Source organism: Prorops nasuta, unplaced genomic scaffold (genome assembly GCF_024137725.1).
Source record: "Prorops nasuta isolate Cenicafe-Biocafe unplaced genomic scaffold, Cenicafe_Pnas_1.2 PNAS00027, whole genome shotgun sequence".
NCBI classification, from domain to species: domain Eukaryota; kingdom Metazoa; phylum Arthropoda; class Insecta; order Hymenoptera; family Bethylidae; genus Prorops; species Prorops nasuta.
In genome coordinates, this window is record NW_027116824.1 from 2,480 (window position 1) to 565,603 (window position 563,124).

At 39.9% G+C, this 563,124-nt stretch overlaps 42 protein-coding genes and 3 long non-coding RNA genes across 92 annotated transcripts; 22 read left to right on the forward strand and 23 right to left on the reverse strand.

Annotated features, from left to right (window-relative positions):
* Positions 1-39,458: 39,458 nt before the first annotated feature.
* dac (dachshund) lies at positions 39,459-235,251 on the reverse strand. 3 transcript variants are annotated; one of them, XM_066742283.1, is made up of 13 exons: positions 233,474-235,251; positions 200,151-200,225; positions 158,363-158,505; positions 143,257-143,485; positions 139,765-139,827; positions 112,225-112,301; positions 110,135-110,305; positions 106,282-106,506; positions 86,318-86,401; positions 53,660-53,806; positions 52,085-52,342; positions 44,674-44,760; positions 39,459-42,426 (listed from the first exon to the last, which is right to left on the reverse strand). In XM_066742283.1, exons 1-13 carry the CDS (start codon positions 234,289-234,291, stop codon positions 42,374-42,376), a joined length of 2,430 nt encoding a protein of 809 aa, XP_066598380.1. In that variant the 5' UTR covers positions 234,292-235,251; the 3' UTR covers positions 39,459-42,373. The 3 variants fall into 3 exon arrangements, with proteins under 3 accessions (XP_066598380.1, XP_066598383.1, XP_066598381.1); XM_066742286.1 differs by lacking the exon at positions 200,151-200,225; XM_066742284.1 differs by lacking the exon at positions 200,151-200,225 and having other exon boundaries at positions 158,363-158,511.
* Positions 235,252-241,310: 6,059 nt separating this feature from the next.
* Positions 241,311-243,130, forward strand: alc (5'-AMP-activated protein kinase subunit beta-1). Its single transcript, XM_066742290.1, has 5 exons — positions 241,311-241,538; positions 241,846-242,057; positions 242,136-242,399; positions 242,469-242,699; positions 242,771-243,130. Exons 2-5 carry the CDS (start codon positions 241,863-241,865, stop codon positions 242,915-242,917), a joined length of 837 nt encoding a protein of 278 aa, XP_066598387.1. The 5' UTR covers positions 241,311-241,538; positions 241,846-241,862; the 3' UTR covers positions 242,918-243,130.
* A 92-nt stretch (positions 243,131-243,222) lies between these two features.
* On the reverse strand, positions 243,223-244,908 carry LOC136782674 (pancreatic triacylglycerol lipase-like). Its single transcript, XM_066742289.1, has 5 exons — positions 244,423-244,908; positions 244,185-244,333; positions 243,916-244,092; positions 243,574-243,849; positions 243,223-243,489 (listed from the first exon to the last, which is right to left on the reverse strand). The coding sequence occupies exons 1-5, from the start codon at positions 244,641-244,643 to the stop codon at positions 243,251-243,253; spliced, it is 1,062 nt and encodes a 353-aa protein (XP_066598386.1). The 5' UTR covers positions 244,644-244,908; the 3' UTR covers positions 243,223-243,250.
* A 1,060-nt stretch (positions 244,909-245,968) lies between these two features.
* On the reverse strand, positions 245,969-247,759 carry LOC136782673 (F-box only protein 22-like). Of its 2 annotated transcripts, none has more exons than XM_066742288.1 (5): positions 247,512-247,759; positions 247,268-247,422; positions 246,888-247,188; positions 246,433-246,803; positions 245,969-246,352 (listed from the first exon to the last, which is right to left on the reverse strand). In XM_066742288.1, exons 1-5 carry the CDS (start codon positions 247,694-247,696, stop codon positions 246,264-246,266), a joined length of 1,101 nt encoding a protein of 366 aa, XP_066598385.1. In that variant the 5' UTR covers positions 247,697-247,759; the 3' UTR covers positions 245,969-246,263. The 2 variants fall into 2 exon arrangements, with proteins under 2 accessions (XP_066598385.1, XP_066598384.1); XM_066742287.1 differs by having other exon boundaries at positions 246,888-247,209; positions 247,512-247,751.
* A 5,280-nt stretch (positions 247,760-253,039) lies between these two features.
* Positions 253,040-254,036, reverse strand: LOC136782656 (uncharacterized). Its single transcript, XM_066742251.1, has 5 exons — positions 254,027-254,036; positions 253,806-253,946; positions 253,533-253,756; positions 253,326-253,449; positions 253,040-253,275 (listed from the first exon to the last, which is right to left on the reverse strand). Exons 1-5 carry the CDS (start codon positions 254,034-254,036, stop codon positions 253,040-253,042), a joined length of 735 nt encoding a protein of 244 aa, XP_066598348.1.
* A 1,144-nt stretch (positions 254,037-255,180) lies between these two features.
* On the forward strand, positions 255,181-258,965 carry LOC136782445 (zinc finger protein 135-like). Of its 2 annotated transcripts, XM_066741880.1 has the most exons (4): positions 255,181-255,566; positions 255,641-255,906; positions 255,969-256,136; positions 256,206-258,965. In XM_066741880.1, the coding sequence occupies exons 2-4, from the start codon at positions 255,763-255,765 to the stop codon at positions 258,417-258,419; spliced, it is 2,526 nt and encodes an 841-aa protein (XP_066597977.1). In that variant the 5' UTR covers positions 255,181-255,566; positions 255,641-255,762; the 3' UTR covers positions 258,420-258,965. The 2 variants fall into 2 exon arrangements, with proteins under 2 accessions (XP_066597977.1, XP_066597978.1); XM_066741881.1 differs by having other exon boundaries at positions 255,181-255,906.
* A 456-nt stretch (positions 258,966-259,421) lies between these two features.
* On the forward strand, positions 259,422-262,620 carry Patsas (palmitoyltransferase Patsas). The gene is made up of 10 exons (XM_066741888.1): positions 259,422-259,667; positions 259,798-260,045; positions 260,131-260,245; positions 260,304-260,429; positions 260,596-261,041; positions 261,161-261,410; positions 261,475-261,647; positions 261,807-261,972; positions 262,050-262,249; positions 262,357-262,620. Exons 2-10 carry the CDS (start codon positions 259,870-259,872, stop codon positions 262,397-262,399), a joined length of 1,695 nt encoding a protein of 564 aa, XP_066597985.1. The 5' UTR covers positions 259,422-259,667; positions 259,798-259,869; the 3' UTR covers positions 262,400-262,620.
* A 146-nt stretch (positions 262,621-262,766) lies between these two features.
* On the reverse strand, positions 262,767-265,897 carry Ced-12 (engulfment and cell motility Ced-12). The gene is made up of 5 exons (XM_066741887.1): positions 265,491-265,897; positions 264,283-265,422; positions 263,771-264,208; positions 263,383-263,689; positions 262,767-263,291 (listed from the first exon to the last, which is right to left on the reverse strand). The coding sequence occupies exons 1-5, from the start codon at positions 265,632-265,634 to the stop codon at positions 263,128-263,130; spliced, it is 2,193 nt and encodes a 730-aa protein (XP_066597984.1). The 5' UTR covers positions 265,635-265,897; the 3' UTR covers positions 262,767-263,127.
* A 293-nt stretch (positions 265,898-266,190) lies between these two features.
* Positions 266,191-268,270, forward strand: LOC136782453 (uncharacterized). 2 transcript variants are annotated; one of them, XM_066741890.1, is made up of 3 exons: positions 266,191-266,363; positions 266,429-266,634; positions 266,835-268,270. In XM_066741890.1, exons 2-3 carry the CDS (start codon positions 266,469-266,471, stop codon positions 266,903-266,905), a joined length of 237 nt encoding a protein of 78 aa, XP_066597987.1. In that variant the 5' UTR covers positions 266,191-266,363; positions 266,429-266,468; the 3' UTR covers positions 266,906-268,270. The 2 variants fall into 2 exon arrangements, with proteins under 2 accessions (XP_066597987.1, XP_066597988.1); XM_066741891.1 differs by having other exon boundaries at positions 266,207-266,359.
* A 375-nt stretch (positions 268,271-268,645) lies between these two features.
* On the reverse strand, positions 268,646-284,728 carry LOC136782450 (microtubule-associated protein futsch-like). Its single transcript, XM_066741886.1, has 10 exons — positions 284,428-284,728; positions 274,469-274,512; positions 273,678-274,085; positions 272,339-272,578; positions 271,870-272,082; positions 271,706-271,799; positions 271,176-271,538; positions 270,832-271,089; positions 269,078-270,729; positions 268,646-269,007 (listed from the first exon to the last, which is right to left on the reverse strand). Exons 1-10 carry the CDS (start codon positions 284,480-284,482, stop codon positions 268,849-268,851), a joined length of 3,486 nt encoding a protein of 1,161 aa, XP_066597983.1. The 5' UTR covers positions 284,483-284,728; the 3' UTR covers positions 268,646-268,848.
* A 703-nt stretch (positions 284,729-285,431) lies between these two features.
* On the reverse strand, positions 285,432-306,866 carry Bruce (BIR repeat containing ubiquitin-conjugating enzyme). 2 transcript variants are annotated; one of them, XM_066741865.1, is made up of 41 exons: positions 306,621-306,866; positions 305,635-305,954; positions 305,310-305,554; positions 304,906-305,245; positions 303,315-304,821; positions 303,044-303,227; positions 302,739-302,957; positions 302,231-302,648; positions 302,007-302,151; positions 301,775-301,925; positions 301,444-301,668; positions 301,100-301,354; positions 300,729-301,026; positions 300,483-300,644; positions 299,341-299,655; positions 297,720-298,016; positions 297,444-297,655; positions 297,194-297,350; positions 296,928-297,119; positions 296,632-296,846; positions 296,306-296,556; positions 296,035-296,216; positions 295,763-295,959; positions 295,552-295,690; positions 295,281-295,440; positions 294,833-295,208; positions 294,604-294,730; positions 294,368-294,529; positions 294,116-294,279; positions 293,850-294,051; positions 292,331-293,765; positions 291,985-292,255; positions 291,650-291,909; positions 290,203-291,570; positions 289,288-290,077; positions 288,209-289,212; positions 287,890-288,110; positions 287,574-287,813; positions 287,301-287,489; positions 287,091-287,225; positions 285,432-287,018 (listed from the first exon to the last, which is right to left on the reverse strand). In XM_066741865.1, exons 1-41 carry the CDS (start codon positions 306,805-306,807, stop codon positions 286,755-286,757), a joined length of 14,181 nt encoding a protein of 4,726 aa, XP_066597962.1. In that variant the 5' UTR covers positions 306,808-306,866; the 3' UTR covers positions 285,432-286,754. The 2 variants fall into 2 exon arrangements, with proteins under 2 accessions (XP_066597962.1, XP_066597963.1); XM_066741866.1 differs by lacking the exon at positions 299,341-299,655.
* Positions 306,867-307,441: 575 nt separating this feature from the next.
* On the reverse strand, positions 307,442-309,346 carry LOC136782486 (small ribosomal subunit protein uS5m). Its single transcript, XM_066741940.1, has 6 exons — positions 309,249-309,346; positions 309,005-309,094; positions 308,584-308,940; positions 308,261-308,488; positions 307,996-308,195; positions 307,442-307,920 (listed from the first exon to the last, which is right to left on the reverse strand). Exons 1-6 carry the CDS (start codon positions 309,319-309,321, stop codon positions 307,540-307,542), a joined length of 1,329 nt encoding a protein of 442 aa, XP_066598037.1. The 5' UTR covers positions 309,322-309,346; the 3' UTR covers positions 307,442-307,539.
* Positions 309,347-310,473: 1,127 nt separating this feature from the next.
* Positions 310,474-326,748, forward strand: LOC136782614 (homeobox protein Nkx-2.4). The gene is made up of 4 exons (XM_066742158.1): positions 310,474-312,205; positions 314,078-314,358; positions 322,398-322,484; positions 325,018-326,748. The coding sequence occupies exons 1-4, from the start codon at positions 311,464-311,466 to the stop codon at positions 325,363-325,365; spliced, it is 1,458 nt and encodes a 485-aa protein (XP_066598255.1). The 5' UTR covers positions 310,474-311,463; the 3' UTR covers positions 325,366-326,748.
* A 6,993-nt stretch (positions 326,749-333,741) lies between these two features.
* Rat1 (5'-3' exoribonuclease 2 Rat1) lies at positions 333,742-355,051 on the reverse strand. Its single transcript, XM_066741874.1, has 18 exons — positions 355,010-355,051; positions 354,817-354,923; positions 354,437-354,564; positions 354,264-354,375; positions 354,018-354,191; positions 353,791-353,953; positions 353,261-353,718; positions 352,985-353,191; positions 352,758-352,913; positions 352,503-352,669; positions 352,265-352,433; positions 352,114-352,203; positions 351,872-352,028; positions 351,562-351,790; positions 351,284-351,490; positions 351,131-351,210; positions 334,972-335,267; positions 333,742-334,896 (listed from the first exon to the last, which is right to left on the reverse strand). Exons 2-18 carry the CDS (start codon positions 354,889-354,891, stop codon positions 334,831-334,833), a joined length of 2,934 nt encoding a protein of 977 aa, XP_066597971.1. The 5' UTR covers positions 354,892-354,923; positions 355,010-355,051; the 3' UTR covers positions 333,742-334,830.
* Positions 355,052-355,241: 190 nt separating this feature from the next.
* Positions 355,242-357,762, forward strand: LOC136782601 (luciferin 4-monooxygenase). Its single transcript, XM_066742131.1, has 6 exons — positions 355,242-355,258; positions 355,335-355,662; positions 355,735-356,537; positions 356,611-356,783; positions 356,886-357,293; positions 357,368-357,762. Exons 2-6 carry the CDS (start codon positions 355,528-355,530, stop codon positions 357,487-357,489), a joined length of 1,641 nt encoding a protein of 546 aa, XP_066598228.1. The 5' UTR covers positions 355,242-355,258; positions 355,335-355,527; the 3' UTR covers positions 357,490-357,762.
* A 24-nt stretch (positions 357,763-357,786) lies between these two features.
* Positions 357,787-359,281, reverse strand: LOC136782606 (3'(2'),5'-bisphosphate nucleotidase 1). Of its 2 annotated transcripts, XM_066742142.1 has the most exons (5): positions 359,100-359,272; positions 358,565-358,975; positions 358,279-358,495; positions 358,118-358,202; positions 357,787-358,044 (listed from the first exon to the last, which is right to left on the reverse strand). In XM_066742142.1, the coding sequence occupies exons 2-5, from the start codon at positions 358,920-358,922 to the stop codon at positions 357,787-357,789; spliced, it is 918 nt and encodes a 305-aa protein (XP_066598239.1). In that variant the 5' UTR covers positions 358,923-358,975; positions 359,100-359,272. The 2 variants fall into 2 exon arrangements, with proteins under 2 accessions (XP_066598239.1, XP_066598238.1); XM_066742141.1 differs by having other exon boundaries at positions 358,279-358,975; positions 359,100-359,281.
* Positions 359,282-359,434: 153 nt separating this feature from the next.
* Positions 359,435-361,393, forward strand: mtTFB2 (mitochondrial transcription factor B2). The gene is made up of 3 exons (XM_066742140.1): positions 359,435-360,499; positions 360,609-360,922; positions 361,004-361,393. The coding sequence occupies exons 1-3, from the start codon at positions 359,780-359,782 to the stop codon at positions 361,188-361,190; spliced, it is 1,221 nt and encodes a 406-aa protein (XP_066598237.1). The 5' UTR covers positions 359,435-359,779; the 3' UTR covers positions 361,191-361,393.
* A 260-nt stretch (positions 361,394-361,653) lies between these two features.
* LOC136782609 (uncharacterized) lies at positions 361,654-362,678 on the forward strand. Its single transcript, XM_066742146.1, has 2 exons — positions 361,654-361,927; positions 362,054-362,678. The coding sequence occupies exons 1-2, from the start codon at positions 361,811-361,813 to the stop codon at positions 362,504-362,506; spliced, it is 570 nt and encodes a 189-aa protein (XP_066598243.1). The 5' UTR covers positions 361,654-361,810; the 3' UTR covers positions 362,507-362,678.
* A 233-nt stretch (positions 362,679-362,911) lies between these two features.
* LOC136782608 (transmembrane protein 179) lies at positions 362,912-364,706 on the reverse strand. The gene is made up of 2 exons (XM_066742145.1): positions 364,192-364,706; positions 362,912-364,107 (listed from the first exon to the last, which is right to left on the reverse strand). Exons 1-2 carry the CDS (start codon positions 364,299-364,301, stop codon positions 363,549-363,551), a joined length of 669 nt encoding a protein of 222 aa, XP_066598242.1. The 5' UTR covers positions 364,302-364,706; the 3' UTR covers positions 362,912-363,548.
* Positions 364,707-364,975: 269 nt separating this feature from the next.
* Positions 364,976-365,828, forward strand: robl (roadblock). The gene is made up of 3 exons (XM_066742147.1): positions 364,976-365,131; positions 365,200-365,278; positions 365,353-365,828. The coding sequence occupies exons 1-3, from the start codon at positions 365,129-365,131 to the stop codon at positions 365,562-365,564; spliced, it is 294 nt and encodes a 97-aa protein (XP_066598244.1). The 5' UTR covers positions 364,976-365,128; the 3' UTR covers positions 365,565-365,828.
* A 270-nt stretch (positions 365,829-366,098) lies between these two features.
* Positions 366,099-368,208, reverse strand: LOC136782604 (XK-related protein 4-like). Of its 5 annotated transcripts, none has more exons than XM_066742139.1 (5): positions 368,075-368,208; positions 367,350-367,417; positions 366,964-367,282; positions 366,729-366,884; positions 366,099-366,662 (listed from the first exon to the last, which is right to left on the reverse strand). In XM_066742139.1, exons 2-5 carry the CDS (start codon positions 367,413-367,415, stop codon positions 366,166-366,168), a joined length of 1,038 nt encoding a protein of 345 aa, XP_066598236.1. In that variant the 5' UTR covers positions 367,416-367,417; positions 368,075-368,208; the 3' UTR covers positions 366,099-366,165. The 5 variants fall into 5 exon arrangements, with proteins under 5 accessions (XP_066598236.1, XP_066598235.1, XP_066598234.1 ...); XM_066742138.1 differs by having other exon boundaries at positions 366,964-367,285; XM_066742137.1 differs by having other exon boundaries at positions 366,964-367,285; positions 367,350-367,486; positions 368,075-368,146.
* Positions 368,209-368,351: 143 nt separating this feature from the next.
* Mtpbeta (mitochondrial trifunctional protein beta subunit) lies at positions 368,352-370,909 on the forward strand. The gene is made up of 7 exons (XM_066742133.1): positions 368,352-368,601; positions 368,904-369,072; positions 369,140-369,515; positions 369,591-369,765; positions 369,848-370,128; positions 370,302-370,607; positions 370,683-370,909. The coding sequence occupies exons 1-7, from the start codon at positions 368,547-368,549 to the stop codon at positions 370,725-370,727; spliced, it is 1,407 nt and encodes a 468-aa protein (XP_066598230.1). The 5' UTR covers positions 368,352-368,546; the 3' UTR covers positions 370,728-370,909.
* A 16-nt stretch (positions 370,910-370,925) lies between these two features.
* Positions 370,926-372,002, reverse strand: Ski6 (exosome complex component Ski6). The gene is made up of 3 exons (XM_066742144.1): positions 371,738-372,002; positions 371,345-371,650; positions 370,926-371,276 (listed from the first exon to the last, which is right to left on the reverse strand). The coding sequence occupies exons 1-3, from the start codon at positions 371,891-371,893 to the stop codon at positions 370,935-370,937; spliced, it is 804 nt and encodes a 267-aa protein (XP_066598241.1). The 5' UTR covers positions 371,894-372,002; the 3' UTR covers positions 370,926-370,934.
* Positions 372,003-372,117: 115 nt separating this feature from the next.
* On the forward strand, positions 372,118-374,250 carry Caf1-105 (chromatin assembly factor 1, p105 subunit). Its single transcript, XM_066742132.1, has 6 exons — positions 372,118-372,412; positions 372,493-372,625; positions 372,697-372,997; positions 373,069-373,332; positions 373,413-373,640; positions 373,707-374,250. The coding sequence occupies exons 1-6, from the start codon at positions 372,272-372,274 to the stop codon at positions 374,164-374,166; spliced, it is 1,527 nt and encodes a 508-aa protein (XP_066598229.1). The 5' UTR covers positions 372,118-372,271; the 3' UTR covers positions 374,167-374,250.
* A 141-nt stretch (positions 374,251-374,391) lies between these two features.
* LOC136782657 (protein 60A-like) lies at positions 374,392-375,924 on the reverse strand. Its single transcript, XM_066742252.1, has 2 exons — positions 375,138-375,924; positions 374,392-375,034 (listed from the first exon to the last, which is right to left on the reverse strand). Exons 1-2 carry the CDS (start codon positions 375,737-375,739, stop codon positions 374,392-374,394), a joined length of 1,245 nt encoding a protein of 414 aa, XP_066598349.1. The 5' UTR covers positions 375,740-375,924.
* A 1,654-nt stretch (positions 375,925-377,578) lies between these two features.
* On the forward strand, positions 377,579-380,421 carry Bx42 (Puff-specific protein Bx42). The gene is made up of 8 exons (XM_066742157.1): positions 377,579-377,706; positions 377,915-378,068; positions 378,144-378,311; positions 378,387-378,694; positions 378,802-378,937; positions 379,006-379,264; positions 379,355-379,736; positions 379,824-380,421. The coding sequence occupies exons 1-8, from the start codon at positions 377,693-377,695 to the stop codon at positions 380,044-380,046; spliced, it is 1,644 nt and encodes a 547-aa protein (XP_066598254.1). The 5' UTR covers positions 377,579-377,692; the 3' UTR covers positions 380,047-380,421.
* A 185-nt stretch (positions 380,422-380,606) lies between these two features.
* siz (Brefeldin-resistant Arf-GEF family protein schizo) lies at positions 380,607-445,686 on the reverse strand. 6 transcript variants are annotated; one of them, XM_066742149.1, is made up of 9 exons: positions 412,833-413,474; positions 400,766-401,221; positions 387,610-387,939; positions 386,842-387,400; positions 386,062-386,424; positions 385,266-385,639; positions 384,534-385,189; positions 384,104-384,445; positions 380,607-383,982 (listed from the first exon to the last, which is right to left on the reverse strand). In XM_066742149.1, exons 2-9 carry the CDS (start codon positions 400,960-400,962, stop codon positions 383,714-383,716), a joined length of 3,090 nt encoding a protein of 1,029 aa, XP_066598246.1. In that variant the 5' UTR covers positions 400,963-401,221; positions 412,833-413,474; the 3' UTR covers positions 380,607-383,713. The 6 variants fall into 6 exon arrangements, with proteins under 6 accessions (XP_066598246.1, XP_066598247.1, XP_066598245.1 ...); XM_066742150.1 differs by lacking the exon at positions 412,833-413,474 and adding an exon at positions 403,984-404,014; XM_066742148.1 differs by lacking the exons at positions 400,766-401,221; positions 412,833-413,474 and adding an exon at positions 445,155-445,686.
* An 888-nt stretch (positions 445,687-446,574) lies between these two features.
* On the forward strand, positions 446,575-447,434 carry LOC136782615 (uncharacterized). Its single transcript, XR_010824136.1, has 3 exons — positions 446,575-446,664; positions 446,754-446,839; positions 446,949-447,434. It is a non-coding gene; the product is annotated as an uncharacterized lncRNA (long non-coding RNA).
* Positions 447,435-448,999: 1,565 nt separating this feature from the next.
* Positions 449,000-450,192, forward strand: LOC136782497 (uncharacterized). Its single transcript, XR_010824128.1, has 3 exons — positions 449,000-449,129; positions 449,221-449,416; positions 449,524-450,192. It is a non-coding gene; the product is annotated as an uncharacterized lncRNA (long non-coding RNA).
* Positions 450,193-450,282: 90 nt separating this feature from the next.
* Positions 450,283-458,562, forward strand: LOC136782495 (alkaline phosphatase-like). The gene is made up of 8 exons (XM_066741951.1): positions 450,283-450,828; positions 452,245-452,343; positions 452,688-452,908; positions 453,159-453,351; positions 454,378-454,544; positions 455,482-455,793; positions 456,122-456,551; positions 456,921-458,562. Exons 2-8 carry the CDS (start codon positions 452,259-452,261, stop codon positions 457,133-457,135), a joined length of 1,623 nt encoding a protein of 540 aa, XP_066598048.1. The 5' UTR covers positions 450,283-450,828; positions 452,245-452,258; the 3' UTR covers positions 457,136-458,562.
* Positions 458,563-458,588: 26 nt separating this feature from the next.
* On the reverse strand, positions 458,589-460,419 carry LOC136782496 (putative protein MSS51 homolog, mitochondrial). Its single transcript, XM_066741953.1, has 2 exons — positions 460,218-460,419; positions 458,589-460,123 (listed from the first exon to the last, which is right to left on the reverse strand). Exon 2 carries the CDS (start codon positions 460,077-460,079, stop codon positions 458,589-458,591), a length of 1,491 nt encoding a protein of 496 aa, XP_066598050.1. The 5' UTR covers positions 460,080-460,123; positions 460,218-460,419.
* Positions 460,420-461,197: 778 nt separating this feature from the next.
* Positions 461,198-469,118, forward strand: LOC136782636 (solute carrier family 41 member 1-like). 4 transcript variants are annotated; one of them, XR_010824148.1, is made up of 8 exons: positions 461,198-461,466; positions 462,768-463,176; positions 463,266-463,737; positions 463,825-463,972; positions 464,053-464,255; positions 464,335-464,483; positions 464,552-467,478; positions 468,993-469,118. XR_010824148.1 is itself a non-coding variant. In XM_066742205.1 (7 exons), the coding sequence occupies exons 2-7, from the start codon at positions 462,805-462,807 to the stop codon at positions 464,735-464,737; spliced, it is 1,530 nt and encodes a 509-aa protein (XP_066598302.1). In that variant the 5' UTR covers positions 461,198-461,466; positions 462,768-462,804; the 3' UTR covers positions 464,738-468,238. The 4 variants fall into 4 exon arrangements, 2 of the variants coding, with proteins under 2 accessions (XP_066598302.1, XP_066598304.1); XR_010824149.1 differs by having other exon boundaries at positions 464,552-467,170; positions 468,993-469,112; XM_066742205.1 differs by lacking the exon at positions 468,993-469,118 and having other exon boundaries at positions 464,552-468,238.
* LOC136782634 (solute carrier family 41 member 1-like) lies at positions 469,002-487,288 on the forward strand. 5 transcript variants are annotated; one of them, XR_010824147.1, is made up of 8 exons: positions 477,047-478,480; positions 479,566-479,908; positions 480,099-480,278; positions 482,425-482,864; positions 483,176-483,396; positions 483,470-483,833; positions 484,104-484,308; positions 484,379-487,288. XR_010824147.1 is itself a non-coding variant. In XM_066742204.1 (7 exons), exons 2-6 carry the CDS (start codon positions 479,615-479,617, stop codon positions 483,805-483,807), a joined length of 1,473 nt encoding a protein of 490 aa, XP_066598301.1. In that variant the 5' UTR covers positions 469,002-469,141; positions 479,566-479,614; the 3' UTR covers positions 483,808-483,833; positions 484,104-487,285. The 5 variants fall into 5 exon arrangements, 4 of the variants coding, with proteins under 4 accessions (XP_066598301.1, XP_066598300.1, XP_066598299.1 ...); XM_066742204.1 differs by lacking the exon at positions 477,047-478,480 and adding an exon at positions 469,002-469,141 and having other exon boundaries at positions 484,104-487,285; XM_066742203.1 differs by lacking the exon at positions 477,047-478,480 and adding an exon at positions 472,962-473,031 and having other exon boundaries at positions 484,104-487,288.
* A 64-nt stretch (positions 487,289-487,352) lies between these two features.
* LOC136782633 (RNA exonuclease 1 homolog) lies at positions 487,353-492,489 on the reverse strand. 3 transcript variants are annotated; one of them, XM_066742199.1, is made up of 9 exons: positions 492,005-492,489; positions 490,112-491,838; positions 489,655-490,042; positions 489,422-489,579; positions 488,873-489,337; positions 488,507-488,804; positions 488,232-488,394; positions 487,912-488,171; positions 487,353-487,844 (listed from the first exon to the last, which is right to left on the reverse strand). In XM_066742199.1, the coding sequence occupies exons 1-9, from the start codon at positions 492,102-492,104 to the stop codon at positions 487,759-487,761; spliced, it is 3,645 nt and encodes a 1,214-aa protein (XP_066598296.1). In that variant the 5' UTR covers positions 492,105-492,489; the 3' UTR covers positions 487,353-487,758. The 3 variants fall into 3 exon arrangements, with proteins under 3 accessions (XP_066598296.1, XP_066598295.1, XP_066598297.1); XM_066742198.1 differs by having other exon boundaries at positions 490,112-491,841; positions 492,005-492,488; XM_066742200.1 differs by having other exon boundaries at positions 490,112-491,901; positions 492,005-492,116.
* Positions 492,490-493,557: 1,068 nt separating this feature from the next.
* LOC136782637 (uncharacterized) lies at positions 493,558-523,573 on the reverse strand. Of its 6 annotated transcripts, XM_066742208.1 has the most exons (18): positions 521,539-523,573; positions 520,976-521,088; positions 520,842-520,899; positions 516,895-516,955; positions 516,632-516,713; positions 516,224-516,309; positions 515,981-516,137; positions 515,689-515,876; positions 503,167-505,087; positions 500,753-500,923; positions 499,819-500,047; positions 499,330-499,565; positions 498,687-499,017; positions 498,354-498,568; positions 497,971-498,173; positions 497,725-497,897; positions 497,482-497,646; positions 493,558-497,389 (listed from the first exon to the last, which is right to left on the reverse strand). In XM_066742208.1, exons 1-18 carry the CDS (start codon positions 521,600-521,602, stop codon positions 496,899-496,901), a joined length of 4,944 nt encoding a protein of 1,647 aa, XP_066598305.1. In that variant the 5' UTR covers positions 521,603-523,573; the 3' UTR covers positions 493,558-496,898. The 6 variants fall into 6 exon arrangements, with proteins under 6 accessions (XP_066598305.1, XP_066598309.1, XP_066598308.1 ...); XM_066742212.1 differs by lacking the exons at positions 515,689-515,876; positions 515,981-516,137; positions 516,224-516,309; ... (3 more) ...; positions 520,976-521,088; positions 521,539-523,573 and adding exons at positions 510,645-510,751; positions 510,827-511,538; positions 511,617-511,805; positions 511,976-512,147; positions 512,209-512,349; XM_066742211.1 differs by lacking the exons at positions 515,689-515,876; positions 515,981-516,137; positions 516,224-516,309; ... (3 more) ...; positions 520,976-521,088; positions 521,539-523,573 and adding exons at positions 510,645-510,751; positions 510,827-511,538; positions 511,617-512,147; positions 512,209-512,349.
* LOC136782648 (uncharacterized) lies at positions 512,658-515,696 on the forward strand. Its single transcript, XR_010824151.1, has 5 exons — positions 512,658-513,586; positions 513,679-513,714; positions 513,792-513,969; positions 514,153-514,236; positions 515,560-515,696. It is a non-coding gene; the product is annotated as an uncharacterized lncRNA (long non-coding RNA).
* A 182-nt stretch (positions 523,574-523,755) lies between the features above and the next one.
* On the reverse strand, positions 523,756-525,810 carry Uba5 (Ubiquitin-like activating enzyme 5). The gene is made up of 6 exons (XM_066742226.1): positions 525,550-525,810; positions 525,002-525,137; positions 524,733-524,929; positions 524,464-524,650; positions 524,057-524,390; positions 523,756-523,975 (listed from the first exon to the last, which is right to left on the reverse strand). The coding sequence occupies exons 1-6, from the start codon at positions 525,687-525,689 to the stop codon at positions 523,827-523,829; spliced, it is 1,143 nt and encodes a 380-aa protein (XP_066598323.1). The 5' UTR covers positions 525,690-525,810; the 3' UTR covers positions 523,756-523,826.
* Positions 525,811-526,571: 761 nt separating this feature from the next.
* Positions 526,572-533,939, reverse strand: nito (RNA-binding protein spenito). Of its 2 annotated transcripts, none has more exons than XM_066742220.1 (3): positions 533,805-533,939; positions 532,843-533,241; positions 526,572-531,593 (listed from the first exon to the last, which is right to left on the reverse strand). In XM_066742220.1, exons 2-3 carry the CDS (start codon positions 532,965-532,967, stop codon positions 529,433-529,435), a joined length of 2,286 nt encoding a protein of 761 aa, XP_066598317.1. In that variant the 5' UTR covers positions 532,968-533,241; positions 533,805-533,939; the 3' UTR covers positions 526,572-529,432. The 2 variants fall into 2 exon arrangements, with proteins under 2 accessions (XP_066598317.1, XP_066598318.1); XM_066742221.1 differs by lacking the exon at positions 533,805-533,939 and adding an exon at positions 533,410-533,448.
* A 131-nt stretch (positions 533,940-534,070) lies between these two features.
* On the forward strand, positions 534,071-536,751 carry LOC136782643 (acid phosphatase type 7). Its single transcript, XM_066742224.1, has 6 exons — positions 534,071-534,338; positions 534,451-534,645; positions 534,711-535,038; positions 535,118-535,520; positions 535,577-535,771; positions 535,848-536,751. Exons 1-6 carry the CDS (start codon positions 534,239-534,241, stop codon positions 535,929-535,931), a joined length of 1,305 nt encoding a protein of 434 aa, XP_066598321.1. The 5' UTR covers positions 534,071-534,238; the 3' UTR covers positions 535,932-536,751.
* Positions 536,752-536,877: 126 nt separating this feature from the next.
* On the forward strand, positions 536,878-538,681 carry LOC136782646 (inhibitor of growth protein 1). The gene is made up of 3 exons (XM_066742228.1): positions 536,878-537,367; positions 537,489-537,692; positions 537,768-538,681. Exons 1-3 carry the CDS (start codon positions 537,232-537,234, stop codon positions 538,343-538,345), a joined length of 918 nt encoding a protein of 305 aa, XP_066598325.1. The 5' UTR covers positions 536,878-537,231; the 3' UTR covers positions 538,346-538,681.
* Positions 538,682-538,856: 175 nt separating this feature from the next.
* On the reverse strand, positions 538,857-544,210 carry Ubc6 (ubiquitin conjugating enzyme 6). 12 transcript variants are annotated; one of them, XM_066742240.1, is made up of 6 exons: positions 544,152-544,210; positions 542,576-542,769; positions 541,820-541,900; positions 541,543-541,747; positions 540,165-540,326; positions 538,857-539,852 (listed from the first exon to the last, which is right to left on the reverse strand). In XM_066742240.1, the coding sequence occupies exons 2-5, from the start codon at positions 542,617-542,619 to the stop codon at positions 540,171-540,173; spliced, it is 486 nt and encodes a 161-aa protein (XP_066598337.1). In that variant the 5' UTR covers positions 542,620-542,769; positions 544,152-544,210; the 3' UTR covers positions 538,857-539,852; positions 540,165-540,170. The 12 variants fall into 12 exon arrangements, with proteins under 12 accessions (XP_066598337.1, XP_066598331.1, XP_066598330.1 ...); XM_066742234.1 differs by having other exon boundaries at positions 542,576-542,854; positions 544,152-544,182; XM_066742233.1 differs by lacking the exon at positions 544,152-544,210 and adding an exon at positions 543,724-544,111.
* Positions 544,211-544,579: 369 nt separating this feature from the next.
* trus (programmed cell death 2 like trus) lies at positions 544,580-546,252 on the forward strand. The gene is made up of 4 exons (XM_066742225.1): positions 544,580-544,864; positions 544,959-545,383; positions 545,455-545,910; positions 545,971-546,252. The coding sequence occupies exons 1-4, from the start codon at positions 544,754-544,756 to the stop codon at positions 546,233-546,235; spliced, it is 1,257 nt and encodes a 418-aa protein (XP_066598322.1). The 5' UTR covers positions 544,580-544,753; the 3' UTR covers positions 546,236-546,252.
* Positions 546,253-546,867: 615 nt separating this feature from the next.
* On the reverse strand, positions 546,868-548,998 carry LOC136782640 (complex I assembly factor ACAD9, mitochondrial-like). The gene is made up of 2 exons (XM_066742222.1): positions 547,359-548,998; positions 546,868-547,289 (listed from the first exon to the last, which is right to left on the reverse strand). The coding sequence occupies exons 1-2, from the start codon at positions 548,740-548,742 to the stop codon at positions 546,883-546,885; spliced, it is 1,791 nt and encodes a 596-aa protein (XP_066598319.1). The 5' UTR covers positions 548,743-548,998; the 3' UTR covers positions 546,868-546,882.
* Positions 548,999-549,018: 20 nt separating this feature from the next.
* LOC136782641 (uncharacterized) lies at positions 549,019-551,055 on the forward strand. Its single transcript, XM_066742223.1, has 4 exons — positions 549,019-549,273; positions 549,376-550,060; positions 550,132-550,262; positions 550,343-551,055. The coding sequence occupies exons 1-4, from the start codon at positions 549,239-549,241 to the stop codon at positions 550,830-550,832; spliced, it is 1,341 nt and encodes a 446-aa protein (XP_066598320.1). The 5' UTR covers positions 549,019-549,238; the 3' UTR covers positions 550,833-551,055.
* Positions 551,056-551,114: 59 nt separating this feature from the next.
* On the reverse strand, positions 551,115-561,159 carry tho2 (THO complex subunit 2-like protein). Of its 6 annotated transcripts, none has more exons than XM_066742214.1 (29): positions 561,071-561,155; positions 560,915-560,996; positions 560,723-560,766; positions 560,380-560,471; positions 560,194-560,307; positions 558,603-558,718; positions 558,352-558,482; positions 557,845-558,224; positions 557,581-557,759; positions 556,922-557,511; positions 556,608-556,842; positions 556,395-556,512; positions 556,158-556,320; positions 555,875-556,056; positions 555,511-555,795; positions 555,320-555,432; positions 555,051-555,246; positions 554,844-554,972; positions 554,641-554,769; positions 554,279-554,536; positions 554,055-554,206; positions 553,852-553,984; positions 553,664-553,769; positions 553,560-553,594; positions 552,779-552,889; positions 552,343-552,403; positions 552,205-552,266; positions 551,476-551,540; positions 551,117-551,328 (listed from the first exon to the last, which is right to left on the reverse strand). In XM_066742214.1, exons 2-29 carry the CDS (start codon positions 560,977-560,979, stop codon positions 551,298-551,300), a joined length of 4,275 nt encoding a protein of 1,424 aa, XP_066598311.1. In that variant the 5' UTR covers positions 560,980-560,996; positions 561,071-561,155; the 3' UTR covers positions 551,117-551,297. The 6 variants fall into 6 exon arrangements, 5 of the variants coding, with proteins under 5 accessions (XP_066598313.1, XP_066598314.1, XP_066598311.1 ...); XR_010824150.1 differs by adding an exon at positions 551,601-551,693 and having other exon boundaries at positions 551,262-551,328; positions 560,915-561,159; XM_066742216.1 differs by having other exon boundaries at positions 551,115-551,328; positions 553,852-553,981; positions 560,915-561,159.
* Between the last annotated feature and the right edge of the window lie 1,965 nt (positions 561,160-563,124).

The window sequence follows — 563,124 nt, forward strand, 5'->3', positions numbered from 1 at the left end:
GCCTGTGACTTCGTGCGGATCAAAGCGAAAGAGAGCGTGGTCGAATGGCCGATATCGCGCAGGTAACAGAACAAGCTCATTCGTGACGGGGACCGATATTCGTGCGTAGAGAGAGAGAAAATGGCGACTAGAAACAACGACCCCCTTAAAAATGGCGAGACCTGCACGCGCTCAGATCGATTGTCGGATATCAAACCCGTGGCAGCTGTGGTGCACCACGATATATACTTCCGACTGAGCCAACGATCCAACCTGAAACTTTAAAAATGGCGTAGCTTAAATTATATAATTGGATAAAAAAAACCTTAGAGCTACCTCTAATAACTCCAGCGATATAGCAGCGATCTATCGTAAATCAGACTAATTTTACTCGTACCATCGAGGAAGAATGATCGTTGAGTATAGTAATAATAAAAGATATTTATATTGGTTGGGGGATAAAATTAAAAAAAAAAATTTGTAAAAATAGAGTTGATTTCAGGGTTTTCATTCATTTGTCCAGTGCATCGAATAAAATAATAACAGTGTTATCGTAAAAATGATATAAGATAACACGGCAAAAGTGAAGAGACCACGCGGGGGCAGTCGCGATTCTCCATCCTCCTGGTAGTAGCGTGCAATGAACTTGTAAGCCGGTGACTGAACACACAATGGCCGCTGAGGACGACAGGGCTCTTGGCCGGTTGGTGACGTCATCACTTTGTGTTCCATGTCCGAATTGCATCGCATCGTACAGCTCTTCCCCGTTTGTTTGTCCTCTCTTTGATGTCCACCTCGGCCCGTCAGACTTCACAGGGAGAATGACCTCGTAACTCCTCCCCTTCACCCTGGTCTCACCCACCGGAAGTACAAAGCTGCCGAGGTGCCAAAAATATGAGTCTTTTTGGATCCGAAGCTTTTTCACCGCGAGCCACTGACCTCGCATCCCATGCGCGGCTCGTTTCTCTTCTCTTTAAACTAAACTTTTACCACCACCCCCCCCCCCTCTCTTATCTTTCAACACTTGACACATGCACGTTTCTTTGTTATACACAAGTTTGTTCAATCCTTACGATTCGATGATGGCTGCATTCACATTGCATCAATAACGTTAGGTATTTATATGTATATTTTCCCAAGTTTGGACAGTAGAAATAAGAGGCAGATTTTCCTTTCGTTTCCTCGAGAAAACGTTATTTTCCTGACTGCAGAGGCACACGGTCGTTTCCAGGGAGAAACTCGAGTCAATCTGCGGAAGCAACAGCGGCAAGATGTTAAAGGGCAAGCGGAATGAGTTATCGAATGCGAAAACAAAGAAGTTGGCAATGTAAGATCTGAGAGGAGAGGCCGCTGGCACAACCCTTTGCCGCATTGGGCTCCGTACGCAACAATTACATTTTAATTAATATTTCTTAAGAGCCCGAAAAGCTCCCTCGTCGAATTTATGATCGTTTTATCCATTATTAGGGGCGGAGGCGAGTGAATCTCGCGAAAACCCATAACTCCGTCTTTACGACTTTCTCATCTTTCTGCTCCTTCCTTTTCTTTAAACTATCTCTGTCTCCTGAGGGATCTTCTCTTCTCTCGCTATATACATATAGCTAATACTCTTGGAAAATGCTAGCTACTGTCCTTCGCACTCTTCGGTATAAATAACGATCGTTTTAATCTCTTCGCTTCTCTTCGTCTCTCTCTCTCTCTCTCTCTCTCTCTTCAGCTCTCGTATTATAAAGAGAGGGATAATTGTAAGTCTCGAAAGTCTTGGTAATGCATGGGATGTTAAGTCGTGCAAAGGTGCCCTGCGGATATCATGTGGTCAGAGATTCCTTCGTGGCAGCGTTGTCGTCATGAAGGGTCGTTGGAACTTCGGGTCCGGAAGACGAGAATGTCTTTGAGTCCCGGAAGGCATTCTGCAGCCCGAGGGGTCTTCCACGGGGGTGTACAGTTCCAGTTTAAGCCGGTTCTGCAACCGTGTTCCGGCATCCTCTATCCCTCTCTTCCACCATCACCACCTTCTTCCCCACCTCCTCTTTCTCCTCCTCCTCCTCCTCCTCCTCCTCCTCCTCTACTAGTTGCCATAGTCTAAGAAAAATGCGACTAGACCAAACTATGCCAACTTGCGTGTACCCAAGCATCCAAATCCCTTCTGTGGCCTCCCTATTCGCCGAGGATCATTCCTCGCGTTGAAAATGCTTAAATTGATAGAATAAAGAATCTCTTCTCTTCTAAACGCTGCAAAGATCGAATGGCAAAAGGGATTGAGAGATAAGACGTTAATACTGTTTTGATTCTCGCAATTCACGTTCTTCCCACTTGTTTACCTTTTGACGCTTGGCGAGTGAACTCGAACCTCTCCCTTTTTCTCGCCGGCTCTTCTTATCTCCTCCTGTTTTGGCGCTCGAGCTTTTCCACAGGGAAGAAGAAGGGAGTTCTCGAAATACGATCTGCTACTGGTATCGACTAGCTCGGTGCTCGTTGCAAGGCTTTAAGGGTCGGTTGGTGTCGAACAGAGATGGCTTGGAAGCGCCAGCAGATTGACTAAGTTTCCACGACGGAGTTTCGACGGGCTGAAATTTGCTAGTCGATATCCAGAGGTGAAGTGTGTGTGTGTGTGTGTGCTCGAGGGGAAGAGAACTATAGGAAGAATGGAGGGGGAAAAGGAGTCTTCCTGGAGCAGCTCTGCTGTTTGTCGTTAAATGGAGAATATACTTCTTTCGTACCACGTTGACTAAGCAAAAATTTCAAATTGTGTAAAATATTTGCAAAGAGAGAGAGAGAGAGAGAGAGAAAGATTCGAATGGAAAATCTTGTCGAGACTCTTGTATATTTTATATATACATATATACTGTACAAAATTGAGCAACTCTAAAAATGTGAATGATCGAGTTCTAATTAGAGGAGGATTTATACTTGTTTGTTTGGTTTAATTAAATTTTGAAGAAGAAAGAGGATTTGCTTTAAAAGTAGGGTATGAAAATGTCGAAAGGGTGAACCAGCGTTCCAGTGCAGAACGATCTTGTATCCTTTTTGGTGGTTGTGCGGAAGGGAACGATATTGTTGACAGGCGTCTCACGAAGTCATCCGGGTTTTGGTACGGGCGATGACGTGCACTTTTTCCCCTGTGGTGATAAATGGCACGTACCTACCCCCGACTGTATCCGATTCAGATAGAGGGGGTAGTTGACAAGGAGCGTGAGAGTCCTACTGGAGGGTCCTGAGGGGGTTGCGTGGGCAAGACACTGCTCTGATTGATACCCACTGCTATCCATCTCTCTCCTATTCTCTCTCTCTCTCTCTCTCTCTCTACACGTAATACTTCTCTCATCATACACATTCATTAATTCCCTTAAAATTGGACATTGGGACGATCAAAAATCTGGAGTTTTTCACAATTTGATTTATTAACGAAATTTAGTAATTTAAGCAAAGTCAAGGTCAGGTTATATTCTCTTCAATATTCGATAAATAAAAGCTTTCTTCATATCCGAAATAAAACATAATTGCGTTACTCCGGAGAATAAGGAGCAGATATCTCGATCGAGAGAAATCTCGAGAGACATTTATTCAATAAGCGGGATATAACCTTAGGTATACCTTTATAATAGATATCTTTGAAGACAGACAGAAACGAAGAAAGGGTTGTGGACAGAAAAGCACGTTGAAAGGTAATCGAAAACGAAATCGAGATGAATTTATTCATGGCTTCGACCGTGGTGTAAATGCAAAATTGGCAATACATACGAAATCTCCGGGGTTCAAGTAAAAAGGGGTGAATACATTAGCCTCGGAATTAACATCTTTGAACTTGGCTTGCATTGGAATAATTGACGTTGCAATGATTCTTGGAGACTCTCTGTTGCATATGCGATTATAATATACCGGAGTCATGGGAATTTTTATGGACGAAAAAATATGCGGGATGAAAGAAGTCGAGGAACCACTATTACAACCTCTCGAAGGGAGTCGTCATAATAATGGAAGAAACAAAGAAAGAGTGTGGCCACGAGTTGGCCACACAGAGAAATAAGGGATTGTAATTCACTAGAAATTTTATGCAGTGACATGCAGCAGACATCTCGAAAGAAGAGATTTATTCTGGTCCATGCTGCTGCAAGAAAGCAAGATACTTTGTTTTAATTCCACATGTACGACGACATGTGTTCGCACATAAACAAAATAACTTCAGTGATACGAGTTTACGTGACTGTTAATGTTATATGTGAAATGGTTCTCTTCTTCGAATTTCAGACGACACCTTGTGGATGATTACTGATCGTCGTTGTTTGGGAATGATCACTTTAAAATTTTATAGTCGTATTGTGTATGGATGGAGAAGCAGAGATTTTCGAGAGAAATGAAGGATTGTCCAGTTAGCGAGGAATTCCTTCAGAGAGTATACAGGGTTTATAGTCAGTATCGGAAAGTGATAAGATCTAGAAGCGATCAACGTTGGTCGAAGAGAGACCTTAGGGTCACTCGGAAATTAGTGGTACCGAGGGTCCTCCATCTTTGCCGAGTGCACTCCGAAAGGGTTCGCCAATCTGATATACCCATACGCTCCTATTCCGAGTACTTCGACGATGATTAATGGCTCGTTCCTCGATTTTTTGTTAATTAGTTGATTGGGAACGCCTAGTATGATATGCAGATTTTCGTCGAGATACGCCGAGCCGCGTGTTTAATTTCAAGCGTTACTTTCCGATCGTGTTACACCGATTTGAGTGGTTTCCGCCTGATCGGTTTTTCCCATTTGCCAAAATCCACCTGTTCTATTCTCTGCTTGCGTAATCCTATTAAATTTCACCTTTCTTTCGAATCTTACTCTTTCTCCCAACCACGCGTTCTCCGAAAAGCACATCGAGCGTATCGATTCTTCTCGAATCATTTTTCTTGTTTTAGTCCCGAGTGTGCACACACGCGATCCAGTATATATATATATATATATATATAGCACATTTTGATTGTTTCGTTTCAATAAAGTGTGGCAGTTTTACTATAGTTTATCAACAGGGCGAGGCATTTTGCGTTCCTGGAGATCGACCGGCTGTCGTCTAATGTGATTGATTTTTATGTTGGCTCTCTACCCCAGGGACTGCGAACTACGTACACATGTTGCTGGCTATAGAAAAAGGGGCCAGTATCTTATTCGTCTTCCTCCACTGCCTTTGTTTTTTTTAATATCTGTCCAATATCTCCAGGATCCTATTGTCCGATCGCTTACGCAGCTCTTTCCTCGGCTGGTCCAGTCGACTGTACGGAATTTTTGCAGAAAAGTTTCAATGAAATCCTTAATTCCGAAAGGTCGAATGGATAATTTTTCGTGCAGGTCTGTACACACACGGTGGCTCATGAACTGGAGAGTACGAAATCACGCGAGGTGTAATCAAGAGTGATTCGATGGACAGGTTATATTATAGCTATCAGTGAACTATGGAGCTTGTTACGCACGGATTCGATTGTGTTTTAATATCTTAAAATAGGCTTTGGTTTATATTCCAATTTCGCTTCATTCAGATTGTTTTGTTTTTCTTTTCTGGGCCATCAAGCGAGGAGCGTCTAAAATCGGGTAGCCTCGGGCTCTTCTGAATCCGGACGAGCAGAAAGTCTCGGGAACCTCTTACGATCCTGTTCGCGAGTCTCGGTTGACCGGCCAATTTTTGGCAATTACCCAAAATTATCTAATACACCTCGCGGTTAATGATTTCTCATTACAAGGTATAAATCTTCGAACCGTTGGCACGACTATGCCTACGGACTGATTGGCTCATTCGGTATATTCGCAAAGCAAAATGAGCATGAATAAATCATTGCGATATTAACGGTGCTTCATCTCGTTTTATTAAACGATGCCTGCCATTAATACTTAATTCTATTTAGTTTAATTACAATTCTATTCTAGTCGAATAGCTCCGGGCTCTTTAGCTATTCAGACATTGTTGCTCTTGCGGAAAATTCTCGGTATAGACGTAGTATACCTATTATAATAGTTTCACGCGTCACCAAGAGGGTGGATATAAAAGCCTACGATCGTTCATATCGCATGAAGTTCAAATTTTCCAGCCAGCTCGCTCGAGATTGGCCGGAATTAAACATCGTTTTCTCCATTCACGGTCTCGTGACTCTTTTTCCTCGCTACGAGCAGAGTGCAACGAGAAATCTTTACGTTGTATACGTGCAGGAATAAGTTGTTAGTATATATCCATCTATGTTGTTAAATTACGAAATGTGTAGCATTTGAGGAGGACGATATATAAGAGCTAGTGTACACACATACACATATATATAGAAAATGTATAATAATTTCTGCCTCGCGACCTTATATATACGAATCGCACTATATACAGCGAAAGCATATTATATATTTTCGTAAAGTGGGCGAGAGCTTCCCGATTGAAAATTTATTAATTTATATAGCAGTAATACGATCGTACATAGACTACTGCATGCCTCGTCGAGGCTCGCGGGCACCTACGCACGAGTCCCGTCTGCTTTTTAATTTAATTCGAAAATTTTTATGGTCAGCCGGGGCACAAAGGCCGAACGAAGCCCGGCCCGGGCTGTGCAGCAACAAACTACCCATAATTACAAAGTTCCATAGAAAATTGCGTCCATTCGAATCCCTTAAATGGACGCGCGGCATTGTCTACACGGGGTCCGTCCGCGCGAGGATAGCAGCGAGCGCGCTTTTTTTCAAGAGCTCGCCGAAACCACGTGAAGGGCGCGCCGAGCGAGAGCTTTGATTTATGAGTTTTCGCTTTCGTAGTAAAAAATACGAATTAGTTTTCGGGATGATGATCGCGCGGAGATAATGGGTCCGATTAAGAATCCGTGGAAGAAGGGAGCGACAGGAGGTATAAGGATGCGCGTTTTCGGAGAGAGAGAGAGAGAGATAGAGGAGGAGGGGGGGGGGGGGGTGCGGGGAGGACCGTGGATGAGGCAGAGATGGGAGGAAGCTGGAAGAGTTCGTCGGACGCGAAGGAACTCTCCGGCGAGAGTCCAGGGTTTGTGGTGGTGGTGTGCGCGCAACTCCTCTACTGCGGGAGGAAGAAGAAACGGGCGCGGTGTGTGTGTGGGGGAGAGAGAGAGAGAGCAAAAAAGCGCAAGAAGGGAGTGGGCGGCTAGCCCGGGGGCGAGAAGGGTTGTTGTCCATTCTTTTCTTTTTAGAAACTCTATTCGAGACACCCTTTTGCACGAAAACCATTCCTCCGCAGACGTTCCTCTTCTTGTATACATTTATATATACCTTCGCACGAAGCCTTTCACGAATTTCCGAATCGAGAGATGGACTCCCCTGATCGATAGATAATTATTTAATTTATTGCCTCCCCTCGATAACCATTAGCATTTATTATAACTTAGATTTAACTGTTTAGCTCTCTATCGTTAAATTCGATCTTGTTCTCTGGAAAGAATAGCCCGGCCCGTATACAAGAGCGAAGATTTTAATGGGTGTCTGGTATCCGAAAACGATTAAAATAGAGTTTTATTAAATCCCATTTTCTGGAGGAGTATTTCTTTTTTACTCCCGGCTGAGGTAATTGGTAATAAAAACAAGAAAGAGAAGGATATCGGAGGCTCTCTCCAGAGCAAAACTGCAGCGTTTCGACCTTAACCAATAATCGATAAATGCGCGACTATTCAATCGCGGTATACTATATGCGAGATTTAAGATTAGCCGTATTTTAAATAGAAACGTCACATTTCCATGTTGCGTAGCCTGTTATTAACGTAGTAACGCCATTTTACCAGAGATCATGGTCAGCCATTTTGAATTTATTTCCACCAATCAAGACCGCCACCTTTTTCTCTTATTTCCTCTTCTCCCTTCTCCTCCTTTTTTCCTTCTCTTTTTCCCTTTTTCTTCTTCCCTTTTTCGTGCCCGGTTGCGGCTACCGTCCATGTACGCCGTGTGCAAGCGTATACGAGTGTGCGTGAAGATACGTGCCAATAGACCCTCTCAAATTAAACCAGCGAGTACTGCAGCCATGAAAAAGAATTTTATTACGTGCCTTTAGCTATAATAATAATAATACTCGCTATCCCATCGATGCAATATTAAATTTACCATTTATTTTAATTATACACTATAGTACACCTATATGTATATACATAAAAAAAATATATATATATATATAAATCCATAGTTTTGTCACTGGACCACTGCTCCACATGTGCATTCGTATCAAGACCGTTCTAAGCTGCCACCAAGCACACGACTCGTCTCTGCATAAAACCTACACACACACGCATATATATATATATATATATATATCTCGATACAGGAAATAGATTGCGTTGGGTAGTTCAGCCCCATACCCACGTACTCTGCTTACACACATATATACACATGTTGCAAGTGTTGTTGGATGTAGCAAGCAGCGCAGTTGCACAGTTGGCTAGTTACCGCGTTGAGAGGTAGGATAAAACAGCAGGTCTCAGGGCGAGAGATGAAAAAGAGTAAGCTAGCTCCCGCGTGTATCCAGGTCAAAAGCACGAGCTATCCATCGTAATGCCGTAACATTTATTTTGCCCTTTCCCGCGCCCATCAGATGCTGGAATATATTAAACGTGGTCCAGAACGAAAGCGTATAATTTGGCCGCGTTTAAAACTGTAACCTAACACGACTGATATGTATATAGTATATTATCGATCGAACATGGTAGCTAGGTATACATATATATATATATATGTATAAATTGAACGACCAGCACGGACGGCTGGAATCCAACGCGAGATGCTATGCTCCTTCCCCCCTCCCGTTCTCCTCCGATACCACCAGCATCTCCACTGATCCGACGAGAACGAGCATTGGCCACAAAGAAGAGAGGACAAGCGCCGGGCGATATCGCTCGATATATTGCACATGCTTCATCCTACGGGATAAGGTTTTATCGAGACTCTCTACCCTGCCAACTTCTTCGGGATTTTACGAGTCAACGAAAAGAAGGATTTATATGTTGAGAAAAGGCTGCAATTAGGAAGAGAGATATATACAGGTCGTGAGAGAATTCGGGGAGGGTTGTGCATGTTGCAAACTGACTGTACGGAATGGGGTGCAGAGAACGTTGCAGAGCAAGTGCATGGAGGAGGTAATAATCTGGTTATAACTTGAGAGATTAGATCCGGATTCGATTACCGGCGAGGTATCAAACCGTTAAACAGTCTCCGTGCTAATCAAAACCGAACCTCGTTTCAACGAGCCCAAACTCAGGACTTGCTTAGACTTACATCTATCTATTTTATGTATGTGTGTTGTGGTGGGAAAAATGGGGAAGTGTATTTAAAGTGTGGAGACGTTGAAAGTATTTTTCTGGTGGATGGTTTGGATCATGTGGGATGAGGTGGATCGACTCTCGTGCGAATTTAAATACATGTCGGGTGTGGGATGACAATGTTGCAATTGACAATGTGTTCTTTTGTCTCGTCTTTTAGCGTAGATGGATGAGGAGTCTTTTTTGATTTCTTCGGGCTAACGAGTGGCCTGTGAATCACGATCGGAAGCCGGAAGCCCCGCAAGGCGATCGAACTTTACTTAAACCTTCGAAAGTGGCGGTTTTCCGAGACCACAAGTGGAGTTGGTCTTGCGGTGCGAACCACTTAACTCTAAGTGGGATCAAATACTTTCAATACTGAACATTTCTTTGCTGCCTTTTCAATTTCGTAGTTTGGTTTCTGTAGCATATATATATACTAAATTTTAATTTCATTCCGACGCGTTATTACAACGCGACGACGTTAATTTGAAATTTCAAGCAACCGAAGAAGACAGTTTGGAGCAATCGGTATGGTAAAAATCTTTAATTGGATGCAAACTTCATCAAAATGCAGTGAGGCGGAGAGTCATCAAAATGCATCAGTTGATTAGCTACTCGTTCATAGGAAACGTAGGTTTCGGGCAACATGGCAGAGAGTAGGCTGGCGCACGACAAGGGACAGCTTCGGTCATTCGGTGATGGGACGATTTGTTAATTATTGCCCGTCCTGCGTGCCCCAAGGCACGTTACTGCAAAATCTCGTATGCGTCGACACATAACGTTACGCTATGGTCACATCTACTATGATAACAGCTTGTGCCTCCACCAGCTTTACGCCTCTTCGTATACGAGCTTTCCATTAAAATGCCAAATGCCCGGACAACAGTTTTCTACTTTTCACTCAAATTCCATCACGACTGTAAAAGTCCAATGGATTTATTTTATTTATAAAACTTCTTCCGTACCATAAGGAACAAAGCTGGAAATGTACTAAAAAACGAATTATAATTCGCGATGAAAGTTTTCAAATAATTATAATCAAATATAGAACCTACGTTACGCGTTAACCGTGCAATGCTGGCCTAAATGAAGTTCATGAAGTTCATGAATTAATTTAGCACAGTATACCATCATCCGACACTGCAGGCTGGTTGATAAAGATGACTTGTACAAACAGCCCAATTCTAAATTTGCAAACGGCAGCAATTATAGTTAATTTGATTAATTTTTGCCCTATAAACAGTAATTTTATCCACTTAAATTCATTAGATGCATGTGTATAGCGTTTACGCGAGCGTGCAAGAAAATGATCTTTCCAACGAAGATATGGACTGACCTTTGAATCAATAATTGGCTAGATATCAATCGAAAATTGCGCGAAAGGGTAAAAGTTTACTGCCACGGCTTGCAATATCCACGTCATTTTCGTGTTTTCTTCGTGCCAGCCTACCCCCTCGGCTCCGAGGCCACCGAGTTATCTCACCTTGTGATAAGTACATTAGCTACTCGTATCTTCCCTAATAGTTTTCAGCCATGCCGGGAAAGTCTTGACGCGGTCGAGTTTCTCTCGCGCACGGTATTAACCGTGGTGCTCGATGCTATCTAGCCTGCTCGCAGCGCTGATACCACTTCTAGATACTTGCAGTATACGTAAACGCAAATATGCGTTACCGATGGGAGTCTAAAACGTGAAACCAACATTGATCACGCTGCGAACAAACAAAATACATTATGCAATTATTCATGCTAGTAGCTGTGCACGATATTTCAGTCGCGTGACAAATTTCAGAGAAATTAATTTCTTTGAACGAATTTTAGGAAGAAGTTAAAAGCTTTGGTGGGATTTCAAGATACATCAACCGAAACAGTCAAATTTTTCCAATTCAGATCAAAACGTTTGAAAAATCGTCACTGAGCCTAAAAGACCTGAATTTGGCGATCTTTCGTGTGTCCTCGTCATCACGAAAGTTCGAAGTTATTCACGAGCAATTTTTTGAAGCTCTTGGTGGTTTGATAGTCCAGCTCCGTGTAGCCATAGCGGTACTGCTTTTTTAATTACCCTACATAGTAATATAGTCGATAATGCGTTGGTGGCGATCGTAATCTATGTAAATGAAGGTAGCGGAGAGTGCTTTTGCCAGGAGACGACGGCGTCGACGACTACGACGACGCGACGGTGAAATTGGCTCGCGCGAAGGCGGTGGAGAGGGTGGAGCGATGGAGGCGGTAGTTTGGTACGGAAATTAAGTGCGAGAACTCGCACGGCAAGACGATCCGGTGGCATGTCAGGGGCTAATGCGATTACACCTGAAATCAGATCCCGTAGTTAACCAATTAGGAGGTATAGCGCGAGTACTTGGCAGAATTAAATCCAGCCATTTCGTTCCTCGTCAATTTTTCCTTCGTTATTATTTCGGACTTCGCCGATATAGGTGTATATATATATATATACAGTCTGTGCGAATTCTGGCCGAAGGATGTATATGTACGCGAGTGGAAGGTGTTCGAGCAGCTATATAGATCCTATGGGAAAACGATTTAACGAAAGCCATAAATTTGAAGGAAGTCGCCCGGGGTCGATGCAGGATTTTACGTATAAAGATCGACACCGCAAAAATTAGAACGGACATATGGCAAACGTAGAGGTGCTGAAACCCCATTACACACGGCCCTTGCATCCACCTCACGATCAAAGCTGAAATAATGGAAAACCTTTGGCACCTGCCATAACCGCCTGTCCCTTATTGCTGCTCTCCCTTTTTCCCCTTAAGCCCGTTTCGAAATTATGGCTATTTTACCGGAATCTATCCTAGGTGTCAAAATCAGAATAAACTAACTCGTTCTATATATATATATATATTAGCATATTATTTCCAAGAGTCCAAATAACCCTGAGCCTGTAACACCTCGAATCGAGAGTTTTTTACTCACCGTATATATATAATATATTTAACCGAGGATCCATGCACACCACTACATATATACACTTGTTTATTATCATTATTCTTGCATATGGCGCTGATAACTACAATTTATCACTGCGCATCTGCTATCTATACATTGTTGCAATCTATTTCCTTTGTATCGGACTGTATTGCGAAACTCGATTTACCGAAAGCTTTTTGCAGCTGATGCATAAATCATTCGACTAATTTTGTGGAATTTACACGTGGCAGTGCAGTGGCGGCTCGCAGGAGGGTTAGTCAACTCGTTTGCATTCCACAACGGAGACTTTTTACAAGTTTTACACTCTGGCTAATTTTATAGTCGTCGAATGGCCGCACAGACTATGGTAGTGGCGGCGGCCATTGCTAGTGGTTTCTCTCCGACCTCTTCTTGATTATCACCGAGGCGTAATTGCCGCATGGCCGTAGCCTATCTAGCAGAGGCCCATTGGCTGACTGCTGCCAGTGCTGCGGCCTGCCAGTGCTGCCTACCTGCTTGCTCGACTGGCGACGTATACTGCACCTATATATATATATATATATGTGTGCGACGAGTACAAGGTATGAGTGTAATACACGTCGAGACCTCACTTTCAAAACGGAAACGATACGGCGCCGGAAGGTGTCCAGCTACAACGAAAGGCTTTCCTTCACGCTGATCGTTCGAGCCATGGTACCACTACACATATATATACGTAGTAGTACGAGGTGCTTAACGCCAGACCACCACCAGGCTATATATATATGCTTCTCTACATTCGCGAGGCGACCCCCTATCTACCACCGTCTTTAACCTCACACCTATACCCACACTCTCTCTAATTACAAGCACCTTTCTAATTATCGTACATCAATATTTCTAAACAACTCGTCTCTTTTCCGAAATATTGCAATTCTTTGTATATACTATATATTATAAAAAATAAGCAATTTTCTAGGGAATATAAATCTAGCGTTACAGTATGCTATAGATTGATTGACATCGTGTGGGAGTATTATCGGTAAATCGGTGATTTTAGGCTGCGTATGTAAAGTTGGAGAACGGCAATGGAGTGTACGTGGCATGTAGTATAAGATCGTAACACGCACCTCGCTTATGTGAAGTGGACACGCGAAACCGATCCCTTCTCTCGACTAATTTTCGCCGCGTCGCGTTGCTTACTTAACTGGTCGTCTGTTGTATATATATATATGTGTGTGTGTGTGTGTGTGTGTGTGTGTATACTGTACTATAGGTATATATACTATAAACTCTGTGAAAAATGCGATCGTCATTGTCGTCAGTGTTGACAGCAGCTTTTACCACAAATACCTACTTCCACTCTCATGACTAATTAATGATAATGCCTCGTATAATTGATAATTATCGCTGCAGCATTCAAACTAGACACTTTTAGATGAATCTATAAGATTTATTGCGAAGGTGCTCTCTATAAATGGAACTAATAATTCGTAACGATGGGAATAATGGATGAAGCGTGTGTGGTACAGGGACCAATTGTTGTCTTCTTCGTCGATACATATGTCTATTAGTGCTCCAAGGCGGATGATAATTATCGTGTGGCGATCGTAGTAATTTTTTAATAATGCTGCAAAGTAGATTTGTTTCGTGTACGCCTGGCAAGTAATCAATTAATGCCCAATAATTAGCGATTATCGCGTTTGTAGTTAGCGTTATCGTGACGTCGCTCCAGTGTCGTGTGCTCGTAATCATAGCCTTTGACGGTAACAGCATAATAACATCCGCATATTTGTGTAACGAATATGTGCTTACCCATACCTGTTCGATGAACGGCGTGTTCGCAGATTTTTCAGGTATTCTGATGCGTCATTTGCTCTCACAGCCCTCTCTCGTCTCTACTGCACCCTCTCCTACAGCCTTTCTTTTCTCGCAAGTCGAGTGTACTGGGGAAACTCGAGAATGAATTTTAAAAGGATCGAGTTGGCAATTGAACGTAATTGGAATTGATAGATTTGTTTTGTAAATTCTATCGAATAATAGACAAAGTTATAGTGTTTTGGTGACCACAGATTTTTCAGGTGATTTCTGATGCGTCATTTGGTCCCTCAATTCTCTCTCCCTTCTACTGCACCCACCTGTATTTTTCTTTTCTTATACAAGTGCAGGATACTGAAGAGCTTAAAAGTAAGAATAAATCCAAAAGGATAAAAAAATTATATGGCAAGTTTATCTAATTGGAATTGATAGATTTATCTCTACAATCTATCAAAAAATAGACAAGGTTTTTCTCAGATAATTCCTGATGCGTCATCAGGTCTCTCGGTTCTCCTCATCTCTATACTTCAACCTCCCAAAGTCTTTCTTTTCTCCCAAGTGTAATATCACACCAAAGAAGTTAAACCCGAGAATGAATCCAAAAGGATTAAGCTGGCAAGTTTAGCATGAATGGAATTGATAGGTTTGGCTGTGTAGGCTTTCGAATAATAGGCAAAGTTAGTGTTTTGGTGTTCGTGGATGGATGGATCGAACGAGACATGGAATAGCAGCATCAGCAGCAGGCTGTATGACTAAATGGTTGGTTGGACGGCTAGGGTAGTCGTTGGGTCAGAGTGAGGGATGTAGGCAAGCGAGCTCTTGTTGTCGTTGTCAGTGTCGTCGTTGTTGTCGTTTCTGCGGCATTCTGCTTCTCTCGCTCGCCAGCACCGTTCGCCAGTAGCAAGAAAGGAAGAGGATGAGAAGGAGATGATAGTGTGTTGGGGGAGGAGCGCAGGGTGTTTGGGTCAGGCAAAACGATCGGTAGGACGGTCGTAGGGATGGGGAGTGTGTTCCATGTGTGTGTGTGTGTGTGAGAGAGAGGGAGCGATGTGTGAAAGAGGCAACGGGTTTCACGTGCACAACGCATAACGTCAACAACAATAGATTACGCTCTAACACACGCACACACTTGCACATAGAGCTGCTAGAGGGAAGGAAGGAAGGAAGGACAGGTAGAGGAGAGTAACAGGAAACAAAGCAAGAGTGAGAGTGATGGTAAGAGTAACGGTAAGGGAGGGAAAGAGGATGGTATATTATATATATATATATATATATATGTATAGGCACGTTTATACACTCGCGAAGAGGATGATGAAGAGAGAGAGGTAGGCGCGCGCGTTACACTCGAGGTTTAGTATAGGGCCAACATAACCTCATACCCCTAGGCGAGGCGCTCGAACGATCGAGTCCAATGAGATTCCATTGTCTCGAGTAATTAATATTGATTACAATAGGTTATACCTGCTCGGCCGCGTCCAGCTTCACCCACCTCCGCCCGCCAAATCTGGCTGCGCTTATGGTTTACCTAGGTTCGTATTGCTATCCCCCCCCCCCTATTCCCCCTCCCGTATATCCTTCATCCACCTCAAAGCTTCATTCCGTTGCCCCAGCTTCGCGTATCGCATCGCAATATTAGGATTTCCGCGATCCTCCTCGCTTTCTCCTCGTTAATCCGTTCGCAGTCCTCTCCCCGCTCCTCACCCCTTCCCCGCGTCCCACCAATTTCTATGCGACCCGAAATAATAATCGTTACCTTATCACCGTCAGCTATCCTTGATTGCATTAGGATTTCACGCTGCTAACGCCGGTAAAGTGATTTATTTTAAATTGATCCTGACAACCATTTAATTATATCGTAACAGCCTTTGCGCAATCCGTATCTCACATTGGATTGTATATAAAATTTCAGCGAGTTCTCTCGACTGCTAAAACTATACGTATCGAGTTGTTCTTTTTCTCGGTGATTGAATTTCACGTGGGAGCAGATTGACTCGCATTGCGTGGAGCTTATTGCCCCACAATATTTGAGGTAAACCGAACCAAAGCCAGGTTAACTCGATAGGTGCAACTGTCACACTATAGAGTTACCCGTAGCCCGTACGTGACTATGGCAGTTCCGATTCTCGGCTTACTTGGCGGAGAAGAGGATCAGAAAAGAAGCTGACGGTTATCGCATTACCCTCTTTACTCTTAGCACGCGTTTGCATTTCCGCTTTATCCTCTGTAATTCCTGGCGCGAGCTATGGAAAATGAAAAAGAGTCACGAGCACACACGTATTACTACCATGCGCGTATATATAAAGCGGAGAAAAAACTCGAGCTCGATATTCGAGACAGGTGCAGTCAGCCGGAGGAACCATTCCATGTCGATCAAATTACTTAATAGCAATCATGAACAACGCTTGCATCCTTTTTACCTCTTATCTTTCTCCGCAAAAACAATCAATTTAGTTCATTTTTTTCGATGATACTGCAACATCGAGGCTCGTTTATTAACATTTACTGTATATATATATATGTATATATATATATAACCTACTGTATTTTATAATAAGTCACTCTTATCGATCGTTATTACTCTAATTGGCGAGATTAACCGCTAGTGATAATTAGACATTTCAGAAGCGAGACTGCAAATGGCCTGTATAAATTTTTCTCAATTTAATTTAGCGATATCGTCGATAATGGGATATAACGTGGAAATAACACGGGCATTGATAGAATGCGTTTTCGGAGCGATAATGTATCGGCAGGGTTTCTATGGAGAACAAGAGAAGGTCGTGCGATTGGATATGTGCAGCAGCGAGTGAGATATGAGGGAGAAGAGGAGGAGATGGAGAGAGAGAGAGAGAGGGGGGGGGGGGGGGCGAGGAATGGTTGCGCCGTGCGCGTATACGTGGTGAGGAAAGTGAGTGAAACGAAGCAGAGTGAATGTGCGCGTGAGTGTAAGAGGGATAGAAGTTCGCGTCTGATCCTGATGATTTATCGATCGAACAATGGGACACACGATACTACCCTTATGGAGCACACCGATCGTACAGCACTGTCGTCGAATATTACATGCTGGGGACCTCTTTGTCAGTGGTCCCTCTCTACCTGCGATAGGCTCGTTCGCTCATTCGCTCGTTGCTCCGCTGCTTCGTTCGTTGCCAGCATCGCACCTGTACCGCCCGCATTCTCAAACAAAAGACTATATCGCTCTATCGAAGGTCTATTTTGACAGAATATTGAGTGACGCCCAATGGAATTCGGTTTCCATCGCTGTTATACAGCGGGAAGTTTAGGTAGATGCAACCTGCTGCGGAGACAAATCCTCGGGAACTCTTGGAGAGATCGTTAGACACGATCCTCTAAAAGATGTCTAAATTCGGTCTAAAAGATATCTTTAAGATATCTTTCTGGGTGATAATCCGTATTATTTTATTATATCAGCTTCCAAATGCAATCGAGCGGTTTCCACAGTTATAAATGATTTCCTCGAAAGCGCGTGGGACGAATTAATTGGTCGAACGCGGTGAAAGCCCCGGCCAAGAACGGATAAGAGATTCGATGGTTCGCATGACGGAGGCGGCCACCCCGCCATAATTCGAGCGAGTTTTCCGCGCGATATCGCACGCGCGCCCCAGCTATGTTTAGCATATAGAGTGCAATAATTATTAAGTCCGGTTCTCCTATAGAGCGATAGCAGCCGTTGCATTTCATTGGATTTTACTCTTATTGTCGTGGTCGCAATCATAATCAGTGTCGTCGCTGGATTAATACGCTCGTAACGGTAATTGCAAAGCTCGCTTAGCTAGTCTTACGTGACTCCTGGCTACCTTCTTCCATTCTCTGGCTGATTATTTTAAATAATTCGTAGGACGAGTGAAAAAATAAAGCGTCACTCTGTATAGGCAGCAGTTGCTTATTGTGACACTCGTGTAAAATTGATGCTGCAATACGTGTAATGGTTCATTCAATAATAATTCTGCACTCTGGAGTGGCTTGTGAAAAATTCTGGCTTGTAGCTGCACGAGGGTAAAAATGATGTAAAATTACATTTATTGAGACATTTCCCTGTTGGTGTTGTAAATAAATATATTATAGCTATTTAGTACCATTGCGAAGGTGACGCTATTTAGAGAGGTGAAGCTTCGTATAATTTTTGCGCCTGCTACGCGTATCGTAAATGGTAGCTTCAGTAACCATAACTTTGAGTTTATGATTTACCGTAATCCGTTAGATAGGGTTATCGGAAGCATCGCTGTTTAGCCTCTCGCAAACTGAACCCGCGTTATCGCGAATCCTGCGTATTTACTCACGCGTTCTAATCGCTCTTGTCGTATATGCCACTTACTGACCAACGTTAGAAATTTGTGGACACTCTTTCCTTCCTCCTCCCTTCGGTTTGCCCACTGATTTTATAGCGGTAATTATCCCGGTGGCAATAGCTTATACCTTTATCTGACTCGTGCTCTGAAAAATTACAATACTTAAAAAAAAAATATGACGTGTCAGAAATTATTTTCAATTTTAGCCACTCGGGGATCAGGGATCCGATAAGACGAATACGTATAGTAGCAAAATTTATTGACTCGGTTGTTGTTTTAATTTTCGAATATACACAATGTATACCACAGATTCGAGAGGCCGAGGGTTGGGTTAGGCGCGTTAGCTGACTCGGAGAGCAGGTAGTACGTATTCTGAAATGACTCGACAAATAGGATCAGCTTTGGAGGAGTAGCGGCGAAAATGATGTTTGGTCCGTATCGGCGGAACACAAAGGTATCGATAATGGAAGTGAAGGAAACAATGGTCCGGACCGTCGAGAAAATATCAATTAAAATTTTGAGGATACAGAGGGTATTGATTTCTTTAGTATGAGAGGGCGGTTCTGCAAAACAAGAAGAAGAAGAAGAAGAAGAAGAAAGTTATACGAAGGTGCAGAGATGAGAGATATTCGACTGAAAGGAGATGAGATAGAAGTGACTACCGTATTACGTGTTGTAGCGCATGGCGCCACTAAAATCGCTTCTTCGACAACTCCTTCTATTTGCGTCTACCGACCAACACGACGATAGCTCGAACAAACGTCCAAAAAATTGCAAATCAATTACCCACCTCCCTATTCCCAATTGTCCATTTTAATCACCGTGTTCTATCATAGTCGCAGTGAAATTGTCAGCTGCTTCAGGATGATAAATGGATAGTAGGCTGGGAATAGCAGCTCTGGCGGAGCTTTGAGTTGCCGGAGGTAAGATGGATTTTGAGATACGAATTCTGTAGGTTGATGAGCGAGTGTGCAGGAGCGAGAAGCTTGGTAAATGTTGGAGTCTAAGTAAGTAAGTAAGTGCGGTAAAAGCCAAGCCCTTCGCATGGCGAAAAGCACGCTCGAAGACGAGTAACGTAACGACATTAGCGCAACTAACTGGATAAAGCGCAAAGTAGAGTCCGTAAGTCGAGTATTGTGGAAGGGAATTCCGTTAAAACGCAGCGAGCCGTGTTCGTGCCGCATTGCGTTCTATACGCACAGGTGTGTGTGTGTGTGTTAGTGGCGGTGTCGGTGGCTGCCAAGTGAAAAAAGATATGTACAAGGGCTACCCTTTCCTCCCACGAGCCTCTAATGGCTCGTCGGGTCTTAAGGGCGATTTAAAAGGCTCTTAATGACATCTACTGGGCCGACGCGACGCTCGACCCAAGCCGCTCTGTGTACCACCGGGCCTCTACCGTGGCTCTAATTTCATCCCACTGGAAACTGAAGAAACAAGTGAATTAAGCAGCCTGCTAATGACAGATCGAGTTCTCGCCGTTCTCCGCAGCTTCGACTCGACTCACCCCGTGCGTGTATAGGTACGCGCAGTCCCTGGCTAACCTTGCACATTCCATTAATTTCTTCGCGCGCGAGCCTCGCTGCTTTCACAATCAACGATAATTCCTGCCCACCCTCGATACTCTCTTTTTGCTCATCGTTCGATCTCGTTGAGTCGAGGTATTAGCTCCGTATTCTGCTACACTCGTCTTCTCTCTCTCTATATATATATATATATACTCATCTTGTATATCCTGCAAATGCAAGGACCTTATTAAGGATACTCTTCTAGATGTTTTTAAGAGAGGGGGGAGGGGGAGGATTCACGGTCCTTGGAAGTGTATAAGTTGGAGAGGGGAGAGGGTGAGGAGAGGTCGAAGAAAGGGATCGACAGGCTTGGCAGTCTCGCAGGCCTAGCACCACACAATTGGACCAGGAGAGGGGAGGAAAGGAGAGCTTCGTAGGAGGTTGCAGAGTTGGGTGGGTGGGGAGGGGGGGGGGAGGCGAAGAGCAACGCGGCGGGGAGGATAATCTACATAGGCCGAGTCACCGGTCGAACTTGCGAGCCCGACAAAGGCCAGCTCCCCTCATTTTTGTCTCATTTGAATATCTTCATTAATATCCCAACGGCTCCACCCGCCACCCAACAGACCGCATGCATTATCCGACTTCTTGCCACCATTTAATCGATCTCGCCCGCAAATTACGAAGGCATGGACGATTTGTCGCCTCGGCGAGTATCGTTCTCTCGCGGATTCGAGTGGGCGCATCATCGAATCAACTTGCTGCCGCTTGCGCTAAATCTCTTTGAATATTAAACTCCGTTTTACAGTTAAACTCCAATCATGTGATATCGCTTTTGTCGACGACGTACGCCAGGACGAGCAGAGCTCGCCTTTTTCTTCTTTTTTCCCCCCTTCCTCCCCCTCCTCCTCCTCCTCCTCCTACTGCTTCTTCTTCTTCTTCTTCTTCGTCATCTTCTTCTACTTTTCTCCTTTTTCTCCGCTTCCCATTTCATTCGCTCTGTTAACCTTCTCGTTTTTGCTTCGTACTCTTTAATTAGGTTTCATTAAATTACCTTCGATAGAACAAGTCCTATATGATATTACGTACTGGCCAAGTTCTCTCTCTCTCTCTCTCTCTCCCTCTCTCTCTGTTTCTACAAAACGTTTTCTAGTCAGATAAAGTCTTACTGGTATAAGCCAGAATATGCACTCTCCGCCCCTTATATCTATCTCCCTCTATATCTTATTCTCGATTATTCGTCAATGCACAAGGACGAACGTGGAAAGTAATGACGCAACGCGATGCTTCCACTTTTTCTCAGTATTTCGTATCGTTTAATTCGCTTCGTTAAACTTTTACTTTTTACAGTAGAGACTCTTTAATTAGTTTTAGTGTCTCCTTAATTAAAATTCTAATTTCAGGATCTAGTGAATGACGATGCTTTTACAACGCGGACTTTTCATCCTTGAAATATGCATAGAGTTCGCACTCGATTTTTTCCCTTCGTTCTCGCTTAACGGTATGAAATAGCCCTGTGCATAGCGAGAAATTGAATTATTCGTACCGACAGGACGTAAGGAATATTTGAGAGCGTTGCTTTTCGAGACCGAGGTCACGGTGCTTCGTACGAGCTGTCGCGGGTCAAGCCGGCCACGATCGAACGATCTATCAAGTCTCGAACTGTGCGGAGTAATTATTCGACTCTTAATGACTCTCACAGAGGCCGCGTTGAACTTAACCGCGTAAAGTATTAGTTAAGAGTGCGCTGTACAGGAGTTTTAACGAACGGCATATACAGACGTTAATGAAGCAATAACCCAGTGCGAAACCGCCCAAAGGCAATTATTGGCCGACTGAAATTTCTCACGAATCCCTCAAAGATCGGTCGGAGACTTGCTACTAGATATTTGTCCTTGCCTCTTGAAACTCAGTCTTCCCCTCGATCCTTCCTCTTATTTATTTTCTCTCTGACCGAAGCGAGTAATTTGCCGCACATCGTCGATCAGCCACAGAAATTTCCTCGCGTATCCCCCCTTCGCACGAGAGAGCAAGTCGCGGTAATTTGGACCACCCATCCATCGAACTAATCATAATAGCGTTTTGTGTTTTGTTTTCGAGCTTTTTACACGCATCGCGCCGCTCCGATCAGGGTGGCTGCTATCTCCCTCCCGGCTCGTCAGAGTCCAAATACTTTCCACTATGAGAAAGTGTGGATGGAAATAGGAAGGATATAGGAGAAATATTGTTCGATTGAGGGGGGGGGGGGGATTGGCAAGGTAAAGAAGAGTACACGTACTCTTATCCGAAGAAGACGAGGTTCTCAACCGCGTAATAATCGTCCAGCACCATTAAACTAAATCAGAAATAATATTGCATTAAGCTGTGTAGTGGAACGGCAAGGATTATATATATATATATATATATATAAAAGAGAGTTGGGGGATGGAGAAAGATGAATGGTGAGAAAAATAGTAAGAGAGCGCGAGATAGAGGGAGAAGGGTTAAAGAAAAGAGAGAAGAGAAAAGGATAAAGGAAGAGGAGGCTCGAAACTGGAAGATGGCCGAGGTGTACCGAAGCTTCTCAGAACTAAGTAGATTCGAATTTCGATACGGATGATCGGGCTGAATACAAATTACTCATATATGCCTCTCGTCCTGGGTAATCACACGGTGGCTGCTCCACGGTCCAAAGAAAAATGCTTCACTGACGCTCCTTTATTCCTCTTTGCTCCCTCCACTCCCCTTATCCCTACAACACCCCCTCCCCTTGTATTCTTCCCCTACTTGTACGCACTCTTAACTTTTTAACTTTACCTATATATATATATATATATATATATATGTATGCATATAAGACGATCCACAGAGTCATCGCTCCACCGGAAATATTTCTTATATATATAGCAGTTTAATGATTCCTGTGGCTAACACGTTTATTCATTATTACCCTATACTATTGCGCTTCTTGCTTTTATTTATCGATATGAAACGATGCAATTAATAAGAGCTACATGACAAAGATAATTATGACGTCGTAATTTGCGCTCACCCGGCAGCTTTTAAGTACTGCTGATTTTTCACGAGCCAATATTAATTGCAGTTTCTTTTTTTAACGAGGATATTCATACGAGTTTAATGGAGAACTCAAATATGGCCAGGAATATGTGCAGGATCCGAATCCTGGCGCGAGTGCATGGAGGAAGGAAAGTCCTGCCCCCAAAACGCCGGTGAATCCAATCATAATTATTATTCGAGGCGAATCGATTGCGGCTCTCGATAGGATTGGCCCCGGCCGGGCTGCGTTTACGGGGTTCCACTTGGTACCGGACCGGACGCGCGCGGGCCCTCCGTTGCAATATGTGCCTGCACTACGTTAACTTATTCTCTCTCTCTCTCTCTCTCTCTCTCTCTCTCTCTCTCTCCCATTGCCGTTCCCTCGCGATTCCACTCTCTATTTCTGCCGGTTACCATCTCTTTTCTACCTTCCTCCTTTCTCATCGTTCGTCTCTCCTTCGCATTCGACCAGGGTGGTGTGTAGCGGTGCTACACTCGCAGCATAAATAATTAATAGTAGCCGAGAGCCGCGAAGTGAGTCGACGGGTGTTTTGTGGTTCGGAGGCTCCGCCCAACTGGACTTGGAGCCCCTCCCTGCAGATCGACTCGGAGAGACCGTGAAACGCAACCGCGACGACGATTGAATGCCACGCTGCGTGCCGCGCGCGAGAACCGAGTTCTCAGCCGCACATGCTCGTGGGTATTAATCCAGGTTGCTTTCAAAACGCCTGCACTCTGCTTCCACTCGGACTCTCAATTTTTACGAAACTTCCATTTTTGCAGAGCCTCGACCGTCACCCAAATTGCCATTGTGTCCTGTAACTATTGGAAACACCTGCAATTTTCCTTAATCGGTCCAAACAATTATCGCAAAGAGTTTCAAAAGTGCACGGCTATAAGATTCGAGTGATTGAAAAACACTGCGAGTTTTTGCATTGTAAGAAAGAAACGTCGCTGTGATGCAATCGCTCTTAATGGATTATTAACGACTTGTTTGTCTCAGATGTCGAGCGCAATTAATTACTGTCGAAAGTCAAAACTATGCAGAAGATACATATGACAAAGTATGGTTCCTTGCAGAATCATTATGAATGATGCACAATTAGCGCGTGTTTATAATTTTCTAGGTTACGTGCGGGACGTAGTGAAAGGCTGGCATTGGAACTTGACGTATTTATTTATAACAATTAATCATCCGTTAATTTATTGAGGGAAACTGCAAACTTTCATGCCACGGTATAATTTTCAATGTATAGAAGCTGTTTTATCAATTGTGCTGTCAATCATACTAGAGAAATGAAAGTATACCAGCGTACCGTTCATAATGCCATGTGTACTACGTCTCTCTATTTTTAATTTGCAAGAAATTATCAATGGTTCTTGAAATAATTCCAGTGTACTATACATTCTCTTATACCTCGGAGTTTGCAATATGCAGGAAGATTCCCCCGAATTTTCAACGCTTCTTTTCTTATTGCTCGAGTGGCAGGTCCTTTCGGTATTCCACCCCGAAGATCATAAGTCCTGCGCGATTTTCAGCTTATCTCCAGGACATCTTTAGGAGCCGTAGTGATTCGTGGAGACGTTTATGTAAAGTGGAGCGAGCGCCGGTCGATGTGCCTCGATCTCGACCGGTACGATAATCGGAGGACGAATAAACCGGGAGCAAAGTCGAGGAAAGCCTGCAGGGTCTGGAAGCTGGCGGGACCACGAGGGGGAGTCGCTTCCCGATAAGGAGTCGTAAAAAATAATGACCGGAAAATTAATCGAACTCGACGTCGAACCGTCAACTCGAGTTCTCGTGGCTCGTCAAACGTATCCATCTGCGCACGGATACACCTCGGTGGTACCGCTCTCTGCCTTATGTCAAATTTATACTCCCCATAGCACTGCCGCCCACTCAAATATCTCAGAGATTGATCAAAATTTATTCAAATAGACCCTGGATCAATTGAAACAGTCGAATAACTCGAAAGCCTTATCTCCGGACACCATATTGCTTCGAAATTTCTTCATTGTCATTTATGGCCAAACTTTTTTGCTTATTCCTTATTATATATATATATATATAGTCATGATTACGCAAGAGTGACGGTGTTAACATTATCGGACGATGGGACGTTTCCGAAAGAAAGGGCTGAGTTTATACAGGAGTTAGCGACAATTCGACGCGAGCCAAGTGCTTACCGAATCACTTAAATGATTAAGGAAAAGGGTTGTTTGGACAGCACGTCCAATCCCTAGCTATTTCGTTCTTCAGGCTTGTCCTCCTTCGGCTGAAGTTGCAAACTCCCCCCTCCTGCTCTGCCCCCTGGTCCCTGTCGACATCTTAGGCTAATCCGTTTTGTCAACGGCCCCGACCCTCCATGCCTCATTACCTTTTTTCTTTTTATCATTCTCCTTTCGCGCCTTTCCTCTTAAGCATTCCCACTGACTCTGTGGTTTGTTTCCCTGAAATATAACGCAAGCTGCCGATTCGTTTTCCTCGTACTTTAATTATTCCCTGCTCGAGATGATAGGGAAAATAATTTGACGTTCGGACAGAGGGTGAAGAAAAATTAAATTTCGTGTTAAATTTTAATACGCTGAATTTCCATTCAATTGCAGCAAGAATATTTAAATTTTGTTCTATAATTTATTTCCCGGTAGAAAACACTCCAAATCAACGAAGCGAAATTTTATAGTCATGTTTTTCATTGTGAATAAATTCAGCCGATTCTTTTGTCGCGATAGATTATCTATGGATTTCGTGACCAACTCATCTCGAGCGATGTATATAACAATATTGGACAGATGCTGCTTTCCGCCTTCGTGATTGGTCGATTTCAGTTATGGGGTCTTATGTGGAGCGCACGAGTTCCTTTTTTCCATCTTTTCGCAATATCCTGGTGTTTTCTACGTGCGGAGGTTGCAGTCGGCACGCGATTCTTTGCAAAGTGGCTGCGACGTGAGAAAAGAAGCCCCACGTAGAGAGAGAGAGAGAGAAGGAACGAGAAATAATAGTTGAATAGTGGGATGGGAAAGGGAGTAGGGAGAAGCAACAATAACAACAACAACAACAACGGCAGCAGCGGAAGAGAAGAAAACGTTGGAAGATGAAGATGAAGATCCATCCGTCTCCTCGACTCGGCTAGCTCTCAACCCCTCCTTCTTTATAGCTTTACCAATACGTGCTCGAACAATATCTGCGCTAAGTGCACCTTCCACTCAGTGTGTAAACATAAGTGCAAGATAAGGCGCGCATCGCGCGCTACACTCCCACTTATCGTTAACGAATGCCTCGATGCTCTTGCAGCTGGAGAATGAAACCTGGCCAATCTTATTCCCTCGCATTTAAATTGGTCCTCTTTAATTGAGAATATTAATCGAATTTCTTCTCTCTGTATCAAATTAATTGATATAATTAGTTTGTTTCTGCATTGATTATAAAAGAGGAAATACGCAAAGAATTTTTGGACAATTATCCTCGGTAATATAAGCTCGATATGCATATACATACGTGTCAGTGGTTAGTTATAGCGATCAGGAGCGAGGCCATGACTCGAAACGACTGGCATTAAACCTATTAAGACGGCAGAGCCGCAGCGTCAAGAGATGACAGTGATAAACTCGGCCCCCTGACACAGGGGTTCCTTCGAGAATACCTTCAGCAAGAATTAGCCCGTCCATCTCCTTCTTTCTTTCTATCTTTCATTCTTTCTCATTCCTTCCTGTCCTCCTCTTCATCATCCCTTCCTCCCTGTAGCTCCATCCTCCTTCGCTTCGATAACTCGACGCATTCTATTCTCTCGCAGCAACAAACTTGCAAAGCTTTCTCCAAGGGCTACTCGAACCGGAAGACTGCTATATATATAAGGAAAAGAGGTTGAGGAACTAGGGAGATTTGCTGGTAACCCGCGAGCAGAGGTCGCCAGACGGGACGTTTCTCACTCCACTAATAATACCATAAAACGGTACTGCCTAGGCTGCAGCAGTTCAAAATTCTTATAGTTCAGTCAACTGTGCTATAAGAAGTTGAGTGCAGCAATTCTCGCGCGTATACTCGTCTCTTAAAACTTTAAATATATATATATATAGTGGTTAAAAAAATTTGTCGAGTATTTGCTCGAGGCTCGACTACTCCATTATGTGGGAAATTAATATTTATCATTTTGGTTAGGGTATTTTTCAATTTTCCAATAGGCAATTCTGCTTAGCGATTTGCCGTTATTTCCTCCAACCGAAGGGCAAAGAGGATACTTTTGCTAAGAGGCACTTTCGTATCGTTACAGTTTATTATAATATAATTATGTATCCTGGGAAGGAATACCGATTGCCGAGTGGATAGAGCCAGTCTGGAAATGGCTGAGCAAATACGAAGTCACGAAGTCGTTCGGGATCATCTGATCGAGTGAGTATGGGTTCACCAATTCCTCCTTCAAAGTCACGTTCCTTATACGGGGTCGAACCTCTATGGTCGCTTGGTCGAGTTGCTTAGCTAGCTCGCACTATACGGTCTGCACTTTTCTCATAGACCGTGTGGTGACGCTCGTGACAAAAGCTCTTTTCCATTTTTCCTCTGCAACTTAACGATCTACCAGTCTCTGCGGTCTCACCCTAATTAACTCGAATTTTTCTTCGTTATACCTCTTTCCCATACACTCCCCTCTAAATGTTCATCGTTTTATCAATAGCTATATATATGTATATACGTGAAACCTTGCACAAAGAGAATTTTTCACTGCAAAACAATATAGAACCTATAGTAATATAATTAAATCGTTGTGTATAATGAAAGGGAAAAATTAAAATTTCAAGTATCTCCTGTCTATGGGGGCTCAATTTTTATTGTAGAAAAATTGATGAAGCTCATGGGTCCAGTCTGTATTACCCAGTAATTAACGCATGATGTTCATTGCTCCCTTATATTTATATAACTATTAATACCAAACCTAAATTTACACAATCTCTATATCGAATAAAAATATGCACAGGAGCGTCGCTACGTTAAGACATTTACGTTTTCAAAGTTCTCCAATTTGATAATTTATTAAGGCATCTAACGAAGCTGTGATTTAAGCACAATCTACATATATTTGATGAAAAAGATATAGGAAAAAGGAAATGATTGAGCGAGAGGCGAGAGCTTTAGTTATTGGCTATAGAAATTTGGACGAGCCCGTGACGAGAATTGCCCGCGGAGAGCCTCTAATATCGTTGTGGATGATCGCGTCCATTGGTCCACCTAACTATTGGCTTCGAACCCGAAATTTATGCAGCCGTCAGAATATGGCTTCACCACTACGAAATATATGGTATAATAATTCTCGATATCAGGTGCCTTTAATCACCTTAAATCCACAGCTCGGGCACACCCCGCGTTCACTTAACTTCAGGGTTATCTTAATCTTTCGACAGCTGCCCAGCGCCTCTTCAATCGTTTCTGCTGTTCCTCTTCACCCCAACTTCAACGTCGTCCTATACACGAGGTATACTCTTTCTTTGATTTCTCCACATGGTTATTTCTCTCTCTCTCTCTCTCTCTCTCTCTCTCTCTTCCTTTTATCCCTCTCTTCTATATATACTGTATCGTGTTGTCCTCTTTTTGCCTCCCTCGAACAGCTTCGATTTCGTCTACCCTATGGATCTTTTTCTCTCTTTCCCCTCTTATAAATCGCAAAGGCTCGGCGTCCATATCGAAGTCAGTGAGTTCCATGCACTATTTTTTCCTACTGTCTTTTCAAACGCTCACTTTGTGTGCATTTATTATGTTTATTAAGCGGTTATAACGAGAGATACAATAAATTTTTATGCAGCAAAAATTTAGCGCGCATAATTGAATTTGGTCCGCTCTATTGAGACCGGTATTTACTCCCTTTATTAACAAAATCTTAATGACCTTATTTGTTGTTATAAAGTATCGGATAAAATGGATGAAAAGACAGTGGGATAACGCTTTGTGGTACAAGGGGTTTATTTTGACAAGTAGGTCAAATCGTAGATGGGGAGTGTGAAGTTTCGTACGCTCTGCCCCATTGTCTCTGGATAATACATGCGTCTAGATTCACCTTGCTCGCAGAGCCAATATCAGAGGACGAGCTGTTGGTCGTTATTCCGAAAGAATCAAATTATTATCGACGGATAAATCAAAATACCTTATTACTTCCCCCACCAGTATCTCGACTCGTCCATCCAACAATTAACACACCAATGAAAGAATTTCAAAACACACATAAAGAAACCACCCACGCTGATTCTAACCCAGTGAAATAACAAGGTTCGAAGAAGCTTGTAGAATACACTGAGTGGGAGGGAGGGGGGGGGGGACTTCCGAAGGAGGAATTAAACCGACCTTGAGAAAGCGTGCAGTATCAAAGTCAAGATTTAATTGTCGATGATGAAGGTGTAGTACACGGTCGAATGATAGTGTGCGCCTTGTTATCTAGGTGCACACATTGAAAAAGGTGGGGCCAATGCAGGGTGTATTGCGTATCTTATTACATTGTGGCTCCTTTCAGCGGGTAGATGCAAAGGAAACGATAGCGATTCCAGCTTGTTAGCTCCTCCTTTAATTGCTTTCGAGTTTTCATCGTCGGTGCGTACAAGCCTCTATATATAGTCTCACACGCCGCGTAAGAGCTCGCCGTACCATACGGGCATAAATCCTTAGAAACATTTGCTGAAATACCTCATCCGTTAGACTCTTCCGTTCCTCCACGATCTGACGTGCACTTTCAACGCGGTATATATATATGTATATAAGGCCTCAATTAATATTTCCTCTGAATTTTTCGGATCCAGGTAAACCAGCCGCGAGATTATCCAAAGTCTCGCGCAATTGCTCTGCGGATATAATTACTATACATATAAATCTAGTTTTGAAACGTGTGCATTGATGCCGGACCCAATTATTACAGCCATTCCGACATTTTTCCAGCTACCGTTGAATAAAATGACTGCTTCGATACAGCGGTTAATAAATTATTATGAAACCGCTTTACGTTGAAAAGCGTTCCGCTCGAGCTATAATTTGTATAATTAATTAATGACTTCTGGAAGTGTAATAATGATACCATATATGTATATATATATATATATAAAACGTTAAAATTTCTTGGCGCTTATCGGAATAGCAAGCTGTAGCATACTTGAACGTAGGCTGAGTTCGTAGGCTGAATAAGACGCCAGTGCATTATTTTCCAATATTAGGCGAGCGCTGCGCGGAGAAGGATGGAGACTTCATCGGATCACGCACGGATGAATTTCCGAGTTGGGGGAAACAAGGCTACCCCTCCCCCTCCCCTCTCCGCAGCCGCTTCCAGTGCCGAGCCGAGCCCGTGTTTTGCCGTTGGGTTGGATTGGGCTCGGTTCGATCGGGTTAGGTTTGGTTGGGGTGACTCTCGAAGAAGAAGACCGAAGCGGGCACGTCGAATGAGGGAGTGAAGGGGGGGGGGGGGTAAGCGGACCCAAGGGATACATCGTCTCGGGCCTCGAAATTCCCTAATCGATCCTCGTTCGATTCGAGATTGAAAGGCTCGCGTGCATTTCCGTAAAAACGACGAGTCGATTCTTTCTATCGACCGACCTCCCACTCATCCATCAAATTCTAATAGTAAATAGAAGAGATTCCATCGACGCTTTTAAGTTGGCTCGTGCACGAAACAACACTCGAGTTTGTGTATTTATTAATCAATTCCGTTTCAATTATTTCTCATCAAACTAAATTTCCACCGTCGAGTTGCGTCTATCGGTAATGTTGCCTGATTAAGATTTTTCTAGATATATATATATATACAGGGTGTTTCACGTAAGGCGCCCCAGCTAGAAAAGAGGACTCACAGAGCGCATGGTGGGGGCAGATGCATCTAATTGGCCGCGGTTAGAGAGAGAGAGAGAGAGAGAGAGAAAGAGGACAAGAGTTGACCAAAGATGACTGGTGTGAGCGGGGAAGAGAGGGGACAGCGATACGCTAGGCGTATCGTCTAGTAAAGGATAGCTCTATCCTTCTCCACGTTATTCCCTCTCTCTCCCTCCGCGGCCAATTAGATGCATCTGCCCCCACCATGCGTTCTGAGTCCTCATTTCGAGCTGGGGCGCCTTACGTGAAACACCCTGTATATATACTACAAAACGAAAGCTGGTCGATATATAAAATATTTCCCAGTAATTCGCGTAGCATTTCCGCAAAAATTACGACTCGATTGGTCCGATCGATAGACCTCCCACTCGTCCATCAAATTCTAATCGTAAATAAGAGAGATTCCATCGACGCTTTTAAGTTGACTCGTACACACGAAGAACACTCGAGCGTGCACACGCACACTGCTCTATATTTATTAATCAATTCCGTTTCAATCGTTTCTCATCTAGCATTCACAGTTTTCATTGTCGAGATTGCTGCGTAGTGCCTCGGTAATTTTGGCTCAGGCTGCAATTTTTTTAGATATACACACACACACATACATTTATGTATATATAGCATACTACAAAGCGAACGCTGGTTGACATATCAAATATTTTTTTGACATTCATGTAGCATTGTTGGTTCGGTTATTGTTGAAGAAATAAAAAGTGAGCTGGCTGAGCGCAAGGTTACCGATGGGAAATAACAGTTCGGCCTACATAACAATCGAGCTGGAAGTTTGGCTGCTGGAAAAACGCGTTTATATTTCACAGCTGCGAGAGTGAATTCCCTTTGTGACTGCAGAATGACAATTTCACGGCATTTAGCCGCGACAGGGCTGTGCACGCGCGGAACAATGCTCTGCCGCGAATCAACGCGCACTCACCTCCTACCCCCCCCCCCCCCTCGTCTTTTGTTTTTCCTCTCCTCTCTTTTTATTATGCCTTTTTATTTTTATTTCGCTTTTCCTCCTTGTTTTTCGCTCGCGCTGCTTTTTTTCGCCCACGCGCGAATCCCACCCCCCTAACCAACCCCCGAACAGAGCAAATGCTCTCTCACTCTCGCTCGTCACCCCGCACCATTTTCCGTTTTTAATCGGAAACAAAAGCGTTATTGCGGAAATTAAATGACACATCCTGCAGCAACGTGTCGGAGTGGCTCGCGGTCCTATGGTAGGAGGGGGGAATTGTCAGCTTAAAAATGCTCTGTCGCAAAGCCGAGGGCGCCAACATGCGTGAATGGAATTTCATTGCGTTTTGCTCCAAGTCACTCTTCGTTTTCCCGCTTTTCGCTCTTCGAACTCGCCTCTCCCGCGCTTTTACACGTCACTCCGATGCCACGATTACGCTGATTTGCCGAAACTTTCGTCTCGCGCGTTTCACGCACTGTTAATCAAGCCAAAGCTCGTCGGAACGCCGTTAAACTCGTTCTCTCTCTCTCTCTCTCTCTCTCTCTCACACCTTCCCCTTATTATTATTTTACACTCGGATAAAGCGCGATCGTACATCCAAGTGATAACGCTTTCTAACGAGCTCAATGACAGTGCGGTGGAACGAGCGTTTGGTGGAAAGAATAAGGACTCTCGATAAGATAAGCTTATGCACAGACGCGTATCTCGAAAGATACGAGTAGATAAAGGATCCCAATTGCGCTTTCCTACACCTTCGCATCGTGCACTCGACTTACGTGCACCGTGTGTACGAAATAAGCTGAATGGTAATTAGTGCGTAGCGTATATATATATATATATATATATATACATAGCTAAGGTATAAGGAATATGCAGATCCCACCTGCTGCTTTAACATTCCTGATGAAAGAAAACATGACCATGGTTATTAATCTTTGTTTCGCGCAAAAAGAAGGGTGGTCGTACGCTTGAAAAATACTGATTAAAGTTTTTCAGCGTATTCTCTCTCGGAGCGGAACCCTCGCGAGTAATGCAGACCTATATATGTGTTTTATATATAGAAGTATCGATATATATATCGCATCTCGATTCGAGGTTGTGTACACGTACCCAATTGGACGTCCTTCGTTCGACGTGGACCAATATTATTTTCTTATATATGTGCATTATAACACACCTGTTCATTAGGCTTCTTCCATGCATCTTCACGCTGCTTTCGCTATCAAGTTTGTTTGGCTGAAAACAGGTGCGTCTAATTGCGAGAGTAGAGCCGATCCAAAGTCTGGATAATGAATTTAATTATTGCACATGCAAATCTCTGGTGGGTCGGAGTTGACGTACGGACGCAGCGCCGGTAGAAAATCCATTGGGGGCAATTCTATTGTCTGATCTAGGATCCACTTAGTCGAGTAATTGATAGATCCCTTGAAGACGAAGGAGGGATAGAGGAATGACAGGTTACGAGCTTGGGATACGGGGTTCGCACGACCCTACTTCGCTTGCCGTGTTATTAGTTAATTCTTACAATTACTCGTCGTCCCTATGGTTATTCTATTAACGTATGACTCTCGTAGATCATTCCAACTTTTTCGTCCCTTTAACCTTATTCCGATGGTACCATCGCGACAAATGTGCATTTCAAGGGTTGAAAATGTTGCAATGGTTGTATATCTATATATATGTATATACAATAGATATGTAGACTGCACTTTTCCACTCGTCACTGCAGTGCACCTATACCACTTACTTTGCCGTTCCATCGTCCGCACATGCCATTGGAATTGGTCCCTATTTACCATATTGACGAGTTTCAATTTTTCCCATTTGTATCTTCGAGCCCTCCCCCCTCTGAATCCTGTCAGGTTTCAACATTATAATAAACGAAAACTTGTTGAAATTTCCTCGTTTTATCGTTCTTTTACTATTTGGCCATTATTTTGGTGACGTAAAATTATTCCATAGAATTTCATTGTTCTTAATCCTTGCTCAGCTTCGAGTAGTAAAACCACGCTGCGATCGGTTTGGTGTTCGGAAACGAAAAACCTTTCCGAGGCTAATTAAGCAAGAGTCTTGAGTCAACGACGTCCAGTTGTAAATCATGTAACGTTTAAAGCGATAAGTACCGGGTAGTGAGCAATAAACTGTTTTACTTTATACAAAAGAGCAGTGTTTTAAATTCCCTTTACTCCCGCATAAGTACGGTTGCATAGGTAATTTTGCACGTGGAGAGAGAATAAGATGAGAGAAAAATTGTATAGAAGTAACGAAAAATTTCGTAATGACAAATTTCGTTGCATAAATTTGCTTCTTGTTAATAAGTTTGGAGGGATTTACATGGAGGTAATTAATAATAATGATCCAAATGTTTACTGTAAATTCAGCGAAAAAAGAGGATTTTAGCGTATAGCCTACAAAGTCAGTGGAGGATCGTGAGACTGGTCTGACGTCTTAATTGTAGTGTAATGCCCGGTGCGTTAATGGTGTGAATGAACCGAGTTTTCAATTATGAGGAGATCAAAGGAAGTAACGATCTAGACTCTCTCATCCGAGCGTCTCGTGACCTACGTCAATCAGGGCGATGATTAAGCTTCTGTGTTACAAGTAGAAATTTTCTACCGAGTGTACTATATATATATACTTCGTTTCGACCCGTTATGCCAACCATTCCTTGGAAATCAACCTCACCTTACATCAAGTGTATATACATTTGCATTTCTCAGTCCAGTAGAGCTTTTCCCCTTAAAATCTCGGTAAAATGTTACTCGATTATATAGCATTTAATACATTAAATTTTAATGATTGTATCTTCGCGAGTATTAAGCGGAAAATCACTTCTTTTTAATAAGCAGCTACATCGCGATTACATCGCGATCTGATTATAAAGATGAGAGCGATGTTGTTCTTTCTGTAGGTTGGAGTTTCGTATAACGATCGTCTTAAAGCCTAATATATATATACGTGTATATAAAGATGTATGTTCAAAATAGGATGAACCACGCTAATTTAAGTCAATGGACATATATATATATACATTAAATATAAAAATATATGGAATGAATTTATTATTGATGCACGTATATAGGAGGGGGGTGTAAGAGTACGGATCGATAATTTTCACTCGTAAAGGAGCTTAGCGCTTAGAAAGACTATTTATAGCCGGTTATATTGGGTATATACGGGAGCACAGCGAGGAATCGCGCGGGGAACGGCTGGATGCTTCGGGAAGCGCGAGGTGTCGAGGCTTTTTTCTTGGTATGGCGCCCCGGAGACCTTGACAAGGCGGGCGCCTCTTCTTGCAATCTTTCTCCTCTTCCTTCCCATTCATCCGGCTCGTCTCTTCTTCTCTCAGAGTCCATGTTTCGAACGAGTACACGCAAGAATGCAGAAAGATCGGTAGTACGTGGCGGAGGAGCGGTATTACACCTCGGCTCATAACGATCGGCGGATGTGGTCAGCATTTAGTCGGGCCAGCTGGAAAAATCTCTTCCGTGAGAAAGTTTACGTAGGGTCTTCTTCGAGGCGAAGACCCCGTTCGACCGAGTCCCGCAGTGAAATAAGCAAAAACTGTGTAGAGCCCTGCCGCAGAATGACGCGTATCAGATCGTTTCTAATCGATCCTCGTACAGTCGTGATCGAGTTGGTTCTCCACCAGAGTAAAATCCTCCTAGTCGGGACGATCGAGCCGAGGTTTCGCCTTTGGTCATATGTGAGAGATGTCGACTAAACGGATCCCAAATAGCACGTATTATCCTGCCAAAATGTATTTTGTATCTCGATCGCCGGAAGAATACAATCTTTATTTCTGCTACGGGTAATCGGGTTTCCTCGCATTCTTCCGAAAGTGGTCGGCCGTCGATGATATCTGTGTACGGCGCCGTTGCACGTTGCATTTCGCCGAAATTACAGTCGGCGTTAGCTCCCGGCGATATATCTTTGATATTCCGCGTCGATAACTCGCGAGAACAGCGAATTTATTCAATTTTCCACGAAGCGGGAGCCCATTGACGAATATTCGCTATAGATTGGAAGGTTTTGCAGAGGTTCCGCCTGGAATGACCGTATACTCGATGCTGAAGAGTCGGACATTCTTTTTCTGACGAATAATTGTTTTCTTCTCTCATCGTAGTGCTGGAGAGAAATATATATATATATATATATATAGGAGTCGAGTGCTCGGAGGAACACGCGCGAGGGAATCAAAGGCGAAGGGGTGGAGAATGAGTAGGAGGGTGGGGGGGGGGGGGGGGGGCAAGTCGAATCGAGCCGAGGGCTTTTTCGAGTTTTGAATAAATTTGCATTGCTATATCCCGCTTTCATGCCGCATTCCTGCCAGGTTACCGTAGCAGACGCTCTAGTACAAGATTCGCTCTTCATGCACGTGTAAATATCACACGTGTATACTCGCGTTTCGCATCTCCTCGCGTTCGTTTCACCTTCTGTTTCCGCTCGGCGTGATAAGTGTTTACCGTGAGAAAAAAATTCTGGTGATTTTGAGGTATACTCTCGTGGTTAAATGGTGCGTCGTGCTTTGGGTGCAGGTTTTGGCGAGATAAATCAAACATCGCTGTTCGTTCAGCATGGTATGCATTGATTTTCGTTTATCCACTTCCTAGCGTTCGCTCTCCCCACCATCGGAGGGTCCCTTCTGCTCCTGCACACCACCCTCGAGGGATGTTTCGTTATTTAAACAGATTAGCAATACGGTGGACCCAGGGGAGCGTCTTATGTATTTCCGATACGTACCGCCTTCTCCAGAATTAATCCTTCTTTGAGTTTCCTCCAAGTTATTATATAAACGAGATTTCAATCATCGTACGAGCTTTTAATGATAAACTTTCATTGCGGTGAGTGTCGCTCTATCCACGGTATATTTATGTGTGCGTGTAATGTTCGTACACGAGTGTATTGTATCTCTCGAAAAAATTACGGAAAATAAGCGTCGAATTTATGTAGGTTTTTATTGCTCCTTTAGCCATTCGAGATAAGAGAGGAGAAAAACTTAAATCGTTTCTTAAATCGACTCCAAGAAGCGATCTTCTAATACAAATTCATGAAGAGAGCCGAGCGTTTACCCTCTATTAGAGAGGGAAGCGCAATCAAAACAGGCGACGGCCAAATGGATTCGGGTGGCTGTAAATCAAACTGCGAAATTTTCGTGTCTGCTTGCGGTCTGGCAGACGTGAGCTGCTCCGAAAGGTGTTGAACCCGAGCCATCTCAACTTAGGTCTCGATGCGCGCAAGCCTATAATTATTTGTCCGAGAACGGATCAAGGGACTCTCTCTCTCTCGAATCTCAAAATGTTCCTCTTCTTCCTTATTTCCCTGCGTTCTCTCCTCTCTTCCACCCCTCTTCTTCCTCCAATCGATATAGGTTTGTGTCTGAGCTGCAAAGGGCTCGTCGCTCTTCGATCATTTAATCCAGTCGGAAAAAACAAAAGAGTTTCATCAGCACCGATATGGACGAGCCGAGCCAAGTTCGAAATTTAGCACCGTGCACTCTATTCCGAAAAATTCTTCAGGATCTTCGTGATTCGAGAGAAATAATTTCGCTAAAATTCTTGGTAAAATCCAATTTAAAGATTTCGAAGATGCTTGCACACTGTCGAGTCCGTACGAATTTCTCGGAGATACATCAATATTCCAGTAAAGCTGTGTGATGTCTCATCTCGCAGAGGTAAATATATATAGCAAAGTGTTTTGCAGCGAGTTTTCCCATTGGAGCTGAAGGAAACGCGCTAGACTCTCTCTATCGGTCGTGGCGCAGGGTAGTGGAGGTAGGGGAGAAGGAGGAGGAGGAGGAGGAGGAGGAGGAGGGAGGGGGGGGGGGATGGTAAAAGCGTTTAGCATAATTCGCGAAGGAGGGTGAGGGCTGCTTCGTTGCTCACTCGTTCTTGATAAAAATGCCTTGTTTTGCTTAACTCTCCTTCGCTTAACTCTGGTGGAAGGGCCCGATGACATCTTGACGAAAGGACAGGGTGGGAAATAAGAACGGTAAAAATGTTGGGTGGATCTCGCGGGAATTGCAAGACGTCGCGGTACACGGCTTTACTTATCGCTGTATGCATGTCGAGGAGAAAAATCCGTCTTCGGCCTCCTCTTTCAAATTAGCCTTCGTGCCTTTCTTGAAAGTCTCCCGTGAAAAATCTTATTATCCACTTGCTAACTAATGACGTGAAAAGACATTCTGCGGAGTTTGACGTATTGCCTCACATACTATTACGAACGGCGCTTCAAATATAATTGAAACTAACTATATGTATATATATACTCTATGGATTTTATAGCGTATATATATATATATAAAGGTTATTTCGATGGAAGCAATGAAGCAGTGCAGCACATTCTGCACAGGAAGAAATTTGATTAAAGCGATTGCAATAATTAAAGCAAGGGAGGAAACTGCTTCGTTACCATAGCGCGATACCTATTACTTTTAATTAGTAGGAATGAATTTCTTCATTTGACACGGGCCCCGTGGTGGTGCTACATTAAACTAATCGACTACGTTGAGCGAGGGTTTCCTGTGTAGTAAAAAAAGGAATGAGAAAAAAATTAGCCCCTAAAGCAGAGGAAAAATTTAAAAGCATGAAATTAGTAGTACTAGCGGTGTGTACTATATATATATATATATATAGAGGGGCACGTTAGGTCCGCCCCGGGCCCGACGTTGCGCAGTCTCCTTTTATTCGATAATTATGCAAATGTCGGAATGATTGTCGAGCCAATATGTCCTTGGAATAAAAGTCGTGCCGGCAATTCGGTTATCTTTATGATTGGACGGGGTCGTGCGCGCGCGCGCGGTCGGGATGCGTATATATATATATATGTAGTACTCTGCTGCGAGACTCCCGCTCTTTCCTGCAGGAGCCGAGGCACAGTGTCAAGCCCTTCATTTGCATCGAAATCTCATTGGGCTTTTTCTCATTATGACAGCGTGTAGTCGCCACGTAAAATAGCGATTTACAATTTAAGAATAGCACACAGCTAGCAATAGCAATGCTTTACGCGTCTCTTATCCTCCATTAAAGATGCTAGAAAAAAGCCTGAAAAAGGCTGGCCTTTTTACGTTGACGAAGGAACGATGAGACTTGAAAACGCGCGGAAATTAAGTGGCTTAATTGGAGTAGGCTAATGAAGAAGTTATTAAAAATTTATAACTAATGATGGTAATACGAACGAGTATATAGCATTCTGAAACTGGGGATAAGCTCGAGTAATCTTGGAACACCTAAATAAGCATACCTATAGTATCTTACATGGGAGTAGAAATGTCTAATTAACGAGCGGCCGCGTGGCAATTAAGACATCAGCTTGGCAGCTTCTCCATGTGACTGATTTAATTAAAAGGCTTGCCGCTGTTCTTACCTTGATTCACCCCACTTCTGCCTCGATCTCGATTCCAGTTATTTATGATTAAAATATATTTTAGCCAAAGGGTGGAGCCTGCCACGACCAATCGGCTTGCATTGCGTGTCAATGGCCGTTAGGCCTCGCTAAATTGATAAGAATTGCAACGTCAACGCTGCCTTGCCACGTACTCTTTTTACTACTTTCGCGTCTCGCCGTTCCGTCATACATATATATATATATATATTGTGATAACTCTTGGACAATTTTTTTCCAGCAGGAAACAGTTTTTAGGGAGAAGAAGAAAAAGTATACATATATAGGGGAAGATAAAGAATGGTACACGAGATTTACAATAACAACTATTTATTTATACGTAATAATGCTGAATTACAATGAATACACTTCTTGCCTCGATACTAGATTGTATAAGTCCGGTCGCGACATCGTCGCTGCTGATGTACAACAGGCGAAAACGATCTCCTCCCCCCCCCCCCTCCCCTACCTACGCGCGTTTTGCATCATCAAATTTCTCACTCTCGTCCCGTTTGGTGTAAAATTAAAATAGCTATTTGTCGGACAAGAATCTTCAACTACTGCCTCGCCAAGTGCCGAAAGGTCTCACCAACGATTTTCGATTCACGCTCGGCCACATCCCCGATACAGTGTCACAATTTCACAGCGCGCGCTACTTGTGCGTAAACTCGACGAATCGCATCTGTAAATTCTCCCTACGCGCTGCTCTCGGTTTGCTCCACACCGAATACAACATAGAACCGAATAAAAGTATCGGATTCTTGGCCGAAAAAAGTGTTTATGGATATATTGCGCCTACATCCCTTCCACCCTCCCCCCTAATCCACGATTTTCTTCTTTAAATTGATAGTGGCGATGGCAAATACAGATCAGCTATCGGTGATTAAATTCTCATTCTCTACGCTTAGCATCGTCTTTACGGGCTTTAGCCGAATACGACCTAGACACTATGATTATGTGAACTTTACAACACAAGAACCTTACGGCAAAAGACTTTGTACAAGGATCTTAAATACGGGTAAACGTCCGTCAGGGAAATATTTCACGAAGTTATCGTTATAATTAGCCGTTGATCGAAGCTCGCGATTCGATTCTCGCTGCTTGGATCCTCTCGCTCGACGTTTGTGCCATGTCGTGTTTCAGTTCGTACAACCCCCACCCCTCGGATTTTCTCGAGCCAACGAAAATATTTCACCGGACGCGGGCGGCCAATGCAGTCGCGGGACACACGCAATATGGATTAGACTTATTTGTTTCTCGGTAGTAGCTAAGTTATTTATATATAAATAAGGTGTTACGATTTAAGACGCTAGGAGAATACTCCGATTGCTCCCCTTCTCTCTACACTCCGGAATCTTCGCACGTATATTCATTCGCTCATCGCATTCATCTTCCGCTATTTCGGCTTCGAGCCGCTTCGTATCACGCAACTCGCAAATTCCATACGAATCTCACGCTCGCTCTCCCAGCCATTCGGTCTACTTAATTTTTAATCCGTGTCTATGATACAACACCACCGAGTCGTCACACGTACGCCACGCGATAACGCATTACGATTTGGTACATTGTTTCTCTCGAAAGGAGCCTCCTATCTCGAAACCAGCTCAGTCTTACGACTAACACACGCCTGTTCCTCGATACGTACGTCGATGGGCGAGGTTTTTAGTGTCGGAACGAAAAAGGGTGGTTCTATATACGGTGTATTTTCGTACGAGTCTGAGTCGTTTACAAAGATCGATCGAGTCGTGTCAGGGCTGGTCCCAAATTTCGAGTGGGTCAACCGATAAGTTGGTGCGCGACTCGGTAGAAATCTTTCATCTCTCTCTCTCTCTCATTCCAAAATTTACATGTCGATCAGTACTCTCTCGCTCTTGATTATAATTATTCTCTCGTACGCTACACTTTTTTAAGTTAATGCACTCTCATTCTTTATCTATTTCTCTCGTTCGCATGATTTCGTATTATCACTCTCTCTGTTTTCTTTCACGCACACACACGTACATACGCAATTTCTCTTTCTCTCTCTCTCTCTCTCTCTGTCTTTATCTGTCTCTCTCGCTCTTGCTTAACATTAGGAACGACCACGACACGCCTTGCGCTTTAGCGATTCAAATAGAAATAATATCGTTATAATAATATTAATATAATAATAATCATAATAATATAATATATGATATAATATAATAATAATAATACTCGAGAAATTAACACATCCTGTTGTCAGACACGACGACGGCGCTAAGGCGTTACGGGTCGTGTTTATCTTAAAACAATTAGCTAATTAAATTGTTCGCTTGGTATTTAGGAGATAGGTACCTCTAGGAACGCATGCACGCGCGCACGCACTCTCAAACAGTCTTTAGAAATATCCTTATACGCGTCTCTTCGCACGTCTCTGCCCGCTTCGTTACCATTTTCCCCTCCGCGGGTAAATCTCTGCGTTTCAAAAGTCACGTGACCCTGATCGATAGTTCAATTTTTCAATCACCACATTCTCTCTCTACCCCCTCCTACCACTCACACTCCCCTCGCTTAGACTCTGATAAAAATTGTGCGATTTTACAAAATTCTTTCAAAATAATTTCCAAAACAATCCACGTTTCACGCTACATTTCATCAAATTTCAAGGATTCTTCGCGATCAACAATTGCAGTGACTTACGGTCAATCTCGCGTAGAGCTTTTAATTTAATTAATTTCGGAGGTCAAGAGTTAAAGAAACAATGCTGATATGTTTTTTATACTGCGCACCTAGGTAGAAGAAGAAAATTGTCGAACTCCGATTGCCTCGATCGACCAGAAGAAAAATCCGACAAATTTCAGAAATTATTGAATATTTAAGGAAAGCGTCTCGAAGAAAATACAAGTGTTTATCCGAGCGAACGCTCGAACTTTGCATCCTGAAGAGAATACAGCGTCTATCGACTATTGCACATGTTTGTCTGGCGTGACCTTTGAAGAGCGTCGACTTGTCGCGTTTGTCGTGTTTCGTTCGAGTGCAGACCGTGTGTGTGTGTGCGCGTGGGCCTGCACCGACAGGAGCGGTGGGTGTGGTGGCATCGGTGCGTAAGAGACTGGCTCCCGCACGGTTTTCAATCCGCGCGAGAAAAAAGATAGTCCATATTTGTTTCAGGGATGGAAACCGGAAGTTGCTCTCTCGGACACTTTCGATGCTCTCGATCCGTTTTGTAGCTGAGATGCACTTTCGAGCGGGCACTCGCGTCCGAACGATCACACTCTGCTGACAACGAATGGTCCTTCCTCGCAATTTACGTTCATCCTTTTTCACCTGTCGTATGTGTGTGTATGTGTGATTGCTCTGGCAACCAATCTCACTCGTTTCGGCTGCTCGACAAATGCTCCGCTGCTCCTCTCCGACTCTCTTCCGGCCTCTTCTAGGTCGCGCTCGTAAACAGAACGGAGTTCTTGTAGTAGCCCGCTCGCGATTCTGAAACAAAATTTCACCAGATGCAATCTTCATAACTCATCGCAACGATTCAATTGTCTATTTTAGAGTATATATAACCTTGTGGAAGAATTGTTCGATGAAAGAAATGTTCATCGAAGATGTTACCGAGGTATATAAGAGGACGTTACTTTTTTGCTTTCAATATATATATATATATATATATATATATATATATATAAGAAAAGGGAATAAAGAGCAAGTGCACATTGCTAGATTATAAAATATCCGATGGTCGGAGCTTCCCTGTGCCGCTGCAGTCGAGATTAAATTTCTATCCGACGTTCGGAGTATACTACACTCGTTTATTCGGAAAAAAGTTGTAGCCGTTTCAATTTTTGTTTCCCCCATACGACCATCACCCTCCCTTTTTTTCTTTCTCAATGAAATCCGCCTGCAAGATCGGATATATCGGGTTATTAATTGGAAACGTAAATCCGGATAGGGAGATTAAGGGAGGGAAGAGGTGGGGGGGGGGGGGGTGGTACGGCGTATCGGAGTGGCCGCGGATGGACAGTCTCTCGAGTTTGATCGAGTGGATTAATATTCTATGCAGAAGGATTATCGATCGAAGCTATGCCGTTGCTGCTGCTATTGATGTAGCTTATGGTTAGGGGGAGGGGAGGAGGGGGGGGGGTAACGTTTTCGTTTCGGGTCAAGAAGGTGGTGTGTGCGGCGACGGTGATTCGAAAGGGAAGGGCGTTATCCTAGCTGGGTCGTTCTATGGTCGTTCCTTTGGAAGTGTGGTGCCCCACGTATATATAGCTAATTAAACTATATCTATACATATATATATATATATATTTTGCGCTGGAGACGAACGGTGCCGAGCGCCAAATAGCAGAAACCAATCGGGAGATCGATTAGATACGTCGATGATTAAAATCGCAAGAGGTCTAATGAATTTATCGAACACTCGGGCGTAATACGAGCGCGTGTATAATTTGCCGGAGAGCGTAATGCAAAAAGTGTAACAAATAAATTGAGCCGCGGGAGAAAATAGAGGAGCGAAAAGTAAGAGTGAAAAGGTAAAGAAAAAGGAAAGTGAATTATTGGATAAGTCGAGAAAGGAAGAGTGATAGCTGAGATGAAAAGAGCTGAGAGCTCGTAGCATGTAAAGGCTTTTTGGGCCCTATCAGGTCCGTTCATAAATACAAAACCGGTCGAGTCATCGGTCTCTCGGGACCCTTTGAGATCGAGCCGCCACTTGACTTTTTATCGAATTGTCGCTTATGATTGAAAAAGACTACACGTTAATAGTCTTTTTGATTCGAGTTACGGGCTCGCTTTGATATTTCTCTCTTTTTCTCGCCCTCTCGACGCTCATTCTCCGAAGAAAAATCTCATTAGTATATCTGGCGCGGAATAACAAAGGTTTTCGGTCGGATTAACGCGTTTGCGAGGAGTCGACATACTCAATGGACGCAGTTTTGTTCCTGCAGGAATTGTCAAGAAGCAAATATATATGTATATACACGGCATAGCTAAATCGCACAGGAAGACGCAACCAATTAAGGACCAACTCGTTAAGGATCTTGTGTGTACGAAGGAGGGGGGAGGAGAGGGGGAGACCGCGACGTAGCCTCGGACGTAAGAAAACGATTATTTACGTGCAACGTAATGCGCCGGTGCCTTGGAACATTGAAATCGCGCTACGATGTACTTTTTGCCGTGCTGAAAACTTACTTGGAACAAGTTTCCGCGAGAAGCCCAAGTTTCGAATCTGCCGGCGTGTGCCGCTGACGCCGTTGCAAGAAAACGGGTCTCACAGATTCCAAACTCAACTTCCTTCTCGGATCCCTTCCCTTCTTCAACCTGCAGTTTACCATCGAGCGACCCTACGGAGTTTCTAATTAAAGATCGAAACTTTATTCTCGATCGCAAGAAACTCCTCCGCGCGTTGTTCAACGCGTAGATTTAACTTGAATGGGGAAGACCGATCAGGGGCTGCAAGATGGACGACTGGGAACGTGCCATCTTCCTACTCTGCATATATATATATATATATATATTTTCCCAAAAAATAATTCACTTCCTTATATAATAATGAACAAAAATAATAAGCCCTCTTTGCAACACTCGGTACCACATTTTTCACATCCCTCTCACGATCAACAATCTCATTCCACGAAATAACGAAATTTTCTGATGAAAATTTCTATATATATAGCATTAAAAGAAACGCGTCTCACTTGGATCGTTCAAGAGAAATTCTTTAGCTCAACGAACCTTGAAGAGGAGACTTTACTTGGTCCCTTTCGGCCGCTTGGTGCTGCCGCGATTTTCTTTCCAGTTCCAGCTCCTGCACCAGTGATTCTGTGACAAAAGAACACAAGATTGGAGCATTGTTGAGAATTACCATTTGTCGTCGTCGTCGTCTTTAAAATTTAGTATACGCTGTATGTATACGTAGGAGCCATTTGCGAAAGGCGCCAATGGTTGTATAATGTTAACATGAGTCGTGTCTTACGCTACTTTTAGAGGGACGAAAAGCTTTGTAAGGCTTATCGTCGCGTCGCAATAAATTCAACCTAATCGCCACAACGTGCAAGCCGAATCACCTCATCAGTATTGTACCGACCAGCCGTGTCAACACTCACCCGGACGACTGATAATCGAAGAAAATAATTAGTGCCTTGTATACTCGTCACACATGCCAACTTGCCTCTCTTCCAGAGTCATATGTTACTTTATATATATATATATATAAAGATAGCCACAGGATCTTTGCAATAATTGCGCAAATCTATACCGGTTATTCCCTCTAGTTTATTCCTATCGATTAAAATATGAGAAGACTCTTCTCCGTGCGTTGCAAAATATTTTATTACAATGTTATCGATATAAGCGATATTTAAAGTCTCGCATTAAAGCCCAGGCGATACAAAGTGTATATAAGAGTTTTATATATAAGACCGAGCTTATCGCAAAGCGTATAGATTTATCTTGGCAAGAGATGGACGTGTAACAGTGGACTCTATCGAGGCGTGAATTCACGCGAAGGATGAAACGGAGGAGTAATTAGTGGAAAAGCAAGCGGCACGGGACTGTAGGTTTCGCTGATGCGCCACAGCGAAAGCGAGTTGAAAAGGGACGAGTAGTAGTGGATAACGGATGAAGGCAGGCGTGAAAGGGCCACGGCCGTTTGCTCACTGAATTCCGCAAGGATTAGGGTGAAAACTGGAAAATGTCCCTTTAATGATATCGCACCGAATTAACCGACGACCTCGGCCCTTTTCGCCACGCCTCGTTGCCTCGCTCGAATAATCCTCCTTTTTTTTCCTCGCGCGCGTTTCCACCGTGCATGCACCTACACATACGCATAAATATGGCTAAGTGATATTTTGAATGCAACGATTCTCTCGGGTGGTTTGATTATCAGCCGAGTGTTCCTCCACGTATTCACACGGGTTAATAAATATAATCGGAGTAATAACGCGGGTCGAGGAACGAATAAGGGAAGACGAGGAGAGTCGCGCAAAGCGAATGATGAATCGGAGATTGAAGGTGGCAGATTCGTAGAAGGGAGCGGGATGGATTTGATCGGTAAGCGTGAAATGGCGGCTTCTTCGGCAAAGAGCAATGGTAAAATCCAATTGCGAAGCCATTAAGTCCCTGTTAACCGTGGTACGCGGTAAACGGGACCAATACGAATTTTGCTTTCTCTCGCTCGCTCCTCTTTGGTTAGCGTCGAGAGCCGGGACCGAGATTCCATTATGCTTTGAACAACAATAGCTGAGGGCTGTTTCGTGGGTGTGAATTTGTGCGCGTTCTCCGAGCAAAGCTGTGCGAGCGTGCGCGCAGGCGAGTACGGCCTCACGGACGGCTAATGTTTGCGTTTCACTGAGCCAAATTACCTCTCGCGCCCTTATCCGTGCGCGGGGTGTTTCTCGTCCCTTTGATATCCAAATGACAATTTAACTGCTCAAGATATAATGCCTACAGCTAAGGGAGCTATATATATATATATATATATGTATATAACGTGCGCTTGAAAGATGCACGAGGAACACTCGTACCCCCCCCCCCCCCCCTCCCCCTTTATAACCCTTTAGCACGATCGTCATACGATTGTCGTTACAGTTAACGATCCCTGTACAAACTCTGAATTTCTATATGGAAAAAATAATTCGTGTTGAAATTCTTCTTATTGCACTTATAGAAGTGGCAGTGAGAAGAAGTATACACACGCTCCTCCCATGCATTGTACACAAGGTGAAAACCGAAATTCAGTAGAACGCGATCGAATGCGCAAAAAGCTGCAGAGTAGCTTGTGTACGGGCTGCGCGCAGCGAGAAGAGGATGACCTGCCACTAATAGTTTCGCTACCCGTCTTACACACACCTTAACAAATCGTTGGCACAATGAAAACAATTTCAGAGGAAGCTCCACGGATCTAAACGGTTGGTATTGTATTGCCGGGGAATCGCGTTGATTTTTTCCATCAACACTGGCTGAAAGGGAGCCTCCTGCCGTATGACGCGGCGTTTATCCAGACGTAATTAACTAAGGCACAATGAAGCAAGAGACGGCCAACTCTGATATGAAGGCAGAGGAATGCGCCAGAATAAACAAAAAAGCTCTCGCGAGTGTCCAGTGGGACTGGAAAAATTCTCGCTTTGTGCTGGCAAAGCCCCATTGTCCGACGCTCTGGCCCGATCAACGCCTCGATGCTTTTTTGCCCGCTCGTAGGCGAGAATTCGAACAAGCCTCGATTCTCCGCAACGATACGGACCTTAGAATGCAATTTTTCTCCATTTTAAGCGCGGGCCCTTTTGTACTCCTATTTCTTTTTTTCTCTTCTTCTTCTTCTTCTTCTTCTCATTTTTGTAATAAGGGTATAATTAAAAGAGGAAGAGTGCGGGAGGAACGAGAGTTTTTCATCGAGGGATTTCAACGTTTGTATATATATATATATATATATATATATATATATATGCTTTACCGGTGATGGTTTCAATTTTTATTCATATATAGAGACGAATTTTAGGGAGATGGAGAGTTGACACGACTGGGAATGGCGATTACACGGTGTCGGATAAGCAAGAGGGGGTCCTCGAGATGTTCTTTTCGCGAGGAGCCTAAGAAGCAATTTACGTATCGCAGCGTAGTAACGATAATCGGTCGAACGACGATGCTCTTGAGAATCTGAATGAAGGGGGTTGGCTCGCTGTGAAAGGAAGAAGAAGGCTTCTGAGTAGTGAAAAATGAAAAGCCCCGACGGGGATAAGAGGAAAAACAGGGAAGGGGGGGGGGACTGATTTCGTGTATAGTGGCGCGTTTTTAATGTTCTGATCTTTATGTAAAACAGAGAACAGAGGAACAGTCGATTGGCAGAGGGGTGAGAGAGGGTGGGGGGGGGGGGAAGGGGGGGAAGGGCGCCAGAGCAGCAAGCCGAGCGTGAAATTGTATGAATCAAGGAACTGCACGGAGAAGCACGGCGACACAAAAAGCAGACGAACCTAAAAGAACGTTAAGAGCAGACGCCCTATATGCGCCAGGCGTCTCTCTTCTTCTCTCTTTTACACACACACACACACACATAGACTTTCCAATTCAGAATCTTATAATTTCAAATTTCCGCGGGCGGCGGCTCACCCTTCTTTTTGTTTCGCCAGCCGCTCTTGACACTCCTCATTCTTCTTTCTTTTATAGTACACGCTTAAAATATAATAATCTTTTGCCTTACAGGAAATACACGCAGATATAAACTATATATATATATATGTATATATAAGCGCGGCCTGCACGATTTTGAAAATTCGATCAATTTGCAGCGTCGATTATTCCATCGGCAAGCAAGTTTACTCCTTGAGATGTTTCTTTTGCGAGGCCCTTTTCCTCTTACGTGTAAATCTCTTTTGCGCTTGGCATTCACATCGAAGCTCTACTCTAGTAACGAAATTAATCCCCTTAGAAACCCGCTTCGCCCTCTAAATCGTCGCCCGAGGCGGCATAGTAGAAACAGTCATAAGTTACGAGCAGCCCTCATCGAAACTGTTCTTGAATGCAAAGCAGTATTTTTTGGCTCAAGACTAAACGGAAGTTTATGAAAGCCGCATCCAATTGGCCAAATGGCGCCCATTACTTATTGCACTATAATCATACTTTCCTCGAATATTTTAATTCTTAATAACACCGTTATTTACGACAGAGCAATTTCGTATTACGGAAAGATCGAAATATCAAATTGAGGAAGAGAGCAGAAAAAGCAACAAGGCTTTCGCGTTGCTGCTGCTGCTGCCGCTGCTTTCAGCGCCGAAGCATCCGCAAGTGTTTTTATCCTCCTATGTACAACAGTTTTTGTTTAAATTCATAGCGGACACTCGCTGACAGCCGTTCATTACGTTCGAATACTGTACGTGGCGTGAGGGAATTTTCCATTCGAAGTGACGCCGTTCGTCCGGAAGATTGAAATTGTTTGAAGAGGGGGTGGGAGGGGGGGGGGAGGGAGGGAGACGATATGGAAGGCCAGGATTGTGTTTGTTCGAGAAACAGTTCTGAGAGAACCGGACAGAGGGAAAAACAGACACCCCCACCCCCCTCCTATAAAATATAATCTCAGATGTGGACGAAAGAAAATTTTGCCTGGATAATTTTCCTACGGCGGAAACATTATATCATACATATATATATATATATATATATATACATACGGGAATGGGAGAAAGAGCGAAGGGCGAAATCGCACCTCGTAATGATGACGCGGTGGTAACGCAAGGCGAATATTGCTGGGGGCACTCGTGGTGGGCCGAAGCCTTGCGTACGTGCCCCTCCCCTCCTCCCCCCTCCCGGAAGCTACCCAGCGTATAAATAGAAGCTTTACCGGTTGCTCGGTTCTACTCTCTCACCCTCCAGCTTTCTCGTGTCCTGGTTCGTTCGCCGGAAAACCACGTCGTGTCTTGTGGATATATTCACGATGAGGGACGTTTTCAGCTTCCCCAGACCTCCCCCCACCCCCACCCTCGCACGCCCCTAGGTTAACTGCCTTCCTTCGACCTTTATATTGCTCGTACACACGCGTCACGCTTTATCACTCCAACCACGTTATTGTCTTTCGCGTGATGCCACGCACGTCTGTTTTTCCAGCTATGCTAATGCAAATTGTCGCCATTCGCGAATTTTCTACACGAATAAAGCTCCGATATCGAATATATATTACTTTTTAATATATACATCCTTCTCCCGATGTTCTTTGGTAATTTTATAATTAATTTACGGTGATTATCGTGCGAGACGATTGAATTAAAATAACCTATCGAATTAAGCAAACTATCCCGGGGCTTGTGCAAATTGATGTTTATTTCGAGCTGCGGGTAGGGCATTAATTTTCAATGCTATAGCACTACGTTAGCCACTACTGTATTGGAAGATGGCTAGAGGGCAGTACCGGCGGAAGGGAAAATTCTGATAAGTAGGTATTGCGCGTAAGAAGACTCCTCGCGCCCATTAGATTACTAGAGATCGCTCGCGAAGAGAAATTCTGTAGACAGTGCTCATCAAATATTAAGGGTCGGCCAGGCGGCGATTTAAAGTGATTGCGGTCGTCGCAGGATGGATAAAGCCACAGTGGTGCGCATAGCGTTGCAATCTTCCTCAGTGTGTGTGTGCAGTGCTGTTATACATATATGTTATAGGATTACGTTGAGGAGGAGAGAAATAAAAGAGGCAGTGTGGAGTCGTTGTGGCATGTCTGGGAGGTGCGGAAACTCATGAGAGAGAGAGAGAGAATCGCAAAGGAAAGGTAGGGAGCATTCGTGCGAGAGAAGAGAGGGACCAAAGGAGTGCGTTGTGTGGCTGCTGCTGCTTGTAGAACCGAGAAAGAGAAAACCGTGAAGAGTAAGTATAGTCTCCTGGTGAAAGGTGGGGAGTTTATGGTTGCTGCGAAATTATTGCATATAGCCTGAATATTAAAGCGTGGCGGAGAGTACTTCGTAGCGTCGTAGCGCGAGCAGGATGGTAGATTGTAAGAGGAATCACACATAGTCGTGTGGCTGCAGGGATGTTTATAAGTGTGAGTGTTTGTAAGAAGAGGAGGAGGAGGAGGAGAGAAGTCAACGCGAATCAAGATGGTGGTGCCGCGGGGAGATGTTGTGGAAGGAGGAGGACTTCCACGAGAAAGGGGGGGGGGTGGAGAAACAGGCAACGCCACCGAGAGCCACGGTGGCCGCCGGGGAAATTACGGCTCCTTCCTTACTTGCCAGCGATGTGCATAAACTCTGCATTACGCGCAGTGGCGCTCATTTCCAGCTTTCTCCCCTACTCCAAGCTCCGCCAACGCCTACGATTCATCCAGCGATATAAAAAATTTTTCCCTGGATTAAATCCTAGCTAGCCGTGAAAAAGTTGATTTTTGGCTTACGCGTACCGTGGCCTCCGACCGTGGTTCCTTTTTTCGAACGCGAATCAGGCGGGAGAAAAAGTTTATGGGATTTTGCTGGTCGGAGCCTTTTCTCGAAATTTTCTAGCGAAGCTTCGAGCGTTTGTTAATTAACGAAAAGTTTGGAAGCCGCGAGATTCGCGTCGGGCGTAAAATGAGTGCCTCTGCTCGTATAGAATGCATGACTCGAAGACACGATGGCCCCGAGGTCCCCTCGGTGGCGTAAGCGTCTACCTACCTACCTACCTCATCAGACAACAACATTTTGCCCGTAGTAGCGACGTCCGCTCTCTCACCCACCCACCCACCCCCGCGATGCTTGATGCCACACCGACTCCCCAATCTCTCCCACTTCCCCATCTCCCCCCACCCTGCCTCTCTTCCGAATCTCCGTTGTTTATTGCAAATGGATTCCGCATCATGATGCCCGGGTGGATGAGAGACCCTATTCAAATACCCCGTGTTTCCACATCAGGCTAGCCCCGCTGCCTTCCTGCCTGCCACCCCTCTCATACCCTCCACCCCCGCGCGTACACAGGGTTGTTATTGCCCCCGGCGTGATTGCTCTCGCTCGAGATCTTTCGAATAATTTACTTTGCACGATATCCGCACGACAATACTCCGTCCCGTCCCCTCTTCCACCCCCTCCCCCTCCCTCACCCCCCCCCCCCTCTCTCTCTCTCTCCCTCTCACCTTCGCCCACCTTCTTCCCTTCCCCTCCCACTTAACTCCCATACTCCTCCGTTCCCCACACCTCGTCCCTCTCCCCGTTCACGTTCACGCTAGACTTTCCGGACACCCCTCCCCCTCCCCTTCCTCTATCTTGATTCACCTTTACACAGAACTACCTTTTTACGCTCGAATCCAGGGACTGCTCGACCGAAAGATCAGAAAAATTGAGTGGATCCTAATACGAAAACGCGATTATACGAATTAGCGTACCACCGTGCTCTCTTTTTTCCCCCTTTTAAAGGATTTCTCTCGCTTCGGGCTCGCTCGCCCCTCAAATCCCGTATAAAGGAAGAGTATCAAGTCGCTCCGACAGTTTTCATCGCAATCTTCTCTGTATATAATATTTTCGAATCTAGCAAATTAGACCGATCGCCTGCAACCTTGAGACACAACCCTTGTGCGAGTCGATGAGAAGGGCTACTCGAAGGGAAGCCTAAACGTGTGTGTGCGCGTGTAGAGTAAACACAGAAGAGGAAGGGAAGGACTCGGAGGCAAGAAGGGTATACACAGGTTGGTAAACGGACTGACCTTGGTAGTTTTGCCAGAAGGCCGATGCCTGGCTACCGATGAGGTCCAGTCCGTAGCCCCATGCTGGCTTCTCAGGCGTCGATGATTGCTGAGAAGGACGCGGCACCTGTGCTTCCCTGTATTGCTGGGCAGCTGCCTGTTGCTGCTGAAGGGGTTGCTGCGACGCCTGTTGCTGCGAGGCTGGCTGCTGCGACTGCGAATGTACTGGACTCGCCTCTGGTGGTTCGCTACTTGTACGAGCCTCCGCTGTTACATTCTCTGCAAAAATCGAAATGTTTCTCTCGTCAGAACAAACCTGCGCTTATTTATTCACTAACGCTCCTATATATAAAAACAATTATATATATATATATACAAAATATGCAAGGAATTCCAATTTACCCAACGCGTTTAATCGTTTTCCTAAATGGCAGAGAATATCTCCATTAGACTCTCCCCTCATCAGGAAATCGTTTCGGAAGTCGTAGAGCCGTAAGTAGTGTTCTGTGTGATTCGAAATTAGTATCGTAACTCTCTGCGAGTGACAGGGTTAATCAGTAGGTAGCGGTAACGGAGACTGGCGTACGGTATAAACTGACGAACGTCTGTGCGAGAAACGTAAGGTTACACGCCGGAATAAGACGTTTTCGTTTAGGCGAAATCTATTAGAATCGTTGCCATAACGCGATCTGTCCGTCAAGCGACGCGAGTTAGCGAGAAGAGCGAGCGAATATAATCCGACTTATCGCGGAGGCATGCTTGATCGTTTCGGAGAGGGGGATACCCTGTTCCGCTCTGTATACTTCTTTTTTTCTCCTCCGCTTCGCCCTGGTAACGGCAGTGCACGAGCAGAGAGTTCGGGTTTCGTTTGATTCGAAATTAGTATGAAACTGACAGGGTTAATCATGCAACGACCGCTTTGCATCGGAAACGGCGAAGCGACCCGCACGAAACGTTATATCGAAATAAGAGATTTCACTTAAAGGGTTTTGCCTTTGAGTTTTGGTAGTGACAGGAAGAAGGGTGGCGTGCCGACGCCGCCGGTACTCCCGTGTATATACACTTCACAGGGCGTTCCTCCGCGAAACGCGGAACATCTTGAAGAGTAGTGTATATATATATATATATATATATAGATTCTCCTCGCTCGTGTGTCGACAGGAAAACAGAGATTCGGAAAGAGAGAGAGAGAGAGAGAGAGAGAGAGAGGAGAGTGAGAATGAGAGGGGGGATGAAGGAAAGAACGAAGGGAAGGCGAGGTGGAAGTATGCCGGCACAGGGGGATAAGTAAGGAATCATATTCTGCCGGGTGTCAGTCTGTTTGCTTTGGCTCGGTGAATTAATTAATTCATTCCGAGATCACCAGCACCTGAGGCACTTGCCAGGCGAATCGTCGGTAAACGCCGAGTGAAATCCCGTCGAAAATCCACCCACGTACTTGGCGAATCTACATCTTGAGTAATGAATTTGATCGGCTAAACCTGATTGCATTTTAAAGTAGCGCATAGAGAAAGAGACTCGCGAGCAATTTTTCAACGAATCACGTGGGCCGTGTCCGAGGATTCTCTTTCTACGTCAGCAACGAACTTGACTCACCCGTGATAGCTCTGACTTGCTCCAACGATGCTCCTGTGGCCTTCAGAGCCTCTTCCAGCTGTGTACGCCTCTTGATCTCCAAATCCAATTGTTCCTGGATCTGTTTCCTCGCCTTTCGCTCCTTCTTCAGCCGCTTCTGATACACCGCTGTAACAAAAGAATCAAAGTGCCTCGTTAATTCATCATTCTATATATATATATATATATATATCACAATATCATTATTATGTACAGCGTCATTATTTATATTCCTATACAGTATAAATCAATTAGTCGAAGCCTACCAGCCTTACGCACGAAGCGACTCAAACTTTTCACCACGACAATCGTTATATTCCGTTTTGAGTTTGGACCCCGGGTGGTAGCACCCTCCTGGAGTGATCACACTCTAAAAGAATAATCATCTTTCTATCATTGTACCGCAGGGGGCTTCGCACCTACCCAATTTGAGCAAGTCAAAAAGAGCAACAATGGGATACGTCACAAACGATGACGTTTTTCCGCTTCCGCGTCGATCGTTCGCTTTGGAGATCGGTCGACGAGATATTATTGGAAAAAGTGACGCGCCGCTGTGTTTTATTTCCCCGGGACGAATCGATCGCGTATATACTCTACAGGATCGGTTAGAATCGGTGGAATTCCAAATGGTTCTGCATCACGAATAGCGTCGAGAGTAGCCAATGGGAAAGCACAATACGTGGAGAGCTCCGAGCTCTTGCATTGTGCATCCTTTCGCTACAGCTCGGGGTTTCTTTTCCTCCTTCTTGACCTTCTCCGATGCTTGTGAAATTCTTTTTCTCCGATGTCGATCGAAGGCCGTGCACGAAGCAAATGCAGCCTGCTACGTGCAACAGTCGGCGTGTAACACACTCGTGGACCTGCACTTGTGTTTCAGGAAACAACACACTTGCAACTGTGGTATATATATCTCTGTTTCTCATTTCCTCCTCTCTCGCTCTCGTGAATCAATCTCGGTCTGCATTGGAGATTCTGTGTATATATACTGGTTCTGGAGGGACGAGCACGTTTTGATGAGATATATATATATATATATTAAATTTAACACAGAGGGAGAATATATATTCCATTGGAATAAAAAGCCTTGGGTTATACTCGTGGAATAATTTGGTGTAATTATGGTTTTAATTTGAATCTGCTGAAATGCAGGAATCTTTAAATAGTAACTGCTTGCATACTTGTTAACTGTGTGGCTGGATCGCATTACAGTGGCTGTTGGTATACGCATAAGTGCACTTGTACGTTGCAGTACATACGCATTAATGTAATGAACACATGCATATGCATCGGATCACGAACGAAGTGAGATGGATAGGTAGGTAGTAGGCTGTCGGTGCAGGAGAGTTAAGCGTGGCAGTGGGAGAGAAGAGAGTATACGCGGTGCGTACCAATACATTCTTATACGCGTAGACTGATCGGTTTGATTGGCCGATGCTTTTGTCGGCACCTTTGAGCCGCCTTCCACGTTCCTTCGCTTTAATTATTTTCCGTCATTGTGAACCGGTGCGTCCGGCTATTGTACGCGGGCCTCGACTTGTTTTCGCCTTGCCATTTTCGACCGTCGCGTCGCATCGCGTCGATCGCCACAAATTCCCCAGCTTTGTTCTTCATCCCTTTGTGTTCTCATTATTCATACCGAGCCGACTTTTGCATCCAATAATTACATCAAAATACACCTACAGCGGTAATTTAACATTTCAGCCGAACCTCCAGCCTGATCAATCCTTTTTGCATGATATAACTCGGAGATTCTTCCGAATGAACAATACACGTGTGTGTGTGTATATATATATATATAAATATATATATATATATATACATAATAAGAATGATAAAAGCGTAGCCACATCAGCTGCTAAATTGTTGGCTGGACGGATTTTAATTGTAATTTAATGGGTGAAAATGTGGTTGAGGTATTTTGCGAAGCGAGCGGGATGAGGCTGTAGTTTAAAGGTGTATGCGCGAGTAGGGAGAGGGGGGAGACAGGACATGGCATGGCAAAGGAAAGCAGTAGCAGCGTCTGTACGCACGGGTTAAGATTACTTTGCTCGACAGGAGACGGTAGCACGAGGCGTAGGTGCTCAGCTGCGTCGCCTTGGGCGCCTTCAGGTCCAGGACAATCCGCTGCCTCCTCGACAGAGAGAGAGAGAGAGAGAGAGACTACCGCAGTACAGATTAGCAACATCATCATGCCTCTTCCCCTTTCCATGCTAACCATCCGTTTCTTTTTCTGTCCTTTTACCTACCAAGCCAGGCGCCACTCCGTATCTCATCGCAACGGAGATTCGACTAAATTTCGAGCAGCGAACAAGCTTTTAAAAACATCCGTGTCACGCAAGAAATTTTTCACGCAAAACAAATTTGGCAGATGCGTATATATGTATATATATATATACGAGTCTGCTATATTTACGCTGGTCGATCGGCCCGACAAAACATAAAGTCTTTGAAAACTTTTGATTAAAGCCACTGAAAAAGATTCCTCGGATGATTTTACCTCGGAATCTTGTTTCATCGGAGTATAATAAACAGCACAGTCGGTTCCTCCTTTTCGTTACTTTCCATCCTCGCCGTTTCCTCGCTTCTTCATGGCTCTCCGTCGTATACTATAGCTATACGTGTCCATCTCGCCTTTACGTGCAACGAAATCGCACTCCGGTGGAGCGAGGTGAGGCGAGAGGTGAGGTATGGGTAGTGGTAGGGGGAGGAGGAGGCGTTGGAGGGGTAGATAGCGAGAAAGAGAAAGAGTGAAAGAGGGGTAGGAGGGAGAAGGGTTCCTGCAAACAACCAGGGAAGGCGGTGGTGGGCAGGAAGAGGGAGGGAGGGGGAGGGGGGAGGGTGAGGGGACTGCGAGCACGGCATTATGATGCAAAGATGGCGCGGTGGCGGCACCCTAGAATTAGCCGGAGCACTCGCCATTGGCCGCTCGGCAAACCACTCCTTCGGTAACAACCGACTGCATACGTTGCATACTAAGGATACACGCGAGCCGCCAAAGAATTGCTCGGACCTCCGCCACTCGGGTCCACCTACGGCCTCGATAGAATTTAGGAAACATCCGAGATGAGCAAAACAGCATCCGTCCAACGTCTCTCTCTCTCTCTCTCTCTCTCTCTCTCTCTTTATGCAGAGTCACCTGTTCCTTATTCTTCACTATATCCTTTTCTCTTTTCCCTTATCATTTTAAAAATTCAAACGCCAATAGCCAGCATTACACTCGAAGCGTGCATTCTCATCTGTATCTTTCTACATTTGAAAGTTTTATCGAATATTATTAGAAGGAAATTTGATCGCTATACTCTCGGTAAAATATACTTATTATGCTCGAGTTTTATGAATGGTATTATCAGCGATATCGGATTAAAATTTCCAAGACACCTTCAACTTCGTATCTACTTTATATCAAGAGTAAAAAGCGCTGATCACCGCTATAAGTTCTGGACTGTTCGGAAGCCGATGTTTCAGTATATATCCTATCTTAGATTTTTTGATTTATGACATTTATGTCTCATTGAACTGTAAAATTTATTTAATGTCTTTCTTGAGATTCTTCTTACATATATATATATATATATATATATATATATATAATACGACTATAATAACAGTTTACTGTATTTTCATTGGCAGTGTACCTATATAGGCAGATCTTACGCTAATTCCAAGTATTTGGTTTGTTGGTTCTTGTCCACTTAACGTTGGGCTATTAAAATGCCTTGGTTTTACTGGGAGGGGGATAGCCTAAGATTCTATGTTTTAATTATTATTAAGAGAAGAAATTGACCATGATTCAAGCAAGTTTTATTGAGATTTTATTGCAAATCCAGTTAAAGCTTTACCGAGTGACATGAAATATTTTGTGGTTGGTCGAACGATAACTTTTCAGCCGTTGAAACGGTCGCTTAGTCTCGGTACTAGTTTCGTTTTTGCTTTGCTTTGCGCTGGATGTAGCTGACGTGTAATCTTACTGGGACAAAATCGACTGTGGTTTGCAAACCGCAGTTCTCCTTCAGTCATTGCACCATTAATGGTTAAACGTGGAGCTATAGCATTACGTTGTTTATTTCAAGTATGCAAACTATATTGCTCCAGATTGCTCAGGTGGAAAGCTTTAGGAGCCAGCTCGATCACTTCCACGCGATTAAACTGTTTTTCGGTATAATATCGATTTTCAGAGTGTACCAAAATTCTTATACCGACTAGTTTCCATATATATAAGACTATGATCACGAAGAGTCTGTTAATGCAGCAAATTTCACAACTTCAGTCAGAGTCCATCGATCGTTTATTTTCTCTTCTTCTTCACAAAATCACTGGTGACACACAAATTAGACAAATACTATACATATATATATATATATATATACACATATAACGTGGAAAGAAATGGAAACAAAGACGAAGAAGAAGAAGAAGACAGATAAGGTCCGTTATGAAACGAGAGTCGAGTTGGAGGGTAAGGGGATTTGGATGCGGACGTGAACGCGGCTGATCGTAGATAGGCGAGAAAAGAGAGAAGGTCGAGCCGAGTGACTCGAATCCTGACGAGTCTCTCGGTGGAGAGGAGCGAGCGCCCGCCCGATGGTGCTGCACGGGGACGATGCGACGAGTGCCATGGTAAAGGGCGAGGGACTTGGGGAGTGGGGGTGGTCCATTAGATAATGCAGTCAACAGAGAACGGCCGTTCTCATCGGGCACGTCAAAATACATCAGCTACCGCTGTGCACTCGCTCAGAAATCCTCTGACCGCTCTCGGCCTGGACTTCCCACGTCGAAGAGTCCTCCGCTGTGTACCCGACTCAGACCTATATATATATATACGGACATTCGTACAGGTTCGGCTAGTCAAACCTCATCCTGGAACCCATCGCCATCCCTGATTTCTATCGATACATTGGATCCTCGTGACAGATGCCTTTTATCAGATTTCACTTTCAATACTTATTTACGTTTGTTGTGGACCAATTTCTCTGGGTACTCGTGCACTCGACGAGAATTCTTCCAGTATCCGCTGTTGAAGAAAGGAATGACTGGTGAATTAGAGAATACGACTCTGGTACGAAATTAGCAAAGCTTGAATCGTTGAAACGAGACAGAGTTGAGTTTATGGATGGAAGGGTTATTGAGACTAGTTTGTGGTTTAGGTATACTTAGACGAGGTATTTCATGGTACATTACAGACAAATTGAAATGATTTCTTGCTATATAACAATCGATCTAGTCGTATCGAGTATTATATTGTCAAAAATGAAGTAAAAAAAGTTACAGCTCGTTGTATAGAGTATATCGATTGGTCGAGGTTCTTCGAGAGGTGGTTTTATCGTTCATATAGGACTCTGGTTTGGTGGAGAAACAATTAGTGCGAGAGAGCTGGTTAATCGAAGTGAGAAATCCAATCAGGCCAACCGGAGAAACTAATATAGAATTTGCAGATGTCGTCTCGGCAGGTCTGTCTTTAATAGGAAAGAGAGTGATGGAGGATCCTCTCCAGGAACAGCAATATGATTTACATTTTGCGGCTATATTGACCATTCTCGCCACCTGCAGCGCTTCCTCCTTCAATGGCCGCAAGCGCTGCCAAGAGAATGACTGAGTTCCTTTTACAAAAAATTAATAATATCACGCCTTTGCGATCTTTAAGCGATACTCATTCGCCATGGACCTTATCTTCGACCCATCTGCAACGCGCATAAAATACTTCTTTTACCATCTTTCAATTTTACCTCAAAGCATAAAATCAACTTTCTACTTGATATTGAAAAATAACAATATATATCAAAGTATTCCAAGAATTCGGTAGTCTCCAGAATCCTCGCGGTATAAATCGCAAGTCGAGATTTCTAGGAGGCGCGAAATAATTGAGACGAACCTGAAGAGTGACGAAACACATAGATCTATAAAGTTATATGCGTACAGAGAGTCCGTTGTTACGATATGGTGAGTTGGACACTTGCGGTTAAGCCGGTGGGAAGGTGGTGGTCCAAATTCGCAATTACAATTCATGGAAGCGAGCGGGCTAGGCTGAGACGTTAGGGGTTGGGAGGGGACGCGAGACGAGTGCGAAATCCCGTCAGGAGGATCGTGTCTGTCCGAAAACCGAGCGAAACAACCGTTATCTGGCGTTCAAGGGGGTTCTTAGGCACCTACTGGAGGAGCCGCGATGTATTTCTCCGACGGACAGCATCTGTGCTCTACGGCTCTCGATATCCATACAAAGCTGTCTGCTGAATAATATTACACTTAGCTCGTACCGCACGGACGATTATAGTTGGAGCGCCGCCGCTGCCACCACCACCACCACCACCACCACCACCACCGCCACCATCACCACCGCCGCCACTGCGTCGATATAGTAGTTAGACCGTGCATCCTGCGCAAATGCTAATTTTCTGCGGCATCTCTCGGAACAACTCACATATCTATATGTATTATTATAATATACCAAATTTATGCTTATATCGTCAGGTATTTTCACGCTTTGAACACCAATGCTCTTTCTTTTTCTCATTCTCTGGATCAGCCATTTGCTAGCTCGACCTTAAAAAGCCGAGTTGCTTCCACGGAGATCTCGAGTATACATATATAGTGGTAGGACGGTAACACGCTTGGCGTACGAATATCAATTTCGTGGTGACAACTTTTCAGGCGGTAACCCCTCGGTTTTCCCAGCCATATGGAAATGGAGATCGGTCATCGGAATCCAGTTTGCGAGTGAAAACATCCCGGGAGGGTCAGCCTTCCTATTCCTCCCTCCATACACTTCCGGCCGACAAACGGGCCAAGCTTTTTATATAAACCGTCGTAAAATCGAAAGCTTTTCGCTTTTATATATTATTCTTTTATCCGATCTCTCCCGATAGGGTCTCCTGCTCCCAAAGAAAATCCACCTTGGCACGATGGATGCCCAGAAAATAAGAAGACTTCCACTTTCTACGATCCACACTTAACTTCGATCCTCTTTTTTCCATTGCAACTTATACATTTCTCTGCAGGATTAATACTTTTTCTTCAAGATCCATAGATCCTCTGCATTTCTTCGGCTATTAAACCACGGATATGAGTATTATAGGTAAAAATCACGATGAAGTATATAGCATATGTATTGTGCGGTACGTCGAGACAAAGATAGAACTTGTGTGGTCTGGTTGCAGCCGGAGGGCCTCGAAATTCTGCTACGGGATGGAGATTTGCGGCACTTAAATTACGCAGGTAAAGTAATATGAAAATATTTACTTGGCGGCTGAGCATGGGTCATTCGAAACGGGCGATCTGATTACCGACCGAGTTCACTCGTTCGGAGAAACGTAATAGCCGAGGGCAGAAGAAGCAATGACACGAGAGCAATGAAAAATGTTGAGAAAAACGAAAATACAGCGTCGTTGCTATATATTTGTAAAGAAGGGAGTGCGAATTTCTGCAGCAGGCTCGGGGAGCCTCGATGCACGACGATCCCCTCGACAAATGTGTGGTCAAGACCAATTTCGATTAACAAATCATCGGGACAATGTATAAGCCACTTGAAAAGTCCAATGTTCCGCTCTCGTGTGCTGCATCATGCAACCTTCTCTGATCGGCCCTTGACATCGTATAATTTTGCTCCTCGAAGAAATCACGAAACTCTGAACGATCGATTTAATGGGCTGTCTAGATCGAAAACAAAATTTCCTTTCATATATATATATATATATATATATGCATGCAGGTAGAGCGTAGATTTCATTTCAGGCCACCTCTATTGTACTATTAAATCTCTATTATTTAGCTCGTATCTTTATTTATCCAGTGCATCAATGGAATTTTATCGAATCTATAAATCTAGCAGATAAGTTCATTTATGAGTGGAAAAGCATCGGATGCTTCAAAGACCCAGTATGCCGCTCACGTACACCACGGCCCACAGTCTCACTCATTACTATATAATTTTGTACTTGAGGAAAATGATGGAAGATTGAATAAAGTCAATTGACTGGGCCACCTCACGAGTGAGCCAGGCATTTTTTCAGCGGTAGCATCACGTTTTGCAGTAATTTTACGATATTATATTATGATATTTAACTGTTATTGCTATTATTGAAGGAAGTACGCAGGACGCGTATATCGTATAAACTGTAAATATTAATATCGAAGAGATGATATATAATTGAAGCTATAATGTTATCGCAGTTTTTTCGAAAAATACTGGAAAATGCATAAGTGTCATTGAGTATACAGCGAGAGTTTTCAATGTCAGCGTATTATCTCTGGTTTACGTCCAAGTCGATATGCCAATTTACAAGGAGGAGCATCCGGTCGTGGTCGATTACGAAGGCCAGCCAGCGAGTTTAGCGTAAAAGTCTCGGCGTGTTTGGCGTTAGAGGCCACGAGGGGATTGGTATCTTTACACGTTTCTTTATCAACGGGAAGCAGTAGCAGTTTTCGGGGACCGTGTCTGTATGGGACGCGTGTTTTATTGCCCGAAAACCGACAGATATCAGGATTATATGCTCCGTTACAGAGTGCGAGAAGAACGCGTATAGCTATGGGAGTCAAAAGGGATGACTCGACGTGGGAGGGTTCGAGCCTCGCAATCATCCGTTTATGGTTTTACCGTTATACGACGCGTTACACTTTATTTTTTATTTTCTTTCTCTAGATCTTCTATATATATATATATATATATATATATATTTATACCGATTCTGCTTGGTTTCGCGAAACTCCATAGATTTTTACATCGTCCAGTAATCCCGATGACCCGACCCTTCCGCTTTATAAATATCCTGAAGAGAAGAGAGATGTTGCAAATTTCATTATTCAACCGTAAAGTGCACGTGCATTAGAAGATTTATATGTTATTGCCGTGTTTTCTTTCCACTCAGAATGATAATGTTAACAGCGTCATACTTGACACAAATGTCCTACACAGCCGGATGTGGAGTGTGAATCAAACATGGTATATTAAATTCACGCCATACGGTGTGGTTTCCAGTCTGATAATCAGCCAGCGATCGAGCCTTTTACTAATTGACATCGATTCTTCGATATTACGCGCTTAGATTGTGCGATATGCGCTACGTGTGTTTATTCAACTAAAAGCTGCGGACCTTTTTTTCATACACTCGCGCGTTTCCCCGTACATCTATATATCTACCCACGTAAATAGTCCGTTTGTCTTTTTTTTTTTACGAATCAATGGAAACGTCACACGTTTCGACACGTACTGTAATATCACTTGGCACATTTCCATTTTTATCGTTTTTCTATGTATATATGTGCATTAGGAGAAGTATTATTCCTCGCTGTTTTTTTTTTGCGAGGCCGCGTACGACGATTGAATATTCCTGATTCCGTCGATCGGTAACTGCTTTGATTGTGACGTATCGGTTTTACCGAAAATATCGACATAAAAACGTGCGAGAAAAAATACGATATAGAAATACGATGGTTGACTTAGGGTGGAGGGTACACCGCGGGGCACACAGAGACGATAAGTGTTTTAGCTTATCGCGTTTAATACGTAGAAAGGCTGATGGCGATACTCCCTGCTGTCAAAGCGAGGTCCATCCCCGGGGAGACGTATGGTACAGCTTAATGGTGATTTTTTGTTGCTTTATGGCGTTCAGCTAACACGAGTCGACGACGTAGCTTGTCCCTCGCGAGAATGCGGAATGACTTTTTACGCTTCGCTCGTGTGGCGAACGAAGATATTATAGGCGTGCTAGGAATTTCGATCGCCACCGCAAAAAAAAACTTTTCCCTAGATCTATCTCGCAGCCTTCCTCGTACGCGACCAACGTTCTCCAAAAGTTTATTTCATAACTTTAGTTTACCAATTTGGCGGGACTTTATATACGGTCAGTCGTTTTCTTTATTAATCTTAATTTTATTCGGTCTGAAGTTTCAATGCATCGAATAATTTTAGGTTAAACTTGCGATATTCTTGCATCGTTCCTGACACGACGAATGTTCTCCAAAAATTTCTTTGTTTATTTTTGTTTCCAATTTGACACCACTTTGCAGTCGTTCACTTTCTTTGTTATTCCTAATTATGTTTGGCTTGAAATTTCAGTGGCATATGGAATAATTTAGGGTTAATCTTGAAATATTCTTGCACCCTTTTTGATAAGACGAACGTTCTCCTAAAATTTGTTTAATAATTTTAGTTTCCAATTTGACAAGACCTTGCGGTCAGTAGCTTTCTTTATTATGCCTAATCTCACTCTCCTTGAAATTTGAATGCATCGAACAATGTCGGGTCAAGCTCGCAAGATGTTTGATGAAAATGAAATTTGTAGTTGGAGAGACAAACGAAGAGCGATAGAGGGAGAAATGGGACGTATGTATGATGAATACCCATGAGAGTCTGCAGCGAAAGTACGCGACGAGGGGAAGAAAAGCAAGGCCCATGCGGGATGAAGGAATTAAATTCTTAAAGTTCCCTTCTATGTATGTTGAAAAGTCGCATTCCGCGAGGCTCGAGACTTACCGGGACCACCTGCACTCCCCCTCCTCCCCCCGCCGAGTCTCGAGGGAGCCAATATTAATTCCCATAAATTTCCTTTTAACAACTACGGATTTTACCTTTTGTCAGAAGAAGCGGAAGGCTGTTTGCAATTTCTTTCAGGCTTGCATGCGAGATTGGTTCTCCTCGTATTATAATATAATATACTATATATATAATAATACGAAGTTTCACGCTTAGCTGAGAAATCCTCTAAAAAATAATAAAAAAAAAAAAAAATACTATTTCGTTAAAGAGAATGCGAAAGAGTGACCGCTGGAGAAAACGCGTCTTTCACGTCGGTTTGTATAAAGAGAATATTTCTGTGAGTACTGTTGAAAGAGAAAGAGAAAAGTGGTTGACCAAAGAGACGTACGAGAGTATTCGTGCAAGGGGGTGGTCGGTCTTATTCGAGGGAAGACGAGGTCGAGTTGGAATTGAGTCGAGGCACAGCAGCTTCAATTGCTGCGTTTCAATTCTGGAGAGTCTCTCGGTGGGTAGTCGTGTTTATACAACGTAATGGCTCGTGCCAGCATTGTACAGCCACGATGGTTTCGCTCGCTCCGCGATTCTCTTTCAACATTCGTTTGGCACTTTATCACGCCCCTAGATTGCCGTATTAAACATCCAGCAAAGAGAATTCCAACTCTAGCCCACTCTCTATATATACACACACGCATTGGTCTCTTCTTTCTCAAAGAGAACTCGCGGTTTTCTTCCATATTTCAAGACGAATTCCAATTGTCCTCTCTTTCACCTCTGGCGCGCACCGTCCACGCGAACCCCGCAGTGCCTACAAGAGCAGCACACACATGCGTACGGTGTCTTTCGGGGAAGAGCGACTGCTCGTCAGAGTGGAAGTGGAAAATAATGGCAGGTGGAAGACAGGCGACCTCCCTGACGATCGGCCACTCGCAAGCCAACTTCGGCTACACAATATCGCCTTACACGTACGCCTCGGCCAAACTATATATATCGAGGTTAACTTGTAACTTTACGAGCCTCCCGTATGCAACATCTGACACACTAAAGAAATTACCAATCTCGTGTACTAATAATTTTATTCCTCCAGTCTTATTTATCTTTTATATACGCGCCAAAATTTACCAATAAATTATTCATCGATGTAACTCGATACTGGGAACGGGGAAGAATCGCTCTTTATGATTGTACAAAATTGTCATTATAAGCTGCTATGCATGCGAAATTTTATCAGCCGGTATCATTTGGGGTGGAAGGATCGAGCAGAAATATACGAGATCGAGAAGATTCTCGTCGTTTCGGGACAGGAGACAGGTTAAAGAGTGTTTCGTGGAATATCGATCGAGGCCTGAAAAGGTGGTAGTGAGAGCTGTTACAGGCCTGCTCAGACAGGGGTTGCCAATTTTCGATGATTAAACCGTTCGATCCAAACCGGTTTACGCCGTCTCGGTAAAAATCAAAACAATCTCGGCTATTCCCTTCGATAAATTAGTATCTAGAACTATTTTAATCCGGGATGAATTTTTATAGAAATTTCACATCTGGTGCATCTGCTCGACGTGTATAATTTTCGAAGATTACTAGCCCTATCATTGGAACACCCTGCCTCTATCTATATATATATATATATATATAATACTTTCAATTTTCCACTTGGAAAGAATTTTTTAAAATACATATGTATAGGTATAGTCAAAACATAAGTCTGGATTCTAGTCATGCGAATCGTTTCTGCCGGAAGATGCACTAGTATTCGTGCAGTGACGTATACGTGCAACGTTCGTTGCACATGCCCCACGCTTAATGGGAAGATCATCGATGAATAAGTCCGGTGAGACGTTTCTCCGAGGAATACATCGTACGGGGCTTCACCATGGTGCGCACCTCGGGGGCTTCGTCGTTTCGTAACAAATTCCATGGAATTTTTGCCAAGCGACTCAACCGACACATCTATATATATATATATATATATATATAATACCTACCCCTTTCCATCCGCTCGCGAGGCATCGATTAGTATTTTTATCTGGCTTCGTCCAGAATTCTTCCGTTCTTATATTTTCGTGCTGTATAATACGGGAGAAGCTGACGAGTTTCTCTCGGTAGTACCTATATATAAAAAAATGTAATCCAATTTCTTCCTTATAAATCCCTCCTCCCCTCCAAGAGGGTGTGGGGGACGAGTTCTCGAAATGAAACGATAAGCTCTGTACATTGGAAGAACGGTTGGATACATATCTGGCACTTTGCGTATCAATGAAGCATTTTCCAGGCAGGGTAAATGAGTTTGACGATAAAGCAGTTGGAAAGAATCTTTGTTCTTGGGAGGAAGCTGACTCGGTCTCGTGGCATCTTTCGAGCAGAACAGTTGGCGTAATTGTGTCAAAGCGAGTTTCCAAATTTCAATCACAGCAGGCTTCTCCCTAGCGCGGGGCAAAACCATCGAGGCATTATGTATTTGCTCTCAAGTATAACCGGTTCGGCGAGTTTACCCTCGCGGACCCGTCGACAACGGCCTCTTTCCAGCCTCTCGGCTCTCTTTGAATCGCGCGAGCTGTCGCCCCCGTAGCGGTTATTAATATTTGCCGACAATTACCGAACAGCCTACCCCTTTAATTCCGCTACCAGGCGTCCAGGACACGTTCGAGAAATCGATCGTGACTTATTCGCTCTCCCTTTTCACTCTTCTCCCCCCTCTCGCACCCTCAATATTTCTCCAACGCGCGAAAAAGGAAAATCCAATAAACGAGACCTCGCGAGGATTAAACTAATGCTATACTTTATAAACGCAAACTCCACGAGGATATTTTACATTTGATCGGTTGATCGGGAAGTTAAGCCGAGTTTAAGCCCGAAGCCTCCCCTACATCTCTGAACTGGTTTTAATATGTTAACGTTAGATTATTAATATTCTCATTTAAGGAGGGGGGAGAAAGGGAGTTTCTCCTAGGAAGATTCGACGCGGTGGCAAGTTGCGAGAGTCTAACGTTGGCAGAAATTGGCATTGCGTATAGTATATAGTTGGCTATAGGCGCATTAAGCGATCCATCATAATGTCCCCCCCCCCCCCTCTCTCTCTCTCTCTCTCTCCCTCTCTCTCTCTATAGGAGTCTTTGGCGAGACGACGGATGTCTCGTTAACGGGCCGAGTAATTACAATAAACGCTAGCCAAGCCGGTAAAAGGACGCCAGTGTCACGGATTCAAAGGGAGTGGATGAGACAAGTTATGCGTTTGTGAAATGGCCTGGAGAGTGAGCAGATACGGCAAAGTCGAGAGATTCGATCTCTGTCGACAACAGAGCGTGCATCGAAACGATGATAATAGGATAATACACTTTAGGCAAAAGAGAACGTTGTTTCCAAAGGAATGTCCTCGGACTTGTATAAAAGTCGACTTTACGGTAGGTGTCACTCGAGAGGCTACCTGCCATCCCTTTGCAATTCGAAACTGCGCTCTGGTATTATTTACAAAAGTAACGCCAAGAAGGACTCGCGTTAATGACATTCTGTAATTACTCTTTAATTAACCGGTTTCGACCATTAGTCGGTATCGAGTGTTCCTCCAGTCTCTCCCGTAATAATACTTGTAAATACACGGTATTCTTCCAGGCCCGATGAGGAACGCTGAGAAAATATTGCTTTTCCCGCGATAATTGGGCAAATGCTCTTGAAATATGAGAACCGTTCATGATGTTATTTAGAAAGACACTGGAGAAATAAGGCGTGCGTCGTGCCGACGAGAAAGAAGCACGACCATTACCTTATTGCTATCGCCTCTCCGGAGGGTTCCGCGCCTTCCAGTATATTTCCGGAACGAACACGATGACGAGTCAATTCTCCGAACACTTTCCGGAATCACTCATACACTACCACAGATATACACCGCCATAGATCTTTTTTAGCCCATAAAACAAGGCGTTTCCCATTCTTACGATATAGTTTCTTGCGACTCTCCTAACATTCGTCTTCATTTGGATGAAAAACCAGTTGATAATAAAGTCGTTTTTAGCAATTGAAGACTCTATCAAATTGCTGAATTAGATCGGGGCAAGGTTTATTCCAGCAGGAATCGATGTGGAAGAGTCAACGATTATATAGCGAAGAGCGAGATATACCGCTGTAAATTTCCAACCGATTCGAGTAGACGAAGCTCAGGTATATATATATATATATAGTAGGGATATGGAGAATTTTGGAAGTTGACGTTACAGCCACCGACCAGATCAGTCTCTCAGGGCTCCTTCCAACTCTCCTTTGGTTCTCCTTCGCTCTCTGCCTCTGCCGGATGATGGAAACTCGATCCGTAGTTCAAGTCCAAACTGGCCAGCTAGCGACCTGGTCTTACTTTGAGGCCAGGAAAACCCATCAACGCCCGGAGAGCATAGCGCGAAGGAGGAAAAGGGCTTTAAACAGGGGATCAAAATCGAAAAAGTATAGATTAAAGTAACGAGAGAGAGAGAGAGTGAGCAAATATAAATATACAAATTTTGAAAGCATCGATTTACGAAATTTGCAGATCAATGCCAAGACAGAAGCGGTGATTTTAATAATGAATAAGGGGGAGGGGGGAGCATCAGAGTCGACAAAGCAAACGATGAGAAGGGAGGGATGAGTGAGACTGTAGAGGAGGAAGGGGCTAGTCTGAGTATGGAAGGGGAGAGAAGGAGAGGGTGGGATACTTCTTGTTTTGGCTCGTTCCGCCCCCCTCATCCCCCTCCTCTTACTACAGTCTCACTGGACCGTCCAGAACCCCTTCGCACAAAGCTTTCCCAATCCCAGCGAGCGTCCGTAGAGAGTAAGCTCCGCTTACTAAGTACGTTTTGCATCTAAGACGCTCTCGGAGTTTAATTACGGGGCTTTGCGGTGCCGACGACCAAGAGAGATGGAAAGTGTAAGCGAGGGAGGGAGACAGGGTAAGGGGTATACAGAAGTAAAGAGAGAGAGTTCGAAGACATGGACATGACGGTCAACGCTGCTACCCCCGACACCCAACCTAACGAAGTAAATGAACGCTTTCGTCGTGCAAGTCTCGAGTCGACAGAGCTGTATACTCTGATATAAACTGTCATCGTGTGCTATTCGACAGTTCGATCCAGAAACTATAATTCGTTGATGAATAAAATTAACACGAAGGAAGTAAAATAATACTGAACAATATGATAATAGAAAATAATAATTTCCAGATTTTTATTGAAAGCCATGATTTTCTCGAGGCGTTAATTCGCGTGTTATTTAGGACCAAACAACGGGCTCGTCGCTTTCGATATTTCCGTGAAAAAGCATTTTCAACGGCAGGTAACTGCTGGTTAATGCAGCTGTGTGATAAATTAACCGGCTTATAATAGGTTTATGCAAGAAGACGATCGAGAGGCATCGCTGTTACTTTCTCCCTCGGCGTGATCAGTCGGGCGTTGATGAGTTTTAGATTCCGCGGCAGGCTGCTTACACGCACCAACAGTGTTAAACTTTACGGGATATAAATACATCGATGAGTGTCGCACGCAACCAGAGTTACGTTGGCTCCAACAGCTCCAATGATCACTTTGCTCTCACGTGCTCCGTGCAGCAAGTTCTCTCAGTGTGTGGTCCTCGCGATAGATCGCATCAGCAACATAAATTTCTCCACATCCACCTTCAACAACGTTGCGAAGCGTAATGAAATTTGCGAAATTCGATATTACTCTTCCTAGTGTTAACACCCATGGGTGACCTCGTATCGAATTATCCGGTCAATTATTATCCATCGCAATGACGAAACGGTATCTATTCTCCTACGAAGAACTACGGTCATAAGCCGAGGAGGAACGACGCGAGAGAGAGAGAGAGAGAGAGAGAGAGTAGAAATCGAGAGCGGAAATTGTACGCACGGTGGAGAATGACGTTTCTAAGAGAGTCCATGATGAAAAGGAACGAAGGAAGTTGATGGAAGAGAGAAAAAGAGAGAATATAGGCGATGTGGAGGGGGATGAAGGTTAAATCGAGCATGTTTGTAAAGGATGGGGGTGTGTATGGACGTGTGGACGCGGGTGGTGGTGGTTGTTCTCTTTCGAGTCCACTCGCGTGCTCTGGCGTGTTTGAGCACGCATCGACGGTAGCGCGCGCGAGGTCTTATAAAGAAAAGAGATGGTCGAACGCGGCTGACTGGCTGGCCGGTTGGGTGGCTGGCTGGCTGGCTGACTGGCCGGTTGGTTGGCCTAGGAGCAAAAGCATAAAAACCCGTAGGATGACGTTTTACAAAGGGTCTATCAAGCGTGGAGCAATGTTGATGGCTAACAGATAGGCGGAGGCCAGTGCAATTTCGCCCCATGCACCGCAGTCAGCGTCGCCGGTGTTACGATTTTTACGACGCTCCCTTTACAACCGACAAAATGTAATTTTCTGCGATATGTGTACGTACATAGCCAGTTTTCACCCCAGCGGCACCCTCGGAAAAATTCTTCGTCTGGATAACTACGCTTTTTCTCCTCGATATCCTACTTATTTTTACAATCCGACCCACGCGCGTGTTGCTCCCTGCCTCCCGCGATATCACGGCTAATCCAATTTCTTTCGGAATCACCGCTCGATTATCGCAATTTCCACGTATAAACTTATATCGATATATATATAATCTTATTTAATTCCTTTCTCAAAAATTCCAACCCTTCTTCGCTGGACGGAAACTCGACAATTTTTTATGTATACCCAAGAAAGACTTTAGAGGCCAGACTGAAATAGTATCTGAAATTTATGCGTTGACAGGGTAATTTGTTGACATATTTTGCGTGAAACAAAATCTGCATACGTCTTATCTGGCGAGAGCAGGCTTATACGCGGAAGAATGACAAAACGTTGTCCAAAGAAGGAAAGAGGAACGATCTGACTGGTGTGTCGAGGGGGGGGGGGGGGGGGGAGGGAGAGGAGTAAGGTAAGGAGAGTAAAATATTTGGGAAGTATTTATGAGCGCGGTTGGACATCGCAGGGTCGTAAGTATTTGCAAGGAAAACAGTTATTGCATGACGCGGAACCGCGATCACCGGTAGCACACACACACAAACATAGTGCAAGAGAGAGAGAGAGAGAGAGCAGCGGGCGAATTATTGCGAGGAGGGATATATCCGCGACTCGGAAGAAGACAGTGTCGACCGTAAATTTGGCCGGACAATAAAGGGACGCGCCGACTCCGGAATTCTCGGTGCAAAAGGGACCGCCTGGTGGCGCGCGCCGCTCTTTTCAAAGATGTTGGAGCGGCAGCAGGCACAGAGGCACTCCTCCCGTTTTCTTTCGCAGCCCGCCCTCTTCTTCTCCCATTCACCCTTCGCCACTTTCGTCTGGCCCGCTGCGGAATTGATTTTCGGAATTTATCGTAGCGAGCTTCCGTTTCGCGCTGGGTTATATCTCGCAAATCGGCCGCGAACGACGCGTAAAAATCCTTATTTTACGACGAGCCTGCAGACCGGAGCTTAATTGGACTTCCTTTCTAATCGCCGAGCAAGCGGAATACTCTCTCTCTCTCTCTCTCTCTCCGTCTTCCTAGTCATTGCTTTCTTTCAAACGCGGCAAAACTAAACTTAATCTCTTCACGGTTAATAGCCAGACTGCGCAGGGTGTGGAGCGCGAAGAGAGTTATGTCCGAAAATCCCTGCGTTTATGACGTTTACAATTTCGTATGGGCGTAATTTGGCGAAACTACGGTGGACAGATTGGGAGCGGGAAAAGGATGTTGCGTATGGGGTACGCGTTATACGTATGGAGTAAGCCATGATCGACGTTGGGGAAATACTCGCGCGCAACGCAATGTGGCAGTCGTATAGTTGGGTCGAGATAATTAGGTTTGAGTGCACTCTGCTCGCCGCAGTCGGTAACTCAGTTATCAGTGGACACTCCGCTCACAATGGCTATCACAACGGCATCAAACATAACGCATCAATTAACGTGAACAATAACCGAGAGCCGTGAGTGGACAGGGTGCAGGCTACGCAAGTGCGAACGCTCGGCCCTTTCTATATATATAATATATATATATGTATACTATACAGTGGCAGGGAGTAGGCTATGACGGCTGCTGTCGTCACCGTTGCTCTTGCTCTTGTTCTCTTCAACCCCCCCCCCTCCCTCCCCCTTTACCCTTCAATATATATATACTCTACTCCAGTTCTACGCAACGTTGAGCAATCACGCATCGTGTCAAGTGCCATCGTATTGCACATCAAAATCCAATCACTATATATATAAACGTTCGATTAAAGTCCTTCGGTGTGATAATACGAACGTCATTTTTTTTTCTAAAATTATATATATATATATATATATATATATCTAAGGGTTTGTAGCGCTATTTCGAGGAGATAGCAGGATTTTCAAGAGAGAGAGAGAGAGAGATAGGCAGGGGCTTGGAGGAAACATTAATCTCTGGCGGTGGCAATATCGAGCCGATGATATTCGAGGCACGAGTAGTATACGAGGCGGTGTCATTAGTTGGCGACGTGTGCGTGTGGCCAGAGTCACAGAGCGCGCATAACCGTACGCTATAGGTCCACCCGCAGCAGCACTACTATATATATATATATATATATATATAGCACAGCAGCACCTCGTAGCTTTGCCAGTGTATACGCGCATCGCTCGGTGTCCTCTGGTGGACGGTATAGTATCGATATGCAGGACCGTGATAATCGATTGCCGCATTCCTCGAGATGAAGCGACGCTGCGCGCTTTGAATACGCCAGAGGGCCAGGCCGTGCGCGACGCATACGAAACGCTGTCGCTGCCCCGAAGCCCAGCCTCCAACTTCCTACACTCTTCCACCCACCCACCCACCCATCCATCTATCCCACGCAATATCCTACTCTCCGCCTCGCTCCCTTTCCCACGATTTTACAAAACTATCCTTATATATATATATATATATATATATGCTATAAACGCAACCCTCGATTATCTATACAGCACCAATCCCTCCTGTTCGGTATAAATAATAAAGAGAAATAATTGTCAAGATGCGAGAAAGCTCGCAGCGCGAACAGTTAGCCCCGGAATTTAAGCCATAGTCGAGTGGGTGGTGGTTGTCGAGCACTCTAAAAGTTTCGGACAGAGCGAGGTCTAGTCGTTGCGGGGCAGCGCACCACAGTTCGTCCGTCCTGAGGAGTAGGAACGATAATGGCAGCTATTAACGAGCCGTGGCGGGCGCGAAAGCACCTGAGCCCAAAATATCACCGCGATTAATGCAATTACAGCTTACAAGTCCCTCCGCTCTAAGACCTCGGGTATTACTAATTCAATGTACGTATATATATGTATATGTGTTTCCGGCGACCGGCGGCGGAGCCAGCTCCGGACGGAGAGGGTTTATAACCAGTTTCTAACCCTCCTGAAATAGTCAATAGCGCGGGATCCACGCCAACCTCTCATCGTGCAAACGTTTCTTCGATGTGTACCGTGTTACATTAATACGTGTACTATTAAAATTTATCATCGGTCCGAGGACTAAGACTCCGAGCTCTCCGTCGAGATTTTACGGAAACCGACGAATATGCAGTCGAGTCGCTCCGTCAGAGTTGGATGAATTAATGAAAATCTCGAGGATCACCGTTTGGCAAAAACCTACTCCGTTATACCCCGTTGGAGGCTGAGATGAAATTAGGGTAGACATTGGAGGGATTGTTTGATCAATGCTGGTTTTCGTGGAGCTCTTATACACAGTTGCTTCTACATGCATTCCGAGAGAGGATCGGGAGAGCCGCTGCTGGCTCGGATGATGGAGGAGCGGCACGAACAGCCAGTCTGGAACAGGTTGGGGCACTTTCGGAGCCCTCCGCATATATATACGTACCGGTAGTGGTGTTTGGCGGTTGTGGTTAACGTAATTACGACCAAGGACCCCCATCGGCCTCTTGCGCGAAACCGCGAACGTCTTGCCTCTCCGCGTCTTGGCCTGCTTAGTCCTCTCATCCCCCGTGCTACCAGCCTTCCGATTTTCATCCCCCTCGCAACTCGCGTGCCAATTGCTCCAATTTCCTAATCGTGCGTATCAACCACCGCGGACACGCTTTCCGATGTATTCCACTGCGCAAGGTCGTCGTAGGATCGTGTGCTGTATATATACTCGGTCTTCTTATTACTCGACAATAATTTACTATATCTGCAGACCTTGTTACGACCTTCGAGACATCCTAATTATTCCAAAGTGTTACAATAATTTCTTTCTTCGCCCTATCCCATCGTCCTTGAGCAAGATCATCGTCATTAAGCAGAATATTCATCGCGAGGATTAAACAAACGTGCGAGTTATTCGTGGAAAGGGGAGCAATGACTGTCGAATGATAAAATTTCGTTGGGAGCAATTACGGCCTCGCTATCATCGTCATCGCGACCGCACCGACTGCTACAGACTATCAGAGTTTATTAGTGCAACGATCAGTACAATCGGTTCAATGATTACAAGCCGAAACATAATCGTTAACGCCTACGACCCATTAATGACTATGGACCATGCTCGATGCTAAATCGGTAATGGCGAATGCGCTAAGCCGAATCCGCGGGCTCGTCGTTTGACACTCTCGGTGATAGACGTGCTCGGCGAAGCGTTAATTCTCGTTATGACGAATGAAAATTTAAGGGCGCCGCGCCGCGTGCGTTCATCGAGTCGAAACTCGCGACCACGTTCAATATCAATATTTATGAAACGATAGTATTACTGTCCACAGCAATTTTCCATAATTCCAATGTTCGTTTCGTCCCAATACGCAGCAGCTGCGTAGTTGGGATTTTGAGTTTAATTCATTTGGAGCACGCGATGAATGGGCCTGTCGCTCCCCGATGCATAACGACAGTTTTATCTGTCAACGGTTTGATATGCATAATCACGATGGCGCGGGCTATTTAAATATTGTATTTATATCGGGAAGCGGAGATTTTTCCGTGGGAAAGGGTACGTACGGGGGGGGGGAAGTAGCGAGCGAATAATTTTGCGTGGCCTCGGCAGGCCTTGATTATCCCCTAAGGGGCAAAGTACCCTCTTTCCAACGCGCGTATAAGAACGGCCTAAGTGGCCTGGCCGAAGTTCGCTCTGATCGCGACATTATTTATGAGATTTTACGTCTGTCTGCGCAGCCTTTACTCGCGATGCCATAATTAGAAATATGCTTACGGTCGTAATGCTGGCGGATCGGGGGAGAAGAGAAGACTGCAGGGTAAACCTATAGGGAGGAGGAGGAATACACGTTTACTGCCAATAAGGGACGCATGCATAATAGAAAGCCGTAGATGGTAGCCCACCGACGACCGACAGAAGGACTTACACGGGAATGCTACTTTATGAGGACTCGTATTACGAGGGTTGCGGATTCTCCGTCTTTCATTCCCAACGCCACAGATCCAGTTCACGTGCAGCTTATTCTTCCTATCACCCTTCCTCCAAATATCTTCCTTTCTCTCGCGTTCTTCTTACTGTCTCTGACAAAATATTCTTCTTCGCTGATCTTCTCAACAATTATTTATACGTCATTTGGAATATTGCATGAGCTTAATTTTAGAGAATATAATTGGTTGTACGATCATTATATTAATTATAGTCTTTTTTAAGGATAATCGAGAGAGAACTCGAAGACCAATGTCTGGGGTTTAAGAATTATCGTGGAATGTAGGAGAATCATTGGAACTATAGCTTTATTGGCTGTGTATTTGGAAAGGGGGGGGGGAGGGTTGTTCACACACGCATTGCACGTATCGGTGTGAAAGGACACGGGTCCAAGGTGTCGAGATGGCGATGCCACACGGACTACGCGAGGAGGGGTGACACCAGCACCGCTAATAATGGGTTACCAGTTACGTATAGACATTTATTTATTTATGCCTCGGAGCGAGTAATTTCGCGTAATTCGAGGCTCCGTTCACACGAGCTAAAATCACTTTTAAATACAGGGTAACGGACTAGTTTATAGGAGATATTGACCAGGCCTGTGTGATCCTATGGTAAGTTTCTGTCAAAGTGACATAGCACTAATTATTATATTGAAATTTATGGTCCTATGTAAATTTCGCAGTAACAAGCGGCTAAATCTTTTTAATAGTTCTCGGTGTATCCCGTTCGTTTGCACACATCCAAGACAACGGGAAGGAATTTCAACTCTCCGTATTGTTGTCGTATACACACATTTATACATGTCATCTCTCGCGCGTTCTATGCGCGCTTCCGCGTGTACGTGTACAAGTTTTCGCGTGAATGTATGTATACGAAGCAGCCAAGTAATTCGCGCAATTTCATCTAAATTCCGTAGCGACGAAATTTCCCATGTCGTCACGCTCGCAAGCACCTAAACAAGCTCGTTGCTACCGGATAAAACAATGTGTGTTTAATGTAACCGTCGGAATGGTATGTCTCAAGCTCTCTCTCTCTCTCTCTCTCCCTCTCGCGTTGCGAAGAATACCGCAATTCTTTATTTTGCTTCGGAGGACTCGACGAGACTTTTTTCCCATTTGCGCATCTTTGCATGATAATAAAGAAATGAGAGTTTTGTTATTTTCGTTGAAATCAAGAGAACAACGGTGCGCATCGGTGTCTCTCTTGAGTCTGTCCTTGTCTCTTTTTCTTTTGCGTTAAATCGTTTCAGTACGCTACGCTTACAGCGGAAAATCGCTGGTCCCTATCTCCTCCTGGGTATCCTCTCTCGCTCTCCATTCCATGCACTCCTCCTCCCTCCTTTATTCCGTGTAGGCAGATAGATCCGCGAGGAAAGCCGGAGCCATCGCCTATTTCCCGGCGGAGCTAGTTTGCTCACTCGCGTAAATAAGCTCTCGCGTTTTCTTCTTTTCATCCGTCGTTACTCGCCTCGCGGGATATTTCCTTCGGCCGCACTTGCCCACAATATTACGCACCCCGCGCATTTGTTCAGGTAACCGAGAAATTCAACCCTCCGGCCTCTCGCGATTCTTCCTTAATATTCGCCAACTACATTTCGATAAAACTGCCTCTATACGAGCTCCGAATTTTTTTCACCAAGTACAAAGAAAATTATGCTAAAACGTCTGATTGTCCTAATTACACATGGTTTAACAAAATGGCTATACTACGGAGATCATTTTTCAATCATTCCACGAGGTATTTAATTATATTTAACTTAAATAGTTTATAGTAATTTAGAAATAATTCTCTATAGAAAAATATAATTTAATATGTTTTTTGTATATACATAAAGGTGTATACGTTGTTTATACCGTAAGAGAGGAAAAAAGAATTTTTTCACTCGGGAGAATGGATGGAAAAAATGCAGTCTATATATATATATATGTGTGTGTGTGTGTGTGTGTACAAGGGATTCGTGGTTGGTTGACGATTTGTGTTCGCAGGGATCGACTTTGAAAAAAAATGGTCGCGCACAGCGGCCAAGTGTATAGTTAACGACGAGTCTTTCAGCGTGGCAAACGGAGAAGGAAAGTGACGCAAGTCTGCGAATAAGCGGACAGCGCGTTCCGCCGGCCTCTTCCTTCGAGAACGCTCAATCGTTTAATGACTTTTTACACAGAGCCGTTGCTGGTAATTCTTTTCCGTGAAAGAAGCTTTAATTTGTCGAGGTTAAAGTCGTTGCTATAAAATAAAACCTACTGCCTCGTCAAAAGCGTAAAAACAACTGGATGAAGATAAATAATAGCATAAATAATACATGAAAAATCGCTTTTTTCAAGTACCATCGTAAAAAATACGCTCGACTACAAAATGGAGCAGATACATGCTCGGAATGAGATAGCGCGGTGAGAGATAGTCGTATACCATCGCGATGGCTCCAAGAGAAAAAAATCACTGGTACCCTATATACATATATATACAACTTTCATTTGGAAAAGGTCGCGATATTTTCTTGTTAATGCTCCGGGAGAGCAGCGATCGAGGGAGTGGGGGTTTTACGGCGGCTATACACAAGAGAGAAATTTCTTGCAAAGCTTTATGAAGAAACGCGGTAGGCATACGGACGCGGGCTGGAGCGAGAGGGAAGATGGTAGTTGATAGATTTTCTATTGTTAAGCGTGGCAGCAAGAAGAAAGGGAGTCGCGGATAAGCGTAGCTTGCGTTAATAATCGATGTCTCGAGCAATCGTAGTCCGTCGGTTGGAAAAAAGTGGCTTGCGAGCAGCTTGCGAACTGTGCGAGTGCACGGCCTGGGAGTGTATAGAGGGGGGAGGAGGAGGAGGGGATTGTGCCAGGCAGCCCCCCAGCCCTTTGTACAGCGCGCGTTCCAACTACGCGCGCTGCGTACTTCTTTTGCGGTGTGCCGTTGCTCCGCCGCCATCATCAGTGATCATCCGTGACGCGCGAGGTGCCGATCCAACCGTGTTCTAATGCCTGTGCGTCTATTTTTACGTAAGGGGTTGCCACCTTGGTACTCAGGGACGCGCTGCCATCCGTGTACCATTGTAGGTGTTTGTATGTGTGCTGGTGCTCCATACCCGAGCTATTACCTCAGTTCTCTCACTCACTCGATCAAATCCGAGCATCGGCGCATCAACAATTATATCGCGGAAACTCGTCGCTACGCGCCAACGAATTTGTATGCGTGTGGATGATTGTACACTCTTCTCTCTCTCTCTCTCTCTCTCTCTCTCTAGACGCTGCTTCATTAAGCTAACTAGTCCGACTAATCCACTCGAGAATATAAACTCTATAAATACCTTTGTTCTAAATTCGCTCGATACTCGAATCGTAATGGAGCTTTTTAGCGCCCTAAAGCTCGGGGTCAAGCTTGCTCAAAAGAGCATTTCGTGTATATATGTATGTGTATAGTCTCGGTGTCAATTTACTTGTACTCTCTTTCATCTCCCACATTTGTAAGTGTGAAGGGAAGCTGAGCTTTGAGCTTTTCTCACTTGGGGAAGACGGAAGGGTTTTGATGAACAGGTGCGGTTAGCCTTTGGTTGTAGCGTGACGTAGGTATGGTTAATTTTTTTTTGCGGTGCACGTGTGTGTGCGTGAGTGAAGGAAAGAGAGAAAATGGGTGGGGAGGGGAGGGGGAAGATCAGTGACATATTAGCGAGGCGGTAGGTGAGCTTAAGCGAGAAAAGTGAAAAATGAAAAGGTTCGAGCAAATGTACGTGTGTATATATATACGTAGCTTTGGGTGAAAGATGAAAAGGAGAAGATGAGAGGGTGGGAGGGGAAAGGGGGGGGGTGTGTGGAGAAAGAGGGAGAACGAGTAAACCGGACGAGGGTCGATCGTGAGAGAACGAATCCTGGCGATGGGTCGTTCTACCAGAGCTACGTTGGCAGTAGCATGCAAGAGAGCCGAGTAGTCTAGGTGAGACTTAATTAAACAGCGGGCAAAGCCAGGTTAGTTCACAAAGTGACCGCGACGCCTACCCCTTGTAGCCGCCATCGCCAGTTACTGGATGGTCTAGGTGTCAAGACATAATACTCGGCCGTCTGCAACTGAACACTGTGCAGCAAAACAGGCTTTTACTAACTCCCCCCCCCCCCCCTCCTCTAGCTTGAAGTGACCAGCAAATAAACTCCTCCATCACAATATACTATATATATATAACCGAAGTCCTTTCACAAAAAACTCAAAACCTTCTAATCAACCCTCGAATCCTCCCTGATTCTCATTATTATCACAGATATTATTACCATTAGCAACAATCCTTGCCCTTTCGATAAGTAGATCAGTTGATAATAATTGGTATATAATAGCGGAGAGATAACAGTGATTATTATTATATGAAGAGTATAATAAGAAGAAAGAGAGCGCAAAGACGCGATTAGTATGGCGCGAGTGGACGGTCCTGATTGGTAGCGCCACCTGATGAACACGGCGCATAGCAGCTGGTTAGACTTGGTAGCGACACCTTTGACGCACACCTGCTGGGCTCCTGAGTCGGGTAAGGACGGTCGAGACTCGGGACTGGTCGGGACGGTCGATGGTGACGGGGTGGCGCGCAGGGTACCGTTTATTTTCGCGAGCTACAGCTACGTACTGTGTGCTTCCCAGTCGACAGCAGCACAGCACAGCCCGTTCTTTTTATCTCAAAGCTGTATCCCTTTTGCAGCTCTTCTCTTCTGTATTCCTCAATTTCCAATGAGTCGGAATACGACATGAAACGCTAAACTGTCACAAAGGTGCTGCCCAGGCTGCTCGTAAGCGTCCAAACCCTTTGGCCGATTTGTGTCCCTCTTGAAGCTTCGATGCAACCTCCGGTGGAATACTCTTCCACACTCCCTCCCCCCCCCCCCCCGCCGTACTACTCTACTCTTCCCCGTTCATCCCCTCCTATACCTTTCTTCGATCCTCTCTCGCTCGCTCCCCGAGAATTGCCTCGTTTTTTCAATCCTCTCGCAACCTCTCCCACTCGATCCTCCTCAATTGAATTTTCTTCTTTCATTCTTGATACGTATCTATCCACTTCTCGCTGTACCATTTTTACAAGCCGTCATTGTTCAAGCCGTGCAAGGTTTTTTCTTGGGATGACTTGGTCAGATGCTCTATTGGTCACTGAGGTATGTGGTGCATTGCAAGACCCAATGAATCAGAACGCGACCACACGAAGCGAAATGCCTTTGCAAAAGGCTTCCCTTTACATTAGCTACGTATTAAACATTGCGAGAAGGGGAAAAACTCACTGTTCTAATTCATTACGCATTTTTTCCGTGCTATTTATATATTCCCCGTGTTCAGCTCGTGCATTGCTGTAAATAATACAATTTATGCTTGTGTGTATACGAAGACCTACACGAGCAGTGGTTTTTGAGCACAGCGACATATATATGTGTGTGTGAAAATCTGTTCTCGTAGATGGGCGATGTTCCGATAGTGTCAAACGGTGAAGAAGACGGAGGAGGGGGGATGGGGGTGGTGTGGTAGCAATAAAGTATTAGGTTGAGAGTGTTACAATAGCGAAGGGTGTCGTGGCGCTTACTTCAAAGCAAGTCCAAGCGTCGTTACGCACGAAGGCATCGTCAGCGACACTGGCTCTTTTGAAAATTAGCCTTTCGCTTGCTCGAAGGATGACCCACCACCGTCGACTTTGCCACATTCAATTGATACGAGCTTTACACTCTTCAATAACGACGGCCACTTTATCCAACCATCGAATTTCCTCCCAAGCGTGTCCGCAATGTACACGACACACTCAACCTATATACACATACGTCTTTTCCTCGGCAATACGTCAAATTCATGTTTTACTGAAATTTTATTGATCTAATAGAGCTTGATAGCGTAGGCCAGCTAAGAGACCACCAACGTTGCGGTTTCTCCTGCAATGCCGCTGAATCAAACCGACTAACTATATCAGACATTTTTCACGCATAAACGATCATGCTTTATGACACGTAACTACACGATCATCTTTTTTATGCTCCAATTTGTCTCGTTAGCCCCTTCTCTCCCACTTGTTTTTAGAATTTTTTAAAAATCCCTGTGATAAATGTGTGTGTATAGATGCTGTATAGAGAGAAGTGGGGGAGGGGGGGGGGGGGGAGAATTGGACGAATCGCACGGGGATTATTGAAAAATGATTGTTCTCGGAGTATAACGTACGCGGGTAGCTGTGAAAATTTGAGAATAGTGCAAAGGCTGTCGAAAGCGGAACGTAGGTGGTTGGTGTGCCAGTCAAGTAGGGGTTGAAGCGAGGTAAAGTCCCTCGGGTCCCAATTACACCGACACCCGATCCTGGCATTACAGCTCGACTAATTCGAGGGGTGAGCTGTGTATAAATCTCGGCTGCTTGATTGTGCAGTTTCAATTCGGTTTGTCCCTGTCGGCGATGTCCTCGATCCATCGCAATTTGCCAAATTTTCACCGCCAAACTCTTCAACTGTATCTCGCTTTCGCGAAGCTTCAATTTTCATTATCCTCCGTGTTTACAAGATCATTTCGAAACGGTGTTCAACGATTTTCTATATATATACTCGAAAAATCAGTCGATATAACGCGGTGAAAAGATAGAAAATGAAAAAGGGAAAATAATCAGGGACTCGGCGTACAATATGTGTTATTTTCTTCCAATTAAAATACGTGCGGGAAATTGCTACACTGTTAAAACATCGTTTTTACGCTGTTAAATAAACCGAACTTGAAAATTTCTATTTACTCTTTTAATTTGGTTTTTCAATCAGTAAGCTAAAATTCGAATGAGAGAAAAATCTGCTGCAAATGTCAATTGTCGGCTTGAACGACGTTTAATCAAAGAAATAATCCGCTCACAGCAGATTTGCCCTCGGTAGGCAGGTGTCACGTGATATGAGAGATGATTGTAAGTAAAATATAGGTTTGAGCGGGAAGGGCTTTTTGGACGAGGGGAGGACGAGAAGGGGAGTCTAACTCTCTCTCTCTCTCTAGATGCGTCTTGCAGCAAGCAAACTGTTTAGTTAATTACAGGGAAGCAACGATTGACATATCATCAGCAGCAAAAGCACCAGCTGTGGTGTTTCAAAAATTTTTTACAATTCTAACATTTATATAGCATCACTCCTCTAAAAACTAAATTTTTTCCTACGAATCCTTCCTGGAAGTAAATTTGTCTCTAAAATTTATATCGTTGATAAATATAAAAATCATGATTCTTTTTTGGGGGTTTACACGAAAAGCTGCTTCTTTATGCAAAAATCTCAAGGCTTTTTTATTATTATATCGAGCAAACTTTGCGTAAGCTTTTTATAGCAATAATATTGCAAATGTTTTCATTGACACGCATTGAAAAGTTCAGCTAAGCTAGCAAGACGAAAGTTCACGTTTATACTACAATGCTTATATGGGATCGTTTTACACTTAAAAAAACATTCCTGCAGGAAATACACTTATAGGATAAAAGGCTGTATTCCATTTTTCGTAATATTTTTATTCCGTTGAAAGAAGTAAGAAGCGATTCGAGCTAAGAGAGTTTAAAAATATATTTATACAAGTTAGAAAAATCTATAATTAAGACATTGTTAATATTTTTCACAGCAAATATCCCTTCAATCACAAAGTTCAATGCACACAATTATCAGACGAGCATATTTTACAGATAAACGTCGTCTCATTTGCTCAACGACGTACAGAAGTCGATATCATCGTCTTTTCATAGGACCAATCAGCAACTAAGATGGACCATTTACAACCCTTGCTTAGATAATACGGCCACCCTATTCCACTACCGGTGGTTGAAGAGATTTGAACCTTTAGCAAAATGCCAAGGAGCGTACTAAAACGGCTAACACTATCCCTACACTGTCAATTACCTATACCGCTATTCAAAGCGCAAATTGACTGTAAAATATAACTTGATGCATAAAGGTGAAATTTCTATTGGAAAACCTCTAGTTTATTCATATATACGTGGTTTATTCGTAGATCTACGTAGAAAATAGCTCCCAGTGGATAAAGAAGTGGCGAAGAAAATTTTGTAGAAAAAAAGCTGAAGAAACGTCCTCATTAAAAGGGCTTCGTCGTGGCGAACACGTGAGCCAAGTTGACATGGTATCTCTTACAAGACGGTCATTAGTCGAATGAAAGCTAGTCCCCTGAAGTACGTGCGCAAATATTCGTAGGACTGATGGGTCATCAATCATCTCATAGGTCTGAGTTGGCCGCAAGACGCACGAAGCAAGTATCGCATTACCGAGTAGTGGTACCGCCACGCCTCGAGCTTCCGAAATATTTCGTCATTATGAATTTAATTAAGGAAAGAAGCGATATTGGAAAACGAGGCTATTGGAAGGATGGCATGGAGGGAAATGAGGTAAAAATGAATTTGGCCTGGGTCTCGACGATGATAGATATAATAGATGACCGACTGTGACTGCTAAGAGATAAAAGTCGTAATATCGCAGGAGGGAGGGGGGAGAGCGTTGGCTATATTTGCGATAGGAGCGATGGGGCGAATAGACGATGGGTTCGTTTGATATTGCGGCGCGGGAGGGGCAGCGAGAAAATATCGTCTATTCCGTGAGACTGGCTGTCATATTCATGTATTGACACTGAGCTGGTTGACTAATGGACTGCTGTTGTCACAGGCTCGTGTTACCGCGCGGGCTCGGCACCGCCGAGTCGTTTTTCCTGCGAATCGACCGAAACGTGTCGACACGGCTATTGCGATACGTCGATAGATCGCCGAAGAAAAGCCTCGAAGACGCTAAAATATTACCGACTGTGTGTGTGTACATCTTTCTGATAAATATTTATCATACGCTCCCCGCTCTTCTTTTTATTTCCTTATTTTTCTGTCTTTTTCCCCTCGACGCGCGTTTCATAGAAAATTCAAAGCCCATTTACCAATAAAGCATTCTACCATAATATTCGATGAAAAAATGAAACGCCACTTTTTTATGCATGGACTTTATTTAAACAGAAGGAGAAGCTGCACGGGGCGAAAGGACGAGTTTTTTATATCCTTTTCTTGGGGAATTGATTTGCATGGAATATATATGCAATAAATTAACGATATTCCTATTGCGCGAATTTACGCGGCGGAGAAGATCATGAATGAGCCGGGGTACACAGCGTGGACCGCATCGGGGCGGCGTTAGATTTAAAGGATTTTTTAATAACGGCAGCCAGAGCGCGGTACACGGCACGCGGAGCGCTCTAAAGCCACGGATCCACGTCCGCCATCTCGACTTTTACATATTTATCGGGCTCGCATTGTGCCCTCGTCAGTCGAGACGTCGTCTTCTTTGCCTAGGAAAATCCGTGATATTGAATCCGGTCTAGCGAGGCTGCTGCTGCTCTGCCTCTCTGCCGCTGCCGCTCTATGAAATCGCTCCTCGCAAATCGATCTGCGCCCGCGCGCGCCGATAGCCACCAAGCGGAAATTCGAGTGGCTTCCTCCTATCCGAGCTTATACGAGCACCCGTGCTTGACGCGCGCGCGACTCTCGAGAGCTTGAAAAATGAGAGAAGACTCGCGGAAAAACCTCCCAGTCATAAATCTCTCAACGACCAACTTCTTCTCAGCTGCCTTACGTTTGCTCTTGAGAATCAACGTGCTACGCGACGTCCAACCACCGAACGATATATGTTACATCGACCTAACCCCTTTTATCCGACAACCATTGTCCTCGGCAAAACCATATATTATTACTCCTGTGTCGCGACCTCTATCTGACTCTTAATCTTCAAACTACATTTCTTTATTCATTTGTGCTAGTGTTTATTACTACCTATAGCTTATTTTCCAAGTTATTCAAAGAACCTGTCCAGGTCCTTGCAAACTCTGCATATATATATATATATGAGCTGGAACTTTGGACAAACTTTGAATGATTAGATTCCAGTGTGTATGTATAGTTATTTGGAGAGATAAATGGGTGCCATGATCAGTGCAGTACAGCATATAATAGTGTATAGTATATATAGTATAGTTTGTGTGGAAGATGTGGAGCAGACAGGGAACAAAGAGTGAGCGATACAGCGAGGACACGGTGGCCGAAGGGAAGCATCCCGTAAACGCGAGACAACTATTCTATTACGCGAACCGACATCCGATACAAACTTGCCTGAACGATCTCGGCCTTTGGTTGGATCTCGCTATCCTCCTGCTTGCCCCCTTCTCCCCTTTTCTTCCTCTCACTCGTCACTCTGTCAGTCTGTCCTTTGCTCCTCCTCCCTCCCCACATCTCTTCCTTCCTTCCTTCCACTCTCCCACCCCTCCCTTCTGCCTTCCTCCTTCCATCAGACTCGGCCGCGAATGGAAGGCGAGCGAAAGGTGGCATGATGCGCAGGTTAGGGACCCCCAACGTGGAATAATAGCATATCATGGAAACTACGACCTGCCAGGATTCTGCCGCTCTCTGAGACTTTACGGTGCGGTGTCTCTCTACGGCTTCTTGATTTATCGCCGAGTTAACCCTTGCTTCGAAACCCGCTCTCGAGACACTCGATATATACGTTCAAGCCGTGTACGATTATTATGTATTTCGTAGATCGTGTACGCGCGTAAGCGATGCCATTTTCTGCATTCTTTATGAGCGAGGCCTGCGCGAGAACGCAGGCACCCCGTACGCGAGTCTCTCGCGCTTCTACTTAACCTCTCGGGTCCCGCTCCCATATTCCTCTCTCTCTCTCTCTCTCTCTATATATATATATATATATATATAGTATATCAAAGCCCACGTCGATCATGCAGCATCTTTAGGACTTTCCCCAAATCCTCCCATACATTACACATTTATCGCTGATTCTCTCGCGATGGAAAATTAACGCTAAAAATTCTAACTCCTCGATCGAACACTCACCTCGAACCTTCTGCTCGTCCTGCAGCTGTCGCTCCAAGCTGTCCTTCACCTCTCTCTCCCGCAAAACGTCCATTTTCAGTTCAGCTGCAAAAAATCAAGCAAACACTGGCTTAATATCCGAGCAAAGTGTGCCTTACGCTTTATAACGCTTGGTGGATGGATCGGGCTAGGCTAATTAGCTCTCCGTCTCAAAGATATCGAGTGTTAATTTGAGCAAGTTCTCCGGTTGAACGGTGTCGTAAGACTTTAACGGGGGTGGGACTGGGAGAGACTATCGGTGTAAATCGCGCGAGTCGGGTGAAATGTTGGCAGTTGGTTCCTGCTGAGGTCAGGTTAATTTGGCAATAGGAGTCATTGGGTGCCGGGCGTTCTCGCCGGTTCTCGCTCTGCCATTGGAAATACGGCGGCTGGAAATATCGCACGGTTCGCTGGCTCTGTGATTAAATCCAACGACGATGGGCAGACCAGAGCGCGCGCATAGTTACCTCTAATAGAATTATATTAAGAGAAGGAGATCCCGCTGCCCCGTCCCTCGCCACGTAACTCGATGTTTCCCCTCTCGAAGAGTCCTCCTCCACAATTCCCATTGCCAGCGCCCCAGACCATGCCAGCTTAAAGCCAACTTCCTGGAGCTTGCAGTGTATATGCTGCGCGCTATCTCTTTGCTATATATATATATAGTCTAGAGTCTAGCCTGGCCTTGTCTTGCCTCGCTTCGCCTCGCCCCACCTTGTCTTGGAAGTGGAAGGATTCCCTGTTCTTCGTTTCCTCCTGGGAGCCACCACGCTAAATTAGCCATTTCAAATCTCGGCGAGCGCCTCGTTAGGAGTCCAGAACTCGGCGTACACTCCGGAGACAGCCGCTCCGTCTTCCCGGGCAGCTGACATTGTCGGCCCAAGAATCGGCCCCTACCCAACACGCTCCACCTTAACGTCTTGCCACTCTCTCCACACTGATCATTTATTCCAGCGCCAAATAACCTAGCCCTTGCGCTCTCTCCGCAGTGACCGCGGATTCTAAAAATCTTATTTCACCCCCCCCCCCCCCCCACTCCTCCGTCTTTCCATAAAACAGAGTTTCGCTCCCATGAGAAATCACATTGGTTTTCGATCGGTAATTCGATGAAATGTTTCCGGGAAATAAACCGGGAAGGCTAATAATTAAGTTTGTCGGAAGGAAAAAAGCACCGAGGTCTGGATCCTACCTTATGGTTTTATATTCCTGATGAAAGGCAAATTGCATCAGACCTTTGTACTCTCTTCGTCCTATAAACTTTACCATCATATAGCTATATACTATAGAAACCACCCTAAAGACAAGTGTGCACAAATATCGAAAGATCGCCGAAGAAATTAATTAGAATGTACAGTGAAGGAGAATGATGACGAGGAATGGAAGAAATTGAAGGATGAAGGAAAGTACAAGTTTTGCGTGCAAAGTCTGTGCGCAGGAATAAGAGGACGCAGCGAACGAAGAGTGCAACGTGTTATCGCGTTGGCTCAGGGTGATGAGTCTGAGCGGAGAATCAAGCCGGTAGATTAGGTAGGGCCGCGTCTCAGCAGTCTGCCAGCAATTTGAGAGCGTTTGCGAGGTCCATTAACGGCGGTAACTCTTCACGACCGGCCGCCACGAAGATTCAATTTGAATGCTAACCAGAATAGGAAGTTCGCGCCGGGGTTCGGGCTATGTACATCCCGCTCGAGCCAGCAATCCCTCTTTTACCTCCTCCCGTGTGCTGTTATTGCCAATTTCGGCGCGTTTCTGCAGCCCACTTTGCGATCGTTTAGATTATCATCTCTCCCGTTTTCTCTTTCTCTCGACACCCCCTCCCCCTCCCGCGTACCAACTTTCAAACCTTCTCCGAGCCCTTGCTCCCAGTACAGTCGTGTTTCCGGAGATAATTGAACTTTATTAGAGCAGGCCTCGCGCCGCGTATCCACCCCAAAACCGATGAGGATCGACTTTATCCCGAGAGAGCTTCCTAACGATTGCTATACCTTTCTCTCATATTTACGGATATACTTCTGCCACCTTTTCCTCGATCTTCGTGCGTTCGTCTCTTTCCGGGACTGTGTTATCTCTCTCCTAATGTACCCTCGTATACACGCGAGACTCGCGTATTTGGAACGATTTCCTCGCACGTGCAACGTCGGAACGATCGTGTTCGTCTCGATTTTAATCATCTCGCGTGTTTTAATCGATTTGCAGAATCGAGAGACTCATCGCCCTTTGATTTTTAAGGTGTTTAAATTGTTGTTTTTTTTTTTTTTTTAATGTTTATGTGTGATGGAAACGTGTGTTTTTTTTTTAAATTAAACTCTGCGTGTAATATATAGATGTATATTTCTGTGAACTTTTGCTCATCCTGATTGGTCCCGATGGGAGGAGGGAAGCTTGTCGCTGGCGGGAGAAAAAGTGAAAATCAATTATGCGAGTAAGACGCAGAAGGGAGGACTGAGCATTGAAATTAGGCTGCGGGGTCGCGAGCATTAAAATTGCAGGGATTAATATTAGCCACGGTGAAAAGCACTCGGTAGCGCGTTTTACGGAAGGAAATAGCAGCGCGATCGTACAGCCGTTATGGAGTAGAGCCGTTTTATCATTCTTATGTCAATTAGGAGAGCCCTAATCGCGTCCCGGACCATAAACCGAGAATTATATTTTGGTATTACTTTAAATTTTGCGGTGAAATTCACTCGTAAAAAAGAAGCTTTCTTTCTTCCCCCCCTCCATCTCTTTTCCTCCACCAGAACTTCCTAAATGCCCTGCTTCAACAAAGAAACTGGTCCACCACGTTGCGCGTGATTTTCTAATTGAAAGAAATAATAAAACGTTCGACGATTATAGATTTTTCTTTCTATTTTGAAGGAATATTATTTTTTCTTCCTCCACCAGCCTACTTTAACAAAGAAACTGGTCCACCAAGTTACTCCTAATTTCCTAATCGAAAGAAATAATAAAATACTCAACAATTATAGATTTTTCTTTCTCTACACGTTCTCAAGAAATATTATTCTGCAATAAATATAGTCGAACGAAAGAATTTCCACGAGTCTCTATACGTGCGCGTGGATCGAGGGACAGTCGTTGGGCATCCTCGACAGGATTTTCCATAATTTTCCAGACGGATTTTCGGGAGTATCGATACGTCGAGGCAGGAGTTGGTCGGATCGTCAGCGATAATAATTTTCACGGTGGGTCGAGCACTCTCGCGTTGTAACAATAACGGTGCAACGGAACGTGCATGGCACTGTTACCGAAGCGATTCATGGTTATTGATTAGTGTACGGTGGTGGCGGCGGAAGACGGGGGTGGTACAGCGTTCATGCACATCCCCGGAGGCCTCGTACCACGACGTGCACGCGTATACCTCATACCGTACCATACTCCGAGCTAAGATATTCGCACGGCCTCGGGCCACCCTCAGAAACAACAATGTCAACTTACCCACCGTGCCGAGCAATCGTTTGAATAGTATAATGTAGTTTTCGTGTTAGCAGCCGTCTCTATCGCGTTTCAACATTTTCCCATCCAGTCAAAATTCTAGTGTCTCGCGTGCACCGAGAGGAAAAATTTATTGCTTCCTTCGCGGCGATTAAAATTAACGCAATTACACTTTGCTCCAACTTTAATGCGATATTATCATTTGAAATATTATCTCTTGTACCGTGAAATTGGATGTTACAACGGGGCACATAAATTCAGAAGTGTTTTCGAATTCAATTCTATCTAAGGATCAAGCTTGCCCATAAACTGTGGGTAGGAATTAAACGCGGGATTATTTCATAATTTACAGCTGTAGGGATTGCTTATACGCTTCTAAACTTATTTGCATCTTTCTTGCTGTTAGACCATACTTAAAATCCGATCCAAGAATCATTCATTTCAACTTGATATAATTGCATGATTTTGTGCTTTATATATATATATATATATATATATATATGTGTACGAATGGTTTTTTCATTAATTGTATACGATAACGCGGTGTATTTATGGAAAGAGACCAATTTTCTGTTCTAATCTCTAGAATAATCCCTGTGTGTCGTATACTATTTGCTTACAAAAGTGATTATACCTATAGAGACTCGACTCGATGACAAAAGCCTATACGGTCACCCACAAATATTATTCCTCTCAAAATGAAATGTATACAGTAGACAAACAAAAGACAAAGATCCAAGTGTTTTTCACGAAACACTCCTAAAATAGTCCCGCACTGCACATACGAGGAAAACGTGTTTATCCCTTAAACTCGAGTGCGAGTATATATTTTCGTGAAATTTCAGTTTGTCACTTCCCACTTGGCGAGGTGCATCGTTCTTGTTGACTTTGATCGGCGAACCGAGTTCGCCAATAATATTCCACCTGTATTTCCTGCGCGCCCAAAGCAGTTTGACTTTGACTGCTTCGGTCGTAGGAGCCGAGCCAATAGTTATCCCATGCGGATTATAGTCCTTGGGCTAAGGGATATACAAAGGTCTCCCTTCCTACAGGATTTAAGACGGACTTAGCCCTTGTTCCGGTCGCTGACCACTTTGCCTCCCATTAACCATTAACGGATCTAACGAAAATAGGATTAGATCGCAGCTAGTGGAGCTCAACACGCACTAAAACTATATCGACGTTTCGAACCAGCGCAGCGTCAGGTTTCTTGCCCGAAGCGGCATCTACAGGTTTTCTTAACTTTGCGCCGTGACTCGGACCTCGCAACTCGGATCAAAGCTCTTATATATCGCATCAATATCTCAAGCCTGCGCTTGTATCCCTCTCCTCTGGGCTACCAAGATTTTTCCAAAGGACCTACAACGAATACGGATTATCCCATTGGATTGTATATTAATTAACCCTGCTGTCTTATATACGAGCAAGGCGAATGGGGCTCGTTAACCAATTTAAAGTATAACAGAAATAACATCGGTAAATTAGCGAAAGATAAACTTTTACACGATCGCGGTGCTCTCGTATAATACATCGGAGCCGATCGTAAGCGAATAGTTTCGATATCTCCCGCCGACTTTGCAAGGTTCCGGTGGCCGAGAGAACGCAGTCCCTGCGTGTATACCTGTACGCTGGTGTACGAGCTTCTCCGGAGATACGGCAAAGAGCATTTTCGCGTTTTGAGATAATTCACGAAAGTTTACGCGGACTTTGGCATAACTCAGAATCATTCTTTTTCTCCAGCGTTAAAGCACCGTATCCGTCGGTCGATCTAGTTTTTCCCATGTCCTATATATGTAATTTTACTGCCTCACACCCCTATGCGGCAGTTTCGTTTATAAATGTGTTGAAAGTGAAAGAATGATAGATGGATCCACATTTCGAGGAAAAGAGCTCTCAGTGACGAGTTTCCTTATCTACACGAACTAATGGCTATAAACTTCGCTCAAAGTTCTTCGCCTACGTGCTTCCCCCTCCCCCTTATCTAGCGAAACTGACGTGCTGCAGCGTAACTAGGGATCTTTATCAATATTACAAGTGGCTTAGTGTCCATCTGTATATATTTGCATGCCACCGACTAGCACAGTGCTAAAAATCCCATGCATTAATTATCAGCTTTACCTAACGAACTTACGATAAGTGGAAACTTTTCGAAAATTACCATTAAAGCGAAATTCTCGCGCAAACCTCGAGAATCGACGATAACAAAAGGGAATTAAGCGATAAAAACTGTATTCTTATCGCTATCATCGATACTTTGACGTATGGAAACAAGTTGGGGACGAACGAGAGGAAAGTTATTTTCAAGAATATTTTTACACGACGCGATCGTGCCGGTTGCCATTGCAGAATTGTAGGAGATTAGCGCGACTATTTCAATCTATATGTATATATGTATACATAGAAGTGCAGGAAATCGCGTGCACCGGAAATAAGAGAGCAGTTGTAAAATCGCGCGGGGGCTCTTCGGTTTTCTCGGGGTCGTTCGAAGCAGCTGCCCCCTGCATATCCCTTCGTACTCGCGTTGTCACTCCCAGTCCGTAATTAACAATCGTTTTAATGAATTCTCGCATATTATCTTCATCTTTACGCAGTACGCTCGACGTGTATAGTTGCGACGATGGCGCTACGGCACTCTGCCCGTAATCGAGTTTCTTCTTATTATGCTCGCCTAATAATTCCACGTGTAAAGTTATCTCTGAAATTACAACTACCGGTGTACTGGTTGTCGTATGCTAGCGGTAATACCCCCTTTAATCTGGAAATATTTTAAGATAAGGTATCTCATATTTCTCTCTCCTCTATTTTGACCACAATAAACAGCCACGTTAACCGATGTTTCCGCGAGCGAGCAGAGAAATATACAATTCGTATTATGCCGTGTGCGAAAGAAACTCTATGAAAAAACGTGTAAAATATGCAGAGCGAGGCTTATCGATGTAATTCATCTACGCGATGCGCGAGAAGAGCGTGAGATGAAGATTGCGTATGTGCGATTATTGATCGATATTTTCCACGCCAATGTATATACACACACGTATACAATGTGCATGAAAGGGACGATGAGAGCTCTAACTCTCGCGACGACAGGTCGAGCGTTTTTTCGTCTGGTTCGCCTCTCGCCTTTCTTTCCGCGGGCTTCACGATCGTAAATAACCACCCGGTATAATAAGACATCAACGAATGGCTCGGCACCTACGCGCCGATAGCATCTTTATGGACATGACAGTCGGAAGTTGTATATTTTTTTTTAGTTACGTCGTGCCAACCTGCCAACGAAGCAACGCGCGTCATTTCGCCGATCGAATGACTCGCGAAACTCGACTTTTGCACGCGATCGATTCTTCCAATGATTTCGCAGGGTGAAGCGAGTCTACCGGAAGTACGAGTCTCTTCTTGCGGAGCCCCGGCGATTTGCCGCGGTTCTCCAGGTTTCCGCTTCGATCAAAGCGGAATAAATGACTCCTGCTCGATATAGGATGCAATTCGTACTCGATTGCTCCTCGGCATCGTCGGAGAAAATTAGTGGTAGGCATATATTGGACAAGGACGTTTCGCCAGCGACGCCCAACGATTATCGATAATCGCACGGATGGACCGCATTAGTCGCGAAAGAAGCGCCTCGAGACGCAATTATTTATTCCCTGCTTATATCGTCCTTCGAACACATCGATGACGAGTTTTCATCGACAATGCTTTCGCACTTCCTGGAATCTGCAGGAAACCAATGCCGCAACCACTGTATACAAACACCATTTAACATTCTAAGAGACTCTTCGTCCAATGATATTTATCCCACTGCAGCATCAGCCTCGTAAACATAACCGTTTCCGAGAATAAAAAATAAAACCACTGTATATAGATACATGTAATTTCATTTCTTCCTGCTACTTATTTCGTTATATCACACATATATATATATTATCAGATTAATTATTATACTCCTCCGGAAACTTATCGAGCAATCACGCCAGTTAGAGATACATCGAATGACCATAATATCCTTTTGTCTTATCAAATTCAATCTTGGCTCGAGGAGAGAAACGTCCGCTGCAACGTTAGATTAAATTGAATGAAAAGAAAGGAATGTTTTATTCTGTGTCCAAACAGGTTTAAAAGACGTTCGATTATCTCTGGCAAGTTGGTGGTTCGCGATAAGGCTTGGACGTAGATCGTGGTAGTCGTTCAGTTGTAACAAAATATTCGTTCTTCGCGGCAATAAACGACGTCGTTAACGACACAGTATTCCCTCATTCTCTTGGCGAGTCGCGAGCGGCCGTTACTACTGCCTTTTTATTGCCGGTAAATTACGCTCTTTATTCGCTCGTGCGACGATTCCAAAGCAAACTGTATAATTGAACGGTAGTTAAAACTGCGGTAGGTCAAGCTCTTTCTTTTTCCATTGAGAAATCCTCCGCATTCTCCCTTTATCATACGCATGCGTCTCTTCAACATCCCTGTATACCTTGTCTCCATGTTTCTCGGATTACTCGAGGAGTTTAAGTGTCCTCTCTCAGAGTTGCTCCTCTTTAATGTCTCGACAAAGTATTTACGAGTAAGACTCTTTATGCACACCTTACCTTTCTTTCTACTATTTTATCTCGTCCAACACAATTCTTCACTTACGCGCATGGATAATCCCGCGTATATCCCGGATATATCTAGAATCAGGGCTCATCGTCCGGACTGGAGGGTCGTAAGATTTTTGCGATCGTTTAATTAGACGCAGATTCGGAGCCGATCGTTTCCTTCTTGAATAACAATAATAAGCGTGTAATGGTTTAATTATTTGCTTTGCAGATTCCCGGAAAGCCAGGACTGGTGGGGGGGGGGGGGGGGGGGAGGATGACTGTGTACAGCGACGCGTAGGATCGGGGACTTTGCAATGACGCTTAACTGGCGATAAAATCCAGTCGAAGACAATGTTTCTTGAGAGAGGACGTGGCTAAAGAGGCGAACAAACGAGATGGCGAATAGACGGATGGCGAAAAGCGTCTTTGTCGCGCGGGATGCACGACGAGTTGGAGGAGGGGGGGGGGGGAGGATCGAGTGGCGAAGGAGGGGGAGGTGGCTCGTAAATTGCTGCTTTATAATCGTCGCCTCGTCTTCGCGGATGGCTTTCTTTTCCCGTGAAAATTCAGTGCGTTCCGACTCGTTACTTAATTTCAAGGCGTTGTCGTCGTCGTCGTCGTCGTCGTCGAGAGCGAACGCGTCGACGTTTCTTCAGCCCTGGATCGATGTCTCCCCGTCGTTAAATCTCCGATTTAACTGCCGGCCCTACGGTTTATCGTTCTATGCGCAGCGCGATCTCTCCCGATATCCTCCCGATCGGAGAGGACACCTGTCATTTATCTCGCGAATCTTGCTTATTTCCACACCCGTCCTACGACCGACCTCGCCGATCCATTTCACGATCCGTATATATATAGACGAGGAGAAATGGCTTCGACTTTTTGCAAACGCTGCGAAGTCGCTCTATATCTTAACTAAGCCATGCCAATTATTAGCCAACTGATTCGCTCGCGAGAGGTGAAAATGCAAAAAACGTCGTAAAAGTTTTTCCTTAATTATATCCTCCGTGCCTTTAGCGATTTTGCTCGTGAACAGCTCGTGGTTTTCAATATTATAAAAGCAAATACGTTCTCTCTGCTATAATAAAATTATCAGACTTGGTTCTATATATATGCTCGTGCTACTACTGTATGGTAAATCTTTGTAAAGTTTATAGTGTATATAATTATTATGTGTGTACAGGTAATAAGTGTCGTCCGTACGGATATAATCTTGGAGAGGGGATGAAAAGGGTGCAGGGGCGCGAGGTACGCTACAAGTTTAATGTTCAAAAGTGTGTGCAGTACGCGAGCACCTATATATACGCATTTTTGTTTTCAGAAGGACGATATAGGCAACGACGTGCGTGCGTATAAGAACGCGTGGCAGTTGGTTGGTACCAGCACGAGGCGCGGGCTTCAAGGTGAGGCCATGGCTTCTTTTATTGTTAAATAAATAATCAAGCAGTTGTTCCCATGTTAGGCATAATTTATTAGCCTCCCTAGCACCACCGAGGTCCCTTCTCTTAAATTCTTTCCTCGCTCTTCTTCGTTCCTCTTCTCTTCAGCCCCTTTATTCTCCCCCCCCCCTTCTCTTACAGCAACATCCTTCCACCAATACTTCCTCCTTCCCTGTAATCTCAATCCAGGCTCCCGCCGCTTCGTTCTTGATTTAAATTCGCTAATAAGCATGGATTATTAAATTAAGAAGAATCGCTCCTCGTGTTTTTACATCGATGCTCTCTGGCTCTTATACCCTTGGAGGATAGAAAGGTCCGTGAGTTAAGCAACCGGGTATCCTACATTTCGTCTTTTCCGCTCCCTTTGGCCTTTTTATTTCGTTAGTGCGCGGAGGCTGCAGCAGTCGGAGGAGCCGGTGGTTTATGCTAAAAGAGAGCCTCCGGTTTCTTTAATTGACAATGGCAATGCGACCGGACTCGGTTTCTTCTCCGAAGGTGGGAACCAACATCGACCACCGCGCGCCAACATTGTATTGTCTCGCGTTTTTATTCGTACTTTCTTGGGTAGTCCCCCTGCCACTTCGTTCCTCCTATATGTGACCGTGCACGTACACAAGGGTCCACTCGTGGGACCACGTAGCAGTGTAGCGGAACGCGCGCGACACACACGCTCCTACAAAAGCCACCTTATTCTCGCGAGTTCATCCTATCCTCCAGCGACGAGTCCAGCTTGTGCTCGTCGCTCGCTTCTATCTTTGGACTCTACTGTGTTCAGCGCGTTCACCCCCTTTGCCCTTCGAGCTCGAAGGATTAACGAGAAGCAACGGGGCCACCCTGATCACTACACCACAGTAGCCCATTAACTGCTCGATACTCGGCTATTCTCTTCTGCGGATACACGCAAGAAATTCTTCTCTTTTTCCTTTAATTTTCAATTCTCCCTTGGATTTATCTCGCAGTCAGTGCTCCTTAAACTTTTCTCGCGTCGAATAATTGCGATTCGAGAAATTCGAGTGTCCTTGTTTCTGGTTTTTGTATGGGAATTTTAAAGGAGAGCGAAGGGAGTTTTGTAGTTTATTATATGGTATTCCCTTTGCAAGGTTTAAATGACTCTGAGAAAACATTTAATGATGCGGTAATTAATGTTGTGTGTTTAACGTTTATCAGCTGAGTAAATTGTGTATCGTGTTATGGTCTTCGGCAGTGCTTTCATGGTAGATCGTATTTCTCGTAAATGTTACCCGAAACGTCATGTTTGTGGCTCTGCCTAATCCTGAGCGGACAATTTGTAGCCGATTCTTGGCTTAGGCTTCTGCATTATAAACGTGTACATAGGTAACCCACGTATCCCGCGCCACGGGAGTTTGTCAGCTAGTAGTCCTTATGTCTCGCTTCGTACAAAAAACATACACGCACGGTTAGAACTTTACACCAACTGACAGAAACAACATTCTCATCTTTCTTTTTGCAACGTTCGTATATTTATTCCTTGGGAATGCAGCACAAACCCACAAAACCTGCGGAAAGAGTTACGATTTCGCCAATGCACTTGAGTTTTATCCCTTAACCACGTTCAAACGTTGCTTTCGACTTTGGATCATTAAGGTATTATTCACAATGATCTTTTTTTTAAATGCATAATTGGCTCTGTGAAAATATAGCTAATTCATTGTTAATATAATTTATAACGTTTGTTTCGCAATATACTTTCCAATATTAACGATAAGCTTTTGCACAGTCAACGTTGATTCGACGAGAGTTTTAATATTTTATTTCTTCCAGAATCTTCGATTCGATGCTCCAGAGTCGAAGGTAATTAAATATTCGCGGCATGACTACAACGCCCAATGCGCTACCTTAACGATTGTCCCTGGGTCAAAGGTTACTCACGCACACAAGCCACGTAGAGAAAATATAATAATGCGAGAAGAGAGGCTGCTTCGCGCCAAGGAAGAATAGCATGGGAACCATTATGCTTATTAAGGTGGAAAGTAATAAATTATAGGCGGCTAATAATGGGAACTGCACAGCTAAATTGATGTATGCAAAGGAAGTTGTTGATCTGCTAGATGGATTTATGCACACATACACGGGTAAGACGCGTGTAAATTATTTTCTTTCTATGTTACGAATTAAGACAGCTTGATTTCTTCTTCTATTTCTGTGTCTACTTAAATTTTATTATCCTTCCAGTTAATAGTACAAATGAACTTTACCCTTCTCTCTATTTTTTACGCTTTCTCAAAAGTAATAAACTATTTAGTTGAGATTAACAATTCGCACATGTATTTTACACGAAAAATACTAAGTTGCTTTATTCGCAAATCCTGTTCTTTTCTGATCCAGACATCAAAATTATTAACAACGATATAAGCACGTCCTCAATTAAGAAATTTAAAATTTCTAAAGTATAACTTTGAAAAGTTATCGAATCTTGTAAATCAAGATTTTTCTACCAATAAAAAAATAAAGAAAATTTTAACATATATCACTCGTTTGGAGGGTAAAACAAAGGTTGGAAAGATTTTATTGCTGTAAGCGCCAGGATATAACAAGATCCGAGAGGTTTTGGGGGGGGGGGGGTCCTGCGATAGCGCGTACTGTCCCATATATAAAGAGGAGGCAGAGATTGGTAGATGGCATTTTCGAGGCCAATAAACCAATTCCACTCTTCATTAAATCTAAGACAATAGCGGCGCTAATTAAAGTAAACATACAACACAGTAAAACTGAGCGGATCTGGCGTCGATGGTGAGAAACGAGGCCGAGCGTGGCAGCGTTTGAGGTGGCTCGCGAAGGCCCGGGACGAATGAGGGTACTTACAGCCGATAAAAAGGGCAGTTTCGAGGTTTATCTACGAACGCAGCCGCTTCCATAACACTCGGAGTCGGCACAAGCTCGATAAAGCGCATTACGAGCATTTAAAAGCGACTTTCTGCTCGACCAGAAAATTCTTTATGATTTTCCTTTAGCGGCTTTTTATCAGACGAAACGCTAAGCAAGAAGTACAATCGTAAATCGCACTCTCACGTACGTATATACGTATACACACGTGTGTAGTTGGCGCATTATACTATACTTGAAGCAATATTGCGCTTCATTGCGTTCGCGTATATATATATACAGTATAGCCCCGTAGTTTTTTGACCAATGAGAAAATAGAAACAGCTTCTAGCGGGCTTTGAGCGAGAGCTGATATTTGCCCAGACTGAAAGAGACGGTACCTTTGATTTCGACTGCGTAACCCCAAAAGATGCAAATTTATGCATAACGTCTTTCGCTACCTTCAAAGGATCTTCCTTTCGACCGAAACAGCCCCGAAACGTATGAATAACAGTTAAATCATTTTTCATCGTCCTCCGCGTAATACCGAGTTTTCCATTATATCCATCCTCGTATTGTTCATCGCAACGCGCAAATCGATTAGTTACACAACCACGTCTTTTCTAATTTCTAACGGCAATATTTAATAATTATATCAATGATCACTCTCAATCAAGATTTTCACTGACCAATTGTTCAGTGAATCGAGATTTTCTTTAATCATCTGGTTTATTGCTTCCATAGACGAAAAAAAGGGGAGGTTGAGTGGGGGTCGATGAAGTAAGAAGAGAGAGTAGGAAATAAAAAAATGTTGACTCGCCAGTGATCGTGGTTGGGGGAGGGTACGTATATGTAGAAGGGGGGGGGGGGGGTGGTGGTGAGGGAGTACAAGAGCCGGAGACCAAGGAAGTATACGCTGCGGTATAGGGGATCGGCTGGTACTATAGTGGGTTAAAGGAGGTGGGGGGGTTAAGCGTATGGCAGAAGGGGACAAAAAAAGGAGCGTGCCATCGATACACGTGTGCGTACATAGTTTGCGCGATAATGGCTGCTCGCCGTGCGATATAGAGATAGCTCGGTTAGGCTCACCTCCTCCGCCATACATGAGTAGAGGGAGGTGGAGGGGGGAGGGTGGCCGAGGGAGGGTCGTTGCTTGCCAGGGTTAAGCATAAATCAATCAGACCGCATTCAGCCGCAGACTTAGAGGAGGCAAACGCTTACTCGTTCATTCGTTCGGTCGTCTCGGATCCGTAGGAGGTTCTCCTGCACACGGCCTGGCTGGCTTCTCGCAGCACACCACACCAACTCATCCACATCTTTATATCAATATTTCTGTTTGTTCGCCACAACATTTATGCCTTACAGCTGCCAGCCTCCTTTCAAATAGCCACAACACTCGGCAAACACTCTTTTGCACACGTGTATATGCTTTCAATTTTAAAAGCTTCTGTATGCCCTCCAGTTATTTTCTATTTCAGAGCAACGTTTCTTCCAACCAATTACAAATTTCCTTCCACCCCCCCTCCCCCCCCCCCCCCCTTTATCCAGTCTTTCCTCGCGATTGGCCATTTTTGGTAAATGGCAAAAGCGTGGAATTATACCCAGCGGTATACATAATGAAGAAACGGACTTTTGATCATGCCTCGTTGCAGATAACCGTCCGATAAGAACGCACGCTGCATCGTTGTTGTTGTGTTCAGCGCTGCTCGTGGCCAGGGTCGAGCTTCTCGCGCGGTAATAAGGATTTCACGTGCCTCCCAAGCTGTGTGTGCTACGCGAGGAGAAGAGTCGGAGAGAAGTTTACGGGAAGCAGACGCGTTCTTCGCGGTAGTCACAGTATCGTACTTGGAGCAACAAGAATGCTGGAAGGCCACGATGAAGGTGTATAACGCAGTCCCGCGATATCGAGACGAAGCAGCATAACACTATATACGTATATATATATATATATATATATATATATATATACACACAGTGAGCGACCTGATGAAAAAGGAGAAATGAGATGGCAAGCTTGGTTGCGGGAGAGCGAGTGAGAGAGGCAAGATCTCCGAAGAGGTGAGAGTGAAGGAGAGAGAGAGAGAGAGAGAGAGAGAGCTGGAGCCTGTACAATTTTAATTAACCCGGTACCGGGTAGCCGATCGCGATCGAATCGGGTGCACGATCTACAAGGAATCTACATAAGATCCTCCACTCGCGGCAACAACTCAATCCCCTCTTTATATTCCGCGCTGGCTTTTAACCAACTGCAGGCCAACGTGGCCTCTGCCGATATATACACACACAATCTACGCTACGTGGATCTTTCCCCCTTATCTTCTCGAGGATCGAAAACGATAGCGACTTTTCTCTCTCGCTCGGCTACTCGATCCACCTCACCGCATCGGAGAGGAGAGGAGAGAAGAGAGACCCGGCAAGGTGCGCGCCGCCGCGTTCATATTGTCCCTCCTCTCTGCAAGGTCCTTCCTATAAGTCACCGGAGAAGAACTTAACTTTTCCCTTTTCGGCCCGAACCAACTAGACCCCACAAGGCCCCTGCCACTATGTATATATGCAAGATGTTGGTCCACCTTCGCCGGTAAATAATACTATTGCAACTTGTGTGTGTGTGAGTTAAGATATTCCCATTTGCAATTATTCTCCTTTTCTCACCACGTCTGCTTAAAAACTAAATTTTTATATTATTATGTCAATTATCGATAGGATGTTATTAGATTTAGTATTTATATTTTAGCTGATTTTTTTTTCATGCTCTTTTCAAGCTCTAATTCTTTTCTGCTTCCAACTCGAACGTGGAACTTGTTGGCGATCACGACGCGTTTACCGGAGAGTATTTGCGTATAGGTTGGTAATTCGAGAAGCTCCGCATAAGGATAAATAAAGGTCCCGGCAATTTCAAGGTGCACGCCGGACGATAGACGTCATTGGATCGTCCTCTCGTCCTTTCTTCTCCGCTGCGCTTGTTTACTTTTTTCCCCTGCAATCCTACGCTCGTGCTAGCTGCCGTGTCCGCTGACAAAGATGAATAATATCGGGGAGAGATATTCCACGTCAATAGAGTCCGCTCGCGATGAATCGTTTCGGAGATGTTGCACGCACGAGTAAAGTTGCGTGTAGGTCGACACACGCTTATATATATATATATATATATATCGTTCAATTTTATTACGCACATTAGCCAAGAGATTTCACTACGGATTTCAACAATGTAATTCGATATCGACGTTATTCAGCTCTCGATCGAGTTGACTCGATGCATAAAACTGACGAGCTTTCATCGGTTCCATATATGACGTAGATTTTCTTCGCAGTGATTTGTTTGTTTTTTTTCAATAAAATAGATAAACTAATCCTGTAAAGAAGTAAACAGAAATTGAGTGGGAATGCAAAGGCACCCACACACCTGAAAGCTCCGGTAATACGATAATGCTGTACGTAAAACCATCTGGTGTAAAACGAGCTGCCGGTTCGGTGGAGTATTAAATCGACTTTCTCTCTCTCTCTCTCTCTCTCTCTCTCTCTCTCTTGCTCGCTTTCCAACTTGACTGGTCCCACTTATTTTTCTCTCTTTCCCTTCCAGCCGTTGCGCTTCGTTCTATTCTGCTTTTTGTCGATTGTCGATCTTCACTCACGAGGTTCATCGGCGCCTCCTCCCGCCTCGTCGGATTCTGCCAAGCAATCAACAGCAACAACAACTTCAGCATATTCCAAGGAGTAAACGTCGTACCGGCTATAAGATGAACTTGTTAATGCTGCGAGTGCTAAAATGACTTGCGCTGCGAAACGCGTTATCCTATATCAGCCTGCCAAAACTGCGCCTAACCGGAAAATAGAAGGAGAGAGAGAGAGAGAGAGAGAGAGAGAGTCTCCTCTCCTACATTTTTATGCAGAAAAAATAATTATTCTTCAGTGGCATAAATTAATTAACTTTGCAATGGGAATCGCGTCTTTATACGAGGTCTTATTATTTGAGTCTTAATTGAATAACTACCCGGTAGAATAAAATAACGATTATGGAAATTTCATGGGGATCTTGATCTTAGTTTAACGACTTTCTATATTGACAGTGAGATTAGAAGACTGGGATATCCAGAGTTGTTGAAAAACGTAGAGTCTCGTTAGCGGAGAGTTTATCCAAGTGTATATATATATATATATATATATATATACACATTTATAAAGGGACTGTGCTGTAGGGTGGGAGCGGAAAGAAAAGAGACCTCGCGTCCAGTGTGGTAGTGACACACATCGGGGCCGGAATCCACGCAGGAGGTAAAAGACGAATTATGCAAGTGCATCGTCGTGCTCGTGCACTTTGCAGGGCCATTCCAGTGGGGTTAGGGCTCTTCGTTAGCTCCTATCGTTGCTTTCTCTTTGTTTTACCTCGCCAAGTGCTTCGTGGCCTCCGTATTCGCTTCTCGCCTCGATCCTCCGCGAGCTGCCCCGCTTTATCCCTCTTTTCCACGCTATATTTCAAGGCTGCTCGAATTTCGTTTAAATACGCACGAATTTTTTCGTTTGTTGCACTGTTTCAAGAGATTTAACAGCATTCCACTGTATATATACGTCATAATTGGAGGGTGCAACGACACTAATGGACCACATTGGTTCCAACGTACATTTCGCGTCCGATCAGAGGACGTCCATAGCGAGCGTTGCGTCGTCGACATTTGGTAACACAGGTACGACCACAAAGGATTACTCATCCGATGATTGCTCGCCGAGGAGCTACGCCATACGCGGATATTGTATTAGGACGTACGCACGATCGGCGTCTACCACACGCATAACCACTATGCGGCTGGCGCGCAACCACGAGCTGGTTAAGTATACCGCCACGCAGCCACGCCAAGCTGACCGGGCAGCGATGCGATTCCTGGCATTCCTACTGTTAAAGCCAGCAAGCGCATTAGTTAACGGCCCTGAAAATGACACTTTGTATCGGCTAATGGGTAATTAAAGTCGCGGGCTTACGTTTCAGCTGGAATTTATTAAACGTTGCTGGGAGATCGTACAGCCTGTTCTGCTTCGTGGATATCGGACGGTGTTTATGGGCCTACGCCACTTAAAGCCGGCAAATTCGCCGATAAGAATTACGCGTGCCTGAATCCTTCTTCGATCACTTGCTCCTTTATTCTACCCCCCCGGTTTCAATCTTCTCGCGGCGAAGAAGCCACGACTCTACCTCATCTCTCATCGTGCGTATATATATATATATATATATATACCAATTGAAAGAATAATGGTATCTTCGACTCTCCGACTAATTGCTTTTTCTCGTGGTTTATCGATCTCTACCGATTCTACACCGTGTTTAACAGAATGAAAATAGCAAATCATAAAGCAAACCGAAGAAGAATTATTTTTTTGAGCGTTAAGAAAATATAATGTGAGTGTTTGGAAAATAATGAAATGCAAAGAATAATAATGTCTAAGGAGCTTGTGTATGCTTATGTGATAATTGGCTTGTTGAAAAAGAAGCAGCTATAAACGATCAACGGCAAATATCAACAATCTTAATGAGAAATTTGGATGTTTGTTGAAATAAGGACTCGATGCGCATATTGGAATTGTTTTTGATTATTTTACTCGAGTAGTTGTTTAACGTTTGCAGTTGATCGCATATAAAATACGTTTGCTGTGTACTGTTTGCTATATTCAGTTTTATTTGCAACTCTTTTCATCATCATCTAGTCCACATCGAAATATTGTCATTAGATGTGATAATGTTGATTTTTTAAATTAAAAAATACAGTGTCCAGTATTTAAGATACAATGATAATTCGTTAGTAGCTTGAAAGTCTCGACAATACGACTATACCGCCAGTAATAATAATTAATGACTAACAGGGCAACACTTTATATATTTATATAATAGTATTAATAAATTAGCCAAATCAATCAAATCAGCAAAATTGAACTAGAAAATAAATATTAGTAGACCAAATGATTAACGGATTCGCACTAATTATATTACATAATAAATTAAAAGAGTAATTTCCATTGCTATTTACAAATATTAATTGCAACAAAGCATATGGCAAAAATCAATAGCGATCGTAAACCTTGCTGTTGTTGAAGAATTATTCGTTTCGAGCAAGAATGTGGACCTGCTCGATAAAAAATTGGCCTCTACACATTTGTTTTCCAGTCAATTCTGATCATTTCTTTGAATCAATCAAATATCACCTGATTCCTCTTCAGTATATAGTATATATGTAGTATGCCTTAATATTTCAAGATTACCGTTCGTTCGCGTTGCCGATCTTGGATTTTCATTCGAATATTCGGATCGACCATAAATGCATGCATAACATAAAAACGAACTATGTAGCCAGAATCGTAGGCTGATCGGTTTCGATCGACATCGCGCGAATGGCTTTTAATGATTTACAAGAAATTCGAGTCTTATCGCAGATAAATAACTTAAGCAGGTAATCTCACGTTTTTATGCCTTTATAGTCGCGTGATACAAGTCTTCGTCTCGAGTTTACTACTCTCAACCTTTCGATCCTCTGGTTTGGCGATCTCGACAAATCTTTAATAATAATAATTATAATAATAAGAACGTACGACGTGTTGCTGTGTGTGATCTGCTTGTAACTTTACGAAAAAATAACCTTTACATACATATCGTCGATTTCTAGTATTACGATCTCTCTTTAGCCACCTTACAATCATCTATACACTGACCTACCTAAATAATACAAACCTTATCAGTTATAGCAATAATGACATTTAAAGCTAATATATATATATATATATATAAGCATATAATTGAAACACATTAAATCGAGTGGTCTCTATTTTCACTTTAAAAATCAACTTTTTACTAATCGTCTCAATCCAGTTTCAATATCTCATTCGTCGTAGCAGGAAAAGAAAATATTTCTTTTTTTGTGCAAGGCAGAAACGCCATTATCCTTCGTCGAATAATCGCTCACAGTTTTTCTAGAATTTCATCAATCATCTCGTTCGACACAAATAAACTATATATATATATATTTTTTTTTTCGAACCCATTTAGTTAATTACTCGTATTAATGACTATAATAGACTTCTTAAAGATTGCCTAATGACTATCACTTTTGACTTTGTACAAATCTCAATATTATTCTCTTTTTCTACCATTTTTCTTTATCAATAGAGAAAGAAAAATAAAAGTGTTTATATAAATTTATATGCATTACGTATGTATATATATATATATATATATATATATATATATACTATAAGTAATAACGCTAGGATCGTAATGTTTAAGATCGATTATCGCATACATTAAAGAATATATAACGCAACTATAATTGTGGGATAGAAATCACGTGGTACACGACTCGTATATACATGTTGGATCATCCAGCTTTCTCGATAAACCGTTCTGCAGTATATTATAGCAAAAATTGAATAGAGTATTTGTTCTGCACTACTTATTTAGACGAGATACAGATCGCTGAGTAATGATTCGTGAATGGCGTGTATAGCAGAAGATTCGGAAGATGAAGAAGAGGAGGCGTGTGGGGGTGAGGATGACGAATAGCGGGGAGGCGAGGGTGAGGAAGGAGGAGGAGGATCTTGCGTCATTCGGAGAACGAGTACTAATGCCTCTTAATGTGGTTTTGAGAGAGCTGGAAGATAATGAAATTGTGGAGAGCGCCCTCAAGTGTCTTAAGAAAGCCCTGCCACTGACCTTTCTCATAGTTGATTTGCCTCTCCTGTTGCCTGGCGTTGTCAGCCGCGACCTTGAGCAGTCCCTGGATATTCCTCAGCAGGGTCTCCGTACTCGAGACCGATGGATCTTGAGCACCCTGAGATACGGCGACCGCTGCCGAGGCTATCTGCGAATAGTTCAGAGCTTGAGGACTCTCGGATCCTGGAGCGGGTAATGGCAAGTTTTCCGGTACATCCGATAAATCTGCAACGATAAAATATTTCGCAAAGTTATACCCAGTTACTTTTACGTACACGCGTTGTACATCCCTCGGCTGATTCCCATGCTGAAATCCCAACATGCGAGGAATAAGAGGGAGAAAAAAGAGACAAGTTTTCCTCAAAATATCAATTAATTCGTTTATTCGCCTTCGCGCGTTTTCTCTCGAAAACATAGCGAGACAAGGTCCAAGAGTAGAAAGTTTATTAATAAATTTGCCAGGGGAACATCGTACAACAATGTCCGAGGGAGGTCGAAGCCAGGAGACTTATGCGTTGTGCGTGTTCCAGAGTCGTAATCCAACGACGACTACTTGTTACCCTTCGCCACTCTCTGATTTAACGTCACCGTAAACAAATTAAATCTGCGAATTAAATGCTACAAGCTCTCTTTTCCGATTAGTCCTCGCTGATTCTTAAATCCAGCTACAAGTTCTCCGTTACAGCAACGAAACATTATTAGCCTTGACATAAGTAACAAAGCAACACTGCCTCGTTTGGAAAATCTAAATGCAATGACCATCAGCACCAACACCCCATAATATTCGTAGTCAATTATCATTCATCGAGGATGTATCCACTCGGCAAGCTATTATCCAAGAAGAATGATTGCTGATTACCAGCAGCAGCATTATTGGATTTTTCATTGGCCATCGAGAGACACGCCGATATCTTCGGAGAGTGCAAGACCTCCGAGTTAGCAGGCTGCGTTAGGGGATGCACAGGCAAGTAAGATTTGGTGGCTGGAGGGTATCTTTGAGTCCTCAGGGACCGCCGCGATGGAATAAAGGATGCCTTATGGTTATTGCTGGACAGATGTCTGCGTGGGTTCCGAGCTTAAGTGACCACTCGCGGTACGACCCACACCGTGGCGGCTTTAGCATAGCTGCTTTATGGCCAATGATATGTGCTTTATTGTATCGTCTTTTAATTATCAGCGCGCACACCTACAACACCACGGCATTTGGTTACTTATTGCCATTGGCCGATTTAATGCTTGCGCCTTCGGCCTGATCGGCCGGCACCTTTTGATAGCAGCTCCTTCTCTCTTCTCTCCCCCCCCCCCCCCCCCCCCCCAGCTCCCTCGTCCTTACGTCCTTGATTCTGTCGAGAATCGTCCTGCCTCTCCCTCAACGCCATTACAATTATCAGAAGAAAGCAAGGACTAGTGCTCGTGGAATCTTCTCCAGGCCAAAGTGTCCTGTCGATCGGTTTCTCACCAACAAAGAACTGGAATTGATAATGGCTAAGAGTGAAAGAGCCTCTATATGTATATACCAGGTCGGAAAGAAAATCTTGCCACTCGATAGTCGTTTCAGAATATTTCTGGGCCTTTATATGTATGCAACAAAAGGAATTAAATGCAATGCGTATATGGTTCTTTCTACCACATTTCTACCTCTCGCTCAACTTATTAGAAGAATGTCATAGATGACAGCAAAGAGTAGTAACAGAATCTTTTCCAATCCAACATAAGAGTCGTCGATCAATTTCTTACCATCAAAGAATTAAATTTGATACTGGTTAAGAGTAAAAAGACTTTCTTTTGGTCAGAAAGAAAATTTTAACGCTCGATGGTATTTATAAAATTTTGCTCTAGGTCCTTATTAAATATATACATGTACTCAACAAGAATAGAATGCAGAGTATACTTTTGATTCCCTCCTTTCCCTCCAACCACACCAATACGAGAATGATCCGCTTTATCAGCGAGGATTGTTTAGAATGGATCGAGGTCGAAATTATGCCAGTTTTGAATTTGGATCAGGAGAGGTCCTGGACGCGATCCGATTCCAAGAAGCGGAGGTCCCTGAACGAGATAGCGCGCGTCTCATTAAATCAGAACGGCATTCCACAAGCGTGTACACTCCCACGGGCATTCGATGGGGTTCTACTTCGATCACCAACGAACCCCATAGGTAGGATGTACCGACGCATACGACACGCTGCGAGACACGATACGCAGCCCGATCTCGTGCCCGTGCCCAACCACGGAGCCACCAGATTTATACGTCTAACTCGCTTCTTTCGCAAAATTTAAGACCTCTACTAATTTTTATATATATATATACAAATGCATCCATCTCTAATCTCTCTTTCTCTCTATATATAGCTATAGCGATAATAATCCAACTTCTACCCAATTTCGCCCCGCGGCGTTCGCAATGTTGAATGATACCGCGAATTCTATCTCTTCCTTTAATTTATATTTTAAAATCCTTTTGGAAATAAGAAAAAGGAAGAAATTCAGGTATTTATTCATTGGAATAATAATGACCGTTCTTACAAGTTGCTTTTAATCAAATAACTCCTTGGCATTGGTAATTTGTTCTTTCTATGAAATAATTAATCGATTAATTTCGTGCTTCTTCATTCTCCTTTCCCTCTATTGCTGTATACATATCTCAACGTTTGACACTCGTTTGAATTACCGTTTTAATTAAAGCGACGAAATTAGGATAATTATGCTAATGGCCATCTGATTTATAGGATACTCTTTTCGAAAGATATAGACATTTCTTCCCAGCGAGTCGACGAACAGGAAGAATCGTGTAAGTTGTGGAGACAGCTTTAATTGGACCATCCAATTAACGCGTTCTAGTGACAATAAGCGAATCGATTAGAAATCAATGCGATTATGTCGCTTCGTCGAATCAAGAGTGAGAGCTCGATAAAATTCGCTAAAAAAAAAGAGCTTGAATGAAGATGCTATCTCGAGTCATCTTTCATTATTCCAAAGGAACTAAATAACGAAGATGCGAGTCTAATGATCTCCTCGTTTCGGCAGTGGTTCTCATTTCAAACCGTATTGTTCCTGCTAATTAGTTTTCTTTCGTTAAGCAGCCATTGGTAAGAAAATTTGTAGCAAAACCTGATTCTTTTAAAGATTTTGATAAATGTTCAGTGAGACTGGCTTTTTTTATTTAAATTGTTTATAGAGAATTTTAACGATAAAAACTTGGTAGAAACGATGAGAATAACTGCAGTTTTCTCGTTGGGTGCCCGAGGCCGTTCGAAGAAACCGGGACGGAGAAATGAAGAATTCGTGAAGCGAGCAGAGACAAAGGCGAGGATTAACAGGCGGCTGCGCATGATATCCGATCCTCAAAAGAGCGTTTCAACGATTCCAATTTCAATGCTGAAGCGGACGACACGACCTGACAACCGCTGAAGCGAGTTTCTCAGGACGCGATGGAAGAGACGAATCCCCACGAATACGTTGTACTGCTCTTAGCGGAGATGATCGATGAGTCGGTCTGACCCACGAGCCGTCTCGGAGAACTCATCTTTAACCGTGGCGTGTCCAGCAAAACCGATATAATTATTTTCATATGCATGTAAACGTCCGCGTATCTTCCACATCTTTTGGCAAATGTCAAATTTACGATCATGCTTTAGCAGTTGATCTCGGATCAGTGGTTCTAGCGATCTTTAATTTTTAAACGCGACACCTTTTTTTATAGATCTAACACCGACTGTTTTCTCTTCAGCATCAAATTTATAACTTCGTGTTGTAATAATAAGTGTTACACAATAGAGCAAGTTTTCCCGTTGTAAATAAATTGTCATCGGTCTTTTGATTACAAATTGCATAATAAAAATAAAAAACATACCTTCGTCCTTCTCGTTGTCGTCCTCGAGGTCTTCCGAAAGGTTATCGTCTTCCTCCTCGTCGTCCTGAGAACGTTGCGACGCTCCTGCTTCGCTACCGGAGTGCTCACCCACGCTACCACTTCCTGCTGCCTTGGACAGGTTCAGAACAGGACTGTGACCGTTTGAGGAGCCTGAAACAACACGAGAGAATCGTATGAACAATCCTCATACTCGGTCCACAAATCCTCCCAACGAAATAACAATTCCCTCCTTGGTCCTAGACCCATCCTTATAGAATGAAGAAAACGGAGTAAAAAATGGGTCTTCGTCAGGATTAAATATCCTCGCGCTGACATCGAGATAAGCGTGGAGTTGGTGAATAAATTTCGAGCTCTATAAAACACAACTGGTTTCCAGGCAAACCGGTCGATTACTTTGGCACGACCGCAAAAGACAAGAAGCGTGCGTCCATTGACTCGACTGACAAGTTGATGGATTTTATTTGCCCTCGCGCATCCCCGTTTAGAGGAGAACAAGCGGACTGCTCGCTTTCCAGATCTGCTCGATTCTATCTACCCCCCCCCCCCCCCCCACCCTTATCCATCCTCCAGTACCCTCGACCACTGTCTCTCGCCAAGCCCGTTCACCCTGCGTATTTGATATCCTAGTATTTTAATCCTGACGTGGATGGATACTGTTTGGCCAACGGTGGTCTACGCTGACCCGGGTGACGCATGGCCTCCGATTCACTCGGCCTCTACACCAAACGCGATCGGACCGAGACACACGAGAGTACACACTGCACGTACACGCGCAGGGACCAGCACACTCGCACCAAGGGCACAGGACCAAGGGTCTCGAGCTGCTCTCCTCCCTGGAAATCCGCGCGAAATTTTCCATCCTTTGCGTTAAATGGACACGTACACCCATCGAGGCGAATAAATGTTGGGCGGACCGCTGTCACTGGAGGCCGTACGAACGCCGCCGCCATTCGCCATTTTTAACCCCGTAATTGAGGCCGTCGCGCAAAGAACAAGATAATGATACAAAGAGAAGGATAATGCACGCCATTCTGCTATATATACCAAGCGTCAAAAGCACCCCGTGCTATCTTATTTTACCACACACCAGTGTATCTTTTGTATATATATATATACATATATATATATATATATATATATGTATACAATGATGCATCGATATTTATAGTACACACTCAATTGTCCCCGAGAACATAAACTTGCGCAACGCTGCGAACGATTAATAACTATTAAAGTTTTTTCTGCGCTTCTCCAAGATAGTGCTTGCCGTGGAAGTATATATAGTATATAGCTATGGGACCGTGCAAATAAAGGGTTCGATCGGACGGATTAAAATATTACGGGGAATCCGAAAGAAAGGCAGAGCCGCGGTGAAACCCGATATCGGACTTAATCTGCGGGGCTCTAAACGGCTCCAAGAGCACCGGTCCATCTATACTGTGTCGGGGACAAACGAGAAGCAGGACAGCGAGAATAGGGGGGGGGGGGGGGTGGGCGCACCCGCACAACTCGTTGTTCCAAGCCGTTCAAGAGATATTTTCCGCGTGGCTTCTCTTCCAAGTCGAACCCGATCGAAAGATCCTCTCCTCCTGGTCGAACGATTAAGAATCTCGCGTTACTCGCTTATAATCTGCTCGAGGCAAAGCCAGAAAGAAGGAATGACCAGTGGAGCGAGAAAAAACTCTACATTCGAAGAAAGCTCGCTGTAAAATCGGTTATTCTACATGAAACAATATATTTAACCAATCTTCGAGGCTGATGAGTCTCGTTTAACAATTAATTCCGAAAGAGGAGAAAATGAAAATCTCGCGTGGGTGGAGGTGACACGATAAGTAGCGTTTCGCGGTAAATGAGTCTAATTAGGATGACCGCCGGATGTCTCGAGAAGACGCTCGATCGTCCACGGATTCCGCTGCTCATTGATCCTACTAATAAAGTATGGAACAATGGGCCGAGTTGAATTCGTTGGTAATTCTCTCTATTATTGAGCGATCACTGTAATTATAGTGGAGACATGCGTGTAATGGCTGTAAAGTTGCACGTGTTGTGTGTGTGTGTGTGTGTCTTACCATTGTGCGAGCTGAGGTCCCTCGGTTTGTGGTCCAAAGCCAACGCTCTGTCCGTGTCTCCTCTTTCCTCGCGGAGCCTGCAAAGAAAAAGAGACAGAGTAAGAAAAGGTTTCGCATTAATCCGAGGATTTAAATCGACCAAGCGGAGGTGGACCACGCAGGGTATTAATTAAATAATTATTCTAGTATCCGAAGCAACCGAGCGCGTAGGAAGATAAGTGCCGGGTCCCTCATCGCGAATGAATCTCTTTCTCCCCATTCCTCTCTCTCTCTCTCTCTCTCTCTCTCACTCTCACACACGAGCAAAGCGTATTATCTATGCTCGTCGTTTCTTATTTTCCGAGGCGTCGAGCGTTCGCCTCAATCCCTCTCATCCTAGCGCGGATTCTAAATTGCGCGGCTCTTCCACATTTTCCGCCTTCCGATGCAGGAGTATTTTGGTTACATTAATCCCTGATAAACCCTCGAGAAGCGAATATTATACTATATTTATAATAAGGGACTAGCTTTTATTAATTTAATGACTAAATTTAATTACTTTTTCTTCGTAATGGCCTATTAAATACTCCTCGTGTATGCCGCGTATATGCTTGGAAAAAGAGGAAAAAAGATTTCGTCATTAAGTATGTATAATTGTATAGGCGTGTTATTGGTTGACTTTACGAGGATGGCACTCGTTAAAGCGGTAAAGTGGCATTACTCTCCCGTACTGGGAAACTTTTAATCTTGCCTTTATGCTGTTTGGATGCCGTAAGCCGGGGCAGAGTAGCCTGGTAGGAATCGTTAAGATTTTCCGACTCGATTTTGCGGCTGTGCTATTAAGAAGCTCCGATGATGGTGTGTGGTGAGCCGAAGCCACCCTCCTCGTCCCTGTGGAGGGAGTCGAGCGTAACATTGCGGAAACTTTTTTAGACAGCCAAACTTGGCCTAATCTGACGGATGAAGAATACCCAAAACGGAAGTTTATAATTTGCACTGGTATATATAGTCCAGCATACGCATATAAGGATAGAAAAGAATAAGTTTTCCTCGATCGAAAGAAGAAAACGTGTCCGATAATATTATTGTAGTACATGACTTATGCGAAGCATCGAACTGCCATAAAGCTCAGAAAACAAATGAATTACTTCGTCGTAGGAAAGGGTTTGGCGCGGACCCTCCTTGTTATCGCGAGGAGAGGAAAGGGCCGTACTTTTATCGTAAACTTTATAGCCGGGGTCATTCGAAGAAGCACGGATTTATTTTGTAAGAATGTTTATGTTTAAGGTGGAAATGGGTCTCTCGCCGGCTATTAGTATTCTTTAAATTGCACACTTATGTCGCTCTTGTGCAGGAGTCGCAAATTATTCTCCAGTGTACGCTTTACCATTTTTACCTCATTCACCTTGTACCTATAAATTTACATTTGTCACATTATAAAACAACGAGGAGCTTTCGAGAACACAAGCCTCGTTGGTTGATTAAAATTATTCAAGGAGAGAAAAATCGATTACGTTTCCTTTACAAGTATGTGATAAAGGGTGTATAGGCTTGTGTTCGTTCGCACACGTGTAAATATTTTACACGAGAGAGACGAAAAGCAAATTGCAGTAGATTCAGCCTAATCTAAAGAATTGTATTACTCGGAGAAAATGGATTTCTTTTCAGTGATTAGTCCTCCATTATAGCGTGTAAAATATTTGCCTCCCTCTACCCATTTAGTCTCTCCTACCTCCACGTTCCTGTCTTCCCTGCTCTTATTTCTTTTTCAGCTCACGAGCCGCAAATTATTCTCCGGGGTATACTTTTCCGGCTTTCCAGCCGTCCGCGGTCTGGGAAGCGGGCTCTTTCGCACCTCGAATCGAACCGCGGACCATTAAGTAAGAAGTTAATATCATTAAACATAATATTGGGCGCATCTGGGAGCCGCAGAGCACTTACCGATCCTCTCCCCCTCGCTCCACCTTTACACGAAGCCGCGAGCTCGCTTCCAACCCCCAACCTCATCGTCAACGCTGCTTCTTCTCTCTCTCTCTCCCTCTCTACCCGTCCCCCCCCCCCTCCTCTTCCTCTTCCTTGTCTTTCGCCAGCCGCCGCTTCTTCCCTTCGAACCCCCTTAATTTTTTAATGAGAAAATGCTTTCAAAGAGCCGGAGAGAAATACTGCGTCTACGAGCAATAAGTTATAGCACTGCTAAGAGAAACCTCGCTTCCCTTTTCCACCTTTAAAACTTACCCACGTTTTGCAATTTTTATCACTACACCTCTATATAGTTTTACCATGTCGCTTTCGGTGCATCGTTAAATAATACAAATACGAGAAAAGAGTGGTAATGGTAGTAATAACAACAGTTTGTATAGTAGTAGTGGTGAATGGTATTATTGCGAATTACAGTAGCCACGAGATAGGACGGGCTATAGGGGAACAGCGGACGTAATAACAAATATTGCTCCTGCTACTTCCTTCGCTAGCCCTGGACATCGTAAAGACTTAATTCCGGCGATAATTAAATTTTAATTGGTAATATGAGTCGATTAAGATAACCGTTGGATTTCTCTCTGGGCCTTCATTCTTCGTTATTCCTCGCCTGTCCTTCGAATCGCTAAGACTACCTGTCAAAATAACGCGGAACGGTCGAATCGCCTTGCAAAATGGTCGCAAGGAAAAACAATAATCGACGTTCGAAAACTCGTGAAAGGGGAAGATTCATCGAAGAATCGCTGCAAGAGTTGACTCGAAATGGAATGAAATAGCAATATATATAGGATTATGGTACGATATTGTGGGCGGGCAATAACCGACCACGATCAGGCAGTTGGGTTATTAAATTTGTAATTAGTAGAATATTATGCGAAGCGTCGTAGCCCTACATATATATATATATATGTATATAGGTGTCTGTACCGCGCAGCTCCATTGCGCTCGCACTTGAGCTAACGCGCAATATTCCTAGCACAGATCTCTCTTACCCTCCCCCCTTCTCTACACACACATATAATATAACGCGCGGTGTTAATGCGTCAGGACTCTCATTACGCCTGCGCGACGAATAATTAGTGACTGCGATGAGCGATTGACGAACTTGTGCGATCGCCTCGAAAACGGGCTTAACCCTCGAAAACTGCCTTCGCCCATTTCAGACGACGATAACTGTGTAATTCCATCAACGCCAACCCTATTACGCCTGCTCGCGCTTAACTATGAGTCTCTATACCCACGTCAGAGATCACCTCTATCCATGGCAAAATCCATCTTAGTCGCATCATCGTTCTTGGAATAAATTCATGTCGATTTTCCAATATCAATGTGGATCTTATTATTATTTTCAAGAGCGAAATTACCAGTGGTATATATATATATATATATATGTATGATGCTGAACCCTGAAGAATCAAGGCGCGTATATATATATATATATATATATATATATATATATGTCTTGAGCGAACCGAGATGGAGAAAAAAGAACGTAATGATCTTTTTAGGGCGGAATACGCAAAGAGTATCGAAGCTTTGCGTATACGAAACTAATAAGCCGGTTGTGCGAGCGTTACCTTCGCCGTCTTTTGCTTTAATTTTGATTCGGTAATGACGCGCTCCGCAGGGATTCCCTCCCTTATACCTTCAAAAACGGCCGCACGAACAGCAGGAGTTCATTAAGAGCAGCGTGTCGAAAGGAAAGATGGAAACCTCGTATTTCGGATCGTTTTGCCAGGACATAGCATCCGCGCGAATAGCCGCCATTTCTCTACATCCCATTATTATATATATTGTCGCGCGTAACTGCGGCCGAAAACGCGAACTTGATAAATTTCGTCGTGAGTGCGTCATCGATATTAGAGGGGACGATCTCTTTTCTAGATTTTATTAATTCCAGGCATCCGGCAGGTAGCAGGGGGCAAAAATGGTTTTCGTTATATCGATACAGGTTTTTAATTCGAAAAACGACAGTCATAGGATCGTTGAAAAATCAAAAGCATCGCCAGCATAGCACATCCCGCTAGTATAACGACATCAATTGTAATTTTGACAGAACAAAGGACCCCGCGAAATGGCAAAGGTATGCCCCAACCCTTCGACCGGCTGCCAGCCGCCAGATTTCCCGATAAACAACGCTCACGGGCCATCCTCATACTCCTATTTGCATATGCGCAAAATCCACACAACTTTGCCTCCGTCAATCAATTTACCACGATGACAATGCACCAATCATCGCACTCGTGAAATATACATTCGTTGCAAAAATGTCCTTTTGCTAGAAATCGCTCTATCCTCTATACACACACACACACACATATATATAAATATATATATGTTTGTGTGTGTATGTATGATAATAAAAATTCCAAGAAAGTGTATAAAATCCATGATGAATCTCCAGTCAATGTTCTATAAGAGGAACGAGGATAGAACGCTGGAGAAGAAGAGAGAGAGTCTTGTGAGAAATTTGCAGCAAGTTGAAATAATAAACGAGCTGGTTTTGCAAGAAGGGTAGTAACGCGATCTAAAGTACACGGCTGCTAGAGTTTAGAGTGAAAATTCCACCCTTAGGACTGTGACATCCGACGCGAAAGGGGTTCCCGGGCTACCATAACGAGTTTCGTCCTGAGGAAAGCTCTCTCTCGAAAGGATATTCCTTATTTCATCCAGAGGAACCATATCTCTTTGACGTTATGTCAATAATTACGCGAGCCAGTCGCTGGTATTAAGGTGTGTACAGCTGATCGAGTTACCGCAAGAAAAGCACACACACGAATATATCCGTCATCGATTCTTACGCGTATCAAAATGGACTCGAAACGAGCTACAGAATTTTTGTTCCAACCATATACGTACAGCTCTATCTCGTGTATACAGGAACCGAAGAGTATAAAAGAAAATTGGAAAATCCACTGATAAATCGTTTGTCATAATAGACGTTCATTATGGCAATCGCGCTGTTGTTAACTCACAGAGAAAATTGCACTGTGAAATTGGCCACAACTACTATAATTTCAGAGTCAATAAAAGGGTCATCCATGTATTTACCTGTGGTGAACGCGAATCTTCTCCATAACATTTAATTCGTTCCAGGATGATTTGCGTCTATCGATGCACCTCCCGCTAGCCTGATATCATTTCTTCCCTCGGAGCAATTTGGTCTTCAAGAGAACAATAAACGCTGCTTGGCTAATAAAGCGAGAGGCGTAAGCGCGAGCGTATATACACCAGAAGAGAAATGGAAAGCTTAATGGGTGGCGCGAGAAACGAAAGAAACCATAAATTACATGGAAGGTCGACTCCTCGTCAAAATGGCACGAGTGTTGTTGGGATTTTTCTGGGGATAGAGTAGGGTTGATATGTGCCATGAAGAGAGAAAGAGTGTATAGAGGAGGGGAGTGAGATGAGGTTCGAATCAAATTACTGGAAGGCCGTGGAGAAAAAGGGCTCTCCTACACGAATTCACCCAGGAACTCCGCGACTATCCTCTCTCTCTCTCTCTCTCTCTCTCTCTCTCTCCCTCCCTCCCTCCTTACTCTCGACTCCGGAGACTGATCCTTACAAATATTATCCGACATATCGCGATACCGACAACATTTATCAAACCCCGTATATATATAGCCGTACTACGAAGGGCTGCTGGATTTCAATCAGCGAATGCCTGGCATTCCACGGACGTCAATAAGATCGTCCAAATAAGACGTTCGTTCGACCTTGCACATTAATTCCAGATATCTTTGATTCCTCTCATGGATAGCCAGTTATCCATGAATATAATTGTTCTGCACTTGCACGGCAATCGTATATATATATATATACAGGGTGTAATAACTTATACGTCGGGATGAAAAAGATTGATGTAACATCTCAGTGTATATATGTTTACTACGATTTAATTAAGGGAAGGTTTTTGGTGAAGAGAGAGAGACACGCGTGGAAGTAAAGCGAAGCCACCGCATTGGATATGACGCGCGAACAAAACCTCGCGTCCAAGGAGAATGTTAAAGCTTGTTGCGATTGTCCAATCGAACAAAGACCACCCACAGGGAGAGCGGAGGGTAAATCATCGCTCTGGCATTGTTTCGCAACTCTCTTAAGCCTGCACAAGTGTCTCTCTCTCTCTCTCTCTCTCTCTCACGCGCACCTTTCTTTCTTTTCCCGCTCCTCCAACTGACTAATAGATCCCAGCAGCAGTCATGACACAATCATACACAGGCTACCGTTACTAACTTCATATCAATCCGAGGATCCTGCCATGCCCTCTCGAGCGCCACTCGTAACGAGTCTTGATAAATGATCCGACCTCGTCGACCATTGAGATTAATTTCACGCCGTGTATCTTGCAACTGGCTCTTTCGCACTTTCTTGCGCCAAATCAGGGATGTAAACCGAGCTATATATACCATACGAAATCCTAAATGATGAAACGCGCAAATTTTGGACACGCTTTAAAAGAGGGAGAGAACGATCTATCCGACAGGGTGGGAGTGTTGAAATTAATTATGCATCATACATCTTCGAGTTGACTCTCGGTATACCGTATTATGCATTGATTTACCGTTGCGATGATAAATAATGAGACGAGACAAGTATATATACATATATAGATATACGGTACACTTGGATATACAAGGAAAATAATTCGATTGTTCGTCATGAATCATCATAGGATCTTCACCTTTGATTGCGTATATTTCTTCCAATGATTTTTAAGCTTGTTTTGGTTCGTACATCAGAGATGACCCATAGCTGTATAGCTGTGACTTTTCTCCGAGAGAGCACGGAAGATCGAGTTAATTACGCGTCCCCTGTGGACCCCCGCGGGCAGGAAATGAGACGGAGGTACGCTATCCGTGCTCCACATCGTCTGCGTGTACGCACGAATACAGAGATGCGCCAGTGGTAAAACGTACACGATTTACGCGTAAGAGGTAAGGAGGAGTCTCAGTCTAGGGGATTAAGTTGGGAGGTATCAAATTCTGGAACGGCAATAACCCGGACTTTATGCTAGTGCAGAGCAGTGGTTTAATTAGACGAGGCTGCGATTCGCCTGGAAATGTTGATTGAGCTAAATTGTTTTCTCGGGGGCCAGTCCTGGCCTCGGAGGCCCCGCTGCGGGGGTCGTTCCTTTCCTCGGTGCTAAGGAGACAATGCTGATTAGTCGCCGAGATAACCGGTTGTTTAGGCAAACGACTTCGGGACCTCTTCTTCTTCTCCCTCTTTGTCTTTTTCTTCATCTCGCAACACCCTCCTCCGCTTCTTCTCTTCTTCTTCTTCTTCTACTTCTTGTTACAGTAGCGGTGTCTTTCAAAGCGCCAGTATGAATTTCAACCGACATCAGAATATACGCCAACTTTATTCTGCCTCCTGGTTAATTCCACGAGTACAAGAAAAATCCTTGTGATTGAACATTTTACATGATCGAAATTTGAGTACTTGTGTATAACTTTCAATTATTGTTATTTTGTATGTAATTTGTTGATTCGTGTTTATAATTGGAAGAAGAGACGAGTGGTTGATGATTTGTACTAATATTTTTATTAGACTACGAAGCATTTGAAAATTATATTTTTAGCGGAATGAAAGTAAAAATAGAATTAATCAAAAGTGGTTGCTCCAAAACGTTAGTTAAATGTGGAAATGGATGATAGAATTGGGAGATAAAAAAAGGGGGAGCGCAAGCCGCAAGCTGACACACCAACGTTTGGCTTTCCCTTCCTTTTCTCTTTCACATTCCCCCCTCCCCCAATTCTCTCATTCTCTCACGCGCACGTGTTTCCGTGGCTGTGCGCTGTACACACACATTATCAACGGTCGCACCCGTTGACACGTGCTTTTACGCGCAAGATAAGAGTCGGTCTAAAAACGTGAAATAGTTCACGCAACAAAATTATGTTCCGGAAATCCATTTCCAGCTGAACGAAACAAATTGTAAATAATTACGCGAGAAAGAAGCAAGCCTTTCACTCGGTTCGACTTACTTTTTGATGTCTGGAATAATATGGCAGAGACTGTACATATAGTTAAAGGCATCCGCACACGAGCATCTCGTACATTCTAAAATTCTGTCTAAGTGTACGCGCGATGTACTTAGGAAGGATCTGAATAATTAAAGATTCAAGGGAGATACTTCTCATTTCCACGTCATTATATCGGCGTCCTGTGAAAGGGTTAATAAAAAATTTAAACTCAAAGACACAAACATAATGCTGCAATGCTTAGTTAAATTACTTAGCAATTTAATAGCTGAAAGGAATTGGAGAAAGCAAACGTTATATATATATATATATGTATATATAACCAAGCAAATTGCACAATATTTTTAATAACTACCGTTGTTGTGCGGTTCTCCAAGATATTGACAAGCAGTTATTATCAGGCTAACGCAATTTCTCTGTATCCCAGAGGATAAAATGATTTTTATAGGATTTTGCTGTTCCATTGGCGATGCGTCAAGTGTTTCCTTCGGCTTATATATATATATAAATCGGAGAGCTGTGAATTTGGGAGCAGCTGACGATGTTTGCTAGGCAGCATTTGCGTGTTTTGCGTCCCACGGCTCATCCCAGCGATAGACGTAGGGTGGGCCATCGTGCATGGTTCGATCTCTTTCTCGTCTACGAGGGATAGAAAGCATTTTTCAATTTCGCGAAACTTTACGATAGGCATCTTCCCCAAGAGCAGCGGCCCGCGAGAAACATTTGTACATAAATCTGAAAATTATGACCCCCGCCCTTCTCGTCGGCTCTATGGCATATGCCTGCCTACGCGTAACGGAGAGATAACCACCGATGGGCAACCCTCCAGCAAATCGTACGCGCACGCGTTCTTCTATATATATATACTTATCGTTAGCCAGCTGTGAGTCGCCTAGTACGAGCCTCTGTGCATCCACGTTATTATTATTATTTCTTCAACTTTGTTTTTCAATGTTGACTATGATACAGTTTCTTGTACGAAATATTTCTTTTCTCTCTCGATAGTCTGGTTTGATTCGAAATTAACTATTATCTATATAATATATATATATATATATATATATTATAAACATAATATAGTAGGTCGTATAGAAAAGCTCGATTGCTGTCGTAAAGCAAAATAGGCTCGGCAGTTTTCTACTTTCTTTTTATAGAACTCGTCGATATCTCTATTTCTGGCCTATCTCGACACGAGCGAGTCATATACGGGACGAGATAGTGGGAAAATAGTAAATGGAAAGAGCCGAAAGATGCACGAGGATCGGTATAAATCAGTATCAGTGGAAAATAAAAATCACTTTCCAGCATTGTGGCGGGTAGTGTGGATGATTCGATTAAGGGCTATCGATGGTCGTTACGGGACTCGACCCCTCTCTTTTCTCTCTTATTTTCTCTCGGCACTATCCAGGAAAAAGCGACGAAATGGGGCTTATCGCGGTTCCGGATGGAGTCGATCTGCGAGGGATTCGCCAGTGAATCGCCGCCCCGTTTTTACCCCAATTCCGCTCCCTGGTGGATTTTTTTACGTACCTACTCCCCCGCTTCGAGCTCGTTTCGCGTTTTCGCGGTAAAAGCCACGGAAGGGTGCGATGCCCAAATACTTTCCACGCCCTTTGGCCTTTTACCTTCTACTCTCCTTTTATATATTGTCTCTTGCTATACACACGTGTGATTCTTAAGAATGTTCTTTCTCTCATCACACTAGCTTCCTGTTTACAAAAAACAGAAACAAAAGAATAATTTTGTTTCTATCTCGTTGAAATAATACATGATATTTTATGGATTTTCAGAGACTATATATATATATATTTAAATATATATTGGAGTGAAAAGAGCAAAGTTGCCTGGCGATCGCGTGGAAGAGAATAAATAATTCCATTGCGATTTACCCCTTTACGCGCACACACACACACACACGCGCACACATTGCGGCCCTAGAGGCCTAGTGTGCAATGTGGGGTAAAGAGGGGTTGAACGGTAGATGGAAGTTGCGTTCGGGGCTCGAGAACGATAAGTCTCCAGTTCGATCTCTCGCACTGCCCTTGGCTTTTCTGAACGCCTCGATGCTCAGCCGGCAGGCAAAACGCAAATAAACTCACCAATCCCCTTTTACACCCCCAGCCTTCGCTCAATGTAGTCGGCAGATCGAAGAAAAATATGTCGAATAAAAAACCTTATAAAATTCATCCCTGTGCGCACAAATGACTAAATTTACATTATTCATGGATGACTAGCATGTGGCAAATTACACGTTGCAATAAAAACACTGCTAACTCGAACAACGAGGTACAAAAATCGCCGATGGAAATAATCACTGGGTTGTGACTGGACGGAGAGAGAAAAATACCCCCGCGACAAAGTCAAATGAACTCGTGTGACGCGTGGAAAAAAAATACACGCATATGAAAGGGACCTTATCGGGTTTGCGCAAGAATAGGATTCGACGACGCTTCCGAAAGCTATAACCGAAACGGTAACTGCCACCCTCTGACTGATCGAACTTATTCTTTTTCTTCGGCGTGCGAGACTCTCTGTGATAATATTTGCCTGAAAGACCGAGACGAGAGAGGGTCGCGTGCTATTTTTCTGCAAAATTGAATAGACAAAATCGAATATTTGCCTACTCAGCCACCGATCAAGACCCTCTTACGGATTCTGATAGATTTCTCTCACTTCTTCTCCGGCCAACTTTTCCATTTTAGCTCTGATGTGATGAACAGTTTGAAGACACTGCTAATCTTCTTCCGCCCCGGAAGGGAGAAGACGAAGAAGAAGAAGAAAAGAATAAGTATAAAACTTAAGCATCCAAGTAAATCACTGGAATGAAAGAAACGTCGATTAACCATACGATGAGTTAGGGGAGGATGAGTTTTTGCGTGTGTGGTGGGGGTAAAGGCATCCATTCTTAATTGCTATTATTTAGGTGGGTGGCAGGGGTTTATTTCGGTACAGGGATGGTCACCCCCTCTTCTCTCACCTTCACGGCTTTCTCATCAAGCTTCGGTTAATTTCTAACTCTTCTCCGGATGGGGGCTGCTGCTGCTGGATGGTAGATAGGAACGCGCGCGTCGGGAGTATATTAGGCGACACTCGGAATTACAAATAACAAATTGCAATTTGATTCCCCGAGAGCGAGTCGCAGTGTACGGGCCGAGGGCGCAATTTATCATTAGTGCCGACAATTTGGTGACGGGCTGCGCGACTCAGTTACGCTCGGGGGGAGCCAAGAGTCAGTCTCGGAGCAGGAACGCGAACGTTCAAATTCACCCCCTCTCAATGTATGTGTGTTGGTGTATATGTGTGGATATCCGAGCGAAACCATCTCGACGGACTACGTCCACTTGCCTACGCGTCACCACCACGTCGCAGTGATTAATAATAATGAAAAAATTCTTAAAACGTGATAAAAATCTCACTCCGATTGAGAGAACGATAGTATCATATATATATATAGTTATTATACACGTGTAGAGAAAAAATGAATAATTCTTTCCGGAAGCACGTATCGTATATTAGCCTTGGCAGGAACATTCGTAGATTCGGCTGGTATCTTGTACCGAGGAAACTGAAGGAGAGGGGTGGGGGTGGGTATTCGCGAGAAGGGAGGATGATGGTCCGTATGAGAGATGATGGTGGAGGTGAGTGAGAGAGAGAGAGAGAGAGGGGTGGGGGTATAGGTTTATATGGCTAAAGGCGCATCCCCAGAGCCGTATCGATCGTTGACTTTAAAATTCAAAGAGACCGACAATAGCTTCCCTTTCCGCTGGGCCTCTGTACTACAATATCATATTCCGTTCCTTTCGTTTCATTGTCTGGTAAAGCCTGCGCTAATAATAAAAGATTGCTACCCTGAAAGCTATGTTGGGAAAAGGAGGGAGTTTCGGTGTAGGTAGGTGGTGGTGGTTGTAAGAGAGAGAGAGAGAGAGGAAGATGGAAAATGCGCATGCGAGAGATAGGGAGTATACGGGATGGCTTGGAAAAGTCTTGCCAACTTCGGTGCTACATCATCCAGATAGCCATGCCATAATGCTTCGGTGAAAAGTTCGTCGAATTCTGCGTGAATTTAATATTCCGCGCACGCTCTCGCTTTGTGCTCGCCTCTGCGTTGTCTTCGTTTCGATGCAATTCGTTTTATTTAGCGTTCTTTACCATTTACGGTCACGCTCTTTAATTTCTTATTCAGCTTCGTAATCATTTTTCTCAATAATTCTTCTTTTCTTCCTCAACGTCGCCGAGCTTCGAATGACGCGTATAAACGCTATATATGTATATATTACACATATACACAGATATAACACGCGGCCAATATGATAAAGAGGTAAACGGAGAACGAGGAGAATTCTTGTGGTACGAAGCAACAATAAACCCTGTTCAAATTACATTGGTAACGAGAACGAAGAACAAGATATTCGTAGCGGGTATAAGGGAGACAACATAGTGGAGCACAGGAGGGCTGGCAACAATGGGCGATCATATTAAATCATAAATGTAAACGAAGATCGCAATAGGGTGAAAGAGAAAGTCAGCTACTCGTGTAATGAAAGTTTCCGATCTTCAATACGACTCGTAAGGGTTCTTGCTTTTATATATATATATATATATATATATATATGTACCGCTCGTTACTGCTCCTACTCTCTTCCTCCCGCGATTTATCGGATCGTAACTATGAGAATTGTTTATTCCACGACGTACAAACTCAAATTTATCAATTTCACGTTATATTTTCACGATATTACAAAAAAAAAATCAACCTGCTCGAACCTATAGAGAAAACTGAAATCTAAACACTTACATTTAAATATTTTCCCACTCGCGTATGGTGTGTATCAGCATCTTTTGGACTTTGCTCGAAACATGAAAATTATTCAGACGCGTCCTTTATTGGCTGCGAGTTTATCCTCTGCCTATTCACGGCCCATAAGGGGATAGGAATAAGTAGACATCGGGATAAGCAGATTCAAAGGGAAAGTCAATTCGGCTTGACGCGGTCTTTAAATCCGTGAACTCGTTTCCGGACCTGTGCTTTATAGCCTAATTCCCTGCCTAATTCCAAACAGGGCACGAAATTAAACTATCCCGCTCGTATATCGCCTCGGGACTCTTTTGTACTTGTAAAAATCACTCTGTATTGGATAATTTTCCTCGTTTCTTCTTCCTATACGTATACATATATATATATATATATATATATATGTATATAAGGGGTAGATTTAAATGGATTCGACGTGTATCGAGCAAAGCACAAAAACACACAGGAGCCACCGTGGTTTGGACCGAGCGGGACACACCTGAGCCGATATTAAACGTTTCGAGGGATGCGAAATGAAATGTTTAGCGATCCACGGGGTTTAAAGTGACTCCCCTTGCAGTCTGGAGTCCCTTTGTCGGCATCGCATAGACAATGGAACAACGACGAGGTATGTGCATGCACGCTAACCCCTTGTTACCACGTGTCTCACCACGCGTCCTGCGCCTTTCTCTCAACGGGACGCGCACCGTGCACGATGAACGCAAAATTAATTTTAAAAATCCTAATCAAAGTGAGAGAGACGCTTAACGCGTTATATGGGTGCGTGCGCGAATATGGACGAGCAAAACTTTTGGCAACTTGTCACGAAATAATTGATCGAGTCGAGGAAAGGCGTGAAAAAGGGAGGGGGGAGGGGGAAAAGTTCCTAGTCACCTATAAGTGGAATCGAATCTTGTGAAAATTCACGATACGCGCGCTCGCTAGGTTAGATTGATAGGCTGAGTGTTTCTCAGCGAATAGCGCGAGGACCTCTGAATGGACCGAATTGAAACGTCGACGAGCTCAATGCTGCTCTGAAAGAAATACATTAGCGCAATGTGAGAGAAGGGCTGCTTTGAAATAAACTGGAATAATCGAGTGCGCTCCTATACGCTCGCTTACGGCTTACTCCTGGTGCTTACGCACTTATTTCACGGGGTGAGTACTCGATCATTCTTTCAATGCAGAAATGACGTGTAAATCGGGGATGAGAAAAAGAGGAATAAGGAGAAAAGCAGCTATTGGACTCTAATATATACGTATATATATATACTGTACACTGGCGAATTTCTCTTTTTCTCGAGACTCTACACGTCGAGACTCGCAAAGGTTCCGAGGCAAAATGACAGTGACTGACTGTTCCGAAAAAAGAAAAAAAAACTAGAATGATTAAGAGGAGGGGGGAGCCGCAGAAATCTCTGTGGAGTATATACGTTACATGTAAAAGTTTAACGAGTGGCCGCGCTCTCCACAAATGATTTTATTAATTTACGAGTGGAGCAGAGAAAACAATATTGGCTAATGAGGAAAAAATTAGGTAGTTTTTAGAGGAGGTTTGGACATTATTGGAGATGGAGGGGAACGGTAGGCAGGGAAGTGGCCAAGCAGGTGTATTATTCGAGCGAATGGTTTACGAGGATTTTATTGTCGGCCCCCGGTGTTCAGCGGTCGTATTTAACGTTTTATCCTGCCGCTTCCATCTTGGCTCTCGCGCCCTCTGCTCCAAAAAGGGTTAGAATTTTATTCGAGCTCGTGTATGCACGCGCGCCCACCTTCGCTCTCGGGGAATACACACACGCGCGTGCACACGTACACCCATGCTCTATGGGCTGTGTTATACGGCTGGTTATACGGTATACGGCTCCCGTGGATCGTTTCATAAAAGTCGTCTGGCACATTCGTTCCTGTAGATTATTGCCTGGCCGCGCGTCGGCATTGGCGTAGAATATATTATTTTATTTATTATTTCACTTTAAGACGCCCCTCTCGTCTGACCGAGGATTAAGGCGACCACGCATAAACTACGGAACGCGTCATTGTGCGTCACCTTGAAGAGCGGCTACGGCTAACCGAAGAAACGCTCGCGATCAGCCGACAACCACCCGAGAAACTTCACTTATCCTTTCTCGATCACGACGCGTGTCTTACTTAAAATGCTTGCGCCTCGTAAAAACCACCCTTCCTCCTCTGCACTCCGCGTCTATATATATATATATATATAGTCCCGAGATCATTGGTATTCCTCGCGTCGTACAAGGGACTTTCATAAATGTTACTTGATTATAAGCTGTAATATAAGACCAGGCCAATGACGGTTTCATGATGATTGCTCTAACATCTGCCACGCACTTACGAAGATTGCCGAATTTTTTTAATTATACCTGATAATTATATATATGGTGTATATGGTCCGAGAGAATAATTCTTTTTGTGCTTGTTACTCGTACACTGTCAATGTTTTGTGTAGTAAGGTTCTTGGTGTTTGTATACGTGTGGATGGTGTAATGATGAGTGGTGAAATTACGAGGGAGTTGTATCACATATATATATATATATATATACATATAAGTATACGTACGTGAAATGCTTTTGACGAAATGAATGGGGATGGAGGGGGGAGGGGGGGGGGGAGTATCGCGGGAGAGTTTGGAATCGAGACGAGTTTTAAGGAGTTCTCGGGGGTTGGGGGTAGTAGCAGAGAGCACAGCTGCGACATCGCGAAATTACTAGGTGGCTGTGGGAGTGGAAGTCGTCGCGCGGCCTCCTTAGAGGAAGCGTTGACAAATGACGAAGGCAACTTTTATTATTTTAGATGCCAACCCATCAAGCAACGGTTATGGCTTACGAACTGCTGTGGCTGGATATGTTTTACATACATTTCGTAACGACCCCCGGGGGCAGCCGTGCCCCACTTGACAAATGGCCTTGGGACTTTATTGGACCAACTTTTTAACTTACTCCCCCGGCGTCGACGTGTGGTTACACTAAATAAAGATAAGCCTATGCTTCCTGCACTCAAGGGGTAGTTCCGACCAATTTTCCGTCTCGGCTTCGTTCGAGCAATCTTCCATCCATCGTCCAACTATTGCGATAAATTATTGACAATTCTTAGAGATTCTAAAATTTCAATCCCAGCATTTTGTTCCAAACCATCTCGACGAGTACAATAAAAATAATTAATTTCAATACTTTTTTGTTACATAATACAGAAAACACGAGTTGTATACCGAATGGATGTATAGAAATAAGGGGTATCGTCACGATATTTATACCAGCGATGACAAATTGCTTCTTAGCAGTGGATGGATACAAGATTTTCGTGACACCCTGGCGCGAGGAAGAATGTGTGTTCGGGATGCGAGGAGTGCGAGAAAGAGCAAAGGGGGATGGCTAATGGAGAGGAGAGAGGAGCGAGCGAGCGAGCAAGACGAAGAAGAAGAAGAAGAAACCAAGGGACGCAGAGGGGGAGCAAGTGCCTCGCAGATGCTTCGTGACTGATGGTTCCTACTTCCAGATGTACCGTATAACCCGTGTACTTTTATCGGCGTTTGTTTGTTCAGCGCGCTCTGAAATACCAGTGGCAATGTAGTCGCAGCGGATCAAGCACTGAGTGCCATGATGGCAAAATGAGAAAAAAAAACGTAAGAAAAACGGGCCGAGCATATCGGAGATAATCGTCGGCGCTGGTAAGAAAGAGCCGTTGGTTGCATCAACAACCGTACACGTGTATTTATGTGTCGCCTCTAAATGTTGGCCTTTCGTCGCGTGCGATGATGAAGGTCTATCACGTGGGACAATCATCGTGTAAACACGAGTGTTTCTTCCTCCTTCTACTCGCATCTTTTTGCCTCTTACTTTTTGCATCCTACAGCTTTAATCCGCTTGTTTGTCAAATAATCCACAGTCCTTTTTAACGAATTACATCTACTATATATATATATAAATATATCCCATAGCAACGAGTAAGAAAGAGCAGAATATTATCAATTAGTCGACGAGCCACTTTTCATCCCCTATACATGCGGAGCCTATGTAAATTGAAGAGGTTACACGGTTTTACATATTTCAACAGATCGACGAGTCGCAGAGCAGCGGCGGGAGCCGCGCGAAAAATCGTGGAAGGCGCGAGGGGGACGACGAGGGTCCGGAGGGGGTTGAAAACCTGGAGAGCCGGGTAGCCACTCGAAAAGTGCGGGCTAAGCGTTTTGTCGAGTGTTTTATGGAAAGCTTTAGAATTGTAGATTCTCTCTTTCTCCGCGCTAGCACCAACTAGATTTATGTTGGCCGACACACGGAGTGTGTGGCGCCGCGCCAGGACGTGTGTCTCTGCTGGTAGCAGCAGCACGCTTCTCCCACACCATATTTAAATTCTCTAAAAATCTTTCTCCGTTCAAGGACGCGACAAGTGTTCCTTATCCTGAAATAACTGCGACTTTTTCTTCGGCCAATCCAAACTCTGGCATAATCCCTGTCAGTGACAGTTTACCACGTGATCAATGGCTTTCGAAATTTAATACAGCTTCGCGATATTTCTTCGTATAAAAAAATCTATAGAAGTGTTGCGTTAAATGTATATATATATATATATATATATATATCTCTATAATAAAGGGACTACGAGCAAGTACCTGATATGTTGATGTTTTTTCGTATATATATATATATATATATAATATCCCTCATCCCGTCTTGGTTCCCTCCAGTCCAAATCTTATACGGGAGTTTCTCCATAATCTACGTCAGGAACACTTTACAATGGTGATCAATGGGAAGCGTTGTGGAAAAGGGACACTCGAAAAGGTGACACGCGGCTGTGACGAAAGTTGCTATTGGATTTCAATTGGAAAACGATTATTCTTGTCGAGTGACCGTAGCTGCGCCGCTTTGGCTCGTTTGTCATCTGGAATTCTACTTCTTCCGATGTTACTGTCACACGCAAGATTAAAACTGTCAGGGAAATTTCTTTCACGCGGTTTGCAGTCTCAATCATTCGTCACGCTCGAAAACTCTTTTTATATGGACAGTTTTTCTGGATCCAACTTGAGTTTTTTCTCTCCGCCACATAGATATATATATATATATTTCTCCGATAGAGTTACAAGAGACAAGAAACAATTCTTATAATTCTTCAGGGAAAAAATTAAGAATCGAGCGAAGGGTTGCTTAATTTGCACGAAAAGTACAGAGATATTGCGACAAAGCTGCGATCACGAGAGAGAGAGAGAGAGAGAGAGAGAGAGAGAGGGAGAGAGAAGGGCAATTTTCGGTGCGCATGAATCTGATTTGAATCGTGCAATCGCGGAGAATGCAAAATACACAGGACGCTATTTAATCTGTATGCATACCATAGCAGGTCGTTTTCACGTGGTGCAGATGCAGGCTGTTGGGGGAAGCGTGGTGGGGGGTGGCAGGCAAGCAGAAAGGGAGAGCTGACCCCGCGGGGCCAAACGCGTATTTGCCAAAGGGTCGCTGATAACACACAGCGCCCGGCGAGTGTTTGTACACGCAGGCCCTTCGCGTGTGTGCACGGCTGCACGCCTCTCGAGAGTGACGTGGACCCGGAATACACGGCGCCCACGGTCCACACGCGTTCTTCCCCGGACAGACAAACGGAATGTACAGCAGAGTGCACGGTTAGGGGCAAAGCACCGCACGAATACGTTCGCCAAAAGACTGACAAAATCTACACACCGATACTGTGGCCCATACGCGTGCACAGATATATATATATATATATATATATATAGGAAGGAGTCAGAAACTTGAACGGACACTACAAATATTAGTTCATTATCAAAAGTGGCAGCAGCGAATCCATGGCTGCGAACTGTAGCAGTGCGAAACCGCAGGAACGTCCGTTCGCGGTTTATTTAATGGAACCCTTCCGCCGCTTTTCAATTAACCATCCGCTTTATGCCTGCCATTTCACTCCCGCCACACACCTCTACCACCACCACCACCATCATCATCCTATATACACATCGCAATGCCGCTTCGCCTTCCTTCTTCCACGAGGCACGCATACGACTCTTCGGGAATCGAGTCAATCGCTGTAATTAATAATAATTAATAGTCCTTTCTTAAAAACTGCTCGTACGTTCGCCAAGCGGTAATAAATATTTTTCAACATGTGTATACACAGGATGAAAAATGATCGTAAAGTTTGATTCTTGCCAATTGTTACCGTGGGAGGAGGAGGCTCGAAGCGGAAGTAGTTGGCCGGAAGTACAGGGTGAAATCGCATGTTGGAGGATCATAAATAAGAGCACGTAAGCGCGAATTCGTCGCCTCTTGTAGATCGCGTCGTGTGCGTGTGTGTGTGTGCGGAGGCGAAGAAGCCCAGCCGTGTAATATAGTGGCTTGTGTGCAGCGCCGAAGGGGGACCATTTAATAACAATATATCTTAGCCACCACAATGCTATGCGGGAGGCAGCAGCACCACCTTGGAGAAAGAGAACGAGACAACGGCACACTGTACTGTTAGAATCAGTATTTATTTCGCTCGATACACCGGCACACTACTATATATACACCGCGTCTCGTAATTAGATTCTACGCAGACACATACGTTATGTGGAGCAAGATGGATGATGACTTAATAACGTTGCATGGACAACATAAATTGGCTGACCACGAGCAACAATGACGCGGCTATCATTTACCTGTCTCCCTGAATTATCCAGCGCGTTCGATATTAACAATATTTCCCAATCGTCCAAATAAATAAATGGCCGATCCCAACGTCTCTCAAAGTTTTTCGCTTTCACACGTATTATTAAATTAGTCGACAAATTGGACGCGCTGATTGGTACACAGCGAGCTCGTTAGGAGGCCAGTTGCGAGGCACGAGTGGCACAACCGCGTTGCTTCCTGCCATCAGGGAAAATATCTCGAGACAGGAACAGACGGCTTCCTAACGAGACGCGCCGCGAACCGACTAAAAAGAGCCATGGGCCCCGCGTGTACGAGGCTAGAAGACAAGGAAGGACAATTTCACGCTACATTAGTGCTCCGTGGGTGGACCTTGTTTGCCAACGACTAATTATATTCTTAATTAATCACCTATCTTGTCACATGGAAGACAGTCGATAGTCGCGCACCGTCACGTGCCAAAGTTTGCTCGGTGTCTCGTTACGAGCAGACGACGCGTATTCTAATAACGCCCGTGTTAACATAATCCGATACCTCGTTTTGCCTGTCTTCGCCTCGCCACCACCCGCCCGCGACCGCTATTTTCCAACTTCAGCCTGCAACGACCGACCGACTGAGAAAACCCTCAAGGCGCGCGACCCCATCCATTATATTCCCACGGAGAACGAATCTTTTTCTGGTCGAAGCCTCTCCCCCCTCCCACGGTACAACGCTAATGATCCGTGAGTGTCAACTCCGCGGAAAAGAGACTCCGGAAAACTAACCGCGAGCAAAACCACGAAAAGTTCATTGTGCAATTTAACGGAGCATGTCTTAATCTCCTAATGACCGTCGGGGAATTGTTATAACTTTCTCGTTAATGACTATAGTCTTCGATGAGAATTTATATATATGTATATATATATATAGTTTTAAATGGAGGGAAACTAAATGATTCGGATTTGGAGTTTGGCAAGTTTCGACCTGTTGTTCTCCTCCTCGGGCTCATTAGCGTGGCCCGTTTGGTGAGCGATAAATAATTAGATTGGTTTACAACAAAATGAATGTCGCTCGTGCGTTCTATACAGGCGATTCGCGAGCGAAGCACCCCGGGCAGAAGTTTACGAGTTAAAAGATTTACCGTTGATTTTACAGGTATATACGCGTTAGCGCTTTCTTTTCAATTCCGCTTTTATATCACTCTTCGTTATCCACGTACATCAATTTCTTTTGTCCAGTTACAAATTTCTTAGTCGACCGTCGGTTGTATACCTTTCCTCGAGATCTCTTCGTTACAAAATTGTTTAATGGCGTAACTAGCACATATATATACAGCTTTATAACCTTCTTATTATAAACCTTCGGTAATATACACGGTGGAAAAAAAATTAATAACCGTTGTATTATGTTTGCCGAGCACTGCAATCACGTTAAGTTCTAGCACAACAAATTACAAGCACGGTAATTTTATCGATCTTTTTACGCAGCTTAGATACCGCAAATCTTATTTTCACTGCATAGTGTATCTTCCCCTCGATGGTACACTGGGTGTACGTCAGCCAACCGCATGCAAGTAATATCGAGGCAAGTACGCTGTGGTCACGCGACGATCGTAATTTTTTTCCATCGCTCTCCCTCCCCCCCCCCCCCCCCCTAATTCTATTCCATTAATTCCAAACTAATTCTTTTTCTCGCCGATGACGCAACTGGAACGGGACGCATGTCAAAACAACTTCATTCGATGCCACGCGATCGAGATACATTCCAGGAAGAGCAATCTATCCCCAGCGTGTCTGGTCACGATGAACCTTTTCCATCGTAACGCGATCGTGACGTAACGCGATTCACTTGACCGTTCATCTGGTTCCTCGACTCGACTCGACTGTCTCGACGCGGTGCCCCGCATTTGCCCCGTCTCCACTCATCCCTATCGATCACTCTCCGCTCTCTTACCTCTCGATCCGCACACTACTCATAATCGATTCGTAGAAAACATCCCCCCTCCCACCCCCCCCCCCCCCCCCCCACTCCTTACCTGGCATTTACTAGATTCTGTCGTGCCTTAAACCACTTTTGTCTAATCCCAAGCCCTGCATCGGCCTACCCCAAGAAAAAATATATACTTTGCTCATGCGATAAAATCGATTGACCCAACGAAAGAATTATAATGAATTTTAGACTTTTAACGAACTCGAGTGGTATTAATTATTATGCAATTTTTGTAATTGGTGATTTTTGTTTTTTATACGACCGAACGAATATTGGCGAACGAGCGAGTCAAGGTCACGGGTCACGTGTAGAGTGAAATTGGAGGATCGCGAGTCGACCAGGTGCAAATGAGGCGCCTGGGGATAACGAAGCGTCGAATAAAAATCTAGCCTTAATTGTCGCTCGTTTTCTGCAGGATTCGAGGATGTATCTCGGAGGAGCTTTGCATAATCGAACGGTCAATCGAAGGTGACCTCAGCATTCCCTTGGCAGACCATCGAATTATATACCTGTTCGGTTCGAACGAATTTCGATCGGCGCACGATTGAAGAAATTGCGAGGAAGACACCCCCTCGGGGCTCCATCTTCCAAGAGATTATTCCGCTTGCACGATCGACGCCCGCTTCCTCAAATCTCTATCGATCCATCATCCAAAAGCAGGGAAGCGGTTCGAATTGCTCGCAATCTTTCACATTCTAACATTTTTTTACTATTACTATTTTTAGAGCGATTAACAAAATTTTGACAAAGGTCCTTTGGCAGAGAGAGTTTGCTTATTATTCTCCATCAACCACGCGATCCCGAAATGTATAATACCTATATATATTCGAGACGCGTAAGAAAGGGAATTAATAAAAGATCGCTTCTCGAGGTAATAATTAATGATGCGTGAAACGGTACAACTTCATCGTTCAGAGATATAAGGTAGGCATTAAAAACAAATTTGTCCAGCAATGTGCTGTCAATTAGCACATTAAAAGCTTTCGTCGAAGATGACGCGGAATGCCACGGTCGGTTGGTCAATGCTGAAGTGTGAAAGCATCCCCTATGTATGCGTTGGTAATTACCAGATCCCCGTTGCAGGACGCTGACAAGTTGAAGCCGCGGCTTGTTGTGCATACGCGACGACGGTATTAATCATAATGCGCCGCATTTACACGTAGAACGTAGAACGGTGCTATGACGGAACGTACACATGCCACACGTGGGTCCCTGAAACCTACACAACTCCTATATATATATATATGCAGGAACGCTCTACGCGTTCCGACACGATTCAACGATGCAACGCTATATACGTGCACCAAACCCGAATTCAAAGCTTATTTAAAATTTAACGTATTTGAAAACCGACGAAAATATCTCATATTTACGGGGGAAATAATTTTCTAAAATATTTGCTCGCGAATTTGGGTTACTTCACCCTTATGAATTTACAATTCAAATACGATATGAAGTTTTGATGAAGCCGCAACGACAAAGCGATCGTGATTTATATTACTCGCAAAATGAATCTGTTTATCGTGTATATATAAACACCTATGCTTGGTGCATAATCGGTATTTTTGCAATTTGATTTGAAACCATTGGATATATAACGCGAAAGGATATGAATAAACATTGATCGTAGTGATTTTGATAAGTTTAGTCGAGCGTTAATGAAAAGAGAGGAGAGTCCAGTGTATACATGTGCGTAGCACATATATATATATATATATATATAGGTGTAACGAAGAGATGCTATCTGGATTCTGATTAACGCTCATAGCTGTCGGCGTACGGTCAAAGTCGTGCCACAACATTCAAGCTCACGCTGTTGCATAAATGCAAACACACTTATACACGCTTATTGCCCACAGGATGACTACTGACTAGACGCGCTGGTTGCGTGTGCGTGTCGGTGCTGACAGTTCGTTTGAGCGCAATTAGCGGCCTGGTTGATAGTCAACGGCCTGCGCAGCGCTATCGACAAAACGATCGTCGAATAAAATTAACCGGTTCCCAAGATCCTACGGGAATCGACGAGAGAAACCCCATCCATGCACGTGGAGATGTCCCTCTCTACTGCTGTATATATATACATAATATCGAGGTGTAGCTGGCGGGAAGTCTATGATAGAGGCGGTGACCAGCAAGTGTGTGTGTGTGTGTAGTTCCGGTATAAAGCGACATCCAACCGAACCTCGAGAATCACTCCAACGCAACACTTACAAGAATCCACGTACGAGAACTAGATCCCTCCTCCTAATATCTCTGCATACCCCCCCCCCCCTTCCCTTTTCCTCGAGGCTCCTGAATCTCCCAGATATAGATACCAAGCTCGATACCATTCTTCCTGGCGCGATACACAAACGGATAAGCGCAATACCGCACTCGTTCATAGTCCTAACGTTACATTCAAACGGTGATTAACGATGATCGTTCGAGTAATTGTATTCAATGCGACTAATTGGGAATTCTTTTTTCAGTCTATATACTCTCTTTTATTCCACGTACACTTCTCATTGTAATATCTGCGATACACACATGTATACATACAGTATACATGAGGTATTTCCTGAAATTTGCATCGGTATACTTAGCTCCCACCGAGAGTCCTGGCAAAAGCTATTGGCAGTCCCGAGGCACAATCAGCCACGTATATATATACACGGAACAATTTGCATGATTTTATCCCTGTCATCTGTCTCTCGGCGAAAGACGATCCAGGAGTGGTGCAGCCAACGGGAAAAAAGGACAGGCTGGAGAAAAGTTTAGCCATCGGCCATACCATGCCACGTGTATTATCTTACAGCGCGGCCTCGAGCGAACGAGCGAGCCCGGAGGAGATACGAGCAAGGCGCCGTATTCCGCTAATGTCGTTTTACGTCTCCCCATCGCCGTATTTCTTTGCCAATCATCGTGCGAGCCGCGAGAAAGCAGTAAACGTCGTCTGAGCATCGGCTACCGCATCGCTGCACACCGACCTAATGACGCACGCTCGAATTTATGAACATTATTCCGAGCCTGATGTCCCTTGCGGTAGACATCGTTTCGATAATTAATGAGTTTTTCATTAAAGCGTTTCGTGGCCTCCTGGATCCGCGTAACCTCCGATACTAACTTGCGAAACGGCAGATTTTCCACGGGAGTACTGGACAAGTTGCATGGTGGAAAAGGACAGTACTAGTGAGGTTCTGGGATGGAAATGAAGGTTAGAATTTTTTGGGATGATCTGTATATATAAGGTTTCCTAGGACTATTCGTTGGATGGACGCGTGCAGTATTCGGTGGGATGAAGAGGGGGAGGGATGGGGAAAAAAGGAAGACAGAGATTAGAGGATGACGACGACACGGTTTAACTTTATGAATATTATTTTCCAGTAGACATCCCTTGTCGCTGCTGTCCTCGTCGCTGTAATTAATGACCGTCTTGAAGGGATGGGAGGGCAAGATGGAAGAAGAAGAGTATTCTGGATATACAGCAGGGTAGCTCGATGATAAGAAGTGGGTGTGAGGGCCTGGTAAAGGGGATGATGGAAGGGATAGGGGAGAGGGGGAGGGGGGCTTGCCACTGCTCAACTCCCGCTCCCGTTGGGTGGCGAACGACAATGCGCGTGAATTATGCCAGAATGACTGGGTAATTTTAAAGCGAGGAAGCCAACATTAGCGCATTGATATCCGAGCATTCTGGCTGCGGGGGACCATTAATATTACTTACTTTACGACGCACGGTATAGGTGCTATAGCTTATATCAAGGGTGAAACAGAGATACACGCAGCTTTAACAGTCACGTCCTGCCAATCCGCCAGCTACCGCACGATCAAACCTTTATCTGCACTCAAACCTTGTTATTTTAACGAAGAAAATTAAAAATTCCACTCCTCTTCCTCCGCGCACACGTTTCGCTTCCTTCCTTCATCCTTCCTGACAGCTTCTCTCTCTCTCTCTCTCTCTCTAAATCAATGCTTTTTAGCCCCTTACATTCGAAAACTCTCCAGGCTACATTAACACCTTTTTACGTTTATTAGTCTAATTAAAAAGATTGCAGGAGCAATTATGACAGATTTAAACACTGCCAGATGTAGACGGCAGGCGAAGGGAGCGGAAAGTGAAATTCATAGTCCGGAAGAAAAACGATGATTCAGAATTATAATCCGGTGTGCTTTGCTCGCTTGCAAAATCAAAGGGACAAACTATTAATTACCATCGCTTTTCTCCCGAGATTAATCAGAGCTTCATCCATTGCTGTAAATGATAGTAGCGCTCGGCGTGATGTACCAGTGCGAAATCTGTGTATATTTGATTTAATTACGGTGCGCGATTAAGGAAGATTCGCGAAAATGGAGGTTCGAGCGGGATTTGAAAACGAGCGAGTGCTCGCTGGTCGGTCGGAAAAGGGGGGAGGGGGGATGAACGCTCGCAGTACAAACAAAGGTTTACATCAGTGTCAGTCGCAACAAGTCCGAATTCGTCTAGGGTTCTTCCAATGAATATTCAGGCGGGCGAATTGGCCTTGCAGCAGCATCGGAAGCGGCAGCGTCGATCCACCCCCAGAACCGCATGGTCACCCCAGTCTCACCCCAGAACACGTCCGCATCGCTCGCCTCTCGCGCCCAGTGCCCCCCCCCCCCCCCCCCACCCCTTTCCACCGTATACACTCATCGAACGACCACCACCACCAAGCGTGCAGTCAAAGGCTGAAATCACAATACGCATTGGTCCGCTTGACAAAGTCGACAGTGGCGCCACTAAAGCAAATAGAAGGAGGGAGCGAGAAAGAAGGATAAATTATAATACGAGAGAACAACGGCAGAGGGCTCCGATGGAGCATAAGAGAGGGAAACGCGAAAATGGCGAGAGGAAAGAGCAACTGGAAACGATTCAAAGTAACGCAACGACGAGAGGGAAGTGGATGAAAGGAAATGGTATTGGTAGAGGAGAGAGAGAGAGAGAGAGGGAAGCGAGTCAAACGAGTGGGCGAGATTGAAATGAGAAAGGTGGACAAGGCTCGCCAGTGGTCATTGCCTTTGAATTGGAAATTACATTTCCAACGGCCAAGTGTCGATTTTCACCCTCGTATTAACGCCGTTGGACAATCGCCCGTTTCTCGCACCTATTCCCCTCCTCATGGAAGTGAAATGAAAGAGACCTCTCGCTGCTGAAGGGTGTTGCCAAGCTCGAAAAGTTAATAGCCATGCTTTATTCTTTTTCCGTACGACTAATCGCTTCGAATCCACCGGTACATCTCGTGACGTGGAATTAACGAATCAATGGCAAATTGTTCCGACCAGCGCCAAGCATCGAGGGGTATAACCCCGAGTCTTGTTTGTTGTTGCTTTCGAACATTTCCAAGAATCGAGGCAGTGCCACTTTTTCCCGATCGAGCAAACGCGCGACCAATCGTTGTGTATACATGTATATGTATAGGAAGGAGATTACTCGTGGAGAAACTAAAGCCCGTGAGCGATTACGCCGAGAGCGCGAATCAATTTGGCGAGCGTCCTGGTAAAGACGGCTTCTTCGGGCGAGGCACTATCTTTGGGGCGGAGGGAGGATAAAACCCCTTTGGCAAATCAACCCTTTCCGAATGTTGGGGATCTGGTTGCGAGTGTTTCGGCCCAGTCGAATGATTTAATCCCTGAATGATGGACGGGCACGTCGCGACGATGATCTGCGTGCCGTGAAGTGACAAGTGGTTAGGATCACGGCTGAAAGCTCGTGGCTCGACTGCCTGGCCTGTTCGGTTGGACTCGGCTCGGCTCGGTTGCCGTATCGCGCCGCCCGAATCGACGACGCCCGGCTCGGCTCCGCTGCAGTCAGTGTCAGCCACGACAGCCATGAAACTAACCTATCGGGGAAAGGCCGATCGGCCGCGCACCGTACAAATCATGTTGGCATTATTGCGTCAGGTTTTGGCTCGAACCTGTCCTACGACCGGAAGCTCGACGCACCCGCTAACGCTGATTTATCGGAAGTGCGCTATACGCTCTCATATACACCCAATCTCTGTATCTAAGCCGTCGTTTTGCATTTTTCACGTAAAACTCGTGATTTTTGCCATCAAGCGGGAATTATCGGTATATCGCATCGAATGACCGGCCTAAATTGATCAAACTACATCGTGTTTTTTTTTTTCCGTCGTTATCCAATATTTCCTATTTTTTTGCATTGCTTTTTATTTACGCTAGTTTTATGGTACTTTGTCCTACCTTTCGAGGTGTTTGACGATGTCTTCGTAGGCAGCTCGGCAGTTTTCCCACACCGTCCCGGACCTGTACAGCAAAAATCAAAACATATATTTATATATTATAGTAATAAGACGATGACAAAAGGAGTACAGAAAACCGAGAGAAATTAAACGAGCAACGTTTCAGTGGTACACGCTGCACGGTTGAAAATGAAAAATTTTCTTCGTTTCGTTTGGGCAAATTTATGGCAAATTTAGCGTGTAATATGTCAAACCAAGAGTATCAGGGAAAAAAGTATAGGCGAGTCCTTGACGAATCGGTTAATTACAGAACTGTGCAAAGGGTCCCAGAGAAAGTGGATATACACAGTTGATTAAGAGCCCTCGTCGTCTTGTCTCATCTTTCGGTTGCCCTTTGATTCGATCGTCTCGACTGGACTGGTAACGCAAAAGCTTTGAAGTTGCTGATTAAAAAAGATTTCAACGTCGAAGGAGTGCGGGCTAATTCACTATTGCAATGAGGACACGGCAATCGTTAAGAGCGTTTACATGGGGAAAAAAAGGACCTCGGAGAAAAAGATGACGAAAATCTTCGTAATGAGCAACCAGCGCGAGGGGTGTTAATGAACGACAAAGTTCTGCATATCCGTTCACTGATTGGTTATCTCATTCATCATTCACGGGACGTGCGAACGATTCGAAGGAAAAGGGAAGAAGAGAGAGAGAGAGAGATTAATAAATCAATATCGAGACGAACAAGCCAGATTATCGCAAAAAACCGACCAATGGACCAATTAAAATTTTTCGTGTTCATTGAAAAAGGGAGAAAAGGAGAGAGAGAGAGAGAGAGAGAGAAGGAAAAGAACTCTGGAGGAGAGAGCGGACGCGGGAAGCGTGAAATCTGGCGAAGATTTCGAAAGCCGAGCACGAACTTGTTTACAAACTTTGCTTTTCTCGTGGCTGGACAAACTTGGAGAATTTAATGTCAACAGTCCATGACATGGTTTCAACGGGCTGGCATTTATTTGTGGGATGATGAGGACTAGTGGAGAGAGAGGGGGGGGGGGGGGGGGGACTTCGACCCAGGCTGGTCCGAGCGAGAGAACGAAGGGTGGAGACACGAGATGTGCGCGCGAGAGGGAATATACATTGAGCGTTGACGTTCACGGTTTGAAGAGGTCACGAGAGGCTTTCCGAGAACGGCTACAGGACTACGCGGCGACGCTGGTGTGTCAGGATGGGTTTGCGTTGAATTAATCATATTCCGGTGTTTGTCGTGGCGCCCCCAGACGTAATCCGTCTTACCTCCAGATCTCTCTCACTCCTCTAGCGCGATAGATTTGCATTTTAATTAAAAGCAAAGCGCTGAAATCATAATGTGAAACGTGCGGCACCGCCTTCTCTCCCCATCATATATATCCAACTCGACGACGTGTACTTATGCAGGACACCGAGCATTTCTAAGAAACACATAGACCAGCCAACATTTAAACCAAAGACATACTATATACCACTTAGTTATACCAAGATACATTATATATGCCAAGTTTCGCCGTGTACTTTATCCTATCGATGAATATATATTTTCAATACAGTTTATTTACTTAATAAAAAATATCCCCCCCCCCCCACCTTTATATTCACGAGCATCAGTATACAAGCCAACGTCATCGACTACACTTTTTTCAATTTACACCTAACGATTATACATAGTTTACGAGAAATTCTTCGATCAGCCAAGAGTGTATTTTCCTATGGAATTGTATCCATCGGTAGTGGGAGTACGTATATGTGGAAAGTTTGTAAATTTGGCCGGTAAAATAATTAGGTTGGCAAGGCAGAAACGATCGGGAGCTTCTCCGTTAAGCGTAGGATCGGATTTTCCGCGATGTGCCTAGGGCAAGTATAGATGATGCTCTTTCGGTGTGAAGGGATGGCAGCAGTGGGGGATAAGGGCGGACGAGGCTGCGGAGTGTTGGTTGGAGGTAAAGTAGGAGAAGGAGGGGGAGGGGGGAGGAGGGAGATTCTAGATGAGGCTAATTACACGAGGCGGATGTAATCGAAAATTAAGGCGAGTCTCCGTATCCTCGAAAGCTCCGGGGCTGCGAGAGAGTTTCGCGGCAACGGGCGCAGCAAGAGCATCTATTAGAAACGCGTTAACAAATGCCGGGATTAGCCTCGTTTACCCCCTCGAGCGAGGGAAAGCCACCCCCTCATCCTGGCAAGTCGCTTGCTCGGGGCCCGCGAGCTCTTGCTCTTGCTCTTACGTGCTCTTGCTCGAATAAGCCGTGATATTCGTCTTGAGACCGCAGCGTGTCGGGGATTAGCAGCCTCGAAGGGCCACTGCGCCGCGCCGCCACGCTGCCACGCCGCTACACAGCCGCACCGCACCGTCTTCAAAGATATCTGCCAAAGAACCTGCCGCTGCTTCGTCTACTAAATACTCTAAATTATGGACGCTCTTTAATGCTACCGGCCCGGCCCATATCTATATATTCTCTGTGCTAGAACCTAGCCGACGAGTGCCTCGATTATTAAAGTACCATCGTTCTGTGTGTATATATAGGGGAAAAAATTATGAGGAACCATTAGAGAACCGCGCGATAGTTGGATCTATGAGAGATCTGGATGTCAATGACCATATCGATCCTGACAGTGGTACCACGTGTGTGTGTGGTTCTAAAGAGACAAGAGGGGGGATATTTGGAGGGTGCAGGAGTGCAAAGTGCGAGGAGAGTCAGACTCGCAGGGCAGAAGTAGATAAGAATGAAGTGAAGAGGTAGTAAGTAGCAAGTATATATATATATATATATATATATATATATATAGGAAAGGGGTGGAATGGAGAGCAAGAAGAGGACGGTGAGATCAAGCAGTGTCGAGACCCCTCGGATTTCCACGGCTTCGCCGTCTCTTCAAATCCTCTTAAAGTTGTATTCTTTTGGCCTCGGCACCCCCTTGTAGTCCCGCGCACGCAGCTCCTACAGCCAATACTCGCGCGGCCACCCACCGAAGGAACTTTAGACAAATAAATCCAATTTCCGAATCAGCCGCCTCTCGCACAGTTATACTAACTAAGAAACTCCGCTCGTCTTCGCAAGACTCGCCACATTTACACTTTAACCGATGGTTCTTATTACGCAAGACCCTGAAGAATACTAAAATCTACCCTATAGAGTTTCTGCGACGTATAGATGAGTTTTATCCCGATCTTTTATGGACCTTCTCCAAAAAGCGATACATCCGCAATGTTGCGCAAAAATACGCATAATAACTACGCCGAATTACAGGAGGAATATACTACACACTGTTGTAAATACTGAATTATCGGCCTTTCCAGGAGTTTAATCATTGCCAATGACCCACGTATACCACTAAAACTTTGCTAAATAAAGCTTACGCGTGACTTTAATGCCCAGCTTGATCACAGCGAATATATACCGTAGTTCGTATAACGTAGCACGGGCACTCGGATACTTTATAGGAAATAAAGGTGATTTTTACGCAGACTTACCTCGCGAGAGCTTCCATGTTGGACATGTTAGGGTTGACCTTGAGACCTTGCTCAGCACGGGCTTGTGCCTGAGCCTGCAAATGATGCGGCAGGCTGGCTGGTGACAGGATGGCAGTATGGCCTGCGCCTGGATGTCCTCCCAGCTGCATGAACTGCATATGACTCAGGTGAGTGGGCGGATGATTGTAACCATTTGCTAAAAGCGGCGACTTTTCCATTCTCGGTACGTCTGCACAAGAACACATAAAATCTTCGTTCAATCACCATCCTTGTATCTTTCACGGTTCGTTATATGCAAATTCACATTTCTATCGACTAAGAGTGTTTACGGGTAAGAAACGGTCATTTGTGGAATATAGTGGCTAACGGAGGTTAAATCGTGCTTCTTTCGTTATGATCAATGCGAGTTTATGGGGAAACACCGATCATGCAAGTACGTTCGGAATGCGAGTAGTTCAATGGGGGACTGGGGGAATAGGGGAATCTCATTTTGTAGTTTCTTTCGCCATGCACCACGGTAAGCCTTCTCTTATGGCGGCGATCGAGAGGGGTACGTATCCGGATTTTACTGAAACCGGGCAGGACACGTAGCAAGCCGTGGATAAAGAGCGCCTTTGTGGACTTGATGGATCGCCAGTCACTAAACCAAATATCAATCACAACACGAATACAGCCTCTGCATATAATCTGCACGCTGATTCCATCCAACGTATTATACTACGGTGTTTGCAAGCCAACTTACGGAACTTTCCGATATATATATATATATATATATACTATATATATTTGAAGAAAAGTCAAAGTTGGATGAAAAAATTTGCTGATAACATATCGATTCGTAAACTTGGAGACTTTTATATATTTATTTAAAACAAAGAGAATTTTCTTCAAATATATAATAACTTTGTCCTTTCACTGGGATCTAAGATCAACTTGGAAAATTCGTCGAATAGTATTTTCCATGTTTAAAGAGCATATTGTTAATGTATATACACAGTGCTATTTTATTATAATATTTATCGAAAACAAATATTATTTTCGATTTGCCAAAGAAATTGGAGACTTGTTTTGATTGGATAAATCAATACATTTGAAAAGATTCGATTTTTGAAGCCGAGAGCGATTCCCATGAATTGGTACGGGGTTTAGAGGCGATAATATATTCACGCTCACGTTTTTTGATTGATGGGTCAAAGCTTCGTGTTTAGCTCTCACCCTGCGAATCTGCAGGGAAAGCTACGAAGCTACGCTATATATATGTATACGTACAGCAACGTTGTCATTTGTTACATCGATGCATAGCTTCGCCTCGAATAAATCTGGCAAGGTGAGAGCTCCAGATATCATATGGGATACGCTTCCGTCTTTCTTTCTCAGTGGGAGGGGGAGGAGTGTAATCAAATGGAACCAACCAATGCAACAGCGTCGATGGTCGACCAGAAGAAATCTTTCACCTCTGCTAACACGGTAGCGGGTGAGACAAGAGTATACAGCAATTTGAACATAGTCTTAATTCACTCGGTCGAATATTCTTACGTATACATCCTCTTGTATGCAAATTACTGGGTTCGCTCTTAAGAATGATATAAGTGCGATGCCCAGGGCTGTTTTTACACGCGATGCCATTTTGAATATATACCGCTTGCGTTCCGACGGAATGCAATTTGCATCATTGAGAGGTAATACGCTTTCGCGCGATAACACTTTTCATTTTCTCTACTTTCAAGAAGAAACCGCAAATAATCCACGCTCATTGTTCACCTATAAATGCTAAAATTTCCTTCTTCCACTTGCGAAAAGCCGTTTCACTTCCAACGATTCGTACACGTAACTTAATTATGGATATTGTTAGGCTCCATTGTAAATATAACCATGCGTGACATTCATAATTATTCTCTTATTGTATAAGAATATATACGTCAGCTTTACGATCGCAAAGGATATAAAGGCCCCTGGAATCTTGTCATTTTTCTGGATGTGTTTACCGCTGCTTGTACAGCAGAGTGAAATTGAAATGAGACGAAGGGCGGAGTAGAGTAGGGACAGGACGAGGTGAAGGAAACTAAAGGTTTAATGGTGGGGGAACTGAGAGAGAGAGAGAGAGAGAGAGAGAGAAATGTGGCTATTCATTACAAATTATCTAAATGGCAGTGATTTCGGCGGACCGGCTGGCCGTTTGACGAATAAGTGGCGGGTTCGCCAAGCAGTGATTCTCAGCGAGATCGTATTAAAATATCTCCATTGACGCAAGCCAATGAGAAGCTTCGGTCCAATGGCAACCACTGTGGGACCCTGCCCATGACCGGCCCTAAAATTGGACTTATTACAACTTATAGAGCGCGATTTGAACGCTCTCCTCAATAACATGCATTATCCCCAATCCATATGATTTAATGAAATCCCTCTAAACTCTCCATTTAGCTTCAGTACCTTTCTCGCGCCGAGTTACGTTTGGTATACGCGCTTCCAGTCCAGATACCTAGCGCCAATACGTAAATCTATGGAGGCAGCCAAGCGGAATGAGCGGCTAGGGGGGGAAAAAAATAAGCGAGGAAAGACTGGAGAAAATGAGAAGGAAGATGGAGATTTTGAGCAAAGCTGTATAGATGCAAAGGTAAAAATGGAAAGGATCCAAATAGGCGACTGTGTTCAATCGCTTTGCAAAACTGAGATTACACATTCCTGATACAATAACAACGATCGATAAGTTAATTTCACTCATTACGTAATTATTAATTATACCGAGCAGATATTCCCTTTGAGTTCACTGTACTCGAACGTAGCAGAAAGCAGGCTGATCCGAGATTTAAGAAGGATTGAATGTTGAAAGCATCGAGTCTCGAGATTCGTGTAATTCTGTGGTAAAAGCCCGCGCGCATCGATTACTTCCGAGAAAATCGCGGAGCAAAATGATCGAAGGAGAACTCGGTCCCTAAAGTCATCCCTGATGCCTAAAGCGAAATGAAAGCGAAAGACGATAAAACACAATTTGAGCTAAAGACTGCACTCCTATAACCAGCTCCCCTGCTCCGCGAATGGATATCGTCGGGACCGTTGCCCCTCCTGAGCTGATGAGGTGACAACCCATAATTATACAGACCGCTTTCTGTCTGGTCTGACTGCAGTGGCATGCAGAGAAGAGAGGCCTCCATCATCCTCCTTATATATATATATATATTGTGTATGCTTCTCTCGCTCTCTCGCCTCATCTTCTCCCCATTATCCTTTATCCTTCTTCCTCCTCCTCCTCCTCCTCCTCGTATTCTGGCTATCCCTCCTTCCTCTCCCTTTGTTTCTCCCTTTTTTCTCTAGTTGATTCTACTTTTCCTTCCTCGTCCCCCTGTACTGCCTCTCCACCTCCTTCAATCTCATCAAAATTTCTCCTTTCTCACTCCTTCCTTCGGGTGAAGAACATCCACCTCGCGGATGGACGGTACAGAACGTATGTTCACCTTGCAGACTTTGTCAAAGGGCAGAAGCCTCCTCTAAAAGTTGTCCTGCAGTGAGATCAACGTTAAGAATTCGTGCAAACTTTCTCATTTCTACACCTTCGCCTATGGACCTTCATTGTCCTTCATCCTCTTCTTATGTCATGGATTATTTCACCTCTCCAATTGTTGGTCATTTCCGCGTGCTTTCTGTCCACGTGTCCCTTGGAAATGAACTCTGCCACGCTTCAGTTCCTTATTCCTGTATAATAGGTTTTCTCTGTATAATGAAAAAAAAAAGGAGGAATAGAGAGAAACAGAGCAGAAAGAAGGATGTGGTGCACGTGGAAGTAGACTTTTGAATGAGTAGCCATTTCTGTACTTGTGGGATTCTTTTATCACCCGATACTATTCGCATTTAATTGCTTCACTTTTTTACACGTTATACACTTCTGGTGCGAATGACCGGGCAATAAAGATTCAATTACATTAGATCAGTGATCGGTATATATATGCATATAATTTTTGTTCTTTAGTCAACGAATAGTTGAATAGCTCAAGTGCGTGAGATGGGTCCCTGACGTGCTGCAGTGCCCTCGAGAGGAGACGCTGTACTCCCCGCTACTCCTTTCCTGGTGTTAATTACAAAATACAAGAATAAATTGGTGAGCTAAATGAGAGTCGGCCCTCGTCATGTCTCTTTCCTTTTCATTCCTCGAGCAGCCTCCTTCGCGACGGATGGATGAATGTGGAGGCAAGGCTCTCTTCTATATATGCTATACAGATGAAATTTGTTATGCATCGCGAACACTGATTTCCTTCGGGCAATAGCCCTGGCTCTCTCGAGGAAATGACGTAAAAATAGGCAAATAAAAGTCGCGGATCGAGCCATTGTTTCGCCAATAAAATCTGCAAAATGAGGAAAATGACTGCAACGCTTATTGCTTTTCCTATTATTGGATTATTATAGCTCGAGTGGTCGGTATCTTATATCCCTGTCCATACTTTGGAGAAGTCGGATTTGTCCATCTTCTGGACCAGTGAGTTTGGGTAAAGAGAGGAGGGCTGTGTGAAATTATTCGGAAAATCTGCCCTTTGTCTGTCCTCTTTCCAGTTGTTTACTTCTCCTATTGTTCTTAGCAAACGACAAAGAGATTTGCGGCGTGCTTTAATCGCTATTTGCGCTCGCCCATTCATGCTTATTAAAAATACACGTGGCTCGTCATTCTCTTTATAGAAAAACTTCTCGAAGAGAGCAAAGCTGGTTTCCAACTGTTACACACACATATATATATATATATATAGAAATGAATAATGTGGATATTGCTGCTTATTTGTACATATATACAATACACAGAGGAGAGTGGCTATTGATCATCGGAACGAAGCTTAAACACAGAGGCATATATATATATATATAGATATAGATGCCCGGCTAACATTGTTTCATTGTTGCGTATTGCTACATAAGCACAAGACGGGAAACACAATTTCGCGCAGGAGGAATCCGGTTTTTCAAGTAATTGAGAGTCGAAGTGGCTAGCCAGCCAACCAGCCGGCCGGGCAAACAGCCCAGGCAAGCGGGCAGCCATTGAGGTAGCCCTAGTGCCTTAAACTTACTCGCCAGGATGAAAAACAGAGATGCAAAAAGCGAGGAGAAACAACGGATTAAGCGAGACGAAAATAATCCGAAAGGATGCTCCATCGGAATGGCATCAGCCACTGAAAAATAAGGATACGGGAGCAGGTTTGCTCCGTCTGTTTTTATTTACAAGGACCTATTGATAATACGAGAGTTAATTAAGGTCAGCAGTGACATAAAAATAAGAAGAATCGGCGTGTATACGCCGATGGGGAGGCAAAGGTTCTTTTTATCAATTTTCCACGATGCTACCATCCAAGTACGTATATAGTATACGGCTAGAGCGAGGATCTCGCGGTGCAAAAGTTGATTTTATGTTTCTTCGCATCGGGCTTATTGAGACATGGATAGCTTACGGCCGATAAATAGGAGTCATGGAGTTGAAGCAAAAGAAGCAACCTATCTTCTTCACGGGCCACACTAACTAACGACAATAACGTACGAGTGGAGGCAACAGTTTATTCACTCACCGACTCTCTCTCTCTCTCTCGCATGCATATCCCTATTACTTATCTCTTTTTTCGACAGTTCCCTCTTCTCTTTCTTTCTTTCATTCCCTCTTCTCTCCTCTCCTTCTCGCGCCGCTCCGTTGTTGTTGTTGTTCCTCTTCTTCCTCAGCGCTGCCGATCGCCTGCGTTCAGCCTTCAGCCGTCGACGAGAAGTCCAGTATTTGTTCTTCGAGAGTGTCCTCGGATACGGGCATCATCCGAGGGCAGTAAACCTTTTGATATATAGTCGAAGCTTTTTAGAGTTCTGTCAGCCACGCCCACAATCAGCCTTAGTATTATTTACACTCCTTCGTGGTTCGTACTTTGAACGCCTCCCGCCTCCCGCTTTTGCTTCTTCTCCTCGGTCCCTCTACATCCACCTCTATCTTCTCGCGTGGCCCTTATATTCTCCTCCTCCTCTTCCTTTCCTTCCTTCCCCTACCCAATCTCTTTCTTTTCTTCTTCTTCCTCGTCTTCTTCAGCGTCTTCGAACGAGCCTCGTCTGGTTACGTCCTTCTCTCTCTCTCTCTCTCTCTCTCTTCTTCCTACTACCCCTCCCCTCTTGCGAAGATACGTCATCATCATTGAAATCATCGGAATTCCATTGCTGCGGCTCGCGCAGTATATACGCTATATCGATCCTTTGTGCGAGTTTTCTTCGACTTCTCTCGTACAAATACACGTGTATATATATATATATGTATGTACGCTCACGTTCCATTATAATTTGCAAATCAATCGCTCTCTCGGTTCTTTATTGAATTTAGCAGTGAGTACAAGTCAAACAGAGCAGGGAAGAGAAATGATCAAAGTTATGGGGGCAAAACTGATTGACGGATGAAGCAGCGATGAATTTTTTGACGAGAGATATAGCTCTGGGCAGATCGAAGCAAGGCCTAATCTCGAAGGTAAATCTCTACCGCGGGCTAATCAAAACGTAGGATCGAACTGGAGGCCCGTGTTTCCGAGCCATCTGCCCCTGAAGCGCCTCTCTCTCTCTCTCTCTCTCTCTCTCTCTCCGGTCTCGCGCGCGCGATCCAATAGTCCGCTCTCTGCACTCTCTGTCCGCTTGCTGCATCTATATATATATATATATATATAGCTACGTTTTACAAGCCGCAAAGCGCAGCCCAATACTTTTTACCACTGGCAACATCGGTTAATCCGTTGCATAAACACTGTATTGTATTTCGCGCAGGGGTTGCTTCTATTATATGATATTTTGTTATTAATATCTTCTGACTGGTTGGAGCCGAGAGGATCATCAGGTATGAGATACTTTTGTACGCGGCCAACTTACCGCTTCTATATATATATATATATATATATATATATAGAGAGAGAGAGAGAAATAGTGGTAAAGAGGGGTGTGGGAAGGGAGAAGGGGGAGTAGGACGGAGGCCGGGAGAAATTCTCCTGCCACGGGAAAAGGTACCAGATACCGGTTTCCTTTATCGTACAATACCCACGGGATTTTTCTTATTCGCCGCTCTTTTATACGAAAAAAAAAATATTTCTGCTTCGCGTTTCATTTTGTTCGACGGTTTTTTATATTCCGATATGGAATTGCATCCGTATTTCGAGCCAAGTTCGCGTGTGTAATGAATGGTAGCATTTTTCTAGAGTGGAATCCAAGGAAAAACAGTTTTGAGGAAACGTAAGAGTTTGTTCTCATAAATTGTGATCGGATTGGAAGGAACGTTTTGGATATATGTTTAAAAAAATCAGCGATACTAGGATGTAGCGGAAGAAGAGGTTGAAGGATCAAGAAGTCAAAATGGGTAGATGCGCGTGGTGATTAAATTGATATGTTACTGACGAGAATGTCGCGTAATTACGTGTACGTACTCGCAGTAAAGTCGCGAAACGTTCCTGAAGGTTTTATGGGGACCAGTTTATGTGTTTTGATGCACCATATGAGTCCAAATGTCGAACGATTTAAACCACGCGTATCACGTTCGCACACGCGCTCGGCCACCCTTAGACAACGCGCATATATATATATATATATATATAGATAAATACCAACATCCGGAGAGAAACGTGGCTGGGTGATCCACGCGTGTTGTGCACGCGTGTGCTCTCGTTTCCAGTTCTTACGCAATAAAAAATCCAGGCGAAAGTATAAAATGTACGCGCGTATACTTGCGGGGCACCGCGTGTGTGTATTCGTACGCGAAGGATGCGCGCTTTAATCCTGTGGTCGAAGCATCTGTGGCCATTGTTTATGGTTTTATGCGGCAATCAAACTAAAGAGTTTTGGTATTCTCGCGATATAATCGCGCGTTCGACTATTAGGCACGGCGGGTTTTGAATTTTCGTTTCGCGAGACAAAGATTCTGGAGAAATTCTGATGAATGTTTTAGCGTTTCGACAGTTGTGTGTCTTGGTGCAGACATTAAATAAAATGAATTAAATATTTTTGTGACATAGGGCTCATTATACATGGCACAAGTTTATAAAAAAAAAGTCTGTTAATTTGTTATACTATTTCCATGTAGATATAGACTTTGCGGGAGGTGGTTCGAGCAAGGTATCATTCCAGCGGTAACAGATGAGTGGATGGAGATGTTGGCACGAAGTGCATTAGCCCGAAATTAACACGCTAGCCTAACCCTTCGGGGGCTTTGGGGACTTTGGGTCGATTCGATCTTGCTAAAATTTTTCTGTCTGTCAGTTCGTCGGCTAACGATCTAGCTATATGCTGTATACTTAATTATCAAAACACGTACTATCTATATATATATATATATATAGATTTTTTAAGTTTTTGGAATGTCTTTGCACTGTAAATTTAAAAAGTTTCAATGTCGTATTTTATGAGTAGACAACCAAGTTAAATTTATGAATTACCTGCACGATTGAGATTATTTCAATGGTACAAAACAGAAAAGGAGGAATATTTTTGTTATTTCGCTAGATATATAATTGACTTATAAGATAAAAAATTTAATTTTGCAAAAATTTAACATTTCTTGCATTTTTATGTCCATCTCAAATTTAGTTTTTCATCCACAAAACAATAAAGTCCAAGTTTCTCCACTTGAAATTTCAGGTTAGGTTTGATATCCTCCGCCATTCGTTAGAATAATAACAAGGTTTCTTAGGGGTAATAGAGGCGCAGTTATTTCCCTCGAATAACCCTTTCCAGTACATTTCCAAGCGTTCATTGGTCACGAGTAGCCGCACCTGTGCCAAGTGAAAAAAAAAAATTCGCGCGTGGTCAATGCAGCGGGTTCGTTGATTCGCAAGTTAATTGAGCGGTGCGATATTCACCGGCCGCTAACGAGTAAATTGTTGACTACCACCAACGCCTATCTCGCGCGGCGCGGAGCGGTTCGTTGGGGGATGAAAATTGTACAGATTTTTTGGCCAATTAGTCGGAGCTTTAATCGCAGGAAATTGCTGCCACTCGCTCGAGTCATACGAGAAAACAAATAATTCGCTCATCTTTCTTCTCTAACGAAATGCACGTTGAATTTCTTTTAATAATAAGATCCATAATTATCCTCTGCAAATGTATAAAGTGGCTAAAACGAGCAAGTTTTATGGCAGAGTAAAATAGAGGGAAGTGAAATAGGAAGACTGTATATATATATATATATATATGTAGGTAAAATAAAAGGGAGCGCTGATTTACGCGTCGGCTACATCTTGCGGATTGTAGGTGGGAAGGGGGGGGGGGGGTGGAGAGATCTCCTGGATGGAACCGCGGCTGAATCGTAAATGCGGACTCCGATCCCGAAATAAAAAGGACGAGTCTGCGAGAGAGGACGAACGTAATTAAGTCGTACTAAAATTCTCCCGTATATACCGCGAGCATCGAAAGACGGTAAGGATTTTACGAGAGGGCTCGCGGCTCTCCGCACCACTCCCCCACCCTCTTCTCGCACTCTATCTATCCTCCCTCTTTGTAGTCGTGTGTGATCAACACGCACGCACGCATGCGACCACGCGTATACGACCTTTTATGCTCTACCGGAGGAAAACCAGTTAAAACGCTACTTTGTTATAACCACGAGTCCACTCAGCGCTACATTCGACTGTGTAAAACGCTCAAATTCCCTCGTGGAGAAAACATTTCTCTTTTCGAGACGATCGTCCATTTCTCGATTATCGATTCGTTGTAATTATTGCGATAAAGTGATAATTAAATTAGAAAATGTCTGTTCTTGATTATTTCCTTTTTTTTCCTTCTTGTCATAATTCAATAAAAGAATACAATGGAACTGGGAAGTAGCGATAAGTATTACGCCAGCTTCGTTAAATTACTTTCGCATATTCATTCGCAAATTGAACATGTGCGAAGGTCTAGGTGCTCTTTTATGTTCAACGAGGGGGCAATGAGCCGCACGCAACGTTGTTGCAAACGCGTTCCCTCTAGGAGCCACAACAGATGAACGCGTTTGCTTCTGTATTACGCGCAACAAAGCGGAACGCTTTGGAAAATTAAACTTATGGCACTTTTAAAGATTAATATTTATACAACCTCGACTCGCGAGAATCATTACGTACGTTTGCGGTTGTCTTGAAAATACACGAAAGGCTGAACAGTGCATCGTTGACCGTGTTCGATTATTCTTGACGAAACGATTTGTAGCCCTGAAGAAAAAATAAGGCACGGGGGACGATAAAAGGTAAAAAGAGAAAATTGCCAAAGGATTTGCTAATTGCTCTCGCTTCAGCAGCATTTCTGACGCCTTCATTAGTCCGGCGAACGTATCAATTCTACCGTAGAGTGCAAAAACCGAGTAAACTGAAAATCCTCTGATTTACGATTAAACGTTGCAATAAAGCCATAACAGTGTTACCAAAATGAAGAGGTTTAATAGGCTTGTGCCTCTTGTTGCCTCGCAGCTTAGCAAGATATAGCCTACCGTCCTTTCTCGCTCGGTCTTTCTTTCCTCCTTTCCTCCTCTCGTAAAAAACAATCAAGCGTGGTAAAGTGAGACGCGTCAGTCTGGCGCATTAGCAACCAGCCATAGCCTTGATTGTAGCCAATGACGATCAGTAAAAATCACCACGGCTGACTTTATGTCAAACGCTGGCAAAAACTGACAGATCTTATCAGAGAATAATCCCCCTGAAGGACCACAATGCGGATCTCCTATTTTCTCTGCAAACTTTCCATCATTCGTTCGAGAATAATTCCGTGCATCAGGAATGCTAGACATCGATGTTTCGCTCCGTCCCATAATTTTTATCCAATCGCTTTAACGAGAATAAAATTTTCACGAGTTTAATTCAATTTTAATACGGTCGAGAGTTTTACAGATAAGCGAACCGCGCGCCTCCATCACGCCGCGTCAAATATTTTACGCAATGAGCCATGTATGGCCGGAACACGTTCGTTCCACGAGATAATATCACTTTCATCGCACGGATTATTTCACTTCCGAATCTCCGAACGGGATTCGGTTTCGTCCCTTGGCCCCAAACGCGCCGCGTAATTCCTGACCGCAGGGTGAAAATTCCACGCTTCTCCCAGTGGTTCTCAACGCCAGCGTTATTAACTTCTGCTACTATAAAATAATATCTTTTACGAATTGAGCCAAACTTTGTTGACCTTGAAACTATAAATTCTTTGCTCTACCAATTCCGTATGACTAGAGATAGGAATAGAGAAGGATAGATAACCGTCCAAGTGAAAACGCAGACGCTGTAGTGCGCGCGTGGTCGGAGCCGAGGGGAGAACCCTCGAAGCCGCGACGAGGGAAGGGGAGCTGAGAAAGCGTTTCCCCAATTTGTTAATTATACTTCGCGGGTACCTGAACGGACCGTGCTCGAACCACAATTTCGTGCCTCGAACGCTCTGCGGTCCCGGGATCGTTTTCTTACCGGACTGCGCGACCGCATCGACTTCATTTAACGAAATCCATACGAGATTGCGTATGTAAACTCGCTGACGGATTATATAACACTGGCAAAACCCCGTACGTGTGTATATACAACATACTCGTCGAACGAAACGTTGAAAAAAGACAGGACGAGTATACATATACACGCGTATATACACCACACCGGATTGAAGAATGACGTAGAGCGAGGCAGCCGGTGTATACTGCAATTACTATCGAATAAACTAGCGCGTCAAAGGAGATTAAAATATTCCCTGGAGTTTGGCGTGGCATCCGCTGATGCGCGGGCCAGCTTTATATAGGAAAGCCACGATGCGAAAAAGCTTTCGGGGATGCTCGACAAATGATATTGAAGCGATGTCGAGCAACTATTAGCAAGGTTTTATTGGTACACGAGCCAGCCACGCTCTGGCTGACCTGCGACCGCCAGCAGTTAATCAATGCTTTTATGAGCATTCGCTCGTTGGTAGAACGCCTGCTTCAACTTCCCCCCGCTCCACTTGCACTACTACTAATGCTCTGCTTGGTGTACGCTAGGTATAGGTACGTATAGTCAGTGCCCTCTCTCTCTCTCTCTCTCTCTCTCTCTCTCTTTCTACCAATACGTTACCTCAACAACCACCGCGTCGGCAGTATACGCTGGGGCACTGGCTCGTCTGGCTCTAGTGTGTGACTCTCCGAAACACAACATAACACCGTGTAACCACGACGAGCCCGCGCCGCCTAGCGTTATAGCTTAAACGACTGATTATGCCACCGAGTTCCGCTTAATAGTTATGGTAAATGTTACCTCGACGAGGATGAAGGCTCGATCGATTATCGATACCTTTGCGCATTAAAAGACCACGCACGAAGCCCTCCGCACCACCGACTGGCTATGATTAAATTTTCAATTAGGCCGGAAATCGGTAATCTTCGCTTTACTCGCTCATTTCCGTGATTTTTGCTCCTCGAGAACCAGGTATGTGGAGGTATATTGGCGAAGGAGGATTTTCGGAGATCCTTGGGAGGTTCCAAGGATGTTCTACGGATATTTGAGTGGAAGAAACACTGGAGCGACTCGAAACGAAGATTATAATCGAAGGAATGGAGGTAGAAGCACGACGCGTGAACTTTGACCCGTGCGGATAGTCACCGCCCATTCCAAGACTTTTTCGCTAAATGAAAAAGTAAGATTCTTTTTGTCCAAGACAGAAAGCTACGCTATACACTCCCGTATAGCCTCTCGCTGTCTATGCGAACGATTATACACGGTGCTACCAGCGAATATTGCCTCAGTCTTGTTTACATCGCGTGTTTACAAGTTCATCGCTCTGTCTATCACAAAACATCCAGTCTTTAACCTCTTTGACTCCTTGTGCTTCTTGCAATTGCATTCTTTCTCTCCTCCACATAGCAAAGTTTATCGTAAACCATTTAAAGCTCCAACGTAATACGCGAATACAGCGATTAATCTCGCATTTATTTGTAAGCTGGCAAACAAGACTTATTTGAAGAACGGTTTCCGCCACGGGGTATTTTCGCGATATTCGTTCATTTGCGACGAACCGTGCATTTGCACGGTTATAATAATTATGTACAGCAGGAAGCCGGAAAGCAAACAGCGATTATTGCCGTAAAATAATGTCAAAATAGTATTGGTTCGAAGCTCGCTAGTGAAATTAGAGGAGAGATGGAAAAATCAATTAGCTCTCGTTTCGAGCATAAAAGTTGAACGTCGGATGGGTCTAAAAACATCCGATCGTCTGGGAAACAGCAATCGCTGCAGCGTTCAGCGATAAAACAAGCTACTGTGAGGCTGTTATCCGATCTATCGGTGAAGAGGAGGGGGGGGGGGTGTAGTGTGCGTTTCCCATCCCTTCTCCACGGACACATATGGCTGTGCAACTAAACAGCTACATTCACCCTCCCATTCTCTTAGCACCCCCCCCCCCCCCCCCCTCCTAACCTCGTGAGTTGCTGCAGCACTCGACCTCCACTCGAGGCATTACCCGACTGAACGCGCGGACCACCTAGAGCTATTTATTTTTCTCATCACTTTTAATTTCGTATAGACAAACTAGATACGTATCTGGCAACGACACACACACACGCATGGCTATTGTAAGCCAGCATTACGCCCAGCTATACGAACGAATGTTACGCTACCGTTATCGGGATCGGATCTCGCTTGTTGAGTTTATTAATTGCGTTATGGGAAGTGCCGCTGCTCGCCTATCGGACGGAATTGAAAAAATTTGCGATCCCTGGTTGGCGTATTACACATGTGTGCATGTGCTTTTGTGCGATGTGCACCAGCAGCTCTTATATTTGCCTCGATATAAACGTTATCAGCCTTCTGACAATGGACCATATAACATTCTTTTTTTTTTTATAATCTTTTCATCCAGGCCTCGGAACACGCAGCAAGTTTTTATCGATTTTGGAAGCATTAGTTCTCTACATAGATTGATATTTTATTTCGGTATCTATCACCCGTCTTATCGGAGAGTCTCCAGTGAAGTCTGATAACAACGCTCTTCGAAAATCGATGACGAAAAGTTGCGCCTAGCTTCAACCCTAACTTTAATCTGTTTCTTCGCTGCGACGCGATGGTTTAAGGAGGGGGGGGGGGGGGGGGGTTGCACGCATCGCGGAAAAGAAACTGACGAATAACGGAAGAAGCGCGTAGGTATATATATATATGTATATATAGCGGCGTGATTTTGACAGGAAGATGCAATTACCGGATGACCTCGACCAATATCATAGTTCGAAGCGGAAATATGGCAGCAGGGGTCGGAATCGTAAAACAATTATACAATTGCTGCGTGAACGTGATTAATCGCCGAGCGTTTCAACATTCATACATCGCTGGCTGGAGGCACGGGCCCCAATTAAAGCAAACGCCGCGCGGCATTATTTCATTAACGCTTTACCGTTGTGCGTATTTGCACGTAAAATTGGTCGGTCTCCCATTCGCGATTATTTGCCCAAACAATTTTCGAACATTGCGCAACGCTACGGGATTTAACGATTCCACCGCGAGAGTTTATAAGCGAGTATATGATTCCAACGAGCAAAAATTATTCGCGATTAGTCGGCAAGCGCAGCTGACCGCGCGATTGCAATTTTATCGAATATCGAAAAATTCTGCTCATATATATATATATATATATATATATGTATATTGTGTAGGAATAACGAACGAGTCGAGTCGGAGACGCGAAAATTGAAAATTTTCGGCATTTCTCTAGTTGCAGCGATGGGAAACGAGTATCAAAGGGGGAATGGAGAGAAAGTGGGGGGGGGGGGGGGATACAGTATCAGTACGACACTGCAGTTGCAGTTAATTTGCTCACTATACAAGTGTGTTTGATTCCCCTAATTAATTGATCGGTAGGGTCACAGTGGGCCAATAGTGTATACGGATGGCAGTAATCAAGTGGTGTGCCCCTGGTAGCAGGGTTACGCGCGTTTATAGCTGCGGTAGCTGTGGCACTCGACTCGTCGATACACGGAAAACAAACGCATTGCAGAAATGTAAGCCGCTAGTTGGAAAGGTACTTTGAACTCTCCATTATGTTCCACTTGTACACATGATACATATATGGGAGTGAATAAACGAAAGTTTGCCCTCTCCCCTGATGAAATTGCTATATATATATATAGATATAAATATAAAAGAGATGCATATGTGTGGAGACTCACCTAGATGTCCGTTCTCGTAGTAATCACCGTTGTCCATCCTGTGCTTCTTGAGAGAGTGTTGGGGATGGTGTCCAGCTGCAGCCGCTAGGTGACTGGCAGCGAGACTAAGACCGACGGAAGCTCGCTTAGGTGGTCTTCCGGGCCTGGAGCTGCACAGTGGTAGAGAGTTACTGTGGTTAGAGACACCTGTCATCGAGGCAAAGAATTACCCCGATAGGCGGATTGCAATTTTCCTCATCGCAATCCCTGAGACAACTTTCGGTGGCTATCGACGCGCTCCGCGACTCTCAATCTACCTTTATAATTGCTCTTTATTGGCACAAACCTTGGGCAAGTTTTAAATCTTTGAAGCAAATATTAATTTCGTTAATAAGTTTGTGTAAAAAATTTAATTTTCCCAAGTAACCGTTTGTAAAGTTTTTCTAATAAGAAGCGTTAGAAGTGAAAATGATTTACGCCACTAAAAGTTTTCCACATAGTTCAGCGCTATCCGGCGCTTCAGCAGCGTATTTCCGCAGCCTAACTTCGAGATTACTCGGTGCGGGGAGGGGCGGAGGGTGGAGGAGGAGCTAGAGGGGGGAGAGGATCGCGAGGCTTGCGGACCATTAAAGAAACACCCGGCTCCTGGCTGGCCTGGCAGAGGAACCAATTTGAAAACCTTAACGGCTATTCTGCGTAGATCGTGCAAACGTCTCGAGAGCAACGTGCCAGGGAGTTACCATGACTATGGAAAAAAGAGAGAAACAGGAGATAGCATCGTTCTGGAAAATCAAGTATAAAATCATCCTTGTAATGCTTATGTACAACAGTCTCGTTAGGGGAAAATTATTTTCTCCCCTTCGCGCTTAACCTAACTAGGCTGGCACCGCGCGCTTAGAATGAAAGCAATACTACCGCACCAAACTAGTTTCCAGCCTCGAATGCGAGTGCGTACCAAGGCCGCGAAGCTTGCAATTAACGCAATATAATAGAGATAAAATTGCAATTATAACGCCTCGAAACAAAGCAGCAAGGGTAACAAGGGAAAAACTTCAGCATACAAGCTGTGTTACGCTCTTATGCTTTTTCTCTTATCCATATAACATTGACTCGTTATTGAAATTAAATCTGATATTGCGCGAGGAATAATTTTAAATAAATTCATCGCGCAATTCCGATGATGTTTCTTTCGTGTTTTCTTGCGGGAGAAAAATTGTTCGCAACAAAGTTGCGAAACACGACACGTGGGATATAATTGTTGTTAAATTGGCAAAAGTGTATATATATATATATATATATATATACTTTGATGGATTCCGAGGATTGTTTAAATAAGCGAGATGCAAAATTTGTCAGTGGCAGGGTGTAAAAGGGCATTTGGAAAAGATTCCGTCGAAACAATCTGATACTGGTGCGGCTGGGCAGGGAGATTCATTTTTCATAGTAGACAGGCGCCAAAGAAACGCTCACACACGCTACCGCGGTAAAGCACACAAATTGATCTTTCTACACATACAAAGCAGCCTCTTGCTTTGGCGAGAAAATATTCGGATTTGCTATTACCTCGACGTCGCTCGGTCCTTTCCTTCCACGCTCTCGATATAGAACTTATATATATATATATACGTGTCTGTAAAGGTTCTCAACCAGCATCGAAAAATATTTTCTCGCCAAACACAGAGTCTCGGCAGCATCTTAACCGTTGCAAGGCAAAGTTCTCCAGCAGAGCGAGTATTTTTTACAAGCTTCCGTATATATAAATCAAGCGTAATAAAACAAAAGACCATCCTTCGTAGTTCTTCATCGCTTTCAAGCGTCTCCCAAGAAAAAGTCTTGATTAATGTTTCGCGTTAATCGTATATTAATGCAATAAAGTCGTCGAGTTGCGCGGCGCGATGACGGATTTACGCCTTCGAGTTGAGAGCCTTCGTATCCGGTAAACTGGCAATCTCATAGTAGTCGGGACAGATTTGTAAATCTAATTTTTCATCCCGTCTTTCTGCTCGCTTTCTCCCTTTCGACATTTCGCGCTGGAAATCTGCCTCCTTCGCGCTCCTCCGCCTCTTTCTCTCTACCCAACAACGTCCCGACTCTTCCCAATCTTTTCTCCTTTACAATCCTTCACGCACGAGATATCCAACGATTCTCAGACGCTCGGTTTATGCGACGTTGATCTCTTAAACCGCTTAGCTTCGGGTTACACCGAAAACAAGAACGCACTCAAACGCTTATATACCCGCATAATACGCACTTGTTTGCTCGCGTACGACTTCTCTCAGCCACCGAGATGCAATAACGAGACGAGGCCCGCACGGAAGGTTATACGCCTCTTTTCTAACCGTTTCTTCGCGGTGGACGGACCACATGCACGCACACGCTCAACACACGACACCACCGTTATCTCTATATATACACCTCATTGACAGATATCGCCTTTCTTTCCAATCTTATCCGCCGCGATTCGCAGCAAAGACAATGTAATGAAACTAGACCCTTGTGATCTCAATAATTTCTCTATGTACGTCGAACAATGAAATAGAGTAAACCTAGAAACTCGGGTTTTTATCGATACTTTGCTCCGCAATCGGATAAGTCGAGTGGATTTATGACGAAAGAAACAATAGTTTGTAGAACTGGTTGACCAATGGGTCAGCAGGGATCACTGTTAACTGCTTTACGACTGTTGCGATAAATATATAGGTGTATTACATATATACTATAATCCTTGCTCTATCCTGTGCAATACTGATAATTCGTTTGGTCGAACGAAAGGCTGATTGGTTATTATAAAAGTTTCATCATATAAGAAATATATATAGAGAGTACCACTATTTATTTTACTGTTGCAGATTAACCTATGCATATTATTTAGATATATATATATATATATATATATTCTACGAATCATTACATTACGACATTTCACTGTTCATTTTGTTGGAGAACGGAAATCGGCTTTCTGACTTTGCGATGAAAACGCACTTGCTTTTTATATTGCTCGTTTTATCGACAATTATCCGTTAATGTCCACTCATTGGGAAAATTGCAGCAGCATTATACGCACTCGCATATTTTATTACAGTTAATCGAGTAGGCCGATCGGAGAGCTGAATGCATTTGATCGTTGGCCGTGCTTAAGCAGTCGAAATTATTATCGAGCGATCGTTTTGCAGTTGGCAGATCGACCGTTTAATTTTGCACGTCGAGCGCGTGTAATGTCGCGCCATCTACAGCACGCAATTATCCAGCGAGCGATTCCTCGTAAAGGATATCCTATATATATATATATATATATATATATAGACAGTGGAGTGGGAGATGGAAAAGAGTCGCGTTCTTTCGTTTACGGTTGGACTTAATTGAATGAAGCATGAAAGGCAGGATTTTAGGCCCAGTGGAAAGTTCGCATACTATCTATATATATATATATATCTATACACAGTCCCTGATGGCCGAATTAACTGGATCGACGAACGCTCGATCGAAGATAAGCGAGGAACGTTTAGGTAGCTGTTGGAATTAGCGTGGAGTTGCGGAGGCATCGCTCGGCGATTCCAACAGATCGCTCCGGCGATTGTACGCATGAAACGCGTAACATTGTACTGGACGCGTGCAATTCCGCCTGAAAATCGCGTGTGAGATTCGATGCGGTTGCGAAGATGCACTGGCGCGATCATCGCTCTGGTGCGTGGCCAGGTGCCTCGCGCGATCGGAACCGTTCTTCGACTTCCTTTCCCCGCCTTAATAACGAACGCCGACGAGTCTGGGTCGAGGAAAGAGCTGGACAGTCGAATGTGTGGATGCAGCAAAGACCAATGGAGAGAGGAAGATATACTCGGAGGCTCCCCAATTATACACTTGGAATGCTCCAAAAGTCGTTCAACGATCGATCGATATATGTGCTTCGTCTTAAACGCTCTTTCATCGATTTGCTCCTCTTTCATTGTTTCAGCTGCGGCCCGTTAAACGCTGCCAATGGTGTATAATCAGCTAAAGTACCAAAATATTGGTGTATTTTTGTAAATGTTTATGCTTGTTTGGTATTTGATTTTATTCGCGCAAATTTTTATCACCTAATCTGACGTAATGTAATTTTTTCCAACGTGGACGTTGAATAACGAATATTAATGAGTTTGTACCGAGGAAAGAGCTGGACAGTCGAATGTGTGGATGCAGCAAAGATCAATGGAGAAAGGAAGATATAATCCGAGGCTCCTCGATTATACACTTGGAATGCTCCAAAAGTCGTTCAACGATCGATCGATATATGTGCTTCGTCTTAAACGCTCTTTCATCGATTTGCTCCTATCTCATTGTTCCAGCTGCGGACCATTAAACGCTGCCAATGGTGTATAATCAGCTAAAGTACCAAAATATTACTTTTTTTTCTTCATAAATATATGTACCTGTTTTGGTATTTTATTTTAACGATGTAAATTGCTATCACCTAATCGAACGCAATATATATGCTGGATTACAAACAAAACGGTAGCGCATTATACTCGAGGGTAGGTTTCTCTCGACGTGGACATTGAAAGGACCAATTGTTAATCGACGTTGTAACAATATACTAACAATATATACAATCTAAATTCCAGCCACGGGTAAATTTAAGAAAGATCATTGTAAACGTTTAACGCTCGATAAGAAATTTTCACTACCACTGTATTAATATAATATAATATATATATATAATGCAAACTAATAAGCGTCCGGGAAATATGCGATAAATCGCGTACATATATAGTGATTTGTTCTCGCAGAAATAAGTTTCTTCGATAAATGTCAATACGGTAGAGATTTAGAAAGTTTCTGTCGTAGTCTCGTCGCATATCAACAATATTTGTATACACATATGCATAAGCAAACTGAGGTTCCGCGTGGAAAAAATTCAGGTACCGAGGTATGTATCGATGAAATGATGGAGAGTCGTTGAAAAGCGTAAGAAAGAGAGAGATAAGGATATACGGAAGTATAAAACATGAGCAATATTTTCACATAATCACATTCTGTGTATTATTAGATTGGCTTGAGCGCGTGTTCCGTTGGAAATCCAATTTAATTAATCGGATGTAGCAGAGTGTTTATACTTTATACCGTCGTGCCGTAGTAAACTGAAATCAAAGAATTTTCTTCGTGCCGAGTCCACGAGCGGAGAAAGAGGAGAGTGTGTATGTGGTGGGGGGGGAGTATACAGGGAGAAGATAGAAAGAAGATAGATCGAGCGTGCACGAAGCGCACAGTGGAACGCGTGTAGATCGCCAATGCGATATCCAGCGTTAAGTAGATGAGCGCGATGTGATTTATAGTGAGTACCTTAATTGTCTTAATTACCCGAGTCGCTTCCGTGGAAAGCGTGGATCCCCGTAATCGAGCCCCAACTATACGCGCCAATCGTTTTCTCGCCAATGGAATTTCTGTTTGCTCGGTGCATCGCCTTGACAATTCATTAAATCGCCTCGAATTTATCGTCCCTCTGTCCATAATTTTCTCATTTTTCCTACATAGCGCGAACGAGGAGTTTAAAAAGAAAACGAAGCAATGGTCGCGTGCTGGAATAACATTTGTATAGGTATATAAATAAAGAAAAATTTGTCGAGACTGGAAGTCTCGCGAGGCGAAAGTATAAGAGGAAACGAGAGGTGGCGCAGCAACTATAAATTGTCAATTTCCAAGTCAATTTGCCTGGGCTTAGCAATCGGCTACCGGTTAATTTCAAGGTGAATTGTGTCCAATATGGGTATATTATTAATGGGCCGCCGAGGGATAGGGTGCAGCAGAGCACTTGGACGGAGGGTTGCAACCCCGTTTTCGCGCATTGCCCAAATCTATCGCTTCGGGCTGGCGATATGCTCTCGTATTCGGCATTGCGGATTAAATGCTCGCTGACGTTGTTGCACCGTCCGCGCGCACTGCCACACGGACGCTATTGCCCCGCCCGATGCATGCAATGCACCGGCATATACACTTGCTAGACAATGGACTAGTCGCCCGTAATCGCACCATCGAAATTGCTCGTGCTGATAAGTTCCGTCTCGTTTGCACCCGATACCACCACATCGATGACATCAAACATTCGGATACACGCATGTATATGAACTTGTAATAACATTTAATGGTCGACACCGCATGCAGTGTCTCGTGAATTTATTGCATGAAATTTTCCGAGGTTGTAACTATTGAAGAAAATCAGCGAACAAAGCTATTCTTTAAGAAATAAAAATACGAGTGTTAATTTCTTCCTGCTCGTCGTTCATCGAAACGCTCAGTCGTAACGATTATAATTAACTTCCCGCGCCGTTCAATTGTAATCGTTTCGGACAAATATGAGAAGGCTGGCTGTCAAGCCGTGTCAAGCTAGCTTTTCATGCTCGGAGAGAAATTGCCACGTGACCTTAAACGACGCAAAACACCAGTTCAGTTATGGCTCATAGAATCCCACCCCTCGCTTGCGAGTCTCTATTTTTTTTTTCGGTTATTTCCCGCGCGCGCGCTTTATATTGCAGAGTCAGGTTTCGTGCGACCTTACATCTGGTAAAATGATACGGCTTTTCGATATTAGGCCGCTTCGGTGCCGAATATGACAGTGACCGATAGTGACTCTTATTTCCACCAAAATGAATCAATGTTTTTTGAATCGAACCAAACTATACTCGGATCAATTAAATTGTTTTTGCGTAAAAAATTTTACACTATCAATTTCACTTTTCATAAGATTCGCTATGCGATAAAGAAAATAATGCACTACTATATATATGTGGAATATGATAAACTCTGTTGTGGAAATGTGCTGGAAAGGGGGGGGGGGGGGGGAGTACGTTCCGCTCGTGTCAGGAATTGTCATCTTTTCCACTTTCTGATTTCTCTCTGGCTGTCTTAGTCCCTTTTATATACGCTCGCTCTCTCACACTCGAGCTCTCCGAGCACTCTCTTCTCGCAGTTCACGAGTGCTGACGAGTATCCCCTCATAAAGCCTAGTCGCCTGCAATTCCCGTCATAACAACGACTTCAATTTTCGTCAAAAGTCTCCTACCGTTATCGTTGCCAGCGACGCTCGTCTTTTTTCTCCATGCCGGCCTTTCGATTTCTCGCTTTATAAACTCGATTGCGCGGCTGAAATCCGAAAACAGCCACGATATTTTCCAAATTATAAATTTTTACGAGGACCTTTCTTGTTTCTCTCTCTCTCTCTCTCTCTCTCTCTCTCTAGATTTATCCCTCGGCAGTTGTCTTTACCCTACAATTCAGATTGGATTTGTCAGATTTCTCACCCCGAAGAATTCAGGGGAGGCCAATTCTCTCCGCTTCGAATCTATTCTTTATTTAAATGTATTGTTTCAGCTGTATAAAACAACTACCTTGAAAAATTCCACTAATACATTATCTTTCACAATATTTTTCTTAATTAAAAAAATAAATCTAACATCGTAAAAATATTTTCCTTCAGACTTGGAAAATTTCCCTGTGGAATTTCTAATCGTGTAATGCTCGAGCGTGAAAATGCTATAAAGTTAAGAATGTGAAAAGATACTCGTGGTGATTCGTTCCTCTGATTCTTACGTGTAACTATTATACAGGCTAAATAAGATGAAGGACGAGAGTGTGTGAGTGGGAGAGAGAAAGGGTGGGGGGAGCTCCCCTCGCGGTGTACTACTCTATGGAGAAAGAGCATTTTCTAATAACCACAATGTAAAGTTGGGGTGCGTTACACAAAAGAAATCTTTTCCTCTTGGGCGGGGCTCAGACTTATCTTAGTAATATTGGATTAAAACTTATGCCTCTCTCGGTCGCAATATGTTATTTTTATTGCTCGTGGCTTTGCATAATATTCGCTAGGGTGCGTACCTATTCTATACGTCTTTCTCTCTTCATACAGCACGAATCTCCTACTCTCCTTCCCACTCTCCAATGCATTCATTCGTTGTGCTGTCTGCCGCTCATTTCCCTCTTTCTCTTCACTTCGGAGCTAATTTTAATTTTTCTACCGCGTTACGTCGGGGAGCACAGCCATTTTAACGGGGAGCCAATTTATTCGCGTCTCTTCCGCAAAAATACACGTGTACAATTTATAAGGAAAAAAGAAAGAATCAGCTCGAAAAAAAATATAAAGATTTTCGACGTCTCTCATCAAGAGGGATAACACACGCAGGTAATGAAAAGTTAGTTTTCTCTCAATGACATTTCTCGAGGAAAATCCAATAGACGAGGTTTGCCCCATTCCTTAACACGACTGGCACGAAAACTCGCTATAATACTCGATAACACCCATATTTGCACGTGGAAATACTGATGTACGTTACAGCCCCGTAATCCCCGCAATCTCGAGAACGTGGCCCAGTCATAGGATTGGTAATCCTGCCAATTTGGCTGCTGGATTATCTAAGAAGGAGCGAACGCGTCTTGGAACGATTGCGAAACTTTTGTTTAATAGGACCGACCAATCGGGAGAGAGCGTAAAGGCACCGTGAATATACTCGTGAGATTAAAAAAATACTCGAAAAAATAATAAATTAAAAATAATTTTACCCAACAACTATAATATATATATATATACGTTTTGACTTTACCGATACAGAACACACGAGAATTTTATGGGTGTTTTAGAAACCTTTTGGAAGAAAATATATAGAGATCTCGTTAAAATAGAAATAAAATCGGAGTTTCTCAAACGATTAAACGCGACACGAGGGAAGAGTGAGTGAGTGAGTGAGTGAGTGAGAGAGAGAGAGAGAGAGAGAGAGAGAGAGAGAGAGAGAGCGAGCGAGCGAGCAATATATCGAGTGGCGTTTTTAAAGGGAAAGGGAGGAGGGAAAGCGAAGAGAGGGATTACGAATGCCAGGATGGTACTTGGCTGAAATAAAATATATCTGCTCGTAAAGTGTTAGTGTGATGGTCAGCTTTTTGCCGGCTGTTGAGGGTGGCAGAGAAGCGGTGGTCAGAAGGTGACCAGAGAGATGCGAGGGTGGAGGTTCGTGCCGCGCTGCAGTGTCTCTCATTTCAATATTTCCACGATAAATCCGCGGACTGACCTTTTTACGACTAACGCGAGAATAAATAATAAAGTAGCCTTGCATCGAATATCTCGCCATCATTTTTTCCTTCTCTCTCTCTCTCTCTCTCTCTCTCTCTACACGTATATCTTTATCTCTACCTCCCCCCCCCCTCCCTCTCTCTCTCTCTATCTATCAGCCTACAGGCTTTCGGCTAAAATCGAGTTTCGCCTTTTACGACCGTCCAAAAGCATGCACGCGCGTTTACTCAAATTAAATAATCCAGTTTTCAACGATGCCACCACCACCGCGCCGCACGCAGTCTTTTTTCGTCTGGAAAACGTCGTAAAAACCAAATGAAAATATTATCCGGAGCTAATCAGGGATAGAAAATTATTGTCCAAGGCCGGACGTATAATTGCAGCTATATATATAAATGTTATTTCGCGTTAAGTGACATTTTCGTCCCTCGTTTCAATAATTCCGCGATAAATCGGTGAATCGGCTCGTTTACGACGTATTCCGGAATTAATAATAAAACTGGCCCGGATTTCTCGGTCACGCATGATTGCACGGCCGTTTTCCTCGAAACCCTTTTATCCTCTGCAACGCTTCATCCCCGATACGCGTTCGTTCTTCTCTCGAATGCCACATATAATAATATGCTATATAGATTCCCCTTATCGGCTAAGTTTTACGAGGGCTGCGCGACCGAGTGTCGAATCGAATAAGCCGGACCGTCCGTACACCGCGCACGATACTCGACGCGTGTTTTCCTGCGGAGTGTACTACGCCCCGCGTGCAAACTGTACCGATCTCGTCTCATCGCGCGTCGATGCTTCGCTCGTACACATCCGCATTTTAGCCACACACACACACACACACATGGACGGAAAAAGGAAGGCGTGTTGGCATAAACTCGCACCGACTTACGGCGCCAGGCGTGCACCGGGCTGCCCTCCCGCGTTATTCCAGCCACTTTATTAAGTCGTTAAATCGCGAAATCGTCGCTAGCATTCTCCCGAGACATTCCGTTGTGTGCGAAATCGCGCCTTGTCGGAGAGCATCTTCTCCGTTCTGAAATTGCCCCGTAGAGCATGGTGCGTCACCCGAACGTCCTCGATTATCGCCAATTAGCGATCTCGAATTATTGTTATTGCTATTATAACGGAGAAAATACCTCCTCCTTCTTCTATATATATATATATATATATATATATAATAGGCCCATCTTATCCTCGTTTAAACGGACCCGCCTTCCTCGATAAAAATAATACTAATCCTATAGAAACTCGCGTCGGAAAATATCCACTATATTCGAAAAGTGTAAAATTAATTAATTTCAAAGTCGCAGGATTATTAATTTAGGCTTCCGGCGGTGGAACCGAAAAAAGGTTATAGTGAGAATTCAATTAAAAATATCGGCTTTAAGAAGTCTGCTTATAGACCATTGGAGAGAGTCAGAATGGCTCGTTCGAAGGAAATAATGAATAACGTAATTAAGTGAAGCCCATAACTCAAAAGCTGTGACGTCGTTTGATCGTAGGACGAATAATTAGGGAATTATTTTGTTTCGAAAGAGATCTCGAGGAGATCCCATCGTTCGCCAAGGGACTTTGCCCTGGACTCGCTGCCTTTGCTCCCTGTAGCCACAAATAGTAATTAAATATCAAACGATTGCAATTACCAGCTTGCACCTGCCGCGATATATTCTCCAACGAGTCTGATAATCGCGTTATGCACAGCTCGGCCTTACTGCTCCGCGCATTAACCGGTTAGGACGTTCCGAAATTTTCGCTTTTTACGAGGCCTCTCGCTCTAGGAGCACTTCCGGTACTTTAATCGCCAACTAATACGTCGCCTCGCCCCTAATAATAATTCTCCGATTCCTCGCTTCGTATATATATATATATATATATATATATATATATATTATATCTTATTAATCTTGCGGTTAATTTCGTGCTACCTTATAAATATATATATAAGATAGCACATAAACCGGTTGTTTCGGTGGCTCACGAAACGGCGATTAATTGATTGTTCGCTGTCCTCGTCGCATTTATACACACATACATACATACACGAACGTGGAAAAATCAAATGACTACCAACAAATGACTATAGATGCACAATCAGCATCGCGTGATGATCACCTGAAATTGCAAGGCTCTCGCGATAGAAACCAACTGTACAAGCGAAATGTCCTGCGCGATGCTTTTCACAGACGAGGCAAGACGCTAATTATTAACACTCACGCACTCTCTTAAATATGATTTCCTGAACACCGGCGCAAGAGCACAGGGTCTTATTCGCTCAGCACTGTTAATGTTGATAAATCGACTGCCAACGCGCATATGCCGGTGTTTCCTTCCGGCGGCATACGGTGCGAATTAACGCGATAACCTATATATGCATATATATATATATATATATATATACTAGTCGCAAAGCGTGCATACAGTCGATGCACGCGCGGGAGACTCGCGCCATTTACACGATTATCTATATATATCACCTACAATACATATCACCAGTGAGAAATTGCTCGATTCTTAATTCGGACAATCATTAATCGCCGCGGCACGAGCGAGCAGAGTTCCTCCGAAGATCCCACGTCCGATTCCAGCCATCTCTCGACCCCATTCCACAAGACCAGACTCGTCGCGCGAGGAGCGTGCGTGGTATGCGTGCGCTAACGTGTCGCATAAGCCATATTTACATATCTGAAACGCGCAATTTCAATGGCTTCGGGACATTTCCGTCATTTGTGCCATTATCGCGAGGCTTGTCGCGCCCGGCGACCCTTCCAAGCTGTCGTACACTCCACATGCTAATGTTATTCGAGCCTGATAGCAAAGTGCGCAACTGCAATGTGTCCAATTAGCGGCAAACAAATGCGTCGCGTTGGCCCGTGCAGGCAAACCGAACCCTCGGGATGAGCTAATATTTTTGCTTCGAACGCGCGCGTGCTCCAGCGAGATTCCTATCGGAGAGTCCCGCCGCGTGCTTATCAAAGTGTGAAGGATTTAAACGCGTTCCTCCGGATAAAAACCTCGAATTATCTTCGTTTCTAGCAATAAGTCGCGATCGATCTATTTTCCTATCAACGTTTGTCCGCTCTCTGGAAATGATTGATACTGACGCGCGTGTAAAGGGAAATACAAAGAGAGAGAGAGAGAGAGAGAGAGAGGAGTGAAATACGACAATGATCCATGCGCGGAGGCACGCAGCGCGTGGACGTTGTTGGTTTGCGGTTGACCAGTGCAACAGCCACACTGCGTTACCTCTGCGGTTGAAATCGTGCCGACACACCCGGGCCACCACCACACGCTCCATCGCAACGATCTTCCAACGAGTCAAGAATTCTTCACGCTGTATCGATCCCATTCACGTCCCGTTTCCGTTTATTATTGTTATTAAGCGTCGGTCGTTCCTCAGGATCGATTATTAAAATCCGGAGGAAATTTATAATTGGATGTTTCTCGGTGAGTGTGTGTGTGTGTGTGTGTTTCTCTCGCGGAGGAGCGTGTTTTCGTCCGGACGAAAATAGAGGACGGAGAATCAGCGATGAGAGTTCGTGGCAGGTCCGATCCGTAAATGGTGCAGGCTGCGTTGTGCGATCGTGATGGGAACGCGATACGAGTACGTCGGAGGAGCGGACGCGTTCGAGCGGAGCCGATCTCGCTCGATCCGCGAGTCGCTCCTTCGCTGTGGCGATCGACTCTCGCTCTTAAGGAGTCATAAGTGTCACTGCTGAGACAAGCGGTGCGTGAATCGATTGTTTAAGGTGCGATTGGACTCTTGCGCGCCGAGAGGCGATCGTTCGTGACGAATTAGTCGCGTGATTTATCATTTTGCGTCATCGATAACTTACTTTGCTTCGAATTAGTCTCCGGACGTCTCCTCGATCTCGAGCCACGCCTCGACGGATTTTACGGATAAAATCGAGGTCCTTGATGATATTGATTGCTCGTATCTGCATGTGTGATGTATATATGCACTATATGTATAGTAATAGTGTAAAATTGTCGCACTTCAGGGTGAACAGGAAGATTGAGATTTTTTGCGGTCGATGATTTCAATGATGCGAGACTGAAAGGGGATGAAAGAGGGAAAACTCGGTGAATTGTGCCTATATATATATATATATATATATATGCATGTGAGCGAAGGGCCGAGATATACGGGTGCATTCCAGGAGTCTCTTGGCAGGAAGGAGGGTAGGGTAATATCATCCGATATGTGAGTTCTCGTGTTTCCCCTGGCAAGCATTGTTCTCGCCCTTGGTTTCGCATTGTGACGAGGCAGTTCCTCACGGACCAGTCGGGATCCGTGGGGGTTCGCCCGATGATGCAGGGTGCATATGTGCTGATAGTCCCGTAATGCCATCTCTAATTCCATGCCAGAGCTGATTTGATTTCGGTATTAAGATAAAGCTCGCTCTTCTCTCTCTCTCTCTCTCTCTCTCTCTCTCTCTCTCGTCCACTTCCACAAACATAAGCGTTTTAGCTTTTCCACCCCCACTACCCTTCGCCATCTCGCTATATATGTGGTATCGGTACAACTGTACTCTCTACATACATATATATACGGTAGAATGCATATACGTGTATATACACAACGGTAGCCGAAAGGGACCACGAGGAAGTTGAAACGCGATAGCAATGCTTACAATAACGATATTACTGTTAAACCCTTTGGGAGTTCTCTCTCATTACGATATATGTTCGTTTGAAGATGAAAAAGAAAAGCGACTCTCTGAGAATACCAAGCGTTCTGCTCCAACCCCCCCCCCTTCTATACATCGAACACACAGCAATGGAACAATATTGAATTACCGATCATAGTGCAAAGTACGTTTAAGTGAAATGCACTGTACTGCTGATAAAGCCAATGAATGTAATTACTAGGAGAATTTGTAGAGGCGAGGTTCGCTTATTTGACAAATATGAGAGAGCGGCGGAGCGACGAAGAGAGAGGGAGAGAGAGAGAGAGAGAGAGAGAATTTGTAGTAGTAGGTGTAACGTTGAAAGGGAGAAAGGGTCCTCTCCCGTTCGAGAGGATTCCTCCTGCCTTTTTACCCCCCCCCCCCCTCTCAGTCCCCGCTCACTTACCAGCTTTTATATTTTTTAGCCGCGTCACTTCCTTATAAACTAATTCCCCGGTACCCCAGCCGGAGCAAGCAGCAGGAATACGAAGAGGCGCTTGCGTCGAACAATTAAATTCTCTCTTTCCATTTACCTATCCGTTTGTATCAACATTTACATTTATATTTGAATAATGGGGAAAATAAAGAGTCGTGCCGGCCGGGTCTGTTGCGACGTCGAGAGCGACGTCAGAGTTTAGTCCGGGCTGCTATTACATTTTTAAGCGTTCGTTTCAGAGCCCGCGGCGTATCTACCCCGACTCCTCTTTTCTCCTTCCTCCCCCTCCCCCCCTCCTCGCACAACGTTCCGCTTACTCTCCTCTCGAGAGCGTAACAGCCCAAATGCGATGGAGAAAAGAGACGAAAATGCAGAAAGAGAAAAACTTTTATTACCTCCGCGCGCAACAATTCCACGGGGACTGCCAATCGAGCGACAACGAGCTATCGCGCGCTCGGGATTAAGGGGGAAAATAATTCGCCTCGACTCTTTTCCTTTATTTATATCGGGAAAACATCCTCCGATCGCTCATTAATGCTGGTAATTAAAAATACTTATCTCTGTCGAAAATCACTATAATTTTTATCCTTATTACTCTTGGGTTTTGATATATCGTGGATTTTCACGAAGAACGCCGATAGGTGCTGTGGCAAAACGAAGGATAAACAATAAATATGAGGACTGTTCATTGAAATCGATTCTAGGCAGAAATAAAGGGAGCCGGATTAATTGGACCTCTGGGTCTGTTCGATGGGCCGCATTAACATTTAGATAAAGCTTATGTTAATATTATTTGGCCCGGAATTTGCGCACAGCCGGTTAATTCTGCTCCGGGCTAGAAGCCGCTATCTTTTCGAGAAGTCGGAGCGGAACTCGTCTCTAGCCCGAGGTCTCCGGCGTACGATTTCCTCTAACGACGACGCGGCGTAAAAGTCAAAGAGATTCTTTTTATCCCCGGAGAATAAAACTTTAAGACAAGCCGCGAGATAATGGAAAATTCGCCTATTATAACATGTTATTATCGCTTCTTCTTCGTATATATATATATATATATATATGTACTTTAATACCATTTTATATATATATACCAATGCAAGTTTTAAGTCACAAAGGGTGGCACTGCTCGCGTAACGGAATAAACACACCTCGATCCGGACGTAAAGCAGGAGAATCGAGAAATGAAAAGTTGATCCGCAGCATTCTCGCGGGATTTTTAATTTTCCTCGAGCGACCGTGCGCAGCCGCACATTGAAATATTTCCGGGATCAGCGTCAATCGAACTTAGCGGCGACATTGGCATGAAATTACGTCAGCATGAACAACGATAATATTCCAACGAACGCGGCGACCGCGTTTCGCGCTCGGCATCCGCATTTTTCTGCGTCATAGATCGTCGAGAATCCAAGTCAACGACCAGCCAACACGGCTCTTAAGTCTATACACGACGCGTATCCAGCAGAGTCGTATAGAAAGCGACGTAAACGAGGAAGATAATAACGATCCTGAAAATAGTGCGAGGGTGAGATCACGCTCGATCGAAATACTCGTCCCTCGTATATATACTTTGCTATAGATATATACATATATAGTTTAGCCGATGACTCTGTGGAGAAGAAAAGAGACGAAGAGAGACCGCGCAGCGGGTCTCTGGAAAATTTTCCCCGCGTACATCGCACACCTCGACCGTTCTTAGCGCTGCCTCGACTAATTGCTAATGAAAAATACTTAAATTTGATATATTTTGCTTGCGCGTCGTCTGGCAGACTGCACTCGGCTGATTTATTGGATAGTAATGCAGAAATGTTGCGTAAAACATTACTTGACAAGTGTTTTATTGGTTGAAACTCGTTTAACAGTAAATCCCGGAGATTGTTAAGGGGCAAACGCAACGCGGAGGATGTGGTCCTTGAATTTCAATCGGCCACGTTGTAAGCGTCGTTAAGCCAACGGCAATGGCAACGTAGAGAGGCACCGTTTGCTCATGGCGGATGGAATCTCGCGCTGCACGTAACTTCGTGGGTCGCCGTTTATGGCCGAGGCGTGTCACTAGACTCTGGTACTGGTATTATGGGTAAACGTTAGTAGATGATTTAGTAGCGGCATGACCATGCTTGATCGGTGAATCGCGTCCTGAGACGACAAGTTTAATGTCCTCCATTACCAAAGATACACGTACTTTATTTCTCTCCCCCTAAAACCAAAAATACACGTGCCTATGAATTTTTCACTTATCGCGACGAAAGCTGAAGAATCCTTGGAATAACGACTCTTGCCTTCTTCTCCCATAATAATTATTGCAGCAAGAATGAAATTATTGACAGAGGGAAAAATTACTCTACCAAATATACTCGAGAGCTTTTGTATAACGTATTGAGATATATTTACTACAGCTACAGTGTGCGTATACGTTGCGATACAACTCGAGCACCCTTCCATCCAATTCGTTATCCCTACGTCGTCTCTCCAGAGAATAGAACGTGCCAATCGATAAACTCTGCCCTGACCCTTCTTCCAAACTCCTCTGGCTGAAAAGGAATTAGGAAGAATTTGGCTGAAATATTCAGCCTTCGATGAAAAATTTGCTTCATCCTGACAACTGTTGAGTGGCAATATTTAAAATTGTATATTTACTCACGGTGCACTGCGTGCACATTTTGCTGTACACGGTGGATCGGAGGATCGTTTAGAAGACGAGTTTCGGTTAGAAGCTGAAGAAAGCGAGAAAAGCGTGACGTAAACAATTGAATGGCTAGAAATTTAACGAGACGATCGCGCGCGGCTCATAGTATAGAAAGGCGTGCGATAAAGGGTCGCGCTTTACGAGGTAGCATATATATTTCTGGTTCTGTTGGGTCGAGGCCCACCCACGACGAAGGAGAACAGTGAAAATAGCAGCCAAAATCATAAAGGTCGATTGTCCGCGTATTGGGCGAGTTATGAAGCAGTTAAAGCTTCTACCGTCCTTCCTTGCATTCCTTCCGCTCAACTTGATATTTCATACGGCAATTCCAGCATTTCCAGCCAACCCCGATGGGAGCCAGGCCGCTGCTACGCAATCTACCCTGAAGAAGAAATCCAAATCGAATTGGATCCACTATACGCACGTGCGATGTGTGATACGTTTTTCTGGTTGTCCATTGGATCTTAGGAGACAATTTATAGATCGTTTCATCGCGTGTACCCAGTATGTAAGACCCACGAGTATCCTCTTTGCCAGCTCCTATTATCTATGCTTTCTTTGCTCGACCATTCCTTGCCAAAGCGATCAAGATTTTAAGCTTATATCATACACACACACACACACACATATATATATATATATATATATACTACTAGCAGAGCACTATGACGTAATAAAACAAGCTCACGTAATGGATCAGATGCTCCCCTGCTCTCGATGTTTGCAGATCTATACTATCAGGTCGTAACATATTGTAAATCCAATCCGATACATACCTGAAACAAAAAATATCGTATTATGAATTGAAAATCAATTAAACTTTGATTAATAAACAATTGGTGTTAATTAGATTGGATTTCAGTGTGGCGGGGTGATAAACAGGGGCTAGTTGGACGTATGGGTAAATTGGGAAAAACTGCTGTTTTTCTCCTCGATGCAAATGAATACATAAACATACGATTTTAAATCCTTGAGGCTGTAACATTGGTTTAAACTCGTACCATAGAGCACGGTCTCGTTATACAACGTTTGACGCGAGAAGTAATAAATATTTGTAATATTTGTCGAGCTTGAGTAAAATTTTGGTTCCGCTCAACCTGTTTCGTTTATCGTAGTATTGTTCTAAAATATAAATTGAGTTTTTTTCTTCGTTTCTAATTTTTTTTTGTCAAATTTTTCTTTATTTGTAACTGTTTATTTAACAAATAGATATTTTAATATTTTATAAATACGTCAAGGTTGCTAAAATACTATCCTTCCTCTCGACACTGCATTTATCATCGTACCAATAATAAATAAAAGACTTTGGCAAAAGAGTGTCCCAACTGGCCCCAGTCTATACCTTATTTATAGTAACTCGAGAATAGGAATATTATATGTACACATAGGTTATAATGCTTCTCACGCATTTCCGAGCAAGTACACGCCTGTATCGCGTACAGGGGAAAAACAAAGGAAGATTCCCCGTAGGTTGATTTGTGGATCGCACCTCGGTTTTCTCGAACAAAGTGCGAATGGTAGTGGGGGAGGGGCCGATAAATCAGGAAAGCATTAGGCGCCACTTCATATTGGTCCACGACTTCTCTTTCTCCCTTTTGCTCTCTTCCTCGAGTCTTGGGATTTATACGGGCAATATCGGCCGGGATTAGCACGATCTGACGGACTCGACTCATGCCCGTGGCCGATACCACGTGGCTATTAGTGTCAAAATAAAAATGTGGCCGCAATATATGGCGGGAACTGTAAGCCCTCTCTTATTGCCGCGCCTGTCATGACCGAGAGACCTTCTATGGGTCAAAAACAGTGAAAAAAGAAAGGTGCGTGAGTGCCCGAGTTCGCTGTGTATGTGTAAGAGAAGGAAGAGGGTTAATTCTATATCTATTCGTTTGAAACGAAGCAAGAAATAGAGAGGGTATATAAATATAAAGAGAGAGACGAGTTTGAACAGACAAAAGTTGAAAGATCAGTGAAAGTTATCGAGAAATAATTGATAATGAAGGTAAAAAGAAGAGGGAGGGGCGGGGGGGGGGGGATAGAAGGAAGGCGAGCCTGGGGCGAAGAACGAACGTGGCGCATACGTGTCAGCACCGGCGTCCTCTTCATCAACGATCTCGCGCTCTCCCCAAACTCTCTCCCCTCACTTTTTTGTATCACAAAACTTTCAGGAATGGTATGCCTTTGGTCCTTTTTGCGAGCAGCCGATAATCAGCGTAAATCTCGGCCAGTTTTATGGCGAGGGTAATCAGAATTTTTCGAAGAGCTCCGCCACTTTTGTATCCGGTCGCAACGCTTCTGAAAATTGACAGCAAAAACGCCGCAGCCCCTTTCGAGTTATCCCTCCCTTATTCAGCCCACTGTTTACGTCATATTTTAAATAGTCCCTGTCCGATTCTCTAAGATTGCCAAAAATACGTTCAACCAAACATTCAATTACCGAGCAGTATTTCAAACTCTGATGGCCCAATAATTGCATACCTACTTTTTTCTACGGTATATATGTAAACGAAAAATGGCTAATTTGTTGCTTTTAGCTAGCTGCAGCGAGGCGCAGCGGTGCTCGTGCTTTTACGAGGCATCGTGAAAAAGAAAAGCTTTTGTACGAGTTGGCCCCACGACGATTTGATACGTTTCATTTGCTCGTATATAGTATATAGCTTGGTATTGGTATTTACAGTTGTATGTAAAAAGAGAGGATTCCCTGGGGAATGGGAGGGGAGGGGAGGAGGTGGATCGCCCCCTCCAAATAAAGTTGACTGGTCATCAGGGGTAGGGAAGGAGCTGGACTCTGGTGTCGAAGGTCTCTGGACCGGCCGGCAATAAAACTTCCTCTCGTCTCGTGTCAGTTGGTGTGTACAACCGTATAGTACACCTACCACTACCACGCGCGTTCGTTCATCTCGCGCCAGTCCGTGAGGCCATAAAACTTAGAAACAATTGTCTTTTATCGTTTTGTTGTTATTTAATTTTCCCCTGGATCGACCGCCTGCCTGGACACCTCGGACTACGCTCCCTAAATAATTTACGATCTTTTCTCCGGCAGCTCGTGCGTCGCACGGTAGATTTGCGGACGATGAATGCCCGGTGCCATTGTTTTCTCGCACGATTCCTGCGTCTTCTCGCCTGCCCTCCAAAGAATTACGAGCTTTCCGCCCTTCGCAATGACTCGAAACGCGAAATCTGCTCAGCCTCGTCCTTGTCAACGATCAAATTGTAACATCGCAAAAATTCATTCCGGTTCACCAAAAATTTTACTTATATATATCATCAGTATTACGAACCATCGATCAAACGATGAAGTAAAAAAAAAAGACTTACCACACTAAAAAATAAAAACTCGATAAAATCAAGTTATACATTGGCAACAAAACGTTCGTATCAAAGCTGAAGAGAAAAAAAAGAGAATAGAGTGTCCCGCAGCGACGCGTACGAGCTCTATTTTTATATCCGCTCGTGCAGGAAGTTGGCTCGGCTGGATGGGGGAGCGCCGAGTACACGAAGAAGCCCCCAATGAAAATAATTATTAGGATTAAGTGGACATAGTTAAGAGAGAGGCCCGTCGCGTTGGTGACAGACGGAGACTGGTTACATGGAATGACGCTCGCGCGCACAGCGAGCGTAAGCTCGTGGTTCGTCTCTCTTCTGCCGAGCTGCAGAGGATGCGGATCCATTGACTGGAACAACTAGATTTCATTGCGTAATGGTACGTAGCAACAACTACCGCTAACTGCTTTATTTCTATGCGCGCATCAGCATCTATTTACGAATAAGCTTCAATTCTGATCCAACAACCTTCTCCGTGTGCCCCTGCACCGCACGTATTACGTATAGGATGTTCATCATAGTGGAGCAACAATAGCATCGGCAACTATGTATATATATACAGCTCTGACTGGTCCGAGATAAAAATCAACTTTGCACTATATATACCCCGCACCGCCAAATCAATCTTTTCCTCAGGATTTAATGAGAATCGCCTTATAATAGACTTTACCCAAATGCAGTATTGTTCGGACTATACGACTGCGTGTAATATACGGGGTGATAAATAAATTTCGTGGAGGGTGGCGAGGGAACATTGTGTAGAACATATAAATAAACGGTTTATGCCCCATACCTTGGCGACCCATTCTCTTTCACTCCAGCACCCCCCCCCCCCCCTCCCTCTCATCCTCCTCTCTCCCTCCGCATTTGAGTTATGAATCGTAAAAGCTAGATCAGCAATCGAGCCGGCCACTCTCCGTCGGGGATTCGAGCTCTCTCGCAGTGTTAACTCCTGACGATACTATTGACACTATATACTCGTGGGTACTTAAGTTAGTGCTCTTGGCAATTGCCTCCACGGCGTTACGACGAGGATTGCTGCGAGGTTCGTAAAGGCGAGTAGCCCTCGGACCCTTTGTTAAAGGGTAGATAACACGGTTAACGAATATTCGCCAATAGACGCCAGAGTGAATCGTATCGTTTTCGAGGTATAATCTTGTGGATCTATATATATATATATACCATTCAATCTTCGCTCACCCAAATAGAAGCTTCGTGTATATATACAGACGTAATAATCTTATAGCGGATCAATCGTAGAATATTGGTAGGTGTACAAAGTAGTTATGCAAATTAACTATAGAGTACAGATGGATGAATCGTAATACAATGGGTGGGTGTCGGTAACAATAGGGACGTTGACGCATGTCTTCTATTGGTAGATTTTATTTTTTCTCTTTTTTTCCACTCTTTCCTTTTTCATAACGATTAATTTTCGTAGCGTGCTCGTTAATTCGCCCCCGCACAAAAGTCCCCGGCATTTCTACGAGCAACAACAAATTACCGCACCGTATACGCAAATTGACTCAGTTAAGCATCTTTCGTTGCTAATTGCCACTTTTTCTAGTCTCTTTGTCTACCACGGAAATAAAGAACGTCCTACGTTCCCCGAGACAACAATTAACTCGTTCGCGTATCTCCGTTGCAGTGTCCATCATTAAACGCACCAATACAATGATTAAATTCCAATGCTTCGCTGTTTCAACGGATTAACTCTCGATGCAAAACAGCTGTTCATGGAATAAATGACTCGACAAACTACCGCGCTTGTTTTTATTATCGCGAACACGTGTTTGTAAAAACAATGGTTGAGATTTCACCCGGAAGCAGCGGAGAGTTTACACAGGGGCATCTTGAGAAAACACTTAGGTACAAAGAGTATATTAATCAGTAAAAGTAAGCCTCCAGCGAGGAACGTACACAGCCAGGCAAAATTTGCACGCTTCGCATTGGTCTGCAACTGATCAAACATATTGATGGGATAGTTGTGTGTGAGCAACAAAAAAATATGGCGCTTATTTCGTAAGAATATTCGTACGGCGAGTAGTGGGACATTCCGGGAAGGCTCGCGCGCAGCTGTTCCTGGTATAGGGCTATGTGTGCGCGTAGTGAGTGTACCACTACATGTACAAAAGTACATGTATATATATATATAGGCAATGCGAGGAATCTCGCCCGGAAGCTCGGGGAGTTGACACCTGCGCCTTGAGAACGAAGAAGCCAAGGTAAGCAGGCAAGCAGCTCTATTTGAACGGAAACTGGCGGGATATCAGAGGTCGGGCTCCCAGCATTGTAAGATGGCTTTGTAGTCTGGCACACGCGGACGCACGCACACTCGGATATATATAGGCGCGAGTGTCGCACCCAGAGAGGACTTTATATTTGCGCTCAGCTCTGCTCATTATTTATTGCTTGCTCTGCTCGCTATGCAAACGAGCAACCCCAACGCATTATCCAACGACTCATCGCTGATGCACCGGAAAACTCGTACCTCGCCAAATTTCCAAAACTCCTTATATTTTTTTGTAAATCAATCATTCAACCTAGACGTAAATTTTTAAGCCATGTAGACCATTAGTCGTGAGAAAATTAGTATACGAGTGTTTCTGGAAATTTCATAGTGAAACATTGGGTCCTTTATTGGATAGATCGTCCATTTTCCAGGAATCGACACTCGTGAAAAATTTGTTTTTCTGATTCAGTGATAAGCGTTTGCTTGTTCGTGTCAAAAATCCTATTTATGTGTAATGTGTATATGTATATATTTGCTCTTGAGTACTTGGCCCGTGTGAAAGACGCATAACCCACTATGCTGGTACCTCGTCTGTTTTTCGTCCCGAAACAACAAAGAGGACGAGGGAAACCAAGAGCCTTTCTTTTATCCCTCTATAAGCTTGTCTAGAATTCCAGATCACAACTGTAACCTCTAGCGTCTTTTTTTCCAACCACTCTCGAAACATTTAAACACATGCACAGAATCTTTTTTAACACAATTCCTTTTCTCCTCAAAAATCATTTCGTCCATATCTCATATAAATATAAGAAATACAGCAAAAATTTAATAACCAGCCAACGGATAAGAAACGATAACTAAAATTATTTCCCTATTAAAATAAAATACAGATGACAAGAAGAAGATACATTCCAACCGTAGAATCCCAGTGCAGATCGAGGAGAGAATAATTTCTTACGGTTGTACAGTGTAATTATGAGCATTCGTTATGCGAGGCACGTTCAGGCAGTGTGGAGAGCTCAGGCGTTGTTGCACTTAGGGTAGAGAGTGCGTGTACGCGCTATATCGATGCGACGACTTGTCGCAAATATTCCGAGTCTGTTTGACAAGTATCGCGATCTCGTCACGCTCGGCGGTCTCGCCGGCAGCGCCGACATGAGAACAGAAATGACGGGAAACCGCTCGATGTCGTCTCCGAGGCTCGAGCTCCTCCGGTGTATCGGGAGCCGAACGGGAGAGACGCCGACAGAGTCGAAGGCGAACGGGCCGGAACGATGAGGAGGACAATGATAAAATACATTATACATAACGTGCCACGATACACCTTACCATTTCCGCGTTGTCGCCGCACCGTTCCACTCGAGACTCCCCGTATCACCACCACCATTGCACCGAGGTTTCGCCAAGCACACGCCGTTGGCGTCCTTCGACCGCCTCGACAGCCGCACACTCGCGATTTACATTTCCACTTCCGTTCACCGCCACATCGTTGTCACCATCTTTCGGATGGTCGTTACTCTTTTTCTTTCGATATAAAGCATTAGAGAGTGTATATAATATATGTGATATTATGCAATTGCACACTGAGATTCCTTCTTATCGAGCGTAAACTACTTTTCTTCCATTAAAAACAATTTTTTAATGATCCTAAACCTTGTATATACAAACTGAAGGTTCCAACAGTGGATGGTATTGTTTCACCGCGGAGTCTCGTGGTCTACCCTCGAGAGACTCAAGTGTGTATACGAGGAGGACTAGTAGATTACTCGAAGCTGAGATTTCTGTTGGCTGTGACCATTCGCCTACTCGGGAACCAACCGTATCGTAAACGTATCTAGTGAAACAACCCTTCCACTTGACTCTATGCTTTTTACAAGCCTAGGTTGGTTTTTCTCGGATAAATACGTAGTAACATGGACAACTAGGAAACTACGTTTTTTTATAAGAGATGCAACTTTCCTACAGTATATATATATAATACATGTAGATCTTAATTAGAAGAGAGTTTGCGTTTCCATTGTATAAAAAGGCGAGTTCTCATCGACGAGGTAAATATAGCGGAGCATGAAGAGTTGAGAAAAATGTCTTGAAAGATAGTGGGATGGGCGATCAATACGAGACAGAGTGTCATCGGGGAGGCGAAGGGGGGGGGGGGAGGGGGAGGTAGCGAAAAGAGGGAATGACGGGAGGAGGAAAGCGAAAAAAGATAAGAGTCGGCGTTAACACGATCGCACTCATAAGGTCGGAATTACAGGCAGCAATCGAAGCGGCGTAAAGCCGTGCGCTGGCAAGCTTCCGATGGTGGGGGTGAGACGCTATATACCGATGGTATACGTGTGTATATATACATATACACAGCAACGTCCCGAGAGTATTACGCGAAATGGAGCCAAGAAGATTCTTTCTCGGCGCGATACGATCCTCATCTCGACAGCGCGAAAGAGCCTGCTGGATCCTCGCGAAAGGACTTAATCAACGGTCCAAGTGTTTATGATTTTTGTTATTGGTGCCGTATCTCGAGGTAGCTTTACTCAATCGTACCCCCACCACGACCCTCGGACAGCTCCATTTTTCCTTCCACCCTACGCAACGCTCTCTCACCGGTAACTGCCAACCGGGATGAAAGTTGGACTTTAGGGCGAGATGAAATTGACTCCGCGTCACGGTAATACGATCAACGACTCGTATCGAGCCTTTTTTCCACGCGATACACCGAATAACCTCCCCTGATACGCTATTTAATTGCGAGCCACTCGCTCTTTTATCTCTTTCGTCGAAGGAGTATTTATATATATATATATATATGGAGTCAATTATTTCGATCGCTCTGTAGTATTTGATTGTTTCCAAGGGAGAGAGAGAGAGAGAGATGCACGCACGAAGCAGAAGAGACGAAAGACATGATTGAGGCTTGTCGGTCGAGCAATCGTGCGGATGGCTCGGCAAACACTCGCTCTCTGTGTCTCCTTTCCTCACCAGGCCAAACACTGTACTTCTCCATCCTCTTCTCGCCCTTCTTCGTCCCTCCAATCTTCCTTTTCCATCTACCACCCGCGGGCGCGCCATACGAGCGCAATCGGTCAGCCGTGAACAGACCCGTTACATATGTTGTCCATTTCGTGTTCAAACACCGCGGAAACCATCGTCGACTAAGTTTCTGTTCCGAGCTTTTCGCTACAGCCTCTCCCTCGACTTTTATCTTAGCCGATGGCCATGCGATACGCTTCTTCCTGCTACGTGTCCTCGACGTTTCCAACTTTGCTTTCGAATCGATACTTTTTTTTATTTTGAATTTTATAGAAGAAATTATTAAATAACGCGATCTGTCTGTTGATTGCTGATCGCTTAATTCCGTGGTCAAGGGCAGTACAAGGCCACCGCATACAAGCAGAGAGGGTTGTAAAAACGAATGCGATGCTTGTATAAATTCAACTACGCCCCGAATTTGCTCCCATGCGAGTCGTCTGGAAATATCAGGCGATTTTTACGATCGAGGCTTTTTTACCGATTGCCATGGCTCTCGCCTCGCATGTTCCAGCAATATTCCCCCGATCTTTCCTCGCGTGGACCTTTCGCAGTGCTAAAAATCGAGCTATGAATCACGCTGAAATTATAGAAGTTAAACGGTCGGCGAATAATTACATACGATGAACACTGCAGTTTCTCCACGATTGGCTTATAATAGCGAAACAACGACACTTAACACGGTAAGCTTATTTAAATACACTATTCTACCACGAACTAAAAACTAAATGCACGTGAATAAAACACCATTGAAATTTCGTCAAGAAAGATCTAGTTTTATTATTTCGTCGATGAACCAGAATTCCTACATACCAGAAGAATCATACTCGAGACTCGTCAAGAGCAAACAACGATAAAACAGTATTCGATAGAACGCCTGCATCTCTTCAGGGTGGTGCACTCGACTCGAGAAACATCAAAATTCTGCTTCGCCCGTGTGCCGCCACTTTGCGTAATTCACGTTGCTGGCAAAGGTGAGCTCGCGTGTGGGAGAGGCCCCGGCGGTCTTGAGTCGAAGCTGGAAATAAGGCGAGGGCAGCGGAGAGACGGTAGTGGGGGAAGACTGCCCTTCGACCTGGCAAAAGCCATCGTTTACAAAAGGGTAATTCCTGCAAAAGTATGATTAATCGACCACGCTCGTCGACTCTCGTTTTCAGGGATCCCCACTCCATTTATTTCACCGGCACTGCGATTACTCTCCAGCTGCATAAACCACTTATATACCAACAATAATTCTCGCGCAATTATTATTGCACCGCGAGTTCTCAGACTGGAAATCAATATATTCCCTGCGACTGATATTTATCATCTTGGAGAAATGCGAGTTGGGAAATGGAATCGAATGTTTTCTGTACATATATATATAGCGAGTGTTTGTACGTTTGTGAGGTCAAGGAAGCGCGCTCTAAGGGGAAAGGGGGGGGGGGGGGATAGAAGTGGAAGGCCAGGCCAGGCCAGGCCAGGACACGACACGACACGACGGCGTTTCCCGGACGTTGGCTACGCGCTGGTTTCACGGGGTTGTTTCGGGGGCAAGCGCGAGGCCAAGGGGGGTCGTGCAGTTGCCACGCAGTCTGACTGACAAGCTGACTTATGCAAATACACGCTCGCTTCGTCGAGTAATCTGATCGTATGTATATGTATATATATATATACGTACATAGCCAGCCTTTATTTCTCGATGGGATTTAAATTACCTGTAAGCCGAGCTGTTTTACGGTAATAATAATATAACAGCGATGACTTTATTGCGGGACCATTTTATCTGCCCGCTCTATTCGGACACGCCGCATTTCTCACTTTGATTGTAAAAATTTACGCCTGAAACTTTGCTATTTCCTACGCGCGATCATCATTCGTGCGCAGAAAAATCGCGAGAGAATCTTTAATCAACGTGGTATACAATGTTTTATTTACTTTTCGAGTATGGCTATAAAGCAAGGGATATATAACTCGCTTTCTTCGTGGCTAATCGAATGGCATAATATATATATATATATATATATATATATACGTATAGCACGTAAAGGACCGGTAATTAAGAGATTTCGCGTGATACGTCTAACAGTTGTAAAATTTTAATAGATCATTCTCGAGTTTTATTTTGCTGCTCGTAGCACGTATGATGAGCCACGGTTATGTTATTATACGGTTGCTTCGGAGTCTCTCGTCGGTGCGTCGTATGAGTATATGTGCGAGGCTTGGTGAATAGACGAGGGGAAAGGGACAGGAGGGTTTATCGATGGATATCGATCGCTGGAGCAAACAAGCCGATAAGAAGAATGCGAGAGGACTCGGGGCTGGAAAGACAGCTGGCTTCACAGCTCTCTCTCTCTCTCTCTCTCTGGCACTGTAATCACATCGCTTCTCCGAATTCTGGTAACTACCAGGTTCTTCATGGTCGGCTCTCGATGAATCTCGAGTTAACTAACGCGACGGCGAGTAATTAATTGAAAGGGTCCTATGGACGTTGGTTCTCGTAGTGGTGTACGTACGGCTTGGAAGAGAGGGTTACGCCGCTGGTCACCTCTGGCTAATCATAGACCACGGATCCTGGTCCCCTTGGCATCCGACTCCTCTCTCGCGCGTCCTGCTCCGCTCGTCCTCCTACGTGCCAAATCGCGTCCCGTACAAGGGTGTCTGATTGTAATTACTTTACTCAAGTGCGGTGATTAAAGTTCTCCGATGGCCACTGCTAAGATAATCGCGGGTTCGATAACGCATCTTTCCCCACACAATGAACCTTGTTACGCTTATTTGAAATCCTCCACCTAACTTGTGTCCTTGTCGATCCGTGCTTTTTTTAGATGTTTCTGTCGTCTCTGTTTCATAACGGCGAGTTGTGACAAACATTTTCGTGCTGTTGATCCTTTGTGTGTTTGCAATATTCATGCGAAATAAATTTAATTGGTTGGATTTTTGTGGGGATGTAATAATATTGTTACTATCTTTGGAATTGGATAATATTTTGTAAAGTCTTAAATATTGGTTTGTATTTTTGATTATTATAAAAATGTCTTGGAGATTTTAGAAAATTTTAGATGTAGTGATTTTAATTTGGATTTTGGAGTATAAAAGCCTTCGAGAGAAAGAAAAGGATGTTTTTTTTTTGTGATTTAAGATGTTCTTTCTGTAAAATGTTACGAAATGGAATTAAATTCTGTGAAAATAACGCTTTAAACATTTCAATTTACTGCTACAAAAATTATATTTTTATTCGCACGTCGACTGGGAATTCGTTAAAATATATTAAAACCTACGTTGATCCTTTATTCTCTCACAGTTGGCGTTGTGGAATAACAATCAGTGCTCATTGACACTTGCCAATAAACTGTCAGTTTTAACGCGAAAATCCGACTTGACCGTTGCTAATTCACCCACGGGAAACCTACCACTGGCACGAGGGAAAAATAATCAACCACCACAGTCACGATTTTCCGCTAAAATCTCATTTTCACGGCTATAATACTTCCGATGCCACTGGGATACATTTTCAATCAACTCCAATGAAAAATCACAAGGAAATAATTAGTAGTTTAAACTATAATTAGCTCGATCGATACGAAACAACAATTCACTCGCTTTATACCGTAACAACCAAAAAAAAAAAAAAACATCCATACTCAACAAAACCAATTCCAATTTAATCGAACAATAGTCCCATTTCCACGATCTACAAACCACAAACTTTCGCAAGCTATTACTAATTACCCTAACTCGACATAATAATCTCCTTGATAAAATTCACCAGAAACATATAAGTAATGGAATTTACGACGAACACACACCCACACTACGTTGGAAATAAGAGTAAATCGTGAATCGTGCTGGTACACGTGGGTATAAAACATACGTGTGTTAATTAGAACGTGGAGGGCTTTCAGGTACACTCGTGTGTGTGCGTCGTGCGAAGCGGCAGGAGAACAGACAGAGCTCGGACAGGGCAGAGTAATAGCAGGTGCGTTTATGCGAAAGCGTGCGCATGCAACGCGCTAAAATGTCATTCCCTTCGTGGCAGAAGCCAACCAGGCTTAACGGTCCTGCATGCACGCGCTACACTCGCAGGCTTCCTCTGCACGTACATAAAACGCATACACGTGTATTCCTCGACGCGTAACAGCCTTGATACACCGAGGAGTGGCATGCGTGCAAACCCCATTGCGAAAGCGCCACTTTGATTCGTTTATTCAGCTTTATCTATCTGCCTCCATCTCTCTCTATCGTCCGGCGAATAAAAAACTGGATACAACGCGTGGCAGAGACGAGGAAAAAAAGACTCGCCCGGTGATTCTTGCAAGATTTATAACAGTAATTAGTTTTTCGTCCAACGGTAGCTCACTCGTGACGCGAGTCGTCTCGAGGAGCGACCTCTTGGAACGATCAAAGTCACGAAATGGTTTCGTATCGTTTTCGTCGATAACCGAGTTACCCCTGTGTTATATCTATATATATATGTGTGTGTGTGTGTATATAGCACGTATACCCTGTTATAGCGAGAGCTGTCTAACAAGTATAGACACGTGGGGTTAGTGGGGGGGAGGGGGGGGGAAGGGGTGCCAGAAAAGCTGTTGGAAGTTTTGCAAGCTTCACCACGCTTATTATATATATATATATATATATGTATATACCGACTGAGCTGAGCTGCCGTGCATTATTTCTGAGAATGGCTCGGTGTGGATTGGCCGGCTCCATTTACCTCGCGCCGCGGCATCTGGGTCCCGAAAACATCCGATAAAAATTATGTCCTACGTCAGGAAGGATCTGTCAGCCGTCGCTTTGCAGCTGCGCGATCTCTGATGTATATATATATATAAAAAGTAGTAGTACACAGTTTACACCCTCGATCCTCGCTCGCACTCCACGATCCCTACAACTTTTCGCTCGATTTATTAATTTCTAAACTCTTGCAATTGCAGTGTGTACCACGTGGATCATTTCTTATATCTTGACTATGCAATTCGGTGTAAGATAAAAATTCGTAATACGCACAAGCACAGGTTAACGAGATAGAAGATATCCTGGCAGCGGGATAGCCGTAAAGCCTACCGCAATTCACGCGCGTTTCGTTCAGGATGACCGAACAAGCGGGCAACCGGCTGTTAAGGACGCTACAGCGAATTAACCGGCACGAGGCACTTGTCGCGTTCCATTTACGTAGGCAGAAACTTAATTATCAACCTTTTCACTTCTGCCAGTAAATCTTTTTAATCTCGATTATTCCGCGCGACTAATTAAGCAGAGAAAAAAGTTAAAAGCCCCAACTCTATAAATCCGATTTCATTTTTCGCATCGGATTCCTTTGAAATTGCACTCATTCGCTTGTATCGGTGGAAAAATTCTGATAATCTATCGCAAGGACTATGATTTATTGTACTTCATCCGACTACGGTCTAAAGAGTGAGATCTAACGTACAATATATAATATCGCTGATAAAATTATTGGCAAACATAATAATATATAGATATAATTTTAAAAAGGTAGCGAATCGAACGTAGGGATCAATGTGAACTGTCCATCTGGACACAGTGCAGTTTATACATATATATATAAAACTGTATTAGATCGAGAGAGAAGAAGAGTTGCAGCTATTGTTATCATTAAATAATTCCACACGTGCGTACAACCAGCGAGCGATTATATCGGCTAAATGAGAAATTAATTTCAATGATTTATGCCCAACGATATTGAATAGAGAATGATATTTATCTAGGCTTACTTTACTTAAGCTAAAATGATCTTTGGAGAATTAATACTGCTATGATTACTCGGCATTAAACATTCAATGCACAATTAATTATCGAACGTTTATAATTGAACTGGCGTATTCGAGGCGGAGTATTACTGTAACAATAAGTCGATCGTTTCGAAGTACACGCGTGCGCGAGCAATAAACGAGTGTAAATTATTGAGTAAGTCTTTAAATAGGCAAATAAGCTTGGAAATTTCGTGATAGCGCAGAGGCTTTTCCCAAAACGATTTTCAGGCTATTTCTAGCCGCCATGGCACGCGCCAGTGTATTACATTATTTTAACGGACAGAGGTTCGAGTGTGTGTGTGTGTGTGTGTGTGTGTGTATCGTGGAATCGTATAGAACGGCTGTCTCGGTAGGTATAGATATATATAGCTAAGTGTTAAATTAATACGGGCGCTAAATGCGCCGTGTGAATTGGTCAGGTGCACGAAAACCGTGTCGTCCCACGTTATGATCAACTGGCTATGCCACGAGTCGCTCTCCGGCGCCTTTCTCAGCCCTTTCAATCATTTCGAACCCTTAATGAATTTCGTGATTAGGCGCTTTCATAAGCTACGCTCTTGCCACTCGATCTTTTCAGCCGCTTTAGCTTCACTGCGCAAAATGCCTTTCATCGGGATTTCTCCTGAAAATTCTCCAGTGTCAACTTATTCCATCGACTGTTCAACCTGGTATGTATATATATATATATATATATAGCAGAAGAAAAATGATTGGCTACAGGCAAAATCTGCCTGCTCTATACACGAATTATTATTTTTTGCCTAATGGCCAACTCCGCACCTGCTATCAGAATAAATTCGTCGAAAGAAATTATCGATTTCCGAAGTAATTTCTCCGAAGCAGCTCGCACCCCCTCCCCGATACGCCCGGATCCATCGAGAGGTGGAGATGGAAAAGTATTCCAGGGAAATATTTCCGTTTTACGGGGCTCGACCAGCCAGGGAGCTATAGTACGGAGACTGCGATGGGGTGAAAGTTCTGATTTCATTAGGTCCCGTGTTATGCAATTAATTAAGTCGCGAACTCGAGGAAAAATAAGAGGAAGAGGAGAAAGAGGAGGGAGGAGGGAAACAATCTTTCTCTCGTTCTCTCGGATTCGCTCGCTCCGCTCGATACACACGCACACTACCGTTTGTGCTGGCTTGTGGTGGTGCGGCAGGAGAAAAACCGTGAAAAAAAATTAACTCGAGACATTCTCGCTCGAGCTATAAATTAATGTTACGGACACCCCGAGCACTCCCGTATCAGACGCAGGAACGCTCGCAGTCTTTGCTCGATCAAATCTGCTGTATATGTCGTACAGAAAAAAATGTCTGAATCAATTCTACACATACATAACTATATTTCGACTTTCGTTATATCTGTTATATATATATATATAGAGGGCGCTCGATACCCTTCGACACAAAGCTAATTTCTTTGCTGCAAAAAATTCATTAGGACAGAATTTTGAAAGCATCGCTATGGCAAAGATGAAAAGACAAAGAGAAGCCGTATATAGTAAGAGTCTAATATAGATGTTCAAAAATGTTGAGTGGCTAATAATAGGGGGCCGGGCCGATTGGGCTAAAATCAGGCCGAAAATTGAAGTATAGTACGTAGTGGCTCGAGCCATTGTCAGTATAGTGGTATGTGTATAGGCTTGGGTAGGGCACTCTCGTCCTCTCATAGATTTTTGGATCTTTCAGCTTGACTGATATCGCGGCCTGAAAGGCATTCGCGTCTAGTAGATGGATATAGGGCTACTGTCCGATGACTTTTCGGTCCTGGAACAAAATTCCGTCGTAACAATGTGACACCGGTTCGCAACGGCGCGTTATTAACGACGTGGGCGTTTCGCTTTGTGAAGCGAACTATAACTGAATTTCGCCCCGTCATTTTATGCATCAGACTCGCCATGCTGGTATAACTGAATTCGATGGGTAACGCAATTACACATCTTTGCCCGCGCGTCGCGCAGATATACGTCGCGCTCCGTACTCGGCGTGTGCGTAGTTGCGTACCTACCCCACACGTATATATATATATATATATATATACGCAAGCGCCATTAATTATTTCACTTGCGTATACAGTACTGTAGAACGCATCGTCGATATCTCCAGGCGCCTGCGTGTCTGTGCTCCCGAAAAGATTCAATATGTGATGATTTGTTCTTTGCAATCACGACTATACTCCTTATCACTTCTATTTCTACTTACGAAATTTTAAAGTATTCCTTCGTTTTCATTTAATTTTATTTCTTTTTCTTACAAGATGAGAAAATTTAGAATAATAAAATTGTAGGATCTATCGTACTAGATTGCATATATATATATATACAGGGTGTAACGAAACGACCGCATTTTCTCGTAACTGGAGGTTCGGGGTGACAAACTGAGTGCACGTGTAAAATTTCGTTCGAATCGTTCAAGAGGTTTAAAAGTTATTTACATTTAAAAATCACCCTTTTTCGGTCCTTTTCGAACGACTTTGATTGCACAATGGAAAGTGAAAAAACAATTGATGAACACCCCAATTAGAATGTAAAAGTTATCGATCGCACGCGATAATACTTTTGCTATTTATTCCATTAATCTGGCTATCAGATTAATTTTAAAAATAGCAAAATCCTTTTTTTCACATTTCCAATTCAATTCAGTACAATTATCATTGACTGAATTTATGGAAAGAGCGAGAAGACGCAATGAAAAGGAAAGTATCAAAAACTAAGATGTCGCGCGAACGCACTGATAATTTAATAGGAAACGCATGAGGGCATTCTCTTTCTACTAACGAAGCTAAAGAGAATGATTCAAAATCAATACATTGATGATAGAGAAAACTAAACTTACCCATTTAATGTTCTCCAAGTTCTTTTACATCGAAGTTTTCGAAAAAGCTTCAAACTGGCTCTTCGATGATTTCCAGAAAGCACACTATCACTGTTTTTGCATTTAAGCATTCGTGAATTTAAACAAATTAGGTATTAACCTACGTTTCTTCAAAACACTGGTTAATTTGACACTTTTGAACTGTTTGAAGTAGGCTGATTAAGAGTAGTCGAAACGAATTACTTATTATTTCTCCTCTCTGTGACTCTCTCTCTCTCTCTCTTTCTCTTCAGCATACTTCAAACAGTTCAAAAGTGTCAAATTAACCAGTGTTTTGAAGAAACGTAGGTTAATACCTAATTTGTTTAAATTCACGAATGCTTAAATGCAAAAACAGTGATAGTGTGCTTTCTGGAAATCATCGAAGAGCCAGTTTGAAGCTTTTTCGAAAACTTCGATGTAAAAGAACTTGGAGAACATTAAATGGGTAAGTTTAGTTTTCTCTATCATCAATGTATTGATTTTGAATCATTCTCTTTAGCTTCGTTAGTAGAAAGAGAATGCCCTCATGCGTTTCCTATTAAATTATCAGTGCGTTCGCGCGACATCTTAGTTTTTGATACTTTCCTTTTCATTGCGTCTTCTCGCTCTTTCCATAAATTCAGTCAATGATAATTGTACTGAATCGAATTGGAAATGTGAAAAAAAGGATTTTGCTATTTTTAAAATTAATCTGATAGCCAGATTAATGGAATAAATAGCAAAAGTATTATCGCGTGCGATCGATAACTTTTACATTCTAATTGGGGTGTTCATCAATTGTTTTTTCACTTTCCATTGTGCAATCAAAGTCGTTCGAAAAGGACCGAAAAAGGGTGATTTTTAAATGTAAATAATTTTTAAACCCCTTGAACGATTCGAACGAAATTTTACACGTGCACTCAGTTTGTCACCCCGAACCTCCAGTTACGAGGAAATGCGGTCGTTTCGTTACACCCTGTATATATATATATATATATATATATGTAGAATTTGTGTGGAAATTCTAATGGTCGATGACATCGCCACGAGATTTGGGGTAAAACGGTGCATAGGGAAGAGACACGTCGAGTAACAGCGAGAGAGAGAGAGAGGGAGAGTGTAGTGGGCTCGGTACGATATCACGCAATGTGGTGGTCCACTCTACGCGTAGTATATATGTACATATACCGTGGAGTGACAGCACTCAATCAGAAGTCATAATACATTTACTCGCTCCTAATGAAGACTCGATGAAAGGCCACCGTTGGGATGAGGGATATGGCAGGGGCTCTCAAAGAGCGGCAGATCGAATGCAATTAGAATTCATCATAATCGGGAACCGCAACAAAGCCAAATCAAACCTAATTAATTGATCCTGTGATCCAGTCTCGGTAAATAATGGACGATGCGAGTTTCGTTGTCTGGATCCGGAAAAAGGCTCGTATATATATGCATAGAATTAAATTCTTCATGTGGAAAAGAGGACGATTAAGCTTTGAAATTTGTTGGCTGATTTAAACGGTACATATCACGCGGATTTGCTTGGTACAAAGTGACTTCCCCTTTTTGTTCGAGGATTACGAGATTGCGTATATATAGAAAGGAGATAGAAGGGATGGAAGAAAGAGATATTAGTTAGCAGAGAAAGAGATAGTGGGAGGGAGAAGGAGAGTCGAGTGGCAAATAGACTTTGAAGAAACGGCAGTGGCAGGAGGAAAGTGATGCTCCAGCCGCTGCGAAATAGCCATCGCTGCCATGCTGTATGCACTGCCACCCCACTAGCTGACCGTGCCTCTGCGCGCTTATAATCCTCGGAAATTAAAAATGCCCGCGTTTTTTAAGCTTTCTGGAACGTTTCAAAGACTTCGCCCATCCACCTTGGCTTTCGCCGGACCCTCTCAATGGCCTCGTCACTCCATTTACAGAAACTCCATCAAAGGGATTGTGCCGTTGGTTCAACGCAGTCTGGAAGACGATGAGATTCTCTCCGCGAGAAATGCGAACCTTTAAACCAGTCTCGATGCTCTTTCGCTGTTAATTACTAAACAAGTCCGGAATTAGATAATTATTTCTCATTAAAATATTAGAATTTTTAGGGATATTCTAAAAATAAAAGTCAAGGTTATTTGAGGGTTGTAACGAAAATGGTGGAGATTAGCGAATTTACGAGTTGTTTGTAGAAAAATTTAAGGAACACTGCGTCTCTTTTTAACGATATAGCGGTGCAGGTTCAAAGTTGTCTCGGGTGCAGCGTACACTATATATATATATATATATATATATATGTACTCGATCCCGTCCTTTGTCCACGCTTTTCTCGTGGTCTGAAAGCAGAGGGTGGCAAATGTCCGGGAATGGGGAGGTGCTCGGACATTTACTCGCTGCTTCATGGTAAATGAGTATTTGTGCCTTTGTGAATAAATAAAATGCATTACAAAGTTGCGTACTGCGTCGGCTGTTGTCCGTGGCAGTAGCGAGATAGAAACGGTCGCTAAGATGAAACGATAAAGAAAAGAGAGACTGTATACGCGGGACCAGTGCGCGCAGGCTTTCAGTACGAATCTCGAGTCTTTGAAAAAGAAATAAAAGAGAACTCTCGCGAAATGGCAAGGAAATGAATCTGTAGGCTTAAACTGCGAGAGAATGGAAAATAGGATCATCAGGAAAAAGCCAAGTTCGTGCTGTAGTAGCCAACATATTGCTAAACAACTGAATCCGATCAAATATCAAATCCACTCGCTCGTTAATATTTATTAACCAATAGTCAGCGTTTATTTACTTGTCCTGCCAAATAATTACACAAATGCTATAGCTTATTTGATGGATATTAATTATACAGCATGCTTGGTCTATTTAACGAGATAGGATAAAATTTATGGTAAAATAGGCACAAAGTTTCATCAAAATACACTTATCGAACCAAGAACAGTGTATCACTTTAAGAATAAACTCGTACATCGCGTCAGTGGTCTTCCGCAAGGCAAAATCAAGGGTGAAGGGATTGATTCGTCCGCTCGTAGGTCCTGCAGTCCGTCGAAAGTCTCGGGCATGCGCGATCAGCGGAAAAGCGAGCTTTTGATTTCCGATTAGCGGGGAACTCGCCGGACTGTGACGCGCGCGCTGCCCGAAGAAGATGGATCGAGCCGGCACGACGGGCGGCGAGTCCTGGATAGCCTGTACGCGTATAAAGGGAACGGATGGTGGGCGGGGTGTGTAAGGTGGGGAGGGGGGAGGGGGCCAATAAAGGCCAAGAAGCAACATCTAAGACAATGAGATACGAGCGAGCCTTTGGAGTAATCCTCCGGCCTTCCTTGGAGTATCGACATTAATTCCCTTGCCCCCAGCTTTTAACCGGAACAGACGCACCCTATAATAGGCAAGTTGGAATCCAATCTGCAAGTTTGCAAATTCAATTCTACCGTCTTGCGAGAAGAGCTCCGAACGAGCAGAGTTTCGTGGTACCTTCGACTCCCGTTCCGTACGCGTGCACGCGCTAATTAAAGTCTAGCGTTTATGACGCACTTCATCCCCACCCACCCCCCCCCCTCCGAAGCTTCTTCCTATTTTTCGCAATATATGACTAAAGTCGATGGAACTGGATCGAAGCTTCCTACTCAATTTTCGAATTTTGCGAAATTACAAAATTTAGAATATTTTGAGCAATTCGCACGCGGTTTTCGGCTAATCGCATCGCGCGTCCATTTCCTCGTAAAAGAGACAGGCCTAATTGGAGTCGCTTATGAGCCGAGCACGAGACCGTAGGCACGCATTACTTATTCAAATTAGATTCCTCGAGTCGACGACGCACGACGTCGCGCAGTTCCTCATGCGTAACACTCGGGTAATTTCTGGCCCGTGCAAACGGAGAGACGCGTTTTCCAAGGCCATTCTATCGCGGGGTGACTCTCCTAAATATACCGAGGTGTGTGTATCAACATCACTTAGGTTGCTAACCGAAAACTTCCCTAAACATCCCTATACGTGCACCAAGATAATCTCGCATCTATCATTTCATCCCCTAAACCACTGTGAAATTTATTTTCTCATTAGAATGGTAGGTAATAATTTTATAAACAGTGTTGTGCGTGTGAAGAAGAGAATAGAATTAATAAGACGTTCTGAAATCTTCCAAAAATGTACACGGTATACGTTCGCAGTCTGTGTTATAATAGTATAAAAAACAAAAATTCTCATAATTCTAAAATTGATATAAATTGCTCCACGTGTTCAATGAAATACAACACGATCTTTCCAAGGGTATCCATACGGACTACGTATTTCGAGTTTCATTATGTCTCTACGAAGAAGAAGAAAATACACGCATCAATCATACTAAGAACGAAATGCTAACGCAATAAGCAACCTCACCCTGCACACACGCTGCTTTTCGTTAAGAGTTTTTCAGTATACAATAATTTACAGGGGAATCTTAATATAGTCGTAATTAATACTTACTGGTGGTATTAAGCAGATTTGTCGAGGTGTGTGCGGGAAGAAACTGGCACGTGTTAGGAGAAATACGTGCAGAGTATATAAGAAATATGGATTTATTATATTGGTTCGCTTCTCTATCCCTACAGTGCAGAGTCTATATAGGTGGTTTTGTAATTGTGGCTTAATAGCCAGAATAATATTAAAGAGGCCACGCCACAAATCATAACCTAAGCTGGCGTCTACTGCATGGCTTTTAAGAGGGTTTTTTTCTTCTTTGGTTTATATAAGAAGAAGGAGGGCAATCCGCTTGGGCGAGCAAGGAAAATTCGTGGGTATATATATAACCTCGCAGGCTTTGCCTCCTTACTCGGATCCCTGGAGTAAAGGCCCCGCGCCCGTATCCCCATTCCATTGGCAGAAACGCAATAATTCGAAGGCCTGAAGGGGTTGCGAGCAAGTGGCATGAGCGTAAATGTAGTTATAAATAAATCTAGAAGCTCTTAATGTTTCGCCGGTCCCGCGGAAACGTGCTGCCAGTCGAAGCAAGTCTACAAGGGCGGAAAAGGGGTTGTGCTCGAGGGTTTAAGGGCTGAACGCGTTCCAAGGATCTCTTCTTAGCATTTGACGACTCGTCGCTGCGGCCTTAACCGCCTCTTGAACCATCGAAATTTTATACTGGCACATCCACGTATCTGTGCATCACGTGTATTTCCAATGATTTTTTAGAAGATATATCTGCTTTTTAAATTTTTGGGCGAATTCTTTTAAATTATTAACATTTTTGGTGTATACAGGGTGTTGCAGTGATTTGCGTCAAAATTTAAAGGTAAATGCGGAATAACAGTGTAAAGAATTTTTGTTAATAAATTTTTGTTCTCCTCTTTAATCCCTGCGTCCTGAAAGCTTTCATCTTTTTTTCTTCATTTCTAAATGCCACGTGAAAATTTCACGAGTCAAAATATTTTTTCGTAGAATTTTCAATACTTTCTCCAAAAAAATCGATAAAAATTCGTTAACAAAAAATTGTTATAGCAATATTCTGCACTTATCCTTAGATTTTTGCCACACTTCACAGTTACGCCCTGTACACGTAGAATTCGATATGCCAATGAATATATGCTTATCGAAGAAAGAACTACGAATTAAAAAGTTTGATGGTATCAGGTATGCTCGTACACGCGGGGACCAGGCACAATTGTAGAGAAGCCTCTCTTTTCATTTATTTCCTTGGTAAAGCAACGATTTGACGTGGATAAGAGCATACCTTATAATGGTGTATTCGCACGGTAGGCAAAGAACTCGAGGCTTCGCACGCTCTCGGAAAGCGCATTACGATTATTCCTCGAGCATAGTGGAGCAAGTGTGAATTCAAAGAATCGCCTCGAGCATTCTATTCAAAGTGATTTCTGTTAATGCAAGAGTGGCTCAATGGTACCCGCCAACCTTCTGTGCATCCTACTTTTATTTTTGCAATGCAACTGTGGCGCCAATTAGCGAATCCCACCTATTGTAACGTTCCACACAACAAATCTTACTTCCCTCCCTCTGTCTGTCCAACTTAAAAATTAATTTTTCCATGAATCATATATATATATATATATATCCTACCAGATGACGTCCCATCGCTAAAACGGAGCTCCGGTGTGAAAAAGATTTTTCAAAGAATCCTCGCGATAAAAGAACGAGGATAAAGTTATTTGCTTGAAAATATGTTGGCTGGAATAAAAATGAACTCTCAATTTGCCGCTAATTTCGTGGCCATTTGTTGCGATAAGTTTTCGCGCGAATGGGCCACAGCCTCGGAGTCTCAGGCTGGGTTATCGAAGGAACAACGAAGGGCGCCCAAGTGAAATGAGTCGCGAAATTGTTCCGAAGGAATTTATCAATTTTCTTTGAGGGATTCTAATTGTACTAATTTGTTGGCCTCGAGTGCTGCCACACCGCTACTGCACGCGCGGATAGGGGAAAAGGAAAGCTCGGAATTCTATCGTTTAATCTCCAAGACTCCTCTCGATCCTTCCCATCCTGCACCATTCCACGTCTTAGTTTTTCCGTCCCACTTTCCGATTAATCTGCCAATCCCATCCTGTCCCGAACCAAGCAAACCATTATTCAAATTCGATCTTCGATTCGTAACGATATAACTATCCATTCCTCCTATTCCTCTCTTCTCTATACTGATTCTTACGTAATTCTCCCTAGCTTCGAAACAACTACACTCTCAAACTACATACACAAAAATTCATAAAACCATAATTTCCAAGACTATATATACTTTTATTTCAATCCAAAATATCTTTTAGTTATATAAAATAAAATTTGACTTCCACACTGATATAGAATCAAATTGAACAACGCACCCTGCATAAAATACAAGAAAACTATAAAGACAGCATAGATTTTCTTAGAGAGCATATATACATATGTATACAAGTATAAGAAGAAGCGAGCGAGAATATAATTCGGTAAGAAAAGGAAAAGCGCGTTGATCGTAGTGGGAATCGAGAGGTCCGGGTGGATATCAAAGCGAGGCAAACAATACGGCGAGATGCTGATGCGATTGTATTATGGCTAGTGGACCGATGATCCATTGTCTCGTCACGTTCTACCCACTCGTTCTTTTATCTCGATCCCCAGAATACTCGTATCTTGTCGTATCGAGTGAGCATCCATCCAAAGTAGCACGCTCCCGCCGCCGAGTAGCCAAGGGAGTCTATCCTCATGGTAATACGAAATCTGTAGGGATGCTATATATGTGCGTACGTATCTATCTGGCAGCACGCACCTATACGTGACATTAGCCGAGGAAAAAGGCGCCAAAGATATTCGATTACCGATCGATCGCGTGGCTACTTCCTGCTGCAGTTGGTTTTCAAACCTTTCGATCGACCTGTATGTACATGCTGAAGTGCGGCGGGAGCTTGCATTCAAATATTATTATACAACCACTGTGCCAGAGCTTACCTTGCAAATATATACATTAATATCTATATAATACAATGTGCTATATAATTCAATCCGCAGCAAACCTTACAAACTGCTCTATGCGGCCTACATCAATAATACACCCACGCACACGGTCCCTGTATACTCCGTTTGTGTACATTATGCATGAGTGTGTATGGTATAAATATAAAATTGCTTGTTTTAGTAGAGCGTACGCGTGGATCATTGCTATTTGCCATCGTGGTAAGGGAAAAAAGTGTCGGGGTGATATAATTGTTAATTAGTCTCCTAATCTCGTTTATAAATTGACGATTGGCAGTGCGTGAGAAGCATGTATTATTCGCCGGAGAAAATGATACTCTAAATCACACAAGAGTGTACACGATATATACGAAATGAAAGTATATAAGGAAGGTAATTGGAAAAAGTTCTTGGCAAACGTACCATCCCTCATCCTGGATCTGCTTGGCGCATCTATCTATTGTTTCCTTCCAGCGAAGGATTGAAAATGGAACGTACCTGTAACAGAGAGAAATTTTCAACGACCGTTAAATCACGTCATTAATTTCGCACTGTGCGTACAAAGTAAGCAGATTAGTCAGAGATATACATATATATATATATATATATATGAATACCGCGTGAATCGAGGAGTAATTAGTGAATAAGGCGCGAGCGTAATGCGAGAGACGAGGTGGTGTCGCGACTGTTAAACTCGCGGATATAAAATAAATGAAACTGGCGTGAAAACGAAATTGGATTTAGGAACGTCCAGAAAACGAGAGTCGCGCGCAAATTTATTTGCTTTTCATTCAAATAGCCTCATCTCGCATTTATGTATTCCATGATATTGCACTTTTTAAACTCGCCTGCCTTCATCCTACTGCCGCGGGATATTAAGACCCCCAGCCCCGATGTATTAGTCGTATAAATTTACTTCGAATGACGTTGGATTCATTCCTGCGGCACGAACACGAAATTCTCGTCTCCGTTGCCGCCCTTTACCCCCTCTCGCGCCATTTCTTCGCCAAGTTCTCTTATTCAAAAAAATTCGAATTAATTACGGGCCTCCCGAGGAGCCCGCGGAGCTCGCCCCCTTTTGCGTATAACGGAATATAAGAAGAAGAAAAAGCACTGATTTAGATTTCTAGCCTTGAACAGGATAATAAATTGACGAAAGCTCGCGCACTCTCCGCACTTTTTTCCCTTTCTCTTGATATACCTTGAAGAGTATATATACCTAACCCACTACAACAGCTGCTTTACTAAATAATGTTGCTGATAGATTGTGAGAGTCAGGCGTTAAATAATATATACACGCGTGCGGCAAACTGGATAAAAGCTCGTAACAGAAGAGAACAAGTTAAAATAAAAAGCGAAGGAGTAGGGGAGAGCTCGTGGTATGCCAGGGGCGACTCGCTCTGCTACTGCAGCGAATAACTGCTCTAAAGTATTTTTAATCGAGACTGAAAAAATTTACACGTCAGCTCACCCGTGTTAAGCAAGATCAACGCGCGGCAAAAGAGAGCCCAAAAGTTCGATGTTGATGAATAAAACGACCAATCGCAGGGGAGTGGAAACACTCCCCCCCCCCCCTCTCTCTCTCTCTCTCTCTCTCTCTCTCTAAAAATTAAGAGACGCTAACAAGACAAATATAGAGAGACTTAATTATAACTCGAGAAAGAGAGAAAGAATCGCGAAAAAGAGGGAAAATCGATTCTATTCGATCTTCGAGCACGAGAAGAATGTGAAAAATAAAATATAGGGAAGAAGAAAATTTCTGGAATGGATTAATTGGAATATAAAAATAAATACGAAGGAATGAAAAAAGGAACTTTCCTCCCGTTTCATTGTAAGCGTTACTGGCGTTTTTAATCGATCCTCCAGCGCGTACTCAGCCGAAATTCCTTCGGTTAATTACGTGGATTTCCAATGCTGCGAGGGCCTAGTGGAATTTTTACGATTGTCTGACCACCGTCCCCCTGCGCTCTCCCGCCGACTCGAATTTGTACGACTGAAATATTTCAGAGATTTAATTTTGCAAATGATCCATCTGCCCGAGCCACGTGCGCGATGCTTGTCAGCCCCCAGTCTCGCTTCCTACACTTCATTCATCGCCCGTCCAGCCCCGGCAGCTCTTCATTTTCATTTCTTCCACGGCATACATCATCGTTAACCAAAGAATAATACTTTTCGCCAACGAGAACCGTGCATAATAGCTCTACTATATATCTGTATAACATATTAAAATTTCCCTGATATCGCAAAACTCTGCTTTTGATTCGGTCGCTGAATAAAATGCGATAGTACTGTGTCAAAAAGATTGGGAAAAAATTCCAATCGCGATAACAGATAATAAATCAGAGCGAGGCTACGTGAAAAACGAGTGAAAAATCTTCGTGCCATAAATAATTCAGATCCCAAGCAAGGTGAAATACTACCCCTTTCCGTCCATGCTTCTTGCATCTTTCCTCCTTCTGATTGGCTGGTCAGAGAGAGAGAGAGAGAGGGGAGATACGCGCGAGAACCTAATCTTTTCGCGAAAGGGTTTCCGGGAGCACCTGCGAACTCTGTGTATTAGCTCCGTCTCTTTCTTTCCAACGGAGAGCCGCTGCAGCCGCACCACCTACAGAGTCTCCGCGCCACCGCCACCGCTTTACCACCCTCCCCCTGTACCGCTGCCTACGCTCTAACACCCTTTAAATACTTAATTCCATTTTCGCATAATTGGACAGTTTTATTAAGGGATGCATATTTCAGATGGCGTTTTTATTATGTCTATTGGGAGAGAAGCAACTCTTCGCGTCCTTTCCGCTGGCGAGGAAAGAACTCGGGGTAAGAACGGACTTGTCAGGGGATGAAAAAAATTAGATTTCAACCCTTCGCAAAATATTAGCACGCCCGAGAAGGAACGGGGTAAAAAGCGAGGGTCTGGAGGAACGATGGGAGAAAGAAGAAACCCTTTTCCCAGCGAGCCACGAGTTCCACTGCTATTGTCTCTCGGATTAAAGTATAAAACTGTAATTTCTTAAGGCGCTCGGCGATGCGGCCTTATTCGTTATCTTGTAATCGAGTTTTTATTCTCCCTTGAAAAATGAAACTCAACCGCTCGTCCCATTTATTCGGATTTTTGACAAAAATACATAACAGTCGCGATGTCGAATGACGAGCATTGCTCCGTAAACCAAATTTTTCTTCTCTTCTTTTTGGAAAACGAGTAAAAAATAAGGTGATTAAGCACGTAGAGCTGCGTCGAAGGGAATTGAATGAGGAAGAAAAGTTGGCCGAGGGAAAAAGTTATTAAATTACCGATGAATTAACATCGGTGGGTAAATGGAAAATCTTTGAAGAATTATCAGAGAAGCAGCATATATATATACATCAGCGGAGTCTTTGGTGAAAAAGCTTGATTAAGAAGTACTGGCTATCACGTTTCCTCGCTCGCGCCGTTCTTCTTTTTTCCGTGCAAACTTCCTCTCGGTGAACGGTAAATATATGAAAAGAGCGTTGGGTTGCTTCAATGAGAGAGGGGTTTGTGTAAATTTTAATAAGTCTCATTTGGCGACCCTTTGAGCCCGTTGAAATGAACGAATTAAAAGTTTCTCTCGCTTTAGTGGTCTCGCGGTTGACATTTCGGCTCACTCAGCAGCGACGAATATCACGCGGAATTGCCGAACTTTCGTCGTTTCGAAAAACTGGATATAGCCTCGGCAAAAGTCTACCAGAGAAGAGTGATCTGAATATTTAACGAACAGCCGTTTGGCAGAAAAATTCAAGATACCCGAGCTTAGCTTCCAAAGCTTTTCACGACCTCTGTATAGCTACATGTGCGTGTGTGTGTGTGTGTGTGTGTGTAAAATGACGAAAACACACGTGGAAATTGTAATAATTTCGTCGCATGTACACAGTATACAATACTATATATATATATTAGAGGAGCGTGAGAGAGAGAACAGGTTTTGCCGATGAGAGCTCTGCAAACGTATATATATATATATATACAGTATCTATATAGCTGTATATGTATAGAGGCGGGCGAAGGAAAGTTTGGAAGCCTAGCACGTGTAAGTGGAGCCCCCGTTAACCCCTTGGTGGAGTGCATCGTCTTGCCCGATCCAACGCGAATGCGAGGAACCGAGTAAGATTTCAATTAAAACAACCCCCCAGCACGGTGGGGATTAGCAGTACGAATCCGTTTCACACCCCCCGAGAAGCTCCGGTTATGACACGGCATAAATATCAATGTAAATTGCCTCGGCACGAGTTGCCGGCGCGCGCGAAACGTACCCGCGAAGACACCACGCGGCTCCGCCGGGCCCTTTATGAACGCAATCATCGCGCGATTTTGCATTTATGAGCTTTAAATTGTTACCACCTACCGCCCTCGCCTCGCCCTTCCCTCGACCCCCCCCCCCCTCCCCCCCTTCTACCTCCCGCGCCAACGGCTTACAACTGAAAATAATACGTGTATATAAATGCCTCTCGGAAAACTTATTGCCCTTTGCTTCATAAACTTTACCAGATTGTATCTTTATTTTACTACGTATCTGTGCGCAATCCGGACTGAGATATTTTTGCTTCCTCAAAAATATGCGCATATTATTTCGCATAATTGGATGTATTTGCAATCTGGCTTTTGAAATTACTACTTGCGTTGCCAATCAAATCACAATTTCCGGCTATTAGCACAGCCGTAAATGTCAACGCAATTTTGTGCGAAACTGAAATATGTGCTTTGTTGATAATCCCTGACATTTACAATCTTGTCGTAATCTAACCTTACAATAATGAATACATTTATATTTTCTCGCTATATCATAACGTATAACACAGGCAGATGAAATCATTTCTTTCTCTTCCGTTTTATTTAAGAGCGGACTGTGCATATATACAGGGTGTAACAGTGATGCGTGGTAAAATTTAATGATGCGCGTGGAATGTTATTGCAAATATTCTTTTCTTAACAAAAGCTGCTGGGAAGTTAATTTTTGGCAAAATTAAGAAAATTAAATTCTGTATTTTCAAAAAAATATTTAGACTTGTAAAATTACATGGTACTTATAAGGAACAAATAAAAATATAGAAGAAAAACAGATTAGCTTGCTCTTGTTAAAAATATAAGTAAATATTCGAAAAATTAGCTATCAAAAATTTGGGATCGAGAGGAAGGCCAGAAACTATAGTTAACAAAAAATATTCATTGCAATGTATTGCACAAACCCTTAAATATTAAAGTACATCACTATTACATCCTGTACATATATAAGAAAGGGGTGGAAAATATAAGTATCATTTCTAGCGAATAACGGGCTTGAAGGTGCAGGCGGAGATGCCTTCATGCAGGATGAAAATTATACTACGAAATCATAATTAACAGAATTATGCTCGTGGTAACTCGATACGTTTTCGAGCAGTGAAAGGGCCAACGTGGGTGGATGAGAAAGGGCGGGAGAGGGTGGGGGAAAGGCTGGAACTTCGAAGGGGCTTATGTCTAAGGAGGAAGGGCTGCGAGACGCAACCCTAACTCCGATATGAGCGCGCACATACACACACACACACACACACACGCAAACGAACGCGTGTAATAACGTAAAATTAAATGGTATGCCGTTCGAGTACGCGTCCGTATTATATCTATATATGTATGATACACAGTGTACATGTATGGTATATACGTTTCAGAAAGCTGCCTTTGTTTAATTCAAAAGGTTTTAATTACAGCGTTAAGGATACAGTCTGGCTCTACATTAGTCTCTCGCTCCACTTTCCAGCCATCAGTTTTGGAACGTGACAATTTCAATATACATATATATATAATGAATTCCTCCCGAAAACCAAAAGCTCTCAAGGAAGCAGAATGCTAAGAAATCTTTCAAGATACCGACATCTCTATTTCTGTCCGATCTGGAAACATCAGAAATGGACCCTGAAGAGATCAAGTGCTTAAGGGCCGGATAAGAAGGATCGTCAAGCAGCGCTCTTACAACGAGAGCCGTCGAGCAAGATGTCCTTCTGGCTTTTACCCGGGACACCCTGTCGCCCTTAAAAAAAAGAATACACTATCCAATTTCCGTCGGTGCGTGTAATCTACACGGAAAATCCTCGAAATCTCTCGGGTCCCGTTCTTCGCGCGCATTCTACCGACTGCTACCGTTGCGTGAACAAATCACACGCAATTCCTACGCTTTCTCCAAAAAGCGACAAATCCATTCGACAAAGGAATTTAAAAAACAGAGTAGATTTTAAAATGTATTCCTCGACGGAGGAGTAAAAGTATACGAATGATGCGAGGACGAGAAAATAAAAGGCAAGCACAGGAGTGAGAGAGAGAGAGAGAGAGAGAGAGAATCAGAGTAGAGCGAGGGAGGCACAGGAGAGATGCGACTAGAAAAAGGGCGTTAACCAAACTTTAATGGAGATGACAGATAAAACATCCTAGCGCACGTTGAAAGAACTCTTTGACGGATTATACGGCCAAATCGTATCTATCCTTTGCCACGAGGACCAAGATATACCTGCTGAGGGCATTAGAATCTTAGGAGGGATGACGTGTAACCTAGGCTTACATGTAAGTGTTGTAACGTTAGGAATCCAATGAACTTGCGAGCGCGCGCTCTTCTATAAAAGAGAGCATGAGAGAGAGAGAGAGAGAGAGAGAGAGAGGGCAAGAAAGCGCGCGTGCATTATCCACAAGAATACCTGAAGAGCCCCGAGGTCTTTTGCGCGCTTTGTCGGTGGCGTCTGGATTTGTATCAGTATCACGATCTGCCGACTCTTATTTTCCTGAACCCAACAGCACTCGAAGCGAGAAATGCTTCCGCCTTGTATTCTCGCAAAACTCTATGAAAAAGTATAGTACACACACACATATAAAAACAGTAAAAGGAAAATGGCGTACACAACGCCTAATAGCCCCCGTGGTTCTTACACACAGAGGATCCTATGGGCATCAGTTAGCAGTGCTCATTGTCATGCTGAATCGTGATGATGCTCGAGGCTATAATTTTCAAATGATTACACGTAACAGCTCATCCTTTCTGTCATCGCCAATTAGGGATTTGAATGCTGTTGAGGAGAGAAGAGTAGGGTGGAGGAGGGGTTGGGGGGTGAGGAATCGGAAGAATAATAGCAATTTCCACGATTATTCAGTCGGTCTGTACCATAATGCCTACGGTAAATGAGAGATTTCCGGCGTTGTCTTCCGGCAAGCAATAAGGGATTCCCCCTCCCCCCTCCCCTCCTCCCCCGCAATGCCAGGCTTTTCCACCGGCACCTCTTTTTTTCTCACCATTCCACGCGCCGGCGAGGGCCGTTTCTACGTCCACGGAGAGTTCTGCGGGAGAGAGCGTTCAACAAGTCGAATAAAAAGCTCATAAATAAAGAGAAAGAATTGCTCGACTCGCTCTCGAAGCACCCTCCGGCCTCGGAGTTGCTTTCGCACCCTCCGTGTGTTTCTGCGAATGTCCCCGCGGACACCTGTTGCTACCCTCCTACTCCTCCCTCCCTCCCTCCCTCCCTCCCTTCCACATCTCCCGTCTGCTTGCTACGGTGACGAAGGACTGCGAAACGAGCTTTTGCCCGAAAGAGAGAAACGCGGACTGTGTATTCACACATATATGTGTGTGTACGCGAGGGAGGAAACAGGTGTCAGAAAATGGGAGAAAAATTAGCGACCATTCCATTCCGTGCGGCAGTATCCTGGAATGGAATGGCGCGATCGTGCGTGATCCAGATTGATCCACCCTCTACATAGGGGGATACGACGCGACGCTTCAGGGGGGTAGGCGAGAGCCCGTGAGTAATGTTTCTGCGTCTGCTAACCCTACGTTTCGAGCGACATCCTCGCAAGTCTACCCTGCAAATCCACGCTGATGTGCTTCACCGTCCGGAAAACGAGCTATCGATGGACTGCGAAAGCTTCGACCTTTTCAGTAATACTACACACGCACAGCTATTCTATATATGTATATTGACTCTTTAAATATATATTTGCTCTTCAAATCACTCTCGAGTTTCACTCAATAGGAAAAATAGTAAACACTCGAGTCCTTCGATATTAAATTATAATTCTAGAATTAAAAAATTTTATACAGCATATATATAGCTTGATTCGAAAGGGGAGGAAAATCTTGAATACCAAAGACTATCGACAATCATATATATATATATATATATATGTATACCAGAACAGTCCACCGAGTCGCGGCAATTTTCAAGGGCAGCTGCTGATTCGTGATAAATGGAATGCGGAGAACGCGAGGAAGGGATGCGAGATGTATAATGGTCCGGACTCGATGCTAATTATACAGGGTGGTCCGGAATAAATTAGAGTCGAGGAAACGGCAGCTCGTACGCGCTTGTATCACCGGAACGCGTGGTATATAGCGGCGGCGCGCGTCGCTCTCCGCTGCCACTGACCGCTGCAGTTATACACGCGTCAGGCCGGTAAACATCCGAGACACGCGTCCCGCGCGTATATGATCCTGCGTCTACCCACACGCGAAATATGCCTGGCATTTTATTCTCGATATCTTCCCACCAATCGGAGAATATTTCAATTCCGGCCGACCAGCTGGACCCTTCGGGACAGACAAATTGAATCGAATCGCTGGCAAACGGAGCACTGCCCACGCGATATCCTCGCTACTGGAAGTGCTTCCCCGTCCCATCCCATCCCACTACACATACCGCGTTCCCACTATAGGCTCCAACGGGACCTCGCATGGCCATTTGCTCCGATCCTCTTTTGCCGGACGTCGACAAATCGACCGAGCGGTCCGCTCGAATTCTCCCGAATTATATAAGGGAGACTTTCCGCCATAAAACACTTTGCTATCGGTATATACCTGTGCCTCTCATATGTATATACCACGTCAGAAGTGATGAAAATGTTACAGTATACATCTAGAAAACCTCGAATCTCTTTATTACATTCTACTCCACTTTCGCAGCTTTACTATATATATAAGTTGGCAGGCTGCGAGCACTTTCAGGATAAATGTCTGAAACGTTATGACAATAAAATGTCGAGCAATCGTTGTAGCAGAGCGAAACTGTAATAAAATAAGCACCGAGGCATTGCCAGCTCTGCAGGCGATATAGAAGCCAAAGAGAATTATTCCGTGTCGTTTCGCTTGACGCGGAAAAGCGAGGCTCGTAAAGGCCGCCTTTTATCCGAGCCGGCCCTCTCCCTCGGTATCTCTCGCTTCTGCAAACGAGACTCTCGATTAGAACTTTTTATCGCATTTCCATTTCACTCTCCTCGGCTGTCTCAATCAACGCAGAGCGAGGAACAGGATCTTCCGGTAAAAGTGTTGGATCCTGTTAAGCGCGCTACGTGGCGGAGGAATCTTTTATTCGCGGATTACAAGGATAGTGATATTGCGTAATAAAGATGAGAGGAGCTTGTTTCCTTTCGCGAGGAAAATCTATTTGTGGAGAACGATAGCACAGAGCTGTATATAGTGCTATTTATAGCACACGAGGAGCCTGCGTGGATCTACGTATTTTCAAAGTGGAGCAGCACGCGACAGATTGGAAGATTGGAAGGAATAAGGAGCGTCGAGTGTCTGGAATCGAAGATCCAACTGTGTGCGAGCCGATAGACTCCGTGGGGCATGTGTGAGGGTGGCAGATAGCAAAAGGAAGGAACAGAACACCCGGCACGTTCGTACGCCGCTATTATTTATTGCGTTAATCTCGGCCAAACGCGAACACCACTTACGACCTCTCCTTCCTCGCGATTGCGAGAGCGCACGAGAACTCTCGACGCTACCGGAAGCAGAGATGAGATAGCGCTAAGCGCAATTTGTTCGGGAAAAGATATAATGCGCGTGCTGTGCACCGGCCGACCCACACTTGCCCACGAATACCGCGTACGTGTGTCATTCACTCATGCAAGCCGCGCATGACCAAGGACCTTAAGAGTTTCCTTCCAATCGGAACGAGACTCTTCGACTTTTGTGCTCCATTGGTGTAATTCTTCCTTTTTTTAAGAGTACAAAAATTACAGTAGTGTAAAAGCAGTTTGAGAAGCCGCTCCGAGAATATAATCGAGGAAATCAAAGCTACCGGAATTTTTTCCTAGAGAATAGAATTCTGCTTTGCAGAGTATTATCCTTGAGTATGTACCGTGTTATATATATATATATATATATATATATATAGTGTACCGATGTCTCTTTCCCCAAAGCGAAATCATTCGGGGATGCGTGAAATCCTGGAGGCATTTAGCGCGATAATCGGGGCGTAAATAGCTCGATGAAGGGGGGGAGGGGAGTTGCGAGCAAAGGAAGAGAGGGGAGTAGCCCTGAAGATTTTCTAGCGCGTTTATCCGTGCTCGGTGGCTGTTGCGCAACGGGAAAACCCGAGCGTGGCTCTTTGCCACCCGTAGAGAAAAAGTTCGGGGGCGAGAAATTGGCCGCCTCTACAAATACAGGAAAATGACACCCGTGGCGCGATTATAGCCCCGCCAATAGGGATCTTTTACTAGGACACTACCCCATAGAAACGGTATACCGACAACAAAATATTCGTCGATCCGCACGTAATTACACTTTGGACCAAATAACCCCAAATATAACACTGGAACGTCCCATCCCTCTCCATTGCTCGTTCATTCAAATTTTCAAGGTGAATCGAAGCGTGATCGTGAAAATCACCTTCCAATTTTACTCAATCTCCATAAGCAGCTATCCGTCATCTGCTCTTCTTCGATAATCACTATATATATATATATATAGTAAAGCAAAATTAACCTCTAGACATTAATACATACACATATACACGAATATTCGAGATATCGACGTGTCTAATCGCGGTACTCTTGTCGCGTTAATTCAAACCTCGAGGCAATAATGAATACCTTCAAACACACACGTACATATAGTTGCGCCGTTTACTGGTTCTAACTTAAAATTGTAATCGCGATGGAAGCAGCGAGCGAGCCAGGTTCTCCAATGGCTTCTCTCTATAGCCAGAGCGAAGTCAAGCATGTGCGCCGGCTAAAAACACGCGCGCCGCGCGGCGTCGATAAGTGTGCAATCGCGGCGAAAGAATGTCTAATAACACGGTGTCTATCTGAAATCTCGACGAACCGTCGCAGCTCGGGTAAATACCTGTAACGTCGTGCACAATCACGATCCCGGGGCCAGGTATTGCCATTACCGTAGTCGTGGGATTATTTACGGTTACCATAACTCCCAGGGTTTATTGCACTTAAGATATCTTACGAAGCTGTGCATGGGATACCACAGGAAAAACACGTGTAACTACGAACGATTTATTCGTACAAGTGAGACCCTTTCATCTCCCTCTTACCCCTACGTATATGTCTGTATACATATGTATATATATATATATATATATAACGTGTCTAGCACACATCTCGAGAATCTCTCCGAGCACGAAGAAATCCTCGTCGCGTATCTGGTGGGGCCGGAAAACTGACGAAATAATACGTCTCTCCTCACCTCTTCTCCCCACCCCTCTCTTTTCCCCTTGCGAACGTTGGACGATCATCAGTTTTTCAAATCGACCTCGTATCCCTTCATTATATACGCGCGGACCTCGATATATCAACGTAATAAGACGACTAAATCAAAATCTATCCTGGATAAGCCTCATTTGTATACAGCGAGATTTCTACACATTTGACAAAGTGGAGAAGAATACGCAATTACGAATCTACGCAAATGGGACTGTAAGTTTCGCACGTGAATTTCTAGTGCGACTAACAAGCCCCGAGGAGATTGCCATCTTCCTGTCTGGAGAGAAGAGTTTACACTCTGCTACTCGAAGCTTTGAACACTCGATAAATCGTCTCGTATATACCGATGTAACGCAAATACAATGCTTCTTTATGCGTCAGACTTTTTTTCGTCCCTTATTTCTATTATTACTTCACGATTATTACTAATTTTAGCACAACTTGAGATTTTATCGAGTGTATTAGTATAAGGTCATGTTTTTATCCAGAGTATAAATCTGAGAGCGTAGGAGGTGTAATGCGTTCCTCGTGGCATCTTCTTGTGAGAAAAACAGGTGAGAAATTTTCAGAAAAAAATTATCATCGAGTGTTTATAGGGATATACTTAAATTATTAGCACTCGTCACTTCGAGAGGCAAAAAATTGCGTGAGTGGGTGGCATACCGTCGCGTTGGAACGGTTCTCCCGCTTCTTCGTGGTAGCACGTCCAGGTATGCCAGCTTGTACACTTGTGCAGTATATCAGATAGAACGCAATGCATATCTCCGCGATTAAAACGAGATATCTGTGACACGTTTCTCCGACGTCTTCTCTTTGCCAAAGTGACAAACCGTATTATCCTAACGGTGCAAAAATTACGGTTCATCGGAAATTCCCGATAGACGCTGAAAATACCAGTGTCGACTACTCATCTCTACACTATAATAAAAGGCTGAATCGATTCGATCGATTTTCAAGCTGTTTTCGTTCGCTCGGCTGAAAAGTGTACGAGTGCAACGAACGAAGAGTTTCCAGTGAAAGATTCGCGGATGTTTGAGGATCTGCTTTTGCCGTTAGCAGTAAATTGCAAAAGGAGCGAGGAAATGTGAAAAGCGAGGGGATGTCTGAAAAAGCGAAGGATGTTCGAGGGTTTGTGGACTTTGTAACGCTCGAGGAAGAACAGCAACGTTCGAAAGAGACGGCACGACGTATGCATAATGCAAATGAAGAGAGGAGGAGGAAGGACGATATAGACGACACGCGATTCCGGCCTGGACGAACCATCGAGAGACTCCTTCGATGTCTTGGTTAGAGTTCATAAAGTGACAAACAGGTTTGCAGCATGCACGTTCCGAGTTAAATGCATATATTCCACTTTTTGCCTCGACTCTGAAAATTCCTCAAATTGATTCGATGTAATCGCTAATTATCGATTAACAGTTTCTGTAAAAATATTGTAGTGCATGTACGAATGTATCGTACACAGTCCTAAATTTGACTTTGAATATGTGTACATGTACCAAATGATCGATATTAAAGTTTTTATACTGAAAAATAATGCAATTATTTATGCAAATCTCGAAACGATCTCTTCGAAGCTTTTCCCACGTGGAGGGATGAGGTTTTTTTGGTGGTGCGATTGATTTTTGAAGAAACAACGTTTTATACTACGCAAGATATACCGGTATATTAATGATCGTGCCAGACGCATTACAAAGTCGAGGTGAGAAAACTAATCAAGAGCGCGCCTCGTCTGAAGCCTCCGACAGCAACCTTCGTCGCTTCTATTGTTTTTCTCCACCCCCTCCCCCCACCTCTTCCCTTTTCTCTTCACCTTACAATAGTTGCAACACAATCACTGTTGCTCCCGAGGTTTCTTTTCTTCCCTCGACTCAAAATCTTTAGTAACTTTTCTATTGGACGAAATGTCAAAAAATTGCTGCAATACTTTGACGCACGATTTTCACAAGTATTTTTGCAACTCTCTATACCTCCCCCCCCCCCACCCCTTTTTTCTCCCTTTTCTTATAAGAATTACAACGCAACCTATTCCCGAGATTTCGTTTGTTCCTTCGATTCGAAATCTTTAAAAGCTTTTCAATTGAACGAAACTTCAGAAAAAGACTGCAGCGATACTCTTAAAACTCCACTCTCGAATCTCGCGAAAACGTCAGTGGCGGATGCGTGAGACGCGATTCTCATTTTTCGCTCGCTCGGCTGAACAGGAGAAAATCGCGGTGCAATCGGATCGATCTCGCTAGAATTGAGAGGTTTTTACCGCATATCACGTGCCGTGCGGCAAATATGCTGGTATGCATTGCGCGCGAGACCGTGACCGTGACCGAGAGCGAGAACTGCCGGACGGACGGACGGACGGATAGGGAGGAGGACGCGCACATTAAATTATCGCACCTATCCATCTCAAACTCTCCCACCCCGCCCTTCGCCGCGGCTCCGGATTCAACAGTTATAGAAGAAACTCGGATGAATTGATTAAGACGAGCGCCAAATTGATCATCATTATTAGGAGGAGTATAAAATCGTAATTAGTTTATTAAAGGGAAGAAGAGACTGAAGCGAGGATTATTAAGCGTGATGAATCGTTATGTAGCTACATTGTGTTTCATAAGGATAAATTAGGAGGAGGAGGAGGTGGTACGTTGGAGGTTACGGTGTGATATAGGCCAATTCTCAAGGTGGCAATGGTCCTCCTTACACACGCACACATGTACACGCGTACTCTCCCGCCGCGCGACTCTTAGCCGTTGCGGAAGAAGGAAGGAAATAAGGAGCGAAGAATAGAAGGGGGGGGGGGGGGAGAAGACGAAACGGTAATGAACTAGGTGGAGAAAGAGATAGAGAGAGGGGGGGGGGGGGTTTGAATCTCGTAGTTAGTTCGCCGTGCGTTGATTCACAGCCAACAAGCCGAGGAATCGTTGTGTTGGCGCTCGGTATCATTAAAATGTAATCACTGCTGTACGCTAACCCCGGCGATGCTAATTTCTTCGTTAATTAATGCCGAGTCCCATTGTGCTCGCATATGCTAACACAGAAGCGACTTTACATCGGAGCAAACGCGTTAACGCTGGATGCGAAGCTTCTTCGATCGAGACAGCTGCATCCTGTTTTCTATCCTCGATGTGTGCACCTACTTCTCAGCTCTTCCCTCCTTATCAGTCACCACCAGCCGTTACATCTCGACACAGCCGCTTCTGGAAAATCTCTCTCTCTCTCTCTCTCTCTCTCTCTTTTGAATAAAAAAAAATGTTTTCTAGTTGAGCAACCAATAGACTACTCGTGCCACGCGACGTAAAACAGTCGTGTTGCTGCTGGTACCGTAACACGAGTATCATTATACCATGATATATCCTTTCCATTTCTTTTACCTATTATGCATATATATATATATATATATATACTGTTTCTAATCGACGCTTGTAATCTGGACACGCATGGATAATTTCAAGTATACAGCATACACACTATAGTAATAATAATGGTCAACGAATGTGAAAACCCTTCTAAATTTCGATCAGCCCCGCCGGTTCGCACGATCTCTGTCCCGAGAGAGAGAGAGAGAGAGAGAGAGAGAGAGAGAGAGAGAGAGACCCCACAGCTACTCGTATGCCAGTGAGGACGCACGAGGAAGTAGGCCACGCCTCCGAGGCTTATGCGATACAATGAAAAAATGCAACCTTCGGATTTTAGCTCTGTCGTGATCTGGCAGAACAGCAGCGGTGGATATATTATCGAAAAAAGCCCTGGACTGCGTTGCCATCCCACCCCTCTCACAACCGTAGTCACATAGAGGTGCCCAATCATATATATATACTATATACACTCATATCCATTATAGTTAAGCGCGGGAACCGAGAGAACTGGATGCTCCTTTGCTCTATTATGTATAATTAAATGGCGCACACTCGCTAACTGCCAGATGCACGATGCATATTCTCCAGCTGAAAATATATCAAGCCAAACGGAGATGAGAAGTAAACAATGCGTCCTCCGCAAGGCCCATCGGAACGCAGATTAGCGACAGTCGGACCTCGAGAGAACGATCTTCGTTATCCGAATAGGTTCCTCGAGTTCAATGTTGACAATGCGTAAATAAAATTGGTGCTTCTTATGCGGCGTGTAATAACGACCAGTCACAATGATCCGATGCGGTGGATTGTCCGAACAAAAGGAGGTAACAGCCGGCTCCTTTATGGCGATTCTTGCACCAAGAAGAGCTCTTCAGGATCCTCGAGAGAACCGCGTTTGTTAAAACGTGCTCAATGTCCTTGCCTTCCTTCCTTCCTCGAGCTTCGGATCTGCCCCTTATTATTATGCACTTAAACGAACGCTTAACGTGACAATGAACCCTCCCCCCCCCCCCCCCCTTTCAATCAGTTTTGTTTCTTTTTAATCAGATCACAATAAAACATTTCGTTCCTTGCCAGACGCTGCAAAGTTTCTTCTCCATCGCCACACTCACTCAGCAATCTTCGTTTCACCATTGTACAAGCATTGTGTCATCGTAATAGTATACTATATAATGAAGTCTCTCGTATGTGATTTTTACAAATGATTTTAAACCGGTGCTATCCGATTGTTCGTACTCGAAGAACTCTTTCCGGCTCGTCAATGCGAGTGTGGTCGATTAAACCGTGTCGTTACGATTGAATTATATACGAGTACACCTTTGATTGGTATATATATATATATATATATACATCGTTGCACGTCTCATGGTGTTCGAACACCATGTGCAACGCGGGTCGAAGAGTATAATCGAAGCGAGGCACTCGAGCAGCTTCGAAGACAATGCGGGAAATTGCGAGGCTTAATTATACGTATATACGCAATGCGATTAAGATGAATCGCGTTTTTTGTCTTCTTTTCCAATTTCACAATGCGAAACGTCGAGAGGGTATAGGAAGCGAGGTTGGATGGAGATCTGGGCGTTGCGTAACTGAATCACGGCATAATTAAGAAAGAGCGCAAGGTCCGTCCGTTATCGAGAAACGATCGGCGATCGGCTCGATCTATTCTGGATGACTGGGAGATCCCTGCGTGGCGGGCCAGGCCCAAAGCCAAATCGGCACCCTCTCCGATCGACTGTATCGGTCAGCTGCCGGCTTTTGTACATTCTGATGACGATGCAACTTTAACCCCCCCCCCCCCCTGCGACGGATCGACTTTTTTAGCGAATTTAATATTTATACCGAATGACTGATGACTGCAATAAAGAAACGGGGCTGCATTGTGCGAAACGTTTGTGTCATTGATCGATACGTAGCGACGAGCTGAAAAAACAGTCTCTGGATACTCCGTCACCCTACGAACCAACGACCCACCAAACCTTGCTATATATATATATATATATGGCTGTATCCTTTTTTCACTTTTGGATCGTCCAGAGAAAATCCCTCGTTACGTCCGCTGGAAATTTCTTAACAATTTCTTAATTTGAACAAGGTACATAACTCGCTTCAGCTCAGTATTTTAGGAATATCGAAATAAAAATATAACATCGTCGCTTTTCGAATCTCAACAACTTCTTTCTTGTTCAAACGTGTACTTCATCCGTGAAGAATACCTTCGAGGGTAATTCGTACATTTTTTCCAATTGATTTATAGCCTAGTATATATATATATATATATATATAGAATTTCAAATGGTAGCAGCTTAAACGTAATGTGTGTGGAGAATCTGTTTTGGTCCGGAATAGAAATGGAATGGGAGAAACTCGGCTCGTTCAGGATTAATCAGGCGTGCTATTGGGCAGTGAGCGAAACAGTCCGGTAACAAACAAGAAGATAGGTAGCGTTAAAAGAATTTGTAGGAAACAATGAGCGATACGGTCTGGTGGTGCTGAAATTGCCCACGCGTTTCCAGCCAAAGTGCTGTCGCTACCTGCTGATTTTCCTTTGTGCCACTGACAGACAAACAGTGGCAGTGTTTCGTCGAGCCGTTTCCTCGATCCGTGTGAAATTTCGTTTGGTCCGCTGTCGATGCCGCGCGAGAGACTCAAAGTTCTCCAGGCGCCGGATGCAGTCGGAGAAATCCTAATCGACGCAGAAGAAATCATTAACGAATCATTACCGAACGGTCCCACGTTTGCTTTTTCCCTCTCTCTCTCTCTCTCTCTCTCTCTCTCGTTCTCTTTCTCTCTGGGCTCGTCATTCTTCGTCCCTCTCACTGGCAAAGAGCTGCCTTCGGGTCCCTTGAAACAAAACCATTAACGATTTCTATTTGTATTCGTTGGTCGGTTCGCCTCGTGAGGAGGTGGAGAACACTCGAACCGAGGTTGCGAGTCAGCGAGTCTCCAATGAATTATGTGAGAAGTTCGCTTATTTTCGTTAAGTCGAACTCCCGCGGTGCGAACAAATCGTCCCTCGCTGCCGATGCCGCTTCGAGCTTTGTTTCATTTCCTTTTCTCCTGCTTCTCCCTTTTTCGAAGCGCCGTAAAAGTCCATATTGTTTCGCCGATTTTTTTCCAATGCTTAGATATATATGTATATATAGTGCTCTCTTATAGCTCCGATTTACAATCGAGAGATCTTTGTGTCAAGGCTGCTGCCAGTAAAGAATAATAAACACGATGCTCCTTATTATAGTAGCGGAGAGCCATAAGAATATTGATTTAAAATTGTCCCTATATACGATTATAGCGCCCGAGACGAAGGACTGTATATATACTAGAGACTTTGGGATGGAGTGGGGGGGACTCGGAGTTGGGACCCTCTAGACGCTGGGTGGAAGGGAGGGGGGGAGAGGGCCTTATGGCGGTACCTTGACGCTTCAGAAGCTTGGGGAGGGGAGGAGACTTTGACGGCCCCGATCTGGTCGGCCATACCCGGACGAATCCGGCCCAAAACCAAACTCGTCTATTTTTTTAAGCAGACCCAGAAGAAGAAACCGGCGCGCGCCAATTCTCTACTCAATCAACCACACTTCCTCACTAGCGCTCAACAAAGATTCCGGATCCACGCGAGATATATAGAAGGGACCCGCAAAACGCATAAAATGAAGATAATGTATTCTTCGTACTGAAATCCAAAAGTTATATTATTTCGAGTGTGGTGTAAAAACTACAGACTAACCAAATCTTTGCTGATATTCAGAGAAAGTATAATAAAATCTTTTATCAAGATTTTCTATCATTATTATTAATAGTGATAAGAAAAATAAAAAAAAAACAATAGCACACTTCCAACAATTTTTATTAAATTAGATCATTGCCAGTTTAATATCAGGACTAAATTCATTCACTTTTTTTGTAATATTCGGAGAAAATGAAAGAGTCATTGCTGAAGATTTGCCGTAGCATTTATCAACAGTGATAAGAATGATGGGGAAAAAGCAATAGCGTGTACGCGGCGCCAGAACAGGGCGGATGTTGGAACAAGTGGGGCGCGAGGCTGTAGTTGAATGCGTGCAGCTTGTATCATCTGTGAAAACATCGTTTCTAATTGGCGCGTAATATTTATTGTAATTTCAAACATGTGAGCGCGAGGGAGACCGCCTCCGCGCGCTCACCCCGGCCAGTGCACGTCAGCCTAGCACTCTTTACGACCTCGTTCGTGTCCAGATTTATTCTCACTCGATGGCAGCTCGATCCTTGGCTTTGGATCCACTCCAAGTGCTCCGGAAACCACAGAAAATCCACCAGTGCTGAAACTCTTGCACCGATTCTCGACCCAATTCATTTTACCACTATCCCTTTCTTGTCTCAATTATTATTATTATAACTAGTAGATTTTAATAATCAATGATATATTAATTACTGGAGAACAGTGGTAAACAATTGACAATCTTCCATTCTTATTTATATAATTTCTTCTTTCACTGATACTCGACTTTATTAATTGTACATATCCTCGCTTCGATCGTACGATACATCAGCTTTATAATGAGTAGACTTTAATAATTGAAGATATACTAATTACCGAAGAATAGCGGTAGACAGAGTTGGCAGTCTTCCATTCTCATTTATATACATGTATGCATTAAGGCAGACAATAAAAGAAGCGAGAGATAATCGGTGCAAATTATACCGCGCAGATATCTCACTAAAATGCATTAATTACAGTGCAGAAGAGAATTGGTGAAGAGATAAGGGATGATTTCGTCGCTGGTTGCAATCTCTCGAAATGCCAGCGCGATGAGCTCTCGGTGTGTGCCTTGGCGAATTCTGTCTGGCTGACTGCGAGGAGCGGGGCCAAGATACTTCGACCTCGCCGTGAGTAATTAGAGGGGATTCGTATTTCGTATTCCAATTTAAATCAAACCAAGAGACAAGTAGGAGAAGGATGGACTGTGTGTAGTATGTACTCGGCTCTTCAGGAGCGAGTAGAATGAGACATGGTGTAGCGTTTCTATACCTGAACACCACGTCGGACCTCTGACAGAAAGCAACCCGCCCACAAAAGTAATCACGACCTCGTCCAAGAAAGAGAAACAGAAAAGTGAGAGGAAGAACCACACCTGATTCATCAGCCTTACATAAATCGAAAGTCCAGCCAAAAACAAAAGAAACCCTTCATTCCTTTTAAACCCTTTTGCGTAATCATCTCCCTTGGACTATATTATTTCTAACCGCACTTGATACACTTTTAAACTGAATCTTATATATATTTATTAAGATTTTACACTACCTTTTACAATTAATCAATCATCAGCTATGAGCAAAAATATTTTACGAGTTATTCCATCGGTAATTCATTAAGAGTTTTTGCATTCACCTACCGAAGCAACGTGTATGTGTGTGTGTGTAAATGTGAGTTCAAAGATGTGTACGTTCGGCAGGTACGCCCCAGCCTAATATAAATTATCTTTCTAATTTCTCGCCATGACAAATGATTTAATTTATTCTATCAATTATCGAAGAGTGAAGCGGTGGGATGGGACTTGTTTGGCTTTCATTTCGATTCGTCGATATCTGATCGGTAGTGAATCTCTCTCTCTCTCTCCTATTACATTCTTACAAGTCTCTTTATCTCGTTCTTTAGCTTTTGCATTATACCAGCGCGGCTCGTCATCCGATCACTATAGATGCATCATTTTCTTCGAAGCTTCGATAACTATACGGCTCTCCCCGTGTTTATATTTAGTTTTTATCGATTTTCCTCATTTTGTTTATCTTTCACGGTAACAATTATGACGGCAGTTTTTTCTTAGCACCAATCGACCTCGTTCAATCGACCTCCCATTTCTTTTATGCACCTTAAAAGGCGCAACGGGTAATGAGCCATCGGAAGAATCACGATGAGACCGTTTTGGAAATAGACACTGTGGAATAACGTGCGCGTGAATAAGAGCGCAAGAGGAAGAAGAGGAGGAGGAAGAAGAAGAAGAAGAAGCCAGTAGAGGCCGTTTGATGAGCAGATACGAGTGTAGCGCGAGTTATGAGTGTTAAAGCGATAAAATCGGAAACAACTGCATACGCGCGGTGGGACAAAGGAAGAGGGGAAGGTGCTGAGACATATGTTTCCACGGGTAGAAAACCCCGAGACTCTTCTGGAACCGGTTCGACGTCGACGTCTACTTCGGTTAGGCCAGTTATTCAAAAACTAAAATATCGTCCTCCTTGACGACTCAATCCGTTATTTGTACGAATCTCGATTCCACCATGAAGTAATGTAGCAACATATATAGCTAAACTTTATTTCTTCTTGTATGTGTATAAAGTATATACATATGAAGAGAAGTCTAGTGGTCCCTGATAACGGACTATGTTCAGGGGACATTCTCAACATGTTCACTGAACGTGATGTCCATATATTAATGACATATTTAGATTATACATTTGTTCCTCCTATAGGTATAATAAATACCAAACCTTCGAAACTTCTAAATATGATTCTTAGGTTGTCAGAGAAGCTGTTATACGAAATTATTAACCGCTATCGACCATATAACTCCGTCTCTGACTGCTCGCCACTTTTGCACTTGGCTCTTCGGTAATTAAGCATCGTACTGCGTGGTTAACAACCCAATTAAGTACCGTTTTTGCAAGTCTGATTGTCGAGAGGTGCAATTCCCTTTTGCATACACCAGCCACGTATTCCTCCTACGACGGCTCTGTGTATATACACATACATATATAGCACAATCTACTATAGGTGGTCCGGTCTTTATCTATCGTGAGCCAGTGAAATTAAGATGCATTTTATGGCTCGTGTCAGGTGATAATAATGATAATAATCAGCCGAAACATAGCGGATCTCCATTTACTGTACAGAGAGTTCGCAGCGTTCACCCTGTACGTACGCGTCTATATATTATCTCGGGATACTTTTAATTTGAACAGGACACGATCGATGATCCATCAGCTGACCTATCAACGGAGAATTCTGCCATTTTCTACAATAACTTAACCAAACGTATTACGCGAGGAAAGCTTCGTCGATTGAAATAATTTAGCGAGCGAGGAAATAAATGAGCTCGATATTTCTACGCATTAGCAGAATGCTCTCTCGGAATTAGGTGGAATATAGCTATCTACCGTTCAGCTAGTCCGGCTTCTAGGAGATGCAGTAACGAGCGACGTTGATAAATAGTGTTAGGCTTGGAAGGTTAAGCCTCTTTGTAATTACACGCCTATGCCCATTCGCTATTATGCTGCTCGTGGTAGGAAAGGGCAAAAATCCGGACGAGTTCACCAACGATCCTTTGGACAAATGTTTGCAAGAAAAAAGTCATAACTTCTTCAGGCTATGTAAGTATTATTTTATTAGCTCGAAACTATCATTTCATCCATTTATATATATATATATATATATATATATATATATAAATGCTTATCGTGGCTGCTCGATCGTTTAAAGAAACATATCAATAGGGAAATGATATATTTCTAAAGGATCCCTCGATCATAGAAATTAAAGTACAGCAGTGATCTCACTTTATTCGGATAATTTCCAGCAATCATCCGAATATAGAATTGGTCGAAATTAGAGGGTTCCAGTTCGAGAGCGTTAAAGTAGCTTTATATTGATTATCGTCTACCTGAGAATTGGAATATTTATCTAGAATCCACAATGACCGTGTCTGAAGAATTTTTAACTATAGTGTTCCGATGCCAATTGATTATCCGAGGGTCAAACGAAATAAGGCGTCTGCTGTCATCGTCGAGACGTAAATCCGTGAAATTTGCCAGCGAGGCTTTTATTATGCGAGGTGGGGCAAAAGTTGCAAGTACGAATCTTGCTGTATATATATATATATATATATGTGTGTATAGAGTGAATTGGAGGTACCGAGGGGGGATTCGGAGGTCCTGCTCTACGCCACTGCGAACCATAGCTGGATGTATCAATGTCAAACGCTAATAACACCTCGGATCCTCGTTCTTTGGCTCTCGAGAGCCGTAGTAACCGCTGTGAATGCCTGCGGGTAATTTCAACCAATGATATAATTACATATTATTCCCCATTATCTCGATAGCTCGAATTATCAAAACTACTGCTTGAAATTGATCCAAAGTGTAGTACATTTCAGTGATTTACACCGCGCGTGTCTCTCTATATATGTGTCTATACAGGTTTGTCATCCTCGTCACACTCTGTCGATGATATAAATTTATATGAAAGAATTTTCTAAAATATTTCAATATATAGATTCATCAAGATCCCTAAACGGTATAATATGGCAACCGATGATACACCAAAAGGAACGAAAAATGAGGAGCAAAGGGGGAAACGTTTGAGAAATAGGAATTTAAGCGTGGCCGGGATGCGGCGTTCCACGCACTTTGAACCGTTTCGACGTTCCGAGGGAAGAATCAGTGGATAAAGGATAAATAGAAAAAAGGGGTATAAATGGAAGGATAGAGGCTGGAGGAGAGGGGGGGGGGGGGGTTCAAGACGAAGAGAATTGGTCGAGAGAGACAGAGAATTGGTATTCCATGCAAGTTGATCATTTCGCAGGCTTTGAGGCAGCGCAGGACGCAGGATCCTGGTGCCGTGATAATGAAAGGGCAATTTGGAACGATCCAAGGAACGATTCGACTCGCCAAATCTCGAGGATCGAATCCTCCCGCTCTCCGCTCTCTTCAGCATCGTTCGTGGCAAAAACATACCGATTTTCGTTTGGTCCGCATAGCCTCAGAGCCACCGCCCATTTTCTCCACTCACGGAAACAGTCTCTATCTCTCTATATACATATATATATATATATATATACGCGTAACGATAATGGCAAATGCAAGGCGAGATTTGGCCACTCGTGGCGAACGCGTGCATGGAGAACGCCACACACGCGAAGCTTACGAGTTTTGGCTCGAGTGAAAAGAAAATAGCGCGTTCATTATTCCTTACAGAATACAACAACTGTATCGAGGAAAGAATGGAAGCTTCGAGAGTGAGACGTACACTCGGCTGATTCTTATAGAGAGAATCGCACGTCACCGATCGATGAAGATTGGTCCCTTTTACTAATAATTTGCCTGTTTACCTCTCACTCCGACGTTATATAGCTTCCGTTCACGGATATCGGTCTTTTACGGAGTACAACGATGATTCACGAGTCGAAGAACGAACACGAAAGAGACTAACCCGGCAGGATGGCACTGAGCCAGTGTACCGCAGTTTCTTTCCACATTTACCTTGTGGAATTTATCCGTCGTTAAATTACGATTTCAACTTCCTGCTTTGCACAATTTACACGGATATTCTTGGAGCGTGCCCCTGATGTCCCACGCACTGTACTGTTTGCGATTCTTCGCGAGATTGGCAAAGTTCTCCAAAGGTAGATAGGAGGAGTGGAGGCTATTTAGCTAGCAGTTGGTTTAAGTGCGCGGAATGAGGTGTTACGTGTATATATATGTAGCATATATATGGGATGTGACTGGCGCGTAAATAGTTGTACATACGAAACGAAGGAAATTCAAAGGGGGTCATGGAGGAGGACGTTGACGAGTAGGAGAGCGAAAGTACAAGTGAAATTAGAAGCGAGTGTGTGCGTGCATCACGCGAACGGACCGCACGCGTGTGCAAAGATGGCTCCTCGTCTGCATGGCTGACGAGACGACCGACAAACCTGACTGGCTGACTTTGCTTAGGTACCCTTCAAGCCTGTATCAGGGATATCAGGCATCCATGCAAGATCGACTCGACATCGAGTGCGAGGATCGTTACCATATAGAAGCCCTCGGCGAGCACCCCTTTGATTGACGCTCGACGTTATGCCAAACTCACTGGCACGCGAGCCAAGAAAACCCCTAACGATCTTATATTTTCCAACTTGATAACAAAGAGAAACTTGTGCCTTACGATCATTGCCTCCCACCATTTTATTTCAGCCTTCTCCGCATCAACTAACATTCCACCCCTTGGTATATATAGTGTGTGTGTGTGTGTGTGTGTGTGTGCAATGGCTACTGGGATTTGTGATAGTGGTGGTATTTTTTAAAGGTTTATATTATTAAATTTTTTTTTGTATTGTCTAATGCTTTGTAAGTGTTTGAAAGCTACTGAAAATTTCCGGATGCAGCGATTGCAAAAATCTTGGTTCTGCGATCAGATATTGCTCGATCTGTAAGACTTGTCTACGAAATTTGTTAACCCTTTAAAGGACCCTCTAAATCTTATGGATGGATTTCAATAAAATTTTAGGAAGAGGTGTTTTTTAGAAAATTCATTACGATTCTATAAGGTTAGAAATATCAAATTCAAAGTTATTTATTCCACAAGGTGACTTGTGTTAAATTTTAAGATTTTTGGAATAATTTAATTAAACCTTAGCAATTTTGAGGACAAAATAAAAAACTATCCAATTTATTTGTGGAACATCTCTCCTACTTTATACATTTTTTAAAATAGAGTAATCAACGTTTAAAAAATGTCGAGAATACTAAACATAAGTCGCTCTATCATATACCCCGAATAGCTAGTAAAGCCATCCTTATTATTATTATATATTATTATTCCAAATCATTACTCATTAAACACACTTTGCACAAACTCCCACCATTTTAACAATTTGCGTTGTTACTTCACGTGCGAGATTGGACCTCGTAACAATATACACACCAAAGCGAAAACATTTCACAAGATTTTACTATGGAACATGAAAAAGTTTTCAATAAATCGCTAAGAGCAGAACGTGTCTATTTTATAGCTGTGATTTTCAATTAGCGAAGCAGAGATTTCTACTAGAAAGTATATATGCACGAAGAAAGTGGTGCATATATATATACAGACTCGTTGTATTTCGAACAATAAATTAGCTCGAGGCAGATACGTTCGATTTCATAGGATCTGGGATTATTTTAATGGCTCGGTTATAGAGTATAAAGAAAGTACACGAAGCGCACGGATATAGCAGAGTGGAATATCGCGATCGGCATGGTAAATAAGAGAAGAGGGGAATTCTCCCGGTAAGCATAAATCGTGATTGGCAGTCGATTTTGCAGGAGAGTACGAATTGCTACTTGTCGAGGATAAAAGAGTGCAAAGGCGAAAAGAAACGATAGCGAGGCAGGCAAAGGAGGAGAATCGGTAGGCTCGACTCGTCGCCCACGATTCGTGGATCTGCAGGAACGATTACGAGATTAGATTGCTGGTCGTGGCCTCCCCATCTCTGGAGAAACTTGGACCGGAACGAGCGGGATAGCTCGGTGCTTTCCTTCGAATTGGCATCAACTATACAGGCCGAATAAATGGCTCGAGTGTCCGAGGAGGCACGCCACGATGCAATGCTCGTTTGCAATCATCGTGACGGAACTTGGCCTCTCATAATTCGAGTTTTCGCAGTCTCGACAAATAGCACGTAAAGCTCGCAGCGCCTCGCTGCAACGCCGGAGAAATGCTGAAACGACACGAACCTGGCAATCAATGTGTCAAGCAGAAGCGTGCGAACTTTCCTTCGAGATCATCTTGAAAAAGCTGTGTGCTGCACTTTTCGTATATGGCACGAGGCTGGTCGAGGGAATAAAATCAACTTTATGCTTTTGTTAGAATTAATATATATATATATATAGATTATGATTGCCAGGCTGATTAGATCGTAGACCGATGTGTTTATACCGCATGGCGGAAAGATTCGTAATCTATATATATATACGAGAAGTAACATAGGAAACTGTCGAATGGAAGATTCTCTTCAGGATCATCTTGAAGAATCTCTAGAGTTTTCGTATACGAACTCTGCAAGCCCAGAGAAGAAAATGGCCTTTACACTCGTATTAAGAATCAAAGGAATGGATGATTGCCAGGCTGGTTAGATTATAGAGTATATATATATACATATACATATATATGCACTGGAGAAAGATGCATAAGCCGCTGGAGAAGCAACAGTCCCTCGATTCTCGGTGCAGTCGCTGCTGGCGTTGGTGCTTTTAGCACAGGATCGAGCAAAGGGCTGGTTAACTGCTCGGGAGGTCTCGTGCGTCGTTTAATTACCGTGTGTAACGAGTTGGAGTGGCTTGCCGGGCTCGCTGCTGCTATAGTGGATGGCGTGCACGCGAAACTCTCTTTCTCCCTCTCTCTATCTCGCGAAAGGGGTGCGATATGCTTGCTGACGTCGTCCACGAATCACTCGAAATTACCGAGTATCGTTGTGACAGCCGCTCACGATTGGCGCTCGCGCGAGTCAGCTTTCGTGCACCCACTACTACCATGCACACTTGGACCCGCACAACTGCACTTACCTGCAGATACGGTCGCTCCCGACTCGGGTTGGACTGACGTGCGATCCGACAAAATTTTTCATCCACATCCGCGCGCGTTTTTCGCTTTAATTTCCATCAAACTCGCTCCTCCTCTATTGTATATATATATATATATATGTTTCACGAGCGTATATATCTCACGAGATACACGATACAAACATTTCTTCCTATAGCTCTATATATCTATACCTCAGCATTGCACTTTTTCCACATTTTTTATTTCAGCTTTCTTCGCACCTTTTAGCACGAGCTAAAAAATACGTTGGACGAATTCTCGTCGACTCGTGGAAAAAAGGGCTCTGGGGTAGTGTGTATATATATATATATATATATAGTGGGAGAGGACGGGGTCCTGGCAACTGTATAGGGGGTATTTCGAAGCGAGGGTGGGCAGTGGTATCTGCAAGAGAGGGTGTGCACTCGAAGGGGAAAGAAGCTTTGGCCTCTGGAGCTTGCCAAAGCCAGCTGTTTTAATCTGGGTCACCGGCTCCTACGAAACAATCGATTTCTTTATTCTATACAATTATATAATACACGGTGTTTCGCGAGTCTCGCTCGCTCGCTCGCTTCGATGAAATCTTTTGGGACGAGCTCGAGTTTCGACCTGGCCTGTATCTATATACATTGTAGGTATATATATATATATAAGAATTAAGACGCACGAGACACCTTATTGGTGTGTGGCATTTCGCTCTACATCATCTCCTTCCTCTCACCCGAGGCGCGCGCGCTGCTCGACCTCTGCCGCATGCCTCCAGTATATCGCGACCTCGATCGACCGAAGGACCTTCCACTTTCCTTCAAGTTCACCGATCAAATCTGATACGCGCAAAATTCACCCGCGAGGTGTTCGACCTCCATCCGCGCGTGCCAAGCGTTAAATTCGCAAAGCATTTCGCAGTGGAACACAACGAGGGATTATTTTTCAAGCCGCTCCGACGATTACCCAAGGCCGTATCCCAATTAGCGATGAGAAAATAGAGTTTTGCGTCCTTCGATCATATCCGTATCACAAAACAGCCTTGCATTTTTCCCCGAGAGCTAGATGATATCTAGGAGAGCCAGGCACGTTTTATGCTAGAATTAAGCGAACACGGTAATTTTATAGCGTTACACTCGAATACCGAGCAAGGATAATATGCTATATCGTAGAGAGAAATGCTGAATCGTATTAAACTTTAATCGCACTTTTGATAAATCCGAGTAAAGTAAAAGAGGGCTGCACGAAAGGAGATGTTGAAAGGGATAGGAGGGAACGGAAGCTTGGCGCCGTTGCTCTACACAATGCAGGTCCCGAATGACTTGCATTTGTATATCCGTATTACACCACTTGGATGGTTGGTGGCTGGGGGGGGGGGGGGTGACTCGGTGATTATAGTCACGGACCATTCCATTCTCCGTCGTCCCCGCAGATTCCTGCCAGCTAGGCGTATCGCTCGTGTTTCCATCCCGAAGAACCATACAGTATCATCCCCCCCCCTCTCTCTCTCTAGACTCGGAAGAAAAAACCAACGACAAAAGTATGACGCGAAGTGACTTTAAAACAACGTGGCGCGCTACAATGTTGCTCCGATAAAAGTTTTATGGCGCATAAAACATTTGCAAAGCAACGCACACGCATGACACGACTGATTTCGAGAGATTCTTGTCGAGAAGAGTTTTTCGAGGCGATATAAAGGGGCCTGTGTGTGGACAAGGCAGTCGAGGTACGACGGGGTGATGGTTGTGGGGAGGGGGAGGGTGGGGGTGGGAAGGAGAAAAGCGGAGAAACAAAGTTAATCCTTCTTGTTTGTCTTTGCATTAATTATCTAGAATTAAGAACGCTGCTTGCCGCGACGTAGCAGCCGGATTACTGGCTTTATTATTACTTGTTGCAGATTATTAATTACCGGGAATTACGAGCGACGCGCGGTGGGGTGTTGCGAGACTGCCTGGCGATGGCGATCAAGCGTGGGCGGACGTTGGAAAGAAAGGAGCCTCAGATTTGTGTTTCCAATTAATTTTCCTGAATTAAGAACGATTGTGGAAGGAAGCGAATTTTATAGGCGAGCCGGCGTGGCGAGAGAGTGAGCTGCTGCGGGATCGATCGCGACTCTGGAGAGTCCACCGTCCCCCCCCCCCCCTCCTGCGCGCTCTGCTATAACTGCTCTCCGTGGTATATATATATATATATAGGTAAAATAGCCTCGAGAGGAAACGAAGGTGCAGCGATGATGAAGAGTCGCTTAAAAACTTCCCCTTGGAATTATATCGGGAGGTTTTCGGCAGGGTCGATTATATTTGTGGGAGAGAATAATCAGATACAGCGGAGCTTATTCACGGTTACGTTCTTTTCGAATCTGCGGACGATCGGTCGTTGGCTGCTACACACACATATATATATATATATATACATACGGTAGGTAAGGGGCCGTGCCCGGAGCGGGCGTAGTTACAACGCGTATCTATATCAAAAGCAAAAGGAACAATGGGAGCATACGAGCCCTTGTAATATCGCGCACCGCCAGTCCAACTCCCAGGAGCGACTACGACGCCGCGGATCTGAAGAATGAACAACAAAAAAGGGGGCCAGCTGCTACAAACCGATACAATTGCTAAACGCCGCTATAATATATAATACCAGTCTACCGAAATACTCGATTGTGCACAAAGAAACGTGAAATGTTCGTGAATCGCGGCAAATTCGATCAAGTGTATAAAACTGTCGATTATACGCGAGGAGCGAAAAGGTGCGGACGAAATAATTTTCGCGCAAGGACCCGCGTGTTATATTTATGCAATGCAAACGCCGATCGCGAGTGTAGCTATACTATATATATATATATACAGTAGCGGAGAATGGATTACACCGCGCGATGTACGCGTCTCGGCCTCTTCGCAGCAGCCTATAAGCACGCATCGGCGCACGGCAACAACGAAACACAGCGAAGGGTGGTGGTGGTAAAGGGGGAGGGGGGGGGGGGGGGCTAACAGGGGAAATAAATATTAATAACGGCTCTCTCGTACTATCCCCCCCCCCCCCCTCCTCCCCTCTCCCATCCCCTTCCGACACTCACGCGCACTAAGTCCGCGCATTGTTAGAGCCATTACGGGAGCCAATTAATCTATGCACAATTTTATAATTAAACGGCTAATAGCGCATAGAATTATGGTTCAGGGCCGCTTGCGCTCCCACGTATCCTGCTGCTGTATTGCTCTTACGCCGCGTTGCTGTGCTATTCGCGGCGAGAGCGCGCGAGGTGTGCTCGCTCTGGCTGTTTAAAAGGGGGAGGAGGGGGGGGGGGGGAGCTCAGGAAAGCAGGAGAAAGATACCACCTTTTTAATCTCTCATCCCCCCCCCCCCCTCCTCCTTCCCTGTACACCCGATGTACCAATTATTATACGCGATTTGCGCGCGTGCACACGCACACACGACCAATATATATCTATATATATATGTATATAGCCTATCTCGACTCGGCAAGACACGGCTGGATTAGGCAAATTAATGCGCGTAATTCACTCGACTCGTTAGGCGCGCTCTTATTATTTTCTTTTATCGACTTATTATCATAACTCATTTTTCCTTTTCACATCCCATACGCATCGGACGAATCGCATGCTCGCGCTCATCCACGATTCCCGCGTGCTCGGTTGAAATCAGCCAATGATACGGTTTTGGTTGGTTTGAAAATGTTTTTTCTTTTTTTTTTTGTTTAGTTTTCTCTCACCTTTATCACACGCTCGGCGCGACAAGAAACGCAATCGGAAGCGCAAAACTGTATCGAACGAATTAATTACTAATAATAATGGTACTTGAACTGGCAGCCATGCGGAAAGGATAGGACGTCTCGTATCTCGCTGCCTGTCAGATTTGTCGAACGTGTGTATATACGTGAATGTTGCGTGTGTGTGTACACGCTTTTGATGCTTTCCGTTCGATACTATCAATTATTGCAACGAGTCACCAATGATTGTACGGATTAAAATTTGCTTCATAAGTAAAAGCTATCCTGTCACGCTAGGAATGATAACGCTTCTTGGGTTTCACGTAAATTGTATCCAGCACCAATACACTGAGGGATAATATACATACAACGATTTCTTGCCTTCTTTGCGGATTTCAGACTAAAAACTTTATTCTTTGCTCTGCATTAACTGTCAGAGGCTGGCCTGCACATTTTTACGTCAGTTTACAATGGCTGTTAAACGCAAAGAAAATCCATCGAGGAAGGCATACGTAATGCACGGAATCGAGATTGCAATAAAACAGTTAACAACCGCGCGCAGCGGCGGGCAAGGAAACCTGGTGTTCTTGAAGGAAACCAACAGTAATGAAAGTTTTACGTGTAATAAGTATAGCGCGATGCGCCTTAAGAATCTCTAATTATCACTGCTCTCGCACTGCGAAAGATAATGCGTTTGCGATAATCATAATTTACTAATATCTTAATGCTTTCAATTTCTGCATTTCCAGCTCTTTATCTCCCTGTGAATTTAAAAATTTTAACATCGTGTCAGCGACTGTCGTGGTAATAAAAATCAAACCACTCAACCGTATCCTATACTAAAAACAGAATTATTATATCTTATTCGCGAAATTCTTCGATGCATTTTTGTCAATTAAAAATAACATTCTAATTAATGAAAAAGTAGTGAAATTAAAGTTTTGGACAAGTATTTTTCGTCTTAGTGAAAAAATTATTTCAATATAGCAATGCGAAAATTAAAACTTTTAAAATATTTTCTGTATATATAGCAAATGGAGAGGTATTGTCGTACGATAATATATTAACAACTTCCATACACATCCAAAGAAACTCTCCCTTTCTCCTTCGGCAAAAAACTAAACAAGTAAATCGAGCGTTGCATCACGTCCCCGCAAATTGAACTATCTCTACAATCGACTCTACCTCTGGAAGTCTTTTTGATTTATTAGACAGAGCTGAGATTTTTGAGGAAAAAGATGACCGTAATCTGATCAAATATAATAAAGCATGAAATATAGTACAATCATTACGTTGGAAAGTCGGTAATCCGTTAATCTCTGCAGTACCCCGGAAAGCTTATGCGTATACCGTATTGGATAATTATTCAATTGGAAATTGTATAGGTACCGAACGAATGAGAATACTTCCTGAAAAGGTAAACTCGAAAAATGGTCTCTTTAACAGTTCTATACGATACTCGCTATATGTATAATTTATTTGCAAGGGTTATACACTCTACGGCATACCGTAATAGCATTCGATCGTGCGCACATATCTTTGTAAATTGGAGCGGCGGCGGCGGCGGCGCGCACAGCCGGCGCCACGCTGGAAACCGCAAGAAAAAATTTGTTGAATTATCGGTGCGGTTCCGGGCAGCATGTAGTTGCAACGTGGTCCACGGGCGAACAACCAATAGGGTAACCGCTTGTTCCGTCCAGTCGGATCTCGTTGCTTTTATAGCCTTAATGATAAAGCTTCGTTAAATCCTAATAACAATTTTTCACTCCAATTTAATCCTGTCGGAATCATCGAGTTACAACTCGAGCGGTATAAGACTAATTTCGATTTTTACGACAAAACCAACATATATAGCAACCCCGATAAAGAGAGAAGCGGAGGAATACAAAAACAGCAGTGGAGTGAGAAATTTTCAGGTTCCATGTGGCAATTTTGCGAACAATCGCATACTTTCGTGCGAGTATCGATACAAAGATTTTTGGAATGTAGACGTCAATGGGAGTTTAAGAGAAGAATGCGAGACACACGCGAGCATGAAGAACCGCACGAGCCGACGGCCCGTAGAGGTCTGTCTCTTCCGTAGCTGCGAGACTCGGATTATTTGCCTCCCTATCCCTGTCCCTGTCCCTGTCCCTATCTCTGTCCTTATCGCAATCCCTGGGTACAACCTATAGCTTTCTCCTACTACTTTCTCTCCCTCTCTGTGTCGCGCTGAATCCGTTTCCGTTGCGACTGCCACTGCGCGTACCTCGCGGACCAAGTATTGTCCAACGTACCCCACTGCATCATCGCGAGGACCAAAGGAAAAACCCTGAAGAAACGAGATACCACGGAAACTCGGTTCCAGCGGTGAATCAATGCCAAAATCATAGTTCATTCTCGAGATAATTACTCGTAGATTTCTATTTATCCACGAGGTAAAACCATTCCAGACAGACAAGACTTTCGCGGCTCATCCCAGATCCCCTCGTTCCGTTTACCATTCCGTTTGGTCTCTGCCGTTTGTGGCGTGGGTGGGGTAAGCTTGTACTACAATCGCTTCTCTCGTCGGTGGGGACCGCCGACGAGATTCATTGAGAGAAACTGGCGTGAAAGGGACACCTGTTGGCACACAGGGACCCGTTGACAATCCTAGAAACAAGGCCACGTGTCCTTCGCGACCACCTACAGCGCCAGGTAAGAGAGAGAGAGAGAGAGAGAGAGAGAGAGAGAGAGAGAGAGAGAAACTCAAGGGCAAAGGGATAATATATCTTTCGATTGATTTCGAGGGACGCGAAACGGATGAATTATCGCGCGATGACGAAGAGCGGTGCACACCCCGAGGCGACAGCTCGTTCTCCACTCGAGACAAAGAAGAGAGAGGCGAGCTTCCGTTGAGAAGCTCATATCGCGATTATTACAGCGGACAATCATTACTAATATTCTCACCTGGCCGTTGTGCAGTCCCTGTAGAGTATGTCGAAGTCCTTGCAGCTGAGGAGCTTGCACCGATTGACACCAGGCTGGATGGCACCTAGCCCCCGAAGGATCCTAACCTGTTCGACGTTGCACACCAATGGCACGATATCGAGTCTCTTAAGTTTAGTGTAAACAGTGTGCAGTCCACCGACGAGATGTTTGAGGAAGAGCTCGAAGGCCTGCGGCAGGCAGAGCATAGTGTCACCGGCGATGATGAAAGCTGCCACTTTTTGACCACGATAATCGACTAGTTTGCACTCATTGGCTGTGGGATCGCTGGTGCTGATCGGCGGTGGACTGTTGTACGACCTCGGCGGTAGAACCGCATGGTGCGCTGCCATCAGCTCCAGAGGAGAGCCATGATGACCGCTCAGCATTCCGCCCAACTGTCCCAAAAGGCCCAGTCCATGAGGAGGAATTCCTGGCATTCTTGGGACCATGCCTGGAGGAGCACCGGGTCCACCGCCAGCCGACAGTGGCGACGGACTCAGAGGCAGTCCCTGCGGTGGCGATCCTCTCGTTGGTGATCCAGGTGTCGGGACTCCTCGGTGTTGTTGTTGTTGTTGCTGCTCGCGTTGATGTTGCTGATGCTCGCGAATCTGGTCCCGAGGGTGGGACTGCTGATGAGACTGCGGTGTCTGATGCTGAGACCCGTGGAGCTGTTGCTGCTGCTGTTGCTGATGATGATTCTGCTGAGCTGAAGGACTGTGCGGGTGTTTCGGGCTGCCGGTTACGGGACTCGCGCGACTACTGTGATCGGACGAGCTATCCATCGCTCCGTGGTCCATCGAGAGCTTCCGATCTCCTCCGAGTAAAACACACCAGGACCTCTCTATCGACGACTCTCTCTCTCTCTCTCTCTCTCTCTCTCTCTCTCTCTCTCTCTCTCTCTCTCTCTCTCTCTCTCTCTCTCTCTCTCTCTCTCTCTCTCTCTCTCTCTCTGTACCCTGTGGCTGTCCCTCTTCCCACAACACCGTTCCTGTACCGATCGAACTCGATTACTCTCAAGCACACGAGCTTTCGGGAAAACTCGCGATGTCTTCCTCGGTATCGGAAATGTATTCTCTATCGACGCATCCCAATTGTTGAACCGAGGCAACTGTTCCTCTGCTGATTAAACGACAAGATTGCCATTGACAATGGCCACGAGGGATACCAATCGATTTGCACAAAATGTCACTGTCACTGGAAAATCTCACTCGGCCCTCGCGCGGTTCTCTCTCATTCCGTCACAGCAGCAGCAGGTGTGGAACGTTGCTCCGGTACATCCTGAACGATGCCCGGGGCACTGGCGATCGATCTCCTCTCTTTTATCCAACAGTGTCGAGGCCCGAAGAGCGTCGAGTGTACCGCAGGCACGCACGAGGACTTTGATCTCGCGACGATATTGAACGGAAGAGCGAACGAACGAACGAACGATCGCGGATACGGACACACGGATTTACGGAAACGGTGACGGCTGCGGCTCGGTCGGCGGTAACTCGCAGGGACGCGCGTCGCTCGTTCTCAAAGTGGCAAACGCTCTCTCGGTCGAGTCGGGAGTATTTCCCTACCCAGTCACAGATGTAATAAATAAAAACATGAGAGGGAGCCGTGGACGAGCGGGGATAGTGGGCGTTCTGAGCGCGCAATCGACGTCCCGGTTGGCGGAGCCAGCCTTTTCGCAGGAGCCAGCATTGGTCCCTGTAGAATTCCGGGAACCGCCCCTGTACCTTCCTCCTCGGATCGGTGCACCTCCACTCTCTCGCGTTATCCCCACCAAGCCGAGAATAATACTCTCTATCCCCACCCTGCCCCTTCCAGCGGACGACCGACTACAGCACGTCGCACGGCGCACACGACCGCACCACCAGCAGTCGCTCTTCTCTCACTTCTCTCTTCTCCGCACGACGGGAACGACCGCGCGGCGCGTCGACAACGTCGTCCACGACGACGACGACGACGACGACGACGACGATCACGACCACGCTTCCGGGGGAGCCTATACCCACCCCGCGCACGGGGAGAACGCCATAGAGGGAGGGAGGGAGAGAGAGAGAGAGAGAGAGAGAGAGACTCGCACACGGAGACACTCATCGGACGCAAACGCGCTTGCCCGAGGACAGTACGAATCGAGCATTCCTACCTACCTACCTACCTAGCTACCCACCTACCTACCTACCTACCTATACCACCTACGAGTGGGGATTTCTTCTTTTTCCTCGCGCGCGCGAGAGTCTTTCCATCTCGCTTCTTCCTCTTCCTCCTCCACTTCCTCTCCATCCTTCTGCTACCAGCTATACGCTGCACAGTACATCCTCTTTCTCCTCTCTGTCTCTACGAACAAGAATGTCGCCGCTGTTCCAATCGATCGCTGACTCTCTCATTCGTGCTCGCTCCAGCTCCTCCCCCCTCCTCCTCCGAGAGCTACTCTCTTTTCTCCCTCCCTCTGTACCCTCCCCCCTCTACACCTCCTCCTACTACCACTACCGCTGCTGTTGGTGCTGCTGCTCCGCTGCTGCTTCTCTCAGAATTCCTCCACAAAATTCGCCATCAGCATTACTACACGCGCGCACTTATTTCTTACTCTCTGTGTTCACCCCCTTCGCATCCCCCACCCGACAGCCACCACCCACCGCGCTTTTCCGTGTCCCTTGATATCTTTCTGCCATAGCCGCTCGCTTTGGACAATGTATAGGTGTTCCCGTTCACTTTCCCGGTTTACCGCGATCGACGACAAGGAGAGATGAGAACTCTATAGACGAAAGCGTATTTTCGCGGAGAGCCCAACGACTCTCGCGCAGCCTGCTTCTCGCTGATACGAAACATTCCCCCCAGTTTCCAATCTTCTCCTATGTACACTTTCGTTTGTCTCTCGTATTTTTTACGTCCACCCCGCGAGCAGAGTCGAAAATCCGGAGACTGTGGTAGCATCTGCCACTCTCTTCCAGGATCCACGTCTTCTTCTTCTTCTGTTATTATCCTGTTTTTCATCGCTCGACAAGCGGCGACTTGATTCGACGCAGGAAATGAGTTATCAGCGGAGGCTCTCCACGAGGGATTTCTTGTGGAAAAAAGTACGGAAAAAAGAGGGAAATATCAGCAGTTATACAATGTATCCCATATGGCCGTTTTCAGCTGACAATGGTGCGCGTCAGTTTTCTCGGCTCATCGGATATCGATTAAACGGTTCCTTTCAGGCTGCCCGTTGTTTCTTCGGGAACCTTGAAGAAGGTTCTATACGTGCAATTTGTCACGGAGATTCGAGGGACGCGTTTTGCCGGTTGTGCATATAGGAGTCTTCGTGGTCGTCGCCGTCGCCACGGTTGGTATATGGAATGATCGGTAGCGGGGACCATACGGGGGCCACTCACCGATTATCTCGTCACAGCCGTTGGGAGGATGACGGACGCGGGAGCAACGGGAGACAGAGTTCGGTCTTTGTTCCTGGTCCCCGCAGGTCGGTCAACCCCTCTCGTGTCCACACTCATCGGCCCCGTGACCCAGATCCGCCAAGAGGGACCCTCCACGACGCTTATAAACTATATACGTTTCGCCCACCACAACCGATCCCTTGACCTCCCGCAACTCCGAACCGAAGCAAACCTTCCGGGCCCAACGTTCATTCACGTCACTCCTCTTCCCATTTCGTCCAGCTTTTATATTTGCAGCGTCTCGTTAAATCGATCAATCCTGTCGCCCGCACCGTTCATTTCCTCCGCCCAACCCGAACTTGCACTTCCAATCCGTGCAATTACGAAATTTCAAGCTGCTGCTGCATCGTCGGATTCTCTTGTAAACCTGCGCGTTACTCCTGCTGATTTTTCTAAGAATTTTATACAGGAAGATTTTACGATCCATTTAGAAAATTCTTGCAAAGAAGATTCGTCATAAGATATTTTAATTCTAATGCCGCTCCAATATAGGGGATCACGTATCTACTGCGATTTTCAGGGACACCAAGAATCCAATATATCCGTGAAGCAGCGGTAAAAAGGGGGTGGAAGTGACGTAATGCATGAAAGAGAGGTGTTTACATATTTTTCAATTTGAAATGTTAACCCACTAGGACACGGTGCACTGTCTGTGTGCGTGCACATTATTGCTTATATATACATATAACCAGATAACACCATGACGCTCCGTGCATCCCACCCTTAGCCGAACATCCCCGAGCAGCAATCACCGTCGATAAGCATTGTATAGGCCCGGCACAATGGACAAGACTTTCCATTCGCGTTTTCCACCCCCCTCTAAGAGCGCCCAGGCATAATCCCCCCCCCCCTTCAACATTTTTCCCCTCCCTCATTACACGTTTAACACGATATTACCGTTTGGCTATAGTACAGAAAAAAAAGCAGACTTTCCATAAAAACAACGGTTATTTTTCCAAACCATGCCATCCGGTTCTCCAATACACAGACTCTCGTTCGACTAATTACCCATATATGCCACGTGCCATTACGAATAGCCAATCGTCACGAACACAGCCGAGTATCCGCGATTCACCCACAACAACGCTGTATATCGCGTAAATAAATCGCACAACGCAGATCGATTATCGTACACTGTTCTATATATATGTATATATATATCACGTTAAATTACCCTCCGCTACAGAACAGAGCGACGCACGGTTTTTGCTCCATCACACTCGGGAGAAATTTCTTAAATCGACGTAGGCCAAATGCGTCTTTTATTACGCCTCGCTTTCAGCTTAAATACATTAGAAAGCTCATTTGAATACGACACAATGGCACGGGGCGCTGCGTCGCAGGGATAAATTGGCCGCTCGAAATATCGCCGCGTCGAGTATAACAGTTCTCCGTTCGCGAAACGCGGCCGCGAATATTCGCCTGGCCGACCGCTCGCGCCGAGAAAAATATAGGAGAACGCTCGAGTGCAACAGTTCGATCGTGGCCCGATTCCTAGAATCATCGCAGCACAACGACGTTGGCGAAACGCTCGATTCGATTTTCACGGAGCGTCAATACTTTTGCGGAGAGGCCGCGCTTGGCGAAGACAATGACGTTGACGCCGCGTGATGGATGTGCCCCGGGCCGTTTGACGGCTCGAAATACCCCCTCAGTTTTCCCGCCAATAAAGCCCATTGTAAATGCGAACTATTCGAAATATTAGAGCGCCGCGCCGCTGCGATTACCGGCCGTTCAGTCATCGCCGTTGACGCACCGTAATCCTTTCGTTCTTCCCGAAGCCTTCCCCCCCCCTCCCCTCTTCTACTTTTTTCTCTCTCCGCATTATCCCGTATTTCTTTTTCTTCGCCAAAGTCGGGCTCCCCCTTCCCCCCTCTTATCCCTACAACCGTACACCGCGTCTCCTCGACTGTCCTCCGAGTGGACGCGCGCGCGCACGCGCCTTAAACTGCCCGCTGTATTCCATACCTCTTCCACTGCATCCTCTCCACTCTTTACCGCACACACTTTCCATCATTTATATTCTCGACTAAAACTTCCCTATACAGCAGCGCACGACTCGAATAACGACCGTGCCAACACCGTATACAACGATTCCCACTTTTTCCCAGTTATGAATGGCTTGTCTTATTCAGCACTTGAAATACGATACTACGGCGCGATGAGTCATTGGATAGAGACTCACAATTAAATGGAAAGTTCGGAGGCGTGCATACGTGTATGTGGCTACCGCTCTGGTGCATGGTTACTCTGTCTCGTTGTATTCTTGTCACAACTATATCGTTCGGTGTAGTAGGAAGCAAAGTTGTCGTTATTTTAGAAATTTATTATTCTCATTCGAAATATGCTCTTTATTGTAATTGCACGGATCGTGAATTTGGAAAAAAAAGGGGTAGTCTGTGGATGGAGAGCGAGAGAGAGAGAGAGAGTAGACCGACCAATTTCGAACTCGGATTGTCGAGAGATGATGGATCGCTCTTTTGTGCCCGGCACTGATGATACCTCGCAGATGTATCCACTGCGCGCCCTTTTCGGTTGAAACCACTTGCCGGTGATTATCGATTAAACGCGCATGCATGCCGCTTCTCTCCTCGATCTTTCTTTCTCCTCTCTCTCTCTCTCTCTCTCTCTCTCTCTCTCTCTCTCTCTCTCTCTCTCTCTCTCTGGCTCTGGCTCTCCTCCATTTTAACCACCTTTATAAAATACATATAGTATAATACAAGAAAACTATTTTGCTGGTCTCCGTGCAAACTTGCGAGAATGAAAGCAGAAGGACTGTAAAAATACTCGTTTTAATTAAAGTTTCCATTAAATTACTGCGAAGCGCGTTTGCGTCCGTTTTAGACTCAGTGGCTCACTTATTGCGTTGCATCGTGCAATCTCGATAGCATTAAGACGATGTTTACCCGGATACGAAGCAACAGACTCGAGTTTACTCTGCGGAGCCAGGAGACACGCCCGGTAGCACGATCCAAGCAAAGGTATTTACATGCACTTTTAGCTATCTGCATTATTACTCGATCCTTCGTCGCGTCCATTCTTTACACTTGAAGATTTGCAAAATCAATCATTTAAATTTGCCGAGAAAATATTTGCGTCGATCGATCGATCCATCGACAAATAGAAAGTAAATTAAATTCATTTTAAAAAGTTTAATACGTTGGAGCGCGGCAGATGTATCCGCTTCAGATAATACAAAAAGCTTTTAGCTCTAATCTAATCAACATCGTTAAATAATAACGAGTGGGTACATCCAGTAATCCGACATATGTATTGCAATGTATATGTGTTTATATATATATATGTATATATGGGTCGGGGACGCGCGCTATTTTCTTATCTCTCGCGTATGGGATTATTCGATGAATCAAAATGGGCGTTCTGATGTTGAGAGGTTCACAGGGGAAGCTCCGTATTGTTGAAATAAAGCTCAGGATTGATGGAGCCCACTAACGGGTATAATAAAGTCGTACTTGGAAGCTGCAAGCTCGCTAGGCTTTATAAATAATAAATAGATATACGTATAATGCTGGAATGAAGGAAAATGTTTGGCTGGAAAGAAAGGCGTATATAGTTTGCGTACGGTCGCAGGATAGCTGGTAATAAAGGCAGAGCAATAGGGGGCGAAGTGACGTCCTGTGTCGCACAGTCATAAAACTGGGCCCAACATCTTCAGTTTACACTTTTATTAAAATGTCATCTTACGCATATTGACAGTTATCGATCACCTCTCGTGTCCTTTACGATATATTCCGAACTGAGAAATATCTTCAAAGTCATCAGAATTTTCGAGTGAAGTACAATGTTGTTTTTTTGTACTTTGCGACAAATTCATCTTTCCTCCCTGTCTCTGAATTTATATACATATTTATTAGTACTGTATTGTATAATGAGTACTGCGAATGTATAAATTTTATTGGTATTTAAATTTCTTTTCTTTGACGTGCAAGGTTTAGGTTTTAATTTTCCTTCTCATTAATGTAAAATCGATTATCTGAAAAGCATACAGACGAATAGTATTACGTTCATCTTCGTTTTATCGTTGTAAGATAACAATGGCAAAAATTTACCTACAACAAGAATGGATCAGTACTACTGCACTTTTACCATTAGTGGAGAAACAAGTAACGTAATAATAATTCTTACTCTTTTATATATACTTACTAGTTTCGTCCTTTCATTTTTATAAATTGTTTCATATTTACGTTGCTTCTTTTGGAATTAATAGTGATTGATAATTTGATATTACAATTTTTAACAATGTGGCGCTATCTGTTGGCGAAGGAGTAAAACTAATACCAAAATCTTGATTGGCTTCATCATTTCGCCAAAAGATGTCGGTACTGACAAAAATAATTTTTTTTTTATCTGCAGATCCCTGTAAGTAACTGATCCTGAAATCCAACCAGAATAACCCTCGACCCTCGTCTCAGTTGTCTATATATATATACTTCGCGTTAAATATTATACTATTTTTTTACGTTTTTTCTACTTTGACATTAGTATTGAATACCTTTAAAATAATCCAATGAAGGACGCTCGTTTAAAGAAAAGTTTCTTCCTTGAGTTACATTAGTGGTTTTATTATTATATTATTTATATTGGTTCTACCGCTTTGCCAGGTATGTAAATAGTATATTTATTTTATTGTGTAAATGACTTTATTACTTGATAAACGAAATTTGTATAGGACGTCCAAAGTTTGTAAATAAAGCAATTTTTTATTGATTTGAATTTTATATAAATCTTGTCATATAGCTTGAAAGGAAATTTTTCTAAAAAGAACTATTATTATTAAGATATTTCTCTGTTTAGTTTCATTTGTGTTTTTTTTTTTTTCTCCAATTTAAATCAGTCAACCTACATTCAAGACTCATATTTATTATAATATCCATTTTTCTCTAACTTTATACTTCCATTTTTGCCTAGAGCTTTGATATCTCGCAATGGGTAATGCCAGCAGTAATCAACCAGTTGGCCATCACCAAGTTTCAACCAGCAGTAGAGAATATCGTAATAGCAGGGAAAACCCTCTTGTATCTCCAAGTAAAGAGGGACAAGCTTTCGTCTTTGACAAAAAACCTGGCAGAAAGCTGGTTTTTCAATCTTCTCATGACGATGATGATGCATATTTTGGAAAAGTACCTATTAATTTTATTATGCAATTTTGTACTTTTTAACTTTACATAGATAGGAGTATTTAATTTTATAATCAATAGGATGGAGAAAATTTCACAGGACAACGACCCCGTTCCAATACAGTTTCAGAAGGTACCAAAGTAGCAGATAGTAAAGTCTTACCAACAGTTTTTAAATGGGAAGGAGGTGGGAAAAATGTTTATATCAGTGGTACCTTTACTGGTTGGAAAACATTGCCAATGGTGAAGAGCCATGGAGATTTTGTTACAATAATTGATTTGCCAGAAGGAGAGCATCAGTATAAATTTTTTGTTGATGGAGAATGGAGGCATGACCCAGGCCTGGTAGACAATTTTTAATTGAAAAAAAATAATTATCTCCTTCCATATTCCTTATACATTACTTTGTTGTAGAAAATTGTTGATAATGGCATGGGCTCCAAAAACAATTTGGTATCAGTAAGGAAATCAGATTTTGAAGTATTTCAAGCTCTTGCTAAAGATAGCGAAGGAGTTATCAGTAGTGCTCAAACTGAATATGGGCAAGAGATGCCACCACATAAGCCCTGGGAAAGAGTTGCTGGACCTCCAATTTTACCTCCACACTTGCTGCAAGTTATTTTAAATAAAGATACTCCTTTGTCTGTAAGTATGCTCATAAAATTATTACTAATAGACTATAACACAATTATTTTCTCAATACATGCTTTTCTTAGTGTGAGCCTACATTGTTACCAGAACCTAATCATGTGATGTTAAATCATCTGTATGCTTTGAGCATTAAGGATAGTGTAATGGTCTTATCTGCCACTCATCGCTATCGAAAGAAATATGTTACAACATTGCTATACAAGCCAATTTAAGCTGATTATTTTCTTGTTTACTAAATTGAATAGTTAAAATGTGTTATTAAATAATGTCCATGCGCCATATACATATTTGGATATTCTAATATTATAGATAAGTTAATTAGTATTATTATAAGGGTGGTTTGAGGACTATGAAAGGTTTTAAATTTAACTCGATCAATTGTAAAATAATGTAATTATTTATTAAAAACAATGTTTTCAACAATAGTCTCTTGTACTTACAAATTGTATAAATGTATAATAGCATAAGTATGCAAGTACACTGAATATTTTTATTGCATTGAAAAAAGCTGCCTGATTTATGCTTAGCATAACATTACATAACTCTTAAACATTATTATCCGTTATCTCTGATGTATATGCATATGGTGGCTCAGATCTCGTTCTTAGGTAATACGACCCTTTTGCTGATCGCTCAACATTTTCTCCCATAAGAACTACTTCCGAACCTTCGCATTCTCCGCTCATATAACGATCGTAGTTATCACATTTTATCGCAGAAAGACCTATCTTCGAATTAATACTTTCTGTAAAATAAGCCCAAGACCGTCCATGGCTGCAAGCCTCTGAATGAAAATCATCGAAAAGAAGAAATGAATATAATGTTATATATTAGAGCGATTTAAAAACGGTCAACGAGGATTAATTACCCATTATTTCCGGCGCGCAGCAACAACCAGGTTGAACGGCGGTTCCTGCGTTAGGATAAAAGTCCGCGACACCCAGCGGCTGTAGGAATCCTAAAACTCCGCCGCATGAATGTATGACATCCACGAAAATTGCATCAGTAGAATCTAAACGAGTTTTTTCGTTAGCGAAAACATGAAAGCCCGGCATAGCAGGATCTAGACCAGTTACCCTGCCAAAACGTCCAGAACTCAAGGATGAACCAGTATTTCCAGCAACGTGCGCGCCAAGTGAATGACCTTAAGAAGGAGCGTGACATCAACTCTTATATACTATTATTAAAATGTTGAAATTTATATTTATACCAATGAAATGAATATCTTCAGTTTTTATGGGCAATTCTGATACCAAAAAGTCAACAAAAGCAGCGGTCTCCTTTCCGACTTGTTTTGTGTTTTGCATTGGTCCCAAATAAAATGTACTTGCAGCTAAAGGCTCCCAGTCAACAACAATGATATTATAATCGTCGTGTTGCAAATAGGCTGTAAAAATTAATAGTTTTTGTTCATAATCTTAAAAACCTTCTATCAGAAAAGAAAACTTGGTGATGAAGAAACAAAAATTATCCCTTTACCATCTTTCATATTTTTAACACCGTTGCTCATAGCACTCGATTTCCAACCGTGAGTTATCATTTTTGTTTGTTTTGTCGGATCGAAACCGGAATTCAATAATAGTTTAGTATCATTAGAAAATAAGTATGTACCGTTTTCAGGACCAGACCTTAAATTATTCAAACAATTTGTTAAGCACATGATTGGTCATGATAAATTTTTGGTAGAATTTTAAATATAAATGACATATTTGAATACCGTGTGTAAAGAATATATGAAATCGCCGAATCTAAAACGCCTCTTGTTACGGTTTCATCGAATTTCAATATTGCTACTTGCGGTTTTCCATTTCCATCGGGCATAAATATCCAATCTTCTCCATACCCATCATATTTTTGATGCAAACCACTTTGCCATAATTTAGAGTTTACAGCGTGTAAATTTGTAGCAAGTATTGTTATAAATAATTCTAGTATCATTGTTTATTAAAATGTACTACTTACAAAAGTATAAGCAGTATATTGTGTTTCACTGGATAGCTCGAAATTTACTAACATGGTTCACAAAAGATCTGACTTATAAATCTGTACAATATCTGAAACTAACACTACACCCTATTTTGTGACCCCATTACATCCTGTTTTATCAGTGGCACCCTATCGCAACTGCGGAAATGCTATCGTCTGGTCAGGTAAGTTTACTTTGGGCATTATAATTATATACACAAAGGTGCTAGTTAATGCGAGATTAGCGTACTTGTACAAGATATACATGTATCAAATGTGACTAAAATAACATGAAACGGATTATCCATACAATGGTAGAATATTTATAAAAATAGATTATCAATAAGACCAAACAGATAAAATACAAAGCTTTTATTAATAAGTAAAAAAACAACAACACATACGTCATTTGTGAATACGTAGAATTTTACGTACGTCAATATGCGTTATAAAACGTCGAGAAAATGATTTGACGGCAAAGCGATTAATTCTATTTTTATAAGTCAGATGGATGAAAGTAGACTAGTAGAGTTAAGGTTTTGACGTTAACCTTTGGAGGACCGGGTGACCTTATAAATATAGCCAAAGACAACCATGCAGCTAGTACTAATTATATATATATATATATATATATATATAGCTTTTACTTTAGAAAATTTAAATGAAAACAATGTCACCAGGTAGCTATGGTTTCTCATCACATTTCTCGATAAATTATACAAAACAAAAAATAAATCTATATTCTATCCTTCGTCCCGTTTGTAAAATGTAGCAACTTTTATAGATCTTGGTATAAATGAATTAACTCCCATTCCTGTACTGAAACCTTTACAATTAGCTAGTACATATTTTACGAAACAGTTTGACAATCATCGACGATGGCATTTTATGTTTATAATGTTAGAAAAGAACTCGAATAGTACACTTTATGTTCTATATAATTATATCTTGCACGATGCGTAAAACTTTGCTCTGAAGATCTTCTTACAACAACTATATTTCCGTAAATCAAACAATGTACATTTTTTATCCAAAATATTTAAAATTATGCTTAAAAATATAAACATACTTCAAAACGACAAAAATGTAGTTTTCCAAATTTTAAATATTTCATAATCCACGCGGAGTTGGAGTGGTCACATACTGCATGTTTTCAATAGAAAATTTGTAGCTTCTATAAATTATACAGATTATATATACGCATAGCTATTCACAAAAAATGTTTAAATTTGTATGCAAAAATGCCGGCCCTCTCAAGGTTAAGTTTATTTATCTTAAGCTGACGACCGAGAGAGGTGATCGAATAGTGAAAAGACGAAGGTCTATTGATTCAGATGCCTGTGGGCCAAGCTCCAAATATACTATATTGTGCATTACTTGTAACTTGTAATACTTTGTAATATTCAAGAGAAAATTAAAATAATGTTAATGAAATGTCAGATCAAACTAGACCTTTATCCCAAAACGACCTCAACTCCGAGAATTATATAGAAATATATATGTATATTATTAATATATACATTATCTTATTATACACATACATATATATTTTATATATATATATATGCTTTTGTAGATTCCTGCTTCATAGTTTTACATGTTGCTAACACCATATGAAAGTATCATAAATACAGATGAATAGAATAGAATATCCTGTTTGTCAAAATAAGACACATATTTTTCTGAAACAAATTTTGAAATAAAAAAGAGCTTTACAAAAGTGTTTCACATTTTATATAGAAAGTGTCATTAGCATAGGTACCTTTAAGCAATTTTTCCCTCCCAAATTCTCCATCAGCATAGGTACCTATTAAAGGTATGTTGGGAAATAGCTCCACAAAAATAGCAATTTCTTTCTCATTTTCACGTGAATGGCAAGACATCAAAAATGCTATTGAATGCCTTTGCAAACTAACCACTGTTTTCAATGCCATTAATTTACAACGGATTTCTTTTTCCGTAGTACACATTTCATCCAAAATTATAGACCAGGTTCGAATAGATGGTCCCATCAATGCAATTCCAATGCACAAAGGAAACTCTTTTAAAATACATTTATCACTATCACCAATTGAAAGTAAGAGCAGACGTCTTACCACACCTCCCCAGTAAGATATATTGTCTCCTGGGTACCTAAAATATAGAGCTTATTTTAATACTCAAATATGAAGAAATACCAAATAATTAAATTATATCACCATTGTGTTAAAAAATTACCGTCTTTTAATTTTTCGCAAAATTTGAAGTGTCCTCTGTTTTGTATTTGAGTCACATAAAAGTATTAAACATCTTTCCAATCTTTCATTTGTGTTAGAATTATCAAAAAATGTTATTAATTCCTCTATGTTCAATATACTATTTGCAAAAAAATTTTTTCTAAAAGTGAATGATTTAATTTTTATATCTGCTGGCTCTGGTAATAAACTACACACAATATTTTCATAGCTCTCTTCTGCCTTATCATTAAATATTATACCATATGATTCAATTAAAATTAAATCACAGTTTCTTGGTAAAACTAGATTACAAAATTTTTTATCTAGAAGAATGAATTCATTATTCAATTTAAATAAATATGAAATGTACAAAACTTTTACCTTTAAAACAAGTTTTTGGCAAAAGATAGATTCCTAGCCTAGGCTTTATTGCTAAATTTTCTAACATAAATTTACAGTGTTTATCAGGTTCATATTCCATGACAATAGGGAAATCCCTTCTATTCTTCACTCGACGCGCAGCTGATTGCCACAACCTTTACTCAGAATATAAAAGGACACATAGTTAATTTAATGGCACATTATTGATTACATTCTTATAAAATTTGTAATTAGATTGTAATACCTGCAAACCATTACAGCATTGCTTAAATCTTTAGCATTTAAATTCTCAAAAATTAATATCAAAACATCATAATTTAATTTACAATACACATTTACAGTTTTATCTGTTTCTTTTTTCGAACTTTTGGTTTCATTTTCATTCGAGTTATTCGAAATGCATTGTTTTTTTCCTGACGTTTCTGCCATCAGAGGTTATTTTTTAGTATTCGTGTTATAATAGTAATTGTTTATGAACAAACAAGTATTTTAATGACCTCGTTCGGACATGGATGATAGAATATAGATAGAATGGTGAATGGGTAGTACATACATACATATGGGTACCGTGCACATCAACACAATGACAGTGAGATGAGAATGTGTATTGGTGTATATGCAAATAATGCATACATAATACATATGCACTATCAGCACAAACTATCGGTCAATTTTCGCAGCTTTTGAGTGTAATTTATTTATTCGTATTGGGATCTGACATAGTTGAAGCCGTTGAAGCGCTCCAAGCGGTAAAAAATGAAAGCAGAGGAAGCCCGGGTTTTACATTGATTCTTATGGATATTTTTCAATAAATTGCAATTTATTATTGAAAACCTTAAAACTTTTGAATTTGGGAGAAAAGTTTGTACAGATATTTTCCATCGAAATCATTATAACCCTCCTGTAATTTCAATAGACATTTAGACACTTAGGCACTTCTGCGCCATATTGAATTTTCTATATATCTATATATATTGACTCCGCCCACGTGTCAGATCCCAATACAGTTATACATTGACACTTCGCTATCATTGTGTTGGTGTGCACGATCCCAAAAGGATTTTGTCCCGAAAAACAGCTATGTTCAGACCAGTGAGAGCCAAGATTTTACGATTACCCACAATTCCCTCTGATTCTCTCATTAAAAGTGGCCGGTTGGGTGGGTAGGAGAATGACATAAAGATAAAATGTCCTAACGATAAAATGACCTAAAAACGCTAACTTCACATTGGTTAAAAGCCGGTATTGCAGATTACCGACCGAATCGTCCGAATTTCCTAAATTTGAGTAGCTGGCAACGCTGGACTGTCGAACGTCAGTAAATAGAGTCAGAGGTTATGCACAGTAGAGAAAAATTCTGGATCTGTCAGATAAGTATTTTAAATGAATAAATGAAAATGAATGAATTACTTTGTGGGTATTTCTTACATTTTACAGAAGAGCTACGAGAGGAAACATTTAAAATATTATGATGTCATGGAAGATCAGGAGGTATTCAAAGAATTTGCTAAGCAACATATTTTGAAATATTTAAGAGCCGAACCACAATAGGATTATTTGTTATCCACACTGACAGTCTTTGGATAAACGAGAGAGAGAAGGTTATGCTGCTCGAATAATGTTAGGATATTAATACTGTGCCTGGATTGCATATTGCTGTCAAACAGTTTTTGCTTTAGCAGCCTTCGTGTCGAATAATGCCCATAAAGAAGGCATGTTTTCAAGAGGTCTAGTATATAGGGGAGATCGTTTTTCTCGTGTAATTTTGGTAGTGAGTATAAACTTAAAACTTTTCAATCTGGAACAAGCTTATGCAGGATTAACGCAAATTACTTGTATAGTTATTTGAGCAAATAAATTCTTTTTAGAAGCTCTATCAAACATATACCTTTTGCTTGGATATAATGTTATATGTTTTTTGTAGATTTATTGAGAAGAAAAGATGTGAGATTACCTTTCGAACAGTCTTTGGAAACTGCAGAAGCTACCTGACAAATATGGTTGCAATCTCACTGAGGTAAAAGAATGAGATATCTTGGTAAATTTTGTAAAATACAATTCTATAGAAATGTCCCAGTTATTTTTGATAAGAAGAAAGACCAATTAATTTTATTGAAACAATCTGTATGTGTGCTATAGAGACCGTGCACACCAACACAATGATAGCGAAGTGTCAATGTATAACTGTATACGTATAAATAAATTACACTCAAAAACTGCGAAAATTGACCGATAGTTTGCGCTGATAGTATGCATATACACCAATATACATTCTTATCTCACTGTCATTGTGTTGGTGTGCACGGTCTCTATAATATTTATTACTTTTCTTAGATACAATGATGAAATAAATTTCTGATTGCCTGGCCTCTATTGTGGAGAACCTGATTCAGAAATGACTACTACTAGACTCGAGGAATCGAATATAAACCTTACTAGAAGAAATTGGAATATTAATGTAAAGCATTGCATGCTGTGAATTTCTCTCAAATAGCAACTATTCATTCTATCATGATAAATACTTCATAATTTTAACTGAACTTTGTTAAATGACTGTTTCAATTTTTCATATTATTCTTTAGATTTCACAATTTACCTGATGGAAGAAAAATATGATTAGAGGAATTCTAAACTACTAATAGAAGCATTATAAATTTCCAGTGCTATTATTACACGAATTTCCTGAAATAGCTGCCTATAATTGGGGATATACAAAGTGTCCACATTTTAAATGTTGAAAAATCAAGAATTTTTGGTTCGAAAGTAATGACTTAAAAAGACCCTCGATTAAAAAATACATTTTGTGCATTAAGTGGAACTTAGAAGAGTGTTTGCAGATTAAATTTAAAAAACGCATGTTCCAATATTTATAATTGCGGTGTGGCAAATTTATGATCAGATATATATGAAGATAAAAGACACAAAGGTTCTTATATATCTGACCATTATTTTGCCACACCGCAATTATAAATATTGGAACATGCGTTTTTTAAATTTAATCTGCAAACACTCTTCTAAGTTCCACTTAATGCACAAAATGTATTTTTTAATCGAGGGTCTTTTTAAGTCATTACTTTCGAACCAAAAATTCTTGATTTTTCAACATTTAAAATGTGGACACTTTGTATATCCCCAATTATAGGCAGCTATTTCAGGAAATTCGTGTAATAATAGCACTGGAAATTTATAATGCTTCTATTAGTAGTTTAGAATTCCTCTAATCATATTTTTCTTCCATCAGGTAAATTGTGAAATCTAAAGAATAATATGAAAAATTGAAACAGTCATTTAACAAAGTTCAGTTAAAATTATGAAGTATTTATCATGATAGAATGAATAGTTGCTATTTGAGAGAAATGCACAGCATGCAATGCTTTACATTAATATTCCAATTTCTTCTAGTAAGGTTTATATTTGATTCCTCGAGTCTAGTAGTAGTCATTTCTGAATCAGGTTCTCCACAATAGAGGCCAGGCAATCAGAAATTTATTTCATCATTGTATCTAAGAAAAGTAATAAATATTATAGAGACCGTGCACACCAACACAATGACAGTGAGATAAGAATGTATATTGGTGTATATGCATACTATCAGCGCAAACTATCGGTCAATTTTCGCAGTTTTTGAGTGTAATTTATTTATACGTATACAGTTATACATTGACACTTCGCTATCATTGTGTTGGTGTGCACGGTCTCTATAGCACACACACAGATTGTTTCAATAAAATTAATTGGTCTTTCTTCTTATCAAAAGTAACTGGGACATTTCTATAGAATTGTATTTTACAAAATTTACCAAGATATCTCATTCTTTTACCTCAGTGAGATTGCAACCATATTTGTCAGGTAGCTTCTGCAGTTTCCAAAGACTGTTCGAAAGGTAATCTCACATCTTTTCTTCTCAATAAATCTACAAAAAACATATAACATTATATCCAAGCAAAAGGTATATGTTTGATAGAGCTTTTAAAAAGAATTTATTTGCTCAAATAACTATACAAGTAATTTGCGTTAATCCTGCATAAGCTTGTTCCAGATTGAAAAGTTTTAAGTTTATACTCACTACCAAAATTACACGAGAAAAACGATCTCCCCTATATACTAGACCTCTTGAAAACATGCCTTCTTTATGGGCATTATTCGACACGAAGGCTGCTAAAGCAAAAACTGTTTGACAGCAATATGCAATCCAGGCACAGTATTAATATCCTAACATTATTCGAGCAGCATAACCTTCTCTCTCTCGTTTATCCAAAGACTGTCAGTGTGGATAACAAATAATCCTATTGTGGTTCGGCTCTTAAATATTTCAAAATATGTTGCTTAGCAAATTCTTTGAATACCTCCTGATCTTCCATGACATCATAATATTTTAAATGTTTCCTCTCGTAGCTCTTCTGTAAAATGTAAGAAATACCCACAAAGTAATTCATTCATTTTCATTTATTCATTTAAAATACTTATCTGACAGATCCAGAATTTTTCTCTACTGTGCATAACCTCTGACTCTATTTACTGACGTTTGACAGTCCAGCGTTGCCAGCTACTCAAATTTAGGAAATTCGGACGATTCGGTCGGTAATCTGCAATACCGGCTTTTAACCAATGTGAAGTTAGCGTTTTTAGGTCATTTTATCGTTAGGACATTTTATCTTTAGGTCATTCTCCTACCCACCGCCGGTTGGCCTTGGCGCGGGGCGCCCTTGGTGGTTAAAAACACACTACAATCCTTATTTCATTAGTTCTTACTTCGTTCGTCAGACGGTAACATCGATGATTCAGATCGCGAATAGTTCATCTTCCTCTCTATATACGGTTTCGTTCTTTTCACCGGTCCAAGCCGTCCAACTTCCAAGCCCTACGCCATAGTGATGCCAATATTTTCCAAAAGTATCGATATTTCGTATCGATACGTATCATATAAGTTATTATCGATACATGTCAAGTATAGAACCAAATGTATCGATACTCGATATATTGATCGATATTCATAGACATCTTATCATCGTATATATATGTATATGTATTAAGTGTATTTATAATTTAATTTTTAGGTTAGTTTAAACTCTTATTATCTTTATTAGGTTTTAACCGGTTTTTACAGATTAGCATTAGACAAATCTTATATTAATGTATATGTTTTTCGACTTCACAAATATATATGTATAATTCTCGCTCTTTGTACGGAATAAGTATTTACTTGCCATGTTAAACTATTGCATGTAATTAGTAGATATTAATTTTATGGAATTCATGTTTAAAATTTTCTTCACTGACACAATTTTTTGTATTTGAATTTTATTAAAAACCTGTTAAGAACATCAGTATTAAATTATTACTAAAAATTGATTAAAGTCTCCAGTCTTCACGAGATAATGAACCTATATAAAAAAAGCTACATGTAATAGAAATTCTGTGCTACATTTAAACTTTAATATGTATTAATACATACCTAAAAATAATGATTGTTGAAGATGATTTGCAGTTAAACGGTTTCTTGATTCTGTCATAATTCTGCCTGCCTTAGAGAAGATCCTCTCGCATGGAACAGAGGTGGCAATGACAGCTAAATATTTTTGCCTATTTCAGCTAGGGATGTGTTATTTGATTTCCAAAATGTAATAGGACAGCTAATCATCTCAATTGGAGGCTGGGCTAAGTAATATCGTAGTTCATCTGGTATCTCGTCTTCATTAGGGCTTACTTGTGATTTAAGTTTGTTAATTAAATCATTATGGTATGACCAAAAATTCATTTTTCACATTAATATTAGGATGCATTATTTTGGACTGGTTCTTGGTCTAAATTTCTTTTATTAATATTCTTTGCAATTTCACTGATAGCGATAGAGCAAGCCTGATCATTTTTGACATGTATAGATTTAAATCGAGGATCTAATATTGTACATGTTGTTAAAATAATCTCATTTTCTATCGTGTTAAATCTTTGCTCAAATTGTTCTAAGAGCAACTCTTTCATTTTAATACCTTCTTCAGTCTCTGGCTCTGATTCATATAAGCAACTCTTAGTGTGCTCACTACGGGAATTACTTTACTAGCTGTTAGATAATATTCTCCTGATATTATCTTAGTTGCTTCTACAAAGGGTTTCAAAAGGTGAACAAATTCTTTAATTATTTGTAGTTCTGCTGCAGTGATCATTGTCGGAGCAGTTGGATTCTGTAATAAATTCCACCAATTATATCTGACAGTTCAACGAATCTTTGCAACATGTCATGAGTTGAATTCCAGCGGGTTTCTACAGATTGAAGCAACTTCAAATCTGAACAGGCTCTTAACTTATCAGCGGAAAACACTGATTTTTTAAAATGGGTAACAATGGCTTTAACTTTTTTAATTATAGGATTTACATCAGCAGACTCTATTACTTTAGATGGTATTAAGTTTAGTGAGTGAGCGAAACATGGAAGATGTTTTTTGTTGCCAAATGCATTCTTGATTGCCCTTTTAATATTTGCTCCACTGTCTGAAACAACAACTAATATACTTTCTTTATTAATTTTCCATTCATTTACCATACTTAAAAGCCAGGTTTTCTATATTTTCGGATGTATGCCTTTCAATTAGCTCCATAACACCTATTGTAATTGATTTGTGTTGGTTATTCGACACGTGATGACAGGTTAAACCTATATAACTTTTGGTATTTAAAGGCTCTGTCCATATATCCGTTGTTAATGACAAGTGGTGGATTTGTGATAGTTCAGTTTTAATTATGTTAGATAATAAGTCATACTTTCCTCCATTAAATTTATAATTGTTGTCTACAGGGAATTTTATATAAAGGTATAATCGATTTCATAAACAGTTTGAAACCCTCTTTCTCAACAGTTTTAAAAGGCATGTTATCTTTTGCTATCATAAACAAAAGTTTATTTGTTATTGTTGCTGCTTTAGATCCATCTTTAATAGAATCATAGTATTATTAAAAACTATCAACAATATTAATGAATATAAAAATAAAATCATTATTTGAATTTACCTTGAATAGAGCTTTGTTTAGCTAAAGTTACATCTATTCTGGGCTGTTTAGCTGTTGGTTCTTCTGCAAATGAAGAAGTAGATGCTACGGAAGTTGTAGAGTGTGCTGGAGAATGAGCAGATGTATTACTAAGTACATCATCTGTGCCATCTTCATTTAATAATCTGATGTGTACTGAAATTTACAAATATTATTAGTGTATATTAGTATAATATATCATACTTATTAAAATCTAATACAAATTTGTTAATACCATAGATTTTCTTTTTGATGCTACTACATTTCTCTTAACATCACCAGTTAATTCCACATCAGGGTGTAGCTCTCCAAATGAAATTTTAAATTAGTGGTGTTGCCACTTCCTTTTACCTCGGACTGACAAATCTACATTTTCCTCCTAAGTTTGTTTTTACAAAGAATTTCCACACTTGGCTTTTTGGTGGCACTAGCACAAGCAATAAAAACTTTTACTAGTTAAGAATTAAAATACATACAATTTTACATATAAAAAAGGGAAAAAAAGTAAATTAATGTAAAATTGAGGAAACATGCATACTGTTGATGAATGACACGGCAACCGTATAGGAATTTTAGAGGATTTTAGGAGAAATAGTTAATTATCTGGAAATATTAATGAATAATTTTTTCATATCGTAAATTATAAAAGAGTTCATGTAGTAATATTAATTTTACTTTACGTTAAATCATACAAATTACCTTTATTAAAGAAAAACTTGGTAGAAATGAATTCAACATGAAACGCGGTGTATCGAATTTCGATATTGAAGCTTTTAATATCGATACTAGTCAATATCGACAGCAAAACTTGCGATACAAAATATCGAAATATCGTTATGAAAATATCGATATTTCGATATATCGAGACAATATTGGCATCACTACTACGCCACCTTATGCCACCCTGCGCCACCCTACCCAGTACCCAGTAGTACCCCCTCACCCCACCTTACCCTACCCAGAGTATTTGTCATTGTCTAGTGTGCAGTGTGCACAGACCGTGCACACTAATCAATGACAGTGAGATAAGAATGTATATTGGTGTATATGCATACTATCAGCGCAAACTATCGGTCAATTTTCGCAGTTTTTGAGTGTAATTTATTTATACGTATACAGTTATACATTGACACTTCGCTATCATTGTGTTGGTGTGCACGGTCTCTATAGGCCTTTCGGTTAATTCCAAACTCAATTTTATGTACTTGCTCTCGTATTCTCGTTTGATAATAAAATCGAGTAATATGACAATTCTTTCAAAAGAACAGTAATTCCAGTATGTAACTGTGAAGAAAGTATTAAAGTACATATCCGACTTTATCCGTTTATCTATTCTGCTGTTATTTACAGGTAGTGTCACAATGACAGGTTTCAGTGTAATATGAATAAATTAAAACTTATCAGTTTTAATCATATCATCTAAAATTACTTGAATATAATATTTAAAAGAATTTAAATCATTTAAATTTAATATGGATTTAAAAAACCAAAAACCTATTATGAGTTTTGATAGAAATATTTGCCGTGTTTGTCTTTGGTCAGATCCGAGCAACCAATGTATTTTTCAAAATACATTGAACTTACTAAAGAAAATAAAGTTATGTTGTGGTATCGAGGTGAGTTTATACTATTTCGTTTTACTTTTTTGTTTTCTTCAAAATAACTCTCTTTATTTTAGATTTCAGTTGACGATGAGTTACCCATAGGCATGTGTATTAATTGTGTCTCCAAAGTTAATGCTGCTTATGAGTTAAGGTTGCAATGTCAAGCCACTGATTTTAAGCTCAGGAAAATGTATGACAAGCCCTTAAATACAAACCAAAATTTGGATACTTGTATCTTAAAAGTATGTATTTTATCAGTATTTTTTTGTCACATTTATTTATTTATTTACTTATTGTTTCTATCTTACCAGGATCAATTTTCTCAAACAGAAACTAGTTTTGATTCTTACAAAACACTAACAGAATTAAGTAAAATTAACTCATGCAATAAACTTTGTAAAAGCCGAAATTCAATTTCACTTGTAAATGATAAGATCCAAAATAAAGTTAGCTGTAATAGTTCAAAATCCATTGATATTAAGAACATATCCAAAACTACAATAGATAAAAAAAATGAATTGAAAAATTTAGAAAGTGACAAGCTAGGTTGTAAAAAAGACTCATATAGAGCTAAAAGATTAACTATGTTTAAAAGAATTACGTCTATGGAAAGCTTAAGAAGTTTCAAAGAGAGGCAGAGGCAATATATTAAAAAAGGCATGAGTATTAAATACGACGTTACAGATAAAAGGGATTCTGCGACAAGCTGCATCCATCTCTCAAATTTAACAGAGAAAATTTTAAACAAGCTTGAACCACACAAATGTACTATCTGTAATAAATGTTTTAATAGTAAAATTTTATTAGAGCAACATGCATTGACTCATAATGATAAGAAATATAATTGTGATATATGTAGTAAACAATTTTTAAAATTGGCCAGATTTTTGGAGCATGCAAAAATACATACCAAGAAGGATACATCCGAGCTAGTGCAATGTCAAATTTGTGATAAAACATTTAGAAAAGTTGATACAATGGTGAGACATCTCAATATACATAAGCATGTTAATCCAAAAGAGGTTTACTTTATATTAAAAGAAATTAGAGATAAAAGGAAATTAAAGAATACTTTGGAAGAGTATAATATAAAACAAGCTGAATTAGATGTTGGGAGAAGTTGTATAATGCAATTGGAGGAAACATGCTTCAATGAAGAAAATAGTTTGAATGATTTAAAACAACCTATTGCAGATAATTTGAAAGAACATACTTCAGTCTCAGTAATGAATTCCAACTACAACAGCGATTTAAATAAGATTAACAGTGAGTTACATTATTGTTGTAATTATTGCAGCAAAAGTTTTACAAATAAAAAATCATTACAAAGACATTTATTGATGCATGGGAGCAAAAAATATGCTTGCATTGTATGTAGCATGAAATTTTTTAGGGAAGAAAGGCTTAAAAGTCATAAAAGTAAGCATGGTCATAATGGTAATAAAGAACGTTTCGAGCCACAACCACCACCAGATGACAAAACAGCTATTAAATTAATAAATATCTGGATGAGAGAAGAGCTTGACTCAGACAATGAGGGTAAGTCCTTTCCTTGTAATATTTGTGGAAAATCTTATGATGCCAAAAAGTCATTATTGAAACATCAACAAAAGATACATGGCATTGAAGAAAGTAATTGTGATAATTGTGGAAAAGTGTGTAAATGCAATAATAAAGAAATGAATATGGATAAAGAAAAACATTATGTATGTAGTACATGTAATAAAACTTTTCAAAAGGAAGTCAGATATCAAAAGCATATTAGAATGCATGAAAGAGCTAAAGAACAACAAGACACAAATTTTAAAAGATTTTTGTGTCATATTTGTAGTAAAACATTTAGACAAAATACTGGTCTTATGTTTCACATGAGAACACATACTGGATATAAACCTCATGTATGTAAATATTGCGGCCGAGGATTTACTTCAAACTCTAATTGCATCAATCATGAAAGGACTCACACTGGTGATCGACCATTTGTATGTCATTTCTGTAGCGCAGCGTTTGCTAAATCCTGCACTTTGAAAGCACATATTACAACACATACTGGCGAAGCAAATTATCATTGTAAAACATGTGGAAAAGCATTTAGAAGATTAAAATATTTAAAGGAACATCGGTTTACACATACTGGTGAAAAGCCATATGCTTGCAAAATTTGTGGAACAGCATACAGCCATTCTGGTAGTTTATTTGTACATGAAAAGAAATGCAAAGCACAATATGTCAGCTATCAAATGTCTTCTTTGACCAGTACAGAAAATTATGCTCAGCATCAGTCTGTCACTTCAGACTCAGGAGCTGTTATTGCACCAATTGTTTCATCTCAATTGAATCACATTGATACAGTTTTAGGCGTGGAACCGAATAAAAATTACATGGAGAGAGTCCAAAGAAATATTCATTCTGCTTCCAACATTGTAACATCTGGTACTTCACACCTACACATAGATACTGAATCACCTAAAGTAACTAGCACAATAAGAAATTTGACTGCTGTTGGTGAAATATTTCATCCATAAAATTGTACTAAAGAAGTTAGAGATAGATTATGGCTATTTTAATATTTTTATACGTTTGCCTTTGATGAGCTTGCCGATAAAAAATCTTAATTTATTTGTAAGCTTATAAGGAATTAAAAATATAGGACACAGTGCAACTATAGTAATAAACATTTGTGTATATATACATATAATATGTAGTCCGCTCCAATAAATGAACGTATTAATTAAAATAATTACATAAGCTAAAGAATCTCTAGTTTAATGTCAACAATATTTTTAATTGAATTTGTTTGATAAAAGTGTTAATTTCAATTCACAGTCTTATGTTATACAACATAAGGTCATAAGTTCTCTCATCATTTTTTTGTTATCTCAGATAACTATTAAACGGGATCAAATCCATAAAATTCTGTGATATGGCGCGCATCTACGCATTGTATACTATATATTACATGTGTATATTTAACATATAATTGATGAAGTACTGTAACGTTATTACAAAAAAAATCTGTATTAAACTGTTTATTCTTTTAGTGGTGATAAAAGAATTTAATCATTTTTACAAACTGCAATGCTTTCTTAAACAATTATTTATCCTATCACCTTAGCCTTTTTTTAAAAGTGTTTTTATCATTGATTTTTCTATTTCCCTTATTGGTAAAATAAATTAATCACCTTTGCATCTTCTCATATATACATTTAAATATTTTCTATTGTTCATGTTGTTTTGGAGCTTAGGAGTCGAAAGTTTTTTCGACATAAAAATGTATGCTTTCTAAATAGCGCATAATAAACGTATATCTATCGAGTAGTCGTATTATATGAAAACAATGATCAAAATGTGTTTGCACGAAAGTTATGAGGAAGCTCTCGACTCCAAATAGTTTGCTGCAAGTTATAGAACAATTTTATTCATAGTCGTACCTACATTCGAAAAGAGTATTCGTGTCAGATTTTACGCACGCGTACAGTACCCGTGTTTATTGATTCGAATGCGCATTGGGAAATCGTGGTATGCTGGTTTGGTTTGAATAACATTGCACGTTGCGTTTTACACGGGATACACGCTGCTCGGAAGTTTATCGTCATCAAGGTTAATTAGCAAAAGCAAACTGTGGTCCGAAGAAGGAATTAAAAAATATGGTTGGACCGAATGCTTCTTTGTGACTAACCGTTCCAGGGGACGATTTTACGTCGACGCAATCTTCGAATCTGACACCTTCGGAACACGAGCGAGTAAACACGGATCTCGCTACGCTGTGCAAGGTAAAACTTACCTGTTGTAATGCCAAAAAAAAAAAAAAAAAATGCTTAAGGAAGCCTTATGAGAGATCGACCGTAGTAGTTAATATTTCTTCCAATTAGCACGAGATTGTAATAAAAATTGTTTGAATAGGTATATCCCGTGAGTCCTGTAACAGGACCGGGTGCCGCCAGATCCGTATGGGAGCTCAGTCCGGATCCCGACATGGTCGGGCATCTACCGAACAATCCGATTTCGGCTTCTACAAATCATGGATCCGCCAAATTAACTGGTCCCCGAAGGAGAAATGGACCTGACGACAACATTTATGCTGACGAGGCCACTCCAGGTCATAGCTCCACTGATGAGACGAAAAGAATTTTCGAGCTACTCAGAGCAAGGTTTCCCATTAAAAAACTAATTTTTCTTCGAAATCGATACAATTCGAATGAGAATATTGAACTATATATATGTTTTTAATTTCAGTGAGATTGAAGCTATAGAGGAACTGGTTGAAAAAAATGGCTTGAGCGTTTTGAGCGCAAGGGATGAATGGGGATATACACCGGCACACTGGGCAGCCTTGGATGGCAATATTGAGGTCAGTTTAAATTCCTTTACCGAAAGAAATTCCTTAATAATTATACCATACTCGATAGGTGATGAGGTATCTTATCGAAAGAAACGGCCCCGTGGATTTACCATGTTTAGGCACGCAGGGTCCTAGACCGATTCATTGGGCTTGCAGAAAAGGTCACAGCGCGATAGTGCAGCTGTTGCTAAAGGTATGAAAATGATGATATATAGCGGTAGAGCAAAGAAACAGGCGTTCTCTTGATTTTCTCGTCCTAAAATTGCAATTGCTCGAAATTTTGACTAGTTATGAATTTTTTACAGGATGACAGAATTTTTCTGTTTTTAATGATTGTTAACTATTTGTTTTTCTATCAGGCGGGGGTTGCTGTAAACGCGGCAGATTTTAAAGGACTGACTCCTCTCATGACGGCCTGTATGTTTGGAAAATTTGCGACGGCTGCCTTTTTGTTGGGTTCCGGTGCTCTTGGCCATTTGACCGATATCAATGGCGACACTGCCTTGCACTGGGCTGCCTACAAAGGTCATCCGGAGCTTATAAGGTTGCTCATTTATAGCGGTGTCGACCTTCAAAAACCAGACTATTTCGATTCCACCCCCCTACATCTCGCTTGTCTGTCTGGAAATGTTACGTGCGTCAAAATATTATGCGAGAAAAGCAAGATAGAGCTGAATCCTCGAGATAAGAATGGAAAGACTCCGCTTCAATTGGCAAAGAGTCACAGACACTCGGAAGTAGTTAACGTTCTCCAGGCTGAGCAAAAACGACGATCCAGATGGATTCCACCGATTAACGAGTTATGGTCTGTAAGAACTCTTCCAGAAATCTTGCTGAAGAAAATTGCCAATTTTAAAAGTTACAGAGCTTGATTCATTCCTTATGGTTTGTTACCTGTACTTAAACCTGATACTTTAATTTAAGGGCTTTATTATTCGGCGGCGCTGGCAATAGTAAAGGACCTTTGTTGTTGTTCATGGTTTCCGTTTTGTTATGGGGATATCCCATGTATATTTGGAAGTGTATACCTTTGACATGGGATTATTTACGCGGAAGTCATTATTGCTTTATTTATTGGAATGTCGTAATGTGGATCTCATGGATCGTCGCTAACAGAAGGGATCCTGGCTACGTACCACAAAACAGTGATGCGTACTATAGAGCGATAAAACAGGTGAATTTTTGTATTCAACGTTACATACTTATGTATATTTATCAAAGTAATTATATTTCTTTAGATTCCGTATTTCGATAAGTGGAAGAAGCGCAACGTCGTATTATCACGTTTGTGTCATAGCTGCAGATGTTTCAGGCCTCTGAGGGCCAAACACTGTAGAATTTGTAACAGATGCGTCACTTACTTTGATCATCACTGCCCTTTCATTTATAATTGCGTTGGGTTAAAAAACCGGTAAAATGCAAAAAAAAATCTAATAGCTTCCTTATTCCTTTAATTTAATTCTTTGCACTGGAGAAGTAGTTCGTCTCACTTACCTGCAGTGCTGACTGAGAGACACCTCTCGATTGCAAAGGATTAAACAAAAATTATTAACGCTGTTTTCATTTTTAGAATGTGGTTCTTTCTATTTGTTATGTCGATTGCTATAAACTGCTCCTTCACTTTGTACTTTGCTTGTTACTGTATGGCCATCGAGGGTATTCAAATTTTATATGTTTTGGGAGTGATAGAAGCTCTCGTTTTTTGCGGCCTGGGTTGGATACTAACGTGCACTTCGGTAATTTTTCGCTGATATTTATCACCAATGTTAGTCGAGAAGACAGCTTTCCATTCAAATGGAATACTTTGTTACAGGTGCTGCACGCTTGCATGAATTTAACGACGAACGAAATGTTCAATTATAAGAGATACTCTTATCTTCGCGATAAGCGTGGAAGATATTTAAATCCATTCAGCAGAGGTCCGGTCCTTAATTTCATCGAGTTCTTCCTTTGCACTCCGGATCATCCAACCAACGATCCGCAACACTACAACATCCTCTCGGAAGATGTAATGTAAGATTACTGGAAACTCTTATCACACTACTTTTAATCAGTATACGCTTTTGAGCACTTTCTATTTTCTAATCGAACAATGCTAAAATCGAGCTTTGCTCTTTCAGACATACACATAAACTTAGCAACAGCATTATGTCTTTTCTCTAACGGGTCAAATTTCTCGAATCACCTTTAATATCAGCCGATATTTTAAATTTATTTATCTACAATTGATTAATCTTAGGAAAAAAACACTTTACATTCTATTACGTCGTTACACATCATACTGTTAAGGAGTTATACACATACAAATGAATTATCTCACGGTCACAAATATGTGTCAAAAAAATTTTATAATCTCACTTGTTTCAATAAATAAATTTGTTATACATTTTGATTTAATTACTTTATTCAACCTACTAGACAAAATACTGAGTAAAATATAAATGCGTATACATTTTAACACACAAATGTCATTGGTAGTTACAGACTGCTTATACAAAGTATATATAAATGATATATAAAAGATTCGTCATTAAAATAAGAACGGCTTAATTAAAAACAAAGCAACTGACCAATAAGAGAATTGTTTGTGTGAACGCTACTTCAACAGGAATGTATAAATACTTTATAAAATATTTGTAAATATAAGTTACATTTAATTATAAATATATAAGTAATAAAAAGTCTTTGGTAAAAATTATGTGTAAATTATAAGTTAATTATGATCCATATATAAAAATCCTAAAATATATGTATAGTGTATACAAGTATTGAAATTAAAATATAATTGTATAAAATATTCTGCAGTAAATAATGCCAATATATCATATGGCTGTAGACAATATACATGTATACTGAAGCAAATAGCGGAAAAAGTTTGTACAAAATTCACTTTACTTCAATTCATAGCAAAAGTCATAATTTGGTGGTGGATCTGGAATGGCTGGTGGATCCTGAGGGATATCAATTCCTTCTGTATCCAAAAGCCTTAATTTAATATCCATCGAGAGTAGTGTCTCTAAGTCATTTTCAGCTTCTTTGCTCGTCATTCTTTTTCCTAATAAAATTAAGATAATTATGAAAAGAAACAAACAAATAAAGATACTTTTCTATTGTTTGAAGTAACTTTAAATCAATTCGAAACTTACCAAGCAACGCATTTATACCGTCAATCCAGTAGTCAAAGACTTGCTCGTCAGGTGCTACAAAATCTAGACTAGAAAGTTCTACAGAATTTAATACTAAGGAAAAAGCCAATTGATGTGTAGTTTTTCTTCTTTGCAAGTCTTTCATGTGAGGACAATCTCTGCCTGTCAATAAATCTTGAATTTCCACTACAGCCAATTTAGTTGGAAGTTCATCGATTGTAGGAACCGATTTTTCATCGCAATCTCCGTAATGGAAGACTTTATGATTAGGTGATAGACGAACGTACCAAAACTTGTCTTTGATTCTCTATTGTTATAAATAGGAAAATAATTATTAAATTAAAAAGATCTATTAAAAATTACAAAATATTATTGATTTAAAGCATACCTGACCCCTTGCACTGTATTTCATGAATCTTGTACCCTCTACTAAAAATCGCAAACGCTGCTGCTGAATTAAATCAAGAATTTCAGGAGTAATTTTTTCTCTTAACTCAACAACAGGCCTTGCATGGCTTTCCCATTCTTCTCGATTAGTTCGTTCTTGCTGCCATAGATTTGTGATGGTTGAATATGTTAATTGCTGCAATTTATTTTTAAATTTATCCAATCCTGTAGGTTTACTTTGTAAAGCTCTCGTAATTTGCTCCTTGACAACAGAAAATACTTTAACAAAATCTTCAACTGTTGCCCTCATCTCTTTCCAAGTTTTGTTAACAAGAACTATGCAAACACAGTAGAATTCTTCAAATGGGTGGTCATGAGTGAAAAACATGGGATGAAAGGATTGTCCTTGTTCACAAGGTGCTTCTCCAATGCGTAATATCTATATCAAATTATTTTAATAATATTATATATCCTTTGGGATTAAGTTAAAATTTGAAAAAATTTTATATTTACCTCACAGAGTAATTTGACAAGTTCAACGCTAGTTCTGCCAAATGGACATTCATGCTCATCAGCTCTACAGGAGTTCTCTAGAACCACTTTTGTATAGCTTTCAGTATGATTACGGGCAAAGTAAACCATGCAATCAAGAGCTAACATGCCAGGAGGGGCTTCCGTAAAATCAAGGGCTGGATTAATATCACATTTAAAGCCTAGCTTTTTATAATCTTTAGCATAAAGGCCTTGCTTCCTAGCTGTAACATCCCCTCCAATAGCTCCTTCAGTATCAAAAGCAATTCTGCGTAATTCTTTAATCTTATCATGAGCATCTTGATCCTGTGGATCCATTTTTGTGTTCATTCTTTGCTCAAGAAGACTTAACATTAATGTTTGTAAGACGTAGAGTTGATGCGCCATTTCTGTTCCAACTTGACCAGTGGATTGAATCACATTAGTCAGGAAAACATTTCTTTCTTGTTTAGATTGAAGAGTAGCTGCTACAGCTCTTCGTTTAGCTAAATCTGCTTTAAGCAGAAGAGCATTGATAAGTGCTATTGCATTTTGCTGAACTTGTGGCTTCATACTTTGCAAATGCATAACTAAATTTGGAAAAGTGACTTCTTTTTCAACTTGACCATATTTACCAGAAGAATTTAATACAATATTCTCTAAAATACTGAGAGAAGCCTCAATAACACTTGTATCTTGGGAAACTGCCTGATTATTGACATAACTTGCTACTTTGTTAATAAATGGAGACTCTAAGACATCCCAAGATACTATTCCATGATCCATCAGTTCTACAAAGGATTGAAGTAAATAGGCCAAAGCAGTACCTTTATGCTTTCCACTTTCTATTTGTGAAATAATTAGGGTCAGGCCCTGTTTATTAATAAATTCTAATGCAAATGTCATGTCAGTACTGAGTGTACTTAATATTTGTAAAGCAGCAGTTTTTTCATCACTGGCACCATTATTTAATTTAGTTAAAATGTCAGTAGCAGTTTTTGATGGAGAGTATTCCAATTTTAGAATGCTACCATTTTTTATTTCATTCCGGTTTTTCTCAGTAATGTAGTTCTGATTATTACTTTCAGAGAATTGCAGTGAATATGATTCACAATCGGAAAGACCCCAGTTATTGCAAAGATCCTACAAATTGTTAAAAAATTAAAAACAATGTAATTTTGATTATTCGCATTGCAATAATATTTACATACTTGAATAATATTAGTTAGAGGTTGCTTCTGATTAAATTCAATTAATTGTGGAACTAAATCAGGTTTTAGATCAGTCATTTTGACGGCGATTTTTACAACATTCGCATCTTTTTGAGCTGGCATTTTAATTGTTTGTGTGTACATGAAGGTTGTTTTATTTCACTTAAAGAAACACTTGTTTCTATTATGAGTCACCACCAGACTAATGTCAAATTTCGAGTACATACAGCTTATGACGTATCATGTGTCAAAATAAAACATTAACCAAAATAATAAATTAGCAGGAAGTGCCTTGCCTTACTGGAAACACAACTGATGGGACTGGGACATGGTTAAATACTGTAAATGAAGAGTAGAGCAGTGAAGCTGAGTAAAGTAGTATTGAGTGAGTGTGGGTGCGATGGGGGATGTTGATTTTGAGATTTGAGTGGAGTAGTGTAAAAACACATTTGATTGCATTCAGTAGAGACAACAGTTGTGAATTGCCGTCAGTTGCGGAACTGTGTGTGTGTTGAGTAATTCTTTCTAAACTCCTACTTCTATTGGATAAAATTATAGGATCTAAGAGTAGTAGCCAATAACATACACCGCTCCCTCACATTTGTCTCTACTGAATACAACCATTGTATACATACATACTAGCTGCGTAATATACGGAGATTTGTGATGCATTTAGGAACAGTACTACACCATCCACGCGTTTTTTTGATTTTATACTAAATTACGAATAATTTACAACATTATTTTATTTAAAAATATACATAAAAGTTTTTCAACGTATATATGTCCAAATTTTATTGACTGTTACAAAATAATTTAAAGATTAGAAGAGTGTTGGTATATGTAGTAATGGAGAGCATAGTATCATAGTATGTATGTATACGCAAGTAAAATCAACAACGTGACATAACCTTATCCAGTAATGTGTTTTTATTTAGTTGCTTAGTGAATTTGACATAAAAAGTCAAGTTTTGCAAAATGTCTAGTTCTGTCAGCTCAATTGTTACAAAAAGAGATCGAGATTGCGTCGCATGTAGACTTGTAAGTGGACTTGGTTTAATTGGAGCCGGCATTTACGTAAAAAGTTCTGCAAAAAAATTTCAACAAAGTCCAGGAAATTCTTTGATGTATCTCATCTCCGGTGGTATAAAACTCTTTTTTAAGATAATTGTACTAGTTGTTATGTTTTAAATTTTGAAATCAGTCATTAATTTATCTCAGATATAAATACAGTATTATGTCTTCTTTTTTACGTTGCAATTTTCGGAGTAGTTCACGATGGTTAGAATGACCTTATGTATTTTTCTTAAATTAATGTTTAAGTTGTTCAATTTTTTGTTTCAGCATTAATATTACTTGGGGGAGCAAGAGTATTTAATTTACCACCATTTCATGGCCAATTTAATCATAGATAATACTAAAGAAGACTAGACTTGACAAATATCTTTAAGTACCACTTTAATAAAATTAAAGATTAAAATTATGAAAATATATAAGTGCATATATCAAATACATATATTAATAATTTTAAAATAAATAATACCTTTTTGTAATAAAATGGCATAAATCAATTTTTAGAGATGAAAATGTAATAATTGATTAAACCTACCCGCTCACGGCACCATCAATAGTAATTAAAATGCCGATATCAGTAATTGTTCGCTAATGGACATGATTTAATGAATAAAACTCTCTTCTATCATAGATCAAGAGTATATTGATTTTATATCTGAATAAAGGAATGTTCATCTTTAACATCCATATAACTTACAAAATTAATTATAATATATCGTGCACGGTGTTCATATACATATAATGTTTACTATGACACTTTGTTGATTTCAAGTGATAATATATTTACGTATGTATATGGGCCTTTTTAAGATGATATTTAACAGATATAAATAGATGTAACTATTTTTGATTATAACATTCACCTATATATAATCCATAATATTATATATACACGCGCATCGATAATTAATAATAAAGAAAAGTTATTACTCCTTGTGATATGCCATAAGCTTAAATTAAACAGTCTTTGATACTTCAATATATATGCGAGCGTTTTATGTTAAAGACTGTAGAGTAATCAAATTTACACAATTAAAGAAAAAAGAATGGACAATTATAATATAAAGTTAAAGCAATTAATTTTAATAAATAAAATTTTACTGTTGATGTTTAGCTAGAATGCAATATATATATAATTAAAATATTTTTCATTAATTTAATATATTGTGTCATATTTTTACTATACAAACAAAATAAAACTAATAACTCTTTATTTCTGATATGATGCTTGATGGTTTTAAAAAGAAACTATGAAAGTTTTTTTAATTCTACTTTTGATTGTGTATCGAACATTAATCAAATCTTCGCTAACAGCAATAAATAATCACGCATAACGTTTATAGACTAACAGATTAATAAAGCCAGCATTCGCCTCTGTACCAGCCTGATTTCCAATTAAGGTGAATTCTAAAAAATCCTTTTTTTAATATTATCCAAATGTTCAATGCTTTTGAATCAAATTTGCTGTATCAGATTTTTCGTATAATCAAAAAATACATTTTAACACTTTTTCATTTTATAATAAAAAAAGCAAAATAGCGAGAAGATTTGGCAATGATTTTAAATACCGTAAAGCTATCCTGAAAAATACGATATTCTTCGCGTAAGGATTATTATAAAATATACATTGTTTTTTTAATGGACAAATCTGGCACTATAAAACTAGAATTAGTATGTATGCTAGAATAAAGCAAAAAACTACTGTATGCATTAAATTAATAAATTATCCTTAATATATAGTATAATAGTTTACATTCGGTATAAGGGGGCAGAAGCATAATTTTAAAACTAATAAACATCAAACTCCTTCGCTTTAAACTTAATGCTTGGTATTATGCATTGTGAATCGGTCTGTAATGAAAGATACAGATAAAATTTAAATCTAATCATATTATTACAACCTTCTCTCTCTCTCTCTCTCTCTCTCTCTCTCTCTCTCTCTCTTTCATACATACACTCTGTTATCAGTCCACCTTTCTTTTATTCGATTTATTCAATACCTAATAAAAACATTGCAGAAACTCAAAAGGGCACCAATTTTCCGTAAGTACACCCAGTAAGAGCGTTTGACTTATGATCATGCACGGTTAGCGTCTTCGCTAAGCACTGTTGAGTATTATCAGATGATAGATAATAAACGGATGACAATATTTATCAAGATTTTTTTTTTCGAGTATTTGACTTTTTAAGCTGTTACAGGCTTCTAGCCATTATTACAGATTTGATTACTTTCGTTACGTATAGATACTTTAGCTGTAAATACCAGAATTTGTATGAGAAAAGTTTATGGTACAAACTCATTTCGCTTTATCAAATCTTTCCCTTCTTTTACCACTGACTCTCCCATACCTTTAGCACTGTTTTCTTTCTGAAGAAACTTGGTATTCGAGGATTTTATGGAAGTTTGTGACAAGTGGTCACCCGTTAAAGCTGTAGGCTGGATCTGTAAATTATTTTGATATATAAGCATTTTTAGGAGAGAATGTAGCAACGAGTTATATATTATTAATTACCTTGGTATAATTAGCAGAGTCCTTGGAGGACAAAGAGTCTCGTTCTCTCAAAGTCTCCAGCTGATCCTCCAAAGGATCCGAGATTTTTGCTTTTAATTGTTGCTGTACTTTTGAACTAGATTTCTTGGTTATCCACTCGTAATACAATGGTTTTTTGTCCAACTGGTTCTCCACATTATTGTTATTATCATCGACGAGGATGTTCTCGGTTTTTGCTACGCTACTGGGTATTTCTTCTATGATATTTCTGCGCCAATCGCCTTCGCTATATTGGGCCGGAGTACCGGCTGATATCGCAACAATAGCGTTTTTCGGATTGGACGATAACGAATCCGCGGATGTTTTTGATTTATTAGCGGGTGCTGTAGGGATTTTGTGATAAATAAATGATTTCCACTTGGGCTGCCAGGTTTGAGAGGGTGCAAAATTAGGCGTGGCATCACCTTTCCAAGTGTCATAACCTTTTGGATTCCAGGAGTTGTTATCATTGGCTTTTAAAGGTGGCCAACTGTACGTGAAAGAGGAAACTTTGTTGTCAGGGGACCATCGATCATTCAATATATTCTTATTCAACGAGTCCACCGGTTTATTAACTTCGTAAGGCCTCCAGGTAGACTGGTCCCCGGGTATTATCCAAGCGTCCATCGATTTGATTTTCGGTAAAGAATTCTGCACCGCTTCCTTCGTCGACCAATTCTTTACCGGTGGTGACTCCCCGTTCCTGTTGATCGAACTAAAAACATCCCCCACGTTGGATGCCTTGGGGACCATCGTGTTCCAAGCCATCGACTCTTTAAGGTCATCGCTGCTCTTTTCGTGATATTTATTCGGATATTTCGACCCCAGACTGCTCTTCTCAGCTTCAAGGTTATACTTTCCACCGTCCATTTCGTTAGATTCCTCTTCTTTCATGGATTCGTTCAGAGAAGTGGCCACTCTACCTTGCTTATCGAGTCCGAGCTTTCTAACAAGGTCTGCATTGGGATTGTAAGATTTTCCACTTTGATCCTTTGGCCAGGGTTTCGCTCCCGGAAGCTTGTAAGGCCAAGTTGCTGGATCGGATGTCAGGCTGTTCCAAGTGGTCATGGTGATTTTTGGCAAAGCTTTATTGTTCTCATCCTGTTTAACCGTTCTGTTAATGTCCGCCAAACTCCTGCTCTTTTCCCATGAACCGTTTGGTCTCTCAAGATGGTACTTTTTCAAATCCTCATCCCCCCTACTATCGGTGGACAACGGAGGCGAGAACTTGATCTTTTCCTGCACCGACCAAGGAGCGGACTGCTCGTGATTCCACGTGTACTGTGGTGACCTTGACATCAACCATGGCTTCTCCAAACTCGCACCTCCTGCTTCTCCATTCCAGTAATCCCTGTTATTATTACCTGGCCAAATTTTAGTCGCTTCCGGAAACAATCTCCACTTGCTAGACGACAAAGCACCGTAGTTCGATTTCCAAGGTCGCTCGTATTTAAACGGCGTATCACGCCAGTTCTGACTCGTGGCGTAATCTCTCCCATGGGGCCTGTACTCGCGATTCATCGCGAAATTGCTTTCCGCCAAGGCGAAATTGTTTTCGTTTCTAGCGCGAGGAAAGTCTTGAAATAACACTTGCTGTGGATACGGCTCCTCTTGTTCGTATTCTCGCAGGCGAGCTGTGGGAGAGAGGGGATGGGAGGAGAAAGAATATAAATCGATTATTCATCAATGGAAAGAGCGTGCCGACATAGAAGGGTGATAAGATAAATATTTACTACCTGGCTCTCGTTGGAAACTCGTAGGTAAGTCGTTGGGTCCGGAAGAGTCGGAATTTTGATGAGTGTTGATTTTTCCAAAATGAAGACGTTGTCTCGATTGAGGATCCAGCTCCTGGGGAGCATCCACCATGATAGCTGGACGGTCTTTATCGAAATCATGGAAATGTTTGTTCTCCCCCACGAGTTGGTGAACGGCGGATGGAAATAGTCTTGACTTGGCTGGCGCGGAGTAATGAACTTTAGCGATGTCAGAGTTGTCTGAGGACAGAACCAAAAGATTAAATTAGAGTTACCAGAATCCTAAAACTGTCCGATTCATCATGGTCCAAAAGCACTGCATTTACCATTCTCATCTTTGGATCTCTGCGGCCAAGTTGGTCCGAACAGTCTTTCAGCCACGAGCCGCCAATGAACCGGGCTTTTTTGCTGACCTTTCTCGGTGCTAGTTGATGGCGACGTAGTTGCAGCCTCGTTGGTCGATGAGACAGTGGTAGTCGTAGTAGTGGACGGGTCAGTCGTCGAGTGAATTTCTGACTGTTGAAGCTTCTTCTTCTTCTTCTTCTTTTTCTTCTTCTTCCGGGTCTTCTTCGGAGCTTCGGAGGTCGCATACGGAGTAGCCAAGGACGTCCTCGCAGGGAAACTTATCTCGTTCAAGCGTTTCTGCGTGTTCAGCGTATTTCTCTGCGTCTCTCGATTTCCACCGTCAGCTATAACACAACAGAGTCTGTAAAATTTTCCTCGAATCGTTCTTCATGGAAGAAGAATTAGAAATGCATATAGCAATGAGTCACGGAGCAACTTTTCTCCGCAGTATTTCAAAACCATATAATGTAATATATATATATATATATATATATATATATATATATCTCACCTAAAAATTGTTGCACGCGTTCTAATTGCGCGGGGTCATCCGCCAGCTTGGATAGTAATTTCAGTAAATTCGTAGCCATAGCTCGTTCTTGAGCCTGCAATAAAGAGAGATTAGGAAAATTACAGCGTGGAGCTTTGAAACGTAGAAAATTGCGGTAAACCTACCCCAAGCTCTGCTAACGTCCTCTGTTGCTCCTTCTCGTATGTGGCGAGTAACAATGATTTAAGGTCATTGAGGACTCTCTCCTGTCTTTTATCCATCTTCTTGGAATATTCAGGCACGATAACCTGATCGACGTATCTGTCCACTGGGGATATTTGGCTCTGAATGAAATTCTCCGGATAGATCTTTTCCCGATTCATCTCGGTATTGGCCAGCTGCAAACCGAGCATATAAGAATATTAAATTTTTTGCACACGATGCAAGATTCTAGAGAGAATAAAATTTGTGCAGGTAAGAGACTAAGAGTTCTTCTTTAAAGGATATATATATAGTATAGATTTAACCTTATTCCTTCCCTTTTCAGTATTTCCAGTCAGGTATCCGATCTGATTTCAACGATTCGATGTAGCACGATTCTAAAGTAGATTTTACTAGATTGGCCGAGTGATGGAAAAGCTTATGTTGGCTCACCTTGCTCTTGCCCAAGTTTCTTCTTTGCACGATATCACCGCTTTCCTCGTTTATACGATTGAGTGTTTCCTCCGAAGGGAACAGCCCCTTTGGCACCTGCGTTTCGTTTCTGCTTATCAGTATCTCTTTCTGTGTACTGAGCTCCTTCTTCACCGTAGGCATGCGTTTCTTTTTCCCCAAATTTTCACTCTTCCTACCATCCCGTATCTTTTGCTTCTTGTACTGTTTTAATTGCGAAACCTGCAACGGGAAACCACCCTCTCTTAATTACTCCCTCTTTGTTTGTTCAGTTTTTTTTTTTTTCGTTATTTTGTTTGCGAAGCTCTGTAAACTCTGGGAAAAACATCGATAACGGTCAGATTTAAATTAACCACCAATTCGGTAGTAGGCTATGTCGAACATCAGCGAAAGAGAATCCAATATGAGAAATTAATTGGTTTTCTCCGTAGCTGCATTTGGTATTCGGTATTTCGGAAGCCAAACCAATTATATGCATTTACAGGCCTGAAAACAATTCCTTTCGTAATTACGATCCTCCTGTAAAGATGACCAATTTACTGATAAAAATGTAATCTCCGTTTTTATTGGTTCGCGAATAAAAATTTTGAGAGCGTCCCTCAAATTTAATATTCAGCGATTGCTAGCTTTTTTTTTCATAAAACTTTTTCTAGTTTCTTCTATTCCGTTTGATAACCGAGGGAACGGTAGAAACTGAAGTCTGTTAAATGATTACAAACGAGTTCCTTTGAAGAGCATGAGAAATAATAAATCATTATTGTTCCTTTGAACCACACAGGAAAATCGTCAATTACATATGTGTCAGAGAATCCAGATTAGAAACCATAAAGGAAAAGTACAGCGCGTGTGCAACTGTATCCTGAATAAATATTATATATATAGTACATCTCTATACACGAGCTATATCGAACATTAGCTATTCTCGTACATTTTTATACGCCAAAGAAAACTTTATAAAAGATATTAATTTTTTATATTAAATATATATAATAAATAAAAGCTACAAAGCACTGCGCGACGTGAATTTAATCATCCCGGACGGTTTATCGTGCACAAATGAGAGGAAAATTCTACCATTTGTCTGAAAAATACTCGTCAAACGGAAATTACAGCGCAGTTGCACAAACATTTTATTTTATAACCACCGAATGAAATGGCGAGGAGTGTTCTTTGACATATATCGCTAATAAATCCTCGATATTTGAAATAAAAATCTGGCGTTAACTCGACAGTCCCATAAATTTAAATAAATTTTATTATAATATTGAAAAAATATATAAGCTCTTTGCAAAATGTAATAAAGCGTTTGTTGTGTCGATACCTCTTCATCATCGTCGATCTCGTAGTCCCCAAGAGCCTCGTTGGATGTCATATTCTCGTCGGAAGTCTCTTCGATGGTTTTCTCATGCGAGTCATAATTCTTTTCGGATAAACGATTACTTTCTGCTTGAGGCGTAACGCTGACTTTGCCGTCTTTCGGTTCATCCTTGGACATGGCCTCGTGGGATTCGGCCACGGCTTTCAACTCATCCTCGTATTCATCATTGTCCTCAGCGTCGTACTCGTCTTCCGCGTCTTCGTCCTCAGCGTCGCCCTGATCCTCGTCATTCTCATCGGTTTCCTCATCAGCCTCGTCCTTCCTCGACAAATTCACTTCCTCTCGCTGCCCCATTTCCTTCAGCATCGCTTTTCTACTCGATGCAGCCTCCACGTTCTGGCCCTTCGATTCCTAACGCAACAGTTTTCGTTATACAATTTTATGCACGTACACTCATCGTGCATTTCGTATTACGGGTTGCATTACAGGAACGTTCATTAAATATAGCTCGCAAATAACAGTAGATTAATTACGCAACTCGATATACTGCAACGCTTCATGCAATTATTGTGTAATCTAGATTGCGGAATATCAGCTTACACCGTGAATGACCGTGTAATTATAACATTTCAAGCACAGGTGTAACGGAATGTTAGGTATCAAAAGTACCAATTTCTCTTGTTACGCGATGTAATCGAATGTTACATGACTTGCGTATACCGTTGCAGGGTTATTGATCACATTCATCGTTAGCATAAAAAACGCTTTAGAGAATGTAGCACGATTTTACTTACGTGGAGGGCTTGCAGGGTTGACGCATGTTCGCTGTTGCTGCTGGCTGTAATAATAAAGAAATTTTCCATTTAAAAGGGTAGAAGCAACAATTAAATTTTCTGTCAGAATTTTATTCAAATGTTTGCTTTTCAGTATTTGACGAAATATTTACTCGTATCTCATGTGTGCTTGGGCGAGCACGAATAAGCGTGTACCATTTACAATTCAATTTCAGTTATTTCAGCAATACCAAACAGATTTTACATGGCAAATTACTGAAAATAATAAATTGCTCGACGTTACAATTGCTATTTAATGCTAAGACAAACTTTGAAAGTTTAACAAGTTTTAAACTCAAACGTCAAAAGTGAGAAGCGTAAAGAGTCTTTAAAATATATCAAGATCTTGAATGAATAAGAGATAAGTTTTGTGGAAAAAGGGATTCCAAGTTATTCCTTTTTCTTGTTTTTTTTTTTATTTTTTAGGAAAAGCTTCGTAAATTACGGTCAGTAAAGTAGAACAAGTTTAATCGTATCTCGTGTTAACAAGCTTGCAGGGTAATAGGTTATTCACGACTTTGTTTCCCGTTTTCACGCGGGACAATCACTGGCTTAAGCATGAAAAACTATTCAGAGGCTTACATAATCCAAATTTCCAAGTAAATAAAGTTAACGAAGACGTAACGCAGATGTTTCCTCTAATAGGTCGAGGCTTATAACAATAGTGTGGGCACAGTTGCATAAAACTTAAGAGAATAATAACAAAAGTATGAAAAGTTTGGTGGGGGCAATTGAATAACCGATGAAATTTGAGCTGTGGGGAAGAAATTTGTAGGAGATGTTATTGTATCACAGCCTGACACCGAGTGTAACAAAGAAAATTTCGAATGGGAAAACTTGAAATCAGGAAGCAGAAGAAATCTGAAGTAGTGTGCAGCGAATGTAGGCGAATATTCGTGGACAAGCAGTAGCTTCCAGGATCAAAGGACTTAACGGAGAAATGAGAGAAAGAAGAAAGCAATCGATATATACTTCTTTCTTTCGGCCTCTTATCACGTTCCAGAAAACCTACCGAACCATTCAACCCTCCAATCCACTCTGAGTGCATTCTCTTGCAATCGTCGATTTCAAGCATCAGTTCCTCTATGTTCTACCCAGTATCCTCCATTTCCCGAAATACCCTAAGGACCTTCTCTTAGACACCTAATCAACCGGTAGATTCTCCTTGCTATATTTCGTTCTCCCACTGAGAAAATCAAAATTATTTGGTTCGAATAAAACTTGTGTCGAAGGTATAGTTCTAATGAAATTAATTTCTTGATATTAATGGACTTTGATTTTAAATGGATGAAATTCGCCTCGAATCGAGTTATTTTGTGTCAACTCGATCAATTATTTATTTAAACTGAATGATAATAAATTCAGAGAGTAATTTCATCGAGACTGCGTTCCAAGTGAGATTTATTTGAATCGAGTAATTTCTTCTGGCCCCAAGAAACTTTCCATTTCACCTGGAAAACCAATAGAAACCTCATTAATTATATATACATGGGTGGATGCACTTCTGCTAATTGGTCAGCAGTGCAAAATGGCGTACGTAGAATATTAGAAGTGTATAATGATTTCGTCCTTCTCAAAGAGGTCTGCCACTCTTGTCGAGTAGGTACTCCAAGTGATAAGTTTAATTGGCAGGTAGTAATTAGTTTTCAGCAAGCTATTTTACAGCTCTGAGTCAAAGAAAGTGCTCCTTTTGTAAGTCCCTTCCTTGCTCTAGGATGGAAGGAAAGAGAGATAAAAGATATTCGTGTGCCACGCGACAATCAATCCTTGTCACGTAGAAACTTCTTTAAATCTTAAGGGAACGTAAGAAAAGCACGCAAATATTCCAAGGAAAACAACTGATTGGTGGAAAGTTTCCTTGGGGTATTTTTCAGATTCACGAAAAATAAAACTCTATCTACACCGCAAACAATCGATTTTCGTCGTATTATTCCTCAAAATAATAGGAACCTGTACAAATTTCATGCTTGCGGCTGTATTTTCAGGATAATCCTGTAGTGACTTTAAAACATCAAGTTACTCACTAATTACCTTGCCAATTATGTTACCTTTTTTATGTTATATACATATCACATTTTATAACATTATCACATACAGTCTGAGTTTTTAAAAATTCATATATACGTAAAGCTGGACGTAAAAAATATAATCTAAAATATTTATCACACTCCTTTCCCATTTTATTTTCATGCATACTAAATATTTTCATAAAAGGAGCCGCTCCATCACCTGTCTCATAATAATAAATTTATAATGAGCTTATCGAATTCCATGGATTGTTCCGCCCATTATAAATGCTGTGTTGGAACTTTCCAATCGATAAATCACTAGGCTTGTTCTCTCGTTCCTGCTTTTACAATTCTCTCGGTATTATCCCAATTCTCCATGACATTATAGTCACGAGAAAGCAAATTAAAGGCAGTGCTGCCAAGCAATTGTTGTTATACGTGTTTGAAAGTTTGAAGCAATTGAGTTTAATGGTATTGGGGTGCAGTTAGTAACTATAATATCCATTATATAATTTCTTCGATAACATATTTACCAGACTTTTACCCTCCGTTTAATAATGGAATAAGGGTGAGTGGGCTGTATCACACACTATGGGAATATATGTTTTGCAGTGTGAATAAGCGCAATAGGTGTTTCATATGAAATTGACCGAACTAGGAAGAAGTATATAAGTCGAGGAGGTCGCACGTGCTGTAGCACATTGGGTCGCAAAGTGGCAAAGCTTCCTCGACCAATAGGAGGATAACTCTGCTCACAATTTTTCAATATCCTCCTATGGCTCTCCATGGAGCTTCTCTTCTTGGTTTACTCGGAAAGTCATCCAGCAATTTCGAATGCAGCAGCCGATACCCTCGATTCCCTCTCACACGAACATTTTTACAGTTCCAACGACTGCAACAACTGCGTGTCTCAACTTCAACTTTTCGAAATCTAAGCACCATTTGATTTCCCAACGGCACGGAAACTCCAACCTTCGAGCCTCCGAATTAAAGCTATATTATATAGTAGATCATTTTTATAACCTGGAGATTACACGCGAGCAATTTCAACAAGAAAACACGTATATATATATATATTAAAATATACATTGCATATTAACTTTGTCTGGTCAACACACTTCGCCAGACTTCGCTGCTTTATATTTAATGAAAAACACGAGTGAAACTCGTGGAAAGAATAGGTTTCCCTCAAATTACAACCAGTTCAAGAAACTCTGTTTTAAATATTCCCTTTGAAACTCGTACGTAAATGCGTCTTTCCTCGCTCTCTTTTATATATACTCACCGTTTGGCACAGGCAATCAAAACTATGTTTTAAATATCGCTGCCTTTTACAATCGAAAGGTAGTTGATTTTCCCAGTGGCTCGTATATAAACATTCGTCGAAGAAAATTGCTTTATATGCAGAGATAGATGGAGAGAGAGAGAGAGAGAGAGAGGAAAGGAAGAATCGATCGTCGTCGTTAGAGGTCTTCTTCTTGTATGTTTTTTTTTCTTTTTTTTTTACGAATAAAAATATGATGGAATTCAATTTGTGTGTAAGGCGAGAGTCTCCACTGATGGTGGAAATTCTTTCTGGCGACAGTGGTCTATAGATGGGGGGGGGGTGATGGGCGACGATGGGATAATGGGATTGGGGGGACGAGAGATAGGCGAGCGGTGACAAAGACGTGCGGATAGGAATAGGCCATAAACGGTGCGAGGTTGGGAGGTCGACGATGAGCGAACGACGAATGAGGGAATGCGAGCGAAATGCAATCAGTAAATATGAGCGTCAGACTGTCACTTGAAACACCGATGGCTCGGAATATTGCGCGACACCAACGAGCACTCTCTGCTCGTCGGCTTTACAATCGATAATAATGTGCATCGCAGCCCTGCAACCTTACTTTATCTACCCGAAGAATTCAAGCACGCTCGTTGAGGCGAGACAAAGAGTGGAGGAGCCTCGCTGAGCCTGGCAATGATAACTTGTATTCTTCTAATTTTAAAGTTATATATATATATATATATATACAATTGTTTTAAGCGTGGGACAATAATTCTATAGAATGTAAAATTTTATTTGGTACGATGGTCTGGGTTTTAAATTATTCGTCTTGGTACTTCATGGTTATTGCTTTAATACTGCGCAAGGAGAACTTGACAATAACTTGCAACTTTTTAATTTTAATGCTATAAATGCAATTGTTTTAAGCGTGGGACAATAATTCTATATAGAATGTAATGTTTTGTTTAGTATGATGTTGTTCTGGATTTTAAATTATTCTTCTGAGTGCTTGATAGTCATTACTTTAATACTGCAGGAACAATATTGATGGTTTTAGAGAGAATTTCGAAAGATTATTTCACGACATGACTAAGCAGATTTAATTATAAAATACATATTATATATATACATAGTTGGAATTGGAGTTAGGGGCTTGGTAGGTGCAATAATAGCTAGCTCATATTTTTCCATGTGTTCAATTAACGACACAGCAGGTGAAGGAGAACGGAAAAGAATTTTATTATTAGCGAAACTAAACGCGTTCATCGATTCTCTCTCCTTCGATTCGTCACCGTTAAAAGCACCGATTGCCAAAGGGAAAAAATTTACACTCACCTTTCATATTCTAAAATTATTGAAAATTGCTCTTCCCACGCGCGGTCGAAAAATATTAAATTTATGGTGAGAGATGAAAGAGACTCGCTTCGGTATTAACTGCTATATCGTTTATTCTCACTAAATTAAAGCTATTAAGCAAAAGTCCCTTTCAAAAGCTCGTACATATCGTGCAATATATATATATATATATATATATATATCGTATAAAGTATAAATAAACTCTACTGGACTTTTCGCAATGCTTCTTCGTTGCGCAGAAATATATTTGCTAATAAATTAATTAAGATTTCTTCGATCCCTCCTATATATAAGAAGTTAATTATCGGTGATTGGGAATACAGTGTGACATAACGATAGCGGCTCTTCCGCTTGCCGCAACGCCCGCTCAATAATGACTAGACCATCCAATGGACCACAATCATTTCATTAATCAACATGGAGATTGCCTGTTAGCCATATGCTAAACTTGCAACATCGAAAATTTGTTAAACTACCGCGATAACTATGCGGAAGTTTCCGCAGTATTCTCGACAGGCTATGTTAATGGCTTCGGAGACTTTTCTGATCAAATATTTGTCAATTTCCAACTTTCGAAACGAACGTTAATTCTTTTGTGTGTATTTCGACAGATTTGCACAGGGAGAGGGGTATGTACCAATTTTTTTTTCTTCTATTAACGAAAGCTTGCCCAACCGATGAATGTAAATTTACGTTATTGACTTTGCGCGAGAAAAGAGTGAAAATAGGGGAAGAAACCACACGCGAATTAAAACGTGTCCTGCGAATTACCAGAGCAAGGAGGAAAGTTTGCGTCATAAAGTATACAAGTCCTGGTGTGACGGGCTTAATGACTTCTAGCCACGATCATGCGGCGATAAATTACAGCGTTCTACAAAAAGAAGTCCCCCCTCCTCCTTCTCCCTATGTCCTATAGCCTCCTTTAACTCTGCCCCACCTAACTCCACTCTAGCAATTTCACCAACACGCCAAATAAAGTGCTCCACTGTCTTCTCCTTTCTTTTCATTACACCTGCACTTAACAGACTCCTACTCGCAGCATCGCGTTCCAAAAAGTACGAGACTGGATAAATTTGTCAAGTTTTTTGTCTTTTCATTAAACGAGAGACCAGACGCGGATAACGTTTATCATTGTTTCAATCCAACGATCGATTTCCCATTACAACGATAAAATCAGTCTGTTATATAGACTGATTGCCGATAGGACACAAAGATACGAAGTATGATAACGTTTGATTGGATTCGCTTCTCTTCGACGATGCAACGAGAGATTGTTATGATTTGCGAATGAATATTCTTCCCACAAATGACAATGTAATGGGAATTATTGATGCGGCGTACTATTACAGGAGGAGGATGTAATAATAGGATTGCGCGAATTATATTGAGCAATAAGAGCAGGAGTGATTTCATTGGTGCATTAATGACACGTAATATACGATAAAATCTGCAGTTGAGGTCGTTTTAATTATTTATCGGTGATAGAAATACCCGCTAGGGGTACAAAGAACCAACTCGACTCGGAGGGCTTTACCCTGTGGAAAAGTTGTAAACTGTCGCGAACTATGCCCTCGGCATCGTATTCATTCATTCATTGGATGAAACAAACGAAGCCCTGGCTGCGCAATCAGTTGCACGCAATTCTCATTCCCAATTTCATTATTATCTCATGGCTGTCTCTTTGACTCTATTTCGTACACTCGCTATCGCCTCGCCTCGCCTCGCCTCGCCTCGCTTCTAATCTCTTTGCCGAAACCCCACTGCTCTCTTATTGACGCTTTCAAGGCCAACGAAATCCAGTTTATCTTGTAATAATAGCTAGGAGGAGGGCTGCGTTACTAATATACCTATATATAAATTGCTCTACTCAATGTCCGTTTCCTGCCTTCCTCATCTACTTAATCGAAAACTGCCTTGGGCGACCTCTGGATAACTTTTTCAGCTATATAATTTAGCTATAACACTTATTATGCGAGTCAGCCTCCAATTGCTTTACGATAATCTCGTTCCAACGCGGAAGCAATATCCTGACACAATTTCATGCCAGGTATTTATGCCTTACTGCTAGGGGCTATCCGATAAATCGATAACAGTTACATCTCTCAGATTCCACATTCATCCATTCATGAATTACTATCAGATTTCCTAATTGTGAGAAATCATTGCTTTCTCTCAATGGGCTCTTTCGAATCCTTGAAAAATCATTCGGTTTATCAAGGCTTTCGATCGAGTGTTTGTCGTGTCTTTATTGGATAGTAGTAGGCTGAGTCTCTCAAAATGCTTGGCCCGCAGTAGAGAAATATATTTATGATCCGACAAGAGGGTTGATTTTTAAAAGGACAGCCACGAAATATTGGTTCTCGATGGACGTATATCCAATCTATTTAAAAGCTCCTTTTATAAGTCTGAACGCGTTTTTCATCGGTATAAAAAACGTCTATCGAAAATCAAACGTATAAATTGTAGAGTTTATTGTATAGAAAGATAAATCAATGCTTCAAACGAAAAAGGGTGAACGGTGGTTAAAAATCGTGGCCTCTACTACTGTACCGGAAGATCAGCTTGAAAGCTATAATTTTTTAATCGACGAGTCAGATATATTTTCGAAATATAACTAAAATTTCGAGAATAGTGTAGGAGTTTAAGAAAATATCACACAGGAAACATTGGAATATACAGCAAGCACTGTGTGCAGCTTTGCAAATGGGTATAAATTAAGGTTACCACAGTAGATAAGCCAATGTGTAGTCGGCCACCGTAATAACCATTACAGTATCATCACTGCTTGCTTGTACCATATTTTTCTTACAAATAAATCAGCTTTAATTTATTTTTCAAAACTCAATACAACAGTTTCCCAGCTCATTGTACGTGTCACAAAAATTTCTATAAAAATAACATTTAAATATAATTCGTGATTTTCGTATACAAGTGATAAATAGAATAATAAAGATATTTTTGCGCTGCATTCTTCGATCTTTCACCCCGATATAGCCAACAGCTGGTTACCAACATACGGGAGCATACCTACGTAGTACTGGTATGGCTTGACAGAAACTATTTTGTTCCCACGTATAATAATACACGTATCTTTCCGTAGAGCTCGAAAGTTTGAAAGACTATAGTACACCTAAACACGCGCTGCGCCATTGTGCAGCTATTCATTATACACTTTCTTTGCTTCGGGTTTGTTTGCGATGTGTAACACACCAACGCGTCTCGAAACTATTTAAAATCGATCCTCGCAGGAAGAATAACTAATCTTGTTTGCTACGTTAATTCGGTGCTTTCGCACCACACGAAGGAAGAATATAAAAACTCTTCGTAAAATTCCTCTCTCGGTATATCATTGTCCAATGAAGCATGAAGAGGAATTAATTTTAAACACGATCGAGCCAGTTTGAATAATAAAATTTAATGGACGCTATAAATCGCGGAGTATCACTGAATTTCTCTATGCCGTTCGGAGGGAATTTAAATGACATTAATGTACGCGAAGCCATTACAAAGCACAGATCGCAATGAATGCATCGTGAATAATAGCTGGGTGTATTTCTGACCTGAGAGGAAAATGCTATCCTATTCGTAACCAGGTCATCCAGGATCGCGTGGCGATGAAGCGCTAAAAGCTAATGGACTCTTGATCTTCGAATATACAGGGGGTGTCCTCTTACTCGAATAAATCCATCAACAGGAACAAAGGGAAGGATCTTTCGTTGCTAAAGCTACATCAAAAGTCTCAAAATCCTACATTTTCGTCTCTGTTCATTCAAGCAGTATTTAATATTTTGTAAACAGTTTAATAGAAAGTGTGTACGTGTGTGTGTAAGAGAGAGAGAGAGAACGATCAATAAGGACTTACAAATGCATTTGCTATTTATAATTTGATATGCATTTAGGTCCTGCACCAAATACTCGCTGTTCTAATTATATTTTATAGGTTAAGGACATGCAATGCACAAACATGCAGGGGATGAATGGCGACTGGCCAAAGGATTTATATTTAAACGTGGAAAATTCCTAGCGTCCTTAAAATTATACTGAAACGAAACTCGAGTCTCGTCGGTTCGACAGATTATTTTTCTAAAATTCACATGCATACATTTATTCGTATTGATTTTGAATGAGACAATACGTTGTACTCTGCTCCGGTGTAAATAAAGAGATATAAGTTTGTGGTGCGATAAACTAGTATAAATCTACGTCTCTAAAGAATTGCTCAAGTTTCTGCAGAAACTTACAAAGGTGTTGTATTTTTTACGTGCTGGTAATGGGATATGAGAGGAGGGGGGCGGGGGGGGCATGAGTCAAAAACTGAGAAGATAAATATTAATCAGTTGAAGAGGATGGAATGGGTAGGATGGTCGTGGTGAAGGAAGCACAGTCGTTGGCCTGCTTTTGTAAGGAGTCGCCACGTATATTGACTACTTTGCCACATATCGATCCCCACGACCTCCGGACGGACGAACGTGTCAACGACGCAAAGAAAGACACTTGAAAGATTCCTAATTTCTTCCTTATTTACACTTTTATTCCTCCAAGCCGTGTTTCTTTCATCCGCAGCACACGGCTAGTCTACAAATAGCAGAAAAAACTTGTGGACGCGCGAAAGGACTCGTTGCAAAATTTCTAAGAGAAATATTTATCAACTTGGAAAGAGAGAACCCTCTTTCTCTATATAAGAAGGCTTATGTAAGGCTGTACGCGAGTCTTTATACAAATCCGTTTTATTTCTCCTCTGGTATGTGCCTGTCACGTCGATCTGCGGAATTGATTAAAGCTTTTCTATAATGAAAAAAATGCAAATGGAAAAACATAGTTCGTACTTTCAATTATTTTATTCATTACGCAGTAAAAGCTCAGTCGTTAGCCTAGTAGAGTCGATTTGGGAGTTTTGAAAATATTTGATATTTTTGATGGAAATGAAAGTGGAAATTTTCAGTCGATGCTTCCTAATGCATCGAATTTGCTGTGTCATTTGAAGCTCACACCCTCCGTCGGGCGAATCTCCACAGACTTTTCAAACGTCTGGCTAAAGTACCGTTCAAGAACTTTTCCAATACTAGCGTTACAAAGTATCCTTAACATGGTTTCGTACAATTTCTAAACTGAATTTTGCATGTATCCTTTGTCAGCGATCGAATAGGCCAATAATACTAAAACTAGTGATAGAGGTCGATCATAAAACCGACTCGAAGAATAATTTAACAGTTAAAAATGATTAATAATTAAATTTTTGTAGGAATTAAATAAAGATTCGAATAAATGTTGGAAGACGGACTTACCGGTAGCGAATATAGCGGTAGTTAGTAGCAAAAGGAGGGAAAAAAGAGAAGCCATGCTTCTGTTTGAGCCGTCGCGACCAACTCGAAAGGTCAATCGAATTGCTACATCGAGGTGCTGTAATATTTTCGAGCTTTCTCTAGTCAATCACGCGCGCGTCTATGGTTCGATGTCAGCTTCGAAGGGAGTAGTGCTGTTGTTGTTGTGCATCGGCGTATCTCGGAGAGCGACGAACCGAGAGCACATGCAGTAGTAACAGACCGCTCGATGGCCGAAAGCTTACTGATTCTGACTACTGACAGGCTTTCGCGCTTCGCACGATACTACCACCACATCACCACCCCTTCTCGCTTCGCTTCTAGTATACGTCTTTTCTCTTTTTTTACCATTTCTTGCACAATCGCCCTCTCTCTCTCTCTCTCTCTCTCTCTCTCTCTCCCACTCTTTCTCCCTCTCTCACCCCTACCCCCTCTTTGTCAAACATTCGCCCTTGTAAACGCCCACGAAGTAGAAAACCTTAACACAGCGGCGACACACCGATGCTTAAATTTTGGGACAAAACTCATTCGTTTTACAGGTGGTGCTATCACCCGTCTAAGGATCATCTCATCAAGTGACGATACTTCTTCTGAACTGTTTTTCTTACCATTTTTTTTCAACAAAAATGTTTATGTCAGCTTTAAAAGTTTTACTTTCCTCTGCTAATTTGATTAATGACATTAACTACAAATGGTGACGTTATATCTTTGATCTTAATTTTTTCTTATTAAACTGAAAAATTGTCGATCTGAGAGCCAACATATCTGGGCATAGCATAGAAACATTACAGACTTGAGTGTCATGTGCTTTTTAACAAATTAATACTGTTGGAAATTAATTCCTTGCTGTATACGTAATAGCGAAATTAAAGAAACGATGAGCCAAGTAAATTAAACGAAAATTGTAGGATATGTATTTTTAATAAAAAAATAATATACTTACACAAGAATCGTATTGCTGTGTTCCTTTCAACATAAATTTTGATGCAATAAATATTGTAAATTCAGTAATAAATTGCCTGATGAAGGAAATTAAAATTAAGTTAACTAAGTATATACAAATTTATCGGTAATACTGATTTAATATTACGCAACGTATATGAAAATACACTTCTCAACATAACAATTTAATTTAGTATAGTATACTTATCAATTCAAATCAGAAATTCAGTTAGCAATTATATTTCAATATCTACGCTAAAATTATATTTTACATAAAAATTAAATTTCGTATCACTATATCGCACTTCTCTCTCTCTCTCTCTCTCTCTCTCTCTCTCTCTCTTTCTTTCTTTCTTTCTTTCTTTCTCTCTTTCTCTCTCCCTTACAAGAGTATCAACTTGACCATTTGCGCATCGTTGTGCCACATTTAAATCAAAAGTTTTTATTTGCTAGTAAACTGACTTGCATCGATTGTCTTGCGATAAATTGATGATCGAGATCTTTTAGTCATTAAGATCTCTCTATTTCGAATCTCAGGAGTAAAATCGATGAAAGTCAAGGTACACGTTACATTCTGAACCTTATGTTGTTTTATCAAGAGCAGTAAAAGCAGGTAGAAACGTGTAGCCCATTTCAAAACAAAATGACTTTATTAATTCATACGGTCAGTTCATATGAAATTACTGCGTGCTATGTAATTATTATAGTTACAAATGGAGACTGCTGTTCTTCTTACACGGAATCGTACTACTTTTTAATGATGTCAATACAGCAATTTCCCAATATGAGAATTGTATAACAGCACAAGAGCAATTCTTCTATTATGTTCCACTTATTTCAAATATCTTCGATTTGTTTTTACTTTGATCGCATTGCACGTAGGGGATTCGGCTACATAAACAAGGAACATGTATAATAAATATTGGACTAACAGTTGGTACTTACAGTAGTACGAAATAGTAGAATGCAGTGTACATATATTATAACAGTAGCCAAGACAATTACCTACTACGCACGAATTGTCACATTCATACTAATATTTTATCATTTTCGTTTTTTTTTTCCTTTGCCTATCTGACATTCATACATATACGTGTGCGCACGCACCCGCATCTACATACACGCTTCGTCTCACTTTCTTATTTTTTGCTATTTCATTTATTTTAGATTTATGATCGTCATGGGGGTCATATTCAATAGAAAATCATTATCTTTTTAGTTTTTATGATCAACCCTGGTGATCATGAAACTTGCTCTCTTAACACTTTGGGCCTGTCCGTCATTTGTCTTTCATAACACAAACAATAGACTTTTTAAAATGTCCAACAACCTCTATTAACATCCTTTAGCTATTCACATACTTTTGAAACCATTTTTTCCATTTCGACATCCGTATCGATATCGTGATGCACGTGATTGTTAGTATTACTGTTACTCATACTAGGAGTGGCATTACTTGGTGGGGATATCGTAATGGTAGACGGTGTACTTGGCGTAGGAGTTCGTAGCAGCTCCAGTGGCGAGCCTGGCGATGGGAGAGGCTCTATTAAATCTTCTAAGCCTTCGGGCGTCGGCAGTTTATTAAGCTCTTCTCGTAGTAATCGATAATGCCTCTGTACAAATAAGTAATTATACAAATATGAAGAATGCTGAATAAAGAATGAAAATTTAAAGCTAAATCTCACCCTTAAAGATAATGCGTTGAGTGAAATAGTTCGTCCTGATCGTCCATCTGTTCCATGCAATTCCATGTCTCTGATCCAGCCTTCTAATTGTGACACAATCTCGTGTCTCTTAATCCAGAAATGAGTATGTATAACCTATTTGTTGAATAGAAAGCAATGAAAACTTTGCATTTATTTTTTAATGAAAGAAAACAACAATAGGTGCATTACCTCTTTGAAGCAAGGGCAAGGATTTCTTATTTGATCAAGCATTGCCCATTTAGCAGTAGCTTGGCATATATTTGCGTTATATTCTTGACTAGATATAGCTCCAGTTGCTGTGCCTCGCGATCTTTCATACCCCGGCTCATTAAAATAGGGCTCAGAAACTAAAATGAGTGACTGGATTGATACTAATACCTGAAAAAAAAATGTTTTATATTATTCCTTAATGCATAAGTATAACCGATTTAAATTATTAATATAGATATGTATGATAATTACCTGTAGAAAGCTACTTGTGTGTGCGTTCCATTTTTCTTCTGGGCGTCCATGCCAAGTATTCAATACACTAAGACATACTTTTCCGTCGTTATATAAATTTGGATTAAATCGTACGGTGTGACGTCCGGTTGTCTCTAGATTTATCAACATTGGATTATTAGGATAATCAGGTGGGAAAAATACATCAAACTCAAAACATCCATTTGCATATGGTGTTTCAGCCGGGCCAGTTATCAATACCTAAAAGCAGATAGTATATAAAAATACAAGTATATCATTGAGAGTATTTAGAATGCACATATAATTGGAAACATACCTTCATAACGTCTAATCGATCAGCATCACATCTTACAAATACACTGCTACTGTAAGAAAGTGGTAACGCAGTTGAAAGTGTTACTGCTTCTTGTGCCAAACGTTTAACTCTAGTAGGATGACTTCTTTCTCCAGCTGATCTCATGTTAGACTCGAAATGATATGAAACGGCAAATTTATATCCTCCTCCATCAGGATTTTCTGTTATCATTTCATAGGTATCTACAAATAAAGAATTAATGGCATATAGTTTCATCCGATACGGAATATATTAGCAACAATATCGACAGTAAATAGTATTGATGGATAATCTAATATACCAAATTGTAAATTCTTCATCACTTCTAAATATCGTTGTTCTACAGATCTTAGGGGCAATTCCGGAGCAATGGGGCTGGGTCCGGATAACTCTTCTCCTGTATTTGAAAGTCGACTGGTAGCATTTTGTACTATTGTGGCACTTTCCTGAATATCAGGGATCAGAGCTGCTAAGCCTTCATCTTGATCATTGTCCTCCGGATGTTTAGAGGCACTTTTGCTCTTATTACTTCGGGTACGATTAATTTTGTGCACGTATGTGTCCACGCAAACTTTCATACTTGATAGAAGGGAAACGACCGAAGATTCACCGGACTGGCTTCTTGGTAGCAAAAGTGGAGTTAGTTGGTTAGACAATGCCATAGCTCGTAGTAATTGTAATACGGCACGATACAAAGGAATGTGTCTAGCCATATCTAATACAGAGTCATTTCTCAAATATGAAGATAATGCTGAGAGCAAACAAGATCTTGCCAACAGATCAGGGAAAGTCGCTGGAAGCTCTCTTTGAGGCTGTCCACCAGCTCCGATGTAACTAGCTAAGACTTGGAGTAAAACAGTTACGTGCTCTTCCTCGGATCGTTGTCTGAGCAAGGCTTGCTCGACGTTCCACGATTGTGTGATAGATCCCGTACCAAAGCCAGTTCCTTTAGCCCAATATAAATGAGAATTGTCATCACTGCGACCTTCCGCTTGCCCTGATCTCAGCTCCGATCCTTCATTATGACCAGTCTGATGCGTAAATGTAGCTAAGCAGTTTAATAAAAGTAACATGGCACCAACATCGATGGTTGTTCTTCTTAATAATAAACCATCATCAGTGGTAGGCGGAGTGGCATCGAGTAATTGTTTCAAGACTTGGAATGGCAAAGTCGGTAAAGATGCTGCCAAAGGAATGGATAAAACATCACCACCTTCGCCGTCGTCCGAAACGCCAAGTGCCAAACGTAACAAGCACTGCGCGCGCTTTCTGTCCCTCAGTAGTACCTCTGCGTAGCCCGGAAGTCTAAAAGGCAAAATTATTGTAAAGCTTTTATGTAATAAATAATGGCATGCTATTTAAATTATAACTGAATTATACCTGAGAAATAGGCCAAAGGCTGCTAAAGAATGTGGTGGTACGTAGGAAGTTGGTTGAGATGTTCTTGAAGTCCAATTTGAGCCACCTTCCTCCCAGACCTCATAAATGTCATCAGTTAATTCTACTTTAACCCAATCAGCATCAGCTTGCTCCGGCGATGGAGATTTCTCTGCAGGATGTAGCGATCTCCCCGAATCCGGATAGACCAATGGTAAATGCCTTGCTAAAATCGCTAATCCTCCACCAGTACTAAAAACTCCTAATGAATTTTCTATCGTTCGATAACTTAATAGTTCACTGTCTGTTTGTTTTCCAGCTTCTAATCCCATCCAAAACATGTCTTTCCAATCTTTACTCTTTTGCTTCAAAACCAATTGTAAGCAGGGTTCCGAAAGAGAAATGCCACTATCTTCGGCAATTGCCAGAAGCTGAGCAATAGTAAGCTGAGGAGGAAGTGGCGTATTTGGCTTTGATGGATGTATCAGATACTGTTGGTTTGAAGTGTTTGCCGAGCTCTCTTGTCCATTACCAGCATTTCCCTTATTGTTCAAGGACGATTCGCCAAAGCGTAATCTAAATCCACAGTTTCTTGTGAATGGACCACGAGCTTGCGATCTGTTAGATGCTTCTTTCGCCCTTTTATCTTTAGCTGTATTTCCTGCTGCAACGCTCAGAGTATCCGCCACCAAAGCCATACCTGATTCCCACAGCTCCCTTGAACATTTACTTCCGCTTGTTGTAGCTTCGCTATCTTTTTCAGTGGGAGGTAATAGTAAAAGAAGCAATGTTCCTATTAAATAAGAAATATACATATGTTTAAAATCAGTATAATTTAAAATGTACGGTTTTGTAAGACTTAAACAAAAAACTACACAGAAAATATATGAAATATAATATTATGAAAAATTGATTTACCCGAAACCTGCTGCAATATATCAGCTACAGTGGCCTGAACTGGCATGTAAAGTAGTTGATGATAATGACCAAGTGGATATGCTGGATGAGTAGGCATCGATGGCATACTAAGGTTTGTAGCAGTATTTGATACTTTCATTGGAGATTCAGAAGTTACAGATACTAATACTTTTTCGCCTTCTAGTAGTAACTGTAATATTAATCTTCTCGTAAAACCAGATATTCCGTGAAGGTAACGAACAGTGGAAATCATTCTTTGTTGTGAAATAACTTCGGTAAGTAAATTAGCCAAGAGCTTTTGATTTGCAGGATGACACCAACAACACCTGGAGAGGAACTTAATTATGGCACTCTCCAGAGTTCCATAGGCTACATTTGCTTTGGAATTACTTAATGAAGACATTGATGCACTTCCCATAGGACGATTGCTCAACAGTAACAGTAAAGGTAACCAAAATCCACTGCCCTCTCTTCCGAGCCAATCTCGCATTCTACCTTCAGAGCATACAATTGTTAAAAATTCCAAAACCATAGCTATACTTTCAGGTTCGGTTAAGCATATTCCCTTTGTATTTGCTTGATGCGATACTTCCTCAGCTTTATCATTATCGGTTAAGCTAGAGCACTCTAGTGATCTACTTCGACTACAACCATCAACTTGCGTTCTCGATCTTCGCTTCTTTAATTTTTCTGATTTACAGAAGTCTATGATGGAGCCAATCAGTAAAGCTGGAAGTCCAGAATCAATGAGCTGTTGAATACCAGGCGGTGATCTTGCAGCAGCAGCAACTGTTAGTAATTGTCCTTCTGTCAAATCTAATCGCTTATATTCTGGTAAAACAAAGCGACAGTACCACTCTTCCCCAGCACTTTCACTCTTTATATCATCTGTTTGACTTTCGCTCTCTTTTCTGTCATCCGATATAGACGCTGAAAGATCTGTTGATAGGTTTGGTACTAAAATGTTGACTCTTTGCAAGAGTAATGGAAACAAAGAAGGTCGTACATAACAGAAGGCACAAAGGGCTGAATCGATCGCTTGTTTTAAAGCTGACGTTGGTGCGAGTATGAGTATCCATTGGTATAATGCATTAAACATATCATCCGTCAATAGCAAGGAAAGATCATAATTTAAATTTTGTTGAGCTTTCCAAATAATCGCTGATATACAGTGTATATAAACAGCTGGTGGCGAAACCGAATTTGGATCTGTATCAGAATCAGCAACTGCATGTATTGCTGATGTATGAAGCCATGAAAGAACAGCTAACATGCGCGCTTCGATGCTGGAATCCTGAACTGAGCAAAGCTGTTGCAATAGCTCTACTACTAGTTGAATAGTTGAAGCTTCTTGCGTAGCTGCTGTCCCTAAATTTCATAATTATTATAATTAACGTTGACAGTATTAAAAACACTTGAAAACAGACATTTAATCATAAAGTGATACCTTGATAGAAAGCGGCAGATCTATTATTCAGCAATAGATTGATTAAACGTAGTCCAAGCTCTCGAGAATGTAAGCCTAATTGCAGCAAGACTCTTTCAAGATTAGGAGTAAATAATGATGGTGCTGGTAGCAACAATAAGTTACAGCATGCTTCTACAAGACCCTCCACTGAAGCTGCAGAATTAAGTACCTCGGTTGCAAGCTCAAAGTTTAGCGTACTGACGGAAAGGCATTGATGTACCAATCGTAACCAGCCCAGGCTATAACATTAAATTTAAATTACTTCAATTTATAATAATTTGTTAGCATAACGTACTAGTGATTTAAATCATCACCTTGTTTTAGTGAGTTGCTCCTCGTCTATCGAGTCACGAGATGTTTTAATTTCACCGAATACTGTGGTACCCAATAGCCTAATTTGACTTAAGCTGATATTAGTTGAATCTCGTGGCTTATACAGTCGTACAAGAACTGAAGTAGCAACTTCAGGCTGAGATAAAGTAAGACGAATTAAAGTTAAGCCAGCTGTAGGCATTGGAGGGCAGACTGGTGTTAGTGCACCATTGCTTTCTCTTGATACTTCTAGAGCAACAGCGGATGGAGATGCTAAAAAAAGAAGTTTACATTGCCTCGCGCTCATACTTATAAGTTTCATTACAAATAAAAGATTTATCGACTTACTAGCTAAAGAAGTGAGATGAGGTTGTAACTCGACTTTTCTTAACAAAATAGCACAAGGTAAAGTAATTGTAAGATCAACCCATGCTTCATCAGGATAAAAATGATAAGACCAAGCGGCGCTTCTTGCCCGTCTATGAGCAGATGCGTTTTGTATCAATCCATCAGCGGGCTGTGCTGTAGGATTCAGTAGAGTAATTGTACCCAAAGGTGCAAAGTTTAGCAAACCTGTAGTTTCGTCGGACTCTAAAGAGTTGATGGTCTTTTTACTGCTGGTCGTAGGAATCGATGGTGTACTAGGAGCATTCGATAAATGTTCCATCACCATTGCGATGACACCAGAGGAAGAGGTACATAAATTGGTATTGCTTGATTTCACTAAATTCTGACAAAGTACTTTAACACCGCCCATTGCAGTAAAAATTGACAAAGATGTTTCATTATCAAGAACCCTCAGTATATACCAGAGAAGGGGCTCTGACAATTGCATGACTCCCAATAAACGATCGATGTCTCCTTCTCCACAAGATGAAGCAAGGTACTGGTACAAAGATTTTAAGACCAAAGTAGGATCGCTTGCTCTTTTTGCCAGAGTAGTTAAAAGCTGGAAAGTTGCATCTGGTATTGACGTTGAATCACCTAGCTCGGTCGTAGTTCCAGTTCCTGCAGTACTCTCACCAACAAGCATGGCTAACGAGGAACCGGAGCTTTGTCCAAGAGCTCCGAGTAATCTCATCATTGTAGGCTCATGCTGTAATACAGTGTCTGCGACACATGGTACAGGTTTCTCAGGTGCAGGTTGCTGCAAGCGGAATGGCGTTTGCTGTTGCTCTGCCGCTTTACTTTCATCCGTTTGTGAAATATTTATTTTTATCTGTGCATCGCTGGCATTATCTTGAGTAGAAGTTTCGGCTTGGTCCATTTCGCTTCCTTCATTACCAAATCGTACCACTCGAGTATTTGAAAGTGGCGTCAGCACAAGTCTACATACGAGTTTAATAAGGGCTACAACTAATGCTTCCCACGATGCTGGTCTACCTTGCCTAGTGTCACCGCCAAGTACACAGGCATATAAGCCACCAAAACCGCCCGATTGATTCGTTGATTCTACGGCTCCTCCGCACTGTGTGCCAATCCCAGAGCCGCGTACATACGTAGAAACTAAAACACCCACACACTCGGATATACTCATAGCAGTTCCTAAATCCGTGTTAGTGAAATTGAGTGTGGTGCTTAGAGAAGTAATGAGCTTGCACTGAGCATCCAAAGGTCCTCGTCGTGCTACCAATGCTCCTCCCGGTTGCACAAGTTGATATACAACCCAAAGTAATAGCTCCCTTAGTGTATTACCGGATCCATTAAATGTTGTAATAACATCACATCGTATCTGTAGCCTAACGAGAAAATCTTGAAGAGCCTGACAAAGTGTCGGACCGGCCTAAAATATAAAAATGTTCAATTTTCCATAAAAGCCTTCCAAAGCAATTTTAAAAATACGAAAAAGTTTAAAAGGCATAATTACCATTACATATTGCTTATCCATAGTATTAATATTTAAGCCACTACCAGACAGCAATCGCAAAAGCATGGGACCCATATTTCGTTCCTCAATAATACAAGCAGTCATACCCATTAGAATTCCGTGAATGCGAAAAGATTGATTACTTGCAAGAGTTAAACATCGAAGTGCTAAACACCAGGTACGTAAGGATACACCAGGATGCCTATAAGAATATTTTATTAACAACTTCGATAAATTAATAATAAAATATATTACCCCTTACGAACCATGAAAGAGTAGATATTAAACTTGAAATAGCGGTAGAGCTGAGTGGAATCTCAGGTGTTAAAGATGGATCGAATTGAGTGGAAGAAGTAAGCTGCTCCGAAGCAGCATCCAAATTTAACGTTAACCAAAGCTGTAGCACAAGCTCCAAATTAGTACCTCCATTCTGAAAACAAATTTTTGGTTTGAATTATACATATATATCATGAATTCAGAAAATACCCTCTTAACACTACAGAACAAAAATCCCTTACTTGTAAGTATAGATCTGAAAATATTCTATCAAAGCAACGCGTTAACATTGATAAACTAGAAGAAGTAGGATCCGTAGAATTCCAAATATCTTGACTTCTATCATTAAATCCAGGCTCTGTCCGCGATTGGGAATTACTTCGACTTGATTCCGTTGCTGGTGCCTACAAGCACACATAATAAAATGAATAATTTTAAAAGTATTATAGAAAATATATGACAAATTTCTATAACCTACTTGTATAGTTGCATTTATGCTATGAAGTAAATTATACATTCCCGAACTTGACAGTGCTCTTAAAGCAATTTCAACGGTTGCTTCAACGCCATATTCCAGTCTAGCATCCATAGCTAATGAAATACTGCTAAATACATAATTAAAAATTCACGATTAATATTTCATTTTGATTCTTTTACATCTATTATATGTGACAACATATAATTCGATATATCAATAGAATATTTACCCTGAAGTAGTTGAATTGAGGAGCTTGGATACTGCATTACCCTTTTTCAGCATATTTTTACCTCTTTCTAATATATCATCCAAGAATTCTTCCAGCTCGCTGTCATCAGACTCTAAAAGCGAGGGTAGATAACCATTGGATTTTGACGTCGACGGGGTTGAGGATGCTACTACTAAACTATCGTGGGAATCTTCGTCAGCATCTCCCTCTGCAAAACCTTCATCGTTTCCTAACGTTGTTGCTGAACTACTAGTTCCGGCAGCACCTGAACTTTCTTCCTCTGGAACTCTATTCTCCTCTGTTGGTAGAGATTCAAAACTATCTTCAGGAGGACTACTATCATGAGTAGTACATATTCTCGGATACAATCTGCCACCTTTATAAATTTTAACAATTAGAAAGTGCTACGCCGAGATCTAAATTATTTCAAGGAAAATATTAAGTTAACCTTCTAATAAGTCTTGTAGAAGACATGACACTGCATGAGAAGACCAAGATGCGTCCGATGTTCCAGTTGCAAGTCTTATTAATCTCAAAAGCTGGTCTTCGCTCATAAGCTCGCATAAACTAATAGTAGGGCGTGTTGATACCACTAATTTAGCTACAACCTAAAGGGTTTTATGAAAAAATCACATTGAATAAAATGAAAAACGGCAAAATAACATCACACATATACATTACTTTTAACATAAATGAATGTTATCGTCAACAACATTTACCTTGCAGGCTAGAAGGAACATATCAACATTTGCAGCATTGTTTAATATAAGTGTTACAAGACCTCGAGCCACAGGTAAAACACGTTGATGGGATAAACTGGCTAAACATTCAGCTTCCGAATCCATTACATCTGATCTACTGTTAATATAATATTATAGTTATAGGTGGGTACATGATATTGGTCTAAAACAATTCTTTACGTGTTTATACCTGGTACTAGGTTGTGGTTGAATGCGAGGACTTCGAGTTAAATGCTGCATTTCATTCCTTCTAGTGCTAAGAATGTCTTTAAAATGCTTAGTAGTATGCTGTATCAGCGTTTTCTTAAAATTGCGTTCTTGACATTTGAACGCAGCCTCTACTTTACTACAAACCGAAACAGATTGAGAGCTTATACTGTTCCATCCCTATATTAATTTGCATACAATTGAATTATTATTTAGAAATATTAAAACATAATACCATTGGAAATTTCTATATACCTGGCTTGGGGTACTAAAAACTTTTCTAGTCTTTTCGAACTCCTGTAAATTTTGCTTGTGTTGCATTAAACGTTTATGCAGCTTTTTTCGATAATTGCGAGAAGCTGAAGATCGACTTGAATTCATGTATTTTCTTTGCATGGCGGACTCTCCTTGAATGAATTCCCATCGAGATAAAAGACCTTGAATGATAAAATAAATGAAGGGAGAAGTTAAAAACTAATATAAGAGTGAAAATAAAATATCGTTTATTGTTTTAAATATCGTTTACCTTGCTCTTTATTTTTCTCTTGATTTTCATCTGAACATAGAGGCGAAAGGGAAATTGTATCCAAACATACAGATAAGAAGAGCAAAACCCAACCAATAAGGGTTGAATCTAATTGACTTGAATTAGGGGTACGAGTGTTAGGCAGGGGTGTAAGTTTGCCTAAAGTGCGAACCATCGCATCTATCACTGAAAACTTATTCGCACCAGTAATTAGGGACTTTCTTCCAAGGAATGTTAAAAGAATAAATACCCTGGAAAATATATATAAAAATAGGTAAAAATAATGTTTCTGCTATATATAGGTAGCTTAAAAATAAATACTTTACCTATCTTGAGGAAAAATGTGCGTTGACGATGATGAATACAAATTTACTAAAGTATTAGACAAAAAGTTCCCCCACCAAGGCTGATGACCAGCCATACGAGCAAGAAGAGCTGTAGCATGAAGCTGTAAACGTGGGGCAGGTGTAACTACGCAAATTGCATGGAAGAAACTTTCACAGACAGATGGTGTAAATACATCGCATAAGGATGCTGGAATCTATATTTAGCAAAAATAAATTGTTAGTAATTTAATATAAAACTTATGTGTCAGCGTATAATAAGACATAATATTACTTACACTGGGCACTGAGCCTATTTCATATACAGTATAAAGTAGAATATCAAGCAACGTTTCACCCAAAACTCTTAATTTATCACTAGAAGCACTAGTCAAAGTTGAAGCTAACGCATTTTGAGATCCTCGCCAAATTTCGAGGCGTCGCCATACTCCCCGCACAACGTTTAACTGATGCTGCAGCATTATACATTCCTAAATAATAAATAATTCATGTTTAATTCAAATTGGAGCTAAAAAATTATAAAACTAATCAAAGTAAAGGTTACCTGATAGGTTGACAATATTTTAGATGAAGGTTGCTCTTTATTTTCACTAGATAATTTACTGTAAGACAGATAATGTTGTATATGCATAACATTAGGTGTTTCTGAACACAACAATGGATCCAATAGACTTTTTAATCGTTCAGTTGCTAAGCTAAATCTGGAATTTGGTCATTATATTATTTAACTTAAGTAACATACATTTTCGATATGGCTCAATTATAATTTGAGTCATGAAAAAAATGATACTAACCGACATAGAACATCCTCGGCTAAAGCAGATAAAATGTTACATTGATTTTCAATTGTTACTTTCAAGGAGGAATCAGATGAGGTATCCTTAGACGAGGAGGAATTTAATTCCGCATAATCCTCCCCTGGTAAGACAACCATATGTCCATAAAATGTACCTAAAGGAATTTTGCATCTAGTTGCAGTCATTCCATAACGTCCTATTGTAGTGATCTGAAACAATACATAATTATTAATATTAATATTGTTTTCCCTTTAAAATTATATAATTCTTTACCTTTAAATATCGACAAATTGGTGGTGGTTGAAGGTCACAAATGACTAAAGGTTTGCTTCCGATATCGCCGGAAACTATTAAACGAGTACCATCAGACTCTTCGCTCTTTGTCCAAATATCAATTGACAAGGATACTAAAGCACTACACGATGGAATCATTAAGTCTGTGAGCAAAATTGGTGATCCAAAGTCTAAAATAACGAAACGTCTAGCTCCTGAATGCATTCGTTCAACTACCAATGCTTGATGTGGAGGCCAGCAAAGTAATCTTCCCCAAGGGAAGGTAACGTCCTCTCTCTACAAAAAAAGTACAGTTGTGTATGATAATATAAAAGTATATGTGTCTAACTCATCATTTACAGAAGAATCAACAATGAACGATAATGATACTTATTCACTACTTTCGAATTTTTTTAAAGGATCATACTAATTATGTATAACTTATAGTTTCTTTAATGAAAGATATGTTGAAAACTATGACAAAATATTAATAAAGCAAGCATAATTGAAAAAATTGTAACTACATTCTCTAAGATTTCATTGCAATGTGAAATATACTATAAATTCGTCTTTCTATTATAAAGATAATTTGTTGATAACATTCTAATAGGTTTGTGGCATATGGTATGATGCGTCGTGATTTGTGTTATAAGTAATATATTCTATATTATACAGTGTTCGGTATAAAAATTAACACGATTTTTGAGACAATTCTGAAAGTATTAGACAAAATTGCTTCAGATAAAAAATTGCCATCGCTTCCTCGTAAACATAGTACAAAAATGTTTCTTCAATAAAAAAATACGAACAAACTTCATTTTTTAAACGAGGAGAACATTTTTTGTATTGCATATTTTTATAAATTTATCTGAAATGTTTCTTAATCAATATATTATTCAGGAAATTCGGTAGAGTGTTGCACTAATTAATCAAAGTTATAAATATTATAAAAATATTAGAACCAATAAATACTATAATTTATCATTTCATCCAATCGTTCCCTAGATATTTCCCTCTGAAATTATAAGTAGTTGAACGACTATTTAACTACTTCAACAAAATTCGCACACCTATATGTATATGTTATTATAATATTTATTATAATTTTAAAAATACACGTTTTCTTGCATCTATGTTCTGAAGCGTTTTAATTGGCGATCATATAGAGTATTTTCAAAAGCTCTTGAAATAAGCTGCTGGAATATGTAATAAAAATAGTTATTCATTTTAAAAAAAAAGTACAGTATTATTTTACTAAAAAAAATGTTTTCACGTTTTTATAGTTTTGCTTTTTATTCAAGGGGGAGCGCTGATCACTATTTATCTGAAGTATTTTGTCTGCATTATCAAGTGTCCGAAAAGTCGTGGCAACTGTTACGCTTAAAACTCTGTATATAGCTGTTCGAATGGTGTTTAAACAGTAACATCAAATGTAGGAAGCTTTTATCATTTTCAGCGTTACATGCAGATGTAGCTGTAAAACATCAATTTTACTATCTGAGTCAAACAAGTTTCTACTTTGACTGCAAGCAAAACATTAAAAACGACAAATATTGGTAAAATAAAAGAGTCATCAACTGAAAAAAAGAACCAAGTGCAGATTTTCAACTGTATAATCTACCTTTTTAACATTGCTGTCTTCGATCTTATTTACAGTAATATCAACATTTTGCAAAGACGATTTTTCATTTGTTATAGTAGAACTTATTATATCTGAACTCGACATATCATTCTGTTTATTATGCCATGCCTGGGTATCCCTAGGCACGTCGCTAGCCTCATCACAATCTGACTGATCGTCAGGAGTAAGCAATAGATGCGCAACGCCTGCGGCAGGCTTCGTGATCATTCTCCCTCTACAAATACTAATCAATTCTCCTAATGTAGGAGTTGACTTAGCCTGAGTTTCTGGTCCTAGCGATCCAGCTTCCAAGCTCTACAATGTATAACATACAGCCGTGTTTCATTGAAAGATTCATAAAACTCAATTTATTTAATCCGTTTCTTGCAACTAATTCTAAAATATACTAGATCAAGAGACACGGTAGTGTCTCGACGGCAAGTACATATAAAAGTAGATAATGACATGTCTATACCGCCGAACACTACCGTGTAACTTATACAGCAAGTTTAGCCGTCCCAATTTTCAAATTGATTTATTTCTATGAATGATCAATTTTCATGATTTAAGTAAAGCTTTACTTAAAATGGTTTTGAAAAACCTTTCATTTGAGCCCATAAACATTAAATTATTTAATCCGCAGTAACAAATAAGATACTTTTAAAACGCAAAAGTTATTCTCAAAAACAATTTAAGTATTTTCTTATAAGTTAATTTTTGTAGTCAAAAGAGAATCACATTACTACTATTTTTCTTCATAAAACAAGCTAATACTTGATTTACTATTCACATCGACCAGTTTCGAGGTTTTATAATGTCTCAAAATTCCATAAAAAGGGCCTAATTATTTATAATTTGACACTATAAAATTTTATCAAACTCGGTAGTCTCGCGCTAAGTAATAAAAGTAAATAGAATATGTAATAAAAATAAATGTTAATTAATACAAATTTATGCCGTATTAAATATTGTAGTATCAGTGCCACGTGAACAAGACACCGAGCATCCTTTCCTCGAAATATTCAATTTTAGTCGTTTCAGAAAATTTAAATAGAGGCAGACGAGTAAAATTTTAGTAATAGTATTTCGCTAGTTATCTTCTGCTTATATATATTTCGTAATTGTCTGATATTAAAACTTACATAGTTCTGGTGAATTGTTTTGATATCTGGGACACAATTATTTATTGCTGCAGCAGTATCATACAGAGTAGTTCCAATATTCATCGTGCAGACGCTGGGATCGAGCTTTTCCATTTTAGTTCCATCAGATACAGCGTGACAAGTAAAATGCAGTGGTTCAACCTATAGATGCATTAATATAAAATATTTTAATAATAATCACGTATGTGAGATGTAATATTCTGAAAATATAAAATGAAAAATTACCTCCAGAAGCCCTTTGATATTATGATTAGTGCATAATGCTTTCAATTTGCTAGGCACTACGAGCTCATTGGCTGAATTTGTAGGCAGTATTAGCAAATCTCTCAAATCGATATGATCTTGAGACTGTGCAGTAGTCTTGTCCTGGGAGTGCGTAAAAGATGTTGAAATGGGAGCTGCTCCCGTCTGTTCGCCAGTTACAACCGAAGCATATGTAACGGGCATTGAACTGAACTTTGGTGGCATTGGTGGCTCCAAATCAAATAGCTCTGTTTCAAATGGAGTATTGTATAAACCAAATCTATAATGATAATCATATTAAATGCTATTAAAAGTTGTCCTTGCTTAGAAGAAAACTAATATAAATGCTGTACCTTGTAGCAAGAAGTAAATGATAAGGATTTACACGGTTTGACATTTCAGCTGCTATTTTTTGTACCAATATTATACATTGTTGAGCGATATTGTGATTCTTATCTAAAGCTAAAAACCTAGTTATAAGTAGATGAATCCATCGGAGTGAGCCTGCCCACTGTACTTCTATAATCAATGGCAAGAGAGAAACTAAAGCAGAAAGAACAGCTTCATCATAAGATTGAGCTGGTAAATCCTCCAAATTATGGAATCCTCTGCAAAATTAGTATATAAATAAGCGTTACTCCTTTTTTACGCACACAGATAAGCATTTAAACTCATCCACATGACAGGAAGTACCTACCCACTGCAAATAGTAATCAACTTTACACATTTGTGCGCTATACTCCGACCAGCATGTAAAAGACAGTGTTGCAACAGATCAGGTAATTGATCTTGAACAGAGTGTATTGTCTCTAATTGAAGTAGTTTTATTTCAGAGTTATTTTGATTGCTTCTTAGTCTTGTCAGTCGTATGGAAGCAATCCATACCAGAATATCTAAAGCGATTGATTGCACTACGAGTGTTCTGTAAAAATTGAAGCATTGAAATGTTGAGTTTTTCTCGATAATAAAAAACCAATATTTTATAAAAGCTTTTCAAATTCAAAGTTGCTATGAAAAAATCTACTTACTTATCAGATGTTTTTAAGCAAGCAACGTCCAATAAATTGTCAAAGAAAGATTTAGATTCAAGCATTGCATATCTTTGTGTTCTTTCATTTGGTATACTAGTTGACTGAATTGATCTTATTGTAATGGACACCTCATGAATACAATCACACCCTGTAATTAAATAATTCCTTATTAAAAGTTAAAAATTGGTATTTAATTGAAATATTTTAATTGTTAGCAACTCGTAATCACCATTGTAACATTCCAATTTTTTACTACTGACGCCCTCAGCAAATCTTTCAACGGTACTTCCAGGAACAATAGGTCGTGTTTCAACTATTCTAAATTTCTTCGAAGTTGATGGTTTGCTTTCTGTGCTCTTTGACTTTCCACTTGTCTGTGATTAATAATTGTAAAACTCATTACAAGCATTACGTATTTATAAAAAAAAAAGTTAAAAATTTTTGATAACTTACCCCATCTTTACCAGTATCACCCAGAGCTTTAATATGAACTAGCAAAGTTCTGGCTTTAGAACGAAACAATTTAGGACTAGTGAGAGTAACGCAACCAGATCGACACGACAAATCCATGCAGCGATGCAGATCTATAGGTCCACATAAAATTTCACAGTTATGCTGTTGCTGATATTCCTCTGTTACTACAGGATTTTCAGATTTTTGATTCTGATCCAGATTGAAATCTATTCGCTCATCCACCGAAGTAGACTTTTGTTGTCCAATTCGTCGTATGTTTTGTTTCAACAGTGTTACTTGAATTGTAGGCAATTCTTGACAGAACGAATGTAAACTAAACCGAACATCAACATGTCCAATGGTTTCTGACGCATTTCGCGGTAGTGTAAGCTCAAAAACATGTTCGTCCCATGTGTCTCTATGAAATTTAAAAACAAAGATAATAATAATCTCTCAATAGTATTTTAAAATATAAATTTTTAAGACAACTTTTGATAATAGAACTTACGTATCATTTTGCAATCTCCATGTGCGCGTATGATGTTGATCTTCCGATTGGTGAAAATGTTGTGGATGACGCCGTTGCCTTTGGGCTCGCATCATTTCATTCCAGCATGGTGGTACTGTTGCTCCATAAATAGGTGAATGCCGATCGAACCTCGTTAACTCATAAAGCAGACGTAAATCTCGATAAGTTAAATTTGGCCTATGCGCTATAATAGGATCCCTGAAAAATGAAAGTTTTTATTAACAATGATATAAGCGTATTCCGTTCAATGTTAACAAGTGTTAAACAATAGGGTGAAAGCTTACTGTTGAAATGAAGCAGACGTTGATGTACTGGGTCCTATATTAACGTTATTGGCACAATCGCCTTGAATATTCGCAGAAGCCACTTCCTCCTCCACTTCCTTCTCTTCGGTAGAATCTTCCTCCTCCGTCATAATAAAGAAATGCAAAGTACCTTCAGCTGTACACGCACACAGTCTTTCCAAACCTAAAAACGACAATAAATTAAAAATATCCCGTAATTACTTCAAAAATATGTTCAGAAGCTATAAAATAAATTATTTTATATACTTACTATTGCAATAAGCAATTGAAACAAAAGTTTTTCCTTCCAGTCTAGCCTCTGCTACTGTTTTTAATGTACTTAAATCTAGTATTCTCACAACTCCATCTTTACAAACAATAGCTACTTGGCCAAAGAGCTCATTTTTAATGGAATTTAGCATGGGATTAGTACAAGAGAAATCGGATTTTTGCTTCCCTTGTAATGGTAAGAAAAAATGCTCCAAAGGCAATTGTTCAGCTGATAATTCTCTCCTAACTACAGGCTCCGACGATACTTTAACTAATTTTTCTGTAAAATCAAGTGCATAAACTAAAAGAATAGAATTTGTGCTAAATGCATTATGTGTTTCTCCATTTATCAATTTATCCGATTGCGCATAACTATGGTCCCAGAACATGTAGCTTTTCTGTGGGAGAAATTCACTTTCTTCATCAACTTCCATCTCATTTGTATTTGCAGATGAAGAGTCTATGCAAACATCTTCTGATACTGGACACATAGCCACGTACAGGTATTTCCCATTCTTTGTTGGTGAAATGTAAGTTATTCTAAGGTTATTCGGTGCATCAATTGATAGAGTTTGTATAACAATTGGCTCTGTCTTTGCAACTTTCAACATCTCCAAGCTTTTCTTGTTTAGGTTTGTCAAATTTGATGTAGAAGCTAGATGGTCGGGATTTGCAAAATTGATAGGATTGAAATTTGCATCGAAAGGACTCGACGTTGCTGGAACGTTAATACCAATCGGTGAAGAATACATTCCATTAGAAGACGATGCGGTGAGCGCTGCATTTGGAAATATCCCATCGAAATGTGATCCAACTACCATTTCTGCATCAACATCTTCAATGACAGGAACTTCATACAAAAATTTGCCTAAGAAGAGGTCAGAATATAAGTTTTCCTGACGACCAGCGTTAGAACTAGCGCTAGTTCCCGTTCCAGAAAGGGTTTTTTTGGTTTTCAAATCTTTTGAGTTATCCTGTTTAACCGGCTGCGGTGATGCTGCTTTATGATGAAAATCATACAGTACTATATAATGCAGTTTTGAAGGTGTATACCTATCACCTGCTACCTTCATTATATCTAATGTATCACTGGCAGCACTGTTAACACTATTCATTGCGCGAACTAATGACGAAGAAGGAGCTAAATCTGTTGATGCAGCCCAGACATTTTCCAAAGTTCTCATTTGCATCGAGCTCTTTATGATTACAGTGACACCACATATCAAGCATGGTCTTATTTTGCTATTTGTCCCTTCTACATTGGCAGAAATCAAAGAAGTTGAAGCTGGACTCCTTAATTCTTCATTTTCTTGTTTGTGCGAACCTACTATTGTTAAAGCAGTAAGTTGTAATCTATGAGCTGTAGAAGATTTGTAATCTGGTAGTGACTTAGTGTCAGAAGTTAAATTTGTTAAATACGTAGGTGCCAAATTTCGTGTGGCAAAAAAATTGAGAGATTCATTATTAATTTCTTGATCAGAAGGGGCAATATAAAATGATAATTCTCTCTGAAAATAATTTCTATAGATTAATACATTACATTCTGAACAGAATGGTAAGATGGACTAAGTATATCAGTAGTAAATATTTACCTTTAATTGATTGGTAACATTCCAAATGCTTACAAAACCATTGCAGGATGCAGTGGCAATGAGGCCAGGAACATTTGTAGTACTTACAACTTCAACTGGTTCACCAGCTTCGCGAGCTGGGGCAGTGGCAAGTGTAACAGAGAATGGTACATTTTGCGTATACTCCATCTTAACAAAGGGACATGCGGGAGAATGTCGTTCATGTTCAGACCACGGCTCGTCAGTTGGCTCCCAACAAACCAAACAAACGTTACATGTAAAACACATTGCTCTATCGTCACCTGTAGAATTTGGTTCATGGTAGAAACCAGCTTGAGCCATTTGATGAGGTAATGCCCATCTGAAAAATAATAAGTACATATTATTTCTAAACATTTACAGCCAATGCAATATGCCAGACACACTTGTAATTCATATGTGGCCACTTGGAAAATGTGTTACGCCTGGCTGCTTCACTAAACATCAATGCCCTTTCAACAGGCGCATTTTCTAGTGTGAGGCCAGGTAATAGGCCATTTAGTCGTTCATTAATGGCAGAAGCAATTGGCAGAGCAGGTATATGTGTACTTTGACGCTTCAATTCAATTACTAAACTTGAACACACCAATTTTAAGGACCCATGTGGCAACTCCAAACATATTGTATTCCACTGAAAATGCAACAAAATTATTTTATAATATTACAAGGAAACAGTGCTTAAAGGCAATAGCAAACAACAAGGCTATGTACTTTTTGAGCTTTGATCCCCTTTTTCTGATTAGCTTGTGCAGCAGCAATTTTTGCAGATAAATCCTGTATAACTTCTTGCACGTGATCAACATTCTGAAGCTCTATGCGACGTAAACAATGCAATAAAAGTATAGCTTCAGAAAGTAATAATTCTACTTTGATGATATCTTCACTTCTTGAAACAGGAGTTTGTAAGATAGTTTCTAATAGCAAAACACCATTATAATCACTGCGTATGCCAATACCTCTTCCATCTGTATAAAGCACTTTGTCTATTCCTTCAGGCAGATATATACCGTGCAATTTTTTATTTTGTTTACCTGCATTTATACATAAAAAAATTAATGCTTTATAAAATCTTTGCAGAAAGGAAAGTACAGAATAGATTATATTTTATATAAGATTTCACACAATCTTATGAAATAAATATATGGAAAGGTGTTCTGTTGTTGCTAGATTTATCAGCAGTACTCTACAATGGGTAAATAAATAAAAAAATATTTCTGATCCTTCAGTGAGCTTACTTCAAATACTACCAAAACTCTTAGATCAAATAATGCTTTTTATTAAATTATAATAATTTTATTTTTTCTATTGGTGTAATTGCTTTGCTGCGTTTCATCAACTTCATCCTTAATTACCTTCAATATTGTTTACTAAATGTTCTTGGCAATAAGCTAAAAATGATTAAATATCGAATTACCCAATCTAAGAGGAAATTGTGTAACTGACTGACAATGTAACAAGATAGCAAATGAATAATTTTAAATAACGATGCATCATTAAACGTTGGTTCTTCCTAGAAAAACACAAATTAAGGAGCATATTTGTATTTGACATTTTATACAGGAGTATATACGACCTTGACCGTATGATTAAACTTGACGCAAGACCAAATAATGATACGAAAAAAATTATAGCATACAGAACAGATCAGTTTTATACGATTTACGTTATAAAATATGTAAATAAATGACGATACTCACAGGACAGGGAACTTCTTTGCAAGATTACTCCTGAGTTGACATCAAAAACGTACACTTGCGCATTGCTAGTTGTAACCAGTAAAACGTTTAAATTGGCATGATAGATTATATTTTTGCACTCAGCATCTACGTTTAAATAACCGTCTTCTTTTAATAACCACGGATCATCATCAGCCATTTTGCTCATACAGATTACGATCCTCAAAAAATTTTCTAATACTCGGTCACAAAAAACATGGCGTACTGATCACGGCCATCTTTGAATAAAACGTCAGCAGACCTCCATGAAACTAGCCGAAAGTTAATTTACGTTCGACTGCATACAATCGATTATTGTATTTGCAGCGTGAACGCCGTGAATATGCCGATTACAGTCCGGTCCACTTAATTTAAATCAACCTTCCAAGGACATCGATTGCTTAATTTTTTTGATAAAAATGACCTATTCAATGTTAATCACAATTATCAGATTGAAAGTAAATCTGAATTAATGTAAATATTTATCAATTAGAAAGATTTATCTTTTATCAAATGATGGAGAAATTACCAATTTTAGTCATCTACTACTGGTGGCAATTTAAAGCTAGCTTACATTGGACTATTTTATATTTTACCAATGAAGTGTGAAAAAAAAAAGTTGCAGATGATTGCATTTCAGCTATGCATAGATCTGAAAAAAATTGTCTAACTTTTTAAGGAACCGAAGCCTAAAATCTAAGACTACCAGTTTCTTCTTTAATGAATCCTAAGGTACTGTACTTAGCTAACTAATAGAAAAGAATGATAAAAATTATATGTAGGGAAAAAACTGATAACACAACTTTTTAACTATTTATACTGGTTTAAAGTCTATTCATTATATGTTAAAGTTATACATAATTATATTTAACATTAATATATGTATATATAAATATACAATTTAATCTTTGCTTTCTGCTTTTTGTTTCTGCCAACACTTAATAGGGGCTGCTTCCGGGTATTTGGCGGTAAGATGACTACTTAAGCTTCCGTACTCCGCGAGTAGCCTCATTCTTACCGAATCTTTATCTTTCATGTAATGTAATTTTTTCAGTCTGTTTTCCCAAGATGGTAGTTTGGTGTAAAAAGGAGGAAGTTTCTTTCTTTGAGCTACGACTTTCCCATCGAAAAGAAAATGCTTAACATCCAAATTTTCATTAATTGCAACTTCCGATTCAATCCTAACTTTAGCGGGAGATGCTAAAACAGTTGGAACAGGAATATCATCTCTGATTTCGACAACATGTAACTGCTTCTGATCTGCTAGGTGTTGATAAGATTTCTAGAAAGAAAAACAGTATATAATAACTGGTTTCATTAAGTAAGTGTAGCATCATGAAACATATGAAAAATGTACCTGTTGTAACAGCCCAATGAAAAATGCTTTAACAATATTTAAAGTATTGCAAGAACCTTCTACTTTTGCATGAATATCTTTTATCCCTATTGCCTGACAACATGCATTTATAACCCGATGACATTTTAATCCATATCCTTGATGTTTTTTTGAGACAAAAACTTTGGTGTTTCCAAAACGTTCATAAAAGTCATGTAAAACTAAAAAAATTAAAATATATAATTAATAAAGTATTTTTTAAAACATAATTCATTAAACAGTCTACCTGTATGCTCGTTATATCTTTCTATATACATTAATTTTTTAGCTGCAGCATTTTTAGCTATTTTTATGCAATTTCGCGTAGATGCTTTTCTCACAGCAAATCCTGCTAAACCATTTCCATTTCCTGTTATCACTAAAGCTCTAGGACTTGCTTTACGTCCAAAATTTCTAGTCATGGTTGATACCAATCTGTACTCTAATATCCATGATTCGAATCCTTCAAATGATCCTGAAAATTATAACCTTAGATACTTTCCAAGTTGCCAAGATTTTCATGCAGTACACAAATACAGTAGTAATAGATATGTCTGGTATATTTCATACCTTCGGGAGTAGGATCAGGAGGACCAATTTTAGTCCCACCTATTTTACCACCACTCCAGCCCCTTTCCAAAGGTCCTAATTTTGCTCTTCTTCGTGGCTTTACAGATTCACGGTATTTCAGAATTCTCTCTTCCCTATTCTTGTCTTCAGGAAGCTTTTGCAACGTTGTTAATTCCTTTCCCCTTATAATTGGAGCATTTAACCCAGGGAATTGCATATTTATTTTACCAACACCAATAACTTGACCCCTATTTAAGTTTTTTAGGGACAGACTTTTGGCAATTGCCTGTGCTCTTCCACGACGTCTTCCAGCATTGCTGACACTTAGGACTGACTTCCATAAATGAGCTGCTGGTCCTAAAAATTAAAAATAATGCTTAGTCTGAATGTTAATAAAAAGTAATATCTGTGTCAGACTTACTTCTAGTGAAAAAAGTTGTATTACGAACATCGCATTTTAACGGTACTTGGCCTTTCAAGATGTTGGTAAAATTATTATACTTTGAGACATCTGAAAATAATATATTTGATGAAATTCTTTATTTTGAGGTTATAATAGATTTGTTTACATAAATATAATTTTAAATTGAATGCACATGACATAATTGAGGAATGGCTCAAAAAACTTTATATTTATTCTAATTTGCAAAATATATCATAATCACCAGTATTAAATAAAGCATTTTGTCTAAAAGGTTGCTTCAGCGCTTGAAAAGCACCAAGTACGCGTGACGCCATTTTGAAATGGACATGGGGAAAATAATCGATGTCAAAATCGATGTAATCGAAAACCTAATCGATTTTTGACTTATATCGATTAAATTCGATATTTAAATTTAATTTATTATTATTGTTCATCGTATAAAATTTGTATCCGTAATATATTTATTACGGAAAAGTACAAATGTGTATGAATTTTCCACATAAAAAGAGGCATTGGGCGAAACAGAAAACGCATACAAATTTATTAATTTGCAATAATTATTAGAGAAAATATACATTGGTGGGTGATGTAGTAGATTCGATATAAAAAACCTATCACTTGGTTCGCATCCGATACGTACTACAAGTATTTTAATAAATTAACAATATTTAGAGAATAAGATCGTTTCTGAAAATCACACACACGCGCGCAAACATGAGCGCAGGCGCTCGCGCGCACACTCATTGTCAGCACTAAAAAGCATAACTTCTCATCGACGATTATAACATTCGATGGCACAATTCTTCGAGTACGGGGGGTACGAAACACAGTATTAAGGCAAAGTCGGTTTAATTCACGCTATTAGGCCGCAAGTGTGGCACGGTTATAATTGAAATAGGAAACACGCGGTGGTATAGGCAGTAAGGTGGAGAAAAATAGAAAAGAGCAGAGTTAAGCGCGCATTTTTGACAGAATGGGAGGAAGAAGAGATCGAATTCGAATCGCGAAAGGCAAAATAGTAATCGCGCGCCGGGGGTATTTTTACGAGGAAATATCCAGGTTGTCGGCGGCGGGTATAGAGCGGGTACAGCTCGATCGGGTAGGTAAAACTGTTCAGGTGGGCAGGACCGAGTGGCCATGCCGTGAACGGGTGGTAACGGATCGGGGGAGGGAGAGGGAATGGGCGCGGTCGTGCAATTGTCGAAAAGAATGGGGGACCGGGATTTGCTCGTGCCGTTCGATTGGAGAATCCTTGTTCCGCACAGGGAGCCGGACCAACGGCGTTGCTCAATCGATCTTGTTACTCCCCTTCGAATTGAATTGGGCAGAACTAGAAGGCTCCAATCGCAAGCAAGGAGCGCGGTGATTGGTCCAGTTCGGCCAATGGCGGTACTCTTTGCTCGTGGAAGCGCCACTTCTCGCAGGATCCGAGTGGGAGCACTTCTCTCACACGCAAAAGGGGACATCTCATCACGACTCTTGGTAGCGGCCAGGCACTTCTCCGTAGTGGGCACTCCACTCATCGTGTCGTCGTACGGGTTTTCGCGAGAGGCTGTGGGCTTGTGCCCGGGCGAGCGAGCGAGCCAGCCAGCCAGCCAGCCAGGTAGCAAACCAACCAACCAGCCAGCCAGACAGCTAACCAGGAACCCGGCCGACGAGCGCTGGTCGAGTGGGTATAAGCGGCCCTGAGGACCTCTCCAGGAGTACCCGACGGTCCTCTCTCTCTCTCTCTCTTTCTCTCTCCATCCATCCATCCATCCATCCACACATCTATCCATCCATCCTTTCGTTCATTCATTCATTCACTCGTTTCTTCATTCATCTATCCATTTCTCTCTCTCTCTCTCTCTCTCTCTCTTTCCCTGTCATCCCCCCTTCCCCCACCCATCTATACCCCAATTGCTAATCCATCCATCCATCCATCCAAAGAGCTCGCATTTCTCTGTAGAGAGCGTGAAGAGTAGCTCGTAGTAGCTACTCTCGAACAAGGTGGAGCCGAACGAGTGGTGTACACATTTACCATCATTTCCATCAACGCCGTTCAAGTATCCGAAGACGCTCAGGGCAAGTTTAGTCGGCCACCGGCCGGCTCTGGCCGGCCACACTGACCACACCGAGCCTCGTAACGTCATGTGGACTTTTGGTGCAGTTTTTATTCGAGCAACGGTACTTTGACGAATGTGCTGCAGCAAGAAGAAGAGCAACAAAAGTGAAAGTGCGTAATATCGGATCGTTGAATGATCAAGTGGATTTTTTAGAATAGGCCGTTCGACGTGTAAGGAGTAGAATCACCGTCGGTGATAATCGTTGCTGTAAAAAGAGTGTCTGCCGCCGTGTATCTGGCGGCATCAGGCGTCACGGTGTTGCCATGTTTCGCTGTGGCAGCGGCTAGCGCCGGCCTCACGATTCCGCGAAGCGCGAGCTTCAAGTATTTCGACGGCATCGGAGCCGGCGAGATGAGCGGTGGTAGCGGCGGTGGTAACGGGGCCAATCAAGGCAGCGGAAACGCGAGCTACCACCAGCATCAGCAACAACAGCAGCAGCAGCAACAACAACAACAGCAACAGCAGCAGCAACAGACGCAGTTGGAACAGGTTGGGCTTTTGCCGGACCTTAATGGGGTTGACCTGGCGATGACCTTGAGCCCGAAGCAGCACTCGTCTCACGTGCAATCGGGCGGAGCTCACACAACGCCATTCAGCGTGACGGATATTTTGTCGCCGATCGAGGAATCTTACAGGAAGTTGGAATTGGCCGCTGCAGCAGCCGCCGTAGGAGTAGGAGTCGGCGTGGTAACGCATCCTCAAGGATCACCGTACGGGAACGCGTGCGGTGGTGGTCGCGTCGGTAACGCAGGTAGTAGTAGCGCCAGCAGCGGAAGTCCACCTCTACACGGAGGTTCGACTCCTGGTGGAAGTACGCCGGGACCCGTATCCGGGGCAAACGGTGCTAACGGGCCTGGCTCGACGCCAGGGGGCGCTACCGGTATGAGTGCCATGGGAAATCCTTACGCCACAATGCAGCTAACCTCGCAATACCAGTATTGCGCGGCCGAGCTGTCCCCTTATCATCATGCTGGACCAGCCGTTGCCGCCGGAGCCACGGCGTCCGATCCTATGCGATCGCACGCCGTTTCCTCCCATCATCATCCTTGGTACGCGCCGGCACCGCCAGCCACCAATGATCCCAGATTTGCCAGTGAGTACCTGCACAATTTTCTCAGTAGCAAATACGGCGACACAACTATGGCGCGTTTATAAACTCTGCGAGTGACGCAACCGACACGAATAGCTTCCTTTTTTCCTTCACTCCCCATCCTGTCCTCTCGCATATACGAGCACCGGTATGAAGAAAAATTTTTTTTCCACCAATCGTCTCTCTATGTTGGCAGTGGCGCACGGTATGTTTGCGTAGCCTGTCGCGTTCCATTTGCATACGAATAAATTCCGTAGGTGGCCTGAAGAGCGCGTAGATCCATTGGTTTGGTCCATCTTATTTCCAGCGTACCCGTCGTAGAACGAAAGGCAAACAATCCGTCGTTCGATCGAGCCGACTCTTTCCTCCAATCTGTCACTCGAGACGACGCGTCCTCTCGTATTATATTTGCCTCGTAATATATTGGTCCTCTACAACGCTTACCAGTTGCCTCGTATTATTAAATTCCTAAAATCACTTGTTTGCCGACCACTCGTTTCGTAACGGCTCGTCTCTCACTTGTTTCGAGCTTTTGCAGCTCCCGGTCTAACGCTGAAAAATCATACGATACTTTCACAGTAGTTCAAAGATTCGGCTTTTCGGAAGGGAGAGAGGGAGGGAGTCCCTCGGTTGACAGTGCTCGTCTTTTCGATCCGTGTCAACAGGCGCTCTCTTGAATTTCCGTTTCTCGCACGTGCCACTCTCTTAACGCGTATATATTGTATATATCCTCGGTCCCTATTTGGACCGTAGATACAGCTTCCCGTATCAACGGTTCCTATCGATTCTCGTTTCAAGAAAACGTGGCTGACGCACGAGTCTATAGATTTTGTTTAAACAAATAAACTCGAACAGACGGCAGCGAAACGGCTTCGAGAACTTAAAACGCGGCGATACGCGACGGATAGAATTAACATTCCATTTGGTGGTCACATTTAATTTGTCTGGCGCGTTTCAAGGACAAATGGAGAAGAGCTATTATTTAAAAGGATGCAGCATAATGTCTTGAAAGATGTCGAGGAGAGGAACGAAGAACGGTTCAACTCCGGTGGTCAGCTTACGAGATCGCGAACGTCAATTTGGTCGACTCGCACACGTTAAAACTACTTCGACCCACGTTCCCGTCGCGTCAGTCCAACTCTTTTGTTCCACCGTAGAATCCAACTGCCCAAGCGCGTTCCTTCCACTAAAGAAGCAAAAGAAAACAAAGAAGAAATACAACAATTCTAATTAATTTACTCACCAATAATGAGAAACCAATGCAACGTACAAAGTTATAACTCATTGAATGTGCATCGAACACGGACGCATAAACACACCACCAGAACTACACAACAATTTTGCGCCAGGCGTTTCTCAGAATGTAAATGGGTAAGGGGTTCGAAGAAGACGATATAAACAAAACTGATTCTCTCGCACTTTCGGATACAAACAAGCTTTTCCGTCCATGCTCCCATAGTGTCCCTCGAATCGTGCACATAAAACACAGATAGAAGTAAAGAAAGAATTATATATACATACACACTGTTTGTTGGCGTGGCTATCGAAAAGAGGGACATGAATGAATCGTGAGGATAATTGGAGTCTTGTTGAGTCTCGGTAAGGACCTCCCGCGTACGATGACGTAGCACTCTGAGCGCCTAAATCGAGGCCTTTGTCCAGACTCGACGCGTTCATATTTCTGACAGGTCTTTGCAGCAAGTGACGAGGGATGAACGCGAAAGCGAGATCCTCTTGGTGGATCGCATATGCGATAGTTTTACAACGTATACCATACACCGTACTATAGATATAGATATATAGAATAATTGAAGCCGAGTAGTTTAGGTATGACGGATCGAGTATTATTGTTTCTTTCTCCAATATGTTTTGCAGTCTCACGGCTAATGGGGGCCGGGACAAACATGCCCGGTTGCTCGGTGAGCCAGTCGATGGGCGACGTGACCAAGTCTTCCGGGATGGGCGTTGGCGTCGGGGTCGGCGTCAGCATGGGCGTCGGTGCGATGCAATTTCCCCTCGCGCAGAGGCGAAAGCGTCGCGTTCTCTTCACCCAGGCCCAGGTCTACGAGCTCGAGAGGCGGTTCAAGCAACAGAAATACCTGAGCGCTCCCGAACGGGAGCACTTGGCGTCGCTGATACACCTAACGCCCACGCAGGTGAGTTTGAAATTCCTAAATTACCCGCGTTACATGTTTCAAGCTAGCGAATCTCCGGGAAATTACGACGATACTGAGACCATTGATACAATGAAAGACAAAAGTGTAACTGCTTAAAAAGGCAAGTTCCAACGCAGCGAGAAGTCATGTAAAGAGATTTTAACAAGCCGTCGTCTTCATTGGACAGACAGGTCTGGCTGGTGGCTGCGACGGTCTGGCAACAATAAATAATTGTTCCACGGCTCATTGGCCGCATCCTGCGTTCGCGGACGCTACTCTTGTCTCTCCCCTCGTTCGCTTCCCAGTGTGTCCGTCCCTATATAGACTACCAAGACGACTTTTAGCTCGTCACTTTGCGACGGCTCTTCAATCTCGGCTCGTGCAAATCTTGCAGCGTTTCTTTCTCCTTAATGGACATGAAAATTTTCACTGCGTGGAGAGGGAGGGAGGGAGGGGGGGGGGGAGATTCCATTGTTCGAGGGAGAAAAGTCATGATGTCTGAAAGCGGAAGTTGCACTCGGTGCTGTCGCTGCCGCTGCTGCTGCTCCCCCGTCGGCGACGTGGCTAGGGCTGAATTGATTCTTCGAGTACGGAAAGCCGCGAAGAGGCCTGATTGCAATCAGCCGTGCTTTCACGCGCGTGACTAGCCCATGAGCTTCGATAACGAGTTTCGCTGTGGATGGCACTCGGATGCTGGCGAATACCAGTCATAAAGGCCATTGTCGAGTAAGGGAGGTACGGAATATATAGAGAGATAGAGGGGGGAGGGGGAAGGCAATTTGCAGGTAGGAGAGGGAATTTCCACTATTCTTCCTCTCTATACTCTATACATATATATATATATATATATATAGCATATATATATACATGTGGTGTAGAGAATCCAAGGAAAAACGACGCAAGAAAATGCGGCGTCTGGGTTCTCCAGTGCTGCTGGCCACTGCTCTGTGTACTATCCCCCCTCCTCTTGAACTTCACGGGACAAATGGAAGCCAAACGAGAGCCCCCTACGTTCGAACCTACTCGAAAGCTCTCTCAAATCCATCTACTGGCTTCTAGTTTAGTATATGTACTATATATATCAGCACGGGGTTTAGCCAATCGTTAACGAGCACGAATCAGAAGTGATAAATTCAGGCAATGAGGTAATAGAGCGAAAAGCTGGAAAGCTCGACCTGTGTACTGTGATTTAATTCGAAAGTGTAGATCAGGTTCGTACAAGAGCGCGTTTGAACACATTGGCGTGATAAACCCTGACGTCACGAGCATTCGCGAACTACCTTCGGGTCACCGAGAGGTCTCACGAGCACGAATCAAAAGTGACAAATTCAGGCAATGAGGTATAATAGGGCGAAAAGCTGGAAAGCTCGACAGTAGCCTGATTTGATTCAAAAGTGTAGATCAGGTTCCCATAGATGAAGAGCGCGATAAACCTCTGGCGAACGAGCATACGCGAGCTACGTTCGAGTCGCCGAGGTCTCTTCTCTTCGGCATGGGGCATATACGTACACAGATGCAGCCCTCCATTTTGTCGACATTGTTATATACTGGCTGAGAGTGCGGCGGAAAGGAAGCATTGTTGCGGGGACCGACTACCCTAGCATTGTTGCTGTTGTTATTATCGCTACTGTGCTACGCTCTGCCCGAGTGCCACTGGAACAACCAGGAGGACCAGCTGCTGCCCCGCCGCTACCATCCACCACTCCACCATCGCACCCAAATTATTCGCCCTGTCTCCTATCAGTTGGATATCTTCTTTTTCTGCTACATATTCGCGCGTACACATTGCACGTTGCGCGAGGACCGCTATGGTACAGACTTCTGACAGTTGGATATCTTCATTTTCGCATATGTGTGTTTATATATATATATATATATATATATATATATAGTGTATGTTTAAAACTGCCACTGTACACGCTTTAATTTAGCGAAAACCTTAACGGGACATGAAATTCTACTGAATCGATTTGGACGACGATGAATTTCAAGCGAGACTACCGGGTTTAACGCAGAAAAATTCGTGAAAGAAACAATACGGATTTACGAAGCCAGAGCGAGAAACGTAAGGTCGTTAAAACCGAGCGAGCGAGTCTGCACCGCGTAGAGAAATTAATTGGAATGAAGGAAAAAAAGTAACGCAAAAATCAAGGGGACTTAAACTGCGGAAGCCGGCTGAAAGGGTAACATTAATTAATGCGAAAAATGCTTGGCGAAAAGGGATCAAAAGTTGAATCGATAAGACCGTCAAGATTTAAGCTGTAATTGAAAAAAGTATACGGAATTTTTAACGAGAGTTTTTTGAAAGATAACTGGAAATAATGAGACCGTACATATATATATATATGTATATACGAGGTATATCTCCGGTCCATGTTCCCCGATTATTCTCCAATAAAGCGAAATTCGTCAAACAACATCGCAAAGCGATGAGATCTTTTTTTAATGACGCACGAGAAAATTTGAGAAAAAAAAAACTCCAACGCCGCTCGACGAAGGAACCGAAAATAAGGTACATATCACTCCGGGGATGGAAAGACGAAGAGAGTGTTAGAATTCGCATGGGGACGAATTATGTACACAACATTATTTTCTTATAGGGTCTGTTGCGACGCTGGGGTGGAACTGTGGAAGCTCCCGGATGGTCCAGGCCGTGTGCCTGCCTCTAAAACCATCAGAAACGGAAAATAAATATTAATCTAGGAGGATACGGCTTACACGCCCACGCCCTAAAAGCGTCGAGATAATTGAACATTGACAAATTACACCCTTATCGAATTTTCCGCGATATCCTTAACTTTGGAAAATACGCGTTTCCCGAGGAAAGATTTTTTTTCGGAATTCAAGCGTTTCTTAAATAAGTTTGCGAATACTATTTCGACGACAGAGGGCGCTGCTTCGTGCTGCTGGGGTGGCGATGTTGCTGGGACTTGAGAAAGCACTAGAGATTCGCGCGATTGGGTCACGAGCATAATAACCATAATAATAGGTTTGCGTAGCGGGAACTCAGGCGAATCATCCATCGCGAGGCAAAACTCCTTGGAGAACGGATCGTATCTTCAAGAGCGACGCCAGTCTTACTATACGACCTTTCAATATTCCTCTTTATCCAATACTACATATCAGTCACGCTAAAACTGTAAATCTATATATATATACAAATATAATTCTGCTTTGCTGTTATGTTTCTGCTAAAAATAATTTATGCACGTGCATTGGGATTAATGTCAAGTTTTTAAAAGCGTCGAGCAACAGTGCTCCTTGCATCTCTTTGGGACAGTCTGTGCAAAAACGAGTATTATACTTTTGACAAATTTTGGCAGTGAAAGTACGGAGCGAAGTTGGCTAAAATCTCGTCGAATCAATTTTGTGGAGGGTGTAACCTTTCGATATTCTTCTGTATCTTCAATAGCATAAATCAAGCGTGGTAAAAGTGTAGATCTATATATATATATATGTGTGTGTGTGTGTGTGTGTGTATAAGGAATACAGTCTGGCCTGATGTTATTTTTCTGCTAGAAATAATTTATGAACAGGTGGCGAGATTAATTGGACGTCCTGGAAGCAGGCAGCAGCGCTCTCGTGTGTCTCCTTGGTCGAGTGTACTCGGGCGTCCTTCGCATAATAACGCAGCACACGCATGAATATGTCACCGAGTCTCGTTGGGTCTCGTCACGGCAGGCTCGGGGTGGTCTCTCTCTCTCTCTCTCTCTCTCTCTCTGTCACCATACATAAAGCACAGTATATACCAGTACCTTCCTGTACCACGCACGCTCGCCTTTCCGCACTGGTATGGCCGACGTAATTGCATTCCTCTCTCCATCCCTTAATTCTCTCATCCCCCCTCCCCCATGCACCACCCTTTCACGGCGAGCACGCATATATAACCTATACCTGTGCAAAAATGTTCCCCTGGAAATTTAAAAACTCTTGAATTCACCAAAGCTGCAACATCCGCCTCTTCTCCTCCTCCTCCTCCTCCTCCAGCACGCGTTTCTTCTTCTTCGTCCTCCTCCTCTTCTTTGCTCATTAACTCAAAACTATATACGATTTTCGTTGGATGAAGGATAGGGAGCTGTTAAATAAATTCGCCATCTTCCGGCTGCCTTTTTGTCCCGTTGCATTTTACAGGGCGAGGGTGCATACGATGCAATTGCAAATATTAGCCAACCCTTCAGCGTTATCTCTGCACGAGCCGTCGCGCTGCGTCATTCCTTATGCATGCACGAGTGCAGGAAAACCGAGCGAGATATAGCGCGTGATTTGAGATTATGGAAAAGGGAGGGAAAAAACGTTGCTTTCAGGCTCAATGGGAGTTTAATAAAGCCAACTGAAAAGTCGCAATTATTTGCGGGTGGAGAACGTGGGCCAATGGGTAATCGGTAAGCCATTCCCGGCCAATAGGACCGAGTTAAGACAACAAAAGGGACGCAGCATGTTTGCCCTCGAGCTACCACTCAGTAGGGTCAACACGAGACAATTAACAGCCCTAATCATAATTTGACGTTAGTTGATCCTGCTATTCGCAACTCCGCTTCGTAGCACACCCTCCCCTTCCGTAGATCGATCCAACCATTTTTCAAGAGCGAGAGAGCTCTTTCCTTTGAAGCCTCTAGAGAGAGAGAGAGAGAGAGAGAGCAAAATCGACGCGCCGCGTTTCCGAGTACGAATCCGCCGGAAGCTATTGTCGGATGAAATTGCTCGAGGAGAGACAACGTGACGTGACGTGCCGTGGCACAGAAGCGTGTGGGGTGGTTTCACCCGAACCCCTTACACCGCAATGGAAAGCTCCGGTAACTCGAGTAACGACGTTATGCTAACTTGATCAATTGTCCACTTTGGCCGCGGCTCCCCCGCGGAACACGACTGTAACAGCTACTTGGCCGAGATTCGCGCATTAACGTGCACGTGTTTCCACGTGTGAGCAAGCAATTACGACCGTTTCATTAAATCAATCGGAAGATTTATGATAACGCGCCTGCTCGTCTCTCGCGTACGGGACACCCCGTAAACCAGAAATCACCTGGAGCGAGGGATTAACGCTGTCAATATTTCTGTCTAAATTATGTACAGTTTTGTGTGTGTGTGTGCGTGTGTGTTGAGAAGGGAGTAAATTAGGGAAAAGGCGTGCCAGGTGGCTTAAGCTTTCCCCTCCCACCAATTAGTAAGGGTAACGCGTCGTTTGACGAGTCTCATTGGTCAGTACAGAAGACAGCTTTCGAGGATCTCTATATTAGAAGAAAAGAGTGTAGAGAAAAGCGTCGGTTCCAGCTCCCCCCCCCCCCCCCCCCACTCTGCTGGGGATATTGTGTGTGCCCCGGCACCACCAGACCAGCACGGACAGACCAGAAGCATTTCAGTCGCTTTTACCTGCGCTCTGGAGTTGGCCGCAAGTTAATCGAAAGTTAAAGCTAAGCTTCCCCTTTTGCCGCGTTAAGCAAACTTTACACTACTTCCCCCTCCCGGCCCCTCTGAAGCTAGCTCTTATTCTTCGGCCGCTGAAATTCCTAATGCGCGGGAGAGTAAACAGCGCTAGACTCTGTGTACGCTGCTTCGCGTAATTTGAGTTGTTATTATTATTATATTATGCCACCGTTATAATACATATATATATATATATATAGCAGGATGTATCTAAAACAAAAATCGAATGCGTACTTTGAGCGGAGAATGGTATAATGGAACGGTATAAGAGGATGGAATTTCCAAGTAAATGTTAATCGAGGAATATTTTCTAGTGTTTACGTTTATTCTCTTTTAATGAATGAGCAAGGTATTTTCAGCGGAAACTCGCTTGTCTGGAGAATCGGTGTGGGTTTCGCGCGTCTCTCTCTCTCTCTCTCCCTCTCCCTCTCTCTCTGGTCCCCATCCTACGTACACACGAGTTATATCCCTATCTCGTTCGGCTTTCTCTGTTTACTCACCGGATCGCTACGGGAACGACGGACAAACGGCCTGACGGACTGATGGACAGACCGAGGCCGTTCGTTCTCTTGAAATAACAATTCTCCCTGCTACACCAGCTCCGATCCTTCTCCTCTCCTCGCCACTCTTCTCTTCTCTTCTCTTCATTTACGACCTCCCCGTAGAGTATATCGCCACGATTTTCCGCAGCCATCGCACAAATCATTTTCTTCCCGAGACCCGTCGCTCTAAGCTTCTCTCTCACAATCCAAATTTATTATTTAGAAATAATCGATAGAGCCGGGATTCTCCTGCGTGTATTTGCCGAGCTCTTCAACTGGCCGAATGGATTATCGACGAGAAAGGAATTATGTGTAACGAAAGAGAGCCACATGCGTTAAAACTACTCTGTTCTTTGATATGTATATATATATATATACACGCGAGGTCCACCTGTGTTTATCACTGGGAAAATTCTGGACGAACCAGGGGTATACATTGCGCGGTTTTTTTATTGGCGAATAATTTAATAGAGCGGCAGATTGTCGTTGATAATATTTTTTATATCGTTGAGGAATCAAAGCTTCGCCCAGGGGCCATATGCTATTAGCGTTGTAGTCTCCGTATTTCGAGTGCTCCTAACCCGCTAGGAAGTTTATTGTGCCTGACGACGCAACCCCCGATGCAGGAATTACGTGAACTGACGAGGGGCACGGTACAACCAAAGCACTTTAAGGGCCCCGTGCAGCAGACCATGCCACAAGGACCCACCACCGTCTGTCTAATACTTTGAATATTAGCGGGATCAACCTTGCCACAATTCGACTATATATCTTATTTTTTCCCTCGACATACGCGCTTTCCTGAAAAAAAAAAAAAAAAAATGTGGTACCTTTACAGATTATATGTTCATGTTATACAGGGTGTAACAGTGTAGCGTGGCAAATTTTGAAAGCGTTTAAGAATATCGCTACAAACATTTTTTGCTAATAAATGTTTGGTCTCTCGCTCGATCCCAGCTTCCTGGAAGCCAACTTTTGGTACAACTTAAGATATGACGTCAACCCTTGTAAACACTGCGACGACGCTTGTTTACATTTGAAATAAGTCGAGCAAGTGTTTCGGTTTTTTCGTTTCTTTTAGGAACTACACAACAATTTTACGAGCCAAAGATTTTGATTCAATTTTTACGCATGGTTCTTGGAAACGAAGACGAATGAAAGAAGCGAGGCTTATTCAAAAAGTAAACAAACTCGGTCACTGTCGCTTTCCTTCGGTTATACAGGTCGCGCAATAATTTGTTGTATCAATAAAAAAATTCGCTTCTAAAAAGCAGTGTTTAAAGAATAGAAAAAAAAATTTGTTAACAAAAAATGTTTAAATCGATATTCTACACCCATCTGTAAACTTTTCCCAATATCACTGTTACACCCTGTACATGCACATAGTTAATGAAAATCCAGTTGCAGATGGGATTGAATGCTTGACAGGGTTCTATAAAGGATTATGACGCGCTCCTGTCATAAGCAGATGCTGATGTGCGATCCTGTCCGCAAGGCATTCTCTATACATACCCTAATCGTGCGGTCAATTGCCGTGAAAGCGCTCTCGTGATACGCGTTGACTCTGCTTCACTGCTTCTTCCTCCCTGGCTCTTTTCTTCGCGGCGCGCCTGGAAAATAATACGTGATTATTGCAAAGTTGGCCAAAGAGTATCGAGAAAGAAAGTAAATGTCTGTGAGAGTAAAACTGATGCTCCCATGCATTAAATCCCTCTCGAAGAAATAACACGAGCTTCTACCGTGGATTTTCGGCTTAAGCCTCCATCGACGAGCGTGTATCGGCCTATACCTCTGCAAAGTGCCTCTCCGTGACAAAGGGTCCAGTTTCCTACGAAAACATTTGCCTTACCTGGCGATAGTTCGCGTCACGTCAAACGTGTCGTTCACCCCAGATTCTAACGGCGACCGAGACACTGAATTTTTCAAATTTCTTCGCTATATATATATTATACCGTGTCTTTTTCCCCCAAACAAGAAAAATATTTGACAATTCCCTCCAACCGAAACATAAATATTACAACTCGTCTTAAATATCCGAGTTTGCACTAATTTAACGCTTCTTTTTCTTCGCAGGTGAAGATCTGGTTTCAAAATCATCGTTACAAGTGCAAGAGGCAGGCCAAGGAGAAAGCAATGGCCGAGCAGAATGCTCAGAATCAGGTACGTCAGAGTCCTTGTAGGAATTTGAGTTTTAAAGCAGAGAGTGTGTTGCCGGGGGGTGAGACGAGAGAAACTGATGGGCGATCGTGAAGATAGAGTAATCGCGAGCTGTGGAAACGTGCCGTGTCTGAATCTCTCGCACGCATCGAGGAATACGAATCTCGCGCGACCCTTCTCGAAGAATAACATTCAAAAGAGACGTCAGCGGGCAGTGATCGTTCGGATATACGTCGATTCTTTCTACTGGTTGCATTAAGCTAAACGTATATGCGGGGTCACGCGTTTCGCACAATCGCGTTTCTATATTAATATTGCATTAGCTGTGTAAGAGCCTTCCTTATTTTCGCTCTTTTGCAGCGTCAAACTCGACAGGGACTGTACAAGGATGCGAATATCTTTCGAATGATACTGGAAGCGAGAGAGTTTTAAGGGGAGGAGTATATTGGAGAGAATTAAAGAGATATATATATATATATATATATATTGTGTCGCGAGTAAAGAGATCGTAAAGGTAAATGATCGAGAAGAGAGGGCGCATTGACGAGGAGAGTGAAAACTATCTTACGACCAGATCTGATCGTTTCATGGTGCGACAGGGTCAGGACGCGAGCGAGGTCCATAATTTACTCATTAGATTCTCATGAGTTGCGCGGACCTTTCGCTGCACAATACCGGGACCCGTGCGTTCGCTTTTCAGGCCCTGTACACCGATCGAGATCGACCGTACGATATTGCCGAACCCGTCTTCGATCATGTATCTCGGTCACATTGTCTGTCAAACAACGTTTTGCCTCCGAGCATCTCGAAAATGCCTGAATTTCAAAGCTGAATCACGTTCAATCGTGCGTGCGCGTCACCTTTGAGAAACGCGCTTCGCGACGTCGAGTCGCAGCCGCGTAAAGACAGTTTTTTTCATGCAACGTGAAATTTCATTCGGACAAAGGGAAACGTACGTGGATCCTCGAGGGCAAATATGGTATATTGCTGTGTGACGGAGCTCGACTAGAGCGAGAGAGAGAGAGAGAGAGAGAGAGAGAGAGAGAGAGAGAGAGGAAAACTCTTTGACGCGAATGCGAGCTAGACGGAGAATCGCCTTCTCCAATTTGGATTTTGAAGCAGAGTCTGCATGAAAAATGGTGAAAATCTGATATTCGAGGCACGAAAGCTGAAGAGAGAAAAAACAGCGACAAGCGGGAACGCTAACTTGCTGACGACGAACCGCCTGTGTGCCACGTCGAGATTTTTCCCTCTTTTCGTTTTATTCGGTTTCCTCCCTTGCCTGGCGTTGCTGAAGAATTTCAAGTGGCGATACGCGGGAGAGGCAGGAAGAACGAGAGTAAGTTAAGGGTAAGAGAAAGAGACTCTCTGTATAACCATCGTAGTACACGTATACATATACATATATATATATATATATAGTATATAGGGGAACGTGGAAACGCCAAGCTCTCCGCCATCTTGCCCAAGTACAGTCTCGTACGCAGCACCTGGGATAAAAATTGAAATTCAAGCGAATATTAGCATCCATTGATCCCCTCTGCTACACACACACACACACACACACACACACACACACACAATGTACAAGTAAACTGCTGCAGAAATATGAGAGATTCCAACATGAGCTTTCGCAGAGTACGCCATATCCGCGGTGGCATTTTCGCCGGAAATCGTTTAACGCGTGTTGAACTGGATAAAGTGGCGTGATGCGTGACGCGTGACGCTGGTGGACCGTCGTCGACGCATATTTAACGTAATCGTCACTTTGTCAAGGCGAAGTGCATACGCGTGCACTTATGGCCTTATGGGGCGGAAAGCTATGCTGCTTTTAGCTGGTTCCCTGGGCTAAAGCTTGGAGAGGATCGAGCTTGCGTGTATATTCTTGCAACGAGTAAACTGCAATTGGATTGACACGTTTGTGGTACGAGGGTATATGTATGTATATAGTTCGTAGGGAGGGGGACGCGATTATATTATTAAAGCGCGTCGCGTCGAGAAGATCGAAGAGGAATGTCGTGTAGCGAATGTTGATACAGCTGAGTGGTCGACCCAGCAGCAGCAGCAGCAGCAGCAGGTACTCGGTACTCGGTACTCGGCCACGACTGGCTTCCGTTTGTTTGTGGCCCTAAACCGCCCGCTGCCAAGGAAGGTTTGCGCGCGCTGCCTCTCTCCTAAATCCCGCTCGGAAATCAGAAATACCTACCGGCGTAAGAGAGTCTCTTGGCAAAATATTGACGTTGAACTAGCAAAGTGTGCGAAATGAGTAATCGTCTCTGCAAGAGAGAATTTCAAAAGTTTCATGGTCGTTTGCCAATTATTATAATATTACTGTGTACGGTGTGCGAGAGAGAGAGAGAGAGAGAGAGACGAGACCGTGAGCGCGACGGTAGCCGGTGTGTGCACGGAGAAACGTTTACTCGCCTTGGAATGGAGATTGCGAGTACCCGTTGTTTACCATACAGCGTATTATTGTATCGTTAGAGTGTAGCACGAGAGACTAATCGTTTTGTTTGTTTTTTCATCGGTGTTGCAGAGCGCCAGCTCGCCACGACGCGTGGCAGTTCCGGTTCTGGTGAAGGATGGGAAGCCTTGCGGGAGCGGGGGTGGTGCGGGGGGAAACGAGGGCAGTCGAGGAGGACCATCGGCGGCCCTGGCCAGCCCCGCACCCCACATGACGGCAGCCTCGAGTCCCCACGGATCTCACCACGCGGCCAGCTCCTCGGTCTCTCACCACTCGGTGGTCGGGGTCAGTCACGTGATGAGCTCATCGCAGAGCCTGCAGCACTGCTCGTACACGAGGACCGGGGCGCAGCAAGGAATGCAGCAGCAGCAGCAGCCGCAATGCGGCGCGTATCTGCCGCTGCAGGGCCGGGCCTGGTAGTGCGCGCCATCCGCGGCGGGGGCCGCGGCGGCCTACGCCAACCCCTCCGTCGCCGGGCCCTGGGCTCTCGCCGCGGATCCAGCCGCTTGGTACGCCATCCCCGATGACAGCCCCTAGTTATACCAACCGGGCATCGGGGACCGCCGTACAACCACCGTTGAACAAGCGGCGGCGCTACACGGACTACCACGTGACTACTACACAGCAACGGCATACCACTACGACGACAAACCTGTTAACCATGCACCACCACAGTGTCGCAAAAATTGTGCTGCCCGATAGCTTTTAGTTATACTCTGTTATACTTGTCGCGCGTTCAATGACGGAGAGGACATTGTACGGGAGGATACATTGAAAAGCACCAGCGGTCCATTCGAATTCCACGAAACCGTACACGCGTCGTGTTTACCGGCTCGATTTCATCAAACGCGCCTGCAATTCGAAACTCGCTCCTGCGACGCACCATAATACTGTTGCAGCACACAAGCGAGGGATAGCCCCGAGACACTTGACGAATAATTCGTGCTTTCTCGTCGAGAGGCCAGATTTGCTCCATCCGAGATACAATCATGTACCCGGATCATTTTCACCACACACACGCACGTATTCCGGAAACACCAACGATTTCGTCTTTCCGGATGGGATACGTACGACAAGGCTACGCGCCAGTATTGTCCAATCGCGCAGGAATTACTTTAACTTTACTGCGAAAGTATTGCGGGAGCTATTAGCGTCCTTTGTGTTTTTGCGTGTGTACATAGTGAATGTATATTGTCTATTTTATCTGGAAGTCACGCCCAAGTTGTTTTCTTCTTCTTTTTCTGGAATCTGGAGAGAAAGTAACGCGATGAGTCGCTCGTAGAATCCTGATCGAGAGGAGAGGCGAATAAGGGCACACAGTGGAAATGAATAAAGTGCGCGTTATGATAAGAGTGCAGTGAGGAGGGGACAAAATCTTGCAAGGTTTGATCAACAAAGGACAATGAGTGCCGAGAGAGAGAGAGAGAGAGAGAGAGGTCTCGGTGCAATGTCGCGAGCGACTCTCATTCTGTGATAAGTATAGGTCACAGTTGATAGGAGGCGACACGGCTGTAAATATTCATTTAGACCAACTACTTATTTTTGCGATCGGTGACCACATAGCGAGACAACGAATCAAGATGAAACATTCGGAATTCGATGTGCGTGGCGTGGCGCCTCGCTATAACGTAAGCGATCATAATTGATATTAATATAACGATCATAATGAATAACAAGTAAAATTGATTGAACGTTAGAGAAACGTAGCGTGCGATACGATGGTGACGAGCAAGAAAAATTAGAGATTATTATAATGTTTTGTAAATAACGAAAGAGATATTAATAAAACGATACTTATGTAAACATTGAACGAAGCTTTGTCGATAGTAATTTTAAGGCGAGATTTCGCGTACACTGTAATACCGGTTTAATCGCTGCAATATCGAGGATATATTAGCTCGATGGCGTATTGAGAAAGGCATAAAAACAGGTGGTAGAATAACAAAATGAGAAAGCTCTAGTGTCGTAATTCAAATCCTCGAGATTTCCTGTCCTACGGCGTTTACATAGCGCACCGTTAGATAAACATCTCGCTACTCGCGAGTTATATCCTTCGCAGTTTTTTCATTCCCCAGAAGGATCAACGTTGTTCCGATGGAAGGGACGAATTCTCGTTGGGTTTTTGCACGAACGATCGAGCAATGCGCAAGAATGTTTCATTAGAATTTTGCCCGATGGATTCGGCAGGAGCGAGAAAGGAGAGTGCAAGGTAAGCGCTCGAGTCGCGCAGCGACGGGCAAAATAGTGCCATGGAAACCCCCTAAAACTTGGGAGTTGAGCGCGTTAGGAAGGATGTAGCTCGGGATTATTACGGTAAGTCGATCTCCGCGCCGCGTAGGTGAGAGCTAATGCTCGAGCTACCAGCAGCAGCACACGGATCAGCCAACCAACCAACCAACCAACCTACCTACCTACCTACCTACGTTCCACGTACACCGATTGTTATTGGATATTCTCCAAAGGGGCAGCCTCGTACAAAGTGGGATTCCAACGATTTATTAAGCATACCCTGACTAATTGCGCCAGTATTGCTACAGCTAGAGGCTTTCTCGAAGAACGCTTAATTGCCTCGGATTAAATTCATCCAGGAAATTTGACGAGCGTGGCTTTTATCGGTTGTACGTCGATACAAGAATCCATGGGATGAGAGTTCACGCGCGGGATCCGTACACACTATATATATATATATATATAGTATGCCGCCGTGCAGTGCGAGTGCACGAGAGAGTGTGTGGCATGACATACGAGAGTCCCTGCCGGTGACAGGCCATCCCGTCCGCTGGTCACTCTTCTACTATACGCAGTGGTATTCCATATCGTGCCTTCGCGTCGTCGTCCCTCCTTCCCCCTTCTCATCCCCACTCTCATTCTCGACCTCTTCAACTCTCCGTCCGCCATTATCATATTTATTAACTGCCGCACGGTGCTTATATCTACACCTATTCGCTGCCATTCCTATATAATATAATATGTGCCAGTGACAGCAGCACGTGGCGTTCTGCCGGCCCCTTCGTGACCCCCCTCCCCCCTATCTATCCTTACCAGAATATTCTATACGCGAAGGGGTGACCCTCGGCCCTTTCAGTTAGTCTCGCTATCACGCAATTCTTCCTGTCGCGCTTTCGTGGCGCGAATTCGTCACCCCCCTCCCCCCTCCAATTGCCTAACCAGTCACCCTATTTTTCATTGTACACACGCAGCATCTGCGTTGAAGCGAGATTAGCGATTTTTTGCCCGATTCTTCAAGAAAGCCAAAGAAAGAATGAATAATTAAATGCTGGCTGGCTGTGTTCGATTGTTCGCTGACGTAGCTGCAGGTATTTATATATGCGATAAGATTTGCATGAAGGTATGTGTATAGTATGGTATATGTATATAGCGGAGTGTCTACGGCTGGAGCGATTTGTTTCGTCGATTGTAAATTCATGGAGTAAAAGGAAGAGGAAGCGGAGTGGCCGGGTGGCCGGGTTCATGAATACAGGAACAAGATCATGGGGCTGTTCGAGGGAGGGATCCAAGACGCAGCGTCGTAGAAACTGTCCTTGGCAAAGATGCTAATGCGCCTTCCTTGGTGGCTCGATGCCTTGGTAAACTGGGCGTCGTAATTCCTAATGCATTGCCAAGAGTTGGCTTGTTTGCGCGTAGCTCCCGTCCTAACCTATACCACTACGCGTTGCCTCTTGCATTATAAATCTACACTGTTCACGGCTATACACTGTACCAAAAAACAACCCCTTCTTGCGTATTCAAGCTAGAGGATTTTTTCGATTCACAAAAGGGCTTTTCACGCCATATATTATACTGTAACCCCCGTTTCCCATACCCTTTTATCCCTAACATTTATTATCCTTGTCGATTACACGCTTTTCTTTTAGATAATCGACGGGGCTGCAAGTACAATTCAATACGGGAAAATGCATTGGTTATTTTCTGGTCGACGTGAGATTTCAATCAATCTTGCAGAAATTTCTGAAATTTCTAGTCGAAGTGTCTCTCTCTCTTTCAGAATTCTACGAAAAATCATCACGCGCCACAGTGTATGGTCAACATAACCCATAACCTTATACTGATACTGCGTTCATTCGGAAAGTATCGTATTCTTGTAACAACGGTATATTAACAGGTAAAAAATGGGGAAATTCGAAGACACGAACGAATCGAGAGAAAAGTTTTCGATGAGTGTGGGAGGTTGGTGAGGGAATCCAATAAATTGGAAGATTGAGGAGAGTTTTGAGAGAGAATCGAAACAGTGTTATATAAGGTAAATAAAAATTGGGCGAGGAAGAGAACAAGGAGAGATGAATTTCGGATGGCTGAGGCTGTAAAATTGCTGAAAGTTTGATGGGAAGCCGCGCCCGGGGGCTAGAGAGAACGGCGCACGATATCTGCAGGTAAAACGATCTGCGTGGTTGATGTGCGCCAGAGTGCGCGTTCAAAACGCGGCTGTGCGTAGCCCCGGATGTACACGTACGTCGTTCGCGTTGCTGTTGCTCGCCGCGACTACGTTTCTAAAGGGAGAATAGTGGGAGAGGGGGGAGACCCAACCTAGGCAGGACTTTCCCCCTATTGGCTACGCCCGCCCATGTTGCGCGCAAGCTCCGCCTACCGGAGACAACCGGCAGTTCCCAGCTTCTTCGCTAAACAGGAACATACAGATACGCTCCGTCAAAAAATCAAAACAAGAGATTCCACGAAATATCGCAGATTCGCGTAGGTCTATCTTCTGCCTACTGACCGAGAATTAAAGCTGCTTCTGTAAATGCTTTAAACAGCTCGCGTAGTTACAAATACGCTGCCTTCGATGGATCTCGACGTTGGCTGCAATTGGAGGATCGAGGCATCGAAAGAAATCAGTTAAGGCGTTTCGTACAAAAGATCGGGGGCCGACGTCTAGCATAACAACGAGCACTTAACCGACGGGCTGTTGTCGGGTGAATTGAGAAATGTCATAAGATCTGATTGTAAAGTTGGTATAGTATTCTATGGGCGAAGCCGTTGGCGCGTACTCGATGGTACATTGTTTATCGAGGAGAACACACGGTACTCTGGTGGCTTTTGTGAAAATTATGCGTAAAGGTGGCGCGTATGGCTGCTGGTGGCTCGGGCCGGTTCGACTTGGTTCGTGTAGCAGCAGGCAGGCACTCGAGAGTCCTCGTTCTCGAAAAGCGTGGTCGGGAGAGAAGAGAAAAATCACGATCGGTTCCCACACACGGAGAGTGGCCACCAACGGCGACCAAAGCTATTCTTTGCGAGCAGCAGCACCCCGAGCTAGACGCGAGTATCGTTATTTCCGCGAGACTGGACAACTTGGTGGCGAGAGAGCAAGAATCAAGGAGTCAAGACTGAAACAAGGGGGGTCGATTCGCACGGGGGGCCCAGCGTCTATATCGTCCTTAGCTACTCGGAGGGCGCAGGTGAGACTCTTGTCGCTGCTCCAACCGATTATCGACGGGTGGGTGCTTCGCGCGGGAATGCTCGCGGGGGGTCCGGGCTGCAATGTCTACTGTCCCGGATATCGCGCGCTCTCGATACACTTTTGCCAATCGATCCTCCTGTACTATATATACATATATATATATATATACGTCTAACCGCGCCTTTCCCACAGGCCAACCGTAGAAACTGCAGAAAATGCTGATTCACGAATGCAATTGCGAGTAAGCCGAAGGAGCCAGAGAGACGCGAGGGACGTAGGAGGGTAACCGTCGAGCACTTGAGCACGAGCTGAGAGAAGAAATGCGGGAGAACAATGCCCAGGGAGGTAACCAGGAGCCGGTGCTGCGTCATGCTCTCTCTTTCTCTCTCTCTCTCTCTCTCTCTATCCTCTACACCTTCCTCGCGAGCGCTGTATAACGACCCAGCAGCGCAGCTACTGTCAAGCTTGTCACGAAAAACCTTCGACCACCCACGAATCCTATATCCTCCCCCCCCCCCTCCCCCCTCTAATCACAGCCACCTACCAAAATTAATTCCTCGGAGGTGAGATTTTTCGAGAGAAAATTCCTAAGGTTACAAGAGACGGGAACGGAACGACCGTTGGAGAGGCTTGGAACGAACTTGAAGAATTGAGAATGGACCACGTGCTCTTATAAAAATTCATCGGCAGCTGTTTGATCTTTCCGCGTGGTCTCGCACCGTCTGCTATACGGGAGGAACTCTTGGCAATGCCTACTTATGAAACGCGGCCAGTGCGCAAATGCTCCACGAGCCAAAAGCGAAAAAAGAGGGTGGGCAGGGGGAGGAGGTGAGGATTCGCCGAGAGCCAACTGCGGAGAGAAAAGGAGACCTTGCATACGCTCTATACCGTCTCCGTATATTACCTTCTCCTGCACTTGGCTACTTGGCATTTACATCCGCCATCCATTTTGCTCATCGTGTCGCGTCGCGTCGCGTCGTCGGTACCCACTTCAGGACCTATATACTATTCTTCGCTTTCAGGTGCTCGCGCGCGACCCTCTACTTGCCGATATCTGCATTATGCTGCAGATATTTACTATATATCCTCTATAATTAAGGTAATTTTTGCACTAGACTATGGGAATAGGGACAAGGGTAGATTAGGAGAAATTTTAAAAATGAACTGAAAAACAGTCCTACAAGAACAAGAAAGAAACCATATAAATATAGACTAAATTTTTATTTTTTTTTCACTCGCATCGTGCCAATGTATACTCGTCTACATCCACTTTACACCGCAAACTACCAAATATCAATTAAATTTAATACATCCTCCGCAATTATACATAGTCTTTGATCTCGTTTATTCAGAGGCAGGAACAAGGGTAGATTAGAAGAAACCTTAAAGTTGAACCGAAAAAGAGCTGAAGAGGAGGAAGAGAGATGAAAAATACAGCTGGACCACCTTCTTCCTCCTCTTCCGCTTCTTCTTCTTCTCCTAGGCGCACAAGAGCCCTCAGTACCTTCCACTCCACGATTCAACCACCCAACCAACTGCCTCCAGTTACATGCATCAAAGCTCCTTCTCCTCTCCTTTCTTCGTGCCAGCTCTCTCCCATATATAGCATATATAGCGATCGTGTAAGAGTTGCGCGTGCTCCTTGGTACCGCGCTGACATCAATTGGTCTCCACTCAAGGAGGCTGCTTAATTCTCGCGAAAAACATATCGACACGGATCCCTCTGCATCCCCAACAAATCCTATTGACCAGGCTTTAATTACTCCCTCGTCTTTGCATCCCGCTAATTTATTTACTATATATATATGTTTGCAAACTACGGGAAATTTTGCTTAATTTCATCCGAGTTCTCCAATTATCGCCAGTGTTATCGAGTCGGTAATTAGTTTGGGATTTTAATTGTTCGACGATGATTCGCCGGGATGAAAGCACAGGGCTAGTTGGAGGAGGTTCGAATGGCAAATTGTCGCGCATGTACCCGTATGAAATCGGAGTGAGCGCATTGCGCGCAAGCGACAGCTCGTACTCGATGAAGATGTAAGGGCTGCATTGTGTTCGGCACCGACAAGAGAGCTCGAGAATAAAGAGGGAGAGAGAGAGAGAGAGGGGGGGGGGGGGTTGGGGTGGAGGGTGGTACCAGAGACCGCAACTATTGACATGGGGTAGATCTCGGCGCGGATAGAGCTTTATTTCATCAAAGGGACAACGAGGTAGCCGAGATAACGCTGCATACTCTCTGTACTTGTGTATATATGTGTGGGATGCAGAGAGAGAGAGAGAGAGAGAGAGAGAGCACTTGGACAGAGAGTATGCCTGGCACGCATAACGTTCCCCTAATACGTTGATAATACCAAAGTGCAATAGCTCCCAATTAAACGCATAGCTCAGTGTCTATCCGGTTTACCGAATATCACCGAATCACGCAACGAATAGTTTTGGTCAAAGATTCGCGAGGAATCTATCCAATGAACGCACCGATGGCTAAAGCTATATATATGTATATATATATATATATATATATACATGTGTGTATATATGTATATAGGAGTGAAAACTATACGCTAAAGAATATTCGATAACAAAAAACGAGCAAAAGTACGTAGCATAATAGTTGATGCGGGCTATCGGAAGTATCGGCTTGGCTCATTGGCGCGAGATAGATTTTATGCGGGCTTTTATTCCACGCGCGATACGCAAATACCAGCGGATATCGCGCTTTCCAACGCTTTGATGAAATTTCTTTTTATACCTCGAGCTCGTTGCTCTTTGTTTCTCTTTTGACACGCGGGAAAAAGTAGCGGAGTGATAAATTGTTATTTGGGAAAAGATTCGTTGGGAGCGTAAATCACGCGTGTGATATTGGTAGTGAAGAGGAGGGAGGGGGGGGGGGGGTGAAAAGGAGATTTTGGTAGAGAAATCGAGCGGCTCCGTACGAGAATCAAGATTTCAGGGTGACGACGGAAAGGCCGGTGAGCAAAGGGTGGCGCAGGGCTGACGGGGTACGAGGTGGATAAAAAGAGGGAGAGGAGAGAGAACAGGAGAGCTGCTTGCTATTGTTTTCTCGAGTGGTACTCGCTGGTTCAATGCTCGCTCGCTCGCTCGCTCTCCGGTACCAGATGTGCGAAACCGCCTGGCTTCAACCCTGACCGGTGACACCGAACCATACTCGCTTCGCTATATATGCTATTTTCATCCCTTTACAAAATACCATTTGCTTCTTTCATTTTTTCAACATCAGTTCTGTACCTTCGTAGTCTTCCTTCAACCTCTCGCCAAATCAAACGAATATTTGTAAAAATTGAAAATCAATTGCTATAGATATGGGTTTGGGGAGGGAATTTTTAGAAGGAAGGATAAATAAAGGAGTATAAAATTTCCAGTAGAGAAATATTTCATTTCGTGTTCAATATTCAATTTGACATATTATCCCAGATTAAGATTGCAAAGCTTACATTATTTTGATTTTATCTCATTCTTATACAACTATTATTGTTATACCGAGTCTCAGATTTTAAGAAGAAGAATTTTTTGCTTCAGTCTTTAAATTAAGGGTTGTCGAGGTTCAAAGGGTTTTTGATTCGAGGTATTCTATTGCTAAAGGAGGATTACTTTGGCAATGATTGGTCAATAAAAATAAAGTAGTTTTAATCCTTATCGAAGCTTTTAATTGAGAGAATTGGAACTAAAAATTGTCAAAGATTTTCTTCTTCTTAAAAACCTCTCTACCTTGTTACTTTTACAGGTTTGCACTAGTGCGAATCTTAAACCCGGTATAATTAAAACAATTCTTACAACTAAATACTTAAATAACTTCACAGTATATTTAAACGCTCTTAACTGTCAACAGATTCTACAGAATTTCAATGATGTGAGAAGCATACACGCATCTACATTTAATATTCTAGTACATACTGTACGAATATGAAGATTTTGGTAAATAAAATCAATTTCAATAACTTCCATTTGTACAATTAATTGATGTCGGAATATAGAAATCTTATTTTGCGTTATAACCATTGCAAAGATATAAACTATAAACTACACATAACATTTACCTGACGAGTGCTAAAACTAACGTGGTGTGGATTATAAATACGTTAGGTTACTAAATATTAATATATTTGTCAACGTCCGTTTCAAATGATTCCAATCAACAGTTCAACATGAAAATTTTATGCCTTTCAAAACTACTGACAATTATCCTCTGTTTATCCATTTTCCAACAAATATTCTTTAATTGCTAAAGAACGGTACACCTAACCGTATATATAGTTGCTTTCGTCATAAACTATAATTAATAAACGCACAAGCGAATATTTCTTGCTAATTATAAAAAAAAAATTGATTATGACAAATGTTTTTCCTTGACCCCTAACTTATATCCATGATTATTACCAATGTATACCTTATACTATTTTAAACTCGCAATACTGAACTATGAGAAGTCGAGGATTGCAGTTGAAAAAAATTTACCTTCGCCAATTTCCACGATTGTGGCTCGATCCTCCTCCGTATCCTCCGCCAGAATTATAATTCTAATGGATAAAATTAGAAAATTCGATTAGTCTTCAGCTACACCAAATAGAAACAAATTATACAAAATTACCAACCCTTTGTTGCGAGGGATAACGATGGTTCTGATAGTTTCCACTACCATGACCCTTATTCTGTTGCTGTTGATAAGATTGATAATTATTCTGTTGATGCCGAGACTGATAATGAGACTGGTACCCTTGCTGTTGATGATGACCTTGCTGTTGACGGTGACCTTGCTGTTGACTGTAACCTTGCTGGCTAACGTAACCGGAAGCCCATGGTCCGAATCCATCGTTGGACGAATTCGAGCTTCCGGTACTATATCCCGAGTTGCTGCTGTGGGCTCCAGTATGATATCCGGTTTGATATCCTATTAACAAATTACAAACAGAAACATCAATAACCATCGCTAAATAAATTTTCAAAATTTTTAAAAGTCACGATCTTCAGTTTCTGCAGTGCGTGACACGATTAAAAGTTAACCGTTGATTTCTAATCGTTCCGCACATTTTATTGTTGATTGTAGTACAATATGATGAGGTGGGTGGGGGATGCAGCAGTGAGGATAATAAGAGAGAGAGAAGTAAAGTTGGTAGTAGGAGGGGGGGGGGGGGGGCTAGACGACAGCGTTAGGTGAATAGAAGCGTGGCGGCACGTGTTGGTCGCTCTCCCAATATAGCAGGAGAGGCACGTCGTCGTATTTGCTCGTAGCTGCCGAGAAACGTCATAATGGTGCTGGCAGTCCGATCTTAATAACGGATTTGAGAAAGGCCAATGCGTGTCGTGCACGCGTCTCGCTTCTCTCCACACGCCCCCGCCTCAACCTTCCACCACTTAGTTTTCATTATGATCGTCCTAACCAACCCCTATAACGCGCGTTATAAACAAACCTATCAAGGTCATCCCAATGTCGAATCAATTGGAATATTAGCAAAGGAGAGGGGCGAGGGAACGAAAGGAAAATTGGGAGCTGCCGCGCGCGCGTTGCGCCAGGAGAGAGCTCGAGGTTGCTGACAAAAGAACAAAACTGTGTTCCGCCCTCGCTCGTGTCTTTGATTACCGAGGAATATTTATAACTCGACTCGGAATTGCAAGATCACGCTCGACGAGAGTCAAGAGGAATTCGGTGATGGGAGGAGAGCCACTACACCGAGCCAAGCGTCGGTTCCGGGGGGGGGGGGGCTTTTATTGTTTCGCGCATTCTGCCGCCAGGAATTCAATGTTAATTGAGCCGATTAAAATCTACGGGTTTCGACATAGTTGTTTTTAAACGAGCGATCTGCTTTCCTCTTTCTCTCCGGCAACCATTGATTCGCGCGGCGCGTAGACGCCCAAGGGTGGTACAGTGTTTTAACGGGTGTTCCGTTAAACAGCAGTATTTTGTATGTGTGTGTGTGTGTGTGTGTGTGTGTGGGAGAAGAAGCATTCGCGTTTATTTGTACACTATGCTTCCTATGATGAGTATTGTATTATATTTTAATAAGTAAGTAGCTGGGACCAATGGCGAGGGTGCATTTATATGTGTGTGTGTGTGTGTGTATGTGTGTGTGAGACTAAGAAGCAATCGGTTTTTCTTGCTACGCGGAAAATCAGTATAAATAGTTGGACTCGTATAGAAATCAGAAACGAGTAGTGGTAACACTATATATACATATACATATACAGTATATAAGTATAGAAAGAAGATTAGGGATGGTAGGAAGGGTAGAAAGAAGAGACTGACTATCAGTGACGCATGATAATCGCATAGTTTGGTTCAATCGAGCTCGTAATGGGAGACAGCAAACAGCGTCAATATTATCAAGGGTCGCGAAGGGGTGGTCCCGTGGCTCGTATATATACCGGTTACCATCCCCCCTCCCTTTCCTCTCTACCCTCCCCCCACCCTCAGCTTCTGCGGTAACAATAACAGCCCCCGTGGATTTGGAGCAGGCCGCGCGCCTACCGAACCCCCGATAATCCTCGCGTTCTCTTCCGTAAAAGGGGGCTTTAACAGTTTACACGTCAGATCATCCCTCGTTATTGTTGCATTTATGATAATAGCGCAACGTTTCTCTCCTCTATCGCTCGGTGTAACCCTCTCCCTCCCTCCCCTCTTTTACCCTCTCGCTTCCACTTATTTTGCTGACTCGCGAGCAAAGCACGTGGACCACTCTTGTTCTTCTTACCCATCATTCATCCACCTGAAGCTCAACCCCATCCCAAACACGAGTATATACCTCGTCATTCTTTTTCATCAACCACCCATCAATCGAGATTTGTATATATATATATATATATATAGTAGAATACACAGGCCTCGCGTGCGAGTCGTATATACGCACTGCGGGAAAAACGATCAAACTTTTCGATAATTCCTCAGGTCAAAGTTCACGTTGACCGAAACCGCGCGAGAGTTTCGATTTTATCGGGAAAAAGACAGAGAATTTGTGTGTATGTGTGTGTGTGTGTGTGTGTGTGTGGGGGGGGGGAGATGGGGGCAGCTATCTCTCTTCCTGTTTCTCTCGGTATTGAATTGGATTGGATAGCCGCGTCAGCAATACAAACACTCGAAGCTTCGATGTGGGTCGGACTCTCTCGTTCCTGTTTCAAACTGAAATTACACTTTCCCGTCGACGTCTATACCCCGTCAAATACGATATAGTATATCTCGGCTTATTTTTTTTTCTCCAAATTCCAGTCACATATGTACATTGATATTGGTTTTTTATATTCGATATCCGGTTTGAGTGTACGAATGATTGTAATTTTGTGATAATTGTATAAATGCAATTTTTTTGTATTTGTCGAGAGTATTTGTCCGCGAATTAGAAAAGAGTTGACAGTATTGTTGATTGGTGCTTTTTTTAAGTGGCTGGTGTAATCGAGTATTTTTATTTGTCCTTGGTTTAGGTTTAAGTTCTTTCGGTAATCATCCAGTAGAGTTCTATTTATTCCTATAAAATTTTACCTCATCAAGCTTTATATAGCAGGACATATTTTTTTATCTCAAAATTTCAGTTACGTGTATACATTGATGTTGATATTTTATTCAATATCCTCTTTCAGTAAAATACGAATGATTGTAATTTCGTAATAATTGTATAAATGCATTTTTTTCTCTATAATAGAACAAAACTAGCAATATTATTACTTGGTAATTTTTTAAGAGATTGGTATAACGGAGTACTATTATTTGTCCTTGATTTAGATTTCAGCTTTTTAGATCATTTTCCAGTAAAGTTCTATTTATTCCTATAAAATTTTACCTCATAAAACTCGATATAACATGGCTTATTTTTTATCTCAAAATTTCAGTCACGCATGCACATTGGTATCGGTTTTTTATTCGATATCCGATTTGATAAAAAATAGGAATGATTCTAATTCCCTGATAATTGCATAATTGCAATTTTAAATTTATCGAGAGTATTTATCCGCGAATTAGAAAAGGGCCGGCGGTATTGTTGCTCGGTGCATTTCTTAAGAGGCTAGTGCAACCGAGTAACCCGAATGAAAAGCCAGCAGGCAGCAGGCAGTAACCGGCATTGCTGGTGAGGAGGAGACACTTGGTGCACGCTCTTGCTCGAGTGTATCCAAGCATAAGAAGAGAGCTGAGATGCTATACTATATAGTTGGGGAGGGAGATACGGGAGGACGCTTATTTAGCTTTACCTTTTACTTACACATGCTGTACAATGTTTACCTACACCCACCTAAGCATATAAGTCCAGCAGAACTTGCCCGAGAGGAATAATGTTTGCATAAGACGAAAGGATAGCTAGCGATTTCTATTACCAAGAGCGTGAGAGAAGAAGAAGAAGAAATGAAGAAAATATATACCCCCCCCCCCCCAATAACTATCAAAGACACGCATCGTTGGTGAGAAAGAAGAAACGAATGAACAACGATCGAAGAAACAGTGCCGAGGTGGATGTTATGTAAAAATATTACAAAAGAGGGTGAGCGAGGGAGAAGTAGAAGTGAAGAAAAATTAGCAGGAAGAAGATTATGTAAAAATCGAGATACAAATATAAGAAAATTGCGTGAACAAGGCAGAAGAACAAAGAGAAGAAATAAAGAAAATGGCTGAAAAGCTTTTCAAAAATCTCGTATCGCCAGCGAGGAAGGAAAAACGGGTGAACAACGATCGGAGAAACAGCGGCAGGGAGAATATGATGTAAAAAATGGGAGAAAACTTGCTCCCTCGATTTCAGCATCGCGCTTACTCGGCGGCTCAGCCCCAAACTTCATTCTTACAAAATGGCGTCGGTTGAAGTGGCACTCGCGGGATTTCCGAGCGCTTTGTTCTTTTTTAGTGGAAGCCGTAGAATTTGAGTTAAGTTAAAGGCGGATTTATCGTGCTGACATGTGTGCGAGGGATCAAGAAGCATTCTTCCATATAAGCCAGTTACACAATGACTCGATAAAAGCTTATTATATTCTCTCCTTTATCCTTTATCGCAACGAGTACGAGACTTCCGGAGCTTTGCCATTTGTTTGATTCAGTTTCCTTCTGGCAGGAAGAAGCACGCATAGAGGTCAGCCTCGCGTTTTTTCTTAGCTGCAAAATGTGGAAGGTCGTTGACGCTGGTAATGGAGAGGCTCCTAGTGAAACTAAACGAAACGAAACGAAACTGAAGGAAAGCAGCTTGAACTAGAGAGAGAGAGAGAGAGAGAGAGAGGGAGAGAGAGCAATAACGAGAGACGAGACGTTTATACTCCTTTCTCGATGTGATTCGCTCAAGAGGGAAATGCAAGGCAGCGTGCACGAGGGCGCTCTTGCTGTAGCTTTGGTGCTCACTCGCGCGCTTTTCTCTCCACTCCCTCCTCAACCCCTTTACTTTCCTCCTTGCCCTGCATATCAATCCACCAAAATTCATTTTCGTCCACGCGAGACGTTATCATTAATTGTAACGTATACTCTTTTGTATGCGTGTATCTTTATCTACTTTTATATGTACTTGCCGTCGAGACACTACTGTGTCTCTTTATATCTATTAAAATATAAAGTCTTTGGTTATACTATAGAGTGCTGTAGGGAAATATTGACCGAATTCCTCGGAACGTTTCTAGCTCCCGAATGGCATAAAAGAGCGTCCCAATATGCGAGACAATTCAATCTACGCGTTCCAGCAAGCTTTTCATGCTTTGCGTAGAAACCTGACACGAGCCAATTTCAGTTTCCCCAATTATCACATTTTCTACATTTAAATCTATCGATTCTACTAAATTGCTACATTAACGAGCTCGATTAATGATAAATGTTTTATACGATGAATTTGCATGGATGTACAGAAGTGGGAGTATTTGTAGAGGAGGCTGGGGGTTGCGGGAAACGCGGAAGTGCGCGCTATAGAGAGAGAGAGAGTAGTAGACAGAGGAAAATATGAAGAAGGATGGAGAGAAGTACTTGACCCTGCCTGGTTGCCGCATAGCCGATGCTGTGCCACCCTACTCCATCTAGCAACCTGTATTAATACAAATATTCGCTAGGTTAGCCACCGTCTAACCTCAAACTCGCTTTCTCCCTGTTGAAAATAAACCCGAAACTTTGAATCTCTAATTTTCGAACACTCCCTGCGCTTCGCGCGAAGCCCCTTTTATTCTTTCTCTTGTCAGTTATCCGCGAGCTTTCCTGTAGTCTTCGTTCTCTATTTTCTAATAAATCTTATTCCGTGGATGTGTACGTGCGTACAACGGAAGAATCAAGAACTGCGCAAGCTCACCTTTTCTTTCCCCCCTCTAGTCATTCGAACGAAGCGCGCATGCGCGCAAATGGAGGCGTTTACATAAACACTCGCACATCGACAGAGGGAGCCCTTTGAGAGGGCAAGCACAGGCTAGCTGGCTCGACTGGCGCTGACTGGCTTTGGCTTGGCTGCTATGTGTGTTGACTCTGCTGATCGTCGAGCTCCTAATTTATTTACAATTTCGCAAGGGGAACGCCGGATTGATTCCGGCCCCGCGTACATCTCGAGATCCAATATACGCCTCGCGCGCGCGAGACTCCACGGGAGTGAGGGGGGTTATTGCCAGGCTGGATGGCAGCACGTGCCCCTCCCGCGACCGAGGTCAATTTCATTGATATTCGGCTTAAAAGCGACCGTGATCAATCATTGTTTGCTTTATACATATTGGTCCACTGATTAAAATTACTGTCAAACTCTCGTTGCAAACTATAGCGTGTATATCATGAGAAATGCACGTAGGAGTCTCTGCGAGTCGCGAGACTCGTTTTCCTCAAATTTTCCTTTCGCTTTGAATATTGTTGTACAAGGAATATACGGGACAAGAAGGAGGCAGTAAAGGAAGGAGGATGAGAGAGGAAATGAGAAAGAATGCAAAAGAGAGCTATACCGGTATACTATATATATATATATATATAGAGGGGATAGGATAGCCGTGTCAGAAGCGACCAATAAATTTATCGAGCGGGTGTTGGCATGGAGACTGCCGGACAGAGCTCGGCTGGATAGTCCGGAGGGCGATGAGAGGGTACTCGAAAATCCTCGAGGAGCCCGTCACGGGGAAATTGGAGGGAGCCACCCGCCACCCGTCTCCCCTTACCCGCTACCAGCCACCGAGAACGCGCCACCGTCGCTGCTGCATCCACCGTTACCCCCCATCTCCCCCCTACTCTTCTCGTCACAGCGCCTCACACCGAGAACAACCAAAAGAGAAAGACGAAACAAGCCGGAGAGAAGGAGGAGCTATCGATTTCTCCCAATGATCCAATCAACGCTGCCACCGCGCACACCGTCTTCTTCTTCTTCTTCTTCCTCTTCCTCTTCCTTTTCCTTTTCCTCCTTCACCTTCAACGCGCGCTCACTTTCACGCTTCCCAAGCAAATCTCATCCCAATCACGCATCTCCAAAGATCCCCGTCCGAAAAATTCACTTCCGCACACGACTCCCCGCTAAAGCTATGCAGCTACACAGACACAGAGTTTTAACTCGAGCTCGCCACGAGCCATCTTTAATTCATTAGCGGCGTATTAATTATTCATCGATGACTACACAGTTTTGCAGACCCTCGCGCGTCTTTGCACGACTGCGTCTAGCGTCGATTCCTCGCTCGCAGCGACAGGCTTCAACGGCTCGTCGATTCCCGGTAAATCCCTCGGCAAAAAACTCAACCTTACATTTCTCGCGTTTGTATGTAAACACTGTGTCTCGAAACGATTCGACGGCCCCCCTCCATAATTGCTGGCACAGCCTTCGGATTTGTCTCCCTGCGCAGTTTTACGGCAACAAAACAACTGGCGTATCAGGATTATTATTTAGCCGACGGAAACTCCACTCGAGTCACTCGCCTGCTCTTTCGTTTTTTTCGTTCAAGACTCGATCCGACGGACAACGGGCTAGCGATCGGAGGGATAAAATATTCAGCGAGTAGGTTTCGTCGAAGCTGCTGCGGAGTAAGTCGAGCGTAGGTTTGATTAAAAACTCGGTGGAGGAGGGGGGGGGGGGGGGAGGGTACGCGCGGGAAGAGGTCGAAGTAGTCAGCAGAAGAGCGAAAGAGTAGTGCGCTCAACGTTGTAGGACTCTCCGCTGGAGAGGTTCGCCCCCTCTCGTTCTCTCATCCACCGGTCCGCTTAAAGCCCTATCCACTACTCATTTATCAAATAAATCAACACAGCTACTCGTGCTACACCTGTCGAGAGATTCGGAGCGGCTCGTGCCGTCCAAAAACAGACCACGACTTTCCCAGTCGATCCGCACAAACTAGCTAGACAATTTTTATCGATTTCTCAACGATAGGCGTTTGTCTCCACAGTGATCAATTAACAAGCTATAGTGCGAATCTCTTAGCCACAGCTGTAATAAGGAGAAATGGGTGACTGTAGGGGGCAATTAGGGTAGCAGGAATAAAACGAGAGTGCATCGAAAAATTCGGATGCACTCGGAAGCACGTACTCCATGCAGATGGAGAGGCATTCAGTCATGCTCCCAAGTTTCGATGGAGTCAAAGCGAAAGAACTCTCCCCCCCCCCCCCCCCCCATCACCCATAACTCTTCGCGTGTACGAGGCTCTCGCATAAGCGTGCGCGCGTTCCAACCAGCACGATAATTAATCGACCAGCTTGCCACCCGTACTCTTACATCCCGGGACCACGCGACGAGAGCCTCGACACATTTCTAGTATATTTACATACACCTCGCAATCCTCGATATACTCCAGCGGCCAATCCCGAAACTACTCGACCGGTAAGAGTTTACAAAGATGTGCCAATTGTTATCGAATCCACGAAAAGGAACAAAGTTGATTGCGAGAGAAGAGTCTCTCGCCGGAAGATCACGATTAGGTGCTATCGGTTTCTACTATACACGATCACTCGAAAACAAGAGGAAGCGACCACGCGGAGAATCGTGAAGAGCCAGAAGAAGAGTACTGGATGGGAGATATAGGTGCTGCTGGCTATCCAGTGTACAAGAGTTGAGAATACTTGCGCTCCTCGTTGGAGTAAACGAGATTGACTGTGTTCGAGCCGCGAAAACCAAGGACCCTCTCGAGGATTCGAAGAGAGTGCGTAATGGTGAAGGGGAAGGAGGGGGGAGGGGTGAGAGTGATAAAAGGAAAAATGAGACGGTATGTGACAAAGAGAGGGAGAGGGATGGACAAGGTATATATAAGGAAGAGGAGGAGGGGGGAGGATTGTACGGGGTACAAGTACACTGTGAGCAAGAGGAAAAGGATGGTCCTTGTGGCACGAGGATACCGGCAAGGAGTATCCTAGAACTGTCGAGGATCCTTCACTCCCATCGTACCTTCTTCCTCTCGGCCTCTTTCCCTCTTTCAACGAATCCACTCGCTGTATCTCTTTCTATCCCCGTAACCCCCTCCTGCCAGGCCCACTTCCGCTGCAAATATGCTCCACCTCCACATTCACCGTCACCTCCACCCATGAGAATCTCATCCGGCAAAGGGAACCATCGTCGCCTCCTTCACCGGAGAGCCATATCGGACCCCGTCCTCCTCTCTCTCTAGTCGGCAAGAGAGAGAGAGAGAGAGAGAGAGAGAATGCAAACGGGGATTCTGCTACACTCACCCCCTCCCCCCTACCCTTCTTCAGCAATCCACACACTTTGCACTCGGGGACTCCCTGCAGCTTTCCTCCACGCGAATTGTGAAATCAAGCAATTTTCGAGGAGCTATCCTATATATATATATATATATATATATAGTTACGCGAGTGTAGTCGTAGAATAGTCGAGTCAATCGCTCTCGGACACTGGAAAAAAAAGTCAAAGAAGATATATAGGTGCGACCCTTTGGCAATTGTTATCGAACGGTCGGAAGAAGCGTATCGATGACGGAATAAGGCAGGAAGCGGGTATTTTCAAGTGGATAGAGCGGTTCCATGCTTGGAATTCCGAGTAAGCACGAGGCCGGGCGTCGAGTTGTCGACGCGAGGAAACCGAATACCCCCTTGGACAAAGAAGAAGACCGGTGGTGGGCGCCGATCGAGAATCGCTCGAGGAATGACCCTTTCCTACAAGGACCGGTCAAAAGTCTCCGCACTGAAACCCGATATGACCTGGATGCTGAAATGCTTCGAGAAACGTACATATGTAACCAACGAGCGTTATTAGCGGACACTCTCCTACACTCCTATACGAAATTACAACACTCGACGATTGACGTCTGAAAGGAAAAGTTTACGGAAGTTGAGTGTCCGTCTGGATGACTGTGCAAGCTCAATGGGAGAAAGCTATGAAATTCGATCCAATATCCGATCAATGAACGACCCAACACCATTCTCTCTCTCTCTCTCTCTCTCTCTCTCTCTCTCTCTCTCTCTCTCTCTGGGATCCTCCTAAACCACTCTGCACTGATTCACAATAGTCAATCTGTAAAAGGATACACACACCTACACGCGTATTATATTTCTATACCTATGTACCAGAAGAGACAATCATAATTTCATTCTAATGAACTTTGAACTTTACTCTCTCGAGTACTATACTAGAAATCCTTTTTAAGCTTCTATAGGAAGCTCTATATATACCCGTCTGCGCTATAGTCAACGACCCTTAACTCCTTTATCTACCAGCCCAACAAAGGATTTACGCGGTTGCGCAGCTTCCAAAGAACATTGTGAAAAGTGTCGGCGTTTATCGAGTTGGGAGCAGTAGCACCTTCCAAAATCCGATTCCGAGGATAATCTCTAGAGCCCACGAAGCTTCCGCGTGGGAGAGGATACAATGCGAAGACCAGCCAAACCAAGAGGATGGATCCCGAGTGAAGCGCCGTCGAACGCGGAGGAAAAGAAAGAGACGCGATCCAGAAATAGGACGAAAAATGAATAGAGATTGAAAGGAGCGAGTTGAAGAGTGATTTTCAGCTACAATCGATGCGCACCCTACTTATCGTGGAAATGAGCCGGAAAACCGCATCCTCCGACCTCTCTTTCTATCTTCTATTTTTTTCCATGTTTTTTCTTCTATACACTCTACTCTCTGGTCCTACATATTATATAACCGATTTAGAATCTCGTGGCACGTGCAATTATCCGCGTTTCGTTTTTTATTCGATCCACTGGTGAAATTCCGCTGGAATCTCCTCGAGGTCCGAGCGAGAATCATTGGACTTGATTTTCATGAAAGCACACCAATTGACAAAATACGTGCTGTACAATGCTTGTGATCGTAACCTGCACGCACTCGTAGACTAAGAGAGACTTGTATAGGTACCTATATATACGCAGAGGAGAGAGGAGAGGAATCCTGTCGTCCTTTTTTTGAATTAATCTCATTCGACTGCCCCCTTTATGTTGCGAGGCACCCTCGCATCCTGCGATGAAGTTCCTCGTCGTTTTGTGGCCTCAAGGTTAATTGGAATGAAAGCGAGGTAGAAAGAAAAACGAACGAGCCGAGAAATACCGCGCGGTTTTGGTGCACTTCAAGACTGCTGACAAATATGACGAATTTGTTGAAATTTTTGAAATATTTTATTTACCGAGTATCTCGAAAAATTTAGCAAAGCTGGAAAGTTTATATTTAGAGAGTAATTTAGAGTAGAACATTTTTTAAATATTTTTTGAGTTATGTGAAAATATGTTTAAGGCTAAAAGTCTACGTAAATTGTTATATAGCTTTGTAAGAATTAATGATATTAAAAATATTTTTAAGGGTTTTCTTCTTAGAAATATATATGTGTTGCTATGCAATTTTCGAAAGACTATAAGTATTTACATATATATATAAATAAAAGTTGGTGTAAATTATGATAATTTTCTCTACCAAGCCTATTTTTCAACGTTCTATAGGTTAATAACAATGAAACAAATTTTATCGACAAAAACTTTTCCAGAAAATTATTAATTTAAAAATATTTCCACACTTGTGCCAATTTAGAATACAAATTCTGCTATTATTATCGCAAATACAAATAATAGTAATAAAAATATCAGCACTGGTCGGGGCGATTTCTAGCCGCAGGACAAGATTATTGTGAAAGAAAAGAGGAAGAGGGTCCAGTGGATATAATAGGAAGAGAAAATTAGAGACTCGAGAACAGGTGTACCAGCGGTTGATCTGACAAAACACGGTTCCCTTCATATCCCTGCGTACACCTCGGATATACGCACCATTTACCTTTATATAGGATGCTTCGGGCAAGAAATAGAAACGGGAGGGGGGTGGGGGTGGCTCATTCAACGGACAAGACCCAGATTTTTACAAGGAGAATGCTCGTTGAAATGTTTTCCTTTCTTTTCTCTTATATGTACGTGTGTATACAAAAAAACTCATCTATATATCCGTGTACCACGCACTTTTAACCAAGTCACGAGCATGTAATTCGAAACGACGTACCTCGATTAGAAAAGTCAACGCAAACAATTTTTTTACATCCTATATATATAACATTACACGTTAAATTGTACATACGCAAGCTCCATTCGACTTTGCTGGTAAATTGGAATTTAGGAAGCAGAGGAGGGGGACGAAGAAGAGCTTGGTTTAGCTTTAAGTAAAAGTCCAAACGAATCAATCCCCTTTGGATGTCGAAGGGTAGGACGGTCTATTAGCCACTAGAAATCGCACGCACCCCTCGATAGAAAATCTAGATTGTGCCGCATGAGGTCGATCGACTTGATAGAATTAAGCGCCATTTAGCGAGCCTTCTCTCTCTCTCTCTCTTTATATATATATATATATATGTATATATAGGCTGGACGTGAGAATATTTGCCTGACGAATTGTAATTGTAAAAAGGGGGGAGGGGGGATGGAAGAAAGTTTCGCGTATCTTTGACAGCAGCGAGCGAAGAGGCATCGAGGTACGTGTTCTTAAGCGACAGAGACCTCCACGCTAATGAGGCAGGGCGTAATTAGTGAGACTGTCTGTTGGTACATCGTCCGAAAGAGGGCGTATCCCTCTCGAGGAAGTCGAGCTCGAGCCAGCTTCGCGTCCCCCCTTCGTTCTTCTTCACGCGTCCTCGAATACCCTTCGCGACTTCTTACCATCATCCTCATCTCGAGAGAGAGAGAGAGAGAGAGAGAGAGAGAGAGAGACGCAAAGTTTGCTTTTCTGCAATTAACGCTGCTGCCAACTTTCTTATAATTAACTCATCATTAATACGCTCCCGCGAATCGTTACTTTGAAATCATCAGAAATCCAAGGAAACTACCAGAGAAAAGAGTAGAGTATCTCACGTTACACGCGGGAAAATTGATGAAATGCCGAGAAAATCTGTCGCGAAAATTAATCGATGGAAATAGAAAACGCCGGACGAACGACGTCCAATTACGTTTGGACTAGGGTGAACGCGGGTGATTGGTGGTGAATGGAAGTGAATTGGCTAGATGAGGGAAGAAGATAATTCGATGTATCGTGCGGCGCGAATTGTTGGAAGAGTCTCTAGATTAAGGGGGGGAGGGGGAGTCGATAAAAACTAAACTTGCGGCTGGCGCGATCTCCCGATGCGTTTCTCTCCGAGAGAACGAGAGAGAGAGAGAGAGAGAGAGATTATAACCCATAGAAAAACACCATGGGATCACATAGCCCAAAGGGCATATCGGTGAGGGGCGGATATGGCCTGTTTTCTATGGTGTGGGGCTGACGGGCGTCACCGCCAGCGCCGCGGCTAATTTCCTCGCCATTCAGCCGGTATTGTGCTGCAAATCGGCCATCCCGCCTTCGAAAACCCTAGTCCTACACCGCTTCCAGTAACCCCCCCCCCCCCCCTCTATACCATCGTACACACCACACACGAGTTTCCTAGCTTCGCCAGCCGCGGGCCATACCGGCCAATGTTTCCTCCACTCAAACACCGTATCAAAGCCAAACTATTAAGTACATCCGCAATGCGATTAGACCTATAAACAATCGATGATTCTTCTCCCCAAACTCTTCCATCACAGACAAACAACCTTTCTCTATGGCTCTACTATAGACAACGGAACATCACTAATGGATATAAAATACTGCAGGTAGTGTGTTTAATTAGAGTTTTTATTAGAAATAAGCGGAAAGAACGAACGAAAGTTTTTCTTTGGAACAATGAAGAATATATTTATCCAGATGCAACGATTGATTTTTTATACAAATGCTCTACATATTACAGTCTTTCTTCGATTTAAAATATTAAATCGTAGGATAAAATTCTGTGCGAGAAGCGAAAAATCGAGTGGAAGAGCAAGACTGACACGAGTACAAAGAATTACGAGAGAGTCCGCAGGAATTGTATTTTTGGTGAACACGGAACGGGGACGACTAATGGATGGATAATGATGCGTAATGGATACACTATAAAGGTATTACGGTAATGGCTCGCGCATCGGATACCAACGGCGGAGAAAATCCGGTAAATAGATGCTCTCCGCGCATCTCGAAGAATGCTAGAGTAGAGGAGAGAAGCAATTTGTAGCGGCAAACGAGAAAGCTCACTTTCACCGATCATCATCCTCCGGCAACTACAGCATCCTAAGATCGCTCCAAGCGTTATTTCGATGGACCGGTCAAATATTTCTTAAAAGCATCCACGTGCAAGAATTATATACTTTCCTTCGGCTACTATTTGTTTGGAAAAAAATGAGAAGGCGAAAAACGGGAGGGGGGGAGGGGGAGGGAGAAGCAGACGAGGATCTTGCAAATGAGTAAGTCGACTGGTCGAAGGCCTTCCTTGCGCCCAGTTTCTGTGCGGGACGCATCTCTGCTACTCTGCTGCTGCTACCGTTGCTCCTGCCGCTTTACGAGTGTTTGCAGTCCACTTGAAACCAGTCCTGAACGAGTTCGTGCGTCAGAGAGAGAGAGAGAGAGAGAGAGGTGGATGGAGGGAAAAAACGAGACGGCCAGTCATAGGAGACTACTCCCTGCTGCCGCGGCAGAGCAAGATGGAAATATTCTCTATGCGATCATCGCGTAAGCATCAACCTCCAACAGAACCCCCCCCCCCCCCCCTCCCCTTTGAATAATAGTTCAACCAAAAAAGAAAGAAATTCAGCGTAACAAATCAGTGATATTACCTCTATTTATTATTTCTAATAATCACTGTGAGATAATTGTGTAGATAATAAATTTTATCTTAGTAATTTTGTACAATTAAAGAGAGAGAGAGAATGGGTATTTTTTCAGTGTGAATTTGAAAGCAGGAACGAAAAGCAAATAAAAGAATTGTGGAATGGAGAGAGATGGTTGATACGCAGTCTAATTTATCTAACGAGGGAAAGTCACTGTAGAGCAGGCAGAGTAGATGGACAAGCGGCCCTCTGCATCCTCCTGGAATCCCCTCTGTACAACCTGCTCTTTTGCCACTAGCCAAGCTAAAGCACGTTTACTCACCGTGCAGACCTGCACCTTCTAAAAGACGACCCTCCTGCGTAAACTTGCATTCTTTCCACGAGAAACATCAAACATCCTTCATCATTCTTCTTTTTAGCAGTAGCTCTTATCCTATTTACATCTTTCTTCTTACTTTTATCTGCTCACTTTTATCGCTTTAGATCAATCTCGTTCAATCTTAACACTTTGCAGATTTTTCTCTCTTGTCTTTTAAATGTCTTCATTTGTTTTTAATGGAAAATCAAAATTTTATTCCAATTCTTCGCCCCTCCCTTCTTGAGTCAAGCGAACGAACGATATAAGCCGATTTGTTAGTTTGGCCTGTTGGGCCAAAAAGTAGAGTTCATCCTTGTTATTTTGATCGTGGGGCTCGTTGTCCAGTTTTGGTCTGCGCGTGACATTTACGCCCCCTCGGTAAATCAATCGCACCCAGCTCTGCCAGGCTAGGAAATGTTTTGTTTTTATGCTTATAGATGGTCATTCAGGGTATACATAAAATCTGACACAAATAACGGATTAAATCCCTAAATCATGCAGCTGACCGCTTTCTACGGTAATTTTCATTATTGGTCGATCATTCTTAGTTCTGACAAAGCTCTGTCTTTCTTCTTCGAACATTTACCATAGCATCTTTCATCAGCTACTGTTCTTTTTTTTAGTGGATTATTTTTGTCATTATTACAATAAGACATTCTCACAATTTGCTTTTAGTTCCAAGCGACAAAGATTTAAAATAATGAAAGAAAATAAAGAAGGATAGGTTTATTTTTGTATTTGAATACGTGCATCGGGTTTCGAGTAAAGCTAAAGGGTGAAGAGCGTATGAGAAAGAAAGAAAATAATGGAAAAGAGTAAGAGTAGTGTGTTTGTGTGTGTGTGAGAGAGAGAACTATTGGCGATGGGTATATAAGGGTAGACGCGACGCACATCCACTAATTGGATAATTACGGAGTGCGCTGCGTTTGTTTTATAATTGGGCAAAGCCGGAAAACTTGACTAACGGTGCCTCGACGTGCCAAACAACGAAACGGCCGAAGTCACGTTCTACGTGACGAACTACCCTTCCAGCTAATACAAGCCAACCCATCCCATCCCCAGCTAGACTGTGCAGGCTGGCTTCGTTACCCCTGAGTCAGCGCCGCCCCTCAACCTCGTCCCATCCACCTACCCTACTATCTGCACGATCCCCCCACCAAAGCGCAACGACAATCTCTAGGAGAATCGATTTCCTTCTTCCTTCTCCTTCAATCTCACGATTTTTCAATTGTCCATTTGCCAATCACCAATCATCAAATTGTGGAACAAGATATTCAGTTTCAGCCAAGTATCACAGGGATTATAGTGATTAATATGATCTCGTTGGAATTTATCATCACTGTTTAAAGTTACCGTGTGTAATTTGCTATTTGACTCCAAATTGACCCAATGTTAATACAGTATAAAAATACTTAATATGTACACTTACCTCTTGGTTGATGAAAATTTTGAGGTGGTGGAACAAAACCGTACATTCCTGATGCTCGATTGTTGGTCTTTATATGATGTCTGATTTTTAGAAAAGATAATATAACATTAGAAAAATAATTTTCTTAAACAATTCAGTTTCAAATTTAATTACCCTAAAGTTCTATGCCCAGAGTCGCTCAATCTCCCAACAGTATTAGATGGTGTAAAACCAATCTGTGGTCTCCATTGATTACCATTGTTACGATTCATTTGCTCAAAATCTTGAGGTTTCAAAACTTTTTGTGGATCTATTACTCCCTTCAACCTTTTGGCGGGGAATATATAATCTTTGTGAAAGGCAGGATCTCGAAAGCGAATACTGTAAAGTTTTTATCAAATTAAATCTGTATAACTGCACAATTTATTTCAAAATGTTTCTAAAATAAGTACCAATAAACTTGATTGTTCCTAATTGGCAGTCCGTTAGTTGGTGAGGGTAATGTCGCTCCTTCACCCACACAGTCATCTGACAATAATACGACACCTCTCATTCCGTCTACAGAAATTTCAGTTTCAGCATTGAATTCAACCTTATTTGCATAGAGTCCGCTTATAAAATCGTAGCCGCTATTAGCTGGTCCAACGTATAAACGATCATCTCCACGAATATTACGCTTCTCTTAAATAAATAGCACATAATATAATAAATACTGATTCTATACTGATTTGCAAATTGAGCATTAAGAAAAGATAATCTCACTTTCAGCTTCCGTCAAGCAGTCATAATATGGTGCTAAAGCTTTGAATAAACGCTTTTCATCGACGAATGGCAATAATGCAACACCTTGCCAGGCAAACTTTTTTCCATTAAGATCTATTTTAAAATCAATAGGGTAAAAATCAATAATGGAGGATTTCTGAAACGAAAGGGATATATTAATTTACAAACAGATCTTAAAAAGAAAGTTAAAAATGTGGGTTTGTATAAATTATTACACATACCGGATCACTCATTAATCGTGCCCATGGTTCTGGAACATGTTTGCTACTCGCTGCTGGAAACACACCCATCAGCTGTTCCAATGGACGAATCTGGGAAACATTCAACATACCGATTAACCCAATCTTATTTTTGTTTGAAATAATTACTCACTGGGACTGTTTCTTTATCAAATTCTGTTGAAAGACCTCCAATATTAATAAAGTCACTAGCAAAAGGTGCATAGTGATAGGGGAAGTACCATCTCCAGGATGCGCAGCCTTGATAATAATATCGCAAGACCCAACATAAGCCTCGTACATATTGCAATGCAACATTGTTTCTAATAAAGAAACAAATGTGATTACACAATTTAAAATATATAATTATCAGTAGTTAGTTCTTATTTTACCTAAATACAAGATTATCCGCCGATACGTCAAATTTCGATTCGTAATATCGATCCTTAAATCCATCCTCCCATAGTCTAACTTCATCGTGTGCTTGATCATCATCTGACTCTTCTGATGTTTCTTCGTGTTTTCTTTTTTTCCCAGTATTCTGTGTATCCTGAGAATTCTATGGTAATACAGAATGAAAACTTTGTTAAAATAATAATTATTCAATCACGGTGAAAAGTAATAAAGTAATTAGAACAGTTAAAAACCTCAGGGCGCAGCATAGCTTCCAAAGCACTGTTATTACTATTAGCTTCTCCCGAAGATTCGTCATTAGAAGAGCTACTGAAATTTCTAGATTGCATGCGCATTTGGTAGGCTTCATACCGTGCATTTTGTACGGGTTTCACAGCTTGACCTAAAGGCTAAATCATTATCCCCTGTTATTATCAACGGTTAATGAACTCTCCTTAATTCATTGTATTATTTTACTTACATTTGGTGCAAATTGACCAGTGGGTATCCAGTTTGGCTTGAAATTACTAATAGCTTCCAGCCTTCTTTTTTTATTTTTTTCTCGTTGTTTAAAAGCAAGTTCATTCTGCTGTCGCTTTTTAAAAATCTCATCTTCCACATCTCCTAATTCGGATAAGATCAGTTGTACTCTATCTAAATTAACATCTCCGCTATCGGTTAAAAATCCCTAAAACATGAGATAGTTTTAATTTATTTAAAATTCTATGACTGAACTCTTAATTTCTATGTAACTTACCCCTGTTTTATACACAGTCTTCTTATATAGGTTTACGAGTCTGTCAATCGCGCCTTCTCGTATTTCTAATGAAGGTAAATGTGGTAAGAAATCATTCCCCACAAAAAAGCACATAAACACCCAATCGTCGACCGCACGTTCGAAATCATATTTAAAGGGTAAGCCTGGCATTTGTAACTCCCTTTCTAAATATTCTCTAAGAACATTCAGACGAACAAATATAAATTGACATTCTGAACCAAAGATATTTTCTTCCTTTTGGCTAGGTTCTGATCCAGTGCAATCTTGCATTTCATGTCCTATCTGTCCACAAATGTCACATGGTCTTGGTTTATTAGGTTTAAACTCTTCACGAATAATTGTAAAATTGGGTTCGTGTGTTGCTAATCCTAACATTATTAAATCTGCATCAGCTCCGCATAAAACATGTTGCGTATTAGGATCATGATCAGGTTGCGCTATTAAAAATGATATTTTTAATTAACATATGTTATATAAAATTTAATTTCAATGTTGAAATTTTCTACTACCTCTTTGACGACGTATATAATCCATAATTTTATGTTCTCCTTCACCAGGCACATTAGCATCGCTGAGTATTACCTTTATATTCTTCCAACCTGGATCATTATTTAAACGTTGATGAATATAATAGTGTAAGCATTTAGACAATCTAGCCATAAACGGTGTTCCCTACAAATAGATTTATTTTATATATACTCTACTCAGGTAAATAATGCTTAAAACTTTATTATACCGGAGTAATACAATTGCTGTCAAAATGTTCTTCTTTTGGTTTTTCAGGTGGTACATTAATTCCCTTTGATGCTAAGTCAGAACGGACTCTTTCTACTTCAATGATTTTTTCACTTGTTTCCTTAGAAGCACGAAATCTTCTAGATCTCTGTTGATTCATCTTTGCTCTTGGGGCCTATATAAAACAACATTAAAAAGGAAATCCCAAATAAAAAGACTTTTCTTTATTATTTACAGCTTTACTTACAACTCCATCAATTGCCATGTAAAGTAATTTTCTTGGTCTAACAATGGCAAACAGTCTATCAATACATTCAAAAATAGCTTCCATCATTTCATCTTCATTTTTTGGAGCAGGCCTGTTATTTGCAATAAATGTTATAAAATTGTAATGATTAATAAGTGTATTATAATACTCACTTATCCTCAGGATGTGTACAAGGATGTATGATACCATTCATATCAAGATATAAATTATCAAATTCAACTCCATTTGGATTAGGATCAGCTGAATTTATTGGAATTCTCACACCATCTATTGTTACAGCCTTTAAGCAAAACAATGCATAAAAAATTGTTACAATGAGAAAAAACCTCCATCTAACATAAATAACAGATTGTTTTATCAAACTAAAATCAATACTTATATTTTATATTTAAAATGTTTGAAAAACGTCAATATTAATTGTAGAAATAAATGAGTTATTCTCGTGTATGTAATTAAATAAAATGAAGATATTCCTCTCATATACACAATTATCAAAATGTATACAAAAATGGAATAAAAAATAATAACCTACCTTTTGCTCTATGCATTCAACTATTACGGAGGGATATTTTCGGCTAAGCCACCGGAAAAATGCTGGTACACCCATGATTGCTCAGAAATGTTAAAGTTAATATTTTGCTAAAAAAAAAAAAACAGAGTTTTGAAGAGTTAAAGTAATATAATACGAAAACTTTTAATAATTCGAGTGTTACAAATATCCTAACCTACACCCCCAACCCATGAACCCAATGGCCAAATTGGCCCCAATCCACATTCCCTAATATAGAATTAAAGGAATGCCAGGAACCAGTCATTAGGGTGAGTCTACAACTACATCCTTAGGCACGTATGTACCTACATATTTTCACTGCATTATGTCGTAACCGTATGATTATATAAATCACATGTAAACCAATGTAAACATTATTTTTTACAAAGAGATTTCTAAAACTGATTCTAAAGAAGAAGATATGGTAATCGCACTGCTTATGTATCAAATTAAATTAACAATTATATAATCTAAGTTTTATAATATATTACTTTCAATAGAAATAAATACAATACAAAACTTTATAAAGTATTTCATGTGCTATCAGTTAAAGATTAACAGTAATTTCACAAAAGAAAAAAAAAATAATTTAACATTTTTTTATTGACGTGGTTATATGATTATATAAGAGCGCATGATAATATTACATATGCAATTAGTGCTCACATTACTTAATTATTTAAATATATAAAAATGGAGTTAAAGATGCAAAATGAATCAAATATTTTACACGGCCCTCCACTATCCGCTTTACTCCAAATAGATAAAGGATCTCTAGGAGAGCTATTAATACATAAAATTGCAGAACATAAAACTAAAGTAGCACAGGTAAAAATTTTTTTAAAAACTTTGACATTATTTTACACTATAATTTTTAATTGTTTAATTAATTTATTTTAGATCAATGCACATACTAATGAAGAAAGAACCTTTAAACAAATTTATGATGATACTAGAAAGTTGGCTATTTTTTTAAAAAAAGATGGAGTAAAAATGGATGACCGTCTAGCCATATGTAGTGAAAATAATTTAAACTTTTGTATACCAGTTTGTGCTACTTTTTATTTGGGTTGTGCTATATGTCCATTGAATCCATTATATACAGAAAGAGAATTAGAGCATTCCCTTTGCATCTCCAAACCAAAGTATATTTTTATATCACCTATGGCATCACAAGTGGTGCAAAAAGTAGCTAATAAATTATCATGGTCACCAAAATTAGTACTATTATATGATAATCCTACAGTAAATTTACCAACTATGAAAAATTTGATATCTAATATTTCAAAAGATGAAATGAATGAATTTAAGATTACTAAGATAATGGATATAAAGTCTCATGTAGCTGCGATCTTATGCTCTAGTGGAACAACTGGCCTTCCAAAAGGAGTTATGTTGACAGACAAGAATTATTTTACAATATTTCAACACCTCATGCAACCAGAATTGCCATTTGCTAGAAGTGACAGAAATGCTTTAGGCCTGCTTCCTTTCTTTCATACTTATGCATTTACAGTTATGATAGTACTTTTATTGAACGGAGCTACTAATGTGATATTATCACGATTTGAAGAAAAATTATTTTTGGAGACAATACAAAACTACAAAATTCAGAATTTAACTTTAGTGCCACCACTTATGACATTTTTAGCTAAGCATCCTTTAGTGGATCAATATGATCTTTCATCTGTACAAAATATATGGTGACGATGCCTTAAAAATATTTTCTTTAATATATTCACATCAGTGATGTCATTAACAATGACTTGTCCTTAGGTGTGGAGCAGCACCTCTGTCAGAAGCACTCCAGAGAGCTGTTGTTAACAGGTTAAATATCACTGAAATAAGACAAGCATATGGTTTAACAGAGTCTTCATTAGCTGTAACTAGTTCACCACCAGGAAAATTTAAATATGGTAGTGTTGGTGTATTAGTTTCAGGTATTTCAGGTAAGATACTACAAGATATATTACTAAACTTTTATCAAATAAATAACTATAATCTACAAACTGAATATTTTTGTTAATATTGTAATTGGAAATAATTAATAGGAAAAGTGGTACCAATTGATAAGCCAAATTGTAGCACCCCTTTAGGACCTTATAGGCAAGGCGAATTATGTTTTAAAGGAGATTTAATTATGAAAGGTTATTGCAATAATAAAAATGCTACAGATGCTACTATTGATAAGGATGGTTGGCTACATACAGGAGATATCGGATATTATGACGAGGACGGGTTCTTCTTTATTGTAGATCGAATAAAAGAATTAATTAAATATAAAGGTTTTCAAGTTCCTCCTGCTGAACTGGAAGCTGTATTATTAACTTGTCTCGGAATTAAAGATGCTGCTGTTATTGGAGTGCCAAATGAAGAAGTTGGGGAATTACCAATGGCTTTTGTAGTAAAAGATAATACTTGTAACATCACTGCTAATGAGATTCATAAATACCTAGCTGGTAAAAAGATATATTTTATATTCTTAAGTAGTAACATTACAAAAGGTTACTTTATTTTCTATATATAATTTCAGAGCGTGTATCCAGCCACAAAAGATTACGAGGCGGTATCAAATTTGTTGATAATATACCAAAAACTGCTTCTGGTAAAATTCTACGTCGGGATCTACGGAATATGGTTAAGTCAAATTTATAAAAATATAATATTTTATACTGGAGGGAATACACATGTATAGCTATACATTAAGGTTTTACATATGAAATGGTGAAAAGTATATTTCCACGTTTATATAGAATTTTAAGTTTCTAATTATTATCACAGGAATAATGTAAAAGACAATTCCTTTTAACCAAAATAATTTTTATTTTTATATTTTTATCTTTCTATTCTAGTCAAATTTATATAATTAATTTGTATACATTTACTCCATTGTTAAATAAATTACTGTTTATATATGATGCAATATTACAGAGCCGCCATTGCTGTAGTGGATTAATGTAATTTTTGTTTAACTTCATCTGGAATATGACTTAAATACCACTGATGATGTTGTCCTGGCCCAGTGGCTAGAACTCCCTTCTTATTTGCATATTCTGTATGTGAGGTATAGGAATATCTTTCTCCGTATAAATCAGTCAGTGATCCTCCTATTGCATAAAGAACTGCTTCTGGTGCGCATGTGTCCCATCTTTTACATCCACTACTGGCAAATACATATGCATGTGCTTTTCCTTCCAATAGAAGTATTACCTTCATAGAATGAAAGTATAATCAATGAACTACTGTCGCCAAATTAAAAATATATTAAAATTTATATATTTACCTTATGGCCAGCTCCACCAACACGAATAATTTCATCAGGTTTCATAGCATCTATGGCAATTTGGACAGTCTTGTTTGAATGAGATCTGAAAAAGTGCAAAAACTGTAGTTTTCTCATGTTCATATTAATAATAATATGAGCAATTGAGTTTGTAAATTTACCTAGTAGTTGTAATAATTCTTTTTCCTTCTGGTGGATGAACTGGATTAAAACCTCCATAGCCTACTCCATCAATACCCCATAAAGTTCTTCCAAGTAAACCACTCTCACTTTGATAATAGGGTTGATGAATCACACCACCAATTGCTCTATCACCAACTGCTACTCCTACTAGTACTGTCACATGTTCAACAAGGCCCTGTGTGTATTCCGATGTACCTAAAGAAAATTGTTGCAGTTTGAAAAAGCAATAGTTAAAAAATTTAAATTGAGAAAATTTCAAAATACCATCCAATGGGTCAACCCAAACACATAGATTTTTAGGGTCAATATCACTGAGATGCGATGGAAATTCCAAATTCAATATTTCCTCATCTAAGTCACTAACAATCCAGTCCGATGGTACATCACAATTTGATGATCCTTCTTCCCCAATAATTGTAATATTTGGAAATTGTGAATTTAAAGAGGAAATAATACATCTTTGAGCACTTCGATCAGCCTCTGTTTGTAGATCATTTTCACCTTTTTCAACTATATTTAACCCTCCTTGTCTCATTACATCACGAATTATTTTACCTGCTTTCCTAGTTGCAGAAACAGACAAGGCTACAATTCGTGCTACTAAAGGAGCACTTTGGGCCATGGTGGAACTATAATCTATATTTATTAGTATTAATGTGTTAAACACTGTTATCCCTATAAATAAAACAATGCATAATTTAAAATAATAATAAAACTGAGTGAACATTGACAAGTAGTAAAGTTTTAAACAATTTAATAGTATTCTAAATGGATATTTGGATTGGTTTTAAACACTTACCCTCTGCAATTTTGCTTATTATTGACAAATTTAAGGATACACTTATTTATGTTCTAGCATATTTTTTAATATCTCCAGTTTAAATAAGAATAAAACCATATTATTATCATGTGGTGTAATTTTATGACGTGTAAATAGATAGCATTCGACTTTAGCCGCAAATGCCGCAATGTTTCAGCCCTGAAGTGATATTGTAACACTTACGAAAGATTGTGGGAATTCGACACCCCCACTTTAATTCCCTTGCGCTTACAAGTTAAGGAATAAGGGTCATGGTGGGGGTCTCAAACTCCCACAATCTTTGACGGTAACTCATGTATTTTAAAGCTCGTATGGGTGGGCAAGGAGGAGTATGTTACGTCGGTTATGTTATAATCCTAATATAACAAAAAAATTTGTATACAAAGTTTTTAAAGTGTAATTTCATTTTTTAAATGTCACTTTATAATTTCAATAAACCTAATTTATTTTTATGTAGTACTAGGTTTAAGATGCTTTTCAAATTTCATTTACAATACAAATATTAACCTAAACACTTGTTTACAGTTCATACATGAGTTTTCTTAATGATAAAAACAAATGAATTTTCTATTGGTTTTTACATGAAGATATATAAAATATTAGTTACTTTAATTATATGAGTTTATCTAATATTTAAAATAATAGTGTTCTCATTAATTATGCTTCACAAAAGATATCTTAATTATTTACAAAGAAATGTTTTTTTTAAGTATAATATCATTAAATTTTTGGAGCTTAATAAAATAGGTTCAAATTTTTCTAAGATTTTTCAAATTGTATCAACAAATCACATGTGCACTACTTTAGGTATACAACAATGTGAAACTGTTGAAGAGGATATAATCGAAAATGTAAAAAGTTTTGATCCTAAGCTTTGTAAAGCTAATTATAAACGTAATGAAAAAGTAAATGCAATATATCTTTTTGAAGAAAATGTAGCCAGAAAATTTGCAACATTAATAGCTTCAGACCTTATTAAAAGTTCTGCAGCTACAGTAGAAGTAAATCCAGGACCTTGCTATTTAACCAAAGAGTTATTAAAAGCTGGTGTTAAAAAAATATATCTATTTGAAGAAAATCCAATATATCATTCTTCAGTTGAAAAGCTACAAGGAAAGTATCCTAATTGTTTGGAGTTGAAACATGTAAATTTATTTAAAATTAAACAATTTCAATCTAAACATAAATATAACGTGGAAGAGACATTTAAATGTTTCACAGAGAAGAAATGGGAAGAAGAAGTATATTTAAACTTTGTTGGTATTGCGATGAATAAATTCTTTATTAGTTTCATTCTACTTAATACAATTTATGGAAACAATATTATGAAATTTGGAAGGGTTAGATTTTATTTAGCAGTTCCACCATCCATGTGGCAGGTTAGTACTCAATTAAATAATATTAAATCTTAAAAGCTCTGCATTTTATATGTATAAATACTGTAGATATATTTATTTAGCTATACAATTCATGTACAATATTTTTCAGATGCTGACATTCAGTGACACTGATAACTATTCATATTATACATCAAAAGCTATATTGTTTCAGTTGCTGTTTAATTATGAGATTCTTGGTTGTGTCAACAGAAAAGCATTTTTTCCAAAGACAAGAAAAATTTACAAAAGAAAAATCGAAATTGATTTGTATAAAGATGATGATGAGTTCATGTATATTACAAAATTAGAACCAAAATCCAATTTTTATACTGACTTTATTGCTCAAGAAGATTTGAAATTATTTTGGTTATTTCTTCGCCATAATTTGTATTCTCGCAAAACCAGAGTAATACCAGAATTAGAGTAAGTACAGCTATCCCAGCTGAAGTAACTAATAATTATTTAAAGAGTCATTTTATATTTAAGACAACTTATTTATTGTAGGAGGTGGGCTCCTGGCTGTGGAGAGCATTTGATATCTTATGATTACAATATTTTCACTGAATTTGGGCAGTTAAAACCTCTTGAATTTGTAAAACTATTTAAATTATTTGTTTCTTTACCTAATTTAAATAAAATAGAGTATGCTATCGCTATTGATTCAAAACAAACAAATGGAAAGCTAGGATGAGGTGCTACTATCCCCTACTTAAAAATGAAATAAACTTTAATTTTTTAATATCTGTAATGTTTAAATGGTATTAAAAATTTATTCAATGTAAATATACTTTCAAATTAACTTTCAATTTAATTTATTAAAGACTGTAAGCTGTATGGTGCTCTATAAATATTATTGTACAAGAAATAATAAATGTTACATAAAAAAATAATTGATCCTATGAATGTAAAGTAATTCTGTAAAAAAAATATTTATCTTTGCTGCAATCTCAAGAATTAAATGTGGTATTTTCCTGTTACAAATGTTTTCCATTTTCCACTTCTTTGTTACAATACATATACACATTTCAATGTAAAGTTCAGGGATATTTGCTGTGTGAGCCTATGGCAATACTTAATAGCTGGTCAGTATTCATGTATTTTTTTTATTTGATACTGGTTAACCTTGAGAGCAGAGGGTCACTCTAGGTTGTGGTGGTACAATGTTTTATCTTAAATTTACTCTACAAACTCTTTATCTCATTGAATAGAACGATTTTATATAATAATATGCAATAACTGTTAGTGACAATATTTAAATATCAATCTAAATATCTTATTTTCATATCAGAAAAAAATATTATAAAATATAAAATGAAGTGGTTATTATATGGGAGCTTATTTCTGATGTTTAATTATGTTATGTGGTGTCAAGATATTGTTTTCCCAGATGATGAGGAATTATCTCATTTAAGTGGAAATAAGAAAGTGGTAATATTTTCTAGAAAGAAATCCTCTATTTTTATTGTTAAAGAATCATGATAGGTGTAAAAAGAACAATGCTAGATCTTGATGATTCTATTTTATTGGTTGTAAGTAATAATAGATTTATTATAGATTTCAGAGCGTATACCAGTATCAATTCCTGGCCAATGTCCAAAAAATATGCTTCTTTATCCTGGCGATAGTTCAAATAGTACATGGATTTGTGATTGTAGACCAAGATTTCTTTACTTTCCTCTGAATGATTCATGCTTTGAAGCTTATAAACAAGGTCCATGTAGAAAGCATTATTATGTTGTTTTAAATGAAGAAAGGGCTGTACCTCAATGTGTGCCTAATCCATGTATGGAAGATGGTTTAGTCAGATATAATAATACATGTTATGCTTTGAGAACAATTGGTGGTCCCTGTGATCCAGATGGTGTATTAGGTGTAAATGAAACTACCTTTACAGTAGAATGCGTACCAACAGAAATAGCACCCTTCATAATAATTCAAGCTCCAAAAAGACAGTGTCCTGCTGGCAGCCGAAGAAATGCTCTTGGTATTTGTAAGAAACCCATATAAAATAATATAATTTATATTTGAGATTAAAACTGTTAACATCTTGAAATTTTTATAAAATATAACTCTAATTGGATTTCATTAAATACATTATATATAATCTATACACAAGTAATTAATCTTACTGAATAAAAATTAAATTATTTTTATTTGAAAATAACAGTTGTGATGAATAAACAATAGTTATGATATGTTTTTATATTAAGAATATATTATAAAAAATATTACAAAAATATGAATTGTTAAAGCAATTGTAAACATAAATATCTTTGGTTTTTTACATTATAAATATTATGAAAAAATAACCATTTGATGTTTCTAATATATAAAAAATTATATATTAATGCATAACTCTAAGTGACACTTACAATTTAAGATTTGCTTATACCAATTATAGTATAAGAATATCGGTTAAAATAATATTAAAAAATATTTTATATTTTCACCTCTAACTACACAAGTTATTTGAAGGAACATTTGCAAGTGCCTTGTAACAAATTAATGAATCATTCTTAATGTTTAATATTAAAACAATTACATTTTTACAGTGGTTATGTACAACTTTAATATGTATCAAACACTCATCTGATAACACTTGTCAAGCACACACACACAAATGGTGCAAAAATCAATAATATACTTTTTATGTTATATAAAAAAACAATTTTATTATATAATGTATTTTAAATAAAATAATTTTTTTTAACACCTTTTACACAGAACATTTGCTGGGGTTCAACAATATATATTTCATCATAAAAGACTCATTTTTCTACCATTGATAAACTTTACCTTTTCGATGTCAATTATAAACTGTAGTAAATTTTATTATCATTTTGAAGCTTTACCAACCCCCTAAGTTTACTAGGATGTTTACCATAAGATGGAACAATACTTAATAGTAAATAAAGTTCTAACACAATTATTCATTTTCATTTTGTTGTATCTTCATTAGTAAAGAAAAACTAATATAGTTTAATTACTACATTTTCATTTCTTATGCTTTCGAACAAATGTTAAAAAAATTTTTCATACCATTTACAGTTTAGCTGATTTCTTCCACAGGTGTTATATCACTAGTAGATTCTATTAATCTTTGTCTTTCTCTATACATAGAAACTTTCATATTTTCCAATTGATGGTATTTTAGTAACTTTAAAACAGCAAACACAGATAAACCAACCCAAGTAGACAAGCTACACCATATTCCAAATTGTGCAACACCTAATTCAATATGAAAACCAAGGGTATATATACCATCAGCTTTATCAATATCATTTCCTGCTGCCAGTTCACAGGAAGGAAATCTTTTAATCATACATTGACACCATGCCATAAAACCCAAGGTTACAATTATAGCTGCGATTAAAGTAATCATTGTGAAAAGTATACAGCTAACAACATCCACAAAAGCAGAAAAGAAAGAGCTATCTTCTCCATGATACAAAAGTATAGAAAGTCGATAAATTTGAATACCAGATGTAAGTAGAAGTAATATGCCAACAAATATTGTGTAATTACAATAGGCATTAGATGCCCAGTTTACAACTAGTTGACCATCCGTTTCTTGCCAAGCACCAGTTGAAAATAATAAGCAGTGTCCTCTGTAAATCATAGTAATCAATATTTATTATATTTTAATATGATAATCTAATACCTAATTTTTAAATTAACATTTCAATTATTACCTGAATTCACTTTCATGCAAACTCATTGGAACAATAATACAGAGCGATAATATAAAAGCTATAATATATCCTGTTATTTGGCTAAGCAGTAAAATATTAGTCAATGCCATTGTTAATTTTATAACAATTGGTTTGTTTTTTCTTAATAAAAACTATTACATAGATTATAAGTTTCTTTAGAACAAATGAAAAATATATTTAGTGATTTGTAAAAACTGTCTTATTAATAATAGCCGAGCATTTAATTTCTATATACATAATATACACAACTGTGCAAATGCATCGATACTGAACACCTCTATACACTATTGACTGCTATTGACAAATAAAAACACTAAAACAAGCAGTTAGCGTCAGTTACTCCTGTGGTCACTGCAGGTCACTGGTCAATGTCTTTAACTCTTAAGTCTCTTTCACACCTCTGTCCTCTGTCATCTGTCACCTGTCACCTGTCCCGTGAACGCACTCGTCTTCCAACATGGTAGACTTGACATTCTTGGCAACGCTGTTTTGTGAATTTGTGATAGGTGACTATGGCCGTGTTCCGTTATTGACTGTGAGTACTGAAAATCTATAGTTTATGTCACGCAAACTATAGATTACTAAGTCAATAACGGAACACGGCCTATGCTATCGATGGTATTATTGATATTCAAAGTTTGGTAGACACAACTGTGAGGGAGCGATGTATGTTATTGGCTATTACTTTTAGATCTCACAATTTTATCCAATAGTAGTATATGTTTAAAAAGAATTGCTCAACATTTGCATAACTGCTTTTTTGCCTTGTGCTGAATCTGAATGTTACTGTTAATTCATTGGTCTGTCACTTATGTCGCTTATGTCTATATGAGTCACATTAACCTAATAAACGTATAATTTAGAATATAATCATCAGGATTTTGCAGTTTATACCTTGAAGGAACAATTGTTAAAAATGGTAATAATGCAGTGTAGTATTATAAACTTGAAATGTATGCTTTTGTTACAAAAGTTATATTTTTATAGGCTCAAGAAGTCGAAGAAACCATGAAACGTATTCAATCTCATAAAGGAGTTGTAGGGACGATTGTCGTTAACTCAGAAGGTAATTTGTTATATTAGAGCTTACTTTATTTCATTATTATTATAATTTTATTAAATTTTAAACCTATTTTTCAGGAATTCCGATCAAATCAACATTAGATAATACTACAACAGTGCAATATGCAGGTTTAATCAGCCAACTGTCAGATAAAGCAAGATCTGTAATTCGTGATTTGGATCCAACAAATGATTTAACTTTTTTACGTATACGTAGTAAAAAGCATGAAGTAATGGTAGCTCCTGACAAAGAATTTATATTAATAGTCATTCAAAATCCAGTCGACTAATTCAAGTTTGACATGTCCTAATTTTTACTTAGATATTATATATGTTTAATTCTCACAATTATTTATTACATTCCTTAAAAGCATATTAAAAAAATATTCGAAATATTTGTGTTGCCAATAGTGTTGTGTGAAAATCAAGTTGTTTAACGAACAGTAGATTCTCTTAAGATTCTGAATTTTAATGTTTATATATGTTTTAAATTATTCTTTAAATTATTATATCAGTTTTTAAAAGTTTTATGTGTGAAATTCTGTTATGAGCCATGATACAAAAAATAAATAGATGCTTTGCATTGTTTGTAAAAATTATTTAATTAGACCAAATTGTACAAATATCAATATGAGAAATAGTATAAAATATAAAATAGAGATAATATGATAAATTAATAGTCTCCTTATATATTTTTTTGTTTAATTAATATTTTATCTTATATAATAATTTTAATTAAATTTATAAATACAGGAATGATGGCAATGTGATAAAAGCTTCATATAAATAAATAATATACAAAAATAATGAACTTATATGGTATTACAGTATTATACTATTTACTAGCAATGAATATGCTATATTGAGTATCAGTATAAAATATCAAGTCTTTTAGTTTTCTTCTTTCTCTGGACTATTACGATTTTTGTTTTTTTTGAATGATGGATGAAAAATTGTATAATATAGTAGTAAACCTGCGATTCCAAGAATAAATGAAAGATTAGATACACTTAAGATTGTCTCATAATACCAAGCATTCTGAGCTGCTTCACCACAGTAAAGAGCCCATAAAATACTAGCTGATACATTCTCTGCAAAACATATTGAATAATAAATGATATGCCTATAAAATGTTTTTCCATCTATAGGATTTAAATAAATAAATATATGAACAATTCCTATAACTAATGCAAATAAAAAAGATAAAAATCTTTCTTTAAACTTTGCTGTAATATGTGGAGCTTGATTGTAGTTTCGACAAAATTCCAAAACTCCCTGAGATTCACATACAATTAAAAAGGTCATTGCTAGCCAATGACATACACATGCGAGTACAGCATATATAGGCCATATACTTGCTATCATACTTATTGACAAAATTCTTGATACTGCAAAAAAAACTTTGTTAATTCTTGTTGTTAATTAAGTGTGTCAAAAAATAATAGAGTTATTACCAGTAATAAGAAAATGCCAACAAAATTGAGCAATATAAGCTTTCTTATTAATATTTGGTTTATCATGCTGAGCCAATCGAATACTTTCATTATAACTAGCCATAGCCCAGCTCATACTTCCCAAAGAGCTAAGAATACTGACAACTTGGTGAATAACTACAATTTTAATTAACTGAATTAATGGAAACGTCTCATGCTAAATTTATGTACAAATGCATGATAGAAAAGCAAATACATTCAATATTAAAGTTGTTGTGATAATTCTTTAAAAGAATAGATAACTGCAAAACTTGCTGTGGTGCTGCTTCTAAAAAACACTCAAATATTCGGAGCAATGAAACATCTTGATCTTCCTTCAGCATTTTAATGTAATAATGCTTCTTTCCAGTTCTATCTCCTTGTCTACCACACTTTCTTGACTTCAAAGCATATTTTAATACTGTAGCATAATGAAAAACTGGAGCTAATTGTAGAATAATGGCTATAGTAAAACAGATCTTATTTCTTAGAGATTTCTTAGGTCCTGGATCTTCTTCATTAGATGCGACTTGACCCTGCTTTATTGTAGAAATAAGACATTAGAAAAAACAAATTGTTAAATGCTCATTTTATTTTAATTACCTTTTGATCTTGTTGTTGCATTCTATTACTTATAATAACATTTATAAGAGATGGTATAATTATCATAGCTGCAGTCCATATAAAATAATGTATTTTATTAGCCAATAGGTACCGTACAGCTAAGCTAATGTCAATTACTGTATCAACAAGATGCATTAAAATTGAACTAATGAGTAAAAATACATCCCAATCTGTTATGATAGGCTTAACCAAAGGAATATCGACATCATCTGTATCATAATTGTTTTTAGGAAGTATATCCTTCAATGGCATACTATTATCTTCTTCTATATTATCTACTTCCATTTTAAAATGTCATAATCAAAATTTTAAATAAAAAATCATTAAGCTTTGAAGAACGTTAAACTATTATTCAGTCATTAATTTGCAGTATTTTAGTATTTTTAGGCACTATTTCTTTAATCAAATGGCAAGTGACAAAAGTAACATTTTAGCAGCAATTTTTGAATGGAGTAACAGCGGTATAACAGCCTGTAACAGGTAGGATGATAATGGGAGGGGTGGGAGTGAGCAGGATTCGTCAGATTTCACATTACGTCGAAGATTCTGTAAAGCTCATTGGTCCGATGGTTTTCTTATTATTATTTTTATCTTACAATGACAAACTGTTATAAACAAACTGTACTTTGATCCCTTAGATTAGTAACTATATATTTTATGAAAGCGTTAATCGCTAAAGTAATGTAGTGTAGATTAATACTTACGCCATTACAAGGACATCCGACATTCAGCAGAGACAATTGTTGAGGGAGCGATCAGTGATTCTATCATTTGATTGGCTAAAACTTAGCTTTAATGGAAGCTTTGGCCTATCACAAGATAGAATTACTGATCGTTCCTTTAACAGTTGTCTCTGCTGACTGCTACCAAGTGCTACTATTTATTGCTTGCAGCTATGTATGTATGACAGACAGCCGACAGACAAGTCTAAGGCAACTAGTAAAAACATATAGATAGAGTCCAGTAAGTCCAGTTCATGAGAGCAGGCTGCAGGAGCTCTAAAGTGTGGCTTATATTTTAAGAATTTGCGTTAAATAATTTTCTGAACTGTTTTAACCGTTGACACTCGCCAGTTCTATTTAAAATCAGGTCTTCCATATCGATAAGCCTTGTTCGAATTATTTAATACTTTTACTATTTTCTAATATTTTTAAGTATAATTTCCAAAAGTGCAAAATGCTGTCTCTCATAAAGCCTGGTTCCCTGATGAAACAGGGATTTGCTAATTACGGTAGTTATATTTTATTCATTCGTAAATAATATTACCTGTCGTTAGTTTACTTATAAATATAATAATTTAAGATAAATATATTATAGAAAACGTCATTGAAAATTAATCTACGTATTATATACAGTAATTTAAAGCTGTAATGAAGAGAGTACAAAGTTCAATCCAGAATGATTAGAGTGTAAAGAATGTGTTTTTGTCATTATTTTATTTAAGACTTTTAAATTAAACGATAAAATAATTTTGCTTTCACTGCTATTCTATACTTATTTGTGTATTAATAATAAAATTTTATATTGTTTTAGAAAACGTTACACGGTCTTGTGGAGTTTTGTTAAATAAAACTTATGTAACACAATCTGAGGATCCTAAAAAGAATATTGTGTATATTGATGGTGTGCGTACCCCATTTTTGACATCTGGTACAAATTATAAGAATCTGATGGCCCATGATCTTGCAAGAGAAGCTATGCTGTATATTTTTTAATTATATTTAGCTGTAAGAAATTATATTTGCTACAGCTCCTATTATTTTTTTTAGTGGTTTACGTAAAAAAATTGGTATCCCTAAAGAAGTTTATGATTATATTATTTATGGTACAGTCATGCAAGAAGTTAGAACATCAAATATTGGCCGTGAAGCAGCTTTAGCAGCTGGATATAGTGAACATACTCCTGCCCATACAGTTACTATGGCATGTATCAGTAGTAATCAAGCTATTACCACTGGCATGGGATTGATTTCTCTTGGTGTTTATGATGTAATTCTGGCAGGAGGGGTTGAATTTATGTCAGATATACCTATTAGACACAGTAGACGTATGAGAAATTTCATGCTGCAGCTGAATAAAGCAAAATCTGTGCCCCAAAAGCTAGCATTACTATCAACCATTAGACCGGGCCATTTTGTTCCGGATGTAAGTCAATAACTTTTAGAGCATCTAAGAATGCATTTAAACGTTTTTAATATATAATTAATATATAATTTTTAGCTTCCGTCTGTGGCAGAATTTTCAACAGGTGAAACTATGGGCCACAGTGGCGATCGGTTAGCTGCAGCCTTTGGGGTGTCAAGAGCAGAGCAGGATGAATATGCTTTAAGATCTCACACACTTGCTGCTAAAGCTCAACAACAGGGTAATCTTACAGATGTTATACCAGTTAAAGGTACAAATACAGAAAATTATCATACAATTTCATAAAATACTTATAAGTTTAATTCACAAGAAACTTTGTTTTATTATTATAGTTCCAGGTGTAGAGAAAGTTATTAATAAGGATAATGGAATTCGTGTTTCATCCATGCAGCAGCTTTCAAAATTAAAACCAGCATTTGTGAAGCCTTACGGTACTGTTACAGCTGCTAATGCTTCATTTTTAACTGATGGAGCTTCTGCAGGTTTAATTATGACAGAAGCCAAAGCTAAACAACTAGGTCTTGTACCAAAAGCTTATTTGAGACAATTTACATATGTTTCTCAAGATCCAGTTGATCAATTATTACTTGGACCTGCTTATGCCATTCCCAAAGTAAATAGTATTTCACTAATTTATTTAGCCTTGATTAGATTAAATATAAATGGAGTATAAAATATTAATTTATTAATCTTGTTTCTTTTAAAAACTGTGTTAACTCTGCATGTTCTTTAGATCAAGTTTCTGGAATTGACTATTCATTAATCTTTAAACAAATTTTATTATAGATCTTAGACAAAACCAAATTGACATTGAAAGACATTGGTGTTTGGGAAGTACATGAAGCATTTGCTGCGCAAATTTTGTCAAACCTGAAAGCTATGGATTCTGATCAATTTGCACAGAAATATATGAATAGAAGCAGTAAAGTAGGAGTTCCTGATTTAAGTAAATGGAATAGTTGGGGTGGATCTTTATCGCTTGGACATCCATTTGCTGCAACTGGCATTAGATTAGCTACTCACACAGCTAATAGACTTATTAAAGAAGACCAACAATTTGGATTAATTGCAGCTTGTGCAGCTGGTGGGCAGGTAAACTACTTTTGAATATTGTTACTCTTCAAATTTGTAATCTAGTCCAATATTATTTAATTGCTATATTTCTAGGGCGTCGCTATGTTAATGGAAAGATACCCTGGAGCTAAGGTGTGATAATATCTATATGATAAATTACCAATATAATTCTAAAAGAGAATATACAATGTAAAAATTGTTGAACTATATAACTAGGAAGGTATATATTTTGTATGTTAGTATATATTTAAGATTTGTCATACATATTTTCTATTAAATAACTTTTATTCAAATGATAACATTTGTTACTTAAAAAAATATTAATTATCTATTTATTTAAAACGATTAATCATATTTTCCACAAAAAAGTGAAGGGGGAGAATGTGTTTCTAAATGTAATCTTACAGCACGATCTAAAGTTTCTTTAATGTCTTTGCAACCACATAATGCCCGCTTCTGCAAAGCTGGAAGCTGTGAAAGATGAAGTCTTTGACCTGCACCATGTGCAACTACGACTAGACCAGGATCGTTTTCAGTGTTGTCTCCTGGTAATGCTACATATGATAAAGTAACTCCAGGTGCACTCTCCTCATATGAATTGGCATCTAGCACTCCTAAGGATAAAGTATCACTGTTTTCAATTGATGAAGAGTTTGGCAATGTTATAGTGCAGCCAACAGCATAATCCTAAAAGTATTAAGAATTTAATTTATGAACTATTTTGAAAATATCTTTTTAATTTTTTTTTACCCAACCTTTATTGGAATACCAGCATCGATAAGTGCTAATGTAGCAGCATTTACAGTTGCACAATAATCACTTCCATCAGCTTGTAGGATTTCAATAAATATATCAATTTGAGAACGAGGGAAAAGCTCCAAATGTATCACAGCTTCCATTGCTCTTTGCAGTTGTAGACAATATTCCTGTGATTTTCTGTCTCCTCGTGGCCTTCTTTTACGTTCTCCCGAACTTAATGAAAATACTGCCATACTGTATTGACAATTAACAATACCTTTATTGGGCTTATTACTGGTGCTTCTAGATGAAGAACCTCTAGGCTAAAAATTACAATTAAATAATCATTTTAAAATTATATTAATATATTAGAAATAATTATAATGATTTATTAAATAAATTATATTTACCTGATGAGGTCCGTAGACTGTTGCTAAGATTTTTGTGTTACCATGTTCGATATAAGAGCTACCATCAGCCTGACCAAAAACTCCCATTCTAACTCGAATTCGTCTTAATTCGAGTGGTCTTCGTCCATCTGTCCTTAGCGTTGTCAATTCTGTCATTGTTAATATATTATGGTGTACGTATAATAATTAATTACAACGAAAAGTATAATTCTAACCTCTAAATTTTAAATGCCAAATTAAATTGCAAGACTACAAGGCTGCAAACTGCATAACAACTTTCCCTAGCATCCACCAATCACATTAAGAGCTTGATGAACTATAGTCTATAATTCTGCTATGCACTTAAATTCACGTGAGAAAAAATGATTCTGGCGGGAAAAATGTGACAATACTGACAATGAAGAAAGTTGACAAACAGAAGCAGGTATAAGCAAATATATGAATATTTTCGCATGTAAATAGTTTGTAAATTTTTCGATTTTAACGTTTTGAGCGGAAAAGAATTCTTTCAATTGTTATTATTGAGAAAGAATAATGAGGTGTACTATTCCTGAAATTTCTTGGCATAATCGCGATCCAGTATTAAGCATTGACATTCAAGCAGGGTCGTATAAATCAAATACAAATGAAACTTTTTGGCGTGTTGCTACAGGAGGAGCAGATTCACATGTATTGGTAATTTTAGCATTTTTTGACAATGAAATTTTATTATCAGACCATAATAGAATGTTATACAATAATAATCCCTTCTATAGATTTGGCATTTGACTATAAGTGAAAATTGTGGAGCTGTTGTAAAATTTGCTGCAGACTTAGAACGTCACCAAAAGGCAGTAAATATTGTCAGATTTTCCCCATCAAAAGATATCTTAGCTTCTGGAGATGATGGTTTGTAATACATTTGTGTAAGGATATAATTATAAAGTTTAACAACATGTATTAAATAATTGTATTTTCAGAATCAAATATTGTATTGTGGAAACAAAAAGAAGAATGTGAATTTTTTACAGCTGAAAATAGTGAAAATAAAGAACAATGGAGCTCTTGGAAAGTACTAAGAGGTCACATCGAAGATGTTTATGATATTAGCTGGTCTCCTGATTCCAATTCTTTAATATCAGGTTCTGTGGATAACACTGCAATTTTGTGGGATATTCACAAGGGACGCAGTACTTGCTTATTATCAGATCATAAAGGTTTTGTTCAAGGAGTTTCGTGGGATCCATGTAACCAGTATGCTTGTACAATAAGCTCAGATAGGTATTGTCAAAATATTGTATATTACTAATATTAATTAGCTTCTTTAGTACTTATTAATATATATTCTGCAGGCAATGTCGATTAATTGATATTTCGAAACAGAAAATTATTCAAAAAGTGCATAAATCTAAAATACCAACACCAAGTGATCATCCGTTGGAAGGAAAAATTGTTCGTTTATTTCATGATGATACATTTAAATCTTTCTTCAGGAGATTAACATTTTCTCCAGATGGAGTTCTAATTATTGTTCCTTCTGGGATAATTGAACCTCACGAAGCTACAGAAAAAACAATGAATGCTACTATTATTTTTTCAAGATACAGCATAAAAGAGTATGTTTATAATTTTTGTATTTTCATAGATTTACAAATATTTACAAAATAATTTATTAAAATAATAAATTATGTTTTAGACCAATAATGGTACTACCATCTTTAGATGAAACAACCATTGCAGTACGATGTTGTCCTGTATATTTTAAACTACAGAAAAATGGCCCATCACCTTTAATAGCTTTACCTTATAGGATTATTTTTGCGGTTGCTACACAACGATCGGTATTAATTTACGATACTCAACAAACCTCGCCAATTGCTGTAATTTCAAACATACATTATACAAGATTAACTGATGTTTCCTGGTAAGATTATTTAATTACACATGTTACAAAAATATGTAGTTGATAATTAACCAAGAATTTGTTTAGGTCCAGTGACGGTAAAATTTTAATTGTCTCATCGACAGACGGTTATTGTTCGATAATTCATTTTCAGGAGGGTGAACTAGGACAGATGTATACATCTGAAAATTCTATAGGTGATTACAAAGAAGCTGTGACTGAAAATCATGAAAAAGTAGCGGATGTAGATAACAGTGCAATGGACGTTGATGTAAATACTGAAAATTTGTTAAATTCAGAAGTTGAAGACGACAATGATAAGGTTTTGCAAAATCAAGAAGAACAGCCTAGTATTACAGATTTGGAAGAGACTGAAGATATAAAATTGGTGTATATGGATGAAAGTGAGGATAATGCTACAGCAAAAGATGATAGTAATAAGAAAACCCCATTGAAAATAGACAAGCCAATAACTATTGCTAGCAGAACACCGCGACGGGTCAAATTAATAACTCTGTCAAGTCCTAAAAGTGCAAAAAAGAAATAACGAATTTAGTTTTGTTAAGGATCTATTTTAGTTATATAGAATGAGAACATGTATTTACAGTAATATAGAAATAAAGAGTGAAGAAACCGATTAAAAATTTATTAATATATATAATTAATTTTTTTTTATAAATCTCAATTAATTATTATAAAACAATCGTATAATACATGAAAACCAATGAAGTCAGTCAGGACTAATAAAAGATTAGTGAGTGGCTAAACTCTGTTAAAAACAGCTACAGCTATCAACTACCATATTTTTGTATTTTTTCAGAACTACGTTACTTTCGTCAAGAAAATACAAAAGGGAGATTGGTGATAATTTCGCCGGTACACAGCAAGGCTTTGGAATTTCATCAGGCTTGATAAGACTAACAAGAGTTTGAATAATTGCATGATTCGTAGTATTTACTTTGTTAATTGGAAAACTGCATTCACCGTCGCAATAAAACGCATCATAGCCTTCGGGAGCTATAATCCAGTCGTCCCACTGAAGATCCTTAAAACTAACATAAAGTCTTTGAATGCCACAGGGCCTTGTTCTTGAATTTCTATCGTAATGATAATAATTTCTCGCTCTTATGTTAATCGAGCTTAAAGGGAGCTTTTTCCCCGTTTCTCTTTTTCTTCTGGAAGAAACTTTACGATCTGCTTGATGTTTGAAGAAAGCTGCCATGAAGGGCTGTTTATCAGGAATTCCAAGTACGCCGATGATTCCAATGTCATCTGGTCGTAAGATACGTCCCGTATGATTAATGGAATAAATTCCGATGAAAATTCCTCGATTCTCATTAGGATTTTCTATCCAATAATTTAGAACTGTCGTTACGTTCAAATTGATCCAGCCTTCTCGACCAGCCGTCGTATTTCTAATACAAGAAAATGGAACAATTAACGTAGTATCTAATTTTATTAAGATGGAAATATGGGATAAGATTCGACGAAGACTTTAATCTAGCTTTATTAACTTACGTTGATGTGACGAAATGTTTTTCACGCTTTCCTCTTGAGTTTCGTGCAACTCGGTAAATCTCAACAGTATAAGAAACATCGTTTCTGTGATTTGAGGAAATTTTCCTGTACATTCTAAGCTCTGCAGAAATGATTTGTTCACCAATCGGGACATCCGAGATATCGAACCAGACTCGTTTACCACCATGTATTCTCGGACCATCAACCGAATGTGGATTATGCGCTCCAAAAGTCATTATAATGTCACTTTGACGAATCAAGGTCAAGTCGTACCCGGTTAATGAAAAATCGTCCACTTTCAAATGTCCCCCTTTGTCCTTGACTTCCGTCAAGAAAGAATTAGTGTAAACATTCCATAAAAACAAAGGAGCGGATCTTTTAACCATGCTCGACTTTTTCTCAATTTTCTTCGGCCTTTCGGGTAGCTCCAAGATATCCAGAAGTTGATACTCCATGCTCCTTTGAATTGCAACTGTAGTATATTTATTCACAATTGTTTGGTTCATCCCGTTGTCCACGTAAAATCCAGTAGGTTTTTCGGACCTCGTGAAACATTTGTTCAACAGAAAAAGACTGAGGAAGATAAATCTTTTCGCGAGCATTTTCGGCACTTTGATAAATCAAAATATAACATAAAACTGAACGTTTGATGTGGCACAATTTTCACAGCCTCATATAACATTGCACTTGTAGTTTATTGCAAAATATGTACGAGATTTTACATTTCCTAGCGGACTCTAGCAAGGTGTTAGTCCTACTAAATTTGACAGCACCGACAAAATTTTAGTCCGGGCATGAAAAATGCTTAAAAGCAACTAGAAATGGGGTGAAAGGATAGGGTTGCAAGGGAAGCAGCCGGGTAAGTATCGTTCTATTACAGGTATACGCGACCGTCGGGGCGCATCGTGTACCGCAATAATAATTACTTAAATATGAATGGTAGGCAAGGGTAAATGACTGTACCAAATACTATACTTTATTGTCCGTTCTCAAAAGTACAATAATTTCCATTATTATTAGCTTATACATAAAATCTCGTTGTAAAAAAATATCAGGTAGATATATATATATATATATATATATACTTAACATTTAATTAATATTTTCCATGCTTTACAGTGAAACCAGTATAAATAAAAATATTGTGGTTTTACATAAAAAAAAAACAATCTTTTTTTAGTTATTAAAAAAAAAAGTAGAGATTAGTTATAGTTTTTCGTTGGTTTATAACTATACAATAACACTTATCTGAAAAGTTTTGTAAGTTTATAAATTATTACGAATTTCTTTAAAGATCACTATTTTTATATTGCAAGGACGCTACAATAAGGAAAAACACTTTGCTCGGAGGTCTAAAAAACGCGGTACTGGATTAGGATAATATATGTACTAATAAGTGTAGTAAGTAGGTACTTGGAACTGAACGGGGAGTAATATAATAATGCCGAAAAAAGCCGTTATTGGGTAATGCATCCATCCCGAAGCACGGTCAGTCAGGTAATTAACAGTAAGCAGTACCTGCTTAGGATTTATAAGTCACGTTGGTCATGGTCATGGTCTGTGAAAAGCGCCTGGTATATCGATGAACTTTTGAGGTAGCTCAAAGCTTTTGGCGTTTGGTGTTCATATTCACAAAATAACCGAACCTGCAACTAGCTGGTATAAATTTATAGTATTATATCTTAATCACCGAATATTATATTATGCCTTCTAAGAATTATCACTCTGACCTCTACAATTTTTACGATACTGGCTAAAATTTCAAGAATTGAGATCTAATAAAAGTATAACAATACTACAATGCAATGATACATTTAACAGATACTATATGTATAAGCCGTAGAGTCCGAATTGTCCTTCATTGTATCGTTTCTTAAGAAACTAACATATATATATATATATATATATATATATAATTTTGGTTTTACTTGTTATTGTATAAAGCAAACTTTTTCATCAAATCTTTTCTAAATAATTGAACTAACTGTTAATTAGCTTAGAGTGGCTTTAATAATTTATAATTAAGCGTATTCTTATTTTTAAAATATATAATAGTTAATGTAAATATTGAATGTACATTGTTACTTTATTAACTCAATCATTACTATATATTTATTATGTCGTAAATACAATACCGAAATTATGATCCACAGAAATCTTTTATTCTTCGCTATTTGTTTCGTCCAGTAATGTCAAGTAAAATCTGTCTGTATAGGCTATAGGATTCAAAACCGATCTACGATCTATGAGTATTGAGTGAACTTTGGACAAGGAGGAAAGAGATTACTGGTGATTATTGCCATTATTTATTTACGGTGTGAAAACCAAAGAAGATTGGTGAAAATAATGAGATAGGGGAGAGGGCGGGAACAAGAAAGAGCATCCGTTGACTTTGGTAGAGGGGGAATGGTGCGTACGCGTCCTGCTGAAACTAGTTTTATTTGTTTTGACACTAGTGGTACTACTGTGCTTCATCAGTTTTTACTTTATACCTACATTTAGTTGGTTCAATTTTCACGTATACGAAATTACGTGCGTGTATTGTAGTGGACAAAATGTCGCTTACAAGGTAAACATGTGGAAAATTTTGTTTTTCAGCTATTACTCGTGTGCAAACAATGCTAGAACAGTTTTCTGTTAAGATTCAATGACTTCTAATGTCTGAATAATATTTACATTATCTAAAAGTGCTATTTAATTGCAGTGTTTTCGCAATTAGTGAACAAATTATTATTTAATGATTTATGTTTAATAAAGTGGTTTTATTTGTGTTACAGCTATTTGCCTGCACCAAGCCAAGTGGTTTGGGACAGGGAAGATGAAGCACGTGAACAGAAACTACGTCAAAGACCAGTATCAGCTTTGGTTAAAGCTGTTATAACTGCCCCTCCTTATGGTCAGCGAAAAGGATGGGTACCTCGAAATCCAGAGGTTTTCTTCAATTTGTATTCTTTCATGTTTGATTCTTTTATTGCCTCATTGTTCTAATAATATTTATTCTCACAGGATTTTGGAGACGGAGGAGCATTTCCAGAAATCCATGTTGCACAATATCCTCTAAGTATGGGAATGAAAGGAAAAGAATCAACTAGTAATGCATTAGCAGTGCAACTAGATGCTGAGGGAAAAGTAAAGTATGATTTAATTGCTCGTCAAGGACATGGCAAAGATAAGGCAAGCTTGCATTTTTTATAATGATATTTATTCTATTTTTTTTGTGCATGAAAATATAAAAATAAATTTTTATAGATTGTTTACAGTAAGCTTAGTGATCTTTTACCATCTGAAATAACGAATGAAGATGATCCAAGTTTACAACGACCAACAGAGGATGAAATTGATGAAATAACAGAGAAAACAAAAAGAGCTCTAGAAAAAATAACAAGGTCAAAAATAGCTGCTGCCATGCCTGTTCGTTGTGCTGAAAAGTTAGCTCCAGCTCAGTATATTCGTTACACACCTTCCCAACAAGGACAGTCCTTCAACTCTGGAGCTAAACAAAGAGTGATCAGAATGGTGGAAGCCCAGGTTGATCCCTTAGAGCCACCAAAATTTAAGTCAGTTTATTTTTATATGAGATACAAACAAAATTTTATAAACTGAATTAAGAATTTCCAGTAGCAATAACTTACATCGCGTGTAATCTAGTTCACTTTAATTATAGAATCAATAAAAAGATCCCAAGAGGTCCTCCATCACCTCCAGCACCTGTTATGCATTCTCCAACCAGAAAAGTCACTGTCCGAGAACAGAAAGAATGGAAAATTCCACCATGTATTAGTAATTGGAAGAATGCTAAGGTAACACAATCATAAGTAGTATATTTTACAAATTAACCAAAGTATTTAACCAATTCTGTTTATTATAGGGTTACACAATTCCCCTTGATAAACGTTTGGCTGCAGATGGCAGAGGTCTTCAACAAGTTCATATTAATGAAAATTTTGCAAAATTAGCTGAGGCATTATACATAGCTGACAGAAAGGCTAGAGAAGCTGTGGAAATGCGAGCACAATTAGAGAAGAAGTTGGCGCAAAAGGAAAAGGAAAAGAAAGAAGATCATTTAAGGCAACTCGCTCAAAAAGCTCGAGAGGAACGTGCTGGTCTAAAATCTACAGCTGCTTTAGGTTTGTAGTGTTTGATAGATAAAACAAAGATTACGAAATAATTACATAAATTAAGAACTGGAAAATTAATTAAAATCATTGCGTTTACAGATAAAGCGGAAGAAACTCGCGAGAGAGATCAATTAAGGCAAGAAAGACACAAGGATCGTGCACGTGAACGTAATCTAGCAAGAGCCGCACCAGAGAAAAGATCTCGATTACAACGTGAACGCGAACGTGACATAAGTGAACAGATAGCACTTGGTCTACCAGCTAAAAGCATCCCTAACACTGGCGAAGCTCAATTCGATCAAAGATTATTTAATACTAGTAAAGGAATTGACAGTGGCTACGGTCATGATGACGAGTACAATGTTTACGACAAACCTTGGAAAGATGCAAATTCTATTGGATCTCATATTTATCGTCCCAGTAAAAATATTGATAAGGACACTTATGGCGATGATTTGGAAAAGCTTGTTAAAACTAATCGGTAAACTGAATCATTTGATTTATTTTATTTACGAGTGTGATTTAGGAAATTAAGCAAATTAAAAACTTTATAATTTAATTCCTTTAGATTTGTTCCTGACAAAGAGTTCAGCGGTACGGATAGATCTACTACTCGGTCAGGTCCAGTACAATTTGAAAAAGATGAGGAGGATCCATTTGGTCTGGATCAGTTCTTGAAACAAGCTAAACGTGCAAGCAGCTCGACAACTTCTGCTTCTACTTCAACTAAACGAAAAGATGAACGTGAACAAAGAAGGGGTGAAGATCGTGACAAGCGAAGGAAGCATTAAAATTTATTCAAATGCAATTAAGGTAGCTCTATTAAAAGTGTATTATCTGCAAAATCAAAAAAATAATACTGAGTTTTACAGTTAAATTTTCCCATAATCCCATTAATATGACTTAAGGTGGTTCATGTCAATTGTAAAATAATTAAATATATTATGGAAGGAGGACAATTGTGTCTTTGCAGCATGAGAAATATGACCATAATTTTATTTTATACCTGTTACCAAATGAATTATTATGAAAAATTGATTTAAAGTTAGGCTTTTTCTACACTGATTAAATGAGCTTAACTAATTTGTTGGCATTAATGCTAACATATCTTTATAAAAACACTTTAAGAAATTATTAAAAAACATACAATATAGTGTTTCAAGTTATATATTTCAGAAATCCTTCGAATTCAGTTGTTTTATTAATAATCATCAACTGAGAAATAATCTGTAATATAAATAACACATTTATATGGTATAGATTTAATAAATAAACTTATACAGAAAGAAAATACTTTTTTAATATATACATATATATTTACGTAGATATACTTATTTAAGATCAAAGACTTTGTATTAATTCCAATACTTCCAGTTCAAACAGTGTACTTTATTTTGACAATATTCTGACAAGAGTACACACAACATTGACAACATATAATTATAAACGTGCAACTTTTAAGTATCAATATTCATTTTGACTTTTCATTTAGATTTTCTTAATTTTACTTTTCGATCAATCTCGGTAATATAATTTTACTAGTTTAACGAACCTGAGTTATTTATAGAACGGTAGCAATGTTTATTTATTAAAAAAGTGATTTTATTTTACGTATTAATGGACTAATATTATATCAAATTAATTAGCTTCTACGCAATTGTTACAAGTTTTTTTCGCAAAATTCAATCAATGATCTATTAATTGTGTAAGCATAGATGAACAGTGATACAGAAATAATGAGAGCAATAAAGTTTCCTTGTTTAAATTGAAATTGATTTATTAACACGTTAAGCCTACAGCGTTTGTTATAGCTGCAATGATAAAGTTATTAATTTGTATGGACAACAAACATATTATAATGATCGTCTCTTATTATTCTTAAGATATTTTATTGTTGAGTAATGATTCTACACTAGACATATCTAATTGTAAATTTATGTACTTTGTTAAAGATCGCGTCAATTTGCTCTAATCTTTTTTTAAAATTGTTAAAAGTTAAATTTTATTTTTTAATATTGCTTAGGGTTAACGCTACGATTTATAAGACAAAAGGTAGTAGAACGAAATGCGTTGATTTTGTGAAACTAACACATTGATGATTGATGTGTGTGTGAATATATATTATATCTAATATGATCAATTACTATTATATTGATAATGACCAATATAAATTATTGGTATTAGTACTTTAATTGTTTTTTTTATATATGTACAGTTTGTGGAGGAAATGCATTTAGATTTTACGAAGCTTTACTTGAGATATTTTACAGAAAAATTCGTAGTAGCTCTAATCAGTCTTCGATTATGTAAGGCTATCACAGAATAATTTAATTTCTTTCTTGAACTTTTTCTGAGCAGCAGTATATTTAACGCGATCTTTAGCCTAAAGATTTAAGTGTATATTTAATCAATAATCGCCACTGTATTCACAGCTTAAGCCATTAGGGTTTTTATACCAAATTAATTTAGAGCAATTTCGTTTTAAAGTGTCCTAGACAATAGTAAAATGAGGTGGACTAGATCAATTATAATTCAGGTTTGCTAATGTTAATTTAAATTTATGTACAATATGGCATAATTTAGATATTATTTGAATATTCACCAAGACTAACAAGAATTGCTTGAGTCTGTAAAATTATACTTAACTTTTAATAATTATGTTTAAATCGGAAATTAATTTGAAAGACATGTATTAGAAATTTTGATATAAAACGTATTAGAATGCTGATATGGACGAAAAATTTGTGAATGATTGATTATAAATTATGAAACGATTCAAATAACTGTAATTTCTATTATTATAAACAGTGTGGAGATGCTGAACATCAGCTTTGGTATATAGACGATCAAATTCTTTGATGTTTCTTGTATTACTACAATTAATGCTAGTCGTAAAGACATTGTGAAAAGGTATCGATCAAACACTCCTGTGAATTGTGCCATTCAATTGTTGCTCTTAGTTAATAAATGCCGCATTTTATTTATAATTACGTCATAATACATTCAGTAATATATACATGACAAAATCTTCGTACAATTCCATAACGACAATATTCTTATTTATCATATTAGTCGGTTTCTTGTTACTAGTTGACAATAAATGGCAGTGTTTAAGGCATTCATGTACAATTTTCTTAATTTAATATGAGCTATTTTAGTATGCCAGTACTAAAATCCTGCAGCGAATTATCGGCAATTTTAGCTGATTAGTCTTTCATCCCTCTAAAATCTTCCATGTGAAATAAGATTTATCATTACTGTTATTATTCTTTCTGAAAACCATTTGCACATAAAATCGGAATTATTCTTAAAAATATATATAGATAGATAATTATTGATTATGCACTGCAGAATTTTTGCGTCATGTGCACACACTGCGCAAGACCAGGAATCGACTAATACGAGGTTGAATTTTTGTTGTTTTTATTATGAAAAGGCTAACAATGTTGGCTCACCTTAGCATAAACGGATCTACTCTTCAAATATTACTGATACATGACTATTATGCTACGTATTACGCTATTATATCCAAACTATGACTCCTTCGTAGGAGTATTAGAAAATTGTTAAATATCAACATGCACCTAACATCAAGTTGGGGATTGCTTATCGTTTTCTTAAATTTAATTTTGCATCATTTTTGTTACATAGGATCAAATCGTGCAAGTGTTACTTATATTTTATTTACAGCAAGAAAACTTACGTCGTAACACTCCACGGAGCAAATTGTTAATCTAGTTTATAAAAACTCGTCTCTGTGCAAAAGTGTAGGGGAAAGGATAAAATAATTATCTACACACATTTAAATCACGTGACATTCTTTCCATAAATTATAAAGTATGAAAAAGGTGGCCAATTAATTTACAAACGAATAAATACTATACAAATCTTCGAAGGGACCTTCAATTATAATTTCTTATCTTTCAACTAGATTGGATCCTGCCCAACCTGCTTCTACAATTAATCAATGTCTCGGCAATTCATTAATTATGCTCTTAAACCATTAATTAATCATACACGCCATTACTTAACTTGATTGCGTTGTTGAATTTTCTGATTACTCTTGTATAGTTTTTTGATCAATATTTTAGTATACGCCTTTTAAAAAAGGGATCACTTTACAAATTTCATTCAGATACTTTCAACGACTTTCATAAACATTCTGTTTTCTATTTCTCAAATAAAAAAACGATTATAAAAGCGTCTAAGTTGCAATAAAATATTCAAATGACTGCGCTATTTAAAATTAACTTCACAGATTTCATTGAAATTAAACATGATTAATTCTGATTATGCACATTCGTTGATTTCGATTCAATGAAAGTAGCTGACTAATTTTAATCGACGATACAATCAATTTACAACATACGAATTAGAAGTTCGTAAAGTTCGTTAAAACTGTTATTAACGAAGCTAGGATAAAACGTGATGTTTCTTGAAGTCTACAGGAAGGATACATTATACTTCCGTAGTGCGGCTGTAGGGACCTGAATCATCGGATTGCGAAAGTTTCCTTTCTCGCTTAGCAAATAGTCCTCCTAAAAATGATGGTTGTTGCGCTAAATTCTTGCTGATGGGGGCCATCGTTCCTGAATGAACAGGATGAACTTGTCCTGCGTGTTTCATACCCTGACTCATTGAACTGGCTGAAGTTGACTGAAAGGAAATAGACATACCGCTGTCCAGAGAACCAACGCTTCCTCTTCGTTGTGGCTTATCACCAGCGACTGAAAATTAAAAATGGATAATTATTAGATTACTGCAGATACACAGCTTATTTATTTAATTCTACTTGAGCTATCAATCAAAATTATTACTTTAAGGCATTAGTGATAATAATAAAATTACATTGCTCGTGAATGTCCAAGAGTGAATTGCTAAGTGCAGAACGTTTTAGTTGACTATCCATGTCGACGGTTTCAGATCGATCGGAGCAGGAACCAGGACAAGGGCAGACCTCTATATCAGCAACTCCCGAATCCCGATTTTCAGCTCCGCCTCGGGCGCCTCTGCTACTTTTCTGTCGCTCTAGTTCCGTCTCGATTCTTAGTGTTTCCATCTCATCCATTTCGCTGATAGATTCGCGAAGATCTTCCACGAATTTGCATCTATCGTGCTCATTGCGGGCATTGAAGGTGACCAGCACTTTCGAATCCACTCGCTGGGATAGCCTTATGCCGTACGCATAATCTATTAAGACGAATAAAAAAGTATACATTAATACAATTTACGAAGCAAAAATGATATATTTAACAAGGTTTTATTGAAAACAACTTACGAGGAACTTCAAACAAAGTCACTACCATTCCACAAAGAGGAAAGCTCTGTCTAAAAGTATAGGTGACGCTATTCTTCTTCTTGCTGAGGATTTTGGTAACCACGAGCAGGTCGTTAAAGAGGAAAACTTCCCTCTGATGGACTCCAGGTCGTTCCTTCTTGTGGATATCAGGAATTTCATACAATCTACAGTAGCACACCAATCTTCTGTGGGGCAAAGCCATATTTGGCTTCTTGCCAACTATCGTGGCCTGGACTTTCATGACCTGGGACACGTGATCCGAGCCAGGTTTGAATTCGTTGTCCTTGACCCTCTCGTAAATTCCAACCAAGATGTCCTTATCGATGTCTCCACAATCGTCGATTCCCCTGAGATTTTTAACAAAGTCCTCCAGTCTCATTCTACGGTCTGGCTTCAAGTTTGGCGTGTGTAGATCTGTGTTGAGCATGATGATGGCAAAAGCCAGTACAAAAACGGTGTCTGCTGAACGCAGCCTAGATACAACATCAGGATTGCATTGACAATAACGCTGACTGAACACCTCCATGAGTCTCTCGATCTTCTGAGCTTCTCCTGGCATTCTGAAGTACGTTTGAAATTTCCTCAAGGCTACGTCCACTTGCATCCCCGATAAATCTAGCTCGTGGGAAAAGCACCTGTAAATTGACAAACCCGTTAATAAAAATTGACCTAAACTTGAAGAATGCTGCAAAGTGGTGGATGGAAACTTACTCCAATACAGCCATGTTGAAAGTATTTTGCAAATTGCCAAGATATTCTCCAATCATTTGTTTGGACAGTCCCTTTCTGCTAATGAGGAACCTGGCGACTCCCTGGGGACTATTCTCAAGGAATCCTCGCCTTATCAAATAGTTGATTCCTCTTTCAGGCTTCTTATTGAACAAATTTAGGCCAACTCTGTATTGACGTTTTCTGACTGTCTCGGACACTTTGTAACTCGTTTGTGGCAGCGTTTCTGAATGATCCATCATTGGTAGTTGGTAAGTGGAGCTAGCGTGCGAATGTCCAAGTTCCTTAACGCTGTTAATCATCGTGTTCGAGTCCGTCGTGTGACTGGAGCATTCTTGGTGTTCAGGAGAGCTCGACTGTACAAACGAGAAGAAACGAATAAATTATTCCAAAGAATGTACACACTGTGGCCATCCTCCCACCAATTTGAATTTTCTAGCCTGTTATCCACCTTATTAGTCTAAAAATATGTTGATGATTAGCCGAGGAAATTCTAAGGTATGAACGTGTACGCAAAAGAATATTCGTTGTCGTTAATAATTTCTCTTGGTTAGCTAATTTTTCGATACTACAATTATGAATAGAATTACTAGCATATGTAGACAAGCATTCGTACATAGATCTACACGCATGACGGTTCTGCATCTGTGAAGCCCAAAACCGGAAGTAGAGGAATCCAGCGAGAGTAGGAGGCGTCTGAAGATACAGCAGCGCGAAAAAGGGGGAGGGGAGAAAAGGATGAAGATAAAGATAAAGAATAAAAAAAAAGAGCACTCACGATTCCTTTATGCTTCCAAACAGGTGAGCCCCTTTGTGCATCACCCTCGGAGCTCTCGCAATTGGTAGAATCGGAACCGGAACTCTGCACGGAGCTGAGACTTCCGTTTTCGACGCTTTTGCTGAGACCATTGTGCCTCGGCTCCATGGATCTTGAGGTAATGGACGATGTTCTCTTGGGTACTTCCGGTGGTACCTTCTTCCCTGATCCCCTGGACCTTCCACTAGCCGAGCCTAATGACGTCGAGCTGCTCCAATTTTGTTGCATAGAGGACTGTAGACCGTGCGGGGTCGACGGAGACGTGCACGGTGTTCTTAGCAAATCCCTCGGGGGTGTCTCCTGTCTCAAACCGCACAACGTTTCCTGCGAGACCCATACAAACACAGTAGATGAAGGTCGTGTCGCTGACAGTAAGCATCGCTCGAGACTCTCAGCCGACCAATCTCTAAATTCTCCACTTTCACATAAACAATAACCAAGAGGAATTCTTCGACAACCCGAGTTACAACAAGCTTATTTCTTTGGTGTACACGATTTTACAATCCCAAAATACAAACAATCATATTTACAGACTTAACAATATTTTAGTGCGAGTTTTTGCAGTGCAAAATTAATTGTTAGAAGGATCGAATAAAAGAAAGAAATCATTTTCAACGAAAGCCTCTTCTCCCTTGTTTTCTGTTCATGTAACTGGTCTTTCAAGAGAGCTGCGCTATGTTACAAAGCTAAAACCAATAAACAGGGTGGTTAGTTGAAAAGAATCGAGGAGAGATGGGCTACCTGAGGGTTGTAATAGTGGATACTGGATCCACTTTCCTGAGAGCTTGATTCCCAGCAAGGGCTGGGTGGTTGTTGGTGTAATTGCTGATGTCTATTGCAAGGACTGGGTGCCAGTGAGGGGGTGTGTCTTCCAGTTTGATGAATGCCAGCATGGTTGGAATGTTGATGTCCTGGGAGCTGGACCTCGCATCTTCCACTCTGACTTCTGGGGATTGGAGATTGTGAGCTCTCCATGTGTCTCCTTTCTCTCAAGGACATGCTTCTGATGGGTTGATGGGTCCTGTTTGTCGAAGGTGGTTGCTGGACGTAAATCTGACTGTGATAAGCCATTCTCTCGTGTTCAGCCATGCTCGCTGGCCTATCGGAAGCTTCCTGCAGCTTTCTGCTCAGTCTCTTCTCAGCTTTAGCCATCGCTGTGATAGCTGCAAATTTCTTCAGCAACGTGTACCTCCTGAAGGCTCGCTGGATCGTCAATGCTGCATTCCTCGCCTTTACTCCACCGTATTTTCGCTCCAGCATTTCTATCTGCTTGTCCAACAAGTCTTGGGACAGCTCGTACCTGGATTGGCAGAGAAGTTAACAAGTTCAAAAGTGTTCTCCACCTTCAACGATATCTAGATCGACTCGATATAGATATTTTTCCTGGGAACCATCGTGGTTAGCTACTTTCATTACTATATAGACAGTAATCTATATTTGACACCAACAAATTTTCTTTAATTATTTTCTTTTTATTTTTTTATATAGAAGAGTATATATTGTACTTACGCAGTTTGAAGTCTGCATCTTTTTAGAACATCTCCATTTCTAACTGTTCCCTTTTTCATGTGATTCTGCTGGAAAGCAGGCTGGGGCTGGCCACCATAGCCTTGTACCATGGTGCCATAGCTTTGGGGCTGAGAGTAGGCTGTGTGTGGGTAGACCTGCACGTTTGAGGGGTATGCTCCATGTGTATAGTTTTGATTTTGAATGTAGGACTGGCCTGTCACGTAGGACGTCGAGAGGGAAGTTTGACTTCCGGACGAATAAACCCCGTGCATTCGTGGCACTTGGCCCACGTTCGACGTGTGAGAAGACCTTTCCATCTTTTGTGGAAAACTGCAAAAAAAAAAATAAATCACGTTAGTGTTACCGATCTTTCATAATGTCTGGCTTCTTACAAAAATTCAAAAATATAAAAATGTAAGCTACGAATTAAAACTGGACAACAGCTGAGAGAATTCAGTTTCGAATGTGATTAAACAGAAGGAAGATATTTCGATAAAGGCACGACGAGCATGTAATACAGCAATCTTCCAGGATAAGCGAAAGACCCGGAAATTGCGTTTGGCAATCACGCGAAACGGATATTAAGGGAAGCTACGTCAACAGATTTAGTTGGCAAGAAAAACAAGAGTGATGCTGCGAATTCACATCTTCATTTGCAAATATTTACCACAGCTCCCCTTATTTCAATCCAGCATGTAATTGCACAAATTTCTCATCGATCCAAAGCTGAAAATTTTGTTTATTGAAAAAATTGCAAATTCTTTCTTTAAAGAATTTCAAATTAAATCATTTTTTGTCCCAGTGAGAAAAATTCGCCGGAATACTAGATTGCAGTAAAAATTTCGGTAAGATCGTAGACCAGTTACGAGTTTTCTTATTATATTCCAAACTCGTTTCGAGATTCGGTTATATTTATCGCTCGCTACGAGAGGTAAAAGATCTAAAGAGCCATAAAAGTCTGCATGTGAGAATTTACATGCTAATTAAATGGAGCTTATTAATTTTGCATGCGATGTGCGTCGAGTGACATCATCATTTTTACAATGAAGAAACAGTCTGGCTATTATGCAATGACACGTGGTAAACTTCCATCGAATTAATGATGCGGAAAGGAAGAAACTCGGTCGGTAATTTGTCATCGAACCGACCGAGTTGCTTCGAGATCCGCTTAAAGCTACAAATTCCAGGTTTTTTCGATCGAAGAATGACCTTCGACCTCTCTCTTCCTCCGCGAGGGAATAAAATTGAATTTTCTATAAATTAATTTCTTTACATTCGAAGCAGCATGAAATTTAGTTGGAAATCATCGATTTTCACGGAAATTCGTGAAAACTCGAGGAAAACGAACCGACAATTTTTTATCGTGACTCGCAATCGTTTCCGAGTGGCCTTGGGTGTATGGAGGGGACAGCTGGCTTTGTAATAATGAACAAGAAAAATTAATTATTATTCAGGGCTGCGCAGGGCGTTTGGGGTGAATCATCGAGGAGTCAGAGTGGAATTAATGGGCGGCAGGAGGAGTCGGAACCTACCCCACGAGTAAACCGGAAATGCAGACGATCATGTCGAGGCCCTTGAGCTCTAGGGAGTCGACGAAAACAGTGCCACAACTGGGGGATCGTGGGGTGTAATTGATTATTCGCACCGGACCGTTCAGTTGCACCATTTTTTCTCACTTTTTTCTTCGCTCAAATCCCGAATTAACTCTCGATTACCACCGCACACACATACACACTGATATTAATTCATTCTTGTAAATTCCATCACTTTAACGATTGGTTTCTTAAAAAATACTAACAAATACGATGTAAATTTTGTAAATCTCGTCTTGGAGCGAATTAAAGTTTGGAAAATGATCGTGTGTAAATAAATAAGAGAGTTAAGTGTTTCGGTGGTGTTTTTCAAGTGAGAATTGGAGAGGAGCCGAGTTTAGAAGTGGCACGCTCGAGTTCGTGCAGGAGACTGACTGTAAATGTAAAAGAAGGAGCTCGCATTTCGAGCAGCTGCTCGCCAGAGGATCCTTTACGTCCTTCTTCGCCAGGATCGACGGAACCACCTGTGCACTCACACAAGCGCACGGGCTTCTCGATCTAGAACGCATCTGCCGTGCCCACGAATGTCCGATGAGCCTTCGATAAAAACTGATTTTGGCAGCACGTCGTCCACAGAACCTCGCTTCTTATCTACGAATCTCGATAAGTCTCATTTTATCCTCGAATTATCGGACGATTAACGCTGTAAAGATTTCAGCAGACTAAATTATGTTTGTTGAAAACTTAAGGAAATTAATTAGTCGATTGATTTACAAATTAATCCAGACAATTACAACGACTTATTTTGATGATAAAGGCGTATAAGGAAATATCACGATAATTCTTGTTTACAAATATGTATATACAGACAATATAAGAGATAATTGGTCGTAAATGTTCATACAATGAAGTATAATAGAAACAAATGGTAGTTGACTATGACTAAAATTATATCCGTTGAAAATTATCTTCTTTTAATAATAGTTTTTTATGTAGAATAAAAATTAGACAAATATATGTGCCTGTGAATATGTGTACAGGAAGTAAGGGTTGGTCACACAATCACAGTAAGGAGTAACAGGTATAAAATCGTATAAACGGTGATTGACAAGAATTGTATTGATAAAAGATTGAAGAAAATAATTAGTTGTGATTTAGAAATTAATAAAGAAAATTATTTTTTCTTTAATCCACTGTGGTTTTTATATAAGATTTTTTGTTTGTGGAACAAATCTATGACGAATGTGCGCTTTTGAATGTGTGTAGGAGGTAAGATGGTTGGTCGCACATGTTCACAGCAGCAGGTATACGAAGGATTCTGTTGGCCCGTGCCGACAGCGACTCTCAACCTTACGAATCATGGTGTACTTGAGACACTTACTTACGCAATGAAACTTGGTCGATTCAGCAGAATTTTACGTAAGCAAGTAAATGCAAAGTTGGATTGTGTCGTAACGCGACTTAATACTTTTTTTATAAAATCGCAATAAAACCCTCCATTTTCTTTGCAATACCACACAAAAAATTGAACTAATTATGGGGAATAAAAACAAGAAGGATATACCGAAGCAAGTCTAACTTGAGAATCCAAGTGGAGAAGGGTTTTTATTGCGCGTTTGGAGGGGGAAAATAAAAATAAATAGGAAAGTGGTGAAAATATTAAAATAAAACTCGCAGCAATAAAACAATTCAATAATTTCTTTGAAATACCACAAATATAAACCTTCTATCTATTTTATTGATAAATTTTATTAACACTCGTGAAAGATCATAGTTAAGTGTGCGCGCGCATGGATGATGAAAATACAAAGATGTCGAAGCAAGTCTAGCTTGAGAACCCCCCTTGGCGTAGGGTTTCTAGTTGGAAGAAGAAAAATAAGTGGTGAAATGGTGCAGACATTAAAAATCCCCAAGCAATAAGAAATTCAATATTTCCTTTGTAATACTGCAGAAAAAAATTACGAACCTTGCATATAAAACGGAGAACCTTCACATTAATTGTCTCGATAAAAAATACCATACAAAGAAACATAAAAATTACAAACATTTCATCTATTTTATTTTTCAATTTTATCAACACGCGTGGAAAAGGACTATAGCTATGTGCAGGCGATAATAAAAATGCGAAGATGCTGAAGCAGATCTAGCTTCAGAAAGCACGCAGAGAAAGGTTTCCGATGCGAGTTGGTAGGAAGAAGAAAAATAAACAGGAAAATGGTGACATTAAAAATCCCCTCGCAACAATAAAAGCGTTCAATATTTTCTTAGCAGTACCGCAAAATAAAATAAAAAATTACAAACTTTTTACCTATTTTATTTATCATTTTTATTAACGCTTGTGAAAAGGACCATAACTAAGTAGGCACGTGTAGATGATAATAAAAACGCAAAGATATTGAAACAGTTCTAGCTTGAAAAAGTACGCAAAGGAAGGTTTCTGGTGCGAGTTGGTAGGAAGAAGAAAAATAAACAGGAAAATGGTGACATTAAAAATCCCGCAGCAATAAAAGTGTTCAATATTTTCTTTGCAGTAGGAAAAAATAAACTGAAAAAATTATCAACTCTCTACCTATTTTATTTGTTATTTTTATCAACACTCTCTTGAGAGGGATCATAATACGTAAGTGTGCACACGTGGATGATAAAATCGCGAAGAGATGTTGAAGCAGCTCTAGTTTAACTTTGAGAACCCATTTCAAGGAGGATTTCTGATGCTTTCCAGGAAGAGGAAGAAAATAAACAGAAAAATGTTGACATTGACACATTGTTGACCGGTCACGAGTAAGCTCGTGCTTTCATGCATACACGTTGTAAAATTGTTGGTCAACAAGGCGTTAAAAATTCCGCAGTGATAAGAGCGCTCAAGATTTTCTTTGCAGCACGAAAAAAAAAAACTGAAAAAATTATAAACTTTCTACCTATATTTTATTCGTCATTTTTATTAACGCTCTTGAGAGGGATCGTACAGTTAAGTGTGCGTATGTGGGGGGGGGGGGGATACAGAAACCGCGAAGAAGATGTTGAAGCAGAGTTCTTTAGCGCGCGCGCTTGAGAACCCGCGTCAAGGAGGGTTTCTGGTGAGGGTTTTTAGGAAGAAGAAAAATAAACGAGAGAGAAGGGTGGCATTAAAAGTCTCCCAGGATGCCCCGCAGGATAAAGAACATCTGCCTGTCGGGTGTTCGAGCTGGAGACTCGTGCCGAGCGCAACGCGTGCCCGTCCGTATTGCCCGCGTGCTAAGGAAAATACTACGACACAGACGCGCGAGCACGAATGTGTAGTGTATACGAGAAGAACCGATACAAATGCCCCCACTCACGCGACCCCGCCGAGCTTCGTAGAACGCTCGCACACACTTGTAAATTTATACGAAAGAATAAACGCGCGCATGGATGAATGCAGGTACTACGAATGCTGGACGCGCACCTGGCTCCGTGTGTTTCTTTTTTCATCATAAAGATTCCCCTTTTTCGAATCTACAGCTTTATACTCTTCACGGGACTTTGCGACAAAAACGTACTTGTTTATCTCGTGTTCCAGCGTTACGGATGGAAAAAAGACATAAACGTTTAATGGAAGTGGATACAATTTGGTGAAAGAATATTAATTCTATTTATATCTTTGTGTTTTGATGAATGAATGAATGAATGCTGGAGGGTGTAGGTAGCTTCTGTATATCGTAGGGGGGACTTTGCGACAAAAACTTGTTTGTTTACTTCGTCTTCCAGGATTGTGAATAGAAAGAAATCGGTGAAAAGAAACTAATTCTATTTAAATTTTTCTTTTGGTGAATAGATGAATATTGGAGGTGTATCTGCTTCTCTGTATAATAGGACTTTGCGGCAAAAATGTATTCATTTCTTTTGATCCAGCGTTACAAATAGAAAAAAGACATAAGCGTTTAATGGCAGAAACCTGATTCTATAAAATTCTATTTACAGTTTTGTTTTGGTAAAACGAGTGAATATGCACAAATGGGTGAATGCAGGTACGAATGCTGGAAGCGCACCTGGCTTCATGTCTTTCTTTTTCATAAAGATTCTCCACTTTGAATCTTCCACTTCACCTACCACAGAAATATAGTTGTTTATCTCGTGTTTCAGCGTCACGAACCGAAAAACAATATAAACATTTAATGGAAGTGGAAATAATTTGATGAAAGAAATTTAATTCTATTTACATTCTTGTTTTGGTAAATGGATTAGAAAGTGTGTCTATGCATGTTTGGAAGAAAATTTGCATTTTGCAGAAGCGTTGAAGCATTCGTGCGATGGAATACATAAGAAAATAAAAATAATAAAAGAAGCTGCGTCTTGCATCGCTTTAGTATCTATCTTAGCTACGACCACGACGCACCTGCCGGCTGCCGCCACGCGCCAACTTCTCGTTATAACCGGAGATGTGCCCCGCTTCAAAACAAAACACAACCGCTTCTCGTGAAAACAATCTTATTAGACTCGCGTTCTTTCTTCGTTATTATCCCAAACTCAATTTTTTGTGCTTCGTCTTATGAAACAGGCTACTTTTTCTTTGGTTTAAGCTTACCTTTTTTTTTTTTTTTTTTTTTTTTTTACTTGAAAATCATTAAAGGGGAATCGAATTTTTTTTATTCACTTTGCAAAGTTTATAACTAAGGGGTAGGAGCTGCGAAGAGCGATGACGATAATGAAGAAAAAATAGAGCGAACTGATAGAGGAAAATTAACTTTATACGTATATAGACTGGGATGAAAAAGAAAAGAGGCGAAATAAATTTTTTAAAAAGTCTGGACTGAATGAGATAAATTTTGAGATAAGATGACAGAGTGACTTTGAGAGTGAAAGAGAACTACGTTGAAAGAGACAGTCTCGTGGTTCATAAGGCTACTCTCTCGTGTTTCTTCCGACAATGAGGGACTAAAACACTCAGACACAGACTCGAGAACATCAGTTGCCACTTGGACACGCGCCACGGAAGCCTACTGAGTACCTTCCTACCACCAACTTGCCATCTTTTCACTCCCTATTTATCTTTATTCCTTCGTCCTTCCTACGTCCCCTTGCCACACCATCAATAACAACAATAACATCTCTGGTGTAGATAAATTTTCTTACTTCAACTTGCTTTTATTTCCACTCTTTACCACCACTTTTCCATTTTAATTCACCACATTTTTCATTTTTTTCCTTAATTTCCATTTTTCTCTGTCTTATCCTACTAAGTCCTTTGGCAAACTTGGCTTTCTTTCATTTCCTATTTATCTTTATCTCGTCCTTGCGTTCCCCTTTTGCTATCAATAACAACAACAACGTCTCTCTCAAGGAAATATATTTTTTCTCGCTTTAATTATTATTACTCCTATTCTTTACCACTATTCTCTCATCTTAATTCACCAAACTTTCCCCATTTCCATTTCTCTGTCTTATTCACTGAATATACTGTACTTTTTTTTGCAAATTTACAACGGCAGTAGTGGATTACATAGTAGACCAAGATTGTCATTGTAAATTTAAAATTTTTTCCCACTGCACCATCTGCTAATTTACCTTCTTTTATTCCTTATTTATCTTTCTTTCGTCCTTCCTACGTTCTCCCTTCGCCATCAATAATAACAGTAATGTTTCTTGCGCAGATATATCTTTCTTCTTTAATTTATTATTATTCCCACTCTTTACTACCATCCTTTCATCTTAATTCACCACATTCTACTCGTTTCTTTTCCTCATTTCCCTTTCTGCTTTATTTATTATTTCTCTCGTTCTTTTATTCATTCCCCAGCACAAGATCCTTCTTACTTTCCACCCTAGAGCACGCCCATTACAATCTTGTCTTTAGTCTTTCGCTTTTTTCTTGCAATTTATCGACCAATCCCCCACCCCCCTCTACACTCTTCGGGCTTCTATTTTCTTCTACAGGGAGTAACACGCTCAATATATGTCGCACGGTGACCTAATGCAATTTGCTCGAAAGGAAAAGTTATCGCTTACGCTATTTATACATCCTCTCTTTTCCTTGGCAATCCCTTACACTCACATATCTCTGTCTCCTTTTGTGTCTACAAAAAAAAACCTTCATTTTACTCCAGCAATTGAACCGTTTACCTTAATACTAAACTCTCTCCTTTAACAAAATTCCTTTAATTGGATTAATTTAATTTTCGTCAATTACGACATTCTCCAAATCACAAAAAGTTTATAAAAGACTTTTTTAAAATTCATTAATTACATTTGACTTTAATTGCATTATCAATCGAAGTATATTATTCTCTTATTATCGAATAGAAATTTCGATAAAATTATAAACTTCCCACTCATGGATTCGTAACGAATAAATTCTCTTGTTCGACAGGAAATTAATATAAGAATTGTGTGAAAATGGCGAGATTGTCGAATTGATGGATGCCTCCATTGATCGGGAGGCAGTCGAGATAAAACGCATAGCAAGAAATTGAAAATAAGAGCTGCGTTGGACTTTCTATTACACGGGATGGATCGCCAATAGTCATTCCTCCGGTTTTCTTCTTTTCTTCTCTTTTCTTTTCTCATTTTCTTCCTTCATTCCTCTCTCTTTCTCCGACTCCTGTAGAAAGCTGTCTCCCGTGCACTTATCCAATGCCCCGGAGATAATCGCGATTGACAATTGGCTCGCGCGGTGAAAAATCTGCAAATCGCGCGACGGCCATTCACGGGGAAGAAAAAGATGGGAGAAAAAACAATATAAGAAAGAACTGTTCTATAATGACCAACTGCTGCTGTTTTCTGCCACGATAAACGTCTCGTGAGACAAATGAAGATGGCGTTAAGTGAGTAGGGTAAACTCAAATGGACGAGGAGATACAAAGCAGGATCTAGAAGGAAATAAACAAATAAATGGAAAACTGATAAAAAAAAGGATAAATAAATTAAACAATAGGAATTATTATTAATTATATATGAAAATTGAAAAAATAGTGATTGAATCGATAAAATATTAATTAAACAATAAAACCTTTGATTTTGAGTAAACGATATAACTATTGTGAGAAAATGTTGAATAAAATAAATTACATTGAGTATATATGATTAATTCGTGGAAACTCGAAGGAAGTAAGAGATGTTTCTTGGATGTGTTGGTAGACGTAGCGAAGCCAGACTGCAAATAAAGAAGGATCTGGGTGAGTTTGCTGCTCGCTGTCGTGCTCTCCAAGTGCATTTAAGGAGAGCACTCGAAGCGAGAAAAGTGCTCTAGTTTTTAAATGGCCAAGTAAGAGAGTCCAGTTGCAACACTTGACTCCGTTATACGTCGGAGACAACTCTGTTACAGAAACTTTTGCGAGTTTATCAAGTAACTGCTAATATTTATAATACAAACTGACTCGTACAATTTCTCCTTTTCCTCTTTCGACAATTTCCAGTATTTATTTTTAGCCTCCGCAGAGAAAAGAAATTTTCTTAAGGCGATCTCAAAGCTGTGCTCGGTCGGTAATAACGAAACCTGCGAGGTTTTATTCTTCTAATCGAATGATCAATCGATACAAAAATCTAGAATTTTATTCATGAACGGTTATTAAGCGACCGCTTACAGTTATTCGTTCGCTTACTCGTAAAATCTTATATATATATAGCTACTAGTATACAGGTAAATGCTGGTTGGTAATTTTGTGAATTCCTGTTGAGGCAAGCAGATACATATACATATGGAAATACGAAAGTTGAGCGTACCCGACGTATTTGAACGAGTGCGTGGCGCCGTTTAATTATACAGCGTCAACCCCACGCAAGAGTCAGCCAGGTAAGACTCGTGTTTAATTAACGAGGCACAGTTTCGTCAAGAATTAACGGTGCCACGGGTGCTTCTTAATCGCCCAGCGTTAAAGCGAAAGAAAACTTTTATCTCCTTTTTTTCCTCGCCCTTTATCATACCAGTGTGAAGTTAGCACCCCAAATTTTAAAACTGGAAAAAAACCAAACAGTTCTAGTAGCACCCGGAAAGGTTCTACAGAGCTCCTTGCTATTTTTCCAAAGAGTTCTGCAGATTGTGAACTCGAAAAACTATGAAATGATGATTTGGGGTGCCAACTTCACATTCTCTAATATTCAAATGCTTATATCGCCTTTTAAACTAAAAGTCCTATCGATAAAAACTATTAGACATAGTTATAGAACTCTTTAGGGTGCCATCAGAACTCTAATTATCGATTTTTAACTAGAGTTCTGATGGCACCCTAAAGAGTTATATAACTATGTCTAATAGTTTTTTATAGATAGGACTTTTAGTTTAAAAGGCGATATAAGCATTTGAATATTAGAGAATGTGAAGTTGGCACCCCAAATCATCATTTCATAGTTTTTCGAGTTCACAATCTGCAGAACTCTTTGGAAAAATAGCAAGGAGCTCTGTAGAACCTTTCCGGGTGCTACTAGAACTGTTTGGTTTTTTTCCACTTTTAAAATTTGGGTTGCTAACTTCACACTGGTCTTTTTCATCAATTCTCCCCTCCATTTCTTTTTCCACTCAGCCCTTTCTTCACTCCCATTTCCCTAATTACTACGCAACTGGTACAAAAATTTTATTTACGAGAACCAAGAGAAGCTCCTTAAAAGAAGGAGTCCATAGATCATCAGCCAAACTGTACTTACGCGGTAAAACTGAGAGAACTCTGCGTAAAGAAACACGGGAGAGGGTAAAATTGAGAGAAAACTCGTTCGAATGTTTAGAAATCCACGAATAAATTATAAAACAATGAATGGGACGAAGAAAGGGGAGAATAAATTTTAGAGATTGATAAAAAGATATAGAAGCGTGTTTAGGAAGGGAAAAAATGTTTATTAATAGAAACTATATTAACGAGGCATATTCTCCTCTTCTCCTCAAGGGCTACACAGTAGTGCGTTAATTAACATGAGTAATTAACAACCGTTGATCGCAGTTAACCAGGGATTCGCTTGAAATGGTTCGCGAAGGGGCACGCGAAATTCAAAAGTAACACTGTATCCAATGTATGATTGTAAAATTACAACACAATTATGGTCTATTTTTTAAACTATAACTGTATTGGTAAATTTACCACAAAACACAAAAATTCAATAATTACTACTAAGAAACTGTTTTAAATTGGAAGAAATAAATTCACAACGAAATATAGTCCAGAGTTGCAAAATTACTCACGATTATCGTGGTAATTTTATAACAAAAAATTAAAGTTGTAATATTAGCAGTAAATTGTGTAATTGATGAAAGAAAATGGTACAAAGTTCACTCTTCTGGCAATAAAAGGCCATTGATGTACGCGAATATGGCGTGAAATTGAAAAGGCTCCTTTATCATCATAAGTAAATAATGCAAAGGGAGAGGGAGAGAGAGAGAGAGAGAGAGAGAAAGGCAGAGAGAAAACGAGATGGAGAAAGGGGGAGGAGTTGGCTCGTTTGCATCGAAAGAATATAAAAAGATCGCTCTCTCGTTGAGAAAAGGCTATTCTTCATAATTAATTAACGACGGCCGTTCGTTAGCTTTAAGGCCGTTCTGAACCGAAGAAAAGAAATTGCTATTCGTTTAAAAGTAAAGAGGAACGGGAGTGAAGGTGGATGTTGCTACTGGAGGTGGTGGGAGGATACCGAAGAGCGAGGATGTTCGTGTTGCGTTTAAAATAGTAACGCCTCTGCGTAAGTATGATAATTAATGCTCCCGTTTATCCAACGACGCCTTAATGCTGTGCGTGAGCGCTACGAGTTTCTCGCCTTCGCTCTTGGCGTGAGCCCAGCCCTTTACCGAGTTGTATTTTTCACAAATTCCAACTTTTTTCTTCAATAATAATAACAATAATAATTAATAGAAACATCAAAGTTGAGCCACACCGAGGAAGCTTCGACCTCCGCTTAAATCGATCGAGCAAAGTCCAGTCGGTAATTTCATCAATTAATTATAATTAAACTAAGGAATCCATCCGAATAATTCGATCAATCTCGCATAATTGACTAGCTAATTCAATTCTACCAAGAAATGTATCCCGGTATAATATTCAAAGCTTATCTCGTGCAAAATTTCTTCGAACAGTTCGAAATTCTATTAAACATTCAATTATACACTTATATATACAGGGTGTTTTTGTGACTATCGCAATTCCTTTAAATTTGTACAGTATAGATAGAAGTTATAAAGAATTTAACAGTTTCTGATTTAAAACTTCTAATTGGTAGGAAGGTATCCGCCCCTTTTCTCCCATTGGTCGGATTTCGTCAGAATCCTCCTTCGACCAATCAGAAGCCCCGGATTAAACAATTTTTAATCCTTCATAACCTTGTTGGTAAGGGTTGGCTTGAAAAAATGGTACAGGAAGTTTTTTCTTAGAATTACACATACTATCTGATTTCATGCATTTGGTAAAAGTCAACAGGAACACCCTGTATCTCTATATCTTCGAAGGATTTTCATTCATGAATTTGGCACGGCGATTTTAATTGGTTGGGCGAAATCCGGCTGATAAAACTCGGTTGGATGAATTTGATTAGAATTTCGCAATTGAGGCTGCTTCGTGTAATCTTCTTCATAGACGAGTACCCACACATGTATACGCAGGTAGGATTAAACACGGTAGCGTATGTGTAAGTGTTATTGGTAGTAGTTGGTGTTCGAGTTGGCTTGGCAGAACGCGCGAGCATTCTTCGCCTGTCAAGGGATAATTATCGCGAACGAGCTTTAATTGAATAACGGAGTGCTACGCCACTGGACGGTTCCACGTTTCCGTTCGATACGCCGGAAGCGACTCGCACACGCTCCTCCTGCCCCCACTAACCATTTCCCTCTTTCCTCAACTTTCCTCCCATCTCATTCGTTCGATTACCTTTCTTCGTTTATTCGCGGGAACGACCGACTTTGAGCTCGTCGAATTTAATCTAGCACCGGTGCACTACAAAATCCCCTTAAGGAAGTGAGATTTGCAGCAGCGCCATCTGATTTTATAAATCTTCACGAAACGTTATTTTGCCAAGGGCGTTATTATCAAATCACGTCGAATAAAAGCTGTAAAATAGTTAGGCACGATGTTGAAAATACACGAAATTTGATTGGTGCAACGAATATTCCCATTGGCGTGACAACGTAATTTTTGAAATTTCCCTAGCGCCATTCGATTTTGTCAAGAGTTGTTAGTAATTTCCACCCAGCAAAACCCTTAACATCATTTAGGAACGATAATGAAAACGCTCTGGAAAATTCACCAAGTTTGACGAATATAACGAAAATTCCCATTGGCGTATCCATATCGCGTTCAAATTCCACCAACGCCATCTGCTTTTACAAATCTCCGTCGAAAGCGATTTGATCAACGATTATCGTCAAACCACGTCGAATAAAACTCGGCAAACACGTAACGACGTTGCAAATGTCCTCGAGAATTAACCAAATCTCACGAAAATAACGAATATTCCGACGTAATCACGCCTACCTTGATAAAAAAGTCAATAACCAGAAATAACCGAGCGGAGAGGACGTGGGGGATCACGTTAATGAAACGGTGTAGAATAAAACGATATCGAGAGGTGGCGGCGGAGCAGAGATGGCAAATAATCGAAAGGATCGTGGGCGTCGCATTAGTATAAAGCGAGAACAAAAAAAGAAAATGGAAGAAAAAAAAAAAAAAAAGAGAGAGAAAAAGCTAAAAATAAAGTACCGGTTGATGAAGTTGGTGGGCGTTGAGTATCCTAACTGAAGTCGAGACCTGATGACTTTTTCCTGAACGGTGACCATCCTTGAGCTTCTCGAGGAGTGGTGGACCCTCGTGGTCCTTATCATTTGATAAGAATGATGAGTCTGGCTCGGAGAAGAAAATCTATCGACGCTACCACGCGGCTCCATCATGGTGAACATCTTTTTCCTCTATCTCACTCGTAGTATTCACTTTGCACACGATCCACCAAACTTCTCTTCAGCATTCCCATTCACTCGACTCCAGTAGCACTTGCAGCAATCCCTTCCAACTTCTCTTCTTCTTCTTCACTCCCGATTCTCCATTCGACATCTCTCACCACAGCCTCGACGCATGTTCCCGGCTTCCCCCTATTTCCCGTACCTCCTCCTGTCCTCCGTGTGTCTCGTTATCGATGATACATTTCGGTACCCAACAGACCTGAAGTTCAAGTTTCAGACATATTGCTACCACCACGAAACTCTCGGCAAACTTTTTGCGAACGAGAACAGCTCAATCCGCAGGACGAGAGCGAGTATATTATTGTTAAGAGGTTCCAATTAGAAACTGTATTAATTGGCATCCTATTATACCAAGCAAATTCCTCCACTCTCTTAACTTCGACCTTTGTTAAAGTATTCAAATATTTTTTCTTATTATTTTGACGGTCTTGCGATTCAAATTGAAGTTAATCGAGTGTTTAGAATTTTTTATCGTTGATAATAATATTGATGTGGGTGAGAGACTGTTGGTAGTGGTTCTGAGTAGTGTAATTGGGTGGTGGGGGATTTTATTTGGAATTCAAATAAGAAGGTTCGAAACTGTGTCTAATTTACGATCTTAGGAAGCTTCATCCGGAGCATATTAATTGTTTACGATTGGAAAGTTTGAATGGTTAAATAGGCACAACAGTTATCGACCGAGGTAAAGAGAACGAGAAAATCATATCTTGCCTATATTATTCATGCGCGACGCGCGTAATCCTCGCAATTACGTCCATTGACGCAATTAACCACTGATAAGGAAAAAAAATCATTTCTTTTGCCCTCCCACCCCCTCGCGAAATTCCTTTTTCTTCCACCTGGCGTCATTCACACTGAAAAAACAACCCATTATTTTTATCAGAACGAACAATGGGCAAATTTTCACGATCAAATTAACCGTGAAAAATTCAACGAGTCACTATATATATATATATATATTAATGAAAGGTAGAAAAAACTTTACTCCGATTGAGAAATCTCGTCACTGAATTTATAATTCCCTCGAATCTCGAGTGCAGAAAACGTTCGATTATTCGTCGATAACTGGCGTGAGATTTTATCGCGAAACTAATTTGTTTCCTTGGGCTTTCATATTTTGCATACTCCGATCGATTTTTTCCTGCATAAAAGTCATCATTATCACGGACTACGATAATAATGCAGGAAGTTCAAAATAACTTTCAATGCTTTCTTTATCAGCTTCTTACTCATTCGCTAAACGTCATTCCTCTACTAATGCGAATGCTACGCACGTGTCTATACACTAATGCCTAAGCTATCGTTACGCGTTTGTGTAAATTTACCAACACAAACTTTATTTATTTCAACGTTAATAAACAAAACCGACCAAGAATAATTTTTAATCAAATTATTAAAACATTATCTTCAAAAAAAAAAAAAAAAAAAAAAAACAATTTAATTAAAAATACTTTCATCGAACCGTGGAATAAAAATAATCTTCAGCAGTATGAAAAAGAAGAGTCAGGTGTTTTTAATAGGAAACTCGAGATATGATTTTGAAGTAGGTATACAGGGGACGGCAAACAATCGAGTAAATCGAGTGGCGAGCATAAACACAACTTTGTTGACCCAGTTCATATGATAGAAGGTAATAATAGCTCGTGTGAGCGAAGGAAGCGTAGCTTTCCTGGCTCTCCAAGACACGAATTTTCTGATTTCCGATTGCAAACGGTACGAGATTGACGAGTCGAACTCGCGCGAGGCTCGTTAAGCCCATGCACCAGGAGGAAGACAAAACGGATGAAACGCGATGAGGTCGAAACGATCGGTAAGAGACTCGACTGGGAATTTTGCGTCGATCAAGTTCCAATGGAAGTTTCGATTCTTAATGGGACGATCCATTAAACCCTTTGAATTAAATTATTATTAAGAACAAAATGCAAAATAATTTTTTTGCAATTTATGGAGCCATTTGCGAAGATCGGAAGGATGGAATAAATTTGAATGCGTCGGTTCTCGAATGTGCGAGGAGGTACCGTTCGTTCCTCTTTGCTATCGGGGACGCACGTAGTCAAAAGTTAAAGACAATGAATAACAATGAGCAGAAATCCTTGGTGCACGGCGATCTTCATAATTTGCTTTAAACAAATACAGAACACTGTCCTTCTTTTCGTTCACTCTAATCTCTCGAGTCCCTGAGAATTCGAGGGTAATTTCTCAGACTGATTTTTGTTTATCGAATATAAACAAAAGGAGATTGAAAATATTTTGTTAATTCGCGTAATATAATTTTTGCACGGTTTTCCTAGATAATTCGCATGCCATTCTATATATATATATATATATATATAGGCAAGTTGAAATTCATTCACTCGGCTCGTTGAGCCAGTAAACCATAATAGACGCGAGCATATAATACGACTAACTCACTAGATCCATTGAACCTATGGAATTCTTTTAATGACGTCACACGCTTAACTTTCTTCGTCGTCCAAAACGTCATCCAATTTTCAGTGTCGCTACGATAAGCTGGCACAATTTGCAAATTAAACGCGAGTTTTCCGATCGATGGACCAACGAGACTCGACGATCATTCTCTTCCTGGAATTTCGAGTAATTCGACGATCGCGAATTCGAACTGGGAAATTTGGTGACATTGAAAAAAATGGACAATAGAAATTCAGCCTCACTGTACGAATTCGTGGAATTTGTAAATTATAAACGAGTTTTCCTATCGATGGACCAACGGGACTTGGCAATAATTTTCTTCTCGCGTCGAGTGATTTAACGATCGTGGATTCAAATTAAGAGAATTTGTCACTTTGAAAAAAATAATGACGAAACACAGCACTGGAGTCACAGAAACGTCGTGGTAGGAAAATGGCCAAGTTTGGCATGGTTTTTGCCATTGGAAAATTATGGAGGGTTGAGGAAATGTCGGGGGAGGGGGAGGGGTGGGGGAATTTCATTGGAAAATACCTTGACGGATGACCGCACACGCTGATTCACGAGAGTCAACTACTCGAGCGATGTTTGCCGTTAGCCACGATACCATAATGGAACTGTCAAAGTTGGATGGTAGGTGGGGCACAAACCTCCCACCCAGCAATTTCAACTACTCGCACGTCTCCACATTGTTAAAACGCTTACACTGGATAACGATGATCCACATCCAGAAAATACAACTCAATTCCAGCGATAGGTCTCCCACCGATAAACACTATTTTCCCATTTCCGCGATTCATTCTATTTTATTAAATTCCCTGACCTTCCTGAATCGTTCCTCTGAATCTTTTGTTTATTTCATTGCGAATAAAAATATAAATTTTGTTTTTTCTTTTTAATCGACAAATATCTGCTCTTTGTCTTTTGTGATTCGTGGCTGCTGGCGTTACGTATATAACTGAGATTGTAGAGCAGCGATAGATAAGAACACGCTGGTACAGCGTATCAGGAAAATTGCAGCTTCGTGCCTTTAGCAGTTTTCATTAAAAGTGCACTATACTTTGTCCGGCACTCGATATTAATTCCTCGCGAAAACTAATGAAAGTGCAGACAACGAGAATAGAGCTGATAATTGCTGGATTACAACCGGTTGATTAGGCAATCGAGGCGCAGTTCCAACTCCAGCTTATCTTGACTCTAACTTTATATTTATTTTGGGATTGGATGAAAGTTGACTTTATTGTACTGTTGCAAACAGAGCAGAAGGAATGAAGAAACGGTGCTGGCGTAATGTTTTAATGAAGAAAAGGAAAATTTAATGTTTGCAGAAGGAAATAATTGATTTAAAATGTGAATGATGAACGAGAGTCGATCAGAGTCTTAGAATTCTTATGGAGATTGGGTATAAATCACAATTATTTTCGGATTCGAAGAAATTTTGTTTCCTTCTATACCGCTGTAAATGGAGCAGAAGAAAAATAGAGCGAGTATCGACGTACTTTTTCAACAACTGTATCGCTTGGATGGTGGAAGAACGGAAAAGGAAAAAGATAACCGCCGGCTTAACGTGGATAAACAAAAATCGGAATATTGCAAGATTCATTGGAGATCTGAGAAGATCTGGTGGATTTCAACTCCAGAGGATTTCTCTTACTGAATTTTGTTAGCAGAGCGATATTTCATAGGGAAGAAAAAATCATCCGGTAAACTGTGTCAGTCGTGTGAACAATTCCTGCCGCATTGCTACATTTATAAGTTACAGTCGACGTGTAAAAGTGTAAAGAAAGAAGATACAAAACACTGCATCGGTAATTAGAAAAAAATTGCATAAACTTTGAAGAGAGGACAGATTTATTGCTCTTCAGTGGACATAAAGGAAATCAATTTCTCTTTTAATGATTTCTCTCATTGCTTTATTACACGTTTTAGCGTTATTACACACTATTTGTAACGAAATAAAACTCTGTATTGAAGAAAAAAGTAATCTTTCTTCCGAAACTACAAAATAATGAGATCCTTTCTGCACAAGTTTCTCCGGTTCATTGAGAGAGTCGACACGAGCGAGCTGTGCTGTGTGTTTAAGTAAATATTAACGTTGATCGTTCTAACCTTTGTTCCCTGAGATTTGCATAGTTTATTCTAATAGAAATATTCCCATTATTCTGTCTTGATAAGATAAACGAGGTTTTCTTATCTAACGCATTATTATCAATTAAAAGAAAAGTTTCTGACGAAATCACGAAGCAAAAAATCACACCATCTTAATTTTCGTGTTTGGTTTGAGTCTTACAAAATCAAAGCAGTAATTTTCCTAACAAAAAAAAAATCGAGGAAAATGGGAAAATTTTGCAGATCATATTTCAATAAAGCAATTTTTCTCTTCACGAAGATTATGGGAAACCTCGAAGGGCCTCTGATGGTTATCAAGGAATAAAAGTGGTAGAGCGTGGAGAGGCTGGAGAAAAATAGAGGACGCGATTTTAAATTCAACCTTTGGCTGGTGGTAGCTCTCGCTGGGAGGTTCTATGCGTGTGTGCGGAGAGTCAGTCTAGGTTAGAGACAAGCAAGCTTTCTCCCGATCGCTTAACTTTTACTTTTGCCACAGGCAAATCATCAGCCACTTCTGCACGACTGTCATTATTTTTCCATCGAGATAAAAAAGCCTCCGTCTTCCCACAACAACAATACCAAAATAAACGACGAAAATTCGTCAATCAATCACGTTTGGCGATAAAAAACAAAAACCTTGAAAAACAAACGAATTTCTCGAGTTTTTATATCTCATCGATTAACGAAGATGCTTTAAACTCGAGACTGATTAAAATATGACAAAAAAATATACCAATTTACATTCCACGTGTTTTATTCTTAATGATTTATTTATACTCTTGGCAGAGTATATTTCAATAAAAATAATCTCGCTCTAATTACGAGTTTTTACGAAGAGGAAATGCAAAGCTGGAAGAAAGGGAAAAAGCGAATTTGCAATAAAATGTCTGGTGAAATTATTTATCGACCAAGTTCGAGAGTTGGTTACATCAGTTTCGCTTGTTTATAGTTATTGCAATGTTCCTGTTGTAACACAATGATGTGAGAAATGGAACAACTGGATCAGTTACGAGAGAGACGTTCCTCGAAAGAAATCATCGAGCTCTATTCTAATAAGATTTTATTCTCATAATTCGCGCGGTGCCCTCGTACAATTTCCTTTCCGATTCATTTGCATTGCGAAAAAAAAACAAAAAAACATTTGCACGAACTATTAACCAACATCCTTCATTAAATCCCCTTTTTATCTCGTGACCCATGTCGGCACTTGCGAAAAACTCCAGGCGAAAGAAGTCGTTAAGATATTATTCTTTCGCAGTTTCTAAACTGATTTGTAATAATTACGGTACTCCTCGGTTCGAACGATCGATATCTTTGAAATTGGACAAAAAGAAATTCTTCGGATACTTGGCGTTGAACGTTATACACTCGCAATGTTTTATTCATAGAGGTAAAATTTGAAAATTCGAAATTTACCATTTTTTCAACCTTACTTTATTTATTCGATGGAAGCATTTAAGACGTTTCTCGGGGTTTAATGGTATAGAAATAGTTGTTGTGCTTACGAGAAAAATATAATTCTAGGAAAGTGTGCGTGTTGAAGTAGAGGGAGCACAAGGTTCTCTCGAGTGTAACATTTGTAGCGATATGGGACAACAAAAGTTCGGTTCGTATACATTTTATACTGATTTATGCAACGTTCTCTGTCCATATATATGTATACGTGTAGCTCTCTCGGTAGCAACTGCGAGGCTACATTTTCTGAAAAATTGATTTTCCCAACTACTCCCAGCAGAGAGTTGGCCCCGGGGAAAATTATATTACAGAGCTTGTGAAAAGCTAGTATGATATTCATCCGCTTATTTTAATACGTTTAACTCCCCTGGGTAAATGTTTTATCTTGCGAGACGGTTGACGCAGGGTCATCCACGACCGTGTCTTCACTCTATTTCCCCTTTATTACACGACCACCGCGCACTGTAATATTAAACCTCTCCTTATTAAAAATAAAAACTGACGAGGCAACCTGAATCATCGTAAAACCATCTTTCCTAAAAATATCGCGCTTCATCGGACTAGAATTTTATAAATTCGTTAATATCTTATATAATAACAATAATCACGTATCCTTCGTGAAAAAATTAAAGATAGAATATCGAAGAAAAATGTTGGAGTAAAAATTGCATTTAATTGAACTCGAACTTTATGCGAACTAGGTAATAAAATATAATTTACAACTGAGATGAATTTTGCGAAAATTAAAAGTAGCCAGCCAAAGTTTTGTTCGAGTAAACGTCACACTCTAATAACAAGCTTGGAAATGATCGTTGAACCGACCAATAAATGCAAAATAATAAGAGAGAAGCACGCGATGCATACGAAAGCGGAGATTCAAACTTGTCGCTTCATTTCGTCAACTAATGCCCCAGCCTGGACATTAAATACAGTAAATTTTGTCCTCTCCGTACACACACACACACACACACACACACACACACACACACACATGTATAATACCATGCAGAGTCGCTAAACACTACGTTGAATCTCGTATAAACGCTGTGTAATAATCGTATCGTGTGTCGTACACGTAAATTACGGTTAATTAAAGCGAGCAACGTCTGCGAGAAAAATAAGTAGCGAAAGTGACTCGTACGTTCCAAAGGCAGAAATTAAACGACAAAAGTAAAAAAGGATTATCTAATCCTTCCGAAAACAAAAAAAAATCAGGTCAATCGAGAGATTATTAAATGACTCGAATAATAAAGTAGTGTAAGCGCTAATTACATGGACGAATTAATTACCACGTGATAAGGTTGTAAGGCGTAATTTAACGAGAGATTAAGTAGGATTATATCGAGTGAAATTTTTCCTTTTGCCGCTGCTAATTATTCCGATAGAATTATAATAAAATTATCGATATGTAGGCGCCATTAAACCGAGTGAAATTAGTCGGTTATAATCGACACCCTTGAATTAGAAATCGACTGCGGTGCCTGTATGGGTCGGACAGTCACCACGACTGACATCATCGGCAGCTTTTCTGCCATACCTGCATAAGCCATGTCCTTAATTCAACTTCTTTACTCTCTCATCGCCTTTCCCAAAGAATTCTACACTTTTAAACCCAAACAATTATCATAGATAAACCAACCAATGATAAACAATTATTTACACTTTAAAACAAAATTAAATTAAATAGAAAAAATATAATAACAAAAATCCAGGAAACGTTATTAAAATAAGCAAGCGAATTAACTAAAAATAAATCAAGAAAACTTGGAATGAATGGAAAAAACAGTATAAATAAAACGAGGAATGACGAGTAAATGCGAAGAATAACGGTAAGAAAAACGCGTGAAAAATATTGGGAAAGGAGGAGGGGGGATGGAGGATAAATATGTAGCGGTTGTTGGAATGACAAAATGGGGGGGGGGGGGGAGGGGGAGGGGGAGAATGGTAAGTGCAATAATGCATAAAGTTGTAAGAGAGAGAGAATAATGGGATGAGCTCGCGAGAAAATAGGTAGTAGTAGAAGCGAAGCGGTATCTTGGCGAGCAATAGGCACCTGCCAAAAGCGTTAAGCAGATTAACAGGTTTGATTTGCGTCACGCATGGATCACGTGGGGTGGTGTGGGAATAGTGTATCGCCCCCCAGTCCCGTTAGAGAATGTTGCCGATATCGGTTGGGACCGTTTCGCAGTTGCAAACATGCAACGTGCCCTCTTCGTCTATTTCGCGTGAGAACCACTCGGCGATACAATAGCGTGAATAATCCTCTGCTGGTCCTCCTGCACGAGTCTGCAGATTTTTCTTAAATCAACACTGATATATCCTTCTGCACTCGGCGACCTTCCTCGCACGCGAGTCTCCCAGATTCTTCACTCCGTGGCCATAAAAAAACTCGACTTTCTCCACATTACACGTTATTATTAGCCGGCTGAAAAATCACGACTTGACTTTTTTGGAGAAATGAGGAGCCTCGCGAAATCTGCGGAGGTCAAAGGTCACTTTGTATAAAAGAAACTAGAAAAAAATATTTAAACAATAATTTATTGTATTCTTATAAGTTTGGTGTATCGAGTTGTTTATTTGAGAATCGAAGGTATTTGGAATTGAATTTTTTTCTCGGTGTTTGATCATTGAATCGTCCTAGATACGAATTTAAACGTCGTCCTCGATAAAGTGTGAGCGCGTTGGAAGAATTTCGTCGTGGGCTAAAGTGTCATGATCAATCGCTATCAATTATTCTCCTCTTGCTTGTTAAAGCTCGTGGTTGTACGGTTGGTAACTTATTATTGTTGTTGCTGTTATTCTCGATTTTTTTTATTGAAGATGAAACGTGAAATGTAGAAACTTCGTAATTAATTGTACGTGTTAATTGCACGATTCAATTTTCAGGATTTTTTTCCGTTTATTTGTGTCAGGAGTTATATGCAGTTTTTTTTTTGTTCCGACGAGTCAGTAATTAGGGATTCAACTGTTTGAATGCAGAAGTCACGTATAATGCGGCAAACGATTGCCATAATTCTATGATAATGGGTTCGCGTTAAATTCCCAACGTAAACGTCACACAACCGACGATTGCCACCAATATTTTCAATTCGTCTGGCCTTTCGGTGCCAGCGATAGTTCGGTGATTCCCACGTGCACCAAAATGGCGTCCGGGTGAAGTTAAAAATTATTCGACTTTCAATAATAAACTATAGTAAAGTTGGTCTCTAATTAGCGATTCTTACGAAATTGTTATATGACAAAAAAAATAGACGATCATTTGGAACGAATCTTCGAACGAAATGAGTATTCCGAGGATTTCCGGCGGAAGTATTCGTGATTTTATCCAGCGCTGCATCGGGACTTTTCTATGAACGGTTCTGCCATGACAGCGTGCGATTTTCGGAATGTCACAGAGTGGAAATGTCGTCGTGAAAGTTCCGGCAGCGACCGACTTGTCCCCCCCCCCCCCCCCCGCCCCACCTCCCCCCCCCCTTCCTCTTTCTCTCCCAGCACATATACACACGGTGCCCTCATCCAACTTGATAAACTGCTGCCCCCCCCCCCCCTTCTTACTCTATTCCCCCTCTGCCCTTGCACGAGAGACTCTCACAATCGAAAACGGTTTGCCACACCGGAGTCACCCCCATGTCGATAGAAACCTTAAATTCTTAAAATGACAAAATCCTACCAATTCTGCCGAGCTCATCTCGACAATATTTCCCAAATTCATTCACTTTCTCAGCAATTTTATCCTTTTAATTTATTTAAACTTCACTTACGTTCGATTGCAATCGTTTAATTTTAACGCCTCTCTTTTGCAATAAAATGTAAAAAATTTACGAGTATATTTAAGTGGCTGAGTGCTACAACGAAGCCCACAATATAAAGTATGATAAGTCTAGATGTAGGTATATTATACAGTATTGAATTTTGTCATTCGTGATTCTTATTGTTTTTGTTTTGGTTACGTTTGCCTCGTGACTCGGTGAAGCGTCGGGAACGTGTTTAAACGGGCGAACCTCCAGCTGGATTTCACGATTTCACTGTTATAAGGTTTCACTTGCAAGGTCATTGCTTAGCTCCGTTAGAATCGCCCTTCCAAACGACCCGATCGGACTCTCCATCGCGCAAATAAATCAAATCGATTGGATCGTGGTAAACAACAAGAACCTTTCTTAATACAGGAGTTTCTAGGAAGCACTTGTAAACAGAGATGCCCGTTGATTGAAAAGATAAGAGAGAAAAAAGTTGTTTACATTAAATCCAGCAGCTAAATTAGGTATCGAGGTTTGAAAACAAACATTAGGTCGGAATATAATGCAGGGTGTTGTTGACAAAACGGTGAATAGAGCCAGAACGAAGAGGATTTTCGACGAACGGAGAGAAAAAGAATAACGAGATGTTATTGATTTGGAAACTTTTGAAAGAGCCTGATTAATCATGGAGTTCCACGGGTTAAAATTGACGAATGAAAATGGAGATGGATTACTCGCGTTTGCAAACTCTGAGAGTTAAATCATGTGTCGAAGCTTGAAATAAGAAATTACGTCTACGAGCAGGGTGTTGTTGATAACAAAGGTGAATAGAGGTAGCTTGAAGAGGGTCGTCGATGAACGGAGAAAGGGGAAAAATCAGATATTATTGATTAGGAAACTTTTAGGGAAGCTTTGATAAACCACGAAGCACTGCTGTTAAAATTGACGAATGAATATTGTAAAAGCGAAGATCGATGACTATTGTTTAGAAAATTTGAAAGTTACATTAGGTGTCGAGGCTTGAGAGCAAAAATTACGTTGAACTTTCGTAGTGTTTACAAAAACAGTGAAGGGAAGAGATTGAAAAGAGCTGTCGATAAATTAAGAAGGGGAAAATGAGATATCGAAGCTTCTACAAACGTTGAAGAGCCATGTTAAAATTGATGAATAAAAATAATGAAAAAAGAATGAGTGCAGTAGCGAAGATCCATCACCATAGTTTCTTTCCCAGACTTAAAACTAATTCTGGATTCACTGGTGTTTACAAAATTCAAAAGTGATTGAAAATAAAAATTAGATTGACTTTTGAGCATTTAGGCAAAAACAATGAAGAAAAAAATAGGCAGAGAAGTTGTCCATAAAATTGGGAAAGGAAAACTTAAAAATTGAAGCTTCGAAAAAAATAAGAGGTCATGGTTTAAATAGAGAAATAAAAATAGGGGGGGGGGGGGGAATGAGCAGCAACAGTGCAGGAAATCTATGACTGGTTTGTTTCCCAGGCTTAATGCGGCTGTAGAGCTCATAGCGCGGTTTCACTTGGCACGACCGTGCTCGAACATGCAAGTACGCTTGGCACGAGCCCGTTCACCGAGTCATGATCGATAAACTAGCCAGATAGCTATTTTTCCGATTCCAGAATTTCACTTCGCCTGTGGCCCAACTGACAAAGCTGCGAGTTGAGAACCCCTGTCATCTGCCGCCACTCGATACGCTAACTTTGAGGCTTCCTTTCATAGAGATAACTCAAATGGAAGTGCTTCTCGCGATTGTCTGAGGAAACTATTGGCCAATGTGGGAAAGTTAAAGCGACAATTGCTCGAGTAGACAGACAATTGAATTCTTGCGATATTTTACTCACGAATCTAGTGACTTTTTTTTACCTACGGTACGGTAACTATGTCACTGGCAAACTCTATATATATATATTCTCGATCGAGTCTTTTAATTAACTTGCGCGATGGATTTATTATAAACCGGCGCAAATTGTTGCTATAACAATAAACGCGATTGTTTTGCGTTATAAAAACTTATAAGCTCGTCCTGCGGATTACACTTTAGGAGTATTTTATGATTCGAGTTTACCATCGCTCGTGAACGCTTTATCGATACTGACGGATGACTTCATTTCCAGGTAGCCACGTGAAGATTGTAGAGTCTTAATGCACCAAGAGAATAATATCTAACGACGTCTTATTGTCGGTAAAAGCGCCTCTTGCAATATCCCAGGGTTCCATTAAATATCCAACACCCACTGCGGTACACGAAACGTCACAATTCTTCAACTTCCTTCGCCTCGTAGCTTTCGCAATCCGAACGATAAATATTATCGAGCAGCCTCGACGATTTTTCAAACGCTCCCATAAAGATCTGGCACAACCGTGACTGACATTCGAGCACGAGTATCGGTCAATGCTAAAACGGTACAATTTGCACAAAATTGAGAGCTCAAACTTTTGTTTTTCAACGTCCACAATGAATTACGAACCGTTGTATACCGTAATTCGAACTTGGCGCAATTGTTGACCCGAGCGATGAGGATGTAAGGTTGGTTGGAATAAATTGAAGGTTAAGTTGGATTATAGGTTTGTTTCCGTTAGGACAAATTTGAGGTAAGAGTGATTGTACCGAGTGTGTTTGTTTGCGGAAGTGTGTGGGAAGTGGACCGGTAGGCAAAGCAGGTGTGTTTATTTACTGACGAGGTAGGCAAGGCACGCGCTATCTTAGTTCGCGGTTTCAGCTTGACTGAGTTGGGCTTCTCGCATCGGAACGGCCGCTGTGTGTCGAGAAAGAGGCGCCCCACCTCCTCCCCCTTTTCCTCCTCCTCCTCCCGTTCCAATCCCCGTCTCGGGTAAACTCTGACGTAGTTAGAGCTGTTAGCTGCTACTCTCCTCCTAAGCGCGTCAAGAGCGCCTACGATGATCCTTGCGCCAATTCTGTCTTTAAGGTTAGGTTCATTCGAGCATCAAATAACCTGCCCTTTCAGTCCCTTATGATCCGTGCACCACTTTTTCTGCGTTTATATCAATTCCCCTTCTCGATTATCAGTGCAAAGCTTTCTTATGGCTACAGGGTGACTCGCCGCATCGTTGCACCTGTATATTACACTTGTACAGGTCGCGACTAAAATTTCGTCCAAAGTTGGTGCAAATTGCTCCTATTGGCTCCCTGATTACAGCCCTTCGAGCCGCGTTTAAATCGGTGCACTGGTTCCCGAGTTACGAGCGAAAAGGTGCAATTTTCAGCGTGACGCGCGCTGTGACGTCACGCGGGTCCCTAGCGTTATCACGATCAGTCGAGAGGCTCCGCGTGCAGCAATTTTAATAGTATTTACATAGCAAACGATTATTCGTGTTTACATTCGGCACTGTCGGTGCTTCCTCTACCACTCGATACAATTGAATTGCGTGAAACCTACTGGATAAAATTATACGATCGCGTTCTTTTGAAATTAATCGATAGCTGGGGAAAATAAAGGACTACTCATTCTTACATCTTTCACGCAAAGATTCAAGCGTCACGAATTTATCAGAACAACAAGCAGTTTGTGCTTGGAGTTTTTGATAGTTTGTCCGAGCAAATTTCTCCACTTTTCCCACGAGACAAATTTCTTCTCTTATCGCGCCACTAGGTATCAATCACAATACCTTTACTCGAGCGTGCAAGCTCTTTTTCTCGTGTTTTTTCAGCAATGGAGTACTTTCTCGTAAGTATAGGGGAGCAGAACTGACATAGAGCAGCCACGGTAATTACGGCCGCTCGTCCAACAAAAGTCCGCAGAGAGCGTTTTCACTGGGACACGTAGCGAAATTTCAAAGAGCCATCCGGATACCCCCAATCTCCTTCTCCATTTCCCATACAGGTTTCGTCGTTTTGTCCTTCTCCCCTTTTCCATACCTCGCGCGTTATCTCAATTTCCACCTTTCATAGAATTTTTAATCATATACGCCACTCTCGCTTTTCACATCGTTCCTCTCTCTACTTTCCACGTATTTTCCCTCGTATTATTGTCACGCTCCCCGATGCTCCACGTCAATCACCACTGTCATTCTCCTCCTCGCTTCCATCTTTTCTCTCACTGTGCACCCTCCAGTGCAGCATATTTGACAATTAGTTTTCGCACATTCCCACTCGATAATAAGCACAATTTTACCATCGTCGTTCATTATGTTCTCAACGAAATTACTCAAATTCTTGCCAAAGTACACAATCTATATATCTTACAAAAACTATTAAAATTCCATTAAAGTCCACAATTAGCAATTAACCAACCATACAGTTTTTATTTAATTAATCCAAATATCTCAGATCTCGATCAAACATAATTATATTTCCCATTATTCATGAAATTTTACTTCGGTACTCTGTGTCGATAAATATTACTAAAATAAACACACCGGAATCATTGCACCATATACTATATACAAGTTTACATGCAATTAATTCGATATACATAACTGAAAGAGTTAATCGATCTCCGTGACGATTGATCAAAAGCTAGAATGTCATCGTAGAACCAGATTAATAAATTGCTGATGGGAAGGCCGATCAAAGATGTTAGTTTTCACTGATGTATATATATATATATATATATATACCAAGGATATTTCCAGCAACGAAGAAAATGAATGGTTGAACTCTGCTGCTCTTCACTGAGCAAACCATTTAATATTTCGAGTGACTCGTGCACGTTTTCCATGGCTTTCGCCGCCGCACGATATCGTCAACATAACTTTCACTCATTGTTACCGAGTTTACGCTCGAATTCGCAGTTCTTCCACGATTCTCACCGAAATTTGGATTCCTCCTCGGCGAACCAGCGACTCGTCCCACGACTCGAACGGTGGACGAACAAATTATCCTTAAAGGGATTAAACAAAACAATGGCAGAATTAGCCAACGCAGGGGGCACTCGAAACAAAATTCGATTTGCAGAGGCACACAATTGAATAGGCAACGCTACCACGTGAAGCAGAAAATAAATTTCCTGCTTGGCCAATGAACGCAGAGTATAATTGTTCTTTGTGAACATATTTTGCAATTACGCCTGGTTTTAATTAAGCGGAACGAATAAACGAAGAAAGCATCTGTTTTAATCGTTCTCAGCATGGAACTTTGTCGTGTCTCTGTGCAAAGTTACTTTTTGTAATTTAATTTATATATCATATTGCGAGAGACAGCACGCAAGAATAATAATAAAACTGCAGGTTATGAAAAATGGTATTTAACGAGTAATGAATAGAATTCGCTTGAAAATCACGAATTTCCTCCGTCGTTCCTCGGTCTCGATCGATGATCATGGCGATCCGGGAAGATTTAATTTATAACGGTCCAATTAAAGTTGGACGAGTTTATCGGAGAAATTAGCAGTATTTGATAAGTGGAAAGTTTCCATTTCATCGATTTTTAAGTTAGAGGAGTAATATATAGAGAGAAAATCCGTAAACAGAGTGGAGAAGTATCTTTCGCCGGATCTTTCATGTCGAGTTGTTCCCTTTTACGTTTTTTCAGCCCGAAGCTTTGGTGTCTGGTTCGACTGACGTCACATTGGCTACGGGAAAGGGAAAAACTAAAAGAGAAATGACGAAAAACCGATACCTTTATCGAACTTTTTGTCGAAAGGCTGACCCTCTCGGCACGTCGAGAATTCGTCTGCTTTTACGTACCTGTAACATAAAAGGGAATAGAAATTATTGCTTGTTTCTTTTTCAGGGTACCATTGGGAATATGTGATGTCTCGCTAATGGGAATGCAGCAAAAAAAAACAAAAAAAAAAACCTGGAGACGAGTAACGCGATACTGGCAAAAAGTGAAGGTAAAAAAAAACTAGTGAAAAAAGCTTTAATTCGTGAGCAGCCAAAAAAAAAACTTAAACTACTTATCTGCAAATACGATATGAACTAAAAAATATAGAGAATCGATAATGCCAATTAAATTCTTTCGTACGAATAACTCGAAGAGTTAAACGTTGCGAGATTATATTTCAATGGGAGAGGTTTTTCCCCGGCAAGAAGAAGGAAAAGTCAAAGAAAATGCCAGTCGAGTAATTTCATAGTTTCCAAGAGTGAGAGAGAGAGAGAGAGAGAGAGAGAGAGAGAGAAGTGCACGCTGCAATTTCGCAGACTGCGGATAGAAGAGTCCGTGGGTTTTCCAATAAGAGTTTCGTGATTTGGTGGAAGGCTAACTTTTTTTCAAACTTAATTATCGAGTTCGCGTAAGAGTGGCTGGGGATAATTAAGGAAACTCATCGCGAGTGAGCTAATGACGGTCCCTCGCGCGATATATTCCTCCGAAGGCTCATCGTGAGAATCGTCTACGTGACCGTCGTGTGCCTCCTGTGAGAAATGCCAGCTCGATATCAGCCTCCAAACGGCTTCTCGACTTTCCGGAAGAATGCACTTTGCGCACAGAGAGCTTCCGTTGTGAAAGGAGTCCGCGCTGATTGCTCGATATTAATTTCTGATAAGGAATCCTCGATAAGGATCTGATTGGTAGTTGTGATAAAATAAAGCGGAAAGTATTTCATAGGGAATAAAACTTGGCAGTTGCAAAAATTTCCAAGAATCGAATGGGAAATTTTTAGTTTTTTTTTTTAGTAAGTAAATAATAAACTTATATATAGGAAACTTGGAATTATTTAAATGGGTAAAGGTCAGGTTAGTCTTTAAAGTGTATAGAAACTCTAGCGGGAAGCGAAAGTCGAACATCATCTTTCTCTTTTCTTTCTTTTACTCCCCCCCCCCTTCTCCTTGTTTTTTAGTTGCCATGTGTTTTAACTCCCCCCCCCCCCCCCTCTTTTCAGTGTCGCTCGTAAGAGATCACACTTGGTCTATCGGCTTTTATTCCCCCGTACATCCTCCTCCCGCACCTCGACTTATTCTATCGTAAAACGACAGCCAGTCTCCGCCTGGTACCGAGTAATCGGACCTTGTTACGTAAGCATGCACCGTTCAATTCCCTCCCGTTTTTTCCACCGTCGCCAACGCATTTCTATACGAGTCAGCGACGAACCGTCCGAGACGCTAAAAAAACCCATCTGGGAAAATAGCGCCCGAAATTGATTCTAATCTTGATAGCATTGTCTATTACGTAACCAAACGCGCTTTAATTCTTATATTTTTGTGTTAAAAGTATTGCGTATAATAATTTGGTTTTAAGATGAAAGAAAATAATTTTTTGACGACGAAGATATTTTTGACGTGCCAGGTAGATTAAAACGAAAATGTTGAAAAAATTCTTAATTGATAGAATCATTGCTATTGCTGAAATTGGAAATCTAAGTATTTACTTTTCTATGAAAGAAACAAATTATTATCTATTCTCGAGGAGGATAATTTTCATACAAAAAATATATCAGTGTATGCAATTCTTTGTACATAAAAAAATAATTACAATCAGCTAATTTAGTAGGCCTCGCACTGTAAATAAGCTTACGTCTTCATTGACTCCACGTTCTCGATATGTCTAAATTGTTGACCGAGCAAGTTGATCGAAAACGTTGATTCAGCTTGAGGACACGAATTTATAACTGCCTCGTCAAATCTACGTTTTGTTATTGACAAACCGATTTGCGAGGAGACATTACAGTTGAAAGGGGGGAGGAGGGAGTGGAGGAGCAAAATAGAGCAATTTTCCACCATTTGGAAAAAAGAAAATACGACGGAGGATCTCCTATTAATTTCGCGCTTGGCTTAATTCGTCGTGAAAGAGCAACAAGAGCCACCGTGCGTTCGTTGCGATTGAAAAACGGTGTCACAGTTGTTTTGGTGCTCATGAAAGTAGAGAGAACCGTGGCTCGATACCACGAACTGCAATATACCGAACCGTCTTGCTGGAGATAGGTTAAGGTTTGCTCTCGCTGTTGCTGCGCTTTTTACAGCGTTGAAACGTTCGAGTAACAATAAAACTATATATATATATATATATATATATATATAGCTAAACCGAACAATATAGAGTGCTCTAAAAAAAATTCTGAAGCCCCACACGATGTAACAAATAGTAAATGCGTTTCGTAGTTTCGTGAGAAACCAAACAGTATTTACATTGGATTCGCGTTGATTTTTAGATTAGACGCACGGCGAGCGTACTATTAGTAAACACGCGCGACGTTACTGGCTAAAAACTTGTAAGAATCCTATAGGCGTATAGGACATAATAACCTTGTACCGTATATACGAATTGTTTACAGTGAGTTATCGCGTCTACTTCAATGTTTACATTCGGTACACGCACTATCCGGAGAGCCTGACGAGTATATTATAGGGACCGTGCACATCAACACAATGATAGTGAGATGAGAATGTGCATTGGTGTATATGGATACTATCAGCGCAAATTATTGGTCAATTTTCGCAGTTTTTCAGTGTAATTTATTTATACGTATACAGTTATACATTGACACTTCGCTATCATTGTGTTGGTGTGCACGGTCTCTATAGATTTCAGTCCTCGAAAAGAGCCACGTGTGTGAACGTACGCGTGTCTTTGAACACGCTCGTTACTGCAATTTCCTCCTGAACCAAGGATCAAAGTCAACGTCAAAAAAATAATAATGCAACTCGTTGGAGTAATTGGCCAGGAAGAGTGAGCTACTTTGGGCAAAAAAAACTTGTTGCGCAAATTAGCTCGTTCCAAGTAGACGGGCTGGCTGAACGTAACCCGTTTAACTCGCCACTTTGGATCGAGCGAATCGTCAATAACGTTCGATCAAACTGTTTCGAAGCAAGCAAGAAAAAAGCAGCGACGAATTACGACCAGTCGATGATGTTGCTATCAATTATTTTGAGCGATACAGCCTAACGGAGAAGAAGCAAGATAGTGTGGGTGTAACGGATGTTGCGCATTTTGTTGTCATTATAATTTTCCAAGTTTTGCATATAACTTTCACCGCCCGCACGTGACAAGCAGCGCGCGATTGCTCGTCGTTTATTTAGCCAACTACACGATCCTCCACATTGTCCTTTCACAATAAAGTGCACGAAACAATTCCTGCACCGTTATTATATATATATATCAAGCCAGAGAGCGTATTAATCTAGGTTCCCTCTCTTATTTGAACAAATCACGCAAAGGCGTAAATAAACGAGTGATTTATGAAAATTTACCGACGGAGCGGTTTCGAGATCCCCTTAAATTCCTCCGCGCTACGTCGACCTCAACTTTTTTCCTCGGTTTAACGGATTTACTTCCGGGTGTGCAGCATTTCCATACACAAAGTCAGCCTCGTTAAGCTTGAAACTCGTGTAATTAGAGGGTCAAAGCGGGCTCTCGCCAATATTGACTTTTAATAGCGCACGATCGATATAATTAATTCAGTTTTCTCTCTTCGACCACACGCGGTTCGTGCACTTCCGTTCTTCCTCGTCGATGAGAGCCAATGCCACCTTTCACTCGATATTATACATATTATTTAGCCGTTACTCTTGGGAAATAACGCTGTGCGGAAAACGATTCGCACTGGCTCGGCTAAACTAGTGCGAGTCGGTGTATAGGGAGGGTAACGCGCGCGTTTCTCGGTCGGTAAAGTAGATAACGCGAAGAGATAACTTAATAACCTTATAAAATTAATCACATCAAAACGAGTTTTTTTAACGTTTTTAAAGACCTCGTGTCCACGTTAGGAGGAAGAAACTATTCGGCCACGTCGGTAAAACAGATTGGAATGACAATAAACATACTTTATCCGCGCAAACCGAGCATAATTCGATCGTTTTACGCTACCTGCGATATTATCAATTAGCGGCGCGCCTCTACTGGTTTGTTCCTGGCCAAATTTCTGATTCCTGTCTTGCAACTCGACCGGATTTTTTTTGGTTCTCGCGGTTAATTGGCCAACGGATCCTGGGTCAAAGGTCACGGAGAAATTCGGAGAAATGCGAAACGGACGAACGGTCGTACTTTAATCGATTGCACTCAGTCTCGTTCTAAAAAAGTTATATATATATATATATACCGACGTTCATCTATGTCTGCACATTTTATACAATTTTAAAACTCCAACGTTCTCAATTCCAGTTTGTTCCGGTACAGCCTTAAGACTCGCCAGTTTGATTAGCGTTTCTAATACAAGTTAATTGGTAAACTGATCCAAGGTTGAAGGTCACGGTGATTCTTTCTAGTTCAGAGTTTAGATTGCGTTTGGGGATTGAAATTGCGAGTCTTTTCATTTACTCCGAACTAATTGAAGAGTAGAATTACGCGTCCCTGGCACGGTTACCGAATCGTCGAATTAAACCTAATGCTTCGCTCTATTCGGCAATTAAGCAAATCTCCCTCCTTATAATTCTCAGCGACTCCCAGAAAATTTCAACGACTATTTCCACTCGAAAGCAGCAAATCTGCCACTCTGCAGAAATTGTGTGCTCGAAATAAATATTGCTATCGAGCAAAATAAATATTTGTCGTTTATATCAATTCAGTCTCCATTGTTTGGAAGCAATATATCGACGAGAGGTGGAAATTTCAGAACGAAAAATTCTCCTGGTCCCAGTCTAGACTGGAAACAAACAGAGTATCGATAAACTAAATTATTTTGGCTCTCTTTGAAATTAATTTATTTAATTAGATCAAAGGTATCGGAGAGCGAGAGAGTCTCCGTTCAATTTTAGCTGGGGGGAGCTTTCGAACTGTAGCAGCTCGCGTCTGTAAAAATTCGGGCTTGATAATACCGTGAGCAAAGTGCTTCGCTTGAAATTCTTCGGCTGATGTGAAAATATTCAACAGTTGGCTCCAAGTCAACGACAGTTTTAGCTGTTTCCAGCCGGCTCTTTCGGCATTTTCTCTTTTCATATGAAAATAGATCGGTCTGCCTCGAATCTCTACAAACCTCGTACATTGACTCGTCTGCCACCGACAATTTTCATATACACGGCTTATAGAGAGATAGAGTCCTCTCTCCACGTCTTTGCAATTGTTTATTCTGCTTTTCTTCTCATTAATAATCGATGTTAGAAAATCAGCCAATGAAATTCTGCCTAGTTCGTTATTGTTATTATAAAATAGTGTAATGACGTAATTGTGGCGCATAATTGAAAAAATCTCAGACCAAGAACGGAACGTTCTTATCGTATGAAAAGCAAAAAAAAGAAAAAAAGAAAAGATTCGAGTGTCGTTCTGTATTGGGAACGAGGATAAAGGAGGCTATTCGATACTGCGATTAATGAAACCGGATGATGTACCGGAAGAGAACTTTTCCTTGATAAGCAACTTCCTGTATCGCTATTCTTCCAAACAAGAAAATAAAAATTCTGTGAATCCTCATTTCCCAAATTCGAATCGACTATCGATCGTTCCCTTCGAACAATCGACAATGTTTCTTTTGTTGAAGGTAAGAATTTATTTCGATAAAATTCAGGTAGTTTTTGTATAAAAAGAATTTTTTCTTTACAAGTGATTTAATTTTTTGTCACTATTCTCTCAAACAATAAAATAAAATTTCCAAATTGAAATTAACAATTGATTATTTCCTTAAAAAATCGATTTTTTTTCGAGAATAGAGCCAATTCTATACAGAACTCACGCACGATCAACAATCTACCAATTTGTTAAAATGATAAGCACTGTAAACTTGGTTAAAAGTAGAGCCGATTCCACGTAACGGCTCGCACGATTGATTTCCAGTGATAAAGGTCCAATTACTTCCGCAATAAACAAGAGACGAGGAATCGTTAATGAAAGTTTCAGCGGGTCGAGACTCATTTGGGAGAGTTATTGCGGTGAAAAATAAAATTGCGCGTTTTACGAAGACCGGAATTCAGTAACAATGGAGATAAACGACGTGGGAACGATTCCTTATTCGCAAGATGCGCCATATAAGTGGCATTGTGTTAGTAGGAAGTGCATAATAGTGCAGAAAGTGAGACAATTCTCTTCTTTTCTTCGGCGAGAACATTGCACCACGCCAGTACATAGGGATTCTATTAAAAAATAAAATAATTTGCAAACATCATCCGAATCCAACTAAGCTCTACCATAAAGATCATTCGTGGTCTGCAAAGATGAAAAAAAAATAATCAAAGAGACAACGAAACTCTAAAAAAAACATTGAACTTTGGTAAATTTCATTGAGATACAAAAAATTAAGATAACAATCACGTGGTAATAATATAAAACTGGCTTGAAGATCAAGCATGCCTAAATTATAAAATACTGGAAGCTTAACGGGGGAAGGACAAATTTACGGAATAAATTGGAAGAGCGGAGTAAAGTGAGGAAGGAAGATGATTTGAATAAAATAAATTGGGTAAAGGAGGAGGATTTTGCGTTAAATTGTCGAGAGGGAAAAATGCGGTATTTCCAGCTGTTACCGGGAGGCCTGATTAGAATGACACGTTGTTGCTCTCTCGGCGCACCTTGTCCGCATTCGATTATACATACGAGACGCTATTTTCGAAAGTACTACACCGGGACAACGCGAATCGCTCCATCTATGTTGGCTACATTGTACTACACGCTTAATATTCAGCTTGAAATTCATTGTACTTTATTGTGCAAAGAAGTTTAGCCTGTTTACGATACTATATCCCTTTCGGTCTTCCTATCGTTCATTGTTTCGTTCATCGCGATAACGCATCCGTACACACACACACACACACACACACACACACCACTGTTTAAACTTTCCTCCTATAAGGCAGCTCACTTTGCAATTTCTCCATTTCCTCTCATGGAAATCTAATGTTCATTTTTCTCGTTACGTCGTATTCCCCTCTTGCACAAATTTATATTATTATTATTATTAATCTTGGCATGTGTGGAATACAGCACGTAAATAAAGAAAAATATATATCGTGACTTTGATCCAGCTTTTATTGATTCCTTATAAGGAAAATGATTCCATGATTTTCTCTTTCATATTTCAAAATTACGTAGGCCGAAGTGCTGCGCCCTGTATATGGGCGGGGCTTGATAGATTTGTACAGCTCGTGGCTTTGCCAGATTAAATAAGGCGAGAGAAGAAGCTGTAAGGCGCGTTCGAGGATAAACGCACCTTAAGCGGCAGCTTCGAGTAATCAAATCGGTGAATGGTACGGCCGGACTAGGTCAGTCCATAGTTCTATAGATATTACACTATTATAGGCAAGGTCGTTCCCCCTCTGACTCAAATATACCGCGCATACCTCCGCCCCATTGCACTCCATTACACCTCGACTTACAAATTCCATTCGTATTTACATTTACGCTCGTAATTATTACCAATACATCTTTCAGTCTTCCAAGAACTCTGCGTCGTGATTTATCCTTCTTGCACCTGTTACATTCTATAGCGATCTTAAAATATTGCACACTTTTAATGGCGATTCGGTGGTGTGATATTTAATTTATATATATATATATATATATATATATAAAGTTGAGCAAGTTGTTTGTAAGAAAAATTAACGATAGTTTATCAGGGTCGAGAGTTTGGAGGGTGATAAGAAAATTAGAGAGATCTCATGGATCAGGTAAATATGCTATCACCATAAAATGTAAACAAAAGATAAAGCGAAGGTCCGCCGGACGAAAAGTATGATTCACCTTTGCATATGTTTTTCTTATTGTTGTTAAACGAAGGTTAGAAACGCTTCAGCAATTTTTTATACGAGGAAATTACTTGTTTTCACACAGTGATGCAATTAACGACAGCGAAAATAGTAACAGTTCGGAGGAGTTAAATCGTTGGGGAAAAATTCACAGGATGGAAGGAAAACCACGAGTGACTTTATATATACGTTAAGCATGCATAATTAAGCGTTGCCACGTACAATAAAGCAATTTCACCTTTTTTCCCATGGAATTAACACGAGTAATAAGTTTCGGAAGGAACAATTACGTTTTAAACATCGTTCCGGCAGGCCCTTCGCGAATAAATCTCACGTTAAATTTTTGGTTATTAAAAAAACAAAATTGCTATTTCATTTTTGTGATTTTCTTTCAATTTATATACATTTTGTAGAAAATTGTTCGAGTCTACAAATATTTCCAAAAGAACAATTACATAATAAATATTAAATCGATTAATCTTTCTCGAGAAATTTATAATTTTGCATTTTTGGTTATAAATAAAAAAATAGTACACAATTATTTATATGTTTTTAATAAATTTCATGTTTACTTATAGAAATACGAGAAACTGTTTGGCTCGTTAAAAAAGAGCTTATTAAAGTCAATAAGTAAATTAAAGGTAAATAAAACTGTTCCTAACCTGTAGCTTCCTTTCCGCCGTAAAAGCCCAAATAGCTGTATAGATAACAGGCAGCCATTACAAAGCACCATAACAAAGGAAGATTACTGGGTGTATCAAAAATCTACCAGAGCCTCATTCACAAATCACACAATAAAAGATAACTATAGGCATCAGGAAAAATCAAAGTATTCCCAATAATACCAGAAACATTGAAACGACTCGATGTCCATTGTACCACTTTTTTTTTTTTTTTTTTTTTGCAAAATATCAATTTTTTTTATTTACCACAATAACATCACTTTCTTCGTCTATCCTCTCAGTTTTTACTTACTTTTTTGTTTTACTCAAAAAACATTACACTTTATACATTCTTTTATATAAAATATTATTTTCATTTTCCACAATAATATTTATATTGCTTCACCCTCCACTCTTAAAATTCTTCTTGTTTAATTTAAAAAACTGCACATTATATCGTTTAATATAAAACATTTTTATTTCTCACTGTACAATAATCATAAGTTCTCCATCCTTTCAAGTTTTATATTTGTTTTTATTAAAAAAATTCACTCTCCAACTATATATACCAGAATATTTTCATTTATTCTATTCACTAGCTTCAAGATGTAGTCTTAAGGTGGCTCGATATCCTTGGACGTTTAACAGCGTTAGATTCATCGATGCAACGAGTTCTCTCGGATCGCTATTGAAACGTTATTAAAAGTTAGTGGCACGCGAAGAAGGTCGCGACGGAGCGAGGAGGACGGAAAATTTTGACACTGGACGCGTCGAGCGCGAATCATGCGAGAGGCACCGCGTGCAAGTGTTAATTGCCAATAAAAGCATTTCTGGAAGAAAAAAAGCGCAGACACTATCTTATCTTTGCTATCGTCACGATAAATCTCGTTGCGTGGGAGGCGAAGACGCTTCGGCGGCTTGTACACTCGGCTCCTCCAGTCAATTTGATTTCCCAATACGCGCCTAAAGCTAAATCGATTTTGTTGCTTCATCAAATTCCACCTGCGACGAATTATCTCGCTGCGTTAACTGGATTAGCTCTTCCACTTTTAGCTCGTCGCCAGTTGGGAGATTATTATTAGTTTCATTCCACGCACGTCGACTGATAGGCAAACAAAGCCTAAATGAGAGAGAGAGAGAGAGAGAGAGAGAGAGAGAGAGAGAGAGAGATTTTCAAAAGTGGCACTGTATTAAAAATGTGTAAAATTACACAGAGAGAAAATAAATTGTCATTTCGACTTTCTATTTACGAATGACAATAAGTTTCCCAATATACAATGTAAATATATAATAATTATTCAGTTAATTATGCTGTATATTTATATCGTATCAGTTTGTTGAAATAAGAATTCATTTTAATTAGTAACAATTTAAAAAAGTATTTTGTATTTTCACAATATTTTTTTTCATTACAGATAAATATTGATACTGTTATTATTGTGTGAAGTTTACAATGATTGTAATAGTAATTTTATCAATTTTATACAGGAATTGCTGTGGAATTTTTGTGCTTCGTGAGAATAGCGATAAAATGAGCCAATAATTTACAATATTGGACTTTTTTGTCGTTTACAGCATTTTTGTAAATATTTTCAGTGAAAGTATCGCAGTCAGCCGAATTTCAGGTCATCGTGAGGAATGCATGACCGAGCATGGTTCGTTAATCGTTATAAAACTTGAAAAGTAAGCACAGTCGCAGCATCAAATTTTGCATCCCGAGAGAAAATAGAAGATTGCAGGGAGAAGAGTGAAAGATAGCAGCTGCATGGCTAATACGTGTAATTCACACGTCACGACAAGAGGCGGGAACCATAGGGGGCGTACTTTCCATCTCTGACTAATCGCAAACTAACAACAATTCACCACGAAACAGTTTCGAATTTCGCAGGAAAACGCATTTTCGACCAATTCAAACTTATTGACGCACTTGGAATTAAGTATTTATTTAACGGAAAAACTCAAATGAAATTCTACAAATAAAAATATTACAGAATCTGTATTGCTTGAAAAACTTGAAAGCATATATTGCAAAAAAAACTCGTATCTCTAGAAAAATAAAAATGATTAAAATTGCTTATAAAAAATTTTCAAAATGCCTCAATATTATCATTGAGAAAAATCTAATCTGCACAAAATTCATATAACTCTAATACAACGATACAAATCTTCTCTAAACAATATATATCCGACGCGTTTGAACCAGCGGACCTTATAGATATATAGCTACCGAGAAAAAAGGAAATATATCGTATAAATTTGAAAAGCGAATCCTTCCGGAAGAGTCATTTTACTTAAATAAACGATTAGTTGGAAATAATTCAGCGAGAGATTTATCGGTACGGAGGTAAAATTTACGATCGGTCTCAGTCATTATTTTTATGGGGTTGGTTGAACGGAATAAATTTCCCGTGTAAAGTGGACGAAGCAAGAAGGTTCTTCTGGTGAAAATTTTCCGGCGTATCGCAGCAGCGGAAGAGACTGGGATTCGCAAGCCACGTGTGCGCGAGTGCACGTTAAGCCCATAAACCGTTCCCCGATCAATATATATGGCCATGGGGTTCCCCTTCGCGAAACGCGCCTAAATTCACGGGGCACCCTAACCACGTCATCCTTCGCTCCCCCCCCCCCCCTACTCTCTCCACAACCACACGCCACTCTCTTCCCACTTCCAGCAGGCTTTTACGACCCCCCATAGAACTTTCATGAAACTCCACTTGCGGCAACTGTATTTTTTACGGCCGCTTTACGTTCTCATATTGGAATTGCCGCAGGTTTCGACGTAAAAACCACGAATCCTAAAAACTATTAATTTTTCACCTTTATTGCAGCAGCTTTTACTCGCCATGGTCGGATAAAGGCCTATTGTTTGACTCCGATTGCCCGTATTTGTTTCTTCTCGCAAACCTTTTCAGCGATACTTTCGACCCAAACTCGAGTCTGTATTTATCGTTGCTTGTAATTTATCTTAAGGTTGGTGCACAGCAGGATTAACTCGGTTTATACACGTTTCGATGGAAATTTGTGCTTTATTGTTATTGCAGATGGATTTAATTATATGGTGCAATAATGAATGAGGTTTTTTTTGTTTTGCAATAAGATTTTTTTGATTGATTTTGGTAGGTCCCTTTCCTTTCTCGCTACCCTCCTGAATGATTCAGTTTTGGTGCCAGCACCCTGCCAGTTAAATACGAGGTACTCGGGCACGTTCGTGTAATTTTTCTACAGGGTGACTCATTTGCGGAGGGTCGAAATACGACTCGTGATGAGTTTCTCGCGGTAGAATCATAGATTTTGCGGAACAGTCGTCGAATTATCCACAAGTCGAAGATTCCACGCACCGAATGCTTCGTTGCATTCGAAGCTTGGCAAATCGCTTTTTTGTAGATGCGCCAGTTGCGCTTAATCCGTTACAGCAATTGGATAGACTCGACTGAACGAACGGCCTTTAATTGGAACCCTTCTCAATCGAAATCCTACAAAATGGCTTGCCTTATGATCGTGCAAAGCTTTCCGTAAGGCACGTATCCAATGTAAATTTTACTCTTTTTATTTAATTAATTTCAATCGAAGAGAGATGGATAATATGATGAAATACTCAAAAATGTCACGATTTGCTTTATAATTATAAAAAAAAAAAAATCATGTTTGATGATTATCCAGGAAAAGTTTTTGTTTAGTCTTATTGCAAAAGGAGTATTAAATTTATATTTGATAATTAAATTAATTTAATTATTTGTTTTGTAATGCGATTAAACGGTCGATTGACCCAACTACGAGGTCAAAACACCTATACTGAAATAGAAAGCTTTTCATGGACACACATCGAATAGAAATTTGACAATTGCTTTACAATGCAACTAAACGTTCAATTAAAATCTAACCGAGCTTGCGTAACGAATTTGTTTGAATAAATAGAAATTTGTTGTGTCGAACGGTGAAACTGGCATTTGCACAAATAAAAATAAGCCTAGCGATTGGATAAATATCTGCAAGGCGTATTGCGAGGTTTTACCTCACTGTGCACTTTTACTGCAGGTATATCTATATAGAAGCCTGCACAAAGGTTGGAGTGAAAATTGAATCGCTGCCAAAGCTCTAAACTCGAGCTCCTTCACAGAATAATAAAACTATCGAGTTTCGTGGAAAAAGGCCAATGTCAATAAGCATCCTCGTGTCAAACTGTAAAGTGCACAAAATATTCTTCAAAAGATACATCATGCGTCCCTTGAATCTCCTCACGAATATCCCACGATTCCCGTTGTATTCTCTCATGGAAAATTCTTCCCAATTTGCCAATAAGTTTCTCTCCAACAAGTTCCAGCTATTTCCACCAGCAGTTTAACCACTCGTTACAAACATTCCTATACGATTTCATTCCTTTAATTTCTCCACGAAGAATGATAAATAGGTCTAGTGGAATATTTTTTGTTGAACGATTAATTGGGAATAAATATTTATTACATTTTTTATTATTTTGCTTTATTAAAATTAAATTGTATTTTATAAGACAAATTTGCTAGAGAGAGAGAGAGAGAGAGAGAGAGAGAGAGATTGAATAAAAGAATTCTCGCAGTTGGATATACGCCGCAAGGGCACGTGTGACCACTATTGATTACTACGATGTGCCAGGAGGTTTTGTATAGGGCTGAACTGAGGGAGAGAAAGAGGAGGGTGGGGGGAGACACGTGGAGTGGGAAGAACGATCGTGACCCTCCGTCAACCCTCGCGCTGGGACCTGCCAAGAGTCAGCATTGAAAATAACGTATCGCGCACACTGAAAACAACAGGAAAAACTCGAAATGCACGAACAACCTCCTCCCACGAAATACGAGAATCTCAAGGCGCGTTGCAGGACCCTAACTCGAAGCCTAAATTGTCATAAATCGTACAAGATTTCGTAAGAGTTATATCAGAAAGATCGAACACTTTCTACCATTAAAGCGAGGAGAAATGTACTTGAGCGCAAGGACGCACTTGGGCAGGTGTCGTATCCTTTTTTGCTTCGAGTGTAACTATCACGTAATCGACGTATATGGTATCCCTTGGTACCCCAACTCATATAACACTGACAGTTTATCAATTGCTCAATCCCAGGCAGAAAATGGTAATTACGAGATTGATCGAGAGGCCATTCTCTTGTAGTTGTATATATCCAAGTGTACGAGCGAGAGAGAGAGAGAGAGAGAGAGAGAGAGAGAGAGAGAGAGAGAGAGAGAGAGAGAGAGAGAATTGGATAAGGACCAAGCTACGAGCGGACGGATAACAAGTTTTGAAACCGAGGGAGAATTAGAATCCAGCTTAGAACTGGATTGATTCGGGAATGATGTGCCGAAGAGAGTAGAGAAAGCGAGGAAAATTTATTGGATCCGAAAGTGGACGTGCAATGAATTGGGATTTAACGGTGGATGGTCGTGTGGAAAGTGACCACCCGGTATAGTATATTTTGGCGTGGGAGGGGGTGTGTCGAGGTGTAGAATGGTCGAAGAAGGCGAGACAGCGTGGGTTTCTGGAACCTCGTATAACCCACAAACGCTCCAGCGAGCATGTCTTGTCCTCTTAGTGTGGCCACTCCATCTTCCAACCCCCCCCCCTCCCTTTCCCCCCTATTTTATATTTTAACGACGCAAATCCTTGGCTAGAGACGAAAATCAGTCGATTTACTACCAATATTTATCATTACGACCAAACGCTTCTCGACTTGCTCACTGATTCTTGGAAAGAACTATTGTGTTCCTTTTGTATACACAGGAGCCTTCACCTTCCCATCGGTTGGAGTATCAACAATAAATCTCGATGATACTGATCGTAAAATTCGTAAAGTTTACTAATGATGCACGATTTAGAGAATAAATTATATTAACGTATGATTTGGTGTCCAGGATTAAGATAATTTTTGTTTGTTTAACGTAAATAGATATTTCAGTAATTATTCTTCTTAATTTGTTTATTTCGTTGGAGGAACGTTGGGTAAGATACGCGTTATTGATGGGAGCAAACGAGAATAACTAATAGAATAGCGCGTAGTACGTTCATCAATGGGTAAGGTTCGCGTGGAGTAGAATTTTGCATTCCAGCCGCAAGATAGCTCCACCATACACAACGTAATCGTAACGCTCGGTATGGTCGGTATTGCATCGGTATTCAAATAACGTGTACAATCGCACGACTAGTATTACCAAATTTCAGCATCGACGGTGGTAAATCTAATGCTGCACAGGAACTGCCAACAAATTTTCTGGTTAACACGCACAGATTGGTTTAAAAAATAGAAAATAAAATAACGAGTTCACCGAAGTGTTTTCTTTATTATCGACCGAGTAGTAAAAATTGTTTCCAACTGATTTTGATGATTTTTTTTTTGTACAAGTTGAATTTATGTTTTGATTTGTTTTTTTTTTGTTGCTTGTTTCAAATATCGAAAAAACTGGTAAAATCCTGTTAATATATTTGCAAGATATACTTTGACTGAAATCTGTTATCGCGTTAAAGATCTTTACCACAGTTAACCAGGCGTTTCTGATTTTTATCAAATAGGCTTACATGATTGATGCGATTTACCCTACAGCAACAATGCCTTTGATGAACCATATACGAGTTTAATTTAATGAATATATATCTCACGGACGTTCCATCAAACGTCTCGCCTTATAATTTTACTGAGGCCAGAATTACGCAGCTTTAGCCATAATTTCATGGACTATTTAAGCTGAAAAAGAAATCGGGTCACTGAAATTATTTTAAACACAGCTTCCTTATAGGTACAATTAGATAACAGTTTATTGCATTTATATATAGAGGAAAATATATAAAAACTATTGTATTCCACTTCCAGCATAAAATTTACAAATCTCAACCACGTTATTCAAAAACAAAAATAATCGACTATCCCATTTTATATCCACGAAAATTTTCATCCCACATTAAACATTCATTTTTATTATTCCAATGCATTAATTCGTATAATTGATTGATCGCATTTGTTTCAGGAGTTTGATACAAGCAACACAGTCACGTGACTGAATGAATATAAAACAGCACTTTGTTTTTATTTAAATAAAAATAATAACCCAACCTTACCACGTTATCAAAGTGAAAATAAAACGAATTTCAAATGTTTCATATCCACCGATACTTCAATCCCACATTAAAGATTCCTTTTTATTATTCCGACGAATTAATAATTGATCGATCACATTTGTTCGCGAGTTTTAGGTGCAAGCACCGCAATCACGTGACTCATCTCATTGAATGTAAAGTAGCATGTTGTTTTTATTTAAATCAAAGTAATAACCTGACGGGACTTGGTAATGCAATCGGACTGGGAGTAGTTTATTCGTGTTGGCACGAGCCACCATACTTTACCACGTCGCAAGGCGTAGGTAGTCGGCATAATGGCAGGTAAAAGGATCGTTATTCCAAACACCAGAACCGGTAATCGAGTTCCCAGTAACGCGCGAGATTTATTCAAATGCCTGCCTGCCTGCCTTTTCTGGCTCGAACCAGCAATTTCTTTGCATTTTGTTCCGCCGTTTCTATTTTCTATCACCCCCACCACCTCTCTTTCTCCCAACACTGAGGCAGAAATTTTATTTACCACGCGATACAATCATCCCGAGGCCTGTATTAAAAATTACGCAAATTAGCTCCTCGCAAATCGTCAATTTAATCACGTTTGCCACATTTTACCTCCCCAACCGCTTTATTTATTATCCGATTAATTCCGAGCGGCGGGGATCAAGAGCTGCGCTCTCTTACGTAATAACATCGAGAAAAATGCTCGAAACTCATCGATATCTCGAATGGATAAGCGCGAGGCTGCCGAGATTAGAAAATCGCTCATTAACGTTCGATTGACTCATTGATATAATTGCAAATAAATTAACGTCTCCCGATCTCCACTTTCACCGTGAAAACTAGACTGTGAAGGAAGAATCAAGTTAATCGAGTATTTTCTAACGTGTCTACGGTATAGGTACAGTCTGGACTTTTCTCACTTTGCGAAACCGGACAAAGTTTCTCACCGAGTATCAGTGTGTGCGCGGGCTTGAATATTTTTTGCAGGAGAGCAAATATTTTGAGCAAAGATGAGTCAATGACGAAGGTGAGCGTGGAGTTATTAACGAATTTTTAACGATCGTTTATACACACGCGAGTCGCTCTAAATAATCACTCGTGTTTTTGCCAGAGCGACGCGAAAAATGGCAATATTATTTTGCAAATTGTTTCCAACTCTCGCGCGTGTATATGGGCCAGTTACGAGTTTGCGAGAATTATTTTTAAATTGGTAAAAGGGTCAGTTTTTCGTTCCGTTTCTTTTTTCGCCAATTCTCGTGGATATTGTGCTGGGCTGGGACAATCTAAAAATACAGAAAAACTCTAAGAGGGGGAGAGAAAAAAGGAAATATTTAACGAATGGACTGGGAAAGCACGTTTATCGCTAAACGTGAGAAAAATATCGTTCGCCAAGTCGACGATGCACGAAAGTTGGTCACGTGTTCAGCTGTAAAGTTGCCAGAAACGAGTCCGAAACGAGAACAAAGCGCGTGTAAGAGTCTAACTCTGTCTTCGTCTCGATGCGCGACTCTGCTTTTACGCTGACTTGACGGGAACAATAGCTCCACCGACACTTCCAGCAAATGACGAAAAAGCTTCCTTGTAAAATAAAACAATTTTCGTTTCCTCGCAAAGTCACGCTAAGCGTCCATTTACCTTCGAGAAGATAGATCGGAATCTTCGCGTTTCGTTCTTAACCAACGACTCGTATCACGATTTTTCCTTTGATTTAACGACCTCGATTAACGATATTTTTTATGAAAATTATTTTTTAATTTTTAACCATCACACTATTTTGCATATGGGACTTGCGAGATTTTTTTTAGTTTGCAAACCATTTTTCCGTCAATATTTGCTCGCAGAGATTTAATTTTTTAAAGCTTCGAGTAAAGTTCAAGGGGAAAATGGCCGAGTGAAAGGGACGAGAGAATCGTGACTCGGAATCCCTCCTCTTCGAAGGCTGCCCTTTTCAGGATCACCTTTTGTGCCTCGAGGTTAGCCACTGACCTTAACCCACTGCTTTCGTTAATTTACGGAGTTTTCGACAATACTGCATGCACCACCCACGCAACGGTTCTTCATTAAGAAATCCCGGCACGAGAACCAAGCAAACATTGCGCAAACTCAATTAAAATTCCATATATCAACACACAATTTCTAAAACATTCTGAAGACCATTCAAATTTATTTCTTCAGTTTGTGCAAGTATCGGTATTTACTCAATTCTCCAAACAAAACAAATCTGGATACAGTAGTAAGAACCTACAAAAAATTATAAACATAATTGATAAGGGGACGACTGATATACAATATAAAAAAAACTGTTTTTTATAAATAAATAAAAGAAGACAAGACCAAATGATAAGAAAACTTTATAACATAATAATATAGCATATTACACAAAATTTATTAAATAATATCTGTGAGATTTAAGGTGAATTAAGGATGAAATGAGAAACACACACACATCAAAGATAAGAATATTTAAAATCAAGTCTACGGGATATCTACCTCGCGGTTGTTCCTGTTGGAAAAAGAGGGTGGCGCCTTCTAGGTGGAGGTGGCTGAGGGGCGGGAGAGTGTACGGGGTAGGCGTACGCAGACATTCACGCACACAAACACATTGACGAGACTAAAGTCTATCCGAGTCTATGACGCACGCCAGGTGGGCTGGTATTGCACGTGCGCGCTGTCTAGGTGCATCTGTGGAAAGTCCATATACAAACACTTTTCCCTCTATCCTATACAGTCCACGTACAATACACACACTCGTCTAGTTACCCCAACACACTAGCGTACCTTTGATAAGGATCATACCAATCTACATATTAACCGAGTTTATCAAAGCCCTTTTCATTCGGTGCGACCCTCCTCTTGGAAAAACACGTTTTTAAACACTCGTCTATGTCGGTGGCCCTTTAAAAAAATTTATTACACAGTCGTTTACGTTCTTTTCCCTTCCTTAGGTATATCTATAGCTATATGGAATACAATAAATGAAACGCTTTGAAAAAATATTCCTATAGCGATCCTCTATTGCACTGGTAAACCACACTTTTGTTTACACTAGTGCATCGATGCTTTCGGATATAAACACGTATATAAATACAGAGACACTATATATATATAGATATATATATATACCAGTACGCGACTCTTTTGTGTATTTCCAAGTTCCACGTATTGTATTATAAAAGCTGTTGTGTATCGTTAATACACAGAAATTTCGTTGGACTCTGCTCGTACCGAGGCAGAGCTGACAAAAACATCAAGTTTCAATCGTAAACACATTCGGCCGAGAATTACTTTTTGTCGCGTTCGTTCGTATGTTTCCAGGTACGAGGAGCGTTTACAAAACCACTGCGCGCGCGTGTGTGTGTGTGTGCGTCCAGCGTAGCAGATGCATCAGCGGATAATGACGACGTTTTCCGCGTATGTGAACTAGATGATGGGAGGGGGAGGGGGAGGGGGGTGGGGGGAAGTAAAAAAAGAAGGACGAGTGGAATATTTGGCTTTTCCAGGACGCGCGTGAATGAAAAAGCACGCGAGTCGAATCGTTAGCGAAGCACTGGCTGCGTGAGCGTCCTGAGGGAGGCAAGAGGCGTCCCGACGCCCACTATCGACGAGCCTGCGCCGTCGCGACGCGTCCCTTTGTCCCACGCATACCACTTCTCTCACCCTCTCTGTGCGTGCGATCCCCCACGTTTTCTGTCCTTCGCTTTTCCTCCTACCCTCTCTTTATCCCTACACTCTCTCTCTCTCTCTCTCTCTCTCGCTCTCTCTTAAAATCCCTCCCCTATGGCTCTAGCAGCGATTCCACCCCTCTTTTTTTCCATCCCCTTCTATATAACTTTCTTTCCTCAATTTTCTTATTCCGTACCTCCTCTCGAGCCGCAAAACTCTCGCTGTGTAGTATATTCTCTCTCTCTCTCTCTCTCTTGTTTATTTTTAGTCTCCCTCCCGCCCCCCCTCCCCCCACCTTATACTCCTCATCACGAGCTTCCTTAACTTTAGCTCCAACTCTTTTTTTATTATTACGCACCAGTCTGGCTCCTTCGAGTACAGTTTTGTTTCTCGAGGATTTTTTTTTATAAGAAAATTACTTTGTTTAACTCTTTTTTCTCTATTTATAAGACAAAGTTGGTCCTTGGAGGATTTCTTAGGATAGCTCTTCATATTCAAATGAAATTCGAATTTTGCGTTTTTATGGGCCTAAATGATGCGTTTTTTTTCGCTCTTACGAGATTTGACTTACAAAGTGAAATTGAATTTCTGGCACACGGGATACCGTCTTTCTCTCATTTCGCGTTAAGGGTGATTCCCCCTTTTCATCCCTGTGTTCCCGCTCGAACCATTTATTCCCCAGGTTGCCCACTCCTTCCCGAATACACTCGCTGTTTCATTCTCGTTCCCTCCTGCTCCAGCATGTACGTATACTGCAACAATGCTGAAACTCTCTGAGACTTCGAGGAATCTCAAAAGCTACCGGAGCTTTCATCGTGCTTTCAAAGCAGAAACGAAGCTACAAAAATATTACCCTGCTTTTCTAGTTTTTATTTATTTCTTTTTTTTTTTACCGTTTTCTATAGAAAATCTAAAATTATGTAAGAAACCGTCCGATTTTGCAAGAAACCAAATAAAGCATCGTGGAAAAGAAACTTGACGTTGCATAAGCATTTCGAATAGAAAGCATCGTTTAGTTTGATATAAAAGCGTTTTAATCGATTTAGCGGACCTTGCAAAAATAATAGTTTCGCCAACTGTCACAGACAATTCTATCAATGTATTTTATTTCCGTTTGTTTTCATTTCGTTCGCGGGCCTTTGGCTTCTCGCCCGAATTGAGTGACAAGTTCCGTTAGAGTATACCGGATGTACAGGCTCTTTCGGCAATCGTAATTGGCAATTTGATTTTGTCGTCGAAAATAATGATAAATTTGTATCAAAGACTCGTTCTACATTTTTACTCGTGTTTCATTAACGACGAGACAAATTTGCGAATAACGTGTGCAAACGTTTATCAGTTTAATTATTTCTGGCAAATTTTGGATTTTCGCCAGATAACCACTGAGAAATGGATAGGTAGAAAAAGTCACGTATCTGCCAGCATTTCATGGGGGGGGGGGGGGGGGAATACCCGCAGGAGCAATCCTGCAAATATTTACGCTGGCCCGTGTACACGTCGGCTTTAACCCTTTTATTCGAGTGCCTTCGAACCTGAAGGGCTTCGGGACACCCCGTGTGTTTGCACTCCATACAAATTTCGTCGATATTCCATGCACCTCTAAACGTGGCAATAACGATCATTTAAAAAATCCTTAGTATTATATACACTCTCACTGTATAAATATTCCTACCACATACACTACACAGACTCGTTTACAATATATTTCACAAAGTTTATATACATAGCAAAAAATATGGAGAGTCTCGTTAAATAAAATATTTCCATAAACATATTTAAAAGAGACTCTTTGCTTGTATCGTGAATTACCGAGAAGAGATCAGTTGTTTTTCTTTCCACCACGAGCAAAGACTCTACGTTCACGGAAGAATATTAAAATTATTCCACAATGGATTATCCGGTTTTCCAGATTAAGTCTCGCGACTCCCCGCAGAGCGGAGGAGACCCGGCCAGCGTCTATCGTGCTCATTCGCTAAATAAATTTTGAGCCGGTTTTTTGCCACCTTTCATTAATTCGGCCCAGTCGTCGACTCTTTCGCGTCTAACGAAACTTCTGCCTTGGCCATCTGCCACCATTTACAGCATGCTTCGCTCTTCCTAATTCTCCCCCTTGCATTAAATAATTGACCAGCAGTTTTTATCGCCTCCCTTCGTTATTTCTAAGAATACAATTTTTTCCTACTAAATAATTCCGATATTGTAACTGTGACAAAAAGGGTCTTTACTCTGTGCAATAAATGTTTCCAGAATATCGCAGGGTAACACCTGTTCTGGTACTATTATTCGCTCTACGAGACGCGTACATATCCTACCGATCTCGAGTGTCGAGTGGAGTTTCGTGCTTTACAAGCCATTGGCTGCCCATGTGGTCGAGAGCAAATGTAAAAGTAAAAGCTATCCGGTTCTCCATTTCTAAAGTTAGTCCCAGGGACCCACCTACTGTAAGCGTAGATGCTCTCACGTTACTTGTCGTTCTTGGCAGATTTTACAAATAACGATCATAATAGAGGTATCAGCCAAGAGAGGCTTCGAGCTACATTATTATAATACGTCTCTGCACGACCACTTTACTCTCTATGGGTATCACGATCGTATTTGGATTCGAATGTTATGCGCTAACTGCAGAGCAGGCTGAAGAAAAAGGGTCGTGAGAATAGGGTGTTTTCTGTCCCTCGACACTACCATATAATTATACGACTACTCCGCTGTCTCTGCCGAGCCAACCGGGTCGATGAACCAATTCATTTCATATTTATGAAACTCTAGCTCTTATTATTACAATCCAACTTACTCCAATCTTATACAACTATTTTACAACTTTGCCCTGGAAGAGCGTTAACGCTTAACCCACTTGAGGTAACGAACAATTCGTTTACTCGAGTTTGGAGTTTCGGGTAGCAACGCGTCCTTCCTAAAAATTCTATTATTTCTTTAAGAATCTTTAGGATCACAGAATAAACACTCTGAGACAAAGAAACGCCTCGTGCATTCCAAGACAGATCTCTAGTCAGGGATAAAGCGACCTGAATATTTGCATCAGCGTTACGCAATATTTGACCCAACGACCAAAGGTATTTCGATACCCGTCAGGAATCACGATTAAACAATATCGGTTCTTAGCTCTAATCGATTTCCCTATATACTACATTCTTTTTTCTTACAATATCATTCGTACAAAATTCGAGCACACAATTATCGCACAACTCGTTTCATTCTAACATATCCTTTACATCAATTTAGTTCTGACTTTAAAATACTTCATCGACAGTCGTGCAGGGTTTTGCTCAATTTAAAGGCGATTCTCGAGCAGAGTGGAGGCATCGATCGACTAATAATAATCATGAATGAGGTCAACCTGGCGTATGACTCTCCAGTCGAGACACGATTCGTCCTTGGTTCAAAGTTCAGGATCGGTCGAACGATTTAATCTCCATCGTCTGTATGCTGATTACTCCTGATCGAGCTCGCAATAGACTGCCTAACGACGTAATACGTCATTGTTTTCGTGCACGCATGGATGAGCCGCATCGAGCGCATGGACATCGATTAATTGGAAATTAAGAAACGTCACTTTTTCGATCATCCGACACGAGACTGGATCGCGAGGAGGAAGATCGACGCGCGAGACGCGAAGAAGCACTCGACCCGAAGGAATAACATCAAACTCGATGAACAAAGAGAATAACGAGTGTGATATTCAACGTCGAGGCTTCTTTTTGATGTTTTTATCACTCGCCGGAAGTACTTTACGCTCGCAGTTCCTCTTTCAGCAGGATGCATCTCGCTAGCGATAAAAATAGTTCATTTCCCAACGGACCACCGCAAAGAGGACTTAGGATCTTTAATCTGTTCTTCGCTTCACAGCTGACTCGTTTTATCCAAGCTTCTTTACTTCTCTATTCTCGTTCGCCTGCACTCCAGTATATTCCCTTTATCGACTATTCGAGTTTCCTCTGTATGTGTGTGTGTGTACGAGTGTGTTTGCGTGTCTTAGTCTGGTTTCCTAATAAACACCGCAGAAATTCCATCCCGAGGAATAACAGTATAGATTTTCTTCGCGAATCTTTCGACTGTTATAAAGGGAGCCGAAAAGTCAAAAAAGGAATTAGATGGAAAAACATTTCCAGTTTGATATGTTCGTTTGATCTTCGCTCGAGAGCAGAATGGGCTATCTGCTGCTGATAAAGCTACGCCCTTAAAGCGTACAACAGTGACAACACATTACTGCCAGATGTAGGCTTTACGGTTGTGAAAAATATGTAGGACAGCGTTTGCTCGGCTCTTTGAGCCATAAATCGTTTCAGAGACACGTGATGCGCTCTCGTAAAATCGCGGCTTTGTTCCTGGCGCGAAGCGTCCGAGAAAATTTATTGCCAGCCGTGAATCGACGTTATTTTATCACGTGATCACGCAGAGATAAAGTCAACCGTGTCATTTTTCCACGTATCTCGTCCGATCGCTTTTTATCGTCCAATTGCAATTTTATTCTCTTCTCCCGCCAAATTTTCTATCACCGCTCGAGTTTCAAGGCTTCCTGCAGGTATACTCTTCGATTATCGCCAGCAAAATATCCAGCAAATTTCAATGTCGCTTTATTTTCGACTTTGCGCCAGCTGAGACAACATCTTAAGAAAGAGTAAGATGACACCGGTGAATAATTAACGTGTCAACCGTGTCTGATCACTTCGAGGCCACGAGGAAAATACGTACACTCACGACATGTGTGTGTGTGTCTGTGTGTGTGTCTGTGTGCGTATGATTTTACGAGGATGTACACAAAAGCGCTGAAAAATCTGTTGAGCGGCTGGGAAGGGTCCTGCGAAAGTTGCCGTGTCACGTTTTCGAATGGTTCCATAGCCAGCACAAAAGGGGCAGATTGGTTCTGAGAAAAAGATTATGAGTTACGCCTTTTCCGTACGGTGCAGCGACGCGTTATAACCGGAGGATCAGCATTTGGACGCTGTCCGCTAGCACTAGGGCACGCGTGCGCTCCCATTGCATTTGTCCCTCCAAAGTTTAAAAACACTGGCGCAATTTTAATATTGGCCATAAATTCAAGAAAAAACTTTATTATTCGCTCGAGTCTCTCGTGTCCGGTCTATTCATCTTTTTTTAGATTTTACGTAACGCGACACGCTCGATGACGTTGATCAGCGGCCGCAATAAGCGTGCAAACTCGATATTAGAGAGTCTCGCTAATGATAATTAGAAAGAAAGCGAGAGGTGCGAGTGCCATTGCGAATTTTAACGCGTTTCCCTCCGGTCGAGCAGCTTTTCGAGAATTTGCCAATCACGATCAATGAGATTCGTGGCGAGCATCCAAATTCATCGTTGGAGAGGGAAGATAAATCACGTCGCATTGAGAAGGCCGTGGAAACCAGAAATAGGCCAATAGTAAAGTTCCTACGGCATTCTTCTCGTGGGCGGGACGTGGCTTAGTTATAACTAAATTAATCCCTCTCGAGTTCTTATACAACGAGATAAATCAATGATAATAGACATTCTTCATCAAATTGTGTCGTTTCCTTCGATTCGCGAATTCCAATCGGGTGTTCGCGATCAATAGGATCAGCAGCAAAGAGTCGAATGACTTTTGCACAGGTTTCAGGGAACATTAACTTAGCGTTGCTAAGAATATTCACCTGTTCCTGGAACGGTTCGAGACTCTTACAATGAGATCTGGCCGTCTTTAGCATAATAATCGAACGTGTTCTCAATGCTATGACGCAAAAATGTCTTTATGACAAAGAGAACAGCCTTCGCAGAACTTATCAATAACAGAGGTAATAGCGCAACGATGAGTAACGCACGGTGAAAGAAGAGTAAAAAGTATTTATCTCGGCCAGCAAGCTGTAAACAGCGCTTGGTAAGTGATATAATGATGATCCTTGTGAAACGAGAGATCACCAGATCTGACCTTATCAGCCGTGGCCCTTACTGCTCGTTACATCGATACACCATTTCTATGTTAATTGCACCGACCGTTGAGCTCATTTTGCAACCTGATAATTCATTGCAGAACGAGGCACAATTACAAAAAGTCGTGCAAAAACCAGAATGGACCTTTTTTGTGTAACAAGCAGGTTGAGGAAGCCGAAGCTAAATAATATCTACTGTATCTATTTACTAAAGTAACACTCGAGGATTCGCATTAGGCCTCCCAATTAACCTCCTATAAGGACAGCAGGCGCTTTCAGTTACAACATTTTGCCACACCGAGGTTAACCGGTCAGGCCAAATATATCCACATGTATACACTTCGTGATTGGCGTTTCGTTGCAATTGCAGCGTTGTAGAGAAATTTGACACACATTCTGTTGTTTTTTGTGTTCTTCGACAGAGTCCAATGTCAACTCCTGCGAATTATCCTCGGCTTCTCGCGAAGAAACCTTCATCGATGCCTGAAAGAATAAATCCCGTACAATTATTAATATTTGCTATGATTTAATAATAATAATACGGTAGGTACTTACCTGGAACTCTCTTCATTATCTTATGCTCGACACTTCACTTATCGGAAAATACCAAATAGTATTTGCTGGATGTATTTAAGTCTTACACAGCTATTTCTGTATGGGACATTCGATTTTTCGAGTCCTTGAGAAATTCAGGTACAGGATACACTCGTGTATTTTAGAGTCAAGGACGGGGCCGGCGGTCCAACTTCTGAGAATATCCGAACCTTGTTAAAATAAATTTCCGGGATCGCCCCAGGTCGATCACTAGAGACCTGGGTGCAGTCTGTTTGTAGAGATGCGTAAGCTCCAGTATAATTAACCATTCACGCAAGGAGGAGTGGAAATACCTTTAAAGCAAAGGCGTTTCCAACGAAATAATTACAACGATTGATGTAAAAGACCAACGATACGAGTTCTAACGAAGAAGCAATCGCTAGTTTTTTTTTTTTTTTGACAAGATCTTTGTTAATCAGAGTGTGGAAATAGGATGAATTTATATTAGAGAGAAGAGGTGAATTGCCTGACGTAGCTGCGAAAATTCTCACTGTAGACGGTAGAATTAATAATTAGCGATACGGCATGAGCATCGTAAGGGCGCGTATTACAGCTACGTCCGTTCAATTCAACTTGTGGGAACGAGTTACTCCTCTGTCCGCGTGCCTTTTTTTCAGATTAACGATACCAACATATTCGTCCCTGTATTTGTTCACGCGCACCAGTACCTGTTGCCGTGTATTACACGTGTGCTTGTAAACCTACGCCACGAACGTACCTAAGCACGTCTTATTAAGGAATTATTATACACTTTTTGCGACTCCCTATCCCTTATTAATTCCGCACAATACTTAATGAGATAAGCACAGCGAATGTGTTTTCGTTTCATTCGCTCGACACTACTGCGTATATCTGCTTTTCTTCCGTTTACAACGAGTAAGATTTTTCTATTAAAGTTGTAAATATATAGAAATCGATAAACATGGGTTGCAAATTATCGAATAACTGGAATCTTTGTTTTGTTTTATTTGTAGACCAGAGTGGCATTGGAATATACGCTTCTCTCATCCAATCCACAGACTTTTTCATTGGATCAAATAAATGTGATACCATTCTCCCAACTCATTCGGGTAGTTGGATCGTGTTAAGGTGGTTGCGTGTTCGATTTTTTAGGAACGTGTACTTTTGTTGCGAAAGAAAAACTTGGAAAAAGTTTCCTCTTTCAAGTTCGCACAATATTTAACGCTTAGTTTGTAAGTTTTTTTCGGTATCTCCTGTCCGTAAAACTGGATCTTTCACGTCTCACCCATTTTCGCTCCGTCGATAAATTGAAAAAAATTGTGACAATGTTCCAAACTCAATACCTCGTATGTCAGCCATAAAATAATAATAATAAAAAAAATATATATATTTTTCCGTATAGTTTTTATAAAATAAACGAAGAAACTCGGTAGGAAAGTGGTAATTTCGTTGTTTTGCCCTGGTCACGAAAACCCACATTTTTCTTTTACAAGATAATTAGAAATCGATGAACGTGCCTTACAAATGATCGTATAACTGTAAACCCTGTAGAACTTTATTCGTAGATCAGAGTAACATCGCAATACGCTTCTCTGCTCGATTCCAGAGTCTTTCATTGGATCGAATAAAAGATAACGTTTGTCCAAATCGACTTTTTAGAAATGTGTACAATTACGGGAGTAGAAATCTTGGAAAAATTGTACCCTTTCAACTCTCAGCAATATTTAATCAGATAAACTCAGCGAACGTTTTCTTTTCACTTGCACTCGACAATATTGCACATTTCCATCGAGGAAGTTTTTTCTCTTTGCGAGATAATTAGAAATCGATAAACATACGTTGCAAATGATCGAATAAATGAAAACCTAGTTTAACTTTATTCGTTCAGCCCAATGACATTGGTACACGCCTCTCTACTTGATTCCAGAGTTTTTCATTGGATCAGATAAATGATATCATTTGTCCAACTCATTCGGGTGGTTGAATCGTGTTAGGGTTCCATGTTTGATTTGTTAGAAACGTGTACAATTATAGCGGAAGAAAGCTTGGAAAAAGTGGCCCCTTTCAATTCCGCGTGACACGCACTACTTGTTACATTTCTTAGAAAAGAATGTGTACGATTTTATTGCAGAATTCAGGCAAGGAAATAGTGTCGCGCATCGGGTACCACTGAAGTATCGACAACTTCGTGTGGGGTTATCTTAAATATAGATTTGAAGTATAAAGTTTCGTACGACCTCGTGTTGAGCGATAATATAGTCTATCTAAGATCGCTAACAGTCCTGACTAATCGGCCGTGAAACATTACTCATTGTTATCGTTAAATAACAGCATATAAGACTTCACTAATAAACCCATAATCACTACTAAACGTCTACAAGATTTTCTTCGAACAACTATTTTCTCTATTACATAACGATCAACTATAAATGTACGCACATCCGGGTCGAAGCGGAGAAGAGAGTCTGTTCCACTGGAACAATTGCTGCTTGAACGAAGAAAATCATTCTGTGATTCAATCAATTCGTTCAACATGCTCATACTCCTCCTTTAATTCAATGAATTTATTAAATTGCTTCGTTCGTTGTGTCATATTTATTTACTTCGTTTATCGAATCATCTTGTAGCGTCACTTCTTCCAAATGCTATAGTGACTTTAATAAGGAAGCGAGCCGAAGCTTCTCTAAATACATTTCTTTGAGTTACGATGGGGTGTGTACGACATATTTCGTAATCTTACGAGCCATAAATAAATGCTACGATACGAGGAATATTTATATATATATATATATATATGTGTGTATATAGTCATCTTTATTTATTTCAATGTTACCAAAATTCACGAGGAAATGCAAGAGATGCATTGAAACAACTTGATAGAATTTTTAATTTTTCTAATATGACACAATAAGGCCACTGAAATTCTCATTAAATGCAAGCGTAAGAAAAGAGATGTAAGCAATGACAAGGTGAATATGGATTATGCAATCTTTGAGAGAACATACTAACCTGTCATCTTGCAGTCGTTTGAGGTCAGTCATCTCGCGCTCAAACTTGAATTTTGACACCTCGCAGAGCAGGGCGTCACGCTCCGAGATGACCTCGGTAAGTTCACGCTGGAGACGCTCGATCTCGGCATACTGTCGCGTGATAAGCTGGTTTTTTTCCTCGAGGATGCCCTCGACATCGGGGTCCAGGAGCCCCGAGTCCCCGATACCGCTGAGAACGGTGCTCATCTCGTTTGTTTACTTTCACTAGAACGCACGTTTCTCACTGAACGGTGTTTTTCGCGGCTTTTCCTCCCAGCACCGGCTCAGGATTGGTCGCACGGTCATCGAATTTTCCCGTAAGCGACACTAGCGATTCTCGTTGCGCGCATTCCACTCTGTAAATCACTCAGAAAACTTTGTTTCCCGGTGGAAATCGCCCGCCGACACTCCACGATCCACCACCGTCTCATCTCACACTCGCCATCTTGCGACAATCGCCGCTTCCAGATACTCTTTCCGCACTTTCCTACTTTTCGTTCCGCGTTCCTCACGGATAAAACCGGACCGAGCTCACCGAATTCCTTTTCCAGCTCTCCAGTCTTGTCTATGTTAACCTTTTATTGACCGAAAGCCTACTGCGCAAGCGTCAACCACGCTGCCTTCCAACGGTCGTTAAAACTTTAAATTCTCGGTCGGCAAATAAGCGCCCTCTGACTCGACGACGACGATGCCGTGTGTGTATGTATGTGTGGGAGCAATGCTATTTCTTCTTTCTTTTTAAATTCTTTGTGATCGACAAAGCGGGAAGCCCGTTATGATGATGCAAATATCGAATTCATACTTTCTTTTTCGATTATTTAGCTTTTACTAAAAATTTATTCTTAATATTCTTCTCGATCAAATTAGTCTTTAAGACGAAATCCTCAGATAAATCTTCGGAGAAATTTTTTCATCTAAACTCCTACGTATTCAATTTTAAATAAATTTCTGTTGATTGTTATAAAGTAGGAGCAGGTTTCTTTTGAAAAATGAGATACAATCTGAGGAAACAAATGAATCAACTAAAAATTATACAAAATTTCCACGTTTGGTGCTGTAGGCGCCATCTTTCGGCGAACCGAGGAACTTACAATTTGTGGTCGTACATTTTAGCGGCAAAATTTAAAATTCTAGAAAACTTCTTTCATTATTTGATCTAATTAATAATTATTCTTTTATTCAAAGCTTCAAACATGATTTATTTATCAAAATATATAATATTCATGACACATTCTTTCAATATAAAAGTTTATATTACCGTTCAGTGAAATTCTTTTCTTTTGTCTTATCGGTAAATTATATCTACACGAGACGACGCGACACAATGACAATGCTGAAACTCCTTGATAAGTCTTAAGCTACCATTCAACGGTCAAAACGAATGCTTTCGAATGTAAACACACAAGTGCGCAAAAGTGTATCAAAATAAATATAGCTTCAAAGCTTACAATTATACACAATTTCGAAAAACTGAGAACCAAAATAATACAGTAAAATCTAAATATTTTCTTCAATTAATTCTACGCACATAATTAACGAGAAATAAAATTTAAATAAAAGTTTCTTATATAATTTTCAGAGTTCGTTTTCCTTTTCTTATCCACGCAAAGATGACAGTGCAGCTTAGGGGATATTGGATTAGATAAGAGGAGCAATAGAATCTCGGTAATGTATTATTAAATTATTGCACGAGGATTTGCAATAGTGTGCATGTGTTTTTGGAGAGGAAAATAATGAGTTGCTTATTTATTTCCTTTATACATGGTTTTTTCAGCACGTGCTGCAGGTGATGATCGAGGATCGACGAAAACGTGCTAGATCTTATAGATCATCGCTCGAGCGATAACAATTCACGTGATAGAGACCTGATAAACACTGGCATGGAATCTTCAAGGCTTCATATTTTACTCCAAATTTTCTTCTCCACGAGCAAATAGTCAAAGATACCTCCGGAGATTTTCTACCGCTGTCTATATCTATATCATCGAGAATCACACTATATACATTGCCTGCAGCTAAATTTGAAAGTCCTGACTTACACTCGATAAGATAAAGATTATACTCTCGTGTGCAGCACGTGTATATCTAAAAAGATACTAAGCTCAATTTTTCTTTAAATTTCTATCCGACAATCTTATAGTTTTCCAATTAACAGTCTTTTGTTTATTGTTAAATCTTGATCACTCCTTATCAACGATATCTCACCTAGCTATCTATGTTCATCATTGATCAATTGTTAACTTTTTCTCTCATTTTACAATAAAACATTAAACTATACAATTGCTTGTTTATCCTTATCGATACTGGACAATTTCAAAGCATCCAGCTTGCCATTATTTTTCCAATTATCCTTTTTCAATTTTTTTATTTATTTACTTTTTTTTTAATTAAGACGATACAATGTTTGCAATTTGCACGTTAAACCATCGGGTTTTAAGTGCTGTTTCTCAGCAAGTAGTTTAATTTTATTATCGTGCAGACGTTATTAGTCGCGCGATAATTTTTTTTAATCCGTACGATCGTCAATGGTGTCCCTATAACAATTGTTTCGGAGGAGAGTCGTTAAGGGGGTCTCTTATCAGTCGCATGAGATTCCAACGGTTAGCACGTGCTTTTTATTGGGGAAGGGGAAGGGTGCACGTGAGAAAACACTACCTCCCAATTTACAGGCGGACGCAAGTATCACGCGACGCTTCTAATGTCTCGAATATTTGCAACGTTGCAAATTATATACGAGACAAATGACACGCGTCCAAATCAGCCATCTTAATCAGGAAATTGCGCAATATTTCTCATCTCTGCCCAATCCTATCGAAAGTCCATTATTCGGTCGATCGAAAATCAAAAGTCCATTTCCTAAAATCGATCGTTCGTAAAAACAGATTCTTATCGCTTCGCTCGTCCTTCGCTTAAAGCACAAGAAAATTGGAACTGACATAAATTAATATTCGGTCTATTTGAATAAAACTGCGATAACGCGGAGTATTCGTTTTCTTTTTTAAGAGAGGAAAATTTCACTCGAGATATCCAAGTGTCTCTTGAAAAATATGAGTTTTTAATAAATATTTCATTTCTCTCTCGTGTACTTGCCGAAAGTTAAAATTTCTTTTTTTACGAATTTGTCTGAAATTTGTCGGTGATCGTTAGTCGATGGTCTCTGAGGAAGCTGCGGCTCTGAAACGCCACCGGTCACCTTTACGTACATTATCAGCTAAATTCTGCAGTAATTCCACGGGAGAGACTCTTGTTTGGATTCCGAATTCGCAAGAAAACAAAAATGTAACAAAAAAAACCAGACATGTTTTTTGTCGGTTTAACCAACTGTGCAGCAATTGTGTAATTGAAATGAGCAGAATTAACGACTTAACGATCCGATTGTAAATATTGTAAAATTCGCCAGGATTTTATAATTAAAAAATTGCATCGACTACTCTCAGACTGTTACCTGGCTCGAAATGAAAAATCCATCGATCGAAATAATCCATTTGTTGTGACGTTCCATTTCACGTGCAAAGATTAACGATAAAATCGAAAACAATCTCGGCTATTTATTAGATTAAAAAAAAAATTCCACCAAGTTTTCTAAATAATCACCACTCTCTACTTATTACCGATCTTACGTGCGAAATAAAAAATTCGTTTCTTCGATAATTAACAAAGTCTTTCGCAATTAACGCTTTTATCGTTCTAATTACTTCTTGTTTAAAATATTTCGTACTAATTTCACTCAGATAAGATATATCGCTATCTAGTAAATTGATCCGTCTGCTTCCGATATGAAATTATATAGTTGGGCATTTTCTTGCGAAGAAACGAGCAGAGTGTTGTACAAGGAAATTCTTAACGAAGAGGAGAGCGAAAAAATGGGAAAGCGCGATTGACGTGGGTGGAGGTGCAGAGGGAAAACAAAAGTTTTTTAATGGAGATAAAGGGTTTGAAAAAATACATTTTTCGAGTAAATGGCTTTTTCAATTATCATTCGAGTCTCCAAATTCAGTAGGAAATTTTTATTTAATTATAAAAATCTTTTATGGCTTTTTTTGCAGCTTTGTGGAATTACGTTTTACCTTCTGACTTGCATGATTGGCATTCACTGCAACATCTAAAATAAGAAATAAAAATTCTCAGAAAAAGTGTGATAATATCCTCAGTATAGACTATTTTTATATTATGTCATTTAACTTTCGTAAATGGTGAATTTTTAAGCTGCTGGTATCTCGAAATTATAGCTAAAAAAAATCGGTGAATAATAAAAAAAAATTAACCGATCTTTTTTTTTTATTTATTGCGGTCCAGACCGGGGCCATAAACATATTTTTCTTTAGAAATTTGTGTTTTTTTTATTTCAGACGCTCCAGTGAGTCGCAATCATGCACGCGAATATGCAAACCTGAATTCCACAAGGCTGCGACTACCTTATAAATATTATTTTAGAAAATTTACAAAAATTCCATTCTGTATTAGAAGAATAGAAATTACATGTGAGGAAGATGATGTACTTAAAAAAGTACTTTTTTTGTAGATTACATCAGTCTTTACAAAAATCTAAAATTTCCTACACAGAGAGTATAATATAGCCTTAAGTAAATAACGTAGCATAAACTAAACTGGAAATGTTCAATGATGTTATATATACAAAAATTAAAAATATTGGAAAAAGAAATTCTTAATAAGCGCACAGGAGAATGTTACTCCATGATTAACAAGGAAGAAAATCCACGAGAAAAATTGTATCTTTTTAATAGGAAAAAAGAGGATTAAATAAAAAATATATACAACAACAAAAATAGAGTAACGTAATTTCTGCTGCATGGAAAAGCGTTATATAACGAAACTCTTTACAAAAGAGTTCAGAGAATGGGAAAGCAAGATTGTGACGAGGAAGGAAAATTGAAAATTAAATCTGAAGAATCTAGTGACTTTGAAGGAAGAGGGGGAAAATCTGGTGATTCTTCTTTTCATTGAAGAGGGAGTAGAGACACGGGAAGGGAAGGAGTGAAGAGGGGTTGGGGGGGGGGGGGAGGGGGAAGATGACAAGGGAAATGGAGAAAATTGGAGAGAAGGAAGATGGAAGTGTGATAATGGTCGAATGAAAAATTATGATAAAAAATAAGCTGTTGAATGACGAACGATTGGATTAGTGCACGAGGGAGTCATCCCCCCTCCTCCTCCCCCCGTACAAGTGGATCCACCCAGTGCTCGTTCCTAACTCTCCGCAATCTGGCACGGCCTTTGAAACGCTATATAAAGTGACAAACTTGCTCTGTCCATTAGTGCTAACAGTCGCTATCGTTCTTGGCTGTTGACAGGCCAAAAGCTTCCGAACCTTTATCCCTTCTTCTCTTTCTCTCTTCTTTCTCTCTCTTACCTTTCTTCCTTCCCTTCTTCGCTTCCTCCTTTTCTCCCTTTCTCTCTCTCTCTCTCTCTCTCTCTCTATCTCTCTACTCTCAACTATCAATTATTCTGCACCGAGTCCTCTAGAAGACTCGTAGAACCGAGGTGCTCCGATCCCCTTTCAGCCACTCCACAACTCAGTCGTTTACCTGATCATGTCTCGACTCAAAACCACCTGCAAACTCTGAAATCTCCCTGCGAACATCCCCAGTACGTCCTTGGAACTTGCAAAATTCGCCCGTGGCTCTCTTCAGGATCTTGTAAGTAAAATCACGATTTCTTCACGAATTTAATTCACACTCGACCTGTTTTACTTGGTAATTTTCTAATTTCGTTATTTATTTATCGAACATTGTTTAATTAATGGAGTTTTATAAAGTATTTTAAGTTGAATGATATAATATTTATTTTTATTGATCGAGGAACCTTTTGGTCGATCTTGCACTAAAAAAGGAGATATTTTAGTTTATCTCCTGAATTTTGTGTAGATCGAAAATAGTTTTATTTAATTCGATTGAGATTTGAGAAAATTGAACGAAAAATCATTATTAAATTGGTACTGTAAAATGATTTTTGTCCTATTAAAGGGATTCAGTTGATCGAAAGGTTTTGTTATATTTAGTTCACAGTAGATGGTGAGTTATTAGTACAGTACTAGAGTCTATTGATAAATTAACGAGAGATTTAAAGTAGTAGTAGTATTAAATTACGAGACAAAGTGGAGTGATATAATACTAGAACGGTAGGACAGAGATAAAATTATTGAATGTATCTGAGGTTTAACGTCGATAGAAAATTTTCAGGAAACAAACAGCATATTAGGCATATACATATCACAAGATAAAGTGGTATGATGAAATTCAATGAGATTTTTATATTTATCGAAGAAAATGCTATATAGTAATACAGTTTAAAGTATAATGATGCAGCAATTGAATGTAAATGAGATTAATAAAGGCAAGTAGGAATGAGTAATCAGATTTTCATTTGTCTCACGTGACTTGTGTCAAACTATCGGATAGAGCATAAATACAGTTCTGCGACCCATTACTGTAATTTCGTTAACGAAGGAATTCGTAAATGACCCAAATAGCACTCCCCTTTTATCCTCCACCATCGTTCACTTAACGCCAACCTGGTTCAGATTGCCAATGAATGGCCTACTGCAAAAGATATAGCTGACGCGCCAATAAATTTTCACGTAACACCGAGATCCACCATAAACACATACCTCTGAATATTAAAATTCTACCCTTTTGCAATTCAAACTTTAATTTTTCCACAAACTCCAATAAAACTCTCATTTATTTTCCAAACCATAAAAAAAAAAGATTACCAAAGTTACAACTTTTGGAAATGGAAACTATTGCTTCTAGCAGGAAATATATCAGTGGTGAAAACTAATAGTTTTGCTCGTATCTCTTGGCACATTATCTTAAGCATATCTGTAACAGATTTAGGGTACGCAGAGAGGTCGAAAACGATTTTATTGTCTATTACGAAAGTAAAACTTAATTTTATAATTATCCTTCTTCAGTCGAGTCTGAGAAATAGTTAAGTACAGTATCATTTTATTGCTTCCAGTTAAAATCACAAATCTAATTATGTAAAAATGAGAAATTTCATAGATGTATTTATAATAGGATTGTACGAAAGTCGCGATTACTGTATTTCAGCCTAAGGACTCATAATGGGTCTATTAACGGGGCTTTTCTGCACGCTGATCCTTTTCGGGACTTCGACGGCTGTCTCTCAAGGACCGAAGGAGTACGAAGGTCAGTTGTAAAAATGAAATTATACTCTCGCTCGCTCGTAATTCCTCTGGAACACTGCAGAAAGCACTATAAAACAGTTTCAAAATGCCATTTGAAGAAAATAATAAACTTCAGCCTTAAACTCGTTTTGATGGAAAACATTTAGATCCGGTGTTAACATCTCCTTATCTCTCACACATTATTAATAGCTCGGGCCTTAATGCGCTTATCTCTAATTTAATAATTGCAATACCAAATTAATTACGTCGCAATAAATCTGTACAGCGATTCGTGCAATCGAAGGATGAAAATTGAATTTCGAGTGATTCGATGGCGATCTATTCGTACCTATTTTCTCTTATCAGACATGTCCTTCTGGATGAAATCCGGTCAAGAGAACCTGCAACGGATGTTGGCACTCAGGAACAATGAGAATCGTGCGAAAAACGTGATCATTTTCATCGGTGATGGCATGGGCCTGTCCACTATCACAGCTGGACGAATTTTCAGGGGTCAAAGTCGTGGTCGTACTGGCGAGGAATACAAATTGGCTTTTGAAACGTTTCCCGGTACAGGCTTTTCCAAGGTAACGTGGCTTTTTATGGAATATTCGATATAGTTATTTGTATGCGAAAAATTGAATGACTTTAAAAAATTCATGAAAGTTTATTATTTTTAATAATTATAGATGATTAATATTGTTAATTAAATTAGTTCGATTGCTGTAAATTTGTGTGAATTTGGATCGAGATAAAAATTATTATTATCATTTTTTTTTGCTTAGAATGGATTGTGATTTGTGTAAAATTAGGCTAATCGATTTTTTTTTATTGCAGACTTACAATGTTGACAAACAAGTACCTGATTCTGCTGGAACAGCTACTGCAATATTTTCCGGTGTAAAAGCCAGGTTCAGGGTGATCGGTTTGGACGCCAGAGCTCCTTACAATCATTGTGACAAAAACATTAACCAACTGAGCAAACTGACCACCATTGCAGATTGGGCACAGGAAAGTGGAATGGACACAGGTGAGTTTCTTGTGCTAACTTTTGTAATTCACGCGAATACTCTGGGAGCCCTTGCAAAAGAAATAAATTCAGAAAATGTTAAAACTATAAATGATGAAAAAGAGAATTTTCATGGATGGTTGAGGGTTTTGACTTTTTATTTTTATATGAATAATAGTTATCTCCACTTGGAAGAAACTTTGTAGGACGTTGACTTAACTTTGTTGGATTATTTCAATTCGTTCGTCTCATTAATTACCCTCTCCCCTCTTTCTTTTTATTTCGATAAAATCACAAAATTACGAAAGTTTTTTCAAAACACTATTATACATTTTCTCATTATCGTTAATCGAGCTGAAGTCTTATTGACAAAACTATTCTTCAGTTTTATAATTTTTATTCGATACAACTATACGTTCACTGTCTAATCCACAAAAATTCCCTTTTATTGTTAAAAAATAATTTATAAATCAAAGTAAAATAATTTCATAGAAATAATTATTAATTTAGTCACATAGTTATATATCATTAAAATGACTAATGCACGAAACTGAAGGATGGGGAAAAGGTGAATCATTGAAAGGAGCACGTGATTGGAATTAGCTTATGATAGATTGCTTTATGATGGTTTTGCATGGTGAAAATAATTTAAAGCTATAGATAAAAGAGGGGGGGGGGGGGGAGGGGGAGAGGTCGTTTTTCGACCTTCTCCTTATCGAGGACGAATTGTTAACCATGACTGATTTCTCCTTCCACAAAATAGAAACTGATTTTCTTGTAAGATCAAGTCCCACTTTATCGATGTGTACTTATTTTTTTTCTGCCTACGTAATTCAAGAACTTATCGATAGTTTTAGTCGCCGAGTCGACTGCTGAGTAATAATTTGCATTCCCCCCCCCCCCCCCCCCCCTCTTACCACCTTCCAGCAAAAAACGTGATAACCACTCGGTGACTTTCGCGTTTGGATAAAATTTTTGAAAAAGTTGCACGTATATAGAAAATACCCACACACTGGAACAATTTTAAGAAACAATGTTTTTTCTCAGGTTTTGTAACCACTACTCGTGTGACACACGCAACCCCGGCTGGTCTTTACGCTCACGTGAACAACAGGGATTGGGAGAACGATGCCTATATTCCCGAAGAGTACAAAAAGTGTCTCAAGGATATAGGAAGGCAACTGGTCGAAGATATTCCTGGCAAACACTTCAAGGTACCTTTTTACGTGCATCGATAAAATTTGTTGCGCGTGATTCTACGAATTTTAACGATCGTCCAAGAATTATCAACCGTTGATCTTATCATTTCTCGCTTGCAGTTATGACTCCCCCCCCCCCCCCCCGCCCCCCTCTCTAATTAGTTTTTCCTATCAGCGAACATTTGACACGCGTATATTGTACATTACTGAGTTGAAAAGGAGGAAGGAGAAACGGAAAAAACAATTTTTGGTAATTTTGCGCATTTCTCGCTGATGACTTTTTTTCTAATTAGTTCTTTTATCTTTAAACAGCACACACGCGTGCATCTTGTATATAATTGAGTTAAGGAGAAAGGAAAGGTAGAAAAAAAACTGTTAACATAATTTTAAGTATTCTTACTCATAATTATGATTTCTCTCTCTAATTATTATTTCTTATCTATAACAGTAAACACCACGTGTAGCTATATATAGCGTGTACCATTGAGTTAAGGGAGGAAGAAGAAGCGGAAAAAATTGTTGGTAATTTCAGGCACGTAATTGAAGCCGGTTGCTCGCGGGTGTACATCAATAGAATCCTACTATAGTGAAAGTTCAAGGTTAATTGAACGATGGCACCCTTTTAGAGGAGTCAAGTATCCGGCCCTTACAATCCAGCCAGTCGCGCCAGATAATATCGTGACTGTTAATAATTGGGACGCGTCATTTTCACGAGGCTTCGAAAACTTGGAAATTCTCAGTAAACTCTATCAATATATATATATGACCATTCGTCCGAACGAATAACGAGCAAAGACTATCGATTACCTAATAGGACGAAGAAAAAATGCGGCTGTAAAAAAGTATGAGAAAAATCATGAAATACGCGGAACGGAATGGTTCATTAATTATGCGAAGCTGTTGATTTAATTATGGTTTTATCTCGGCTCATTTGGCTGCTTGATTCGCACAGGTAATAATGGGCGGTGGTGGACAAATGCTGGGCTTGCCCATGAAGTCGAAGGACCCTGAAACGTTCGCCAGGAGGGATGGCAAGAACCTGGTGGAGACCTGGCTGAAGAATAATCCGAATGGAAAAATTGTCACGAATAGCAAAGAGCTTTTTGGTCTTGACATTAACAATACGTCGAAAGTTATGGGTATCTTTGCCCCTGGACATATGCCATATCACGCTGATAAGCCACAAGACGTGCCATCTTTGGCCAACATGACGACGCAGGCCATTAGAATGCTTAGGAAAAACAAAAATGGCTTCCTCTTGATGGTCAGTGCACGATAAACAATTATCTTAAATATAAAAATAATTCTATCCAATTTTTTCAATAAAACCTAACGCGAAATATTCTAAAATTTAATAATATGGAAGCTATACAATTTCTTAGAATTATTTAGGTCTTAAATAAATATTGGACACTGAGAATACTTTGTCAAGTTTATTTTTTTTTTTATTTATTATTCGTTGTATCGGTAAATTTTGTTCATCGTTGGTAAATTTTTTCGCTGCAAGTTGTGTACTAAAATTATGTTTATGTTAGTTTATTTTTTGTAAGATATATGGAATATTTAATTAAATTATTTTGTGTGACCTTCAGGTGGAGAGTGGAAAAATTGACATAGCGCATCATCAGAATTACGCGCAATTGGCTCTTCGCGAGGTCGCAGAGTTGGAGGAGGCAGTTTTGGCTGCCATGAAACAAGTCAAGCTGGACGAATCGCTGATAATAGTGACGGCCGATCACTCTCACAGTTTCACTATGAACGGGTACCCCAATAGGGGTAACGACATCCTCGGATTCGCCAATAACTTGGCAGATCCGGCCATCAAACCCTACGAGACCCTCAGCTATGCCAACGGGCCAGGATTCCTCTACCATCGATCGAAAAACTCGAGTAACCTTAATCAGACTTGGATCGACGTGGAAAAGGACCCCAATCGGAACAAAACGTACTACCAGAACTTTGCTGCGAAGTACCTCAAGGACGAAACCCATGGGGGGGAGGATGTTGGGGTTTATGCAGCTGGTACGAATTTTTTCTTAATTTTCTCAACACTTTCCAAATTTATTACAAAATAAATATACGTTGGCTTTTTAAAAGATTTTTTTTCACAATTAAACTCAATACTCGTAAATACTTCAAAATTAAATTAAGTAAAATTTTTTATTATATTTTTTGAATAATTTAACATCGTCAATTTAAAATTTCTAACTCTTAATTTACAATAATAATATTTAAAACGGTTTGATTATTATATTACAACAATTATTTGATTGTTATTTTCAAGCTATTGAGAATGATTTTTGATTAAAAAATTGAAAGTGTTGATTTTGGAATTAGTAATACAATTAGCTGATCAGAGATAATTAGTTTAATTAAAAATTTTGTTTTCAGGACCCTACTCTCATTTGATTCGTGGTACTTTCGAGCAGAATTACATCGCTCACGTGATAGCATACGCAGCTTGCTTCAAAGACTGGCCATCGCATTGTGATAGTGCTTATAATCGTTACTTCTACGAATTATCCCATTCCGCAGGGAGCAACGCAATCTCGCACACTACACTCATCACCATTCTAATTACATTCTTTGTCACGATACTCTATTAAATTTATAGTATTCTTTTAAGAATCCCTCATTTTGATTCTTACAATAACTCGCTTATCAATGCTGCAATCAACGATTTTGTCAGCTTCATTCTTATACGTATATATATATATATACAACAATACAGTATATTGTATCTTTTTAAATTATTAATAGGTTCTTTTTCACCGTCATGTTCCACTAGTGCATTGAATAAAAAATGCATATTTGTCTTGTTTCAATTTATTACACTAGTACTGCACTGAGGTGAAGAGGAACAGAGAGTCGAAAGTTCGCCAATTTATTTTGATACTTTGATAGCTAAAGATATTTTTACACCCAGTCGTTTCGCTAGACGCAAAGCTTTAATAAATTCTGATTTAATATTTTAATATTTTGCCCCAACACGACTTTTGCGACGTCGTTTAATGGCGCAGTAATAAACTGCTGTCTAATATTAATTATAATAGTCGAATAGTTTTATATTTCATTGAGGAATATTTTAAAGAAGTAGGATATTTTTTTCACAGTTCGGTAATTCAACGATTTTATTTATTCACATATTTATTACGATAGTTATACAAAAAGTTTTGTGTTATATTCTCGTCTATGGTAAAAATATATTAACTCGTGCCTTAGTTCGATTACAGAGATACAACGTTATTTATATACATAGATAGTGAAATTTTCTTGTAAATTTTGTAAATGAACGATTACATGTAAATTTATATATATACAGATCTTAACATATTTTATACAGTTGGCCTCAGTCCCCATTTCAATAAAAATCTTATATTTTTTAACGAGAGAACGATTCACAATATTGTATAATAATATTTTCGAGATGCAATTTTCATTTTGCATTTATTTATTTGATAACAAATTTTCGGAGATATCGCACACTTGCAATATCTAGGAAATTTTAAGAATTAGTGATTAATAAATATAGTATTTTTTTCTTACTTGCTTCGTCTCATCTTATTTACCAATCTATAGTGTTTCTTCAAAAGTTTATTTAATAATTCTTCAATTCATTAATGAAACTGAGACTTTCTGCCGATGCAAGTAAGAAGAGTTCGCGATTGATGCCAGAATATGTGTTGGTTTAGCAGGTCGAAAATAGAAACTATTTTGTAACTATATTTTAATGAGCTTGAACGCCAACAGTCTAGATTATATAAATAATAATTTGTCCCTCATAATCGTGAGAAATTAATTTGTTTAAATAATCGACCCGATATTTTACTGCCGAAATTTATTCTTTTGTCAAATGCAGAATAAATAACTGTGCTTTAAAATTCTCTCTATTTTGTAATAAAAATGATCATTTTGCCCTGTACACAGTTAAGAGATTTTTTTTTTTTTTAGTAATATATGAAATATTTTTGCTAATGACAGTTATTCGTTTGCAATATAAAAAGTAAAGTTAAGAGAGCTTTGATATTCCCTAATTTTACAGTAAAATATAATAGCGTTTTATGATTTGCCCCTCAGAACAGCCATGAAATAATTTTTGTAAATAATCGGTGCGGAATCCTCGCTAACGAAATTCCTGTCGGGCTTCAAAGAGGCGAAAGGATTCTTACGTGGTTCGCAAACAACATACATATCGCAGATGGATCTCACTCTCTCAATATCTCGCGGTATTTCGTAGCTCGTATAAGCAGTGATAACGACAGGCACGCCGAATTTGCAAAATTCGCGAATCGTATCTGGCCAAGTGTCACTCCCGTTGAACGCCGTTTCCCTGTACAGACCGGGATTAAACAAACAAACGATATCTGGTTTAGAAAACTCTTCGGACCGTGTAAACTCGTGATAAACCATTCCATCTTGAAATTGTACCTGGACCACTCTGCCTGATCGTTTGCATTTCCCGCAAAGGTGTACATTTTTATAAAACATAATAGGTATATCCGGTACATTTAGTTCCGGTCCGATAAAAACTAATGAGAGTATTTGTAGTCTCGGCATGAAGTGAAGGAAGAATTTTTCCCAAACGCATAAATTATTACATTCAAATTGAAATTCCGCACCAATAATGTGAATCGTCATTTTGTCTAGCGTTCGCAAATCGTTGAAACATTCTCGAAGCGAATAGAGAGTCGTGAGTGGAGCGGTCGCTATATGCGATAAAGTCGCATAAATATGACAGTCCATGTAGCGATAGTAAAGAGAATCTCTGTACATGTCGAAAATGAATTTATCAAAATTTTCCACCGGAATCTCTTGCTCGAAATTCGGAATCTCAGGAGTTACAAAACCGTTTCGATGAGTAAGAATTAATATTCTTCTAAGTACTTCAAGCTCTCTGCACCATCTCTCGTGACCGTCGTCGTGGCCCACACAATAAAATTCCATTTTACAATCATCACAGCAGATAATATCGGATGAAGCATCATGGCAGACCCTGCAAACTTTTGGATACAGAATAATTTCTTTTTCCCACAATTCCATACGTCTGCGCAAGGTTTTCTCAACGATCTCCATGAATTTTAACCTCAAAAGCTTGTAATGATCATTGGAAAGTCCTTTGGCCATCGAGAAACCAGACCCTTTCCCAAGAAGCTCTGTAAAAATTTTACAGAATTCTTTGTGTCTGCACCGTCCTTGTTTCTTGTGCTGTTGAGAGCAATAAGATACCATTTTGCAGCTCTCGCAAACAATTTCTGCAACTTCCATGCAAACTAAACACAAATTCGTTGCAAATGTGAAGCGTGGACGAAATGTAAATATTAGCCTCTCCTCGTCGCTATCGTCGCTAGATGAGTTAGTTTTTACTCTCAAAGTACTGCCATCTATTATTGGTATAGATAAACGAGAATAAATGTCGATTGGAACTCCCCCCGCCATAAAACTTCCTTCCGGCGAATCTTTGTCAGAATCTCGAGCCGATTCTGTTTTTTTTAATAATGCAATAGTAGTTCCACGCGCTGGTTTTCTATTCGAATTTTTCTTTCGTCCCATTTCTACTTCGAAAATTTAGATGGAAATTTTACACTCCTTTTCCACTGTAATTCACGATACATAAATTTCATAACTTTTATTGTGTGTGAATTCATCATTTCTGATGATATAATAAATAACGGTATTCTATCTACTCACCTCAATCTTGTTTGTATAGTGTAATTGTTTAATTCTGAATAGAACTATTTTTTTTCACTAATAACACATTTAATCAAATACGGAAGGATTATTTATTATCAACCGGTATAGAGAGAGAGGCTCTGAAGCACTGTGAACAGTGAGAGATCTTGTCAAGACACGGTAGAGCCTTTTATCGGGCACAATGCCATTTCTTGGTCCAAATTATTTCAAGCTCTACCTCAAGCCAATAGCCTTTTCCTACCTCAAACCCTTCTATTTTCACCTTTATTCTTCATTGTTTATTTTTCAACGACCTATACCGTGAAACAGTACTGGGCAAAATATAGTTACCATTATACATATACAAGAATTCTTAAGTTACTGTAACTTGAAATTGTAAATACACAATTATATAATTAAATATCAGCTATTTCTAGTATATATCCACAGTAATATAAAAATAGTATATATATGTTAATTATTATTTTTCAAATTTAAATTATAATGATTGACAAATTCATATAATTGTAATTGCAATTACATTTTGCTCAATATTGCCTTAAATTATATAAAATGCTGTTAAAAAAATTTTCGTTTTAAAATTCTTTCCTCTAGGTATAATTTAAATTAAAAATGTTCATTTTGTCATATTTAAAATTTCATTTTAATACATTGTATAATTACAATACACCTCAGAATTATCTAAATAAAAATAGGTTTCAAACAGTTAATAAAAGAGAGAGTGGAAGGATTTTAGGATTATTTATAATCACTACGTTGTAACGATAATAATTATCATATAGATTAGGAATTAAAATCATGATAATCAATTTTGTAACACACACAACCTTTTTATTATTTATCTTAATAAGATTATACATCTTGGATTTATCAATCGCATTCGACGAACCGTATGAATGCGCCACGAATACAAATAAATTGTGCTAAAATGCAATTACTACATTATCTTACCACTACCCACCCACCAACTCATCGTCAACGCGCCACTTGTCAGTGATTGCCACCGCACCGCTCTGTTATACAAACTCTTTATAACCCTTTCACACATAGTACTTACCTAGCGGCTTTTTCCCTTTTTAAAGGAAATAAATAAAAGAATTTTGTTAAAAATACAAAAATTGTGCTCTATGGGAATCGACGGCAACAGAAATATCCTCAATTTTCACGAATATACAAACATTTAGTCAATTCTAACCTCGCTATCAAAGTGTATCCGAAAACTTTGAGGTTATGGTGCCCAGGATAAGTAAGTAAATAATATAATCTCATCGTGCCAAAAAAACATATTTATCTTTTAGTAATCGAAAAACAAAGTGATACCTACCCATTATTTTCATGTATAATTGTCGTGCTTCTTTTTATTATAAATTATATACTAGATATCTAAAATGACTTAGAATTTATACAGCATACAAAATATTTATTTTTATATACACACACAAATCAAGCTTATCTTGAAATAAACCGAATATCAGAAACAAAAAAATTTCAGTTTTAATAATCTTTTATCATTCAAGTAGTCCAATATATTGTTGTAAAGTGGAAAACATTTATACGTGATGTTTATTTATCCTTTACCGTTAAATAGTGCAAACACCACGTATTATCAAAAACGTCACAAGTGACACGTTTTAATCAGCAGACACTATATATTAGTATGTTTCGACGGGACAAATGTCACACATTTTCAAAAACAAGGATGTAAAAATTTTTGATTATAGAGAGCTAATATAATTTAATAATTATTGAGCTGTTCATAAACGTTGTTTTTGACAATATATTTCTTATCGATCAGATTTTTCCCCGTTTTATCAATGACGCGTAATACTTAATCCTCGCTTTTATAATTAGATCGTGCGTCAAATCTTATTTATCAATTAAAACAATCATTTAAATTTGATCGGATCTTTATGATTGTGTTAAAATTTAAATGCTACAGTTTTCTAAATTTTTAAATTCATTTATCACGATTGTGTCAAGATTTATCAATTGATTACTTCGCGCTTAGACGTAATGAGAATAGTTGGGGGAAAAAAAATTTGGCAAGCAGTCTGCCTTTAAAATGTAAGCGGTTCTAAAATTAAATTGAATCTAGACGGTAGATTTTACGACCGGCTACTACGAATTTCCTTGCATACCTTGTTATAGTTGTCTCTTGAAGTTACATCATATTTAACCATTACCGTATTATCATAACTAGTATTTATCAAAGGATATTCATATCCGGCTTATAAAAATATTTTTAGAAATTACAATTATCATAAAGGTAAAATTCTATTCGTGCAAGTTCAGGTGACTTTTAATGAAGTATCACATATTTTTTTTGCAAAATTGCGTCTAGTATACATGCGGATTCTTTATACACTCTAATCGTTTGAATAACAATAGATTTGTGTACTATTCTGTATTCACGTATAAATTTTTTTTTTTCATTAAAATGAAACTTTCGGCCGACTAATTACACATGCACAATTATTGTGAATTTTTTATTCATGTTATTAATAATAATTTCGTTATACGAACGTAATAATTTCTGCTTGATTTCAGTATTTACAAATAAGCGACATAAAAATATTCCCTGATAATGAGCCATGCCAAAGCATCTGAATCGAGAAGTGATAGAAGACTCCGTCATCGAAAAATAACAGGAAAAATTATTGCTAATAAAATGGTAGGCCTAGGCAACACTGAAATTTTGGGATCCGAAATAACCGAAATCACAGACTTGGAAATGAATTCCGAAGACGATAGTGACGCGGAGGATCTGCAAACATTAATTCCTGCTACAGCTGAAGCAGAGAGCTATGCTATTAATGCAAAAATTATTAGAAAAAGGGAACAAATAATAACAGAAGATGATGAGAGCGTTTGGAGTATTTCAATTCAAATGTTTATACCATTTTTATTAGCAGGTTTCGGTATGGTAGCTGCTAGTCTGTTATTGGATCTCGTTCAGGTAAATATTGATAAATAGATAAATTAAAACAAAGAAATTCAATTGATTTAATACAAGTATAATAAAAATAGTATTTTCTTATATTGTAGCATTGGCCTGTTTACCAAGTAGTTTCTGAGGTTTATATACTAGTACCAGCGTTACTTGGTCTAAAGGGAAATCTTGAAATGACACTTGCATCAAGATTATCAACTCATGCAAATCTTGGTCACATGGATTCAAAGAAACAACAATGGAACTTAATTGTTGGAAATCTAGCTTTAATTCAGTGTCAAGCCATGGTAGTGGGCCTTTTGGCTTCTCTCGCAGCAGTAATACTTGGTTGGGTACCAGAAGCGCAGTTTGATATTCATCATGGCCTTTTATTATGTGCCAGTTCATTGGTCACTGCCTCCGTTGCCAGTTTTGTGCTTGGACTTATTATGGTAGCGGTTATATTATTGTCAAAACAAATGAATATTAATCCTGATAACGTGGCAACTCCAATTGCAGCATCTTTAGGAGATTTAACCACTTTAGCACTGCTTTCATGGGTTGCTTCTTTATTATATGGAGCAATTGGTATTATAAAATAGATTTATTCTTTATCATTTTCCAAATCTCAGGGTGTTAAAATTGATTAATTATGACAATGTGTAAATTTTGTAGGGTATGCTCCATGGATAGCCCCAACAATAATAGTATTTTGTATATTTGCAACTCCAATTTGGGGCTACGTAGCCTACAGGAATCCATTTACAAAAGAAGTTTTAGACCATGGCTGGCTTCCTGTGATATCAGCAATGTTAATTAGCAGGTAAATAGTATACGTTTATCAGTACAAAACTTAAGAGAATTACATCAATTGAAACTTCTGACATAATTTTTTTTTCGTAGCGTTGGAGGCTTAATTCTAGATTATACCATATCAAGTTATAAAGGTATAGCTGTTTTTCAGTTAGTAATAAATGGGGTTGGAGGTAATTTAGTAGCTGTTCAGGCAAGTAGAATATCAACCTCCCTTCATAAGGAAAGTAGAGGAAGCATCCGAAATATGCCAGCCATTTGCATCAGTCCAATTAGTGCATTCTTTGCAAAAGGTTCTTAAAATAACAAGTTATTAATTAATAATCAGTCAAACTCAAAATAAGTGATATCTCTTTCACATTTTTGTTGCAGGAGGACATGCCAGAACGGCTAGAGTCTTATTGATGATGGTGATACCTGGTCATTTAATTTTCAGTTATATGATAAGTTATTTGCAAGCAGGACATACATCGTTTACAGCAATATTTATTACGATTTATCTCATTGCGGCTATACTACAAGTAATTATAAAATTAAATTTAATTCAAAATCAGTGAGAAGTTTTTAATATTCTTTTCTTTTTATGCAGGTAATTTTGTTACTTTACATTGCTCAAATAATGGTAGTTTGGATGTGGACCAAAGGAATGGATCCAGACAGTTCGGCCATTCCGTATTTGACGGCAGCAGGAGATCTTTTAGGTACTGCGTTACTTGGAATAGCTTTCCACATTCTTTATGCTATCGGTGATGGGGATTCGGACGTAGGAGATTGACACTATTTTTAAGCACTTCACTCCTGTACTTTGCTACTCGCCTCTCGTCATTGTTTTATTAATCTCTTTTAAGGAAACATTCTTTGCTATTATGAATTACATTTTGAGCATTTAAGCTTAACATAAGATATCGCATATACAGTATAAAATTGCGGGGTTTTAATTCCTTACATCACTTTTTCACAAATTGTGCGATTTTTGCCATTTTTTGTGTCATGAAGTATTAGTACGAGCATATCATTTTCAAATTAAGGTGTATTTATAAATTGCTATGCGTACAGCAATGGGCATTTCTTACATTAAAGTTAGATCTAAAATAAAATTCGTCGTTAAGGATTAATGTAACCCATACAGCACACTTGACTAAAAGTTGTCTTATAGACATCTTTTAGTCATCCCATTAACTAAAAGACGCCTAAAATATTTCTTTAAGTCATTTGGTGCTCTATGGGAAGTTTTTAAAGATAGCAACAGGCAGGATAGTTGTTATTTGCAAACAGAGACTTTATATAATGAAAGTATATTTTATATATAATTTATTCTCTGGAAGATGTTAATAATAAGAGTTTTTTCTTAGGTAGACTTTGTAAGTTTGCTGATATTGCTTTCTTTTGATGGATTGTTTCGTTTTAATTCTATTTATACAGATTGTGTCACTTGATTCACCCTATAAGATAGGCTTAAAACCCCATTTATCTTCGTAACTATAAGAGATAACAGGTTTTTTGTATTAACTTTTTGGATTTAAATACAGAGAACTTTCAGCAAGGTGTTATAAAAAAATTGATATTTCTTATATCTATTCAAAAATAAATGAAGATGTACGTCTGACTTCTGGATCGAATTAAGTAACACAACCTATATATAGATTATATTGAATAAGTATTTTGCGATTTAATAAAAACCAAGAACAAAGTGCAATAAAATCCACAGCAAATATGTAGGGGAGATTCTTGTACCTTTGGACAGGCTAATATTATTTAAACAATAACATAAAATTTATCGATCGATCAAAATTTATTGTCAAAAAACGCAAAACTATTATATTTTTGGTTGGCTATTGACCATCTCTCTTTAAAGTGTCTTTTTTTACAACAGTGCTCGATTTCGCATGAAAAGTAAAATTCTACGAGTTAATATATTTAGTTATAACTATTGTATACGGTAAGATCAATTTGATTTTGATTTGTTTCTTATTAGTATTTTTAATTGGCTACAAGCTGGTATTTATTGCAAATTTTAATCTTAACAAGTATAATTTTTATGATTATTTATATTTTAATATGCCCTGGCTTGTACCTTCGGACATGCCTACATTTGTACCTTGGGACAGTCAGAAATGTAAGTAGCGTATAGCGCGTTTAGACAATGCATTTGTATACAAAAAATTCTATAAACGGATACTCAATTAAAAAAGGAAAATCAGTCGTTCCTTGTGATTCAAACACGTAACACAATATAATTTGCGAATTTTTACTTAATTTAGGAAACCTGCACTACTTTCGACAATACATGTAAAACATATGTGAAAGAATATGAATATCAATGTAAAATGTATTAAATATTAATTTGAAACATAACAATTTCATTCATAAGTGAGTTACGTGCATTTCTCAATGATTTTCACTAGCTGTCCAAAGGTACAAACGAGATTTGTACCTTTGGACATCTGTTAATTTTATTTAATTCAATTAAATCTTTTAATAAATCGAACACATCTAAATTTTGGTAATATAATTTCAAAGGTAAATAGCCAATGTATGCAACAAAAAAATAAAATAGTCCAAATAATTATTTTACATTGAATTATAGCAAATTGAAAAAAACTGTCCAAAGGTACAAGAGTCTCCCCTAATATTGAGTTTTCATGAATAGTCAAAAAAAGAGATTTCGTTGTTTATTTAGTGTATAAGAAAATTCATTTGATCCTAAGCAAAAAATAACAATAGAAAAAATATCTATTAAGTGAACTACGCCATCAGAGACACGAAATTTACACAAATGGTATATTTGGTAATAAATAATCGTCAGATTGTTAAGCCTGCTCATATAAATATAACAACGAAACTACGCGCGAACACACATGTTATTTCTATTTATGAACGGAAAACCGTGCAAGAATGAAAGAGAAAAGGTTCGTCTAGAAGTGAAAGAAGAGAGCTATTCCGATAGTGATATTTTTTAAGTGATTTAACGAGTTAATAACTGTAGAAAAATTGTACATTGTACGCACAGCTACTAGTGCATAAAGGTTTATATTTCTAAATAACACACAGAATCCATTGTTGGCATGCATACGCTAAGACCAAGAAGACACAGTGGCCAATATTTTCAGGATTAACGATAGTTAAAAGCCGAGGAAGCTTTCAACAGGCAGAGCTCGGAATTGTGTCTGACGTCAACGTTGGGAGCGACTGATTTCGAACGTTGGCAGTAAGAACAATTGGGCGAATCTTTCAACGTACATATACACCAATTTGCAGATTGACAAAAATAAATTGATAATGTGCTTTCATACGTGCGCTATCCTGGTCATTCTAAATCGTCGTCTCGAATTCGCCTTTATCGCTTTTGTCATTGCTTCGTCCTATCCAAAAAAAACTTTCGATTTTCTTGCCGAATATACGCAGCAAAATTGTAATGTAAAAATTTTCTCAGAGCTCGTTGTACATTGTAAATTAAATTTTGTGAATAAGCGTTAATAGAGGGATGGCTTTATTAGGATAGTACAGAGAGATTGGGTGAGATGCGTACAAGTTAAATTTATGTATTGACAATGACTATGTAATGTGTGTTTTGGTGTGTGTGTACGCAAAAGAAGGAGAAGGGAAGCAACGCGTGTAGTGACACGCGAGGCTGCCGGTGTCTCATCTTCGAAGTACCAAACACACACTCGGATGATTGAAACTACTAACAATAATAGTGTGTATGAGCATGGTAATCATAATCATGTTGCGCATGTATAGACCATCATACCGCGCACCCCGTAATCGTCCAGCGGTTGCCAAGCTATTTTCATATCCGTCAAATATTCTTTCCATTCTATTAGATTGTTCTACTCTTACTCGTTAATCAATCACTTTGCATAAAGCGACCAAGTCACTGACACTTGCTCGACTCTCATTACAATGGAAAAGTAAAAGCCGTCTAAAACCAAGCAACACATTCGAGCCAAACTTTACATTTTGTAGTCCAAATTAATCCAAGTTTCATTCATATATATCTTTCTCACACACACACACACACGTAAACTTTAGAATATAAAAAACAATTAAACGTTGTGAGTATTCCAAAATCTAAATATGAGATTCCATTAAGGATCAAGTGTGTAATTTCAACATACATGTTATGTATTACTCAAGAATCAGCACTATTTCTATTTAAGATAAACTATTTCTTAACGTCCTATTTTACAAAACAAACGTTTCTAAATTTTCCTTGCTAGATCCAAAAATAAATCAATTCACACATGTAATTTCAAGAAACATTCTTTAGTGTGTTACATTTCAAGTAATTCCATGTTAATAGATACTTTGATAAAATGTATTCTTTTTTCATTCTCTTGATATGGATTTTAATTTCTTTAATATATGTATATATATATATATATATATATATATACAGGAACGGAAATAGATTAAGGATGTTTAAATTTAGCCAGGGCAATTTGCGTGGACACCAAGCGGTGGCCCAGCAACGCGCATGTATTGGCGTCTTGGGTATACTGTTGACATTTGTTCGGTGTCGGACGTTTCGCACAGGACTTTTGATAGGTGCGTAGCGGTTTTCTATGTGTGTTCATTGATATTTGCTGTGCACGAAGTCGTACACGTGTACTAGCCGTGTTCGTTGTACGTACTGGACATACACCGTTCGTCATCGGCACGTACTGTCAATGAAATAGTTGGATCTCTCTCTCTCTCTCTCTCTCTCTCTCTCACACACACACACTTTCAGTGCCAACTATCCCTCCGTTCTCGCCGCGGACTATTTTAGATTCTTATCTATCGTAGTGCAGCCGCACTCGGACGCCTCGCGATTCGCTCCGATCCCGAATCGATTCGATTCCTAATTTCCCGCCAAAACTCGACCAACCGCTCGCGTCAACCAATCGCGTCATTAGAATCGCGATTTACCACCAATCATCGTCGCTGTCGAACCGGTGTTGTACGCGAAAATCTCAAAGCCCGCATCGCTCACTCTGGAAAACCCGATGTAAACAGATCTCTGCACAAAAATTTTCTAACCTTTCCAGACCACCGGCGAGATTCGCCTCGGCTCGTTTTTATCCGCTCCCGTTTCAGGATGGGGGTGAATCGTGCGTTCCTGTCCTTTGGGACTACGAATAAGTGCTTGTCCAAGAAATCCAGCTGCAGCTGACCACACACGCACACATCGATCAACGTAAGTAAACGCGTTGGTGTTAAAGTGATTTTGGAAAATGGGAAGAAAATTAATGAATGCAAAATTGGAAGTTTAAGGTTAGAAAATGGAGAGAAAAGTGACATTTGGAAGGATATTTTTGGCGCGATAAAAGCCACGGGAATAGAATATCAAAATGTATGTTAAGTTATTGGTCGTCATGGTCGAACTTAAACACGTGGAGTAATTTATCAATTTGTGAATATGTTACGGAAGCGCTTACTACTTGCGCGTCATCTATGTCAAACAAGAATGTTTGTGTGCGAATGTTGATTCTTTCTCATAATTGTTACGCGATTCTACTCTCCTTTCTTCATCATTTCACTCTCCGCAACTCAAACCTCAACATCCACGCGAGTTTCCCTCTTATGAATCGAACTGTTTTTTTTATCCGCCATTCATTTCGTTCCATTCGAATGGATCAAATTTAACGAGATTTTTGTTTCATAGTAGCAATATAATGTAAGTTTAAATTAAAAATTTATGAAGTTTTTGCGAATATTTTTGAAAAAATTACTAAGTTGAGGGTGAATGTATTTACGGAGCGTATTTAAAGAATATTTGTAAGGTTTTGCGAATAACTCTCACGTAAAATTAAAGTAATTTAAACAAAGCTCTTAAATAGTAATAGTACTCGAGACTTAAAAATATTTTAGAAGAATTATAAAGTTTGCTGCAATGAAAGCTTGATAAATTTTGTAGCATAATTATGTAACAACGAAGAGGTGAAAATTTATTCACGAAATCGAATAATTATATACTCTAAACATTTGAAATATTTTTACAAAATTTTTCCCACACAAAAGTTTCAAAACAATAAATAAATGAAAATCTGTATCGAAGAGACTCTAAGTGGGTAACAGTTGTTAATTATTTTCCACGAGAGTCTTTCACCCTATACAAAAGCTATAAATGTTCACGATTATTTTCAAATGCAGCGTAAAAAAGCTTTACCAAACAATTCAACGAAATTTCGTAAACACGAAGGACTGAAAATTTATCGAAGAGATCGGCTTTGAAGGGAGTAACGTGGGGTAGCGTTGCATAATAATTTTAATGGTTCATAATGCAATCCGTGGACGCATTGTGCGAGATCAGCCGATTCAAAGTGTTTGACGCTCGGACGCTCGAGTAAGTAGTCGGCGTCATAAATCAATTTCAGACGACTCTACAGAAAAATCTCGAACTTTGTCCCCTCGTTGCTCCCTCTGCCTTTTTCTTATCGGTAATTTCACAGCTGACAACAAAACCCTCTAAATTTTCGAAAAAGCATTTTTTAATTAATCTTTTACGTCAGAAAGTAAGAAACATTTTTCTCGAAGTATTTTGTTTATTTGGCCAGTGACTAATCGAAGCTTGGCAAAATCAATCCTATCTTTTATCGATCGTACGTTCCTAATATATCTGCGTCCGTTCATCTCAACGATTAATTTCCTCATTTGTCTTTATCAAGATCTTTCAGTTCTGCCAATGTGACTTTTTATAAATAATTTTCAGAATTCACGGAAAATAGAGTTATATTTTATCTCACATAAAAAATCGCGTAGAGATAATATTTTCAAAGGGGAATTTGGCTCTGATTTTGCATTTTTTAGTACTTTTTGATGTCCATTTTTGCACGAGAGGGGTTTAGAATTGCACCGCGCAACGCATTAGTGGCGAAAACCGTGTGGAGATAATGTTTTCAACTGGGAATATGGCCCTGAATCTGGTTACAATGTCAATTAGGCTTGTGCAGCCTGTACAAAGTATGGACCATCATTAACTCACGTGCATTTAACTTATCAACGGTGGCACAGATAAATATACTACCTACGCATAACTGTACATATCATTTTCCGCAATTTTTTCACAATTTTGTAACACTAATCCAAATTATTTATTTATACTAATAAAATTTTGCAATTTTTTTTAATTACTCCATCAAAAACCCTTATTTAACTAGTCCTTGTTTTAAACTAACACACGAGTCAATCGTGTAATTCTGAAATTTTCTATCGTTCAAAATATTCTTTATTATTGCTGGTGCAAATTATATTTATTCGAAAAATTGTTGATAAATTTTGCAATTAATATTAATAAATCGGTTAATTTTAACTGATTGGCTCGTTTGATAGCTCGATCCGTGAGATGGAAATGTTCAAGATCACAGGAAGTCGCACTTACTTTGGCCTTTGCCAACTCCGCCAAGCTTAAACTAAACCGTGCTGTAGCCTAGAAAAATTATGCCATAATTTTATATTTCTCACTTGCTATTTCAGGAGATATTATTTTTCATCTTGAAAATTTATCTTTGGCATTTAAGTTTTTCTCTATAAATTATTCTGTTAATTTTTTCTGTAATTAAACCTTGCTAAAGATTAATTTAAAAAAAATTCATTGAGAAACTCATCTATTAGGGTGTGATATTTTATTAGTCATTGGCAAAATTTTATCTGCAGACTGATAAGCTTCAAATCTATTTTTATTGTGGACGTGCAGTCTGACTTAACAAGATACTGATCTCTCGAGTTCTGTGATCGTTTTTTTCCTCTTCTGGAATAGTCGAGAATTCTTATTTTGCTCACTCGCTTTCTCCCTCCACTATTTATCTACGAGTCCAAAAAGCAACCAAGTTTTACCATTGTACAGATAATAATGTTCGTATCGAATGTTTGGTCAATATTGAAAAAATTCAAGAATCTCACTATTTCTATCGAAAATAAAGAGGAAAACTTTTCGCTATTTTTATCATCGATTATTGCTTTATGTTAACCGTTTTAGCATATACATTCATAAAAAACGCCTATATTTTCAAAGACCTTCCAAAAAAGACTTGCAGAAAATAATTAATAAATATCTATTTCTGAAAATTAATAAAAATAATTATTTAAACATTTCTTGAATTATTTAATTAAATGAAAAGAAAGAAAAGTTAAAAAGTCGAATATTAATTTTCTTCTTCACCGCTTGCCTCGTGTTTTTCGCAGTGATCGAGAAATTCCAGTGAATTAATTTTATCCAATTTCCGTAATCGAATTTGCACGATAATGAGAAACAAAAGCTGGCTGATAAGGGTGTTGGATGATCAGTGACCATTCTCCGTAGTCACATGTGTTTTTCTCTGCCTTTGACTCGACTTATCTCGAGATCCTGATATCGAAATCTTTAAAACGGTAGAGTGACAAATAAACAATTTTAGTTGCAACTTTGGCACGTCGCTGTCTGGACGTGAAAAGTTCATAATAATCAGTCATTTCTCACTGAGATGCTCGATCGATTCGCTTATCAATTCGAAACTGTCAAACCGGCCATTATAATTCATGGACCGTTTCAGTGGCTCAACTTTTTCATCAGATAATAATGTAAACAATTAAAAAAAACGTGAAATAATACAATTATAAAAATGGGTTAAGTAAACATTGTGAATTTTATGTATTTTTTGCCAGTAATAAATAATTAAAAATGTTTAACGCGACGGCTCATTAACATTAAATAATTTTCCATGTAGATCGATTAATTAATTGGCTATTTGAGACAGTGGTATATCATCTAATAAAATAAATTGAAATAGTTATTATTTGTATGTAAATTTATCCAAGAAGACAAGAAATTTTTTAGATAATCCTAGTTTTTTTAAATAACATTTAGTGATCAAGAAAATAAAGGAAAAAAAATTGTTGATTTCAAAGAAGTGTAGAAAAAGTTTGGTAATTAACAATGTAAATAAAATAGTAATTTTTAATAGAGTCATTTTAATATTTGGTGATTCAGAATCGCGTGTATAGTGTCACGAAGGCTGGTGTGAATTAAAAAAATAAACAAAAAAAGGAAAGAATCATCATGTGTCTTTTATCGTTGCTGACCGAGCGAATAGCGAGGAGCTTCGAGGAGTAAGTAAATCAAGTAACACTTTTTACATGAAATTTTTACACCGTTACGAAAGAGCGACCCTTGAAAATTTACAAACAATTCTGGCGTTCGAATGAAATCGAAACGTGTTTCCCATTAGTTGGTCTTTCAATCGGAAACAGGCTGCGAGTAGCTGAAAGTTTACGTTACACTGCATTTCTTTTAATAATTAACTGTTATCAGCTGTTCTGACCAGTCTAGAATAATCATTGACAACGCCATGCAGGTATAAAAGAAATCCAGCTGTTTTTTGTTTGACTAAAATTGCTAATTGGAAATAAAATGTTCCTTTAATTTTTTATAATTTTAAGAATAATTAGGATCATAATATTCAAGTGTATTTGTATTAAAATTGTGTGTATATTTGTGAGAAATGTGATTGGTGGAATTCTCGAGGGATGAATGCTGTGATTTGTTGATCTGGAGTGGAATAATTTTATTATTCAAAGAAAGAGTGTATCAAAAGTCGATTTTAGTCGATGTATTTACGTGATGAATTTTGTTTACTTGGCGGTTCGAGGATTCGTGGCAATTCGTGCTATAGAAGTGGGGTGACCTGGGTCCAGGAGTTAGCGGAACACGAATCGCTAGTTGCACGACTCACGGTGTCTCCAGTTGAGACAGGATGCGATCACAGACACGCGAGAAGATTCTATTCGCGTCATTGACCGAGCGTTAACGCTATTCAATAATCCCAACATCTCTATTTTCTATCCTCCTCCCCTCTTTCCCCCTAGTCATAAAAAATCTCCAGATACTCCCAATTTTTTTTTTTTTTTTTTTTAATACAAAATTTTCCCTTTTTTTCTAGTGAATTATCTATAGATAAACTACGCAATTTTATTGAAAGAAAAATGTCGAGTAATATAATTATTATTAGATGAAATTATTATACAGGATCGATTACTATTTTAAAAATTATGGGGATTGTTTCCAACAATCAGAGGAAGTTTTTAAACAATTACAAAACATTCTAGAATAAAGCTATAGAACCTTGAGAGGTTTGATTGAAAATGACGCATTGCAAATTCGATTAATATTGCAAGAAGGGATAATTATATAATCAATTAACTCGTCCTAGTTAAATCTCATTATCGAGTGTGGAATACACACTCAGGACGCGGCTTGTTTATTAAACATTTATTTAAAAAAAAAACTTGCTCTTGCAATAAATCTCTCTCCAACAAAAAATTGTCTGATTATTTGAGTTTATTTTATCATAATACGTATATAACAGTACAGCGACAGATAATTAGAAATCTCTCAATTTTATTTCTATGCTTCTAAACAAAACTCGTTAGTTTGAATCATTGCAACTTTTTGTAATCTCTCGTGAATCAAAAATTATAATTTTAGATGAAAAAATTTTTAAATTCTAGGTGTCGCGAATTTGCAAAAGAAATAAATTTACTGGAGCAACTTGTGTACATAGTATTTCTTATTTACAGATGTATAAGTGTAAACCTGTCAAGTTTGTCTTCTAATGAAAACACAGAAAAACGATGAAGCATGAATAGGTGTCGAATGACCGTTACACAAACGCGTTATCGTTCGAAGCACGTGGACACCAGTAGAAACGTTGCGCAATCCGTTTACTCAATTCACTTCCCAACACAAAACGTGTTTTCCAATTTTTCCAATCGTCTTCGACTTACTCTATGTCCCAAAGCTATCACTCAAATTTTAAAAATAAAAACAACATGCTTATTGTTAATAATAAATTAACAACTCTTTCAGCGAGTTTAAAAAAAATACCTTTTTTATAGTTCCAGAAACACATATTTTTCTTTCTGCTCATGAACATTTTAACTGATTAATCCTGTAAAAATAAAATTAACAAAATTAATAAAAAATAAAATAATTTGAATGTTTCGGAGAGCTTTTGCTTTTGATATAATCGAAAAGGAGGGGGTAGAGAATAGGGGGAAAACTTATAACGCGCGAAAGAGGATCGATAAAACTGCGCGTGCCCGGAAGGTATCGGAATATACTAGAGTAGAGAGATAGGGTTTTGCGAAGAGTCGGGCGAAGAGGAAGGTTGCGGCGCGATGTACGATCAGGAGAATCGGGATCAGTCGCGATGTAACCGCAGCAGGGGAAGGCCTCGTGGGCCACCAGGTGATCAGCGTCAAATGCTCGACGTGGGCTGAAAACTCACTCGTCAAAATCACTTCCGGCCTGCCAACAAGACCTCGCCCTATTAATGAATCTGGAAAACCCACGCGTTCCACCCCCGCTGATATCTTTCTCAAGGTAAACCCACTCTCATGCAACAATTCGCACGCTTCTTCTATCCACTCTCCTTAATCCGCCTCTTTAATAGCTTACCTTATACAATATCCCCCCCCCCCCCTCGCCCCGCCCCCTCTCTCATTCTCAACCGGCTCTCTTATAATGCTCTTCGCCTTGAACGTGTCATCCCTTACAGGAATTATTAAACAATCCACTTTATATCCAAGTAGCAAGAATCTATACGATTTTCAACACTGTGCAATGTTTCGCTTGCTTTTTTTTTATATCTTTTAAAATAATTATTGAAATTTGATATTTTGTATAAATTAATAACAAACTACTTTAAGTAGACTAAATTTACCATTTTCGAAACTATGGTATACTTTGTTTGACTTTTTTGTTATTTCAAGTAATTAGTGCAATGTCACCCCTTAAGTGAAATATCAAACGATTGACTTTAAATAGACTGAGTCTACAGTTTTTGACATTATGCAATACTTATCTACTTTGTTTATTATTTAAACAAATTATTGCAACCTTGAACTACACTGTACAATCTGAATTTTCCATTTTCCACAATTCTGCAGTATAGATTTATCCTTTTCGAGCACTATATACAATCTTATCTATTTTAAACCTAGCTCACACCTAAATGATTGCATTTAAAATATTATCGATTTAATTTATAAAATTATTCCCAATTAACTTTGATATATCAATTAAAATAATTAAATTTTTTACAAAAAAAAAAAGGAAATAATTATAATACAGTAGAAAATGAACTTTCCGGTTAAAATTGGTACGTTGCGAGTGGTGGTGTGTGTTAAGGGTGATAAAAGGGTGATTCGAAGATTGATAGAAAAGTTTATCGGTATTCCATGAATAGTGGAGTAGATTGTAGCGTAGGTTAAGGTTACGAGAAGTGGCGCAATTCATGCTAGTCTGTAGAGTCTGTGCGTGGGCTTTGTCGTAATGTGGTTTCTAGACCACGAGGCTATACCAACGCATATAATATGTACATATATATATATATATAGTACAAGCAGAGATAGCTCTATATTATACTGGCGCGTCTCAATAAAACCGACGAGATTGCATACTCGTCCAACAACTGATGAATATCCTACTATATTTTCAATGTCGTTTACATGTTCGTTAACTCTATTAAATTCAACTTAACTCAACTATTGCAATTAATACTTGTCAATTAAAATATTATATTATACAGATTCAATCCCATCTATTCTCACCCCAACTTTTAATTAACATCTGCACTAAGAATGTAACTAAAAATTATCAAAAAATTTTCCTACTTTTCGAAATAAAATAAAATCAAAAAGTAGTAAATTATACTAAAGGTCCATTCGAATATTTTAGAGTTAAAATAGAGTATCGTCGTTAGATGCGTTCCATTCGAACTGGTATTTTACGCTCGGTAAATGTTAACAAAAATATAATTATTATTAAAAAGAGTATTTTTGATAAAAGCGTATTTTGAAGAGGCGTTGAATTTTTTAAATTCGTTATAATCTTCGGTTTAATTATCGTCAGAAATTGTTTGGGGTAGAATAGAGGAAGAGTGGGATAAAGGGGGGATTGGGGGATTGGGGGATCGACTCTCGTCATGATGACGATTTTTTTCAGCGTACCGGTCGGATTGCGTAAGTGATACGCAGATATTACCTAAAGTCGATTGAGAGCGCGATAAGTTTTCTCGATGGTGGAGCTATTATAGATAAAAATATTCAGCGACTCCTGTCTGCTTAATTAGTTGGTCTCGGTATCTCGTAGACTGCCGATCGCGTGTTCGCCAATTTTATTCCTTCATCGATTCTCATCTTTCGCGGTTTCTTCACCAGAACACTCAACATTTTCTAGTTCTCTCGAAGAAAATCGCCAATTATTTATTTACCATTCTGTTAATTTTCATCATATATATAATCAACGAATTATTACTTTCGTTATTTTTACTGCTATTCTTATTATTATTAGATTTTACAACGTTTCTTCCCAATGATTTACTCGAAATTCAAAATCAACGATTTAAAATTGCTGCTAAAATTTGCGGAAAATTTTCTTTGCTCAAAAATTGCGCTCTTTTTGCCGACGAATTAAATTTATTGACGCGAAACGCTAATAGGAAATTTTAGTGACATGATTGGGTCGATAGACGAGTGTCGAGATTCAGCTTGATGAGGGATCAAAAGTGACGTTTACATTGCATCATCGATTTTAGAAGTTAACGCAGGTTTTTCTCTCTCGTCATGCAAATTTGTGCAATTATTCGTTATTTTTTAAAGAGTTTTTCTATTTTTTCTTTGAAATATCTGACGTTTTTCAGAGATTGTCGTAATGACGAGTGATCATCATTGTGATCGTCAGTAATGCGTAAATGTTGATGCTTCCCTTATAGAAATTAAAATTTTTTTATCGTACGTGTAATTCTATCGGATTTATAATATGCTTTAATTAGAAAGACATTTTATTTTCTAAATATTGAAGATTTTTGAGTTTGTTAATGACGCATAGTGTTCGTGATCACAATCGGAGTCATTAGTGAGGGATAACTTATATTTTGTTGATTATAAAGAAATTAACAAAATTTATTTTAATTTTCTAACATAAATTGGTGTCGAGCTTACATGTTTTGATCGGGAATAGTTGCAAAGGTTCGAAATTATTCTGGTTTGTTTTGGAGCTCATCAATGACGATTAGCTTACCACACCATCAATATATAATGGACAACTTGTACTACGTTGATTGTACAAAAATTGAAACAATATTTTCTAATGTTGCCATGTAAATGTGTCGTGTTTACATGTTTTGGTCGGAAGATTTTCGATGGTTTTGAATTATTGAATGATTTGGGAGTTGAACGATGAAGAGTAGTCCTCGGGATATGCATCAAAATCGTGAGAATCATCAGTGGAGATAGCGTTTACCCCCTCCCCCGTAGTTACGTAATTCGGCGAGCTATTTGCGCTCCGAAACATAAGTTGTAGCCTTATCAATCTGAAAGAAGAATGGCTATATATTTGTGGCGACGAGATTCACGAGGCCTTCAGTAGCGTAACGATGGAAGGTCAGGTGCAGCCACATCCGGTTTCGGTGGCTCGGACACCCCCGACACCCCCGGCGCAACGCTCGCAGCCCGTAGAAAAGCCCCCAGTGGCAGCTGTCAAGTTCGAGCTCGAAAAGTACGATATCCAAAAAAAGCTCTACTCTCTGATCACCCACCCTCGCCCCAAATTTAACTTTCACTCCTATTTCCTCAACACCCCTCTCTACTTCTTTTTCTTCCTGGAAAAAAACAGAAATTTCTCCTACTTCCTCCTCTTCTCAGTGAAGGTGCAGTGCTGCGTGTAAACACTCCAATTTGGCTCATAAATTACTAGTATTTTATTATTCTTATTATATTTTACTGAAAAGACATCCTTCCAGTGAAATACCTTGGACATCGATACTCCTTTTCCATGGAAAAACATTGAAGGAGATCGGAGCTGTAGACGATTGTTTATTTTCGTCAAGAGTTGTGCTGCACCTATTGAGAGAAAAAATTGGGGAATTAGTGAAAAGTTTTCCATTCTTAATCGCAGACAGATAATAGGTGCAAGATAACCACGTGATCGCTATTAACGTTATGTTCTTTTTGGTTAACGGAATGTACTTATCTTAAACGTTAATTAGTCGAGTTTTATTGGCATTGATATCAAATTAAAGAAATGGCAAAAATTCTATTTTCTTACGAGTAAAACTTCTCTAATTGCCAAAGACTCCTTTCAATAGCAACAAGTTGTAATTTAGCTTGTTAATGTATATAATGAATCCTTATGGTAAAATAATATTTCATCTAACAAATAAATCTGATTTCCTCTATCGGCAAACGTTAAACTTTTCCAAAATAACCAATTTTAGACAGAGACATTTGCATGCTCTGTCTTCAAGTTTATTCTTTAATAATCAGCTTTATATTATCACGACCATTCCTACAAAATATAAAACCTTTCACGCGCACAACGAAAGCACGTATAACGTCGCTTGACGATTAGATAAAATGTATATGTTCTCGTATTAAAATTGTTATCAATAAAGTACAGCAAAAAATTCTGAGGTAACAAATAAAAATAGGATGCTTTAACTTTTAGTGGGAGAGGTGGATGATGAGAAGCAGGTAATGGGAAGAGTATGGAAGAGTTTGAGGAATTTATTGAAGAAACGAGAAGGATGTATTGGGATAAATAAAAAAATAGAGAAAGATCAATGTTTAATTATTAATTTACAGTGAACAATGTAAGGAGCCTCTACTTCCGGAGAAGCAGAATTCGCACAGAATGACACCGAGCGGTGGTCGTTCACGGACAACTTCGGAATCGAACGCGACAACGACAACGGCTACAGGGACGAACGTGGGCAATTCGGGGAATCACGAGGAATGCCTGGAAGTGACGATATTCGACGACGGTCCGGACGGTCGACTACCGGACGTCGTCGCCGAGAGCAAACTCTACGGGATCAACGACGAGCCCCTGGAATCCTACTTGGCCATCACCATTCAAGTTTTCATCCCCTTCCTCGTAGCTGGCCTTGGCATGGTCGGAGCTGGACTCGTTCTCGATTTAGTTCAAGTAAGCCTGTTCTTCCTCCTTTCTCTTACTCCAAATAATCCAATTTATTCCCACTACTCATTCCTGTTGGTTATACCTGCGTATCAAAATTTCACTAATAATTATTCTTTATTCGATCACTTTTCATCAGTCCTTATACTCATATTTACGACTCATAAACTTACTGTATCTCTTGTGTTGTCTTTTGCAGCACTGGGTGGTATTTGAAAAAGTAAACGAACTGATGATCCTAGTTCCAGCGTTACTCGGGCTTAAGGGTAACCTTGAAATGACCCTTGCGTCTCGACTCTCCACACAAGCGAATCTAGGTCATATGGACGCGCCAAAGCAGCAGTGGTACATGATCGTTGGGAATCTTGTTTTGATCCAGGTATATAAATCCCTGAAAAAATACACGTCTTATTTTCGTTAATAGGTATTTTTATTTTGGTGATACTGGTTTTTTTTACTGTTGAAACAGAGTCTCAATTTTTTTTCCAAATTTTGCATGTATCGAGTGTTTACTTTTATAGTCAATTATCTAACCGTATCAAGTTGTACAATTATTGTCGTAAATTTGGTGTTTACTAACGCCAAACTACTTTACTCGGATATTAAGCAATTTTCATTAATATACAGAGCTTTTATTGACACAGCGACAGATTCCTTCTGCTTCGAACGTTGTCCAAACTCAAACAAGACATTTTTCTTCAAACGTGATTTCACAGACACGACTTTATTCTTATCACGTGATACAACAATGAGCTAATTTAACCACGTTGTAACTTTTCAGCCACTTGTATTTGCCGTTAATAATCAAACTTTAATATATTCGTCTCTCCACGAGTATATCAAACGGATCTATTTTGTCTCTAAAGATAACGACGCCTTTTCCGATTATATTTGCTTCTATATCCATTAAAATAACCATTTTTCTTGTTCAGGCTGCAAGAAAACCATAAAATAATCGGCCAAGTACGGCAAAAATTTACTGAGAATCAGAAGAATTGATGCCAATTCGTGGAATATATCCGAAAATACACGAATGTCGGATCTATCAATATTGATTACACTGGTATACAACTAGGAAAAAATCGATGAGCATTTATGTTTTCCGGGTACCTTTCTCAATCCACTAGGAAAAGAATAAACAATATCAAGTCTGATGCTGAAACGTAAACAAACGTGTGCGAGAATACAGAGCGTTCGGGTCTGCGCGACCGTTGGAATCTACTCGGGCTTATACGATGACTACGATTAAATTGTAAATTTGTAATCGCATTGTATTCAGGAAAATAGCTGAACGAATTTTCGAAATGCGTAGAAAACTAGTGACAGGGAAGTTTCATAATTAATCATACCTTATCTTAGGTGACAAACGGTATGCATACTTTAAGAGATTTTGAAAGTTCAAGTTCAGCCTCCGTCAAGAAGAAATCTAAAAAAATAACAATAACGGAAACGTCAATAAATCGAATCTTTAAGAACAAATCCATCGATCCATCATTATTTTTCGAATTTTGGTGGATTTTTCAGTGGCGCTTGATTCTTTGGCTCGTGGAGACTTTTTCCGGTAGGACGAAATAGGCGAAAGATAAAAATAGGTACGTGATAAGGGAATGATTGATGATAGGCTGTAAAATGTAAAATCGTTGGGAATTAGGCAAGTGTTTGATCGGTGGACGTAGAGTTGCAGTTCATACGATGCAAAGTAAATCGGTAACGACGGGATTTGGTAACCAATTAAAGTATAGGCTCGTGCAGTCTTATCACTGGCGCCACAATTTTACTTTATTATGTTGAACACTCGTGGCAGTCGGCCTTCGGGACACCGACGTGTTTGCCGTGATCTTCCGTTAATGCGCGTGTACCACATGTTTGATCGTTCCGTCGAGACCCACCACAATAAACCAACGCCATTTTACGTTCTCACATACAAGAAAAATTATTCCAAATTTCTCACGGTTTGATGATCCAGAAATCTTAACCCAACCTCAACTCGCTCAACTTTAGCTTCGATAATCAGATTAATATCATATCCAACTTTCGAATCGTTATTTCTAAAAATTACTTTCAAAGCTCTCCTTGATTTCAATAATATTAAACATTACTTTCATTCTTTGCAAACAAAGTATTTTAATCCCGAATATAACGAATAACTCCAACATTTTTTCTTTCAGTAAAATAAACTGCTCTTTCTCCATATAATAAAATTAATCCCAATGACGTCCAAATGACCAGACTTCTGGTCATAATGACGTCAATGACCAATTTTGCTACCAGGATTGCGTATTCGAGTGAAGTAAAGCTACACGATATATTACACTGGAATATTGAAAATAAAGAGAAAGCAAAAGGAGAATATATTAAAACTTATAATAAAGTAATTAATAATGTTATTAAAATAACGATTGTATAGTTTCTATCGTGAAATTAAATATTGTGACAAATTTGATCAATTAAAGGAAAGTTAAATGTAAAATAGAGAGAATACGAGCAAAGAAATGAATGATAACTGGGATATTTGTATTTTGCAGTGTCAAGCCATAGTGGTTGGTTTCCTAGGATCCGTGGTGGCAATAGTGATGGGAGCCTTTCGTAATGGAACTGTTTCGTTGGACCACGCGTATTTATTGTGCGCGAGTAGTTTGGTCACAGCATCTTTGGCATCGTTCGTCTTGGGGCTTATCACAGCTGGCGTGATAGTTTTCTCGCGCCATTGTCACATCAATCCTGACAACGTTGCTACGCCAATAGCAGCAAGTTTAGGTGACATAACCTCTTTAGCCTTGCTATCTTGGATATCCACTATCCTGTACGAGGCTATTGACAAACAAGACTGGCTTGCGCCCCTCATCATTGCCTGTTATGTTCTGGTTACCCCTCTTTGGGTATGGATATCGAAAAGAAACGTCTATACCAATGATGTCCTGTACTCTGGATGGACTCCTGTTATGGTAGCAATGTTAATAAGCAGGTAAATCTTCCCAGATGGCGCACAAGTGCCAAAAATGTTTCTGATATTATCCAACATTTCAAAATGCATCAACGGAGATACGTTGAATCATTTCAGGAACATTTCTGACACGTTTAATAAACCTTCTTTTCTTTACTTTCTCCTCTTTTTATCCAAAGACCTAATTAGTTTTAACATAAATATCATCGTTTCCTCTCTAGAATTACCTACTAGAATATAATAAAGAAAAAAGTATCGTTTTTCCACCCGATACTTCAATTCCTATCGAATTTTCCAAGTGACAAGATACTACAGTCAGATTAACTAAATAGCTGCGGCGGATTGATCCTGGAGTTCATGGTATCCCGATTCGAGAACCTAACGGTTTTCCAACCGGTCATCAACGGGGTTGGAGGAAACTTGGTGGCGGTTCAAGCCAGCAGAATTTCAACGGCTCTCCACAAACAAGCGGATCTGGGAACTCTTCTTATACCACCCGGTCACACTCATCCAGTCATCTTTATCACGCCTATCGCTAATTTCTTCGGGAAAGGTGAGAAAACAACTCATTTTCCATTTATTCAAGTTCCTTGGCACATTTCATTCAAGGATTCTCAATTTTTTAGGAATGCACGCCAGGACGACTAGAGTCTTGATGGCGATGGTGATACCTGGTCACATAATCTTCATATATCTTATTAATTATATGAAGGACGGACATACTAATTTGACGCCTCTATTTGTGTTCGTTTATCTGTGCGCAGCTACCTTGCAAGTGGCAGCACTTTTGTATATCGCATTTATCATGATCCATTGGATGTGGAAGCGAAAAATTGATCCGGACAATTCCGCCATACCGTATTTGACTGCTATGGGTGATTTGTTGGGTATCAGTTTGCTTGCAATTGCCTTCCAATTTCTCTACCTCGTGGGTGATCAGGAGTTCGATACCCCCATGCCTTGATCCCTCTAGGCCGATCGTTCAAACAGGTAAGCATCAATCGATTGCCACTCACTATGTTTTCAAAATTAATCAATTAGTATCTCTACTCATTTCTACCAAAGCGCGGACGTGACAGGGTTGATGACCTCATTGTATTAATGAGAATTTCATTTGCTTAGAGCTTTAAACATAATTACGAACTATTTTTTTTTTAAGTTGCAATTGTATATTTATCATAAAAATCCTCTATTCAATCTCTTGTTTTTGCCACGCTTCTTTTATTATTTTATTGTTCATTTGGAACCATTGATTTGCAGAAAACTCAAGCACGATCTGCAGCCAGAGGGCTGAACGGGCTGGATATTGATCGGCAAACCGGAAGAGTATTGCTTAGAAAAGAACTGCGAAGCCGAAAAGAGCTGCTATGAGAGTCGATGGGAACGATGAGGTTATTGGCTGGAGTATGTTGATCTACGAATCACGAGAGTCAAGAACGAATAAATGTCCTAGGATCGATTCTAGGTACGCCGAAAAATCGCGAAGGATTAAACTTGCCATTATTGTATCTCTTTTAATTGAACATATATCCTAGATTTGGAGAATAAGTACCTGGAATTGCAATTTTATTGTCCGTTCTCGAGCCAGGAGCAAAGAAGTGTCAGCTTACAGTAAAGGATGCAGCTACACTTTGATGATGTTAAAATTGAAACATTAGCGTCATTGATGACTATAATAATAGATTTATTCTCATTTTGCTTTATATCCTCCACATTGTCAAATTGCATGAAATAGCAATAATACAGTATGTACAATTAGAACGAAAAAAGTTGTGATGAAAACCATTTGATATACCAGATTTTTCGTAAAAAATGTATGGCAATTGTAATGATATTTAGATGGCAAAGTATAATATAATCCTCGTGATTTAAATTATCCGTAATACACAGGGTGCTTTTCAGAAAGGCCAAAAAACGATAAATGTGTAGATTAACTGGGAATCTCTGTAATAACAACAACGAATTATTAAGAAACTCATTAATTTGATCGATTGGCAATACTTTAGCGACAAGAATTAACAAATTTCGACTACATTTGTAACTATAGATAAGGTGATCAATTCTTTTTTATACAAAACTAGTATGAGTAGATTTTTAAAAAGGACCTTCTCGATTGGACTGTATATTTTTAAAACATGTTAAAATTAATAATAACATAAACTAGTCAAAAAGGTCTAGATATAGGTCACCTTACCATAGAACGCTTTCAATACTTATATATTTATTCAATTTTAGCTAGAACTTTGTTAGGATTCGTTAGTTTAATATAATGGTCATTGTTGCAAGAAAGGAGTTCGTCGAATACTCAAATCCTGAGTTTTTCCAACTAAAAAAGTTTTATTTTATCGAGAATTCATAGAATTCAGTGGTTAATAGGAGTTTTCCCTTTTTTCTACCAGATGAGTGTATTAAATATTTTCATCGAGGTATTATTTTTCTATCATCCCGAAAACAAAAAAATTGTAGCCGTGACGGTGTCACAGAAATTCCGAAGTATTGGCACTTTTGTCACTAAAAAAAATATCTACTGAATGAGTTAAATAGTCCAAAAGCTATACGTTTCTCAACAAACAAATGCTTAAATTTAACAAGAAAATAGTTTTTATATCTAATAGAAATTATTTTTAAAGAAAAAATAAATCTCATTTATTTCCATGTCTAATAGAAGTTCTACTGATAAATACTAGAACGTTGTTTCGGCTCTTATGTATTTGTTAGCCAGTATATTTATTACTTCAACATGTGACAAGGTATGCATAAAGTGTCTTTGAATATAGTTGCCTTCGTACATTTCATATTGATACCGGCATTTGAAAGTAGTATATTAGAAGCTGCAAACGTAAAGTATCTATTTTTCGATTCTAGTACAACAGAATTTTGCTACATTTTCTCATGCTCTTTACACTAGCAAACTATTTTTCGAGTAGCAAATAAATTTTCATTAATCAAAATTTATCCTTTTTATACTTATTAGTCTGTATTTATCATACAGATGAATCGAGTGAGGCGATTGACCAATTGTGTTTTAATTATTTATTTTGCTAAATAAGGAAGAAATCTACTATCAATTTAATTTTCTTCAATAATTTTTACTTTTAAATTTCGAAAGTGAAACATATCAAATTTTATTCTAAGCACCAGTTTAGCAAATGAAAGTTCCACAACTGTTAAAAAATTCATTTTTAAATAATTTATGTAATTCATGTAAAATTTACAATTTTCGAGTCGCTGCATTTGCAGAGTCCGACGTCTTACACATATTTTTCGATTTTATTGGAAATTCATATTAAAGAGAAAGTATAATATATGTGCTCAAACCTTTAATAGCAACGACTCGAAAACCTTGATTGTACGTTAGTAAATATAATTTTAAGATTGACTATAGCTTTTGAATCACATTTTAGCATGTTAAATGATATGCAGAGTATTTTGTAAAGAGAGGAAATGCTATATTTGTGTGTACATATTATTGTATAGTAGTATTTAGCCTATAGGATTGTTAATACTATACACAGAGAGCTCTGAAGACTAATATTTAGTCTTCAAGCTCAACATGGAAGTTTAATTGAGCGAAATATCACTTTTAGTACACACACTATCAGTATTACCGCTTTATAAATAAATCATTTTTGATTATTAATTCAATTCTATAAATGAAAAAAAAATGTCTTCTCATGTATTTATTCTAATAGATTATCATTTGCGATGTATAATTACGTAGAAATTGATGTTTATATTGAAAATATCTCAAATGCTTATTTTCAATAATTGAAATTATGAAAAGAATTCAAATGACTTTGTAAATTTTGATTTGCAAATTAATTACAAAAGATGCTGCCGCTTATTGTTAATTAATTGATAAGAGACCTAGAAAGAATCGAGCTACTACGAAAAAGTCTATGGCCGGTATTCATAGTCGTTGCTTATATTTAAGACCGACTTAAGCATAGGTTATCTTTTTCTATTACTGTTAGGTGAAAAAGGACAATCGATACTTTAAATCAGACTTAAATATAAGCAACGACTATGAATACTGGCCTATTTCAATTATGGAGATAGTATCTTTGCTGCAATTTCTATTGAAATATGTACTAAAGTGTAGACAATAATGTGTTTATTAATTAGGACAATATTTTTCATACACTAATATCATCAAATGCCTTGTAACTCAGTATCAGAACTGATCAGCATATGTATGTATGTAGGATGTATCTTCCGCGGCTCTTTTTTTTTAATTTGCCGTTGAGCATTACACCGTGTCTCCTGATGTTTTTACGAAAGGTTAACGATTAATAATTGGAGTATTTTTATTTTCTTCAATTATCAGATAACTGGCTTTATGAATATTTATTATAAAATACCGGCAGCTCGTGTAAAAATTTTCAAATTTGTGAAGGAAGAAAGAATGTAATTTTGTAAAATGTGTATAATAAAATGTACAGAAACAAATTTTGCTGAGTATTCATTATGTTATAACCGTTAGATTGTAAGTAGGAAATCAATTAGGAATAAAAACATTTTATGTCAATTTAATAATCTTAATATAAATAGGTGGCAAATAATAAAATTATTAATAATAATATTGATAGTGATAACGAAGTACAAAAATAGTAATTGAGTAGTTACTTTGATACGGTTTATCACATATTTTGTTGCTTTGCTTCAATTCAAGCAAATTTGAAAATACTACAGATAATTCATAACTGTTTACAAAATCCCTATCGAAAGAATTGAAATTACTTAATATTTTGCGGCACTGCGTATACTTTTATGCGAGTATAGCTACTATACATAAATGCAAACAGCATTTACAATATGAAAAATTACTATTTATCGTCATGCAACAATGAACGTAGTATAAACTGTACAAGAGAAAGAGTAAGTTTATTCTATCATTAGAAGTAAATTCTATCATTCATTGCAATTTGGCTTCTTCCTTAACCTTCCATAGAATTAACTCCATACAGGTTACTGCATCTTCTTTACTGTCATGACCTCCGACTAAACAGAACAAAAATGATTTAATATCGTTATATATATAACTTCTTATTTACCAACTTATACTTACTGTCATTTTGAATGATTTTTCTCAGATATTCAGAAGAAAGATTTTTCAGTGCTCTCTTTTGCGGATAACCATTTCTATGAGGAAACATAACACTTGTATCGACGACAGTATCGTGAAGCAGTCGTAAAGCTTTGAAGTCACTTTCAAGACTGTGTCCTACTAGTATAGTTTTGCTAGAAAACATAGAGAGTAAAGCAGCTTGAACCTCCAGAAGTGTCGTAGTCACACCCTGCATATCTTCTTTTGTAATTCCCGAGAACCTACAACGTTGAAAATTAATTAATTAAAATAAGAAATTATAAGTTCGATTTAACTCATACCTTGTATTATAGTCAATTACAGGATTTAATGGCTTAACGAGAGTCTCATATACAACATTGCAGTCCTCGTTAATGACTGTGACTCGTGTAAGCTCTAATCCTTGCGTGGTATAAGACATTTCGCAGTCAAGGGAATAAACTCCTTGTTCTTCGACCGGAACATCTGATAAAATGATAATAATAATTGAGATAATCAGAGAAAAACATAACTGCTAATTTCTCAGCCATTATTCAATATTATTCTACATTATTGCCAGCGCAATATTTTCTTTTACCTTTTGGTAAGGTTTTAACGTAACCACGAAGGTTCTCATAATCCGTATATTCCCATACATGAGTCTTTGCATCGCAACATCCGGTCGCTGATCCATATTGTTGACAACAGCTATATTTACCTTCACCTCTAATTGTAAACTTTCTTCCCCAATGATATATACAATTTTGTTGCTGCGTAGCGAACCCATACTTATCTACAAAATACGATTCGCCACAACGCTCGCAAATTCTTTCATTAGGCACTTTTGATAATCGATTTTGTTTCCGAGAATTTATTACATAGATTTTCGCACGACCCTGAAAACAATTTCTAATCTATATAATCTTTTCTCCTTAATTATTTTTAGCCTATTTAAAGTTTCCACCTTCGGTCCTTCAGGATGGGGTCGAGGAAATCCATTATCTCTCAATTGTTGCTCATTCATAATCCACTTAGTGAGCATGCTATATAAAGCTGAACCCTTGAAGCTCATCACTGCCTTTTTCGTCTTGATCACACTCCAAGAACCCTGTGATTTGCCTGCCAGAACAGCTTCATGTGACGTCAGGCCACTAACAGGCGCGTTGAGCCCTTCGTTAGAAGATCCTTGATCAACTTCCTTCCTCAATCTATGGGCAGCCAACATGCAAGAATTCTTATACACCGGAAGCGCCTTACATCTTTCATGACATGCGAATTCTTCACGAATCGCACGCTCCGATGCATCCTCGCCGTTCGTGTAAATTTGTACACAAATATCGTGCATTAGATTAACGTAATGCTGGCGAACATTTATGGGAAACTTTTGTGTCGTTGCTGCTAACGGTTCTGGCCGTATTAACTGCGGTACCTACATAAGGGTAATGTTAATAAATAGTATTTTAAGCTGAATGATTGATTAGTCACAGAACTAATGCTATTAATAAAAAGATACCATTTGCGGAATATGAGCAACGCGTCCACGCTTGCTGGTCTGAGCTGCAGTTTTCTCTACTGGCTTAGCCCCTGCTAATTTTGATATGGTTTCAGCAACTTTCTTTTTCTCCAAGGCAAGTGACATTGCATACGGCACGTGAGCGATTCTAATCCGGCCTGAAATTGTTGAAATCGTTGTATTATTACTTTGGAATCTAACATTCGATAATGCCTATACTGACAGATTCGCACCATTTCCATTCATTTGTACATTATTTGTTATGCTTGACGATGATTCGATGGAAGATTGATGAGTAGACTTGAACGATTGATAAATATTTGATGATCTTTCTATTGGTTTTTCAGCTATATTTTCAGCAGCTTTATCCGCAATAGCCTGCCTTGCTGCTTTCTCGGCTGCTTTTTCTGACGCGGCTTCCTTCATCATTCGCCATCGTTCGTACAACTTTTGCTGCGGATTCGATATCTTTTTCGGTGGTAGACTAGGAGTGATTCTAGAGGTCGATGTAGATGCAGAAGGATGAGCGACTCTTTTTTTACCAATGTCTTCAGGTTCTTCTATTTCTCTAACGGATTCTTTAACCATAGTTGTTTTTGGATGATCGAGAACTTCATATTCCTAATAATAGAACATTGTTTCATAAAAACAATTTTTGAAAATTTTAGTGAAATTTCACGATATACTTACCTGAAATATTTTCAAACACTCTTCTTCAACATCATGATCAGAATCAGAAAGTATTACAGAGTCATTAAAAACCGGACTTCCCAATGGACTAAAAGATGTGAGCTCTTTATCTAACGACGACCGTTCATTGCTACTTGATTTATGTCTTGATGATTTTTTCGATGATGAACTTGATCTGTGGCTTGTTTTTGAACAATCTGATTTCTTATGGTTTGACGAATATTTTTCCGTTTTAGATTTCGATCTGCTTTCCTTATACCTTTCTTTTTCAATTTTGTTAGATTTGTGCTTCTCACTTTTTTCTTTTCTTTTGTTAGAATCTTTATCTTTCTCTTTGACCGAAATATGTCTGCTTTTATGGGTTGCCTTGCTGTTTTGACTATTTCTATCTTTGTCTTTGCTCTTTGAATCCTTTGAACTTGAAGAGTGATGTCTATCATTAGAGCTAGATTTGTGCCTGTACTTATCTTTGTTACTATTGCTGCTATGAATACTTTCGTGATCTTTTTTATCCTTATCCTTTTTACTACTACTATTGTTAATACTACTACTGTTGCTGCTATCAATATTGGATTTGTCATCTTTCTTAACTTTTTCTAATCGGTTTGCATCTTTTGGTCTATCCTTACTTTTATTATTTACATCTTTGTCATGGCTTTTGTATTTTTCATCCTTAGAGTTAGATTTATCTACAGTTTTTGTCTCTTTAGGCATTGTTTTATGATTGTGATTACTTTTATTTTCAAAATCATTTTTGCTGCTTTCATATGTAGATTTTTTGTTATTTATAATATTTATTTTTATCTCTTCTGCCACAGCTTCATCAAATTTTTTCTTTTTAATTTCAGCTTCAGGAACCTCTGGCATAGGCTCATCATCAGAAAATGTACCCTCAGGAGGTAAAGCATAATCTTCAGACTCTTCACTAGGTACCATAGTATTATTGTTTCCAGCAGCAATAAGTATCTCATCTATGATATCAAATTCAGACTTAAATTGGTCAAGTGTAGCTTCATCTAGCTGTTGAACAGTGTTCAGTGGTGTCCTGATGTTTTTTGGAACATACTCTTCTCTCTTTTTCTTAGATTTTGGATAATATACTTCTTTTGATTTTGGTATATAGTCATTAGAGTTACTATCCTCATAAGAATTGGATGAAGAGGAATCAGATTTGAGTGTTGGCACATAGCTAGGCTTAAAATTTTGTTCTTTAGGATTAATAGTTGTGGGTTTATATGTAACTTCTTTTGACTGTAAAATTTCAGATTCCAAGCCTGTATTAAGCCATGGTTTGCATTCTGGTGAAACCTTACGTTTCGCAGCTACTTTACTTTCCCTGGCTGGCATATAAGCAATAATAGGTATATGTCGCTTTTTTAATTCAGATATTGGTGTTGGGTTATAAACACATGTTACTGGCTTCATTATAGCTCTTGGAATGTTAGGATGTTTTCCAATTACTGGTGGTTTCTCTATTTTAGGTGTTGGAATAACAGTTAGATTTGGATTTAAGCCTTTAACTACCTGAGACACAACATTCTCTGAAAATTTATCTGTGTCCGTAACTGCTTCATCAGCTAATACTTTCTTTACGGCTTCTGATACCAATTGCTGCAATGTCTGAGAATTTGGTGTTGTAGATGTACTAGCGGTTGTAGTTGACTGTTGTTTCTGTCCCATTGTCTGGGGCTCTGCCACACCTGCCATACTTGCCGTACCTCCTGCATCTTCTTCATAACAGGTAAATGATATAACTAACTAGACTCTACTGACTTAAGTATAAGCTTATGCTATTAATCAAGAAAATAGAATTTGTGAGAAACAATATAATTTTAAAATACGTCAAAGGAATAAACGTAAAAATTAGTAAAAGGGGTGGAAATTAGTATTTACCTCGTCTTAAATGTTTAAAATGACAGTAAGGCCTTTCACAGGATCCGTTTTCATAAAATGGGCAATTTATCACTTTAAAATAACCGGCCGATGGTAGCATAACTAGTTCATCATATTCTGTCCTTTGTACAGCCCGTTAACGGGAAGGCCTATACCGACCAAAACTTCGCGCAGGGCCACTCACACCACGCTCCGGCGCAATCTCCAGCCAGGTCTCTCCGTCTCTTTTCTCTCTCTCTACTTTTACTTATCGCCACCAGGTGGCTACAGCGCGGAGCATTCTCGCTGCCGAGTTGCTGCCTTGCTGCCCACGTACACACTTACACAGTAGGAAATTGAATCGTGTGTGGTTTCAACTATAGTGTAATATATCATTTACCATAGGTTTATTTCTTTTAGCTGCACTTCTTACACTTTCTACGCTTTTCATATTTCTGTTTTAATCCATTGTATAAGTTGACACTTTAAAAAGTGCACAAAGTGCAAAAAGTGTAGCGACTTTCTGCTAAAACGAACAGACCTCATGATAAAGTACAGAGTGAAGCTAGCCGAACCACACACGATTCAATTTCCCACTGTATAGTATACTACAAAGGATCGAATTTATAAACCAAACTAAGCTCGAATCTCAGCTTAGCATTTTCTTAAGACGAAGATCGAGCTTAGCACTGTATTGAAGTTTAAAGTGAGGCCGGTATTAATAGTCGTTGCTTATATTTAAGTCTGACTTAAAGTATCGATTGTCCTTTTTCACCTAACAGTAATAGAAAAATATAACCTATGCTTAAGTCGGTCTTAAATATAAATAACGACTATGAATACCGGCCTGAGACAATTCATCTTAGTTAAGACCGTGTTAAGCTTAAGTTTCATTTATAAATTTGAGCCAAAGGCTGACTATTAAGGGAGTTGCTTGTTTTCTCGACCTATAGAGACCGTGCACACCAACACAATGATAGCGAAGTGTCAATGTATAACTGTATACGTATAAATAAATTACACTCAAAAACTGCGAAAACTGACCGATAGTTTGCGCTGATAGTATGCATATACACCAATATACATTCTTATCTCACTGTCATTGTGTTGGTGTGCACGGTCTCTATATGGTACTACGAATTAGCAGGTTCAAGCTCGTTATTAGTTCTACGAGATAGAAGAGTACGAGAGACTTATTCCGACTTATTCGTAGTCTTCACACAACTTGGTGACCCCGTGACTCTCCCGAACCAATCAGGGAGGTGGAGGGGATGAGTAACGGAGTCCTTCATTAAGGCGAGTATTCAATAGCATCTCACAAATGATGTCGTGTATCGGCCAGAATAGCATATAATACAACTATATTATATCACATTCACGTGTAATGTTCACGAGCAATGACGTTAAAAGGCTTTGCTATATTATTAACACAAAATAATAACAAAGTAAGAAATAAAATAAGAAATGAGCGTAAGGAAAAACAATGTATTAGCAACAATAAGTTTAATTTGTAAAGAGTAGAGTAGCATCTGATAGGGCAGTTTTGTCAGGTCGAATTTCTTACAATCTTACAATCGATATAACAATTTTTTTATTGTGATTGTACATACGATGCCTTTTAAATTTGTCTAAAACCCATCAAATTTATTTGTTAATTTTAGTTTTATTTCCATTAAACTGTCGTCATCTGTCACTGCTCTTCCTTAAAATTTACAGAAAAAAAATAGAGTGTACGTACAGAACTGTTACATGAACACTTTATGCGAATCACCCTGCACATATATTTCCTCTTCAACTTTTATTTTACACGTAAACTTAATATATCGGTAATAATAATTTTACAATAATAACAATATCAATAATAATATACATAATCCAACTGCGACTGTTTGATCTTCTTCCTATATATTCCTTTTTCTGAATTGTTTTCTTTGTTAAACGGCAATTAGAATTAGTGAGATTAATGATAATGGAATTTGCCATTTTACAAATGCGCGCACTGATCGATCGGAAAACTGTTATATGAAAGATTTTTGTTTGACTCTTAAGCCACTGGCTCCTACTTGTTTAGCTCATAGCAATTTAGTCATGATCGCGGATATAGTAGGAAACAGTGTAATTCGTTATTAACAATTAACAGTGTAGATCAACGGCGATCTGTCATTCTTATTCGACCAAAGAGCTTTTTCTAAGAACAATAATAGTAATAATATTTTGAGCCTGGATCTGACACCCGAAGGTCAGCCGAAGGTCGCGTTCCTGCTGGGTGTCAAATTCAGAATAATCTTTCCTCGTCTCTCTATACAAGTGCACAAATATTTACACGATTATTATGACAAATTCTCTACTAAAACTGTAGGGCACCTTCTATATATGTATAAGACTCTTATATATATCGCTCCGGACAATAAACGAAAAGATGCATACTCATTTTTACCGCTCACACATTTAAATCTTTTCTCCACTCCTCCATCTCTCTTTCTCTCATACACATACATACACACACACACATACACACTCGGTCTTTTTCTGTTGGAGCTTCTTTTCCTTGTAACACGCGCTTTATTTCTCATTTTCGATGAGAACTTTATCGCCAATGTTATTCCAAACTAAGACAGTTTATTCTCTTTTTAAAGGAAAATAACTATCAATATTCTACAAGTTGATTACATTTTTTGTCTTCTTTTTCGGACACTATTAGAGTAACCCAGTTCTAGTTTAGCAAACTCCTACTCGACAAATCCCAATTCGTTTGGCACATTTCACTTTCTTCTCTTATATCGACACAATCCAGTAGTAGTTGGCACAATTATTCAATCTGCGAGTACAATCTGTACCATATACAATATATCGTGCTAATATTACAAACACGTAAAACTCGACTTACAGATGGACGATTAAAGAACGACGTTCAATCTGAAAATGATTCTTACGTCGCTTTTTTGCCGGATTATATCATATATGTATACATAACACGCAGCTGAAATTATCGAATTGATATTGCAAATAACATACTGGACATATTACACATAAGTTTCAATTCTTCTCTTAATTTGCTAAAGGAGTTGCAGTTTTGTACCAAAGAATCTAACATGTTCGACTTTTTATTGCCACACTGTGATTACTGTATCTAGTTTTTAATTATTTAATTATGTAGTTTTCTGCTATTAGCAACACCATCGATCTATCCAGCCTAAATCCTCGTTTCAGACTCTACGAGTAAAGAAGTGGATACTTTTTCCTTGGGTCATACGTAGTAAGAGGTGGGACCTAAATTCAGTTACGACTTAAGACTTTTTTCAGGACAGGTTCCATCGGACGCTGGCGTCTAATCGCTTCAAAAGTGAAAAATATCGTCAAAGTTAGAATTCATTATCTTATACAATTCGACGGACGTAAACACTGAAAAGTATGTAAAATTCTTGATAGTACTAAAAGTTTTTCGACAGAAAAATCCTCAATATTGAAAGTATCGATGTATTAAAAAGTAGATTCGAGTAAAGATTATATATTCGTAGTTCGTTAATGAATAACTTTGCTTGTCACTTATCGCGAGAATTGTGCTGTACAAAAAAGTGTAGAATTAGTATGAAGTGTATTAGGGAAGTTTTATGAATTTTACGTCACTTTCCATCAGCAGTGATGCGTTAGCATGGCAACATCATAAAAGTAATATTCTCCACCGAAAATATCAGTGCACCATCATAAAATCATCAATTATTAATTTCGTCATCCAGTCATTCTTCCTTGGATAACTATTACATTGCATTACCTGGAATCAATTTCATTTTGATACAATTTTCATTGGCAGATTCCTAACCATCGACGATCATTGATAATGCACCGAAGAGCTTTTACACTGAAGTACGAAAGAACGTAGCCGGAACGGTTTCTTTGTTGGTTTTGGAAGAGTCCTGTTTTTAATCGAGACTAAATTCTATTGCGTCAACGAGTCTATGTATGTGGGATACACTTTTACATTCTCTAAATAAACAACATACGTTCATCTAAGCGAAGTTTCATCGTTTCTTTGGAAGCGACATAATTCTTATCTCTTCGAATGAGCAGTCATAGCTTGGATTCTTCGTGGAAAAATGTCATCTCTGACTCATATAGTCAATAAATTTAGAATTCGTCATTTTCAGAACCGGAAATGGAGAAAAGTGATTAATCCTTGGTTCGTGTAAAGAGAAGAAATTTAACTGTCTAAGATAAAAAATTAAAGCCATGAGAACGTCCACTTATCAGATGGGTGTGCATGTGGGCTTCCGTGTTCGCATTTCAACGCTTGTTATGTAACGTGATTGGATCTTTCCATGGCACAAAAGTGACGTTATAGGATTTTTTCATATCACGGAAACTCCTCGAAACTGCTGAAAAAGGATCTTGATAAGCGAAAAATGATCGTATCAATGTTGACAGGCACCTAAAGAAGAACCTGAAGTCGTTTTCCCCGCAATTTCGCATTCATCTTTCTTTTTTGCAAAATTGATACTGTTTTTTCGTTTCTTCTTTCAAAACATAGGCTTTTACAGCTTTCGTATAATCCACTAAAGACCAGCGCGTGTGCCAAATTCTTTATTGAATTGAAACTTCAGGCATCAACCAAGAATTCATCAGCATCTTCATCCGACGAAAGTTAGTAACACTGATGACTGTTTTACTCTTCCCTTGTCGTTGCATCTAATTTGCAGAAACCAGCTGCTTTTTAAACAATAATTTTAGTCAACTGACAAATCGACGTTAAACCGTTACTGGTAACCTTATCGATTTAATTTTATTTTGATCGCAAATGAAATTTCACGTTGGAAACCATTTTTTAGCAACTATAAAGCCTTTAGCCTGTCACTGCTATTATATGCAAGAAAGATGCGATTCCAAAGATACATGTATATTTATATTCTGATTTTGATGATTAGTCGACCCAGTGTGCAGGTACCCACTGAGGTTCTCGTTCTAACGAATTAATTTCTGCCAGCAGCTGATTGTACGCCCAGTCGGTATCATTATTGATGATAATCATATCGAAAAGGTGTCCATATTTATCATCCATTTCACGTGCTTTCTCAATTATATCCTTAAGCTCCTCTTCCTTGAAGCTTTCGTTATTTTTGATACGCTTCTGCTTCAACTTCTCCAAGCTCGGAGGTCCAACGAACACGACGTAAGGCTTCAAGTCGGAATTTCGCAAGATCTTTAAGCTCTGGGGATGCAAATTAAGCACGCAAATCTTTCGAGCGTCCACCACGGCTCTGATCGCCTCTATAGAAGTGCCATAATAGGCCTTCTCGTATTCGCCATGCTCCACGAACTTCCTGCACAGGATATCCGCCTCGAACTGTGCTCGGGAAATAAAGTGATAATCCTGACCATCAATCTCGTTTTCTTTCCTTGGTCGACTAGTATCTACGGATGAAGATAAATGATACATTTTACAGATTATTGATTAATAATGTAAAACAGTTTAAAATATAAATCTAAGCATTGGTGGAACTTACGAGGAATCGCAGCTGCAAAACGCTCGCTATTTTGCATCAATCTCTGTCTCAACTCATGTCGTCCAATGTTCGGTGGTCCAATAAGCACAATTGGCCTTTTATGATCAGCTCTAGGGTAATACAATGCCACTTCCTCGTACGTCAGCACTTCATCGTTATCGTAATCTGTAAACAAACATTCGAAGAACGCATGAAAAGAATTGCCAGACCCAGTAAGATGAATGGTATGACCGACAAGTTTACCATCGACCGCGGGTGTTGAATAAATAGGATAATTATCATCTGTGTAATTTGAACCAAATTTGCTTCTCTTCTTCTTCTTAGGATTTTTTCTCGCACACAGAAGTGTACTTGACTTTTTGGCACCTCTCACCGTTGAATTGTCTCCTGCTATCGTTTGCTTGGTCGATTCACGCCTGATAAATAATTATTTTATTATTATATCAACAGCAAATAACGTTCTTCAATCTAGTTGTTATTAATGCTTACTGGTGTTGGAAGGCTTTGCTAGGTATAAGTCCTGCGAGTGTTTGATCTTCCTCTCCTTCTTTGTAGGCTTGCCACCAATTTGGATCTTCTTGAGAAATAACATGAAGTACATCTCCTTTTTCGAATCTAACGCCAAGCTCTCTGCAAGGTATGTACGGATCCTCTTCTGGGTCGTAATCAAAATGTGCTCGTATATGCTGTATCTAAAGACAAATTCCAAGCGAATGTTTCATCGTATTCTTCTATATTCACAATGTATCTAATTTCTGTGTAATTAACCATTAATATGCAAATGACATCAGTATGATATCAACCGACAGGAAAACTTCCTAAGATATTTAGTATTGATACAATATGTGAAATGAGATATATTATTATTATACCTGTAGAGTATCATCTCTCCTATTCTGCATGTTGTTTCTGTGAGTTTGCGGTGCTGGTAAAACCAGAAACGTAAGACTTCCTTGCATTCCAGCTAAGATATCGCATACTTCGTTCACGCTTTTACCACGCATTTCCTGACCGTTTACTTCAAGAACTTCGTCTCCCTCGTGCAAAAGACCTGATTTATCGGCAGCACCACCACGAACTACTCGACCTGTACAAATAATGAGGCAGAAAAATAATTATACATAGATTAAAAAAAAAATACCCAGCTTCACAATATTCATTATATTTCTCAAATAAAAAGAAATTTAATTAAATTCGATGTTTACCAATAATGACGGCATCGCCTTCATTTCTCACAGTAGCACCAAGTGGCTCGTTAGTTTTCTCGATTCTGATGATTTTTATATTATCAACGAATCGAGATCCTTTCCAGCTGGATGTTGGACTAGGTGGACCACTGGGCGACGAAGAGGAAGTACTGTGTTTTCTCTGGAGACCATCGACGTAAGTTGCAACCAGATCGTGAGCCAATAGCAGAGCTTCCATATCGTAACTCGTTAAAATGCTTGTCAGCTCTTCGACAGCTGTTATCGTTTCCGCCGTACTTGCACAGGTCGTCGGTGCCGATGACTGCCATTTTTCCAACGTATCCACACACTACAAAGCGGTAAATATTTAGCAAACAATTCAGCTAAATGAATATTAACTGCACGCTAAAAGCACAAGGCGATCCAAATGCAGTACAAATAAATTAATTTTGCATTAACATCTCCTCTCATTAATTATACATCCATATTAAATACAAAAATAGTTGACGAGAGAAATGCAAAACTAAAATTATAGTTACAAAGTGTTTCGTTAAATTAATAATACACTATTCAAATTTTGCAATTATTTTAAATTACTGGTACTTAAAAGTAGAGCAAAATAGGAATAAATTAATGACTATTTCTTGCACATCATACGCACATCTCTGGCAAGACTAGAGGCATCGTCGGCATGATGTTTCAATGTTTTTCCGGATCTCAGTCTACCTCTGAGAAGATGGTGCGTCGTTAGAGCGGTGGCAAATTGATTTTGCACCAAGAGCGTCTGAACTGCTTTCAATTCTGCCTCGACACTCTGACCGGAAATGCCTAAAGCACCGGAAAGATTGCGCAGCTGAAGTTGCAACCTCTCGACAGTTGCAACAACTTCACCGAACGCTGCAAGAAATTTCAAATGATTAAATTTTATCGAATAGTCACGATCCAAGGACTAAAGTGCATCTCGCAAATTAAATTACTAGGATAAAAATCAATGATCGTTTCAAGGTTTTATCGGTTCGCTTTTTACGAGATAGATCCATAAGCGGATAAATGAAATTGATAAATTGGATTTAACAATTATCGAGTGAGAAGCTTGTTTATCGATAACAGTAATTGGTAGGAAATTGAAGAACGAATAAAACGAGCTTACTGAGAGCTTTCGGAGGCTCTTCGACTTCCTTGGCCGCGTGATTGACGCCGACCTGAACGACGGTACTTCCACCAGCAGTAACTTCATCCTGAGCATAGGCAGGATTTTCCACGCCACTCGGGCACGATCTCGAATTGCTCTGTAAAGCGTGGAGTTTTCTCGAATCACGAAGCGACCTATTTAATATCTCCTGTCTTTCTTCCTCGTCCTTTCGCTTTCGTAGCTGTTCCTATAAAAGTGAGGATCAAGAATTAATACAAATTTACCACTTGCAATAAAAATCAGCCCTATTTAACGATTACAATTCTAACGCCTGACTTATCACGACGTTGATATTACCAATGACAACTCAGACTCGATTATCGACAACTGAAACAACCAAACTAACTGCGAAACGCCCACTAGCAGCTTCGATAATAACTTGGTTAATGATTCGACTATAGTCTATAGATTTTCAGAAAATAAAAATTCTACGTTTGCCAATATAACGAATGAGCTGTATAAGCCTACAATTGCATAATCCAAATGATTAAGTATTACATAAAAGCATCCTTTTCCCGGATGAGATTTAATTTTACGTAATGCAATGGTCGGTTGATCGGTGTAGGAAATGTCGGATGTTGGTTCTTTAGGATTGAAATGTAGGTGAGAAATTCTATTTTGAGTGGCTGCAGGGTTTGGTTTTGCATAAGATAAAGTTAATTCGCATTAACATTATAAGGTATATAGGAATGTCTGAACGAAGCCCTGTTTACAATGTATTGGTAAGGTTTCCACGAGAGTGGGAAGTCGCTTCCCACGTCTCAGGTTTTCTCTCTGCCAATATCTGGAGGAATTTTACATATTTCAACGCTTCTTCCATTTTCCAAGCAATTCTTATCTCTCTCGCGGCTTACGTAATAGGCGAGATTATCGATTATATATATATACACACTTGGTATTTCTTGATGGAGTGAAGCTGCTGCTGCGTGGGTTCCAGGCTGGTCGCATCCTGTTCAAGGTTGTTATTCTGGCTGGACAGGCGAATGTTGTCCTTGGGAGGTCTGGCCGGTGCTCGCTTTTGATCCCTGGGAGGTATGGCTGGCTTCACCCCGTTCAACCCGATCTACAATTTTATTTTCACCGACTCACACATCTTTCTCCTTTATCCCCCCATCCTCCACCCTAAAACTTTACTTTCTTCCAATTCTACTTTGTTTCTCTACAAGGGACTGGCTCTTCACGAAAGTTCTCCTTTCTCTATATATATACACACAATTCTATATTACAGAATCTTTTCTTTTACGAACTATCCGAAGCAAAAACTGTCAAGAACCAACGACAACTGTTATAATAAAAGATCTAGCTTCGACAAGACTCGTGAGAATGGAGTTATCTCTGTGTCTTAAAAAAGCTATGGAATTAATCGACAGACTCGAAATTGCAAAACTTTTGAAAGTTAATTGGAGAACGAATCGATCCCAGTCCCTGTATCGAGTTTCCGAAAGTCCTCTGGAAAAGAATCAGCATTATACCGGTGTCGTGCTGAAAGGTGAAGTAGAAGAAGGCGCAACGGTAGTACAAGGTCGAAACGCAAGAATTCTAAGAGTTACAGAGGGTATTTAAGAAATAGATTAAGGAAGGTGAGAGATAGTAACCTACTCGCTATAAGGTTCGCTATAATACGTAGGATTATACTCGTACCTATTTTACCATGCTGAAAGATACTCTTTTCCAAGATGTCCGTCCCCATGCTTTTTAAACCATTGCTCTCGTATTGTAAAAAAGACATCGATAAAAGCTATCGTTCGATCTTTTACCCTATATAATTATATTCTTCGTTAACAAGCAACATTTTCAAAGGTTTTAAAAGAACTGCAACGAATCGACGTCTTTCTTACAAAATACGGAGCAGAATCGAAGATTTGAAAACCAAGTGTATTTTACCTGATGACTGCGAAAGACGTCGTCCTCGCGAGAGTACACGGGTTCGTGGACGTTCTCCAGCGTGCTTGTTGGTGAAATGCTTGTTTTTTGTGCTATGAGTTGGTTAGATGGTGCCGTTAGTGCCGTTACCATGCAGCTCTTTGCGTTTTCAGTCCGAAAAGAGCACGAATCGAGAGAGTGAGCAGAAAACAGATCAGAATCCGAAGACCAGCAACGGATCAACGCCGAAGCTACGTGGGAGTTCGAGTGACCATTGGAATTCGTATCGTGGTCTCCAGTGGAGAATTGAGCTTCATCAAGCTCGTTATATTTGTACTCTAGAAGCAATTTGTCGTTGCTTCGATTTTGGCTTTGAGGCGATACGTCCGAGGTACCAATGATCTGGCTTTTATTGTTTGTGGATATTGGGAGATATTGGGAATTGTGGAACTCGTCGTCATTAAAGGTACAGAAATCATTGATGTTCTTAAGAAACCGATTCTTCCGGTTAGACTTATTGCAGGAAAGTTCTCTGAAGGAATTGCTGTAATTCTGATTGGTCTCCCAGGACACAGAGATTCGTTTTTTTGATTCTTGAATGGTATCAGATTTGGGATAGGAAAACGGTAGAGAGAGGTCATCCTGAAGAACTACCACCGAAGAATGATCATTCTTGATGATAGTCTTGTGGGAGGGAAGTGGGGAAGGGTAACGTGACTCGTGACCTTTAACCAAGGAAGACGTAGACTTGCGGAAGGTCCTCTTCTTGGATTCCAGAGTGGTATCGGATTTTGGATTGGAGAACGATAAAGAGTGGTCATCCTGGACAACCACCACTGAAGAATGGTCGTTCTCGATGATAGTCTTGTGAGACGGAAGCGGGGAAAGGTCACGTAACTCGTGACCTTTATCCAAGAAGGACAAAGATTTACGGTAGGTCCTCTTCTTCGATTCCAAAGTGGTACCGGAACTTATATTAGAGAATGATACCGAGAGGTCATCGTGAAGAACTACCACTGAACAATGGTCGTCCTTTTGGATAACCTCGTGAAGCGGAAGTGGAGAACAGTGAATAGGTGAAAGGTCACGCAATTCATGACCTTTACCAAGAGTGGACGAAGATTTCCAGAAAGGCCCCAAGCCAGGAAACTTGACGTAAGCCTCGCGAGAGGTGTCGGAAGTCTCGTAGGACTGGCGGAAGGGTGTAGAGTTCGGTAGAACCTGATGGTTCTTAGAAAATTGATCGTTTTGAGAAGCCTCGCGTACATTTTTGAAAGGCGATAGCTCGTTAAGCTGTGCGTAGAAAGAGTTTTGCCTGCTGTAAGCGTAAAGCGTTTGATCGTTTGTGCGTAAGCTTTTGGGGGATTGTCGCTGATGACGATGGCGATGACGCGCAAGAGAGTAGAGACCCTCTATAAGCAAGCTTTTTACTTTGGATCTTACCTTCTTGGCCTCGTGCTTTTGACCAGTGCGCGCGACTACGCTCACCATCGACCCCTTATCATCCACGTTCAAAGCTTTAACGCTGTCTTCGGCTAACGCCGTGAAACTAGACCTATCCACAACAGTCCTGTGATCTCTAGAGGTGCTCGAGTCTAAGGCAGCTCTGCCTACTCTATTTCCATTCTCCGTTAAAGTTTTCACCGCCTCCTCCTCCTCCTCCTCCTCCTCCTTTTCCTCATCCACCTTCCTCACCACTACATCCTTAAGATTCTCATGGTTCTCCTGATCAAACTGTTCGCGAGGATTTTCACGATCAACACCGGTCTCTTTGGACTCCTCAGGGTGCTTCGTGTCGCAAAACGTGAATTTCGTCTCCAGGGAGTCGTCTAGCTTGGATCCCGCTCGATCGTTGACTCTGATAGGCGGTGGATAGACGGGATGGCACTTGGTAACGGGGACAAAGTCCTCCGGGCAGTCGACGGCCACCTCCCTGAAGGATTTACTGCCGACCACCAGGAAACTCCTGTCGGTCAGCTCCAAATCGCCCCAGACCTCGCTCCTCAAAGTCGAATAGCCACTGCAGAACTGTTGTGGTTTCTTCTTCTTCCTGCGTCTGGAGGACGAGGTGAGGCTGCGATCTGGGTCGCCCAGGAGGTCGTCCATCGAGCCTAGGGCTATCAGCTCCTCGGCGTCGAGACTCTTGGACTTGGCCTTGAGCCTGGCCAACTTATCCCTGCGCCTTTTGGAGCTCCTGCTGGACTTGTCCGGGCCACTGGACGAGGAGTCCTTTTGCTTCTTCTGATCGTCCATGTACTTGGCGAGCTCCAGATGGTCGCTGGACCTCAGGATCAAGTTTTGGATGTCCTGAATATCGGTGAGGACGTAAGCAGGATTGTCGAAGTAAGTGGCATCGTGGGTGAAGAAGGGTGGTATCTTGATGTCGGTAGCGAGGGACCTGCAGGGTGAGCCAAGGTCGATCCTTCTGGTCTCGTAAACAGGAGCGTCCTTGCGATTATTGGCTGGTCCCAGGAGCAGGGTGCTGTCCAAGGGTGCTGTACTGTCGGATCTTCCTGAAGAGCTTCTTGGACTGGTGGAGTCGTCGCTGCAGGTCTTCAGCATCGTCGGGTAATCCTCCTTGGCAAAAGGATAATCATCCTCGACGTCGAAGCTGCTCTCCCTCTGCACTGTCAAGTCCTTGGGCGACCCGTCGGCCTCGTCGACTTCACGGGAGGGACCGTTCGACTCCACGCAAGGATCCACTCGTTCCTTGTCAGCCTTTTGCAAGCTACTATCCCTTACTTTCTCAGGGTCCACCGCTTCTCGCGGTAGCTTCCCTTTGAAGGTCTCCAGATGCTTGGAGTGCAAACCGTTCTCCTTGAGGTCCTCGCTGTATCTAGTATCCTGCTTACCAATATCGATCCTTTCTATGAAACTGGTGGTCTCCTGTGCTTTCTCACTCGATCTTGGATCGAAGCTCTGGCGATCGATCGATCGATCATCCAGCTGCTGCAGTTGAACGGGGCCCCGTCCGTTACGGATATTCGTGGTGTCCGTGAGACGTGCTTGAGGCACGGGCCTCTCTGAATCAGCAGACACTTTTTTCGGGGTCTCGTTTCTAAGCTTTAGGGAGGAGAGGTTGAAGAAGTCGCTAGCGCTACGGGAATGCCGAAGTTCGCTGTGACCTTGAGACGAACGATTCGTTACCTTGTTGGGGTATGCCTTCTGTAGCAGGGTGTCGGGCACATCGACTGGTAGCTCCCGGTGATGCCCCAGTGATTCAGGGGCCCACATCTCATCGGGCCCCACAACCTCCTGCACCTTCTTTCCCTCTCGAGAGCTGCTGTTATTGTTCTCACCCAATCCTTGCTGCTGCTGTTGTTGTGGATGGATGTCCGTCACACCGCTCCCACGCCTTCGTGGCCTATCAAAATATACGTGCAACGTTATTTTTGTTCAACATTTCATGTACTCTGACAGATGGACCAGTGCTCCGCAAGTTTTTGTCATGGAAAGAATTATTAAACTGTTATTGAGAAAATCATATTCCTTCTGTTATAAATATAAAATGAATATTCTTCATCTTTTCCGCAAACGATGATTAATTGATTAGTTTATTCTTACACGTTTTCTCAATTTCTACGAATTATGACTCAATCGACAAAAATTTCATGAATATTTACTACTTGCATGTATTCATATTTTATGTAAAGTAATTATTTAAGTAATTTCTGCACTTTTGTTTTTATTTGATTTAAACTATTATTTCTCTCCATGTAAATATTGCAGAACACTACACTCTGAATATAGAATTTCGTACATAATATTATAATGTTCCTATTCTAATTTCTACATAATACTATCCTCAAAACAAAATGTAATATTTATTAAAAGAAAACTTATTAACTAATAAATTATTAAGAAATAATATTAAACGCCAGGAATCACCGATTATCGACCACTACAGTATAATAAATTATAAGAATATAGATGCTACTTTTCAAAAAGCATTAATAAGCTCATTAATATCTGTTTCTAAGCATATTTAATGGGTAACGGGAACCTAAATTACTTGCGAGTAATGAGATATTTGCTATATTCTCTGGCGGGAGAATCACTTTCCTAATGAAATTAGCCAAATCCGATAGAGCATCTAGAATTTTCTAAGGGAACTGGATTCGCAAGAGAAAAATGAAAGAATCGCTCAATTTATCAAACTTCCATCGATCATTCGATCATTGTAATAACTTAAATCGATTATACAAATATTATCTGTAAACTTCCTATGAAATATTCCCAAAAAAAAAACTGCCACAAAAAAATTAGCCAAAAGGGAAAGCGTTCGACGCAAAGGTTTTGAGATTTGAAAGTCCAACACGTGTGTGGTGAAAGGCCCGTAGGGGGTCTGTTTTCTTTCATTTTTCCTGAATGTATCTGTCTGGCTCTCGGGCGACATAGAACAGACCTAATCGCATTCCGCCTCTTCAATTCTCGCTTAGTCCGTCGGCTCCCCGACTTGGAAACAGCCGCCAGCAAATCACTAAAACCACGTCAATTCACTCATCATTACTGCTCGTTACCCTCATCTCTTCAAGGTCTCCGCAGAATGGACAAAGACACATAAATACGACAAGCGTCTCGTTACACTTGACAGGTAACAGAAAGACATAAAAAATACACTTTAATTTTACACGAAAGTGTTTTTTTTTTTTGGAGGCTCGATAATAAATAAAAAAAATTTAAGCGTATAGCCTCGGTTCGTTTGAGGTTCGAGTTAAGTTTTACTCGATGTAGCAAGGTGATTAGTACAAATTTATCGTGTAGACGAGTGAGAAGAAAGGGTGGCATTTTCCGCCATGAATGGGACGATTGTCGAGGCGAGGAACATAAGGAAGCGAGGAGGAGTGTGAATGGGAGGAGTTTTTGTGATTTCGATTGCTGGGTAATTGTTTAATTGTGATGTTAGACAATGGAATGCCCGTCGATGCGTTCCCTTGTAACACTTTTAGCTGTGTAGGGTGGTGGAAGCAACTTGAAACTATCGACGTATCGCGATGCTCGACCATCAAGGTCACAGATTGCATCTTCCAGTGGCATCTTGGATTCGCATGACCTACAACACTTTCCACATTTGCTCGAGCATGGCCAACCGTACCACCCATTTTCTGTACGTGACTTCGATACTGGATTAACCCAATCAGAAATCTGTAATGTATCAGTGGATCTATTGCGTAATATCTTAAGGGACAAAGTGGCATTGAGCTGGATCTATCATGAGCACGTAGATCATTATCACAGTTTTGGAATAAAGATAAATAGATATTAGTATCTTAATAAATATGGTGTCAGGAATCTTCCTGGAAACTTCCTGGAATATTCCTGGATTTTTTCTGTACGTGACTTCGATACTCGATTAACCTAATCTCAAATCTACAATCTATCAGTGGATCTATTGCGTAATATATTAAGAGACAAAATGGCAATGAACTGGATGTATCATAAACGCGTAGGTCATAAATGTCCCTAGGTCTTGAAAATCCATATGGTTGACTAACTTTGGAATGAAGAAAAAAAGAAACTACAATTTTTATGGTAGCACACATAATATCAGGAATTTTCCTGAAATATTTCTGGATCGTATTTGGAACGTTAGAACGTTTTTGATTTAATGCATGCTATGTGGGAATCTTCCAAGGTTTTGGTGACAAAAAACACGTGAAACTATAGTATCGAGCAAGAAGATAACGTGAAAAATTCTGTAGTCTAACGTCCTAACGAGGTTTTGATCCAGTCTTGCGTGAGAATCGTGTAAAATGGTCCCAGAGTGAGCACCGAAGAGCTATAAAACAGGAAAGGAAGTTTAAACGTTGATACCAGGCTTTCCAGGCATTTAGCTTCGAAGGGAAGGCGATTCTTATTGTTTTCGAGTGAGAAGTATCACACCAGTATGTATATATATATGTGTGTGCTTATGTGTGTTAATATCACGGAATACTCCCCATTGAGAACAATAAGCAAACGAGGCAGCTTTCTGGCAAGAAAGCAAATCGTTTAAAATGCATAGTGGTTCCTAGAAACGGATAATCTAAGGAATGGAAAGCTGTGGCGATTCATCTCACGAAATACCAAAGCGATAATCCAACGAGGCAGAAGAACGAGCCATCCAATGAAATCTCCGATCTTCTCATTTGAATGAACCAGAGTGAGTCGTCTGGTTTGTTAAATCGGTTCAAGAACGAATTTGGGAGGGTAAGTTGTAACGGATGGAACTAAACGAGCGATCGTTATCGAGATTGACAATGGTCTAGTGGCTTTCGCGTTATAATCGACTAAGCGATTAGAGCGTGGAAGAAGCCAATTGTCATAAATGCATAAGAAACACGTCGTTTCTCTCGTGTATAAAGAGTGGTATAGGCGTGGCACAGAGGGGCCCAGGTGAAAACCTACCAGTGGAGAGTTTTCAGGATTTTCATGGCGTGACTTTTGGCTTTTCAAGTTGGAACTTCAACAGCAGCTTGCGGTATCATCTTGTTTCCCCCTGTACCTCTACGTCTTTCGATAATCCTCCGGAAATTCCGGTTATGCCGATAGTATTCCTAAAATCTCCCTTGGCTCCAATAATAATGAACGAGGCCCTCAAGCTCATTCCTTTCTTCAACTTCCTCCTCTTCGTGCCCTTTCCGTGGGCTTTCTTGCCCTTTGTTCCTGCCCTCGAGTTCCAAACGGGCCTTATCATCCCATCCCCCTCCCTTCCATCCAGTTTGACGATTCACCTATCACGCACCTTTCCACTGCACTTTTCACACTAGTGATTCGTCGAGATTTCACTCTCAAGATTAAAGGAACGTTAAGTCGCGTCGTAAGTAGTGTGCGTTGACGAGAGAGTCGAGAAGAGCAATGCTCACCGGTGGTTTCCGCACGGGCCCAATTCGGTGTAGGGCCGCGAAGCATGTGCCGGAGCAGGAGTGGGGGTAGGAATTTGCGACAGGGACCGAGACGGTAGGAGTGGGGGGGAAGGTGCGTGCCCCTTCCGAAGGCTGCGTCAAGTGCGCCCAACGGGGCACAAGGTGGCGCTTCGATGCGTGAGGCCCCGCACGCATACACTCGCACCCCACCACACGCTCGGAAAGCACCGACCGGGCTTTTCCTCCGCACAGGTAAAACTGCAGGTACAAGGGCACCAGACGCCGGGGCACCGGCTTCGCTTATTAGGCTGAAACGGTCGATTCATCCGATCCCACACACACACGCACACATGCACGCACAGGAAGCACCAACACCAGCTCTTCCAAAGAAGACGCCAAACACAGGTGCAGCGACCTATTGAATGCCCATTCCAATGGCAGGAAATCCCAAAATTCAGACGACGCACCTTCCACGAACAGTCTGAATGCCGCCAGTCGGTAGAATTGCTCGAAACTCGCCAACCGACAAGGCCCCGGGCCCAGGTACTCGCAGGCCCATTAGCTTTACAAGCTCCTTCCTTCAATCTTTGCTCAGGAAGACTTTTTCCTTTGATCTTTTCACTGCGCCTCGCTCACGAATGTTTTCCCCAGTGTGTATAGTAGAAAAGGGCACAGGTGCAATGGTCCCACATCGGTTGTATTCCAGAGCCCCTGTAAGGCCCACTCGGTTACGACTTGTCCAGGTATGATGCGTAGATTTCCAACAATGGTGTCCTTGTGCGAGGAAAACCTTACAAATATTTCGCACGTACGACGTGAATTTGCGTGTGGGGATGGGACCTACAGGAAGAGGGGGGGAGGGGGAGGAGCTAACATATACAGGATGATTCACCGACGACTACAGGTTGAACCTGTCCAAGCCCCCTTTTGCTTTCGACTGCACTTCGACTGCTAATAGTCTTCTTCCTGCTACACCAAACCAACGTCAACCGAAAACTTCTTCTGTTTCTTGCTTCCACCTCTCTATTTACGCCACACTACAGGGCGTTTCGTTCAAAATCCTTCACTTTCAAATTCTCGTACTTCTCACGATGCTTCGCTTTTCAAGATTCCTCAGCCACTCGAATGACACTGGTCCTTTCGAGTCCTCGATGAATACCACACCAGTCAGAGAAACACGATGATCGTGAGGAATCTTCTCGTCGTTGTTCCTCGTCCAACGGGACGCAACGTTCCTTACACGAGTGACTCTTCACATCGGTCGACAGATTATTTAGCCAGGTTAGCGGAGGGTTTTCGTGCATTTCCAGCGCATTCCAGGCATACCTGCTTAGCGAGACCGCCAACTTTCAGGCCGCCGTTGCTGCATTTGGTGCGTGCCCAGTCGCCAGATTCCGGCATAGAAACTCGGTGAAAACCGAGCCAATAAGGCTTTTGACTCGATGGTTTAAAATCGAGCCACACCACCCGACCCAAACACTTTTTTTCGTTCGCTTCTCTTTATTCGAGCTTGCGAACGTAAACGTACACACACACACACAGACGCGCGAGCGCGCGCGCTCTCGGCCGTGCACAGACAGTATATATTGTCGGTTTGCTCAGTCGAGTCGCGGCATGTTTGCATACCACGTGAGGAGGTACGTATAATTTCAAGAAGATAAGGAGGATGCTTGGTTGAATAATGGTGGAATAAGGCAAATTCTGAGGTATATAGTCGAGTGGAGAACGTCGGCGGACGGAAAGGGTGTCGAGGAGAGGACTAGAGTCCCTCCAACAACTTCCAACTGACGTGAGTTTGTTGGCTTCGTTCGCTCGAACCGAGGAGAACCGAGAAACGAGAGAGCCTCTCCCTCCCCTCCCCTCCCCTTTCCCCACTCTACGCTCTGCCCACTACCATCCATCCCGTCGCCTCTCCTTACCCTTCCCCACCTATACCTGCCAACCACTGACCGACCCCCTCTCTTTCTCCCCTTCAAACCTTTAAACCTCTCTCGCATCTATTCTCCTAAGGCCCCGCTCACACCCAAACCGTGAATACGAACAATCTTCCGAATAGTTTATACGACAAATACAGACCTCTGGCATCGTGCACTTCATTTCAATTTCATTTCATCCTCATTCCAATTTCATATTCTGCTGCTCTCCTCTCTCTTCATCATTTTAATCCTACTCATTGTACCCAGCTTCGAACAGAGATTGCTTTATTTTGATTTATATTTATAAACGAGAAACTCAGATATAGATAATCATTTACTTACTGTTATTCTATTCTTGAGTCAACTCAATTTTCTACACATTTTTTAGATAATTGGTCAGTATTGTGTAAGCGCCTCCTGTTACCTTTCACATAATGACGAAAGCTTATCTACTCTTCGATTGTATCTATTTATTCATTTATATGGTATAGTAGCAGGCATATCTATTTCTGGTAGTATTTACCGATTTTTATCACCATTCCTGCAATGATCAAAAATAAATTCGAACGTATTTTTCTGATTTCTTCACTTCCAATGTTATTTTAAGAATTTCAAAGCTAGTTTAATCCAGTTTTCAGTTGTTTTCAGAGGGATCATTAAGTTTTTTTTTGTAGTCTTCGTTTTGAGAGTAGCAGGTGCGGGTCATTGTTCCAGCAAGATAATTGAGGAATATACCAAGTATCGTTTGATAGTTTATCTACGATGGAACAGGGGGAAAAGCACATCTGCCATTGTTTCGATTTCCCCTTGTTGATATTACTTATCAAGTGTATTGGGGTAAAAACACTGCGTTGTTGGCACGCATTTAGAGCACGATGACAAATGTATTAGACACGTGTGTCATGGCAACGGGAATTTCATTGTGGGTGCAGCTTGATTTCGGTTCTCTTTCCAGTGCTCCCTTCGCACCTTTTCCATCAAGCTCTTCTATGTATGTAGTATAATAGTATACGTATCTATGTAAGCGTGTACACAGCATGCCTGCAATACTTCCCTACCACACCAATGCAATATTAACACCGTCTCATCCACTCCCACTACCATTATCAGTTTCCTTGCCTGCTGTACTTACCAGGATCAACATCGCGAGCTGCCAGCTAGCATTTGCATCGAGATACAACCTCCATTATCATTCTTAGCAGCGATAGTTTGATTCCTCAAGATCCTTTTATTATACTATACTATGCAAAACCAGTTCCTCCAATGTATTATCGTCAAAACACCGTCAAAATTCGATATTCTCCATATCCTTTAACGTAAACTAAAAAAAATAGCATAGAAGATCGTACGGTGAGAAAATATTCAAGCAAGATCTCGTAGAGTTTTCTCGCAAAAGGCCAGCATGAAGTCATTATCCTGGTATGTTATGTCATTACCATGGAAATTCCACGATATTACCATAGATTACCATCGGTTAGTTTAATTTATTACCATCAACGAAGGTACCAAGTTCACATATTTTCCTATCATATTACGAGAAGCACGGCTAATATTTATATCGAGCCACGCATAACTGGGAATTTCACCGTTTGCCGTGGTCAGTGTGGTCACTGGTCCCCTTACAATGCATATGTGCGTGTGGTCGACGTTGCAGCGGTACCAACTGGAATCAGTGATATTCGCATTTGTATTTACAATCGCCAATGATGCCAAGTCGTATTTACCACGTATACTGCGACAAATGCGATGTGTCCGTGTGTCCTGCCACTACCACCACCACTTTCATTATTGCAACCACGAGGAGGTTTCGCCCGTTGCCAGTTACCTCCCCACCACTTCTCCCTCGTATTATGTTTCTCTTCACAGTTCTCTCGTTTCTTTTCTCCTTTATTGCCTTCTCCTCTCCCCCCCCCCTCTTTCTCTCTCTTTCGTGTCTCGGTGATCACGTGGCACGGCATTGAAATCTCTCGCTCCACGCATACCTCTGCCCCCTCCCAGCACAGCACTTATTCTCCAAGCCCACACGAGGATTCCTCGATACCGAACACCTCTCTCATCTCCCGCCCAACCCAATTTAACTTCTCCGTCATTGATTCTATCCAATCACGGTTATTACGGTTATCGCCAATTAACACTTTCCTTGCTTCCTAGATCGCTACGCGCTTCCGTAACGCTTTTTTATTCACCGTCGATTCACTCCTGTAACCTTTTCGACGATTGATCAATCTTTCAATAACCGAACATAACCTGAAATATTGTTGTCGCATTCTTTTCGCGCGGTAGCGAGGTTGCTTTTGTTAGTCGGTACGGTAGGAAAATGGAGTGTGTGTTGTGACAACGATTAGCACAGGTCTGTTTTCTTTCGCTGTAGTGCTGCACTAGTGCATGCTAGTTCAATAAGTTAGAATCAGAGAAAACAGACTTAAAACGTGTTTGCCTTATTTCAACTAACTGTAGCAATTCAGTAGTGCAATGAAAAAAGCAGACTCAGTACCTGCTACCGTGGCCGAAAATAGCGCGCGACAAGTTCGGATTATGATTGGTTGGCGAATCTGATTCGTGCACGATGGCGAGAGGGCGCTACGTAATGCGATGCAGCACAGGCAAGTGGAAAAGGCGATAAGACTCAAGTTTGCGACGCAACCGAGTGTTTCGACAGTCCCGTGGAAAAATAATAGCGCTGGAATGCAGAAGCTCGCGTCAGGCCTGCATGCCTCCTCGTATCTAATCCTTATCTCTCACACGGATACACTTTACAGACGCACGCCACCAATAAAAGCCGAACGGACCAAAATCCAAACATTCCTTCTCCCTCCCCTAGTTCCAATTTTCATGCAAAACGGCACTTCTGCCGCGTACTGTACTATGCTACGTATAAACGCGACCACCTTTGCTTTTCTCCTCCTATTGTTTTCGTTCCTTTATTCCTCTATTCCTATTTTTCCATCTATTTTTTTTCTTTGCGAGCCCTCTCCCCACTCCTTCGATCGCAAATAGTGCCCCACACGAGTCAGCGACAACTTTTCCGCATAAACATAACCTCACGTTTTGGTCCGCGTCTACTATAAACATTCAAAAGACTTTGTCACCGTTAACTCCGAGGTCTGTAGTTACCTCTTAGTATAAATAGCACCCTTTTCCTTTTTTTAATTCACACTATGCTCCCAATTTCTAAATGACATTGTTTTATCCAGTGATTTACCATTCACCCGATAATCATGCTACATCCCGTAAGTGTTACTCGAGCGTGACGCAAACGTACCATAAAAGTAACCTAAGAGTCAAGATGGCACACGAAACGTTGCAGCTGTTCACGAGCACGGATTTAAACATTTCCCATTTGTTTATTTCGCGATTCACCGGAGCGGAGATACGAGTATGTATGTGTAGCACGAGAGAGTGGCGAAATGGTGGCAGACTGCAACGAAGGATGAAAAATTTTCAAGGCACTTGAACGCTTCTCGTTTCAAGCCGCGTAATAAACGGTAAGAGAGAAAAAAAGGATTAAGAAAACAAATCTGCTTTATTCGCATTAAATCTCGTGATAATCCAATCACGAACTGCCATAAGATATTTGCATGCACGACGCTTGCATCTGTATTATGCAAAAATCTAATATGGCCAGTTGAGGCTCTATGCGCTATCCAATGATCGCAAATTATTTCAAGTATGACAGCTCGCATCCCCAATGGCATCTCGCTCATTTGTAGTTTGGTCGTGGCAGCTTTGACTTCGATTTACTCCTTTTCAAGGTCAGTCTAGGAATAATCGTTGCTAAATCATTGGTAGCCAGAGAGCCAGAGACTACTGATGATTTTGCAATAACTGATTTTATCATACATAATCGACCCCAGTCGAGGCTGAAATCCAATCGAGGACAATTTTCAATGAAACTTTTAATTGCTATTGCACTTGATTGGTTCAATTCGATCGGGGATGTGATTTTGCTGAACAATCGGTTGGTGGTGGTTGTAATTGATACCAAAGTCAATTGAACAATGCAACCGACGCCATTAATCGTGTAACGGAAGTGTCATCACTGAATGTAAACAATATCGAGTTGGTTGACCTCTGTTGTACCAATAATGGTAATTACACATCACAGTGCTTGAAATCATTGGAAATCGAAGATGAAATGACCTTGCGAGAGAATCCAGGAGATTATGGACTTGAAGAGTCTCGTTAAAGTGCTACAACTACTGTGGGATAATTTTATTTATACGGAGTATCGAATGAATTAGCGTAGGCACAGCTGCCAAGTGAGAGCCAGCCGAGAATCGATATATAAGCCTGGAATACCGATTGCTCAGTCTCCCATGGCATTTCCTGTCCTGGCCACGTATGTATCACGCTTTCAAATTAAAAAACATGCAGAAAGCAAAACTTTGCGAGGACGGTAGGTGCGCGCCATCCGAGCGACCACTCAACCCATACCAACGCAACGTAGCATTCTACGCTCTTTGCTGTGTGTACACAACTAACACAATTCCAATGATGCAACTGCACAGCTCCACCGTTAACGGTAATTATAGTGCACAGCCATTAATGGAAATATTTCAACTGTTTTTTCCGACTCCCAGTTTCCATTAACGCTCTTTCTTTCTCTCTCCCAGCCGCTATATTTTCTATTAATATTATCCCACCCCAGCACTCGATAAGAGCCTGTGTATTATCGATTTTCATCGTCGACTGGTGGATTTTTCTCGAAGAAGAAAAGCCTTAACCGTTAACGAAGGATGAAAATGGTATATCGAAACGGGAAAGGGAGCGATCTAAATTACAAATACAAGTGGAGTCGGGGCGAGCTTAACGATCGCAGGTACAAAAAGTGCGGAAGAGGAACGAGCAGTAGGGAAAAGCGGCGGAGTCCGGGGAATCCGGCCCGATACGAGGAAACGCGGCTGACGATGTTGTGGATGGGTTTGCTAGTGCGTGGACCGACAATCGGTATGGACGACACGCCCGTTGCCCATTGTTCCCGCTACGCCATTCTTACTCATCCATGATCTTATACACCGCACTTACCACAAATTCCCATTTTATTCATGCGAATCCACCAATTCCTTTTTTTACAGGCCTTTACCGTCGATTCACCAACAATCAAAAACTTACGCCACTTCCGTTTCGACAAATCAGCCCTCCACCATTCGCCCAGTTTCTAGGAATCACCTAATCCCTTTCTTTCTCTCATCACTCTGACTGACCTGTAAATTGGTTCAATGTGGTCTAGCTCCTTGGGAGAATTGAGGAAGTTGAGGTCGTTCGCCGCGGAGGACGTGGATCCACGCGGTGACCTTGGACCACCTTCTGGCCAGATCAGGACCTCGGTCCGACCATTCTGGAAAGGACTGCTCGACCTACGTTCACCCGCCCGACCAGTCTGCAGGGGTTGCTGAAAAATTTAACACAGCCAGCGTGTGAACATTGATTCGTCCTAGAGAATAAATGATAAAAAAAAATATGAAAGAGAGAAAGAACGTTAAGTGGACGATTTACCAAACGGTTGGCTTCATCGGAGCAGCTTTGCTGTTTTTCCAGGAGCTCCTTCCGTTCGCTCGCTGCTTTCGCTTCCCTCGCCTCGTTTTCCTTGCCTATTCCTTTTGGTATCGTACCATTACTCAGCTTCTTGTTGTACGCATTGGACGCGAGCTCCCTACGTGATCATCAACGGACTTCCATTAGAGAAAATAAACCAAGCCAAGTCCATTTACGCATCTTGCAAAAGCCAGTCCTACTTACTTATCCCCGACTGTAACGGTGATCTGATTATTCGTTACATCCTTCCCTCCGATCTCCTCGCTGGTCGATGCTACTTGCTCGTTTATCTAGAAATAAGAAAGAAATAAAAACAAAACAAAAACAGAGTCGTCGATCACCAACGTCTCTCGGGATCAATTACTACGAAAACTAAACGAAGCCTCCTTTGTTTATAATTCTACCAGGTCCATTTCTCGGTATGGATCTAATGTTCTTTGCATTTTTCTTCTGTTGTTCTTTTTTCTCGCTCGTCCAATCCTTAGTTTTTCTTTTTTTATTTTCAATTTACGATCGAGAATTAAGAGAATCTGTCGTCGCTAATTGAACGAGGCGTTCGAGGAATCTGACAGGGCGATTATTAAATAATAAAATGGAACGTGGAAAACGTACCTGCTGGTGTAAAATTGCTTGAATGTCGCGCGGTTGAATTCTTTGATGAGCGGTGAGTTTTTGCAATCTCTCCCGAGCGCCGCTGTAACAATTGATTATGGTTTGCCATTATGTCATCGATTGTTCAATAACAGCTTAATTATTATCCATCATCGAGAGTTTTACGTATACCATGCACCGTTATTACACAAACTCTCTCTTATCGCGAAACAATATTGTTTTTACAGTTTCGTTTACCATTATAATTGGACTATATTTTTTACCTTTCTACGGCTATGACCCAAGCGTCCTGTATCCGTCCGGCGTTCGGACCGTCCAATTCTTCTGAAAGAAAAATTACCAATTTTATTGCAAAATAAGTTAACAAGAATGTCTCGTTCGATGGAGTTTTTTGAAAAATCCACGGGAAAATGGTTTAATTCGAAATTCGAGTGGGAATACCCTTGCTGGAAAAGCAGCTATCGTCCGTTTCTTCGTCGATAAATTTCATATTGGCCAAATCGAAGGGAGTTTCGAGCCCTGCGATCTGATTGGACGATTCCATCGTTTCAGGGAATCCCCGTGAATTCTCGGCTATGTTCGCGCTATCGAGAATCGTCGATCGGCTGTCCGCGCGTTTGCTCGACCGGCAACCACACGAAAAAAACCTCCGTAAGTATCCAGACATCTCGATAAATCGACGGACGACTCTTGTTTGTTCACCAAATCTATTCTATCATCGCCAAAAATCCCTAGTTATCTTTCTCACGTCACAAAAAACATCGATTGTATCTTCCTTTCCGAAACAATTAGTACTGCAGCGCCATTACGCGTCATCTTCTTGTACTTCCTCAAAGATTTCGCGAAAAACACAGCCCATCGGTGCCTTAACCTCTCAGAGACAACTTTTCAACGATCTTCACGCTGATCCACACTAATCTTGAGTGAAAAAACCTTCGAACTCAATCTTAGCTCTTCTTACGTTGCAATAACGATAGTATTTTCATTTTCACTTTAATACGTAGATTTTCGACAGATTTTGCGGGATGAATAAGCGAAAAGATGGCAAAACGACGGGAAGACACTAACGCACGTGTGTTTCGTGGCTAGAAAATAAACTTTCTACCGTGGCCAAGGGGCCGGGAACGAACGGCACAGCTAAGGGGTTTATATTTGGAACTCTGCTCGCGAGGCTTTCGAGATAAAAAATTACAGCGAAAGCGCCGCAGTTCAACGCACTTAACGCACTTTGAATTTCGAACGCGTAAAAGTCAATATATTTTTAACGCCCTGGCGTCTCGTGACCGGGCCGCGTGATGAAACTTGGATTTTCAGCCAAAAAGTCTCAAGAGGCTTGGAAAAATTTTGAGTTTTTGAGCGATGCTCGAAGGATGCTTAAAAAAAACGCCGAATAATACTCGTTGATCTACGAAAAGGCGTTAGCGAATATTTCCATCCAATTTCGATAGCCTACTGCTTCTATTCGAGGAATCTTTCGTTACTGATAATAGCGGTGATTATTGATAACAACGGTTCAAAACTCGAATTCCAATGTTTTATGTAGCCGCGATTGTTCCCTGTCGAATAATCAATCGTAGACGAGCTTGGAACTCGTTAACATCCACATATGTATACATTCCTGGAAATAGCAATTTTCACATAAACTTTTGATCTGAAAAACCTAGATATATTTCGAAATAAAAATTTTCAATATGAGATAAATAAAAAAATTGCCATTTACACATTATTATGTATAAAAGTTAAGTCAACATATGTGAAGAAATAGAAAAGTGCATGCAAATTTTACTATAATATTAATAATTGAACGTCATCGGCAATCAAAATAATAATGGTCATTAATGAACCAAGAATCCTAAAAGTTAAATATTTGTTCGAAATGTTGTAACGTAATTTTACGTTACGCGTTAATCAATCGTGCGAAGTATGTCATTGAAAGAAGCTTGAATTAGAGATAAAGCGTCGAGTGTATTCGAGAATTGCATTTTGCAGTATTGTGATTGGCTGATTCGAAGCGCGTGGCGTTACAATTGAGGATCGATTGGCGCGAAGCTATAAAAATCGATGGAGGAAGCGTGCAACAACGATAGTGATTAAACCAGAATCCTTCCGGATTACCCATGTCTAATCTACGTTTACTCATGACACTATGACACGTAATGGAAGCTCATCTAATCGAATATGTTCCATTTGTATCACCAAGAAACGTCGTGTGCACTCTACCCAGTGTTTCAACCTCCCACCCACGTCCCTTCCCTCTCCACCATACTTGGCATTCACGAAAAATGATAACGAGACCCGTCCCAGCTCCATTAACCGTCAGAACCAGATTTTTCCTGCCTATTTGGGCCGTTTGGTCCGCAACAACATTCATCCTTCATCCCGATCTCTCTCCTCTCTCTTTTAAATCTGGTTTCCAGAACGACTAATAACACAAGTCATATGTGGCATGTAGCGCCAAGATCTTTAGAAAAATCGGCACAAATAACAGTGGAGAAATGTCTAGAAACCGAAGGGCTGTGAGAGAAACAAGAAAAAATGGTGCAATTTTTGCTTATCATTTTTCTTTAGTCCTTAAGAAGATTGTTGTTGTGATCCAAGGTCTAACTAGTGATAAGAGAGGAATCGGTGAAGAAACGAGTAGGCATACGGTAAACGGGTTTGACGCGAGGCTGCAATCTGCATCACCTTTTGAAGCGGCCAAGCACAATTCCAGGACCAAGATGGTTGTCCGAGAGTTTTCCTGGCGTGGAGTTGACGTTTCAATAGCACAAATGGCAAACTGGCACGTTATATGCGACACTTTTTCTCGCGTCCCAGTCTCCGCAACTCGACCAAAAAGGTTTAATGGACGAACAGCGAATCGTTCGATCGAAACACTCACATAATCCCGTCAGGTTATCCAGGTGTCGACGTTGGCCACAAGTGGCACGAGCCGCGACTCCAGCACATCGTCCGATCCACCGAACGAACTCCTCCCGGTGAACGAGGCTACGCCAACCGCGGAAAATCACGATCGTTGCGCCATTCGAACCATCCACATTCACCAAAATGGCCGATAACGAAACCTGGCCAGCCGATCTCCGGTGAAATCGTCGGTAAAACAGGGTTTCTCATCGAAAATGAACTGGCTACTAATCAAAGAGCGGTATCAATAAACCGCTTAAGTTTAGTACAGTCTTAGCTAAGATTAATAGGCTTGCTTTAGCCTTCGATACAATACTCAGCTCAATCTTCATCTCAAGTAATTACAGAGCTGAAATTTGGCTCATTTCGGTTTATTGATACCGACCAAACATTCGTATGCTCCTCTGAATCGTTCGGCCTCCTGTGGATTTCTCCTGACAGACAAATCCTCGAAATACGCAAGACTGTCAAATGTGCAAATTGGAAATAAACCGCTTATCGTATAACCTACAATCGCGACTCTTTTCACCTGAATTGTAAACAGTCGGTAAAGCACATTCGATTATTGAAAATCCATTTTTAGTCACCTGAGATTAAAATACTTATTCTTTAAATCGCGATTTTAGCAGAACACAGGTTAATCAAAATCACAAACAAATCACTTTTCATCCCCATGTGTCTGGCGTAGAATGTTAACCGTGATTGTCGGTAAAGCAGAGCAAGTAACAAACGAAACATGTAACAATAAAACAAACGTCGATTTTCGAAGCGAAAAACTTTGCTATCTAAGCTAAAAGTGAGCCTCTTAGTATTTTCAGAGTTCGATCAATCGAAGAGAAGTAGAAAGAAACTTCGTTAAGATGAGCAAAGAGGTGTGGGAGAAAAATGCAAGTAGAGGATTGAAATTTGAGGTTATACGGCCTCCCGTATGTCGTAACGGTAAATCCAGGTAAATCTTTATTAGAGAATGTAGAAATTTCCAATTAGTTCCACGTATTTGGGAAAGTCCGAAGCTGTATAAGGTCTGTTTCATTAGCACTTCATCATTCCACCGTTTCCCCTACTCCTCATACACCCCCTGTTGCAGCCGGTAAACTCATTTACCTGTGTGAAAGACAAAACCGAAACTCTCACGAGTACCGACGAGCTTTGACGAATCGCTCAGATTCAAATTACATGGCGGTAACGAGATTCTAATCTCGTCAAAGGTGCAAGAAAAATCGCAAATTAATTATTACCAATAAACGTTCGTATAAACTTAAATTAAATTCACTCGAAGTTTAAATTATGCAATATCTCTACTCACCTATTTTGTTTCCGCTTCTTCTGCGTACTCGCAAGCATATCGTTCGAGATTTTATACACTGAATAATAATAAAAAAGAAATATTAAAAAATTAATGAATATTTCTAACAGATATTTATATTTTAGTATACCCACTTGATGTATATGCTGAATGACCTCGGAATGAGTGGCGTTTTCCAAAGTACGACCATTAACCTCCAGGATCTCGTCGCCTACTTCCAAGCTATCAGCGCTATCGGCTGGAGAACCTGCGAAATTTTTTGTAATTAATTCTGAAGAAAAGAAGAAGGTGGACGGGAGCCTTGAAAGTGACAGGGTGAAAAATTCAACGAGTCGTTCAATGGAGAAACGAAAGTGGACGTAGATGGGAAATAAAAATAGGATTTAGCAGTAAAACGAGAAACCAAAGGTTTTATAATGCATGAATGAAAGTATTTTTTATTAACAAAGGTGTCGTATAGGAAGTGTCTATTTTCAGATTGCACTGGGGATGCATAAATATTTAAGCTTTGACGAGAAGGCGTGCCAGTATGATTTCTAGGATAATTTACTGTATGTTATCGTCGATGGATTTGTCAATATCTACTGAAGCTACGGATAGGTCGCCTTTACGATATGTCTATATCTATTATAATATATGTAAATAGACATATATAAATAGATAATTTGCAATAATTTTGCGAGAAAGGCCTACTCACCATACAGTTTGATCTTTCCATCGTCGTTCGTCAGTATTATAATGTAGCCCCCTAAGTCCACCATTTTAAACAATTAGAATCTGTATACTTTCTTGTTTCACGACTAAATCATCTCCCTAATACACGAAACACTTTATTAAGTACTTATTCCGAGAAATCGGCGCACAGCCACATTGTTTAGTTTAATAATTAGAGTTTGACAATGACGATATTGGCTAATATTTAATCCGCATTTATGATGATGAAACTAGAGATTGAAACTCCACTCGTGCACTCGTCACTTTTTACATCCTCCTCGATTTTCTCATTTCTCTTTCTCTCCCTCTCTCTCCCTCTCTCTTTATCAGATCTTCTGTATTTAGTTTTATATTGAGCTAAGGGAGCAATCCCACCCCAATGCATCAATAATAACTGTTATACTCTTGTCAATGCCGAAGAGACATTTTCATCATCGCGTCAAAACGTTCGGTTCGACCAACTAAGGCAATCATTCTGACGTCATAACGCTAATACAGATATATCAAACTTCTAATATCTAACTTAGACTATATCCGAATAATACTGTACCAGCCAAAATCGACTGTGGAACGAGTAAGAACATTATGTTTCTCATTTGGCCTTAAAACGATTCTAAAATTCACCAGTATCGGTCCAAACTTTGATTTCCCTCTTTTTATTTCATCTGTTTCGAGTTCTCTAATTTTTCATCCCCTTCGGGAAGTTGTATCACATTATTTCAGCCGTCCGAATCCTCGTGGATTTTGTGCAGAAGACCGTAACTTGTGCATTGGCGTTTCCTCTCGCTAACAAAGCTTCTTTCTCCTGCTTCTAAGCTCTTCGTTAATAATAATAATAATAATAATAATAATAATAAGAGCAATAATAATAGGAATAATAATGAAATGCCACGAATCTGGAGTCTGGCCGGTTTGTCCCCATTCGCACCCGGCCACACAGGGCCTCCGGTGCAAGGTTGCCTTACATTTTCACCAGTCGGTGAAAGTGTCCCGGGAAGTCTGACTAGCGGTAAACTTGAAACAATCAATCGTAATTCCGAGTAGAGAAAATTTTATCCAGCGATTCCTTCCCATCGTTTCAACCTTCGACGAACGTCCGCACAAGATTCAATATCCCCACCACATATCCTATACACAGCTCCCCTCGCTGTCCAGCAAAAGCCCCGCGGATGGGTGATCGACTCCCCCCTCCAAAATTCGAACCAATCGAGCAAGAAATTTGATTACACTCCGGCGAAGAGGCAGCAGTCGGCAATTTCCAGCAAATTATTATTTACTTAACTCCTCCTCGTGGCCATTCCTCTCCCAGGATTCGACAACCATGGCTCTTCCCCTCCCCATCGAGACGATGTTCCGCGAACAATCACTGCTCGTGCCAATTGAGAGTCGTGAAAATTCTCGTCGAAAATGGAAAGTCCAATAATCGAGAGCACCGAGGAGAGTCGTTAGGAGAGATAGGAGGGAGTTGATTCGTTAGTTCCGTAAAAAGATGGAAGAGTTTCTGCCTGTGGTATGGTGGGGTTGTAGTAGGTTGTAGTGTGGGTAGGTTGCAGCGAATCGTTAGTGTTTACGTGATCGAAGGGCTCCCCTTTAGACGGGTAATCAGCGACAGGAAACACGCGGGACTCTGTGTACAGTCCCTTGATTCGTCTATGCTCACTAGCTGGCGGATTCCTCTGGACACAAAACTCAATTGAGACTTTGCTGTCGCTAATTCCACACTGGACGGTCTGATAAGTCCGAGCCACCCCATTCGCACTTTTCCAGGTTCGCCTAGTCCACCACCTGCACGAGGAGGACGTCGGAAACGGTTTTGAAAGCGCACTTTATTCTACTCGGAGCGTGCTCCTCGGGATGGATTTTGGCGGAAAGTTCTCGGGGATGGGTGTGAGCTTGATGCCCGACGGCAGCGGTAGCCTTGACACCGCTCATCTCCAGCCTCCTGCCTCCATCGCGATACGAGATACGAAGGCGCCGTTACGCCGACGCACGCGCTTCAACTACCCCCCTCTCTTTCTTTCTCTCTCTCCCCATCTCTGTCCCTCTAGAATACAGCGACTACTTTCACGTCATTCCACTAGCCATCACCAACCCCTTAACAACCCTACCAACCTCGAGAAAAATTCCCTCCTCTTAAAATCTAATTTCAATGTCAATGAAAACAAAATCTGCTCCCCCTTCGCTCTTCGCTATTCGACAGGGGAAATGACAATGCTTTTCTTTTATGGATTTATATTTTGTTTGTGATTTTTTGCGCTGTGTATAAAAGCTTCAGATGGATTTCATTTGAGCCATCAATTCTTCCAAGCTTGGTCCACTGGCCTCTTCAGCCTCGACTGCAGCTCGATACGCATCGCTCGCGAATTGGTTCGGTAAGTTGAATTCTGGTGTCTCTTCATTCTCGTCGATTAAAGAGATCCCTGCAAAAACAGTCTTTTTCAATTTGCCTTTATACAGAGTATTTTTATTCTTATGAGATAGTAATATATGCATCCTCCAACCCCATTCATTGTCCTCGTGCAGAGGCTTGTCTTCAACGACTTCAGAGGCTTCTTCTACTTTTGGCTTCGCCTCGTATTCCTTCTGCCTTTGTCTACAGTAACTGTCGTCGCATTGGGGATTTGGTTTTAGACTCATTATAGGAAAAAAGTCCTGGAGAGCATTATATCCCAAATAGTGGGTAACCGTACCAAAATTCAGTAAATATTTCAAAGCATTTTGCACCAAGAATCCTGCCACTATTCCCATTGTAGTAGGTAGAGATGCTGCACAAACTCCATCACGCTTCAGAGTTTTTTCATCTATATTTGCTGCAACGACTAACGGAGGTGCGCACTGAAAGAAAAAGAGTCATTTTTATTCTGAATTGAGATATTCTTTTTTCTGTTTAGGAAGATTGTTCTCTTACCCCAAAGCAAGCAGTCTCTCCTGGTGATATGAATTGGATGTGACCGGAAACTGCATTTTCAGACACCCCGCTCTCGAACCATATCTGGGACAGTTCGTTACACGCTGTGTTGATTGCCATTCGAGCTTCGAAATTGTCAACGCAGCTTAAAACCAAGTCTACTGGACCTTTTGTTAAACTTGAAGTACTAAGGGAACACACATACGAAACAATTGGATCATAAAAGTTTTGTGAAAACGTTAATAGGATTTGTACAGTTACTAACGTACCTTATAGTGTTCATAAATTTTTGAAAATTGTCTACAGTTGTTATATTATAATTGTGCGTTTCTATTTCAACATCCGGGTTAATGGATTGCAAAGTTCTGGCTGCGGCTTCCACCTTGCTCTGACCAGCTTGATGTGGTTGGAAAAAGAGTCTATTCATGTTCGCCAATTCTACTTTATCGTAGTCGAATAAAATTAACTGTAAACAATATTGTTCGTTTATTTATAACACACAACCTCTCATTTTTATCTATATTAATGCAATAATTACCTTTCCTATACCACACCTCGTTAACATTTCTGCTGTCACGCTTCCAACACCGCCAACTCCGACAACTGCTACTGATTTCTTTCTTATACTCTCGTAATCATTGACGATTCCCATACTTTTCAAAGCCATTAAACGACTGAAAAAAAGATTTAAGAATTATTTTATCTTCAAACAGACAAAGAGTAAACTTTTCATTTTAAATTTCGAGCCAATTCTTGAGCGATTTCAACGCCTCTATTATAGGGTTTGTTCTTTTTCACTGCACTATCGAACTAATGCAATTAGTTGAAATAAGACAAACATACATATGTATACATATGTTTTCTAGCTATAACTTATTGCACTAGTGCAGTAATACAGCGAAAAAGAACAAACCTATAATTTGTTGGAATTAAATTAAATTTATTTCAGTTTTAATAAAGTTTTTATAAATTAACTTAGTCTGACAATCGCATTACAGGCAAACAATTAATTATTTGTCGCTAAAGTTTTTTAGTTCAAATTTAAAATAATGAGGAAAATAAGCAAATGTATCATAAATTTCTAACCTGTACGGATTTGAATCAACAACTTCACCAGACATATGTTCAATTTTTTCCCTTGTTTTTTCCCTACCAGTATTTTTTTTCTCTGCTAATTGGTTTTCAAGGTCAGCAATCTTGCGTTTTAAGTCATCTATGTAATCCATGGCTTTTATTTTAAAAAAACTATAAAAATAAACTACATCCGTCAGACTTGACGTTTTAAGGTTAGACTTGACAGAAGTGAAGTGGAATGGTGTTCTATACTGAATACATATACTGATCAACGTAGTTGAGTTGCATGTGTAAGAGTTTACTATACTATATTGTTGAAGTATTCCTGTAGTAAAGTGGGGGCGAAGAAACTAAAAGGGTAGGGCTGAACGGCCGAACTTTATTTTTATTTTCTATCGTTGCCTTTAAAATGTAATTACAACCCAAGGGCACAATTGATACTTATTAAAAGGATATTAGATGATACCAAAATATTAAATCTGTGTGACTATTTTTCGCTTTCCTAATGCGTAATGGAAAACTAGTTAATCAAAACAATAGAAATCTAGCATTAATATTTTCGAGTAATAAACGTAGTTTTTTTCAAATTTCTACACAACTATTTCTGATAGCAACGGTATGAGACAATAATATACGGTATTTTCTTCCATTCAATACACTACGCAATAATTAAACTTTCTGAGAATTAGTAAAACCACCTTAAATAAAACCAGACATATTTCTCAGACATTTAAACATCACAAAAGTTTTATGCGATTTTATACGATTCTAGGAAACGCGCGCGTTTAAATATAATTTCAATGCCTTTGTAGCTCTGTGCAAAATATACGTTTTCTTGTAAACTATAATAGTAATCTTCATTGGTAAGATATGCTATATGTATAGGATAATCAAATTTCGTTTTAAGAGAATTTAAGAACGCCTAATGGGAGTGCCGAAGAATAAAAAAATATAAATCAAAATTAATAAGAATAGAAACATTTATGTCAGTTGTCAAATTATAGAAGAAAAACATTATTCGAATAATCGTATGACTATTTTTATGATGAATTTATTTATTATGTGGTGTCAATACAAAAATCCTACTCCTCCTAAGAGTAAAAATATTTTTTTATTGTTGACTCCTTTCTGTAATAGATCATAAAATTTGGATAAAACGTCAGGGCTCCAGCACATAGACTCCGCATTTCCACGATGTACCTGTAAAAGGATAAACAAACAGAAAGGCGGCAGCACAGCACTAGAAAAATAGCTGAGAACATCACAGAAGAACTTGCTTGGTAAAAACTCAATTTGAGCGGTATTTTGTTCGCATTGTTTAATTCCCTTATCGACCCCGAGGCACAAATTTTGTATTCGCTACAAGTCACAAACAGTGTTTTAAGGGTTCTCTATTTCTTGCGACATTCACGACAATGTAGTATAAAATTGGACGTTTTTAAACTATCGCGATTTAATATTCCCTTTTTTCTTTAGTCTCGAAGTAGCACAGAGAACACAACGTACACTAACCACAAATGTCATTTCCCAAGTATGCAAAGCCATTTGAAAGAAAGAAAGCTTGTCTCTTTATTGAAAAACTAGCTGTCGGAAGACCACGCACTAAAAGGAATTATGGTCTGCAGCGAATTGACTCCCGTAACTATCGTTGAACAACAAAACACAGCACCACGTTCACAACATCTTTTTCATCCTTTTATCACTGTACTGAGGCAAATAATTTAGAAACATGGCTAAAAATACCCCTTATACTTAAAACCAGAGAGAAATGAACATCTAATAGATTATTTCTCGCACTCATGCAAGCTTCGAACATATAAACGATTGATTTTTGAACTCTAAAAAAAAACAATCTGTTGTACTCCGAACTTTGCGAACATTAATTTGTACATAATAACGACATACTAAAACCACTGCAATGTTGCCGCTTTTGATCAAACTTGTAAACTTCAGTAGGTGGGCAACTAAGAAAATTGACACTTTGGTAATTTTTGTCTGCATAAACGGTATCTATTTTTACTCGAACACCAAAATTTTTTCTCAACCACTGCACCTTCATCGTAGCTGAGCATAAGAGGGGTTTCTGTTACTTTTCCCCAAAGCAAGCATGCTGTCTGCTTTCTTTAGGGAAAACTTGGAAGTTCCTCCCAAGCTCCAGCTCGAAACACAATCACTTGCTTCTGTTTTTACATCACTGTACACAATTTTCAAGCTTTTTGTTTCGGTTACCACAAAGCACTGTCCTTTAAATAGCAGTACATCCTCACTTAAAAATAAACTTCAGTATTTTAAATAAGCATAACACAAATGTGAACTTTTCTGCAGAGCAAGGGATCTTTCCTAATACGCTCACTCTCACTCTCTCTCACTCTCACTCTCACTCTCACTCACACTCTCACTCTCACTCTCACTCACTCTTTCAATCTTTATTTCTATTTCTATCTTCGCTCTATCTCTCTCTCTTTCTCTCTCTCATTCTCTCCCTTATCCATTTGAGTTCACTGTCACTCTGGTACACAGACTTTTCGTTAACTTTAAGACTGTCGAGCTTTGTTTATGCACGGCCACTTAAATCCTACTCGACACAACAATCTACAAATAAGAATTGTAGTATAATCAAATGACAAAATTAAAAATTAATTAATTCCATAGATAGCTGCTTATGCTATACCAGATCTTTCACATTATTTTATCTTTAATCCCTTTTAAATGACCGCGCCGTTTTTCTTTATAAACTATCCTCCTTAAATTTTTTTGTAACGCATAAATGACTATGTTTAATAATGTACTATAGAATTACCTTACTCTTAAAGACAAGTAAATCAAAATTAGAATATACGCAAATTATTTAGACACTGCAAAACTGGAAGATCATTTTAGTTATTACAAGCTGAATCTACATTTTAATCTAATGTTTTTAATGAAAAATGTCCACATTTTGACGAGAGTTCATGACTTATTAAAAACAAATTAAGCAACATTTGTTCAATTATTCCATTCTACCCTTCCTGAATGTGAAAGAGCTGTTTACAATTAGTGTAACTATTATACGCATTCATTAACTATAATGTGTATATATATATATATATGAGTGTATATATTACAAATAGATTCTTAATCTATATATGAAATAATAGGAGATAATAAAGATAATTGTACAATATTATGGTAATTGTAACAAAAGTGGATAAGACCATTCTTATAGCGTGAATATTAGCTAATCAAATGCTTACTTATGGTAAATACGTTGATCTTCAAAAATTTTCACGTAGTCCTAAGCTGAAAATTATTCTGTTTTCCTACCTTACAGAATAACAATCTATGTCAATGATTTACGTAAGTCTTGGATTTTTTCATAAAAGTCAACAAATTAATGCTTTTGTATTACGAGAAGCTGATGTTTATGTTAAAATATTGCTAATGCAAATATGTATTAGCTACAACTCGATCATCGTATGAAAACATTATTAAGATGTTTTCCGATACGCAATAAGTTTTCTGTCCAAAACGAAAAGTCGTCAGAATGTCTGCAAATTTTAAGAACAATTTCTTCTCTAAAATTTAATAGAGTCTTACTTATTACGATCAAACTACATCGGTCATTATTTTTTAGAACTTTACGTTACTCTACTATACTCACAATGAATCGACTGGATCTATATAAACTTTTCTCCACTGAAATGATACAAAGAAAAATATACAATAGTTATCCTTCAATCAAGAAGTCTCAGTTTAGCTGTATAATGATGAAGCACACTGTAACCGCAAGATTTCAAGAGCAGTGGAAATCTCGTAACATGACCAAGGGATCCTAATAGCTTCTGCTTGATAAGCTAAAAAGAGCTTAAAAGAAATAGAACGCATAATTATGTTATCGATTAAAAGCAGTGTAAAGTTAAGCACTGCCTCCTTTAACTACGACGATCACCAAGTGATCCTCTTTGAGGCCTTCTTCACTTAAGCTAGGGCAAGTACGTTTAAGCAATTCTGTGGAGAAACTGCATGGAGGAAATGCGTAAAGGACCCCGGTACCTTCGGTGTCCTTGTTTAATAATGAAATAACACCAGCGGCTTCTTTTTGTTTCAAATACGATACGAGATTTCTCAAAGGTCGAGTCTGAACGTTTGTGTCGTCGTTTGTGATCGCTGCACTGGATCCGGCCAGGCCAAGGAAAATGGCATGGGAGCTGGACGTTTGAATTCTCTTTGAAACGTCATCTAGTTTAGGCTGATCCAAACGAAGCCTCTGGGTGATTCGTAGCATGTGTTTTCCGTCCTCGTCCTTCATCAGTGCGTCGATTATCTCCGTATCGCCATCGGTTAAATGGAATTTGGCCGGGAACAGGGAGTTCTTCAAGATTAGAGCACCTTGCCAGACAGCAATGGATTTTCTTGCTACCTCTGGCAGCGTCCTTGAAGTGGAAAGCATACCAGTGCGAGTATTTTCAGAGTCAGAATCGGAATCCAGCTGCCGTCTGCGAGGAGAATGGGACCTCGAACGGTCCACTCCTGGTTCCCGGGAGATAGAACGCCTGATACTGCGAGGAGGCTCATATTCAAGTTCCTGGGGTGGTCTACGACCACTCCATTCTGTTTCTTCGCGCACGTAACTCTCTGGATAGGCGCTTCTATATCCACCTCTGCCTCCTCCTCTCCTATCATGCCAAGGAGCAGAACCACGGCCTCTAAAACCACGTGGACCGTAGCTAAAATCTCCATCAGGACCGTAAGGATCGTACGAGGATTCATAGTCCACAGGTCTTGGTCTGAATTCTCCACTCTCTTCGGAATAAGGTCTTGGCTTAAAACCAAATCCGGGAGTTACATCCGCAAAATCGACGCGCAGTCTGCGATCTGGACCACCCAGAGGGAATCCTCTCATTTCCTTAACAGCTGCCTGAGCGGCATCGATGGAATCGTATAGAATATAAGCATTGCTATCTCCTTTGATATAATCTATCTTCTTTATAGCACCGAATCTGTCAAATTCACGCTCCAACTGAGGTACCGATGTCCAAGGACCTAAACCACCTACCCAAATTCTCGTAGTTGGCGTCGCCTTACCATATCCAATTTTACATTGAAATTTGCCAATGTATTGTCCCGATAATTCTACTTTACATCTGTGGGCCATATCTAAAGTTTGAAAACGAACGAAAGCGTATGCGTTACCGGTTCCGGGCGGTGGTCTTTTAATATCAATGTCGTCCACTGTTCCGTACTTGCTAAAAATTCTCCTGAGCTCTTCCTCGGTAATATTTATCTCCAAGTTGCCAGCGAACAGGGTTCTCGTTGCCAGAGGATCGTCTTCGGGAGATACATGATGAAGGTAATTAGGGAATTTGTCCTTCTTATTCTCAACGCGGTCAAATCCGTGAACAGGATGTCGGATCATCATATGTCTCGGGGGATGACCATAGTGGTGGGGAGGACCAGGGTGAACGTGAGGTGGTCCATGATGAATTGGTGGTCTTACGAATTCATGATGTGGAGGTGGAATCGCTTCACGTCGCATTTCTCTGTAAGGAGGCATCACTGGCAAAGGTCTGTGTCTTTCAGTGGGACCAGGAGATCTGGCGTAATAGCGATCGTAATCAGGTGGTGTAATCGATCTCGGTCGCCTGTAGGTCTCTGGTCTTTCGTAAACCGGCTCTACCAAGGCTACTTTTTCATACAAGATAATTCTTGGCTTTGCGTGTTTCGCATCTCTAGCGTCTTCAGAGCTCCTGAAGCAAACGTAGGCGACTCTCTCGTCGAGCTCGTGAGCAATTCTTATCGAAAAGTCGCCGAATTTTTTGTACTCGCGATACAGAGTATCCTTAATGACTTCATCGCTAGCTTTTGGATGGATGTTACTGATACAGAGGACTTTATAGCTATAAGGTCTTTCTGGTGGTAGCTCTCGTGGTGCTCTCAGGTATTCCTCACGATGAGAACTGGACTCTATATATCTTGCATGAGTAGCGGATCTCATTGGAGGACTCGGACTTCTCGCTCCACGACTACGACGACGGATCCTTTCTGGAGTCATCCTCTCATCGCTCGAGTCCTCGTACCTAAAATTATTTTCAATTTATATCTGTATCCCACTATACATAAAAAGTTCTCTGCATTTTATCAAGCTTGATTGATTAAGCATAAGAAATCCGTATCAATCATGTTACATCAAAATATTTTTTGTTTGTTGAATAAAATCATCAATTATTCACCAACATTTTAGACTGATGAAAAAACTAATGTTAAAAAGTAAATGAAGTAACTTGTCTAACTTAAATTTTACATTTTAGATTATTATCAGTTCGGCAGAAAAAATAAATGAATCAAAAAACAAATTTTCCATAAAAACGCTTTATAAAAATATGTAATAAAATCATCTCCATATAGCTATTATTAAATTAAGTTATATGTATTCTCTATGAGACATAGATCTGATAAGTATAAAAAACTCTCAAACTACTATCCACAAGCTAATCAAAACAAGTTATCTCAAAGCAATAATCTCTAAAATAGCTAAGCTTATCACTTTTCATTTATGTAATGACGCTGTAATACACAAAGTTAAAACAATCTAATATGAATACAAATTAATATACTATTTACCTGCCAATTATAAGCAAACAAATAAATTAAGTAATAGAAGTAATTGTAATATAACTTTGTACCCTTATATTAAATCTAGCTATCTTTAAAGAAATTATTAAGGATTAAAAGTTACTTAATTTTAGACTTCATATTGGTCGAAGAAGCATTCTAGCAAAATTTGATCAGTAGAAGAAGAGTTTTTGATTGCTCGGCCATTAAAAAGTAATGAATTAAAAAATTATTATTCCTCAATAATTTTTTCACATAAGATCTATATTTAAAAATAGTACAAAAACTTTTTTTTTTAATCATTCATATTACCTAAAATTATAGGGTTGGTCATAGTTCACTAATAACCTAGTATATCAACCAACATGATTAATATAACTACAAAGCATTAAATTGTTTTCATAGTGCCAGTTTTTCCACCTAATGGTATAAATAACAATCTATTAAATTCTACTCAATTTCTCAAACTCTACTAAGCAGTTAAATTTACAAAGACATTTACCAAAGGGTAGAAGCTGGCTCTTAGAATAAGAAAATTATAATTACAACTATTAAGAATTTGCTAGGTTTTGGAAAATTAATGAAGTACAAATGAGTCAATCTTGATTTATGATATACAGATAAGACGTTAACTACGTTTTATGAATTTCTAAATAGGCATTACATTATATAGATTGTTAATTTATAAAATATTTTATCAAAGAATGTTCTTACCGGCCCATGGAGGACCTGCTTCGTTTGACGCGAGGAGGCGGAGTATCACGACTTGAGCTCCTCTTCATGCTGTTGCGGATCTTAACCGTAATTTTATGTCTATCGTCCCGCGGAATCCCAATCATCAACGCAGTTTGATACCCTGGCACTCGATAAATATTGTAAAGTAAGGGAAAGAAGGCTAAGCAGCTCTACTCAAGTAAAAACGGTCGATAAACACTTGGCGTTTCTTTCGTGCCAAACGTCCACCTAACTCAACCAGCCACAAATACATAAAATGGCGACGAAACTGTCTCCCTAGTAGTGGCTAGTAGTCCCTCCCCAATCTCTCGTCTTCTTTTTAGCTTTTTGCGCTGCTCCTTTCATTACCAACAATTCTAACATCAGCCATCAAAGTCCCTAAAAGATTTCATTTTGAATATTATTTTAATAGTCTTTTCAAATATTAAGTTTAAAAAAATTAAAAGAAATATACGGTCTAATAATAAATAATAAATAATAATAATAATAATATTAAATTAAGAGTTATTTCAAGAAATATTTTCCCTAGCATTTCATCGCGCTAACCAATAAGAATTACTGATTGCACTAAACTGCAGCTGCACTAAATTTGTACTGTGCAGTTAAAGATGTATTTGTCGCTGTTTTTCTCTCTTTTAAAATAAACAATTAAGGCAAATATATAGCTTAATAAAACTAACGTAACTAAAGTTTAGTGTAAGGACCTGAACACAATTGAAAGAAATAAAGTATTAGAATTATTAGAGTATTAGACACTCAACTAAGCTATTTATGACTTCTTATTGGTCAAAATTTTGCCAATAAATACAGAGACACACTTTTGACCAATCACAAAGTCACAAAATTACTTGATTTAATGTGTGTGTAATATCTTATTCCTTTCAATTGTATCGAGGCCCTAACTAGCTCTAAATGAATATTTTCACTATAAATATACGTACTTGCAATACACGAAGAAGGTCATTTCTTCCCTTTTAATCTGTTTTGGTTTAACTATCTCATGAGTACTCATGACTAATAGGAATGCACCATGTGAATAAGTGAATGCATAAACATAATGCCTATAAAGGAATCATGAAGGGGAGTGACGGGAGGGGGGAGGGTAGATAAAGAGGGCTTGTGTAGTAAACAAACTTTTTACTCTCTGTCAGACTGTCAGCTATTCGTTCAGTGTCACAGTGTGTAGTAAATACATACGTCACAAACTCGTCACAGCACAATATATACGGTGCATATAGAATTGCATAGCATAAACGTTTAAACATCCGTCTTATCGACTTCGATCTATTGTCATGTTTTTGACATGATAATAGAGTAGCGTACAAGAATTTATGTTTTAACCAGCTTTGTCAGAGTGGCTAAATCAAATTAAACAATGAACCTAATAGTTTTGGCAATTATATTGTTATGTGCTCCGTTTGCTTTTTCCAATGTCATACATTTTCAACCGGAAGGAGTTCATCTATCGTACGGAGGTAAAGTCTAATTCCGTTTTATTTTTATTTTCTTATCATCACGAATCATGAATAATTAATAATCAAAGGATTTTAACAATTAATAATGTGTTCTTTTTACATAATTCTGTAGACAATATTCATGACATTGTTGTAACTTGGAATACAAAAAATGATACTCAAGAATCTATTGTAGAATATGGCATAGGACGCTTAACTTTAAAAGCAGAAGGATATTCTACATTATTTATAGATGGTGGAAAAAGGAAAAATTCTCAATATATTCATAGAGTATTGTTAAAGAATTTAGAACCAAAAAGTAGATATGGTAAATATTTGATTGTGGCTTTACAAATATTTGACATAAATTACTTATATGACTTCTGTTTTTAGTTTATCATTGTGGCAGTAAAAATGGATGGTCTAACCTCTTTTTTATAAATACTGCACCTAACGTATCAGCAGAATGGTCCCCAAATTTTGTGCTGTATGGTGACATGGGTAATGAAAATGCACAAAGCTTAGCAAGATTACAAGAGGAGACTCAAAATGGATTATACGATGCTGTCTTGCACGTTGGAGATTTTGCATATGATATGGATACTAACAATGCACATGTAGGTGATGAATTTATGAGACAAATCCAAGGAGTTGCCGCTTATGTACCATATATGACTGTAGCAGGAAATCACGAAGAAAAATATAATTTTAGCAATTACAGGTACATTATTTTAAAGAGTGAAAAATTGCAGCTTTAACAATTATCAAAAATTTTTTGAATATTCAGTTTAACCTTTCAGAGCACGTTTTACAATGCCTGGTGGTACTGAAGGACTTTGGTATAGTTTTAATGTAGGCCCTGTCCATTTTATTGCCATTGATACAGAAGCCTATTATTTTATGAACTATGGTTTGAAGCAACTTGTCAAGCAATTTAGTTGGCTAGAGCAAGATTTAAAAGAGGCTAATAGACCTGAAATTAGACAAAAGAGACCATGGATTGTTACTTTTGGCCATAGACCTATGTATTGTAGTAATGCCAATGCTGATGATTGTACAAACCACCAATCACTTGTGCGAGTTGGGTTACCTTTTCTGAATTGGTTTGGTTTAGAAGAATTATTTTATAGGTATAAAGTAGACTTGGAATTATGGGCACATGAACACAGCTATGAGCGTTTGTGGCCGATGTATAACTTTCAGGTAATTAAATCAAAAGTAACATTAAGTATATGGAAAATTAATTGTAATCTGTGCAGGTTTATAATGGTAGTTATGAAAAGCCATATACAAACTATAAAGCCCCGGTACATATTGTAACAGGGTCTGCTGGATGTAAAGAAGGTAGAGAGAAATTCATTCCACATAGACCACATTGGTCTGCTTTTCGTAGTTCTGACTATGGATATACTAGAATGAAAGCATTCAACAGAACTCATTTATATCTAGAACAAGTAAGTAACACAAAAAAACAATTTTGTGAAACATATGGTAACTTTAATATTACATACAATTTTTATTTATCACTAGGTATCAGATGATAAACAAGGAGCTACTCTCGATCACATTTGGCTTATAAAAGATAATACATTTCCAAAATATGAAGATGTATAAGTTCTTTTTTAAAAGCTTAAATTAATACTTTCTCATAATTTACTGAAATTTTTCAAATAATTTCTGACAGAAAGTATTAAACTACTATAGGTATTTAAAAAATATAAATATCAATGTCATCAATAATTTAAAATTACCATAAGACTCCTTTATTTAGAAACCAATTTCAATGGAAGGCCTCTTAAAAATTAATAGTTTACATATTTTTATCAAAGATTATAAAAATAGTACTTTCAAGTCTTAGCTTTTATAGTACCTAAGTGTACTGATACCTTAAGTATATTATATATATTTTTTTAATATGCCTTTTTAATTAACACCCCATTATTCAGTTTTTTTTTTAAAGCCTTGATTTATGTTTTTATCTTTCTACATCTTTATGTTCAATATATATTGCCATTTTATTGATTATATACCAAATCATATGTGGATTTGTTTAAATAGTACATCTCTAATTTTACGAAGGTCTATAAATACATAAATTAAATGATACATTCACAATAACATCTTATGAAGCTCATAAAATAAACTGCAAAATTATATAGAGTCTACCACTTATAACGTCTGACAGGATAGCATAGATATAGAAAGGCGGGTCCCCGTAACTACCAGAAATATTACATTTTTGCTAAGATTCTTTTAGAAAACTCTTAATGTTTGCAAGTCGGAGAAGTCTACATGAAGTACAATTTTAATATCTTTAATAGTTATGAAGATAAACATGCGTAAACGTTTATCTATGTACATATGTGTTAAAACCTAGTGACGGACTCTGTAATATACAATGCAAAATATAAGTTTTTATTTCAAAAATCTAAAATGATCTTCATACGTCCTTCAGCACGCCTTCAGAGATCAAATTAATTTATAACCTTTTAATAGATTTTAAAAAGTAATAAAAATATTTCAGTCGGGACTTATATAATAAAAGTATTTGATGTTTTTACAAAGGATACCTATATTTTTTCAATTTTTCGGTCAAAATAAATTTTTCAGATCTTTTGAATTACCTACAATACCTCCTCCTCCTTCCTTCCCATCTAAACAACTTAAGAAAATTTTATTATCTATTAAGTTTCAATTTTTCTGCTTTACCATCAACTCAGCGACTGCATTCTGCACTACTCAGCAATCATTCAGCGATACGCAAAGCCCAGCGAGGACGCTACATGCCACTTCAATTTTAAAACGCTTGGTTGGATTATCTATAAAGTTTTTATGATACTGATCCATTTATTAGAATCTTTAATTGACGTTTTTAACATTTTGCTAATGTAAAATAAACAAGAAATACATAAATATGTTAAATCAAGCTGTAGTAGAAGCTTTATATTCTGCAACATATATTGAAAACTATTTGGATTGTGTGGAAAATCTACCAAATGATCTACAAAGGCATGTTTCTCGCCTAAGAGAATTAGACGCTACTTGTCAAAGTAATTGTAAATTCTATATTGTATATTTAATTTATGTTTATAATATACAATTTTATAAAGATAATATAATTTGCTCTTAAATGAACTATTTTGCTTATATTAATATGTATTGACTTATTAGATTATCTACGTGAAGTTGACCAACATCAAGAAACATTAAGAAATGACACTGATGTAAATGCTAAGAGGAGAGCATTACTGAGGGTACAGCAAGCACTAATTGCAGCTCAAGAGATAGGGGATGAAAAACTACAAATAGTACAACAAGTACAAGATCTTATTGAAAATAAATCTAGACAATTAGATGTAGATTATCGTAACCTAGGTATATTGTTCACTTGTTTATTATTTATATTCACTTAAACCATTTTAAATCACTATTAACCTTTAACATTTTCAGATTTTGGTAAAGAACAAGAAACCTGTGAATCTATCAGAGAAGCAAATTCAAACCTAAATTCCAATAATACAAACAATGCTAACAATACAGAGCGTCAACCAAAGAGAGCTAGGAGAACGAGAACTGAGGCTTTAGTTGATTCTGCACATGCAATGGATATGATTGTTATGACAGAAACAAGGTCGACAACGTTATCTAATAATACTAATGGATCTCAGAAGAAAAATACAAATACTAATGCTGGGAAAAAGAAAAAACGAAAGGCTCGTCAAGGGAATCAACAAAACCAACACAGAGAAGATACTCCACCACCACCAGAAGACGATCTTGCAATTGATCCAGATGAACCAACTTACTGCTTATGTGACCAAATTTCTTATGGAGAAATGATACTATGTGACAATGACTTATGCCCTATTGAATGGTTCCACTTTTCATGCGTTTCTTTGAATACAAAACCAAAAGGCAAATGGTTTTGCCCAAAATGCAGAGGTGATCGACCGAATGTAATGAAGCCAAAAGCACAATTCCTCAAAGAACTTGAAAGGTATAATAAAGAAAAAGAAGAGAAGTCGTAGTAAGAAATATATTTAAACTTAAATAAGACTTTACAGGAATTATCCAAATTTGAATACAGTAAAAAGATTGAATTATTAAATAGAAAATTTGTAAATGAAAAAATACATTTAAAACCAGAATTGATTTAATACGGTATTTTCTACATATAAATAGTAATGTTAAAAAAAATAGAATGCAGATAATTTGTAAATACTCATTTAAAATTAATGTAGTAATAAGACAATAGGTAAATATATCTAGTATCAAATATGTAATTATTAAGATAAATTAAATTTTATATATATATATATTCATGCAAAACTTATATTTAATTGTTTCAACTATATTTTGATAAAATGGTACAAGCTCTTCATAATTTTTAGTACATAATACTATAAAAAATGACTACATATAATTGTGAAGAATTGAAAATCAAAATTTTAAAAATATAAGTCTAACTGTATAATGATATTTCTGTTTTTAATGAGATCCTTAAATTTTTTTCAATAAAATCTATTTTTTTGAAATAATTAAGATTATTGAAAAAGATTTTTAATTTATTAGGGATTAATCTAAGAGGAATTAATGAAGATTGTAAATATATTATGTCCCATGCATAATTTTATTATAAATGAAACATAGTTAAATTAATAAATACCGCAATAATATCTCAAGAGACACACAAGATTAAAATTGAAGAAATATAGTCTGGCAAATTAATGTTCTTTGTCTTTTAAGACAAAATTATTGTAATATATTATTTAATTGAGCAGAATAAGTAATTTATTATTATTTGTAGATTAATGTTATTGCAATTTATGCTACAACGGTTGGCAACCAATGGTTAACGGGCCACTGCTGGTCCGTAGCATTTTTTTATATTTTAAATAATTTATGAAAATTTAATAAAACATGTTGATGAAAAGTGAATCTTACTTAATGGGTAGTATTATGTTGAAAATAGAATAAAAAATAAGATTTTACCTTATAGGTTCACGAAATTTGAGATTGCGAATGCAGTATTCCGCAGTATACAAGGTGTCACTTAGTTCAATTCAGTGTGAATGTATACATATTCAATTACCTTCGCAAATACAAAAGATAACAAGTTTTTCATAAGATCTTTTTGAAAGTACTTTCTATTTAGATTTAAAAAGGAAATGTGCAAAAAATTGATAACTATAATATTTGCGAAAATAAATGAATGTTTACGTTCACGCTCTAAGGGGAATTAGTAATATACCCAATACAAAAGGTTGTCCACCGCTGTTATAATGTATATGACTACTGTATCTTATTAAAATAGAATTAAATTCTTTCACATATAATCATTTTAATCTTGTTCTAAATTACACTGAGTATTTATAGTTTGATTCAGATACAGATTTTTGTATAATTTACCTAGTTCATCTAATCTGGTTGTTACCTAAGCTCGGTAGTAAGCGAGAATAATCAAAACATCGTATACATATACATAAATACTTAAAAAATAAGTCAGATCTTATCCAATGTTCTATGCCTTAAAGTCTGAAACAAGTTAAAATAAGAATTATCATATATCAGTATCATAAAATCCATAATCAGCACCATGACTTGTTTATATGAATATTATTTTTAACACTAGGTTTGTAAGTTCCGTCAATTTGATGGACCCAAAATTTTCTTATCAAGATTTAATTTCTTATTATTTTATAAGGTCAATTATAATATTAAACTTTGATTTAATCATGTAAATTAATTAATCAACATTTATTACCCTACAGAAAAGGAATTTGAAAATAGATATACAGATAACGTCCATAAACCTAGCATTAATTATATTTAGGAAGGGATCATTACTTAATGTCAGCGAGAATCGTCCGTCAAAGTTTCTTGCCGGTTCAACCAAGATTGTTCTACTACAGTAGCTACTCTTTTTTCGTATTCCCGCTTATTTTCCTGGTATAATTGTGCTGCTAAAGAATTTGCTGGAGAATTTGGATTTGGTTCATCCAAGAGTGACTGTAACAGACATTACAGCATTCATGTTATTTATTTAATGAAAGTTGGGCAGAAATTTATAATCTTTTTTTAATATAGAACAATAAGAATAAAAGGTTATAAAAAAAATCAGTGATTTGTAAGTTGAAACGATACATTTATTGACGCGCACGCGCGTTTGTGTGCGTGAATGTATATATATAATTTCTATGAGCAGGTATATATATATATAATATGTAAAAGTGAACTTAATGAACTACATATATATATATATATACACACACACAATGTACTAAAAATTAAATGAAGTACAAATCCGTGCTCATAAAGATATTGCTATTAGCACAGGAACAATGAAGAATTGGGTATTATTTACATTCTAATATTTAATATAACTAATTTTTCTTTATCAAATATTGAAATAAATAAATACACAATTTTATAATAATTTATTATTCAACATTGTAAAAATTCGATCTAATGTTGCACATTATGATAGTTCAATAGAGCATTTCCGAAGAACCATGCCAAGCTTTAGCTTCAGCTTCTTGATAAGGCTGCACGTTCTTCTTCTGTCTGATAGCTGTTGGTAGGTCAGTGATGCTGCACCAGCACCACAATATCTCCTGCGACTAATCCACAAAACTCTGCTCCACACAAGCCTTAACTCTCTTCTCGTACTCACGTCGGTTCTCTTTATACAGCTGTGCCGCCATTGAGTTAGCAGGCGAATTCGGGTTCGGGTCACTTAACAGCGACTGCAACCACATAAGTCATATTTATTATATATTGGTTTAAATAACATTTTTTTAATGAACTGCTTTGCAGGTTATTGGGAATATGTAGCAATATTACTAATGTTAGAAGATTTTATTAGACGAGTGCATATTATAGATTTAAATTGATATAAATATATATATATATATATATACGTGAACCTTTAATTTCAAATAATTATTATTCATTTGGCTAGACTTTGCTGAATTGCAACCGCTGTTAAGACTACACAATAAATTTCTTTTCAGATATTAATCGCAGGATCAGTTGTTTTAAAATAAAGATTCTATGAAAACAACAAGTATACCAAAATAACAATGAAATGATAAAACTTATGTCTGCAAAGATTGCACCATGTCAAATTATTATTTTTCTTAATAATTAGTATTTTCAGTGATTCATTTTATCAAAACATTGCTAGAACTAGAGAACAATAATGATTAAAACTTTTAAATCTTACTTGTATAGATGTGAGGATAGCAGATACATCATAGGTAGGACTCCAACGATTTTGCAATATGTCCAAACAGATTCCACCATCTGCATAAACATTGGGATGGAACATTTTACTGACAAATCTTACTGTAGGAGGCTTATTTGGATATTCTTCTGTGAATTCTATTGTAAGCTTAAAGGTACCATCTTCGAAAGGAGTATCGTGTGGCCTATAACAGAAATAAAGGAACTTAATGTCTTTATAAAACTGCACAGATTTGTATAAGCAAAAATAATCTTACCCAAATATAACAGCATTCCATATCATAATATTATTGTCTGTTGGTGCGCCTGATACTCCTGTAGGTGGATCTTCCTGTAATCTTTTTAAAAATATACACATTCAACCTAACAATCAATTATTTCTAAATTATTTTAAATATTTGAGCTAATATTAAAATTGAACAAATTAAGAATAGATAACACAAAACAAATTTATTCCTACTTAAATAACGCAAATAAAAAGGCGAAAAAATTCTATCATCTCAAAGTCAGAAGGTATAAATATAATGTGCTGTGAAGGACAGCTTTTAAATTGAATTATGAAACAGTAGTTGCAAAAATATCAAAATATATATGTATACATATATGTCAATAAAAACAACATTGGTTTCTTGATTAGAAAGTAGTAAAGAAACTATCAATTTTAAGGAAACTAAGTACCATGAAACATACTGAAAAAAAGGGATTAAGGAATTATTTGTAGGACAGTAGATTTAAAAAATAGAAATTAGAAGAGAAAAGAAATTCTGCAAATTCGCACGTATAAAAACCCTAATAATAGCTATAACATAGGCTAGAATGACGTTATACACCATGTATATATCTGATGCTGCGAAAGCAAAGGATCTATTCGCACGAGTACTTAATCGAAGATAACGTTTATAAGAGAAAGAGAGACAGAGAGAAAGGGAGTCTGAAAAATGTCTAATAATCAGGTTGTGTTTTATCAGGTGTCTCAATACAATAAAAACAGTGAATATCGGCAAAGGGATTACCTCTTGAAATCCCTCATAAGTCTTCTTCTTGCGGGGGTAGACATCCCTCAAGAATGGGCTGCTCGCTCCCGAATTATAGAAACTTTTGTAAGAAACAGTTGTAGTTAGGTTTAAGTGAATTCCTGAATCCTGATAGACGATGGGTGACTAGCGTAGTCACTGAAGAACTCACGTCGGCGCCTGCGCAGACGTCTCTAAAGGCGGGTTTTAATTCAATGTTGGGAGATCCGAACAGTCCAAGGGAATAACGAGACTCCCAGTATAACTCCGTATATTCAACTATAATCACGGAATTATTCCCTATCCTTGTGAATCATATCATACTTCCATTCCTACTCAATGCACATAAATCATTGTTGTTGCGCGATACAAATAATTCATGATCGAAAAAGAAAACGTATTATATTTTCTTAGCCTTTTCTGTCGCTTCTAATTTCAATTTATATAAGTACCGATGATTTGACCAATATTCTCTTCAAATGGCCTAAGCTAAACGAAGAAACTTATTTGCTTTAACATTTACAGTATACTAAGATTAATAAAGGCCATTATTCCTGAGTGTAGTCTAATAACTATACTTCCAGTCCTATTAAAGTCAATGTAGTGATTACAGAGTAAAGACCTTTAAACATGAGCGTTTTTTGATGCCCTCGGGGCAGCTGAGTTTGTGAGATACGTCATAGAGTAGTAGAGTAGCAGCAACTGGCGACTACACGAATAAGTATGCGTGTAATGAGTAGGGATGGCTCACACGAATAGGAAGCAATTCTCAGTGTATAAATGACAAGAACTATAACAATTACAGACTCATAATGAGATTCAATTTAGAAGCGAAAACACTTTTTATTTGCCAGGATCTAGTAGTAATGAGAAGCACGCGAATCGTCGAAATAAGGATAATACTATATTTCATGTACAATAAAAATCGCTATAGTACCGTAAAAAAATATTAAATTTCGAATTACAGATCTATTGTGATAAAAAAATTAGCTCTAGAGGCGTTGTAAATTTAGTTTCAATATAGAAACTTGCGAAGAGCATTCTAGATGATCAATTATTATCCCATTACTCTAAATTTGTTCGAGTATAACAATACCCTTCAATTTATGGAGTCACATGCGTTCTGTATTCGATAAGGCTAGAATTACACTTATCAATTGCCAAGCTTAGTTCCAACAACTCGCGTATGATTAGTCTTGATGATTCGAATAATTGTTATTCAGCTTCGTATATCATACGTATATTTAACGACTTTGCTTTTGCCAGTCCGAAGGCCACCCTATTGTATAATACGGTTATAAATTGTTCAAAATTTCTGGTAACCACGCACTATCTGATTGTTGCACAAGACCGTGACGATTTATCGCGCTTCTCAAATTTCCACTATTTTTTTCGTTAAAGTCAAACACACGGAAAAACTTCGTAAACAATTAGTTGAAAATTCGTTCACCAGAATACCAAAATGATCTCTCCCAATCTCTCAATCCTATTCCTCACTTCCTCAGTCCTCACTTCTCCCTACCTTTACAGACATAAATCAGAAATAAGAAAGATAGAAACTGTATTTAACGTATACCTATGGTCCTATGCTACGCGCCTGCTCCTCATGCTCCTGCTATACTACTGCCACACGCGAGCATAGGTAGAGTTATATTGTACATTATATGTTATACATATATGTAATGTATGTATGTATGACATTATATTCTTACGAGTATATACATATATCCATGAATTATAGCTTCTTCTTTGAATAAGATTATTTTTAATATGCAATTTATTATCATTTTCAGAATATAAAATAAAATTAACATTAAATCTCATCATTTTTATATGCTAAATATTGAATATAATTAATATATATATTTAAAGTAATTTAAAAAATAATAAAAGGGAAATAAGTGTGAATCGAACTAGTGATAATCTCTCGTTTTCGAATTGCTTCTAATTTCACTTTGTTTTCTCTTTTTATGAAAATCGATAAACTAGATTTGCCTGATTACCAAGTTGCTAATACGCATGCGTAGAATGGTATGAACGCATGTCATTTAATTGTTAGCTCAGCTGTCTGGTGCAGGCTGTTCTATTTTTCTAGAGTCAAAACGGCTTCATCTTTCCCTAATATTTAAGTAAGTCTTCCAATTTTTCAATGAGCCCATGTAATTTAAAACATATTTAATGGCTTGTGATAACCGGATGAGAGTTTATCTTGGATACGAAGATGAGCGCGTTACCGATAAACATCGATGTCTTGTGAATTATACAACTAATAAAATTGGCGGACAACCGGTAACAACTAATTTATATTTCATTCATTTATCTTTGTTATCATTGAAATAAACAAATGGTGTTTACAAACAAATATGTCACTCATTAATTTCAGAACTGGCATGAAAAAATAACATTTTCATCTCTTAAATGTAAACTATGCGGATTGCAGCAAATATTAGCATTACAATTATATGCGCCACTAGAAAATTCTAAATATCATCGGACTCTTTATATCTTTACATGTGTTAATCCAAACTGTTGGAATCAAAATGAAAGTTGGACATGTTTAAGAGTACAATCTGTAGATAATGATAGCAAAATCAATTTAGCAGATAGTAGTAGTGTTAACATTCCAACTACGACATCTTGGCTAGCCAATGCTGATGATTGGGGTGATAATGGGAATGATAATGCTTCTGAGTACAATGGAAATAATTTATTATCCAATCATGTTAAAACTAACATAGATTCAAATATTGAAACAGACATGAAAGATGAGTTTATGGCATTAAGAGTAGAAGATTTAAATGCAAACAGGTAAAGTAATATTTGGTATAATTTGAATTTAAAAGATAAACTAATAAATTTTCATTAAAATCTTTTTTTAGTCCAACAAGTGTGGAGTCACCAGTTGGTATTGGTGCTGTGGGTAGACTAGATTCACCACAAGCATCAGCTGAGATAGATGGAGATGAAAGTGAGGTTGTTTGTATAGACACCCCCACTAAACCACAATGTGACATAGCTAGCTTACTAAATGGTGTAACTCCATTTCCCATAAGCATTGACTCAAATGTGGATATGCAATTTCAGTTTGTTGAAATATTTATCTCAGTTGATGAAGAAGATTTAAGCTTAGATATACCACAGCATGTAAGAGATCTATTACTTGAATATCAAAATACAGATCCGGATATGGCATTAAATTTTAAACAGGGACATTACGACTCAAAAACTGTAGAAACAGATATAGAAAAATATGAGAAAGGTACACCTTTACATGGTGATGACATGTTTCATAATTTTGTTTCTGTAATACAGCAAAATCCTGGACAAATTTTAAGGTAAAATAGAAAAATGTTAAATATTTTGCTATAATAATATTTCACTTTAAAACATTTCAGATATTCACGGGACAATAGCGCTGCATTATTGTTGCATCCATTGAATGAATCTATTGGGAGATGCGAATATTGTGGAGACGAACTTATATTTGAAGTGCAAATCTTACCAACTCTGATACCTAAATTAATTTTACATCCACGGACTGATGCTAATTTTCAAATAGAATACGGAACGGTTTTAATATATACGTGTTTAAGAAGTTGTTGGTCTCAAACAGATTCTTATAAAGAGGAACATGTTATTGTTCAAGCAGAAAAATTTTAGTAGTATGAATAGTAATAGTTATGATATCAACAGCTAAACCTTTGATCAACTTTTTAAACTTATTATCTTCATACATAATATTTGTAGTAAAATACCGTCCATTGCTTAATTACATCAAATGACATAAAAAGTAATGATGGTAAGAATGATACTACAATTTAATATGCAAAAGTTTCTATAAACAATAAAAATAGAGTATCTTATTGTAAGTGATTTTTCTTTTGCTTAGCATTTGAAATAGGTCAAATATATGCTGCATAGAGTCATAAATAATTAAAGATTAAAATGTAACTTTATTATTTATTCTTGTTAGATATTTCTTGAAGATAATTACATATAACAATGATCTCATAAACATAGACTATTATTAATTGTTTCTCCAATTGTTTATGTATGCTGATGCTCTTTTTATTTTTCTATGAAATGAGAATATAATTAATTAAATATAGAATTTTTTTTTTACACTTTAAATTAAACTTTTTAAGAAATTATTTGTTTCAAAATAAGCTCTATTTTACACTAGTTATTTACAGTTGTATCTTTTTTAATAAAAAAACAATGATAATGAAATAAGCATTTTTGTTGGTTTACAGCAAAAAAATTAGTAGTAAAATTACTGTACTACCTTTTCAAATAATATATCAAATTTATCGATTCCTAGTTAATGGATGCTCAAAGACATAGTTTTTCTTTGTAAATAAAAGATTAGCTACATTTTTATATATAGCATCACCATTTCTCCAATCATTACATTGTACTGTGTAAGCTAACATCTTCAAATCAGTGTTTACAATATCAGCAATACCTAATGCTAGTTGACGCTCATTTTCAGAATTATTAATGCCAGTGCAGTATGATCGAGATGCTCTAGATATAACTGCATTGAGTACACAAATATTTGTTAACATTTGACCAAGCCTCTGTAAGAGTAGCTCACATTCAGCAATAGTTGTACCATAATCTACTAATAATTGAAAACCAGAGGTCTTTAATACATGAATATTTTCTTCAAGTATGGTTGCTGCTTCTTTAAGGCTTGGATGACAGTACTCTTCTATTTTCAAATTTTCTTTCTTGTTTAATATACCCACTAATTTCAAACGTTGTAAAATAGGATACCTACTTTTTTTAATAATGCCTTTCATTGCTAAGCCTACACTTTGCAATGCCAATGTAGATGTATATAGATCCGAGTCTATATGATTATTATTAAACATTGTAATTTCTAATGCTTCTTGGAAAATCCCAAAGAAAGGATTATCTTTTACAAAAGCTTCTGTACCTGCCATTTGTAACCCTTTACAAATGCTGTCTATACATTGTCTTCTACAGTATGTTTCAGTTACAGCCATTTCCAAAGTCATATCTTGATTATTAAATATATCACTAAGACCAGCTGTTAAATATGTTAAACTTTCCATACAATAAAGTGTAGCTACTAATTGTCCCATAATCATTTGTACAGATTCTATTTGATACATATTTTTATCAAGATGTTTTTTAACAAAAATGTGTTCACATAATAAATTCACAAATTTTCTTAAGAGGCAAATTGTTATTGGTGAAGTACTAGAATTCTCAGGCTTATTTATATCTATGAATGCCTCTGCCCCATCACCTAAACGACCTAATTGATTTGTTATAGGAATTTTAACATCTTTTAACTTCACTGAACAAGTATAAACATCTTTTAATCTAATACTTTCTTTGATATCCTCACAAGACACTCCTTCCAAATTGCTTTCTACCATATATAATGTCAAATTATCACTTGATTTATTTATATCTAATGAGATGGTGTAATGTGCTAATATTAAAAATAAATTAGCATTTTTACCATTTGGAACAAATACTTTTGTTCCATTTAAAGTTATAAAGTTATGGCAAACTGATTGAGTAGCATAAGTTTGTATCTGACTTAAATTGGCTCTTCCATCTTTTTCAGCAAAACACAATGTTGGAATTAATTCTCCAGTTCCTATTCTTGGTAGATAATAATCCTTTTGCTTTTTGTTTCCATATGTATTAATTATTTTAATTGGATTAATATTATGATGTAAAAAGTAAGGACCTAATGAAGGTACAAGACTTAAAGTTTCTAAAAGTCTATTAATTTCTGTATTATTAAAATTAAGACCTCCATGTAATGAGCTTAAATTGGCTCGAAAAACACCAAAGTTTGTTAAATCCTCTATAGTCTGTATATTTAAAGGAATATCTTTCCTAGATAATATATAACTTTCAACTTGTTTAAGCCATTCCAAAAATTCTGGATGTCTTTCTGAACTTTGACATTCTGGAAAAATAATAAACTCTTCATCAAATTGTCCAAGGAAAAGTGATTTGGCAAAAGGTATCCTTTTTTCCAATTTTTTTTTATGCTCGGGTAATGTTGTTTTGAGGTTAACTACAATTTCACTCTTGGTATGTTGAAATTTGTTGAATACCGAAACATTTCGCATTACATTTAATAATACTTTACTCTGCAACAATCGAATGGGTAACATTCTACTAATGTATTATTGAAATAAAGAATTAAACACAATTAATTCTTGTAACAAATGAATCTCATAAACTACACGCTGCAAACATTAAACCCAGCTAATAGTATATATATAGTGGCTAATGCATATACATACACGACATACACTCAGTCTCTACAGCAGTACATACACTATATGCATATGTATGTATAATCGGGAGTGTGTATTAATAAAACACTACACCCTACCACACCCTACCGGCTACATCCACCCTAGACCCACACGACTACACGACCCTACACCACACTGACCCACACTAATCGACTAATGACATTAATGACAGCCCTAGTCTCTTCTTCATTTTCCCCATTTTCCCTAACCAATCTAACCTTAACCAAAAAAGAATTTGAAAATATGGCGATAGGTTTAAATCGGTCTCCCCGCAACTCTTTATTTTAACCGAAATTTTGTGATTTTAAATCGTATACGTAAAACAGGCCGCATTTACACAATTATAAATATGGACCCTGAATATTATTCAACAGTTTTTAAATGGTAATTTTAACGAAGAACCAACATTATAATTATAATTAAAGATTTAGAGGTTAATATATTTGTTTATATGTTCTGTCATTAAATATATATATTTTTATCTAGGTTTGAAAAGAGTGGAATAATATCAAATGTAAGAACTCAATTGCGTAAAAATTTAATAAGTGCATTGCAAAATAAAGATCTATCTCTTAACAGAGAAAATAATACTCCAAAACCTGCAAAACAGTATATTTATGATTTGTTGGTAGCAGAATATTTATTCAATTTTAATTATGCTTATACATTATCAGTATTTGCTAGTGAAGCTCCACTTTTAATTAATTTTCATAATTATACATCAGAGTGCTCAGAAACAAATGAGATTACTACACGAAAATTACAAACTGATTACATTTGTCATGTATTAGAAACTCTTGGTATTCAATTAAATGACCCCCAAGGACGATCAATAATATCTAAATATACTAATAGTGAAATGCCTTTGATAGTATGTATAATTAAATGCTTAGCTATGCTTCCATTAAAAGAAAATATTTGTGAGAGCTGTAAAGTTAAAAATATTAACCAGCAAGAAGAAAAGGAATGTCGTGATCAATATAGTCAAACAGAGCTGAAAGAAGATAAAACTTTAAGTGTTACACAATTAATATCTGCAAAAAAGAAGATATTGCAACAGAAAGATGTGTTTGACTCTGAGTTGAAAAAAAAAGAAATATCATTGAAGGAGCAAGCCTTGGCTGTTGGGCAACAACTGTCTAATTTAAATAAAAAATTAGAGCATGTTCAGGTAATATGAAAACCATTTTGTTGTATAGCTTGATAAATCTAATTGAATAACATATTTTTTATTAACTATAGAATCTAATGGGTTTAATCAATTCCAAAGAAAAGAATCTAATAGAAGAGAGGAAAAATGATACACAAATCATATTTAAAAAGGAGATGGAGCTAGCACTGAAAGAGAAATTATTAGCACAAGAAAGTGAAAGGTATTCTTGCTTCATTTTTTTAATAAGTTCAATTTATATTAACTGCAATAGCAAATCAAATAATAAGAGCATTATTTTAGATTAGAGAAAGAGCGAAACAGTTATAGAAAATTTGAAGGAGATTTAAAAAAATTACAAGAAGAGCTTATAAAAGTACAAAAGGAAATTTTAAAGGGGACCCAACACAATTACAATACTAAAGATATTGAAGTACAAACAAAGCTGGACTATAAAGCATTACACACAGAAGAGATCAAAATTTTAAATAAAGAAAAACAAGATTTGATCAATCTTGTACAAGAGCAACAAAACAGGATAGAGCAATTAACTTTAAGAGCTGTTCAATTATCACGTCAGTTAGAGGAAATTCATCTATTAAAATCAAATAATGATGAAATTAACTCGGGGAAGTCTTTGAAAATTGCAAATGCACAAACTGTTATAAATGAAAGTAGCTCGACCGAAGATATTTTACAAGATGCAAAAATGCGACTTAAGAAATTAGAAGAAGAGAGTATAAAAGCTGAGCAACATTACTTCGCCATAAAAAATGCCGATTTTTCTTTTTGATCCTTATTGAAATGAAAGACGACTTACTTCTGACTCATCTAAAGATTAACAAATATCACATTGGTATAGTAAAATATTAAGTCATTTATTAGTGAAAAACATTAAATTTTATTTTATATTAATTCGTATATATTTATATTAAATTTGATATTTTTTGTTTAAATAAAAATAAACAAAACAGTTAAAAGAAAACAATAAGTTTTAATGATGATAAAATAAAAATATTTATTATTAATTATATTTATATACAATCACTAACTTTTCATTGATATTCTTTAAATAGGTTTGTTAAAAGACTTAATTTTTTTTTTAATTCTGCACAATTTATTTTATAAAATCGGACGTAAATGTAGTTATAAATTACATACTATCGTTTCTTGTTTAATTCTGAATCTATCTTTATTACATGCAACATTCAAACGTAGTATATAAAATGTTAAGTCAAGTTCTTTCGATTGTTTTGCATCACCTCCGTTTCGGGTCGGAGCTTCTTCTAGTAAACATTGATTAAGGTACAATATAAGATACATAGTGTACATTATCACATTAATTTATGCTTAGCGTTAAAAAAACTTCTACGAGAGAAAAATAAATAAGTTAATAAAAAAAATCCGTTTATCTAAAACTAATATAAAAAGGATATTGTTTATCCCGGCTTTCACGACCTTCTCGTTCATGTGTACGCTCCTTTGCGTACGGGGATTTCTCCTGAAACCATAGTGAAATTTAAATATTTCTTACCAGTAATATATCTTCTTGATGACTAACCAAATTTTCTCAGGGAAAAGGGACACAATCTTCCTTTCTTTCTTACTGTCTTCCAATTCGCCTTTTCAACACACACGAACCGTGCTTTACTAACTAAAGCCAATGAACAAAATTAAAAAGAGCGAATTTCAAATTTTTATCAAATAAACAATATTAAAGATTTATAAATTTAATAATTACTTTAATAAAATTACAGTGATCAATAATAGTTATAAAATAGGTAAAGCATTTTCGGAACGATAAAAAAATGTATATATGACGCAGAAAAATTCTTTGTAATTATTGTTGGATTCTGCTAAAGATTTAAAGATTTAAAATAACAAAAATAAAAGTTTGGTTAAAAAAAAAAATACAAAAATTAGATTGACTAGTTAATAGCTCTACATATATCACAGGTGATATTTTATTCTTCAGCAAATCCTCTTATATACCGTTGATACCCTCCTCTAAGCGCTAATATGTAGCACAGTAACAGTAGACTAAAAATGAAAAATGTTTAATCGCTTTATAGAATCTTACCTTTAGGGAACCTGCTATCATAACAGCTTTAGTATATATTTGAAATATGTTAGTTAACAGACTAACAATATTTAAAATTACTGACCTTACTGTAATGATGTTTTTCCCTGTGCTCTGGCATGTCTCCATTTTGATGAGCTCCTTTAGCTAAAGAATGAAAATTAAAATTAATAACATTAATTTTATTAGTACAAGCTAAAGATTACAATTAATGGTTACACACCCCTTTCGTCGTCTTTTCTTCGTTTTTGTTCCGTTACCGCAATCGATTCTTCTGTTCGGTCCTAAAAGAAAAAAACAATTTTATTGAAGTTATTTTTTTTTTCATAATGTATAAATAAATTATCAAGAGAATTAAATTTAATTTTCAGCTACAACACCGTATTCGAGTTAGGATCTTATCCTATAAGGTATAATCGATTATTTTTAATTATATATATTTTTCTTGAAGTAATGTATTAACTTTTAAGGTTTATTTTTCAATTGGACACTGGACGCCAAGAAGAAAGATGGAATAAGTGAAAACACTAATTATTTGATATCTGCAATATTTTAAAAAGAACTGAAAAGATCTGTTTTTTAAAAATACCGAACATACTAGCAACTGAATTACTTTAACTCAGTGCTGTAACTGAATATTAACTTTTTTTTTAGCATACCCTTTTTCGATTGAGCTTCTTTTCTTTACGCAATTCTTTTTGATCATCACGTAATTTGGTCTTATTTGAACGCTCCTTCTTCTCAAATCCAGCTTCAGCTCTGCGAACCTCCTATTTAATTAAATTTGTAAGAGCATTGATGAAAAATTTGTTGGAAGACAAATGTCATATATAGTGTGCCATAGAAGTTCTGGAACACGATATATTTCCGTATCCATCATCGTTAAACAAAAATTAATTTCAAATTAGTTTTTTATCGTTTTTATAACTCTATAATATGGTATATCATTTTTTTAATTGCGTTTGGAAGGTTATTTCACGGTGAAGCTTACTTCTTTAAATAGAAAGAATTTTATTACATCATTTTATGGTACGAGAAGAAATAATTATTATAATATTTTCAATTCAACAAAAAAACCTTTTCATATTATTCACTAATAAAGACATAAAATGCTTAATGCATAATATGTTACTGCACTCTCTTGACTTTTAACACCATTAAATTTTCGTTTATTTCTTTACCATTGAATAACTTAAAAAGTTCCTGTTAAGTTAAAAAACTTGTTTTTTATAAAAGACTATGTAAAAGAAAATATGTTTCTACTTAAAAAAGGAACCTGACTCTGAAACGACTTTCAAAATGCTGAATAAATTAAAGAAATAAAGTTATGAAAAGGATGGCAGTTTTTTGGAAACGATTTTTTGTAAATACTGCAGATCAAGAAATATCTCGTGTTACAGAAATTTTAGGACATCTTATATACCATTATTTTGAAAATACCTTTTGCACAGATTCTACCTTACGTCGTTTAACTTCTGAAATAATAACATTATAGAAAATATATAATCGTTATTGAAATAAAATGATTAAAAAACAGTATATACCTCGTTCAGTACCATCTTGAGTTGGTCCAGAACTTGCACTGCTATTTGACACACTGGAGAGATCTCTGTCTAAATTGTCTACATTACTACTGTAATAATGCTCTTCCTATAAAACATTATTTGAAATTTAACATATCAACTAAAATAAGTAATACGAAATTAAAACCAAATAAATACTAATATATTACCTTATAATATTTACGGTCTTTCTTCTCCGGGTTTTCCTCTTCTTTTGCTTCTTCTTTTTTCATATGCTTTTCTTTTATCTCAGATGTCTCTTTACTTTCATCTTTTTTCCGAAGTTTTTCTGAACTTTCACTACTAAAAAGGGATTATTATAATAAAGGATGAAATGTAATTTTTTTCTAATAAGAGATCTAAAGACACATACTGATGAGTCGAATTTGGAGCACTTCGTTTTTCTCGCTGCTCTTTGCTATCTTTTTCTGGTCGAGTATCACCATTACTAACTTCCTTTGCGATTACACCATTGCTAACTTTTTCACTACTTTCATTGTTTCCTGTGTCCTGAGCCTTACCAGCCTTTAGAAATATATATGTGAATTAATCTAAATAGTTTATCATGAAATTAATAATAAGTCAAAAATATATTACTTTTTCACCAACTTGATGGAATTCTGATTCCCGAATCATATGAGGAGTTTTTGCTTTTAACTGTCCACTGTATGAAGTTGCCAAGACATGTAAATCCTGTCTTTGACCTCGCTCATCCTCTCGAACTTTTTCAACTTTACGTTCAAGAATTTGAGAAAGTTTGGCCAAAACGGGAAAATGTGGTAAAATTTTAATCAGAATAATCAGAGAATTTCTGATTTGCACATAATCCTTGGAGTCCAAACAGACCACTATGGCCTAATTTTAAACGATATAATTGAATAAATATTATATTAAATTCAGATAAATAAATTTTCATCAAACTTTATAACTTTATTATAATTTGAACGACAAAAAGATACCTTGGTAATTTTATAATGCCACTTATGGCAGACATGTCTATAATTTTCAAAGCCAACCATATCGTTAGCTTCTGAAAATTGATTGCTCACTCGGAATTTTGTAACAAATCCTGGATAATTACTACATTCCTGCAAAGCAATAATTTTTAATTGTTTTTTGTTTGTATGAAAATGTTAAATAATAAAAAATTTCTATAAGTTACCCTATCAAAAATGGCCTTTTCAGAATGCCATCGCATTACAGTTTCCAGCATAGCACACAAGAAACGTCCATAACGATTAGCCTCGTTCTCTGTGCACGAAGTTACTGAATAAGTTATATCACAGAAAATCTAAAAAATTTAATAGCATGTTAGAACGAAAGGATTAAAAAAGTAATCATTTTATCGCAATATAATGAGTCTTCGTACTCTGTCGTAACAAAGCAACGTTGAGAAGTTTGCAGTCTTTAGAGAATGAATCGTATGTACAAATTTCGCGCAATACATGGCATCCACCGTAGTAAAGACACATCGTGGAAAAAGACACAGTTGTAAGAACTGAGTTATGGTTTCATTTTTGGCAGATTTGGCACTCCTCGATAAAAACCACGCGTCTTTTTCTTGTCTATAGATAAGTAAGTAATAATAATAGATTGATCAACATAATTGATTGTTGTTATAAAAACCCATGTATTTACCTCAAGTAAGCAAACACTTTCTCAACATGTTCTTCTTGCTTCTTTTTCTCATCTTGCAATTTCTCAATGAGTGTAGTATACCTTTCTTGCTCTTTCTTTCCTTTACTAGCATTCTATATAATTTTAAAACTTTTTAATTAATTTGTTTCAAATATTATGAAAGTTTTATTTAATAACACCAATCATATTACCATATCCTTAGAGTCTGTAGCTTGCGTAGCAAGTTGCTTCAATTTATTAATTTCCCGTTGATAGCTTTCTGCAGGTACACATAAATCATACATAGAAAGTGACCAAAAAGTAACTAAAAATTGTGGGGAAATATCCTCCCAAACTTTTAAAGGATGGAGAGGCCTAACAGAAAGAGCAACTGGTGCCATTACTGATTGTGCAGCTTCTGCATATTTTGCTTGCTTCATACTACTCGACATCTTCTTGTAATTTATATCTGATTTACGAAGAGCATCATATTTTATCTAAAATTATTATTAACGCCTAATTAAATACATTACATAATTACAAAAGAATGAAGATTAAATATAAAAATTGACCCACATTTATTGCATGAGCAAACATTGGTCTGGCAAGGAAAAATGCAACGTCAGAATGTATGTGATTGTCTTGTAACATAGAGTGAATCGACGGAAGCCTTTCTACATATTCATCTACAGTCATTGTAGATCCCAAAAACGTTCCAAATTGTACTAACGTATCTTGGCATTGATCATAGAGTTTTCCTGTAAAAAATAATTATAAAAAATGATTAGCCCTTCAGTCACATAAATACATAGGCTGTTATTGCAATTTAACAATATTGCACTAAAATCTTATTACTTACCAACCAGTTTTAAATGAGATTTATCAGTTTCTCGATAAACAACACAATGTTTTTGTTGCGCCATTAAAAGACACAGTGCTACTGCCAAATCATGTTCTCCTAAGGCTTCTTTTAATCGCTGTGACGATTTTCTCGTATTTCGTACTTGACTAAAGTAACCGGCCTATACATATGTTCGTTTAAAAATTGTATTCTTTATTAGTTACTATCTTCCTAAAACTTGAACAAAATATATACCTCATTTTTTAATAAATCCCCACCAGCCATAGCATCTAATTGATCAGATGTCATCTCTTCTGCAGCTTCTATACCTGCCATTTTTTGTACTATTTCTTTTAGTATTAATAAGTCTAAGCTGAAATATTAATTAGCACGCCAACGATTATATATGAGAAATAAATAACAATTAACAGTTCTATATTTAAGCGACTATATTATTATTGCATGTACCTCTTCTGAGCTTTTAATTGATTGGCTACATACTGCAGTAATCCAGTAAGTTCAATATTATACTTTTTAAAGATTGCTCCACAAAAAGAAGCTAGCGACTGTAACCAAAGGGATATACTCGTTCCATCATGTTTGAATCTATCCCTATCCGCTCCTGCTAAAGCTTCTACCAAGCAATAGCCAAGTATGTCATATGAAATATTTGTTAAATACTTCAAAGAATCGACGACGGGACCTAATCCAAAATATGATATAAACATAACTTTAACGTTAAATAATTATTATTGACATTCTACAAAACTATACAATTTTACCAATCAGATTATCATAAAGTTGAATTTGGATTAGTACATAATCAAAGAGAACTCCAGGCGAAGAATGAGTAAGTTTCCCAATAGATCTGCCAACAGGCTTAATAGTTTCTTTGCTAACTCTTTTCATAATAGATTTAATTTTTTTCTGAGCATCTGCTCGTTTTCTGAGGAGAGCTGCATGTTGCAAAGGCGTCTCATTTTTCCATTTTGCGTAAAGACAATACCGATTCTCGTAAGGATAGTACTTTAAAATGTTCCACATTTCTTCAGCTACGCAACAATTGCAGTCCATGAAAGAAAGAGATGGCAATAGAGCTACATCCAAAATCGTTAAAATATCATAATAAAGAGTATTCTTTTCAGTAGGTTTCTTGTTTATATCTAATTGACATTGTTTAATCCCATAATGGCACAATCGCATTATCTTGTACATTAAAATAGGATCGTGATGTAAATTGGGGCCGAGAATTATTAACATAGGTAATAGGTGTTCATGGATATCATCTAAGCTTTCGATCATTCTCGGAGCTAACGCACTTTTTAACGGAGGTATTTTACGTCCTGGTAATTTTGGAGATATGATGCAATTTCTGTAATGTTATAACCAATGGTGTATTATTCGAATTTTATCATTTTTCAATCCTTATCAAATTACTTACTTCCTGTATACAGGTTCAATCAAAGATTGGATCATTTTACACAATGCAAGTGCTATTGGTCGTTGATCAGTCAAACAATGGTCTGGTAAACGATTGAATAAATTTTGTGCTACTTCCCAAGCTCCTACTTCAAGCAATGCTTCACATAATCCAAATTTCTGATTACATATTGGTTTTTCCTTTTGATATTAAAAAATGAACAATTAATTAAACTTATATGATGAATACATTAGTTTAATAAACTATTAGATGTATTTGAAATACCTGAGAATTTTCTTTTTCCTCTGGAACTTCTTCCTTATCCTTTGTAGAGATAACACTAAGTTTACGCACATATTCTTTGGCTTGTTTCATTGCCAACTCATGCTCTTTTACAATTATTTTATCATCGGGTATTAACCAAGGTAAAATATCATCTAATGAAATTACACGATGTTGCAACATAAGCGCAGTTACTTTTTGCAAAGAAAACGGCGTGTTATTCACTGAAGAACAATATTTAAATCCTAACACTTCGCATAAGACTTGTTGATCACTCATGTACGAGCGGATTAAGGGAATAAAAAGGGCATCATCTTGCGGCCGATTTTCAAATGTCTCTAATAATATATCAAGTACTCTGTTTGGATCAAGATTAAAATATCCTGAAAATAATGATATAATGAAATGTGGTGGGCTAATTAGGCTTGGAGAAGCCATAACTACTAGTGGTAATTTTTAATGCTTATTTAAAAAGACATTAAAAATACAATTTTAAAAGATCAGCCATACCAATAAGAGATTTCACAATTTCTAATGTAGATGCAACTTCATCTTCACCACGATCTTGGTTTAATTCAACTATAAGTTTTGAATATCCTTCACTTTCTTCCCTGAACAAATTAAACTTTCTTTGTTTGTAGCTGGAAGTAGAAGTAAAGTTTTTTGTTTAAAAATATAACAGATTGGCAAAGCATTATGATAAATGTTTGCCAATATCCTATTTTCAAAAACTGATTTGTTAAATAAACATATGTACATACTAGAGTTTGGTTTTCACTTTAATAAATTTAGTTTGAAAACTCCTGTTTTTCAACGTTCCCACATCTTGTAAAGTTTCTATCTCTAATCTTTCTTTAAGTATTCTGTCTGTGAGAAACTGTGCAAACATAAAGTATGTGAGAAAAATTGTTCTATGCATATATAAAAACATTTCATCTGAATAATTAATTAAGATAACATGTATAGGATGTACCAAATAATTGAAAACACCTAAAATTCTTATATGCTAATAGTCCTAAGAAACAAATCTTCAGAATAAAGTTACATTACATTTGGGAACTACTATAATGTTTAAACAGTAACAAACATCTGGAATAAATTTGTTTTTTCAAGATTTGAAGATCATCCATTTTTTAAAAGAAGAATCCTCTAATTTTTATAAGTTATTTATATAGATTATCTTGAAAGATTTCCAAAAAGCTTTATTAATGTACCATTTAATTCAGTAGTTATTGATATATTTGAGTTATAAATTATTAGTAAGTTACTCACAAATAGTATCAAAACCAAACCTATATCAATATACAATTTCAAATAGAAATACCTTGAAAACTTCTGGCACAAATGATACACTAATACGGTGTTCTAAAATGCTTTTAAGATAAGATATAAAAAAATGCAATAAATATTAGAGGTCTTGAGTAGAGAAACATTGACAACCTTGAAACATTTACAAGAAAAGAAATTTACTTTCAAAAATTATTTTACTAAACATATTGGTTTTTTAACACAGTATAAGTTTGTCATGTAACTATTTTCATAGGATTAGATTTGTTCATTTTAGCTGTACTTTTAACACTTTTGCAGAAATGTGTATACTCAGATACTTATTTTATATTAAGTGTAGATTATTAGCCAATTTGTTTTGGCAAAGAGTAATTATACTGTATACCTGATTAGGAGGATGAGTATAAAAATATTGTAAGATTGGCTTCAAGCTAATAAGAGAAAAATAAACCATGTGATAATAAAAAATAACATGATTCAGGGTAAAAATTCAGTTGACTTGAGATATCAATTTATATAAATTTTCAGACACACTATATTGTATAACTAGCTGTTTATATTTGCCTATTTAATTTATACTAGCATTTATAGCTATGTAGTTCTTATGTTCTACAGTATAGAACTTACATATGGTATATCCAAGTGTAAGAAGATACAACTACAATGAACTAAACTATTAACATAGCAAATAATTTGGTATTCCTATTTATGTGGTTTACCCTGCATACAACAATGTTTATAATGGCTGCATATGAAATTATGTTACTTGATTGTAGCACTCTTGTACACTGTATATATTTTCAAATTTAATAAACCTTAAAGCAGATTTTTAGTCTTTTTTATAGTTTAATAACTCCCACTGAGATAACTATAAATACTAGTTTTTAACAAATAACCATTGAAACAATGCGTAATATTAAAATAAGTGGAATAAGATACTAAGTGTTACAGTTCAATAACACTCAATTTCTCACTTTGCAGCTAGGAAAACATTCTGAATGGACACTAACTGTTTTAAACTTATTCTTCTCTTATTACTGGAAAATCAATGAAAAATATGTTTACCTTATCAGATTCCCTGACAATATAATAAAAAATGTTTCTTTCCTCATTCTGAGCTTCTGAATCTATCAAAGTAAATATATCTACAATAGCTGATGGTATAGCTCCATCTATATTCTGAAATTAATTTTTTTAGTTGTAAATTAAATCTGGTTAACTTATTTTCTAATGCGTCATGTTAACACTTACTACAAGTTCATTTAACATCAAGACCACACTGTCCTTTTTTATATTTCCATGGATTCCATTTGATATCAATTCGTACAATCCCCGATGCCATTCTAAGCATAAAGACAAAATTTATATGTAGCAAATAAATAATAAGCAACATCACTATTATTGTCTAATGCGTACTCACAATTAAAAAAGTTAATTTGAAATAAATGTATTTGATAATAATCAAGCAATTAACAAAAGAAAATTTGTGATTTTTAACGACCAGAGAAAAATGTATAAACAATTAGGTGGGTAAAACTTTTATTATAAAAATGAAAAGTTACAGAGAAGAGTGAAAACAAAAAATGTATTTTACCTGCTGTGTTGCCTTCCTTAAATTTGTGTTTGATTAGCTTGAGGCTGCAAACAGTCGGTAATGCACAAATTAACTCTTCGTAAGAGCGAGAAACAGGAGAGATAAGTTGCAACCATCAATTTTCATAGATTTATGGAGTTATTTCAATTTAATCGAACGCATTTCTGGCGCTACGACTGGTTAACCACTTACAAATCGTTTTTTCCGTGTTTATCCCATGCTTTCCATAATTCAGTATTCCAGACTTTACAGGCCATTTCAGTTTAATGCAAGACTATTTATAAATTGAAAATAATATAAACAACATCACAGATTATGGTATTTCCTAATATTATGAACAAGATTTACGAGCGTCCTAAAATCAGATTTTCAGAGGTATGCAAGCCAGTGCACGATCGGTGAGATCAGTGTAATGTGTGCGATGATGGTGTCGCTGATTTTTCCTTCTTCTCTTCTCTATTTGTCCCTAAACACATCGGGTCGGGTGTATCCTGTCAATAGTGCCAATACTCAGTGGTCTCAACCGCAAATAAGTAAAATACGCTTATGATTGGTCAATTGACTCAATAGGTGTATCTAGCCGACACTTAGCGGTTTCTGCCGCTAAGTAAAATATGCTTATGATTGACAAATTTTAACTGATCAACCAATCATGCGCGGATTTTATTTAGCGACTGAGGCCGCTGAGTGTCGGCTAAATGCACCCATTTTGACCAATCACGGTATATCTTTTGTATGTATAGCGCTACTTACTTAGCTATACTTAGGCCGTGTTCCAGAATTCACTGCCAGTACTGCGGATATCGTTATATCTTTGTCAAGAATGAAGCATTGAAAGAAGACAGAAGGATATTCCGCAGTACATACTGCCAGTGAATTTTGAAACACGATCTTAGTGTTGAAGATTTTGAACGCGGCCACACATTGGCTGTTACTTTTAGATCCTATACTTTTATCCAATAGTATACATATAGTAAGATTAAAAAAAAGTTACTCAGTTGCGTAACTTGGTGTCTCTTTGTTGAATTCTACCAAAGTTTACCATTCGCTAAAATGTGTAGAAAGTCCAATTGGTAGACAATTAGAAATGATGGAAAATATTGATAAGATATTATATAAAGACTAAATATTTATTATTTCTAATATATTACAAAAGTCTTCCTGTTAATAATAATACATGAATAAAATTAATTTTAATTTTTCCAATACTTTTTAGTTCATTTTCTATAGAGACCGTGCACACCAACACAATGACAGTGAGATAAGAATGTATATAGGTGTATATGCATACTATCAGCGCAAACTATTGGTCAATTTTCGCAGTTTTTGAATGTAATTTATTTATACGTATACAGTTATACATTGACACTTCGCTATCATTGTATAACTGTATACGTATAAATAAATTACACTCAAAAACTGCGAAAATTGACCGATAGTTTGCGCTGATAGTCTGCATATACACCAATATACATTCTTATCATTGTATTAGTGTGCACGGTCTCTATAGGTGTTTTTCTTTGTAGTACAGCTTCACGTAGACGTTATTAACACTATATTTGGTATACTGCGCATAGAAAATTGCTTACAATGTGTGCGCAGTATCATTGGTTGCATTCAGTAGAGACAACAGTTGCGGAGCTGTTGAGTAATTCTTTTTAAACTTCTACTTCTATTGGATAAAATTATAGGATCTAAGAGTAATAGCCAATAACATACACCGCTCCCTCAACATTTGTCTCTACTGAATGCAACCATTGATAGTTGTTTAAGTCTGTTCAAGTCGTTAAGCCGCCTTAACAGCATATATGACGAAAAGTTGGCTTAAATTCAACTTACAGTCAACAGCTTGACTATAAAGCCTGCGGCACGCTGAGCTGGATTTCATGCTAGTTTATTTATTATATTTGTTAGAATTAATGAGATTTTTACATTTAGTTGACATCAGAATCGTTATATTGGTCTCCTCAAATCTAACAAGCGACCAAGTAAGGTAATTTTTAACTCTCACCGACAAATTTCAGTATCGTTAAGCAGAAGTTAACGATAAATATCGGTACATGCAATAATAAATGTATATCTACTATAAATGTATATTATTCTCGGTCCGTACCGACACCGAAAATTTTCGCTAAAGTTACAGAATACGGAGTCAGCATGATATTCAGCGTAGTATGCCACAGGCTTAAAACTAATTCCTATTAACTTGAAAATATTATACTTTACGTGACATAATAACTTAATATCAATGGCTTATCGTTCTGAGTTTGTTTTAACACGTCTCTAAAATACACAGTAAAATTAGCTAAAATGTAAAGGAATCAATTTCTTGCACTGTACAACACTATGGTGGAAAGATCGACGAATCAATAATTTGATATAAATTCTACTAAGAAAATACA

Bases quoted from the DNA above. Each gene is read 5' to 3' on its own strand.
- dac (XM_066742283.1), bottom strand. From the start codon at position 234,291: ATGGACCACGGAGCGATGGATAGCTCGTCCGATCACAGTAGTCGCGCG. The intron at 200,226-233,473 runs GTGAGAATATTA...TCTCTGTTACAG, and splicing joins AGGGACTGCACAACGGCCAG to GTACGTTCCATTTTCAATCC. The intron at 106,507-110,134 runs GTATGTTTTTTA...TTATCGTTGCAG, and splicing joins CGACAACGAGAAGGACGAAG to ATTTATCGGATGTACCGGAA.
- alc (XM_066742290.1), top strand. From the start codon at position 241,863: ATGGGTAATGCCAGCAGTAATCAACCAGTTGGCCATCACCAAGTTTCA. The intron at 242,400-242,468 runs GTAGACAATTTT...ACTTTGTTGTAG, and splicing joins GGAGGCATGACCCAGGCCTG to AAAATTGTTGATAATGGCAT. The intron at 242,700-242,770 runs GTAAGTATGCTC...TGCTTTTCTTAG, and splicing joins ATAAAGATACTCCTTTGTCT to TGTGAGCCTACATTGTTACC.
- LOC136782674 (XM_066742289.1), bottom strand. From the start codon at position 244,643: ATGATACTAGAATTATTTATAACAATACTTGCTACAAATTTACACGCT. The intron at 244,334-244,422 runs GTATTCAAATAT...GAATAATTTAAG, and splicing joins TCATATATTCTTTACACACG to GTCTGGTCCTGAAAACGGTA. The intron at 243,850-243,915 runs GTATAAATATAA...CTCCTTCTTAAG, and splicing joins TGAAGATATTCATTTCATTG to GTCATTCACTTGGCGCGCAC.
- LOC136782673 (XM_066742287.1), bottom strand. From the start codon at position 247,696: ATGGCAGAAACGTCAGGAAAAAAACAATGCATTTCGAATAACTCGAAT. The intron at 247,423-247,511 runs GTATTACAATCT...TTCTGAGTAAAG, and splicing joins AATGCTGTAATGGTTTGCAG to GTTGTGGCAATCAGCTGCGC. The intron at 246,804-246,887 runs GTAATTTTTTAA...TCTATATTTTAG, and splicing joins TTGCGAAAAATTAAAAGACG to GTACCCAGGAGACAATATAT.
- LOC136782656 (XM_066742251.1), bottom strand. The intron at 253,450-253,532 runs GTAGAAACCCGC...AATTTATTACAG, and splicing joins ATTTGAAGTTGCTTCAATCT to AATCCAACTGCTCCGACAAT. The intron at 253,276-253,325 runs GTAAAGTAATTC...TATATGAATCAG, and splicing joins AGAATATTATCTAACAGCTA to AGCCAGAGACTGAAGAAGGT.
- LOC136782445 (XM_066741881.1), top strand. From the start codon at position 255,763: ATGGATTTAAAAAACCAAAAACCTATTATGAGTTTTGATAGAAATATT. The intron at 255,907-255,968 runs GTGAGTTTATAC...TCTTTATTTTAG, and splicing joins AGTTATGTTGTGGTATCGAG to ATTTCAGTTGACGATGAGTT. The intron at 256,137-256,205 runs GTATGTATTTTA...CTATCTTACCAG, and splicing joins TGGATACTTGTATCTTAAAA to GATCAATTTTCTCAAACAGA.
- Patsas (XM_066741888.1), top strand. From the start codon at position 259,870: ATGGTCGGGCATCTACCGAACAATCCGATTTCGGCTTCTACAAATCAT. The intron at 260,430-260,595 runs GTATGAAAATGA...TTTTTCTATCAG, and splicing joins TAGTGCAGCTGTTGCTAAAG to GCGGGGGTTGCTGTAAACGC. The intron at 261,648-261,806 runs GTAAAATGCAAA...TTTCATTTTTAG, and splicing joins TGCGTTGGGTTAAAAAACCG to AATGTGGTTCTTTCTATTTG.
- Ced-12 (XM_066741887.1), bottom strand. From the start codon at position 265,634: ATGTACACACAAACAATTAAAATGCCAGCTCAAAAAGATGCGAATGTT. The intron at 265,423-265,490 runs GTATGTAAATAT...AACAATTTGTAG, and splicing joins CTCTAACTAATATTATTCAA to GATCTTTGCAATAACTGGGG. The intron at 263,690-263,770 runs GTATGCTTTAAA...TTATAACAATAG, and splicing joins AATACAGTGCAAGGGGTCAG to AGAATCAAAGACAAGTTTTG.
- LOC136782453 (XM_066741890.1), top strand. From the start codon at position 266,469: ATGTCTAGTTCTGTCAGCTCAATTGTTACAAAAAGAGATCGAGATTGC. The intron at 266,635-266,834 runs GTATAAAACTCT...TTTTTGTTTCAG, and splicing joins GATGTATCTCATCTCCGGTG to CATTAATATTACTTGGGGGA.
- LOC136782450 (XM_066741886.1), bottom strand. From the start codon at position 284,482: ATGGCTTCTCTTTTTTCCCTCCTTTTGCTACTAACTACCGCTATATTC. The intron at 272,083-272,338 runs GTGAGCCAACAT...CTCGGTTTGCAG, and splicing joins GAAACTTGGGCAAGAGCAAG to CTGGCCAATACCGAGATGAA. The intron at 271,539-271,705 runs GTGAGATATATA...GTTGTGTTATAG, and splicing joins ACGCGTGCAACAATTTTTAG to CTGACGGTGGAAATCGAGAG.
- Bruce (XM_066741865.1), bottom strand. From the start codon at position 306,807: ATGAGCAAAATGGCTGATGATGATCCGTGGTTATTAAAAGAAGACGGT. The intron at 301,926-302,006 runs GTGATTACGAGT...ATTTAATTACAG, and splicing joins AAAATTGGAATGTTACAATG to GGTGTGATTGTATTCATGAG. The intron at 295,441-295,551 runs GTAAATGTTGTT...AAAACCCTTTAG, and splicing joins TGTTCCTTCTAGCCTGCAAG to GTTGTAGCTAAATTAGTGGT.
- LOC136782486 (XM_066741940.1), bottom strand. From the start codon at position 309,321: ATGGCGTCACGCGTACTTGGTGCTTTTCAAGCGCTGAAGCAACCTTTT. The intron at 309,095-309,248 runs GTGATTATGATA...TATTATTTTCAG, and splicing joins AAATGCTTTATTTAATACTG to ATGTCTCAAAGTATAATAAT. The intron at 308,489-308,583 runs GTATGAAATATA...TATAATTTTCAG, and splicing joins TCCTGATCCTACTCCCGAAG to GATCATTTGAAGGATTCGAA.
- LOC136782614 (XM_066742158.1), top strand. From the start codon at position 311,464: ATGAGCGGTGGTAGCGGCGGTGGTAACGGGGCCAATCAAGGCAGCGGA. The intron at 314,359-322,397 runs GTGAGTTTGAAA...TTTTCTTCGCAG, and splicing joins TACACCTAACGCCCACGCAG to GTGAAGATCTGGTTTCAAAA. The intron at 322,485-325,017 runs GTACGTCAGAGT...TCGGTGTTGCAG, and splicing joins AGCAGAATGCTCAGAATCAG to AGCGCCAGCTCGCCACGACG.
- Rat1 (XM_066741874.1), bottom strand. From the start codon at position 354,891: ATGGGTGTACCAGCATTTTTCCGGTGGCTTAGCCGAAAATATCCCTCC. The intron at 352,914-352,984 runs GTAAGTAAAATA...ATAATGATTTAG, and splicing joins CTGGTCAATTTGCACCAAAT to CCTTTAGGTCAAGCTGTGAA. The intron at 351,491-351,561 runs GTACTTATTTTA...AAAACTTTACAG, and splicing joins AGGAACAATCAAGTTTATTG to TATTCGCTTTCGAGATCCTG.
- LOC136782601 (XM_066742131.1), top strand. From the start codon at position 355,528: ATGGAGTTAAAGATGCAAAATGAATCAAATATTTTACACGGCCCTCCA. The intron at 356,538-356,610 runs GTGACGATGCCT...ACTTGTCCTTAG, and splicing joins TCATCTGTACAAAATATATG to GTGTGGAGCAGCACCTCTGT. The intron at 356,784-356,885 runs GTAAGATACTAC...AATAATTAATAG, and splicing joins ATTAGTTTCAGGTATTTCAG to GAAAAGTGGTACCAATTGAT.
- LOC136782606 (XM_066742141.1), bottom strand. From the start codon at position 358,922: ATGGCCCAAAGTGCTCCTTTAGTAGCACGAATTGTAGCCTTGTCTGTT. The intron at 358,203-358,278 runs GTAAATTTACAA...GCACTTTTTCAG, and splicing joins AGAATTATTACAACTACTAG to ATCTCATTCAAACAAGACTG. The intron at 358,045-358,117 runs GTAAATATATAA...CATTCTATGAAG, and splicing joins TTGGTGGAGCTGGCCATAAG to GTAATACTTCTATTGGAAGG.
- mtTFB2 (XM_066742140.1), top strand. From the start codon at position 359,780: ATGCTTCACAAAAGATATCTTAATTATTTACAAAGAAATGTTTTTTTT. The intron at 360,500-360,608 runs GTTAGTACTCAA...AATATTTTTCAG, and splicing joins TTCCACCATCCATGTGGCAG to ATGCTGACATTCAGTGACAC. The intron at 360,923-361,003 runs GTAAGTACAGCT...TATTTATTGTAG, and splicing joins AGAGTAATACCAGAATTAGA to GAGGTGGGCTCCTGGCTGTG.
- LOC136782609 (XM_066742146.1), top strand. From the start codon at position 361,811: ATGAAGTGGTTATTATATGGGAGCTTATTTCTGATGTTTAATTATGTT. The intron at 361,928-362,053 runs GTAATATTTTCT...GATTTATTATAG, and splicing joins TAAGTGGAAATAAGAAAGTG to ATTTCAGAGCGTATACCAGT.
- LOC136782608 (XM_066742145.1), bottom strand. From the start codon at position 364,301: ATGGCATTGACTAATATTTTACTGCTTAGCCAAATAACAGGATATATT. The intron at 364,108-364,191 runs GTAATAATTGAA...TATGATTTACAG, and splicing joins TTGCATGAAAGTGAATTCAG to AGGACACTGCTTATTATTTT.
- robl (XM_066742147.1), top strand. The intron at 365,279-365,352 runs GTAATTTGTTAT...CCTATTTTTCAG, and splicing joins GATTGTCGTTAACTCAGAAG to GAATTCCGATCAAATCAACA.
- LOC136782604 (XM_066742135.1), bottom strand. From the start codon at position 367,655: ATGGAAGTAGATAATATAGAAGAAGATAATAGTATGCCATTGAAGGAT. The intron at 367,286-367,349 runs GTAATTAAAATA...TCTACAATAAAG, and splicing joins TGCAACAACAAGATCAAAAG to CAGGGTCAAGTCGCATCTAA. The intron at 366,885-366,963 runs GTATTTGCTTTT...TTAAAATTGTAG, and splicing joins CAACAACTTTAATATTGAAT to TTATTCACCAAGTTGTCAGT.
- Mtpbeta (XM_066742133.1), top strand. From the start codon at position 368,547: ATGCTGTCTCTCATAAAGCCTGGTTCCCTGATGAAACAGGGATTTGCT. The intron at 369,073-369,139 runs GTATATTTTTTA...TATTTTTTTTAG, and splicing joins CTTGCAAGAGAAGCTATGCT to TGGTTTACGTAAAAAAATTG. The intron at 369,516-369,590 runs GTAAGTCAATAA...TATAATTTTTAG, and splicing joins CGGGCCATTTTGTTCCGGAT to CTTCCGTCTGTGGCAGAATT.
- Ski6 (XM_066742144.1), bottom strand. From the start codon at position 371,893: ATGACAGAATTGACAACGCTAAGGACAGATGGACGAAGACCACTCGAA. The intron at 371,651-371,737 runs GTAAATATAATT...TGTAATTTTTAG, and splicing joins CAGTCTACGGACCTCATCAG to CCTAGAGGTTCTTCATCTAG. The intron at 371,277-371,344 runs GTTGGGTAAAAA...TAATACTTTTAG, and splicing joins ATGCTGGTATTCCAATAAAG to GATTATGCTGTTGGCTGCAC.
- Caf1-105 (XM_066742132.1), top strand. From the start codon at position 372,272: ATGAGGTGTACTATTCCTGAAATTTCTTGGCATAATCGCGATCCAGTA. The intron at 372,413-372,492 runs GTAATTTTAGCA...TCCCTTCTATAG, and splicing joins GAGCAGATTCACATGTATTG to ATTTGGCATTTGACTATAAG. The intron at 373,333-373,412 runs GTATGTTTATAA...ATTATGTTTTAG, and splicing joins TCAAGATACAGCATAAAAGA to ACCAATAATGGTACTACCAT.
- LOC136782657 (XM_066742252.1), bottom strand. From the start codon at position 375,739: ATGCTCGCGAAAAGATTTATCTTCCTCAGTCTTTTTCTGTTGAACAAA. The intron at 375,035-375,137 runs GTAAGTTAATAA...TTCTTGTATTAG, and splicing joins AAACATTTCGTCACATCAAC to AAATACGACGGCTGGTCGAG.
- Bx42 (XM_066742157.1), top strand. The intron at 378,069-378,143 runs GTTTTCTTCAAT...TTATTCTCACAG, and splicing joins GGGTACCTCGAAATCCAGAG to GATTTTGGAGACGGAGGAGC. The intron at 378,695-378,801 runs GTCAGTTTATTT...CTTTAATTATAG, and splicing joins TTAGAGCCACCAAAATTTAA to AATCAATAAAAAGATCCCAA.
- siz (XM_066742148.1), bottom strand. From the start codon at position 445,381: ATGAGCACCGTTCTCAGCGGTATCGGGGACTCGGGGCTCCTGGACCCC. The intron at 387,940-445,154 runs GTTAGTATGTTC...TTTTTTTTGCAG, and splicing joins AAACGACTGCAAGATGACAG to TTTTCCACAAAAGATGGAAA. The intron at 386,425-386,841 runs GTAGCCCATCTC...TGGGTCTCGCAG, and splicing joins TCCACTATTACAACCCTCAG to GAAACGTTGTGCGGTTTGAG.
- LOC136782495 (XM_066741951.1), top strand. From the start codon at position 452,259: ATGGGTCTATTAACGGGGCTTTTCTGCACGCTGATCCTTTTCGGGACT. The intron at 453,352-454,377 runs GTGAGTTTCTTG...GTTTTTTCTCAG, and splicing joins GGAAAGTGGAATGGACACAG to GTTTTGTAACCACTACTCGT. The intron at 455,794-456,121 runs GTCAGTGCACGA...TGTGACCTTCAG, and splicing joins AAAATGGCTTCCTCTTGATG to GTGGAGAGTGGAAAAATTGA.
- LOC136782496 (XM_066741953.1), bottom strand. From the start codon at position 460,079: ATGGGACGAAAGAAAAATTCGAATAGAAAACCAGCGCGTGGAACTACT.
- LOC136782636 (XM_066742205.1), top strand. From the start codon at position 462,805: ATGAGCCATGCCAAAGCATCTGAATCGAGAAGTGATAGAAGACTCCGT. The intron at 463,973-464,052 runs GTAAATAGTATA...TTTTTTTCGTAG, and splicing joins TCAGCAATGTTAATTAGCAG to CGTTGGAGGCTTAATTCTAG. The intron at 464,256-464,334 runs GTTCTTAAAATA...TTTTTGTTGCAG, and splicing joins TAGTGCATTCTTTGCAAAAG to GAGGACATGCCAGAACGGCT.
- LOC136782634 (XM_066742201.1), top strand. From the start codon at position 478,359: ATGGAAGGTCAGGTGCAGCCACATCCGGTTTCGGTGGCTCGGACACCC. The intron at 480,279-482,424 runs GTATATAAATCC...TGTATTTTGCAG, and splicing joins GGAATCTTGTTTTGATCCAG to TGTCAAGCCATAGTGGTTGG. The intron at 483,397-483,469 runs GTGAGAAAACAA...TCAATTTTTTAG, and splicing joins CGCTAATTTCTTCGGGAAAG to GAATGCACGCCAGGACGACT.
- LOC136782633 (XM_066742198.1), bottom strand. From the start codon at position 492,104: ATGCTACCATCGGCCGGTTATTTTAAAGTGATAAATTGCCCATTTTAT. The intron at 491,842-492,004 runs GTAAATACTAAT...CCTGTTATGAAG, and splicing joins TTTTAAACATTTAAGACGAG to AAGATGCAGGAGGTACGGCA. The intron at 488,805-488,872 runs GTGGAAACTTTA...AATTGTTTTCAG, and splicing joins CCCATCCTGAAGGACCGAAG to GGTCGTGCGAAAATCTATGT.
- LOC136782637 (XM_066742208.1), bottom strand. From the start codon at position 521,602: ATGGTGGACTTAGGGGGCTACATTATAATACTGACGAACGACGATGGA. The intron at 521,089-521,538 runs GTGAGTAGGCCT...AAAATTTCGCAG, and splicing joins TGGAAAGATCAAACTGTATG to GTTCTCCAGCCGATAGCGCT. The intron at 516,714-516,894 runs GTAAAAAATATA...CAATTGTTACAG, and splicing joins TGGGTCATAGCCGTAGAAAG to CGGCGCTCGGGAGAGATTGC.
- Uba5 (XM_066742226.1), bottom strand. From the start codon at position 525,689: ATGGATTACATAGATGACTTAAAACGCAAGATTGCTGACCTTGAAAAC. The intron at 525,138-525,549 runs GTTAGAAATTTA...TCTTTTTTTCAG, and splicing joins GTTGATTCAAATCCGTACAG to TCGTTTAATGGCTTTGAAAA. The intron at 524,391-524,463 runs GTAAGAGAACAA...TTTTTCTTTCAG, and splicing joins GAGAGACTGCTTGCTTTGGG to TGCGCACCTCCGTTAGTCGT.
- nito (XM_066742220.1), bottom strand. From the start codon at position 532,967: ATGATTGGGATTCCGCGGGACGATAGACATAAAATTACGGTTAAGATC. The intron at 531,594-532,842 runs GTAAGAACATTC...AAATAATTTTAG, and splicing joins AGCAGGTCCTCCATGGGCCG to GTACGAGGACTCGAGCGATG.
- LOC136782643 (XM_066742224.1), top strand. From the start codon at position 534,239: ATGAACCTAATAGTTTTGGCAATTATATTGTTATGTGCTCCGTTTGCT. The intron at 534,339-534,450 runs GTAAAGTCTAAT...ATAATTCTGTAG, and splicing joins AGTTCATCTATCGTACGGAG to ACAATATTCATGACATTGTT. The intron at 535,039-535,117 runs GTACATTATTTT...TTAACCTTTCAG, and splicing joins TATAATTTTAGCAATTACAG to AGCACGTTTTACAATGCCTG.
- LOC136782646 (XM_066742228.1), top strand. From the start codon at position 537,232: ATGTTAAATCAAGCTGTAGTAGAAGCTTTATATTCTGCAACATATATT. The intron at 537,368-537,488 runs GTAATTGTAAAT...TTGACTTATTAG, and splicing joins ATTAGACGCTACTTGTCAAA to ATTATCTACGTGAAGTTGAC. The intron at 537,693-537,767 runs GTATATTGTTCA...TAACATTTTCAG, and splicing joins TGTAGATTATCGTAACCTAG to ATTTTGGTAAAGAACAAGAA.
- Ubc6 (XM_066742240.1), bottom strand. From the start codon at position 542,619: ATGTCTACCCCCGCAAGAAGAAGACTTATGAGGGATTTCAAGAG. The intron at 541,901-542,575 runs GTAATCCCTTTG...ATTTTTAAAAAG, and splicing joins CTTATGAGGGATTTCAAGAG to ATTACAGGAAGATCCACCTA. The intron at 540,327-541,542 runs GTAAGATTTAAA...TGTCTGTTACAG, and splicing joins CTATCCTCACATCTATACAA to TCACTCTTGGATGAACCAAA.
- trus (XM_066742225.1), top strand. From the start codon at position 544,754: ATGGCTTGTGATAACCGGATGAGAGTTTATCTTGGATACGAAGATGAG. The intron at 545,384-545,454 runs GTAAAGTAATAT...ATCTTTTTTTAG, and splicing joins GAAGATTTAAATGCAAACAG to TCCAACAAGTGTGGAGTCAC. The intron at 545,911-545,970 runs GTAAAATAGAAA...AAAACATTTCAG, and splicing joins AATCCTGGACAAATTTTAAG to ATATTCACGGGACAATAGCG.
- LOC136782640 (XM_066742222.1), bottom strand. From the start codon at position 548,742: ATGTTACCCATTCGATTGTTGCAGAGTAAAGTATTATTAAATGTAATG. The intron at 547,290-547,358 runs GTAGGTATCCTA...ATTTGAAAATAG, and splicing joins GAAAGGCATTATTAAAAAAA to AAGAGTACTGTCATCCAAGC.
- LOC136782641 (XM_066742223.1), top strand. From the start codon at position 549,239: ATGGACCCTGAATATTATTCAACAGTTTTTAAATG. The intron at 550,061-550,131 runs GTAATATGAAAA...TATTAACTATAG, and splicing joins AAAAATTAGAGCATGTTCAG to AATCTAATGGGTTTAATCAA. The intron at 550,263-550,342 runs GTATTCTTGCTT...GCATTATTTTAG, and splicing joins TTAGCACAAGAAAGTGAAAG to ATTAGAGAAAGAGCGAAACA.
- tho2 (XM_066742214.1), bottom strand. From the start codon at position 560,979: ATGGCCTGTAAAGTCTGGAATACTGAATTATGGAAAGCATGGGATAAA. The intron at 554,537-554,640 runs GTATCTTTTTGT...GTTTAAAATTAG, and splicing joins GGCATTATAAAATTACCAAG to GCCATAGTGGTCTGTTTGGA. The intron at 553,985-554,054 runs GTATGTGTCTTT...ATCCCTTTTTAG, and splicing joins GCTCCAAATTCGACTCATCA to TAGTGAAAGTTCAGAAAAAC.